This window comes from Trachurus trachurus, assembly GCF_905171665.1.
Source record: "Trachurus trachurus genome assembly, chromosome: 22".
Lineage (NCBI taxonomy): Eukaryota > Metazoa > Chordata > Actinopteri > Carangiformes > Carangidae > Trachurus > Trachurus trachurus.
In genome coordinates this window covers 18,348,611-18,781,662 of record NC_139907.1, presented here as the reverse complement: position 1 = coordinate 18,781,662, position 433,052 = coordinate 18,348,611, and the positions used below count along the sequence as shown (strand labels likewise).

Genomic DNA, 433,052 nt, shown 5'->3' with positions numbered 1-433,052 from the left:
CTAAAATGTGATCACAGGTCATTGATTATGGTCTGGCTCTGCTTCACGCAGCCTATTACACCAGTCTGTAATGTAACCTGCTTCTTCTGCCTCTTAACATCAAGTGTAATCAGATTACTTTGCCACAGGAATATGTCGAACATGAGCTTAAACCTCTACCACACGTAGAGAGAGCTGAGTTAATCATAGCTCCGGTGTATATGCTGCAAAAGTCCCTCTTATTCTATAATCAAAATGTTATTTCTACCAAATTTCAATCTGTCCCATTCGCTCAGACGTAACAGGTGCAGTAGTTTTAATATCCAATCATTTACAGAGCAAAGGTCTAATATGCAACAAAGCAGAGGTCAAAACGAAATAGAAATAAATAACTGTGATTAACACTTGCAAAAACAAATTAAATATTGAGATGTTTTTTAAGGGTTACAACACTTAAAAATGTCCCTCCTGATTAAAATGCCAATCAAATAATAATCCTATTTTTAGTTTATTTCTTAGCTTTGTTATCTGTCCAGTGAATAAAATATTATTTTCCAAAGTTGCACTCATGATAAAAAATATATATACTAGCTATTACTGGTGTTTGCAGACATGGTTTCAGTATCAGGGGATTGTACTTCATGTAGTTCCAGCACTGTGATCAATTTCACTGTGTTAGACTATAGCCCATGTAAGTTTATCGTATGTATGTGGACCATTATGAATCAACTTTAAGGTCAAACTGCTTATTGATTTTTAAATAAAAGGCACAGTGACTCAACCTTAATCTTTATTCTGTTACACAACTGATAGCCTAAACTTTTTTTTTCTTATGACCACAACTGAAACAAACAGACCTCAGTCTGATATCACAACAAAACCTGACATAAGTGTCAACGTGAGTGTTGTGAATGAAAACAACTAGTAGATAAAGTAGTTTTTCTTTTCTTTTCTTTTTTCCCCAAATAATAACCCGTTGGCTTGGCTCTAGTGTCTCTGTCCCGCGCGTGCTTCACGGTCGCACGGTCATCTGCAGCAGCATCACCTGCCGGCTCTCGGTGGGGTGAGACTTGTTGATGTGTCTCGTGAGCCCCGGGGAGCTGAAGAAAGTGGACGGACAGTGTTTACACGTGAACATCTGCTGCTGCTGCTCGCGCTCACACTCCCCGCCGCCGCCGCTCTCCTCTCTGTGCGCGTGGAAAACATCTGGCCTTAGTCCTGCTCCAAATGTTCCCGCCAGTAACTCGTCCCTCATCGCGTGCCACAGTCGGTGCTTGTCTCTGATTTCAACCGTCGGGAAGCGCGCGCCGCACAGGTGACACAGGTACACGTGGCTCTGCTGCCCGACGCCGCTGCTGTCGCGCGCCTGGCCGTACGGTGGCGCGGGCGGAGACGCTGTCATCTCGTGCGCGGCCAGGTGTTTCTTGAGGTAAGCTTGTCGGCGGAACTTCTTCCCACAGTAGCGGCACTCGTACACGTCCTCCTCCGGTAACGACTGGACGAACGGCAGAGGAGCGTGCGAGAGCGACGGTGGCTGCGGCTGCGACAGGTCCGCGCGCTCGTCGGGGTTTCCGTTAAGCAGCAGGAGGCCGTTGGGCGGGCTGTGACAGCTCTCCCCCGGGCCCGGGCCCCGGTAACGAGCCGAGGTGTCGTAGTGAGGAGGCGCGAGGCTGTCGCTGTCCGGGCTGTCTCGAGACCGTCCGTGGAGCAGCAGCAGGGAGCTGTCCCGCGCTCCGTGGTGCTGATCTGTGTTCACGCGCAGCAGCTCGTTCTCTTTGCCCTCCGTCTCCAACGACTGCCGCTCGTGCTGAAGGAGCCCTCGCGCCTCCTTCAACGGCTGGCTCTTGCCGGTCGGAGCCTCTGCCCCGTGGCTGTTGTTGTTCACCGGACGCGGTTTGTGCCAGCGGCGGTGCGAGGCCAGGTTGGCGGGACAGCTGAAGACTTTGTCGCACTCGGGACACCGGTACTCCACGCGCACTATGCGGGAGCACTTGTGCTGCGCGAGGGAGAAGGGGTCGGGGTACTCCTCCTTACACAGCTGGCAGATGAACTCCCCCAACGGCTGGTTCCCGGTGGACACGGACTTCTCCCGCTGCCGCCGCAGCTCGGGGGTCTCCTTCTTGATCCGCAGACCCAGGACCGGAGAGGTCGTGACCTCGTCCTCGAAGCTGAGCTTCCGGTTCACTTTGGGCTTCTTCGGCGGGTTTCCCGCCGCCGGTTTGTGGTGTCTGCTGCTGCTGCTCACGCGCTGATCCGGTTCGAGGAACGAGTGTTTCCTCCCCGCGTGGCGCTGCTCCGCGCTCATCAGGGTCAGCGGCGGGAACAGGTGCAGGTGAGTCACGCTCGGGTCAAACTGGTCGTTGTGACCGTAGGACGGCGCGTGGTGACGGCTGCTGCTCGCGAGGAGCCTCTCGATGGAGGCGGACACGGCCGTTGGCGTGGAGCTGCTGACCAGGAACGGCAGCTCCGGTAGCTCCGACACCGGGGATGATGTCAGGCGTCTCCCGGGAAACAACAGTTGCTTCTCTCCTTCCTCGTGCTGTTCCAGCAGTCTCGTGCCGACCGGTTTAACGGGGCTGCAAGCTTCTGTTAACGTCAAGTCTCGCGCAGGAGGAGGCGGGAAGAAGCAGGAGAAGTCTCCGTCCGGGGTCAGGACGTCCACCTCGCTCACCGGCTCCTCGCTCTCCGGTAACTGCGCGCGCTGGTCCGCCTCAGCCTCCAGCGCGGACTCCACGTGCGGGCTCCACGCCTCTCTGACCCCGGCGGAGTCCTCGCGGGACACCGGGACCGGTCCACCTGTCCGGTCAAAGGGGAAGACCGCGCTGTCCCTCAGCTCGTGCGGCTCGGTCGCCCCGGAGCGGTCACCGCTGCTCTTGTCTCCATCCGCTGTGTTGATGTTGTTGTTGTTGTTGGTAGGACCGTTGTTTCTCAGCCGGTAGGTCGCCGAGCAACGCCGGTTTCTCTTCACCAAAAATCCTCGAGGCATGGTGACGAAGACGATGGTGCTCGGCGCGTGGCAGCACCAGGCGGAAAGAACAACAACTCTTCTCTCGAGCCACTTTCAAGGAGCTTTGAAGAGCCGAGGAGAGAGAGAGAGAGAGAGAGAGAGAGGAGGGAGAGAGGGAGAGGGAGGTGCGCGCAGGTGTGATGATGAGAGGATGAGACAGTCAACTATCCGTCCGTGGTGCGCGTCTCTCTCTCTCTCTCTCTCTCTCTCTCTCTCTCTCTCTCTCTCTCTCTCTCTCTCTCTCACTCACACACACACACACACACTGATCCGGTCTTGTAAAATCAAGTAGGACCAGGAACATGTTGGGGCAAAGCAGCAGAACGAGCATGAAATAATGTGATGAAGTTTTAGTGATTAACTATGGTTTTATAGGCTGCTACATTATGGTTAACCAATGTTTTAAAGGAGAGTTGGTTGAATAGACACAGATATGCCATAGGCCTATGACCTTTCTCGTTTTACTGATGTGAGTCTGATGTGATTCTTCTCATAAGCTCTTACTGCTACTGCTATTTTTAGTTTGTTTTTAACAGGCCTAAATATGGTCAAATTTTTGGAGAGCTTCTGTTTTTTATTCTCAAAAAGTAAAAAGCATTCGAGGGACAAATCTTAATAACATCCTTATCCGGCTATACTAATTGTTGTTATTGGCTACATTAACTTTTTTTTTTTTTTTTTTGGTAGAGCAGAAAAGTTGTAGGCCTACCCTAAATATTTTTCTTATCGGCTATTTGTTGCTGTGTAATAATAGTTGAGTGGGATGTTGTCGGAGCGTCATTGGGATCAGCACCAGTGGGCCTCAGATACAGATCATCTTTAAAGACTGCTAATGACCGTCTCTGTCCTGCTCAAGTGTCTGATTATCAGTGTCTTTGTTGTTGTTGTTGTGTTGGTGGTGGGAAGACCTCGGGCATCGCTTTCCCTCTGCGTGTGTGTCCGTGTGTGTGTGTGTGTGTGCTCGTGCATGTGTCGGCCGTGTTATCAGCAGACCAGAGGGACAGTGCAGTGAAAGAGTGAACGAGATGGTAATCTGTGTATGTGGGTGGGGCGGTGGTGGTGGTGGGGGGGGTATTCACACCCGCCCCCCGCCCCACTAGAAGCTGCTCTGGCTGATAAGAGATCGGACAGAGATTCGTTCATCCATCCATCCTCTCTCCCCCCCCCGGGCTCGGCCGGCCCCTCCGTGCGGGCCAGGCGCTCTATAGCCCGGCCAGAGCAGCTCGGGCCAGCCGGCGCTGCTCCCTGGAAATCAATCAAGGCGGATGAGCGTGAGAACGGAGCTTGAGGGTCGGGCTGCTGGCTGGATGAGAGCCGCCTGGGGAATTGAAATGAGAATAGAAAATAGATGCGTGGTATAGAATCCAACACTAAAAACTAATTAAGCACCAAGCCTCCTTCCTGGTCTTTAGTTTGGTTGTTTCTCACTGTAAATTGTTTCCCACTGAGAGGAAACCTTGACCCGGTTCAGCCTTTACTGACCCCATGCACTGAGACATTGACTGTTCATCCAGAACAAACCCCATGTGAAATCTCATAAACAAGTCAAATAAACACCTGAGTAAAAAGCAAATAAAAATGCTTTTTGTTTTCATGGGTGACTAAAACTATGAATTTAGACAATCTCATCAATTTAAATTATTGTTGTTTTCTTAATTGTTATTTTTCTAGATATGGGCTTCCATAATATCATAATGTAATAATACATTTGACAACTACACTCTCCCTCCCTGTGTCCCTGAATGAAACACATATATTCAACAGTGACACCCTTCTATTCATTGCAATAAATTACCTTCTCCTCTGCACATTAGTGATGAAAATTTCGGTCATCTGCTGCAATTAGTAATTATTGTGAAGCTTCTGAAGCTGCTAGATGAGGTGGATTTCCATGTTCCTGGATGGCAAATTATCTATATCAAAGTCAGAATTGATACTACAATATTTTTAAGGTGCTTTTGTATTATTTTTGTGGACTACATGATTTTTGTATGTGCAACATTTAAGTTTAGTTTAGGTTATTTTGTATACAAGCAGCAGACTATAATTTCAAATAGCATTATGGGAGAGTCAGGGACAGTACTCTGCCTTGCGGTAAAAGAATGAAACCATGTTTGATGTGAGGACGGACAGGACGGAGCAGGCAGCAGCTTAAAAACACGGTAAATGTTCTCGATCTTCTGTAAAAATATGGATCCACAGACAGTCTGGAGAGGCTCCCAGCCAGAGGACAAGGAGTGTGTGTGTGTGTGTGTGTGTGTGCGCGTGTGTGTGTGTTTAGTTTGCATCACATCAGTGGGCAGTGAGGTGGATAATCCTCCAGACTGCTGAAAATGACTCTATTGATCTGCGCTTCTCAGTCACAGCCTTTAAGTACTGCAGTATTATACAGCTGAGCTGTAGTGCTGTCTGTGAGTGTTTACATATGAGTTTACATCTCAACTAAGACTGATGGGAATTCTCCTCGTACTTGATTATGTCGGTGTGTGTGTGTGTGTTGTGTATGTATGTTAAGAAAATCGATCAGATTTAACACTATTCGCTTGTTAATCAGGAGCTTTGAGTTCAGCTTCAGGCCTTTGGTTTCTGCCTGAATGTAACAGTGTGAGGTTTGATTCAGGGTGTGAACTGTGAGCCCAGCGAAGATCTTCAAAAGTATAGAAATACATTATTTGGCTCTGTCATCCTGAGGGGCTAGTTATATGCCTTATAACTAAAAGGGTCTGATCTTCAGTCTATTGTGTACTAATGTTTTGATGAAATGTGTGTATATGAACAGAGAAGACAGACACAGACATAATCCTTGTTAGAGAAATTGACTGCACTGTAATGAAGCCTTCCCCTTTCTAATTTACACTTCTCAGCTGTCCACCAGTTCACAGTCCTATAAAAAGGTTTATGTGTGGTACTATGAGATGCAACACTGCACATAAATGTTGATATAAAAGACTTAATAATGTATAAAACAGGGAATTTCAATGGTTTGTGGTTCAAATCAGTGGAAAGTGCTGTGAGTAACAGAAGCGTCTATGAGCCAGTCAGTCGGTCAGTCAGTCCTGTGCTTACTCACTGTGGTCGCTCTGCTGTCAGTCACATCTCAGTAAAGTGGTTGTCTGTCGTCATCTAGTGGTGATGAGGAGTCTCGGGACACAAAATTTAGCAATTTTCTGAACAAAGTTTTTTAAAGAAAAGGTCCAATAAAGACAGAAAGAGACCAACAATAAAACAGGACAACAACAAAACAAACAAATACTAAAATACAGGCATTTAAAAACAATAAGTGATAGTATCTGATTGATTGGTGGATCAGACCAGACAAATCTTGTCAGATGACCTCAGGTCAGATGGCACATATGGAGCCCAGACAGTTATCACAAGGCTGAAAGTTTCAAGAAAAGATTTTGAGTTAAGATTGCTTTGTAAAACTGCCTCAGGGTTCATGTTGTATCTTTTCTATGAGCACATTACTTGATCTTCATCAGCAGGATGGTGTTTGCTTATTGTCAATGAATTGTCGTTTATGTTGAAATTTCTATTATTTCTGAGCTTTTGTCCACATTTGAATATAAGGTTTAGGTTTAAAGTTTATTCCTGATCACTGGATAATCCAGGTTAGAGTGAGCCGGCCTCTATCACCAGCACTCTACCTCCCCCTGCTGTCTGCCGAGGGAACTGTGGGTTAATCATTATTGGTGGTGTCCCACCTTGCTTGGTTCACACTATTAATTCATTCTCCTTGACAGAGTAGCCTGTAGTGTATACTTGACCTTCTTGTAAGTCTCTGCACTTAATGACCAGCTCAGTGTTCATCAGCTCAGATTTTCCCTCTCTGGCACACCGGGGTCACTGTTTACATTTGACCTCCAGGAAAGAAACATTTGACTCAGGTCGTCTGTTGCCCCACCGGCGCTAAGCGACAGGAAACTGGAGCTGAGTCCCTACAGGACTGTCACCGTTTGCTCTGTCTGTTCAGTAACGTTATCAACAAAGAGCTCGGACAGGGAGGGAGTGAAAAACAGTCAGCTAAAGGGAAGTCTGCACTGCTGACTGCACAAACCTCAGCAGCCTGTTAATGCAATTCAGCAAAATTCAGGGACATCAACAAATGAGTTAAAGACACTATTGCAAAGTAATGAGAACTGACACCAGCTGTGCTTTTATAGTTCACTGTGTGTCATCCCTCTTCGAAGTCCGACAGAAAGGCTAACTGCACTGTTTGCTGTAGCAGCCATTTAAACTTTTTTTTTTTTTTCACAAAGTTCTTTAGGTATGGACTCAGGTATATCATGTTTTTCCACTAGTGCATGTGGCTTTTACACCACTCAACACTGAAATTAGCCATTTATAAACTGAAACCCTGACTGACCGTTGTTGCTGAATCAGTCTGATCACACTAGTGCATGAGCATCACAAGCATCACGTGTTCACATCAACCACAATTCCACAACGTCCTTCCCCACAGAGCTAAAAGCAGATATACTGTTCCTGTTCAGTGTTGGTGACCTAATGAACCCTCTTCTAAAAGTCCCTCAGGTTTTTTCTTCTTGACATCTTGACATAAAGTCAGACTCAACTATTATTCAACTGCTTCATTGAACCTTGCAGTGCACGTGTGCTTTTATGCACATTTCCTTTTATTTGTTTCCTGTCTGAATTTTGAGGGACTTAACTTAAACATTCCTTCAGTAAATACAAAGGAAGCTCTTCAGGAGAAAGAATTGAGTCTATACGCTTCGTAAAAGGAAGCAGGAAATGTTGAAAATGAGAAGCAGGTAAAGACACAGGTGATCATAGTGAAACCTCAGTTCACTGGGGGGTTTTATGTCGCACAGTCACAAGTTCAGAATGTGATTTAATGAGTCATCGTTTACTTTGACCCTTTACCTTAACTTATTTAACTGCGTGTGTGGCGGGTTTACTGATTCATTATGAGTCACTCCGTGTTTAACATGTCTGCTCATGTCTTGAATGCCCAGGGATTCCCACGGATACACACACACACAGAAACTGTACAGGCAGGTGTGCACACAGTCACACATTGATGAAGCATCATGTAACAATGACTGCTATTCTAGAAATAGCTGACATAGCTTAACACGCTCTCGGACTCGGACCTTCTAAAACATCATACATTGTACATTCAATAAAACCTCTATTGATTCAACTGCTACTGCATTGAACAGAATTAAATGAGTTGGTAACTTTCACTGAAAATCTTTCTGTTATGTAATTTGGCTCCCTTAAACTAAGTGAAAACAACAGAGGCCGGCAATATTAGCTCATTAAACCATTGTTATTTCACCGCTTTTCATGTTTCCTCTTGTGTAATCCATGAGTTTTAGTTGTTTTTACTGTAATCGAAAGAACAACTGAGATGAGAGATTAGGCTGCTGTGGAAAATGTCTGGCATTTATTCAAGGCAGGTCCTTGTATGTGCAAAAATAAATGCATCTAAAATATATGAAGTATTTAAAAGCATTGAAAATGGCCGTGGAAATAGAAGATCTGAATTTTCTACCCATAAATGCACAGATAAACTCTGCTCAACGCCCAGTTTACCATCTTCTTGACTTGTCTCTCCAGGGCACAGTTGCTGAAATATTGCTGTGAAATGAAGTGCAGCTAGTTAAATGGTGGTAATGTGTTGAAGTAAATCAAAACCACCATGGCGTAAACACAGCTCATCAGGGACTTTATAACTCTGTCTCTGTTTCCTTTCCCCTGGTTTTCCAGCTGAGGCACTCTCCAACTATGAATAGGTAATCTCTGATGACTCAAGATTACATTTAGAAAAGCCCACAAAAGACACTGAAACTACTGATTGCACACAAAAAATCCAGGAACATTTATTATTGTTGCAACTGCAGCTACTTCCCTCCATGTCTGCGGCAGCTAGTAAAATGTTTAGACAGTTTTTAGCATGTCGGGATTTTGTCTCAGGCATCGGTTGTTTCAGAATTTCGTGTCAGAAGAAGCACTGATGCCCCCTGACTTGTTTGCTGCTGAGCTGCGCTGGTTTCATCTGACTGGTTACCAGTCAAAATGAATCAGTTCCACAGAGTCCAATCATATCTGCATCATTTAAAAGAGACCTGGTGCTAAATGTCAGTGTTTAACACTCGGATGTTTTAGATCAGCGTGATTCCTCCATCGGATGACTATCAAATACTGTTTTTAAGCAATTAAACATAATCTAAAAAACAAATATGAAACTGTTCATTCACAAATGTGAAGATGAATGGGGTATAGCCTACCCGATGTAGAGATTTGGCAAATATTTTTCATTTGGTTGAAATATCAAATTTCCTCTGTGTAAATATCTGTGTTTGTGCAAATATGTGTAACTGCTTTGTTTTTCCTCTGTCTCTTGGTCTTCCTGCTCTGTGCATTCCTGTCCTCCATTCATCTGAGTTCTTGTGCTGATTGTAATCAGCAGTCTAGATAAATAATGCACATTTGCAATGCACCGTGGGAGTTAATGTGTCTGATATGATTAGCTGTCCTCTATGCACTTCTTTAATAAAAACCTAAATCTAGATTAACAAAAGTCTGCACAAAACCTTCACTAGTTGCAACACTGTGTATTTGCATATTCAGTATGTGAACATTTTACTGCACACACACAGTGCTAACATGTTGCTCAACAGCTGCCAACATGACAGTAAAAATGTGCGGAGAGCAAGCCCTGAGCTTCCCAGTCAAACTGGTCACACCGACTGAACAATGGGAGGTAAAACATGCCCGGAGTTTCCCCCAGGCCTCCAGGACATCACGTTCAACTTGATGTTTGTTTTTTAAGGGATAGGCTGCAGTCCTGTCAAGTCTAAAAGCCATGTAGAGAACTCTGAGTCCTTTCATTTTGTCTGCAAACAAACTAGATGAATGAATGGGTTATTTGAGGCACTCTGAAAGAATCAGTGGGGGTTTAATACATTTGTTACAAAAAATGATTCTCTGTGTTTACAAATAGCTGGCAGGATGTTAAGGAGAATTAGTACATGCCTTGCAATCTGTCACATCAGTCACTGCAAGTGATATAGTTTTCACAAGATCAATTATTTACCATGATTATGATTTCCCCGTGCCATGTATTTTATTACATGGATTTCTGAGGGAGTCCTCTGATAAGCAAAGTCAAATAATGTCTGTTAGATCAGATGGATGAACTTGACCTTGTGGTCCAGACCTGTGGGTCTTAGGGAAACTCCACCGCGGGGCTGCTGGTTCGGTCTCGTGCTCTTTGTACCGTTCTCGCCGTATAATAAACAAACTGAAATCACACTGCAGTGACACTTGAAGTTTTGGAGGAAACTCCTGTGCATACTGCAGCCCCCATCACGCCCTGCAGGTCTACCCACCCACTAAAACACAGAGATGCTGCATAGCAACATCTCCTTTTGTTAAGGTGATTCAGCAGACAAAGGCTGACAAGGGTGCAGCTTTTTTTTTCTTTTTTTTTTAAACGTTGCATGCATCCACCCCTGGATCATGTCCAAAAAGAGGCTCATTAAATTCACCAGCACACATCACATGTCTGCAGTTTTTACTGAAAATATATCGCTCTGACTTCCTGGTCTTTACTGTTTCCTCTTGTTGAAGCATCAATATATTTGTTTTCTCCCTGAAAGCTATGATTGCTTACTATTACTGGTGACTATTATGATTTAGAAAGTGAGGAAATCTGATACAATACCTATAGTTTGCACAAGACTACTGACCCTAAGTTTAACACAGAGATATATATATATTTTTAAGAATATTACTATTTTAGTATCAATGCAGCATTTTAAACCCCAGTACTCATGCAAATGCTGAAACAGTAGAGAAAATGTGCATTTTAATTGCAGCAGATGGAGCCTGCAAAACTACTTGCTCTCTTGGTTACAGACTGAGTAGTGTATTTGTGCCTCAATAGAAATCCCCTCTTGGAGCCAGCAATCTGTAGGCCTATGCCGTGTTATTCTAAGTGACAGTTTGGTGGAAATCCCCCACCTAGTTCTTAGCTCCGCCCGCCAGAGCCACACAGAGGGCATTTACAGACTGCTGGCTGCGCAGCGTCGTCTCAGTACAACCAAACGCACCTCGGTCTGAACAACAAACCACACCATGGATCTCCATCGGACCAGTATACTAAACCAAATGGATTACAGTCGGGAATCTAAAGAAGGGAAGACGGGGGCTCAGCAGCCGACGGAGGAGCGGCTGGACAGCGGTCTGGACTCCCTGAAGGAGGAGGAGTACCAGGCTGTGGCCGCCGAGATCCGGCAGCTCCAGCTGAGGAGCGAGCCGCCGCCGCCGCAGCAGCAGCAGCAGCAGCAGCTCCCGGCGGAGAGCCAGGAGCAGCCGGAGTGGAGGGCGCAGATCACGGAGGACGGAGACACGTAAGTCTGAACGGGAGCAGCAGTGTGTGGACGCGGTGGGGGGGGGGGGGTGTTTACGAGTGAGTGGAGGTACTGCTAGCTCTGCATATCGCCTGCCGAGGCCTAGCAGCCCGGGTCTTGGAGGTAATTTGATCCCTTTCCTGTGGGGAATGTGTTCCTCGCTTGTCATTACAATGCACACTAGGCCCGGGCCTCCGACTCGGCTCAGCCTCGGTGCATTTACTGCTCAGTCACAACAAACCTCCGCTGCCGAGCTGACAACACTCAGAACCGCTGTCCGGGTTTGTCAGTGGGCCTGGCTGCGGTCGGACACGGTGATACTGGACGTAAACAAAAGGCTATTATCAGGAGGGGAATCTACTATGGCCGCGGGTCAGGCTGGGAAAGTCCCGGGCGCGCCGCCAAGGAATCCGACCGACGCGCGCTCCTGTGAAGCGAGAAGCAGGAAAAAAAAAAAAAAGAGTAGAAAAAAAAAGTCCCTTAAATTACAGCACCGTCAGTCTGTGGAGACTGAGGGCGAAACACGACCCTGAAATAGACGCCTGCTACTTATTGCTGTAATTAACCCACGGGGAAATAACATAAAACAAACTCCCTAATGTCATTTTAATCACTGCAAAAAAAACAAAAAAAAGTCCTCCGCGCAGAAATATAGTCCGAAATGTACAGTAGGTATTTTAACTGCTGCACTAATTATCTTCTAAAGCTGAACAAAGTGAGTTAAATAATCACAAGTGAGCACAGGAACTGTCTCATATAAAGCAATGAAGCATGAAACCATATTACACTGATTCAAACTAATGATACGTTTAAGTGTTTAAAGCCACAGCAGTGCAGTTGTTCCTCTTGTGGAGTTCAAGGACCAACAGAGGGGCCATTTTTTGTTTATTTACATTCATATAGCTAGGCCTACTGTAATGTTTTTATTTATTTATTTATTTATTTATGATCAATAAATCAAGTGTGAAACTGATTTGAGTGTATGTTAAAAAAATAACTCAACCCTAACTAAACTGCGTCAAGAATCTTCCTCATGTTTGGGCCTTGTGGCCTGAAAACTGTGAATCCTGCTGCAATACCTACAGTCTATGTGTAATACAAAGTTCCTACTTGATTCTGATTGTTATGAGACAGTGACCATTCGTTTTTGTAGCTCTTATTTCTTTAGTCTAACATCCGTGTGCAGCATTCACCAGGCCTGTTTTTTTAATTCTCTGCAATAACTTTCTAGAACAAACGTGTAGCCTCCACCTGATTTAGCACAAAGTAAACCAGTTGTCTGCCTATTCTTAATCTTAGGTTTGTCATCGGGTGTTTTGGTATATTTAGGCACTCTTCAAAAATAACAGTATGTGATGCAGAGTCAGAAATATACTGTTTATATTTGCTGTCTATTCGGTTATATCAAGTGACTGCTGGTTTTCTTAGGGAACTTCCTTCTATGTCTTTTTATATTTGGTTGTGGTTTTGGTATTTTAACATGTTTTTTTTTTCCCTCCATAGGCTGCTCCACCTGGCCATCATCCACGAGGCCAAAGACTACGTCAGGACAATGATTGAAGTGTCCAAGAACACAGACTTCCTCAACACACAGAACGACCTGAGACAGGTGTGTGTTCCTCCATCTATACCCGTTTTCTTACCGCTCGGCAGCAGTAAAATAAATTCACGTTCTGCGTCTTCCATCACAAAGAATAATGCGGCCACCTGCTGACTCGTTGTGATTGTTCCCCTCTCCAGACTCCTCTCCACTTAGCGGTAATAACAAACCAGGCGGACGTGTGTCAGCACCTCCTGGCATCCGGCTGCGACCCCACGCTGGTGGACAACAGAGGAGACACACCTCTTCACATCGCCTGTCGCCATGGTAACCTGCTCTGCTTCAGCGTCATCACACAGTTCTGCCAGAAAGAGCATCTACACACGGTGATGGCGGCCTGCAACTATAACGGTGAGTTTCACAGCTTCACGTTGAAACTGCAGTCGAAGGTTTAACTGTAAATACGATACTACAATTTGCGGTGGTGGTCATGTCCACTCGGTGGCGGCCCACCCAAGCTGCATGGAAACCCGTCAGCTGCTGGTCTGAACTACTATTTAAATGGAGGAATAATGGGCACCAAAAGTCATTGCTGCTGCACATTATCCCTGAATACTGGTCAGGAGGGAGGAAACATCTGAGCGAGGGGAATACCATGGCCTGTAACCCATCCATTACATGACACATAATGCTAAGGCTCCAAATAGAAATGTGGAGGCTCTACTTTCATGTTTGTACACAGATATATTTTGGGCATTGTTGGCTTATTTACAGATTATTTTTGAGGGAATCAAATCTTAAAAACAATGTACAAAAATAAGCAAACTAATATTAGAAAATGACTTTATGTGAAAGTTTGTTTTCCCAGATGACGTAAAAGCATATCTGAGCTAATAATATGTCTAGTCACTTTGACATAACTTGCCATCTTTGGATGCTGGACTCTTCTACAAAACTGTTGTTATAAAAATGCGCTGCTCTGGGGTCAGCTGTTAAATTGTTCCTCTAATGTGTTTTATGCAGGTCAGAACTGCCTCCACCTCGCCTCGGTTCACGGTTTCCTCTCGCTGGTGGAGAACATGGTGGATCTAGGAGCTGATATTAATGCAAAGGTAAACAGCAACTTGATGTTGATATATTTACTTGCCGAGTTAGTAACAGTCAGCACTCAACCATCTTCTTGTCTTTACTTATATAACAATATCCCATGTCCCACAGGAGCAGCATAACGGTCGCAGTGCGCTGCATCTGGCAGTGGATCAGCAGAATCTCTCGCTGGTCAAACTGCTGCTGAAAAAAGGGGCGGACGCCAACCTCCTGACCTCTGGAGGCCACACCCCTTACCACCTCACCTACGGTTACGGAAGTTTTGACATCAGGGAAGAACTGTACTCGCTGACCGACCCCGAACTGAGGGACTTGCCCGACAGCGAATCGGACGACAGCGACGTAGAGGAGGACGAGAAGTCTGACGATGAGGTGTGTGTGGGTTAAAAATACAGAACTTCCACTGTGCAGCCAGTCTGGCGTTAATGAAACATGAGAATTTCCTGCGTAGAGTTTAACTCACATTTTCCTGTCCTCCGTGTGTCTGTAGGTGGGTTACGATGACATTCACTGGAACGGACATTAGCAGTGAAACAAGACGTGGAGAGAGAAAGAAAGAGAGGAAGTTACAGAGGCAGGAGGCTGTGATGATGACGGTAGAGGACAGAAGAGACGGCTCAGCTCATCCACTACTTCCTGGAATCGCGTCACGGGAGTTGGGAGTTTTGGACGGCACGGGTGACACGGTGGGAGCGTGACCGCTGACGAAAAAAGGATAGACTGGGGGCAGCAGCTGCAAAGGCAGACTGATGGCCAAATAAAAAAGCAGAGAGGCTGCTCCGAGCCGCGGGAGAGCAAACACACAACGAGATGTGAACACGGGACAGATTATGATAGGATGGCATTGCTGTATGATAAGAGGATCGCTTGTATTCTGTGGACACTGCATCATTATCACAAGAAAACATCCATCCAAACAGATGTACCTGCAACAGCTCTGTTGTATGATATTGTAAATGCTGTGTATACTAAGATGTATTTTTTATGGAAGCTGTGAATGTGTACAGTTGAGTAGGTTGTATATGTCAGACAGCAAAACAGTCCAGCACACTCCAGTTAAATTAAAAAGACTCATATTTAACATTGAAGACTTCTTGTGTGTGTGAATCTGTCTGTGGAGGAGGAGGAGGAGGAGGAGGTGACATGGGACTCCAGAGCTTTCACATATGGACGTTAGACGTCATTGTCCGGGTGATATCACAATATAAAGATCACACAGCATATAATCAAAAGCGCCTGACACTATTACAAGGCCACAATTATATGGGAAATTACTTAGACCATGTGCCTCTCTGCTGCCGTCAGCGTGTCTGATTGTATAAATGCCTCCATCAAACCATGACAGCTCGGCTTCAGCCCTGGACTGCCCGTCTTGATTTTCATATAATGCATGTCATGCAGTAAAGCTCTGATAACTTGACAGCTCATCCTCACCGAATGAGGAACTGGTCACAAACTTGAGCCTGCGACGCCGTTCTTCCTGCTGGGTGTGGGTGTGTGTGTGTGTGTGTGTGTGTGTGTGCATGTGTTTGCGTAAATAGAGATAAGAGGCTTCGGGAAATTTTGTGTGTGTGGAATGAGGCCGAGTGCTAAGTCATCTAAATCAGGAAGTTTTGTGGAGGGCGGGGGTTAAGAGGGACAGGACAGGAAATTCCCAGGAGCAGAACAGTCAGCTGTTGGTGATGTTCCTGCTTCTCGTCCTCTGAAGAAGGGGAATCTCCACGGAACAACAGGATGCTTCAGTTCAACACACAGAGGAAGGGAGTTTGCTTAAATGACGGTAAAATAATAAATATGATTTAAAAAAGCTTATGCAATTCTGTGATTCCTCCCTGGACATCAAGCAGCTCACTGGGCTGACTTTTGCATAAACTGCATGGTCAAAGTTGTATCAAATACTGTTATATATATATATATATATATTTAAGTTTTTTTTTAGTACATAACAAATTTTATTTTAAGAGGCCTTAGGTCACAGGAGGTTTTAAACTATTCATGTTTGTCTATTTGAGAGCAGGCTTGTCCAAACTGCAGCCACACCGGCCCTTTGTGAAGTAGTTTGGACATGCCTGAGTTAGAGTAAAAGCATATCAAAATAGCTCCTGTAGACCTGTTAATGCACCATCAACTACACAGGTACACATTTATATCAATTATAAACCTGTTTATGACACAAGCAGACAGACTAGAGGGATATTTGACCATTCGACTGCATGGCAATTGTGATTTTTATGGAGACTTTACTGACAGTGAGTGAAAAAATTATGTTCACAGCACAGGAACCAAACAGTCTGTTAGGTTCCTCACTCTAATACTGTTGTGAAGTTTAGTTTTATGTGGTTCACTGTGTTTTGATTCTCATGAGGTGTTGATTGAATTAAATGTTTTTGTATTGAGATGATAGTTAGTGGTAATGTTGCACAGAACTGCTTCATTTTGAACCCTCTCATGAATGTGAAAGGAAAGGAGGAAACATTAGAAACACTTATCTGTATGTTCAACATCACCCTGAATGTGACATCGGCATAAAACAGATAACTGAATTTACACTTAAGTTACAGGGTCAACAAAATCTGATTATTAGAAACTTAAAGGTGGATGGTATGCCACTGGGTTGTGACAGATTGTGCTGAGTCACAGCACCAGGTCAGATCTATTAACATTTCCAAAATTGCACAAGTCTGATAAAACCATCATCAGATGGATGTGAAGGACACAACAGTGTGTGATTAAATATGCAGAGAAAAGAAAAGTAGCCAAACTAAAGTCTTCAATAAAAACATTGTGTTTAATCGAAGTGCGATATTGTACAGCGATGGCAGCAGGGGGGAGGAAGGGTCGAGGCCCAAGGGAGAGAAAGAAATACATGGTGAGTTCCCACTGACGTTAACCTGAGTCGAGCTAAACAGGAACGTGACTGATGATGACGGTCACGATGGGAGAATCCCCACAGCTGTTCCCTGGGTTATCACAAAGTACATCAGAGCATAAACATCATCCTGGAGCTGAAGACGAGTAGCGAGGAGAGAGAGAGACTATGAGGCAGATTAATAAAATGAGACAAATTCAATAAAGTATAAGTTGTGGCAGCCCTGAGTAAAGATGGTTAAAAAGCACTGTTTTCAATACAGCGACTCAAGACGCTACTCCACCACTGGCTTCATACTTTTAAAAAGAGGTATTGTGCCGTTGTAGTAGTGTTACCACGCCTCCGTCTTCCCAATCTGCTCGTGTCGTTGGAGCTGAGCTGTGTGTAGAGAGGGCACTGTGGTTAACACCCGCCTGGAAACGCCGTGACCAAGGAGCAACATCGGGGGCTGATGTGTCACATCTGGCGGACTGATGGTAAAATGTCCAGCGTCTTTCAAAGCTTCTGTGACATTTTGGCACCGGCGACGTCTCAGTGCGACCAGAAGGAAAAATGCAGGAGGGGGGGTTGATGTGTGGATAATATCGTGTCAGGTCGTGGAGCAGGGAGGATGGAGGAGGGGCGGGTGCCATGATCGGAGCGCAGATGAGCGCAGCTGGGAGACATTTTCTACCCACCTGGTATAAAACGACTCCATTGTTCCGTACTGTTTTGTTGTGCACCTCTTTACGAAGAGGATGATACCAGCTCCTCCTTTATCTTCCTTCCAGACGAGACCTTTTGTGTGAGGGAGGTTGGGGTTTTCTTGGTTTTCGCCGTTCATCATCCTTGTAATGATGACGGCTTACGAAAATGGCTGCCAACTTTCTTCACTCTCTCTCAGACAAAGCCACCAGGTGAGTATCAATCTCGGACTCCGACAGAATCCTGGAACACCAACACAAGAGTTAACGGTCATATTGTTTTTGTTCTGCCAGATGTTGAGCGCCGTACACACACACACACACACACACACACAGACACAGAGACATTGTGAGAACACACTCGACCATGTAAAGCCCTCTCTTTGATCTTATCCCTGGTTTTAGCTGTGGGGGATTTCCATGACAACACTTCTATTTTTCTCAATTGTGAAACATAACTCATAACATAACATTCAGCACATAAAAGATGTCAAAGGCAGGAGCAATAGAGCTGCATGTTTCTTTAAAGCAACAAAGACATCTTTGCTTTTTTATTCAGTGCGTGAGATATACCCAGGAAGTTTGGCAAAACCCATGCTCCCCCCCCCCCCCACCCGCATTACCCCATGATACTCTGTGATACCCACGCAGCAGCCTGCGGCCAGTCTGCTTCCTGTGGGATAGATAATATTTGTCACTTTGTCAGTCTCCACTCACTTGAATTTTGGTTCCTGTGTAGTGATGACTCCAATTTCCAGCTCTGAGGGCTTGAAGTCAATGGACAGTACAGTTGACATACATGAGATAGCCGTCTGTTCAGGGGGGGGGGGGGGGGGGGGTGAAGAGAAAACATATCAACACATCTGAGAGACAGGTGCATTTAGAAGCTTAATGTCTAACTATGTGAGGGGTTCTTGTGCAGTCACTGAGCGGAGAAAGATTAAATTAAAGTCTACACATACACCATTGAGCAGCACATCACTGTGTGTTCATACAACTCTAGGTAAATATTTGATGAAATTAAACGTTATATCATATTGATATCAGGATTTTTACAGACATTTTCACTTTAACTTAATTTCATAACTACAATGTAAATTCCTTGGACGACAGCAACAGTTTGGTTCCCTTCGACTGGCTGGAAACCACATGATGTAGTGAAGTAACACAGCTCTAAAACTCCCAGACATTTCCTGACATTCAAAATAAAAAAAACTCATGCCAAGTCCCCCTGATCTTCCTTGTCTGGAAAATATCAAGCTACATCCTGTAACCAGGGAAAACCATGAAATATTACAAATTATTTAACTAACATCCAAAAGTCCTAATCACTAAGGTTGTTTTAGTACAAAATCCCAACATGGTGTTATGAATATGACTGTGCTGGGGTTGAATGATGAGCTGGGGAAGTTTGGCACCATTCTTTGTGTTTCTCCGTGTCCTACCTCTATAGTTTGCCCGTAGGTCCAGTCCAGCTTCTTCTTGATTTTCTTCTCCAGGAAGCTGGTGGCCTCCGTCTGTTTGACCCCAGCTGCTGTGGCCTTGAAGCCACAGTAGTAGCCGGCTGGATCACACTTGTACAACTGTGGACCCAACTCTTCATCCACTCCAACCACCATCATACCTGGAGGAGGGATGTAAGGCAGAGAGAGGTTAACATGAGAGCAGCAACAAAAACAGAGGCAGTTTATTAAATGTCTGGTTTTAAAAGCAGTTTGGTGAATGAACTCAACTTTTGGGGAAAACTGTGGAGTCACTGTTAGATAAAAACTAGCATGAAACATTGTGTAATAATAGGATGGGTGTGACAATCTGTTATCAAACATAAATGTAAAATAGAGCTGCTGATAGTGTGTATGTGTAGCGTTAACCTAAATTAATTCTGTAATTTTAACCAGTTATGGGACAGTAAACCTTTTCATGGTGGTAATTTGTTTCCTAAAACTGGTTTTAGTGTTGGTCTAGAGTATATGCATCGCTCAGCGAAGCCAAAATAAAGGCACTGTAGTCACGGAGGAACCCATATGAAGAGAGGAACATGATTTTGAACATGTGTATGTACGTATGTCTTCAGTTTTGGTCAAAAATCCTATTTAAGCACAATACGTTTGAAATCTCTGCAAAACTGTGTGTCTTGGGATCGGCCACTGAGCTTCAGGACAATGACTTTTCGCGTTTTGAGAAGAGATGGATTATTTTGGCTCTCACAACAGCAAAACGAATACTACTACTAAGACACTGGAGGGAAAATACCCACCTCCTTATGAAGAATGGCACAGCTAGCTGCCTACAAGAGGGTGACTTGGATCAATTATGCTTACTTGAAGGCCTTTTACTGACTGGCTGTCTGTAAGTTAATGGTTGCCTTGATAATGCAGTGCCGTCAATGATTTATTGTGCTTATCTATTGAGAAGTATCAGTGTGGTGGTCTATGGTTTTGTTCATTTTGTTCTGTTGTTTTGTTTGTTTTTTGTTTTTATACTAAGGGAGTACATTTCTGTCCTTGGTGGCTCCCTGATTGAGTGAATGGATCTCTCTCTGTCTGTACTATTTGTGTGTTAAACTTCAATAAAAATGTTCATTACAAAAAACAAAACAAAACACGAAGAACAAGTTTCTGGTAGACACAATTAGACACGGGCGCTACTCACAGCATCCTAGTGGCCTCATCTCAGCGTTCTGCGTGTAGACCTGGCAGATGTCAGCCATGCGTTTACACAGCATGTCCACAGGGATCTCATAGCCGTACTTATACATCCAGTTGGCTGCTTCGTACCGGGCCCTCTGCACCTGAGACCTGCTGTCAGCTACGGGTGAAGACAAGATCCAGTTATATAACTTTAAATTGTTGCTAAAAACACATGTTGCACACATGAGCTACAGGGTTGGATTTCGTTAGTTGTACAACAGACTCTGTCCTACAACTTACTTACTGTACTACAGAGACAACATCATATTTACCATTAGTTATTCTTTTCTAATAGATGCATTTCTAGCTCTAAATGAAAACATTAGTAAGATGCAAATATAGCTACACATGCAAGATCTTTTTTTACAGTACACGTTTTATGTAGAGTTGAAACACTGAGCGACTTACCAGTCATGCCGGTCATAACACAGCCAATGTTATCTGTGATTTTGAAGAGATGTGTCACTGTCATGGCGTCCAGCAGCTTGTCCTGAGAGAGACACGAGACGTAAACAAAGTAAACAGATCAGTTTACATCACTGGTAACAAGAACCACAACAACAGCTGGGGGATATGATTAACATATTTTTTATAAAGTGTGTTAATAGCGTGTCCTTGTTTACTCACAGGGACTTTCCTCTGTGTGACGACCACAACGCAGTCCTTTCCTCTCACCGCCACAGAGGTCAGTCCTCCCTGGTTGATGGCTTTGAAGGCATACTCTGAACACACACACAATGTTTCCACATAAATAACACAATAATATTTTCTTTGACTTTCCAGTGTCAGTAACTACTTCACTCCTGAACGATTTATCTCAGCTGTCTACACCTTATTTTGTTTTTTTATTTTTGTGTTGGTTTTTTGCTATTGTGGCTACTCTTACTTCTCATTTTTGTTTGTTTATATTTGTTATCAATATGTACTGCCTTGTTCAAAGTTTGAATAAAAAATTGAAACCAAAAAACCCCACAATAATAGACAGTTCATAATTAGCTACAGCTGTAGTGCACCTCAAACACACTTTCACCACTGTCTCTTTTAAATCATGAATAAAAGCTAGTTATTAGTAACGTCCATGCACCTGTCTCTTTTAAGGTAAGGATGTATACAATGGTAACATAGTGGCGTTTCACTTTCAGTTTCTTTTGACAAAATTTCACATATCTGAGGCTTCATAATAGCACAATAGCAAAAAAAAAAAAAAAAAAAAAAAATTATATGTCGCTGGTGAAAATTACTAATTTAATAAAAGTAAGATTATGTATAAGTAACTTAGTGAACTAAAAGAGTCAGGCGAATAAGGAGTAAATTCAATATAACATTGCTAACTTGTGGTAAATTAATTTGCTAAATCGAGCTAGCTGATGGATCTGTTAACTGTTAGCCGACAAACTGCAGTAATAAAACGAGCCAGGTTAGTTTGTAAACCGCATAACTGCATTTATTTAAAGTTATTAATAACTGAACTACATCTATACTGCCTGTACCACCAGTTATCTGTCCCTACAGCGGTGAGCCATGAATGACTGAGCTACAACAAGGTGCTAGCTGCTGTTAGCCTGCTAGCAGCAGAGATGACAGAGCAGGTTGAGCGCGGCTCGTTTCTTTCTCCACTGACCGACTTGGTAGAGTCTTCCCTCCGGGGAGAAGATGGTGATGTGGCGGTCAAAGCCCGCACTGGACCCCCGAGACATGACGGCGAGGAAAAACAACAACAGAGGGGAAACTGGAGGAGACTGAATCTGAAACTAAACTGAGAGGCAACAGAAGCAAAACATGGCACATACACCTGAGCCGGAAGTGATCTGTCCGACCGAGCGCTGCTACTTCCGGGTCAACTTCGCATAATTCAAAGTTTTTCAATTCAACTTTACAGTCACAGAGGCATAGAAACATTAAAAATCAAAACAAAAATACATTAAAAAGGTAAAGAAAGAAATAAGACAGTAAAACACAATAATAGCCATTAGACTGATCAAAATCATTCAAATTATATACTGAATTTAGCTAAAAGCTGGAGCAAATAATAACCCTTTCAACCCTGACTTAAATGAATTTACAGTTTGTGCAGGCTGTTCCACAGATGAGGAGCATAATAACCGAATGCTGCTTCACTTTGTTTGGTTGTGGTTCTGAGGACACACAGTAGACCTGCCCCTGACGATCTGAGGGGTCTGGATACTTCATATGGATATAATAAATCTAGAATATATTTTAGTCCAAGATCATTTAGTGCTATTAGATCATCAGTGAGATTTTAAAGTCTATACAGGAAGCCAGTGTAGTGATCTGAGGACAGGTGTAATATGGTCCAGCTTAGTGTAGTTTAACACTTGACTGTGTTGTTTTGCTTATTAGCGTTGATGCGACATGCTGGGTTGTTTTTAAATTTAACTTGTTAATAAAAATCAAAACAAAAAAAAATTCTGTAAGAGGAATGAAAAAGTACAGGTGCTTCCATTGAATTCAAAAGTTTTATTCACAGGTCCACCGTTATATTCAAATTTGTTAAAGTACCACAAATGACTTGACAGCAAAACACTGTGCTGTGGAGTCAGTGTGTGCTCAGTGCTTTTGTGTGAGGCAAAGCCATCGTTGTGGCACTTCATAGGTCTTCCTGTCCTCTGCGTCGTCATAGGGAACGTGCCACGAGCCTCCTGAAGTCTGGACGGTGGTGTCGTAGCTGAGAATACTCTAAACACACACAAAGGTTCATTAGTATGTGTCTTTCACTGCAAAAACTCAATATCTTACCAAGAATATTTGTCTTATTTCTAGTCAAAATGTCATTTCAAGTCAAAACAAATCTCATTATACTTAAAATAAGACTTATCACATTAAAAAGTAGCTTGTTTTTAGACACTTTTTACTTATTTCAAGCATATTTTCACTTGAAATAAGTAGAAAAATCTGTTCTGCAAAAAACTTGCTTTCACTGGCAGATTTTTCTACTTATTTCAACTGAAAATTTGTTTGAAACAAGTGAAAATTATCTCAAAACAAGTTCATTTTTAGCTGATGAGTCTTATTTTACATGAAAAGAGATTAGTTTTGACTAGAAATTAGACATTTTGACAAGAAATAAGACAAATATTCTTGGAAAGATTTTGAGTTTTTGCAGTGTTCTGTCTGCCAACAAAAAACACACCCGCTCCTCCTCCTCCTGCTGCTCTTCCTCACCTGGAATCGAACCCTCCTGCCCGGTGCAACGTGGCCGTCCACCACCAGCTGGTGTCCTCTCTGCCATTTGAAGAAGAGCCGTCTGGTGGCCCCGTCCGGCAGGCAGGCCTTGTGGTCCCTCATCAGGTCCCTGCTCACAAACCGACAGTGATTCCCAGAATGCAAGGCGGCGTACAGCAGGAAGGGGTCGTCCTCTGAACTGGGAGACGCAGGGGCGAAGTAAGCTGATCATAAATCATAAATCGTGCCTCTTGAGAACAAAAAAGAAGCTGTTAACAACAACAATGTGCTGAGGGCTACATGCGACGTCACACTCTCTGTTCTGGTTTACTCTATTAGTCAACCGCCCACGTGTGGCAGCATCTGCAGTGGTAACACAGAAAAACCCTTTTCATTTTAGAGTAGCAATGACTGCACAATGAACAAATTGCACTTGCATGACTGAATCAATAAATTCCAATGACGTCCTCTTATATTAGTTTTTTTCTTGTTGTTGTTCCGTCTTAGACTCCAGCGTCACCCTGCTGTGTAAATGTGTGTCATTGTTTTCCGTAAAGTGTACGTCACACTGTTCTTCATTATTAACTGGTGCTCACATGTTGTCATTGAAGAAGCAATGGGCTTTTTCCTGGATGAGCTTCATGTTGTGTCGCTCCCAGGATCTAGAGGGCTGCAGCATGTGTTTCCTCCCCAACACCAGAACAGTCAGGCCCTGACGCTCCAGCTCCGACACCACCGCCAACAACTGCAACAAATGCACATCTCTTTTAACTCTTTCATTATAATCGCATTAGAATAACAGACAATTCAAAAACAAACTAAATGTAACAAATGCTAAATACCGGCTCCCTAAAGACCAACAACCACACCTTAGGATGCAAGTAGTAGGTCTTACAGGTTTTAAGACAGGTTCATGTTTTGGTTTGCATCTGGCACTCAGACACTGGCTGTTAGGATGGGTGTGTGTGTGTGTGTGTGCGTGTGTGAAAGGTAAGCTGCAAAACATGCTGTTGCATGCCAAAAAGGAAGATAGTAAAGATAATGATTTTGAATATTATTTCTAAGTAACACAATCACAACACAACAAACAATATGCAGGTTAAATCAAATGTATTGCATGAGCACACATCACAATAATAGGGATGTCTGTTGTATTTTACTGTATAGAAACCAATGGACCATATCAGTATCCACAAGAGTATGTGACATGTATTCAGTATGTCATATTTGAATCATCTTAGCAACACTGCATTTTTGTTCATGCCAATTTTGCATTTTATAGTTTTCAGCCATCCATCCATCCATCCATCGGCTATACCAATTATCCATGTTGGGTTGCAGAGGAGGAGATCACCATGGAGCTGGAGGCTCAAGAGACAGAAAAGCTGTGGACCGTCCAGACCAGAAGAAGGAGCCCCTCCCTGCTCCTGATGCTGAACTACGTGTGACTGAGCCGGCGTCCGTGGACAACCGGCCCACCAGACCACAGCGGACGTCGGTCTGGAGGAGAGCCCGCCGCTTCCTGGGGCCGAGGAAACCACAGAGGTGGAAGAACACCAGGGAACCCTCGTCCAACAATGTCATCTGAACTGACTTTCTCTCCCTCACTTACTGAAAACAACTGATTTTTCTTCTTTCCTTTTTTTTTTAAAGCAGAAGGCCGCCCACCTTGAGCCCGGTTCTGCCAAATGTTTCTCCCCCCAGAAAAGAGATTTTTCCTCACCATTGTCACCAGGTACTTGCTCAGGCAACTTTTGATCATTTCACATTGCAGGAAAAGGACAGGTGTTCAATGGCATGACATGACTGATGTCCATCTGACATGACAAGAATTTATTCTATTTTCTCTATTCTTTCTTGCCGCCTTCAGAAATGCACTGCTTTGCAACTCCACAGTGTCGACAACATGACTGAAGACTCCTGTTAATGGAAAATTCAGCAGGTCATTTATCTCACGTATCAAACTGTGCTGTCAATCTCTCGTTTTATTCATACATAAATTTGAATAAAAGCTTCCGATGGTGCTTCTGATAGTTTGTATTTGGATGATTTTTGCATTGATTTCAATAATGTATTTTGTTTTCACAGATCCTAGATGTGTAGATAGGGAAATAAGTTTGTCAGTTTGGACTTGGTGTTACATCAGTTACATCTGAGGAAGTGTGAGAAAGTGAAAATGTGACAGAGACAGATAAACATTCACATACACACACACATCCTGACAGACAACAGAGGTGTGGGAGGCCAGACAAGTAGGCTGGCTAGGTGTTGCTAAAATCAGGTATTGGACATTTATCAACACACCTCCTACACACATCTGTCATTCATACACAGACACACACACAGCGCAGGGTTAGTCATTATGCAACCGGCAGAAAAGCCCCTGGGTTGGACAAACATACATGTGGGAAGAAACCACTAAAATCTAGACTGTAAAAGTGTGTGTGTGTGTGTGTGTGTGTGTGTGTGTGTGTGTGTGTGTGTGTGTGTGTGTGTGTGTGTGTGTGTGTGTGTGTGTGTGTGTGTGTGTGTGTGTGTGTGTGTGTGTGTGTGTGCATGCAGACAGGCTAAGCACCATTAGATATGTTGCCCCTATCAAATCTGTTTTATCTCTTTTTGATGCCACATTCTGCATGCATGTGCATCTCTGTGTATTCTCACCGTCGCCGACTGTTTGCTTTTGTCTTTGTTGATATTTGCTACATTCAGCCCATCTACAACCACATCAAAAGCTGGCTTCCTCTTCACAAACGCTTTGAAACGTTCCAGCTCCTAGAAGAGACAGACATTAAATAAATTGAAACACTGTACAGACAAAAAAATCAGGTCAGTCGAGGAATAGATATAAAGATATGGGTCAAGACAAGCAGATTATAATTGAGGTTACACAAGACGACATTGATGCATTTTTTGCTATTCAACCATAGAAAGTCAAAGCATTTCAAAAGAATAATAAGAATAAGAATGACTTTATTAAACCCCAAAGGGAAATTCATTTGTTTTTCAGCTCACCTACGATTATACTCATCATAGCAGTGTGCATGTTCTTGCATATGTGAAGCTTCTCAATGTGCAACAAAGGCTTTGAAATAACAATGAGAGCAGAGACTAACACTTTTGATTCGTCTGAAGCTGGTGGGAATTTCACCGTTTTTTGCAGGTATTAGGTCATAAAACCGAAGAACTGGACAAATTAAGATTCTGATTTCATGGTGGTGGTTGGGGAGAAGTCAGGGGATCACCACAGTTATATAAGAATTACATAACAGAATTTGTCCTCGGTGCCGTCTGCACCAAATTTTATGGCATCCCATCCAAAGTTATAGAGGTATTTCAGCCAGGACTAAACCTGACCAACTAACGGACAGAGCAGTAGAGAAACTTTACAGTATTTAATGCTGCTGATAGTGTGGGTCAAAATGAATTATCTAAGTTATGTATTTAGTTATTTACTCCCAAATTCCTCTCACACACAGTTTTCCCTCCTCAGCAGGTGTATATTCTCATAGCATATTCAATTCATCCATGATTATGGAGCAAAAATCAGAGAGGTGCTGATGTCTAAATAAAATTGGGTGCACAAGAGGATAACTTGGATATCTGATTAAATACACAATGCTGTTACTAAATGCACAGAAAACCACTGCTGAGCTCTCTAACAACACCATCAGGGGTTGGTTCCTTATTGTGGTTGCAGAGTGTAACTGAACTCCAGCTGTGGGCTCGCTGGTCTGATGGTTGGCTGATCTTCTCGCTGCCTCTGATCACGTCTGCCAGTAATAAATGTACCTGACTTTTCCTTCTCAGCACCGAGATGGCGGAGCGCCAGCTGGCAGCGGGACCTCTCCCTGTTTGGATAAAGCTCACTATCATTTTAATGTCTGTGCACTGTGCACCTGGGTAATATAACCTGGATGTTTTTCCTTGGGTGTGTTTAGATTCAACTTAGATGAATATGACAGAATGTGAAGTGGGTTACTTGCAGCTGCATCTCAGATGTATTCCCACTGTTCAAGTACTCATTCCTATTGAGGGGCGGAGAAAGAGTCTGATGTGGAAAGACGTGACTGATTCAGTGTCTTCCTGAAGCTTAATGTTAGCATTACCACAGACCCCCCTCTGTCTGAGCCCACCTGCGGGGGCCACTGTGGTCAGTGTGTGACATACTGTATCACAGCTTCATACCATGAGAGGAAAGTAGTGCTGAATCTCAGAATAGGCCGGCACAGAGGCATTGTTAGTACTTTCACTTTTAGATAGCAGCCGTATGGAAATAGGCTGCTGTGAATTCCCCTGGACTTGAAACTCGACTGTGTGCACACTATCACGCACAACCTGCACCATGAAAATAAGACTGTAAAAATGGTTTTAAAAAAATATTCCTCCTCTGGTGGAGCTGTGATCTAGATAATATGTCTCACAAGCCCTGTAGTTGCTTGAATGTCTATTTTGATCATTTATTAATTCACAAAACCATATGGAAGATGGATGAGATGCATGTTTTAGGTGGGAGGCAAAAGGAATAAAGGGAAGGGAAGGGAAGGGGAATAAAATTGATGTATGACATACAGATGCAAGGGTGGAGGTGAGATGAGTGGTGCAAAAAATTCAAAACAATAAAAATAGTTGGGAAAAAAAGAAGAAGGTTGAATTGGATCAGAAAAATTAAGGAAGAACGAAGAGAATGAGAGAAGGACAAGGAAGAAAAGAAAGATGGAGAGAAAGTCCAGTATAATTATCCAGGGACTTTCCAGAGCTGATATGTGAAACCAGCTCATTGTGCCGCTGTGACACACACACACACGCATGCACACACACACACAAGCGCTCAGTACCAGTTAGTACACACAGTGTGATTCTGCAAGGATTCCCAACAGTATTACCACTGACCTATATAATAATGTCTTCACAATATAGAAAACAATAATTACCTATAGGGTGTAGACTATGAAATATACAGTATATTAGTTCAATACTTCCTAAAAACATCCTGCTGAATTTATCTGACTCACTTTGATTAAATCAGTTTAGACTGAAATAAATGTGACTAAAAATACAATTTTCCATGACAACCTTTTATGCAAGTGTAGTAAAGTAAAATAAGGTTTTATTTGTTGAAACGTTAAAAACAGACTGATGCTTCTAACTGTGGTGAGACGTGTCCGATCAGCTGAACACATGATGCTGCTGTGGTCAGAAAAACATACTGCATGCTGGGATGTTATTAATGAAAGCTGTCGGTTATTTTTACTGCAAAGGCCACACAACATACTGCAATACAGTTTTTTTTTTGCTAACCTAGAAACTGGGTTAATACAAAGAAGTGTCACCACTGGAAAATAAAGCCTCAAAGCTGAGACAAATGAGTTCTACTATTTATTTATATATAATTATATATAATAATTATGAGTGTGTACCTATTTGCACAAGGGTCACTCAGTGTATTGTCAAATACAGGTCTACTCTCAACATTTATTATGCCTCCTGACAGCCTTTCCGTGACACCACTATAATCAGCAGCCTCCCTCTCTTCCTCCATCTGACCATTTGTGCAACTGTTGCTTCATTGTTGTCTCCATTTGCCAATATAATTAATAGCCATGAAAGGGAAATTAATAAAGTCCATTTAAGCAGCACCACGTCTGTGTGGCTTCCTCCGTCTGCCTGCTTGACGGGAGGTGGTAGCGATCCAGATTCACATGGTGCTCCACATGCTGGAAATCCCCTCAATCTAACTAACTATTCCACCAACAAACTCCCCCTGCCTACTGAAAAACACAAAGACACATATGCAAACTCCCTCCGTCTACATAAATTAAATCTGACATATTATTAACTGCACGTTAATGATGTGGCCAAGTTTGTTTCTGGAACAATTTCAGGTGAATAACCTAGGTTTTTTTTTTAAAGTTAATTGTCAGTGGCATTATAAAAAAAGAATACAGCCAGTACATTCCAATCCAATGAAAAGCTTGTGCCCTGGCTCTGTCTCCACACAGACAGCTCACATATGCAGATATCCGAGATAAAAACTGATGACTGCATGCTTCTGGCAATAAAAGAACTTCACGGCTTAAAAACGCAGTTTCCATTTCATGTCTGAGCTCGCATGCACGTGTTTACTGTTTACTCAAACTCTAAACAGTCTGTGGGTTAAAGCTGTTTATCAGACAGGTGGCGTGACTCCTGCTCTTCCAACTGTGACTCCTACTCTCATCGGTACAGGTACGTTAGCTCCCAGTGACTGGAAGAACAATGGCCGTACCCACCTCGAAACATGCAAAATATGTCATTTTCATACAAGAACATTTAAGTTAAAGGAATAGTTCAACATTTTGGGAAAGTCCCCCATTTGCGTTCTTGCCGCGCGTTAGATGAGAAGATCGATACCACTCTCATATCTGTGAAGCTGAAGAGTGGAAACAGCCTGGCTTTGATCCTATGTGTTTATAACATACCTGAGAATGACTCTTAAGTCCAATTATTCATATATTATCCTGTTTATATATAAAGAAAAAAACTACAGGCTATTATCATGTTATACATATATATATATATATATTTAATAACGAAGCTTAGCTAACCATATTAACCTTTGGGTTGGCTAAGATTAACAATGAAACTGTATTCAATGCTAATAAAACTGCATTAGAGGTTAATACATATTAAATGACCTAAATGAACTCATCCCCTCAATGCATGCCATCTTCCTTTAATGGATTTACCCTGATTTCAAAGTGAGACCTTTAGGAGAATATACTAAAACACAGTAAGTCACAGTGCCCTAGAGAAAGAGCCACATAACCCAACACATACACTTCCCCCACTCTCTTACGCAAAGAAGTGTTAACAAAAAAAAAGGTGATGACGTTGTGATGCTAGCAAACATGTAGAGTGGAAACTACAACTACTCAGGGTCTAAATGTGTCTGTAAAGGCCAACAGCAGAGCTACAACTCAGAGGATGTGGAGATGACTGGCTCGTATCACCCTCTGTGGCTTGGGCTAATTACTAAATATCAAAGTCTCACCAGGCCACAGAAATGAATCAGCACAGTCTTTGAACTGGACGGACTGACGGCCGCCTCGCTGTGCCTGCACTTTAACTTAATCTCTCTTAAAATGTGTCCTTAAAGGCTGTTTCCATCTCATCCATCTGTAGAGCGACTGCAGCTGTTTGAACAAGTCATGGTCTGAGAAGATGCTTCAGGTGACCTCAGTGAACCAACAGCGCCATCTGGCACAAGTTTGAGAAACTACTGTACCGCGCTGCAAATAGATCAGCTCCCGAAATGGTGCTTTTTTTTGGGGGGGGGGGGGGGGGGGGTTAACATCATTTTAGAAATTAAAGTTTCATTGTGTACTTAACAGTTTTTTTTAAATAGCTGACAAACACAAATAGATTAAAACTGAACACAGCTTAAAGATCTGAAACTGCTGAACGACATACAGCATAATGCATTTTTATCTTAGTTTTTTTTAAATTACCGTATTTAAGTTTTAGTAATTATTTAATGTCCAGTAGTAATCTAAAAGTTTATATAACAGTAGATCATATGGTGCAAATCAATGAATAAAACTCAATGTCATCAAAAATGTTGTTATGATGTTGTTAAGTCTCTATATTTTCTTGAGCACTTTAAGTCTCTATTAAAAACTCATCTCTTTTCCTTGGCATTTTAGTTTTTATATGTCTTCACTTTTGTTTTATTCTTTTATTGCCTGTTTTTACTGTACATTACTGGTATCCCATTTAGCTTTATTGTTACTAGTTTTACTTGTGTGTTTTATTGTACAGCACTTTGGACAACTTGGGTTGTATTTTTAAATGTGCTATAGAAATAGAAATAAATGAAATATGTTTTTCAAAACTACATGCAATGGCACTGAATCGGTGTCCTGCTTACTATCTCAAATCCAGGGATTAAATTATTTAACCTATTTAAATGTTCCTAATGACCTTAGATTTGAATCTTTAGAGACTTATATATGAGTGTGCATGTGTGTGTGTGTGTGTGTGTGTGTGTGTGTGTGTGTGTGTGTGTACCTCTGGATTGGTCTTGTTAAAAACATCTTGTCCCTGGATGATGTCCGTCATCACTCTGTCTTTCAGCTGTTGGTACTCCTCAGCAGTCAGCTGGATAGACTCTAACTCTGACCCACAACAACTGCACAGACCTCTAAACATGCACAAACACACAAACACATATATATGGTTAGATATCGCAGACACACCATCAACCTATTCACAAAAACTGATAATACAACATAAACTGCAAGTAAGGCGTTGAAGCAGGAAGTGGCGTGGTTACTTTGGGGTGGCACTGGTCCAACCTCCTGTCCATTTTTCTTCTGGGAGACTGAAGAGAGAGAGGAAAAGAAAGACAGAGAAAACAAAGAAAACAAAGGGGATTGAATGAAGTTTTGTTTCTCATCTGTTTCAAAGAGAAAGAAGAGAAAATGTATTATATTATCCACACAATATTATTATGAGCCCCACAGTGGACTGCAGCATCTAAAATGTATTGAGGGATCATATCTGAGCAACAGCGTTCACTCCAAAGTCAGGATCATTCTCTTTAAAGCAGCACCTTTAAATTATATTACTGATTAGATAGATCAAATAATTTCTTGTCAATAGTAAGCAATTTATGTTTGTAAATTCAAAAGAGTTTTTAAGACAAATTCTGCTAAATTCTACCAAATGATACATTATTATGATGTCAGCCATCCAGCCACCTCGTCCTACCTCTCAAACCAGGTCTTGATGCTGCTGGCGAGGCCGAGCTGTGGGTAGATCTGGTTGTTCCTCATGTACAGCAGGATCCTCAGCAGCTTCTCCTGGTGTTCACGCTCAGACACGGCTTCTGCCTCTAACCCTCCCCCCTCTGTCGTCCCCCTCCCTCCCCTAAACAGAGCGTCCCAGGTCTCCGGGTGTGGACTCAGCCCCTTTTCAATCAGTTCATCATAAAGAGTCCAGGCGGTGGTCAGGTCACCGTGCAACACCGCTGCTGCAATGACATCCCCATAGTTGCGTGACGATGGGGTAAAGACCTGTTGGGACGACAGAGGATGTTAGTGTGAGTCTGAGATGTTTCCTGAACAATCAAACGGCTCCTCACCTTCTTAGCCTCCTGCAGGAGGCTGGCGGCCTCCCTCCACCTCGCCGTGCGGCTGAACGACTTGATGAAGAGCGTGGAGGCTCCTGTTTCTAGAGAGGGGAAACTTCCCTGCATGATGTCATAGACATCAAACACCTCGGCATCATGGCCACCACTCACACACAGTGTGAGGTAACGCAGCAACAGCTCATAGGACAGTGTCCCAGTTTCCATAGCTACGAAAGTCAGCAGCGACCTGTGGTAAAAGAATTTAAGAACAGACGTATTGATCAGTTCACTGACCTTCATATTGAACTTAAGTCGCATCACACAAAACCTTATGTAGCGACGAGAGGCCTAATTCTCTGGATATCCACACAGTGTTTTCAGAGATCACACACACACAAACACACTCCACACTCTCACTTTGCGATCGCCAGCTCTGCTCCAGAGGTGAAAAGTGCGGACATCATCTTGATGTCAAAGCGCTCTGGATTTCCCAGAGACTCTTTCAGCTTCCTCCACTTAGCAACAGAAAGTGGTTGGTTAGGAGGCTCCAACTTTCCTATAAAAAAAAAGACCAAATAATTATTTTCTCGCACTCTCACTGATTCATTTAGACATCTTAAAGTGTGCCAATTTAACTCACACAAATCAGATTTTTGCAGATATTGTTGTATTTTGTGTCTGAGAGAGAAAGTCCATACTTTCCCAAATGTTAAAGATGCCTAATAAAGTAAATCATTCTGGTCTGTCCTACCTGCTCTTCTTGTTGCCCTTCGTTCAGGCTCCTCCTCAGCCTCCTCTTCGTCCTCCAAAGCCAGAGCTGCTTTCCTCCTCAGCATCTCTGCCGTCCTCTTTGCCGTTCCAGCAGAAAACACAGACTTCTGCCTCAGAGTGGAGCTTTTACCTCCACTGTCCCCTGCGTCTTCCCAATGTCTGTTGGTCTTGTATTTTACTCCACCATGTCCATCGTCTCTCTGTCCACTGGTCTTTCTGACTGTCTGTCTGCCACCCAGGTTTGGGTTTGTGTCTCTGGTGCACAGAAAGCGTGCTGTGGGAGGCAGCTGTGGTGTCTTGCACAGAGAGGTATTTATGGTGGGGAGAGCTGAGCGTCCCTGGTGTAAGAAAGGCTTCAGGGGTTTCAAGCATATTCTGACTTTAAATATCAAGCTGGAGCCCATGATAGCAAGTTTAACCTCTGGGCTTTGATGTACTTTATTCAGACACAACTACAAGTGGCGCTACGTGTCATGCAGAAACTGATGATGAACCTGTTTCCCCAGACCAGCTCACAACAATACTGACACATGCTGTGGAGTGAATGAACCGAGATCAACCAAGAGATAACTTTGCTGTTTCTATAAACCGGAAGACAACCATCACTCTCACTGCCTCTGTCTACACTTATAACCATTTAATGTTGACTCACACTGAAAAACCAACCCGGCTTCGTCTTCTCCACAGTAGGTTACTTCGTGGATAAACACAACTGCAGCAGGCATGACTTTCGTCGCACACCTTGACGTCATCGATGTTTGACAGCTCCGTTTGTGTGACCGGTTTGGTTTTCAAAATAAAGGAGCAAAACCAAAACGGATCACTTGAAATCTGCTTTAAAATTAAGAAATATGTAAGTGATATTTAGATTAATTTACGGTTAATATTTCATTTGAATTGATAGCAACTGTTATTTCCTATCATGGCATTACTTTGCGGCTTGAATGTTTCTGTTATGGGTGTTGGGCCTTTTATTTTGAATTTCAACCGGAAGTCGTATCGTTGCTCAGTCACTCAAAGTAAACGTACGTTAGCTACTTCAGTTACACCACTAAGTTGTACACAGGTTTCTAGTTTTTGAGTTAGAAACGAATTTACCAATGAAACATTAGACTGACCTGGGAGCAGATATGGCTAAAGAGCAACAGCCTCACTGGTCTGACATTTTGAAAAGGAGGCTGGCAAACTCCAGAAAAGGTAAAGAAGACTGTAAACTTTGGCTGGTTAGCATTAGCCTGCTACTTTATTTTGAATTGAAAGTGTCGAGTAAAAGTCCCTTGGCTAAATCATCACAAACATTTTACCAACCAGAAACATTTAATTGAACCGGTATCGATTCTCACGCTGTTGTTGGTGTCGTTTCCATGTTTCTGCCTGCGCACAGACCAGAGGAGCGAAGAGGAAACGAGGGCAGAAGAAACTGAGTTGTTCACCAAGTATTACACAGAGTGGAGAGGAGGAAAGGACAAGGACGAGTCCTACAGGAACATCCCACGCTTCTATTATAGGGTATTGAACACATACAGGCATTTATAAACATTTAATTGACACCTGTTGTCATTCCTCTGATTTGGACTGAGTTATTGTTGTACCCATAGCAGAGACGTACCCTATGAATCCAGATAAAAGGGTTTCTTTCCATTATGAAGACAGTGACTTTATGTATACGACACCAGAACAAACCATAAAAAGATGTTTTTTAGCAGTAAATATTACATAATATAAGCATACAGGTGTTTGACTACTGAGATGTGCATTTTAATGATGATGATGATGATAATGATAATGTTGATAATGTCCCTCAGTTACCAGCAGAGGATGAAGTTTTACTTCAGAAACTGCGAGAAGAATCCAGAGCTGTTTTCCTCCAGAGGAAGAGCAGAGAGCTGCTGGATAATGAGGAACTGCAGGTAGAAAACACACACACATACCAGCAGCATTGCATTTATTGAGCTGTCTTGTAACCGCTCTGTTTGCCTTTGTGCAGAATCTGTGGTTCCTGCTCGACAAACATCAGGTGCCTCCAGTAAGTGGAGAGGAGGCCATGATCAGTTATGAAGCCTACCTGCAGGTGGGGGAGAAGGCTGGGCCCAAGTGCAAGTGAGTAACAGGAAGTAGAGGTTTACTGGCAGCAGCACAGCATAACAGTAACAGTGTTTGCACAACCCTGTTTTCTGTAATAGACCATGTATGTGTTGTTTTTGTTTTGGATCAAAAGTCTTTTCTGAAGGATCCAAGTGTCATTTTGACATTATATCCACCTGGGTGTTAAGGGCATTTGGCTGACAGGAGAAAAACATACAACACCATAATTGTAACTGCTGCTGGCGGGTAACTACCTCTGGGGGTTCTCAGAGACACATTTGGTCACATTATAAAACCCCATGCCAATAAAAAATTAACGCATGGACCAGGAAAAGGGCGCATTTTAAGAAGAGGTTAATCTATCAATGTTTAGCCAATGTCAGCGTTGCAGGGTTTTAAATTAAAGGAAGTAATATTTTCACCTTGGCAAGGGAAAAATAAATCTGACTTGCTGTGTAAGATAAATGCCAAGAGGCGGAACGTGTTCAGGGAAGATATAAACAGGGGGAATCTGGCTTTCAGAACAAGGAAATAATATATAATAATTGGTAACAGCCTTGCCCCCCTTCTCTCCTTTCCTTCAGAAAATTCTTCACAGCCAGAGTGTACGCCAAGCTGCTCCACAGCGACCCGTACGGCAGAATCTCCATCATGCAGTTCTTCAACTATGTCATGAGGAAAGGTCTGGATCTTCATGTGACCTATCATGGGCCTTGTCTCTTTTCACTGCAATGATCAGTGATTATTTAGTATTGATGATAACATGATGAATAGGTTTTAAGACCCATTTATTTACCTGCCAGTTGCTCATGTCTGTTCTCTCTCTGCATCCAGTGTGGCTACATCAGACCCGGATAGGCCTGAGTCTGTACGACGTAGCGGGACAGGGCTACCTCAGAGAGTCGGTATGTGTCTCCATCAGTGCACATAAATTACAGTTTAAATGTTAAATGGAGTCGTTGGCATGAATTGAGCAGCAGAATCATGGTCTGCAGTTGTGCTGACGTGTAAACTGCCAAGAAAGGTGACGCTCCTTCTTCTGTGTAGGATCTGGAGAACTACATCCTGGAGCTTATCCCCACTCTGCCTCAGCTGGACGGCCTGGAGAAGTCCTTCTACTCTTTCTACGTCTGCACTGCTGTTCGCAAGTTCTTCTTCTTCCTCGACCCCCTCCGGACCGGTGAGCCCGAAGAGTGAAATAAAGCAATAATGTGTGCTGAAGCAAATATTTTTTTCTTCCATCCTAATTCCATACAACATGTATGAACCAGGATGAAGGATGTACAGGGCATGCAGCAAAACACTGGTGATGATGAGGAGGACTATGATATTTTAGTGTGCTCAGATGGATGCCACATTTCCTGAAGGTGTGTGTCTGCTTGTTTGTTTTTTTCCCCAGGAAAGATTAAAATCCAGGATATCTTGGCTTGCAGTTTCCTGGACGACTTGTTGGAGGTAGAATATTTTTTCTGTCGCCATCTTTTTTCACAACCTAAAACTAATGGTATATCCAGCCTGTGACTGCAGTAGTCTACTTAACTGAATATTTTACATGTATTATAAGGATTACTGCAGCTTTTTGTCTTGTTTGCCTTCAATTGCTACAGTATGTCATGGTTCAACCCTTATCAGGAGATATTCCCAAACTGTCGCTCCACCTTTAACGCTCTTCTTCTTTTTCTCTCTCCCTCTGTGTTCCTAGTTGAGAGATGAGGAGTTATCTAAGGAGAGTCAGGAGTCCAACTGGTTCTCTGCCCCATCTGCTTTGCGGGTCTATGGTGAGAAAACATGTGTATTGATTGATTTTCCAGTTTTGTGGGTCATGGTAAAATTCTATACAATACTTAAAAGTTATTTAGTGTCAAAACACTTAACATATAATTAACTGTGTTAAATAAAAGGAGCAGGAGATTAAATATTGGTGCGAGTGATTTATATCCAAGTATCATTTAATCAAATCTGGAAGATAAAGATGTTTTGCTATGTAACCAAAGTCTCACCACTGCTTCTTTTGAGTGTTTGTGCCTAATATGAAGTTCTGTCAAGATGTGACTTATACATCATAGAGAGGGACAACCTGAAAACAATATGTGCGCCTGTCTTGTCGTTCATCTCCTTGCTGGCCTCTCTCGCTCTCTAAAGGCCAGTACCTGAACCTGGATAAGGACCACAACGGCATGTTGAGCAAAGAGGAGCTGTCCCGCTACGGCACGGCCACGCTCACCTCCGTCTTCCTGGACAGAGTGTTTCAGGAGTACCTCACCTATGATGGAGAAATGGTAGAGTCCGCAGTATCAGCAGCAGTATTAGCTGATATAGTAAAACGTAATGATGGATGACTATTGTTGTTCGTCCTCTCCTTTATCCAGGGTTTTGTTTTTTGTTTCATACCTGTGTGTGTGTGTGTGTGTGTTAATGTTTAACTGAAACAAACTTTTAAAGTTAATGTTCGGCTGAATGAGGGCAGCTTGTTCCGTCTCGTTTAATGACGCATAGTGTTATAGTGAGAATTAAAAGGAACTGCTCTGGTTCTCTTTTCTGTGCAGATGGCAGGGATAGTTTTGCAGACGTCTGTGAGCTGAGTCCAAAATATACTGAACACACGTAAATGTGTTTCTGTGTTTCTCCTCTCTCTTCTCAGGATTATAAAACCTATCTGGACTTTGTTTTGGCCTTGGAGAACAGAAAGGAGCCAGCAGCGTTACAGTACATATTTAAACTTCTGGATATGGAGAATCAAGGATTCCTCAACGTCTTCTCTCTCAACTACTTCTTCAGGGTACCAGCTATAAATAAACACACCTGTATATTCAAACAGAACATGTTTGCTCTGCTACGGGCATCCAGTCGTCCATGTTGCAAGAAGTACAACAAGGCACATACACATTTGCAATAACTGTGTCACACCTCTCTCTGTATCGTCCTGCAGGCCATTCAGGAGCAGATGAAGCTGCACGGTCAGGAGCCCGTCTCCTTCCAGGACGTCAAGGTGCGTTATACAGAAACAATGTGAACGTTACAGGTTATTTTCAAGCTTTACTGTTCACATGTTACATGGTTGAGAAAAATGAGTGAACGTTGTGATGTGTCTCCCTCCTCAGGACGAGATCTATGACATGGTTAAGCCCAAGGACCCTTTTAAAATCACGCTCCAGGACCTGGTGAACAGTTGTCAGGGCGATACCGTCACCAGCATCCTGATCGACCTCAACGGCTTCTGGACCTACGAGAACAGAGAAGTGCTGGTCGCCAACGACAGCGACGGCAGTAACACGGCTGACCTAGACGACACCTGAGGACGATTATGAGTTTTTCACAGATTTCATCCCCAGCGGTGACAAACATTATGTCCTGTTGAAGCGTCAGCAGTGAGTTGAACCTTCACCTGCTGCTGACTCAGGTCCTCCATTCAAAACAGTGGCACCAAATAACTAAACTGTGAAAACCTTGAAATGAATGAATGGAAGGAGGGAAGCGGGTTGTTTTGTGTAAATATTGTTCCATTTTCCTGTGAAGACCTAATACACATGTTTTTGTCATTTCACTCTTTAAAAAAATGTTTCCTTTTTATTATTTCTGATTATGCCTGGTCACTTTCCTTTGTACTGGCTGAATTAAAGCGCTCTTTCAGTAACACTGAAGTCCATTCAGTGGAACGAATGACTGTAATGTGAGAGGGGAAACTCGTATTGAAGAACCAACAGAGAATTATTATTCGATACCATAGTTCCACTCAGTTGTACTAAGTCTTACGGTGGGTGGAAGCTCATTGTTTTTATTTTCCACCTTGGCTGCAACTTGACTCTTTTTGTTCACGGCTCTCCAGCGTTGGCTGCAGCAGGTCTCATATAAACCCACAGTTCACAACCTGCTCAGCACCAAACAGCAGACAGGTGGGTAATGAACGAAGCAAAGCGGAGCACGAAGCAGCCATGTTTCTGTCAGGAGTTGTTGAAGACCAGAAAACAGGTTAACTGACTTAACTGACTGTTGAACTTAGTACATGTTAATAGGCAGCTGGTTGCAAAGAAGTTTACCATTAATAAGTCAGTTTGTTCAGAGCTTGTTTTTACTTCTTCCAAGTGAAAAATACACATAAGATACAACTTATCGCAGCAGTTTAAAATTTGGCTCTTGGCAGAAAATGTTGCTCCAAGCAGATGCAGGTAAAAGATATGAAGATATTGGTAACTGTATAAAATAGAAATACAAACTTACAAAACAATAACCTCAGGCTTGACTTTTGTTTATTTAAATCTAAGTAAAGATTCTTCTGGATTTCACTTTAAACATAGCCTAGAAATCTAGACGCACCCTAGCGGCAGCAAAAATATTTGCTCCGTAGGTATACATTTTAGTGATATAGTCTGGCTTGTCAGGCTACTTTAAACATGTTTTTTTGTTGATAATTCAGTTGCAGGTTAAAATGCACAATAACAAAAAAAAAGTCATTTCAAAAGAATAGTAGTTCATTCATTACAGTGGGATCAATTAGAGTGACAGTATAATAGTTTCAGTTTAGTTTATTGTCCCCTGGGGGAAATTAGTTGTGCAGCAGTGTAAAAGAAAAACATACAGATACACTGTAGAATAGTTACAGTAAAAGACAGCGGTAAACAGTCATAATTGTAATGGTCCCCTTACTATCCTTGAACCACATTTCACAATCACAGTCTTAATCAGTGAATGGAAATAATTTACTGTTGCATAATGTTTTTACCCCTTTAAAGAGGAGTGTCTCAAAACTTTATTTTTTACTATATATTAGCAGTGAAGAAATAATGTTGGAACACTTTGATTTTATTCAATAAAAGAACATTTATGGCTTGATTAAAATGAGCTGCATATATGCAGAACATCACCACGGCTTAAGTCTTGAATTTTATTACTAATATTGTGTTGAAGCTGAACAGAAACTTTAATGTGCAGCAACACTGCTCAGGCCGCTTGGTTAGGCCGCAAAGGTTATTTACAGATGTAAACAAACAAGGAGTGAGAGATTCTTGTTATATAAGACGGATGGTATATAACAACAGAATGGAGTAATGATGAAAAATATATTTTATGAGACATAAAAAACATTTTGTATGTTTAAAAGGATTTATTAACACAGAAAATATAAATATGTATTTACAGATTTAATAAGAGTTTCAGTTTAAATCATTTTTGCATATGTTGACCATATTTGAACATAAAAAGCATGAATAATATTCAGTGTTATCCAGGTGAGCCAACAATGAGCCAACAGGAGGCTGGAGTGTGTTGTGTGAAGTGTGTCTGCGCGGCACGCTGCTGCTCCGCTCTGTAAGGAGATTTAAGGCCCGTTGTCATGCCACGCAGCCACATCAGTGGATAAAAATAATTAATAAGAAGCTTTTGACAGCTCAGTCAAGGACACTTAAAGAATAAACTCTCAACACACAGGAAGGTATGATCACCGTCTGGGAGCAACTCAGCTTCCTCCGACTCTGCCGTCTCTAACGAATGAATTTTGTTACTGAATATCATTTATCTATGGAGCCTGTTTGCCATCAGTAAAATAATTCATGCAACTTGTTTCTGTTTTAAACCATTTCAACACTAATGTCACACACACCAATAGCTAAAGCCAACCGATGCACAGTTGCTCCATTTACATCATACCTAGTGAATGAGCTTTTGTGTTAAATAGCCCTTTAGTTTGGCCCTGACACAAAGATCCAAGGCAAATGTATCTCCTTGTGTTCAACCATGCATTAGCGGTGAAGAGGGGAAGACCAGAAACGACCTTTGTCCAGTTCAAACAGCAGGGAGCTACTATCCATGGATTAATTAATAGAGAGAAGAGATGGAAGGCTCGTCATACGTACTGTCCTTTAACGGAGCGCTGGATGACACTATAAATGACTGTTCTGATTAAACCAAAGCTGGTATGTTTCATGGACATTGTCTATGCAGATGTTTTATAGGCCACTGAGTCCTCTCTTCATACCTTATTGAACCTTTAGGCAAATTTTTGTATATCTTAACTTCAGACAATAACAATATAGAAACAAAAAGAACACGATATATGTCCAGGACAAAAGTAACACAGCTGCTCTCTTCAGCTCTACTACACTTTGCAAATGACTTCCACGTCATGTCTATGTGAAAAGACTAAAGTGAGTTGAGCATTGTCCTAGTCTGCCCTACATATTGTTAAATTAGATATCTGAGATTTGCATAAATTTGCACACTATACATAAATTTACATTCACAGATAAGGCTAGTGCAGCCACCCCGACAGCCCTTTTAATTTATCCCTGCACTGTGGACTAAGATCTCCTTATAAAATAACATAGAAAAATAACAATATTATTAACCTATACAGCTAAGTAAATTAAGGTTTCGCCTGACATAGAAATGTGTGAGTGTTAGAGGTTTGTCAGTTTTCAGGAGGGAAGAGGGGAAGGGACTCTGTTGGTGTCAGGGGGATTGAGCGGGGACTCGGGTTCAAGCTCAAAGCTGATGTTTACAAAGGAGGCTCCAGACGCCTCGGGCTGCTCCACGGTAGCAGGATAAGAAGCGTCCTGCTCTCCTCTCCGCTGCTCTGCCACCCGATGCTCGGCCTCGTCAGCCAGACGGTTCTCCTCCTCTTCCTCCTCCTCCTACAGCAAAAACAGAGTTGTGTAACATGTAAAGGAGCGTGTGTGTGTGTGTGTGTGTGCACCTGTGTGTGTGCATGCATCTTACCTCTTTCTTCATCCGGTAGTACTCATCAATAGCATACTGGTACTTGGGTGTAGTGATGCCGAAAAGAGAGGCCAGCCTCTCTCCCATATAGTCACACACTGCAGTAAACAAACACACACTCAGTACCGGTCACTTCAGATCTGAAACGCTGAAAGTCCTCCATCATGATTTCCATGGCCAATAAAATAAAGAACTGTGACTTTACCTGAGACGGTGGAGGTGGCCATTCTCCACATTTGGAACCAGACATACGGACCCCACGTCAGTTTAGTCTAAAATATGTATAAAGAGAAATATCCCGATTAGATCACATATGTGCAAGTCAAACAAACCATAGGTTCACTTCACAAGTATCAACAAAAGCCTCAAGCATATTAGAGTGGTGCTAGGGAAGATTTCCATTAACGTTGGCAGCCTGGCGTTCTTCCCTGAACACTATACGCACTATGGACAACGTTTTTTGAACCTTTATTGCCTTCATTATAGAGTTGATTGTACTTAGATAACAGGAAGTGAGGATAGTGAGAGTCGGCGACAGACAAAGGTCCTTGAATATGAACCAGGAACACTGTGATTCATACCAGGAACTACGCTGCTTTCCCAGTTGTAATAGCATAGAAGATACTTTATTGTCCCCATGGGGGAAATTTGTGAGTGCCACTGCCTTCACACTTATAACCCTTGGTGAATTTTGAATTTGTCTTGTAGAAAGCAAAAACCCTGCCCCCAGCGGTTCTTGGCGCGATCCTTGAACCAGTTTCCCCAGTCCAGGGCCTGTGAAAACAAGAAAAGGTGGTTCCAACTTTGGCACCAGCTCAAAACCAGCCCCAGAACTGACTTAGTGAAAATGGGGGAAATGGTCAACCCAATAAATCTCTGTCACCAAAGCACCCCGAGGAAACAGTGCTAACTTCGGCCCACAAAAGTGAAGCTACAGTTCATATAAACACATATTTAGTAGATCACTTCACTTGCTTGATTTTTTATATATCTGCTACTGGTGTTTTTCTATGAGGGGATATTTGTGTGAATGACCTCGGCTGTGTCTCCCCATAGAGGCCTGGGGAAAACACCACCCACAGAAATTACCTGACAGCTCAATGGCTATAAAGTCCCACTTAATTCCGCAAAATAACCATAAAGGTTTTTCCTCAGCCTACCGTATCTACAGGGATGACATCTTTCTTCACGGGATGCTCCTCCTCCTCCTCCTCCTCGTCTTCATCGGTGCTGTACTCCTCCATGGTCTCACCGCTGGCGAAGTAGATGGTCCTCCGGGGCACCTTCACTCTCCTCCCCGCAGACTCCCCCATCTCCACACTCTCAAAGTCTGTGGCCCCTCCTGCACTCTGACAGCCAAATACAAAACGTGTATATCAATTCATCACTGAGATTGTTTTTATTTATTTATTTATTTTATACTGTGTGCTCGGGTTTGAAAGCAGGTCTGACGTCACGCACCCTCAGTACAGTGAGTTCACAAAACTTTACCTAATAAATTATTCAAATGCCGTCACGTGTTGTTGTTTTATGTGTCGACAAATATAATATAGGTACACTTGGAGGTAGGGAAAGTAACAAAAGTACATCCTGAATACTTTGTTGACAAAACCATGGCACCACAGCAGCTGAACAACAAAACACTGGTTCATTAGTGAGTTAGCTCACTGTAGCTAACGTTACTTTGTTTGTTGACTGTTAGCTAGCTCATCAGCCGAGGAAGTAAACTAGCCGTTACTCGAATAAGTCTTGGTTTTATCACTACCACCCGCGAAAAGTGACAAAAGTTGACTTACTTTTTCAGTTTCCATAGTTTGTCCCAAAGAAACGTTGACAGTAGTTAAATACAACGACAAATCTGCCATCTCTCTCTGTCAGCTCTTCCACCTCACCACAATCCGGCTGTACGCGACACTTCCTGTTTCGCTTCTTCAAAATAAAAGGTTTTCTCGCAAAGAACGGGTCGTTTGACAGAAACATCTTGAAGCGTTAACTCAACTGCAAAATAATAATAAAGGAAAAAATCCCTATTTTTTAGAGGAAGGGTATAGATCCTTACTTGACTGAAAGAAGCAATAACAAAATGTAAAAAAAAAAAAAAAAAAAAGGTAGAAGCCTTATGGTTTTAACAATACTTTTAGATGTACTGCCCGTGATAAAAATTCAGATTAGTTCCATTTTACTATTGCATTTCGGCAATGTGAAGCTTACTTCAACTAATGACTATATTGTTAGTGGTAGTTTATAATAATGGATTGCATTTGATGAAGAGACCATTGCAAAATCTTAATCTGAAAATAACTGCTAATGAATAATTATTTGGGCAATATCTGGGATTGTAACAAGTGAAAAAAGAAAGGAACAACTTCCATCTGTGTTAAAAATGTTAAGACAATAATCAGACACAGACAGTAGTGGAAAGCAAAAATACTGTGCTTACTGTGTCGTGCATGTTACCAAAGCTTTATTTTGAAAACGTTTCCCGGAAGTCGCAGCGACACGTTTCCTCCGTGTGTTAGCTTCACGGTCAGGACAGGAGGGCTGCTCTCTCTCTCTCCTCTGGTGTTTTGGTCCAGTCGACCCCAAACACGAAAATGACAGCGAGGAAGTCTGGCTCACGACTGGAGACGGAGATAGAGAGGTGCCGCTCAGAGGTACAATGGGACAAGATACCGGAGTTGGTCCGGCAGCTCTCGGCCAAACTCATATCAAACGGTAAGAAATGAGTGTGTTTCTCCGGTCTCCGTTCATCCAGCCCTCCGCGGCGGGGCCTTCTCCGTCTCCCCGGCTCCCAGTCCTCGGTACTTCCTGACACACACAGCCGAGCCTGGGTTTTTTTCCCCCCCAGCTGTGCTTAGTGCCAGTTATCCAACAGAGGTCAATAATGTGACATGTTGTTTTTCCTCTGGGTGTTTTTACTACGTTTGAGCCGCGCGGTGTGTACACGGAAATACTGCTACTATACTGGTTTTTAGGACATGTAGAAGTTACTCTCCAACATGTAGGTCCCTGTGGTCTGACAGCTCTGTCTGTGGGTTAATGTGGTCTCTACTGAGGTCTGTGGCAGGCTGAAGACGTGGTGGTAATCACGGACACACACCAACCAACTGAGACCCTAAAAGTAGAATATCTGAATTACCACCTCCACTGTCTGGATGTGAGCGAGCACACGTCCTTCAGTTGAGATTCACTGAGATAAAACATCCTTTTTATAAACCTTTCAACCCCGAATTGACTATAAGAATACATTTTTTTAAAGAAATATATTCACATTTGGTCCAGGAAGTTCTCGCAACACAACATCCAGGAGTTGACAGATTTCCAAGTGGCGGTCTCAGATTCACCGTGTTAGCTCTGTGGCTACATGCTAACTGTCAACCTGCAGGCTACTGATGCTGCCGAGGGATGAACTGCACTGCTGATAGTATACTATACATCAAACAACAAAGATGTGTCACATTTTAGTTAATATTTACAACAAATATTTTATGCAAACAATATTTTAATCATTTTTAATCAATTCTAGTCGGCTTGTCTTCACTGACAGGGATGTGCTATTATATTTCCATTACCTTAACATATCAGGGCTCCAGACAAGTGCAAGTATTTTTTTTTTTTATCTACTTATGCTTGTGTAACCAGTAAATTTGCGATTTGTTTTTGTTTATTTGACACACTGGTGAAACATGGAAGAGGCGAAAGGCTCAAAGTATCTGGTATCTGTCATTACAGGTGTCAGGCCAATGTGTGTGAGGATTATGAATGGAAAGGAAATGTTAATATTTGCTTTGCAAGTCGATTTACAGTGTGCTTTTCACTCCTAAAATAAAAAGTTAGGGGCCACTGTGCTCCTAGTAAAAAAAAAAATGTTAGTCTCTGGAGCCCTGCGTTTGAATATTATTTCTTAGCCAGTAGATTTTGTAAACCACCAGATATTATGATCCTGGACCTACTTATACACTGATGTAGCTACTATTTGTTTCTGCCAACACTGAAAATAGCCCAGAAAGACTGTTCATAGTGGTTAATGCATTTTGTTACTAAAAACAGTTTCATCATGAGTTATATCTGCAATTATGTCTCTGGCAAGATACCGATATAGTATAATTCAGTTTTAACAAATAGTCTTAGCAGTCTAATGTCAACTGCTGATGAGATATTAAAATAATCACATCAGAGAAAGGGCTGTCTGGTTTTGTATTTGTAGGAAAATGTTTTAAATCTCTTGATCCTAACAGTGATCAAATAGAAGAACCAACATGACTTTAATTTTGATGGAAAATGTTTGGCATGTGGTTTTTGTGTGGAATAAATGAGATTATAACATAGGCTGCAATAAAAATTAATAATTTAGAATCAGTGTTCTTGTTAGCCCTGTAATTTATTTAATCGTTTATTTAACAGGGACAGTGCACGGCTCTCAGCCATACCAGAATTAGCTAATTTCATCTGCCGTCCCTGGGCAGGAACAAATAACATGAATCTAACACAGAAGCACATACAAATATAATAACATCATCACACAAGCAGCCTTTCAAACAACAACAATAACAAAGTACACACAATACAACAAACACAATCCAACACAACACAACAGCAAAAATAAAATGCAATGTAAGACACAACAAAACAATGTTAAGATACAACACTAAAAAGATTGCAAGATGAGCTAATGTTTGAATTTATAGTTGGTGGGTGCATGATTGAGTAGATTTAAGCCATGATTTTATCTTAGATTTAAAACCAGTAATGTTTCATGTCTCTGATCTCTAGTCAAAAATATTGTCACTTGCTATGTTTGCATTGAGGAATGCCGGCAGGATTGTACTTTGGCATATGAGAGCTATAAGCTGTGGTCACTGACTGGGATCAGTTTTAGTGCTGAGTAACAGGATTAGTGGTCATTCACCATTCGGGCCTCACACACATTCATACACATTGTTACTTTTAAAGTGGTAGCATGTTAGTGGATTGTTGAAGTGTCACCAATATTAAACCTACTGTATTGATGAGTTGTAGCAGCCGGTATAGATTGACCTCAGAGCCTTTCACACTAAACCTGAACTAACTCAATATTGTCCTTTATGTTAAAAAATAATTTACCTCAACTTGTTGAATAGATTGAAACTGATCTATAATCCTATATTGATTCTCCAGACTGTGTTAAAGTGATGGACAGATTAAGCACTGAGGACCGATTGCAGCTGTGACATTATTGCTCTTGACAGTTGTGTTTTCTGAATGTATGTCTGTGTAGATGACCTTGGGGAGCTGCTGCTGGGGGAGTGTAAGCTTCAAACGTATTTGAAGGAGAATCCCATCAAACAGGGAGCCAGTCCCCGGGGCCCGAGACCCAAACTGGTGGAGGTTAGAAAACACCTCACTGCTGCTCTGGACCGAGGGAACCTCAAGGTGATTAGAGAGAGTGACAGACTGATGATGACAGATCGTGGGTGTATGTGATGTGATGTTCGCCTGAGCAAGTGTGTGTGCAAATGAATGTGTGTGCAAATGAATGTGCGTTCAGATAGTTTTTTTGTTTTTTTGCTCTTTTATCTGTTATTAATATAATAAAACAATCAATTTGGCTCTTTTTCTTCCACAGGCTGACTATCTTCAGGAAGCTAGCCTGTTGATGGCCAAACTCTGCTATGTGGAAGGAGAATACAGGGATGCTTTAGGTAATAAACACAATAATCATTAATAAAATAAAATAAAATAAAACATATCTATAATTTTATATAATGTATATTTCAAACCAGCTGATTTTAAATCAATGCATAACTAATGTATTTATTGGCAGGCCACTATAACAGGGTGAACCTGGATGACATGCAGCTGGGGGGAGCTCCAGTGTATAGACTCTCTATGATAGCAGAGGCCTATGCTACTAAAGGTACACACACACACACACACACACACACACACACACACACACACACACACACACACACACACACACACACACACACATACACACATAAAGTTATCACTCTATAGCTCTTGTCCATTACCTTACCTCACCTGCCGTCACTCTCTTAATCTGTGCAACACCGCCTCACTCCAGATGGTGGCAGTACAGTGTCATAGCTGACAACAGCCTGGGGATAATGTAAGGAGTAATATGTATAAATACAGACACACACATACACACATACACACGGCTGACATCTCTTTATTATGTATATTTAGTAGACAAATCCCTTTTTACTTGTATTTATTTTATTCCGTGTTCAAATAGCTTGTGCAACAGGACACAGTTTCCTTACGTAACTGCAACCTGTTATTCTTGTTATTCACAACTGAGCTTTTATAAATGTGCTGACTAAAATATTGATTATACTCTGAGGCACACAACAGATCATTTTGAAAGACAAGACGTGATCAACCCAGCAGTTTTAATAGAATAATTTTAGTGGCAATTTATTCATTATTATAATTAACAGTAGGTTAAGGAGGCCTCTTGCCCATTTAATGTTTTGTAAACTGGATAAAGGGCAGAGCAGTGCATTGTTGAACAGTAGATTTCTACTCAGTTCAAAAGTAGTTAGAGAATAGGGAGTAGTGTGTAAATACTAGTTAATTAATGATTATGCAATTAATCAGTTAATTGTGGCTACAACTTCTTTGATATGGGCTTAACATTTCAAGATCACAATTTCAGGTTTTTGCTGCATACTAATAAATCAAGCTGCCAGTATGCTGTTAAGATGCATAATGTGGATTTACTGACATCCGATGTGCAATGAGATCAGCACTCGATACAGATACTCTATCATACTCTATCATACCCCCACCCCCCAAATCACAATCTTCTTCTCTGCTCCCCATCAGGACTGTGTCTAGAGAAGGTCCCAGCTGCTTCTCCGTCTCTGTCCAATAAGAACACCGGGTCCCCGTCGTCCAATAGGAGCACAACAGACAGAGACCAGGATATCATCACCTGCTATGAAAAGTCTGGAGACATCGCTCTTCTCTACCTGCAGGAGGCTGAGAAGGTGTGTGTGTGTGAGAGAGAGAGAGAGAGAGAGAGAGAGAGAGAGAGAGAGAGAAAGAGAGAAAGAGTGAGAGAGGGTGTGAAACTGGCATACACTACATGTTTGATAACGGTATTTTCTCCGAGTGTCACACAAGCGCTCACCAAATCTTGTTAGCGCCTGGACTCCCAAGTGTGGTGCTATCGTTGTGGGTGTGTGATGAACATTGTACTGACGGTGCGCAGTTTGACTAATGCATTGCCACCCATGACAGCCAACTGGCACGCACATCTCTTCCTCTTTATTTAGGAGAGCGTCTAGTGGGGCTCACACACCGAGCTGGCAAGCAACAGGAAACTGCAGTGAAAGGCTGCAGATACAAATCAAACAGTCTCAACATTAATAATGTACTTGGTGTGTTACTCACTCAAATATCGCACTGTCATGACTGAAGGTATGATGGTGGTGATGTGAGATACAATGAAAAACATGGATTCTACAGTAGTTTAATGTAGGTTATTGGGCTCCAGGCAAAACTGTCTGTGTGTGTGTTTTCTTAACGGTTGTTTTATTTATGTCTTCACCTGTGTATGTGTTTCTTCAGGCGTTATCAGCAGGGATGCAGAACCGCAGCCCAAAGCCCGGCCCAACGGCCCAGGACCAGGAGCTGGGCTACTTCTTGGAGACAGGCCTGCAGAGAGCCCACATCATCCACTTCAAGAACGGGTAAGAGAGGGAAGCAGGTGTAGTAGATAAGATAGAAAAGGCAGGAAACAGATAAGAGAATTTCCTGTTACTACAGAACCATAAAACTTTGTTAGGTAAACTTTGCTCTTAAAGTTTGAACCAATATCTCGTTGAGAAAAGGCGTCGCTGCCCAAACCGAACAACTTTTTGTGGGCACTTTCCACCCACTTTGCAGTGATCCTGGTACAAAGCTGCTGACAGCTGGCTAAAAGGAGAAACGTGTGAACACAGTTGAGTTAAGTAACATATCCTGTGCAGATGAAAGTAGTTCCCACACTGTTGTTGTTTTACAACAGAACTGCAGCAGCTGATAATGAAAAATGTACTGGACTGATATTACTTCCAGTGCTAGCTTGTTGTGTTTGTAATAAATCTGTTGATATGCCCTGTTCACTCATTAACCACTGGTATTAGATATGAACTGTTACCTATGAACCTATTTTCCCATAAAGCAAGTAAGGAAATATCAACCTTTAAAACTTGCTCTGATATGAAGCTGCAAACATGTAAAATTGACCAGTGCAGCATGAAATTTACAAAATAAGAGATCGTAGAGACTTAAGTCCTGAGACATGAAGGCCGGGCGGATGACTGCTGTGTCATCTTGATAACAGTTAAAATTCTGACGTAAAAAACACCTGATACGCATCGTCTGAAATATTCTCACTGACTCGCATGCCGAAAGTTCAAAATGTACTGTCGGCCACGTTGTATGCACATCTGACCTGACTCTCACAAGTGTTTCTCCCTGTTTCCTGTGTGTTATACCCCAGCAACCTCACACATGGCGTGGGTCGGTTTCGGGAGATCCTTCGGGCCATTGAGACCAGAACCACCCAGAACTTGCGCATGGTGAGGGATTTGTTGGAAAAATGTCTTGTCCTTATAATTTGAAACACAAGTGCAGAAGGTTACAGGCCTCTACTGGGGTCAGGCTTTTCTTATTTCCCCTGTTAGAGATGCAGAATTTGTCAATAGCCTTGTTTTGATTCCCTTGAATATAACATTAATTTAAGCGTCTTCTGCTGCTTATCAGAAAAGCAAAGGTGGCATGTTGTTCAGATTGTGGAATTATTCCTTTAAACACATTTATGTTGGAAACTCATCGTTAGCAAGAGGGATCGAATTTTAGTACATGAGGACCAGAGACTTACAGTCTGTCCTGTGCTCAACCATTAATATAACTGTTTCTGGGTATATTAGAAGTAAAGTAAGCCTCAAGTTAACAGATTGCTCCTGTGTAAGTGCCAAAGTATATTTGCCAAATGTCTGTGTGTGTGTGTGTGTGTGTGTGTGTGTGTGTGTGTGTGTGTGTGTGTGTGTGCATGCATGCAGACCATTGCCAGACAGCTTGCAGAGATCTTGCTCAGAGGAATGTGCGAACAGAGTTACTGGTCTCCACTGGAAGACCCGCCTACAGTGTCACCATTGGACGATCCCACGCGGCAAGGACACACTCTCAGCAAGAACTACAGCCTAAGCCGACGCCCACGAGTGTACTCGGGGGAGAAGTAAGTGATAGTGTGTGTTTCGTTTGATGCTAAACTCGGAGAATCGAGGAGAAATCGCCAACATGGTTCTAAAATTAAATCTGTTGCCAGTGTAAATTTTCACCATTGGCTGCGCTGATCTCCTCCTTATCACCTTTCTCTCCATTTCCCCCAACTTTCTTCGTGCATCTCTCTCGCTCTCTCTGTCTCTCTCGCAGTCTGTTTTGCCCTCAGGAGAATACAGAAGAAGCTCTGCTGCTGCTGCTCATCAGTGAGTCCATGGTGAGGCACAAACACCCCGTGGAGAATATCTCACACTCCTCTTTAAAACGGAGGATCCAACACAAGGTTCACGCGGTTGCTTTTTCAGATACAAACTAATATCTCTCTTTTGTGTTTGTGTGTGTGTTTCAGGCGAACCGTGACGCTGTCCTGAGCAGAATCCCTGAACACAATAATGATCGGATCATCAGCCTACAGTCTGCCTCTGTGGTGTACGACCTGCTGACAATAGCTCTAGGCAGGAGGGGGCAGTATGAGATGCTGTCAGAGGTGAGTAATACCTCTGTAGGCTGCACAGTCACAGTCATAGTGATTGAAATGAGTTGAAGGCCCTACATACTCTTAGTACACCCATATTTATTCTCCGCAGCACACCGGGGTCTTATAAAATCTAACTGGCTTCATAGTTGTGTTAAAAAAGGTTGAATTCAACATGCGTAGATAATAAGAGCGCTGATGATGATGATGATGATGTGTCCTATTTCCGATGTCTCCAGTGTTTGGAGCGAGCCATGAAGTTTGCCTTTGAGGAGTTCCACTTGTGGTACCAGCTCGCCCTGTCGCTCATGGCTGCTGGTAAATCTGCTCGTGCCGTCAAGGTGCTGAAGGAGTGCATTCGCCTGAAGCCCGACGACCCCACCATCCCACTGCTGGCTGTCAAACTGTGCATCGGACCCTTGCACTGGGTAAGAGCCATCCTGCAGACATAAACTCAAACATGATTATTTGCTTAAGCATCTTAAGTGTTTTTAAACGACTTTAGGAGAAGTTTCCTCAAGCTTCCCATCTGTGTTTGCCTTGGTAAATGACTCAGTTTTCTCTGGCAGTGTTTGCTTTCTGGAGAAATCTAATTGAACTGTCAAATCTCTCCACATTTTCCAGCTGGATGAGGGCGAGTGCTTTGGGAAGATGGTGATTGACATGGGGGAGAAAGCTGCTGAGTTCAGGGCCAAAGGTTATTTGGCCATCGGTCTGGTTTACAGCCTGAAAGCCACTGACGGTAAGTGTGGATTTTGTTTGGTGTGTGTGTGTTATAGTGCATCGGTTCCTAGAAAGGATCTGAAAATGGGGACGCTTGAGTGTTTCTTATGTTGAAGGTTCATGTTTATTATAGGAAATCTGTATAATCAGCCAGCTTATTGTGAATGAGGACAGCGTGTACAGCAAATCAAAGAGATATTGCATCTGCTTCCATCAGACAAAGCGTGTATCTGTTTTTGTTTATGGTTGAGATGTTACATCATGACTTCAGAGACTGTGGTCCAGAAAAATCCTGTTGTATCTCTCAAATCACTGGAAGGTATTCTTGTATAATGCAACCTGATTATGTTTTTCTGTCCCTGTCTGTGTTTCTCTTTAGCATCCTTGCGCAGCACACAGGAGGACTACCAGAGGAAAGCTTTGGGAGCCTTCCAGAGGTTGGGACTGAGCCATATTGCTCTCTGTTTTCAGTTTTACACCCACATTTCCCTCAGAATGATTTTTCACAGCACAGACTGCTATTTTCTTTTTTTCAATCTAACAAAAATGAGGGCTGCTTTAAAGGCACTACCACGGCCGACCCTGTATTTGCCTGTACCTTTGCAATCTGTGCACAAATTGTATTACTTGGAGCGCATTATTAAAGTTAATATATTCCACTGTAAATTATGTCTGTTAATAAGGTGAAAGTCTTAAAGGTCTTGGTATTACAGGCTTTACATTAGGCTGCAGTCTGTCCTCATGCTTATTCATCTTATTAAAATGGTATTACAGCTGTTAATTGTGTCTAAATGTTTAAATGCCCTCTGGTTTGATTTCTTATGTTCTATTACTTTGTGCTCGTTTCTACCTTTTTCCATTTTGCTGCTGCAGCGGCCCACTTCCCCCACAGGGATCTTTAAAGTTTCATCTAATCTTATTTAATTTTTTATTCAGCATGTCTGAACACACAATCTCTTTCTCTGTCTCTCCGCAGAGCTCAGAGTCTCTCTCCTACTGACCACCTAGCAGCCTTCTACTTGGCGTTGCAGCTCGCTGTATCCAGACAGGTAACGAGATGTGTAGTGATAACGGGATGATATGGACGTTTTAGAGGTGACTTTTCCATTTCAGAGAAAACGTCAAGGGACACAAGGGGAATTATAAATCTGTCATTTTACTTTTTTTATCCCAACTGTAAAGCTGTAGTCTGTATTTGTGTGTGTGTGTAGATCCCAGAGGCACTAGGCTATGTTCGACAGGCGTTGCAGCTTCAAGGCGATGACGTCCACTCCCTTCATCTGCTGGCCCTGCTGCTATCAGCTCAGAAACACTACCACGACGGCCTCAACATCATCGAGATGGCCCTGTCCGAGTACCCAGAGAACTTCAAGTAACTGTCCCACACTGCCACAATATTTCACGTGAAGCCTGCGCTCTGTGTTTATTTATTCCTGTTTCCTCCGCTGCGTCCTGCAGTCTGCTGTATACCAAGGTGAAGCTGGAGTCCATGTGCAGAGGACCGGAGGAAGCTCTGCTCACCTGTAAACACATGCTGCAAATCTGGAAGAGCTTTTACAACCTTACTAACCCCAGGTACACACACACACACACACACACACACACACACACACACACACACCGTTTTAAGTTCCTAGTTGCTACTAACATTAAACTCAAGAAAAGTTTCATAAGTAAACTCTTGTGTAACGTGTAACACAGTTAATTAGATCCACAACAATAAACTTTGTAAACAGGAAGTTATTATAACATTTCAGTGGGTCAAATAATTCATTATAACTATAAATGAAAAAAACCATTTGGGAATGTAGATATAACCTTCTTATATTAATGTATTATATTATAATATATATTAATAATTCTGGGATACATGGAAAAACACATTTCAGAGTTGGAAGTATTAATGCAGGTCAGAATGAAAAGTATCTGATGATGCAAACCGAGCTGATGTTACTGACTAGTTTAGTCTAATGGTGTAAACATAAGTTGTAATTATATTATATAACATGTTTTATAATGGCACTTTTACACTTTGTTTGAAATAAGTTCACAAATTAGTAAGCTAATATTAGCTTTGTCAGTTAGCTGAGCCAGCAACACAATAGTTAAACCTGACATTTACTAAATTGTGTAAATATTATATAACCACTAATCTCTACAGAAGAACCAGTTTGTGTGGTGCTGCCAGTTTTTATTTAGTTTGTTTAGTGTAAATCTCCACTGTGTACGGTATATGTGTAATATTATGTAATATATGGCTAACTTAGGGTTTTCTTAACAGAGAGTCACTGAGAAAACAAAAGCAGAGCTGGAAACTAAATGGCCGTGTTGTGTGTTAGTTTTGAACACAATGTTTGCTTAGCAACTCTGGCATTACAAAACCACCGGAGCTCAGGTGTTTATTTTGTCTGTCGCCGTGTGTATCTGTGCCCATGTGTACATAAATGCGTGTTTGTGGCAGTGATTCTGGGCGTGGCAGCAGCCTGTTGGACAGAGCCATCGCGGACCGACGACAGCTCAACGCCATGACGCTGCCTGACTTCAGTGACCCTGAGACTGGTAGGCACACACACACACACACACACACACACACACACGCTCGCCCATGCACAAGGTTGTCTCCTCCTCCTCAGGGAGCATCGGCACGTCCCCAGTGGAATGAGTCCAGTCGTGCTCGGCGTGTCTCAGTAAACAAAGATTCTCACACACACACGATTAATTTGCTCTTATCTAATGGTGGTGACCTTTCTGCCAAGAAGATCAGCTATTGTCAAGGATTATTTACTTAAGAAAAGAAAATCGAGAGTGAGATGCAGCCTCCTCTCTCTGTTCTTAATCCATTTTAATTCATAGCTTCAGGCATCACAGAAAAACATCTGTAGAAAATGGTCCTCCACTCTTTGATTTTTGGTATAATATTATTTTGGTAACAGTATTTCTTATATTACTCTTTTTCTATTTCAGTTGTTTTTAATATGTTGTTGTTTTATACATATATATTATGGTTTGTAAACACCATATGCAGACTCAACACTGGTTCCATACTGTTTTTGTCCTTCCTTTACTCCTTGATTGATTTCCCTTCTGCTGTTTTGTTTCCTTTGTTTTAGCCTCACGTTCTTCCTCTTCTCACTCTGGTTCTGAACCCGTCTCACCAATTTCCCCATCCACTATTTCCAACTTCTCGTCCCCACTGTCCTCCCCTTGCTCTTCTGTCTTCATCCTCCAACCTCCTCCTCTCCCACCACCCAGGAAACCCTACTCCTCCCCCCCGTCTCTCCCTCCTCATACCCCTCCTCTTTCTCCCGCATCCACCAAGACCAGGAGTCAGTCCTTTTGCAGCCACGTCGCTCGCAACCGACTCTCCTCCAGCTGTAATCTGCCTTCATTTCCACTCGCTCCGTAGCATGGTGTGTGGCGAGACCTGAGAAAACAATATAGAGTTTTTTGGGATATTGGCTCATTGGTTAATTTGCACATTTAGTGATGATGAGTGCACCCCCCCCCCCTGTGTGTTTTTGCTCTGGTGCTCCGTGCTAAGTAGGGCGATGATTCAGAAAGTCATTATAGATGATGCAGGTTGTTTTATGGTCAGACGTGTTGGAGCTGATCATGAGAAGCATCTTCAGTAAACGTAGGTCTGTGTCAAGGCAGGAGGAAGGTTGTGTTCCCTGGAGTCAAGGTGCTGCCGGTGGAGTAGAGACAGCGTGTGGATGATGGAAACCTTTGTCCCTGGATAACATGGAGGAGAAGTGACACTGCACTACTGCTACACTAGCAAGGAAGCATCATTTCCTGTGCAGTCTTTTTTTTTACACACTCTCCCCTTGTGTGCCACCTCCGCTTCCTGTAGAAATAGTAAGAGTTACCAAACCAGGCCCTCAGTCTCAGTTCACAGAGTTCACATGTAAATGAATCAAAGTAAAGTCTTTGCTCTTGTAGACCTATATACATACCATATATAGATGGTATAGAATACATATTTGGAAATAGATGGAGAGCAAATATCAAATCCATGGCCGCAAAACCGGTAATACAACTGTAACTGGTTTCACAGCCTCCGTCTGCATCGGGAACCAAGCGGATACTCGTGTGTGATCGCTACACATCGACCCTGATCGTGTCCCACGAGTCTAAGTATCAGGAGCTGAACACGTGACGTTGATGCTCATGTCTGAGCCGCAGGTTTTTAAAAGGACGAGACTGTCGATATGCCGTCATTTTGTTCTTGTGGTAATGCGCCGTGTTAATTAATTGTTAATGTGTTGGGTTGTCCGTCAGTACTTTGCATCCTTCCCGTCATGTCTGTGGCTCAGCCCTCAGTCCATTAAGACATAAATCTTTAAATATACAAATACAGTTTCATCTTTGTAGCTTTTAGCTTTTAGCTTTTAACATAACCCAAGCAGCACAATTTGTTTGGGATTTTTCTTTTTCCGTAGTGGAGTCGGTGCACCTCAAGAAGACCAGAAGTCGTTTTTGGAGGAACAGGATAAATCAGACTTTGGCTTCTCAGTGTAATATTTGTTAGTCATATCAGATCTTTGGTAGTTGTGGTCTTTTAATAAAAGTTGCTGTTAATAACTAAAATGTAGAAATGAAGTCCAGACTCATCTCTCAGACCTCAGACGAATCACTTGTTGTGGCCAGTGTTGCCAGTTCTCAGTTTCATCTCATGTTGTTGCCACAGTCTCAGCATGGAGCACAAGAGGACTAATGCACTAGGGGAGATTCTCATTAGCTCGGTCATTTTCCTCATCACTAAACTAGTGAGATGATCAACGAGCCGATGGCCCAAAGACCTCAGCGAGAGTGTAGATGAGGTGAATCCCAGAGTCACCAGGTTATGTAAACCTCACCAGCATGTCCAACGAGTTCCACGCTGAAGCGACTAATCCTGGACTGCTGGCTGTGTGAGCTCTCAGACCTGCTAAGCATGTTGACTTGGACGTATATGCTCCTGCTTTGGGTGTGGATCGGAGTGCAGTTGATGTGGTTGCTTAGCGTTTTTTTTGTCTCAGCTCATCTCGCTCACTTGAAACACACCACGCAGTCACAGTAGCTGCAGCAGATGGGATGTAGAGATCAGTTGTTTGCTTTTTTTTTTTTTTTGGTATCACAAAATCATTTTCCACAGATCACAGCTCTTCATATCTATCTGCTGTTTGTCTTTTTGCTACTATTTTGCATCTTCCTCCTCTTTCTTTGTTTGCGTGAGGATTTCTGTTTTCAGCCAACATTAATTTGTTTTGTCCCGGTTCCAACCTTATGTTGCCTTTCTCTTGTTGCCATCTCCTCCACTAATGGTGTTGGTACTGGAAAATAATAATTGTTATTAGCCAAGTTATTTAGCTACATAAAACAAGAGTCCATGACATGAATTTCCCCAGTTACATTATTTTAAATTGTTGTACATAAACCCTTAAATTAATTGATTACAGGAGTGAAAATTACAGACAACAGTGGAGAGTACTGAACAAATTCAGTTGTGTCTGAGTCTTTTATTGTGAAGAGTAAAAATCTACTTTCTCCTCCCTACGCTCTTCCTCTGTGGAGCCGACGTTCTTTCTCTCTCTTGATGATTTGGTTATTTCTTCTCTCTCTCCTCTCATTAACAGTCGTCTCTGTTTTTTTCCCCCATCCCTCCGTTTTTTCAAGGCGGCCTTCTGGACGCTAACACTCTTGGTTTTTCCTCCATGTTTTCTGTTTGTAAGTAGCCATCTAACCTCCATCTAAACTTCCTTTCTCCATTCATCCATCGCTCTGTCCATCCTTTTGGTCCTCGTTGACTCGCCATCTACCCAACGAGGGTCAGATATATGTACGATGCCTGTGTGAAGGAAACCTGTACATATATCCTCCGCTTATCTTGATATCTTGCAAGGACTTCCAGGGAGTTGTACAGATTGTTATCACGCCGTTGGTAAAGTGCATTAAAGGAATACAGTGACTTCAGGAGATCTCCACAAAAACAACAAGGAGCACACGTGTTCTTCTTTGTCAGATTAAAGCGATGTGAATGATGTGTAGAGCTGGAAACCCTTTGGTTCAGCTCAACACATGAAAAAGTGCTTGGTGCGTGAGTTTGGAAAAGCAGATGAAAGATGCGATTCTTGTTTTTCAGAATGGAGAAAGCAAACTCTGACAGAGCGACAGTAGAAAGTACAAGACGCAGCTTCTTTTCATCTGTGAATGTGGTTGTATGTGACAAATAGCGTTACCAAAGCTTCCGCTGATGTGAGACAGAGGTCACTAATGGTGTCAGTTGTTTGCAGGGATTCTATCAAAGATCTATAAATGATCTGCATTGATCCGTAACAAGATGCTGTGAAAAGTTTGTTTGAAGGAATCAAAGGAAGAAACTGTCCAGAGGAAAAAAAAAAATCTATGAGACGTCCTACTTTTATATTGCGTGAGGAAATATATGGATTTAGCTGTCGACATTTTTTTAATGTAGATTAAGTTGGATTTATTTTTGTGCCTTACCATGGAAACACACATGCGCAGCCTCTGGTGCACTGACTGCTTGTATCTTCCCCTGTGACTCAGTGTATTCCTTTAATTCACTGAGCTGCTTTAGTTTATGTGTTGCCGTGCGAGTTGTGAACATTTAAGCCACAAACCACCTCAGGGAGCTTCCTCAGTAATCTTTTAGAAATACCTCTAAAACAAAAAAATGTCCAACTGCCGCAAGATTTCGTTAATGCAGTCGATGGATCGACTTAAATATTAAGGGCATGAATGGCTTAAGTGAAAGTAATCCAGAGTAAAATATAGAGCAGCAGCACTTCTCCAGCTGTTTTGACTGAATCATCACAGACTGAATAGCACTGTTGTCTTTCACAGTCAGGATCCTGCACCATACTGTATGTGTCAGGTGTCAGCGTCACTCAGCATAACAACAGTTTTCAGTAAAGCGAATAGAGGGGAATTGTGTATGAGGCAGACAAATGAAGAGTTTAAGCTTTAAGGTGTCAGTTTTCATCAGAATATGTTTGATTAAAGGATCAACACACAACGTCGTCCTGTTTCAGTATAAATCTCTAAATGTGCTGTACTTGGCTGGGCTGCTGCATGCCTGCATCTAACACACTGCTTTTTACAGTCTGCTCTTCAAATCAGGATGCTCAACTTTCAGTGTGTTTGTGTTGTGTGAGATAGAGACATCCTCTGGTCATTTCCCCAGATCGAAAACACACTTGTCCTCTCCTCGTACACGCACGCACACACACACACACACACATGTACACACTTTTTATTCTTATCACACTCATCTTGTATACACGGGTCATTTCTCTTCCTCAACACTAACTCGCAGTCGTATCAGTGTAGTGAATGGAGAACAGAGACAGATCATGGGAGACGAGAATATGAGACGGGGGCAGGAAATCTTTCTCTTATCAAATTAAAGATTTTTATTCCTTCTTGTTAATTTAGTCCATATTTCAGGGTAGAAAAGACAATGTTTATCTTATCTAATCGCTTTAGGCTGCAATTGATGGAGCAGTTCAGTCAAACAGAACAAGGCCGATCTATGTTAGTCAAGTAATTCTAAACTAATCGCATGACGACTCCAGTATCTACAAATATTACAACAACCTAAACAAGAGAGGAAATCTAATGAAGTAATATGTTTTCTTATGTTAAAACAGCAAATACATTTCTACAAACTGATCAAAATTACAGATTGTAGTGGATTAAATCATCATTGTTGACTCTACACTGATCAGCTGTAACATTAAAAGAGGTAACGGCTTTTAAGGTTGTGGCTGGTTGGAGTATATCTGTGGCCTTTTTAAATTGTTTATTCTGAATCATAAGTAATTTTAGTCCACACTTTAATTGTACTTTTGATTATTTTTCTGAGCTTCGTGGGAAAATACACGGATCAGACTCAGTCATTGTTTTAACACTGTGGCTGATCGGTGTATATTTTCCTGCAGGAACAGAATTCAGTCTATCTATCTATCTACTGTTCAGTCTGGTTCAGCCTGGATCAACATTTTAAAATGTCAAAATGTGTTCATGAATATATTTTTTAAAAATTAACAACCGTAGAGACACTCAAAATCTTTTTTTTTTCCCGTGTAGCCAGCACTCAACCCCTACAGGGGCTTCTGAAATGTCCCACCTCTCTCTTTTAACCACCAACCATCATATTAGAAAAATCTGGCTCATCACCGCTCTGACACACAATCTCTGACAGAAGCACCACATCTACCACACCACAACAGTGGCTGCTTCTGCGCTGTTCTGTTGGTTCCTACAGACGACATCCAGGTATACGAAATGACTTGAAGGATAAAAAAAAAAAAAACATGTGGGAAAACATTCTGGGAGTTTGACGCCGCCAGAAATCCTGTCCTGCTTTCACAGCTCTGCAGCGTGCATCTGCAGTCTGACGCGACACCATTTTGCATCCCTGTAATCACCTGATGTAGAGACAAAATGCCACAGACGCGTGTGTCAGTTACTAATCAGCAGAGTGGAGAGTGATGCGGTGTTTATGCATGGTCGTGCAGAAATTAATTCATTTAAACCTGGTTAATCCCGGGCTAAACACTGTGTGTTGCAGCGTGTGGAATGGAGTGGCCTGGCTTTAGTGCAGGACCGGGAAACTGTGTGCCACTGTGGGCTCAGAGTCTCCAGCTTTCGTGCTGCAACCAAACACCCCAGATAAAAAAGGGCACTGGATTCCTCTGAGTGGTGATTTCCACAACTTTTCCCCCCGCTGAAGTTGTGGAAATCAGTGAAATCTGCTGTCGTGGTTTGGTTGACTTTCCACGCTGCACCGTGGCACATGGCTGCCTAACGCTGCTGTAGTGATGAAGCGTGTTAAAGAGATGACTTAACTACGTCGGCTGATATCATATTCTGTCGCTCCAGGTTCTGTGCACGCTACCTCCATAGCGGCCAGTCGCGTGGAGCAGGCTCTGTCCGAGGTGGCCTCCTCCCTGCAGAGCAGCGCCCCCAAACACGGACCCCTCCACCCCTGGATGACCCTGGCTCAGATCTGGCTGCACGCAGGTACGAACACAAACACTCACGGCACATGTGTGAAGGTAAAAAGAAAAAACGGAAACGCACACTGAGCTGTGGTTTTGCTTGAGCATCAAGGAGGAGCAGAGGAGATAAGATCATGATTGTGGTTCCTATTTGATCAGAGCCACGTTAAACAAACACTGTTGCTAAAGTTAACATTCAGTAGGTGGCTGGGTTAACGTGCTCTAAAAAGAAGAGTTTGAACATCCCATAGTCACTGTGTCTCCAAGCTGTGAACCTTCATCTCACTGTGGTTGTCATTAAAAGGTTATATTACTTTAAGTATGAAAGTAAAAGACATGGAGACAAGACACACACATCAAAGCCGCACCTGTTACATCCTGTGTGTGAAACCGTCTCCGTTACAACATCCAGCTCGTAGCAGTGGAGACAAACAGAGCTGAGTTTACTGGCATGAGCTTGCAGGTTTGTATTCAACAGCAGTGCAGTCGCAACCAGATACAATTTCCCCCGGAGTCGACTGGAGCCCTGAGTCTCATCTCTGCCTGAGCAGCAGACACTAACGTAAGCAGAGTATACATAAACAGATGCGGGCAGCACACACACACACACACACACACACACACACACACATACACACACACACACACACACACACACACATGCATACTGTAGAGCTTGTTTGTGCTCCTGTTTATCTCTCCAGCTGCTTCCTGTCTGAGGTGGTCATTTCCAGCCTGGCGACACAGCTAATATAATCATCCAATGGCAGCGCAGACGGGCAGACAGTTCAAACTAATTTCCTCTGTCTGCTTCATTCTCCGTTCGGATCATTCAGTCTTCGTCACAGCAATACACTCAATGCGTTAGATGACCTTGATACGAAAAATGTTTTTTTCTCATTGATGCTATTCAAGGTTGAAAAATGGAGCCGTGATGTTTTTCCCGCCGCTCTGCTTCTCCCTCTTATTTCCTCCGTCCTTCCTTTTTGCCATTTTAAACTCGTTCATCACCGTTGATCGTTTTTTCCTTTCTGTTCGTGGCTCTTAAACTGCTCCACCTCCACTCAAGGCCTGCAAACGTCTAGACTGCTGTTAAATATTTAACTGTGCGACTGCAGCTCAGTTTGAGGGCTTTAAATGTGACTCGTATAGGGCCAACATGCCGCACCACATCAGTCTTTATGGGATATGTAGTCGTAAGGTTGTAAGGCAGGCTGTCAGTTTCTCCTCTGTGACTGTATCGAGTTAACTGTAGATTTGACGCAGACAGATGCACCGTGTGATGGATGGAGAGGACGTCTTGCTGCACTGGTTTACTCTGCAGTCTCCCTGTGTGTCTGTGTCTGTCTGCGTCTCCTCTCGTAGCCGAGGTGTACATCAGCATGTCCAAACCTGCAGAGGCCACGGCCTGCACGCAGGAAGCATCCAACCTCTTCCCCACGTCCCACAACGTGCTGTACATGAGGGGGCAGATCGCCGAGCTGAGGGGCAACATAGACGAGGCCAAACGCTGGTACGAAGAGGCTCTGTCCATCAACCCCACACACGTCAAGACCATGCAGAGACTGGTAATGCGCCAAACACACACACACACACTTGAACTGCCGGTTCTCCTTCTGCTCTGTCCTTGTGCTTGTTCTCTGGAGAGCAGAACAAATCTTGTCCTGTCTCCTGCTGCGTCCGTGCAGCCTGAGGGCGTGTGTGTGTGTGTGTGTGTGTGTATGTGTGTGTGTGTGTAATTAATTAGTTGCTTACTTTGAAAGTGCAGTGGGGGCAGCCTGATTAGACCTCCTCTGAGGAGACAGAACAGCGTCTCCCTCTTCCTTCCTGTCCTCTCTCACCTCACCTGTTCCTCTTTACCTATGATACATATCACATTATCACATTTAAGGTTAATGTACGCTGCTTTGTAGAATGATATTACACCATAACACTATTACAATACACTAGAGTGTATGTTCAGCTATAGGTCTACATTAGCCTCTATTTTCTCATGCTATATAAGGCTGCTGCAGTTTCCCTTTGGGGTTAATAAAGTGCCTTTAGTGCAGCTAACTTGTTTTGTCCTCCGAAACACGTTAACGTGAGAAAACCAGTGCTCACTTACCAAACAGAGTGAGTTATTATTGTGTCCTGCTCTCAACTAATGTCCGACCTGCATCACAGGTTCATATGAGACACATCTGGAGTTCTTGTACTAATTTTCATAATCGGACAATTTACAGCAAATAAAAGGAACAACAAAACAAGAATGTACTGTATCTATTACATGCTCAGCCTCTCGAGGATCTCATAAACATTTACAGTGGGCGTTTAGGAGGAGGAGGTCAATTAGCCACTTTATGTTCTTCCTCCATTATTTTCCTTTTTCCTGTGTCCTCTTTTTTTTTTTTTTAACTTTCTGTCTTTGCGTGTCCTCTGCTCCTCAGGGTCTGATTCTCCACCAGCTGCAGCGCTACAGTCTGTCTGAAAAAGTCCTGAGGGACGCAGTGCAGGTCAACAGGTATGTGTGTGTATGTGTGTGTCTGCTGTAGACGACCTTCTGGAATAATTGAGGGTGGTTTGTCCAGGTCAGAATAAAAACAGTGTCCCTGATATGGGGAGAAAAAAAAACATTTCTGGTTCTTTAGTTATTCAGGGGTTACGTCTATGTAATGTCAGCAAAAGAGACAAAAACAAATGTGCATGTGCCACTGTAATATATGTATGAAATGACTTAATCAGTTCTATTTCTCTTTCTTTTTCTTCACTCCTCCTCCTCCTCAGTACGGCTCATGATGTGTGGAACAGTCTGGGCGAGGTGTTGCAGGCTCAGGGAAACGCTGCAGCTGCCACTGAGTGTTTCCTCACGGCGCTGGAGCTGGAGGCCAGCAGCCCCATCCTGCCCTTCACCATCATACCCAGAGCACTATGAGACACACACACACACACAGACACACACAGTTATAGTCTCACTACTGTAGCACAGTGGCACAAATGATGGACCTTCAAGCTGCACACGCCCCGTTCACACAGCATGCCTGCATGCGACTTGCACACACCTGCACAAGGTTTACTGCCATACTCTCAGACACGCACACACACACATAGCATAGAAATGCAAATAGTACATATAAACATCCATACTTGCTTCCCATCCTGCCCTCCCTCCCTGTCCCCTCCCAATATGCCTTGCTGTGGCTGGGTGTGTGTGTGTGTGTGAGCGCATTAGTCCGTGTGCTGATACACTGCTTGTTTTTGTCGATCTGCACTTTCTTGTGTGCCTGTTTGTGTCCGTGCATGTACACCCATATCTGTGTATGTGTGCCAACATGATGCCTGTGCATATTTGTGTCTGGATGTGTGTGATTTGTAGTATGCTGTGTGTGTTTGTTGTTTTGTCCTGTTCCAAGATGTAAATAAGATTTTAATTGGAGTCATTACCCCGCCGGCATCGATAGCATTCAGAAGCCGAAGAGTTTACATTTTGTTTACATGTTGTTATGTACCAAAATTCACACACAGACATGCACACAAGCACGCACACACACGCACGTTTCATTTTCCTTCCATGCACTGAGGGTAAATCTAGAAAATTGTACAAAAATGGATTATGGGCAGGTTTTTAGAAATGTTTCCTTTGTAAGCCAAATATTACTGATAATCTCCTTCACTCAAACACACACACGCACTTCTGTTCACTTGTTGCTGTTCATATGGAGAGAGCGGTCTCTCTGTTACTGGCTCGAGGCAGCCAGATCTCTGAGAATCTACTGGAGCACAGACAGACATGATCAAGAGATCACTGAAGAGTCAATCAGTCAATCAGTCGAGTCTAAATGCCAAAACGCCGGCTGCATTTACACACAAATGAGAAATCAGATTTCAACAGCAAATGTTCAGGCTGGAGTTTTAAATTGAAGCTAATGCCATGTGAAGCCTTTATATGTCCAGGTGACCAAACTTTCATTCTATGATTTTACAGATTTTCCTATTTCGTACAGTAGCCTATTGCTCAGTTTCCCCATGGGAATCATTGAAATTAAAGGAATAGACGCACATTTTGCTTTCTTGCCAATAATAAGATGAAAGGATCGATTCTACTGATCAAATGTGATCAGCAACAGTTGGCTTAGTTTAACATAATGACTGATAAAAGAAAACTGTGGTAATTGAGCTTTAGAGATGCTGGTGGGTGGATTGTATTGTCTGCACGCCGTCAGCTCAGCTAAGCTAAATTCAGTTGCTAATGTTAGCATCACACACGAGAGTCTTGTCTTCTAACTTGGCAAAGGGGTCAAATTAAACATTTTTAATTGTCTAATTATTGCTGTAAAACAAATGCCATTTCCACAGAAATAAATTACTTTTCCTTTTTTTTTTTTTTTTTTACGTGTGTGATGAGTTTGGGAAAACTCGTTAGCATCTTGTTAGCAGCTAGCCATATAAAGAAAAGTGCCACCCACAACAGACACTTGATAATGTTTTTGATCACCCGGTCATTTTCTTATACTGAAGCTCCTGTGTGACATTTATTATTTCGACAATTTGTAATTATGAACAAGATAAATCTAGTACACAAACTAAAAAAGATTTTCCGTTGTGTGTAAATGCAGCCACAGTGATTGTGTTGTGTTTAGTTTGTACCGTCAAAGTCATGTTAAATAAAACCAGATGAAAATTGTTTTTTTGTTTTTGTTTTTTCATTTGATTTTTGATTATATTTACAGAGAGTTATTGTTGTATATTTGACTGTTCCAAGTGTAATATTATTGTCATTATTTTAGAAAGTAAATTATAATTCTATTTTCTGGAGAGTGATGTTACTGAGATGCTGTCGGAGGAGTGAGAGGATCAACTGATTCAGTTTGTCAGTGAGTCTGTTGTACTGTACATGAATGACTGAAATTAGGACAGTAATAATGACTAAGATAATAAAAGTGATTAAAAACAACCATGGGTTACTTTCCTTATTTCAGTATTTGTTGTAGCCTATATATTTGGGGGGGTTTTCCTGTGTGTGTGTGGTATCCACTCTGGCTGTGACCTCGGGGCCAGCAGTATGTGTTACTTTCTCAGGTGTACATCTGTCAGGGGATAGGTGTGCGCGCCTTTGTGTATCTTTTATCGGAGGATTACAGCGCTGACAGGCTTCAGTCTGGGGTGTCAGGGAGCCACAGCTGAGTCTGGTGAACACACACACACACCACCACCACCACAGAGGTCCCTGTTGGACTATCAGTATCCTAACAGTCTGTTCACGAGGTCACTTGTGCCATGTGGTAAAAGAAAGTGTGAATTCATTTTGTGATGATGACAGTCAGACCAGAGACACATGTCGATATGACTGATCACTGACTGATGGAGTCAGACCACTGTGGTTTTTTGCATCTCCCTGCACTGTTTCATTATTACCTATCATGTTTTATGTGTATTCTTTTAAATTGTGCAAAATAAAGAAAAAAGAACTAGGTAAAAGCTTTATAATATATGATTTCTCTGCACTTATGATGAGATCCATGATGTTTCTCAGTGTAAGAATTAAAGTGCTATCCTGAGAGTTACAGTAACGTCACATCTATTATCTCACTCCAGCAGCAAAGTGTAAGAGCAGCTTTAAAGATGATAAACTATGAATTATAAAGGAAAAGAGAGCAAAATTATTCTCCCAAACACTTCGGCTATTCACTCTTATGACTCGTGCACCTGGTTCCTTTGGCCCACCGATGTGGAAGTAGCATCCACAGGGCTGAGAGTCTACTGATGCTCTGCTGTAGCATTGCTCTGGTCCGTTTATATCATGTGCATGGTATTCAGTATATTATGTATTGTTGCTGTTTTGGTACTTCACTCACAAATAGAGACCGGTGCCGGCCCAGTTCCTGGTTGTAGGACACGCACCATTTTCAGCAACAAACATGGTGCTAACCAGCAGGTAATAAATACATCGTCTCCATCTGTCATTGATTCAATATTTTTTATTCTCCTAAGGTCACAGAGTTCAATCACAAAAACCTCTGCAGTATTAATTTCTACTTTAAAGATGACTGATGACTTATAGCTGTGTAAATATGCATGTGTTGCTCTCTTTGGTAGTTTTATTCCCTAAATTGCATTGGGTTTGGAAAATACAGCAATTCTCCTAATGAAGTTTGGTGAATGAACAGAGACTTTGGTCTTGAAAGGCAAACAAAGAGAGATGTTATAACTCCCCACTCCATCCCCCTGGCTATCAGGTGAGAAGCTGAAATATTGATGTGGGTGAAGCCAGGTGTAGGGGATTGTGTGTCTGTACATCTGTGTGCGTGTGGAAATATACGTAGTGTGCACATTTGTGGGCAAACAACTGTGTGTGAAATGGATTGAAGGCGAATGTGAGAAGAGGGGAAATCTTCTGGATTGGAAACCCCGTTAAGTGGCAGCTCACTAATAACCAAGCAGAGAGCAGTGAGATGTATTAATACACTTCAGACAGTTACGTAACTCTCGCTACTGTGTGTGTGTGTGTTACATGGATAAATCAAACACTTCCTACACTTCTCCATCCCTCTCTTCCTCGGTCTTCCCCTTCTCCACCTGTCTGCTTCTCATCAACACCACAAATCTTTTTATATTATATTTATATCTCTTTGATAAATAAGCAGAGTTCAGCCTTCATTGTGTTTGTTAAACCTCCCGACTTTCAAAATATCAGCTTTTGAATCTTAGGACAGAGGGAGGTATCGCAGGAGGAGAGATTTAACGGGTTTTTAAGATGCGCTGTAAAACCTGCTCTCGTTCTCCTTTCATCCCTCGCTCTCCTCCTCTCCCTCAAGTCCTGGGTTTCTATTATTGTCTTTCAACCTCTTCATCTCTTCCCCCACTTGTCTCCTTCTCTTGCTCTCTCCTCAAACTCCCACGGTTTTCTGCTCCCTCTTTCGCTTCCACCCATCCCGTACCTTAGCTCTGTTGCCTAGCAACGCCTCATCTGCAGACGTTCTCGATGATCTGGAGAAGTCCTTCCGACGCCCCTCTACACTCACACACACACACTTGTAACGTTACATTACATACGTCTTGAGAACACAAACCTTTGATACAAACATCTCTGTATCTGTTATCTGGTGCTTTTGTGTCATCAACTGATGAGAGCAACAACATTTAACTAGATGAAGAGGATTTGTTCAGCATCACATCCCTGACCCTGAACTCATTTCTCCCATTCCCCATCCTTCACATAACGTCGCTGCAGTTGCTATGCAAATTCTCAAACTGTGTCTGATTCTCTGCTCATCCGACTGAACGAGGGGTGTAGGTGCTGATCAGTTCAGTGTTGAAGTGTCTCTGCTGAGGACATGAAGGAGACATAAAGACCTGAGACCACGTGTTAGTTCATGGTATTTTATTGGAAAAACAAAATGTAAAGACTAGCATGTACAACTTGGAATGCAGATCAACTGAACTGAACAGAACAGTTGGACTGGGCCGGGCCTTGCCGCACCCACACACACACGCACACACACACACACACACTTACACGCAAACTCACACACAAACACAAGATAGAAATGCCGCAAAGCACCGACCCTGCCCCCACTAAACTGAAATTAACCCCCTCGTAGATGGAAACGCATGCAACATTTGAGGAAACGAACTGTTCCTGAGCAGGAAAAACCACATGATTCACTTCTGATTCTACTTTCATTGAGTGTGTTTACATGCACCATAATTAAACGACTATTAGGAATAATCCGTTAATGCTAACAATGCGTTCGCATGCTCTTCAATTATCTGTTTTGTGAAAAAAACTTGTTTACATGAAAATGTGACAAGCTTTCATACGTTAAGTGGGAGAGAGTTGTGTTGATGGAGTTTCTGTGACGCTGAATGGTGCGGCGATGGTTTGTAAAGCTGTGTAGTAGGTACTGAGTACGAGGGTGGTCGTGAGCCCTTGGCCCCAGAAGAGAGCGCGGTGTTTCCCGCGGTACCTGTAGATACGCGAGTGGCTGTAGCTCTGTACACAGAGCCACACTCTGTCACCTCTGCCCTGCTCCAGCGCCCGAGACTCACTCACACAGTTTCTACACCACCGGAAGCGCGACGATGTAGTAACAGAACAAAATAAACCGGATTAAAGCCGTACACATGCACTGGGAAAACGGATTATTGTGCAAACAGCTAGGTGTGTGAAACAGTTTTCTCATAAACCGATAACTGCCCATAATCCGATGACAGTTATCGGTTTATGCCGTTTACACGACCACTTCAATAATCTGAAAACTCCAGTTTTCCGATCATGATCGTTTTATTAGTGTGCATGTAAACACTCATTGTTTGTAAATATCTGCTCAGGATGTTGTAATTGCCTCAAATGCTGCTCTCGTATATCATCACTTTTAAAGCCCACCCAACCTCTCCGAATCCTAGGACACACCCACTGCCCGAGGGGCTCAAATCTACGCCCCACCCAGGCTTCACCCTCAAAAAAGGTAAACACACAAAGGATAAAGCGAGTATCCCGACATGCCAGAAACAAATAATCTAAAATGAGTTCTTATTTATTCCATTTTAATATTTTTCTTAAAAATATCTCTGTCGTAACTGACTTAGGTAAGTAAACTGCAAAGGTGCCGCTGGTTCACTCACTCCCATCCATCTGTCAACTAACACCTCCTCCTCCTCCTCCTCTTCCTCTCAGTGGGTCCCAGGCCGACCTGGGGCCCAACAACAGCCGTCTGCCGCTGGGCTCTCAACAGTAACCCTTCTAAAGCTGCATGCATGAAGAACAGAAAATAAAAAGAAAAACAGGAAGTTATAGAAGAAAGGCGATTGGCCAGCCCAAATAATTATCATGACATCAGGCAGATGGATCCAGAAAGCAGAGGAGCGGTGGCCAAACCAGCCGGCTGCAGAGAGGCTGCTTGGCTAACGAGTTGAGATCTGATTGGGCAGCTCAGTGCTGAAGGGGCGGGGAATACAAGCCAGTACATGCAGTATCATTTAGATTTTTCTTTTTGTCTTTTACCTTTTTTGAGCTTGTTTATATGGACAGATTTTCAGTTTTCCAACATTCAGTTTAAGTTGTCTATACAGAACAGTATGAATAAATGTAGATTTTTGCAGTAAGAGGTAAGTGAAACATTTGACTGATTCTTTGCCTTCAGTGGGAGCCCTGTTCATTTGGCGGTCATCATCTGAACAAATTCTGTGGGGGGGAAAACAAAAGACCCATCAAGAACAGCCTAACTTCTTTAACACATAACACGTTGCATGAACAGACTCTGATCTGCTGTACCTTCATAGTTGACTTGTCCATCCCCATCGATGTCGGCTTCTCTTATCATTTCGTCTACTTCTTCGTCTGTCAGCTTCTCACCCAGGTTAGTCATCACATGACGCAGCTCTGCTGCACTGATGTAACCGTTGCCGTCCTGGCCAAGAGACAGACAAGCAATCAGTTAAACACACACACGGCTGTCATTTATCAATATTCATTGGGCCAAGTAATCTTCTACTCGAGTGAAACTGGAGTGAAACTCATAATGAGAAAACCACAGAACATCTAAGAAACTGCTGCTTTATCACTACACCTTCAAAAAACACACAAACACACACTCAAGCCTACCTTATCAAAGACCCTGAACGCCTCCCTGATCTCCTCCTCGCTGTCGGTGTCTTTCATCTTTCTCGCCATCATTGTGAGGAACTCTGGGAAGTCGATGGTCCCATTGCCTTGAAGAGAGGGTCAGATTGATGTTACACTCATCATCGATAAACCGAGTGAAGCCCAACAACTAAATCCTTCCCCGTGTTCAGGAGACGTTGCCTACCATCTGCGTCCACCTCGTTGATCATGTCCTGGAGCTCAGCTTCAGTTGGGTTTTGACCCAGTGACCTCATGACGGTGCCCAGCTCCTTGGTGGTGATGGTGCCATCGCCGTCCTTGTCGAACAAGGAGAAGGCCTCCTTGAACTCTGCACAAGAAGCAAACACAGAGGGTGGACAAACATTAACAACAGCACATGCGGAAGCAGGTGTGGGAAAATCTGCATTTAATGCTCCAGATGTTCAAACTGTAAAACTTGATATTGTTCCTTACCAGCGATTTGTTCTTCTGTTAGCTGGTCAGCCTAAAAAAACAAAAACACAAAGACTTGATTAAAACGATCAACTGTCGGTTTTGACGAGCATCTGAACCAAGAAGCACCTGAGAAGAGAAGAACATTTTTAACTAAACACATAATGACGCAACAATCTGGCACTTGTTCATTTTTTAGACTATGAGACCAACTGTCACATCAGCTCAGAGTGAAGTCGTCTCCACTAGGAACCGCCACCACATACCGTCCTAAAACAATGCCAATGTTTTTGGCTGTGGTCGAGCTGAACGTGAACAACAGTACGTTGCCATACGATACTCAACAGTCCAGAGGGCCTATTCATTTTTAATGCACATCTGTGAACAACCTTTATATCGTCAAAGTGGATGTCTGTGAGGTCGGCCACGAGCTTCACTGCTTTTGGTTCTGGTTTTTTTGCATCTCTGCCTCCGGCTCCTCTTCCCCCTCCGTCCAACCTTAACCCACTTCCTCCTCTGCGCTGCTTCAGGTCCACAGCTCTTCCTCCTGCGTTGCCGCCGCCCTTAGTTTGGCCTGATTTGAAGGTGAGGCCATCGAGCGCCCCTCGCACCATCACCAAGCCTTCGGCCAGGCACTCGGCCCGTTTGCCGTTCTGGACCCCCTGTTTCTTGACCTCGGCCAGCTCGGCCTTGGCTCTCTGCAGGCAGCTCCTCAGATCCTGCATCTCTCGGACCAGGCCGTCCATGCGGCTGGACGAGGTGTCCATCAGCATCTGGAGGAAGGCTCTGTAGTTCCTCTCCTGCTGCTGGATCAGCTCCTTGTAGTAGTGCTGTTGCTCGTCCAACAGGTCGTAGACCGTGGACAGGCTCACCGGCTCGTCCTCTGGTGGGTAAAGAGCCACTTTCTTAGGCAGCATGATGAGGGACGGATGGTAAGAAAGGCAGGAGTGATGTCTCAGCATGGGAGGAACGACTGGATGAAAAAAGTGTTGGCCGGACATCTGTCAGCGGGTACTGACGGGTAAAACAGATCGAATGAGACACAGGTCAACTGTAGGTCTTGCCATCACTCTGAACAGTCACATAACGGTATGGATGAGGAAAAAAACTCAATTTGAGTAAGAATTTGGAGGCTTTTTAGTCCCAGAGACACCAGTAGATGGTTGGATGAGCACATGAATGGTGATCAGAAGACTGGATAATTACAGGACTTGTCTTTCAGAGCCTTCCAGAGTTAAACAGATGCTGGATGGATGACGTGATGTTTCCACAGTCCTCCTGAAGTGGCAAAGGTCAGCAGATGTGTACGAACCCAGAGACGACGCCTCCCTCTCCAGCTGGATGAAGAGCTGATGGACGAATAATTGGTCCTGGTTTCGTGTATGTCCTTCTGTCTATCGTTGAATAAATCTGTCTGCGTACCTGTCCATCTTTCCTCCCATCCTTACGTCTTGCAGGACTGTGAGTGTGCTTGCCCAGACGCTGCCCTTCCCTCGCTCCACCCGACTCCAACTGGGCAAGACTTTGGAGAACATCACTCCCTGTGCCTCCAGGTCAGTCTGTGTGTGTGTGTGTGTGTGTGTGTGTGTGTGTGTGTGTGTGTGTGTGTGTGTGTGTGTGTGTGTGTGTGTGTGTGTGTGTGTGTGTGTGTGTGTGTGTGTGTGTGTGTGTGAGAGCCGAGCCATGACAGCCAGAGGCTCGGCTGTCTGTCCATCTCTACGACAGATGTAGGAGAAAGACGGGTGCACGGATGAAGTGTCCACCTCCTGCAGAAGTGCAACAAATGAGGGGCCTTCAACAGTGTGTGTGTGTGTGTGTGTGTGTAGCCAGGAGGCCAGACCAGAGGAGGTCATCCAGATCTCGTCAGGACAGTTGATTTGAGGTGTGTGAGAGTAACAGAGTCCAGACCAGGGGGAGGTCACAGGAGTTGTGTGTGTGCGCCTACATGCGTGTGTTAGTGTGTGGCCTGTCATCTCACTGCTACAGTTGCAGCTCCTAGGGAGGATCAGTTGGCTGGACATCTGACCTCCTCGATGGCAACGCCGGCCACACCAAACGGACCCCCGTTGCAGGGCCCCTTTCCGCACTGTTACCACGGTTTCTCTGAGTGACAACGGATTGTGAAATGTAATATTTCAACTTAAAGGAATTAGTACCGCCAAGCACCAATGGTGAGGCTTCCAGTTTGGATAAGGATAATGACCTGTGTGTAAGTCAGTCATGGGCTCTGGTGATACTAAAGCTCCTAACATGTCTAATATCCAGGCCAGATTCCACAACACATGTTGCCATTGGGCGCCATCTTTCACAGGACCTCAAGTTTTATTATGTAATCACACAAACAGATTAATCACTGACTAAATGTAAAGGTTGTTTTTATGAGAAAATGTCTAAAGAAAAATAACTATGACTATGAGCACACAAGACACAACAATGCCCATTTTGTTCCTTGTGTATTATTGCTTCAAGCCGGCTGATGAACACATCAGGTTCACACCCCAACACCAGTAAGCTGACTCACATGACAAGTTCTTCTGCTTAAAAAAAAAAAATCCCACAAATGTAAAGGAACCGTGAGAACTGCGACAGTGATGCAACGCACCCCTTTGGACTTCCTGTAACATAATTTGCCAACCCTGTAGCTATAGCAAACACAAAACAACCACACAATTTTGGCAACTAATCCAACAGGTAGTGGCAGAAATTTACACTACAGAGCCTGGGTGGGGCCAAAATATCTCAAAGTGTTAATGCAAAACAAAAAGACAACATGCTCCTTCCAGCAATAGTTGTGAAATCTACTAAGCCTACTTAAAACTAGACTAATTAATGGGCCTAGGTGCAATTGATTTCAAATACCAGCAAAGCCATCTTATATTCACTAGGTGTGTCAAGTGCACGTGTCAAACTATCTTATGATGTACAACGAATCTTCACAGTACAATGTCTGTGATGTTACAAACATCTTTAAAAAACAATCTTGAGAAACTGGCAAACAGGAAACTACATGAAATCCAAAGCATCCTACTCCAGGTCGTCAATGAATGTATTGAAAAAAAAAATAATACAAAGTAAAGTGACTGAATCTTGAGGAAACAGCGACCTGCTGGTTTTTTTTTTTTAGATTATAACACATTGGACAGAGGCCATAGGAAAATGTGTGAGTCAAAGCCATGCATGTGAGGAGGATGTATCACTGGATATGAGCAAGAACTGACAAACTGCATCGCTGATTAGGTTCATTGAAGTAGAGAGCTTCTTCTGCATCATCGACGAGCCAAGAGCCTGTGATATGTTCAGCAAATTGCATCTGTCAAACAAGGTTTGTGTCCATTTGAGACTTGCTACCCGTGTGTACTCCTTTTTCCACATAACAAAAGCACTGCAAGTTTGTAAATGTATGCAACTGCCTTTGCAAATTTTAGCTGGTGTACTGGATTATTTCATGGACACAGCATAAGAGGCTGACACTGTCCATCTATGGATAAAGAAACCAGATGTCATATTTGTACGGGCCACTCTCCACCAAAAATAAAACATTAGTTGTACAGTCATAAGTGTTGTATGCTTGTTTGAGACACGCAAATGCATTATCTTCTCGCTTGCAGTGCTGAGATGAATTTCTTATTCAGTTTTCATGAAAACAGGTCAACTGTCCGCATGTTCAGGCGTATCTCTACATGTCATGTCAAAGTGGCCATAAACAGGTGTTTTACGACATTGTGTGACCCAATTGTACCAGCCAGCCGATGTTAACACTTCTTGCAGTAGTTGCAGATTGAAGGCCACTTCTCTGATCATTACATAATTATCCGCTCTAAGTAAAAAATGCCAGCCCGTACAGATGCTATCAGAAGGAAGTCAATATTTTACAGATGTAGTGGCAGTAACAAGAGGTGTGCCTCCGTCCGGAACGACTCCGTGGCTGTTAACGTTATCTGTTGTAAATCTAAATTATCACACATATCGGTAACGACACCGACATCGAAAATTGCAGCGTTAAGCCTCTGTACGCCAACAATTTCAGCGGAGACACAGCAGACTACTGGCTACTCTCCTGCAGGCTTCATGTGTAGCTGCCTGATGATGATACAGTTTTGTCCACGACCGGAAAATCGCTCAGTGAGGGGTGTAACGCTAGCACCGATGCTAACACTAGCAGCCAACCGACAACTTCACATTTGCTTCAACAAAAACCAACAAACCCACCGACAGAGACTTTTTTTTTTTTTTAACAAAACAAACACCGGTTTGACATTCACTCAATTCACCACAATTTCCGCTGGTACATTTTCACAAGCAAAAGGTTGATTCAGTACTCACCATGTCTGTTTGAGTGAGAGACGTCGGAGTGCTAACGCTACCAGAGAGAGGAAATGGACGGCTGCCACTGAGCGAGGCTGCTGCTGCTGGAGGAGGAGGAGGAGGAGGAGGAGCAGCAGGAGGAGGAGCAGGAGGAGGAGGAGCAGGCAGGCAGGCCGGACGGAGCACCGCTTCAACCGTCGCTGCTGTATCCCTCCGCGCGGTGGAGAAACCTGCTCAAGTCGGTGAGGCGCGCACACGCACACGCACCACCAGTGGACATGTGTGTTTTGGTGTTTTACACAGTGACGTAACTTACTCAATTTGAGAAAAGTTTTTGGAAAAAGTAGTAGGCTAACTGTTTAGATAGAGAGGGGACGGTTAGATCCAAAATGACTGACGTGCATTCAGTGGCACTTTTAAGCTGTAAAGGGCAATGGATGCATGCATTTCTTATCACCCCGTCTGATTCCCTCAACAAAAAGTAAATGTTTTTTTACTCTGGCTTTTTAATTATTGCAATGATAAACTCTATGCAAAAGTTTATGCTTTGTTCAGCACAATAATCATCATTAATACACTTGAAGCCTAATACAAACCTAATATAAAAACTACAAACTCCACCACAATTGTATGACTTCAGCAAGACCAACACTAAACTTTTAATGTGGTCAAAGTGGACTAATAAATAGAACTGTCTCCATTTACTTTTAACATACCCAGTCACCTCTTTGGCCACTTTTTTAGCAACTGGCCTTTTTTGAGATGTAGATGCCTAAAAGTACATTTATGACCAGGTATTTGCTGATGTGTTTCAGGTGGTAGAGTAAAATATAAAAAGTCTCAAGCTTGTGTTCATCATAGACCACATTTCAGTAATAACCAAATATCAATAGAAATGCTAACTAAGCTTAGAGTGACCACGATGCTGTCCTGGAACAATACGGTACAGCTACACAATGTGTCCAAAAAATAGCCAACAGTACCCTAACCTGCCTTGGTTGATATTGTAGAGATTGTTGCACATTCTCAAACAGACACACATGCATGACATATATTCAAACTGGAAAACTGAAATGAAATGAAGCCCACCTCTATTGAACATCCAAAATCAGATTGAATGAAACTGTGGGCAAAAACGTAGGGCCTAATAGTCAGTCAGTTTGATTATCAAGTCCTAAATATATGACGTTTTTAATGTATGATTTGTTCTGACTGGAAATGGGAGGAGAGTTTTTCAAGTATGAAATGTGTTGAGTGGAAATGTGGGGATTGTTGAGCTGCTGTGCAGCACAAATTTCCGTTTAGGTTGAATTTAGCTCAAAGTGTTAGGCTACAATAATAAACCTCTGTGATCAGAATAGTATATGATCACTTTGTCTCAGAGCCAGAAACCATAGACAGACAAAAGAAAATTAATTGAGTTGTTACAGACTTTTGTTGTTGGGCGACTTCCTCATAAATATTGATTGAACTGTCTTGATTATAACATATGATTAAGAGCTGTTCCTTGTCAGAGAGACTCTAATACAACCCCCTGTAGCCTATCTGTCTTCTGTAAGACTCTTATTGTATTATCTTCTGTGTGGCCACATGCTCTGTCCAATAATAACGTCTGCTGATGTCTCTTGGCCAATAAGCTGCCACTACATCTTGCATTAATATCATTGTCAGACAGTAATTACAGTAGTAACAACAAAATGAATTGATTACATTTTCAGTCAAAAACATATATTTTCTCTACTTATAGGATTTAACATGAACAATCTATACATTTATGTATTGTCATAAAAAATTACCTGGTGAAATGTGGTGGAGGATGAAAACAAATTTGTCTGTGGGGGGGGGGGGGGAATAGGCCTTTTCATAACTTTCATAAAGTAATTGGATACATAAGGATTGTTTACCGTTTAATAAAATAGAGGATAAATGTGTGGGCTTGGGCTCTGGCACCAGGTCATCAGAGCGTACAACTGTGTGGCAGCAGCAGCGCAGACAGTGGCGGACTATTTCGTGTTACGGGGCGTTTTATGCAGGCGGAAGGATACGCAGTAAACATCGAGTCAGACTGCACCGTTGCAATTATGTTTTTGAGAGGTGGATTTTGATTGGTCGGGGCAGACCCGCAATATTCTGCACAACTGTACAGAGGCCGCTGATTGGCCAGGGCGGATCTGCAATGCGCCAAACCACAGCGCGGCAATGGTGGCAGGAGGGAGCGAGTCGCGGCTGTCGCTCGCCCAGGACCCAATGAAGTGCAGGGCCCGGTCGGTGTGGAGTTGTTTGGATGATGCTCTGAAGAAAAAGCTGCAAGCTGGATTAACGCAGCTCGAGCTATGAGCACCTACCGCGAGGCGTATTTTGGACAAGCACAGCACTATAAGCATCAATAATGAGAGGAATTTGCAAAAGCATTTTTTCTTTCTGTGCCTAAATTGGCTAATGATGACCTGTCCCCTTTCTCCTCAAAAACTTGAGGTTTTAAAGCCTCGTGTATTCATCACTTGTACCAGCTGTTGAACTAAGCTGAAACTCACTATTTACTTTTATAAGTGGCTCTTGAATGATTCTTGGGATGGGTTGGTCAACACTTGCCAGAAAAGAAGCTGCAGATTTATTAAAAGCTGCAGTAATGTAATCGACAGCACACATCTGATTTCCTCTCCACATTTTAAGATGCTGATTATTTTTGGCATGCAAAAAATAATAGTGGCCTGAGTGGGACTATAACTGAGTGATGAAGTCACTGCTGGTGTCCTGATTGCCATGTGAACGTTACACTATTGGCTGGCAAGAGTTTAATTTTCTTAAATGGCTCTTGCTCTTCCAATTATGATTTGGTGTGAACCAGCAGTGTTGCCAACTCCAGACTCGCTAGCGGATTTTAAACTAAAATAGCATCTGAACTGACAAATCAAGCAACTTTTTGGACAACCCCTCCTTATTTACCATGAGGACTATAAGTAGGCTGTTAGCTAGTAAATAGTGGGGTTTCCTGTTACAAACACCCTCTAGAGATCTTATACTGGTCAAAAAACCAGCTAACCCTTGCTGACACTCGTGGGTCAATAGACTCTGCAGTAGTCATGGATATCAGCTCCAATTGGCAGTAGACATAACACCCAAGTGAACACGCTATTTTTACTAGGATCTTAGGGAGATGTACCTCATGGGACGTCTGCTCGCCAGCCCAGCCCCAGCTGAGCCGCTACCATGGCTAAAAAACTTGTGTTCTTGTCTCACGTAATCCAACTGAAACCATGGGCCTCTTTTTTTGTGTTGCTACTGCCATGCCTGTCTGATTTCCTTCTCCTGCCAAACTGCTAGGTCCTGTCCGCTGAGCTACTTGGACAAGAAAGTAAGTGTACAAAGTCATTGTTCCAAGATCTTTTAGATCGATGACACACCACATAAAGAATATCCTGTTACGTGACTGATAGGAGACAGGAAAGAGAGGCCAGGTAAAATCCTCCAGGTGACTCACAAGTGTGTCATCACCAAGGGAATGTATGGGTAAAAATCAAGAAACAAGGGTTGTACAGGAATTATTATGCATTATTATACAGCATTATGTTTCAGAATATCTGAAAATAACTGGACTTACCAACTGACTTAAAAATGTAACCAGTTATATAGTTGATATTTCATCTCATCATCAACACCAGGTGACTCCAAACGTGATGGGCAAACTGCATTTGAACACTCACACCATCATTAAAACACAATCAATATAATTTTCTATTTTTCAAGGTTTTTCAATGTTTCACACTTTTATGGTTCCTTTCATTAAACCAACATTAGATTACACCTGGCAATCACATACTATAGAAATATACTGTTACACTATCATTTGAAGTGTAACAGTATATTTCAGTTGAATTGAAACACAGCCCCGCAGCCTCAGGGCACATTCACCATAAGATTAAATTCAAACTACAGCACATAATTATAAAAATTATATTTACAAGCAGTGTCAGGTAATGCAAACCCATTTTAATACGCTGTGAAAATAAAGTTTTGTCAGACTCTACGTACAAAGGGTGGCTCCATCTATGAGTTCAATGCAACTTTACAGTTTATTATGGCAGCTACAGTAGCTATGTGTGAGTAAGCAACTGGGTTTGTGTACGTCTGTGTGTTCAGTCCTCCATTAGTATATCCAGTTTTTCCAGAGGCAGTTTGTGTCAGAGTTCGTTCTCTGTCATTAGATCTACAAATTCCTGCAGATGCTCAGGGAACAGCTGGATTGCACTCATCATGTACAAACTTGACTCAACTTCGCCCAAGGAATATTCTGTAAGATCCCTGTGGCTCTATTCACCTTCGCTTTTGACACCTACAAATAAACAACACGGGCATTAGACTTTACTGATGGTCAATATTTGTGCATACAATGTGCACATTAGCCTACACAAAGTAAGTCTGTATAAGCTTGTCTTACTGTATGTGTTAGTTCTCACACTTGAATCTCCAAGTCAATATTTGGAAATGAGGAAGAAAAAAAAAAGGTGGCGCTCTAAGGCCAGTGATTAACAAGCTGAACAAAATGAGATCTTAAAGGAACAGCAGATGCATACGATCAGAAATACACATTTGTGTGTGTGTTTTTCAATAGTGGAAATGCAACACAATAATAATACTTGTATGTATTTCATTAAAAGTATCATTGAGACAGGACATATTATCATTTTTGACTGGTGTCATCAGTGAGTTCATTTAACACGACTATAACTGTGTGTGCTATTTTCCATCTCATCAGGAAGTGCATGTACATCCTCCAAAGTAAAGGACAGTGAGCACACATCTCTGTTGCTATGGCACTTTTCAAACAGTCCACAGATACGGTTGCTGAGGCCAGTCTCTGGTAGGATGGGCATGGTAGTGTCATGGCAACAAGACCTATAGAGACAAGATTTTGTTTTTTCAAGAGCAACTCCGTCCGATGTGATGTTTTTATAATCACTAATAGCTGAGTTATGCAAATGTTGTGTTCTGTGTTAATAAGTTTTCTTTAAAGGTTATTACACCAAAAGAAAGAAGAGATAAAACTATGACGGCATCATCTTGATTGCATCTAAGTTGTAATGTTTATCCCAGGTAACATGAGTGCAGGTAAACCACACAACTACCCATAATCCTTTCTCCTCTTACCTCTGAGCAGCATCAACCAGCTGCTTCCTTTGTTGTTCAGCAACAATGGCAAAGAGGCGTGGCGCCACACTGCTGTTGTCCCTGGTTACAGAGTGACAAAAAAAAAAACGACGCACCCAGCCAGTGCCATGGTAACGGTTCCTCACCTGAAAACAAATCCCACAAGGGTCAGGATGGCAAAGTAAACAAGCACACAGACTCTCCACTGAATAAATGGAAAGAGCTGGGAAGAACATGTCGGTTGGTGTCTTATGACCGCAGCCGACCTGTAGGGGCGCCGCCGGGTCAGGGTGGAAGGGCCAAGGTCAACATTTCTGCCCTACAAAGGAAGAAGGCAGTAACTTCCCAAATAAAGTGAAGAACTGAGAAAAATGACTGTAAAGTTTTCTTGTTGTCCAGCCAACTTAGTTGCGGGCTAAACTTTTCGCTTTATATTAGGTTATTTTTCCTACATGTCAATCCTGATCTCTGATTTGACCTTTGACCCTTATTTGGCAGTTACTGTAGGCTAACTAATCTTCCTTTGCATAGCTTACCAAAAAAATACTGGATCAAACCACCTGTCCTGATGACTTGGCAGAAAAATGATTATAAAAAATGAAGTAACTGCCTTTTTCCTTTGTAGGGAAGATGTTGCCAATTGCCATTGCAATACTGTTGAGGTACTATGGTAAGGTACCTAGGATGTGACACAGAGACAGATTGGTCAACGACAATGACAAGAAGTGGAAGAATCAGGGATGGACCGATGTTATCAAATAACACCTATAACTGGAAGCAATAGAACAAGACAAATACACCAAATGAGGTGGTAACATTTAGCAACCAATACGATATAAGACACTGCAAACCTATTGCCGAACACGATAGAGGGACGATATTGGTTTTATAATATAAGTGCAACAATAACAAGTAGCCTACAGCTAAAAGTTTCCCACCCACCTGTGTGTCCAGCAGTATAGCTTCGTCATCTTGGTCAACAGTGAACGCAGACAAAACATGACACTCTAGCACACAAATCAATTGAGGGACTATTCCAGTATCGATATGAACACTCAATAAAAACCTGTCACAACCATGCCATACTTCAGTTGGTGCATGTGTGTGTGTTAAAGTGTGTTTTACCCAGGCCATAGCTATACTGTAGGTCCTGCCACGTGCTTGTTGGAGATCCCAGAGTTTGATCCCCAACCCCCAACCCCAAATAACAATTATTACATTATGATAATTGGTGCCAAGCAACTCCAATAACCAATATAACCTTAAAGTGAGCAACATATTCTGATCACAATATACATATGACGATTAAATTATCATTTTATCTGTTTATGCAAAATCAGCAGTGGAAGCCTGTCATGTGAAGGCAACATATCTGATAATGTCCAATATCCTGATCTACTGTCCTCTGCTTAACCAACAGGAAAACACCTACGTTCATTATCATTGCATACAACTAACAGCATTTTTTTTTTAATATAAAATATCTGTATTTTGGACCTTGCAATGTATTAATGAGGACAAATATGTTTTTTGTAGTTTTGTAATCAAATCTTTGATGATCATTGAATCATTTAGTCCATGGAATAATGATTTTTCATATTCGATCTTACCTCAACAGAGCAGAGGACAACAGAAAAAAACTAGATTTGAAATTGAAGAAAAAACACACACAAAAATAAACTTTACACGTTTTATAAATCAATGTTTCAGAAACGCACAAACTTTACATCCTCAATATTACATCTCATTTCCATCAGGTTTTTAATATAAATCCTCTATCTTGCAACCAAGGAAAAGAAGGAATAAGAACTTCCAATACTCGTTGGCAATATAGCATTTTGTGTGTGACGATCAAACAGTACTGTCTCTGGGCCTCGTCTTACTGAACAATCTTTAATCCACCTCTAGGAGACAGCAGTGATAATGTTCAGATAGTGACTGCGCAGTACAATTTGCTGTTTGAAGAGATCCAGTACCATTTCCACAACTCTCTGTCAGGATGATGCTTAAGGCTTACAGCAGTCAAGATTGTGAAGGTTGAAACGTTCTCATGGAGCACTAGAGAGATTTGCGTTGTTGCATCCTTATGTGAAAATCATTTGAACCCCCCGCCCACCACCACCACCAGTCTACACTTAAAGAATTTTTTTTCAAAGTAATCAAAAGAGAAAACTATAATATCACATTGACATAAGTATTTCAGTTTCAGTTTTGCCCAGCTGCTGCCAACTCACCTGAGGTCTCACAGCTGACAACGGACATCAGAGCAAACACAAGACACGAGGCCAAACGAACCGCCTGCGGGGCTCAGACAGGACAGCGTCAGGACGCATGGTCTCTGGAGCTCAGCAGTGAGACTGAACTCTGTAACCTCCAGTAGACAGGTGTGTGTCTCTCCAAATCATGTCATGAGTTGGACTGACCACAGGTGGAATCTAATCAATGTGTAGGAAAAGCTCAGAGGGCATCAAGAGAAATTGGAGACGCCTGGGATAAAATTCAAGTGTCAGAGCAAAGTGTTTGCAACATCACAACATTTGAAGAAGCTGAAGGGGTCTGTATACTTCCTGGAGTTAATGTATAAAGGCACACTGGCCTTCAAAACAAAATATACAAAATGACAAATGTGACTTTATTATCACAAAAAAGAACAAACAGTAACATTTTTGTGAAATCTCAACATAGTAATATACGTCTTAGATATTTTAGTTTCCGGTCAACCAGCAACATGAACATGAAGTTTTTTGTTTTCAGAAAATCCAAGATACAACCCAAAACACTATGAGAGGGCAGTCACCAATGTGTCATGGACATTTCACTATGTAAAGGCCTGAAAGTTCATCTTGTCCAGACGTGTTTGAGTTAAATATCTCACAATGTTTTTGGCTTCATCACAAAATGTTTCTGTCTGCGGAGTGAGCCACTGGGACTCCCTGTGTACAAATGAAAGTGGTAAATATGTTAGGCACATTGTCATAACACTTCATTTTTACTGTATATATTCTCAATGTAAAACATACTACACCATAAAACATGCAGACCATTAGTTATAACAGAGGAAACCTCGAGGGTCTGGATTGTAGTTCGGAAAAGTACTTTGAGGTGTGTGCTGCTTTTTCAAATCTCCAGACTGGATTTCCGGAGGAAAAAAAAAGCAAAACAAAACGAGAGAAAAATGTCCCACAGGAGGGAATAATGGCACTGAAGAAAGAGACATAAAAGGCAATGAAAGAGGAAGTACATACTTAATGGTTTACATACATTACTGCCAGAGGGAATAAGTAGATTGGAGGAAACTCCAGAGGGAAAAAAGGGTAAACAACAATGAACGTTCACAGTGAAAGACAGCGGGAGAAGAGCATGTTTTTTGAGAAGGAAATAAGGCCACATAGAATGAAGAATATAAAATAAAAGGAAACTTTTTCTTTAAAAAAACAAAAACAAAAGATGAGGCACTGTGACTCTGATATATACTGATTTAAGAATATAGTGATATATGTATATATTGGTTTAACAACATATTAGATAATATATTTTGGCTTTTAATCAAATGTCAGATGTTATCCATCTCTGATGTGATGAATTTGATGCAGATTTTTCAAACTACATCCAAAATTGCGATGGATCTCTGCAGGAAGTGCTTCACTTTCATCTAGTTTTATGCAGGTACACAATAATATGCCATCGTGACTGAATAACACCTGTTGACATTTTAGTCTTTTAGATTTGGGTGGTTTTTTTTCAGTCCTAAAATATCAGCCTTAAAACTTTATAGCAGTCAATACTCTTTATGTGATGCAACTGCAGATGCAACAAGGAGCTAATACTACTCTAATATTGTCTGACACCTGGCAGGTTTAGGTTTGACCATTACTGGTAATAAAGTAACCCACCACATGTCATAAATGCTGCATAAATGAACTCATTAACACTCCCTTTTCAATATTCAACAGTAACAGATGTTTGTAAACTCATTGTGCATTTACAGTGGGGGTAATAAGCACTCAACACATGAGCAATTATTGAATTCAGCATATTTCTAATGGACCTGTTCATATAAAATTTGGACATGATGTTGTTATGAACTCAATAAAACTACACAACCAAAGAACTGGCAACTCTTGCAACTCCAAATTTAGTAGATGCAATGGAAATATGTAGATGTATTGAATACATATTTCCCTCACTGCATGAGAGCAGGGGATGGCCACTGAGGTAACTAAATACAATTTTCCCACAGTCTCAGTTCTTTGAGACATGGTGGTCATTTCATTGCATCTCGGCTCCACATGTGTTCGCCTTGTTTTAACCGAGCTGTCAGCCTCAGTCTGGCATGACTGATGTGCGTATATGTACAGTTTAATTTCACTGTGAGTGTTTCAGGTACAGGGACAGACAGGCTTTGTATCACTGTGAGCTGTTGACTGAGGCCTGACGCTGGGCAGCTTCCTGCTCCCGCTGGACCTCTCTGACGGCCAGGATGCGGGTGAGCATGCTCTGTAGAGTGGCTCCCTCTAATGGCTGAGCAGTGAACCAGTGTGAACTGTAGGGGTCAGAAACAGAGAGAGGAAAAGTCAGAGAAATCAACATTTGGCAACGTAAAGACTTTCTGCATGTGCACAGCTCCTAGTGACACAGAAGAAAATATTTTTTTAAGACTAAAAAGAAGACAGTAGTTATGCTGACAGTACTTCATAATCATCCACTTGGTATACAGCTGACAACAAAACAGTACACCCCTTTTGTAATATTACGAACATGACAAATGATTCAAAATTGTACCAGTTTACCATTTCATTTTATTTAGAATTTGAAGCTTTTAAACATTTATGCATGCATACATTTATGCTGGTCTGAGAATTTCAGAAACTGCTGATCCACTGGGGTTTTAATGCACAGACGTCTCTAGGGTTTAAGATGAAAATATCCTGTGAGCTGTAGTTCCCTGGGCCAAAATACCAGAGGTCAGAGGAGAACAGTCTGACTGGTTCAAACAGTCACTCAAATAACAACTTGTTACAACTGAGGCCTGCAGACACTGGTTGAACCTTGAAGCGGATGGGCCACAGCAGCAGAGCAGCACAGCAGGTGACAGGATTTGATAGGACTTGTAATTGTAGTGATAAATACCACCGGCGTGCTCAGTTTGTGGTGCACTGAAACTGTTTTGACTAACAAACAGATATTGATTCCCTGCAGTGACTTGGCTGCAGTAGTGGAGAGGGGCCTGTAAAGGTTTCAAATTTAAAGTCCTCTAGTTTTCCAGTGGATAGAAACCTTTTTCATCTGAACAGGGCTTTTATTGCAGTGCTGCAGACAACGTACTGTCATGTCTGGAGCTCTTTAATGTTAGAGGACTGACTCTGACCTGTGTGTGTGCACGTTCCGCTCAGGCTGGAGGTAAAACACATCAGTCCTCTCCTTCACCGACTCTGGGCTGTTGGAGAGCACAGAAAGGATGAATGTCAGGTGTTCATCACTGGAGTGAATAGTGTGAATAGTGTTTAGTTTGTCAGTGACTCGTCGTGTCTCACCATCTAGAGAGGTAGAACTCGTAGAGTCTGACAGGACAGTGCAGAGGGTTGGTGACGTTTTCCAGCATCTCCATGTCTCCCTCATTCTCTGCTCTGCTGTCTCTTTTTCTGAGTCGCTCTAGAAACAACAAAAAAATATTCAATATTTCCAGATATAGTGATTTTTGAGAGAGGGACTCAATTTGTAAATGTGTTTTTTATAATTTTATTGTCCCGCCCACCCCACCCCACCCCACCCACCCCACCCCACCCCTCTTACCTGTGTCCTCCTGGCTGGGCGTAGCAGAGCGGCTTCTCTGGTAATGGAGGTAGAGGACTTTGCCGGTTCGGCTGCAGGTTTTGAAGCGTCGCGTGAAGTTGACAAATGAGAGACTTTGGTGCTGTGCCAATGTCGCGAGGTGGAAGGTTTTGGTGCAGAAGAAGAGCAGCGTGTTGAGCAACACTATGGGGGAGTAGGCGCCCAGCTGCTTACACTCCCACAGGTAGGATTCCTCAACACGAGAGGACACAACCACACCTGTCGGAGGAAAGAGGAAGCAAGGTAAAGATGAGAAAAATAAGAGCTAAATGTCACACTATGTTCTTCAGCTGGTTGATAACTTTATCTAACAGAGGGTTTAAACAGCTTCCTTTGAGGGTGAAACAAAACAAAGAAGTTGCGGGCTGTAAGCCCCGGAAATCCTGAATAGTAAATATAGTAACACAAATAGTCTGAATAATAGGGTTCGACTGTGTCAGTGATCGTACCACTAGGTAGTAATTTAGGCCTCCAGAGTTGCAGCATCCCAGTTATCTCAGTGGCAAATTGACTGTAGAGCTCGTCAGTGAAGATGTTCTCTATTCGTCCCTGCATGAACAGATACTGTCCAACGAGGAGACAGAAAAAATGAGTCAATAACAGTAAAGTTAAGATGTAAGCCATTGATGAGAGTGAGTGAGTATGTTTGTGTGTGTGTAAGAACCTGTTGTATCCCCAGACAGAGGTAGAAGATACTGTCCGGGCTGTAGGTCTCTCCATTGGGCCGTCTCACTTCTCTGATGAAGTGAGACAGAGCAAAGCTCAGCTCAGCAGAGTTGCACTGCAGGATGTCTTCTTTAATATCCACTAGAATGGCTACAGATAGAAAGAATGAAAAATACAACCAGTACCAGTAAATAAAAACGATGAATAGATCGGAGAAAAGCAGAACAAAGTGACGCTCACATTCTTGTGGCTGTTTGTTGCGCTGCTGCACCCAGCTCTTCCAGGCCTTGACTCCATACAGGTGGTTGAGTTTAGAGGAGGTGGGAGTCACCACGGCACTGCGCTCTGACGAGACCATTCGCCTGCGACCCTGGACAAACAGAAATACCAATGAACACTGCACTTTATGGGGAGATCCAGTAAATGTTGTGGTCCTTTGTGGATGTAGACATGTAGGTTGACTTTACCTACTAAGCACTTTATAACAACATTTTTGAAAAGTGCTCCACAATATTATTTTGTAAAAGAAAGAAAAAGAAGGTTAAATCAAATGCAGATAAAATTTATATTATGACATCATCCAGAAACTGTTGACCCATAAGGATTCATACCCGTTTGCGGCCGTAGGCACCATCTCTGGGTCTCTTTACTCCTCTCTGTGGAGGAGGCGGCTTCTGTCCCAGTGATTCTGCAGAAACACACACAAAACACACCTTTGGTAATGACTGTCATCCGTTTTCTCAACCTATCTGTTCTTAACCATGACTTTACGTTTCATAACATCTCACCAGGGGGTAAGTCCGTCTCCAGGTCCATCATTGGAGAGGAGGGGGGCTGATGCTCAGCACTGGTAGTAGGTGGGTTGCTGGACGTCGTGCTGCTGCTCAGTTGGGCATTGAGCTGAGGCTCGACAGACTCTGTGCTCATGTCTGAACTCGCAGTGGAAGGCAGGTTGGCGTGAACTGATTGTTGAGGGCCCTCATCTTCATGAGTAATGGAAGCAGCAGCTTTTGACCTTGTGACTTCTCTTAAAGAACTTCTCTGGTCTGTAGTAGACACACAATAATAACAGAATACATATCATTACCATACTATGTCATTATTATCAATCATTTATTTTCAATTTCACTATTTCCGTGTACTTTGATAATGTAGCGCTGCCACTATGTGGTTATTAAACGGACTATTAAAGGACTATTTCATTTTATCTTAATTTTTGTTGTTGTAAATTTTCGCGTTCTTGCAATGTAGTTGTGGCAAAAAATATCCCTCAAGCCCCCACCTGCTCTGGGAACAGGCTCATCTGTGTTCACAGTCAAAGGCTCTGATTGGACAGATGCATCTTTCATGTCCTTATTCTGTGATGGTACCAACACAGGCACTGGTACCTGGAGAAGTAAAAGGAGGAAAAGCTTTGACATCTCATTTGCTGCTTCACATATATAATACAAGGGCTTTCAATCATTAGAATTGTATATGATGTGTAATGTAATGTAAAGGGACGTACAGGCAGGGGTATAGTCACTGGAAAAGGTGTGTGCTGTGAGTACATGTTCATAGGCACTGGGATGAAGACTGGGACTGGGACCGGGACCATCACCACCCTCACGTTCTCCTCTCCTGCTGAAGAGGAAACTGAGGGCAGAGCTGGAGGAGGGAGAGAGAGAGAAGTGATAGAGGGGAAGTAATATAAATATACATGAAACAGATACAGTAAGACACAAGTAACTCAGGTATTAAATTGAAACTATTTTTACAAAACAAATGAAAAAACATAGCAAATGGCACATGTTACTTACACAGTGAAAAAAAGGTGGGGAAAAAGTGGAAAAAAGAAAAGGGGTCTAAGGAGTGGGCTAAACATGAAGTGTAGTTACTGTAAATCCAATTATACAATACATTCGGATGGTTAATGTTGCTTTGGGAGTAGCTATGACTACAGAATCTGGGGAAGATGGGTACTGTCAATTATGATCTTAGATTATTGTTGTTGAATTAAAACTATGATAAAGGACCAAAAAAAGGGTTACGTAAGTTAATTTGGCTATAAAACATTGAAGGGCAAGTGTACTATTATTTTTTTTCCTTTTTTTTTTTTTTTAAATACAAAAAGGAAATATTTTCACTTGTCTGGCTGCTGCTTTGTTTATTTGTTCAGGGGCAAAACTTTGAGAAAGGGATGGGACATGGGCCGGGGATGAACCCATTAAATGTTGATGTAGACTTGTGCATGTTGTTTTACATTGTTGCTTAGTCAAGACGCTTCCAGTTTAAAAATGCAATCATGAATTCATTCATATTTAGCATGGACCAAGGTATTTATTTTAAGGATCTACAAATTATACATCAACATCATCATGCAGTAGAACTGATCTAAATATATTAAGAAAGAAAAGCCTTTACAAATGAGACTGTGGTTGAAAATACTGATGAAGTCGACATAACCTACAGCCATTTTTGACGGGACAGTTGGATGATTTCATCAACATCTGCTGCTCACATCTGCCATAGGGTGAACAAATCTTCACACACATGGATAAGTCTGTCAGAGACTAGTGTTGCTGATGCTGAGGCTTTAAAGTGGATTCTGCAGGAAATAAAACCTTCCCCTTCCCTAAAAGTGATCCCAAACTTCACTGTCCCCAGAGCCAGTCATGTCTCATAATTCATAACCCGACTCCAACCTTAAGGGATGGAAATTTAAAAGCTATGCTTCGTCCATCCTCTTTTCAGGCCAGGGGTTGTTGTTTCTAGCTGTGCTGTTGCTGTATTGGTATGTTGGTGTCTGTTGTTTGTTTTATCTGGTTGTTGGCGGTCTTGTGGAATTGTGTCTATTGTGGTCTGGTTTGAAATAAACTAAAGAAAAAAAAAAGTTATTCTGTCCATCTATGGAGATGTAATGTCCAGACATGGCCAGCAGATGATGCTATTTTTTGAAAACCTTGAAAGTGTGACTCCTTTCCAAACCACTGCTATGTACAACACTTATAATGCTTCATCCTGTCCCATCACTGGTTCCACCTTTCTACGTGGAGTTTTCAAATGACCCATTTATTGAAAACACATCCGGTTATTATCCAGTCGTATGAATACACCTGTTACCAGTGACAGTAAGATTGATGCATTTAATTAGTTTTGCATCAACACTCCTTATTCGCTTGTTTTGTACTTTTAGTTTAACCAACATATAATATGATCTTTATATTCATTAATACCTATGCTCATTTTTGTGCAGTGCTCAACAATGGATATTTGTATGAGAAATATGGCAGGTGCAATGTGAGACATAAATTGCTCCAAATTCATTTTTTCCCTCAAATTCAATTTATTGACATGTTTTTTTTTTTTGTTTTTTTTTCAATTAACAGAACAAGAACCCATTCAAAGTGTTAGGAAAGTTCTTTGGAAAAAAAAACTAAAGAAAACAAAACAAACAAACAAAAATACAATGTAAAAAAGAAACATGCCCATACAGTTGAGAAGTTAAACAAAAAAAAAAGTAAGTTGGTTATAAAAACAAAACATCAAAGATGTAATACAGGGCTGCAATCAACTCATGTTCAACTCTGACATCAAACAAGCCAGAGGTGACTCTCTTTGACAGCAGATGGATGAACTGAGCTCAGCCTTGGTTCACATGACTGCATCAGTAGTGAGGTACAGAGGAATTCAACCATAAACTTTCACACATTCATATAAAATCTAGTGTAACAGGACAAGACAGCTCACCATCCAGACAAATGTTGTTTTCCTGATTCAGCTCATGATTCTCAGCCACTGACAGATGAACACAGATCATTCTTAACCAGCTTTATTGTTTACAAAAACTACACAGCTCTGTCTCCCAGTGCATCAAGTCATCCTCTGGTCATTATGGCAGTTAACACTGTTTTTCAACTGAGATTTACATTTGTGTTTTGTTTTTTTTAAACCCTGCAGTAGATGCTGCTTTCTGGGAAAATGTCTGGACAGATGTTGTCTTAAACCATCATCCTCTATGTGGTTCCCTCTGAACCATGGTAGTTGCCATATTATGTCAAAATTAACTTCATAACATTGAAATAATTAATCGCTACAACATCTGTTGATTTGTCTTGGATTTGGTGCCACTGTATTGGCTTTACAATATCAACTTAATTTAGTTTAATTAATAATTAACCATGATTGTGCTGTTGATATTGTGACCATTCAGCCACATTTATCTAGTCACTCGCCATTTCTTAAAAAAAAAAAGTGGACACAGAGAGACCTACAGGAAACTCAGTTGAAAATGAAACCTGGTCTTAAAGGGAATTTCAATGGAACAAGGAATCATCGAACACCGTCTCAGTACTCAAGTATTACACTCAAAGTAATAGCACATAATTGGCACCGTTGCCTGGATCCAGCCACATGAATCCTGCATTTCACTGTGAAGCAAATCAGCTTGCTGCCGTTTGCCATTAGTTTAGGAGCCATTTCCCAAACACATAAAAAAAATTGGTTTATTACATCTTATCTATATATATGTTTTTTTTTGTTGGTTTTGATTTTGAACATAATGTGGACAATAAAATCTCCTCATACACCATGTTAGTGGAAAACAAATCCTGTGGTCTGTATCTGGGGAAGCAGCTTGGCACAAGTGACCTCAAACATAAAAGCCAGGCCACAGACTGTATGGCACGAGTCCTCCTGCAGTGACATTAACATTTATTTGCAAAACCTACCTGTGTGTGCCATACAGTCAATTTCCTGAGGTAATTTACTAAACAACACACCACTGGGTTTTTTGATTCATGGGTTTTAGGGGACACTTGACAAAAGCACCGTGGTTTCAACTTTTATGGCATTTTTTATGTATTGTGACACATAAGAGGAACTCCGTTCTCTTACATATTACAGTACTGTCTGCTGGTCAAAGTGTTTGTTTAGACTCTCCTTGTCTTACGGACCATCTAGTACAATACAAAATAAATACCTTTAATGGGAAGGGGATACAGACAGCCATGAGAAAATGGTGTGCAGAGCCTGTCATAAATACTGCCATCACTTGTTTGTCAAAAAAAAAAAAACACAGAACCACCCTTCAAAAATGTTTCATAGCACTACCAGTTTCCAAGTACACATTCACGTAACAACTGAAAACAAACCGTCGTAACGTTTTAGGTTCAACATAAAGAGACGATGACAAAATAAAGATAAGGTTAAGGTCACTGAAGTAGCATAGGTGTAAACAAAAGCAGTTAACCCTTTAGCTTGTTAATCGTTGTCCAGGGGGGGGGGTAGAAGACGACTTCTTGTGTCAGCAGATCAGGAGGCTGTGGAGAGAGAAACTCGGGTGACAAACTCGACCCTCTTAAGAAGTCAGTGAAATTGACTTGGATACAGCACAGACTTCAACGGATCATGTCACTAGATAGCTGTTGTTATTCTGTCTGTAATATCTTCAATATAGTTGGAGTTGGTACTTTACACACACATGAAATACAGTTTTAACACTGGAAACAACTGTGGTGCACACAGACACTTCTCTACTTGTAGTTAATGCTTTAAGTTTAGAGCATGAGCTTATTATTCAGAAGGCTCACCTTGTGCTTCCAGCTCCGGGGCTGTTTTGTAGATCAGTCTGGTGTGGTAGAGCTCAAAGCAGGGCACAGGACAGAGGCTGGGCTCTCCCGAACACGTCTTACAGTAATAACAAGTTTGCCTCCTCGCGGCTGCACAGCTTTTCTCACAGTCTTTAGTGTCAGAGTGCTGCTGATCCTTCTCCTCACCATCCTCGTCATGATGCTCTTCTGTTTTCTCCTCCTTCTCCCCCTCCTCCTCTTTTTCCTTCTCCTCCTCCTCCTCCTCCTCTTTTTCCTTCTCCTTCTCCTCCTCCTCTTGTTCCTTCTCCTCCTCCTCTTTTTCCATCTCCTCCTCTTTTTCTTTCTCCTTCTCCTCTTCATCCTCCTCTTTTTCCTCCGCCTCCTCCTCCTCTTTCTCCTTCTCCCGCGCCTCCTCCTCCTCCATCTTCTGCTTCTTTTTCTGCTCCTCCTCTTCCTCCACCCTCTTCCTCTTGAAGTGCGAGCAGACCTTGCAGTCGGAGTCGGCGTCCCTCTTGCCCAAGAAATGTCGTCCGGAGAGGCGTGCCGGCACGCCGTTGAACGGGTGAACGTCCCCCTGAGGCTCCGGTGACGGCGGTGGAGATGTGGATGCTTCAGCGGATGGTCGTGAGGGTTGTGAAGGGCTATCTAGCAGAGCTGGTGCAATTATTGAAACAGCTAGTTGTGAGCAACAAATAATTGAATTAACCAAAAGTATGAATGAATTAAATAGATGCAGGTTTGGTTTGTGACAACTACACGAGGATTGTGCCCATGTGTCTTTGTGTCTTAATATAAGTATGTTGTGTTACCTTGTCAAAAAGGTGCCACTGCCACACAAACAAACTTCATTTTAGCAAAGGACCCAAGCCACAGTCTGGAGGATCAAGGCTACTTTCATAAGAACTAGACAAACTAAGTAGTTATCAAATATCAGAATGTGGGAGATAAGACTATAATAAGATTATAGTACAATATATACACACTAGTATATACTACATTAATGCATACTGTGGGAAACAACACTGATGACTGATATCAGTTATTGTTTTCCAAACAATCTTCTCATGATTTAAATGTGAATTGTGTTTTTTGACTGAAAGGTCTGCTGCTTGATACTAATCAGATCAAATTTACATTAGCCCAGTTTAAAAACAGTATAAAAATTCAGACATGCTCAATAATATATTACACAGTGCAAAAGTTGTTTTTGCTTGGATGATAATACATTTATAATTTGAACTGGCTCTTCTCATTTTTCTCAAAGGAAAAAATCTAACCATATCATAGTTTTTCTTAATTCTCTGGTTCAATGAGACAAAATGTAACAGGACTTCAAACACCATCTCAAGCTCTGCACATCACCTGGATAATACCATCACATTGATGACACATGGTGGTGGCAGCATTGTACTACATGGGGTCTTCTCAAGGAAAGTGGACTGAGGATTTAAGATGAACGCAGCCACATAAAAAATGATCCTTGAGAAAAAACTGCTCCAGAGTCAACAGGACCTAAGATCATTACAATGACCCACGCTGATTTTAAAATCACCAAACAGACAAGACAACGACTGTGCTGTGCTTTTAAAATGATCAGAAGCAAAGTCATGTGGTCAGCACAGCAAGAAGAAAAGGTTTGTCCAAAAAGTGCCTTGATTTTTCACAAGGTGCTTCTTTTAAATAGAAAATAAAAGTCCCTTAAGGGGCGGAAACTCATCAGTCAGTCAGCAACATTCACATTTACACAGTTGGAAATTTGGCAGTCTGGCACAAAAAGAAGTGGTCTGACACCTCCTGAGTCCACTGTGAGTAAATCAAGTCAAGCGTTTGATGTGTCTGTGTGAACAAGGTGTACTGACTTTGAACAACCAGAACCTGTTCAGGTGTGTTTTGGGAGTTACCTGCTGAGGGAGTGGGCAGCTGGCACATGCTTTCTTGGTCCATGGTGAAGGGTCGACACAGAACCGACTTGTTCTTCATTTGACGCCGGCGGGACGCAGGCCCCCGCATGGCGTCGGTCTGAGTACTTGCCTGGACACAGAGATTAAAAATAATAAAAGGTTGATCTGATTCTTCATCATAAATTATGTTGCAAATTAGTTTCTTATTTCTCAACTTTTGGGTCCAGCTATTGTCTTGTCCGCAGTTAAAATTATTGAGGCAAGACCTGTATTACGTCTAAGGTGAATCAAACCGACTTTAACACACACAAAGTACGTACATGGTCAAGGTTCTTGCCATCAATGTTGGAAGTTGGAAGTGCTCCTGCAAGAGAGAAAAAAATATAACAGCTTTTGGTGAATATCCTAACTCCATCAACAATTAACTGTACTATGACTGATATGACTCCAATATCTGTCGATCACCGTCATTATATTTTACCTCGACCAGGAATGAGTGACTCAGAAACAAGAGAATCAAAGCTGAGGTTTGAAAACGTCCATGAACTCACCAGTCAGAGCAGTGTCTGCTGACACATAGGGCTGAGTGGCAGAACCGCTGGCCAATGAGACGACGTCAGCTATGACAGGATTCATCTTGGACAAATGATGGGGCTGCGTTGGAGCTGGAAGAAGAGAGAAGGAGGGATCGGACCTGATAACTTTAACATCCAAGGCCACATATAAAAATGTGTGAGACTTTTGAACCTGAAAAGCTGCTGAATGTGTTCTTGCTGCTCAATAATTTCCACACTGTGACGGGAACATTGCCAAATCACATTTCCACTGATTCCACTGCTACTTTAGCTTGTATGAGATTGTTGGCTGTTAACACTGAGCAAGGTCATGTAACACTAACGTGACACAATTTACCATATGGTGTCTCAGGGACTGTTCCAGTACCATTACTGCTGATGTGCTGGCTTGTCTCAAAGTGCAGGTAACAGTACTGTAGAAGGCAGGGCAGGTCGCAAAAGTTACGGACTGAACCCAAACACTGCAGCTTTTCGGTCATGTAGCCCTGTTTCCTACAGCTGTCACATCTCGCCATCTGGAGCAGAGAGGAAGAGGGAGGGAAGAAATGACAGGCGTTAAGAGACAAGATGGAGAAATACTCTGAACATAGATGCTTCTTTAGACTGGTGTAATACAATCTACTGCTGCATCCATTGCCTTTACCCCGTAGTAGAGGACAGTGTACTGGGACATGCAGTGGGGTCGACAGAACTCCTCCATCCGGCCCCCGTAGTGGCTGTGCAGCATCTTCTGGCTGACGCCAGCGCAGTAGGTGCAGGGACGCCAGGGGTGGTCCTTGTTACGAGAGGTCAGGTCATTTTTTAAGAGCAGTTTACAGCCTGGAACACAGGATGGGTGACATTTTATATCATTTATATTGGCTTGCTATAAACATATATATCTGTCTTGGCATTTGAAGCTATGTTAAAGGAATAGTTCACCAAAAAATGAAATTCAGTCATTATTGACTCACCCTCATGCTGATGAATACTAGTTTTTTTATTCCTCAAAGTGCATCTGGAGACCCAGGAGGGCGGTTCGTAGTCTAACGAAATCCTTATCAATAGCGCCCGACACAAAAAGGTCGAAACGACGTCATTTAGGCAAGTCCGGTCACGTCCGCATGCATCGCCTGAACGTGAGAGCGTGGCCCAGGCACATTCAATACAGGACTGTTTAGGCTGTAAAAATGTCCTAAATGACGTTGTTTCGAGTAAACTCTGGACTATATCCCTTTAGGACACTTGGATTACAGCGGACGAGCAGTAAGGAGGAATATTACAGGATTTTTGTGTAGTTTTATGGACCTTTTTGTGTTGGGTGCTATTGACTCTCATATAAGAATTTAATTTTTTGGTGAACTATTCCTTTAACAATTATTATTATTATCATTTTGAACCTTTTCATGATGACTGTTCACAAGGTCATTTAGCATTCTGTAATTTTTTGACACATATATACAACCTCAGGTCCACAGAGTCACTGAAATACCTGAAAACAATAGGGAAGGGAGGATCAGAGGGAGCAGCCATGCTTACTCACTTTCACTACAGAAGTTCAGGTCTTGTTGGTTGTAGCTGATGGTGTCGTAGTGGATTTTCTCCAGTTTACAGAACTCACACGCTGCGAGGACATTTTTCTGGTTTTTATAGTGCTCACAGCACATTTTACTGCAGAACATCGAAATACGACCCTGCGATAAGAAGTGATCATTAGTATCATCATCACCTTGTGTAACTCTCAGGTCCTGCTAATAGCTTTAACAAAGTTATAGTGTATAGATATACACACACACACACACACACACACACACACACACACTCATACATGTGGCCTGTGCTTCTTACTTGTTGGCTGAATAGCAGCGGCTTGGTGTCAAACTGTTTGCTGCACTGATGGCAGGTCAGTTTGGAGGCATCACTGTGCCCGTCCTCAGTTGGTTTCTGGGGCTGACCAGGGGGGGCTCTGGCCTGGGCCTGCCCTGGGACAGAGGGGGAAGACATGGCTGGGCAGGGAGGCACCAGTGGGGGCACTGAGGTATGACTTAGATGGTGGCCTTGGTAGGGGACTGAAGAGGGGTAGTCCTGAGGGATGGGGGGAACTGAGCTGGCTCCGACAGAAGGCCCTGGTTTGACGGAGTCCCTGAGAGACGATGTCCCATTAATCAGGTCTGGCTGAGGTGGATGCCCAGATTTCTATAAACACAATGAAGAGAAACACAAGCGATTTGTGAAATCTGCCAGAAAAGGCTAGGTTTAATCCAACAGCTGCTCCATCGACAGGTTTTGTTGGATGCACAAAGATAGTTTGCTACTGGTGCCTTTACCCTGAATATGGTAACACACTCATAGGAGCAGAAGTTACGAATGGTGCCATCCACCATGGCCAGATGATACTGAGGAACAGCTAACGCTTTGCACAGGGAGCATGGGAATGCAGTACCTAAGAAGAGTAAAAGGGAAAAAAAGAGACAAAAGGCAGAGAAATAAACAAACTGACTGATGTAAACTGATAAATAACTAATAATCATTCCTTCTACATCTTTGGCAGAGGAACAATGTTACACATGTTGACAACCCAGCTGTGTGTGCCTGCAGTTTGTCCCACCAGTGAGATTATGTCGAGGGGGCCGACTGAGCTCCATACAAGAAGGTGAACAGTACAGTTGAATTTTTCCCCTTTGGTCTCGTTCCATGATGGTGCCGGACACTACTGCCATCTTGTGACAGCAGGGACACTCGGCCGTCTTTCTGCAGGTCTGCATGAAAACAATTTTTAAAATTTTAAGTTACCTCGAATTCCCTTATGAAGCCACTGATGTGAAAATGTTACATTTACACAGCCCTGTCATGAATACTGGGGGGGTTGGGTTAAACATCGAAAAGGAACCAAACATGTTGTTAGATTTGATTTTCCTGTACCTGTTTGTAGGTCCCAATGCAGGTTGGACCACAGAAGTTGAGCTGAGATCTTTCAATCGTGAGCGTCTGACAGGAGTGGCTATTACAGTACAGTCCGCAGCCTTCGCAGCAGTTCATGGCTAACTGACGCATCTTGCGCCACGTCACAAAACAAGCATCACTACAGAGTCTGTGCAGGCGACCTTGATGTGTGACCTCATGTTCAATCTGCTGTAGAGAGGATCCCGTTGAAACACAAGGACAAGACAAAGAATGAGAAGACGAAAAACCTGACTTGACCAAATTTTGTTGCTAGTACTTTTTTATACCGTACCCTATTAGTAACTCTGCAGACACTGCAAAAGGGTTTCTCAGCCGTTCGCTCCACTGGTTTCTCAGGCAGTTTGTCAGGCTTCCTCTCCTGTCGTTTGTCGGGCCATTTGTCAGGAATCTTATCAGTGGTTTTCTTCTTGTGTCTAAAGACCGACAAGCAGAACTGGCCACAAAAGTGCATGTAGGTATTATCTTCTGCTGGGATTGTGATCATGTCTCTGGGCTGAATGATCTCTCTGCAAAGCAAAAGGTACAAAGAATAAATACAGTTGTAAAAAACAAAACAAAAACAGGATGGTCACAGATGAAGAGGTCAGACCAGACAAAATGGAAAACAAGGAAAAGGTTTAAAACCTAATTTCAATTGACAGATGTTTTAATTTGTAATAAGCATTCATGCACAAATACACATTCAAGTTTATTACATGGACAATAAATCAGTAAGAAACCATTTTTTGAGTCATGTGGATGACTGTTATAATATATTCTTGTCCATATTCTGTCCGTGTGCCTGTCATTCAGATTGCTCATGTCTGTGAAAGCAGTTTTTGACACATGAACATGGGCTGTGTGTATTTCTCAGTAACTAATTTGTCACAAACTATTTGGCAATTAAAATATTTGTAGCAGAGCCCCTTTTGTATGGTATTATATAACATTCGGTACAAAAACTGTCAAACAATCAAACTGTTCTTGTTCTTAATGAGGTGAAAATGTCTCACCGCGTCACACTCTTAAACAAACGTAGTTTTACTTTTGACTAAGAGCCATAGGGTTACCTGCCAAGAGACGGGCAACCCTGTAGCACAAGTGAAAACAACAACATGATTATTGTCATGCACCTTTAATAAGCAAAGTACCAGTATACAGTAGTTTGATTGGGCCCATGGCAAAATGAAACCCCGACATGAAGTCCATGCTGATGTTGAGAGAAAACAAAGATGTACCTGTTACACTGGAAACAGGATCTGTTCTTCGGGACTGGAGGCAGATGTCCAGTCAGGCAGACGGTGGAGCAGAAGAGCTGAGTTGAACCTTTTCTTTGGAAAGCTGTTTGGCCTTTCAGCAGAACCTGGAATCATTCACAGAACCATGAAACCCAAAATGACAAAATGACAAAATGACAAGGGCTTACAAAAATACATCACCATCTTCCTGTCACATTTATCATTATAATTTCTGACGACCTGAGTTTTCCATCAACAATGCACATGTCTGTAATGAGTCTTACCTTCGAGCAGCCACTGCACCGAACGCTACCAGGAACAGGGGGCTGAGGCGGGCGCAGGGCTCCTGGTGCCATCGCCGGGACTGAACTGGGGACTGGAACTGGAGGTCTGAGTGGAAGTGAGGCCATAGCTTGAAGGACAGCACCTCTTCCTGGGATAAAAATGGTCGCTTGAGGGGGAGCCGCGATTGTTGCTGGCACTTGAGAGGATAAGAGGAGAGAGTTGGTGAAGACAAGTCATAATGATAATGTGATAAATTCACAATTCTGATACCAAATTATTTTCTTGTCCACACACCTGTGCTATTTTTCACATTTTCTTTTTGGTTTTGGTTCCACTTGGAAGATCTCAAAAATGTTTGTGTTCCAACCCCAACCCCACCCCATCACCATACAGAGCCAAATAATGTTTTCTCAGAGCAATTTTTATTCTAAAGACGATTAAACTTTAAGTGCTGAGCTGAAGGCGGGGTAAACCAAGTGTTCTTTGGTGTTTGATGAACTGAGAGATCACTGTGGTCTGGCCAGTCAAATCAATCAAAGTACCTACTACAGTGGAAACCGCTTTTGTGATCACATGGGTCTAGACTGAGACAATGTGATCACTATAAGCAGTTGATTACTATAACTGATTTTTTGTTATTTCACTTCATTTTTATGCAGATCATCATCTACATGCCATTTTTATTGTTTTTCAATGAGAAAAATGGAACGAGACAGACAGCTTCAGCATTTACTGAATTTTATTTAAGGTTTCAAACACAGTCGTTTCAAATGCTCCTTTCGAGATGCACCATGCAAGTTTAATTACTGCCCAGTGCACAGACATAACTGTAACCTATTTTGTCCGTCGGCTCTGTGTTGTGCTGCTGGAATCACACATTTATTCACAGATTCTTGGATCAGGATTTACACAATACATAAAACAATAACTGAAATTATTTGTGCGGTTTACAAGGATAATAAGGTCGGTAGTGCAATCAAGTACGTAACCGCTCTCCGGTGGTGCATCGTTTTGAAAATAAAGTTTTGACACAAACTGTTTCATAGAACAACAACATAGAAGATAACAACTGCATCAAGAAAATTTAAGCTATTTCCGTTTTGTGTTGCGGCTCTGCTGCGCCGCATTAAAAGTCAATCCACAAATGTATCCATGGGTCCCTGGATCAGAGTTTTGTCCAACACCAGGTTCACTTCTTTTTCAAAACGATGTAAAAGGTCAAAGTTTTTGAAACCAACATGCAGGAGACCAGTCTTTAAAATGCGAACTGCATTCCTCATCTCAGCTCTGGATGGGACAACGGTCTCCTCTTCTTCATCATCCTCCTCCTCCTTCTCGCTGTGTGCAGCATTGGCACCCGCACCAAAGCGCTCTCGTACCTCCGAGATGATGTCTTCATTCGTGACGGGCTCTGACACCGGAGTGCTGTCATCACTTACAATCCACTGCTCAAACTCGTCAGTGCTGATCTCAGCAGGTGGATCAACAGTTGTTTGTTCCTCCTCCGGTGACGTGACCAGACCTCCTTTCCTCCAGCCATTTCTAATTGTGGAGGCCTCCACATCAGCCCAGGCACCCCGTAGCATCAGAGTAGCATCCAAGAGGCTGATTTTCTTTGCGATGTCTGCAGCAGTAGCTCTGTTCCCCTCATCAATTTGACGCAGTATGGAGCGGACCACCTCTTTGCGAAAGTAAGCTTTGGTTGTTCTGATGATGCCTTGGCCACAGGGCTGGAGAATGGAGGTCTTGTTCTTTGGCAGAAACTCGAGTCGGATGTTTCTCAGTGTTGATTTTTTCACGTTATGGGCTGCACAGTTGTCCACAAGCAGCAGAATCCTCTTCCTCTCTTGGCCCAATTTGCGATCCCAGTCCTTCAACCACTCCACAAAGAGATCCCCAGTCATCCACGCAGAAGAGTTAGCTGCGTAACGGACAGGCAGTGTATGCACGTTTTTGAAGCAGCGGGGGCTGTGACTTTTTCCAATGACAAAAAGTTCCTTCCTTTCTCCGGCGGCAGAGCAGGCGAACAAGGCTGTAATCCTGTCTTTTGACCTTTTCCCGCGTCTTTTATTGTCAGATTTGAAAGTCGGGGTGCCATCAGGTAGTGCCCGAAAATAAATCCCAGTCTCATCGGCATTCCAGATGTTTTCTTCGCTGTAATCTTGACTCATCGTTACCCACTGTTGCTCAAGCCATTCATCGCGTATCACAGTGCCAGCCTCAGCAGCCTCCACGTGCAGCTTCTTAAACACAATGTTCTCCCTCTTTTTAAATCGCTGAAACCAGCCGGCAGAAACTTTGAAACCGTCCACCCCAAGGCTGGCTGCCAACGCCTCGGCCTTCTCCTTGACCAAGGGTCCGCTCAGCGGGGCGTTGCGAGACCGGGCATTATCAATCCACTTAACCAGGGCGGCTTCAACCACAGGTGCTTTTCCCAGGCGCAGTCGTTTTCTTTCTCCCTTGTTAGCAGCCATGACTGTCTCTCGTTGTTTGAGTAGACTACACAAGGTAGCCTGAGGAATGCCAAGCTTCGCTGCAGCATCTCGTTGGCTCGTTTTTGGGAATTTGTCGTAAGCCTTGAGGAGACTACGTTTTTCATCAAGAGAAAATGACTTCCTTTTTCGAGCCATGATTTGTGCGCTTGCTGCCCGGTGTCGACTCTTTATGTTAGCTAGAGGCAGAAGCAGACGTACGGCAAGGAATCATGGGAGTAAGAAATAAAATACTGTACACATAGTTTTAAAATGGTTTTTGCACATGTTTTCATTCATAAAATGGCAGAAAATGAACACTATAAGAGGATTTTTACCATAAATGAATTATAGCATTTGTAAAGAAATGATTCTGTCCCAAGCCTTTTGATTCATATAAGCGGTTGATCACTATATCCGTGATCCCTATAAGCGGTTTCCACTGTACTGTCTTATTGCATTACATGGGGTGTACACTACAAACCCACACAGCTCTGCAAAGGATCTTTAACCATTGGATAACTGACCACGACAAAACAGCAGCTGTATTATTAAAGGGGAGAAAACATGTCAGAGTGAAGAAAAAACATTAGCTCATTAACTTACCAGCAGGCGATGCAAAGGTGTTTGCTCCTCCTACAGAGTAGACAGAGCTGATTCTTAGCTCCTCCTGAAATGATCAAACATAACAAACAGATCACATTAAAAAGTAAAATTTACTGATCTACTGTGCTCAATTTTTTATTTGACCATAACAGTGATGCGATGACTGACAATGGCTGTTTTTGTTTATAAATCATTTGGTGTGAACAAACCTTCAACAAATTTTGCAAATGGACAAATGTTTCTATATATGGTCGAATGTTCCTTTCACTTGCACACCTCTTAGAAACTGGTTAACAAATATTTTGATATTCTTTTCATGTCTGTGTCACACTCAGATTCAACCAGAACAGAGACAATTATAGTGGAGCTGAGGAGTCAGTTTTGTATCATGTATGATGTGAATACATCTACTATATTCGACTGTCTTTGTTTTTTTCTGGGATGCATGGAAAATAAATGAGAGGCTGAATCTCTGGGTCAAGTTGACCCAACTGACCAATTAACATGTGAACAAAAATGGAAATCAATATGCTCATGCAACGCATCATAATTGTTTCTCAGCCTAAACCAGTGATGTTTACTGACGACATCCTCTCTCCCCACACCTACCTCCTGGTGCTCTAGCTCCTCTTTAATCTGTCTGATGGAGCTCTGAGGCAGTAAAGCAGCGTCGTAGCCCTCATCAATAGGCTCGTCTTTGATATTGATGCTAGGAGACATTGGGGGATTACTGTCCTCCATTGGAGCTACTTCCGACCTCTGAAATAATAAGAACATTCATGATGCATCACCGAAGATTTGACAAGGACTTTAAAAGCAGTTACTTTACTCTTCCCACCTCTCCCTGCTGGCTGTCCTCAGTTTCCTCTGCCTGGCTCAAGTTCCCGCCATCTGACAAAACAGGAGAAAACAAAATCATGTTTTTAATAGTACACACTTAGATGAAGTGTTGATTTTTACTGTATTAAGCATTTACACATCGTCTGCACAGGCCACCATACAGGCCATGAAATGATAGATACGTTGTAAATACGTTGTTATAAACATGTTGAGGGCACACTTACTAGGAATATGTGTTTAGTGTATTTAGCTCACATTTTATTTTAAGGGTGTTCAATTCACATGTATTCCTACCCATCTGACCTCTTATAATATAAGTCTGCAAGTCACACTTTGGTAACAGATTTTAGAAAATAAAGAGAACATACAAGGTTACCATTTTCACATTACACTCAAACTGTTTCATTATGTGCTGAGAAAACAATTTCAAAATATGTCAAAGAAAAAGTAAATTCTGTGACTTGTACTTTGCAATACTGAATTCAATGAGCTTTACTTTCAATGGTAAGTAGTTGAAGCCTGCTGGAAAAGTTGTACACAGTTGTATAATATACACTTTAAAATGACCACTCAGAGAGAAAGTGAGGAGCAATGAAATGTCCCACCTCATGCTGACTGAACATTATTGTGAACTCTACTATGGAAAATAACATTACATAAGATTATCAGAGTTATTTCCTCAGCTTTAACCGTCTCTCCCCTCAGCCACAACACAGTGTAACAGGCTGACCACTACTCTCAGTGGTGAGTTGACTGAGCTTGATGTGTAAAGTGGGAGGACTGCCCCTTAAATGAATGTTCATACACCAACTGTTTTGGTAGATCAGGGACCTATGAAGATACAAAACATGGCATTTGTGATCAACCTCGTCCATTAAAACTGTCTAGATCCTGGTGTGTATGCAGTCGTACCTCTGCTGTTGTCAGGCGTGGGGTCCTGGGAGGAGTGCGAGGTGTTGGCAGATTCAACGCTACCTTCCCTCTCCTGCTCCTCGTCTTCAACCCGGGGCTCACGGGCAAACGGATCGCCTTGATTCACATTCCCCTCCTCTGTTTGGCTTCTTTTGCCTTTTGCCTTACTCACATCGACATCCTCCAGGGAGCCTAATGGCAGGGCAAAGTGCCAGTCTTCATCTTCTTCTTCCTCGTCGTCTTCTTCTTCTTCTTCTTCTTCTTCTTCTTCTTCAGGTCCGTACATAGGAAGGCCATCCAGTGCGTTATCAAATGCAGCCCCGCCACTTCCACCTCCCCCTCCCTCATTGGTTCTCATGCTGAAGGAGGAGGGTCGGCTAGAGGACGGCGAAGAAATGCGAGGAAAGGACGACTCTCCCGCCCCCTCGTCCATCTTTTCTTCCTGTCTGCTGCCGTTGCTGTCCTCTTCTTCTACCTGTTGGTTTTCCTCTTGTCCTGATGTTTCATCTGCTCCTTTTGTGTCGTCCTGACCTCCGCTCCTGGAGGAGGTGGCAGAGCCCCTCGACGACTCAGCAAAGTCTCCCAAACCCATCACTTCATCAAACACTCTGGAGAGGCGCTCCTCGTGCTAGGGTAAAGAAGAGAAAGGGTTTGTTTATCATTTTCATGGACAACACTTTCATGCACTTAAGTTGCAAATGATTATCAAACTTCACCTGAATACACACATTTGTCAGTTTCAGTTTCTATGGATCTATGTTTTGTTCTTCAAAAATCAAAAAACAAATGTCGATTATGGTAATTTATTTGCATTATTGCACACATATAGTAGATCCTTCTGTGCCGGTCCTTTCTGTACGCAAACACCATTAACTTTCTTTTAAAGGAAAACCAAGATTCTTCCATTTTCAAAGACTAAATTTCTTTCTTTATGTTTACAATAAACTGCTGTAAATTTGTATTGATAATCATAGATGTGTGATGCAATTCCTGATCATCCATGGATTTACTTTTACCCAAGTCAGGATCCTGTTGGGAGTTTTGTCTACAGAGATATAAATATACATCAAATATCAAATATAGCCATCTGCACGAAATACTTTTTGTTTTCAGTTGTCAATATCTACACAAACCCTGAGAGATTTGTCCTCCATACAAAACTGTACAACTTATTTGTCTAAATCAGCCTCTAAAAAAGAGAAATTGATTTGAACATTACTGTACTTCTACTGTTATTACACACCAGTAGTAACTCATTACTTCTGTATGTTTAAGTTCTTAATATTACTTCCTGTTCCTACTCTGTTTGAAATTCTCCACAAATCTGCACCAAACATCACATCAGTCAACAGTTTGTCACTAACCTGAGCTGCACAGAGGGGAAGCTGTTTGTACAACTGTGTGTTCACACAGTGGTTAGGCACTGAAAAACACACACTAACACATGAAGTCGTACCTCAGTTGTTATATTGTTTAGATCTTTGTCCGTCAGAAAAAGCACAGGTGAAACTAATAACACTAACGATGCCTCTCTGTTTAAGTGGAATACAGCCATCATTAATGATATTACTTACACCTGTGATTTTCTTGCAATGACATGTAAAAATGAAAACTACTGGACACTCTGCAGCTCCATCCTCACCCACAACAGATGACAAGTCTGTTGTGCCTCCAGCAACAAACCTATAATCCCCCACAACTGGCAAGAAAACCGACTGCCCCCCCCATCATCTTGATACAGTAGATCACAGTACAGAATAACACAATGATGACACCACCAACACAACTATCATCCAAGCCTGCCACCAGTACTTTCCTTTTCCGTAACCTCTTTAGGTCAGTGTTTTGTGGAACAAGGTGTACAAGCCTCACTATTGTTGTTATTATTCCTTGATTTTCAGATTATAAAGCCTACAGGCCTCGTGGTGGCCAATTGGGTGATGGGGGCATCACCCACCCCCCAAACCCCTCTTTAAATCTGACCATACAGTGTTGTGATGTTTTGGACAGACGCACAAACTCAACTGGAGTATGGTAACAGAGAAATGCACGTTGCATAGCATTTAAAAAATCATCTTGCAACTCTTCACTTCATTAAATATCCACTTTTTTCATTGTTCGCAGGAGCCCACCTCGATGCACAGGGCTGCGAGGAAGCAGGAGTCGGCTGCAAGAAGACCCACGTTGCACTGCTGCACAGATACTCTTGCACACTTTGAGACCATAAGCCCGGTGTCACCCTGTGTTGGTTGTGTTCATCTGCCAATTATCAAATTGTCGGGCTGTTAAATTGAGTTTAGCGTAGTAGGTTTCGTGCATCAGCGCTGGAAGCTACTGGGTTGTGAGCTAGCGAGCTAGGGTTAGCTTCACTATGCACACCCAGCCTGGAAACTGACCCACATCTACTAAATGTTTCATTATCTAGTTGGAGCAGCTGATAAGTTAGCTCGCTGCTCGCTTGTTGCTGTAATAACACATTGTGTTTTATATTTCTTACCTTCAAACGTTTAAGTCTAAATTCCTCAGAGTCCGCCATGTTTTAATTATGCTGCAGACGCCGCGCTTCTCTGCACCCACCCACCTCTCAGGGTTTCTGGGTTATGTATGCACGGAGCAGGCAACAAAAAGATGCTGCTCAAACCATCAATGAAGAGACCACCGAGGAGGCTAACGTTGCTAAGTTATCGGTATAAAATACTACAAACAAGCTCCGCTCAATGTTTTGTGGCATACTTTCAAGACATTTTGACGATTTATGTACATGAGACCGCTGGTAAATACAAACGAAGAAACATTTAGGTGTGAGTGAGATTTTACGTTACCGTATGTTGGAAACTGCGGGCAAGTGAACCGCAGTTTGGATGCGCCAGCGTGTCTCCTCCTGCACTTACGGCACGGGAGCCGGATAAGGCCAAAATAGATGAATAATGTGAGCGAGAACAGTTCGATGAAATTATTTTTACTTTGTCAGGTTACTTTCGTGTTATTATCTTTGTTTTGATTAACTAGAATTTCATTTATTTGTCTGCTCAGACTGTAGGCAACACAAAAATTCACTGGAAGGTGCAAGGACGGATTTCCTACCGTAAGTGCGCGAAAAGACGCGCGAGAAAACCCAATCGTCTGTTTACAAATTGCAGTAGCCGAAGAAGGCCACAAGGAGATCAGTTTCATATAAGCTACCGTAATCATGGATCTATTATACATCCATGACCTGTGATCCTTTTGCTCTTTTGGATGTGGTCTCATTTGCAACATGTTTTCATCTTTTCTGAGCTCCAGTCCAGAAGAAGGCGATTTTTTCAATAAATGTAGCCTACCTAATAGCAAAAGGGTGGACATTTATCAAGTCGACATTAACTCAAATAGGCAGTTAAACTCCTCAAAATAGTTTGGAAACGTATTAGGACCAGGTGGTTATGCTGTGACTACCCAGCTACTGTTTCATGTTTTCAGCACCACAAATATAATTTTGAGACATTTTAGAGTGGGAAACACTTTACAATGTAACAGAACGGAACATTTAAACTCTTAATAACTTTTTATTGGCTCTCACATTCCACTTTACAGTCTGCAGCCTACTCTTTTTTTTTTTTTTTTTTTTTATCAAACTGGGGTTTTCAAGTTTTTGCCACTGGCATGTGAAAATATAAACTCCTCAAAAAAGTTTAGAAAAGTTATTTCAGTCAACATAAGATGGCCACAGATAATGACATAACCCCCATTTAGGGTTAGACACCACCAAACCCTGGTGGAAAAGTATGTTTTAATAATCACCTCGAGGAATCAAAGAACATCTGGTAGAGTGCTGCTGGAGTCCCACAAGCTCCAGAACAAAACTAGCAAAATAACACAATACCATTCACAATTATGGAGCTGATTCCAGTTCCTGGTATTGTACATAGAGGGATTCCCCCAAAATGACTTTGTTTCACTCAGCAGATTTGACCTCAACCAGTACTTTTTACCACTTGAAAAATGTGTAAAGGGACATTACGATGTAAAAATTAGGCTATTTCGCCTGCCAAAAAGTGATTTGTCTCTGGTATTATACATATGGGATATGTTGCCCCAAAATGACTTTATATCACTCAGCAGAGCAACCTCCACCAGTACTTTTAACCACTTGAAAAATGAGTAAAGGGACATTACAATGTAAAAATCTGGCTATTTCGCCTGCCGAAAACTGATTCCAGTCCCTGGTATTGTACAGGGATATGTTGCTCCAAGATGACTTTATATCACTCAGCAGAGGTAAAGGTAAAGGTACTTTATTTGTCACATATACAGCTAGTACAGTGAAATTCTTTCTCTGCATTTAACCCATCCCTGAGGAGCAGTGGGCAGCCGCAGTAGCGCCGGGGACCAACTCCAGATTATGAGCCAGTGCCTTTGAGGTTTAGCAGAGTAAGATTTAGCAGAGTAAGATTTACAAGATTTGACCTCCACCAGTACTTTTAACCACTTGAAAAATGTGTAAAGGGACATTACAATGTAAAAATCAGGCTATTTTTACTAGAACTTCATAATCAAAACTGGCGCCTCTTCCTTTACGTGCCGGAAACTCCCATGATGCATCATGCGTTCATCGCGGGATTACGTTAGTTCAGAGCGATTACGTCACGTTTGCACTTTTCTTTTCTCCAGAAAGTTGGGTCGCGTTTATTGTGTCCACTTCGGTATCCGACGGATTTCTCTGTATAGAGATCACCAAACCAGATCAGGTTGCAGGTTTTTGTCTCGGTGAAAGTCCCATAGACAGACAAAGAGTCCGGTCTATGGACGTGCAGCTCTGCGTGTGACGGCCCGGGTCCTTCATCCGGGACTCGGACACCCAGAGGTTTTCAGGAAGCAGCAGGAAGGGACAGGCAAGTCAACGTTTGTTGTTGTTGTCGTCGCTGAGCTCTGCACTGCGTCCTCTCCCTGCATCCAGCCTGGTCTGCGGACCAGCGGTGTGCTTGTCTCGGTGCAGGCTGACGGTTCTTCACCGGCGGATGAATGGCAATGACGGCGGTGAGAGCGGTGGTCGCAGCGGGGGGCCCGGCGTCTTTGTCCCGGTTTAGGGGCGCGCTGGTGGCCGCGGTGCTCGGCGACTGTGTCGGCGGAGAGTTTGAAGGAGCGGAGGAGGTTCCTATGGAGAGTGTGCTGCAGCACCTGAGCAGCCTGGACGACGAGACGAAAGGAAACGGTGTGTGAAGGCGTTATTAGATTCATAAAGGTGACACACCACAGTGTAAAGTGGTGTTGATGATGACAGATACACATGATCAGACCCCGGCCTCCTGCTCTCTGCACACATGTCAATGTATAGCCTCAAGCCAGGAGAGTAGGAATATCAACGACACTGCCGGTAGTCACTCGGTTTTAGTTTTGTTATAACTATCTATTACGTCCAAATGTAGTAGATAATAATCAGTAATGGGTAAAACTCAAACCATTGAGTTAGAAATTAGATGCTTTTGTCAAGTGTTGCAAAAACATGCTGGAGCTTTATGAAGATATTACAATAAGATTAAGAATTACTTTATATTATACTTATTGGTAACACTTTATTTTAAGGGGTCCTTGTTCCTGTGTATCTACCTAATTAATTACAGTGTAATTACCTATGTAACCGTATGTAATAACATGTACTTACATTGTAAATACATAGTGTATTTTGGTGTACTTACAGGTCCTTGTTACACTTGTAATAAGAAATGCTTGTGCAAAGAGAGAGGCCACTTTGGCATTTCTTATTACAAGTGTAACAAGGACCTGTAAGTACACCAAAATACACTATGTATTTACAATGTAAGTACATGTTATTACATAGGTAATTACACTGTAATTAATTAGGTAGATACACAGGAACAAGGACCCCTTAAAATAAAGTGTTACCTTATTATTATTATTACTTCATAAGATCATCAATAAATTAGAATATTAACATTGGAAATTTTTAGTTTAATAATTTCAGCACTTGCTCTGGACTACTCAATTTGTTAATGATCCAACTTGTAGTTTATCCTTGATAGCCAATTTCTAAATGGTGCTGAAATACTTCTAAATATAATAATTCAGATGCATGATGTTTTGTGTATAATGCACTCTTTGTATATATTTATATATGCTTTCTTGTGCCTGTTAGGTATTCTTGAATACAGTGATGACACGGCAATGGCGCGTTGTGTGGTCCAGTCTCTACTCACCCGTACCGGCTTTGATGAGCAGGACATGGCTCGCAGGTAAACATCTGCACACTGCTGGAATTAAATGAACAGCACTCGCAAACGCACACGCTGAACCTCAGGTATCTCATTCCTTCAGATTTGCCAAGGAGTACAGTGCATCCCCTGGTCGTGGTTATGGTTCTGGGGTGATCCAGGTGCTGAAGAAGCTGTCCTCCCCCCAGCTCAGCGATGTGTACCAGCCAGCCAGGGACCAGTTTAATGGTCGAGGCTCCTTTGGGAATGGCGGGGCCATGAGGGCAGCTCCCTTTGCACTGGCCTTCCCTGACCTGGCTGATGTTAAAAAGGTGAGAAAAGGCTGCCTTTGTGAACTCAAAGCATGTTACACACATGTGGAAGGCATCCTATGAAATCGCATTTGTCGATACTCATTCACGTCTTTATGCTGGTTCCTAGGGAGTCATCTTTGATACATTTTTGCTTTTTCCCTTATCTGTATTTTTCTAAACATTTAACATTATTACTTAAGTTATTTCTACAAATAGACGGACTATATGACTGACTTCTATGCAGCTGTAGTGTAATCTTAGCTCAGCTGGAACCACTCCACATAATAATACCCTTATAAATGATTAGTGATTTAATATTGTTATTAGATGTTGGATAAACCAGTTGTGACCCTTAAGACACACTCACAAATCTCAAATGAAGAATCAGGTCTCTACATAAGGTCAAGTTAGAAAGCATTTTTATTAAACAATGCATTGAGTTTAATATTGTTTGAATGGTTATGTTTCTTACTAATTACATGACAGGTAATTATACATTTTATCTTGATTAAAATTGTGTTGCATATTCTCAGTCAAGTCCCACATCCTTCTTAAATAAGTCACATAATCTTTATTTCTGTTCTTCTTTATCTTCAGTTCTGCTCAAGTCATAAAGAATCCAAGTCAAAGTATTTCTCTTCATAAATAAAATGACCTAATTGTGACCTAAGTGAAACAGGCATCTCAGTTCCTGGTTGGACTGATTTTTCTCTCTTTTTTTTTTCTTTCCTCTGCAGTTTGCTCGTCTGGGCGCCATGCTGACCCACTCCTGCTCTCTGGGTTATAACGGAGCAGTGCTGCAGGCGTTAGCGGTGCACCTGTCCCTGCAGGGGGCACTTGACTTACCTCAGCAGTTCATCAGCAGGCTCATCACAGAGATGGAGGAAGTTGAGGACGATGAGGCGACTCGCAATGACGCCAGAATGTGAGTAAAACCACACATCTGTTCAGACATACAAGATAAGACGTCTGAAGTGTCTAACATGACGTGTCTGTTCAGCCTAAAGGAAGCAGACAAGCCGTTCTGTGAGCGCCTCCACAGAGTCAAAGACCTGATGGACAGGAACAAGGTCAGCATAGAGGAGGTCATCTCTGAGCTGGGTTAGTATCTGCATCTGGCTTTTCACCTGTTTCTTCATGAAATGTCTTATATTCTCTAGGGATGCACCTATCTGATATTAAGATCAGATATCAGACTTGACTAAATAGCTAGATCGGGTATCAGATAATGGGGCTGATCCATGACGCAGATCTGTTCGCTTCAATTCTATGTTCGTCATGACGTGTGCTACATCATGTGGTTAGACGACAAACACAGCAGCAATGTTTTACAAAGTTAGGAAAGTGATGTTTAAAGGGACTGCAAGGAGTTTTGGAAAGCAAAGTGTTTTCACACTACATTTCCCATGAGTGAAATTCTTGGATTGGCACAAGACGGACGAAAGCAAAAACATTTGCCAAGAATGTTTTCATTAATCAAGAACGAAAGTCTGAGGTTTGAAGACGATCAGATACCGTCGTAGTTCCGACCATGTACGGTGATTAGAACCGAAACTAGGAAATGCTGGGCGAGTCGACCACTAAATAATAATATCAAAATAACTCTAAAGACAAAATGATATATTTATCGAAAATGGACCCATTAGTGTGGGTAACATAGATTCATCCACATTAATATGAGACTCTTTTATAACCAAAAGCAAACTCCTCTGGGTCTCTTTAAGTCAAGCCTGATGCCTTCACTCTCTTCCACATGGCAAGGTACACAGTTTATTACTTCATCAGTGGTATCGGATGGGTATCGGATATCGGCTGATACGCACAGCCCAGGTTTCTTATCGGCATTGGGACTGTAAAAGCTGGATCGGTGCATCCCTAACATTCTCCCACTATTTTGGATTTAGAGCAGGGATTTAACATGTAGTTAAATGTTGCCTTCAGGAACGTGCGATTCCAGTCTGAATCTGTCTTTGCTTCTAGGTAACGGCATCGCTGCACTCCACTCGGTCCCCACAGCCATCTTTTGTGTCCTCCACTGCCTGCAGCCCAGGGAATGCCTTCCAGAGAGCTACGGCGGCCTGGAGAGGACAATAGCCTACAGCCTGGCCTTGGGAGGGGACACAGACACCATAGCCTGCATGGCCGGGGCCATCGCTGGGGCCCACTACGGCATCGAGGCCGTTCCACAGTCCTGGATGAGGTGCTGTGAGGGGGCGGAGGATGCGGACATGAACGCTAAGCGGCTTCACATGCTGTACCACCAGTCGTCACAGGGGGGCGGGAACGGGCAGGGAGAGCAGAGCTGTGCAAACGGTACAGAGAAGAAAACTGAGGCAGAGTGATGCCTCAGACGGACGGATTTTGACAAAAAGACTCTCACACACTGACACACATGAAACATACACAAGGGACACTGTCATTTTCCTTTGTCAGACTTTTTTGTCTGCAGATGCATATACAGTACATAACACACAGTATCCATGTCCTGCTCTCTGCTGTTTTTGTGTTGAACAATCTTTTGTCATGTGAAAATTGCACTATGAATTGGCCATGTGTTGTTTTATCCTTTTGGTGGATGACGGTTATTTAATAAACTTCTTTTTTTTTAATCCACACAATCTGTATGTGTGTTTTCTTTTAATTCATGACTCTACATGGACTCAGGAAGGTCTCCATCAAGATAACTTATTGATCTACTGATCTAGCTTCCATAGCTTAACATCAACATCCTCATGGTATCACGCTCACTCGCTGATTAGTATGTATGCAAACATTCACAAAAGTGAAGGATCCAGCTAATTAAATCGATTGCTAAGCTAACAGTACATTTTTAAAATAATGACTGAATTATAATAAAACAAATAAACTCGCCTTGTTTTCAAACACCACTAACAGGAGGTAGCCACCCTCATTACTTACCAACTAAAGTCAAGAAGCACTGAGTGCCGCACAGTTCACCACTTTTTTGTGTCCCTGGAAACACTTCTGTTGTGTTGTGATTTTTTGCTGTGTGTGCGTTGTCAAATTGATTAAGTTGTTTTCTGATTTTGTAACATGTTAGTGTCTTTGTATGTGTTTTCTTGAGCTGCAGTGTGTCCACCACAGCGGAGCTTGGATCAACAAACCAACACTGGAGTCATGCAGCAACATGGCTAATGAATGCAAACCTTGTTGTCTTTACATCTTCTGCTTCTAAAGCAAGTGAGACATTTAAACTTTAACTAACAAGTAACATGTTTTTTTCCCCCACACAGCTTTAGTGAAAAGGCTGCAGCAAAAAGGATAGTGATAAGCTTGTGGTGCTTTCCTCACTTAAAAAAAAAAACATTGATAGTGTTTAGAGAACAGTAAAACCTCTGTTTGGAGTTTGTATCTTGTGAAAACACAGTGCAACTCAAGTTTACCTCTACTTATTCCCAAATAACATGTAACATCATCATCAAAAAAAAAAACACACACACTGATACTTGATTAGACATTTTATGTAAAGACGTAGTTGTTTGTTTTGTGTTAAAAAAAATTCATTCAATATATATATAATAATGTTTATATTACAAAAGAACATTCATAATACACTGAAATTGGACAGATAAAATTAAGTCACAAGTCACCAAAATAAATACTCTGTAAACCTGTGCAAAAAGGCAATACATACCAAAAAAAGAAGAATGAATGAATTAGTGAATGTTTTGAAGTACATCTTACAAGCATTTTATAGAAGTTAAGAGAAGAAGAGAAATGGGAGGTAATACAACAGTAGGAGGCGGCTGCTCTTGTGATGTTTGAATGCGGATGAGAAGTGTAAATCACAGGTTTTTCTCTGCCGGTGCGACCTCTAAGAAGAGCTGCAGGAACACCGTTAACTTGGTCAGCAGGCCTGGGCAGAGCTTGAAATGGATGAAGGGTATGTAGACTAGAACTCCACTGAAGATAAATAAAGTCACATAGAGGTATTCAATCTGAGGATTGTCTATGATCGGTGCCAGCACGAGGAATATCGCTGCAATGAGGACCAGGATGGGAAGTATGATGGGAACCTGTGGAGAGAGGAGGAAATGAGAAGTGAGTCTCCTGCAGTCTGCAGTCTCATACAAAAAAAGACAGAGGAGTGTATGTGACACTGACCCTGTACGGCCTCGGCAGCTCTGGCTTCTTGATCTTGAGATAGATGAGTCCAGACAGGGTGATGGCATAGAAGAACCAGGCAGTGAAACTGACAACAGCAACACAGACACATGTCAGACAAACACAAACAGACTGTCTTGCCTTTTGTATCTGTAGGAAATCAAACAGAGAGCTGGCCTTCACCTGAAGAAGTTGACGATACTCTGGAAGTCTCCGGGGATCAGCACCACCAGAGAGACGATGGTGGTGAAGATCAGCGCCGGGGACGGAGTCAGTCTGTGGACGTGAGCCATGGACAGAATATCTGGCTGCAAAACAAACCAAGAAACAAACCGTGTGACAATCTTATGCTTTACAATCCATCATGTTTCTATAAGATGAAGACACTCTCACCATGTGTCCTTCCCTGGCAGCAACAAAGCACACACGACCTCCGCTGAAGAAGGTCCCGTTCAGAGAACCGAAAGCTGACAGCGCTGCAGCCACGGACATGATCCAGCCCCAGCTACCTAACACCTTGTTCCTGCGGGGCAAACAGGGTGAGTTTAAATGGTGATCTGGGATTGGTTGGAAGTTATTTTAACATCAGAAACCAGGAGTAAGTCTGGATCTAAGTCACCAGCAGGTGCATGCTGCCTTACCCCCAGGTAACTGCTACTGCACTGGAGGACATGAGCTCTTTGGGCGTCATCACGGTCAGGTAGCTCACGTTCACCAGCAGGTACAAGCCTGTCACCAGAGAAATGGCGATCACCACGGCCCGAGGAAGATTGACCTGAGACACAAAAGGACAAAGTGTTTAGGGTTAGATCAGGATGTGCAAACATACGAATGGTTTTCATCCTGCTGTAAAAAATAACGTTAAATAAGGATATAAGCAGAAGATAAACTCCAATGTTAAATGAAATTATTAAAATGTATGGATATAAACCTAAAGTTTACGGTCTATCTTACTTCTCTGTCATTACAGAGAAGAAAAATACTCTAAAAGCCATACCTGTGTATTGACTTGTCACACTATCACACATGGGGCTGAACAATTAGTGGAGATATTCTCATAATCACAATATGAACAACTGCAAAATATAAATAAAAAGAGCTGCAAGGATAAACTTGTCACAACAAACCACCTATGAAGCACTGTAGAGCTACACAGATGACCTGGCCTGCGCATTATAGTCTTCATATGAAAGAGGACATGCTTGTTGATTATAAGACCTGACAAAAATCCCACCATCATCATTTAAAAAAAATAAAATAAAATGCAAAAACACAACTACAGTGGAGTTACAGAATAACGATCATGTTTTCTTTCATAATGAAACTCAACAAATCATTGTTTAAGGAGTTGCCACAGGGCACAATCACAAACTTATTGTGTTTAGCTCAAGCTGACATGAACAGTAAGGCTTTATCAAGTGGAAAGATGAGGTCAGCTCGGACCTCATTAGTGCAGCAGGTGATAAAACCATTTGTCCTTTGAACCTCTTCAATCATTGTTTTAGATCATCCATTGTATTTTCAGTCGCAAAAGGTGCAGCTAAGCCATCTGCCGAGAGTTTTTGAATACAAAAAAAAACATTAAACATAATAAAACATTACCTAACTAAGAACCAACAACCTTGTGTGACCTCCTTTTTCTATATGAATATGATGTGACACTGTAGCTGCTGTTTGTTGCTTTGTCCTTGTATTATAACACAGTAAGACACGCACATGACAACAACACTAGTGGTGGATGCTCACCTTTCTCACACTTAGATAAGACCACGGTGCTGACCTCTTTAAGTGTCTTTATGTGAGTAAACACAGTGACATCTGGGAGTCTGTTTACTGCCCTGCATCAAAGCCTCGTAGCAAGTTCACTCACAGATTAAAATCTTACAAGAACAAAAAAATCTTTAAAAATAAATACACACATGCACAATCCAGCTTCTTAAAGCCTCACCTCTGGTCTTTCCAGCTCCTCTGTGACATAGTTCAAGTTGTACCAGCCAGCATAAGACCAGAGTCCTTGATAAAAAGCCATTCCCAGAGTGCTCATAGAGGACTGAGTCCCTTTAAACGAATTCTCAACTCTTAAATTCTCCACAATGACATCGCTGCTCTGCACGAGCGCCACTATCCCTCCAATCACTATGAATGTCAGTGTCAGCACTTTGGCCACCAGGAAGACCACCTGGATTCTGACAGCGATGCGGACGTTCAGGATATTGATCGTGGCGACGACCAGTATGGTCACAGCAGCTGCACACTTCACCACCACCTGTGGAGGAGGGCAGCCGGGGTAAAACGGTGCCACAGCATACTCTGCAATGCTGATAGCCATTGCTGCCATGCTGCACGGCTTCACCAACAAGATAAAGGTGAAGGCAGCAAAGAAAGCAGGACATGCACCATAGATCCTCAGTATGTAGATGAAGTCTCCACCAGATTCAGAAATGATCGTCCCGAGCTCAGTGTAGGACAGTGCTCCGAACAAAGCTACAACTCCTGACAGAGCCCAGATCAGCAGACTGGCTCCGGGGCTGCCCACGTAGGCCAGGACAAACTGAGGGGACATGAATATACCAGATCCGATCATTGTTCCCGAAACCATTGCCACACCGCCAATCAACCCAATTTCCCGCTTCATTTTCAGGCCTTCATGTTTGTTGTCCGCCATGGCCTCACAGTTCACAGAGCAATAGTTGTTGGAGACGCGCAGACAAAAAAACGTATTCACACACTGAAGGACTAAAAATCTACATAGTAACTGATCACAGGGCAGTAAAAACCTTTTATTGTTGGCCACATGAATTCAACATTAACTCTGCTGCAGCTGTAAATGTTTGTTGATCCCTGTCTTAACTCAAAGTTCTCACCCGAACTGAATCTCTTATCTGATATGAACATCCCCATGTTGAACTGTGTCATTCAAAACAGCACTTTCACTCATCATGTAATTTACCATCAGGCCTGATAGTCCTATACTGTACAACATCAATAAACAATGAATGATAGTGTATCTCTATTGGATAAGAAGATCCCCAGAGATAAATTGATGTAACAGGACATTACAAAATGAAGTGCCAGTATTTTCATGAGCAGACAGGTACAAAAACAATACATAACAAAATACAAAACAAATTTTAAAAAAAGAAAGAAAAAGAAAGCTTTTTTTTGTCATAATGGTAAAGTGTAAGTGTTGGGTTTCTGAGGAAAGACAGCACTTCAGAAAAACTAGGGTAGGGTTAGGGTTAGGGTTCGTTCGTCATGTGCCCATCAGTGTGAAATTTATTGGCAATAATCAAACTGTCATGAAATCGATAAGTTTTTAATCATTAATCAAGCAGTTGAAGTAAGGCCACACACTAGAATTTGAAAATACAATACATTTTATGTATAAAGTGATGTGTATAAAAATGGTGCCATTTTACATTCAGTTCAATAATAAGCAGTATTACCTCAAATTAATTTTTGCCAACTGTATAATTGTAGAATTTTGTGAAATAAATGAAAAGTAAACTGTCTCACCTCTGGATGTTTCAGCTCTTCAGTTAAATAATTCAAAGTATTCCAGCCATCGTAGGACCACAAGCCCTGATAGAAAGCAATACCAATGGAGCTGACAGCAACGTTTGTCCCCTCAAAGGAGTTTTCAAAGCTCTGCGTTTTGCCCTGGAAAAGCATCACAACGCCTCCCAGTGTGATTACTGCCATTGCCAGCACCTTGACCACCAGTGATACCACCTGGATGCCAGTGGCCAAGCGGACGCTCACACAGTTCACCACAGCCAGCGCCAGAATGCCTACTGCAGCCACGCACTTCACCACCAGCTGTGGAGGGGTGCAGCCCTCGTAGAACGGGGCCACCACATACTCAGCAAAGCTCAGGGCGATCCCTGTGGCGCTGGCAGGCCTCATGACGATGACAAAACTGAAGACGAACATGAAAGCCACCACTTTCCCCGTAGTCCTCAGCATGTAGATGTACTCTGCTCCAGACTCTGGTATCACTGTGCCCAGCTCAGCATAGCAAAGCCCCCCCAGCATGGCCACCAACCCACAGCAAGCCCAGATGATGAGGCTGGCTCCTGGGCTGCCAATAGTGGACAGCACATACTGGGGGGATATGAATATCCCAGATCCCATCATAGTCCCAGCAATGAATGACACAGCTCCTATGATCCCCACTTCTCTCTTCAGATTGAGCCTCGGGTCGTCGCTCTCCATGGTCAGAGAGCTGCTGTCTTCTCACCGTCTCCCACAGTGGACACTGGACATGCGGCAGACCTGCCTGCTGATTATCTGCTCACTGTGAGGCAACGTTAGGGCGGTCAACAATACGAGGTGAGAACTGAGACCAAGGTGTGGCAACAACAAGGTGAATTGCAATCACTTAAACAACAGATTTGACTTGTTTTTATGGCAGAGGTGGTTTGATATTAATCAGTGTGTGTCCAAATAAGGAGTTGAGAGAGGAGAGAAAACTAGACTATTTAAAAAAAAGAAAGAAACCAAACTACTGCTGATTGGCATATATTACACACATCTCACATGTTTTGAGCATATTGTTCGGGCTGAGATGATTTTGTTTTTTAAGAGGGCAAAGACAAACTGAAAATATATTTTTATCTGATTTCATTTCTATTATTTTGTATGTCCATACACCCTTCCTTTAAAGAAATGTCAGCTAAATGTGAAGTCTGGGATCCCATTTATGGAGAAATACATACACACACTGTATATGTGCACAACAAGCGAATAGATTTGTTTTTTACTTGCCCTTAGGTGTGAGCCTTGTGTTATATGGTGATCGGTCCAGGAAGTATTGTGCCTCTCATGCAGTGTGAGATGTGATAAGATATCTGAACAAGATAAGTGTGTCCATAAAAATGGATTTATGAATTTTATGAATGTTTATACTGTTTACTGTCAGTGAGAGATTCACCGGCAGTAAACACATGAGTTCATTCCAAAAGTCTCACATAAAAACCATCATTAGAAACCATTTGGTGGTCGAGACCAGATGACACATGGTACATGATTGCATTAATTAGCCTGATGATGTCACCGGCCTCTAAAGCTTGTTGATCTAGTGATGTCAGTCTAATTGAACCAGTCAGCTAATGTACCTGGTGTTTATTTTGCTCCTGATGACAGTTTTTAAGTAAAACTGTATCATTGCTTCAGTCTTAACCGACTATTACAGTGTTAGCCTCCCTCTGTGAGAAGCAGCAGTGGTTTTAACTTGGATGCCAGGTTCTTCATGCTGTCACTAGAGTGACCTCCACCTGGAAAACATATTGTGGCCTCTTGTATCTGATTCTTTTGGTGACAACTCAAAGTCTTATCTCCTCCTAAACCGTCCTTGTCTAGCAGAAACCATGCCCTTGGAGGTGTGAATTTGTTTCCAGCAGTGTCACACTTGAGTCCGGACCTCTCTACCTGTGAAGCCTCTTGGCTGTAAAAACAGAAACAGCCGATGATAAGACAAGAGACTTGCGTTAATCCACAGGGAAGGTGCTTGAACTCTTGTTTCTTTCCCCACACAGCAAACACCAACGACCCTGACACCTTACCTACAGTGCACACACAAGACAGTCCAGAGAACAGAGCTGTAAAACTGCACAAAGCACTCGTTAAACTCTCATGTCCTCCCCTAGATATTAAGGACAAAGAGGTGGTCCACCGATCTATGACCGGGACACAATCAGCAGCACTGGTCCTCCAGAACCAGAGACTTGACAAGATGTTGCCAGCTCCCTGCGTTACGGTTTATGGGGCAGTGTTACAGACAACAAAGGATAGTCACCTTCATTTCTCCCAGAATTGCAAGAGCATTGTTTTGCTCCAATGCTCATGACAAACCAGTGACAGTGTGTCCTGTTCTCCAGTTTTGATCAGTGATCGATCGTAGGTGTGGGTCTCAAATAAACCCTGAGCTCAAATGTTCCTACCTCACTTTCCTGTGACATGTTTATATAAAAACTCAACCAGGAACACGCAGCTCTTTTTATAATCACTCCATGTTCCTTAAGAAGTAGGTTTTTCAAATACAGACTCGTCTCAGAGGATCAGGATGTCCCCACTTGACAAACAGGGACGGGATGACCGAGTTTGTTCCTGTGCTCTCTTCGGGCATTAACAGGGATGGACAGTAACTATGTAAATCCACGTTAACTCTAAAAATCTGACTTGTATTGTATCTGTATCTGACTTGAGTAATTATTGACGCTGGGGATCTTTAGTTCGACTCAAGCGATGGTGCTCTGTGCTCTCTCCATCTCTAGTCATTTAAGGTGTGTACAGTACAGCAGTTGGGTTGATGACATTGAAGTCAGCAGCAATAAAAATCTAAAGCTTGTTTATTTGTGAGGACAACCAGTGTTAGAGGGGAAAGGTCAGCTAACTGCTTATGGGTCTTACTCAGTGTATTTTCCACGTTAACTTAACATTAACTTTTTTACTTACCTCCGGACGCTTGAGCTCTTCAGTAACATAATTCAGGTTGTTCCAGCCGTCATAGGACCACAGTCCCTGGTAGAAAGCTATGCCAATTGGATTGATACCCAAGTTTGTGTTGTCGAAAGAGTCCTGAAAGTTTTCAGTGTGCCCTCTGACAAGCATCACCACGCCTCCTATTATGATGACAGCCAGGGCCAGAACCTTGGCCACCATAAAAAACACTTGGACTGACATTGAAAACCGAACATTGAGGCAGTTCACCGTGGCCAAAGCTACGATTGCAGCCGCAGCCACGCACTTCACCAGCAGCACGGGAGGGGCACACTCCGGGTAGAAAGGAGCCACAACGTACTGAGCAAAACTCAGCGCGATGCCGGCAACACCGGCCGGTCTCACAAACAGCACAGAGCTAAAGATTAACATGAAGGCGACCACTGGACCTGAAGTCCTGAGGATGTAGATGTACTCTCCCCCCGACTCTCTGATGACAGTGCCCAGCTCAGCGTAGCAGAACGAGGCCATTATCACCAGTACGCCGCAGCAGGCCCACACCACCAGGCTGGCTCCGGGGCTGCCGATGGTGGCGAGCACCGTCTGCGGGGACATGAAGATCCCAGACCCGATCATGGTCCCTCCGATGAGGGACACGGCTCCCACCAGACCTAGCTCCCGCTTCAGGGTGAGCTTCTGCGGTTTGTCGTCCATAATTAGAGCTGGTACAGACCATCTGATGTCTGACACCTTTAGCAGAGGAGAAAACACGATAATTCTGTGACCAAAGTCGCTCTTGCAGCAACTCCAGGGAGTTAATAATTATGTAGGTGGGTCATACAACAGAAGAACCTTGTTTTGCTGTGTATCTTATCTGGCATATCTTTATTTGGCTTTTCTGGTTGGCTGTGCCCGGAGCTCAGTGCTGCTCTCTGGTACTCTCTGGCTCTCTGGTACTGGGCCCCGGATACAGAGGTTCTGAAATCTGTGAATCATTCATTCACACTCACAATAATCACACACACATCACTCACCTGCTCACAGACAGACTTACGCAACACACACCTTCCTGGTATTTCTGTACTTCATCTATTCAAATAAAACATTTTGCATGATTTTTAACACTATGTGTAGTTTCTACAGTGTTTTTGTTACACACACCAAGAGTCAGTGTATTTAACAGAACAGTAGTACTTTAAATCCTTGGGCAAAAAAAACCTTTACCAGAAAAAACTGCAGTCTTTACAAAGTATTTTATATTGTGTATGTCACAACTTTAACCATAAAAACAGTTATTAAGCATCTTAGAAACATTTTAGGCAACTTGTATGAAGTAAAGGGAATGAACTATTTAGCACTGTAAATCAACGTAACAAATATTTCTACTGAATTTGAAAACCGGCCAGACAAGGAGGAGATGCGTTTACATTAGTAAATCTTATCTGGATCAGCTACAATGTAACTGACCGACCAGAACAATGTTTTATTATCTTGTCTCTTTGTGGTTTGATGTCACAATTGACACATTTTACTCCTCCTGTTACTCTGCATCCAATCCAGGCTCCTCCTGGTCTAATGTCATAGACCCTGCCCGGACTAAAAATGTACAGTAAACATCTACCATGTTTCCAGTGGTTCCTCTTCGATCTGTGCGGCTCCCGATCATGAGGTTTTATCTTCTCCTCCTGTGATAAAGAGGTGAACAGTCTTGTTGGAGTGCAGCATCTGTCCCGCTCTCTGGGCTCCGCCGATGGCAGCCAGTTTGTGGGCGTCGTAGCGCGAGTAGAGAGCAGTGCAGGTCCAGCTGGCCTCCTCCCCCTGACCCCCCGCAGCCAGCATGTTACACACCTCGCTGTAGAAGTGGGAGTACGAGGGCAATCCATAGAATATGAGGTTCCTGACCCCTTTGACGGTGTACCTGAAGAACAGAGGTCAGAGATGTGGGTTTCTGCAAGTTTAGCTCAAGACTGTGATTACTTTATGTTACACAGTAGAAACAATATAGAATATATATTAGAATTGTTTGTCTTTACCATATTCAACATTTGCATGCTGTTATACATTATATTTATAATTACTGATCTATACTACTGATTATTCATATGCAATACTAGAATAAATCCAGTAAAAGGTACATTAAAGGCATATTAAATTTGGATGCCCAGTTTTCTCCATAAGGAGCTGACAACTTAAAAAAATGTTCTCAAATTAAATTCAAATATAAATTATTTAACAACAAAGTGATAGTGGCTAAAAGGAAACCAGCAGTATTTGTCTATTTTTAGATTCTACACTTTAACTTATTGTATATTATTAATTGTTTTACTTTACTCTATTGTTTAGTTTAGTCGTTTGTTTATTGCCTAACTAGAGACACAAGGTCATAATTTCCAATAGTTAAAACTCTGTGCAACAAGTTTAATGTTTTGTATTGTAACAACATTAAATTGCATCGTACCTGTTAACTAAATTAAAGATACATATTTAGTCTATGTTTTTGTTACTTTAAGTTAATAGACAACAATAAAGAAACCACACTGGATGACTTCCTGTCACATGATGTAAATAAACACAGAAAGGTGATAAAGACAACCATCTTTTAAACATTTACTGTTGATGTTGTTGGAGAACTGACCTCTTGTAGAAGTGGAAGCGTTCAGTGAAGAGCAGGAAATGTTTCTCCCCTTTCTGGAAGAAGTGCCTGGCTCGTGACACCTCTGATTTGCTCGAGTACTCGCAGATGCTGGTAAAGTTAATCTCCTCTTTCTTCATGTAGTTCCGCAGCCGGATGTAGTCGAAGTAAGACGGGATGTAGATCAGAGTGTGGGACATAACGGAGTCCCTGTACTGAGGCAGCACTTTGTCTACAAAGAAATGAAACCTACAGGTGGAAATGAAACAGGATTTCAGTACGGATGACAAGAACCAATCGTTTGTCAAGATTTTCACGTTTAATTAAGACAAAAATGTTCATCAGAAAAAGACAGAGATCACACTCAAAACACCATGAAGACAGAAAACAGTCTAGATGGTGAACAGATAATAATGTGTTGGTAGTATGACAGTAAATATTAAAAATAAAGAGGAAAGAGACAGTGAACATGAAAGTTTAACATTAAAGCTATGTGATGTGTTTAATTAAAGCAGAAGTAAGCGATATTTTTGTGTTAATATAAGTCTTAAATAGTTATATCTTCCGACAGCAATCACTTACATACTCTCAGTCACTCTGCTCTGCTCTGAGCCGAGGAGAAAACTTTTCTCGTATCCTACAATTTTTATCCAATGAGGAGAGAGAACGGCATGAAGGGCTGTGTGTGCAGCCAAGGGATGCGCCTGAATGTGGTGACGTAGGGACGAGGACCAATAGATCCATGACGAGGGCGGGGGCTGCTAACTCCGTCGGCTGACAAGAAGTTATGGTGCGTTCAGGGCAGCCCGTAACTCGTGTTTTTCCGATCTGTGAAGTCGTACCAGTTCGATCTGGTGCGAGTTCACGGGTCGGAAGTTACGAGTGGCCGTTATAGTGACTTTCACAGGCAACAGGTCGGAAAAACACGAGTGGGTTGCCTGGAACGCTACAAAGTCGTAAGTCGTGACTTGAAGCTGTAATTTACGGTTTCAAAAGCCTGCCTGGAACGCAGCATTAGCCAAAATTACTTACTTCTGCTTTAATGAAGGAAATGCAACATGTATTTTAAGTCTCTAGGATTCACAGTGTGTTTTGGTGAGAAACACTGACAGTCTTGCAATCAACAATCAATAGCTCAATAGTTAAGGATGTAAAGGTTGGATCTTACCTTGCATCGTGGTCCATGAAGCTGTCAGACGGGAACATCTGAAACACGTGAGGCAGCTGGACCAGCACCTGGCAGATGGAGCCTGTCTTCGGCATGTTCTTAGTGGCAATCTGAGACAAAGAAAAAAACATCAGTCACGTCCTTTAAAATCAGACTTACAGCATCAGACGACATCGAAAGAACTTCACCTAAATGTTGAGCTAAAAACTGCAGTCTGCCCTGAATCTGAAATCCTTGAGAGCTGGTATAATATAATAATAATACTACATTTTATTTAAAAGGCAACTTTCACGAGACTCAGGGTCATCGTACAGATGAGAATAAAAACAGTGAAAAAAAAGTGCAAACATAACAATTGTGATAGATGAAGGGGTGAGTTTTTAAATGGGATTTAAAGAAGGTAATTGAGTATGTGTGGGTGTGTTAGTATGAAGAAGATCAAGAAGAAACTGAGGGGCGAGGTCGTTGATGGCCTTGAAGGTGAGGAGTAGGATTTTATAGGTGATGTGATATTTGATTGGACGCCAGTGGAGCTGCTGCAGGACAGGTGTAATATGAACGGAGGAGGGGGCTCTGGAAGTGATTCGAGCAGCAATATCGGGCGCCATGTGTATAAAGGCGAGTACCTGTCCGCGGTAGTTGGTGCAGTGTTTGGTGAGGATGTTGTTGATCTGTGGCTCCTGGATGGAGCTGAACACCAGCGTCTGTCTGTAGTGTTTGGTCCAGTTGTTCAGGTTCCACATCCTCACCCTGGAGAAGTCCACGCCATGGGCGTCCAGCGGCTGCAGGTTCATGTGCTGCATCACATGCTGGTGGGCGGAGGAGAGTGTGATCAGAAATCAAACACATGAACACAATAGAAAGTTCTCAAATATTATTTAAAGGGGAACTATGCAAGTCCGGTTGCTATTTTGCTGTTTTGCTAACCCTCCTCCCCTGGCCACGTTCTTTTGTTTTGAATGAAGTAAATGTAAAGGCAATCCATGGAGCGATGGATAACATATATCATATACGTGTTATATTTGTGTAGTTTTATCTGTCATAAACAAGAGATTATGGATTACAGTGTGTGTTTTTTACTCGGAAGCTGTTTAATAAATTAATAATCTAAATTTAATAAAGGTTAAAAATCTTGCATAGATTATTTTTCATGAGCAAGATCTAAAATGTGAATTTATAACTTGATTCATCACATGATAGTTGTTGGACAGCAGATGGCGCCACATGTTTCCAGCAGAACAAACCTAGAGCTGCAGGTCCATCGAGCAGTAATGTGGCATTTTGAACATGTTGAGGTTCTCACCAGCACGTGTTCCCAGTTCTGCATGAGGAAGACGTCCGCCTGGTCGACCACCAGCAGCTCGATGGAGGACAGGAAGTCAAAGTCTCTCTTACTTTCTCCTTCAGCCCCCAACACCGTGCGCAGGCCCAGAGGAGACGCGATGATGATGTCCGAGGAGTAGAAGGGCGCGTACAGACGCATGCTGCCTTTCACGATGGAGATACCTGGTACGGACAGAGGACAGCGACACAGTCTCAGACCGGGGAGCGTAGGAGCTTCTCCAAAAGCAGGCCAACTTCTGATTTCGTGCAGCCGTACCTATCCTGAAGTGATCGTCCACGTTGCCTGAGAAGATGGCGTGGTAATCGTCTGGTCTCTGGAGGTTGGACGGCTTGTCGTCTTCGTCTTCTCCAAACTCCTCCTTGAACCTCTTCTTGTTGCTGACCATCATCTTCTTGCTTTTGGTCTCCACCAGGCTGACGAAGGTCTGGACGACCCGCAGAGCGCCGCCTCGGAACGGCACCAGAATCAGGACCTGAAACATTCACCGATGTAAAACCCGTGGACCAGACCGCTCAACATAACCATAAACAGGGGCTACAGAAAGTACGCCTCACTACTACTTTACTTAATGCACGCTTTACTGTTACAGTCTTGTCTTTGCCGAGCTTTTGCTTCAGACTGTGGTCAGGTTCGTTCTGTTTGACTGGACAGAGGCTTGAAAAGCACATGCTAGTGTATCTAAGCAACCACAATTCACACGGCAATGCAAGTATCCAAATATGAAGGGAAGGATAGAAGCTGCTGTATGATTTACCCTCTTTTTACTTTATCCTGCTCCTGACTTCAGTTAATTACCCCCGGTGCTGAGCTGTGAAACAAATCTCAAACCAAACATGATGAAAGTAACTGTTTACCTTGGGCCGGGTCAGACCTTGGTCTCTGGGCTCGTCCTGCGGCTCAGCTCCGGGTTTAGGCCGAGTTTTCTGCTCTCGCAGCTGGGCGTTGTGAGCCAGGACCTGGGAGTTGGCCTTCAGGACGTGGTTCAGCACATGGGTGCAGTATGCGGAGCGCACCCGAGGGCCGTCCTTCAGAGGGCACATCCCTGGGTAGTAGAGGTCCCTGTAGGAGCCCATGAGGGCCAGCAGCTCCTGCTGGAGAGGGCTGATCTCCTGGTTTAGGTCCTTACAGCAGGACTCCAGGAGTTTGTGGAAAACTGGGAGGTTTGAGTCCTTCTGAGGGCCGATGGGTCCAAACTTCTCCAGGGGAGTGGTGCAGAGCAGAGCTCCCAACTTTGGCCACTATGTTAAAAAGAAAAAGACAAAAATTGAATCTGTAATTATAATTTCCGTTAAGGAAAAAGATTGTTGGTAGATTTAATCAAGTTATAATGTTAATACCGTAATCTGAGTCTTTGCTTTGGTGCCAGATGTTATTTTCTGCACATCCTCTTCCTCCAGCTCAATGTCCAAATGCTGGAAAAACATGTCTGCACAGAGAGAATAAAAACAGCCTAGTAAATAGTAAACACACTGTAGTCACATCATATTCCCAAAGTTTTATAACCCAACAAGAAGTTTACCTCATTTAAAAAATAATGAATTTGAATTTGACTTTTATTTTGAAGAGGAATTATTCCTTCCTTCCTTCCTTACCCTTCCTGTCGTGCTGCTCTCTGCTGCTCTGAGGCTCCTCCTGTTCTCCTTCACCTGTGAAGTTTGTCTCCAGACAGAACTGGGACTCGTGCTCCTTGTCTTCAAACTCTTCATCTCCTTTTTCCTTTCCCACTTCCTCCTCCTTCTCCTCTTCATCCTCCCTTCCTGCCAGTTCAGTCTGAGCTTTATCTTCATCTGCAAGTTCCTCCCCTCCTCCTTCATCTTGGTCACCGTCCTCTACGTCGTCTCCATCTGCCTCAATGTCCCCTACAGGAAGAAGCACAATGATATTTAGTCAAATTCAGATACAGTCCCAACGTGTTCAAATGCTGTGGAAATAAAGAACTCACCTTCATCGAGAAGCTCCTCCTCTTCCTCCTCTTCGTCGCTGCTTTCCTCCTCTTCACTCTGGTTGCTGGCGTCAGGTTGGCTGAGGGTTGACAGAAGCTTCTGGTACGCTGTTTTCTGCTCCGGTTCCTCATCTTCCTCCTCCAGATCGTCAGCCTCAGCGTCAGACTGTTCAGGGCTTTCAGTCTGTAACACAAGACAGTAGCACCTTTTTTAATGATATTGGGAAAGGTCAAACATTAAAACGTCATTGACACAACAATCATCAATCTGATGACCTACGACACATTTCTACTCACCAGTTTCACTATTTCAGTTCGTTCAGGTTTTTCATTGACTCTGTGAAACAAAACAAAAATGTACTTAAAACTTACAGACAACTAATAAGGACATGTCAGAAAATTGAATTACTTGGGATATATTTAGAAAAGCTTCTCCACAAAAGTGGATTATATCTGTAACAACCTCTCGAGAGACTCACCAGACATCAGTGTTTCTAAAAAGCAAGCATCATGCTCACCAACACTCATTATAATCTGTGTGTGTGTGTGTTTCAGTCAGTGTGCCAGCACAGTCACAGTCACCATCGGATATCACACAGGAATAATTTCTTCAATGTAAAAGTTAACTTTTATTTCCTGTTGTTGCTTCTTGCTCTCTTTCTGCTGCTAGCTACTTTGCTAGTTGTCTATAAAAAGAACCACGTTGTGTTAAAGTGGTTCCTGTCGTGCTTGGTGACATTAGTGACTGTATAATCGTCTAAAGGAGACCCATAAAGACGAAACATGTTGTTCATGTGTCTACACATTATGTTTTCTTTCTATGGATATAATCACCTTTTAAGTTTCTATCAATAACAGACAACTGCAGCGGAGCTAATTGTAGGCTCAGTTCCTACTTCAGCGTGTTGTTGTTAACTAACACAGAGGCTTCGTTACTGTTGATTAAATTAACTGCGCTACTTACACATCATGAAACGGATGCTCCTCTCCAAACTCCTTCAAGTGTTTCTTCTGTTTTTTGGATAAGTTGGTGAAAAGCTGCTTGTTGTGCCTCCTCTTCCCCATGTTGACACTGGGCTGCACGTGTGTGTCTGTGCAGCTTCCTCAGCGGCGGCAGCGCCTCAGTGAAACACGGTGTTACCGCCGCCTACAGGACAGGAGGGGCACTGCACCTCATCTCTGACTAGAAAAACAGAATATAAAATAACAATTAAACGAATACGGTAGCCTACATAAATAATTACCTTTAGTGCAATTAAAGGTATCGAAAAATTATTGTATTGTGCTATTTATTGAATTTAATGTGCCACTGAAAGTCTGATTAAAGATACCAAATTTCATAACATCGATAATCACACTGTGCAATAGATTATTATTATATTTCTTGGTTATCATGTGCATGTGATTAGGATTATTGATCTATTTACCATATAAGACCATATAAAAACCCAAATATAGTAAAACCCATTGACATTTTTTTTTCAACCACTCAGATATTATTGTAGGAGGCCTTTGAGGCTAAAAATGAAGTTTTTTTTTTTTTTTTTTTTAAATATACGTTTTTGTAAGATTTTAGGGAAATGTTGTATTGCGACGCTGGGCTGAAGGGGGAGCAGAATCTCCTGTATTTGAATTTATTGTCTGAACATTGTTCATGGTTCAAGAATTCATTTGCAGGGTTGACTGCATTTTGCTTTTCCCCAGAACACTAGAACATTTTATGAATAGTCATTTATTACAAAAACATTAACTTTGATGTTCATTTGCAGTCATAATCCCAGAAAGCAAAGATAAACAAAGATGAATAACCTTAATATTTACTTAATCTTTATATTCCATTGTAATAAACAAATAAGACAAAAGGATGCATTATCAAAATTCAGAATAGTTCAGGATGCTTCACCTTAAAGGTACACATCCAATTGTTTTGGGGTTTAAACAAAGTAAATTTAAACCGGAAATTGAGTGTTGATGCTGAGCAAGAGCAGTGAAACATTTTTGTTGTAGAATAAACAATAAGTGACACAACAAACCTCAGTGGGTTTATCAAGATTTCATGGGAAACATTTCCAACATAAGAGTGATAAAATAAAGCCTTTTTTTATATTACTGACTGTGTCAATTTTCTGTATTTCTTACTTTAAACAGATGCTGAATTAATGCTCTCAGGATCACTGCGGGGTCAGGTCAGGGTACTGCAAGGTGCTTTGTGGGTGAATGTGTAGCCAAACGAGCTCAGCAGACCGTATCGAGAGTGTACAGTGTATCTCCTAAAGTCTGGGCACTAAGTCTGTAGTCTATCTGCTGTTTGAAAACTATCCTTGATCAATTATTGAACATGGTAATATCAATTTACTGTTTGCCTGTTTTAGCTGTTACCATGGCAGGCGCTCATCTATTGTTAAGCATTTGGGTGTCTAGTTTTTGCACTCGGGGTATTTTCAGCTCCTTTTGACAAGTCAATGAGGATATGGTTGTTTGATAATTGCACTACTTCACTATGACTCAGGCTGAACGAGAACAAGAGTGGCTATGGCTTTTCTGAATGGGATGTGAAGCATGTGAGGCACTCGTGTTTTAATGGAGGGGCCAAAGGTGAAACAGGAGAAAGAGAAGGCTGTGAAAACAGTCAGGTTCAGAGTAGCATCTGCCAACAGCGGCCGGGTCCTGGCAGAGGTGTTCAAGGATGAAGCGGCCTGGTGCGGCTCTGTGGCCGACTCTCTGGACTCTGACGGCACCAGCAGCCCGGAGGCAGAGCAGGCCACCCCGCTCCCCGCCGCCAGCGAGGCCAACAGTCACCTGAACGGTCTGCTGGTGCAGGGGACTGCTGCTGTGGACGAGAACGGCTGCGAACCTGATGACCTGCTTTTGTACGCCAGTGCCAAGAGAGAGATGCTGTTCAGCAACAAACGCGTCAATATCTGCAGCAAGAACGGGACAATACGAGGAGTGAGGAACAAAGTGAGCGCAGGCCAAGTGCTTTTCAACAACCTCTCCAACATGTACTCTGTAAGTAGCTCAGCACTGTGTCTCTGGACTTTCATTTTGAAACAATGTTCACAGGACATCAGTTTATTCTGCTACAGTTTAGATTATGTATTGCACTGTCTTTGAACTCAAAATTATCATAAAAGTGCTGACACTATTACTTATAGCGACAATCTTTATTATTTTTCCCTTTAAGAGTTCCCACCGTCATCAGAGAAGGAGACCATGGGAGAAGGAGTAAACAGACAGGAAGAAACAGCCCTGAAACAGCCTAAAGACTGTCCTGCTGTTTGATCACTAGGTCTCCTCATTTACAGTAATCCAATAATTACAAGTGTCTGGTTTAAAAAAAAAAAAACTCCTCCATGTCTTCTTCCATAACCCCCTATGGCTTTTGAAGGACTTCAGCTTTACAGAGAAACTGTAGCCCAGTCATACAACTTCTTTGATACAGATTCAGTGATAACAAATTAAAGCAACTGAAGCACATTTAAGCACCTTTATCATATTCATACATTGGTAATGTGTTACATTTATAAACTTTAAAATAGGCTATGTCTAATATGTTTTTATACGTACTGTACGACTTACCACTGCATGTTTGCTTGACCCTCTTCTTCGAAAGGTTTTTCTATGTTTTTTCAAGGCAGTGTGAGTATCACTGTAACAGCATTTCATGTGATTTTGATATCCGGTGGAGTCTCCTTATACTGTTATAGAGCTGAATTATGAGAAAATACTGTCATGTTTTTTGTAAGTAATTTTAAATGTTGTTCATATTAGATGCAGTATGCTTCATATTATGTCTGATAATGTCACATATAAATAAATAGTGAAGCCTCATTTGTTGAGATAGAAATGTGCTTCGTTGCTGCACTACAGTGGATTCTGTCTTTGGCCCAGTGGGTTTAAGAAACAGCTGCTCGTTTGTTCATTATATTTAAGACCAACTAAAGCATGCATCCAAAGTAATCATTAAGTATTAAGTATACACTTCATGTAGAAAATGTAAGCTAATACTGTTTTTATGGTTTTAATATACTTCCATTCAGGCCAGAACTCTTGGAAAAGAAAAAAACAAAAACTGAACTTTAAAGATGATTCACAGCTGAGGTTCAGTTGACTGAAAGGTTTTGTGAGTTCACCATGCTACATTTGATCAAGTAGGGTCTTGGTCATCCAATAATAGTACAACATAAAACATTTTACCGGTGATACTACTGCTGTTTTATTGAAGTAGGCTAACACTTCTGACATTTTTTTACACTGTGGTGACACTGGAGCCATATGAGGTGGGCAGAGATGATTAACTAATGAATGACTCGATTGATTTGATTTGAAGCTGTGTTTAAATACCTGCAGCACTTTTCCCACACAAACTAGTCATAAAGTGCCTCTCAATCACTCAGTCAAATGAAATGGTTAAAATCAAAACACATAAAAAGCTAAAGTAAAATGCAATAGGAAAACAGATACAGGAGGACACAAGCATTAAAATACCACATGCAAACTAAAATAGGTTACCTGTTTGTTTTTTAGCAGATTTTTTTTTTTATATAGGCCTATATTTTTTGGGGGGCGTTTTTGCCTTTATTTGATAGCACCGCCCCTTTTAGCAGATTTTTGAGAGTAGAGTGAAATTATTTCAAATTTAGAGACATCCTAAGCTGAGTTGTAATATAATTTGTCATTTTTGATTAATACATTATTAACAGTGGCAGTTTTAGTTTGCAAAGTTTAAAAGGAAATATCCACCCATAAGTCCAAACAATATTTATTTCTGTGGTTTTGAAACAACTCCCAGGACACTACTGATGTGATAGGACTATTGATTTATTTACAACCATAAACTCATACATTCCTTTGCACGTGAAAGTAGGCTATTTATAGAAAGTGGCTGAACAACCAGATCCAGTCTGGGTGAATTACTGTAGGCTAAATGGATTTCCTCCAACAAGTGTCACCAGTGATGATCTCAAACAATTGTGCTTTTGTTGTTGATGTTTTGAGTAGCTAGGACTATGCTGTGTTTACTTCACTGCCCGTAAATTCAGTTTTATGGTGAACTTTCCCTTTAAGAGACAGATTTATGCAACAGCATCTCACCGTGTACACCTGCCTCAGTCAGCACCGTGGACAGCGACCCTGTGGCCCGCTCACTGCACCTCCTCCTCCTCCCTCCTCCTCCTCCTCCTCCTCCTCTTCTCCCACCGATAAACACAGTGGTCCCTGAGGGGCAGGGCATGCTCATTTTGAAATGCCGACCAGCTAATACAACATAATCTACGATCATGTTACTGCGGCATTGACAGCTAAAACCGTAGACCTATAGACATCCCCACGCGTCGTTTCTCTCTGTTTTGTTTTGCAGCCACCGGAAAGGAAAGACCCCCCCCTTATCTTGGGGCTGCACCGATCACCATGCCTCCGTCTCCCTGCCTCGCGGATGTAATGTAGCCTGCGCCCGACAAGTGGCTCGTCTTGGTTGAGGAGGGTGGGAGTGGGTGGTGGTGGTGGTGGTGGTGGGGGGACAGGACGCTGCAGAGCAAAGGTAGTGAAATCTCTTCCTCTTCCTACTCCACGCCCTGTCATTATTATCAATCGCTGCCCCAGCACCATGTCCCCTCCAGCATCGGCTGCGACAGCGAGTGAAAGCAGCACCACCACGGTTTTCGAGGAGGACACCAGAGAGGAGGTAATCGTCTTGTTACCAGCAGAAAGCCTCTTTTTTTTCTTTTCTTTTTTCTTTGTTGTGACCTGTTTGTCAGATCCTGTCGCAGAGCTGTGATGAATCCATGTGCATGTGTGTGTGTGTGTGTGTGTGTGTGTGTGTGTGTGTGTGTGTGTGTGTGTGTGTGTGTGTGTGCAGGCAGTAGGACACTGCAGGTGAGGTGAGGGGTCTGCATGGGGTTTAACTGGAGATCCTTCTTCGGCAGGCTGCAGTTTGCTATGGGGGAATTTAAACCATCTTGTTTCCTGTTGTGATGATTTTAGAGTAAAATGCAAGCAGATGTGAGTGCTGGTAATTAACCGACCAGCACCACCTGTCTTTCAATATTATCTCTCATGTGCTGTGGTGGGCCTGTAGCTCAGCACCTGTCACACAGCCACTCATCATACAGTAGCTCTTTATGGCATCAGATGTGGAATAACTTTCTTGTTTTCCCAACTGTCTTTGCAATTAATTGCCTCATCTGTGAGTGTGACTACTACTTTGGATGCGGATCTGGATCTGGATCATTAGTTTAAGAGAAAAGTTAGCTACCCCTTACCCTCACCTTAACCCTATAACCCTGATTTACAAGTCACATGACAATAATCTTCATCCCTTCTTTGTTTTGTTTTGATTCAATAGCAAAGACCCCTGAGGCAATCTCTGAGCAAGTCCCTGTGTCGGGAGAGTTTCTGGAAATGCCTGCTCCTGTCCGTTCTCATGTACGGCTGTATGGGAGCCATGGTCTGGTGTCATGTCACCAAGGTGACCCGCCTCACCTTTGACAGTGCCTTCAAAGGGAAATCCATGATGTACCATGACACCCCTTGCTCCGACGGCTACATCTACATCCCGCTGGCCCTTCTGGGCATGCTCTATCTGGTCTATCTCGTGGAGTGCTGGCACTGTCACGTGAAGAACGAGCTGCAGCACAAAGTGGACGTGGAGGGCATCTCCGAGCGGATCCAGAGGATGCAACAAGCCAAACCCTGCATCTGGTGGAAGGCCATAAGCTACCACTACGTTCGCCGGACTCGTCAAGTCACGCGCTACCGCAACGGAGACGCTTACACCAGCACCCAGGTTTACCACGAACGTGTCAACACCCACGTGGCGGAAGCCGAGTTCGACTACGGCCACTGTGGCGTCAAAGATGTTTCCAAACAGCTGCTTGGTTTGGAGAAATCCGCTCTCACAAAGATGCGCTTCACCAAGTGCTTCAGTTTCGCCAACGTAGAGTCAGAGAATTCCTACCTTACACAGCGAGCGAGGTTCTTCACCGACAACGAGGGCCTGGACGACTACATGGAGGCCAGGGAGGGCATGCACCTGAAAAACATTGACCTGAAGGAGTATGTCCTGGTGCTGTCCGACCCAGAGCGCCACCCCTGGTACCTGTCCCACTACGTCTTCTGGTTCGCTTCCTTCCTCACCTTCTCCTGGCCTCTCAGAGTCTTCACAGAGTATCGCACCGCCTACGTCCACTACCGCGTAGAGAAGCTCTTTGGGCACGATTACATACCCGTGACCCCGTGTGACGACCGGCCATACTGGCGTCGCATCCCTCGTGTTAACACCATCGACAGCACCGAACTGGAGTGGCACATTCGATCCAACCAGCAGCTGGTGCCCAGTTACTCGGAGGCCGGCCTGATGGACCTGGCCCAGCAGTGCCCTTCCAGCTTCAGCGGGGTCCGTCAGAACTGCGAGCGTTGCCACAGAGCCATCAGCTGCTCCTCGGTCTTCTCCAGGAGCGCCCTCAGCATCTGCACCGGCGCCAGCTCCCGCATCCCCTTCAGCGGCAGTCGCTTCTCCCTGGCTCGACGCTACGGCTCCCAACGCAGCTGTTTCTGGAGGAGCGGCAGTTTGGAAGACCAGGAGAGCCCCAGCGAGAACACCCGCTGCCTGTCGGAGCGTCACGCCACAGATGACGAGGGACCCCCGGACTACGAGGACGCACTCTGCTACCCGGTGCTCATCGTCCACTGCAGCGAGAACTGCCACAACCACAGGTCGTTCCACAGACACGGCTCCTGTGTGGAGACGTCTTTATGAATATGCAGTCACTGACGAAGCACAGTGGCGATTCTGTAGCATAAAAAAACACTTTGGGACACCAGACACATTGTGTGAAAACAAGTCTTATAATGTGAGATAAAGTGCTGTGTTGCCATACTGTCCGAAAAACAAATGCCTGAATCCTGAATGTGTGAATCACCAAAGCAATAACAGTGATTAGAGAGCGGAGGACACAGCAACAGTGGTATGTGAACTTACTAATATACACACACATGGAAAAAATATATCTGCCTAGCTTCCTATGAAAACCAAGCAAGGACTGTTACACTGTACATCATTGCCATACCTTTTAAAATCTCATATGTTCTCGCAGATCATATGAAACTGAAACTGAAGCTGCAGTTACCTCACAAGACCTTTTCAGAGGCCACGGATCAGATGGACAGGTTCAACCGTCTCATTCATTCAGTGGAGTCATAGTAGCCGACACATCAGAAATGATAGAGAAAGAGGAGCTCAGATAAAGTTGAATGAATTTTTTATCACGAGGACGTTTAATCTGTTTCTAATTACAGCAATAACTGTGAAAATAAATGCAATCTTCTCTAGTGGAAAAGTCAAAAAAGGACTATCAGTCAAATATCGTGTGTTGCGCTTATGCACATCACAAAAATACATGAATCCTGCGTCATATTAACTCTTGGATACGCTCAGTCACTGTTACACCAATATGTGATATCTAAAAAAAAAGAAAAATATTTTGTTGTGGTGAAGTGTTGTAATTGGTGTACCTACTTTTTTTTTTATCAACATGTATCATTATTTGTTCTTCAGTTAGTGACTTTCTGCATCTCCCAGAATGCCTTTTGACGACGCAGATAACAGGTAGGCCTATAGGTTTATTTTCAGCTGTTGTTTTTATGTGTTGGTGGAAAGTGGTCACAGTGGTCGTGTGACAGTTGATTTGATTGATGCACTTGTACAGTGGATGTCTCCCTGTTTGACTGTTGACTGTTGGTGCTATTTGGCAGCTCCAGAGAGACACATCCACATCTTTTGGATGTTGTTGGACTCACACCTAAACACGATGTTTACAGTTGATGCTTTTGAAACATTTTTAACCATAAACCTCCATATGTTGTATATGTTGGTATTGCCTCAATGCAATGACAGGTTGTCGCAGTTTGTGTATCTGCAAGGAAGGGAAGAAACAACAAATACAGAATCAGAGAAGCTTTTATTGTTGTTAAGGTGGATTTCTGCTATAACGCTTGATTTACATGTCTTGACTGACCCAGAAACTGGAAAAATGTTGGAGCACCAAAACTGTCTGGTCATATGAGCTTTTACTTTGACAAGCTAAAATGTAGTATGAAAATCCATCATCCATGAAAATGATTGAGAAAGTTCATTAGAGGTTCTAGCATTTTGTCCTAAATTTGACTTTTCTGCTGCCTACTGCCACGAAGAAAACCTGCCGGCTACTGTGGTACACACATTACATTAATCTCACAATCAGACAGGTTTACACTGACTCTATAGTACATTTATATATTAGCCACTTCCATTATCATCATCATCAGACAGACAAAAAAAACCTTATAATTTATCCAAAGGTCATTAAATCCATGCTCAAATTTGCATGATTTCCTTCTGCTAAGACAATGTGTTAAATCCATAAAACATACCTGAATGTAAACCACCAGCATATATGATATACTGTAGTATATGTCCATTATGTGTCTGTACAAAAAGAATAATGCTCCACTTTTAATATGTAAAATGATGGTTTCACTGTCCCATGTATGTGTGAAAGTCTAAGGACCACAGCACACTCCAACATGTCACCGTGTTTTGTGAAGAGATGTTGGGTGTCCACATTTGAGTTAATCTGGAGGAACCCTGACTTTTTTTTTTTAAATAGAGTTTACAGGCAGAATATGCAAGGATGTAAATGCACTTATGTTTACATGCGGACGTCATACAAACTTTATAATACTGATGGTTTTTCTAATAACATCCAACAGGAACATATTGTATGCATCCTTGCAAATGACACCCTGTTCTTATATTGTTTTTCGATAATGTAGTGACACCAGTATTATGCACTTGAAGTGACACTATAGACATTATGAATTGTAGTGAAGCTGAATGTTGATGTAAATTCTCTTAATAAGTAATAAAGTATTCAAGCTGATATATTGACAGTTACAGAACTACTCAGAAATAAAACAATACAGAACTACTTAAAGCTTCTTGTAAAATGTTTAAAAAATGTTCTTGTTGTCATAATAATCAAATGGGCTGTATAAATCACTTGATGAACTTTATGTATTCAAATTTATCTTATGCTGGATAAATAAAAGTTGCAATAAATGTCTGGGGCAAAAAACCCCATGTATATTTAAATATGATGCTCACTTGGATCATCACACTCACTGTGAAAATCTGGATGGGAAGGGGTCTAGTGGACGAACTGCTGCCAAAAGGCCTTTTTCACTTACATTTTAACAGGTGAAAACAATTAAATGAATCACCTCTGAACTCCATTTTGCTGCTGCTTCACTCTTATGTTGTGCACACTGGTTCACGGTCACACTGTGAAACATTGTTAATGTAAATAATAGCACCTACGGTATGCTTTTCCTATGATGGCAACAATGTCTACAGTGGAAAATGCCTCTAAGTGTCAAAATACAGTTTGTAAAAACAAGGCAGAGAATATTTACTTCACCTGTTATAATCAGAGTTTACATACTGAGCATATTCATTACACATTTGCTCTTGGATGGCTTAAAAACATGTCTGATAGACTTTTTTTTTTTTATTATTATTATTAATGTAGCCTACAGATATATCTGAGAATATGCAATATTTTAAACAGTAGCAAATTCTTAAAAAAACAAACAAACATTATGCACACATTCAGCCAAAAAGCATGATTACCCATAGGCTATTATTTTGAATTACCGTAAAGTAAATGAAGGGAAAATGTTACATCCACTTGTAAGTTGACTTGGCTCACTCTTAATTTTTTTTTTTTAAGTGTGTGCAGTGTAAATATGCCACTGGGTCCTGTCAGCACATTATATTTTGACTGTTTTGCATTAAAAAAAAATCCTACATTTCTGTTTCTGTATTTCTGTTGTTTTTTGGTCTGCTGAGCCAGTGTGTAAATGTAAGTCTCCTCCGGTGCAGCAGGTGGCAGCACCTTTACATTAAAGTACACAAGACACCAGCGAGAAGAGGCGACCGACCAAGTACAGGAACAAGCTACAGAAGGTTACCCCCTTAGGTGAGTGGACTGTCTGTCAAATAACAGTTTTATCTTAACAGCTGTACATTCAGCTATCAGCTTCAAATGCACATCTGTGTAACAGCGCTGTGGTTTACACGCTCGCGGTGGGTAGCACGAGCGAGTGCACGAGCTCACAGAAGTAATGATGTAGAGTTAGCTACTGAAGCTGCATCCGCCCCATAGTCCGAGTCTGAGTCTGAGTCTGCTGCTGTTAAAGCCTAAAACTGTCAAGCTCAGTCACTCACTGACAATGTTCACAAGGTTGAATTAACTTACGACCACACAAAAAACAAAGATAACAAGATGAAGACGGATCAGAACAAGCGACAAACTGAAACAACGCTGTCGTCCATGATTGTTGATGTTGTTGTTGTCGGTTGGTGTCAAACACAAAGGAGAAAACATCACTTCTGAAATCAGGATTTGTCTCTTTTCTCGTTTTTCCTTCTTTTTTTTATTTTATTAATTTGTGAGAAAATCTCTAATGCAAACTTTGTGAGCATCATAACCTAGAAATACATGGAGGCTTTTACTTTGAAGGGGATTTTGGTCGATTACTGTATGTTGCAGACGTCAAACTCCAAATAATCTCGATTTACTAGTTTTACTGTAACAATTTAACAATAACAAAATAGAAAATGTATCCAATTAACACAAATGAGAGTAGAAGCAAATCCCTGAGCTTCACAGTTCATTCTTAGTCTTGGTGAGGGACGGCTGACAAATATTTTTAACACTTTTAGTCTGAAGCCTTGATTCCTGATACTGTACTGCATGCATACAAATGAATAACCCTTAAATGAACGACTAGGAGTTCAGTAATGTGTCCTGATGTCCCTGAACATGTTGTTCCAGTGTCTGGGTGGAGCACCAACATGCAGAACTTGGTGGTGCAGGCACTCGCCATGAGGCAGCTGGGGAGGCTGAACTCCCGCCACCTGCTGGCTGCTGGCTACGGACTGATGCAGGCCGAGTGGTGTCCCAGGTCTATCCACACACGCCAGCTGTGGGGCTGCTCGGTGTTCCCCGCACCGGGCTGTCACAGGCTGGTTCTCCACGGCAGAGACCCTGTCAGGAGTTGGTCTGTTCATCATCTGAGGTTTAAAAGCAGCAAAAAGAAAGGCGCTGCTAGGACAGCACAGCAGACAGAGGAGGAAGATGAGGACGAGAAAGACCCAGAGGACAGCGATTATGAAGTTGAGGAGGACGAGGACCCAAATCAACCAAAGGACTATAAAGATATAGAAAAATATGTGCAGTCTTTCCGATATGATCTGATCATGAAGGCCGGCCTGGACATTTCACGCAAGTGAGTCGTCACTACAGATCTATTTTATATGGTTGTTGGGCATTCATAGTGGTCAAACCATTATCAAATGTAAATAGCAAAACCTCTTTTATCCAGTAACCAAGTTTTGTGTCTTTGTCTTGCAACAGTAAAATTGAAGATGCCTTCTATGACAACAAGCTCAGGCTAAATGGGAGAAAACTCATCAAGAAAAGCAAAACGGTGAGTGATGAATTTCTTATTTCTCATGTTTACATCATGAGCCCTGCTGGGCCTTTAATTGATTTAACACAAGTCATATTTTCTTCTGTAATCAGGTGAAAGTGGGGGACACCTTGGACCTGGTACTCTCAGAGAACCAAGACAACACCGTTACTCTTATGAGAGTCACCATCAGGAGGGTATTTGGTGAAACCAGTGGTACAGAAAAGTACAAAGTTGCCATCAGGCGCTGGAAACATTTACAGCTCTCCAAAGATGAAGCCTTTCAGCCATGAACTTGAAGGAGACACGAGTGACTTAGATAAAATACGGGAGAAAGGCTATCAGATGACTGGCAATTTGAATGGTCTTCAACATGTTGCATGTGAAGTCATACAAAATGTACAATGTAAATGTAAAGCGCTCCCAGTGGTTGTTCACGCTATAGTCGGTTGGGAGAAAGATTTTGAATGTGTACCTTTCCCCACGACACTGTGTGACTGCCCCAATAAACATGCACTGTTTTGTTTAGAAATGTGAAAATCATGTCTTCATGACCTGGCAAGTTCAGTTTCATCTGACTGGGTAAGTTGTACTTTGCCTCATTTTTCCTGTGAATCCTTGTGAATAATTTTTATTGGACAACAACAGAAAATGGTTAAGTAGAATCAATATTCATGATAAATATTAACTGGGTTATTGATGCGATTGACATCAAAGCTGAGAAATGTAGGTAATTATGTGCTTCGATGAAGAAAATGATGCCTCTTTCTCTGTGGGTGTGTGGTTAAGAAATGTATGCACAGGCTGAATAAATGTTTTACATTATTTTCTCTTAATATTATTTAAAATGCAACCACATTAAACCAGCTCCTGTTCCTAAGTCCCAACTAGAAACCTCAACAGGAACAGTTAAGTGCCATTATGTAAAACAGTCCAATCATGTCATCTTTTATCTATGTTTTTATTAGAAAGAGGTTATCATGATCCATTGTCATGTTAAATTGTATAATATAAACTTCTATAAGAAGGCTTAACATAAGCACATTATTATTAAAACAGTGGTGGCACAATGCTACATCAGTAACTGCAATGGAAATATCACATCATTGTGAATCCTTTCTATCCATAGAGCAAATGTGTGATCTATGCTATTAGCTACTATCATTGTTATTGTTTTTAAGGCTACAACATTTATCAACAAAGTATGTTAGATAAGCTATGACAGTTTTGGCTTATAAATAGAAGCAGTTTTAACTCTTTATCCAACAATAAGACTACATTTACTACAACATCTACTGCTGTAGTCCAAAGGTAAAATATGACTAAGAATAGTACTGAAGAAACTCAAAACAGCTTGGCTTCATCCTACATAGGACAGTTTTGTAAAAGTTCAACAATGCGCTTCAGCTTATATACTGTGCAATTATTTTCATGACAAAAAGTGTTGCCTTACTGCAAAGTATTCTAACTAGGACACAATGCTTGACCTCTTGGCCTTCTTAAGAATGTCACACTTCTTGCGATTAGGGCGCCGGCAGCGTTCGTCAATGCTTGGCACACATTCATAGTGCCACACCTCCTCCATCTTATCCACAGGATACACTGCTTCAACATAGTGACGGATCAATCTGAGGCGCACGGGGTCGAGCTGCTTCTTGTTGCAGGCCCCTGAATGGTTGTACTGCAGCCGCAGGTTCTCCTGGGTGAAGAGCTCGGGGAAGAGGCGCACGAGGAGGCGGGCGGCAAAGTTCCCAACAGAGAGACTCTGCTGGACGATTTCCCGCACCTCGGTGTCTGAGAGCAGGTAGACAGAGGGCACAGGGAAGTCGGGTTTGGAAACAGTCAGTTCGTCCAGGGGGATTTTGCAAAAGTCCTTGCTGCTTTTCTCCGGAGGTAAAGAGGGAATATCTGGATCCTCTCTAATATTATCGGGGTTAAACTGGTTCAGCTGGCTAAGAAAGTCCTGCTCCGAGTCTTGACCATACACCTTGCGTTGCTGCAGATAGGATCTCCTCTGCTCCGTGTCACGTCTCCTACATCTCTCGTCAAGTTTTCCCACAAATTCTAACATCCATACTCTATCGTTCTTGGCCCGCAGGTAAACTAACTGAACGTAATGACGGATCAGGTTCACACGGACAGGGTCGAGCTGCTTTTTTCCAAGAGAACCGCTGCAGTTGTACTGCTTCCTTATGTTCTCGTGAGTGAACAGCTCGGGGAACATTAGCACTAGCAGCCGAGAGGCAAAATTCCCAATGGACAAGCTACATTCATAGTTGTTCTTCAGCTGCTCCCTGGAGAGCAGGTACTCCTGGGGGACAGTAAAGTCTGGTAAAGGAATCTCCAAATTGTCAAAATCCACAGGTGTAAGCAGTGACTTTTTGGATTTGCGACTGGGTCTTTCGTAATCACCTGCCTCTGGGACCTTAATTATAGAGACATCCTCAGGAAGACTAGCCAGGTCATAGCCCTCGTCATTTATATTGTCTGGTTCACTTCCATTGCCGTTACTGTGAGGACCCTCGAGGGCATCCTCCATGTGCTGGATGCAGACCTGGAGCCAGCTGTCCTCAGGCACATCAGGAAAATTTGCTTCCATATACTTTCTTATTATTTCCATCTTGTCCGAGTCCAGAATTAGTTGCCCGATACTACCAAAACTGCCAGAGCCTTCGGGCATCTTTCCCTCTTCAAACACCTCAGGGAAAAGTCGGTGCATAAGAAAAATAATCAAGTCCTCAGGGGAGGAGAACTCATCCAGCTCCTCTGTGGCTTGTGCACTGAAAGCAAGGTCTGATGCAGCCAGGCTGCTTTGCTGGTTATCAAGAGCGATGTGCTCCTCCTGACCCTGCTCATTAATAAAACGGTAGGTTTGAGGATGCTCTGCTTTTATCCCAGCACTTGTGATTGTCTGCTTCCTGAGCAGCCGTGCGCTTTCCATGTCCCTCTGTGCCCAGAAGCGATTAAAGAAGTCATTTATCTGAAGGAGGCATTCTTCCTGCCAGACGCTGTTGTTCTTAACCGAGGGGTAGCATACCTCAACGTAATTACGGATCAGCTGCAGATGCAGTGACTCCAGTGTTCTCTTGCTTGCCATGCATTCATGAGAGCACTCCCTGACTTTGAACAGCTCAGGAAAGAGATGCACCAGCAGCCGACACCCAAGCTCCCCAGCGCTGGTCGTCTGCTCCATCAGCTGATTCAGTTCATCACTCGTTAGGAGATATTCAGGAGGAGGCTGGAACTCCGTCACCATGTCAGCTGGTTTGATCTGCTTTTTTATCCGCATGACTTCAAGAGTTAACAAATCCACTTTGCTATGCAGTTGAGTCATGCTTGAATTAAGGGTATTGAGAATGAAAAACATTTTTTCTATGAGTGGATAGAGGCTAGAGTTTGTTGTTGAAGCTTGACCTAAACTGTCTGTGGTGGGGAGGGTTTCAAATTGGCCATTTTCCTCTGGGCTTTGAGGCTTGGATGAGAGGATGCTGCTGAGGCTGAGCTGATTCCCGGCACTGTGACTGGCTTGCAGCTCCAGACTTGGTGTGTTCCTCTTCTCCGAGATCCTGTGGGAGATGCTGAAGAGAGGCTTTCTGTAGGAAACTCTGGATGATTTCTCCTGGACACAATCCCTCTTCTCTCCAGTTGTGGTGAGGCAAAGAGGCTCATGTTCGCTGCTCTCATCCGTCGAGTGCCTCCTCATCTAAACAGAGGAAATGATATTCAAACCACGTATATATATATATACATACTGTAAGAGACACCTTAAGCTAAGTAACATTCAGATATGCAGATGGTTAGTTAGCCTACCTCGCTGGAAAGTCTGGCTCTCTTGCTGCTGGTGGACTGGTCTGTATCAGAGCCCATCTCTGCAGATGCCCGTTTACCAGCCTCTGTATCCCCATGAGATCCTCCCCCCGGTGCTTCTGGTTGCTTGGAAATAGCATAGTCCTCTGTCTCCTCCTTGACATCCTGGACATGCTTGCATTCTGCAGAGAGCGAGAGATTCACATTTGCTTTGTCAGACTATTTAAATTCTTCATGTGATTTTTCTTTTGCACCTCAGCATTGATATTGAGCAATGCAGATGATCCACCTATATTATGGAAAATTCAACAAACCTCTTGTACAATCTGATGTCTTAATATGAACCTATATTTATGGTATTTAAACTTTAACATGAGTATTTAATGTTAGATTTCTAGAAACTATATATCAGAAGAAGTTGGTGTGGCTTTACTATACAACAGTTTGTTTATTCTTCAATTATTACACAAACTCCTGTGTCTTTCCTGCTGTTGCAGATGCATAGATAAAGTTCGCAGAACTTGCCTTTCTCAAGCATCGCTTCATCTGAAACTTCCCCATGCTCAGAGAAACTCATAGCCTAGAAAAATAAATAAAAAACATAACGTTACTGAAAAACTATGTGTAAAAAACATGATTAATAAGTTAACATATATAACATACATTAGTAAACCTCCTATAAATGTGGATTAATTAGTCAATTGACATAGAAGTAACAATATTGATAATCAAGTTATTATCTAAGTGATTTTAACATGAGATGGTTAAATTCAACCTGTTAAAGCAACTGTGTTTGTTGTCTTAGTAGCATTCCACAATTAAATATATTTCAGGTTTGGACTGCTCATCCAACGGAACATGACATTCTCGAGAAATTGTCTACATTTTACTGACATTTATGTACTAACCATCTGATCGGATTGTTGAGAAAACAGTGGTGCATTAGGCAACAATCTAATGTTTATTTGCAACTCTTGACAGACATATAAAGAACCTGATCAAATTCTGCCAAGAAAGGAAAACAGTGAAGTTGGTTAACTAAGTTTAAAGCTGATTGTATTTAAGACAAACTTAAAAACATACATCACAGCACACATTTTTAGTTCATGCATAAAAACACGTAGTGTGTGTGCGCGCGCTGCAGCGATGACAATCAGCACGTGACCAGCTGTGCAGAAGAGGCTCGAGCGGGTTAAACGGACATAAAATGATTTCTCTCACACAGTGAAAGTGCAGCAGCTCCACGGTCCCGGCGGAGACTCACTCCGCTGTGTGTGCACACCGGACACCGAGTCGCCTCCTCGCTCTGCTCCTGCTTCACTACCCGGCTACTTCCTCATTCTTCCGCCCATGAACCCTTGAACCAAAACACAAGACTAAGCAGCAGCCGCGCGCCGCCAACTCTCGACAAAGCCCCGTCTCTAACTTACCTGTCTCGACAACAGTTGGGCTCGTCGCGGCTCTCGGCAACACGGCGCTTTTATCTAAATGTGCAACATTTTGTTTGTGAATTTTAATGACGCGGCAATGTTTGCGTGGACGAGCCCCCCCTCCTCCTCCTCCTCCCCCTCCTCCCCCCTCCTCATCCCTCCTGCTCTGACTCTTGGTAAATTAACGGTAAACGCGCGTGACGGGCGGTTTGAGCTCACCTTTACGAGTCCACGCGGTCCTTCCGGACTGTAAACAGAGGGCTGGTCATGTCCGCGGCCTGTCACTCAGCTTCATTTGCAGGGAAACTGTTGTTCTTCTTGTTGATGTTTTTTTTCTCGCTCGGCTTCTGTGCTTTTCTCGCGTGACGTGACACGGCGCGCGCCTGCTGTGTCACTTCCGCACAGCTGTGGCGAGAGGAGGGGAGGGGAGGGGAGGGGAGGAAAATTACACCAACCTGCAAGTAGCCTACCGTTACACTGTCGCCTGCACCACTCATCAACATTACTGTTGTACTGCTTGTTAAAACAAACACACAGCACCATAAAAAACGTTTAACCCCAGCTATCGCCATGGGAGGCCTCTTACCCACAGTATTGAAACTTTGTTGCTTATCTGAACAAATAAACACAATAAACCACTTTATTTTTTGACGTTATCTTCCTTTTAACGTTGCCCTACATTTGTATTATCATGTATCCGCTAAAAACAGATTATTATTATTATTCGGACTTGTTGCAGCGGAAAGCTGAAAGTGATTTCAGAGAGATTGTGTGTTTAATCAGTCAACAGTCAGACAATTATAGATTATTTCATTATGTGTACTCTACCCATATGTGGCCATCAAGCTAATGTATTAATATCTGGTCATGAATCAATCTACCACACACAAGTCATGGTAAACGGTGCACAGAACAGCTGCTTGAGAAAGAAAGAAACGTTTAAAGAGCAACTTGACACTATAGGCTGTTTAACAAATGCACTGTAGGTCTTTTCCCCGTCTTCTTCCTCCTGTATTGTAAAATTGATATAACATTGTGTCTTTCTTTAACCTGTCTGTGCACTAGGCTATATCCTGTTATTTGGAAATTAGTATTTATTTATTTATTTCTTCGTTGACATTTAGGATTTTATCAGTTTAGCGCATAATACGGACACTGACTTTTTTTTTTTAATTATTGTTATGTATTATGTTGTTATTATGTCACTCTTAATCTGCCATTCTGTTTCAAAAAGTGAAAATAATATAGTTGATCGTTTTCAGAGTTATATCTATCGCTCTGATCGTTTTCATTGGAGGAAGCTACGTCATTGAAGGACCGCCCCCTCTCCTGTTGCCCAGCGACAGAGGAAGCTTCACCATCGCCTCCTTCTGCTCCTTCCCCAAACCTGTTTGTTTTTTTTCTTCGCAACCAAAGCAATGGAGGTGACGATGGACCCTTTGTTTCTGGCGTGGAGTTACTTTAGGAGACGGAAACTCCAACAGTGTTCAGATATTTGTACAAAAATACTGCAAGACAGCCCGTATGACCAGGTACCGTGATGCAGTTAGCCGGGCTGTGTTAGCATGCTAGCGATTATCTGTGGAGGAAAGCCTGCAGCAGCTCCGGTGTAATCCCGATTAATCCTTGTACCTTTTCTTACTTTAATATAGCTAACGTTGTATTTCTGGTATCTTCTATCCTGGTATCTGTTTTACTTATTCTGCTGAAACTTAACCCACTGTATTTAATTTAACCTTTGATTACTTCTACACCATGTCTTCTTTTCTTTTCTTTTTTTATTCACATCTGTCTTCAACTTTCCTCTTCTCCCACTAACTAATTGCATGCTGTCTTAAGGACTCCTCCTTGTTTATCTCAGAGGTAACCTTGACTGCAGACTGTTCCTCTCTGTCATTTTTTCATTCTTGACTAATATGTTTACCCAGTGGTACAACAGTGACAACAGGCTCTTTATGTGACTGACAGTTGTGTGTGTATTTGCTTTATAGGCTGCATGGAGCCTGAAAACCCGTGCTGTGACAGAGATGGTTTACATAGATGAAATTGAGGTTGACCAGGAGGGGATTGCTGAGATGATGCTGGATGAAAGCTCTATTGCTCAGGTTGCACGTAAGTTTAAACCCTTCTCAGTGCTATAAGGTCTGGATTATTAGTTGCTAATGGTCAAAATAGTTTGATTTGTAAAACCTGGCTTATTTTTTTCAAGGCCCTGGGACATCACTGAGGCTCCCTGGGACAAGTCAGGGGGGAGGGCCCACACCAGCTGTCAGGTACAGTCTATGAGGCAATACTCCAATTTTTGCATTGAAATCTTTTTGATGACGTTTCTAACAAAATTGTGTTTTGTCTTTTCTGAATTCGAAGGCCTATGACGCAATCAGGACGTCCTATCACAGGATTTGTGAGACCCAGCACACAGTCAGGGCGTCCGGGGACAATGGAGCAGGCCATTAAAACTCCCCGTACTGCAAACACTGCCCGGCCTGTCACTAGTGCTTCTGGTAGATTCATTCGTCTGGGAACAGTGAGTAAACATGCCTGAGAGCTTGCAGTAACGTTTCCAAAAACAAAAAAAAAATCTTTACTGACATATTTGTATAGAATTTTCTCCTTTGGCATATTACTATATGTTATAATTGCCAGATTGATGACATTTAAATATAACACTTTAATATCAATTATTAAGTGTGTTTTATACATTTTACTGACTGTGAAGAAAGCCTGTGTCATTCATCATGATATCTTTTTTGCTGTTTCTCCAGGCATCTATGCTAACCAACCCAGAAGGCCCATTTATTAATTTGTCAAGACTAAATCTGGCCAAGTACTCCCAAAAACCCAATTTATCCAGGGTAAGACTGAGACTTTTACTTGAATCATGATAATTGCCTTTTCTTAAATGTGAAATAATGATTGTTTCCTTCTGCAGACACTGTTTGAGTACATCTTCCATCATGAAAATGATGTCAAAAATGTAAGTAGTGCATCGATTCACAGCATGGAGATAACTGTTTGACTGTTAATAATCCAACAAAAAAATATTATTTCTTCACCAGGCTCTGGATTTGGCTGCTCAAGCTACTGAACATGCTCAGTTCAAAGACTGGTGGTGGAAAGTTCAGCTGGGAAAATGTTATTATAGGCAAGCAAACATTACATTATTTGAGCTCAGTGTGTCTGACATTTCTAAAAGATATGTTTTTACAATCTTTTACATGATTGCTACTTCTGACCTTCGTAGGCTTGGTTTATATCGTGAAGCAGAAAAACAGTTCCGATCAGCTCTCAACCACCAAGAGGTGGTGGATACATATCTCTATCTGGCAAAGGTACTGATGTATCCTTCGTATCAATGCATCACATCACCAACTTGTTGCACAATGTAAAATACTCCTTCTTACTTCTCAGCCAAACGTTTGCTAATAAATTGAAAACCTTATGTTTAATCCCTCAGGTTTACCAGCGCCTTGATCAGCCAATAACAGCACTCAACCTTTTCAAACAAGGCCTGGACCACTTTCCTGGCGAGGTCACCCTTCTCACTGGAATAGCTCGCATTCATGAGGTACATCATCATTACTAGAAACTCCCCTTACTCCACTCCCAAGATACAAATGCCAAAAGAAGTAGAAAAGCATATGGACTGACTATACTGTGACATTCTCACAGGAGATGAACAACATCCCATCAGCCACAGAGTACTACAAAGATGTCCTGAAGCAGGATAACACTCACGTAGAGGCTATAGCCTGTATAGGCAGCAATCACTTCTATACTGATCAGCCAGAGATCGCCCTGAGGTTCTACAGGTCAGACTAACCTTTACTTCTAATTTATGTAATCTGTTGTTACATTATAAGTAAGGAGCAGCTATACACCATCTGTGATTCAATGTGCTTCTTTCCCTTTGTTAGACGGCTGCTGCAGATGGGGGTGTATAACTGCCAGCTGTACAACAACCTGGGCCTGTGCTGCTTCTATGCCCAGCAGTACGACATGACTCTGTCCTCGTTCGAGAGGGCTCTGGGCCTGGTGGACAACGATGAAGAGCAGGCTGATGTCTGGTACAACATCGGACACGTTGCTGTGGTGAGTTAGTGATACTCCAAAAATATCCTAGATGTCTGATGATTGAATAATAGGCACCTCGAAAATAAATCAAACATTAACTGTTCTCAAAGAGAGCTTGCATGCTTACAACATTCAAATAGAAGCTGGTACAAAGTGCATGTGTTTTATGTTTACAGGGCATAGGAGACGTGACACTGGCCTACCAGTGCTTTAAACTGGCTTTGGCTTTTAATAATGACCACGCTGAGGCCTACAACAACTTGGCTGTGCTGGAGCTCCGCAAAGGCCGTATTGAACAGGTGAAGTCATATCTTTCTGTCTGTTAAAGTATCACTTATGAGATCATATTGCTTCTGTTTTACACACTGGTCACACAAGAGGGTCATGAAACAGTATTATTTACATTATTAATGTTATACCAACTTGTATTACCAAAAAAAGTGCAGCAAGCACAGTAGTGATTATATGTCCCTAAGAATTGAGTGATGAATCTATTAAGGATTTATATCATGATATGGACAAGATATTATTAGATATACAGTCTTGTACTCCTCTGTGTGATCTCTTGTCTCTGCCATCCATCCACAGTAACACTAATGCAAATACAGTGTAGATATCAAACTTGAAAAATATACTTGTAGTTTGTTTTTCTTAGCTGCCCTGGAAGATGCAACAGTGCATCATACCATCAAGTAAATCAAAAACAGCTATGGTGGTCTGTGCTGCCTCTGAGATACCAAGAGAGCAAAAATGATGTACACACTAATGTAAAATGTGTTATCTGGCATAGGTGTGATGGAGCTGAGCACTGCAGACACTTATTGTAGTGAGATATTTTATGTCAGATTTTCACATCCTTCCAAAAAAATGAAAATATTACAGTTGGAAATCGGCTTTTCAGTTAAAATTTCATCAAATACCCTGTGACTGACTATATGAACTATTGTCTCATCTTTGACCCAGTCTAAAGCCTTCCTGCAGACTGCTGCATCACTGGCCCCTCACATGTACGAGCCACACTTCAATCTGTCCATCCTGTCTGAAAAGGTAATTTATTATCATCATTTCACTGAATATTTCTGAACACTATTCTGTTGTTCAAGGTAACAAACAATTTAATAATGTTCGCTAATGTGATCTTTTGTCCATTTTCAGATCGGAGACCTTCAGAGCAGCTATACCGCAGCCCAAAAGTCTGAGGATGCATTTCCTGAACACGTTGACACTCAGCAGCTTCTCAAACAACTTCGGCAGCACTTTGCGGTGCTGTGAGCGACGAATGATCTTAGTAGAGGGAGAGGAGGGGTGTGATTTGGATGACGCTGCTGTGCAAGATCAGGGACACTACATTGCAGGGGTAGCTGTCAGCCTTCCAACACGATGTTATGAAAATGCTAGAAGGCAGGCATGCTACGCAGACATGAAAATCAAGAAATCTTTAATGGCACATACATATACACAGTATAGTGGGTAAAGTTTCACAGAATTTCCCTTTGGAGACGGTGGTGCATATAGCATGTATTTTCAGATTTAAATTTGTCTGTTCATTTGATCTACAGGCCATTTCTGCCTGCACAATCCCATGTCACTGGTAGTTTTTTGCTTTTTGCATGATTTCTAAAAAAAAAGAAATCCTTGCAATAGCAGATCACAGTCATTTGGGAAACACCAGAACCAAACTGATTGGCTCCAGTGATTAAGTTAACATGAAACCAGTTATTCTACTTCCCTGTAATGATTAATGTCTTTGATATTTGCAAGCTTAATTTAAGAACTCACAGCTAAATCACACTCCAAACACTGCTCTCTGTTATTTCTGTAACATACTATCACGCATCATGTGACTTGTAGGAATGTATGAATTCTGTGGAAGTGGGTATTTTTCCGATGAACTAGTAAACTAGTGTACAGATCTGTATATTAGTAATACATGTGTACATAGTTGAGGATAAGATTTAATTTATAACAGAAAAAAGATCAACCTATGTTTTATAGTTCATTTCATGAATGGCATCTGTTTTTCACATTTCTACCTTCCTTTCTATTTCGTAGTCTTGGCAAATATTGACAGGGCAATAAAAAGAACAGTTCAGAAGATGTCTTGTAAGGTGGAGTCAATCCTTCATTCAAATAATTCAACTACAATTTCATGGGATTGATTATGGATTTGCAGACCTTGGTGTCATTTCACATATCCATTTGAGGTTAAAACCGCATGGAGCATCATTCCAGGCCTTAAAGGGGTTACTTCTGGGATACGAAGCTGCACAATCCTCATTGCTCTGGTCGTTGGGCTCACCATCGTTCCAGTACCTGAAAGAAATGATGGGTTACCTTGTTGCGCTACAGAGTATCTACTGTGACACTAAATGATAACATGTTTTTCAATCAAAATCTTCATTCTTATTATTAGGGGTGTTAGTATTATCGTATGTGATTGTGCTATAACCATTTACATTAGTGCAAATTTCTAGAATGACAATATTTTCATATTTCAGTAAGCTCAGGTGTCTAACTGTTACCCCTCAGTCAGTCTTCTTCCATTCGTCCATCTCCATACTCCTTCCTCTTCTGCATCCCTTAGTCCTATCCAGTAGCCATTCTGGCTCATGGGTCTTGAAGGGTCATGATAGCTTTTTATCAAATTATGCACTGCAACCTGATAACACCGGAAATATACAACAAAGACACACACAGATTTAATTAGTTGGATGGAGTCACTTCTCAAAAATGAAATATGAATCTTCATGAAAGAGCTGTAACACAGAAACACTGTTTTTCTTTCCAGCCATGTTAATGCACTGGTGAGATGTTGATCTTACATTCTTCTCCACGCTGTCCAATGAAGCCAAGTCTCCTCCTTCAGTCTGGCAGAACTGTCTTGATGAACTCCATGATCTGCGCACAATCGTCTCAGAAAGAGGGATGTAGTAGCATGCTGAGTTTAGGAAAGTCCACCCAGGGAAACAGTGTCTGCAGCCCTCCGCTGAAAATGGAAACGTCTTTTGTTTTATGGATTACAGTACTTATTTACATTTATATACTATGTAATACTTTTATACAAAAAAGTAAAAGTAAAAGAAAAAAAATAAGCTCTTACCCAACAAGGGGATGTGGGATTTCATTGTTGAAGTTTTCTCTTTAAAATGGCTAACGTCCTGTTCATATTGCTTGTTTCTTCTAATCTGATGTTCCAGCTCCCACTCACTATGTTGTTGATTACTGATTTCTTGAGCCAACTCCTTCTTGGCGTTATCTCTGCCTTGGATCGCAGCATTATATAAAGTCTGCAGTTTGGTCATCTCAGAGTTGATGTCCATTATCATATTCCCACCAGTAAGTTTGTTATCTGTAGTGAAGACAGAGCGTTGCTGGAGTTGAGCTGTCAGCAGGACAAACATCTGCTTACACTGTTTTCAGGACTTGTACACTTCCACTAATCTAATAATATTACTGGTGTACAGGCATTTATCACTTTTGTAAATACATTTAAGACAGCTTTCTAAATGTGTCTGTCTTAGTGTGGGTTTTTAATGGTGTATAATTACTGCAAGGTGTCATTCAGTGTTGGTTCACAACAAGGTTCTGCTGACCTGTAAGAGAAATGTCTCAGAGATTGTGTTCCCATCAACATATGCAATATAGTTTAAAGTGAATCATGTTCAGTGTATCAATGTTATTTAACCTTTCATGTGTTAGTTTCAGCATTATGAGCTCTGAATGCATTTCACCTCTTAACGACTTATTCGGTAACACTTTACAATAAGGGTCCCTTAATTAACATTAGTTAATAATACATTATTAAGCATTAATTAACTGTTTTACAGATATATTAACAATCATTATTATGTATTACTTAGGATTAGGAAACACATAATTCATAATTAATGTAGCCTATTAGTAAGCAGTTAATTCATGTTTACTACTCAAAGTTAGTTAATAAATTATCAAGTAATAATACAAGTTGAATAATGTAATTAGTTATCATTATGTATGCATTACTCAGCATTAATTAACACATTAGTTTATAGATTAATGCTTAATAATGTACTAACTAACGTTAATTAAGGGACCCTTATTGTAAAGTGTTACCCAATATTCTTACAACATCAAAAATATAGAAGTTCTTAGTGGGTGAACAGTAACTTACAATAAACTCCCAGGCCAATATCAATGGCGAGAAGAATGACAGCGAGCACTGCCAAGCTCACTGCAACCAGTCTGTAACCACTCATACTGGATTCAGGTTTGAACACGGACATAGACACTACACAAGAACAACAAGAGGATTAGCGAGAGGTGGTGAGGATAAAGGAATAACCAGAATAAATGAGAAAGATATGGTAATAACACTCCACTAAGACTTTGTCTGATTAAGATATATAGTTTTAAAAAATAGTGCTCTTAATAAGTTACAAGGATCATGTAAAATATATCCAATTGTGAAACATAAACAGACACTTGTTGATCACTTGTAAGTGACTTTGCTAAAAAAGCATCTGCCAAATACAATGTCAATATAAATACCTTGTGGCCTCTCTTGGTTTGAATATGGAGCTTGATGGTCTGTGCTGGCTTCCTCCCTGCAAATCAGTTGGTTAATATGCTCCCCCCATTTTGACTATCAAGATAAGAGCAGCTGGACGTGATTGCCCCAGAGGGAGACTGTTTGTCAGGACATTGCCCCGTTTGTAGGGTCAGTGTGCGACATAACAAACAGAAAATCTAGTCAGTCCATTTGTTAAATATTTACAGGGAGTGCAGCAAAATTGAATGTGAAAGGCCACGTCATCTTTTGACCAGCTTAACAAATCTGGTTCAATTTTTTACTGATTTCTAATTCACCCAGTCTCAGTTTCAGGAAGTCAAGTGTGCTGACGTATTTCAATGGTCACATCAGGAGGGTACCTCATCAGTCCTTTATTCTGTTTTATCTCTTCCCTCTCTCTCTCTCTCTTTGTCCTTGAATAGCATTTTTTTTTCTGTTGCTAGAAGTGAAAATACAATGAAGAGAAACCATACTGTGTACCAGCACCTCATGCAGGTATACCATAAAAATGATCATGGGCAACATGAGCTGCAGTTTTTTTTATTTCAACAATTTTGCACAGACAGAAGTAATAGTCCTCCTATTCTGATTTCCACTTGAGAGTCGCCATGTCTAGTTTGGCTTCATCTCACATATCCAGTACATCTTATTTACATCACAGTTTGCATTAAACAATGTATGCATGTTAGAAGAAGAATAACTGAAAGCAGCACATCTCCCAGTCTTAGGTCCACTATCGTCAGGCTGTCCAAACTTCCAGCACCTTCAATATCCAAGTCAATCACAAGAACAATTTAGTTCAACTCGTTAGTCTGGACAATAAATCAAAATCGCCATAAACAATATTATTGGCAGTCTGTGATATGCTTACATTGTTTCTGTATCAGTCACATTAGTAATCCACTGCCATTCTTCGTTTCCCACCTCTTGAGTGAGACCAACCCAGTGGCCATATTCCCACCAAACACCATTGCTGTAGCTCACCTTTGGATAGTTGTTATATATTAGGACCTTTAAGAACAAAAAACACAAACACAGCAGTTAGGACCTTAATAAATTGCATTAATACCTCAAATCAAATAGACTTTAAAGTCCCTTAAGTTTTTGCGAATCCATCCATCCATCCATCCATCCATCCATCCATCCATCCATCCATCCATCCATCCAACCAACCAACCATCCATCCATCCATCCATCCATCCATCCATCCATCCATCCATCCACATCCATCCATCCATCCATCCATCCATCCATCCATCCATCCATCCATCCATCCATCCATCCATCCATCCATCCATCCATCCACATCCATCCATCCAACCAACACTTTTGAGACTTCTAAGAAATGAAAAGTATCAGTTCTTATTATCTTACTTTTCTTCTGAGACTGAAACACTTTTCTTCACTTGTCTTTCTTCACCCACCTGTTCCTCCAAGTTATTGATCACAAGCAGATCGCCCCCTTTACTAATGCAGTCTGCTCTGCTGTCCTGCCAACTCTTCTTGATGTCGGTCACATCACGATAGGAAAAATAATAGCAGGATGATCTAATTAGAAGCCATTTTGGTAGGCATCTGCCGCAGCTTTCCACTGTTACAAGAAGAGATCAGAAAAAGTGAAAAATGTCCTGTCAAAGGGTAACTCTGATATAGCTGCAGGTTGGGAGTCGATCTTACCGAGATTGGACTGATTATTCTTTAATGCTGAGTTCTGTACGTCTAGCGTCTCAAGCTGAATCTGAAGTTCGTCACTGACAGTCGTCAGCTTCTTCAGTTGTAGCTTTAGTTGTTGGTGGCTGGCCCTTTTTTCCAGTAATGCTGCCTGGGCCTCCACCTTAGCTCTGATGATAGCACTGGTGTTACGGAAATGGTTGAGCTGAGCGAGGATGAGTCCATCCCCTGAATAGTAAAACTGAGGGTCTCTGGCTTTAGCACCTAAGACATGAAAACATCACAAACAAAAAGAGGAAGTGTGGTGAAGTTGTAGCGAATCAGTTAGACTGATCACCACTTTGGTCCAGACTGAAATATCTCCACAGCTGTTGGGTTGCCATGAATCAAAGGTCCCTGTACTACCAGTAATTCATACGCTCAATAAAACCTCTCAACATCAGAGAAACAAATTGGCACCAAATTTTGTTCATACGTCACAAGATGTTGAAAAGATGGCTTATGAGCAATTGGTATTGGTAATTGGTAATTCATGGAATATTATATCAAATATAGGCAAATACAGGCAGCAGTTTCCTGTGAACTTTCATACTTACAATAAATCCCAGTGACAACAGCAGCTATCAGCAGAGCAGCATTCAGCAGACCCAGGCTCAGTATAACCAGTCGGTAGGATGGAAATGGAAATCCACTTCCTGTTGTAAACAGACCTTGAAAATGTTCTTCTGAATTAAACGCTTAACAATGCACTATATCATCATAAGAACTCCCTGCAGAACATTGGATTGACTTGATGACTTTTTTTGCAAACTGGTCGCAGGGGGATACACGAATAATATCACAGTCGAAATCATCAGATTTTTAGTTTTTAAACACACACACACATGCACGCACGCATGCAAGCACGCACGCACGCACGCACACAAACACACACACACACACACACACACACACACACACACACACACACATATATGTACATATTACATAGATATTTTACGTAGGACATTTAAAATCACCATCTATGAGTGAGCTGAACATCAGTTTTGTCAGTTTTTGGAGAGTAAAGAGAGAAATAGGTCAAGTGGTGAAGGAAAGGTGTAAGTACATTTGATTTTAAAGTAAATCATACCTTGTCCAAATGAGTAACGTTGATAGCGCCTATACTCATCTCGGATGAAATCTTCAGTAGTCTTTTGCTCGAATGACATTTCCTCCTCTGAATCTGAGTTCTCCATTGTTCTGGTAAAAGTGGTGCCTATTGATCTGTTTTTCTTTGGCTTATGCCAGTGACAAGGTGGGGGTGTGAGTTTGGACTCTGGTCTGGATGTGTCATAGTTTAAAGGTAAAATATCTGTCAATATACAGGAATAGATAATATCAAACAAGGGGTGTTTAGCTATTAGTTATTATTATTCACGGTCCACTGAAACTTGATGAAGTAACAATTATTGTTAAATATAATAATCAATGTTGCAAATTCACAAAATGCTCATAAATGATTTATTGTCCATTAAAATACACCTTTGTTACAGTGTTAGCCTTCAGACACCAGGGCGTACAACAGTTATCCACACAGCGACAGTCTGCTTCATGTGAACAAATTATGTCAAGATACTTTTAATTAAGAGAGGTTGGAGCTTTTTCACAAATCCATCTCATTCTTTCATCACATGGACTATCCTCCCAAGCCTTAAAGATGTTTTCAAAGGGAAACAAGGCTGCACATTCATCTCTTCTGTCATCGCCATTGTTCAGCCAGTACCTGGAGAAAAACAGAGACAGAGAGGGTCCACATTTTCCAATTTTTAAACCAAAGAAAGATTTGAAAAAAAGAAGAAGTAAAATGTAAACTAGTGACTGAAATAAGTGGCCAGTAAGCCCTGTGTTGACTAGTAAGTCTCTAATGTGAATTTTCAAATGTTTTTTTTTTTTTTTTTTTTACCCTTCAGCCACTTCTCGTCCATCCACCCATGTCCAAATCCCATCATTGTTCACAATTCTCAGTCCAATCCAGAAGCCATCCATGGAACTTGAGTTGATAAAATTTTTCAAATACTTTATAGTTGAGTTCTAACAAATGGAAACATAAACAGAATTTTTTTTTAAAACAAAAACAAAAATATTATTCTGTATTTTGTATATGAACAGGGATGCAAAGACATATCACCCACCTGTTTGTCTCTGGTGTCTATGATGAAAAGGTCACCACCACTCATTTGGCAGAACTCTCTGGCCTTTTTCCAGGTTTTCTTTTCAGCTTTGTCCAAGAGAGGGAAGTAATAACACACTGAATTCATCAGAATCCATCCTGGGGGGCAGTGTCTGCAGCCACCACCTGTTGCCAACAATAAACAACACAAACATTGAAAATGATAATAATGACACAAAAAGATAATCAGTAATACAAGGACAGGACTCACTAATAAGTGGTAGGTTGGTTCTCATTGATTCAAGGTCCTTTGTGATTGTAGCAATCTGCTGTTCATATGTCTCCTTTCTTTTCTTCTGGTGGTCAAGCTCCCAGTTGGTTGGTATCTGTTGACTCTTCTCGTTATCCAGCTGCTTGTTTGCATCATTCATTCTTTTGACTGCGGTCTTGTAGATGTCCTCGAATTCTACCAACTCATTTTCGATGCGCTCTACATCCTGAGTTGTCAGGTGGTTGTCTCTAAGATTGTTGTCTGCAAGTGTTGAAGACAAACTCTGTGTCGTTTCTTATATTTCCAACTTTCCTTTTTCTCACAACAATTCAGGTGATTGACACTCTTAAATGATTCATAACCTGCACATGGCATGGTCTTAAGGTCTAGAACATAATCAATGCGTTCAATCCCTCATCATAATCAGTATTCACATTTGTTTAAAGAGATAGTTCAACATTTTGGCAAATTGGCCCATTGCCATAACCCCTATAGTCATAGCAGTAGGTTCGTTACCTTTATTTGTCGGTGCAAGCTATTTTTAGAACGGCAGAGCCAAGCCGGCAAGCCGCGAGCTGCTCAGAGCTACGCTATGGAGGCTAATGGGATTTCTTGGTTTCCCTCATCAAACTCATCAAATACACAATCCAACAACTCCAAAACGCTCTCGTGGAGAAGTTGTGACCTGCATCTGCAGTTTTTCAGCATGCAGTCTCTGCATTTTCCTTGAAAACAACTCCCTCTCATAACTTTCCGTTATTATCTCATAGCGTGGTGAACGTGCAGGTCACAACTTGTCCACGAGAACATTTTGGAGTTGTTGGATTTGGAGTTGATAAGTTTGATGAGGGAAACCAAGAAATCCCATCAGCGCCCCTTGTTGCGCAACAGTAAGCTAGGACCTGTTCTCCAGTTCTGCAGATACACCCTACTTGCCAATTTGCCAAAATGTTGAACTTTCCCTTTAAACTGCTGCACACAAACAGCATTATCAATCACTGACTGGATCAGTAAAAACACAGAATGTGCACAAAAATTAGTTTGAGCATTAAACAAGGCCAATTAATAAATCGTTGATGAGGGCATCAACAGTAAATGAATCTAAGATGATAGAGAAATGGATTCTCTTTTGGACAAAACAATGTATTTTGAGTCAAATTTGGCCTCTGGAAATTGAATTAGAAAATTTACACTTTTTTTTTTTACAAGTATACAAGCAATTAATTGATGACTTACAGTGGACGCCAAGACTGATATCAACTATCAGCAGCACTGCAGCAAGTAGCACCAGGATCACTGCAGTCAGTCTTCCATGTCTCCAAGTTGTTATATTGGATATGTACACTAGACAGATAATGATTCAATACCATGAATTCAGTTTGGTTCAGTTCATATTGTTTGATGAGAGGTCAAGGTTAATCGTAAAGGCATCCTCACTATACCTTGCTGCCTGTTTTGGTAAGGCTGATGCTCATCATCCTCTTCACAAATCAGTGTGTTAAATCCGATATCGCGATCATGATCTGAGTCCTCTGTCCTCTTCATTCTCTCTGCTTAGATGAGTTCAGTCGTACATGTGAATGGTTATTTGTCAGGAGAGAGGATGCTGCCTTTGTGTCGACCCTTGATGCTGCCAATGCTGAGCTCAGCACTCCTCATTTAAATTACTGTGATTCACAGCAAAAGAGAAGTGAAATTATCATGGGTTTCACAACTTGATCAAAGACATACTTTAGCCTCCTCTTATGAAATACTTTGTTTAAAATTAAAGTTTAAAGTTTATTGAAAGTCTATACAATGAGCCACGATGACATGATGGGAGCTGTATGTTGGATTCTACTGTTTTACCTGCATGATGTAGAGGCCCAGTGTCGTCTGAACATTTCAACTCAACTCAAAGTTGTATTTGAAGTTCATTGTATACAGAGTGACCAGAAATTGAGTCAGAGCAGTTCCCAGCGGAGCCCCAGCGCTGCTCATCACTGTCCCTGCACAGTTACTCTGCCTGTCTGACATACTGGTCATCCTATCAGGTAATCTATACAATCCAGGGTGTTAAAGTGAGAACCGCCCCCACATCCCTTTGAGCTTGTCTTAAAGAATCGGGGAGTGGGATTGTGTGACTTCGAAATCAAAGAACATCATCCTCATGTAACCACCTGGCTCGTCCAAGTAAGAATACTGTAGGCCTGGTGGAGCATAATGCAACATCAGTCTTGTCCTTCCTGAAATTGTGAAATGCACAACATTGAGTAAGCCTTTTTTTTTTTTTTAGGGATGATAGGAAGTGAAAGTTCTGGGCGTAGTGTAATTAGGTGAACTAAGGGCACAAGAGAAACAATATTTCAACATCATCATATCATATTATCTAGAAAAAAAATACATGGCCATTGTATATTTTTCTTGATAGTGTGATTCTTAATAAATAAACTATGCAATATGTGCACAGTGCATCAAACTCTAAACTGAAAAAGCTCCTGCAAGAAAAATAATGGTGGAAAAAATGTTTCTGTTTTTGTTGTGTCCTTTGTTCATCTTCTGTTTTCCACTATGTCCAGAACTTTCAGTTCCCCACATCCTGTAATGAGTTACAATAATAAGGGTTGAGCAATGTTGTGACATTTCCCCATTTCTATATGCTTTTCCAGCAGATATGTTCAGGTTTAATATAAGACACTCAGCCAATGTAAAACTGAATGTTCCTGATGAGCAAGCTGTAAGGTACTCAGCTGAAAACATCACCAAGTCTTGGAGTCACACTACAACCTCATATGTAGACGTGCCAACTAGTGTCAGGTATATTCAAGTCATCACAGACACCTTAAAGATATTTTATTTAGTTGCAAACATACAGTTGTGTTTTCTGCTTCAACAGTACTTAGGAGTGGAGTGTAGACAGAGTTTAAGCTGACGGTGTTTCACATATCCAATCAAACGTATGCACAGTGCACTTTCCATCATACCAGGTCTTCCAGGGATTAGTGTTTCGAGAAACTACAATCAAACAGTCCTCGCCGTGTCCATCATTTCCATGGTTGTTTGGTTCTCCATCCGCCCAGTACCTTGGAGAAATCATTCAATGATACAATTTATCCATGATGACGGATAGCTATATTTTTAATCAAATGAATGTAGCAAGGTGAAAATGATCTGAAACAGTTCGTCACCTTTGTTCCACCTCAGTGACGTTATTCACCCAGACCCACGTCCCCTCTGTCTCCGTGTCACTGAGACCCATCCAGTAGCCCTTCTGCCAGGTGACACGTGTCTCCTGACCTCTTTGAGATTGGATTGTCTCACTCACAATTATCTGTGTGAGCGGACAAAAGAGTTGGTATTTTAACAACAGCAACATTTTATTCCTCAGACTGGTTCTCTTCCTTGTTTGTTTACAACCCACCTGCTCCTCTGGGCTGTCAATCACAACCAGGTCGGCTCCACGGCCGATGCAGTCTGCTCTGCTTTCATGCCAGTTCTTCTTGACAGCAGGAGTTTCAACGGAGGAGAAGAAATAGCAGGTTGAGTTGAGAAGAACCCATTTATTGGGACATTTGCCACAGGAGTCCGCTGAAGGAAACAAAAGATCTCTGGTCACTTGAAGGTGTTTTTCACTTTTCTAACTGAACAGGTGAACTAAAAACTGCATGAATAGGCCGTCAACTCTGTCTCACCCAAAGCTGATACATTAGACTGCAGACTTGTCTTCTCTCTTCTCAGTGTCTCCCACTGGCTCTGAAAACCATCGTTCATGGTCGTCAGCTGCTGAATTTGCACTTTCAGCTGTGAATGGTCTTTGACCGCCCTCTCTAATGTTTTGTTGGCCTCCTCCTCGGCATCGATCACATCGCTGTGGTTGCTACGGAGATAGTTCAGCTCGTTGATGAGCTTTGTTGCTGCTGAGTGGGGAGCCTGAAGCGCATCATGTTTGACTTTGGCACCTGAAGAGGTGAAAACACAGTGTCATAACTTAAAAGTAGATTCGGTTATGTAGTCAAAAACCTATTTATTATATTTGGGACAGTAAAGTTGGATATGTCATAACTGCTTTTGCTCTCTCATGTTAAGAAGTGCAACAGAAGTTGTACAAAAAAGCAACAACAACAACATAATTTCTGATTCAACTGGACAGGATATTTCACACTACAAGAGATACAATTTGTAAATCACTGAAAATAGAAAATAATAATCTTTCAAACATATAATCAATACTCATTGAAACACTGAATTAAAAAAACAACATTTATTCTTCCGTATTTTTCTGGTTCTCCTTTGATACAATAACGTGGTTCAGACTTTTTGGAGTTAAAAAAGTGTCTTCTCAGCAATCCTGTGTGAGAGAGAAAGGAACAGAAAAGGGAAATGTAACTTTTACTGTCAACAGTCATACTCACAGCTAATCCCAATGGCAACAGCAGCTATCAGCAGAACAGCATTCAATAGTGCCAGACACAGTATCATCAGTTGGGTTTTAGGAAGAGTGAATCCACCTGTGTGATCACAGTCCATGAAATATTGTTGACAAACTAATTTGGCTTCCAAATGAAAAGATGAAAAGAAAATACCACCTAATATAACCTTACTTACTCCCAAAGTCAAATATGTATTCTATAAAACTTAAATTGATATTAGTTGAATTTGTTAAATTGAAAAATCTGAAATCTGAAAAAAATCAATAGCAGGATGAGTTTCTGAAAATAACTGGTCTTAATCTGACCAGTGATTCACACATCAGAAATATGATGTGAAAACTACGATCATTGAGGCCTAATAACATTTATTTAATTTACAGGGCTTAAAATATATCTTCAGTTATAATGATAACAATAACAGTAAATCAATTAACACAAGAAGCAATAAAATTCTTTATTAAAAAGGACAACAGACGCCAGAAATGTGACACCACAGGAAATTTCAAAGTCATACCTTGTCCAGATTTTCTGTAGACTACGCTGAAGCGTTTGACTATCCAATCATTTGTTCCTCGCTGTGGATTCTCCATGGCTTGCAGCGTTGACTGCACTGTCCCACCCATCTATATGAAACCTCCTTTATACCCACAAGAAGCAAGGTGGGTAGAGCTAAAGAGAACATTCAGTTAAGTGAGCGCTTCATCTTGGCAGGATTGCCTCCCCTACTGTTGACTTGTGTTATGAGCCTAGGAGCGACATAATAGCACTATTATGATGGATACTGTCTGATAATACATTTTAGAGATTCACCACTTTTCAATTCATTAACCACTGTTGCTGTATAGTGGATCATGTTTGGGATAAATGGGACTACGGATGGAAATTAGCTGCTGAGCTAAATCTGGTATATTTACAACATTTTTATTGTATGTTCATCAATATGCATAGTCCCAGACAAATAAACTAATTGAAAATGAAAAAGAAAAAGAAATTACAATATGTTTATTGAATGAAATCCATGTTGCATAAGTTGCTTGTGCCCCTTGCACATGAACTTAATCAAACTTCACAAGGCTCGTGGTTAACACATTAAATTTAAAGTCAACAACATAAATGCCTGTTAATTGAAAAAGGTTCTTATATAATATATAAGAACCTTAAAACATAGAGGTTTAGCAGTAACTTGACATGTTTCGACTGAAACTTTTTCAACTATTAGAATACAGAGACTATGAACCCTTTTGAACTATAACATAAATGTATTGTAATGCTTCAGGCTTGATTTAGTGAAGCTTTCATGTAGAACTCAAACCATTGATATATAATGAGAGTACAATGACATGTAAAAAAAAAACAGTTGTTTATATGTAGTAAATGTATTTATTCATGAGAAAACATATGGACAAAACATTTTGCTAAGAAGGATGGATGGCTGTGCTCTCTCCTCACATGATGGTTTGTTTGACACTTGAAGTCAGCCTTGGCTGCTGGGGCTCTTTTCGCATAACCACTCCTTGGTCAAAAAGCAGTTTCCTGCAAACCACGAACTCCTAGCGCTGTAATTGATCCTTAGTGCCGCACAGTCCTCAATGCCTGCTTGATTGCTGTTAGGCTCCCCATGTATCCAGTACCTAAAACAAGACTCAAGTTACATTATTACTGTAGATGAATATCTGTTGCTGCTGATGGGAAATACTGTCAACTGTGTGTGAAAAACGAAAATGTAAATTGTCCTCTTTGACAGGGATCTTTCACAATCTGAGCTGAAAAGTTGTACCTATTAATGAATACCTAATGTTACATCTATTCTAATTTTCCGCAGCTTTTTACAGTCTGCAATTGGTTATGATGTTTATATTAACACAGCAACAATGTAAGTTTTAAAACACTTACCCTTCATTTAGAGTCGCATTATTCACCCACATCCAAGTGCCCTCTGTCTGAATGTCGGTAAGGCCAATCCAAATTCCCACAGAGGCTTTCCATCCTTGACGAAGCAATGTCACTTTTGGCAGGTGGTCAAAAAGCCTTGCCTATGAAAATAGCAATGAAGTCTGAATTCTGATCTGACACCAGTTTGTTCTACATGAAAAATACAATGACCTGTGTAGTTGCCATTAAATCTGATCTGACACTCTGTTCATTGTAAGATTATGTAATTGTATCATTATAATGATAAATGTAAATTTCATATATACACAACTTATGATTAGGCCTAACACAAAAATGAAATCCATTCATATATAATGTCAGCGCATATATATATATATATATATATATATATATATATATATATATATATATATATTAGGGCTGTCAGAGTTAACGCGTTAATCGCGATGAGATTAATTAAAAAAATTAACGCGATTAAATTTTGGAGGCGGTTAATCGCGGCCCATTTTGTCCTCTGTCTGCTGGACTGGAGGACTGGAGTGTGGGACCTCCAGTCCAGTAGGTGGCGGTACGGCACCTTCAAGTTGGTTGCTACACAAATATACACGTCTAACATAAATCCACAGCTCCATCCATTGATTTTTTGACGGCTTTGTTGTAAACAAATGCACATGGCCATGTATTGATTTTTTGACGGCTTCTGTTGTCAACAAATGCACATGGCCAGGCAGAGGTGTAGCAAAGTAAAGGGCAATTTCCACTGGATGCAATTCGTTTCAATTCTGTGAGTTTCATGCATCATGTGTTATGATTAGGTAGGCCTGCTAGGTCTGGTCTAAAAGTTGTTTGTCTAGAGATTATAACACTTTGGAGTGTTGAAAGTCCAAAGCGCCATATATAATATTTTTAATAGAGATTAATCGCGAGTTAACTATGGAAAGAATGCGATTAATCGCGATTAGAAAAATTAATCGTTTGACAGCCCTAATATATATATATATATATATATATATAAATATACAGTATATATTATTGCCCAGCAGAAGTATGGATGGTGTATTGCTTGGTGAGTTTTGGGGGGCTTTGTTTTCACTCTTTGTGAACAAATAATATTTTCCAATCAATAATTAGAGTTGTGAAGGGGCCTCAATTATTTTGTCAACCTTATTTTGATATACAGTAGTAGGCTATACACAGAAATATGAAGAGCCTATATACGTAGTTACCGTTCCCCCTCTGGTTTACAGCGCAGTGGACTCACCTGCTCTTCCTGGGTGTCAATCACAGCAAGGTGGGCCCCGCGGCGGACACAGTCTGCTCTGCTGTCTCTCCAGTTCTTTGAGGAATGGGATGGGGCTTTAGCATGATAGTAGCACGAATTATTTAATAACATCCATCCCGCAGGGCATCGTCCACAGCTTTCCACTGTTAAAAGAGAAGAAATACATAGTGAAACGAACAATGGTTTGAAACTCCAAGACGCACTAAAGATTCATGCAACAGCCTCTCACACATATCAGATAAAGTGGACTCTAGTGTTGCCTTCTCCACTTGTAGTGCCTCAATCTGCCTCTCAAGGTTGTCACTGAAGGTCTTGTTCTGCTCTAACTGCAGTTTAAGCCCCTGCTGTCTCCTGAGCTCTTGGTGTAGTGCTTGTTCAGCCTCTCTTTGACTGTTGATGGCTTCACTGACAAGCAACTTAAGTTGATTATATTCTGCGAAGAGTGGTTCTGCTTGCACATGTTGGAGAGTGGAGTCCTCGCCGACTTTGCCACCTGTGATTATCAGAGATAAAAGTGGGACATTTTTAAGAAATGTTCAGAAAACAGGTTTTGGTTTCTACATGTTTTGCTAGTTTGGATCTCTGGAAATAGAACTGGTAGATAATATAATTGTACTCACAGTAAATCCCAATAACAATAGCAGTTAACAGCAGGACAGCGTTCAGCAGTCCTAAACTCACAACAACCAGTGGATACAGTGGAAGATTTCTACACCCAGCTCTGTCCGTGGACATGGATCCTGAACAAACAGACACTTTTGATGTGAGTGTGCCTCAAAGTAGCTACATGACAGATAATAATGCAAGAAAGTTCAGTAAAATCATTATGAAGGAAGTTTAAATGACACAAACCGACCTTTGCTTCTTGTACTATGGTGAAGTAAATTTCCTTCATTTGAAATCATTTCTGGATTGCCTTCTGGTCTGCGGGCTTCTACCAACCGTTCCATCGAGCAGGACACTCTTATCTGTGAGAGGTAGCTGCTCTGTCAACATTACAAAACTGTGTGTCTGGGTGAGAGAGTAGCTAAGTGGGCATGTGCGATTGTACTTCTGTTGCATGTCTCTGTTTTATATGAAAATATTTCATTTCATTTATTGTTTATTTATTATCTCTTGTCTGAGTGTGTATTTGTGCTTTGTATGTTTTTTTTTTTGCAAAATAGCTAAAGCCATTACTCGTTTAGTTTTAATGTGATCAGACAGATGTTTGAAATTTTACATTTGGTCAAGGCTATAAAGTAAAGTGCAAGGAGATCAGGCAAGGAGGTGTTAGAAGAGGAGGATGAGGCGAGAGGTCTTCAAGAGTTTCCCATAGCATGACAAAGAAATGGCACATCTAGTTTTGAACCTGAAGGGAGACCGGGGTTGGTTGGCACACTTTTCACTCTTTGCCATAGCACTCTGGCATCATTTATGTGAGAATATTCAAACCAGCATTAAATGAAAGGTTAAGGTGTCAGCTTTAACTAAACACATTTCCATGTCCACAGTTATATTCTAAAATCAATTTATTTATGAATAAAATCATACTGCGCACTTCATGGGGTTGGTTGGCACAATGTAAAAATGAATGGATGAAGCAACCAATATAATAATAAATTGGACATTTAATTATAATATATTCAAATTTAAGAAGATAGCATGTATATGCATGCATATATTTGCATGTATAACACTAAAACATTTAGGCGTTTAAGCATTTAAGGCGACGAACAAGATAACACGTACACAGAACATCAAACAGTAAATGATTTGAGCTTTTTTTTTTTTAAAGAGAAAATATTCAATGAACATAGAATTTATTCTTAAATATAGCATATCACCTCTTTGTATTTTTATTTATTTCTATCTCACTGTGTCTTAGATTTGCGGTGTGGGGTGGATGCAGATTATTTACATTAAGGCCTATATAGAATCACTGGAATTACAGTATTGGCATATACAGGCTTTGTGGCCCATTTCACTGCATAAGTCATGTGCCCATTTCTTGCACTCAGTGCACTAAATTGTATAAAATTATGTTTAATCACATTTAATATATGTATACTGCATGTTGGGGTTGGTTTGTGTGTGCCAACCAACCCCGACATGAGTGTGCCAACCAACCCCGACCAAAACAAACCCACTTTTGTGAATATATGATGTTGCCCAGTTAACATCACTCATCAAAGACTTTCAAGTTTCATATCAAATTGAAGCTGACTCCTATCTCTACAAACTGGAAGTAACACATTTCCAATATCTTTATCCAAAGCAATTTTATAACACTTTAAGTGCGGGAGGCAATTTTTTACTTTTGGTACTAAAAAACAGATATTTTGCCCTCAGCAAAAAAGTGAGTCATTTTCAGATGTTTTAACAAACTAGATAAGTGCAGCTCAAAAAGATGATCATTTTGATGCCACATTTGTGAGTCTGTGACCAACAGGAGGCCAGAAAACAGGGGTGTGCCAACCAACCCCTGTAGCCAACCAACCCCGGTCTCCCCTATGTGTTGCTAGATGTGAAAACCATGTTGACAGCTTTCTTAAATGTGTTTTAAATCAATGAGCAGCTGGACAGCTTGATGAAGATTTTGATATTATCCCTGTTATTGTTTTTGTATAAATGATAAATGGTGCTTCTTGTCAGATAAAGTTGATAATGGTGATAGAAAAAAGTATAGGCTAGGCCTATTTGAAATTAATCACTTTCATTAACTAGCATAGCCTACCTATTAACAGATTAAATAGCCTAAGTAAAGTTTTTTTGATATAGGCCTAGTCTATGTGATAGCCTATTGTTTTTAAGTAGGCTAACGTATGCTTCATGTTTACAAAACTAAAGATGTGATACACACAAAACGTCAAGACAAGAGATCATGTAATTTGACAGTTTCCGGGTTTGAACGCCAGGGAAGGATGGACGTTTTTTTTCGGTGTGTTGTTGCCTCTTTATCAAGTGTCAAACCACTCCCACCGACTTAAACCTCCCTGTGGTTGTGTATTAGTGAACCAGACTCACTCGACCACTTTCAGTCAGACACGTCTATGAATCAGTGGAAGGATTCAGCCACACCGGACGGTGCTGCACTTTCTTCTTGTTATTGTTGGCTAAGTCAAGCTAAACAGACGGTTACACATCAGCGGAAACGCACTGTTCCGGATTTCAGCGTAAAATACGCCACAGCACACCTGGGCGTTAGACGTTTTATTTTGAAAAGTGAAAAAGTTGGCCGAACGTCCTAATTGTTGCCGCGCCGCGCTTAACGGCGGTACAACTACTGTAGTTGCACGCATTTTGCTAAGTTGTGTGTTTTCCTACATTGTAGCTATATTTTAAGTGGCCTTCAGGCGCCTGGTTGCCACTCTTACTTTGACAAGTCCTCTTTCTTTCTAACCGACACTGGTAACATGTTAGACGCGGCGCGAGAGGCTTTGTAGTGGGCTTTCAGAAAGACTTGTTGTTGGGCCTGTTCGTGTTATTTCCATCACTGCCACTGGCTAACCAGTCCCTAAACAGAAATGTCACTAGAGGACTACGAAAGACATTTCGACTCGCTAAATTCAGAATTGGGTGGCGGGTCTGTGGTCAGTGAGCGATCAGCATTGGGCACATTTAATGGCGAAGAGGAAAAGTTGCACTACATTCCTATCCGGATCCTCGGGAGAGGGGCGTTTGGTGAAGCAACTCTGTACAGAAGAACAGAGGTGAGTCCTGGTTTTCGCAGTCCCACAGAACACTTCTCTCTTCTCACTACACGACTACAACAACAAAGCCGACAAGAGAGTGTTTTATTCAGGGTTACAACGTCCCCGCAGCTTTCTTTTCAGCAAACATGGGGTGTTGCATTCAGAAATGATGAGATCCTCTCCTTACATTGAAAAGACACTAATACAGTAGCCTACAATCAGAAATAGTAGCCTACACCACTAGGCTACATATAAGTGTTGCATCTTTGTTGTCTCTCTGGGTTATTGTGATTGACTGTACAGTAGCCTATGTGCCTGGCTGACTAAATTCCTCACTGTTCCTCTGTTTCCATACCCCTGTGAGAAATTCTTGAGTGTGAACAAGATAAATAACTTTCCCATGCCCCGCTTCTTTATCCTGACCACAACTGCCACCCCTTCCTCTAAAAAAATATGACAAAAGACATTTTTCTTGTTGGTATAGGTAGATTTAACAGAAGAATGGGTTAGGGGTTAGGTATAGGCTCTGTCTTACCTTTTATTAACCTTTATTTATCCAGGTAAAATGTTTGAGAACAACCTCTCATTTACAAACATGACATGGCCTTGCATATTTCTAAATGACATGTCTCCTCTGGCTCCCCCAGGACAACTCTCTGGTCGTATGGAAAGAGGTGGAGCTGAACTCACTCTCAGAAAAGGAGCGCAGAGATGTCATGAATGAAATCAGCATCCTCTCCATCCTGGAGCACAACAACATCATAGCCTACTTCAACCACTTCATGGATAAGAACACCCTGCTCATTGAGTTGGAGTATTGCAATGGTAAGAAGAAGATAACACTGTCACCGTCCACCTTGAAGATTTGGTAAAGATCAGTTTGAATGCTGCTCAGCTGTGACAGAACGCTAAACGGCCTTTTTTCGTCACAGGAGGGAATCTGTACGATAAGATCGTCCAGCAGAGGGGGAAACTTTTCACTGAGGAGGTAATGTTAGAGGAGTGTGACACTGCCGGCTGTTCATTTCCCACAAAACAGACTATGACAAATTTACATTTCCTTAGGTGGTCCTATGGTACCTGTACCAAATCGCCTCAGCAGTGGTCCACATTCACAAGGCGGGAATATTACACAGGTGAACCCTTGAAGCCCACTCATTGAAAGCCTCTGGCAGGTTGCACAGCTTTCTTTGCCGTTTCAAAACGTGCTTCTTTTTGGTAATGCAACCGTTCTGTTTCGTTGCAGAGATATCAAAACTCTGAACATTTTCCTGACCAAGACTGACCTCATTAAGCTGGGCGACTATGGCCTTGCAAAGAAGCTAGACTCTGAGTTTTCAATGGCAGAAACTGTAAGTTGTGAATTTCTTTCCTATCAACATCTTGAATCAGGAGGCTGTGATTAAGTAAATATTCATCTAATGGGACAGTGGTAATATACCCTCCTCACTGTAGTGGCTCTATTGGTGTTGTTGTAATGTGTTCCCTGAGTTTGTGCATGATGTTTTGAAGGTGTTGCCATACAATTTCTTCATTCTCTATGACATGTTGATACTGACTTTGATGAGAATCTTGATGGTAGAGTTGATCACAGATCATATAAGGCTGTCTGTGTTTGTTGACTGCAAATTAACTTTGCGAATGCTCACTATTTGAGGCATGGAGGTGCACAATTTCATGGCATAGATGCTTCTGGATCAGCTTTCTTGTACTAATATTTTTGCGCTCTTTCCTCCTCTGTGAATCCAGTGTGTGGGAACTCCATATTACATGTCACCTGAGTTGTGCCAGGGAGCAAAGTACAACTTCAAATCAGACATCTGGGCCTTGGGTTGTGTAATTTTTGAAGTCTTGACTCTCACAAGAACATTTGACGCAACGGTAGGGTTGCCCAAAAAAAAAAGAAAAGAAGTTATGATTATTTGCATTAATTCAGAATATTGGGTTTGTTTCACCCAAATGAACTGATTCTCCATGTGTCCATACAGAACCCTCTCAACCTGTGTGTGAAAATAGTCCAGGGCAACTGGACAATGGAAGTGAACTCAGATGTTTATTCATCTGCACTGATCAAGCTGGTGTACGAGTGCCTCGATCAAGTGAGTAACACGAAGCACCTAAATCAATGTCTTGTGTCTGTTAGGGATGTCAATGTCATGTTCTTGTGTTCATTTTGTGACACAGGATCCTGCAAAGAGGCCGACAGCTGAGCAGGTTCTGGACCAACCGTTCATCTCTTCCTGCCGACAGTAAGTAACTTGAAAGAAAAAAAAGTTGTTCTTTGATTTCCTTAATGGGAAAATGTTTAAAATTCTGTTGGATGCAATGACTATGCAGTGAAGACAGTGTTGCTCTCTCTTAGGGAGCTTGAGGAACGAGTGGCCCTGCTGAATTCAGCAATGAAGAAACCTAAGTAAGCTATACTTGTTTAATATTCTCTATTGTGAAATCCCGTCGGTGGCCTTCAAGTATGAGTTCATACCTGATAATCTTTTTGTACCACAGGCTGAGTACAGTGACTGAAACGCCTGTTGCAGTGGTGACCACCCGCTCAAGAGAAGTCTACTTCTGGGGGGGAGGAAAGTTCACCCCACAGAAAATGGACACGTTTAAAGGGGGCAGCAGCGCCCAACACGTGTGTGCAGGAGAGAGCCACTTCGCAGTGGTGACGGTGGAAAAGGAGCTGTACACGTGGGCTGTGAGTATCTGGGACAGGTAGAATGACGCTAGTTGTTGTTGCTGCAGGAAACTTTTTCTCATCTCTCATCATCTTTCTTCCTCATCTTTTTTTCAGAATGTCCAAGGTGGAGCCAAAATGGTGGGACAGCTGGGCCACGGAGACCAGGCCTCGTACCGGCAGCCAAAGAGGGTGGAGGAGCTTCAGGGCAAGGCCATTCGACAGGTGGCGTGCGGGGCCGACTTCACTGCCTGTATCACCGGTGAGTGAAGAAAGCTTCCTGTGAAAAGAGGAACTTGAGAAAGAGAGATCTGTAAAGTCACACCATTCCTCTAATGAGCCCTCTGTCGCTGCTTTTTCAGATGAGGATCAGATGTACATGTTTGGGTCCGACTACTACGGTTGCATTGGCGTGGAGGGCGAGCACGGCATGGAGATTTTGGAGCCGGTGCTTTTGGAGTTTTTCGAGGAGCGGCCGGTCCGTCAGGTTTCGTGCGGGGACAACCATGTGGTGGTCCTGACTCACAGTGGGGAGATCTACTCCTGGGGCTGCGGAGAGTATGGTACATAGGGTTGTTGTATTGTTTTGTGCTGATGCCATTGCCTGTGCTGGGTTTGTTTTTGCTGTTATAAGTGCACCCAGCAGGTGGAGACAGTGGCCTTTTTAATATGCAGTGATACTAAGTGCTCCTTGTGAAAAAAACACTCTGTTTTCCTGCTGCAGGGCGTCTTGGCCTGGAATGTGAGGATGACTTCTCTTCTCCGATGCAAGTGAGTAACATTTCGTTCCCCATCCTGTCATATTCCTGACTGTGCTGAAGCCTCATGGGATAGAAAGTGTTTCAAGCAATATGGTACAATAATCAAAAGTACTGTCTGTCCTCTGGTTTTCTCAGGTGGAGATCCCAAAAGGTGCCACCATCGCCTCGGTGTCATGTAGCAGCGATGGGACCTTCTATTTGACAGAAACTGGCAAAGTCCTAGCTTGTGGAAATAATGAGTTCAACAAGCTGGGTCTGAACCAGGGGATCTCTGGTCTCAAAAATCACCCCGGAGAGGTACGAGTGTAAACATAAAGGACTGTATCAATTTAGAGACGTAAGGTGATGCAGCCATGTATTTATATGCTTGGCTTATTGTGCAACTAAACCAGGGCTACCAGGGGATCCCGTACATCACCACACTGACCTTGGTGAAGCAGCTGTCGCGGTTCACGATCCAGACCATATCTCCAGGGAAAACCCACACAGCTGCTATCGATGGTACTGCAGAAGACACAGGCTGTTTCTTTCTTGTCTGCATGATTGTCAGAATTTAAAAAATAATAATAATTATGATTTCTGCCCCATCAGAACGTGGTCGTCTGATAACCTTTGGTTGCAACAAGTATGGACAGCTGGGCGTGAAGGACTTTAAGAAACATCAAGGTGTCCAAGTCCTTGTTGGACCCTTCGGAGGGAAGACAGTGACGAAAGTGTCGTGTGGAGATGGCTTCACCATTACAGCCACTGAAGGTGAGAACACATATAATGCAGCAAGGCATCTGTGGCTATTATATATTTATACGGTCTATATAGTTTCAATTGTGTGACTATATTATATCTCCTGTGTTTTTGATTATCTTTATGTTCTCTCAGACAATCAGATCTTCGCCTGGGGAAACGCAGGAAATGGGCGGCTTGGGATGCCCCATGAAAAGGGGTTTGGTTCAGAGGTCTGCCCCGCCATGCCAAGGCCAATCTTTGGGTCCCTCCATCATGTGCCAGACCTCTCTTGCCGCGGCTGGCATACAGTTATCATTATGGGTTGGTTATGACAACCACACTACAACAGCACACTACACCTAGGGAAGCAGCCGACTGACTTACTGTATTATTTCTTCGTTGCAGAGAAAGTGCTCAACTCCAAGACCATTCGCTCCAACAGCAGTGGAATATCGATTGGTAGTGGTGAGTGCTTCTCAGTCTCAGTCGCTGATTCATTTTCTTTGCCAGAGGAATAAGTCTGCATTTTCAAGTCTGCATTGTCTGTGTATGAAGGACTGGGCCAGGAAGCTTCTACATCCACAGTGGATCTGGACATGGAGCCTGGTGCAGCGACCGAGTGTCGTGACAGGGTTCTTGGGGGTACGCGGGAGGTTAATACAGAAGAGGGCTTCACAGGGTCAATGACGTCAATGGCAAAGACTGGGGACAGCTCCTGCCCTCTCTGGCTAAGAAAGGTTTGTCATGATGAAAGCACCAAGGAATAAGTCAGTCTTTTGATTGAATCATAGAACAGAGATCTTTGAATGGAGAATCAGTGCCCAAGTTAACCAGGTTCTCATCCAACAGGAGCTGGAGGACGCGGAGTTCATCCCGATGCCTGAAGGGTCTGAGCCATCGACTCCTGACCAGCTCTCCTCTTTCTCTGACAGTGTCACTCTGCCTTATGAGGAGCTGAAAGAGCTGAAGGCTGCTGCAGCAGCAGTCAGTAAGAAAGACCTATCGGTAATGCTATACAACTCTTATTCTCACTGATTTAGACATTATGTTCTCCAAATAAACAGGTTGACTAATTTCACATTATTGTTGTTCATGTCCACTTTGGACTTTTTGCTCTCTGGTTGTCTGCACAGACTAAACGAATGGGCTGTGATAACATGAACGGACTGGAGGATGGTCGTGCCTGCAAAAAAGGAGAATCGGGTGCATGCTGTGGTGCTAGTAGAGAGGTCACACAGGTATCAGATTTACACTGTGCTAATAATCAACTGTTGAGAGAATACCATCACAGCAGCATTTAACTGAAGAGTATATTTTACAGCTGCGAGAGACGGTCGCTCGTCAAGAGATGAGGATCCAGACGCTGGAGAAGCAGGTGAGACATTTTTCTCCAAACCCACACTCCTGTCTCAGAGCCAGCTTTGATCCATGTGCCCACAGAACAGCACAACCTTTGCTCTTGTCGTCCGTAGGTCAACGAGCAGCAGAGGGAGAATGAGAGGCTTTGGGCAGCAATTAATCGCTCAGCGCTTCGGGAAGCAGGATGCGATAATAACGGAAACCATCACTCTGAGCGTATACCAGGGGACGGAGGAGGACGGGGAGGGGGCTTCACAAACCACGGGAGCAGATCTGCGGGAGCCAGCGTGTGACCCTCAACCTGCGGATTTCCAGATCACGGGAGAAGTGTCACAGTTCATAGCACATGTTGAATTAATGAGCTGGTCAGGTGGGAGGTGGAGGTTGGGTTAGAAGTGCGGTAGAGTGCATCCTCTTGCCCACTCACAATGGTTACATAACAGTATACATGTTTGGCAGAGCGCTTAAGTTGCATGATTACATTTTAATGCACATGTAATACTGTATAATACCTTGCACGCTCTCACATGCACACTTTGTGTTCACCTGGGTGCAGGGATCTGGCTAGTGTCTCCACAGACTGAAATGTTGGCTGGATTCAACATGAAGCATCGGACCTTAACACCCGCGAGAGACAATCTGATCATAGTGTTACTCTGCAATGTGAATGTTAAGTCCATCTGTTGGCGGTGTTGTTGACTTTTACTGATGTCAGAATCGAGGCTTCAATCCTTTCTGCCAGATATTAGTATTTATCATGCAACAGATAAGACCAGCTCATGCAAATAGGAAACCATTTGCTAATGCATCCAAAGTTTATGCTTCCTTTTTCTCCCAACTGTCAGATTGGAAGCCAGTATAATGCTTAATATTGGCAGAATCTTCTAATGTGAAAACAAAGCTTTCTTGAATATCACTTTGATGATAGTTTCAATTATCTCCGCCATGGAGATTATATTGTCACCCATGTCGGTTTATTTGTCAGAAAGTTACGCAAAAAAAAAAGTTCTCAACTGATTGGCCTGGAACTTGGAGGTGGGATGGGGCCATGGTCCAGGGAGGAGCGTGTTAAATTGTGATACGATCATTTCCGAGGAATTTCAATTACTTTTCTCTGAACTCTGATGTACGGAGGTCTGTCTTAGGACTCTTGAGTGCCTATCTAGTCAAGTGCCAAAAACAATATAGCCTATACTTTGTCATATTTACCAGAAACATTAGCTATAACCTATTCTAATTACGCCGTGCAAATATATACTTTTTAAATTTGCGAGTTTTATTGTCATATTAAGAACATTTGTGTGAAACACAAAACTACTGATTTATTTTTTAACAAGTAGGTTACTTTTTTTCTTGCCTTCTTTTACTCTTGAGTTCTTGTTGGCACAGCACATGTAGGTCTATCCTCTAACTATATGTATGAACACTTGAATAGTTTTCTTAGAATGTGGAAAACGTGGTCTTGACAGCGTTTATAATTTAGCTGACCTTGCAGCTCTAATGTTCTTGTTGCCTTTTTTTTTTTTTTACTTTTATCTGTCTTTGGTACTTTCAGAAATGTTTTGAAAAGAAAGCGTTATTTGTGAAAGCAAATATTTGCAATTTTGCTTGAGATCCGTTGGTTTTGTTTATTTTGTGTGTGTTGTGTAAAACCCTTTGTCATATTAAGATTGCAAGCTGTTAGCTTGTGAACTAGCAGATGTCAACAGTATAACACTGGCAGTGCAGTAAAATGCATAGTTAAGTACAGTACAGTACAGTTGGTGTGCCTTACAAGCTATTGAAACCAAAAATTTGAGCAAATATGACAAATCTGTGCCTTAGGTGATTTTTTTAATACAATATGTTGAATGCATTTGAAATATAGTTTACTTTTTTCCAAGGTTTACCAAATATTGTGGGGATGTAACGGTAACAAACACTCCTCTCACAGTCACACTGTTGCTTCCTGCTTTGTGGAAAAGCCATAAATAAAACTAACATCCGTCTTTTGTTATGTGTCTACAGTCAATATTTCCCACAGTATAAGCTACAATATACTCTATTTCTACATGCTGATATTTACATGGGCTTTCCTTGTAAAGGGCTAAAATGATCTTACTCAGTTATGTGTCATTGGGTGATGTATTTAAAACAACAGAGACAAGAGGGATACAATCAAACAGTTCAGAGACTATTAACAATAAGATAGATTTACTTTAAAATCCAGAGGATTTGTTATTGAACTGGTCCAGGGGCAAAGCATCTGGGTCTCTTCAGGGTCAGCACACTTGGATCATTTTTACAGTGTAGGTCCAGCCGGGAGTCGACGTGTTGTGTTTGCCTTGTGGTTCTGTCTTGTGCTCTTTTTCTGCAAAATCTGAATAAAAAGACATGAAACACCTATATGAAAAACAGTCATATTTACTTCAAATAATCAGTTGATCATCCTGCACATCTTTTCATCAGTCTCCTTGCAGGTGACTCTATACACCCAATTTGTAATATCATTATGTCATTATACAACATTATATCACTTTATAAATTCATATTTCTCGCAGGCTTTACAGAGGTAAAAATGTTACTAGCCTACCTCTGGACTTTTGCTTCTGCTGTGAGTTTTCCAGTACTGCTCAATGGCAGATCCTTTGGTCCTGTTAACATAGGAGTTGAAGACTTGACGGCGTGACTGCTTCACTTTTTCACAGATTCGGACATGCTTTTCCAGCCTGTCACTGTTAAACTTCCTGTTGCAGATTGTGCAAGTCACATGCTGGATGCTGGTGTTTGTGCTGCCCATGTGTCCCAGCTCCTTTTCCTGTGGTCTGTTTGAATCACATGGGCCAAAATCCAATGGGAGAGTTGATTCACCAGATATTCTACATTGTAGACCCCTGTGGTTTTCTATAGCCAGTTTCTGAGCGAGTTCCTCTTCACTTATGTACGGTATGTCTTGTTCATCATCTGAACAGTGCATCTCTTTATACATTTTGTCCATATATTCCTTCTGTCTTGGCCAAACTAATTTTTCAATGGAGATCTTATTTTGTTCCCTTTCTTTTGCTTTCTCTAATCCATCCTGTTGCCTCACATGTGCTTCACCTTTAATGTGTTGATCTTTTTCATCCCTTTTTCCTCTGGTATGCTCTGTCACATTCTTCCATTTTAATTTGTTCGGCTCTCCACTCACTTTTTTCTTATAAACTGTATCTTTAAGAGTCCCTTCATTTCCAGTTATTTTTGACCGTGGACACTCTGTCTCCCTTCTTCTCCATCTTGCCCCCTCTTCTTCATGTGCATTTCTCATTCTGTCCTCATTCCTCTGATCTCGCTCCCTCCTAATTAGTTTGAAATCCTCCTCACTCATCATAACATCATTACCGGCAGCAGCTTCAACACTATCCCGCTGGATCTTTTGTCTTGTTATTTCCTCAACCCTCCTCAGCTTCTCCTGTACCATGAGCTTTTTTGCATAAATTGCTCTGGCCTCTGCCAACTGTAGTTCTCCACTGGACGGTCTGTTTGAGTCTTTTTTTGGATGCTGGGATTCAGTGGTCTTTCTGGTGTCATTTAAATCATGTTCTCCGGGCAGGAACAAGCCTCTTGGTTGTTTTGTAATAGTGATTTTTTCAAAATCATGGAGATCAAATGAATCCTCTTGTGTCCTAGGACTGGCAGTTCTTCTGTGGTATACAGGCTTGTTTGGAAATGGATGACCTACTTCAGATACACCACTACGTTGTACCTGAGGATAGACATTTTCTTGTCTTTGTCCTGGAACATTGTTCCGGCCTTGTGAACTCTTCCTTTTGTATGTGCTCATGGCTAAAAATTGTTCAGAAGGTTTTTTTCTTTTAGATGGATCCGTTGTTCCAAAATTCAGAAATCAGAAAAGACAGATGAGCCCACCACGTCAGTCATGGAGGGTTTCTTCTTGTATAATATACAATCACAAGGGAAAGAAAACAAAAAATAAATCAAAGTTAAATTAGATTCTCGCATTAAGCAATTCCATCAATATATTTAGCCTCGAGTCAAAAAATACACATTAGAGGAAATACAGAAAAAAACAAGATAAGATACAAACTGTAAAGGCAGGAGATACAAATGGAAATGTATTTGCACTGGTGTATGGCTACATCTCCACACTTCATTCATGCCTTTGAAAACAATAATATTTATGATTGATAATTACCTGATAATATTGATAGTTGTGCTAATTATGATAACCTCCTAGCACATTGCCAAGTGTTTATTAGCCCAGGTTTTCTAATGAGAAAGATTGTGATACACTCAGAAAAACTCAAGAACATGAAAGCATGTTGCCACCTTTTAAACCAACATAGAGAAATGCTTAGGCCTATTAACGTTAATGCTGATTTCTTATTTCCTGTTGATGCTAACCAGGTAGAGAAGTCAATGTCAGGAAGAAAAACATGGAGCAAACTACCCTCTACTTACCAGTGTCAAGAAAAAATGTTCCCATAATCTTCACATGGATTTCAAACAAAAAAATGTCAGTCTGTTGTGAGTCGTCTGAGTTTAATAAATCTAAAAACTGGCTTTATCTGAAAACCGAGGAGCTCCCACTGTAACTGCTGCGGCCCCTTCAAGTTTATATGCGTTGCTTAGCAACCACATGTCTGGTCCGTTCTCTGATTGGTCGACGGACCGTCACTTCCTGTTTGGTTCATGTGTTTTCAAACAGAGGTCTGGTCGAGCTGGACGGTCTTCTTGTTAACTTCTGACATTACTCAGGTGATAATCTGACTGTTAGTTGTCTCTGGTTTACATTTAACACTCTGAATGCGAAGCTAAATTTGAACTAGTTTGCTCGCAAATTGTTAGAATAGAAGTGAATCTAGTGTTAGGCTGTTAGCATAGCTTGTAGCTGTAATGTAGCACAGCATGATGGGGTCCTTACAGACAACACAGCGGTTTTATGGTTTTTACTTAACTTTAGGCTACTGTCTTTTTCTCTTTCTGTTACAGGTCCATTATGTCCGATGAAGACCTAATTTCAGTGCATTATGAAATTTATGGCAGAGTGCAGGGTGTATTCTTTCGGAAATACACACAAGTAAGTGTGTGGAGTTTTAACCTATAAGTAAAGTTTGGCCTTGACAAAAAAAAAAAACCCGAGGGACCCTACCTAGCTTTTTTCGGGATACTTTCATAGACTAATCACAGTATTGATGATAAAGACAGTGATGGATGTTGAAAATTCTGGTTAGTAAATTTCCCTTTCAGTCAAGATTGTTTGTACTACAAATGTGGCCAGTTAAATATCAATCAACACCAAGGCTGTAGAATAATTTGGTTTTGTAAAGGATAACTTAAAGAGAAAATAATGTGCCATATTTTAACAAATGAATCATTTACCCAATGGCTTGCCAAGCATTATGCAACAAGACAGCCTTTGATCAATGAACAATAAAATTTGTATTGTCTTTTGTGCATCTAATGAGGCAATAGAGACCACAGGGTGTAGCAATTTATGAGCCTGTTATAAAAGCAAGTCCATCTCAATCATATTCTCCATCATAACCATTCATGTTGTTCTCCAGTCAGAGGGGAAGAAGCTTGGCCTGGTTGGATGGGTCCAAAACACAAGCGCAGGAACTGTTCAGGGCCAGCTCCAAGGACCACGCAGCAAGGTGAAGGAAATGCAAGAATGGCTGAGATCCACTGGAAGCCCCCAGTCTAATATAATCAAGGCGGAGTTCATGAACGAAAAAACAATTGACAACCTAGAACACACATCTTTTAAAGTAGTGAGATAAATTAACTTACAGACTGTGCCTGTTATATTAACTTTAAAACAAATGTGTTATTTATTTAGTATTTTCATTTTTAGGATTTTTAGGAAGGCAACACATATAATGACAGTTCAAACTGTTACTGAAACTGTATCTCCTTAACGTGTATAACATATGGAATTACATAAATAAATGGAGAAGTCCTTCCAGCTGGCTTCATGTTTGAATATTTTTGCAGTAACAACGAGGAAATATTTAATTTGTTAAATTTTTCAAATCATCAGTGTCAGAAGTGACCACATAAGTAGGCAGAGACTGTTAATCTGTACATATGCAAACAAACCAGTCGTGCAAGGCACCTGCTGAGTAACTACGCAATGACTTGACCTTGAAATCTGTCACCACCATCTTCATCAGCCTCCATAAAAACTGAGGGGGGGCTTAACGAACACCACTTACCACTTAAAAGGGTACTGCTGCCCTCCTTTGGCAAAGACAGAGCTCTGCAGACGACTGGAGAGACATTTCCAAAGCTGTAGAGTGAATCAATCTTCAATTGATCCATTGCAGGGATACACATGATGATCTAATACCAAAACAAAGTCTATCTTGTTAGTAGCGTGTTTTCAAAAGACATTTTAAATGGACATGTCAGTGCAGAAATCACAAAGAGGTTCTAAGTTATTCCGAGAAAACATAGAGGCACATTTGCAATTTCAGAGTTTTGGTCTTACTTGTAAATTATCATATGGAGTAGAGGTGGCAGAAACAGCTAGTTAATACCATGTGTGTAAAATGATTTGTCTGCTGCCTTAATAGGCATTTTCCCAGATGATGTGAGGAAAAATCACAGCACATGTGTAGGTAGTAAAATGAAATAACCAACTCTTCCTAATCATCTTGTATCATGTTATATATGCTGGCTCATTGTTGCTGTTGTCTTACTGGGACACTTAAGTTTTATGACCAACACCTGTGCATTTTATATCATAACTGCTGTGTAAAATACCTTCAGATTGACAGTGTTACAAACTACATTTAAAAAGATTGAGAAAAATAAACACAATTAAGTATTACAAGACTGACCAGACAAAAATAATATTCTTTACAATACTTTTTGAGTAAACTTTGAAGAAAATGTCACTTTCTATTCAAACAAATGATAGTATAACTATACACTAACCATGGGTTATGAAAGGAATCATTCACAAATACGAGAAGACACGTCAAGCTCCAGGAATCAGCTGATATATTTCTGCCACTTAACAAACTTTTAACTTTAAAATATGGGGATTTATATTAATTGTGTCCGTGATATAGCACACTTCGTACAGTGGATGGCGCTGTGCAAATGACAAGGTGCTTACAAAGAAGAAGACGGCCGAGGTCCTTCACTCCAGAAGATGGCGCTGTCAACTTCGACCTTTCCTGTTTCTCTCAGTGTTTTGGTCTCTTATTCTCACGTTGACTGAAACAGTCAGCTGGGTTTGTTGTTTTTAGTTTGTTGGTGTTTTTAACACGTTTTATTTAAAATGTTATCAATGAGTTTTGAAGAGTTCTCGTTGGAGCTCATGGAACTATCTACCGTTGGTCTTACGTAAACGTAACGGACGTTACTAGTAGCAACAGACCACAGTTGTGTTGCGGCTGTGTGTTTCCTATCGGGACAGGTTGGACAGGTAGGAACACAAATATACACAGAGAGAACCGAGCTGTATGAACACCATGATTAAGTGTTTGCCCACAGAGGTCCAGGGTAAACTCCGCTCCGGGGTCGCCGTCCCCTCCCTGCAGCAGTGCGTCGAGGAGCTGCTGCTCAACAGCGTCGACGCCGGGGCGAGCTGCGTGGGAGTCCGGCTCAACATGGAGGCGTTTAAAGTTCAGGTGATCGACAACGGCTCGGGGATGAGCCCCGAGGACATGGAGCTCGTGGGGAACAGGTACCACACCAGCAAATGCAGCTCCGTGGAAGACCTGGACGAGCTGCGGTGGTACGGCTTCAGAGGAGAAGCCCTGGCCAGTCTGGTGTCTCTGGCGGCGCTGGTTGAAATCACATCCCGGAGCAAGTCGTCAGCGAACACACACGTGAAGATGTTCAAGAACGGGAAAGGCTTGGATGTCTTCACGGCAGAGACTACCCGGCCGTCTGCGGGGACTACAGTCGTCATCTGTAACTTCTTCTACAACATGCCGGTGCGGAGGAAGAGGGTGGATGCTGTCCTGGAGGGCGAGAGGATCCGACACAGAGTGGAGGCTGTCTCTCTGGTGCATCCCTCTGTGTCTTTCTCCCTGAAGGATGACTGCACAGGAGCCATGACCGTGCAGCTTCCCAAAGCCAAAGACACTTACCACAGGTTTGTCCAGATACACGGCCTGGGACGAGCACAGAAACTGGGAGAGATCGGCTACACACATGGCCAGTTTGAAGTGAATGGCTACATTGGCAGAGAGGGCCACTACAACAACAGCTTACAGTTCCTGTATGTCAATGGGAGACTGCTGCTGAAGACGCAGATACACAAGCTGTTGAACTTCCTCTTGCGCAGACTGAGCAGCTCAAATCAGAAAAACGACAGTCCTGATGGGCAGTCTGCCATCAGGAGTCCTAAACACAAACGAAACCCAGATCTGCATGGAGTATATGTCATCAATATCAAATGCGCTTACTCAGAGTATGACATCTGTCTCGAGCCCGCCAAGACTTTGATAGAGTTCAGAGACTGGGATGGCATTTTGCTCTGTGTTGAAGAGGCGGTGAAAGTTTTCCTCAGAAGGGAGAACTTGGTGGCTGTGATTTCTCAAGACGACATGGACTGTGTGTCTCCTCAACTGTTTGGCACTGACGGTACGGACCAGGAGGGGAATAATAATAATAATAAAAGTGCTGAAGGTGGCCAAGCAACTAGCACAGCGTTCACAGTAGATTGCAGCGTCGGAATGAAACTGGCATCTGAATCTGTTTATCGTAAGCGCAGGGATGTCTCAGAGGATGGTGTTTGCCAGGAGTCTGATCTGATGGACTGTGGAGAAGTCGAGGAGGCCGAAAAGATGCCTGCAAACGACTTGGAAAAGCCACAAGGGGAGGATTGTAGAGACGAGCCACATCTGGATGAACTGGAACCTACATGTGAAAATAAAAGAACTGAAGTGGAGGAGCCAACATTAAGTAAAGCTGGGGAAAAGGAGATTTTAAAGAGCACTACCTCAGCCTGCAATGTGATTTTACCAAACAGCACCACCCAAAAAATCCAGGCTGATTTTAAAAGCATTGACCAACTATTACCTGACATTCAGGATGCGGTAGAACATAGACACGCTTTGACAAGTAACAGAAAAATCTGTTTATCTGATTCATTTATGCATCAAGGTCTACAAACTAAGGACCTGACCCAGATCAATAAGTCAGTATTTCAGCAGCACAAAGGTGAGGAGAGATCACTGGCATCAAAGCACAAAATTTCACTGGATTCAAGCCGTGACGGAGCTTCTCTGAAACTATGCAAAGACTTTGATCCTATCGTTCCTGCAAAGATTCCTAGATTTATATCCTGTCAAAGGATTTCTTTAAATAAAGAGTCAGGATCTCTTGACCAGTTTAGAAAAGAATTTGGTAAATATGATGAAATGAAATTACCCTCGTTGGACACTCATTTAGAGAACAATGCTCCGCTTCCTCAGGAAAATTGTCTCAATTCGAATCCCCAGAATTTGTCAGTTTGCAAGAAAGATCAGCAAGATGTTGACATTACACAGCCACAAGAAACGGAGACACAGAGCAGTTTCCAAAGTGCAGCAACCCCCTCAGTTTTTACCAAGATAAAACCAGCCTCAGCTCAGAAGAAAAACAAAACATCTTTGGCTGCTAAACTGTGCCTTTTGAAACAACACAGGACTGAAACATCAAAGGCGTTATCACACTTTTCCTGGCCGACCTCACAGGACAGCGTCTGTCTCAGTAGTGGTAAGGATATCCAAGACAGTAACAACAATGATAATCCCTGTGACACTGCACTGGATACACACTCGGATAACAAAGGTACAAACTCTGAACTGGGTGAGAGGGAAGAGGATACAACATCAGGCGACTGGATTCATCACTATGACACATCTGTGGGGAAGAAAGTTTACGTCAACACAGTGACTGGGCTCAGCACGTACGAGGATCCATCTGCTGAAGAAACACAAGTGCAGTGCACATCTGACGTCACCAATCTGGCAGTCAGCGTCATCTCGGAAACAGGTACGCTGGTAGGAATGTTTGTGGACATATTAGTAATGGGAAATAGTTGTTGTGTCATTCCATGACAAATCAACAGAACCTCTCAAGCACACACTGTAGCATGGATGGTAAAAAAAGAAAAAACTTATGGACCTTTTGCAAACATTAATGTATTATGGCCACAGCCCTTATAAATTAAACAAGATACCAGGCAAAACTTTGGCGAACTAATTGTTGGGTACAATGACACAAATAATGTTAAAGGGATAGTTCAACATTTATGGCAAATTGGCCCATTGCCATAATCCCTATAGTTTTAGGACTTTACTTTGTTACCTTTAATTGTCGGTGCAAGCTGTTTTTAGAACGGCGGGGCAGAGCCGTAAGCTACCTCGAAAACTCTGTCTCGCAACGTTCCGTTATTATCTCATAGCGTGGTGAATGTGCAGGGCACAACCTGTCCACCAGAGCGTTTGGAGTTGTTGGAGTGTGTATTTGATGAGTTTGATGAGGGAAACAAAGAAATTCCATGAGCCTCCGTAGCATAGCTCTGAGCAGCTCGCGGCTCTGCTCCGCCATTCTAAAAATAGCTTGCACCAACAATTAGCCTAAAGGTAACGAACCTACTCCTAAAACTATGGGGATTATGGCACTGGGCCAATTTGCCAAAATGTTGAACTATGCCAAAATGTTGAACTATCCCTTTAAGTATTAGGTAAACCCAGACCGTCCCAAGATGGTCAGTTGGGAAAACTCTTTAAATTCTGTTGATCTGCCATCAAGTTAGGTGTGAAAGAAAACTTGCACTGTGATTGATTTTCAACCTAGAAAATGGATATGCTGTCAAGTGTCAGCCATGATGCCCATGTTTACTTTTCCTGTTCATGTAGGGATGGAGTACAGGTGTTACCCATTTCAGGTGGATCTAGTGTTGCCCTTCCTGCCTAAATCCAGGACAGAGAGAGTGCTTAGTTCAGGGCTGGATGACAGAGGTACCTCACAGCCAGACCAGACTGTAGACTGAGAGGCCCTAACACACACTGGACAGAAATGAACGCCAGCTCGTTTGTGTTTACATCTGCTATTGTCTGCCCTCACAGATGACGGTGGTGAGAGCTCCAATTCACTTTCATCGATGTACTCTAAATGGAAGAACCCTGTGTTTGTCCGACCTCCTATGGTAAATAAATAGCGTTCACTTTGTATTAGAATTCATTTTATGAGCCTTTTGTTGTTTTAATTATTAATCATGAACTGCTGCCCACAGGTTGGTGTGGACATAACAAGTGGACAAGCCGATGGACTGGCTGTTAAGATCCATAACATCCTGTTTCCATACCGCTTTTCTAAGGCCATGATTCACTCAATGAAGGCACATTTCTTTATTTGACTATTCTGACAAACTTAAATTCATTTGATGCAGTGAGGTAATTGCTATTTAATGACATTACAGGTTATTCATCAAGTGGATAAGAAGTTCCTTGCATGTCTTATCAATACAAGAGACGAAGAGCCTGCAGCACACACCGAAACTGAAGGTATAGACTGGAACTTGACTGTTTCTGGTTTATTTGTCGTTTTGCCAATGGCTCATGCAATTAATATTTGTGTGTATTGAAACCACAGGAAACCTCCTTGTGCTGGTGGATCAACATGCTGCGCACGAGAGAGTTCGGCTTGAAAATCTAGTTGCAGGTACAAAACCGCACGGTGCTAATTGTGAGAATTAGATGTGAAATGAATAATGTTGTTGATGCGATGCTACTGTCTCAACTGTATGTGCTGCTACAGATTCCTATGAGGATGACCCAGATGTGTCAGGAGAGAGACGCCTGTGTTCCTCAACCATCCTGCCTCCTCTTGAGATCAGTGTAACAGAAGAGGAGCTCAGGCTGCTTAGGTGTGCTTATCTGCTGTTCGTATACAATACCTGTAAAACCAGTGGACTGACTTAATGGTTAATACAATTGATTTTCAGAGCATATAATTATAACAGTATATAAGACCCTTCAATCAATACTTCAACATAAGTCACTCTTAAGTCAGACAATTGTGTCCATTTAGTGAAAATAGTCCACATTATTTGTTTTTATTTCATTACGTTATATTGTAGCGTATACAGCTTGTATTAAAAGGTACCAGTTACACTTGCTGCAAGATCTTAAACCCATTAGACTTAAGTACACAGGTTGCTTTTGTAGACTGTATTTTTCTTCTACTCAGCGTCAAAAAAAGTCATGTCAGCGCTACCTTTGGATGGGAAGAGCTTAAATAGCAGTTCTGAGTAGTCGGTGTGGTCTCTGTCTGATTCGGACTGGAGGCTGATGGTTCAGTAACAGCCAAAATCTGTATTCTGTAATCTGTTAATGTATTAAGCCACCATTCATCAATTGCTATGCGCTGTTGCCTTGTATTGTTGAAACATGCGCACATTTCTTTGATTTAGGTCAAGCTGTACCATGCAACCTTTAGACTCTGTTTACCTCCGTGACTATAGTGCAAACAGCTTAACCTCCCACACAGTTAAGATCTTTTCCTAACCCAGTTTGTGCTAAACCACAGACATTATAATGTTGCGTATAATAAATAACAGTATTAAAGAATTGTGTGATCTTCCTCATACAGGTCTTGTCAGGTAGATTTACGCAAACTGGGCCTGGAAGTGAAATTCTCAGACGCAGCAGACCCGTTAGTATTCGTGGGGAAGGTACCAATGTGCTTCGTGGAAAAGGAGAGCAACGAGCAAAGGCGGGGGAGACCGTCTGTTATCAAGCCTATCGTTGAGGTAAGACTTGTGAAACCCGATTAACTACATCACTCAGCTCGCTAAGTGATGATTTACCATTTTGCTTTATCCCACATCAGGAGTATCTTCGAGAGCAGATTGAGGTAAGTTTGCAAATGTCTCTTCTACCTCCTTAACTTTTGCAGCACAGAGGATCTTAGTGTTTGATGGAGGGTAAAATGTATTGTTTCTCTTTCTGTTCCAGTTACTTCGCTCAGCTGGGAGAGTCAGAGGAACTTTGCCACTCTCTGTGCTGAAAGTGCTTGCCTCCCTGGCGTGCCACGGTAAAATTACATTACTCTTATCCCTTAGTTCATTTTTCTCTGCAATGACAAGTCTCTTGCCTTCATACTTGTGATTTCTATACATGTGTGCATTTAACAGGCGCCATCAAGTTCAATGACAGCCTGAGCAGAGATGAATGCCACAGCCTGGTAGCATCCTTATCTTCCTGCCAGCTGCCCTTCCAGTGCGCCCATGGTCGTCCCTCCATCGCTCCCCTCGTTGACATCCTGCATTTGGACAAAGACCAGAAGGTACTAGACTGGAGCAACACACTTTGGACCAAATGTAGTATTCAAGGCGTCGTACAGCGCAGCTATCTGCTGGTGACTAAGCATTCTTCTCTCTGCAGGAGTTACAGAAACCCAACCTGCAAAAGCTGAGAAGAATGCATAAAGCCTGGGAACTCTATGGAAATAGATAAGTGTATGTGTATGTGTGTGTTATGTTTTAAATGTGTAGTTTCATGTCAGCAAAATGAATTGTAATTTATATATAAAAAAGACTTTATTAAACATGTCAAAAATGAATAGTATTTAGTTTTTGTGCACTTCCATTTACTCAGGGACATCGTTTCATCACCAAGCACACAAAGAGATGCAATGCTAAAATCAATCTTAAGGTGACAGTAGAAATGTAGTTGTGGTGATCACATAACTATTCAAAAAACTTGGAGTGCACTTTACCAAGCAATAAAAAAAAACTCCTGCCATGCAGATGATTTTGAAGAGCATCACTCGTACACTGGTGGAACCTGTTAAGAGTCGACCTGTCTTTATATGGTAGGGAGACCAGGATGAAGCTTTACTTGCCTCACTGCCCTCAGCATTATGACAGGCCGTGTGCTGCACTTTTCTATCTTTATTGTGTAATTTCAATCCATTTGGACCGCCTTCCCTTTGTCCTTTCTTCCCTCTGTTGGACAAATCCTTGAAAAATATAATTTATGAATATGTAGGCTATTTTATTTGTATGGCCACATCCTTTATAGCCAAGTCCAGCTGAAATGAAAAATACCCTCATCATACGGTGCACCCACTGAACACATACGCCAAAAAGTACAACAATATATTCTATTTATAGCCTGCTGCTTTTCCATGCTTTTGGGGATAATTGAAAACACTGAGGCGACTTGAACCAGTGATGTTTTTGGTATTGCTAGTTATAGTGCAAGCAGAGGACATACAGTACTAGGTACAGGTATCAAAATATACCTGTAAGTAATATCATTAATATGGTTACTTCTCAAAGTTTTATTACATAAATACCTACAGTTTGGATTTTTTTTACTTCCAGGGTTATTGAATAGATAAATTGTTCTCACCTGAGATGACAGTTAATCATGCCACAAAGAGCTAAATGGCTTCGAAACAGTGATTGACACATTCAGCTGTTGGATATATAGTCCATCAAAATGCCTGTTCTTATTTTGGTAATCGTATCTACCCTGACTGATAAAATAAATAAATAAAACAACACGGTGGGAATATTTATGAGAGTGGCTTCTTTACTGCAGGATATTGTGGCCTGGTCACTTCATTCACAAACTCACACAGACGAACCATCTCTGGTCGGTGTGCTCCTCCTCTCACTCCTCCTCTCACCTTCAGATGAGCTGAAGTTGTTTCTGTCTGTGTGTGGTGGTGGGTGGTAACAGAAGACACGGGGTCCTACAGGACATGACACAACAACACACACATGGTACCGCTCATTTCTTGTGAAGGAACAGAGGAATGATGCCCCTCTCCCTCCTCCTCCTCCTCCTCCTCCTCCTCCTGTCAAACGTGATAGCCTTCCTCCCCCTCCCCCTCCTCCCCCCAAGTTCCGGGTCATGTCACGTGACTTCTCCGCCCCCACATGCTCCCACCTCCCCTCTTCACTCCCCTCCCTCCCCCTCCCACCACCACCTCCCCAAGTAAACAATTCAGCAGCATTTCATTATGTCTGCCAACAGCCCTCGATGCTTATCTGAGTAAAAAGGCGATGCTAAAGCGCTGAGCTCACTGACAGATGTCTGTGAGCCTCGTACAGACGACAGACTTCTTTTTTTTCTATGAATGATTTCCTACAGAGGGATGTCCATTCTGGAGACTGATGATAATAAACGGATTCAATAGGCTACATACAGGCGACATACTGTCTTCTTGAAACGCACGTGCAAAATGTGTCAAGTCGACCTTGAATGAAAGAAAAGGGATTTATAGCCTATTATCGGAAAAAGCATAGGATAATATTTGTCTTTCATCATCATCACTTTGATATTGTTTACCCTTGATTAAATGGACGCATCAGAACACGTTTTGATCGCCCAGGAAATGGTTACACGGCCTATGTGTATTTATAAATAGACTCACGTTTCTCACCCCATATTGCACTGATGAGAAGCCGCTGCTGTTTTGCTTTAACGTGACAATGAAGCGGTGGCGAGGTCTAATAACAATATAACAGCGGGTTTACATATTATTCGTGGGGTAAATCCATTGGAGGATAGAAATCAAAAAATAATGCTCATTTATCCCCCCAAAAATGTAGGCCTGTGTGGCTGTCAGGTCTGACCCCCCTCCCCCTCCGCGGATGGTACAGTCTTGGTTCATTCATAAAATTCTAGCAGAGCATAAAAGGAGGGGCTTGCATTCTAGTCGTCCAGTTACCAGGTATATACCTGGAGAAAAGACCCGAGCCGCTCTGCCCAGCGGAAGGCCAGAGTCACATCTGTCATTGATCAGGACTTGTGGGATTTTTTTTGATATTTTTTTATTTATTTATAATTATTACTAATATTCACCCCCTCCTTGTGATGTATCATAACAACCTGACGCCTGACATGGATCCAGTCTCTCCCACCTGCCGGACAGAGTCTCCTGTCGGGACACTCTGCCAGAAGACGCCAGAGGAGGCGAGCTCTCCCGCCGCCTCCACAGACAGCAACGCAAAGGTATGAATGGCTTTGTTGATCATATATATTCAACATGCAGACCCGGGGGAGGGGGGAGGTGGGGGGTGGAAGAGAGAGAGGGGGGGGTGGGGGGGCACCCCGTTTACAAGCAGATAAAACAACCGGATTTATTTCATTCACAGATTTAACTAGCTTCATGTTTTTCTTTTAATCCTGGTGGTGGTGGTGGTGGTGGGGGGGGGGGAGGGGGGAGGGACTGATTGATAAGATTTTAATTAACTTGACGCGCGTTAATTTTTCAACATTTTTTTTTTTTTAATTAATATATCTACTTGACAGTCTGATTGATCCGGGGGGTCTGGGCGCGCGTGGGAAATGTGACAAAACTGCAGCGCGCGGTGGTCGTCTTGTTATGATTCTCGACGTCCTGGGACCAGAATGTGAGCGTGTCGATGCAGCGGTTCATTGAGAAAAATAAATCCATTCAGGAGACTCCACAGCATCTCTGCGTCAGTGTTGACGTCAGGAACAATGATAAAGTCAAATATTGATCCGGAGAAGGCTATTTCTGGTCGGGTATATTTCAAGAAAAATATCTAACACATGCAGAGGCTACCCTTTGTTTTAGACTCCAGACATATGTTTATTGATTGATTGATTGGTTTATTGATAGCTGATCTCATCTGAATAAAATTCATTTTACACCACAGAAATAGAAGTATTTAACATAATCTATATTATAGTCCTCATTGTGGGTTTATTTCAATTTTTTTTCAGGAGGTCTGTCAAGATATGAGCGTTCAAGACACTCCATTTGTTCCAACAGTCACCGCAATTTCCTCTACCCCAGATTTCCAGTGGATGGTCCAGCCTACAATTATTACATCTGTCTCCCCGTCTCTGGGTAGCAAGCAAGCCAATGAACCGCAAAGCTCTCACAGGGCAACACCCAAAGCAGGCGGGAATAAGGGAAAAAATGCTGCCAGGAAAGGGAAAACAGAGCAGGTAGGTTATAGCTCAGACCAAGTCTTACCTGCTATTGGACAGAGGAGTCAACAGTGTAAATTTACATATGCCAATCTGAATTCCTTGTGTGCAATAGTGCTATTGTGCATGCTCCTGTGCTGCCTGGTGCTGGCTGTGTGCCTTCCTTAGGCAGTCAATTTATATTCAGGTCACAGCAAGTCTGCAACAATGGTCTATTTTTAGACGCATTGCAGCGAAACATGCTTTTGCCATTTTTCAGAGGCTGGATTGACACAGGATGTAGTGGATTAGGAGGTGAGATGGCTGGATTCTTCAAGGTAGTAACCGAATTACTCTTTCCACATCCCAGCTGTCTCCGGAGGAGGAAGAGAAAAAGAGGATAAGGAGGGAGAGGAATAAAATGGCCGCAGCAAAGTGTCGCAACAGACGGAGGGAACTGACAGATACGCTGCAAGCTGTAAGTAAACAGTGATGCATTTACTCAGCTGTCATTCGCGCCCACTGTTGTGTGTGTTCTCCCATGTGGATGATGCTTGTTTGTTTTGTTTTTTTTGGGATGTCGATCTCTCTGAAGGAGACAGACGAGCTGGAGGAGGAGAAAGCAGCTCTGGAGACGGAAATAGCCAACCTCCTGAAAGAGAAAGAGAGGCTCGAATTTATCCTGGCCACACACAAGCCTGTGTGCCAAATGTCAGAGGACCTGGAGGCTATTTTCCAGGAGCCCGCGGGATCCCCAGAGCTGCCGCCCAGTCCGGATGAGGACAGACTTCCAGAGGACGGGATCCAGGAAGCTCCCTCGCTCCAGGACATGGACATCCCCAGTGATCCGTCCGAAGCCATCTCTGGGAACTCCAACATCTTGCTGTGTGCCAGCGCTGAAATCAACATCTGCGACCTGGAGCCCTCTCTGGACATTAAGGAGGGCCTGCTGGACAGCATGCTGCCCAGTCTGGAGGAGGAGAAAACCCCCATGGAGACGGCTCGGTCTGTGCCAGACATAGATCTGAGCAGTTCTCTCGGGGTCTCGGACTGGGAGACCCTGTACAAGTCCGTTTCCAGCGACCTGGAGCCCCTCAGCACGCCCGTGGTGACCTCCACCCCCACCTGCAGCAGCTACCTGTCTGTGTTCACGTTCGCGTGTCCCGAGCTAGACTCTCTCACAGAGGGATCGGACAGCCATAAAGGAGGAGGGGGCAAAGCTGAATCTGTCGACATCCTCAACTCTCCGACTCTCCTCGCCTTATAGTGTCCAGAGGGAGGTTCGCCGTCCGATCTCTCTGGTTTCTGTTTGCAGGTTCCTGACTTTGAAATGTAACGTGAACAACGTTATGCCACAGTATGCCGTGACACTTCAAGGAACACATTCATGAAATGTCTTGTGTGTGTGACTAAAGCAAACATATAAACTTTCTCCAGATACATAGCCAACAGAGTGATGTAGCTAAAAGCATGGCTTTTACTTTAACAGGAGGGACTTGAAGTAAGTTTTGAGTTTAAAACGCATGCTGAGAAATTCCAAATAATTTTCGAAGCTCATATATATCTGATCTGTTCCTAGATCTAAGATGTAATGTGGAATTTAATGTTACAGTATGGTTTTGTGTTTTGGTGTCAATAGTGTATTGATTGCTGTAACTGTTGTATTTACATATTCATCTATGTTTAAAAAAAAGAAAGTACCTGCATACCTCAATGTCATCAACTGTGGTTTGACCTCATTGTTAAAATGTTGAAAGTTTTCCATGAAAACATCCAGTGCTATATACTATATATATATAAATATATATATCAAGATGTAACTTATGATTTATTTTTTTACCTTTCAGATTTTGACTTATTTGTTAAATTTAAAAATAAGTGAAAATGAGCATTGATTGCTTATCTATGCTGCTGAATAATTACAATAAACCTACATTCAGAGTGGTGCTTGGTGCTGGTGTTTGGTGTCTCTAAGAAATTTGTTTTTAAATCAGTGCAAATATTGAAAAATAGCAGCTCACATATTATTCCAAGACATTAAATTAAATATAACTCTACTAATGCAGTGTGTAGAATATCCAAATTCAACTGTGATTAAAAAAAATCAAATCACAGAATTTTTTTAATGTAACTTTAGTGTTTCATATTACCCAGTTAAAGCTCCCCTGAGCTTTCACATCTGCAGCTCCTCTGCCCTGTGGATCCTTGTTTGTGTGTCTACTGGAGATCAGCAGCACTAATGTATATGCAGTGCAGGCCTCCATCTGGGCTCCAGTCTGCCGTTGCAGCAGTTTGCTGCCTCAGTGTTTCTTCTTTATGGGAGGAGCGGTGCGACTTCCCCACTTCTGCCCCCACTATGTACTTTTTTACATCCCTGCTTACGTTTGGCTGGCATAGCCTAATTTCCGCATTCCCAAATCCTCCCAGATTGGGATCACGTTTAAAATCGGGCTGATGCAACGATTTCCACTTTTTAAAATCTACTCTCGACCCTCGGCTGAGCAGAAGAAAGGACATTTGTTGCACCTGGGATCAAAGTCAGGTCGGTAGATAAAACTTCTTTAAGTCGAGGGTTGAATTATTTGTCCATGCTGAGGAGCTCATTGGCGCGCCACGCATAGGTCACAGCGAGCATAGTTTGGTGAGCAGCCCTGTGATGTTTTAGCTTATACGCTGCGTTTCACAGCACTGTCAAGACTTTTACGTGATTTATTTACGTTTTCAAAGTAGCCCTGACGTCTCAGTGAGCATGCTACAGAAAGATCATTTGTCTTTTGTGCTGCATGCTCCTCTTACATGGAGCCACGGCGTGCACAATTCAGAACAAAATGTCCTTATTATTATGTGCAGTCCGGCGTTTTTACATGGGGCTGCGCTGTGGATCCGAAAAGCCGCTCTTTATTTAAGGCGAGATCCGCTCCCGAGGTAAATGCTGTAACATTTTTATCACTGCAGCTCTGGTGGAAAGAGAAAGTTACGTAAGACAAATGCCGCACTGAAGAAAAACTTCCGCTTTCAAGTTGACCAGTGGCTCTAGTGAGCATGCTGCACCACTATGTAGTCCATTATACATGTATTCATATGTTATTGCTTGTTCATAATCATAGACCAGTACCTCATATAAAACTGCAAGGACCTCATGTGATGCAGTTTAATGAGTGTTAATTGCTCCTTTGCAGCTTCAGGGGGTTAATAAAGTTATTTAAACTACTATCACCATTATAAGAGGATGTTTCATTAGCCAGCTGTTTTAATCTGTGGACCATGATAGGCTCAAAAGACAGTAACTGGTCCATGGTTTGCAGTCATGGGGGTTTAGGTGGTTTTTGGCTTTCTGCTGTGGTTTCGTTAAAATTTCAAGCCACAGTCCTGGTGTGAGTGTGTGTATGTGTGCATGTGTGCGTGTGTGTATGTGTGTGTGTGTGTTAATACAGATTTCCTCTATTTAACCAGTGTGTTTCGCACCATCTTCAAAACAAACTGTTGCTTCTGGCTGTCATGTGCCGACATCGTGATCAGCAGAGCTCCACTTTGTCACTCTGACCTATAGTTTGGGGAAGTGTAAAAGTGCAGTTATGCCAATGTGTGATTCTCATGTCTACTTGAAGCTCTAACTGTTAAAGATATGTGTAGTTGGTGTATGTAAACTCTTTAAGACCCCCACTCTGTGCTGCACTCATCACAAGGCAAGTAGTTATTTTCCAGAGGAGCATTTTAGCTATACCAGATATTGTCAGTTTATTCCTGTAGTCTGGGCTAAAGGGGCTCTGAGTAATTGACCTCAGATAGTAGTTTTTAGCTTCGTCATGTGGCTTGGAAATCCACTGAGCTGGTGTAGTAATTTCCTGTGTCTTTGCCTGGCTTTGTTCATACATCTCTCTCATTGCCTTTGGGGACATTTCAGTGTTTTAAATGAATATATTTTCCAGCATTAGACAGGGCATGACAGTGAAAACCTTTACAAACATATTCTAAAAATAGTTTTCTTTTGGTTAAACAAAAGAAATCAAATTTGGGTTCAAACTTTCCCACATTACGCTGTACTTTGACAGCCACGGTTCCACTCCCCTGACATTTAGACTCAGAAGGAGGAAACCACAGTTAACGGTATTTCTTGACAACAGCTTGTTTTAGCTCCCCTTGAACATGAGGGGGAATTTGTCTGAGCCTGCTTTGTTGCCCATCTCTCCTTTGGCCTTTGTGGATTAAATAAGGCAAAATTCATGCCAAGGCCCCTGTAAATGGTGCTATATTCATTCCAGAAAAAGAAGCAAAATAATAAAATAGCCTAATGAGAGCAGCCTCAGCATCCGGTTCCTATAACAGACCAGCAATTCATCACAGTGGCGAGTCTGACTGCTGGAAAGGAGCAGTGAACCTTGGGCAAATGCCTTCGTGAAGCCCTTTAACAAACTGCAGGTCAAATAAAGGACTTAGTTTCTTCCAATGTGTTAATGGAAAATGGCTGTTTCCTACCCTCATACCATAAACCATGCCCCAGTATGTTCTATAACAAGCAGAGCAGACTGAGTTTTACGTGTTTTTCATTGATCTGGTTTACTTGCTGTCTGAGTCTGTCTCCCATTTTCTCCCTCTGCCTCCCTAGCTGTGGTCACGACCGAGTCTGACACGATGCCAGGACAAATCCCAGATCCCTCTGTGACAGCAGGCTCCCTGCCCAGCCTGGGCCCGCTGGCTGGGATCTCAGCCACTACGCTAACTGACAAGCTTAAATTTGGTGACCTCCAGGAGTTTGGGACAATGCTGTCACCTCTGCACTTCCTGGACAGTCTGGGGAAAAGGCCCCTAGTCATCAAAACAGAGGTACTGGACACACCGAGGAGATGGCAGCCAGTAATCCTAAATGTCTGTACATGTGAACAGTCAAACCAAACTACTTTGAAGTATTTTTGATTTCTGGGTTGTTACCATACCAACAACAGTGGACAAATACAGTCCAAAAACAACATTTCAAATATATCATACAGATTCTTACTTCAAGAAGAGTGTTATCTTATTCAATGGGACCACCTAGTGGATGTAGTGAGGCATGTTACTGTTGTTTGTGGGAGACTCTTCACCCGGACTGTCCAAGGGAAAAAAACAAAACAAAAAATTTAATGAACAAGAAGAAATTAACTCTGGCTCTGTTCAGCTATTAGACGCTTAAGGGTTAAGTTGATAAGTTGAATTTTAGTTGAGTTTTCGGACATTGTGAATGTGGTGCACTTATCCCCTATCATTGTCTTATGCAAAAAGGCCAGCAAGAGACGTGATGCACCTCTGTTGCAAAGCATTGCTTGAGATAAAAATAATTCACAGCATATTTCATTGTACAAACAGATCACTCAGATGCATGGATTTTTTTCCTACCGCCACAGCTCCCTATCTTTAACTAGCTCAATCATAATGCCATTTTAATTAAATAACTGTTATACAAAGAAGAGAAATAAAATATTCTGTGATTATTTTATTCTTTCTCTTGGATTCTTGGGGCTCAAACTGTTCAGCAGATCCATTGCAGATTAATATATTGTCAATCTATTTTCCCGTGCTGTTCTTCAGAGAGATGAAGAAGCAGAGAGGAGGAAACGAAGGCGAGAGAAAAACAAAGTGGCTGCAGCTCGATGTCGAAACAAAAAGAAAGAGAGGACAGATTATCTTCAAAAGGTGAGACATACATATCTAAACATTTATTTTTATCTGTTATAACCCCCTCCCAAATAAATCCGTGATCTCAGTCCCCCCTTTCATGACTCCATTTTCCGTCCATCCTCTTGACAGGAATCGGAGAGACTAGAGATGTTAAACTCTGACCTTAAGGCGCAGATTGAAGAGCTGAAGCTGGAACGACAGCAACTGATCCTCATGCTTAACCGCCATCGCCCCACGTGTATTGTCAGGACAGACAGTGTCAAAACCCCGGAGAACGAGGCGAACCCCCTGCTGCAGCAGCTGGAGGCCAAGTGAAGGTGCGACGAGCTTCTACAGTCGACGGTTGAGAAGCATTGGCAGCCAACAAGCAGCACTTAGCTTTGGGCCTTGGTCATGGAGGAGAACCAGCGATGCCCTCCTGCCCTAAGACACAGAGCGATACAGCACAAAATGAGGATCCAGTATGATTGGACAGTGTTTTGGCAGTTAAATCAAACTTTTCACTTCTCTCTCTGTTTGCTTCCCTGTTTAGTTTGGTCATTTTGGTCATTAGAGCTCCAGGCACTATTATTATGAAGTTGAACAAAAAACACAACTCATTATCTTACATTGCTCTCACTTAGTTTGTTGTTTTATTGACATTTTGTTCCATATCTGTTCATTCATTTTGCCTTTTGCCAAAATGTGCTTCAGCAGCTAAAACCATGTGTGGTAGCAAAAACAATCCACTATGGACATTGCATTTGGTCATGAATTACAACACAGAAGAGTTGTTTCAACAGCATCATTTGCTGTTTCCATGTGAGGCAGGTGTGAGAACAATGAACTGAATGGGATCAGGCCTTAAATAGATTTAATGAGTGGTTGAACACTTCTCTGTCTTTATGCTAAGGATTGTTTTGGCTTATTTTAGCATTGCTGAAATGCATTCTGGGAATTATAGCAGTTTCAACTTTATTCTAATTAGAAATTTCAACAGATGCATTTCATATAATAGCCTATATATATATAAAAAACATGATTGCAGTAAGGAGATAAATCACAATGCATTAACCGTCACACCTACAGACACAGAATTGTTGTTGATGTCATTTTTTGTTCCTTCAAACATTCGGTGGCTGAGCAGTTGACCCCCCCATCACCCCTCCTTTTATTCCTATGTTTTGGCGCAGGCGTCATGTATGCACATATATATGAAATGTTTACATCAATGTACTTTATGTTCTGTTTCCATATTGTTACTACCAATTATGTTTATGTTTTTTTATACTTTTGTATATGATGTTATATAAGCATATAAGCTATCACAAAATCCCATTTTGTACTTCCTTAAGAAATAAATGTTTAGTTTCTTTTTATTTTTTAACAGGAATTTTTTAGTCTTAAAAAATTGGACACATGTGTCATGTTTCCTGACCACAATTTCTGGTAAAGGGTGCCATCCTGTGGCCAGCAGCAGCACAACCTGGTTAAAACTATAGACTACACATATTAGTTTTTGGTTCCAAACATTTGCTATATCTTCATGCAGAAACCTTTAAACAATTTAAAATGTCTTGAATATAATGGCCTATTTACAGTATGCATTGCAACATATCTCTCCAGCAGGCAATTTTCCCCATGAGGTTGTGAGCCTTCAGGGATCACAATGGGTTTTGTAGGTGTTTCCCATGAGTTAAATTATTATAGCTGTTACCTCATGAAGCAAAATGGTAGGCTAATTATCGTTTATTCTTCTCACTTCATTTGTAAATCATCCAACAGCAAACATCTTATCACATGACTTTCATTTATTATTTCTTCCTATTTTTTTTAATTATAGGCCTGGTACCAGAAGTGACATACTAATATTCAGATTTGGCATTTAATCCACAGAGTATAAGTAGGTCTATGTTAGAGCAGAAGTACTCAGCATGTCGGAACTAATGGAAACCACAAAGCAACAAGGCACTCATTGTACTTTTACCGGGAGGGATTTAATTTGCAGATTAAAGACTGAGAAACCAATAGCAACCTAATAAATTAGAAGTAGGCTATATTATTGACAAGAATACTGTGGTGGCACACTGATAATCTGTTATAGGAGATTAGGGATAAAACAGGTAGAAGTATGTGTTGTGTGTCTGTTGGCTGGAAGGTGTTTTTCTGAACATATAAGTCAACAGTCACTGTCATTTCTTATCTCAGCAGCTGGGTGGAGTAAAAGTCGGGTCAGCTCGCACCAAGGGCAGTAATAAAGGGGATTTCTCCGGCAGCTCAAGTATTGAATGAACTTGTGGAGAGCAGGTCAGTCCTCTGGAATGAAGCCTACATCTGATAAGTCTCAAGTTATCTCAGTAATGTTGTAAGGACAGCAAACCAATGTTGGCTGTGTCAAATTGATTTATTTCCATTGACACTGAGATTTACATTTTCGCACTTTTAAAGACAGTTTTCTGAAGTAGATTACTGGGAGAGATTTTAAGTCTTAATCCCCCCAAAGTGCGCTCGTTCTTTTTTTTGTTTTTTGTTTTTCTATTGAGAGAGAATGACTGATAATGCGGCAGCCTCACTGGACAGCATCGCACAGGACGCGACCGAGACCGGTCCACGTTTGGAAGCGAAAGGTGCTGATGCCGCGGAGCAGGTTGAGTGCAACAGCATCATCCCAAACGGAGAGAGCGGCTCTGCTGCCGCTACGCGCCTCTACAAGAAGCGCTGGTTGGTCGTGTTTCTGTTCAGCTCCTACTCTCTGAGCAACGCGTATCAATGGATCCAATACGGCATCATCAACAACATCATTATGAAGTTCTACAACGTGGAGTCCTTCGCTGTAGACTGGCTGTCCATGGTCTTCATGCTCACCTACATCCCCTTCATCTTCCCGGTCACCTGGCTCCTGGATAAGAAAGGGCTGCGGGTCACGGCGCTGCTGGCCAACGCGCTCAACTGCGCGGGGACGTGGATCAAAGTGGCCAGTGCCAGACCGGACCTGTTTTGGGTGACCATGCTCGGACAGTGTGCGAGTTCCCTGGCCCAGGTCTTCATCCTGGGGATGCCCTCCCGCCTGGCCTCGGTCTGGTTCGGCGCTGATGAGGTCTCCACCGCCTGCTCCATAGGAGTCTTTGGAAATCAAGTGAGTTTATTATGCATGATGATGCCTAAGGGAAAGTATCACTGCAATAGATCTCAATATTCTGTTTGATTTGTTTTTGGCCCGAAACACCCGAATAAATGTAATTTTAATTTCATTAGTAGCCTGAAAGATGATCCAAAGCCATCACTTTCAAGTCTTTGATATTAGCTACTGGCCCCATTTGACCCCTGCTCATCCTTCCACCCGAATGACACACAGTGGGACTTTTTTGGTACCTTGAAAGTCTGTGGGCTCAGGGCAGATGCCTATCACGCCTAAACCTGATCAGGACAGTCATCTCTCATCTGAATGAATTACATACACAGGGGTTTCTGGATAGAAAACATTCAGATAATCTTGTTAGAGGAATTAAGTGTGAGTGGTAGGATACCCAACATTATAACACAAGTGCTGTTTAAAGTCCTTATTTACTCATGGAGGAAGACATTGTTACCCTGATTTTCCCATTGATTAGTTAATACGGTGCAAAGGTAAGTGGTAAACTGGTCATTTACAGCTTTCTTGCTGCAATGGAAGTAAATGAAGCCTTGAAAGTTAATGCAAATGACACCCACAGGTGACAATGTTCGCTGATGCCTTACTAATCCTGTGTTTGTAGACTCACAACGGCAGCAACATTTAACCTCTGTATGTGTATGGTGAGAATGTATATCAAAGGTTGACAGACTGGTTCATCATGGGTTCATATAGATGACAGCAAAACGCCAAAAGCATGCAGAGAAGAGAAGCAGACTGTGGCTTCACGTGATGGAAGAGCAGGGCTTAAAACTCATGGAGCTGGTTTGGGATGAACTAGAAGGTCAAAACAAAGCAAACAAGTGCAACACATCTCTGCATTAGTGTTTGGATGATTTTTCTGAATTGTATTTATTATTTCTTAGCTTCAAAAACACTTGTGTGAGTTTTGTAAATCTTATTAACAGCTGGAAATTTTAATGGGTTCTAACTTTTGACTGGTTTTGTACCTCAGATATTCACAGAGAGTCAAAATGCCAGTGCCTAACTTGCTGTGTTTGCTGCTAGTAAATGTCACATGTTGGTTGCATCCTCTTTCCTCTGAACACTGACAAATTGTATGCAAGATCAAATTCCTTTAAAGGTTTACATAAAAGGAAGTTTGCAGGATGTTTCAGCTGTCTGGAAAACCCCTCTGCAGTTTGTACATGAAGCATGAACATGAACTGATACCAACCAGGGCAGCAGTGGCTCAGGTGGTAGAGCGGGTCGTCTAATAATCAGAGGCTTGGTGGTTCGAATCCCGCTCTGTCCCAGTCACTGTCGTAGTGTCCTTGGGCAAGACACCTTACCCACCTTGCCTTGAGCAAAAGCGTATGAATGATCATGGTGGTGGTCGGAGGGGCTGTTTGGCGTGCATGGCAGCTACACACGTAGCTTTCCACCACCGGTGTGAATGTGGTATGATGGTTTCTGTAAAGTGCTTTGGGTGTTGGGAAAAGCGCTATATAAATGTAAGCCATTATTATTATTACCTTTTATTAACAGTCTGAAATACAGAGGCAGACAGACTCAATGTGTGTGTGTGGTTGTGTGTGAGTGTGTTTGCTGACGTGGTAAAGCTTATCAACATACTTACAGCTCCAGCTTACCTTGAAACAGCTTATCATGGTTCATGGATTTTTCTTATTTTCTGGTACATTTTGAGATTCATTGAAGCGTTATCTTCATGTTCAGTCTGCACCACTCTTCTGAGGTGGGAGAAATCATTTACTGAAGTTAGAAGATAATAATAATAATAAAAAAACATACAGAAACATGTCAACAACATTGCTCTCTGTAACCTTTGACCTGTGTTTAACATCAATCCTAAGGAAGAGTGTTGAGGAACGGTGAAATACTGCTGAAGTATCAAAGATGAGAGTAGTTGTTCTGGCCAAAAATCCATTATCTATTATCCATTAAAAATAATCAGAGTTAAATACTACCAATGGTTAGACTGCATTTCATTGCTGTAGCTGTGTGAGGTGGACCTATAGTTCTTACTACTTACAGGGTGGTTTGATCCAGTCCGGTTCCTTACTTAGGATCACTGTTGCCCATAAATATATCACTTCTTTTCATGAAATGATTGTGTCAATGTGATTTATTCCTGATAGATAAAGTGTGTATTTTCTCAAAACCTTATTAATCAGTCCCTTTCAAACATACCACAGTGAAAATTGAACCACAATTAACATTTATAACACAAAGAGGAATGTATCTGAAAACAAAATTGTCCCAACTTTATGGGCTGCTTCACAGCTGTGTGTTATCTTATCTTTACCATTACTGATTACATATCAAGTTGAGATAGTTTGCTTCTGGGAGGAATGAAAGGCTGGAATCACTGGTTTAACAAAGTCGTTGCATTTAATAAGGTTGATTTTGTGTAAAACAATTTTGAATATGGAATTTCAGTAACAAACTGTATCTGTCTAAATAAACAGATAGTGTGTAAGTTTTCAGTAAATGGAGTTTAAAAAACAAAACAAAAACTCAACCAGGTCTTCAATAGTCTACCTACAGTGTCCAATTTTTGGTGTTAAAAATACAAGGGAAATTAATTTAACCTGAAAGAACTTATTTTATAATTGCCTATGTTACTATTTTGTGTGAACCAACCCCAGACAGCATTATTTGTGGAGGCAGGACAGTGTTTATTTGTAACCTGGCCTATTTGTTTTTGAGGGTGGCAACCAAATGGGAAATGACGTGTTCACTGCCTGCACAATTTCGCCATCTTCTGCTGGTACAGTGCATAGGTTCAGTGTGTACTACTATAGTAGCTATGTCAATGCCGCCGTGTCTCCAGGTATGGTAAACTGACGGTTCTGTTTTCAGCTCTGTCTGCTTTTTTTTTTTAATACCATAATGTTGTCTCACAATAACAGGCTGCTGGGGTTTATATACTTATTCATATACTAAGCTCACTTAGTCACGTCTCATCACTGGGACGCAGCGTAATGTGACCGCCGCGGCGCTTCAAACTCCAAATACCGAAAGTGTGTGTTAGCTGTGGAGCAAAACCAGTCTGGGAATGTTTTTATGATCGTCCTGTCTGCTGTAACTAAACGTTTTATTGCGCTGTTTTTACGGATATGAGGCGAGTGCGCTGCCAACAAAGCAACCTCGATCAGCTGCTGTGCCTCACATTAAGATACAGTGATTATTATTATTATAAACACGCCGTGAGTTCGTATGGTTGTGACGGAGTATTTCCTTAAAGACGCCGGAGGGGGAATGAGCAAGAGGTGCGTTCAGGGGCCGTGGTTTCAGTGTAATGACACGGGTGTTAGTATAGCCTACCTTTCTTCACCACACTTCTTCCATTCACGGACCTGAGGTGGTGTAGGTAATGCAGCTGGGGGCTGGAGACGGCAGGGGCACTACAGGGAAATTCCAGTCAGTTTGAGCTGCTGAAGACCCCCCCCCCCTTAATCCAACAATAGAGACAACTGGGGGCTACATGTCACTCACTTGTTTATCAGCATCCTGGAAAGCCTTTTCAATTCATCATCATAGATAGGCTACTAAACAACTACATTGATGCTAAAGATCTACTGTATACATTACTTTCATCAGGACTTTCTAAATACAGTAGTTATAGCTAGGTAGTATATTTCAGTTGTGTTGTAAACAGCACTGGAGCCATTCGTCATACATAGTAGTATTTAATTAAATAGGCTATTCACAATATCAGTCAGTCTGTTGAGTGAATAACTAAAGGTCAGGGTATGAAATTGATTTTATTATGAGAAAAATAAAAGTAACATAAATACATAACTAAATACAGAATAAACTACCAGCAACAAACTGTTTTCTTCATTGCTAATAGCAGAAGATGCCCATTACAGGTTTCCAGAGCTCCTCCTGATGTCAGTAATGCTCCGTTTTGGACTGAGAATATCAGAAATGTTTAGGAAGCTGGAACTGATCAGTATCTGCTGTTTGAATTTGATTAATCAATCATAACAATTTCAGATCATTTTTCTGTCAGCCAGCTTACTAGTTGACAGACAAAATGCAGATCTATCACTTAGGAAACTTCTCATTAACACCTGTTGCATGATAGGACAATATCTATCAAATGAAGTAATCTAAAATGGAAACGATCAGTTTGCCCCCATGCCCCAGTTTTCTCTATTGTTGACTGATAGACACTCACTGTTCCCTTTAACCTCTAACCCTGCTCACCAGTGTCAGCTCAGCAGCCTGTGTCCCAACAGTCACTCAGTCCTGTGGGCACTATCTTCAGCAACATGGACAAAGGTCAGAGGTCATATCGCTCTCTCTCAAGGGTCGCCTGCTGTAAACATTTGAGGCCTACATATGTCATTCAGATACCATAACTCAGACAGGTATTTCAGTGTGTAGGCATTCATTTAACTAATCTTATCACTCATTATGGGGACTTCATGTGTCCACATTTGTTACCAAAAACAAGAAGTTAGTACTTGGCTCTTTAATAGATTATTAATCAACTAGTGATAAAGCATGTATCCATTGTAGGGAGGAGATTGATGCGATTTTCATTATTGTAGCTAATGAAGTCATGTGTTACTACATGACTTATTTTAGTCCCCAACAGTAGGACAGACAGTGTATGAAATTCCTCAGTTCTTACACTTATCACCTGATACAGTCTGTTTATTTATGTATAAATTCCTTTTGAATGGGTTAGTTTATGAACCAAGACAACAGGAATGACAGACGATGCAATGTAAGGTCACTGGGGCGTCAGTAAATCCACTTTGAGAACCACAAACACTTTGCTTTAATAACCATCTTGCAGACAACAGGATACCCTCAGCCTGTGTTTGAGCACAGAGGCAAACTTACTTCTAATGGCCTCCTTCTGAAGTAACACAGACACTTAAAACATCCCATATTGTGGCAGGATTTAGGTCCATATTTTCTCATATCAGTGTAGTATTGCAAGCACTGCACCTTGATTTGCGTTGCATGTTTTCTTACCACAAATGGCTGAGTAGGGTAATGCTTGATAAATGATGATCCATTTCCTTGGTCTTGGCGTTTCTGCACTTTAACAGTTTGTCAGGTGTCTGATGAACTTACCGTCTTTGTTAAGCAACATGCTCAACGGACTTTAGCTCCTCTGTACACATCTGTATGTGAGTATCATGTGCCTAACTTTAGCAATAAAATCAAGTTTCTCTCCCAGACCTGTCACACCTTAGGCTCCAACTACTGCCAGCCACACTCTAGTTGATGGTATGACAACTTGGGAGGAGGAGTTTTAAATGACAAGTAAAAAAAAACAAAAGAAAACCATCATGTGACCAACAAAGAGATGTTAAATACCAGAGCAGTCAGAAGGGCACTGGCACCTGTAAAAAGCCAGTCAGGTTATGTAGCTGTTGTTGACAGGCATCAGAAATTTCCAAAGCAGCTCATTATATTCAAACTGCACCCCAGATCCACCTCTGCTAAATCAACAAGAGTAATCAACAGTAATCTCCACTTTAGACACGGCAGGCGAGCTTGTTTATGATCAGCGAGTAGGAAATACCTGCTGGGTAGAAAGGGCCAGTCAGGTGAACTGTGGCTGTGTTAAGAGAGAGCGCACACACAAGGAGAAATATTTGTTCTTCCTTCCAGCTGTTAAGTGCCACAGAAGTCTGAAGAAAAAGGGAAGAGTGAGAGTGAGTTCAACAACATGAGCGCTCAGGATGATTTCCCTGACGAGTGGACGGACGACCATGGCAAGGACAGGGGGGGCAGCGACTGTACCCCGACCAGGACATTGCGGACAAGTTTCGGGGAGTACAATTACCACATGCCTCTGGGAGACAGCAGCGACCTCATCGAGCCCTCGGCCCTGGACTCTGCGCAGCTCTTTCCACTGATGGAGACCAAACTGTACAAGCGGCGCTGGCTCATGCTGTTCATCTTCAGCATTTACTCCATGAGCAACGCCTTCATGTGGCTGCAGTACGGCATCATCAGCAACATCTTCATGCGGTTCTTCAGCATCGACACCCTCGCCATCGACTGGCTGTCCATGATCTACTTCCTCACCTACATCCCCCTCATCCTGCCCGTCATGTGGCTGCTGGACAACCGGGGCATGAGGGACGTGGTGGTGGTGGGGTCCGCCTTCAACTGCATAGGCGCTTGGATCAAGACCGGCTCGGCGCACCCCGAAATGTTCGCCATGACCTTCTTTGGCCAGTTTGTGTGTTCAGTGGCCACGGTTTACATCCTGGGCATCCCATCCAGACTTGCGTCCTTGTGGTTTGGGCAGCAGGAGGTGTCCACGGCTTGTTCCATTGGCGTTCTCGGAAACCAGGTGTGTCTCTGTTTACCTGCCGGACTGTGGGAAGTCTTTTGCAGTGTGTTGTTTAGTGTGGTGCACTTCTCATTTTGGTGTGTGTGTGTGTGTGTGTGTGTGTTGGTCACTGTGAGAAAGCGAAAGAAAGCTCTATCATCTTTAACACTCTTTGCAATACATCTGAATGGCCACGTGTTAAAAGCGGGCAGGCACATGTCATGTCATGTCATGTCAGCGCCTGCCTCCTTTAATATGTGACTGAGTCTCTCTGTTTCCAACCTTCTTCTTGAGTCAGCAGGTTTAACACAGTGAATCACTCTCTGGAGAAAGCGTATGACTGGTGGCCACTTCAGCTTCCAGCAACAGTGAGAAGGTTCTTAGAGAAGTGATGCATGTGAACTTGCAGAAACAAGCATTTTCTTAGTTTCAGGGCTTTTCACACGCTTCCTCTCAGCATGTGTGTGGTGTCGTCTGAAGGAAGTTGAGGGAAGACGCTATTAGCTCATTGTCCACATTTAGCTTATTTCCCAAATGCCCAGTGAAAAGCCTATTGAACATACAGTGCCGAAATGAGGGATATATTTTTGCTATTACTGTAAATAACTACACTTATTGAACACAGGACAATATCCATTGAAATTATATTAAAGGGATAGTTCACCCAAAATTCAAATTTCACTCATTTTCTACTCACCCTCATGTCGACTAAGGGCTGGGAGAAGTTTCAGAGTCATCCGTGCCTTTTTGAAGTAACAGCGGGGCTCCGTGCAGCACTGCATGTCCATATGACGGTAGCGAATGGGGCTCACTTTTCTTCGTCCAAAAAGACACACCAAAAACCATCCAAATACCTCCATACTGCTCCTCTGTAATGTCCCTCTTGTATTGAAGCCCCGACATCAGAAATTGTTCCGAAAAAAAATAAATAAGTCTATGTTTTAAGCTTGTTTGTAGCGGAAGCTCCCAGTGTCTCAGTTCACTGCTCTGCCTGTGTCTGTGCAAATTGCGCGAGATTTGAGACTGAGACACTGGGAGCTTCCGCTACAAACAAGCTTAAAATACTGACTTATTTAATTTTTTTGGAACAATTTCTCATGTTGGAGCTTCAATACAAGAGGGACATTACAGACGAGCACTATAGAGGTATTTGGATGTTATTTGGTGTGTCTTTTTGGACGAAGAAAAGTGAGCTTTTCCAATCGCTACCGTCATATGGACATGCACTGCTGCACCCGTAACTCAGAGAAGGCACGGAGGACTCTCCCAACCCTTAGTCGACATGAGGGTGAGTAGATAATGAGTGAAATTTGAATTTTGGGTGAACTAATTAAATCAAAAAGGTTCCACTTTCACCTGTGTTTGATTTTCTTCACAAACACACCCACAATGTACACAGGCAGCAACAGGAGTGTGTTTAAGGCAGTGTGTGTGTGTTTTTTGTTCTTCCTACTCAGGAGGATGGCGCGTGAGTTGAAACAAGCAGCTCTGAACAAGCTCTAAATGACTAAAATATGTATTTAAGTTACTAAGTGATGTGAAACTTAATGTAATTACATTTTCAGTATGTCATTCTTCATGTCTCTTCCGCCTTAGGAGACCAACATAAGTTGACACACATTTTTTTAAAGGTTTCAAACTTTCAATGCAATGCAACACAGAGGAAGAATGTGGCCTCGTGATTGAATTTACCTTTACATTATTCTTTACATACAAGCCAGTACAAACAGTCAGTGAATGCAGCACAAGCAGAAGAATTCCTGTTCAATAGTCTATACATGGTTCCCCTGTGAACTCTGCACAATCTACTATGCTTAACACGAAACATAACATGCACATAACATAACACTATGCATAAACAGAGACTATCAAAAGACACATGACCTTTGAACAGGCCAAACTGTGGTTTCTTTATTTGTGTGTCCTCTCTCACCTGCCTGAGGCCAAACATTGCGTACCGGTCATTGTCGTGCGAGTTCTTGTTTTGTGCTTTTAGTCCAGTTCCCCGCTGCTGAAGATAAAAGTACACATTGTTGTTGATGTTTGCTCGCTCACCATGACTTTATCCCTTTGGCTCCGGTCCCTAAACCCAATACTTCCAAGTTTTCAGACTCAAGTAGTTCACATATCCCCTTAGATGTTTAGAAATAGTTCACACTAACAAAAAGTAGGTAGGATTTTCATAAAAGCCCGAGATGCTTTGAAGATCAAACAGATCACCAGTTTGTGTGCCAGCACTAACTTCAGAGAGAGAGGACATCCTTGATTTGGACCAGTTGAGAAAAAGCTTGTTTTGCATTTTTGACAAGTTATCAAGACCTGCTCTTCTTATCAATATGCACTAAAAAAGGAAATACAATGTTGTTTCTTTCTTTGCTTTGGATGATGTGTGAGCGTGATTTTAACAAAGATGACTCTGCAGTTATTCTGTTGTAAAGATCTTTTTATAGGCTCCTGTGAAAATCTTACAAAGCTTTCTCTAGCAAAATGACCACAAGGTAAGTTAACGATTGTTAAAATAGCTCATGTTAGATATGTAACATCAGTAGAGTGGAGTGCTAAGAGTGTCTGTGTGTGCTGTAGACGGTTAACAGCTGCAGATCTATAAATCATGCTGATTGTAACATCCCCTGAGGCCTGAAGGGGTCTGACATATTTCTTGTGCTTGCACCCTTCAGACCCTGTTCACTGGTTTGTTCCTCTTAAAGGAGCGTGTCTCTCGTCACTTTTTTTTTGCCCTTTTCCTTCTCTCACCTTTCCCATAGAGCGGAGGGACCTCGGCTGATGTCCCCCTCTGGATTGTTCTTGAGGCTGTAGGAAGCTGAGGAAGTGGGCACTACTCATGTGGTATTCAAATTTGGAAAGCTTAGTACTGCCCGCCCCCCCCCCCCCCACCATTCCCTCGACCATACTTCACGTCACAGATCCACAAGGCCCTGAGGGCGGGGTGGGGTACGGGGGTGTCAGTCCTTTAACGTCACTGCTTTGACATGTTTTGAGTGTAATAATAAGCTACATAAGCTACATATACGCATGTATTGTTGATGTGTTTATAATAGCGGGTAGACCATCACTCACAAATGCTCAGCAGTCAAATGTCAGTCAGACGGGAACTTCCTGAAAGACTCAATTCCCTTTTTCTTTTCTGTTTCTTTATTTCAAACTTTTACTGCTTTTGTAGTGATGCTTTCCCCCTTTAACTATGTGAATGCATCTGTTGGTGCGTGTGTACGTGTGTGTGCGTGTGTGTGGTCGTCGACTGAAAGCACAGCATCCTTTTCTAATTTTGGGCCTCTCACCTACAGATGGGTATCGCAATTGGGTTTCTGGTCCCCCCCATCCTTGTGCCTAATGTGGATGACATGGATGAGCTGGCGCACCACATCAGAATCATGTTCTACATCAGCGCTGGTGTGGCCACCCTCATCTTCGTCCTGGTGGTGATCGGTGAGTCTTCGAGGGAAGACGACTCTTCCCATCCACGGGCTCGTGGAGTGGGGAAGAGATGTCAGGTCCCTTCACTCACTCACACAATAGAAACCCAGTGCAAGTGCCTTTCAGTGTCACATAACTCCCACAGTCATGGTTGTGAAAACATATAACGCAGATAAAGTCATCGTGACAGTTTGTGGTTTCCAGTGGTGGAGATTGGGGCAAAGCTGTTACCTCACCGACCTCTTTCGTCCCTTATGGTGATTTTATTTGGTATTGTAATGATATTTTTTAGATTAGAGCACGATCAACTCTCAATAATAGTTTTTACAACATTAAAAACCATTATTTGACATAAAATTTCATTCATTTTTATATGCTAGAGCTTCTTATTTTGATGCTGGGCTCCTCGGGCAGCACTGCTAGAGAGCTGAGTCTCCCTGACATGAGATGTGCTGTCTACTGAAAACTAAACCGCATTACAGTCCACTAGATGAGCAGCTGCGATAATTGCTATAATTGTCCACCTTTTGATGAGATGTGTTCGGACACGATGTGAAATACGAGCATGAACTCCCGGAGTCATGGAAGTGAAATCGTCTTCACCCTCAGCTCTGTTGAATAAATCCTCCTTTCACCTCTGTGAAGGACTAAGACTCGCTGACAGTAAGAGAAACGCGGCGAAGCCTCACCGTTTATTTCGGGAAGATGCTCACTGGCTCAGAAAAAAAGATTCTTCAATCAGAGCTTTGATCGTGTGTGAGGACAAAGGTTGATGAGTCCAGTTTCTCTGTGATCACTGGGATTATTTTACAGGGGCTGACTTTGTCTTTTTTTATTTAAAAAAGCATATGGACGAAGTATTTGGTCCCATCACTCACAATAAACACATAATTGTTTATTCTTAATGAACTTATAATGGTAAAACTGAGCCCCCATGGCCCATATTAAGCATCTGACTCAACCAAGCCATGACAAATTTGATACAGTAAACACAGTAATTTAATACAGATTTCAAATGCCTCTGCTCCAGCTGGCTCCTCCAGTGTTGGCTCCTGTCCTCCTCCTCCTCCTCCTCCTCTTCCTCCTCCTCTCCTGCATCTCTCTAATCATTAGCTGCTGTGCTGTCCCCTCTTGACCCACTCTTGCGGCTCCAGTTGCTACACTTTTTTTGAGCCCTGGACGAACTGGATAGGTAATCACACTGGAGTTGGTTTCACAAAGATATGTCAGACTGCTCTGTGGTGTCGGTCCAGTCTTAATGTTGCTGGCATTAAGAAGGCAAGTCACAAAAACAAAGACTGATTCATTCTCCGTCAAAATAAGGAGACATCCCACTCATGGTGCGCTCCATTAGAACTTGCAAGTCTAATTTTTCCGCGTTCACAACATGCTGCGTCATCAGAAACGCCACCTGAGGTCGTAATCCCAACTCAGAGAAATTTAATTAACCAATCCAAGATGGCCACTCTGTGCATCAACAGTGAGCAGAGGCTTTTTCAAATGATTACCTACTCATGACTGGAATATGGTCGACTCGGATATGATGCTCCTCCCTGCTCCTGCGTCCAAATAAATGGTAAATGGAATGCAACATCAGTCGGAAGACCGGTAATAATTAATTTCACTGAGTATCTAGTAGCAATCAACATCAGAAAAAGAGAAAAAGATGGCTGATACTTTGTGGTTTGATAATATTGTTATGGAGAGAGAGCAAAGAGAAGGGAACCACTTTCCAGATTTCTCTTCCCAACCACTCTGGCAACTCTTCTAAAAGACAGAAATAACCTGCTGGGGTAAACGGAGCAGAATGGTTTGGTGGGGTTTTATTTTGAATAATTTACCCAGAAGTCATTGTGCCAAAGTCTGACTAATGATGGTCAATAACCAAATCTGAGAGAGAATCAAAGTCTGTTTGTGAACCCAGACTTTCCATCTGTTTAGCCAGCACCTCTGGTCCGGACCGTATTTGTGCCGCCTTGGGACAAGTGTATTTCAAAGTTCACCTGGAGTGAAAGGATTAACATCAACATCCATTTGCACAAACGGTTGATATTGACTAGCGGCTAGACGAGCCATCTTGTCTGTGGGGAAACCCCAGCTGTGATGACCTTTTCCGTTGTGCTTCAGCCTTTGGTCCTGGGCTGTGGTCATCTGTACCGAATGACCCCATGACGGCAGGTCTGGCGTCAGTACAGAGAAATAGAAAAACACACACAGCCAACAGCGGCCAGTTAAATAAATAAATAATAAAGATTATAATGGTTTGTTTGTTTAGCTTACTCATCTGTTGGCTTATTGACAACAGGTGTGTCCCACTGATAGAGGATTAGTAGCTGGTGAGGTCACCACTTACAACAGTGCAAATGTTTAAAGGCTGAACTGTCTTATCTTCAGAGGAATGTCCAGCCCCGGCTTGCTGTTATGTACAAGCACGTGCACAATCACACTCATCAACAATCATGCCATAAACTGAATTGATATATTATATCTGAAGAGCTGTGTGTGTGTCTGTGTTCCAGTGTTTCAGGAGAAACCAGACATCCCACCCACACAGGCCCAGGCTCAGGCCAGGAGCATCCACCCGGATGAGTACTCGTACACGGCTTCCATCTTGAGGCTGCTGCGCAACAAGCCCTTTATGCTTCTGGTGGTCAGCTACGGTGGGTGTCCTCCTGCTGTGTCCACACAGACAGACTGGTGGTCCAGAAACCCTTTGATTAATGACACCTCGTCATACAGAGATTCTTCTGTGTCTTAATTGCAGTTAGGGTTACATCCAGTGATGATTTTGATTAACAACTGATCTATTTTTATTTGTTTCTTTCTGGTATCAGAGATATTCAATTTACAGTGACATTATGACGGATGATCTGCCACATTCATCATTTAATGACTCCATAGAGAGTCCAAAAGTTGACCCAGAGGGTAAATCTGTCATATTGCTGCTAATTCCCTGACATAAAATTTCCCTACATGGTTTTATTTAGCTGCAAGAAGAGGAGGAGGAAGTCCAAGTCAGTGTAGTGTCCTAACGGTGTGCCTTTATTACATCATCATGACGCGTAGATCACCCCACTGTTCAGTGCCTCGGATGTTGTTGCTTTATTGATGCAAGAGGTAAAGAAGGTGTAAAAATGTCACGTTACGTCATAATAGATATAAGCAGAGTCACAGTCTTAATCAGCTGGGGAGCAGATATGAGTATAGTATGTGTCACCATAACACATGGACACATGGGCCAATACGCTGCCTATGTGTAGCACTGATCTAAAGGTCGGTCGATGTCACATTCTGTGCTCAAAGGTCACTATTTAATGATTGGGGGTTTGAAGAATCCTGAACATGTGTGAATATTGGCAAGTAATATGCACAATGCTTTTAATCAAGGAGTGACAAAGGCTAGGGGATACTTTGAACTTGTTGTGTGAGGTTTCTAGCAGTATTTTTAGGTCGGGGATGAGGCCCCATCTGGACGCCTCTCATTTCCCTACAGGTGTTCTCAGAATAGAGACTGACTTTTTATATTTGTCCTCTGCAGGCCTGAACGTCGGCTGCTTCTATGCCGTTTCCACGCTGCTGAACAGGATGATCATTGAACACTATCCTGTAAGTCTATGTGCTGGAAAACACACCTCCCTTTCTTCCCTGTCCTTCATTTCTAATCAGATTAGCATACTTAGCTACTTCACTTTCTATGTTTCTTTGTTTGCTGTCGGTCGCTCACACCATATCCCCAGAGTAAGTGGGCCAAGCATGTACATTTGTCTGACTCCCTCTAACTCCAGTAGCTAGAAAGCTGACAAGCAGATGACCCTGACACAGATAACATAAGTCTGGGAGTCGAACTGTTATTGCCAAGTGCTTCCAGGACAAGATAACAGCAGGGTGCAAAAATGTAACAGATGTCTGAAGCTCAGAAATGTCACTGTTTTCAATCTCAGGGCGAAGAAGTGAACGCTGGAAGAATTGGTCTGACCATTGTCATTGCGGGCATGGTGGGGTCCCTCATATGTGGCATTTGGCTGGACAAGACGAAAACCTACAAGTAAGATAAACACAGTTTGTTATTCACCAGAACGCTTTGTGCAGTTTAGGTAATCCTCCCAGATGCTGACGAGGAACCGAGATTTGAAAACATCCCCTGTGGTTTTTCTTCCATTCGCTGACGTCACAAAACAGCGTTCCCTCTAATCACGCTGCTGCAGTCCTCTGACAAATAAAGGCTGCTGACCTTTCATGCACCACCTCATGGACGTTAAAATGAGGCCCTTCTCATTCATTCCCTTTTATCAGAGTTGTCCACAAGGAAATCAGTGATACAGAGCAATGGCATGTGTATGTAGTGCAATTTAGCTGTAATCTTCCCCGTCTCAGTTTGCCATGCTAACATTTGCTAATTAACAAACAAAATGAAGCAGTTGCAGATCCACATGCTACAGGCAGAAAACTGGAACCTGAGAGAGAAAGTGCTCCAACATGATTCACTAGTCTTCAACACTTCAACACTCACTCTTGTTCGCTGCAGTCTCTCTGTAGCTGTAGCCTTTAAAACACGGGCTCCTTGCATGAATGTCTTTCAAAGCCACAGTCAGTCACAGGAAGATGTCCGAGTGAATTAAAGGTACTGTGGGCACAAATGAGAATCCAGCGGAAGTGAGTTTCCTATCTGATGTCCCTCTCTGCTTATGTGAACTGACAAGCTTTACTCTTACTGGTCCTGGTGCCACTGTGTTAAACATGCAAAACAGTCATAATACAACCATAAAAGCGAGAACTGACATTGATATCTTGTTGCTAATGTCACAGATCAACCATGCTTTTGTTTGGATTGAGTAAATCAACCTTTCTTACACTTTATTTTTAGTGTAAAAATATTTGGTACGCCAGCCTCAGTCATCTGGCATGCAAATTATTATGATTAGAAAAAATCCTTGGTGCTCAGATTCCCTACATACCATTTGGATGCTTAGCTGTCAAAGCAGTCAGGCCCAGATTCATGTTGTTGACCCTCACGCTCCTATTGTCCCATGTGGGAAAGAGTCAAAGGACTATGTTATATTAACAAAAACGTTTTGCAGCGATATTTTACGCGTGGTTGTACAAGCGACAGCTTCCCCAGAGTAAGCCTGTTTGTGCAGATGGCCTGGGGTCTTCAGTCACTCTGGAGTATTGTTGATAGTCAAGCAATAACTGAAACCAGCAGCACACTAGCTGCACAAGTTTTCCTGTTATTGGGACTTCAACTCCAGTGAGACATCCATCTAAAAACACAACACATTTGTCTCAAAACCAGGCAGTTTTTTTGTAATTAACACAAAAAATAGCACTAAGTTGCGTCAAAAAGTTGCTTTTACCACCAAACTTGTTCTATATGTACAGAAAACCTTTTGTTAGATTACACCAGAGGATTTCCTTCGTCTGATCAGATTACAAACATGAGCCTTGTCACAAGATCCAGATTCCTAAACATTAATGTCAGTGTCAAATCAGATTACATTTATCTAAGATTATTAGAAATCCTAATAGCTCTTTAGTGTAAACCCCATAATGCTACGAGTTCTATATGATGGTTACTTGTTGTCACTGTACTTTGTAAACATAATAATGACTGATCTCGATCTCCTCTCTCTTGTTCAGACAGACTACCCTGCTTGTGTATCTCCTCACTCTGATTGGCATGGTCGTCTACGCTTTCACCCTCAATCTGGGTCACCTGTGGGTGGTGTTTATCACTGCTGGAGTTTTAGGGTAGGTAACCATTAAAGAGCAGAGGTCACTACGGTCTTAAAAATCACAGGAAAGGAACTGAAGGTAAAAATTAAATGTCATAATTTGGTTGTTTTCTAAATTTGATATATTTCACTCATCTATAAGTTGCGATTAACAGCTTTTACACTTAATGGTCTCCTTAGGTTTTTCATTTTGTGGATAGATTAGATACAGAGTGTTCCTACAAATAGAGGCTTGAGAGAAAGTTTGCTTAGAGATGTCTGATGACACTTCTTTTCGACCCTGAGCTGTGTCTGTCACGTTTGATGCCCACAGCTCTTCACGGCTCTAGAGGCCTAATAAAGTCTTAACCTTCTGGTGAAGCTGTATGTAGTCCACGTTCTTGTCATCTGGCAAGTGCTACTGCTTTGTCAGAACAAAATTAATGCTCCTCTGACTCCAGTCCACGTGCTATGTCCTTACAATTATTGCTATTTATGGTAAGCTGATTATGCCCATAACTGGTTTCCATAGCAATTCCTTTGTCCGCTTTTCACTTTCTGAAACCCAGACAGCATGTGTTGTACAGCAATATACACTTGCCCTACTTAATCATGCGTGAAGCTGTTTGCTGTTGTTTGTCGGGGCGGTTAAGGATCAAACTCCTGCAGATTGCCCACTTGTGTTTTAGACTTGAACCTGACCTCCAGTGTTTTTCTGCAGCTTCTTCATGACAGGATATCTGCCTCTGGGCTTCGAGTTTGCAGTCGAGCTCACCTATCCAGAATCAGAGGGAACCTCATCTGGACTGCTTAACTGTTCAGCTCAGGTAGAGCTGTGTAGAGACACAGGCTTAATATATGCAACTGAATATTAAAGATGTTGGTTTGGGTTTCTAATAGTTATTTTCACCTCATTTCAGATCTTTGGAATCATTTTCACCATCTCCCAAGGGAAGATCATTGATCAATGGGGCACATTAGCAGGAAACATCTTCCTGTGCATCTTTCTGCTAATAGGGACAGTGATGACAGGTAAGATATTAACTTCCTCGTCTTTTTGAACAGCAGACCTCTCCTGTGACAGCGCTTACTACACGGAAACACTTACCACAGTGAACGTTGAACTCATGTCAGCTGTTCAGCACATAAATGCACGTGATATTAAAGGGAACTTAAAAACAACTGTTAAATCCATCGCTGGCTTTGTTTACACAGCGAGTCACATCTTCCATAGAATAAAGTCGCCCCCTAGTGGTTTGATGTGTGATTACATTGTGTTAAAGACATGAAAATGTGTTTTCAGTTTTTGTGATTTTCTGTTTGAACCAAAAATGCTTTGAATTACAGAAGAATCACTACAGATTCTACAGATTTCAACAATTTGATATTGTTCTTGCCAAAATGATATACAGTTAATTAAAGGTTTGCATCTTAAGGTTTCCCTCTCCTCTGTGCTTGTCACAGGTTTCATCAAGTCTGACCTCCGACGGCAGAAGGCCAACCAGCAGGCAGAGGTGCAGACAGTGAGTGTAAGTACCTCTGTGTGTGCTACGTGAAAGTCAGCGATGGGATCTATTCACATCCCTGTGGAGAGGGCGGATGTGTTAGATACCATCCTGGCGCTCTGGGCTGAATGCACTCTGCTGGCTGCTTCCCTGCAGTCCTCACTCTGCAGCACGAACACACTTTCTCACTGGTGGAAACTTTTTTTTCTCCCTCTAAACTCACTAAAAACATCCTCTTCTCTCAAACGCTGATTGCAGACAGCACAACTCTGCTTTTGTCTGACAGCTCCCCAACTCACTCTAACAAACAGCATGTTTACAAAGGTTAACGGTGGCAAAGTTGTGCTTGTTAACACTTTCATATGGGTGCAGTTGACAGCTGTCAAACATATGTAATCTGTACTAATCAGTTTTATAAATCAGTGCAACGCGGTGATAATAGCACACACCACAACCCACTATTAAGAAACACAAAGCAGGTATAATCCTTTAATTATGAGGAGATTATCCAAAAGATGAATTCATGTTCCTGTCAGATATCCCATATTAAAATTCACAACAACAGTCAGTTGCCACCAGCTGCTCAAAACCATCTCAGTTTTTAACAATGAACGACAGATTGATGTAAAATTACTTCACACTGCCTGGTTTCTGTTTGCTCGCTGCCTTCTTCTTTGAGAAAAGCTTGGGGCCTGTTTTTTTTATTGCTGCTTTTCCTCATTCTTTTCTGCTCTAACAATACAAAGGCATCTAAAATGGAAAGCTCCAACAATTTTGCACACTAACAAAATGTAAATAAGACGCCTACAACAGACCAACACTGATGTCTTTGTTTTGTTAATGAGCCAGTTGTATTTAATTGTTAGAAATAGGAAGAGCAGCAGTGAGATAACTAATGAAACAGGTGAAAAAGATATATCTGAATAAACATTACCAAGAAATTATTCAGGTAAATGTTTAAGTTGCATCATATATAGGATATTTAACTAAAAAAAAATCTAACAGCCTTTCCTCAGTGAAGGCTGATGAGGCTACTGATGCAGCACTATTAGCTTTAGTATTAGAATAAGTTAGATGTGCAGGGTTTGGTGGAGGCAGATACGTGGTGTTGTGGTGTGGAGGAGACGGTGGGGGGTGAGGCGGCCCCTCATGGGCCCCTCAGAGGTGTGACACGCAAAGCTATCGTTCCAGCCTACAGGGTCGATCTCATCGGCGCAGGACTACGGGGCCACATCGTGCAGCAGCCACTGGCATTGTCAGTCATCATGACACAAACTACACTAACACCAAAACACACACCTGCCAAGGTATGGGCACACACTCTTCTCAAGCTTCAACCTCAGTAATACTGCCAGGAACACACACACACACACACACACACACACACACACACACACACAGACACACACACACACACACACACACAGACAATGGTGTGACACTTGACAATAAACAATCCTCTACTCATATTGTCACAAACCTCATTGTGTTTGAGTTTATACAACGACAGGATTTATTTATTCTTCCGAAGCCAAGAGTGGTGTGAAAAACACTTGAGGTTATTATGACTGAGCTGCAGCACATCCTGCCCCAGCTCTTATATGACAGTAAACAGGTTACTGTGAATAAAACAAGCCATTCATCCTGGGATTTCAGCATCCTGAAAAACAAATAAATACTTAAGAAAGTCAAAGTTCTTCCCGGTGTGCTCTTTTTTTTGTACAAGCATTTTTTTTTTTTAAATAAAATTTTCTTTAACCAAAGTAACTTTTGAAAGGAAATGTTAAGGTCATCATTTGGTTTTTGATAGAACTTACTGAGAGGTTTTTGGTAATATATTTATTTATTTTATAATAATCTGATCCAGGGTGAAAGAGAAGTTTTGAATTGTTTCATACTAAAAGTAACGTACAAGGTCATTTTTGTGTGGTGGTCCTGAGAGCTCAACACAGTGCAACTTAAGAAAGAACATGCAAAGACACAAACGCACTACAAATCATTTCAGCGGACACAAAAAGGTGACGGGCCAGGCTACAGATGGAGGCTAACAGAATAACATCTGAATCTTGTGACATTGAGGCTAGAGTAAACCAGACAAACTCACCTTATTTACGAACAACACAAACAGCACTCTATAAAGGTGTGCTTCACAGTCCGCCATTTTTTTATGTCCCCGGAAACACTTTGACATGTTGTGAGTTTTTGCAGCTCACACATGGTTCAATTAACAAAGTTGTTTTCTAAATTTCTGGCCTGTTTGTGTCTTTGCAATGTGTTTAGCTCTCAGGGCCACCGCATTTTTGTCTGTGTGAATGTTCTATTGTCTTCTGTTTTTTGGATGTTGAGTGGAGTTGATTGTTAGTGTGTTTTGATTAAAACCTGTTGTTGTTTCTGTCCTCGTCTCTTCCAGAAAACCACCGCTGCCCTGGAAGGAGGCGTCTCTCCGACTGAAATCCTGAAAGAGGGGAAGTTATAAGGAGGACAGACGTCTCTTCTGTCAGCAACATCATGTAGAGATAAAAGCAGAAACACAACATGCATAAACGTGCGTGCATTGTGTGCGTACGTGCGTGTATGATAAAAATATCTTCTAGGAGAAGTGAATGGTGCTGCACAGCCCTGTGTGGGGCTTTAGTGAAGGAACCAGCAGACCTGAACATGATGTACTGTATGGACGCCACACTCCGGCCTCTGGCCTTGCTGTAGGCATTTTACATATCTGATTATTGCAGTCCAGTTGCTACTTTAGTGACTTCATCATTATTACACCCCTTAACTTTATTCAACTTATTACACTCCTAACCTTTGACTGTCCCCTGCTGATTAGTGTTAAGTTGTGTTCTCTGAATCTAATGAGCAAAATTTAAAGTAAGTGTACCTAATATTGAACCAATATTGTGTGTAACTGAACTCAGTCTTTACATTGCTAAAGGTATTCATTAAGTGTTCTGTTTTTAGAATATGCATCTTAAATGCAGACTAAAGACTATGAGGTGATCCTCTGTCATGGCAGCCAGGCTCTCCACATCCTCCCCCTGCCACTCAGGATCACACGGACGTCTGTCCCTCTTGATTACTGCTGATTACAAATTAATATGATCGATGCTGTGCATCTGAGTACACTTTGGAAGGTCAGTATTGTCCTTGTTTTACTGTACGCAATCTCTACACAGAGACGTTTGGTGATGAGCATCTGGAACATTAAGAATGTCAGCACAGCACTACACAGACAGAGAGGGCAAAATCATCTGTTGCCCTCGTCATTTTGCACAAGAAAGTGTTTTTGTTTGATACTCTTAGCTTGTAAATGTGTTACTGAGAAATGTAGTTCATGCTACGTAACCATGTGTTTGTACTGTTTATCATAACTCTGTTGTACCCGATGTGTTAAGGCTAGTTGTGTGTATTATGATTGTTATGTGATTGTGAGAGATGCTAATGAGATGCTTACTTCAATGGCATTTCCCCCTACATTTTACAATGCTGTGAAAAGGAGTGGAGTTTTTCCCACTTTTTTTAATTGGATTTTTTTTAATTTATCTTGAACTACAAAGTGCATCAGTTGTGTTTATTCAAACACTAATATATATATATATATAGCTATATAGAAAAAATGAATGAAGCAAAAACAAAACAAACATGACTGGATGACTCTAACTGGATAATCACTAAAGTTAGTGTTACTTTATGTATTTATGGGCGTAAGAATTTATTTTTCTTCCAACCTTGAAGATTCTTACATAAAACCAAAGTATGTGAATGTTCTCTGCACATGGATCCACACTACTACAAAACCAAAATTGGCAGTTTTTTTTTTATTTCTGAACATCACAATCAAAGTTCACATCCAACAGCATCGGATATTAAATACTTATTAAAAACGATGCAAAAACACAGTTACACACTTGGAAACAAGACCTCTGCATAACCAGTTTCTTATTACTGAAATAGAATCAAATTATTTCATTTTTAAAAAGGTTTCATAGGACAATCATTAGGCAGAAATTCAAAGGTTGTACAAACAGTTTCACAGCACAGTAAACATTGGAGTCATTACTGATACTTTGTAATGAAGAGCATAGTTTTGTATTGTATAGTCATCTGAGTTCTTTTGTTACAAAAATGAATAGGAAGTGATATTCTACTGAAATAAAACAATCAACAATTCGCTCTGGATTGTTTCTGCAGTCATTTCATTTTACTCACCCACAATGGAAAAGTCTGAGAACAAAATAACAGTTTTTATGGCAATAGACTATAAAGGTTTAACCAAAACATATCAGCTGCTGTGTTGTTGTCAAACACTTTATTGCACTGTTAACGGGTAAAATCTCCAGTTAAAAAACATAGAAACATCAAGGTAGAGGTGTATGTAGTCTTGATATAGTGTCACAACAGGAGGTGTAAGCACATCCAGGGTCAAGGCAGGAAGCGACACACTATGACCGGTCCACTTCACACAACCGTGTGGTGGTGTTGGTGCTGGGCTCATTGGACAACGAAAACACAAAATCCAAAACTGTTGGGATTCAGTTGCGTTTCTTCTGTCGTGCTCCGACTTCCTCTTGTGTCTCTGGAAAACACTGGAATCCGATCAGCATTCCTATGATGGAGAAACCTGAAAAACACATTGATGCTATATTAGGATTATTTTATTTAACGTAATATTTTAATGGAATAGAACTTAAGGGGATTTAATAAAAGTGGCATAATGATTAGAAAGCCATAAACTGTCACACTCACTTGCCACAATGAGAGGTGCCATGACCCCGATAGTCAGAGGTGCAGTTTTGTAGATGAATGCTTCAGACAGAAAGTGACCCAACGCCAACACAAAGGTCGATAAGGTGATGTGATACAGCCTACAGGGGACGGCATGGCACATGCTGTGAGAACATAAATACTGTACATGTAGACAAGGTTTAGGAAGTGAAAAGATGCCTTACGTTCTGTTCTGAATATCAATGGCACAGGCGCAGCGAATGATCGATGACAGCAAGGTCCAAATACCAAATGTTCGAGCTTGAAGACCGTTCACTGAGGTGGAAAAAGAAAAATCAGATAATGGAAAACAATATGATGATCTCAGGGTTCCCACTCTTTTCTTGAAATCGTTTTTCAGGATTTTTCCAGGACATTTTCAGCTGTTACAGTCTGACACACATTTTTTACGCGATACACTGATTCTTCCCCTGTTCCATTCATGCTTTACTTTACAGAAGTGTTCTTTTGTACATTTAATACATTTGTTTCTATGGTTAATTCCCCTCTCTCATTCTCTCGCTCAGAAATCTGAGATGTGCAGTCTATGGCTCTAATTTATGAAATAATCTCTTAAATACTTAGAAATGATGACAAATTTATCATAGAACAGCACAAACATGTTTTTTTTGTTGTTTTTTGGAAACGAAATCCTTAGCAGGGTCTGAAAAAGTCAAATAGAGCTCTGGTAGCTGATGTCATGATGTGATAAATCATTTTCCAGGACAACTAAAGCTTTTCCAGGACATTTGACTTTTCTTCTCATTTTCCATGTGTTTTCCATGACTGGGAAATTGGTCAACCATTTTCCAGGTTTTCCAGATTTTCCAGGACGCATGAGAACCCTGGATCTGTATATCCCTTCTCTGTTTTCACTTTATGAGACAATCAGTAGACTAATCTGCCTAATTTTCCTACTTATTCACAAACTTTAATAAGAAGTTGTTTTATTAGTCAGTTGAGCCCATTAAAGAAGGCATTAGCTTACAATATGTTGCAACCAAAATACCTTAGTAATAAAAATTGCAGTAGCCTACTCCATGATGACGTTTCTTTACCTTTTGCTTTAAATTCTAAAATGTCAAGATTGAGGGTACCCACTGATAAAAATGTTTGTGTAACTTAGTGATGTAAAAGAAGAAGAAGAAAAGAAGTTGATTTGATCTGACTATAGCCTATATTTTAGTTGAAGTAGCCTATTAGTCTTTAAAAAAATCAGTGGTGGCTCTAATACTGACTCTTACTGATTGTTTACATAACTGTGACATTATGCAATTGCTTTTGGCCTAATGATGGTGGTGTTACACACCACTCTATATCTGCTCCGCCATTCACTTAAAACTGTTGTCTTGACATGTTTTGAGAGATGTGATGTGAGATGTGATGATGTGATGCCTAGTGTTGTCAACTGTCAAGCTGTAGTGTCTGTTAAGTTTTGCTCACCAAACTCTGGCGTGCCTGTGTAGAGCTTCTCTGACAGGAAGCTGTGATCTCTGAAACTCTGCACCGTGTTTCCCATCGCGATGATGGACACCATCACCAACCAGCTCCGCAGGACGTTCAGAAAGCGACTCATCCTGTCCGTCTGTCTGTCTGTGAGACGCACCTGTCAGGGAGGAGGACGAGTCAGTCTGTTCAGTGCACACAGCAGGTGGTACAAAGCAGAGCTATAGTTGCTATTACCAGGTAAATACCATTAGTGAACCTGTTATGATAAAAAGTACAATGAGCGGTGCGTGTATTTACCTGGACGGTGTCTACCAAACTACAGTGTGGCCATGCTCCTGACTAAAAAAACACAGGAACGTAGGTAACACAGTGACACAGTGGAGCCAGCCTACAGTATGGTGTTACAGTCACAATGGGAAGTCATTCAATCCTGGGACTGTAAGGTTAACCAATCGGAGAGACCGAAGAATGGTTCCATCCAGTCATACCATTGATATGATTGGTCGCATTCAAGGGATAGAACCCACCTACTTTGCTCACTAGCCAATAGAAATCGAGCAGTCCTATCACCTGGAAACGGTAGGCTAGGCTGCATTCGAACAAAGAGTACAAACACGGAGCAAGAGGGTTACCTGTAGTGGCGCTTGCTTTCGCTAAATCTCTGAGCCCTGGGGTGTGCTTGCTAGTTGCAACTGCATTTCATAACTCAATTTATCTCTCCTTTGTTTTTACTCTGTAATGTCACACACACGGCACATAATACACACTTAGCGTTATGGTGTGAGACATAAAACGAAGATTATTTCTCGATGAATTTGTTAATTTAAGACCATCCTTTGATTCACTGCACACTGTCGTTATTGATTCCCGTCTGTACACGCCATTTGAGATCATGTGTGGTGTTGAACCATAGACTGCCTATATAAAAAGAGGTTCAACCATTAGACTGCATGGGGATGGGAGCTTTTTCAGTGGCTGTAACGTCCAAAAAACGTCCTGAAGCTGCGTGGATGCGGATGCAGCGTAAAACTTGGCTCAGGCTTGTTGACAATCGAACGTTGCCCGCGAGAGACGAGTGCGCGTGCTCCGTACTCTGTTGCTAACCAGTTGTTATAGTAACCAGGAAGATTAACCGCGATGATCAAGTGGCCCTGGTGATACAGCTAGCTGGCTTGCTAGCAGGCTCAATTGAAATAAAAGGCAAGTTGATTTTGACGTGTGTTTATACGGCATGATAAAGACATTCACTTACACTGGGCAGGCTGTGCATCGTTAGCTTCCTGTAACCTAGAGTAGCATGTCAGATACATTTTGTGTTATGGAGCTAATAACGCTTGTTAGGCTGTCAGCCTCGGTTTAAACTTAACGTCTTAACTTAACTTACATCTCCGCTATTGTAACGTTAACAAAGATAACATAACATATATAATACAACAGCTGTTCTCAGCTAATTGTATGCTGCCAGTGCTTCAGGACCGCCATCAGTGTCAGTCTTTATGAAACAAGGCATAATACCGTTGTTGTCAGTTGAGTAACGTTATGTTATGATATCCTGCATGAACAGACTGGCGGTCATATGAGCTGAGCTGATGTCTTTGCAGGTGGAGGTGTTAGATGCCGTGGTAAAAACAAAAGACACCTGATCCCAGGCAGATATCACCGGGCAGCTCGTCTCCCCCCTTCACCGCGAAGATGCCAGCTGTGACCCGGGATAAGGAGGACTCTGAATCCTCCTCAGAGGATGAGCAAGAGTGAGTGCAAGTTGTTCAGATTGCTGCGGTACAATCACATGGCACTGAGTGTAATCATCTTCACAAACAGGCTGTGAAAGATCAATTGTTTAAAAATACTTTTTCATGAAAAGATCTAATGCCTCTTACTTTGAAGTTTAATGAGAAATGGCCCAACTCTGAGGTCAGTTCTCTCTATTGTCAAGTTTATACAGCTTCTGTGCACAAATATGAAACCACAACTTTTTTTTTAAAACTATATTTTAATGTTTTTTCCATCTATACCATCATATTTATTTATATACATGGAGATATGGGCAGTGATCTGGAGCCAGAAGATACTCATGATGCCATACAAAAGGTTATCAGGCTCGTATTGTATTAAAAGCAGATTAGAAAGTACTTCATGAATATTATTTTGTTTTTTATTGCAGGCACCATTGATTGCGTATTTTCTCTTTCATAACAGATGTCTTAAAGAACACGCTGTGCACTGTCCTCATAACTGGGCAGTTAATAACTATGCAGATGAGTTGAGTAGTTGCAGTCCCAGCAGCTTGTGGACTTGTCTGTCTGAATTAAGCAGACCTCTTTAGTGTCAGTTAGGTTCTTAGCCTACTGATCCTCCTGGCGTACCTTAAGAGATTTCTCTCTAAACACCTTTTTAATGTGACAACATGCTGGACCAAAGGCATTTGTAATTTTGTAAGGGTTTTCTCCCTTCTGTACAATGGTCATCATCATCATCATCACAACTTGTTAGAGTTTATTGAATATTTAATGTAATCTGTGCAGGATTACAGAGGGTGTCTTGAGTCTATGTTAATAATTTATGCCAAGATACATTTAGACAGGATGAAACTGGAGGTAGCTTTCATTCTGTGTAATTGATGGGATTTAAACTGACTGAGAATGAGAGGAGCATCTAGCTTTAGATCATAGTTGTGGACATTTGTTATTTGTTATCTTGCCAGTGCCAGCTAATTCCCTCTTAAGCTTTACTTAGTCATACCTTACTAAGAGCCACTGCGCCCGCTTTTAGGCTAATTTCCATCTCCTGAATTAGTTTGGATTGCTTAGTATTAGGGTTTAACCTCTAGATGACCAGGACTGCCTTACTGACAGGGCTGTAATTATTATTAACACATGTGATGATCACACACAAAAATCCTCCGAAAACACACACATGTCTTACATTACAATAGTCACACTGATTTTTCTCACAGGATGTAGTTTTCGCTCGCAGTGTTCGCTTCACTCTTTCCCATTTGAATGAGCGTTTGATTACAGCCGGTTTGAGCCGCTCTGCTCGACTCTTCGCTTGTATTTATCAGCAGCGGCTGATCATGTTTTGCACTAATGTGATGTAAAAGTCCTAGAATTGCTCAACTTGCTTCCACTGTGACAACAGACAAAACTAAATAATGCAAAGGAAAACGAGGTATAGTATTACAGACAAATACTGGAGACACATTGCAGACATCAAGTCGGAAACTTACATTGCACAATACAGAACTCAGCTTTCTTTTTGTATTTGATGACCACAAAAATAGAAGGAATCATATCATGTTCAAATTTCATATAGCAAACAACAGATCAGCATTAAGAGTATTCTTAAATGTGATATTTCTGCTTTCAAAAACTCAATGAGTATAATTGGAGTGAGAGTTGAACTTAAAAGGAGCTATTTTATCTATATTTTACCAAAACTGGAAGAATCATATGTTTCCTAAAAGATCATAGTGATTGCAGCAATTTAATCTTTTGTCCAACATCTTCGCATTTTGTGTTTATGGCATCTCAGTAGTCTTGATGCTGGTTTATGTTCAAAATAAACAGCGCTCTTAAATGGCATTGATTAAAATACCTTGTTTAATGGTGTGCAATCAAGTTACCACAGTGGAAAAGATATCTGCTGTATTGTCCGACATACCTGGATACTTGAGCGAGGGGCAGTAATTGTTTACATGCCTTCCCCCTCCTTATCAAGACAGGCCGTGCATGATTGAGCTCTGTTCCATCATTGTGCTGCCTTATCTTATTTGTAGCTCTAAGCTGGCTGTGTCTGGTACTATCAGATAGCCTGCAGTTTTACAAGGTGTTTGTTAGTATAGTACGTGGATTTGTTATTGCCCAGTACCTCCTGAAACTGTGTGTGGTTCTGTCTTTATCTGCTCGACTGAAATAAACACGGTGTCAGGATACATTCCCCCAGCATTAGGTCAGCTACCCGTATAGGCCAGTGTGTGTTTATGTGTTTCTACAGATAATTTGAAATACATCTCAAAACAATTTCTTCTCGCTAAGTGATTGTTCTGTTTCTCCTCCAACTCTTTGCCCACTAGTGACCATCCCTGCATCACGTGGAGCGGCCTTAGCAAGGCCATCCCAGTTCTCCTGTTTGTCCCTGAGGCTGTTGTTTCAAAGGATGAGAATATCTGCTCTGTTGGAGGTACACAACAAGATGACTATGGATGAGAAAAGTTTTGAACTAGACTGGAGTGGACACTATGATCTAATTGTCTGAAATCTGTTTCATTTTTCGTAGAGCGATACAACATGGCCTTCAAGATTGTGCGCACCGAGAGCCGTCTTGTACGAGGACTGCTCTCCAGTCATGGGCTCAATGAGGTAATGGTCTTCACTAAATCATGCAAATGCTAAAGATTAGCCCAAATCTAGCAAAGAATGAGTTGTATTTTTAGTGCACGTGTTATTTATGCACATAGGATAAGGGATAGTAGGACTGTTTTTCCTCCTTTGACTGATAATGCCGATGTCAAAGCCTGGGAATGCACTCATGGAAAAAAACAAAAAATGACCTCAGGAGCATTAATCCTGTTTCACGAGGGCACACAATCCCCATTATTGCTCTTTCCAAGCAGTTACAATTAATTCCCTTTTTATTTCATTTCAATGCTTCTTGACTCCTGCTAACCCATCATCAAAGGCAGACGAGTGTCTACCACAGCCTCCGCAGAGCCAAGCTTTAATAAGCCTTTATTGCAAACATCTGCCTCTTCCCTGGATGCTGAATGAACGGTCATGTGAATTCTGCCTCCTAACGAATTGTTGGAATAAAACAAAACAAAACAGATAAGTAATCGTGATGGCGATGAAAATCTCTGAGTCGGCCTTTTCCTTTGGAGAAAGCGTCTGAAAAGCAGGCCGCCTCCCTCCAGGTTTCGTGGTCGAGTGTGATCTGCTTCTCAGATTTAATCTAACCGAGCTGTCACATGCGATGGGCATCAGAATATAATACTGCTGTCGGTGGCTGGAAACTGAACAGAGCTCAATTAGTGTAGAGCATCAGTTGCTAAACTCGGTTTTTACACTTACGTAACATAATTTTTCTTAAATGATCCGTTAACAAAAGTTGTTTGTTCTGCATCCACTGAATCAAAGTCACTCATCACCTGAACAGAGTCAGTATTTCTCCCTCTCTCTCGCAGGTTCACCCAAACAGTAACGACTTCAACCTCATGTGGACCGGATCTCACCTCAAGCCTTACGTACTACGGAGCCTTCAAGACTTCCAGAAGGTCAACCACTTCCCCAGGTATAACTGAGCGCTCAAATGTATGAGTGCGCTGCCTCTGTTTTCAGTGTTATAAATATTACCACTGAGCCGTTCTAAGCCCTTCAGTTCAGGCAGTGTGTTTGTTGGCTTCCACTGCAAAGTGCATTTAGTTTGGACCGGTGCCTCTCTCAAACATGAAATGAATCATGCTGTCAGGCAGAGGGCGTTTTGCAACTCTCATGTGTTCATGTATTTTTGTTCTGTTGGTGTCAAAGCTGGCGACTGCAAGTGCTGAAAACGTTTGAAACTGTTCTGTTTATTCCCAGGTCCTATGAATTGACGAGAAAAGACCGTCTCTATAAAAACATCCAGCGAATGCAGCAAACTCACGGCTTCAAAAACTTCCATATTGTTCCTCAGACCTTTGTGCTTCCTTCTGAGTACCAGGAATTCTGCAGTAAGACAACCCCCCCATCACACTCCTTTGGTCTAAATAAAGCTACAGTATATTTGTCATTTGATTTCATGAATTACTATAAGATTTCAAATCCCAGCCTTTTTTCCCACCTTTTCCTGCCTCAGATTGTTTTGCCAAGGACAAGGGCCCATGGATTATTAAACCAGTAGCATCTTCAAGAGGACGAGGCATCTACCTGGTCAGCAATGTGAGTGACCTTTTCCACTGTCGTTCTCAGTTTAGAGTTTGTGACTCCTATTTAAAATAAAGCTGTCTGTACCCTGGTGTTTCCCGATCACAGGTTGTGTCCATAGTGTGGATACATGTTTTGTTTTTTTTAATTTATTTTATTTAGCTTCTTAGATTGTTTGATTTGAAGAACTTTGGAGTCAGGAAAAAAAAAGAAAACGAGGCTGAAACCAAAGCCCAGTATGATTTTTTTTTAAAGAGCTTGTTTTTGTCTGAAACCCAAACTCCGATTATGTAACAATAAATTCGAGATCACATTTTAGAGGCCGGATGTAGAGAATGTTTGGCATTTTTGTTTGACAATTGCCTCATTCAGAATTAATAATCAGTAATGAATTAATAGTTTTAATTTCAGGGGTTTGGTGGCACATAATGTGCCCTTTATCTTTTTGCCCTCATGCTGATGAAGGCCAAAACAACCCACCACTCAAATTAGCTGATCTGGTGATAGGAATTATTTAATGTACAACTTTTAGATTTTATTTGCTGTTTTTCTGAAGTTTTCTGAAATGTTTGTGTTTTTCCTGTGAAATGTTTCTACGGTTAACATGTGTTTATTGTAAACAGACTTGTTAACAAACTGCTGATTTTATAGTTGAGAGTGACTAAATCAACACATTCTCTTCCCTTGCTGACAACAATAATAGTGACACACAAGTGCAGGTTTAAATTTAGTTTTGTTTGTCTGTATTTTCTGTATGAGTAAAAGCTGTATGTTAAAGGAACAGTTCCACCTTTTGCGTAATAAGCTTGTGTGTGTTTTGCTGATACCGCCCACATGTCTGTAGGATAACTATGAAGCTACAGCCAGCTGCCGTTCAGCTTAGGTTAACACAGACTGGAAACACAGGAAGCAGCTAAACTAACCAAATATTACTACAGCTCCTCTGTTTGTGTGCGAAGTTCTTTTCTAACTTCCCTCTCTAATTCACATGTAAGCACAGTTTCACATTAATGGCAAACGTGGTGGGAGTCGACTGTAATCATGCTGACTTAGAAATACTGTGTGAACAGAAACAGCCAGCTGGCTGGATGCAGCTGTCTTTGAAAAAAAACAAAAAACATATCAACCAGTTTTTTCAGGCATTAATAAACTTTGCGGAGTAAATCACACACTTCCAAGGTTTTAGGAGGAGCTCAACAAGGTTCTCACTCTTGGAAAACACATGCACGATTCTTCTTCCTCTCAGGCATTTTTATGAAACAGTGGAAAGAATGTCAGAGCGATATTTGGGGAGAAAAAAGAAATATGTTCATTTTTTTGGTTTGGGTTTTCTCTGAACTGAAGCCAGCACTGAGGTTACAACCCACCCACCCCCCCTTCTCATCTATTCTCAACTTCGCCACCTGCAACACATTTCAACCTCATAAATGACCCCCTTCCACCAACAGATTGTGTTTTTATAGGCTGTTATTGAAGGTTGACCTTCAATGGCCAGTGTCATTGCAGTCTCCAACTTTTCTGAATCATATTTTCTTTGATGTTCATAGTTAACAGCAGTTTTATATCACTTATTTGGAATTCAGTACATTAACACTCTTTTGTAGTTATTAGTTTGTGGCATAATGGCTTTAAACCTTTTAAAATTATTATTATGAAATATTTACGTCTTATTCTTTGTGTGCTCATTATATTTTCTTTGATGTGTTCTCGTTCAGCCAAATCAGATTTCAATGGATGAAAACATCTTGGTGTCTCGTTACATCAATAACCCACTGCTGATTGACGGTGAGCTTCTACAGGCGCTGTTTCCTGATTATTTAAGACACATTTCTGGCATATTTGAAATGACCAGTTTCCTTTTGTTTTCTTTTCAGAGTTCAAGTTTGACGTGCGGTTGTATGTGTTGGTAACATCATACGATCCGCTCATTGTCTATGTGTATGAGGAGGGCCTAGCAAGGTGAGTGTGTGTGGGTTTTTGTTTTGACTGCGTGTTATCTGACAAATCAGTAATCACTGATGATCTTCTGTAATACATTTGATATTTCACAACAAATACACATTATATGGCACCTGATAGAGTGCTCACTTCTGTTAATTACTGTACAGCATTTGAACTACTCTGTCAGCATTTAAATAGATCAACCCCCAAATCTACTGGAGTAGGCCTTCTTATTCACATCTCACATATTCATCCTGAACCTCTTCTTCTTACTCATTTATTTATTTAAACCTTTATTTCGAACATGTAAGGTAGTATAAAAGAAACTGATAGAAGACAAAGCTGACAAAAAACCAAAACCAAAACCAAATACTAATAGAAAACCAATAAAATTAATAAATTATAATTTATTATTAATACATTACATTATTACTTTCAAACAAATTGCAAAAAAGACCTCCCTAGAGCTCTGCTGAGTGGTGTCAGCGATGCTTGATACTATATTTTGTCAGTGAAACACTCGAAGTTGACACCGCCTCCTCTCACACTCAGCACAGTACCTTGGTTAATGGAACAAACTGTGCACACCATACATATACATACGTACCTTTAGTCAACAAAGGTTTTATCTCACTCAGTCTTTCTGAAGCAGACAGCATCAGGGGCAGTGTAGATGAGAGGATGAGATAAAGTCAGATTCAGAGGACAAGCTACTGTAGTAGGCTACTGCTGCTCAGTATGTTGGTCAGTAGGTATAGTGAACTCTGTACGCATGTTTTCCTTATACCCAATTTTAATTTTGAGTCAGCTTTCTATGCAGCAAATTATTGCACAGTTAATGTATACTGCAACATTTCTTCCAATAACACAAATTGTAGAGCACCCCATACACTACAGTAATATCATATGCTGTGCTTGTTTTATATATGAATCATCCTGTTTTTTTAGGGTTGTGTGATAAGTGCCAACATTTCCTGTCCTGAGAACTGGTTACAATAATAACTTTATTTATACAGCACCTTTAAAAAACACAATATTACAAAGTGCTTGACAAAAACAACATATACATATGACAAGTCACAAACAAGTGGACTGGGAGGAGTCAAATTGATTCAAGACAGCTTTATTTTCATTTTTAGAGGTGACTTATGAGATCAAGCTGCATCTTTGTAGAGTTTTAATAAAATATACCAAATTCTGATGTCAAATTGTCACAGGGTAAGTTTGTGAAGCTGCACTTTCACTGACAGTCTTCCAGTGACCAGAAGAGGGCAGCCTCAACTTTCTACACCAACTGCTGTCTAGAGTTTATAGCGGTGGTGGCTTTGAAACAAAGCGCTCTATTGTTCCAGCTGTAGGATGATGTGCTCATTAAATGCTGCTGATTGTGTCATTGTTCAAAGGTCATACCTTATGATTACTTTGTGTAAATACTCTGTATTTATTGACGTTGTTCGAGCATGAGGGATTTATTAATCTAACGAAAGGCTATCATTAGACACAGGTAGGTCGGGAAGAGGGAAGATAATTTATACAACAACTGGTTTCACTTTGCTCTGATAGAGGTATGTGTTGGAATCGGAGTGCCACCACCCCGGCCTGATTACTGACTGGCAGCAATAAATCACGGACAAATCCTGAATATCACTTTTATCTCCTGACATTCCTTCGGGGTTGTGTTGGTATTCAGGTACACAGTGCGTGCCAAGGAATTCTCATTATTGCACATGTGGCATCCACTCCTCTCAAACACTGCCAGAAACTAATCCCTGCCCAAAGTGCCCCTATTATCCAGTTAAGTGGCAGCCTCATGAATGTGGTCATTAAGGCAGAGATATGCAGTGAAACTGTTGGATGACGGCTTAAGTTTTCGTTTTCTCTTGTGTAAATAAACCATGTGCGTGCACAGGTTTGCCACGGTGAAGTACGACCGGACTTCCAAGAGCATTAAGAACACATTCATGCATCTCACCAACTACAGTGTGAACAAAAAGAGCAGCGATTATGTCAGGTAAGCCTCGGCAGTGACCCACATGCTCTGAATGTGGAGCTGTTTTTATGGGAAGCCTGAGTGACTCATCTATTGACTATAACTCGGCCATTTGAAATGCATTTCTTCCCTTTCAGCTGCGATGACCCTGAAGTTGAGGATTATGGGAACAAGTGGAGTATGAGTGCAGTGCTGAGGTATTTGAAGCAAGAGGGGAAGGACACCACATGTGAGTCAAACCTTCACCTTTTTCCTGCTTGTAATGTCCATGCAAAGGCGGTGGAAATAAAATTTACTCAAGTTTCCAGTTCACTTCTCGAACGCTGCTTGATTTTATCTTGAAAAGTTCTTGCCGTGTTATGAAAAAGAATGTACTTAAACCTCCTCATGGTGTGTTTCAGTGCTGATGAGACATGTGGAGGACCTCATCATCAAAGCTGTGCTGAGTGCAGAGCTTCAGATAGCCACCGCCTGCAAGATGTTTGTTCCCCACAAGACAAACTGCTTTGGTAATCATTTCAGGTTTTTCCCTAAAAATGTTTTTGACTAAGAAAAAAAAAAAAAGTCCAACAAAAATGAATGAGCATGAAAATCCTGCTGTGTGTATAATACAATCCGGTTTTGGTTATGAGACAACAAGCTGTTCAGGACAACAAAGAGAAACCTCTGAGATGTGCAGCCTCACAAGAATTTCCTATGAATGGAAATCTAAACTCTGGACAGATTTCCCTTTTTGCTCACGGTGCACACACACACACTCACACACTTTTAGTCATACACACTGCCACACCCTCACATTTCCTTTCAGTTTCAGATTCATTGTCCGGCAGTTCCTCCCCACTATTCCTCTGCTCGGGCTGTAGACAGTCATTCCTCAGTGTGAGTCTTCCTGTATGTTGCTGCCCTCTGACTGGCTGCCGGGTCGTGGAGGGCCCGTTGCCTGGAGCAGGAATTTGCTTCCTCTCCTCTGTTACCATTCAGGTCTGCCTGATTTAGGCTGACTGTTTTCTTGGCTGCTCCTGCTTAGCAGCGGGCTCGTGTGAACTCAATTTTGGAGCCATTACCCATGTTAGTGTTGGCACTAATTGTCTGCGCTCTTTCTCTGTGTCTGGCAGTCTCTCTGAGATTTGGGGTTTGAAAAGCGAGCACGTTGGCCCGAGCCTCCCTCAGCACCGCTGTCTCTTTTTCACTCTCTTTTTCCTCCTCTCTGGCTGTTTCTGTTTGTTTATAATTCTCCCTCTCCCCTGCTCACACTCTTTTTCACCTCTCAGATGTTAGAAAAATAAAGGGCTTTGCAGTTGTGACAGGCTTCTGTAGACATAATACCACCCACCCCCCCCCGTATGGCCTGTATTGGGCACGTAGCGGCATCTCACACCTCACACATCAGCCTGCCGCCCACAAAAATATGCTATCTGTCTACGAGCATCACTTCTACGTTAAAAAACCACATTAACCCGGGGAATGAATGTTGACCATGCAGGTATTTACAGGGAAATGTGGCTTACCAAGTCTCAACCTGGCTCTCACAGCACCTGAGGGATGTGTAGAAGCAACCAGCTGACACATATCTTTGGTGGTGGAGTGAAAAACAGGAATGGAAAAACAATTTTGCCCTTATTCTCATTCATTCTTTCAGTCAGATAGGCCTGCATCTTGATTTACTTGTTTATGCACATCCACATCTGATATGGCTAACCATAGATATACAGTTTAAGGATCAGAATTTAGAGGAAATGTGGCAAGGAAGTTAACTCTTCACTGACGCCAATCTTTTATGTTGATGATATAATATTAGCCTGCTCTATATGCAGATCTGGTGGCAAAATTATGGGAAATATTCCTTATTAATATACACTATATTGTGTCCATCTTTTATTTTGAAATGAGAAATTTAACAACAACACAACAGCACAACTGTATTGAGTGATCTATGCATCTATTATTGTTTATTTATTAGGATCCCCATTAGCTATTACTTCATTATAGGAGTAATGGCTATTCTTCCTGGGGTCCCACACATACAATTAAATATAAAAAACATAGAGAGTAAAAACTACAACAACCTAAAACCACACCACACATTAAAAAGATATCAAGATATTGAAATAAATAGTTAAACAGTTTTAAAGCTTTGCAAACACACAAAACCACACCTAGGCTTATGAAAAACAAACGAACAAAAAAACAAAACAAAAAGGAAGCCAAGAAGTCAGATATTATAACAATCACCTTTCTAAAAAACATATTTTTCCCATTTGTTTTTAAAAGTACTTTTACTTTCCAGTGATAAGAGCTCAGGTGGAAGCCTATACCAACCTGTACAGGCACAGATACTGTAGCAATGTCATGTGCAGTACAAAAGCAATTAGATCCCGCACCTTTGACTAAGATACATAATACACTGCGGTCTGCTGTGAACATGCTCATAATCCTACTTCAACCGTATCAGTTTACCATTAAACGTAATGTAATTTTGTTGTCTTCAAATGGCCCCAAGCAAGTTAATTACAGCATTCAAAGTCTGTCTGCGGGATTAAGTTTCCAAAGACAGACAGTGACGGTTCCAGAGGACCACCCTCATCCTCTGTCTGTTGATTTGTCTCTCGCAGTGTGGTCGTGTTGCATGCAAACTCTCTGTGCGTGTGTGAGTATGTATGGGCAGTATGAACACAGACATGTAGGAACCAGTGTAGAGCACTATTTTTTTTTTCCCAAACACACAGGTCTAACTGAGCTTGAAGGAGTCCAGTCTAGTGTCTTTGTAAGCTTTTTCTTGTCTCTAACTAAAATAAAAACAAAACCCACCCAAACCACAAAGGACTCATGTTCAGTCAGCCCCTTGTCAGATTCTTTCCTCTTGCGCTTATCCTGACTTTCTCCACTACACAGCCCACAGCCATCCTGGGCCTCTAATAGTAAACAGGTAAAGCGTTAGAAAGCAGGGCAGCAAATACATGTGTGTCAGGGCAGTGAATGTGCTGATAAAAGCAGCCATTGTTTAGAGGTTTTATACAGTCTCTGGCTTGTCTGGAAGGGAGCCATGCAAGACCATAAAGCACATTATAATCTTAATTTACTGCAAATTGTTCCCTGCCATTTTAATGTCTATTAATGGCTTTAATACAATGTTTATTGTTTTCAAATGGGATTTCTTCCCTTTGCTCAAATTGCGCTGCGTATCTAAATGGGCATATTGTAACAAAATCTTTTTATAGCTCTGTAATGTCTCATGTGGGAAGAAATAAAAACAACAGATTTTTCATTTTACGTTGGTAAGAAGTGTGCGTGTGTGTGTGTGTGTGAGTGAGTGTGAGCGAATGTGTGTGTGTCTGTGGAGAGAAAATGCCACCCATGCAGCTCCTTACCGCTGCTGTGTGATTAATGGACAGTCTTTTTGCTGAGGGATGCTGATTACGAGATGTTTTGACTAAGATCTGATTAGCCAAGCCAAAGGCCTATTTTATTACACACAAACATTCCACTTACTGGTCCTGTGTTCCACTGAATGTCCCTCATTAAGTGCTGAGTGTGGTTGGATCCCCCCGTCTGCGAACCACTCTCCCTGTTTTACATTTATCAGATACTCCCACACTTCTCTTCAGCACAATGTTTGCATCCCCCTGTGATGACAGTGCGGCTGCTGTATAACACTCTTTGTAGGGATGATTAATGGATTTGGTCCCGCTATCATAATAAGGCCGTGGAGTGTTAACTGTATTCATTTAATTTGTTGTCCTGAGAGCGTTTTCACGATCGTGCATGGCTCCGAGCTGCGCCGCTCGGCTCTGCTCCCCTGCAACAGCTGAGAAACAGTTCAGCTGCAATAATTTATCCCAGAATGATGCAAGAGTAATTCAATTGTCCTCGCCTATGAAGAAAACACACATGAAGGAAACACTTATGTTGCTGTTGTTGTTGTGGGCCAACAGGCTGCATGGCCAGGGCGGGGAGATTATTGTTTTTGGGCGTTTGTCTCTTGTGGTGTAGTTTCCAGCAGCGCCCATCCAATAATATAAAAAAAAAAAAGTCCTCTGTCACACTTTTTCTCCCCCCCCACCCTCTCCCTCCCTCTTTAATGGGTGTGATGTGCATGTTCGCTGCCTCTCCTCTCCTTGTCTGTGATGCTTGTTGTGGGCTCTCTGCGGCGTATTTAACAGCGTTTCCCCCCCCACCCCCCACCCACCAACCCCCCGGCAGCGGTCAAGCCACAGAACAAACGCGTCTAGCAGCGAGTGAGCTCTGCAGGCTCATGGGGCAGGAGCGGCGTCTGCTCCTAATTGGGGGAAAATGCGCAGCACATGGAGCCTACATGTCGGGGGGGCTGGTAAGGTGGTGTAACACCTCCCTATTTTCCCCTGTTGTTGTGGTGCCACTGATGAGGCACTGCAGGCTCAAACCCATTTATTCCAGCGCTGTGTTCCCCAAGACTAATGCATAATGTTTTATGACACACAACACACTCTCCATCTCTCCTCTCGGCGTGTGCGTGTGCTTTTTTTTAATATACAAAACTGGGTAGAATGGGATCAGCCTGCAAGTGGAAAATAAAATCTAAGTGCTGTGCTCTAAGTGAGCTCTGTTTAGCGGTGGGGGTCCAGCCCATCCTGAGACATTAAAGAAGCTGGCAGTGGCAGCAATATGTTGTAGGTCCTGGCTCTGGGATGTATGGCAAACTTTGTTAGTTCCATCATGAAAATACAGATTGCAGTTACACCACTTTGGACCTCATGGCACTATACCATGAGTTGAACTCCCATAACCATGTCATATACAGTAGCCCAGTGAATTACACAGATCCTTATCCATTTTCGAAACACAGATGGTGAAAACAACATGTAAAACAGCGCAGTAGGTATTTACGTAATTCTTCATGTTATAGTTTACATGAAACTTGTTTTTTAAATTTCATACGCCAGGGCAAATGACATATTTATTTAGTAGTAGTATTTAGTAGGTGACAAAATGAAAAGAAGTAAATATAAACCTTGGAGCAAAAAAAGACTTTACAGAACTCGCCCTTTCAAATACTAATATACTGTACATTTAAATAACTTAAAATACAAAACGGAACAGAAAAGAACAGTAAATTGTAGCTCTGGAGTGCTCTCAGATATTATCCTGAACTGAAGGAAATAAACCAAACAAAACTCAACAACCTGCATTTCCATTGCACAATCAATTAAAATGACTGAAAAGTAGAGATGATTTTTAACCTTATACTACATGAAGTAATGTGCAGCAAGTTCAACTCATTTCTCTTTTAATCTAGAACCGCACCATGGTACTCAACCAAGTGCAATATCAAGCCATTGCATGCTGTCACGCTGACTTTTGTATGCTTAACACTGGCATTGACCTGAGATCCTAGAACAAACAGTGCTGGTTATGGCAGCTTTGAAACTCCCAAGCCCCCTGGCCTATTCTCAACACAGTCTGTTCTTTTGAAGTGCCATTAGAAGGATTTTTCCTCTTGCTCTATGGCTGGGCTTTGCCCTATCCCTGTAAAATACTGCGGTTTCGCTGCACGCTGCTGCCGGGGCCGGCGGGTCGTTGGCTTATGGGGTGACACTCCCCAGAGCAGCGTGAGGGCCGTCACAGGGCACATAGGCAGATTCAATCACAGTGTGCTATATATCAGTCAGAGAAACAAGAGGGAAAATTGGGAGTGATTGAATCAATTTTTACACGGGGAACTTCCTGACCACTTTGTTAAAAGACTTTTATCGTGTCACTCAGTGCACAACTATTGCCGGGGTGAAATACATACACTACGTAGCCTATGGCTTTTTAATTCCCTCATGTTTCTGCTACTTGAAGTTAGGACACACCATCACATTCCCAGCTTACTACTTCTGGAGTCATAATTATTTCCCAAATTTGGAGAGGACACTAACTTTATGATGGCGGTTGGGCTTTTCCTGGTAGCTATTAGAGTTCAGCCCTTCTCGTTAATACATAGTGACAATATGCAGACTGCTTCCCCTCCCCTATAATGAGAAAATTATTGACTGTATGTGTGAAAATATTCACAGCCACGCTTGTTTTTGATCTACCATCCTACATAAGCAACTTCATGACAGATGAAATGTGTATGTACTTAGTTAATTTAATTGAGCCAATCCCTCAGTAGCAGACTTTTGGTGGATGTTTCTTTCTTGAGTGACTGGGTATATAACATGCGTGTAATCAGTAGCAGAAAGACAGAGGCCTCTGTTGCCAAATGCCACATAATGGGGCTATGATAAAACTCTGGAAACGCTTGTGACTTTGATACCCTTCATCCTTTATTTTCAGGGAGCAGATCAGAGAGGTTTCTAATTCTGCCGCTCTCTGCCGACTTCCCAGTCTGCGGTGAAAACCTTTTGATTCATTTTGTGTGTCCCTCTGCAGAGCTTTATGGTTTTGATGTGCTCATTGACTCCAACCTCAAACCGTGGTTGTTAGAGGTGAACCTTTCTCCATCCCTGGCATGGTGAGTGACACTGTCTCCACAGTATTTGATTCTTTCAGCCGTTGTTTTAGGAGAATCTCCGACTGGAAATATTTATATCACCCCACTAACCCGGACAGGGTTTTTCTTCTTAATATACAAGAGGTTAATAAAAAAATAGAAAAAATGAAGGAAATGGCATTCACACATAGTTTGTGAAAACAATCCGTCACGCTAGAGATGTGGCTAAATTTGTTTCTTCTGTAAAAGCGCTTAGTGAGTTTAGCAGTTTAGTCAAGGTCAGACAACAAATCTGTATCCTCTTACAATATTTGACTCATTTGGTTTCTACTCTGTGCTCAGAAATCTGTTGCAATTTTTGTGTTTGTTTCTTTTTTGTTTCATCCACTTATTTACAGCGATGCGCCCTTGGATTTGAAGATAAAGGCCAGCATGATTGCAGACATGTTTTCGCTTGTGGGTGAGTGCGTGCTGAAACAATGACTGAATACAACCTCTGTTTGGAGCCAAAGTGACTGCACTTCATAGATATTTAATTTGTATAAATTCAGCAGTGATAACCTTGATGTTTAAAGAGTTTTGTATTACAGTATATGCTGGTGGGTAAGAGAAAGAGAGCTTCACATCTCTTAGAACAGAATGGGGCCTTTCGCTTCGAGATCTTACATAAGTTACATTTATTAACCATCAGATAATTATCAGAGCTGGGAAAACATTTGGTAAATGCAGCACATTAAAAGTCATGGAAAAGATATTAGGAGAACAGATTTCTAAGAGCCTACATTAGAAACAAAAAATTCAAAACGCAGAATTCAGCTGGAACATCTGGATAGCAACAGGAGTCAACAACTTTAATAACACAGACTGACTAATATTCAGAGCTTAAAAACAATTTACACTGCCTATCAAGATGTTGTCAGATACTTAAAGCTAAAATTTCAGATTGCTTATACTTCAGATAGGAATGCAAAAATATTTTTGCTTGTGGCACAATTCAGATTTATTCATCACAAATTTTAATGAAATGACTGGAATAAATATGTTAATTTTGGAAAATAAAATACAAAAATCAAAAGTACTGTAATTTGGCTGTATTTTCTTCACCAGTCTCACTCCAAAGGCATAGATACTAGTCTTTTGTTACTGTAAGCCAGCAGGTTTCAAGCTGATGGAGACAGTCGTCTATTGTTTTAATGCTTAATGTTTTCCTACATTCCTCCTGTTGCGTTTGCGCAAACTGACGAAAATAGCTGTTTGGCTTCATAATGGGTGCTGCAGTGTTGAGAGAATAAACCGCAGCCATCGTTAATTAACATTAAATGACTAGCGGACTAAATTGTCAACAGAGGCCTCAGTTGTTTTGAAGTCATTAAGCTCTTTTGAGAAACTGGATCCTACATATCAAATATAGCAATCTTCAGCAGGGAGAAAGAAAAAAACACCTGGCCAAAGGCAGTGATAAACACTGATTATACAAGAGCGTTTTCAGCAGGGAACGAGATGTGTCTCTGTTATGTCTCCTCCCTTTTTTAATTATTGAAGTCTCAAGCAGAAAAAAAGAGCTTGCCTCATCTTCATAGATTGGAGTTTAAAGTATTCGTGTTGAAAAAGAAAAAGAGAGACACAAATATTAGCCAAGCTTTCACATCTCTTGATTATTTAATTTAATCCTCTACTTTATCCTTATTATGAATCACAGGAGACATGGAGCCCGCTGATTAGCTGGCAGCCATCGAAACTGGCACTCAAACGTTAGACCTATCTGTGGTCTCAGCCTAATGATATTAAAGGAATGGCTATTATGTGTGCGTGCCTGCGTGTGTGTGCGCACATGTGCGTTCACACATACGTGCATGTCTCGGCCTAGGCCATGCTGTGGCTTGAAACCCTCCCCTCCGGCTCATTAAATGAAAGAGTAGAATCATAAATTGCCAGTTATCTTTGGACTGAGACGCCGCTGCGGGCCTGGGGAAAATGAGCAGTGGCATGTAAAACATAGCACATCTATTATGTACCAAACAAACTAAGTCGCTTTTGGCTGATAACACTTGGGCTGCATCCCAGACCTGTAAATAATGACAGCATTCCATTAGCATTCATTTTCCGCCTGTGTATAGCTGTCAGCTCCATGTCGCCCGTGTTTGTAATAATTGCTGTGTTTAGGCAAGAGCATGGCAGGGGCCTGATTGTTACCTGACGGCTTGGATGAGGTAGAACAAATAGCCTGGAGATCCAAGCTGTCAATAGGCTTAATTCAACCCAAGTTATAGCTGTAAGATACAACATAAACACGCTGCAGTTGTAACATTTCACTTTTTTACCATTGGCTAGCTCTGTGGAATGAATAAACCGAGGATCATAGATTTAAATCATATTGACAGGGTGGGAACATCCGAGCGGGAAATGTGAATTGCTAACATTTTTCTTCATCACCTCTAACTACCACTGTGATGCACTTAAATGTAAATGTTTGTAGCATTATTAAATGAAAGTAGCGTGTCTCCTTTCCCTGACAACAGTTGAAAGGGGTACTTAATCATTTGGGGAAAATGTGCTTATTTGCTTTCTGGCAAGACAACAAGTTAGATGACAGCATCATTACCACTCTCATTTCAGAGCCTGCCGCCAGCGCTTAGTTAGCTTAGCTTAGCATAAAGACTGGAAACAGCTAGCTTGACTCAGTCCAGTGGTACAAACTCCACCAAGCAGCAACTGTCGAGCTCAGTAATCAACATGTTTTGCGGTTTTACTGTTTCCAGCTTTAACTTCCATTGACCAGCTAGCAGCAAGTGAAGGTCCAAAATGTAACCCATCTTGAAGCATTGAGTTGTTGTTTTCACACATTGGTTTCTTGTATGGACTAAACAAACATGACTATGTGGTAATTAATGAGCTTTAGAGGAGCTGTCGGGCAGATATTTTTCCTGTTAGACAGAGCTGGGCTAACTGTTTCCTTCTTTCCATTCTTTTGGCTAAGCTAGGATAACTGGCTGCTGGCTGCGGTGTTATACTTAACACTGAGATCAGTATCAATCTTCTCTTTAAGCTCTCAGCAAGAATGCGAAGAAGCATATTTGCCAAAACACTGAACTATGCCTTCAAGGAAGGAACCCAGAACCCAGTCAGTGGTCCACATTACATTGAGGTTTTTGCTGTACTGGGCAGCAATCTGTCACTATATTAAAACATTTCCTCCCCTTCTGCCCAAAAAGACGTGAAAGCAAATATATTTTTTGAATTAGCATGATATTCATAAAGATATTCTTAAATCACGTATAATTTATTACCTCTGTGCCTCATGTTCTTGCACAATCATTGAACATCTGATGTAATATATAGTATGGAGGTCATGGGAATGAACATATTTAAGACCTGATGTTATTCACATACCCCCTTGTGACTCTTTTGCACCTCTTCAGGCTTCGTGTGTCAGGACCCCCTGTCGAGACAGCCACGCTCTGACCGAGTCACCCTGGACCCCAGCCTGAAGCATCCCACAGCCCCGAGAACACAGGTACTGGCACTGCACACACACATACACACAAACACACACACACACACACACACACACACACACACACACACACACACACACACACACACACACACACACACACACACACACACACACACACACACACACACACACACACACACACACACACACACACACAGAGAGCAAAGAGCCAAGCCAAGTGTTGCACTCATTCACCCCTCCTTGTGAAACATTCCCATTCTTGTCTTCATCGCCGTTGCTTACAGTACATTCCTGCCACTGTCACTGAGCTCTTCTCCTATACTCATGGAAAATTCACCGTAATGCAAAACAACTGCTAATGCAATTACAGCGTTTGAGTGACATCAGTGTGTAAGTGCTACTCTCTGTGGCTTATTGTTTTATCACTTCTAATCAAGTGACTAATGCTCTCTCTAGGCCTTGTTGCCTAATGATGCCACAACAGCTAATGCACTTGGCTCCCTCCGCTCGACTACTGCACCCAGATTTGGCGCAGGGTCTGCTGGAGGGAGATTACTAAATCAGACAGATTTCTGCTCCACCTTAGATTGTGCAAAAGGGGCTTGTTTAGACATACAGTAACAATGCCTCATTGTTGTGTGTCGATGTAGCATGCATTTTGTCTGTATGCGGTCTTGCAAAGGTTAAATGATAATGCTGACGCTTCCCCACAACTCACTGTCTTCACCCATTGCCTCTTAGAAACCATTTTCTGCACCGCCATCCACTGCACACGGCAGAGTGGTAAGTTCAAAGTTGTCTGACTCAGACATATTAATCTTCTTTTGCTTTGACCCATTGCAATTCCCTGATGCCTGTTACATTACGGGTAAGAAATTGCTTTCTGCTTTCTGCTTATTTGATTATGTGGTTCTACTGATTTTCACGGTGGCAGACAGACTGCATGTATCGATCGCTAATGCTTTATTTCAATAGAATTTTCATTACATTAGCAAAGTGGCCCTTTGTTAGTTCGAGCAGTTCAGATGCTGCAATGCACCACTTGACTCAGAAAAGTCAGAAACTTTGCTGCACGGAGACTCAATTCCTCAGACTTCAACTAAAAATAAGGCCCGACACTAAACCAGGGTTGTCACAGAGGCTGTTGAAGAACTCCAGGGGCCTCCGGTGAACCTGTCCTCTCCCTTTACTTTGATTAGGGGCAACAGTTGAGACTTTTTCAGTAGGATTAGGCCTTGTCATTTTTTGGCTGCCTTTGTATCCCCCCAGCCGCGTCAGACAAATTAAACGTAATCCCCCTGCTATTTAGATGACAAATTCTGTATGTGATCCTGTGGGGTTGCGCCGTGCAGTCTGGCCCAAGTTCCAACCTGCATGCCAAAGTTGTCAATCACAGCCTGGTCGTGCATGCAGCGGGGAGACAGTCAGGAATGCCAGCGTATAGCAAAATGCTCCCTTTATGTTAGAGGGAGGAGAGAAATGTTTGTCAGTTATGTCTTTGCAAACATTTTAGACTATATATATGTTGAATGTCTGTACATGGTGGGTGTCGATATAGCATGATTTTGTCTCTACTCCTGTCCCCCCTGTAGCGACAGAGGCCGGCATCAGCCAGTAACACAGAGACAGAGGCATCAAAAGACAAACAAGGAGCCAAACAAGGCCAAGGAGACAGCACTCTGAGCTTGACAGCTGAGGAGGTAATAACGGTGGTGTGTGACACGATGTGTGCGGGTCTGCCAAATTAAGACATGACAGGAACCTGAAATCTCTATTTAAAGCTGTGTCTATTTCAGAAAAAGGTCTTTTGTTTCTTGCAAATATAGATCAAAGTGCTGAGGAGGATAAAGGAGGAATACGAGAGACGGGGAGGCTTCATCAGGATATTTCCCACCGCAGAAACATGGGAGCTCTATGGGTAAGCTGAGCCAAGAAGGAGCAGACAGATCACTCGCAATCCCAGAGGGGTACTTATCTATAATGTTATTAATATGTGTCCTCAAATAAGTGCAGGCACTTTGGCTAAACGAATGCAATCAGTGTGTAAAGTCAGACCATATGACTCCTCTTGACTGTGTCTAATTGAGCTACCAGACTGAGGTGTGGCTACAAATTTACTGACTTATTTGTTGTCAGAACATATTTGTTCAACGCTGTGTTTTATGTTCCAAGAAATGCTCATATCTCACAGTGACTTATTGTCAAAACGGTACTGAAACTCCCTCAGAGAGAGGAAACCCAGTTTTTTTCTGCTTACTATTCATATTCCTATATGAGCATATGTTTCTTGATTAGATCCACGGGTCTCTTAGCAGCAGGGATTTTGTGGCCTTTTTTAAAAAGCATATTATTGAGCCGTCTGGGAAATTATTGGTGCGTTTAATAGCGGCTGCTTCCAGAGCAGCTATATCACAGAAGCCCCATTTTAACACATTTGCCGCAAAATAAGGTGGTCAAGGCTCAATGGGGCCGCTGCCTTTATGATTATTGTAATTTGCTCATTATCTTCTTCTCTCAGTGGATATCTGGAGTCCAAGACATCAATGAACTACATGTTGGCAAACAGACTTTTCCATGGAAGGTAAGCATTTCCATTGTGGTCAGGATTGGGGAATAAATCTCTCCATCAGTTTGTGGAAAAGGGTTGGATTCGAACGTGGCGTTTGTTTGGTCTTTCGATTGGATAGGTGAGGGGAACAGCTGAAAAGATGAAGCACAGTCAACTTTTCCAGCACACGCCTGGTGTCTATGTGGCATTGTGGTGTCGATTTGGGGGCAGGAGGGGAAAGACAGTTACAGATGAACTGTGTCTTTTTATTGAACCGCATTTTTGTTATTTTAATACAACATGCATTTATGTTATTTGAATCAGTGCAGGCTTTCAAGTTTTAACCACAGCTTTGACTGTTGTGCAATATTGTCTGGAGATTTGGCCCCCAACTAAGCCCATCTATGATTTTTCCACATTCATTAGGTAGCCAGATTAGTGAGACGGTTGTTGCTACAGACCTCAGTTGCTTTTATTATTTGCCATTTATCCTCTCTCCTTTGGACCATCACTGTCTCTCATGTCAACTTCTGGACAAGCTACCCAACCAGACTAATCTTTCTCAGAACTGGCTTCAGTTAAAATTTATAAGTATTGCTCTGCAAAGAATTTGTAATTGTTTCTGATATATGTATAAATCATTATTGTTGTTGTTATTACCGCTGTGTTGACATTTCTTGTTCTGTCTCTCAGGAATGTGAATGGGAATGTGCAGCTGCAGGTGGACGCCGTCCATGGCTGTCACGTTGTCCAGTATGAGAGGAAGCTGCTGTCTCTTGAGGCACGTAAGAGGAGACAGCACCACCTGACTCATCGCTCTGCTGCAGGGAAAAAAAAATCGGGTAGGCCTGATGTTTTCTGCCTCGGCTCAGGAAACTTCTTCTTTTTTTTCTAAAACTGAGAGGAGTGTAGCTAAGTGGGACAACATTGCATGCTAATACTCTTTTGGTTCCAATAAATAACTCCCCTGTGTCACGGTGAGGTTGGCCAAATATGACTCTGAATGAGTTCATTTCATTGCAGCAACAATAAAAGGCCTATTTTGAGTGTCTCCGTGTCTCTAATCCAAAATGCCAGTGATGCAACTGACATTTGTCTTTCCTTGCAATGCTGCATACCTCAGGGAAGGAATCCAAGGCCTCCCCGACTGAGAGTGGCAGTCAGGAGGGAGAGGAGTGCGCTCCGGAGGAGAGAGAGGAGGTGAAACAAGCTCTGGAGCCAGTCTCACACAAGGCTTTGGTAGCAGAGCAGAGAAAACAAGTGGCCACACCACTGGAGCGCTGCCACGGCGAGGCTCTGTCCAGCTCAGAGGCAGCCACGCACAATGCCAGGCCCAGAGTCAACCTGCTCAACATCCTTCAGCAAGGCTGGGACCTCAGGTCAGTCTGTGTTCTGGGCTGCTGCTCTGTTTGGCCGCTGCTCTCATCTTCCTCACTTACTGTATTTTCCTCTCCCTTATTCCCTCATCCTTCCCTCTTTTAGAAGGAGAAACACTTGTGTTCCCAGTAAAAGAGATGAGAGGAGGCATCCTTTGCCAGAATATTTAATTACTTTTAATGACCTGGTAAAAGAAATGGGTGATTAAACCTTTCAGATGATTGGCTGTTAATTGAGTAAGAAGTTATTAATTTATCATAATAATCATTTCTGTTGATATGCAGGCATGAATCATGTTTTCCTGAGTTTTTATATATCCCTTTAGTTCAATAAAAACTCTCTACACTATCAGACATACAGAAGTGTGTGTACTCTGTATTTACTGCTACATGCAACAAAGATTGGCAAGATTTTATTATAATTTATGGTGGAATCACAATAACAAGTCTGAGTTTGTACAAATTCCTCAGTGCTTGATGCAAGGAAATTATAGTACAGCATATCAGCATATCATTGTTTGTGTTTGACAGCTACCTCCCAAACTTTTTTTTCTTTCTTTCTTTTTTTTTTCTTCCACCGCAGTGTTCTGACAGGTCTCTTTCCACGTTCACCTGGGCCATGGAGACAGCTTATCATTTTGATGCCAGTGCAGAACAAAATACGCTGTGTTTCAACAACTTCTGGCTGGAAGGGATACATATAGGCTCTTGTTTTCTCTCCTTTGCTGGATAAAATGTCAGCAAAATGGAATGACTGTAAATGCTTCAGATGCTATCAGAGATTCCAGTGTAACAAAATAGTCTTTACTGTCAGCTTCAAGAGAAACTGACAGGAGACCTAATGGATAATCTTTGCTGCTGCGCCTACTCCTTTTATTTCCTTTTCTTTTGCTTTACCTTTGCAGCTTATGATGACTTTCCTCTCTCTCTTCTGCTTTTTCCTCTCCCCTCTGCAGTAAGGTGCAGGCCCGGATGGCCTTCTCCTCATACCTGCAGCGAGTCCAGCAAAGACTGTTGGCAGAGAGCAGAGCCAACACCATCCCAACTTGGCCAGACAAGGACAACGACCAAATGGTACACTGACGATCATTTTGAATCTCCTCCTCCTAACAAAGTTGACATGGGTGGTATGCCCTGGAGGATTGTTTCCTTTGTATGTATATACATGCCAGAGTTCCCCTCATTATTACTCATCTGTACCTTGGCTTTAGCTGAAATGTGTACGAAGCATTTGTGGCCACATAGAGGGAAAACGTGGTCTCTGTAAAAGTTAGCCCTGATTGGAAAGTCTGCATTGTAATGGCATACATCATCATCAGTAACCTCAAACCCTTGGGGAAAATGAATACGAACTCGGGCCCAGTCTCTAGGCCATTAAATTCAAAGGGTTGGGTGTTTTAAATGGCATTGGAGGCTGAAAAGGAGAGCGCACACAGGCAGTTTGCATAAGCGTGACATGATGAATCAGTGATTCAGGGCTGTGATAATGACAGATATCTGAAGTGTGTTTTTTTTGTTGTCTGCACAGGAGCTGGTGATTCGCTTCCTGAAAAGAGCAGCCAGTAACCTTCAGCAAGACATTAAGGTGGTCTTGCCCAGTCGCCAATTACCACTGCAAGACCGCAGACGGATCCTGTCCCACCAGTTAGGGGAGTTTATCCACTGTTACAACAAGGTAACCATTCCCAGACACTGATTTCTGCCCGGAGAATTACAACATAATGTACACGAGGGTGATGCAAAAACAGATATTCATCTTACTCCTCCTTATCTCCCCAGGAAACTGAGCATATGTTGAAAAAGCAGGAGAGCAGCAAAGAGGAACATTGTGTCAACCCCAGTGTATTTCAGGAGTACATCACTGCAGCAAGGTTAGTGAATTGGCAAGCCTACTCACCATTGTTCAGGGCTTGGCTCTTTACTCTTCCAGCTATATATGCTACTGAGTGAGGAGTGATCTCAATCTGCTATACACATTTATCTCCTGTTTTTATTAACAGTGAAAACGATCTGGAGGAAGTACTGACATTCTACACACAGAAAAATAAATCAGCCACCGTCTTCCTCGGAACAAAAGTCAGGAGTGTTAAGAAAGACGTTCGTGAAATAAATGCCTCTGGACATTCAGGCGATTATGTGAATTCCAAAAGTAAGTTACTTCCATGTTTTTGTTTTTTTCATATTCTTGTCACTCTGTCTGGTTTATGTTTAATATTTTATCATTCACGCACAGTAAACAGGAATTGTTTAGATTTGTAACCCCCCCCCCCCAAATAAAAATGTTCAGGGGAAAGGATTGAGTCATTAGGGGTGAAGGAAAGGTCAGCTTCAAATGATTAGCACTCATTGGGGGAAAACAAATGTGTGTCAGAGCCGAGGAATGGCTAACTGATGATAAAGGAGCTCTGGCTTCTTTCCTCCTTTGAACAGCTCTGCCTGTGGCCAAAGAGGATTCCAGCGCTTCAGAGTCCTCGCTCTCCACGGGGAAAGTCAGCAGCGACCCAGACATCAAGGCCGCTGAGAGTCAACCTCCTGTACGTGCGCTGTCTGAAGAACAACGGGCAACTGTTGGAAGTGGTAAAACCCAGCCAGATGTCCAGGCGTCTCAGCACTGCTCCAGCTTTCCTGTGACTTTAGACTGCACTCACATCCATGTGCAGCACTGCTCTCCCGCTCCGGCGTCCCTGCCTCTCCACTGCCCGCCGCCGCCCCCTCCCCCTCAGCCGCCGTCCTACGCGCAGTCCCTGGCCAAGTCTCAGTTCTGTCACTCCGACGCTCTTTTCAACCCCCCGGCGTACGCCTCCGCCCCTGTGGTCACGCAACCAACGAGAGCGATCCGGACGGATGTCCCCGCCGGCTTTCACGCGATCTCCACCGGGCAACCGACCCAGGTGCTCAGGAGGATTCAGTCCTTTACCTCGTCCGCATCCAGCTCCGCGGCGCCCTCCTCCATCCCAAACGCAACGCAGATCTACAGCCAGAAGCTTTCTAGACCCACATCTGCAGGCCAAGGTTAAAACTCATTGCAGTTCTGACCTTCTTGTTATCTGCTTCGTTCTTATGTTCTCACATTCATCCTATGATTTTATTTCTCAGTTAACAGGAGGAGCAGTTCCAGTAAGCTCAAGTCAAACTCAGTGGGAGCCTTCAAGGAGCTGAACGCCCTGTCTGCCCAGGCCCAGTCCAACCAGCAGGCCTTCATTTCAGCCCTGCAAAAGCTGGCCGACAAGCAGGTTGCTCGCCACTACGCCAGCTCCAGCCACATCAACCTGCTGACACAACACGTGAGTCCGTTGTATTTTTAACCTCGATAACCCCTTTGCCGAACAGACACCCACCTGGAGCAGGAAGCTTCACTGTGTTCGCAGAAAAAGAAACTATGCTGAGTTATTAAGCAACTGTAAACTGATCTGTGCAGCGTTTCATGAAAGGAAGAAGGATCTGGCCCCTGTGCAGTAGTCTCTCACTGTGAGGTCTGATATTTCTCTTTGTTGATGTGTAAACCTGGCTCTGACCCCATGCTGATGGGCGGCATCTAGCTGCTCATTCATTCAGCAGACCTGTCGGAGCCGGAGGGTCTGCTGCCTCTTACCGCGCACCTTCCTCCTTCAGCCCTCGGCTCGACTACAGTCTGTGGGCTGTGTGGGGGGGTGGGGGGGGGGACTGATGCGGGGGCGAGTCTGGAACAGGGGGTTGAAGCTTTCTGGCCCAAACAGTGGTGAAGCCGCATCAAGCCTCAGCTCCGTGTGAGGTCTCATTATCAGATGCACCATGGGGGAGTGATTTCTTTTGATACTTAACAAGCAACCACTTTTTTGTGGTAATTGATGCTTATAAATAGAGGAATGTGGCAAATTGGCACTGAGCAGGGGAGCGGCAGCTTCACTGGCTCCATCACCACCTTCTCCTATATTCCCCAAAGGTTTGTCATTCGGCGTGTGGAGCCCCGCAACCTCTCCTCCTTCCTCCTTCCTCCTTCCTCCTTCCTCCTTCCTCCTCCCTCCTCTTCTGCCTCCTCTGCCTCATTTTTTTTTTCTGTCAAAGTTTTTTGTGATGGCACCAGACCACACAGACTGCAGTTTTTATGGCTTCCCTTTGACTCTACATTATTCTGTCAGTGTGAAAGGTGTTTGCTGTATTTCCTATGAATAGTTAATCCTGGGCATGGCAGCAGTTTATTTTTCAGAGTACACCGGTTCACTGTCTTGCACTTAACGGCTCAGAGTACATGTATTTTTTTTTTTTGAAGGGCCCAGAATTTGAAGTCATTAAATCACTTGCTGAACTAAATGGGGAGCTCTGTAAACAAGAACAACACCCTGTTACACTAGTTGACCTCTAAGGTTTGGGTAATTACTCACTCTCATGCTAGGCCACAATAAAACCAGTGTAGTGCGCTATGACGCGTAAACATAACATTAAATGTGTATTGTTATGTTCAACACTTAATTAAGGCATCTTTGTAACATTTTGACTTAATTAATATACAAATGAGGGGAATTATGGGAAAACATAAAGCACATTGGAATGACTTGTTATTATGGTATCAACTGTATGTATCCAGTTTTGACATGTTAAATTATTCATGACATTTCAACAAGCCCTGTCATGTTTACTTCTATAAAAGTCTTTTTATTTCCTTAATTAGATCCAATAGTCTCTAAGGGTGCAGCCACTCTACTTCAATAAGTAACTTAAGGCTGTAGCTGTGTAGCACCACGCTGGTACATTTTTCACGCTGCACAAGGCTTGGCAGCTTTACAAATTTTCCATTGGGCATTTAGTGCGACGCAGCAGGAAATAAAGTAAATAAAACACCACAGCGGTATGATTAATTCTAACATTCGATTACGGCACCGAGCTGAATTCCCAGGGCACGGAGCAGCAGAGAGGTACAGTTGCCTCAGTAGTGCTGATGCGGTTGTAAACAGATCAGTCAGCCATAATAGCAGATTCTGTTATAGGGATGGATTTGGTGGTGGTGGTGGTGGTGGTGGGGGGGGGAGTGGAGACTAGCTGTGCCATGTGCCGTGTGTACATTTCAAAAAGCCTCCAGATACAAGAGCACAAAGTGGTAGGTTTGTGTATGTAGGGAGGGAGGAAACACAAGCATGCACTCATCATACGTCTCATTTGTTTTAGTCAGTGTTTGAACTGGCTGGTAGCAAAGTGCCGATCAACGCACATTCAGGCTTGACTCAACAGCGATTTAGCAACTTGTGTTCCAACTTCCTGCTAAGACAATAAGTGCAAGAAATGTATTGACTTTGAATCATTATTTTAAAGTCTCTTCTTCTGCCTGCAGCTCACCAGTCTGAACCTGGCCAACAGGATGCTGAGCAGAGAGTGCCTCACACTTAACCCTAAGCTGCGGCATGCTGCTGCCACGACTCAAGGGCCTGTGAAAGCTGTTCACACTGGAGCAGATCTACTTAGCAGCGCGGGGTGAGTCCAGAGAAATGTGACATACACAGGGCTCAATCATCGTATGGCTGATTTTATTCTGGACGAAAACAAATGCATCATTGTGTTTCTTTTGAATATTATGTTTTGAATGATAATTTGATTGTTGGGTATGAAATTCTACACCCACTCCTTCTCCCTCATCCTAATATCCAGAATCTATAACTAACACAGAGAAGATGTGTCCTACTTCACTGTAAACTCCATTCTCAGCTTATATACAATTGAGGCTTCATGTACAATGGACTTTCAGCCTCTGTTTGTAGAAACACGATTTAAGGTGTCCAGAACAACTTTACCCTTTCAGTAGATGTGTGTGAAAACAGCCTTTAGGTGTCAGACTATGTACATAGTGTATATCATCCTGTATAGTGAAGGTCAAACATCCATGTGAACTAAAGGAGATTTTTGAGTAAAAAAACCCAACTTGAAACAAATCTGTTCTTTAAAAAAAGATTCATTATATACCACAAAAAGAAAAACATGTTGAATGTTGGATATAGAAGGTACAGATGAGCTTCATATGAGGAAGATAAAAGTGTCATTTTTGCAACATCTTAACATATTTCCCTCTTTGAAACGTTTCATTCTCTGCATCCAGCACGCAGCACACCTCTGCTGCCTTATAAGAGCCGTGCAAGCGCTGCTTTTGGTCAAATTTCACCATTGTGCTCACGTGTACTATTTATTTGCCCACCCTTGAGGCAGCTCGGGGGGAATAGTGCGTTATGGTCTCAATGGGGTTCACTGCCAAGGTAAACAGCATATCTCTCCTTTGAAAGCCTCGAGTTTGAGATGCTGTGCTGATGAACACAGACACGGTCGCTCTTGTTTTCCAGAGTCTGTCAAAAGGCCTGAACTTTTAAAACACTGTCGGTTTAACTTGTGTTGATTTGGGAGATTGATACGTTCAGGTTTAAAGTATTATTCACTTAGGCCAAATTACTGTCCTGAGGATTGTGTGTGTGATCAACTTAACAAAAGTCTTTACTGTAGACACTTAGATTGTGGTAGCCTATTTGGTCACACTCAATAGAACCTAAAGGCTTTTTTAATGGTCTCTGACGACTTTTTAGATTGAAGATTGTTAGTCTTTGGAAAAGGATCGCTCAGTGCCAACACCTCTCTGGGAAAGCTGCTTCACTATGTGCCTGGAAATGGGCATTTTGTTCCCTTTTTAATTGTGTTTTGTGGAGCTAAGTAGCAGCAGAATTGGCAGCTGACTGCCGGGGAGTGTGTGAAGCATGCTGGCAGCTTGAAGCATTGCGTTGGAGGGGTGGTGGTGGTGGAGGAGGAGGAGGAGGAGGGAGGAGGTGGTGGTGAGTGGGGGTGCAATGTCAACACCCACATAGTCTGTCTGCTCCAGGCTCTCGCCTCTGCAGCCATTGAAATTCCTCCCTCCTCACCCCGTACCTCACCCCTCTCTCTCACAACGTTCAGGGAAGAGAAGGAAACACAGATGATCACGTGGTGCCCGGCCTCGATAATGAACCTAGCGGCGACTGAGGGTGTAAATTCATTGAGAGGTAAACACCAGTGGTCACCACCCTTTTATTTTTCTGTTGATACGTGAGTGACAATCTCTCAGACAGCTTGGCCCTGATCTTGGACTCTGTTTTTCCAGTCCAGCCCTTTCTTGTGTATCGAGCTGTCAGAGAATTCCAGGAATGTCTGGCCTTTTCCCTTTTTTAAAATGTTTTTATTTCCACAAACCAAGAAAGAGAGGTTTAATAGAATTCATAATTATATGGATTGCCTCGGTTAACCTTTCTATATGATCCTGAAAAAACAGAAATCACCTTCTGATCTCTTGTTTCAGGTAGCTCCAGTGTTTTGATGGATTGTACATTTCTTCTCAGAATTTTGTCATTCCCTTTAAATATTTCTGCTTTTGCATTTATTGCTTTGGCACTCCATTCATCAGAAAATAAATTTGAGTTCAGCTTCACGTTTCAGCTTTTTTTTTATATTTCATGTTAATAATTCAAAGGAGAAATATACTGTGGCTTTTGTAAGAAAGCTTATTTTAAATCTCTCCAAAAAAGACATAGTTCCCTTTATCTTCCCATTTGTCACTGGCTTGTAATACAAAAAGCTCTCTTGTACCTCGGTGCTCCCAGGGCCTTGGTTTGGCGTTCACCTTTTACTGCAGTGAAATGTCTTTAATAAGATATTAGGATAAATTGCCTTGATTTCGCCTCGGCGCTGTTTCTTATAACACAGAATTTCCTGAGTCCCCCCCCACACACTTGGGCTGACAGTGTGTGCCAAACATACTGAAACTGTTAAGCACACTGGCTCTTTAAGCAACCACAGGGGTGAAGTATGATGGGTTTCAAAGAGTAGTACGGCTCTTTGAAGTGCTGCTGCCAGGATCTACCAGGTATGCTGCATCAGCACTCTGAGAGCTGCTCCCTCGCCCCAGTGTGCTGACAACCAGGGGGGCTTTGAACCATACGGCACGTTCTCATACACCCACAGTTAACTCTGGGATCATTTCCGGTGTTGGACCTCCTGGTACATTTATGATGATTTCCATATAGTGTAGTTGTGAATTAATGTGAGCAACAGAGTCAGACATTCAAACGACAGTCCAGACCTCAAAAGCACCATGTTGTGTTTGTAGACTTTTCGAAGTCTCAGACAGACATGTTGTCCCATTATTTTAATAAGTTGGCAATTTTAATTTTTCTTTTTTTTTAATGGAACTTTTAAATAAGTAATATTTTGGTGTGTTGGTATGTAAGTTGGTTCAGTTTGAGTTGGAGATGAGGCTCCAGGTTTGCAGCAGTTCGCAGGTATTTGTGGTTGAAAACTGATTAATTTGTTTTGAGCTGTGTGTCCTTCTTGTTATATCTGTTATATCTGTAAATGAGAACAAACTAGTCTGTCCCCACAGTGTTACGTTCACTCCAACACAGTGAATTGAGAAATACCACAACCCGGCTTATGCAGGGTATTTTTAGTTCTATTCAATACTTTATCAGATTGCTGTTTAACTTGGTTCAATTTTGTAAGGACATACCATTCCAAAGGATTTTATGACAGCCCATTTGCTGAACCAACAACCGAACTAATCAGAAAAACTCTGGTGAAAATTTAAGACTTCTTTGATGGGGGGGACAAAGTCCCACAAAATTGGTTTGATGTCTTTCTGCCTTTGAATTTTAAAAGAAGAGATTTTATTCACATTGATTGGAGCCAGCTGTGGTAATAGGATGAAGGAGAACCTTTAAGGTAAGAGCAAGTGAAATTCAAGTGAATGGATTTAGGTTATTGAATGGATACACACACCTTGTAGGAGTGCCTAGAGTTTGTGTATAAGGCCTTTTATACGTAACATACTGAACCATAAGGAGGATCTCAGCTAGTGGAGTGGTTGGTCATTTCCAAAAGCTTTTCAGGACCAAGCAGTATGTGGAATCCAACCTCCAATCACTTTTAGACATATGCATGGACAGACATATTTGAGATGAAGTATTCATGCAGTTACACTCTGAGTGGGGAAATACAGTCATATCCAAATCAGAGATGTCATAAAATATAGTTCATAATCACCATGTCATGGTTAAATAATAAATCGATTTGTCAGTTGACCATGTAATCAAGCAAAAATAACAAAAGAAAATTGTACAATTTCTCAGGTTCCTGATTCTCAAATGGACAATGTGCTGCTTTTCTTTATTATAAAATTCAGTGAACTCAATTGCCATTTATCAAAATAATAAATTAAAGTACACTTGTCATTAATCATAGTAAAGTGAATGCTATTATTAAACAGCATTTCAGTCAGGAGTTTGGTCAGTTTTTTCTACTTTTTAATTTCAGAAAGTCATTATTTTCTCTATATATATCTTTCTATCTTTGACTAATTTGTTGTTTTCTTCTGAACTGGCGCAATTCACCGCAATGTCTCGTCACAATCCGGATGATAATATGCTGTTATGGGCTAAAATCACGAGTTGGCTATTTCCTTGTTGCTAAATCTGATTGAAAAGTATAATCTGATTAGGTCAACCACTACAGGCACAGGACACGACAAACACTGTATGTGTGATGAGGCCGAGCCAACCTTGCCAAGTGAAGGAATGTCATTCCTCAACAAAAACATAGGAAAAACCCCCCACATTTTTTCAAATAATGATTTTAATCAATAATTTTGTTTTTTTTCTACATCACTATCACGACTTCATAATCTATGCAATATATATGCAGTATGCATATGAATATATGACATTTTTCTCTGAATATTACCTCCTCCTCTGACTCTATAATTTTGTTTTTGGCTGGACTGCATAATCGCAAATGTCCATGACCCAGTTGGCTTTCCCCCAGTGGCCGTTTCTCTTTCAAAATAAATTGGCACAAACACTTTCCATTTGGGGGGCATTTACAGCCGGCAGTGTTGCCAGCTTAAGACTTTTTCAAAAAAAAAACAACAGCGGGCAACAAATCAAATGAGCTTTTGGACAAACCTTGGCAACTTTAAAAGAGAGATGGGGCAGCAGTTTGATACCCAGACAGATGCTGTGCACTGTGTTAGTTACACTGTATGAAACAGCAGCCACTCAGAAATGATTTAGAAAGTTGACATGCAATCTGTGTTTCAGTCTCTGTTTGGAAGTTGTACCATAGCGTGACAACAGAAACAGCAAAACATTAAATGGGAGCATCATTAATAGGAATTCAGAGGTATTTAAACCTTGTATTTGTCATCACAGAATAAGAGAAAAACAAACTGATAAAGGGCTGAAACCGGGCAGAACGTGGCAGAATATGTCAGGCAAATACGCTCAAACAGTTCTCAACTACATCCTCAATTTGGCACATTGACCATATGTGGTCCAGGAAATAGGTTTTGACCTAGTTTTAGTTCAAATACATCATAAGTTAGATGGTTTTCAAGTTTCAGTTGAAGTGACCTCTGTTGGGTACCTTTGCTTTTCAGTTTTCTAATTAAGGTTGTCCCTGGATCTCCTGAGAGCAAATCCCAAAACTGGTGTGATTATTATCATTATTTTCCAGGTTTTCCTTGGTCAGATTATCCAGATAACTCAGTAAACCTGCTTTCTGGAACAGACCTGCTTGTTTCACCACTAAAATGACCAAAGCATCGTCATCCCTGTTTATGCTACTCCCACAACAAATCCCCAGAAAATAGTCTATTTCGTATTTTAAGGATGACCCTACTCGGTGTCATTTTTGGAATAAAACATGGTAAACAAACACTGATTAATGGTTGGAAATACCCTCACACTCCTGAGGCGGCTGGTGTTTACACTGCGCAGGCAGGGCTGTGAGATACTCTGGCCTGATGTCATCTCAACTCATACCGTCCATTTTCCCACATTCACACTGAGTTAGATTGATGCCGCACATGTGCTCAACTTGCACTGCTGTGTTGTTCTACAGTAAGTTATATCAGCATATTAAAGGATGGTGAGCACAGCAGGGAGTAAGCTGACTCCCACGAGCAGAGGTCCGGCGGGGAGGGAAGTCCCAGATAGTTGGAGCTCCACACATGTGCTGTACTAGTGATGAGAAACTCAGATGTAAAAATGCTCTCCTTTTATTTTTCCCTATTTCATTGGTTACTGTTTTGGACTGGTTCTGGTTCCTCCTGCTTTTAAATCATGGTGATCTGTAGTATTTTTTTGCATGCTGTTGTGTTGACAAGCCCTGTCTGAAGAGATCTCTCCTTTGGGTCTTAAAGCGACATTGCGACATACTCAAGGAAAGCATATGCTCTTGACCTTAGAAATAGTCCGATTTAGACCACATGCTAATAAAATGGTAGCAGTGAAGGTCCCAGTGGTCCGGTGCGCAAACTGCAGCCAAGTTAAAGGAAATGACTGCTGTAAACAAAGAACGAGTTCTTGTTTTGTCTCCTGGCATTGTAGAATCTCTGGCCTTGCGAGGTTCACAGACAAGCCTTTGTTTCCAGGAGCTGAAAAAACTGAATTGGCCTGTGGTCACACCAGTTGTTTTTGCAATATATGTGCCATTATGTGAACTGAGAAATGCATGGGCGGATAGCATGTTCACATGACTTTAAGATCCCTTGTGTCTTTGTTCGGCCACACAGGAGAGGAATATTTTTTTCACTGGAGCGACACAAGATTATTATCCCACACTGTGAATTGTTGTTCAAGACTAATTGAATTCTAATTTTAGAGCTTATCATAGTTGGGTTTCTAAAAATATTGCAGCTATTGTGATTTTTTAGTCTGGAGTGTTTTCCTTTACCCTAGACCAATGGACAAATGTTATTGCATGTAATGGGAGGAATTTCCAAGAACCTTTTTGTCATTAAGACCCCCGAGGGATCCCATTTCTCCAACTGTACATGTATCTCTTGCCCTCTTTTTTTTTTTTTTTTCATATTTTACCTCGCATCTCCCAGTAGTGCTCTTTATGGCATTATTTTTGGCTGAGGTGGTACATACACAGCAGCACACCAGACTCCACATAGACTCAATTTAAGCGTGTCTGAAGAGAGGCTGGTCACCTCATTGGTTTAGCAGGGGCCAAAAAGAGAAAAAAAAAGGCTGAAACAGGCTTAGTTCTAATGACAGATAATCCAGTTACAAACTCGTGGAGCTCGTCAAAAGGTTTGCTTTCCAGTTTGTGGCTTTGTGATGTGAATGGAACGTGAAGCTCGGGGTGCACTGAGGCAAAGAGGAAAGGTTTTTAGTTCAGCCTGTGTTTGCCACAGGCTTGCCCTCTACTTTGACTCTGATTTGCACACTTTGACTTGAGGCTTCTGTGGGCCCCGGCCGGGCTGCTGTGAGCTGTCTCATCTTTTTTATGTTTCACTGGTGGTTGTTGCAACTCAACACGTGGAGGGAAACGCAGGAGTTAATGAGCTGATAGCACAACTCTGCCTTAGCTGAATAGTTAAATAAGTCACAAGGACAAGAAGGAAGCAAACACTGTGCTATTGTGGCTCCCGACTGAATCAGTGAAGCTTGCACTAACACTACTCCAGGTAATTATTAGCTAAGAGCTTTCAGACAGGTATAGCTTCATTTGAGGGCACAGATTTAAGGAAAAGCCCGGTGAGGAGCACAAGCTTAAATCTTATCACTTATCCAATAATGACATTATTGGATTATAATGACATCTTTTTTCCTTCCTTTTCTGTATTGTGTATACATATCTCAATTTCATACAATGGTGTGTACATAATACATTTATGTATACAAACTTTGTGCAATATTGGACACACATCTGCATGTGCAATCGTGTGCTATGGGATAGTGCAATTTAAGTCGATCCTGCACTTTATTGGGGCATCGTGCAATCAAATTAAATTCAATCTTGCACTTATGCACTCGTCACTTTAGCAAACAGCACTTTAGCACATAGCACTTTAACTAGCACTGTAGCACTTTATAACTTCTCAGTAATCTTTTGGTCCCCTTACCCACTTTGGTCAGTTAACTGGTGGTTTATGTATGTCGTTCATATATGTTTCATGTAAAATGTCAAGGTGTTTTATTGTCCTAGTCCTGCCTCTTGTACTTTTTATCGTCATTGTTTTTTATGTCTAACATCAACCTGCCTGGGGATGGAAATTAGCCACTTGGCTATAATCCCACATACTTACATGTCAATGTCCAGTACTGTTCCCATTAAAAAAAAAAATCAAAAAAAAAATCATCATTGTGTTAACACCCCTATATGTCAGTTTATGCTGTAGTCCTGTTTTGTCACATTATACTCTTCCCAGTCCCTCCTGCCATTGTCTAGGTTCTGTGTCATATACTTCAGAGCCATAGGTCATATTGTATCTTTACACAGCTTTAAATGAATAGTATTGCCATGAAAGTGGTATCAACCCTCTCATGTAGCTCCTAAGACAGTGAATACATATATTTACAATGTCTTTTTCTTCGGGATCTTCTTCAAAACTCTTACAATACACATATGGTATTATCATTTTCCAGCAGAGAGAGTTTGTTTGTTGATTTGTATCTCTTACTTTTTCACTGACTTCTCTTCATTTCTGCTCTTCAAGTCACAGGCCACTGAAGGAAGAGGAGGGTCTTTGGGATGGGCAGCTGCAGAATGCCTACAGCTTGGTGACAGGGGTGAACCCCCAGCAGCGCTACCAGCCCACCCAAGGAAGCTACCAGCTTCAGTTTGCTATCCAACAACTGCAACAGCAGAAACTCCAGTCCAGACAATTCCTGGACCAGAGCCATTGCAGACACCAGGTATATACAAATTATTTCATGGTGAATATGATGCTTTAAAGATCACATTTATCATTTGTAAAGGAAAGTGTCCACTCTACAAGGTAAAGAGAACTGGAAGAGGTTAACTTTTACTTTTTGTCTACAGTGTAGATGAGTTGTTACTTTGAATCACATGGACTTTAACCCAGATCCTTGGTGTAAAAATGGTTCCCTCCTCGCTATTGTCCAGAGTGTTTAGAAGCTGTCACACCAGGTCGCTGCAACTTTTTGTTGACACTATTTAACATTCCTCAAAGTTGCTTCCTATAAAATGTTCAGACTTTTTTTTAATGTTTTCCTAGATTAGAAGTATGAGGTATTAAGTGAAAATATGTTGTTCAGCTTCTTTTGTTTTTGTCTTCATTTAAAATCAGCACCGCATGAAAACTGAGCGACGTGTACAAGAACTATTGAGTTATAACTCAGGAAAACCCTCATATTTGTGTCTGTACAAAATATCCCCTTACCTAAGCACAATGCTGTCCAGAATAGTGCAAAATACTCCCACATAAAAGGGAAAGCTTTCATGTTAGCATTTACAAAGCTATTCTGAGAATCTCTTTCCAGACCACTTAACAAAATGGTGTTCAGCGGCAACGTCTTTCTCAACAGAAGCTCATTCCTGGAGAGTCAAACATGACTTCTCGCCCCAAGATTACAGTGTGTGGCTGAGTGACTTGGTTAGGTTTGTATATTGGAAGGTGCGTAATGAAGGAATGTTGCCCATTTGGGCATTAGTGAGGCACAGAGTCCATCATGAGTTTCAAGTCTTACTGTTACAGCTTGTATCAGATTTGAGCTCCATTTGTGGTCCCAGTACAGCACAAATAAAATTTTGGGAGATGACTTTCTCAGCAGTAGTAATGTAGCGACAAAAAACCTTTTAGCCATGGCTGACTAGCCGTGACAGATGTGATTTGGCTGTTTTTAGAAGGAGATTAGAAAGGTAGAGAGGTCTCGGTCATTTCGCACAGCGTAATTTTAATGTTTAGAGAAAAAAGATAGGCCCTCCGTCTTTCTGTGCAGTTGCTTTGAAAGAGGATCTGAACAGGAAGAGTGTATTTATTCATTTTCCAAGGGATTTTGTACAGGCAATCTATGGATGGAGAGAAATGGAGACAGGGGGAGCACCATGGGACAGTTTACAGGGTGGAATGATTGGATGCACCCGCTTTTTTCCGCTCGGTCCTGAGTAATGCAGTTACTCTCACGTCACTGTTTTTTCATCATCTTGGTTGACCCTTAATTAATGCAATTGAGGTGATATTTCTCTTGGCTTGGTCCAGGAGCCTTACGCAAGCCACTTCATGAAAGTAATCCTTTGCCTCTCTCGATTCCATTCCCCTTCTCATTTTGTCTCATGGTTTGAACGGCTCCCTCCTTACCCCATCTCACCCTTGTAGGTAGGGTAGGGGGCTCAGACAGCTGGAGGGAGCGAGGGTTAGCGCCGCTACTCCTCCACACTGAAAGGAGCCAGTGGAGGTGCTTCAGGCGCCTGATAAGAAAACCTCCTGGACGCCACCCATTTGAGATTTCCCAGGCAAATCCAACTGGTAGAAAGCCCGGGGGTCGACCCAGAACACACTGAAGAGACTGCATATCTCATCTGGCCTGGGAACGCCACAAGGTCCTCCAGTTGTAACTAGAAAGCGTTGGTTGGAGGGGCATGGATGGATGGATGGATGGATGGTTGGTTGCTCTTGTTGCTGACATGTCTTATAAGCATATGGAGACAGCAACACTTCCTACCATTTGAAACAGTTTGCGGCATTAAGGTCCGTATGTGTACACAACACATTGCGCACAGTGCTGAGACAGAGTCATCCACTTGTTCAACCCTCTGAGGTCATAGGAAGGCTGACTCTGTATGTGTCTCACTATCAAATCAAACCACCCTCCCTAAAATCCTGGCTATCCATCCCAGTTTCCTCCACCCACATGGGTCTCTTTGTCTGCCTGAACTCACCTTCCTTGTTTTTCTACGTGGGGAAAATGAATGAATGTATTTGGAATAACTGAAGATACAAACGGAAGTGATTCACAGAGAGTGGGTGCTCATGTACATATATGTCTATGTACTCCTGTGTGAGAGAAGGAGACAGGGGGCTGCTCTGGAGCTCCAGTCCACGTTCCAGTTACTGGGTGCAGACTGCGCGGCTCCTCCACAGCCTTGGCCCTGAGCCACCTGGCAGGCAAAGAAAGGTGCCCTTCCTGGCCCCGCTCAAACTGAATTGCGGCCATAGGCCTCGCAACCTGGAAACTCAGCTTCTCATTTATCAACACACAAGTTACATCAGATATTCCCTGTCACACTGCCGGCCCTTTGAACGGCTGCATTGTGAAGCTGGAAAACCATTAGCTTCTTAGATAGCCGTATAAAGCTGCAGAGAAAATAGCATAGACATGATATGTGGAAGGAATGTATGCAAAGCATTCCCCAGCACTACAAGGACAGAGTGAAATGTGGCTCTAAAATATTATGTCAGAAAGAAAACGGTATTTTCCCCCTTCCCAAGCCTTTGAAGAGATCTTGTATAAACAAATAAATAATGTGAAGAATTTGCTTTTCACTGCAGCCAACTGCAAAAAATGTTGAGCTTGTTTTGATACTGGATGGCATTTCAGTAATATCTGCACTAATTCATGTCAAGCACTTTGATATTTCACCTTAATGACAAGAGGCCACATTTTTTTCCCATGACTCACCCGTTCCAAATGGTATTGCACTTCCTTATTCCACTTTTGGAATTGGGTTTGATTCTTAATTTGTCTTAAACAGAACACAGGTGACATGACCACATAGTTACATATTTACTAGATTTGATATATTTATGATCTAACTTGAGATCTTTTCTAAAGCCACTTCTAAAAACACTCAGAATCGGATGTTGTCATGGACATCTGGATTCAAAGCAACTATATCTCCTTCATCTTGGCTGTCATTACCTTTTTTTTCTACATCTGAGACCTGATTTTTAATTAGGATTACATAATCGGAGAAGTTTGTCAGGAGTAAGTTTACAATTTGAGGCAAATACAATACAGGAGCTTCTCAAAGTGTATTTCAATAGTACCCTAGGTTTTAGAACGAGTATGGTCCAAGAACCGATCCCTGTGGAATGCCGCTCATGACAGCTACCTGATCGGATACAGTTGCTTTAGTATCAATGTTGTAAATATAATATCACTCTGGCACCACTGTGGTCTTATGTCCTATTTGTTGGCAAGCTTCAAGCATCTAACTTCTTCTCCTTTATGTTCTTTGAGTTAATAACAGTAAGTATTGTCTACTGGTCAGTGTCAGAGAATGATATGATGTCCCAATGCCCAATAATGAATATCACATAGTCTCAGCAAATATGTTATTGCATTCAAGTTGTTTGATAATAATAAGAAATGGTCAACCAGTGTGCAGTCACTGTGTAACTACTGTAACAGTAACAGTGCTGTCTCATATGGTCAAATCAAAGATCTAACTAAGTTTAAACTGAGTATAAAAAGTCATTTATAATGCTTTGTTAAAATGTCCTATTCCTCTTGACAATGAACAACTTTTGTCTTTCTCGTCTCTTAGGCTCAGTTTCCGGACCAGACAAGTGCTCCACACACTCAGGCTCCCACAAACTCATCCAGCTGCCCTCCATCCAGCTTATATGTGCGCCCCAATCACAGCCACGGCCACAGCCACATCCAGACCTATCCTGTTCTCGCCCCAAAGCCACCCAGCAGCGCTCGAGAGGGACAGATGAGGAAAACGGCAACAAAACGCCTCATCAAGTAAGACCAGACTTTATTCCATGTTACGTAAATAGAATATAACTAAAAGTTTTATAAAGTGACCATAGAATTTAATGCACGCTAAGCGGTTGCAGTGCAGTAGTGCTGATTGGGCCCTGCTTGAGGAGCGAGGGTTCATGGGATCGGTGAGTTCAACAGGACACGGCTAATGCTAATGAGGGTTTGAATATGTGCTGTAGTGGAGTGCTCCCAGTCTTTTGGCCGCGGGGTGTATCTGCCTGTTCGGTAAACAACCTCATCACAGGCCTGATTTCTGCATGAACCGTAAACACAACGTGGTTCAGTGGAAGGGCCTGGGCTCCGAGCGCTGTTTAAATCCTGTTTGGTTTGGAGATAAGCTGAAGAGCACAGAAGGGAAAATAAAAGGAAAAGAGTGAAACTGGGCAGAACTGCCAGCTATTTCCCTCACTTATTTTATGACTTTATTACTGCAACATCTGGCCAAATTACACAACAACAGCAAACCTTTGTGATCAGGGCATGATTGTTACAATGTATGTGTTTTTAGTTAAGCCCATGGAGCAAGTCGGTTTCCTTCTATCTGGCGAGTTTCTTTTCTCTGTGTCACGTAATCCATTAACGGCAACTTCACAGGCCTGAAGTTGAAGTTTAATGTTGTTGAAAGCAGCAGGTTGCTCTGCTGATGTCTTAACGTTCGGTCGTCCTCCTCAACTGGACAATTTGTGCCTGGTAAGTGAAGAGTTAAAAGGGCAGCAGCACAGTGTAGGGGTTGTAGAGGAGGTTAGGACAGCCAGGTAGGTGCCGTGTTTGCTCCTGTGTGTGTGTGTGTGTGTCTGCCTGGCAGTTGCTGTGTTTACCCTCTGCATGAGGAATTCCAGAGCCCCCTCACACTCTCCTCTGTCCTGCATTCTTGTGGTCGACCAGTGTGACAGGGGAGAGTGTGGGAAAAACGGAAGCTTCGGGACCAAAAAATGCACCGATGGAAACAATGAAAAGAAAGAATAAAGAGAGGGGAAAAGAAAGAATGACAGAAAAGTAAACGCTGTCCAGGAGAAAAGGAGATGATTGTTTGCAGAAAATGGTGGGATAATAAGTTGCTTCCCTTTATTTCCAGGGCTCGTTTCAGGGGCAACTCAATACCTCTGTTATTGAGGCACATCTGAAATGCATCTCAGCATAGGCCTATGCTCCTCCAACTTATAATAGAATCACTGTGCTGGGTGTATTCACACAGTTCAAGGTTATCCAGCCCTCCAAACACCTTCCTCCAGCCAGCTGTTGAACTGTGACACTGTTGTTTGATACAGATTTACCTCCCCGTTCCTCCCATGAGTAACACACCACTGATGATCTGACAGTTGTAAGTTGACCCTGTTTCTCAGAGTGACATTTGGTTCTGGGTCTTGTTTAGCAAAGGAAATAGAGGGAAGAGTTTCGTTGAGGCGGCCAAATGATTTCTTCTGTCGCCCCGCAGGACAAAATCCTACCGGAGCCCTATTCAGTCGGTCGGCTTTGTTTAAAAAGTGCCGACTCGAGGCAGTGATTCGACTGAGTGACGAGTCAGCATTCTGTTTTATTTATAGATTGATGGAGCTTGGCGACGTTTTTGAGTGACGCTGCCTTTGTTCTCGAAGCTGGGCTCACATGCGGTCCACTTGCTTGAAGCGACTGCGCCTCATGTTGGTATCACACTGAGCAGGGCAGGGCTCTCTGGTCTATCAACATACCACAGCTGCCAACTGGAGGGGCTGCAAGGACTCAAAGTGGTATGACTTCAGTGAAGGCTTTGAAAGGAGCAATTTGTAACACAAATAAATGAGCCTGTTTGGTATTTTGTTTGCAAGGTTTGGCTAGTCGCAGCTGTAACTACGGAAACCCAGGCTGTCGTGTGGCATTACTAATAGGGTGACAATTACAGCAGCACCATTAATGTCAGCCTCGCTGCTGCTTTCACTCCCTATTAATCAGCCACAACAGTAGTTATTTTCACAGGATACTGTATACACACAGAAGCTGCCAAAAGTGTGTTTATGGTTAAACTTTATCCCCTTTGGTCAGTCCGAGTAACATTAAGACACAAGCGGCTACCTGAAGGCACAAAAAGTAAAGCTGCACATCAGCCGTGTTTACATAATAACTCCAGCTCTCTGCGAGCAGTGTGAAATCTTCAACTTTGGGCTTATATATCATCCGCACATACTGCAAGTTCAGATTCAGTTCTCACCTACAGCGTTTCTGGCTGCCGCCCGGCTCTCGGAGTGACGGAGTGAGAGACTGTTGACAAAGAAAGTGATGTGAAGAACCCGGAGGTCAAATTTTTTTTTTTTCCTTCTTCTTTCAATATGAAAGGGGTTACTTCCTGTCGAGGTATGCCACGCTTAAAGTGGGCCACTTCTATTTGTGGTTGTGTAATGGTATGAAAGAACAACTGTGCAGCCCCTTACAAGGAGGCAGTGTGTACCCTCATTACTGTGTTAATGCTCCTTTGGCAAGCTGCTGTTATGGGGCGAGAGGTTAATGCCAGCTAAGCTTTATTTATTGTTCCCCCTAAAAAATGCTTAACAGATTTAATATATAAGGTTACAGACGTGTCTGCTCCTGCTCTACGCTTCAACAGTTCTTATAATGGTTTTCTCTGTGAAAGCACAGTATTTGCTCTCTGAATAATGTGAAAGGCTATGCAATCAGTTGTCTGATCTCCAGACTCCTATGTTCTCTGATTTAAACATACCAAGTGTATACTGCACCACTGTGTTCACTGTTCCTATAGGAAAGACTGTGCATGTGCCGATTTGTCTGTAGCCGTTGCCACACACTCAGTAATCGCCACAGTAATCTGTCTGTTGCCAATGTGAAAATCACATCACCCAGGACAAGGAGCAGGAATTTGCCCCCTTCTTGTCACAATAGTTCACAAGAGGCACTCGGTAAACACTTAACCCCCACTAGTCTCCACTGGCTACGCACACACACGCAGATTATTTGAAATTGACTCGATGACTCATCAGACATCATGCACACACATGGGCACAAACAATCACAAGTTGTCAGAAACGATTATCTTCTTTTTTTTTTGTTTGTTTGGTTGTTCAGCTCTAAGTAGAACAGTGCACTTGGATAATTATAACAGTGAGGTGTCCTAACAGCCCGGCCCAGGACTGTGGAGATAAGCATGGTCTCTCAGTTAGGATTTATCACACGGAAGGGGGGGATCTCTACTGACACTTCTCCGGTGTTTGATTAACAGGCAGACGTCCTCGGAGAGCTCAGCCAGCGGAGCCGTGTCCAGCGGCCAGCATATGGTCTATGAAGCCATCTGCGGTAAAACAGGTGGGTCTGATGCTGCAGTTTTACACACACTTGGTAAATTATCGTACTGTAACTTGGCCTGTAACTTGGCTGTAGTCCGCTGGCAGTGGGGAAATTATGCCCTCTCTATGCCAGTGTCAGTGATTACAGCCAGGCATAGTGGACATTCCCCATGGAGGACTGATAAACACCACTGGATATTTTTACCCAGCTCCTGCTTGCTCCCTGGCGTGCAGGATGTGTGCAAATGCATTTTGCCCACAGTAAACGATAACTGCAATGTCAAAATAATAAGAGCACAATTGGGGTTTTATTGGTTATGAAATAATGACTTATGCTCTACCACCTACAGAGTTAAACGACTAGATTTATAAAATAAAATCTGGAGACATTTCCAGTTTGATGGTTATTAAATCACTTAAATATCCAATGCTTCCAATAAAAAATAAAGTGGGTAAGTCCCAGTTTCATGTATTTTGGTTTTGCATAATCACAGATGTTATTTAGTGCTAAGTTAGTGTGGGTGTCATCCCGCAGAAAAAATGTGTGATTTAAAACAGATTGCCTCCTCTTTCACACCATCTAACCTCTTGGATTAAGTTAAGCAACAGTCCCCTGCCCTGGAATAATTAGACCGAAGTGCTGTGAAAACCAAGAATGCATCAAGAACAGTTTGTAACTGGTGGATCAGAACAAGAAGTGTTGATTAGAGGAGTGCCTGGTTCATATTTGAAATTATTTATTGCAGCTAAAATGGTAGCAGACTATCAGATCAACTTCAGGCTCAAATTAGACAAATAATTCATATAAGTGACAGATCCTCATAACACATCAGTGAATGATTTGGATGATGTAGTTAAACTCTGTCAGACCCGAGGGTTTTTTTTCTCAAAAACTCACACGGTCATCTTAGTCCTGGTCCAACAACGGTAACAGAAGCCTCACAACATCTCCAATAGCTGCTGTAGTTGTAATGTTATAAAGGAATCAAGCAAAACTCTGAAAGCTGATCATTTTAACCTACATTATCTCAGGCAAAGATTATTGTAATGCAGACTAACTGTGCTGTGGTGTTCACACTTCATCCTGATTGCACAGTCAGTTGGTTTCTATTGTTGTATTTCGTCTGAGGCTTCCTCTTCTTTAAAGCAGAAGTAAGCGGAATGTTTGTGTTAATATAAGTCTTAAATAGTTATCTTCCGACGACAATCACTTACATAGAGTGTTTGGTCTGAAACACAGGTCTGTCAGTCACTCTGCTCCGCTGTAAGCCGAGGAGAAAACTTTCCTTGTATCCTGCAACCTTTATCCAATGAGGAGAGAGAACAGCATAAAGGGGCGGTCCTCTCTGTGTGTGCAGCCAAGGGATGCGCGTGAATGTGGTGACGTAGGGACGAGGGCGGGGACTGCTAACTCCATCGGCTGACAAGAAGTTAGCCAAAACGACCGGATCGCTTACTTCTGCTTTAATGATGTTCATTATGCCACCGTATCTCAGTATGGAAGCACAGCAACATCCATGATTTTGTGAAGGCATACTGTTGTGGTAACTATTACACACACACTTGCCTGCATTTGCACAGCATGAGATGAGCAGCATGGAAGTAAAGGAGAGCACAAACAGATTTGCAGGATATTCCTCACTTTCCCTGTCTGAATAACTCGCTACGGCCCAATTTAACCCCTGGTTGGAGACGTCTGCATGTCTGCTCCACTTCCCGTCTTTCCATTCTGTTTTTATTCCAGTTAAAAACAGGTACATTTCCAGCCAGGACAGGCCACCAAAAACAGGGATTGTCCCCAAAAAACATGGACGTCTGGTCGCCCCAAGTGGAAGCAACCAGACCTGAATGGGCATAAACAAACTTTCCAGTGCCGTAATATAAAAAAGTCACATAGTCTTCATATGTCTTAGATTGAAGGTCAGGTTACTGCTTAAGCATAAAGAGCCATAACCATGACAACTACATAATCAGATCCAGTGATGGGAACAGTTTGGGCATTCCCATCTGTTGGCAATTCCTATACAGGGGTAATTACTGTCTGTCCACCAAAAGCTCAGTCCAGTTGTGCCCCAGAAATCACACCAAGAGGAAGAAAAGGTAGCTCAGCCTTTATTAAGCTTGTTGTGGCTTTGCATTTCAAATGATGGCAGCATGCACTCATGTGTGCCTCGTCACCCAGCCCCTGTTTTTCCACACCTCTTTCCATCCTGGAGCTTAGTCCAGTAACAGTGATATTAAGCAGTTTGCACTTATGGACACATCTGTTTGTCTGATCAAGGCTATTTTCCAGAGACCCTACTATACATTAGCATTAGCAAATCATACCATTCATCACATCGTATGAATGTCACAGTCGAGCTGACCCAGAGACCAGCTTGTCGGAAAAATACAGTAGCTGTGCACAACGCAGCTTCCTTACCTCGCAAAAAAAAAAAAAAAAAAAAAAAAGTCTGTGCGTGTGTCTGCAACCAGAACATTTCTTTTCATTCTCCTCTCTTCTCCCCAAAAAACTATGAAGGCTGGCTTAAGTTAACAAACATCTTACAAACTCATCAATTACTGTAATAGGATCCGTTGGGAGCAGCTTCTGAATTTCATGAATGCATTTTTTCCGTCGTTGAGGGCGCAGAGGGTGGGGGGGAGATGCCTCACTCTTGGCTTTCAAAAAATGTCAGAACCAAAAACAGTAAAAAAAAAAAAAAAAAAAAAAAAATCAGTACGTACCAAAACCAGTTAGCAGGGCAAGTTTAACCATGCATTGAGAATGTAACACAGAGACTCTGTGTGGTGTTTGGGGAAGGGGGTGGGGGGTGTTATTAGAAAGGGCATAGCCTTTGTGGGAGCTTAGGCGTGCGTCAGGTCTTTCTGGCTGCCCAGTGTACCTTTGTAGCGAGATGACTGAGCTCCCCTGATCGACTCTGACAGGGAGTTAGAGCGAGTCCAAATGGAGGGCATTCTCTATGATCAGCTGTCAACCACCATAAATCACACTCTCCCTTTATCTCTCTCTTGTGCCCTCTCTTAATCTCTTCCTCTCTCTGCTCACACAACTCTGCCTTTATCCTCTGAAAAACTTTTCCTTGCTCACTTACCCCCTCACCCCCAGCTCAACCCCCCCACTCCCTTTCTTTGCCTGCTTCTTATGTGTTAATTTTTGATCTGGGAGGAGGAGGGGGTGGGTGGGGGGCTTTGATGAGGACCTACGGTATCAGATCTTACAAACCCAGATCATATCGACCGGCCACATGTGTTTTACAGTCGCGGCCTTGAAGTTTTCCTCTCGACGTTCTCAGGGCTTCACAGACTGTGACTGTGAGGAGATTTATTGCTTGAGAAGGAAATGAATGCTGCACTTGTGCCATTTTAATGGGAGTCTGATCATGTCAGGACGGATAGCTTAGGCCTGTATCAAAATAACACTGCGTGATGCCTTGCTGGGAAGGAAAGGAAAGGAAAGGTAGCAACTGGCAGTTAACAACTTAAGTTGTATTACACAAGCCATTGGAAGATTGATTGGAAGTATTGACTGAAACACATTTTTTCTTTCAGAATTAAAAAAAAACATATTACAGGGTTTTTGTATTTGAGTGTAAGGCACAAGCACAGGAAAATCCAAGCTGTGAACAATCATGGTAGATGCCTGATTACACTCCACTTCTCTTTGGCTCATTAAGATGTTTTTGGGTGCGTTTGCCATTTAACAAATGGGTGACATCATTTCTTCTGTCATTTTTACTTCCAAGTGACATTTTGAGTGGGGTATGGGGGAGAGAATATTGTCCCCTTTATCTTCCTTTTGCTGAGCTAGAGGAAGCTGCTTCCAGCGGTCATGTCATCGGGTTGGAAGTCGGGGGAGATGTTTTCGTTTTCCAGCTCACTCAGGCCCCACGGTGTAAAAGAGCACCAAAATAAACAGAGTATGCAGAGAGGGAATGAAAGGGAATACTGTTTGGGAGCACAAACACGGCAGCTCTGACTGTACTTGGAATGCCTTTTCTACTGGATGCCTGGCTGCGTGCCAGGCGATAGGACGAGGGCCGAGCAGGCTGAGAGTGGAGGGACAGTCAGACAAAAGGCTGAGCAGTGAGCTGGCTGAGCCCAGATCTGCTGGTAACCACTCTGACCGTGGATAATTAAAAGGATCAACAGAAGCTCCACCAGGAGGGTTTCAGTGGGCTCAGCAGGAGAAAAAAACTCCTCCAGGTTTGACCTAAACATTTCCGTGTACACACATGAGGAAGACCTTCTTCGACTGCCTTTTTTTTTTTTTTTTTACCTCTTGTGCTAATTTTTCTTTCGTCTGTTGTTCAGCAGGTCTTTCTGTGTACCGCAAGCTGTTCCAGGGCCAGGAGCCCAGTCACAGATGACACGAAGGTGACCAGAGGCACGTCCCGCCGCTCTGCTGGCCAGACAGGTGTCTCTGCATGTAACCACATCCTCACAGAGGTGTATTCTGGGAAAGGACAACAGCAACAGATGAAAGCATGCCAGACATCGAACAGGGTCCTATTAATTTCTCTGTGATACAGCAACAGACATGCGAGAGGATAGTCTGCCAGGTCAGGAATGCCCAGCTTTGACGCAGGTTGGGATTTTGTTGCGCAGCTCGACATCAGTTGGCCTTTTCAGCCGCCGACCAACCCCACCACCCGCCCTCCGCCAAATCCCTTTCTGCTACATTAAGTCTATATCCCAACAGTTGCCCGCCCTCATTCCCTCCATGCTACTGATGCCATAGAGAGATTTCACTGACAGATAGCCGTCAGCAGGTGGTTCTTCAAGTGCTAGTGGTATTTTAACAATCATTTCAACGTTGTATTCTTTGCTCATGCAGTGGCATGTGCACCGCAATCCATTCATTCAAGTATTTTTTTCCCCCCTTCCTATAAAGTTAAACAGTTGAGATGTGGGAGGGGGTATTGCCTGAGCAGCTTCTCATCTTGCTGCCCCGAATGGAGAACATGCAGAGAAGCTCCATTCATGTGTGGCTTCTGGCTTTAGACGACTCCAGCAGCCAGTCCTTGTAGGAAGCCAAACAGTTGCCAAACTAGACTCTATGGCCATTGTCTGGGGATGTGTTCAAGTGAAGCATCCTTTGCCTGTAGGCTTGAAAAGGAAATTCTGAATGTTTTAGCTTAAATACAATTTGCTTGCTGCCTTGTTCCCTGTTTACAAGGATGATGTAACAGTGTTGAAAACAGGGGTTATGTCTTATATCAAGAATCCAGTGAGCTTGTGAGTGTTCTTGTAAACTGTGGAGATATCGATGTTGTTGTCCTTGGATGGACCAAATTTAATATCTTTGGTATAATAAGTAAATTATTGTTATTGCCTCAGTATTTATTTACTGTATATTGTCCACCGAGAGGTCTTTGTGGCCATTTCTGTAGCTCAAAGCATAACTTAAAGAGGAATTATGGTTATGCACAGCCTTTCCTACAGTGAAGGTTAATGCTGCACCAGCAGACCAATATCCTCCCGGATATTCAGTTTCTTGGGACCATATAGCGAGTTGACTCAGGGCGTGTTGATAGAATAAATGATCTCTGTTATATATCAGTAGATTTAGCATATGTTTATGATGACTTTGTCAGAAATACTTGAATTTCATGCATGTATTTGTCATATCAACTGATGATTACCATCAGAGTGTTTTTTGCACAGATTGTAGTTTTCAATGCAGTACAACAGAGCTGCTTTTATTACACTTTGATGGTATTGGATTTCTTTGTAGTGATCGATGTTAAACTTCATGTTGTGGACGAACTGCTGTTAAAGCCAGTGCATGCTGTGTTACAGGAATCCAACAATACAGTCCAAATCCAATGTGTATGATCTACTGTGGCTAAACAACAATATATACAGTCTGTTATTTCCAGTCTGTTTTGTTCCCGATTGTTTACAACACACATGCATGGGACTGTAATATTTTAAGAATCATTCAGGCAGTTTGTAGCAAATAACAATGACATGAAGAACTGGAACACATTGAAACATGCTGATCATGTCAGTAAATGTATTTGTTCACATACACATACTGTACTATAAAAGTTGGATGTTTTCACTTTGGTCATCTAAATTTACTCTGTTACCCTTTAAAATAAAGTGCTCTAAAATAATGTAAGAAAACATTAAAACTCAACAATGAACATAGAACGCTTTTATCCAACTGTTGATTTTTTTTTAATTAAAAAAAAGTGTTTCCAAGAGTAATAAGAAAAAAAAAACATTTACAGTTTGTGATCTAGTTAAGTGTTCACTTAGCGACATACATCGTTTCATACAACAGAAAGGCTTCACTTAAAAACAAAACAATCCCTGGAATCACCATCCTGTTGCATTACAGAGGTAAACATAACCATGGAAATACTACTTTGAAATAAAGGTTGGTTTCCAGCATGTTTTCTTTTCTTTCTTTTTTTCCTAAGGTCATTTTCATTTAACAGCATTGAATCCTAAATACACAGCGAAGGGAGCCGTGCCGAACACAGCGTCAGTTTCCAGCTTGGACATCCCAAGGTGTCCTGTGAGTCGGGGCCGAGGGATGTGTTTGCTCTCGGCAAACACTCATTGTTATCTTACCCTCTTTGACGTAGTCCTGTCATGCTGAGTTCAGTCTGCATTCTCAGTCATTTTTTTCTCTTTTTGTTTTTTTTGACTGCAATTATTTTATGTCCTTGAGAATGCAGTGGTCATTGCGAGACAATTATAGTTCTGTTCCTCTTTCGTTGGGAACGGGGGTTTGAATACCAATGTCACATAACATTGAGGTACAGGCTGTTCAAAATGTTGGAATATAAAAAAAACAAAAAACAAAAAACATGAGAAACACTTTTGTTCAAAGGTGATTGTTGAAGGTCAACAAGAGGTCTGATGGGTTTGAGAGCGCTCTTAGTGAAGTGGTGTTTTGACGAGTCTTTTAGGTAAATGCTGCCAATGGTTGTGAGCAGAGTGGTGGACTGCATCTTTGATGTTCATGAGAGCTCAGGCAAGGCCGAAGCAGAGGGAAGAGGGACTCATGGAGGACAAACCGCACCGCGCTCCCCCTCCTCTAACACCTTCACGCCTGCTCCTGAGTAGTGCTGGGAGCCGCCGCCACATCCCACGTCTCTCGCCGGGGCCGTGGAGCTCCGAAGTTTAGCTGCACTTGCAGGACTTGACGACCATGTTGGAGAGCTGCTCGACTTTAGGGGAGCGACCCACGTAGTAGAGGATGGTGAGGGGCTCCAGGTCCTGAGGAACACAGCAGGGTGAGGCGGACGCTTCGGGGTTCAAGGTGTTGTAGAGGCTCAGCAGCTTTGAGAGGGAGCAGAGGGAGAGGGCGATCAACAAACAAATCTCAGAGACAAAACAGATTCATGACTTTATTTATATATATGTGTTGCAGCACTTCTTCTCACCGAGCTGTGGGTGGTGTCTGCGCTGCGGAGGTAAGGACAGGGCCCAGAGCAGAAGTTAGCATAGTAACCTTCAGGCTGATGGATCCACCTCCAACCTAAATCCTGCCGGAAGTTAATATATAGTGGTCGCACGCAGCAGTTCTCCTCGTAATTGCTGCAAATGGGAGAGGACAGCGAGGATTACGCACACTTTAAAACAAACAATTTTAAGACTTGTATACATTTCCCTCCATGTGGGCTCAGAGCCAGGCAGGAGAAAGAAGTTCAGAAATTCCACTCATAGGTGTGCCCTTATTTTCCCTCTCCCTTGGATTCAGCCCAGGTGTCTTTGGTGCTGCCTGTCAGCCTGATGGAGGAAATCCAGAGCCGAGGAGACGGTGTGTTAAGAGGAGGTAACATTTGCTAGTACTGGGACAGATCCCAACTTGTATCAGCTAATACCTGTGTCATGCTCGTCTGTGGGATTAACAAGCTCGTGCCTCTGTGCCCACTCTTCTTCCCTGCCATCTTTGTGGCAGATGATTTTTCTATTTCATTTTGCTTTGGCTGGCACACTAGACGATATAATGTAACACCCCCCCCCCCCCCCCTCCTCTCCCCTGCCCTCCTGCCTGCAAGACACAAATAGCTGCCTTTTTATTTGCAGTATTTTTTTAAGTATCTTGGTGCTCAAAGCTCCAGAGCTGACAGTGCAGGTGCAGCCAGAGAAATTATTTTGGAAAGTAAAAGACAATAAAAATAGTCCAGCAGTGCATAACATTTTCCAGGATGGAGAAATGTGCCTTACTTGAAGCAGTAATTGGTGTCAAGTGCCCGCTTGCGCCTGCGGGAAGAAGACTGGGCATCCAGCCTGTGGGGAGGGAGCATCATGAGGATGAGGTGGGGGTAGAACTGCTCCTTTTGTTTTTTTGCACGGCTCACATCCTCGTAGTCTGCTTCCATACCTGCAGGGGCAAGTCAGTTAGTCACTCTGGAGGATCACATGAAGAAAAAAAAAAAGAAAACAGCACAAAAATGCCAAAGATTTGTAGAGTTGTAAAGATGCCTGAGCTTCAAGATCTGCAACTTAACTCTAATCAGACTAGTCAGTTGTAACTTTTACATAAGGATACTGTAATCTCCAGGACGGGGTTCATTCATTTCTGGCTCACTTTTCTTCCGTCTCCTTATTTAACACTGGTCCCTCAACCTTCCTTCTTTCCCCCATTTTCCCCCCTGGGCCTGTGTCTGCTCATCCAATCTACCCCTGATAGCTTAAGCAGTGGATATCTCAGGAGAGATGCTGCTGGTGGATATGTACGCCCCTCTTTAATTCAGGGCCAAACGTCTGAGCACCGTGGCAGCACATTCCTTGTGGCCAAGCCAGTCGGGAGTGTTCCCAGGACCGAGGGCCGGGGGCTCCAGTGCTAAGTGAGATACCAGATCAATTGTATTCCCATGCTCTGTGTGTCTCTCTTCCTCTCAGAAAGGAAACCCATTATCTTAACAAAAAGGCCTCAAAGAGCCTTAAGGAACATGTTGACGACTGAACTTTTTTTTTTTTAGACCAGTCTCAGAATAATGAAAGTATTGTGATTGTACAGTAATCAGATTCTCAATGCACATTGACTAACTTGCACTCAAAAACAACGCCTCAGGTAACTTTAATCTGGCAGTAAATACAGTGAAATAAAAGGCCTCTTGAGTCGTTACACAAATGAAGAAAAGGATCCAAAAACAGACTAATTTTGATCTGAAATATTTGGACTTTCTTCCAGTCCACAGGATGGAGTCCCCTCTGCCAACACTGCATCACCAGATTAAGCTTCATATAGGCAGATTTGTAGGACCATATTAAATATCAAAAGAGAAACTAATGACCAACTATTACATGCCAACTTCCACTTCTAATAATCAAAGTACTATTTACAAAATTTTGGAAACATCTGAAGCCGGCATTAAAGCAAAAATCTCAACCCAGAAAGAGCCTCTTGTATCAACTGGTCCTGAGACTCACTAATGCAAATCATCATCCTAAAACCAGCACTGCCTAATGGCGCTAATCAGAATAAACCAAATTTTTCAACAAACAAGAGATGCCTATCTGAAACATTAGACAAATCAAACAATTTAAACAAACTGAATTGTTATCTGGCTCGTGATCATGAATACAAACTGGCAGAACATCTTTTTACTATGAGAGATCAAAAGCAGAGACTAATTCTGACCAAATACAGGCCAAGCAGCCGCAGACTGAACGGCACAAAAAAAAACCTCCTGGAAATCTACAGAAGAAACTCTCTGGACTCAGTTATGCACAGCAGGTGAGACTGAGATTGTGATTGGTCCACATTTAATCAGCACAAAAATCTTTGATATTTGATTTACTGATCTCCCATTATGGCCGCCCACATAAAATATGTTGTGTTTTATTTTTAAAGGGAGTTGTGCAAGATGTTTCATTGGGGAAATGTGCGTATTTGTTTCTTTCTAAGACTTAGTTGAGAAGATTGATACCACTCTCAGAACTGTTTGCTAAACATGAAGCCGCAGCGTAACGTACGTTAGCCTGAACATGCTAAACAGGCAGAAATGCAAGCCTGGCCCTGTTCCATGAATCTTTTCAGCCAAGAAATAGTGTATCACTATCCCTAAATACACATAATGTTCTTACATTTTTAGTTTTTGTGTCAAACAAGATATGTCGTATCATTTTGTGTGCTTTAAAGGTGTAAGGCAGTTTTTTTTAATGTTTGGAAGGAGCTAGGCTAACTGTTTCCAGTCTAAACCGAGCTAACTGAGCTAACTAGATATTTGACGTAGCCTCATAGTTACTATACAGACATTAAACTCTCACCAGCTAAGCAAATACTTGTATATACCACAATGTTGAGCCGTTTCCTTTACTTCATACTATTAATATGCAGAGTCGTGCAATGAACTAAGGGACATAGCCTACAATAAAAACATTCCTCTGAATTTGACAACTAATAATCTGAACTCTTGCCCTAAACCTATTCTCACTCTTGAGGGTTTGTTTTTTTCTCTTTTCCACTTGTAATATTCTATATAAGTTTCAATCCACTGCAATATTGTTTTCAACACTTCACACTAATACCTTGTTAAACTGAAATTTGAACTGGCTGAAGTCGGCTCATAACAAGCTGTAGGAAAAAACAACATAGCCTGTTGATACAAACCCAAACCATCTCGGTTCGTCACATCACTGTGAAACGCAGTCTCACCTTTGAACTTGACCTCCAGCACCTCGTTGGCATTTTCGATAATGTCACCATTAGGCCTGAAAGTATGGCAGGGACAATGCACACTGATCTCCAGGCCAAGATTGGTCTCTGAGGGGTAACAAGAGAAGAAAGGTGTAAGAAGCTGACATTTTTCCCCAAGGGAATGTCCTTCATTCCCTTGCAGGATATGTGATACAAAGAAAATTCAAGGTGTCCCACTCACGTCGATACATTAGCCACTCCCTCACTGTCTCTGTAACATCAAAGGAGACCCACTCAGGCGTTCCCTTGGTCAGGACGTTCTTGCCCCCAACGTAGCGCTGTTTGGCTTTGGGGTCGTCTGTCTGGAGGATCTGCGAGGAAAGATGAAAATGTGACCCAGCTGCATAAACTCTCTTTTTTTTTTACGCACATACGCACTGACACACAGAACCAGAGCTGTCTGTCTGAGCCAGACTCTCCAGGATGCCTTGGGCCAAACGTCTACTCTTCATGGAAAAAGTGACTCCCTGTGTTGATATCCCCATTTTGCAAGTTAATGCCTGCGTGTTACCCTCCTGCCAATGAGAACCTGGCTGTCCTTCACATCAGCAGTTCAGACTGTGAATTTAGCTGGGCTCCTAGATGCAGTGTCAAACGGTTCAGGGAGGAGGCTTCCCGGTATCTCTGTGGGCATTCACATCCTAGCGATGTTATCGTGTTGAAACCCCCAAATGTACAAGAACTGACGACGGAGGAAAACCTGTAACAGTGTGTTTCAGATATACATGTGCACACCCACACTGTTTATCTGTGGTGAGAAATGTATGTGTTTGGGTGGTGGTTACGAGCACTTAGCCCCACAGCCGTGCTATGGATAACCAGGTTCCTGAACATTGTCAGCATCTAATCTGCCTTCCTGTGGGAAAGCGGGGCCAGAGGACTGCCAGCGTCAGCCCTCTGCCAATCAGCTCCAGCCTGAAAAGTGTGGGGGTGAGCAGGCGGCTCCATTTACTCCCCCAGTGGGTGACCCTGCCTCTATCTCCTCTTAGGCCCCTGGAAACAATCTGAGGGCCTGACAGTCTGTATTCAGCGCTGGCCAGAGCCTTGCCTCAGAGGCGGTATGCATTCAGGAGACGCTTGTCTCCCTGGCAGGAAATGTTGGAACCTGATCATTACTCCTAGTCTCTCACGGGAGATTAATGAGGAAACTGAAAAAAAGAGAAAAAAATCCATCCTTGCCACCCCACACACTGACATCTAACAGATGCGAGCTCTAACACACTGGGAAAAAAAACACTAATACACAACACACAAATGCAGGTGCAGGTCTATAAACCCCCTGTTGAAAGCATAATGCCTTACTTGATCTAACAAGGATGGACAACTGCTTTGAGATTGACAGCTAAGAAAGAAGAAACTGCCGCATGGTAATCTAGGGTTTCTTAAAGACGGCTGTGCAAGCTCTTAAATTTGTCCTAATGTAGAATCCATTTGACTATAAGCACATGGAATAACAATCAGTGGATGAAAAGAGGAGAGAGGGAGTTGGACACCCTAATATAAATGTTTTCATCTTTCTCGCTGACCTGCACAGGCCTTTTGAGAGAAATTGAGCACATTACCCCCCTGCGCTCTGCTAACAGTGGAAATGAACGGTCAGGTCACACACCTGGTAGAGCTCAATTCTCTGCTCGTTTTTCTTGGCGTTGGGGTTGGGGATCCGCAGGGCTCGAAACTCAGCCCGGAACAAGTTGGTGGAGTTCTTCTCCATGGTCGATACGTTGAAGCGGAATACCTTGGAGGTGATACCCTTAGGGCAGTAGGGGAGGTCATCTGCAGGTAAAGTGGAAATGATGACTCAACAGTGGCTCTGAAAATGCGATCAAATATCTCCTTTAAAGAAAAAAAAGATCAGATTGGAAGCCTCATTGTTTCTCTTGTCAAAATCCCTTTAAGCTCTTATTCATCTGTTACCTCATTGTGTACATGTTATCAAAGCCTATTTTCCACTGACATCCTAACAGGGGTGGACATGTTTACATTTCGATTATTGATAAGTTTTTTTTTTGCAGAGGATTTCCCCACTACCACAGATAGAAATAATAATTTCATGTTTTTTTTTTTTCTTTTTAACTATTTCTGAACCATTCCAGGGAGTCATTACCGCAAACCATCTGCTTATGCTTTGTGCGGTCCGAGTTAGCAACAAGTTGATGTCATGAAATGAAAACCAAATGTCCCATGTGGTGGTGGTGGTGGTGGTGGTGGTGGAGCAGCAGGCTGCAGAGGGACGGCAGCAGCGTGCTCTCCCTCCCACCAGCTCTGGAGCCCAACAGGTGCTCGAAGGACTCGGACAGAAGCCAAGAGGGTTAGACGGGAACATGCGGGCTCACGTGCTGGAGCAGAACATTACCTGAAAAACCAAACCACTGAGGGGGGGTTGGGGACTCCATCATGACAGTAACCTCACTGTGTACATGCTCAACAAGTGATAACTTGCTGGCTGCCTACATGCAGTGTGGGTATGCACCGCAACCTTTTGCAGAATCAGCCAAATAAATGGCCACATTGTGATTCTATCTGAAAAGCTTCCTGTCGCAATGAAGCCTTTCCCCCTTTTATACCGTAATACCATTGAACAGTTTATTATTTTAACAGGCCAAGCACATGCAGAGTTGAGCAAAACAAGCACATAGCAAACTTTTTATGAGCCTAGTGGAAACAGTCATTTACAGCCAAGCCATGGCTAATTTATTACCCCAAGCTTAAGCTTTATTACCAAGCCTCAGATTTGCTGGTGGTTGAAAGGGGGCATTGCACCTTTAGCTGATTTGCACCTCGAGCTGTTTCTGTACAAATGGAAACTCTCTCTGTGTCATGCAAAAGGAACTTGCACATCTCCAAGTATCTGTACTTCATTTGACCCATAATCCTATTTCAGTGTCCTCCCAGTCATTATCTGATATTTCCACAAAGTTTTTTTTTTTACTTTCCCTATTTATAGGTGACCTTTTCAGCATTCATCCCCAGCCAGATATCTGTCCAGTGTTTCCACACAATCTATAAGGAGGAAACCTCAGTAGCCTTTTCCTCCCCCTCACACACTGCCCTGTCTGCCCCCCCACCCCCACCCCCGCCTCCCCCACAGAAGGTGGAAAGCCCCACTTCGAGGGGAGATTTGAAATTCTAATCAAGTCTTTGGTTTCCTTTTGGATGACCTCATTTTTCCCATTGCAATGGTTTTAGGTGGATTTCACATTATGGCTTATTTTTGCCAAGGGTCTGAAAGGTAATTTGTTCCATGTTGGTGAGTGGAGGGGATTGCTTGTATAATTAAAATGAAATACATTCACTAATTGTCTGACCCCAGCCATCTTTAGATGACAGCTCTGGAGACTGAGTGTTGGGATGCTGACTTATGTCCAACCTCTCACCTGCTGTGTACAAAGAAGCACAGATCAATGTGTGTAAAACTCCTGCAAGTTTTAATTCCTCCTGATAAATCCACTCAGAAATAAAAAGATTTATCTGGTAAATAGTAGATTTAAGTATATATACTCTGTATTGATAAACATTATGTGAGTAACTTGAGTTACTGTAAATTACACTCTATTCGTAAACAGATTCTACTACAATTAGAGAATGGAGTTTTACTGTAGGACTTTATCATTAAAACGCTTGCAAAAGTCTATTTATAGTCACATATAAAAGCCTGGATAACAAAATTATACCCAGTTGATCTCATTCTCATATTATCACTCAATTAATTTGAATGAAGATGGGCTTTAAATGAGGGATTTTGAGGTAAAACAGTACAGAGCCCCTGGGGGCAGGCTTTTGAATAGCTCTGCAGTAAAGCTTCACATAAACTGCCGCACCCAGACGCCATCCACCACACCTCACACCCTGACACACGCCTCAGCCTCCTGTGTCTGGGATCCTTTCCTCTCGCTGATAAAAAAAAAAAAAAAACTCCCAGGAATCACCTCTTCTTGCCCTTTTGCCCAGAGGCCTGTCTGTGATGTCAGTCTCTCCAGAGCTTGTGGAGGTAAACAAAGGAAATAAGAAGCATAAGGCAGCAGGTGCTAGCCAGCTGCTGAAGTGTCCAGGTCTCATGAAGGACGACAGAGATTTCTCTGGAAATCTGTTTGTTTGAGCTCTGTGTTATCTACTTCAGTTGTAGCATTGTGGGATATAAACTTGTTTGCATTATGCTCTGATGGAAACAATGGATCAATTACCCTGTAAATTAACAAACAGAATTCAAAGTGCTGCTTTTAAAGAGTCTCATTCTCTACTTCCTTCCTCAGACTGTGGACATCGAATGATCGACTGTGGCCAGCCGTTACGGCAGATGAGATAATATGATGGAGCTCTCTCTTCTAAAGAAAAACAACTCCCCTGCCACACCCCCAAACCCATTTGATTGAGGATGAGGAAGCAAAGATGGTGAAGGCATGAAAGTCTTGTTGAGGTGGGGGTGGGCGGGGGGTTGTTTCTTTGGGAGCAGGCCAAAGACCTCTGTCTCTGTTTGTTCAGATGACATCATCTTTCTTCTATCCCATATATCAGCTCCCCTGCTGTCCTCAGTCAGCGTCAGTTCTCAGTTTTTACTGACCCAACGCTGAGTCAATGATTGGCTTATAATTTCGCTGAACCTGCATGCCAGTGTGCGAAGTGTGAGCTCTCTTAATTTTAACCTGTGAGAGTCTGCTATTGCGCCAAAGTTCATCCTTCACTTGAAATATATCCTTATCTCATTTATTTTTTCAGCTGTATTTGGGTTGCGGTGGTATAACTAGCCACGCTGCTCCTCTGATGCACTAGAAGAGGAGGATCAAGCTCGCTGCCGTGTCTCAACCAGTAGTAGTGTCTACCAGAGTTGTCTGGAGCAAGTGGTGCATTCAAGTATGAGAGAAAAGTTTCTGTTTAACTTTTTAACTGCTTGTGAAAAAACTTGACCATAGTCCCAAATACTCCCACCGTCCAAAAACAGCGAATGTAAAACTCATTATATCCAGCAGGAATGAAAATGAACTACGCTGCAAAATTATCAAGGTGACAGACATTATGTTCCTACACACTGCAACATGCCCTGCTCTCTTCAAAATTACACAATGGAAAGAGAAAGAAGAGTTCTAATTAACATATGTTGGAACCCCTTTGTTAATTTTTCACAGAGGCATCCTTAAATGAGCTGTTTGGGGCAGTCGGGGCATGACTGAATCAGGTTCATGTCTTGTATTATCACCTGCAGTATGGCCTACTGTATGAGGCCAGCATGGTGTGTCCTGGGCACATGGCCATCACTGATCCCACTCCTTAGACCTCTGTTTGTTTTGGGAGCTCTGGCTACCTCTGACCAGTGGATAAACCCCGAGCTGTGTATTTTGAATGTCAGAAGCACTTTGTGGGACCTGTGAAATGGATTTGATTCAGGACTTAGGCTGAGGCTCTGCTCAGTGTCACAGCACAGCATAAACACCTGTTGATTTCAAACTGGTAACACCGAGCACCAACCCGACCTCTGACCGTAAGTGGGGGGCACCGATCCAACACCCTCCACTTACAAACTGACTCCCTCTTGGAGAATCTGCTGCTCACTCAGCTTCTGTTTCTGATTTCTGGAACAATCAATGGACCATACTTTATACAGGAAATACCAATATGGATGGACAAGGGAATTAGATCATAACACTGAGCTACTCAGCCCCTGGCTACTAGAAAGAAATAGTAAGGAAATAGAGGTGAGAGAGTCTAACAGTGGATGAAAAATATTGGGAAACTCACGGCCAGAAAATGGAAATGAGGTATTGGAGTTGGCAATAAATAGTAGACTTAACTGCCTGAGAATTTTCCCCTCTTAGGAATGTGTCAGACTTAAGCTGGAGTTCCCATGGCTTTGCTGCGAGGTATGTATGAGGAATGGTGCTCATTCCAATTAGACTGTTTACTTTGCCCTCTCCTTTGCGCGCCGCTCCACTGCTCACAGGCGCGTCTGTGCGTAAAAGCTGCACGGACACGAGCGGACTCACCGCCAGCTGGAAAAATGACATCGCTGTTTTCAACACCGTTACTTCCACCTAGATAATGATTTGGTATCGTGGGCAGATAACGGTTTGTAGTTTTATTGGCTTGAATACATCTGCGCAAAGAAAAAAGAAATGCAACAACAACAAAAATATTGGCAGCATGGTGCAAAGTATTGCCAATCACAACTAACCTTTCCCATCCCAAATATAAAAGGCTGCAGTGTATTGGGTGAGGATGAGATGATGAGATGATGCAAAAAGCAAAAGTTGACTTACTGTTTTCTGGTGGACCATTGATCATGTTGAACTTGTAAATCTCTTTTGCATAGTACTCAGTCTCCGTGTTATCCTGTCCACAACTCTGTTGTCTGGCTCTTCCCAGCTCCTCAATGAGCTCCCTGGTGCTATTGTAAAGGGCCAGAACCTGAAGCGGTACTTGATTTGGACCTGTTGTCCGAGGCGGACTGGTCAGTCGGAGTTTACTGAGGATCTGTCCTCGGACCGCCTCCACTCTTTTTTTCTTTATGTGGTCAATGTCCACAGTGGTGCAAGTGGATAGCGACAAAGTCATTGTCACACAGTTAGAGAGGAGGAAAAACAGAAGTGCTTTGCCCAGATTCATATTTCACGCTGCGTTCACTCACAACCGTGGCTTGTCAAGTAAAAGAAGGAAAAAATAAAAGAAATAGAAACAAAACTAAATTCCGAGTTGAATAGAATTCCTTTTCTCTTTTCATTCAGGTCGTGAGTGAGTTCTGTTCCTGCAGGAATCCCATTTTCTCAAGTGCTATGTCATCTTTGCAAAATGCGCATTTGCATTGGAGCAAATCCGTGCCATTTTGGAAAATAATCTCAACTCCTCATCAAAACTCTTTATCTCACTCTTCATTCCCCCTTGTCTCATGCAAGCATCTCTTCCCTTCTTCTTAATTTACATGGCACCGATCTCTGCACCGTGGTTCAGTTTCTCCATTGCACTGGGCTCTTTCCATCCACTTGTTCTTTTTGGAGTCAGTGCGCCTCCCTCCTGAACTCCCTGCAGTCCAGCCTCAGACACTCTCAGGCGCTTTTCCACTCTCACTCACACTTTATAGTCACAAGCTGTGACGTTTTACCGAGGGAGGTGCAGCAAGTTGCAGCCCGGACAATGAGATCTGACTTATTCTGAAACGCGTTCAATGGGCGAAGACTTTGAACTTTATATCGTCAAAGCTGTTTTTCAATCAGACTTTAGAAAACGTGCGTGGTATTAATATTGGGCAATGTGTGATTTCGCAAGATGGGGTGTGCGTCAGGGAAAAAAAAGGCAAAACAAAACAAAAATTACAACGATTGCACTGATTTGTCAAGGTAACGTTAGTTTTTTTTCCCCCTGCCCTTTTATCGTTTGCATTTTATTGAATCAGGCTGGAGCTGCTTTGTTGTGCGCTCGCAGGTTTCCATCAATTAAAGGCAGGCTCTGTGGCCTGATCCACTCAGTAGACATATAATATACGAGTCTTTTGACTATAGTGACAACATCCAAAATAAAGTTTCAGAAGAAAATGAAATGCAGATGGAGGGCCAAAGTTAACAAAGGGGATCTTGAGGGTGCACAAGGGAACTCAACCAGTTGCTGTGGTTCCGCTAGATGCTGCTACTGTTCTGACCCTCCATAGTCCACCTGAAACATGCACACACAGGGACATCTAGCGGCCATGAGAGGGTAGGGTGCTGTGTGTGTGTGGTGGTGGTGGGGGCATCTTTGACTTCCTTTCTCAGACTGTGGACATTGACATGTGGCAGGCCACCACGGTAGATGAGATAATGGGGCCTAATGGGGGTGATGTTCCGGAGAAAAACATGTTTTTCCTTTTTTTTTTTGCTATGTAAATGAGGGAGAAAAAAATGGCAAACACGTGGGAGTTGTGGGAAAAGATGCTGTTTGTTTGGTAAAAGGCAAACTCTCCTCTGTTGCTGTTTATATGACATCAACTTTCAACAAGGCTATCCCATATATCATCAGTGTTATGATGCCGAGGGTCAGTCTCCAAACATCTTTGTTTTTATCCCATTCTTTCCGCATTGTTTTGTTTATGATGTTGTACATGGCCCAGTAAGATGAATCTTGAATCTCCACCGAGGTATCAGCGACAACACGAACACCTAGTTGCTTTTTTGGCACAAAAGCTTCCTCTGTGTTTGTTTGTTTACCTGTTCGTCGTCTTGTAGCGAGACCTTACGGCGACTGAGTGGGACCGACGCGCCGCAGTTTCCTCCTGATTAGCGTTACCATGGAGAGCGTTGCTATGTGACGCTTGTTTATATCCAGGAAGACGCTGGTCAGCCCGAGCCTGAAGAAGGAGGAGAGACATGGACGATAACTTTCACCTCGGGAATGCTGGGACGGTAAAAAATGTGAGTGACTTGCTTGAAATGCGGAGGGTGCACTTAGGCGACAGGGCAGGCGTAACGCTGACTTTATTGCGCAGTTAGTGGAGCTGGGACCACATTGTAACGATGCAGCTAGGCTAGTCCTAGCCTCATAGCTATCAGTTAAGCTCATGTAAACCTCAGCATAAACCACTCAGGAAGTTGGATAGCTCTTCAAACACAACGTTTCCACCGAAAACACCTTAGTATTTGTCAATGTTGAGCAACAACGACAGGAAACCTCGTCTCTGGGTGCCCAGCTAGCGGTAACCAGACGATTAGCTCTGCTAGCCGACACTTCCCGACATGCACCGCTCAGTGTTATTATGGTGATGATGTTTCTTCCGTTTGGCTTTCTATATACATGCCTTTAACTCTCTGTTTCTCTGTGATTATTACTCTTTCGAAAACGTTTATAATCTGGCATCACTACCTTAATTCAACTACCACCACAACTCATCCCTATAAAAGGCAGTTTTCTTATCTTTGAACCCAGTGTAGGGAATACTGCAGCTGGTTAGGATGCTTGGGGTAAACTTTATCTCCCTGTTTGCTGGTAATCACTTAAACATATTTGAATTACACACAAGTATTGCAGTGCTATTTATGATTTTGTTGTTGAACGGACTCACACATTGCTTGATACTGTAGTCATTTATACATTCAGATTTGACCCTCGGCTCCTCACCTACATGTACTACTAGGCTATATGCAGTCTATCTCTAATCTGAATAGGCATTGTTAAGACAGAGGTGTAGATTTGCGTTCACTTTTCTCTCCTTGGTCATTATAAAATGCACTGTCCCACTGATCTCATGTTACCATCAACAGACACATACTGTAGGCTTTTTTTTTTAATTGAATCATACAAATGATTTCCCCTCCATATCCCATTGTTTGGTAAAACCTCATTTAAATAATTCATCACACATTTTGGAAGTAGCAATTTGCAAAGTTGTGGCTCCATTCTTCAAGGAAATTTCTACAAATGATGCTCATTTGTTGAATACCTAAATCTGGATCTGCACAATGTGAATTCAAAGAAGTAAAAATTGTAGGCTATATTATCACGAAGAAAAGGCCTACATAGTTTCACACCTGGACATTTTGTACAACTGGACAATCCTGCCCTGCACAATTTAAGCAAAATGTATTTTCCATTTTAAAAAATCTTCCCCTTTCCCAGGTTGCAAAATCTGGACGAAGGGCTCGCCTCGCAGCAGATCAATCTTCATTTGAGGATTCTCGCTACGTAAGGAAGTCCTCCACCTCTGCATCAATGGGAGAAGTATGTATCATCATGTTCCAAAAGACAGTTGCATGTTATTATTTCACCTCACAATAAGCGTCATCAATAAGCATTTTGGTTTTGTCTCATATATAAATCAAAGGATGAAGATGAGGTAGGTAGCATGAAAAGAAAAACAGTGACTTTGCATGGCTTCTGTTGCTACTGCTCCAGGCATCAACTTTATACCATTTACGTAGTTTTAGATTCATTAACACTTTACATGTATTTGTTAACATTTACCATCATTTTGAGCTTCATTTCAGGTGTTTAGATTTAATATCTAGACTTACTGAGATTCTCCACTTATCACATTATCACACACACATTGACACCCACTTGACACACATGGTATAAAGTTTAATGGAGTGCTTATTTTTGCAGAGATGTTTGAGTTGCCATTTTCCTACTTCAGCGGGTTTTAAACTGTACACAGAGCATTCAGAGTAGCACCTCAAGCTTCAGTTATTGTCTTGTGTGTATTGGATCTCTTGTGCCTGCATGAAGTGTTTTCAAGTGTTAGCCTACTTCATACAAGCTTGTAAAACCCTTTTTCGACCTAAGTGTCACACAATATTGTAATTGTACCCATGTAAATTGACTAATTTGAAAACAAGCAGATTATATCATAAACACCCTGATGGCTCTACCACCAGTGTCCATAAATTATCATTTTAATACTGTCTTTTACATCAACTGCTCAAAGCTGTCCTATAATGTCGTCATATAGTTTCTGTAGTTATCCCTGGCTGTTGAAACATGTTGGATGTAAAGATGCTAAGGATAGACTAAATTGATTTATGGACCAGCTATATGTCACAGCAGTCAGATCAGAAGTGACAGTTGAAACAAATAATAACAAATAATTTCACCCCACTATCACTGGCATTTATGGAATCAGTCACATCTCCTGGATTGGCACACTGTAAACCAGCCAACATTCCCAAAGCAGAAATATTTCAGAAATGCTCTTGCTTTAGGGTAATCTTCCCAAATTAGGCCAACTTCCCTAATGTATGAACCAGTATTCTCGCGCCCTCTCTGACCTGCTGTGCACATGCAATACATTTTTCCAGAGTGTCGTGCGACTGGGTGGGTTTATTTGCAGTCTTCGTTTATCAACCCTGGCCTCTTCTGCCTAAAATACCCAACTGATTGGTCACATTCCTGACATCCTTTTAAACAAAGACTCAATTGCTTTTATGGGCTCATAGGGTTTGGCCACCACAAGTTCCTTGCCCTGGAGACCATCAGGGAATCCTAAATTAGAAACCACGAGGGTTAAGCTAATTGCCTTGACAGCCATAACTATTTTACTACAACTGTGAGGTTCATATTTGGTCATGCAGAATTGGAGGCAGAGATTTGTTTTGTTTCTCAGGACACTTATCGTCCTCTCCATTTTTGTTGAGTGAAATAACTGTCAGATATATTTATTACACTTGAAGACACTTGACCTTATTATCTTGTCCCTCATGAAAAACTGGTCATTGTCAGAAATACCAAGCATTAAAAACTAGAGGGATTTTTTGCATTGTTGTCATTATTATAATCTTTTCTAAGTCTTAATAAAGAGACAGTTACTAATTACACAAATTGGAGTGAGCTTGTTCAGCCTCAGCTCCCTCGATTAATGGCACTATACAGCAGAGCAGAGCGGCTCCCCCTCCCTCTGCCCTGCTTAATGATGACATTCAGATTTATAAATGGCTTTGGTGAAGGAACCAGCCATGAAAGATTATTTCTTCTTTCATCACGAAGGAAAGAAATTCTTCACGAGCACTTTGTTCTCTACAGACCCTATTTAGTAATGAGAAATGTTGTGCATTTTTCCTTTTTTCTTTCGTCTAATTCATTTGTCTAGTGCCCACCCTCCTGCACTCTTAGGAATTCATTCATTCAAGTGCTGGTCTCAGGGTCCCGGTCTCAGGATTGAGATGCATACTGAGCTTACTATTTTCAGAATCAAAGAATGAGAGGGAGAAGGTCATTTTTTCCTGTGAATCTATTTTAGGGTCAGACCTACAGGCCCCAGCCGTTCCCACACTCTGCTCCATATGTTTTGGTACTGGAAATGGACAGTATTGAAAACTATAATAAACAAAACAATGGGGTGCGTAGAGAAGACTCTGCGCTCCACATGCCGAGCATATTGTTTATTGTACAGGAGCCTTTTAGCTTTAAGCTTAAATTTTGGACTTGAAAATTGAAAAATAACTTTTCTTTAGAAATTTTTTTTAGCAGACATTTAAACTTTTACACGGATGCTAAGCTTTGTGGTCTGCTTTTCCTGTAGAGATCTTGCTTTTCTGTTGTAGACAAGAGAGCCCTCTACTGGCAGTTGTCAAACTTAAATAAGACTTTTCTATTACATGTTTCTTGTTTATAAATGCATTTTAACCTTAATACTGTAAGACACCAAATACAGTCTATTGATCACTATGTCAAATAAATATTGCTAAGGCGAGGTTCAGATGTTTATAGTCTCATGCTTTATTTTCTAGATTAAGGTCAAATCACTGTTAAGATAAGATAACTTTATTGTTGTCATTGTCTAATAAACAAAATTTAGTCCATGGTACTCCCATCCTAAGCAGCACATAGCGGTAAATCAAGAAGAATTAGAAAGAAGAAATGAATAGATAAAATAGAATAAGACAGATAATAATGCACAGTAGGTAAGTGATGTGCTTCCAAATATGAATGAATAAAGAAGAAGAAAGCTAAACTGTTTACTATTAAAAATTCTCTCTCCTTCCAGCACCCTCCCCCTAAACCGGCCCGGCGGCAGGGCGGCTGGGCAGAAGAAAGCTCTGGGTCTGGGTCTGCCAAGTACGTATCTTCACCTTTCCCCCCCAATCCCCCGTGCCTGAACTGAAAGCACGGACCTGGAGCTGTGGTCTTGGGTTATGTGTTATTAATGAACTCTCATGCTGTTGAATGAGCTTATTTATCAGTGCATATTTGGCACTCAGGCAGTGAATCAACAAGGTTAGAGGGAGCCTGTCCGAGCAGGCAACTCTCCATTCGTCTTCATCTGTGAGCAAGGCGGTAATTGACATGGTTAATGCATCAGCCACAGGAGGGCACTGTTAGTCAGCTAGCCACTTCATCACAGGGGTTCAAGCCACTTAATCACCCCTTACCACTGCAGTCTGCTCTTTACATGGGGAGCACAACATGGAGAATTCATGAAATATTTGGAACAGATGGAGGCTGCTTACCAAAAGCTTTGGGCTACATCTAACAAATCCAATTGTAAATACTGCACATGACTAACTGAACATTAGACTTTTTATTATACTGTAGAACTACCTCTCTCGTTCTTTTGTCTCCCTTCACTTGCCACCCTGCTTCTTTTCTTCAGTCTCGGTGGAGGTGAGAGCACAGAAGATGCATTGAAGTGAACAGGCTCAGTCAATTGTGCTTATTTGCGTAGTTTACTGCACCGTTAGTGCAAGCAGGGAAAACAGCAAACTCAATAGATCTTTCCTTTCTCACAGAAGGTCAGCGTGTCGCTTCTCTGCCTTTACGTAACCCAGCTTGATACCCAGTCTCAAAGCGATTGAAATACAGGAGGTGTGAAAGGGGTTTGCACGTGCATTGATCCTCTCTGAAACAAAGTAAGTAATGGTCCCCCCTGGAACCAGCAAGGACTTTTCCCTTCAATGTCACCCCTCATGCTCAATCACCGCCGTCCTCCTCCCACTAATCCCAGCGCAGAAATCCCGGGATTTGTCGATCTATCACTTCTAATTGACACTAAATGATCTGTCAGTTTATTGATGAACCTTTGAAACCAGGTTGTCACAATATATTTTATCCCTAACAACTTTTTCTAGACAGTTTTACCATGTCTATCGCTTTGCCTTACATGAGTCTTAATCAAGGGGCCTGTAATGTGTCTTAAGTGTCGCCACCCCCGCCCCCCAGACAGGACACAGTCCAAGGGCAGGCAGGTAGGCTCCCTCAGCTCCTCTTTGCCCTGCCTGGTTGGACTCCAGTACCTTCAGGGCTGCTGGGCTGGGATCAGACAGCATGTACAGTGTAAGACAGACAAAGCAGGAGTGAAGATAATTGGCTGAGAATTTGTTAGCTAATTTTTAGTTTTCATCACTTGCTCCCTTAGTTTTTTGTCTGGCCTCAAAAAGGTGAATTAAGAAGGTTTTACTTATTCCAGTTCACTTGTTCAGCACAGTACGTTATAATTTGAATGCTAGTTTATATTAATGGACGGTGAGGTGTGGTTTAAAAGATTTATATATGATGTACTCAAATGTCCTTCTTTACATAACAGAATTAGGTTTATGCAGCAGCATTCATGTGTTTTATGTGGTGAGGATTGAACTTGGATTGAAATGCAGTTTGTTCTCACTGTCAGCTCGCGGCAGTTTTGTTTATGAAGCTCAAAATCACAAACGTTACAATCTCTACAGCATACAAAATCTTCAGCCCTTACAGTAAGTGCTTAAACAAACAAAAAGCCTTCATATAGAATTTGAAAAAAATAAAGTGAGATAAATTATCTTGTGGATGTATGATACCTGTGATGTAAGAGCTATAATTTATTTTCCATCAATGTCACTGTGTTCGGGGCCACTAAAAATGGGATACCAACAGTGGGGCTGATTTATTGTAATAAGCACTGTGTTGTGTTTAGATTTGTGTAGATATACTGTAATAGCACTGAATGTATTACCTTTAAAACCAGGAGGGGGCACTACTCAACTAGGAAATGTACAAAGAGTATTATTAAGTGTCATGAAAAAGCACACATTTTAGTCAACTAATCAAAACATACCACACAAATAAGACTTAACGCCGCATTGATTTATTTCTTATTGATGATTGATATGTTTAAATTCTTATGGTTAAATCTTAAAAATAATAATAGTGTGGCAACAATTTGCTTTTCCTGGGTGTCAAGACTGATCTTAAAACAGACTGTGTGCTAAAAATACCGGGGTGAGGTGGAGAAGTGTCAAAATACAGTATTTTGGTGTCTGGCGTCCTCTGTTCAAGCTGAGCTGTGTAAATGGAGAAAAGTCTGAAAATAGCCGTCGGATCCAGCAGGAGATAAGGCCGAGAAAACAGAGAGGAGAGAAGACCCAACCGTTTCAGACCACGCTGTGTCTGATGTAGCAGACTTACTATCTTTAAATACAGATGAAGAAGATGTGCAGTTGCTATCTAGAGGTTTTAGATGGAAGGAAACGTGTGATTAATTAAATTAATTTTCTTCTGATACACAGATCTTCAAGAAGACATGCAGCTGAGGACCTGGAAGAGTAAGTCAACTCAGACACCTCACCCACATTTGAGAGTCGCTGATTGAATTCAGTTACAGCTACATTTTTGTGTGTGTAAATAAAAACAGGTCAGTTTTCATGTTTTGGTTCCTTTGTAATAAAGTGGAAATGGCGCTGTACTTTCAGATTGTCCTTCGTTGCAGCTAATCCCTGCGTTCCAAGAACAATCACTTAACATGATTAAAAAACAGCGTGACTGAGTTGTCATCACTTTTATTGCTGTAAGGAGCCAAGTTTTCCTGTTATTCTAGTTTTTTACCCCCCTACCCTTCCTCACATCATTCTGTGACTAGAATAGACATCACCATGAGGAGAGGCAGGTAGAGGACGTAGTCGTGCATGTTTTACTCATCATCGCAGTCGGAGCCCAGCGCCTCAACGGCTGTAGTCAGGCAGAGGCTTTGTGTGAAACTAAAGGTGTTACCCTGCTGAAAAATCCCCTCTGTTGTGCTTCTGTCACAACTGTCTTGTCTTAGTAAGACTTATTCAGATTGCTGCTCCAGCTGGGCTTGTTTTTGTTTTTGTTTTAATTCCTAGAGGTGATCTTGTACAGGGCATTCAGGCTGGTCACCCAGACAGCACAACAGAGTCTCATAGCGCCATCAGTGCCTTTTGGCAGAGGCCACTGCTCTGTAGTCCAGTCAGACTGTAGCATACTGAGCAAACATCCTGTCTGCCATGAGAGAAAGACAAGACAAAAAAACCCAAAAGACAGGCCTGTTATCAAAGAAAAGTAACCCAGGAGCCAAGTCACCCACTCCCTGTGATGACCTCACCATAGGGCTTCGTTTTTGTAAGCATTAAATAATTCATACTCTCCCACTTCCTGTTTCTACAGCCGCCGCCTTCGACCACAAACTCCCCAGGGATCAGATGATGAAGGAGGTAAGAGCACCCTTGCAATACCCCACTCTGTGTCTCTCCTCACAGGTAAAGAGGAGCCCTCCAGTGCCTCCACGGCACATTCATCCTCTGGAAGTAGAGCAGATAAGCAGGCAGTCAGATCATTCTTATGCATATTTCTCTTTGGATCCAGCATGGATTCATGTGTTAGAACTCTGCCTTTGACCACTGGGCGTGTGACATTGTATAAGCGCGGCCCCTTTGATGAAAATGACACGTGCATATGCTCATTAAATAAGGTTAGATTCATAGTTGATGGAGAATGCTGTGACAGGATTTAAGTGTTTCCCTCACCACCCAGAGCAACACAGTTAGTCACACACGTGCACACACAGAGTGTCAGGCAGATGCTGATGAATACAGATCTAGTGGTTACATTACTGCTTTGACTGAGTCACCTGAGGGCCCAACTCTGCACACCACAACACAGTCAGGACTGGTGGGGGGTTTCAACAAAGGATAATTGTTCTATTTTGCAGCTTGAAAACAGGTAATTGCCTCAGGATCGACAGGTTAACAGCGTTATGAGAGCGCCCAACTGAAATTCATTGTAGAAAATAAACCTCCTTAAGTCCTTCTTCTTAAGAAATTCTCAATGATTTATGAACAAATACCATTTATTTTGAATACAAAAAAGGTTTGGTTGGCTTGTTGTTTCTGTTTATTGTAAAAATGCCCAGCATCACTTTTTTTTTTTTTTTCTTTTTTAAAGTTCAGAATATTGTAATACATGCAACACAGGCTTACCACGAAAAATAATTTCTACATCTCAAGACATCAATATCAGTATAATTACTAATTATTAATATTTGAAAAAATAGATTTTTTTCATCCTGTCAAATGGCTTTTTAAAATCGTTCTATTATTGTATGTTTCACCCTTGATGTTGTATTGTATACTGTATTTATAAGCACTTACGAAACTTGTTGCTACATGGTGTCAAAAGTGGGAAACTTATTACAAATGTCTTACAAAACTGAAAATGATAAATAAGAACGACTTGTAGACACAAACTTCAGGGCTTAACGCACTACAGAGTATATGTATTCATACACACACACACACACACACACACACACACACACACACACACACACACACACACACACACACACACACACACACACACACACACACACACACACACACACACACACACACACACACACACACACACACACATAATGTTATATTGTCGGCACACTGGCCATTTTAGCCAGTGAGCTGACAATATGAAGAGTTGAGAGGTTTGGTTCTCTTGCAGTTAATGCCGCCGGAAAGATTATTACTCTGTGGAGGGAGACCTCTTAATACAGAGCCGGAGGCAGGGGCATTGGAAATTACAGTGCTGAGGGTTAGTGAGATAGCCCCTGCGATCTTGATTATGTCCTCTACCCTTATCCCTTATGTCCACTGGCTACAAGCACAGAGGGAGAAAGAGAGAGAGAAGGCTAGCTCAGTCCCTTTCTCCCATCTCCCCATCAGCTGCCCCCACAGCCTCCTACTGGTCACTTAAAATAGCACCAGTATCGCAAAAACACACTCAGGTGTTTCATGTCTCAGTGTCTTGCTCTCAGTCGGGCGATGTGTCGAATATTGTCCCATAAGCCATTTCAAATGGATTCTGTGCCTAGGTAATCATTTGACTGGACCCATGCGTAGCGATGTGGAGAGACGTCCTGTTCTCCAAAGTCGCTGACCGGCGTGTGCCTGCCGGGAGTGTGTCTACATTCACAGCAAATTATCCCCTTTTGATATTTACATGCTTCAGCGAGGAAGCCGGACACGACCGTGTAATAAGGATACGCGCGGCCCCGCTCACTGCCAAACAAAAGCCACATTGATACACGTCCAGCCGAGGGAAGGAAGTCGGAGCAGGTGATGTGTGCCGTGCTGAGGAGAGACATCTCCTCCTGATGGAGTTGCCCTCTGCATCAGATGAAAACACTGGCTTGTTTGCAGCTGCTTTGACGCCCTGCTTGACCTCCAGTAATAGGTTGAATTTAAAGCTCATTTAAAAATGTTGTTCTTTTTTTCCCCACTTAATAATGGACTTTGCATATAGACAGCATATGCCTCTCTGCGTCACATTGAACCCTCATGGAGTGTGTTAACAGTGCATTAGTGGCTGAAATGAAAAAGGGCTCGTGTGGACAGAAAGACAATCCAGGAAGCTGTTTGCAAAGAGTTGGACAGCAAGGCTTTTTGATGTCATTGCACTAAGACCATTAAATTTGATTGGGGGTCCAGGGGGGACGGATTCTGCTGAACGCTGTGCTTTGTAAATGAGAGGACAAAGTGTCACCGGGGCCTCATGAATATGAAATACCCGCGCCTGCATTTATTTGGATATCAGAAACACAGATGAATCTTGTCAGCAGCTAAACGAGCGTGGCATTTTTAATTTGGTTTAATTAAAAAAGAGAAAGAAATAAGTTATCAACAGAGGGTGAGGTTTTGTTATCAGTGGAAAGTTGATGGGTTAGGTTTTGACCAAGTGGTCGTCAGAATTCCTCCTCTGTCTGAGAAATATGTTCAGAATCAAAATAATTTCTCGCCACTCCACCTGCTCTGTAACTTTTATGGAGCACAGAAATATACTGTACCATCAATGATCGATATTTTTCCCCAACTCCACTTTATTTTCAGGAGTTATTTTGACGGAATGGTGACATAGATGCCAAGATATTTCCACACATCAGATGCAGACTTCCATCTCTTCACCTCTATTTAGCTCCTCTATTGACTTTCCCCTCAGGGTGCAGTACTGTGGTTAGAGATTACTGACAACCCTCTTCATGCAGTCCAGTTCTCTTTTTCTCTCCCTATCTGTCTGTTCCTCCCTCTTTGCTTCCTCTCCCCCTCGCTCTGTCTGTGTCACTGTGTCAACACTCAGGTGTGGAGCTAATAAGGATGTGCAGCCTGCTGCCTCCTCAGAAAATATAGTACACGAAAGATACATCTCAAAGTTAACACTGTTTCTGTACAAGTACACTGTTGTGGAAATTTCCTTTAACTTGTGTGAGAGAAAATAATAAGTCCAGCAAAATGAGGTTTCACTTTAAGTACTTGTGGACTGTCATACACACTAAAGTCTGTACGAGAAACTGCACACTGAGATTTGGTTACATCAGGTTACATAGGCACAAGAGCGAGAAGGAGCCACGTCCAATAACATTATTGCATTCTTGCAGAATAAGTTTGCATAGTACAAGTTTGCACTTAGCGCTTTTGACATATCATCGGGCTATTATAAGGTTAACTCGTATTATATGAAAAGGCAGGAAGAGAGTGGTTGTCTCTAACTGAAGGTCAGCATGTTGACATCTGGTTGACATCTCACCATGGTTTTGGATATGGAGACAACTGCTTTACGCGTAATCATCACAAAATAACAGGAACCAAGACGGACACCTGCATATTGCCCTGCATACAGCAGAAAAGTGCAACTTCCACTTTCTTTGAAGTTCACTTAAAGTTCATGAGCATACATCTTCAAAGTTCAATCAAGGGTCATAAACATAAAAATTTCCATTACAACACTTGTGAAGTGTGCAAAGCTTTTGGCATCTGTCTTTATTACAAAAAATGTAGATTGTTCAATTCAGTTCCAGTTTCAGTTGTATTGTCAGATGCAGGTTAACACAGGTTCAAACGGTGCAGTGAAACAACAAATCAGCTCAGCAATAAGAGCACTAGTCATATGAAATATAGTACAGGATTAAGAAAAAATATAAAGATGAGGTGAATAGTGGTATAGCTCATGGTTGATTGCATTTTTGCGTAAGAAGTGCAGTAAACAGTGCAGACAAGCAGGTAAGCAAATATGTAATGTAGAATATTTAGATGTATGAGGAGAAGCCTGATGGTAAAAACTGTCTTCAGGTCTGCTGGTTCATGCAGCCGTGCTCCTGTATCATCTAGTGGTTTGTGCGCTCGCTGACTGGTCCTTAATGATGCTGTGCGCCATCTGCAGGCACCGCTGGATGAAGATATCCTGAATGGTCTGAAGTCTGTTGTTGTAGTTACTTATGGGATGGTGATGCTGCCCATCAGCAGCACCTGTAGAGGTTCATGACGATGCTGCCGTGTACTTCCTCAGTCTCCTCGGGAAACAAGAGCTACGGGTGAACTTTCTTCACCGCGGTGTCGTTTTGTTGTGACCAAGACACGTTTACACGAGGTTTCAAGAAGCTGAAGCTGCAGACTGCCTTTGTCTCCTGCAGTCCACCATCATCTCTTAAGCTTTACTGACATTGACAGACGTTATAACATTGACTCAATTTTTGGCAAAACAGTTGATTTTTGTGCCCTACATTTTTCTCAAGTTATACACTCCCCTTTGATAATAAATGTAAAGCACGAAATCTTTGAACACATTTCAGTCAGTCCCTTTATTCATTATTAACCACTTATCTTATTTCCAACCAATTCTTCTAATCCTTTATTATACCTCTCTTATTTCCCTGCTTCAACAAATGTCCATCTGAAAAATGCTGTGAAAGTTTGCCCTGTCCTTCTTGGGAGTGGAGCCATCCTCTGTCCTGTTGCGTTTTGCCAATTAAAGTGGGTTCCCACTGTTTGAGCAGCGGGCTGGCGGCTCCTGGCACCGCAGCCCCTGCCAGGCCGCACTGTGACTTCCGACCCCACACAGATGGGCCCGCAAGCAAATACTCTTGCACATGGCTGGATGCCGCCCCAGTCGGAGTGGCAGAGTGGACATGGAGGTCGGCCTACCGGCCACTGCAGGTCCTGGGGGTGGGTGGCGCTGACAGGGCCCAAATGCTAAGGTAGCAGGGGGTGCTTTCTGGGGAGCCCCTGGCCAGCGGCCCTCTCACAGCAGGAAGAGCTGCCGCCTCGCCTCCTGAATATTCATGGCCGCATGGCTATTGTGACAGGGCAGCTCTTATGAGAATGTAGCAAGAGAGAGGGAGGGGAGAGAAGTGCCACACAGACGTACGCATCTCACATAAACACACTCTCACAGAAATGCACGGTTTTTGAAGCCGTACACAGGGGACTGACTGCATTTCTTTATAAATGATTCTGTCATCTGGCGACTGATGAGACTTTCCCACAGTTGGACACAATTTAAAATGTAAACAGATCTGTTAAATGCAGTCTGTGCTTTTGCTTTTCAGACATCCCAGTGATTCCAGATCTTGATGAAGTGCAGGAAGAAGACCTCACCATGCAAATTGCGGTTCCTCCGAGGTAGTGTACACCTTTTAGACTCATGAGCTAAAGTTGGTCCTTAACGCTCAGGATTCATACAACAGCCTGTTCCCCAGACCCATGTATGACAGGTAACCTCTGTCCGTGCACAGGACACGACATCACTCGCCTGCTCCGGTGACTTTGATGGTTACCTGTCCTCCACTCGTGCCGTTGTAGAGTGTCTTGCTTTATCGGCTGAAATTGTGAAATAACAGTTGGGTATGATTTATGCAACTCTGTTACCAGGGTCCTTACTAACTGGGCCCTTTGATTTACAGGGCAGTGAGAGACACGCCGACATGTGTCGAATATGTAGCAAGGCTATGACAGCGGTGGAGGTTATTAGGCTGGGGCTTGCTCTCTGTGCGAGATAATATCCACATTGAACTCATTGCGGGGGCAATGTAGCGTGTAATGTGCAGTAAGTAGGACTGGCATGCACTGCTAGGCCCCGGCCACTTTGAGAGCCCCCCCCCCACTTAATTCCAACCCACAGATAAGCAGCTGGGTTTCAATTTGAAGCGTTTACCACTTGGCAACCATCTCCTGCTCTCTGTGGTCTTTGCTTGAAGTCTTGGAGCCTCATTGTGCACAAACTCCAAACTTCTTCAAAGCTACTTCTCAGTCATGGTTTTTCCGGTAAGGTAAAAACTTCTGCAGTCAGGATGCTGTGTTGTACAAGTCTATGTCTGCGTCTGACTCTCCGTCGCCCTGTTAGCGTCCAGGTGAACCGGGTAATGACCTACAGAGATCTGGACAACGATCTGAAGTATTACTCTGCCTTTCAGACCCTAGTAAGTCAAGAACATTTATTTTTAGATTTGTTTGATATTCTCATGTCTCGGCTCGTTCACTGTTTAATTTTTGCAACTAGCATCACCTCTGTTTGTGCAAGCTAAGTGAATTTTGCTGCTCTCCTTCTTTAGGACGGAGAGATCGACTTGAAGCTCCTCACCAAGGTTTTAGCACCAGAGCAGGAGGTGAAGGAGGTGAGTGAGTTTTTAGTAAATATAGCTTGTGAGCTTCCAGCGAAGGCCTGTCCAGCTGTTTCTAGAGCACCAGGGGAGGTTGCCACTCTGTCTCCCAGGTAATCAAGATTTATGATGTGTACATTAACACCCTCTGCTCTCCTTCCCCCATTCTCCTCTCTTTGCTCCCTCTGCTCCCCATGCTCCCTTTCTTTGTATGTCACCCTCTGCCTCTCTAATTCTTCTTTTCTCCCTCTCTTTTGTCTCTCTTTTGCTCTGCAGGATGATGTGAGCTGGGACTGGGATCATCTGTTTACAGAGGTGTCCTCAGAGCTGCTGATGGAATGGGATCAAGGAGAGAGTGAGGAGCAGCAGGCCGCGTTGCCTGTAACATGAGGAGGAAGTTTGGACTGAGGCTTTAAATGGCTCCAGTGGGAACTGGGTGAATGGCCATTACACAGCAGGGCCAGTGACTTTGGTTATATTAACTTTAATTACTGTTTGTTATCCAGGATTTATATTCTCTAACGTGTATATACAGCATTTCTTCTATTTTTTAAATAAAGTTTACAAAGCAGTGGACAGTGCAGTGTTGTGTGGCCCTCAATATCTTTGACTTTCAACCTTTTTTATGTTAGTTTTTAACTTAAACAGCCAAAAGGCTATAGAAGTCTGTCTGAAAAGCCCCCTAAAAATAGCTGTCACAAGTAAAAATGCCCTCCCTGTAACTGCCAGCATTATCAACACCCTCATACAAGTCCAAGGTTGATAATCAGCTAAGCTGAAATCCAGTTGATTGTGTTCAAATTAACATTCCTCATTAAAGCCTACAACCTTATTGTTATTGACCGTGCCATTGACTTTATCTTCCAGCTCTTCGATAGGAGCAACCCCTTCTTCACTATTATCTCAAATGCATTGAACAGAGTTCCTATTGACACCTGGGGGATTAGCATACATTATACCTTTTTGCTGGATAAAGAGGAATGGATGTAAGTCTGACAGAAGACAGCTGCTGTTGTCAGGTATCTGGTCTCTAAAGTGAAAAAAACAAATCTTCACAACAGTGTGATAACTAAATGAAGTCTGGAGAGCACAGGCCGCAGGACATTGCATCTTGGATATTGGCCCAAAATTGTATATATTTTATGAATTTCATTATAGATCATGCCTGCATGTCACACGTGCTGGTGACATGTATCAGCATTCAGTTTTGTCTTTGGTTCATGTGTGTGAATATAAAAGCCGGCCTCCAAAGTCAGGCCAGGTCTATTAGAGAAACAGCTGTAACATTTACAGATTGTGATTAGGTTTATTTCTGAGGCAGAGAGCGGTCTCATGGCATTTGGAGATGCACAGCAAAGTCCTCAAGGACACACGATCTATGCATCTAACAGCTCAATCACTGGCCATCACAAATAGATCCAGATTTTTTTTTCATTTGATGGGCCTTGAATCAACTTCATCAAGTGTAATACCTCAGGACAAACCACAAATCACACAGGATATTTGTGCTCAGAATATTTGTGTGGCAGAATATTTGCGCTCAGTGCTCAAATTCAATGAGTGATCTCTGTTGCTGTTTCTCTATCAGACCTACAAATGCACAGTTTTTTTTTTACCACCTCCACAATTGGCTTATTTAGCCAGACCTAATGAATTCTGCCCATATGCCCTGAGCAGCTGCTATGTTGCCCCTTCCTCCCGCCCCTGCCGAGCTGCGAAGTGCCCATCCATGTAGAGACAACCTCTAGCTGTCTCTCTGGAGAAGGCTAAGCCTGCCACTCCTCTGCTGGCAGCCGGCCGGTGCTGTCTGAGGTGGACTGCGGACGGGCCGGGGACTCAGATTAGGGCCCAGTGATCACGGGTTGCGGCCGGCCTCAAATGATTGGCCCGAGCATCGGTGGATCAGAGAGGGGATTATAGAAAGAGAGAGAGATCCAGAGACGCTGTTTGGCATGTGCTTGCATCCAGCTTCTCAAAGTGACCTCTTCCCACTCCCTCATCCTGCTGCTCTCTTCTCCTCCTTTATTCTCTCCCTGTCTCTCAGCTGCCTCTGTACAGTATATCCTGATGCTGCAGTACGGCTGTCAATGACCTCTCATTGTCTGGGTGCACTGAATTCAATCACGTCAACAGGAATGCTATATATACATTATTTCTAGCGAGGAAGACAGTTGTGCTTTTGGAGAGCTTTGTAGTTATGGCGGAAGCTTTCAGACGAACATTGTATCACTGGGAGGGTAGCTCACACAATGATACTGTGTATATCAGATAAGACCATACAGGCCACACATGGGTGTCATTTGTTTTTCCATGACATTTTTCTATTAAAATAATGGAGCTATTACTGCTATAAGAAAAATTCCACATTGCTTCATGCTTGTTTCTGTAGTCCGATATTTCATTCAAAATGTTGCTGTAGTGACACAATGTTTAAAATCCTTTTGATGTGATGGTACACATGCGACGCCGTGCCACACAGAATCTCAGAAAAGTTTTCTCGTGTGAATCTACACTGTTTATTTTTTCAAAAGCAGCAGTTTGTTAGACCCACTGTAAAACCTTGAGGCCACTATGGACCAGCTGAGCACAGGGAGTTCTCAGGCCACTGGGTTTTAATGGGTAATTTATCTGTGTTTTTATTGGGTCCCTTGGTGGAAATGACTTTTCATTTTGTGGCAAAGAAAACAAATGCGAGGAAGTAATACAATTTTAATAAAAAAAACGGACGAAGGCCCCATTAATGTAATGTTTTCCCGCTCCTTGTTGACAGGCCTGTCTTAATGTATTTTGATATTGGGCGCTAATTGGAAGGATAGAAAAGGGATAATATGCTTCCAGCTCTAGCTAATATGCTGTGGTGTTGACAGAAGTTTATACATCTTATCTCGTCTCAATATCTGCCTTCCATATGGCCCAAAAGCAATATGCTGAAGTGTAATTAAAGAAAATGGGAAGATGTGGAGATAGCTGGGGCCCGACGTCAGGGCCCCTCAGACACAGAGTGAGGGGTGAGGACAGACACGCTAAAGCTCAAGGAGTATTAGGACCAGTTCATTCCACCAGGGGCCGCGTGCCTGTCACAGGTTCCCTGTAGCTGACCTGAGCAGCGCTGCATCAGTCAGATGCCTTGAACCAGCCACAAGAGAGTTATTATCAGTTTAAAAAGGCAAGAGCATAAAGACCACCAGCTTTTCATGTTAGGCCGAGATTATGTTTTACACATTAATTTGTAACATAAATATATGCAAGGTCAATTTGAATTCTGATGGTAGAAATAATAAATGCAAATGCAACCATATTCAAATGGATCTTGTGCCCTTTGAAACAAGCCTCAAAAAGCAGCCACAGTATTGATTTAGCACAAAGACTTCATGATATTTCAAGTTTAAAGGAGAAATCCTCACCACACAACTAAGGCAGTCAGATCAATATCATTTTTTGATCAAAAGGGGATTTGCCTTTGAAATAGCTAGATTAAACAGATGTTTTATTTTTCATATACTGCACCTTTAAAAGCCCGCAGGGGATTGGTGGAGAGGAGGGGGCATTACTCCACAAAAGAGACAATGAAAGTGATATTTTTTAAGACCTAAAGTTTGATGGGTTGAAAAGTATTTTCAGTTTTGTCAGTGCTATTTTCCCCCTCTCTTCTTTAGTTAATATTCTATCGCTCCAAGTCCTTTTTTGTTTACCCCAGGTGGGCTCGGACATGAAATGGCGGGGACGGTGGCAGCTTGGAATGCCCCTGGGCATCTTACGGCCGTCATGTTGTCAAAGGACCCGGGAGGGGGACTGAGAGGACTGGGATTGTTTTTTTCAAGTATAAACCATGAGAAGGGGGAAGAGAACAAAAAAAACTGCTTCTGTTCTTTTGGTAACTGTGAGATTAACTGAATTCATTATTATCATTTCCCTCTTTCCCCCTCATATGTTTTTTAGTGCGGCCGAGGGTTGGGAGGCGAGACGGGTTTGAACATGAAATACAGTCCAGCTCCACATTTGTCATGTATTTTATTATTTCCCTTCTTCACCTCTCAGTCCTGTACGCGAGGTCCTTCATTTTTCACATGACTGGTTTTCTTATCATTGTGAGCCCTCTCCGCTGGCCTATGAGTGACTTAAAGGCAATAAAACACAAAACATTCTGTAAAACATGGATGCCTCTCTAGGCACGGAGGCCCTGCGCTGCCTCTCTGGGAAATTATGATAATAATTCAGTGGGGGTTGGAGTGTCCAGGTCGCTGTGTGGGGGGGGGGCACTGCCGGGGAGAAGGTTCACCAAGGTCCTCCGAGCGGGGACAGGTCAAGGTGGCCTGTTGGGCCTCACCACGCTCCCCCTTCTGTCATAAACTCTTTCCATCACACGGGTTTCCGGCCGCAGCAGGTACACGGCAGAACCTCTTTGTCTTGTGGCTGCTGGCGATAAAGTAAGGGCTGATGGGAGAGCGGGTTGTGTTGGCCCCTCTGGCAGTGGCGAGGTCAGCCCAGGAGCTTATCATGGCCAGCAGAGGAAAACGCCTGAGTCAACACAACTCCACAATTTGCCCTCGCAGGGTCACAAACATCCACTTCTGCTACTGTGCTTTGAACTTGGTACTTTTTTCTATTTTTTTTAGTTTTGTTCCTTATGAGAGGAAGTCACGACACAGCCAGAGAACTGCGTCTGGTCCTCGCTTGTGATGCCTGGTTTGTTGCTGGGTAGAGGGAGGGGCTGGTCGTCCCCCCCTCCCCCTCCCCACACACACACACACACCACCACCACCACAACACCTCTCAAGTGTGTGAATGAGAAGGAGCGAGGACAGGAAGAGCGCGAGGGCTCCACCGCCGAGGTGCTGACAGAGGGGATCGAGGGGGCTGAGATTGCACCTGTTCCGGCCCACCACCCTCCCAGCAGGGCTTCGCCAGAGTCTCAGCCTTCTCCTGGCATCTGTGATGGGGGGGCCGGGGGCCAGTCCCACCTCCAGCGCTCGCTCCACCTCTCCTTTCCTATGTGGAAAAGGAAGGAGAAACGCTAGAGGCTCCATCTGCCGAGGGCTCGCCGCGGTCTCTGCGGCCCGCCTGGGGAAGGGGGTATAGCTGGGCCTCCACGGCTCTGCCACGGGGGTCTCACAGTGGTAGACCACAGTGAGGCACATCACACGTCATATGCCAGCTGGCCAGGCTCTCTGCACTGTAAACAGACTAATGACCACTCAACACACACACACACACAGCCCTTCGTAGAATGGAGGAGGGGAGAAGGGGAGGGGGGCATAGGTGAAAAAGCAGGGTTTGCTTTGGATAAAGGGAAGCAGCATCCTGAGGTTACTTCACAGGATCTGCTGCTGCGGGAGAAAGTGTTTGAGCCCGGGGATGGAGCTCACCGACACAGTAGGACATTGCTAAAGCTGCTCTACTGCCTCCATCCGCCCACCACATCACAGTCCACCGGCTTCCTGCGTGCACGCAACATCACAGGCCTCCCAGTGGTCCGCAAGCCCCCGGGCTCAAGCTGGTCCAACCCCACTGAGTCTGTAAAGCTCTCATGTTGGATTCCTGTCCTGAGGAAGCACACGTTACTAGGAATTCTGGGAGTGAATTCAGCATTGGGCTCTTCTTCCTGCAGCTTTTCACCAATCCAACAAAAGATTTTCCCTCAAAATTCAACTTGGTCTTTGACACCAACCCGTGGGCCTTACCTTTGCTGAAACATTGATACATTCAGCGGACCACAGACAGGTCGGCCTGGATTTCTGTGTCTCCAGAGTGAAGGGCATTTGTGTCTCCCATAGACATTTCCCGTCTCGTCTCATTCAGGATCTCCTTGTCCATACCTCCGAAGCGTTTTCCTGAAAAATTTCCCCTCTTTCAATCAAATCACAATTATTTTTAGCATCCCCCAAACAGATAATTTCATATATGTCCTGCTATCCCATTTGCCCTACTGTCCCCAACACATGCATTTATAGATATAAATATATATAGGGATATAAATAAATATATCAAATACAGGATAGGAGTAAAGTGACATTGAGTGTTATTCCCCAGTTAGGCAAGGAGAGGCAGGGAGGTCACTCGGCTACACTGAGCCACTGGCAGCCCGGGCCCCGCTGGTCCACTAGAGTGACTTGGCTTCATCTACAAACTCGCAATAAATATCTGGCCATCATTTATTTTAATTCACTCCTTTCTTGCTCAGATGGAATGGATTCTTAACCTTGTAGGACAAGGACACCCGCATGCTGCCTGCCTTGCCTTAGCTGCTAAATTATTCTTCATTCTTCAGGGGGAATAAAAAAAAAAGGAGTCCAGCGTTGCTCAAACTGTCAGCTCCAATGAAAAGCACGCCTGAAAACGTTGTCACTGAACCCCTGGACAAGGAAAAGAAGGGGAGTGGGCAGTGAAAGACAGAGTGAGCGAAGTGGGGGAGAGAGAAAAAGGGGGGAGAGGAGGGGGAGTCAGCAGCCTCCAGAGTGATTTATTTGCCAAATCAGGACACAATGAGTCGATTATGAGTCCTCTAATAAGAGAGAGTGTTTGGGGACCCACTAATTGGGCATGATTGAGTTGCAGTCTGGGAGCTGGGTGAAAAGGGAACCTGGTCGGCGGCTGTCATGCAATCATCAGCTAATCAGAGCTTTGAAATTAAAACTGCGTGTTTAGGGTAGAGGACGGGATAATGGCAGGGACCTGCCTGAGCTCTGAGGCTGTCTGAGGAGGCTGTCACGGTGTTTGTGTGTGTGTGTGCGTCTGTTCCTGTGTGTGTGTTTGTGTGTGTGTTTATATAAGTACAGTATACACGTGTGGTGTGTGCAGTGGATTATACAGATTATTGTATACACTGTGTGTGTGTGTGTGTTTGGGGCCTCTCATCTCTGACTGTGGTCTGTGCTGGTCTTGATGAGGACAGTGAAGGAGCTGTAATCAGCCCAGCCCTTGCACTGTGTGTATGTGTGTGTGTGTGTGTCCTCAGCTGTTTGGTCTGTCTCCAGGTTTATGACACAGCCATATGTTATTTTATATGAACACACAGCCTGCATTTTGTATTTCTAGAAAATTAATTCTAATCTAATTAAGCACATTGTTTGTATCAGAAAATACAATTATGTAGGCCCATATTTTTTTTTAGGAAATACAGCAAAACCATAGGAGGATATTAATTTTCAAATATGTAAACATGTAAGTAGCTATTTTATATGTAAAATTGAACAGAAACATAAATATCCATGCAGACCTTTGCAGTCTTTTACTACAAAATAACAAGTTGTAGGCTATTTGTAACAATAAACGATAAACAAATCTATTAAAAATTATTTATCTATTATACTTCCGTGCTACTGAAGTCACACGGCTCTGTAAAGGCTTAAATAAATCAAGACTAAAAATCAAGGGGAGAAAAAAAGGTGTATGAGAGCCTTGTCCTGTGTGTGTAACACTTGAACAGCTGTGTTCTCGTGTCGTCACTAGGGGGCAGTGTTTATCTGCAGAGCATCGCGAGAGTAAACAGACAGGGCTAATTGATGTCAGGTGCTTCCTGTGTTTGTGAGGTTCAAACAGTTGCAAAGCAGAAGATTACACCAGCAATTCAGTAGAATTAGAGCGACAGTGTCAGAGGTAAGATGGAGATGTTTCTGTTCAAGATAATAAGTGATATTTTTTCTAATTTATTTGAGCGTATTTTGACACTGACGCTGACCTGAACTGGGCCGGGCAACATTACACTAAGTGCACGAGCTCGTCCACTGCCCATGTTTTATGCTAAACTGGTAGAAATATTAGAATTTTGTTTATTATTAACTTTTTTCAAAATTAAAGTTGGGTCACATTTATTGTAAATGATAGAATGGCGGTGAGCTGTAAGATTGGAGCTCAATAGAGTAGCCTAATAGAGTCATGAAAAACAAAACAAAACAACCATTTAGGTAGTCCTACATTGTATAACAAACATTCATTTTAAGTTAATTGTTATGATTTTATATCCTAAACACTTTATTAACATTAGTGTGGTCTATCCATCAAAAATTGCCTTAATGTTCCTTCAAATTCCCCATAATAAACATTTGAATAGTTACAGCTCCTGGTCCTTCTTTACACTGATATAATGTAAGTTTGCTTTCTCCTATTAGACTTTGGATTTTTAACACAATGCTTTTAACACATTTTAAAGAATTATAGTGACAACTGTATAATATCCTTAAAAGCTTATATGAATCTATAAAGGATTTTTAACCATCATATGTTTTTCCCTCATTACAGAAAACACACTGGTGGACTGGCTATGTGATTGGGTCAACAACTGTAAGTGTAATAATGCTCTTCAGTGTCTTTTCACTGGTATTATAAAATATCGTCCTTTTCTAGAAATACAATGATCATGATCATGATTTTTAATTTTTTTTATTTTTTACATCCCTGTATGTAAATTATGTGTCTGTAATCATGTATCATCATCAAACCATTATTTCACATTATCAGTCGCAGTGTAGAAGATATTTTCAGTTTTCATTTATCTCATAATTAATACATTTACATATCTTCTTGTCGCCGGTGTTGTAATAATAAAATTAATGGAGCGTTGAGATACTTAAGTCAAGGCGGCAGGCATTTTTTGCAAAAGTGTCTCAACAACGTGTGATTTTTAAGAATAACTTTCAGGTTGTCAGTATTTCAGTTTTTTCCTCTGCACTCTCCTGTTTCCTGCCTGTGTTCACAAATTACCCAACCAAACAAACCAACACTCAGTATTTCTTTCAATCCTCCTAAGGCCTTGTCTAATTGTAAATGCGCCTTACATCTAAAGAGGGCCTCACTATAAAAATCTGAAGTGGGTTTAGGCACAAATGGGATTAATTCCCAAAGAATGTCCTTTGCTCTTCCTCCCATAATTTCATTTGCAGGGTCCACAGGATGAATAGCCAAGCAGGCAGTGATGTGGAACTGGAGGACAGGCCTTGCGGGGCCTGTGCTGCTACACCGCAGCCTTCAGGTTATGTTACCTTGATAATGTCACAGCTGCAGGAACCACACCGCCCACCGTACAGGACACAGGAAATCCAATTATCCGCCTTCTAATGTGTGGGAATTTTACGCTCTCATTTCTTAGACTTTGGCTCCAGCTCTGCCCGGGGGCAAACCTACCTGAGAAAGATTCCAGGGATTGTTATTTATTTATTTACCAGGGAAAATGTCCACTGGCTTTTTGTCTGAAATCAATATTATCACAAAGTTGTTGTGGAACCCGAAAGAAAATAGTTTTTCTCAACAAAACCACTTGATTAAGATTTGACTTTACTAAGTCGTTTCATTTTTGTGCACGTACTGTAGTTAAAATCTGATCTGTTTCATACATGTAATAACTTGGCTACACATACAACACACAGTAAGGCACAGTTACAGAGAGGAGAAGAGGTGCAGCCCTGATTCGTCCTGGAGTCAAGCAGGTCTTTGTGATGGCTGTATACGGGAGCAGGTCCCCCACCTGCCTGGACCCCTGACTGTTTTTTGATTTAATTAAAAGGAAGAGGGTGCATCAATTTCAGCTGCGTGGCGGGGAGATGACAGTACACAAATTGAAAGTAAGCATCTCTGTGGAGCAGGGAGGGGGCCGGTCCATCATTAACATGGAAGACAATTCTGTGTGCAATGTAACCAGATTAGAAACATTATTATCGTTCTGCCGCGAGACATAAAGCCCGCCACAGAGAGAAAAAAACAAAAACAATCTTGTGAAGGCTCTTTACTCAGGACAGGGTGAGATGGGCTTGAAAAAACAGAAACCGTAGCACGGTCGTCATGGTATTGAGCTGAATCACATACCTGCACAAGAAAGTGTTTTTATACTGTCTGAGAAAATATGTAGTCCATCCCTAAGGGAGGTTTCATATTTTCTGATACTTTACCCCACACAGCCGTGATTATGTATCTCAGAAGTGATTATATATCCACCCCCACCCCCTACTCCCCCCTCCTCCTCCTCCTCTACCCCCTCTCTGCTGAATCTCCAGCACAGATCCAGTGTTTCAGTGATAGGGTTTGCTTTCGAGGCCGATCCAAAGGAATGTGAATGGGCTCCGCGCTGCAGGAGGAGCCCCTATTAATGAACAGTAAAGACAGATGAGTCTCTCTCATGCCAAGCAGGTTGCCTCAATTGGATTAGTGAAGCTGAGATTGGGATGGATAGCTGTCTATGTGCCAAGTGGCCATTAGCTCGGCCAATATGCCAATATGACTGTACACAAAACAGGCTCAGGATTCCCCTCGGTGATCTCTCCACACTCTAAGGAGAGCGAGCGGCTGTGCATTACTGAAACATTAAAACTGTACGGACCTACTAATGAGCAATAAACATCTATCAGCTCCGATGATGTGAGGGTTAAACAGTTGATTTTTATAGCCGGAGTCACCTGTGCTGCCTTTATCGTTCGGGAAATACAAATACCACTTTGTCTTACAAGTGATCCGTCAATGGCTGTCACCCTGTACTTTATGAATGGAAAGCTGCCCATTCCTGGCATGTATGTGTGTGTTTCCGAGGCTGATGTCATGTTCTCCACAAGGCGATGACGGGCACTGTAGATGTCAGTGGACACCAGGGGCCCTTCTCCAACCAACTATACAAATGGGCATGAGTGTGAAGAGCTGGGGAAATGTTATCAATCACCCTGCGTCCCAGCGGAGGAGCTGCTGGCTTTTGTGTAGCGAGTCCCACTCATACTGATCCATATAAAAGGCTGTGTGATGTATTAGAGCAGATGAGCAGGGGCCAGCTCTGACACATGACTGACAGCTCATTTGACAGCCCCAGGAAAGTGTGCAGGGAAGTTTCAATCTAATCTAATGCTGCTGAAGGAATGAAATTGTGGTGTGAGATTATGTTTTCATGTTACATCCCCTCTAGGACAACACAGGCTGAATGGGATGAATATGATGTGGATGACCCCGCCGGTCTAGAAGCTATACGGGCACCTCTGGAGCCAGACGCTGCAGTCGACTCCGCAGCCGAGACCTCCTGACCCGCGACTCCCGCCCGCCTCAATCCACTACTGTCCAGTGACTCAGATTTCTGGAGGGGAAAAAAAAGCAGGAAACCGAAAACCAGGCTCAAAGCTACATCTGTGGGTAAACAAAAACATTTTTGTGTCATGCATTATCAATCAGCTGTCTCGTGGGGCTTTCCATACAGGTAATCTCTGTCATTCAATCGCTCCACTGCAGGAGCCGGGTCCTCCTGAAACGGGATAGCACCAAAACAGACATTAATATTAAGTGCAAGGGAGATCAGCTTCTCTTTGGACGGCTCTGTCTTCTCCTTCTTTCATAAAAGCAGAATATCTGTGGAGGCCTCCTGCATCTTGAAATCAATATTCCTCCTCCTGCAGTATAGGTTTACACTCATTATTGTAAACTACATTGTATGACATTACATTTCTGTAATAAATGTCACATGTATGGATAAAAAGCAGGAAATATTTCCACAAACCACACACAGAGGTCACAGAGGTCATGGGACATTTCTTAATTAGATCCGAAATGTAAAATTATTTTACCAGAAAACTATTAAACGCCAGGAGACTCAAACCTTCCAACGCATGCCACCACTATGATTAATCATAGAGGGCTAATTAGCCATTTTACAGCTATTTAAAAAGACACTCAACCCTTTTCATTATGCCCCATCTATTTCCCCAACCATTATGGCTTTTTCTCTTTTATTTCTAACTTTTGAAAGTTATTAGAAACTTCTGCTGCACCCAGGAATAAAAGCTTTCCATATTCAGCACACACCAGGCTTTCTTTTGCTCCGTCCACGTTTTAGCCGTAGAATGAGGTCAGCAGTTGGCCCGCGAGCGTTGAGTGTCAGCTGCTGTTTTTCCATTGAAACAGACTATACTCGGGTGTTTAGCCCTCTGACAGGCCTGACGTTGGCCTCCTCGCAGCCCGGTGACCACAGAACCTGATCCCACACAATCAAGCGGCCGTGTCTGCCCGTTCTAAACTCACCTTTCCCAAATATGTCTCTCTCTCTCTCTCATACACACACACACACACACACTCCTCTCTTTGTTTCCACACCTCAGCTTCTCTGTGCGAAGGCGTCCATATTTCCCCGCTAATTCCACGGAAGCCCCGGGAACGTTCGCATTGTCTAAGTGATCATTAAAATTTATGGCAGGCTGACTTCATCCAGCTTGCTAGGCCACGCTGGCATAAGTCATAATTATGTGATGACACTGTAAGACGGTGCGTCCACACTGTCCCGCTCGTCCAGGCCAGTTAAATGATATAATTAGCCCAGTAAGAGGTGAACGCTCCAGATTGGATAAGTTATTAAATGTTTGGATGAACCTGAGCTCCATTTCCCTAACTATGGCCATCTTCCCCTCGCTCTTGCCCCCTCCCTCCTTCCCCCATTAGCCCATTAGCAGTTATGTGATACTATATGCTGATGGGGCAGTGGACAGAGAAAGTGGGTAAATTAAGCCTGACCACTGGTTGTGTTATGGACTGCTCTTATAAGGTGCCACTGAAGGACACTGCAAGACTCAAGAGACACAACGCCACATCGGTGAGGGACATGTGACCACCGCAGACCTGATGGTACAGTAATGTGAGCTCAGCTGAGTTTGTAAACTTGAAAAAAAATGTCACTCTGACCTTCGTTATGGTCCGAGACGGCGCGTTAAAGTCGATTGGATTCATGGAGAACATATACGTTTGCGGCTGTGATTCGTTCTCTCCACCGCGCGGAACTATGGAAAGTGAGTGTACTGTACGACAAACACAGGTCAGACGGGCAAACATGTCAAATTTAACCCATCAGATTGCTCAATTTGTTCCCGGTTAAGCTGTAATGGAAGGCAGTGCACTGAGGTTGACAGCGCGCCTACCACTGGGCCCTTGAGCCTCGTGTGTGTGCCCTTATGTGTGGAGTCTGTGTGTGTGTGTGTGTGTGTGTGTGTGTGTGTGTGTGTGTGTGTGTGTGTGTGTGTGTGTGTCGCGCTCCACCAGAGGGTCTCACCAAGCGTGACTGCGTGTTATTCACACTGACGAGTTCCACTGTTCACTGTCACCTCTCATTGCGAAGGGGAAACAAGCCTGTGGAGAGAGCTGTGGCCAGGGGAGGGTGGAGGACAGAGGAGAGGCTGCAGGGAGCCCCCCACCCCTCCACCTCCCCCCACCCCCCACCTTTACAACCTCAGCCCAACAACAAGCAGAGCCGAGCTCCCGTCGGCCTCCTGGTTTGTCCCTAAATATCGCTTCAGTCGTAACCAAAACACAGAAAGCAGGTGGAGGCGGATATTCAGATGCTCCGCGCTTAACAGTCTGGTTGTGTTTTCCTGACACATTCTTCCAGACATTAGAGGAGGCCCCGGCTATGTGTGTGGCCGTGTTTTGGGGAGGGGTGGGTGTTATGGTGTTTGATTTGTTGTGAAGACTCGAGCAGCAGGGCTCAGCAGAGTCCAGGTTGGCCCAGCAGGCCCGCCGAGAGTGACACTTCCTCTCTCTGTCTCATCCTGCAGCGAGCCTTGACAGCAGGGATCTGGTGCTGAGCCGCGTCCCCGTTCATCATCACCAGAACCAACCACCCACAGCGGACAAGAAGGAGGGGAGGAGGAGAGGGGGGGCTCAGTTATCTGTGTGTGTGTGTGTGTGTGTGTGTGTATGCCCCCCTCCTCCTCCTCCAGCTCTGTCTTTGGCCCTTCTCCAGAGAGACCAAAAAGCCAGGTCTCTCTTGGCTCCCTGATTGTTTTTGTTCCTGCGAGCAGACAAATAGAGTTTGGCCTCTTACAAAAGAAAATGCCGGAGCTCATCTGATCTTACTGCCCTAAGGAGTGGCCCGGCCTGAAGGGCTAGTGATTGGAAAATTACAGTGCTGCTCCAGCCATATTGTCAGGGAGTCTGGGCCAGACTCTCTTCTGTTTGTGCGAAAGGCCATCAGCTGAATGGTCAATCGTGCACTTTTAGAACGCATCCATCAATACCGTGAGTGATTGGCTGTTGTCAGAGCTAATTTAGATCTGGGTCATTTGGGAGGTAATCCTAATCCGGGTAACTTCTGTGCCTCTTAATGGCCATATGAGTGAGTAGTGAGTACAGAGCAAAGTGAGCCACCGGATGCTGCGTTTGCATTTAAATTTGAAACGACGCCAATTACAACTCTGCCCGTTTAAGTTTTGGTTTTGATTTGATTAGTGGAAGACACGGTCACTCAGCTGGTCAGCAGATCCGGTGAGACAGCAGCGGCACAGAGATTTGGTCTTTGGGAGAAAATACCTGTTGCGGCTGCAGAGTGACGCTGAAGCCGCCCATCGCTGCCACACGAGTGGCTCTCTGATAAGTGATTACAACTGGGAGGGGGTTGAAGGAGGTGGGGGGAGTAAAACAAGGGCCTTGTCAGCACAGACCCTCCAGATTTGAGGTCAATTTCGCGCCCTGATTGCAGGTTTTTTTTGTTTTCTTTTGTATGTGTGTGTGTGTGTGTGTGTGTGTGTGACTGTGGGGGAGAGAGACAGAGCGAGAGAGAGAGAGAGAGAGTACTGTTGCCTCATTGAAGCCATCATCATCACCTAAGGAGCTGAGTCTGAAGCCTGAGCTGCCTCCCTGCCTGTCAGTTTCATCCTTTTGTTTTTATGTCCACCTCCCCTCTCTTTTATCCCTCTGTGCCCCCCTCCCCTCCCCTCTTCTCTCCTCTCCTCTCCTCTCCTCCCCCCCTCATCCCCTATCTCTGCTCCTCTCCCACTCCTTGGCCCTGGCCCTGTGCCTGCTCTTTCGCTCACCCCCCATGTTCGCAAATCACTTCTTCCCGTGTCAGCAGGTAAATTGTTTTGTCCTCCCATTCCCTGCTTTCATTACCTTGTGTAAATTAAGCGATATGTCGTCCACCGGTGCGCGCCAGAGCCCTCACCGCGCCAACGCCAAAATCATGAGATTTGGCATAATAAATGAAGACAAACTGGCAGTAGCAGTGCTCCTCTCCGCGCGGGCTCGCCTTCATTATTCGCTTAACTTGCCGGAGAAAATGACTTAACCCTGACCTGTGTATTACGTCCCATATTCACTCCAGATAAAAGCCTTTTTACAGCGCACAACAATTTATATTCCAGCAAAGAGGCTGCTTTTCTCTGTCAGTTTTCCAATCTCAGCTCCTGAACACACGTCATTAAACTTGTCTTGCCTTCCTGTATTTGTCCATCAGTCCTTCTTTTTACATAAAATCTGGCAGCATTATTCTGGGATTTGATGGCACCCACTCATTTTTTCCCCTTGGAATGTTTGATTGGAAGAAATATAGCCGGGCCGGGGCTATCTCCTCTCCTCTGTGGAATCATGCACTTGATGAAATAGTGTTCCCCCAGCAAGAATAATAAAAACAGACTTGTACATTACAGGGGGCTCTCAATCTGCCAGCTGGGCTGAGCTGAGCGAAAAAACCCACCCTGCCTCCTGACAGATTTTTATAGTTATCCCAGCAGACAAATGGAAACGGTGACCAGGCTGGGGAAGGCCACTCTGGGGAAGGCTGACGGTAGGCTGCAAAACTGGACAATAGCACTAGGTGTGGACATTAAAGAGCTGGCCACAGAGACGAGGACCCTGTTACCACCTGAGACGTCTTTACTCGGTGTTCACAGAGGAACACCTCTGAAAACCTTGCTCTTGGTAGAACACAGCATGCTCGCAGCTATGGTTATGTAAAAAATGAAGTGTCATCCAGACACACTATGGTTTGGGTTGTGTTAGTAAACCTACTCTGTGGTGACAGAGTAGAAAGTTAAGGTCCCGTATCACACTGTGGTCTAGCTTCATTGAGAATGAACTGTAGAAGATGAAAAGGGTGATTGCAACTGTCCTCAGGGTGATAGGTGTTCACTTTCCAATTTGGAAGTGTCAGCATTACTATAATATCAAGCTCAGTTGAATGTAAAAGGTCACAGACACTTTGCATGAAGTCGTTCTTTCACTGTTACTGGAGCAGAGCCTGTAGTGAGTGAGTTAGTTTTGGTTCTTCAGTTTTCTGCTGCAGCTTGAGATGGATGTTGTTCCCAATCCACTTGGAGCGTGTTCATGGAGAACCAACTGTGGAACAGTTATTTATATGGTGCTACTAAAGACTGCTTTCATTGTAATGCTTTTTTTTATTTTTATTATTAATCATGTATTTGTGTCAGCTGCAACACCTCAGAAAATAGTTTAAAAAAAAAAAATACAATCACAATTATGACTTCAAATGTTGACCAACTGCTCCAACCCAAAGATCCTCAGTTTACAGTTACACAAGAGAAAACCAGGAAATCATCACAAAAGAATCAAAGTTATGGCACTTGAACATATAGTTATAAGGGTCATTCCGCCAAAAGAGTGCCATTTGCTCATTGTAACTCTTCAAAAATAAACTTCATTTTTCATTCCATTTCAGTATAGAATTTTTTAATATACACATTTACTCATTCAAAATGAGTAGTGGTCAATCTCAGGCTACTTTATTTAATTTATTGCTGCTTTTATCATTGCATTTTTGAAGAAAAAGTAACAGCAATGAGGGTAACAGCAATGAGTTTTTAGCATAAAATCAGCAATTGTGTGAAATCTAGCCAAATAGCATCTATACTAATAGCTTGAGCACACAGAGCACATTCTTAGGATTTAACTGAATATTTTACTTTTGATATCAACAAACACTGTCTAGAGATAATTTAGGTAACAGGAATGAGTTTTAAGAGTGACGGACCCTGACATAGCTACAATATCATTCAATTCCAGGAAAAATAAATTACAGAATTTAATGTTGGTGTTCCCATGACTTTCAGAAGACCCAAATTATGTCACTTCCAGCAGAACATGTCACTGGTGGAATGTTCCAAAACTTTTAGAGTGTAGAATGTGTTCGGGTAACAGCACTGAGTGAAAACCTGGGGACGGGACTAAAATGTGAATTTTAACCAAAATATAATTAGGTTTTAATTTAAAATATGTTATATAAGTGTAGATATAATATAAAGTCACACTAATATGCAAAAAAAATGAGATTTTAGAAGGATTTTATTCATAATGCATTGTGGTAAACTATAGCGTTTGGCTCTGGGGACATGCAACAAAGGCTATGTTTCAGTGCTTTGAAAGCCTTTTTATAGTAATTAAAAATTATATATCTTTAATTTCTACAGTGATTCATGTGTATGGTGCTTTGTTTATTCATTAAATGCAATTTATATTATATTATTACATGTGTTTATACATTTAATATGCTGGGGACAGAAATGGCACTCTTTTGGTGGAATCGCCCATCACCTTTCTGTATAATACAATTGAAGACACTTGATAAAAAATTTCCTCTTTAGCCGCAATGTACAATAAACAATAAAAAGGTTGCCATCTGAGGGTGGCAGGCTACAGAAGGTCATTTAGCTCTCATGACATGAATTCATCAATTCTGGTAGAATTTAATTTCAGATCTGAGCACTGCTGGTCTGAAAGAGAGAATCAAAATAGAAAAAACAAAACAAAATTGACTCCTTTTGTGGATCCTGTCGAGTTAAATATTGTCCAATACTCAGACAGTGGAACTGTGCAAGTTCATTTAGCCATGCAAACGAGCAGCATTTTTATTACTGAAATAAAGAGATAGAAATCTTTAGATTTAAATGAAAGTTGAAAAGTTCCAGTGTGGGTTGTTGTTTCAGATTTTGCCTTCTGGGAAGATAATCAACCATAAATGGTGCTCGTTTCCACCTAACAGGCTCTGATTAATCAGCCAATCTGAGCAGGCTAATCATACCTCTAGTGCTTTCCATGCAGGGCCTGCGGAGAGTTATGTGTAGTCTGCATGTTCCTCCTCCTCCTCCTCTGTGCAGCAGAGGTGGAAAGCAGTACAGTTCTGACTGAGGGATGAATACAAAATGCAGGAGTTGAGTTTTGTCTGACTACTGCTCCTGGTAAATTAAAAAAAAAAGTTTCTACAGTACATGCCAGTGTCAAAAAAGAAACTGCGAAGAAAAAAAAACACAATAACGCTTTACATCTCATGTAAATGTTTGACCATTATGCTTTTATTTTGAAGTTTGACAGTAGCAACATATCAGAAAAATAAAGAAAACAAAAGATAAAAAGATAAAAGCATAATCAAAAGACTCACTTCTAACACTTGACATTGATACATATGCACCACAGAAACACACAAATACACAAATATAGTTTTTCGGCAATTCTTGTGTTTTTATGCATTTGTTAACTTCATTATAGAGAAAATTAAATGAATGACATAGAATATGACTTAGTCATCATCTTATGATAAGAATAATTTGTGTTTCTTCCCTTATACAGATGTTTACAATGTGTTCGTATAGTTCCTGCATTTGTCCGTTATTCCATATATAATAACACTGCACAAGTTAGTAGGGAGGGAAGAAACATTATGTTAGTAATCTGTCTCTGGTTCTGTGTTGTTACAATCACTCACTGGCGTCACTCACTGAGATGCTCAAATGGCAAAAAAACAAAACAAAAAACAGTCGTTAATGCTATTACGTGTACTCTTCTTGGCAATGCAAAACATTGAGATGATTTGTTCAACATCACAAAGTTTTAAAACTACCTAAATCCTCTCTGACTCAGTCATGTGGCATGGTCCAGTTACAAACAGAGGAGATTAAGGATCATAACAGGCTCAGTGTCAACACACCACCTGATAAATTGACACACTGGCTACTTACACATCTGAAACAAAGTACAGGAGGATCTGTAAAAAAAACCAAAAAAAAAACCCACTCTCTCTTTGATTTGCTTGACAACAAAACAAAAAGCTCCCGAGGTTTATGGGCCTGATAATTTTGTTAATGGCTTTTACCTCCTGGGGACAGAAAACTAGGACATGTGAATCCTACCAGAGACCTGTCGGCTTTTTGACACGCAGGATGTACCATTGTGTTTTAAAGGTTGTGGTAAAACTGGGACACATTTGTTTTGGTGATTGGTAATTGATCAAGAAGTTAGTTACAAGAAGTAACTCATTACATTTACTCAATTACTCCACTTAGAATTTGAAAAATGTGCATATAAACCATAGTTCAAAAGAGAATTTATCTCAGTTTGAGCTGAACATTGAGTTCATTCAATAATGACAACATTGATAAAACAGTAATATTTAACAATTTACCCCACTGTAATAGATTTTATTACAACTATGATAAAATACTTGTCCTTTCTCTATTTTGATATATTTAGCTTTCATGTAAAATCTTGAAAAGACGTTTACCTGTATTGGATTTGAAGTAGTGAGATTTTCAGCATTGTTCAGTTGGTATTGTTTGAAATGAGCTGTAATCTCACCACAGTCAGTCATCTACTTCAAAAAGGTGTTAAATGTAAAGAAAACACATAAAGATATAGTTTATTATAAAAGTATATAAAAACCTAAAACATAACACCATGACAAACTCAACAATCATGTTGTGATTACTTGTACTAATTAAATGTTAACTTTAAAATCTGTACCCGATGTGTTTAGAAAAAACAAATGAATCAGTAGTAGACATGCAGAGAGCCTCGGTGTGTACAGTTGTTTTAGATGGACAGGTTCACTCAGAGCAGGAACTCATCTGCTGTAAAAGGACGGAGGGAAAAGAATGAAACAAACAGAAAAAAAAACTTGAGACTCCAACTCATTTTTTACTGTACGAAAGTTTCACAAGGTCGTTTGGAGAGTCATGTTAACACAATACGTGAATACAGATTTGTTTCCTTGTTCTACAAGTCACGCAGCAGCGAGTCTTTAAGCGATCATTATTACCATACAAATAGACAGATCTATTTAACAACCCCCTTTTTATCGCATAACACTTATTCTTTAGTGTTGCTCCCTGAAAGGCACTGAAATGCGTCTCCCTCCTCATTTTTTTTCTTTTTTTCTTTGCAGGGAAATCGTCTCAGGGTTGATAAAGGCTCAGAGCAATAGAAGAAGCAAGGCTGACATCTTCTTAAGAGATGATAGGAGAGCCAAATCAAATAGGATGGAGCAGTCACTCTTTTCACAGATAGGTAGCTCATTTCTTGTGGCTGAGAGTTTGCATCCCTAGTGGCGCTCTGCCTGGGAAAGATAGCTCACTTGGACTCCATTCATTATTTCATCCCCTGCCTCCTCTTTTCACATCTTAGCCACTTCTTCGCTTTTTTTCGGCTTTAATGAGTTGCCTATTTTTCTCAAGTGTTGATGGGAATCTTGGAATTTAGATTTGAAGACAAAATGTTTAATCACAAGTGTTTTTCATTTGTGGGGAAGGGGTGAAAATCAATTATTTCTATTAGACAATGCTGATTGGAAGTGAATGGAAGTGGTAGCATTTTGAAACAAAGGCTCCATGGAGGCAAAGATAAGTGTCAGTCTGTCCCCCCCGAGGTATGATATGTGGTTCAGCTTAATAAGCAGTTTGCAAACATTTGCCATTAAATCCATGCCAAGGGTTTACCATGCTGATATAGAGACAAGCAAATAATTAATGATAACAGTACTCATAAATCAGTAATTAGAAAATGGAGGTTAGTATTGTACCAGCTGCAGTCACATCAGAAGATGTTTTCTCTTTTTGCACGATGCAGGTTTGTCGCCATAGTAAAATCAGCCATTTCCTCTTTGGTCCAGATGATGCAGTGAGTTTCCCTGCAATATAACTTCCTATTAAGTTGCAGGAACTTTTAACATACTCTGTTTACTGCCAGACAAGTGTAAAGCGTAAAGCTCCATACGATATTCAGCCCGGCACTTCCTGAAGAGCACTTTGCTATCATATCCCTCACATTCTTCGCAAATCCCTCAGAAAATTATTTATAAAAATTAACTTCTCTTGCAGAGGGCTCATTGAAAAGAAGAATTACATGAAAGATAAAACACTTTATCGCCAGTGAAAGACTAGACAATGTACGTCGAGAAATTGGGAAGATGGCAGAAACAATGAATATTAAGTGCCTAAGAATCTAAAGCTGCTGACTAAATTGAAACTGTATATCCTGAGGGGGCAAGGTTTCCAAATTGCTAATTACTGCCTCTGAAAGGGGGCTGTTTCTGATATGTTTGCTTGTGAAAGGCTGCCGCTTAATGAAGCAGTGGCTCAAGTTTTTTTTTTTAATTTTTATATTTAATATTCCCACTCTCCGGCTTTCAGGGCTCTCTCTGGACTTCCCTCCCAGGCCAGAACAATGGCGGGCCCAGGAGCCCAGCTTCCCCACAGGCCCCAGCCAGAGGAGGCCGGGGGCTGGGTACTGAGGGAGCCGCTCAGCATGCTGAAATATGGAGGCGACAGATAAGGTGGCAGCAGCACAGAGAGGCCCTCTCCCATGGGCCCAAGGGGAAATTTGCAGTTATTAAGAGGAAGATGAGAGAGATTAAATGGCTTTTGTACTCATTTTCACAGACTTTTCTTTTTTATTATTTGGGCTGCCTTCATCTGAGAGATGAAAGAAGTGGTAAATGACTTTTTTGCTTCATTCAGCAACACACTGGCTTTGAGAGACAATTCATTACTGAGAGTTGTCACACATCATAAAACACTTATTAGTTCACTATTGTTTTAAAAGGTGTGGAAGTGATATAATTACTGTAATCTTATCATCTACAAGTACAGTAATTACAAACTTAACATGCTTTTGGATTTTGTTTGAAGAAATGAACAAAATGTTAACATATTGTGTAGAGTTAAAACAATGGCCTGAAATCTTAAGAAAGGCTTACTGATGCTGTTCCTCATCCTCATGTGCCGTCTAATGACTACATATTATATAACATCTCTGAGTTTCACAGACACAAATGGGCATGGATGGATCAGGACTCAGTGTGTGCAGGTGGTGGTGGGGTATAGGTGTGGGCTGCACTGGTGTAATTGGGACATGGTTCAGTGGTAAAGAGATTTTATGCTGATTTGAAAAGCTACTTCTCAATGTGCTTATCAAACCATGTGCAATAGTTTATGTACTGGGTTCATTCTTAAATGGTCTCCTATGCCTATTTATCAGTCTGGCTTGTCTATCAGCTAAGTGGATGCTAATGAACTGGAAACAAATTGTTTTAAAATTAAAAAATGGTTGAAGGACTTTTTGGATGTGACAAGTAAAATGGCATTATCATTCTTCCAAGTGGACTCGGACTTCATAAGCGCAATGTCCTAAATATATTCCACGCTCCCTTTTTTGGTGATGCATGTTCATACAATGTGACTTCATGTTTGAGATGTAAGGACAGTGTTGTTACTGTTACTTAATATTATGTTTTCGTCTTCCTAAAGGATTGAGAACCATGAAGTTGAGACAACATCTATATGACACAAGCAAATCATAAATTAAGCACAACTGAAGAGAAACACATACTATGTGAATAAAAACCATTTATAGAATGAAATGAGTAAGACCAAAAAGCTATCAGAGAAGACTAAAGACATGTGAAAACCAGTTAAAAAAAGGGGCAAACTACTGTAAATAATATGATAATTAAAGCAATCAAATAAAACAAATAACAATAAAAACTCTCTAAAAGATGTTGGTATTATAATAAAAACACTTCCAATGGCTTGCAGCATAAATGCTAGAGGCAGTTTCACCAGTTTCTGTGGAGACCTGGAGAGGATCCAAACAGCCTGCTCCAGTTGACCGGAGGGGCTGAACTGGTCCACACACAAGTCAGATAGATACTGATGTGCCAGACCAGATATGACCAGAACAACAAGCATTAAATTATTTACAAAATCAGCTACAAAAAGATGATTAAAGAACAAAAACATGGTCATATTTTTGTCTGTTTCTTTTTAACATGCACAAAACAACCCAACTGCTAACAGTTCAATCAAGATCCATCACTCAAGAAATCAATCAATCAATCATCAGAAGTATTTCCAATGAATTAATATCAGACCAAACAACAGATGTGGACATTTTCTTCCCAAAGCAACCAGTCATAAGAAATAGCTAAAACAATGCAGCCATAATTGTATTGGGCACCATGGATCCACATAGAAACATTACATAAGTGCAGTAATGAGCGATAATCAGGTGTTTAAAGTGAAAGTGAATGTAATGAGTGGTCAGACTCAGCGGTAAAGTTGGCTGTTTTATCTGCAGCCTCTCTGCTCCTTATCTGTGTCAACACTGTGGAGCTGTGGCGGGTTCAGAGTCACAGCGAGGCGGAGCCACCTGATTGGCTGCAGAGCAGGGCGGAAGTGCGTGTGGCGTCCCAGCTGTGCTGAAAACAAAACAAGGCAAGCTGCGACTGGTGAGTGCAGAGAAACACAGCGGATTGTTATTGCCTCTTCTTGTTGCAACGTTATAATATAGCTCGCTGTGCGCGCAGTGTGTATGACACAGTGTTGAGCGGCGTGTGTGTGTGTTTGTGTGTCGCTGATAGTTAACACTGGGGAGATGTGTATCTGTCCTTGTGGCTGATCTCACGTGTGAGTTGTTATGTAACACAGTCTGCACCGAGCATGCAGAGCGATCAGCCTCTCTCTGCCATTGTCTCCGTGCACTGTTGTTGTGCAGGTTCCCAGCTGCTTGATGCCTCTGATGAAGACGCTCTGAGTGTTTACAGCTGCTGGCGACGTGCAAACAGCTCCATCACTAGATTTTACACCGTTGTCAGTGTCACACAGTCCACTGTGTGAAGAACAAATCAGCCTAGCAATCATTTTCTGTTAAAAGGAAAAATAAGCTAGCTGAGCTGAACCTCGGCAGTGGCTCTTTCATTTAAAGGACTGGCAAAATGTCACCAATACCGCAGGATGACAGAAACATGTCAGCTCCTTAGTCCATCAACAGACTTCCACAGAGGCTCTTGCTAGATGGACCGTTTGACTATTATATGCAATACTGTTCAGAGGGATGTCCAGTGTAGCCTAGAAGAGGCAGAGTAACCTCCACAGAGCCAGGGCAAAGCAGATGGACGTGTCTTTAGAAATGAATAGGCTATAACAATCTTTTAGTGGCTCAAATAATTCAGTGTCTTGTATCACTATCACTGTTCATATGGCTCTTCCTATGTTTATAAAAAGCAAAGTGTGTCCTATGGCTTCGTCCCTTATGACTAGGCATGAGACAACTGGATCAAATACACTCTGTATTCTAAACTGAAAACAACAAAAATGTATACAGATGAAATAACCACCTGTGAATATCATCATCTGACTTGGAGTGTAAGAGGTAGAGATAAAGATACACCAAAGTATCACTTTATTTTATGACAGTATTTTATCAATTTAAATAGTTACAGTGGTTCTGTGTTGTATTTGTGACTCCAACCAATAGTAAATTGCACAAAAGTATTTGCCATGAGACTATGTCATAAGAAGAACTATGAAATACAACTCCAGGACCAGGTAAAATAATATGTATGTGCTTTTGCATATAATGTAGGTGTACTTGATAATGCAAGTTTTTCTAAAACTAGACTAGAGGAAAAAGCAACATATTGCCTTGTTTACAGTATCCCAATATGTCACCCCTTTTGTGGCATGCATTCTTGTGGCAATACACTGCCCTAATTCTGACTAATCCAGGAAATGAAAAAAACAGAAAATATCAAGGTGATTCACCACCTTATCTGTCTTATGACTTATCTCAGTTCATTTTGATGTGTCATCATCCACAGTGTTAACTGTTTGCCACTATGCATCTCAAGTTTCCTCTGCTGTGTCTTCTGTTCAGCACCATGATGGACGAGCTGGTGCAGGACCTGGTGTCTGCGCTGGAGCAGACCTCGGAGCAGAGTAAGCTCGGGGAGCTGTGGGAGGAAATGGTCTTGAGTCCCCTGCAGCAGCGTCGGCAGATCCGCCGCCGCAGGGTCCGCAGGCGCTACCGGGAGTCCCCCCTCTATCTGACGGAGCACAGACGCTGTTGGATCGAAGCCTCGGAGTCCAGCTTGGACGAGGCTAAACATTACAGGGAGGGCTCTTCCTCCACCATCACGGCCTCTGTGGCCAACTGCAGTGACTCTGACGACTTGACCTCGACCAGCCAGTGGCACTCGGTCATGAGAGGCCCGGCCAAGTCCAGGCAGCCCTCCTGGCCAGAGTCCGACTCCTTCAGCGAGAATAATCCAGGACGGCCGCTCAGGAGGCGAAGGAAGGTCAAACGTATGACCTCAGGTGTCACGGTCAGGCTAAAGCAGAAGGTTAATGTTTCCGGTGTGGATGGGAAGCGGAGGTACAGGCCGCCGAGGATGGAGCATCTGTCTGGATCGAAGAAGAGGTCAGGTGGTTGGATGGCAGCAGAAAGAAAGACTGACGGAGCGAGGCTGATGGGAAAGGAACGCTGGAAGCGGAAGATGGCCAAGGAGCACAGAGACGCAGATGAAAACATGTCTGAGGGGTAATGTTGAATCCAAGCAAGGATATTTGCATTTTTTCCCCCCTAATTCGGTCTTTCCATTAGAGTTAAACCTAGCCCTCTAGTTCATTACAACAGTGTTACACAGCTAGGCCTCCATCTGGCATCCATTTAGGTGTAGAGAAAGAACTTTGAGGTCCATTATTTGTGAAAAATCAGCATTTCCATCTCGCAGAACCTTTCATTTAATTTACAGTTTTGCAACAAGCCAAATGTTAACCCTGTCATTGTTTAAAGAGTCAAGATTAAAACCATACCCCAAAAGGAGCTCAAAACTCTAAAAGCCCTTTTTACCCTTTAAATGGAAAGTTACCAAGGCAGTTAAACCCATAACATAAAAGTCATGGGCATAACTACTATCAGACAGAAGCAATTAAAGAAGGCGACATTTAAGATGATCTATACTGCCTGTCTTCATCGAGCCACTTGTCAATATTCAGCGTGTCCTCAACTAAACCAAAAAATGTATCACAATCACGCCACTCCACTTTAAAGTATCGAGTTGACATTAAAAATGAATGATAGAGTCTCTTCATCCTCATCTCCTGTAGCTGAAATGATCACCAGGGAGGGATCTTTGATAGTTATGCCTCCGGGCATCTGCCAACTCATTATTTCCTTTCGAGAAATATTGTCACAAATAAATAAGTGACTTGGTGTGGTATTGATTTGTTTTGAAATGAATTCCTGTCTTGGGCTGGGTAATTAAAGCTGTGCCTGTCCCAGTGTCCCACAGTGCACCGTCTTGTGTGCATTTTATTTGGCAGAGCTAAATGTGGCTGTAACAGGCAGCAGAGAGGACGTTGTATTATTACAGTGAGGTGAATATTACACAGCAGAGAGGACATTATATTATTACAGTGAAATGAATATCACAGCACAGAGTGGCAAAAAGGAATAAATTGTGACAAAAATATAATTCTGGCATCGAACCGCTGTCACCTCCGCGCCCTCGTTCACCCACTCACTACTTCCTAATAGACCATAATAGGCTCTCAGTTGTGACCAGCAAGCTGAGATCTCACATAGAAAACCTCCTCATTTTGTGCCGCCACTGACAATTTACACATTTTTTAATCTACTGTAGGAATTTGACACAATGCATAACATTTGGTGGCACCGGTTGTTTCATTATTTAAATTTTTTTTGTAGCTATACTACCAGTTAGTTTGAAGATGCGGACTTTACATACGGAACATGTGACCATGCTGAAAACATTATCTCATTATTCTAGATTTATCTACCCAACATTATATAAAGTTAAGATTTCACCCACTTCAACCAGATAAAACTCTAGTCTAGAAGAACATTAAAATGGACTTTAATGGTAAAGTGATGACGACAGTGACACAATGACAGACTCTGTTGTCTGATGTCTAATGGAGTGCTTTTACTCTTGATACTTGAAGTACAGTTAGTAAAATTATAAATCCAGGACTTGTAACTAGTTTTATTTGGTATCATTGTGAGGCAGTATCACTTCTACTAAAATAGTATATCATGCCATAGATGCCCTTTGATCCACTGTGGGAAATTTAAAGTTGCTATGGATGAATTTTACCCTCAGAATTTGGACCCAAACGAAGGACAAATATAGCAAATGTGGACTTAGATCCTTTGTTTGGTCAAAGTAAAAAGTTGGTTTAGTTTTTTCCTTTTTTGGGAACATAATCCTTATTAATATTAATAAGAAGCAGAGTTACTCATTTTCATTATATATTATGGTTGTACATGTTTCACACAAGTATAAAGAGTTGATAAATAGTCAGATAGGGTGGGCAGTGCAGGTCAGTTGTATTTCTTTGAATCACCGGTGTTCCTGTCCCTGGAGTCCTGTCTTGCTCCTTCACAGTTTATTTCCTTAGTGATGTCTTTATCTGCCGATCACATAAAATATATGATAAGAAGACATTTCAGGTAACCAGTAATGGGACAGACATAAGGCTTTACATCCTCTAGTTTCATTTGTGCTGACCTCCCTAGCCCCTAAACGGTACTTGTTTTCTTACTTTATGGAAAAATCAATAGCCGTTCTGACAGAAAACGGCTCCGGAGAAGAAATAAATGGGAACACCATGGCACGCTGTCAATCATTTCTCACTTACACAACGCCAACGTTCTTGATTGCTGCTCAGTAGACTGCCACAACATACTGAGGGCTCAACAATCTAACGGTTAAGCCCTGGTGGAGGCAAAGGATACGAACAAACGGCAGCAGTGATGAGGGACTGACAGTGATACAACAGCAATATTTATACTCAGAGAGTGTACGGTCCATTTGATGTCAGACACAGATGCCATTGTTGAAATGTCTTTTGAAGCACTCAGGTTTCTTTGGTCTCCGTTCATTCCATTAACCTTTTTCGTATGGAGTGTCTGGCCGTGCCTCTCCTCAAGGTCACTCCTCCTATGTGCATACTGAGCAGAGCTTCGCCTTCAGCCACCCAAGTGCAATGGGAGCAGATGTTGGCAGCTCCAGTTGGGCTCCACATCCTTGATTAGACCTGGCCCAGCCTGCTGGCAGTGAGGCCACCTGGCACCCAGGCTGGCCCGGCAAGCAGGCCTCACCTGTGGGTAGACGCCGTCCCGGGCTCAGCCTCCGTCTCCAGCTGCGTTGCTGCTTACTGCACTTACTGGTGATGTTGACTTCAACCCTCCCCACCCGGAAAAAAAACAAACAAAACAAAGCTGGTGTGTGAGCTTTTCTTACACTCAGTTTATCGTGCTGTAATTTATATTTTGAAAACTCTATGAGGAGTTTTTTTTTGGGGGGGGAAGCAGTGCAGCATTTGCTGAAGTTAATTTTCATAAATCTCTGAGACTAATCCAATTACTGCAGCTCAGGGAGGGTGGGATAACCTTATAATCAGACACCCATGGAAGAGAGCATGGATTTGGGTTGGGGCGGCTTGTTTGAAGAGCCCACAGATCCATTGTTATCAGCGCTTTGCCCCCCTTCGTCTCTGCCTCTTCTTTATTCCTCTGCAGAATGAGCCCAGGCTCAATAAATGGCGGCTAGCCTGTAATCTCTGTGCAAACTGGTCTGCCTCTCCCAGGAGCTGAGGATTATATCCTAATGATTAGTGCTCATCTGGATACTGTGTTTTGCTTCACCTCTCTGGCTTGTGTAGAGACAATAGGGTCATGCGGGGAGTTAAGTTCAGCCCTAAAACACTGGAATGCAGTTTTTGTTTTTGCCCTTGCTTTTGTCTCACCATGGCCGTGTGGCATAATTAAGACTTATCTGTTTTTATGGCGCCTAATCCACAACAGAATAACTTACTTTTTTTTTTACTGGGGAAGCATTTGGTTGAGCTCTCATCACTTAACAGTGATCTCTATTGACATGTGAGACAAAGACCAAGTCTTTCCCAAAACATTTTCCCGGCTAAGGTCACTGCTGAAGAAATAAGAGGTGTTTCTTTTTGGTCCCAAGAAAAATGGGGGTCTCAATTATTCATTGGCATTAATTAGACAGTACTTAATGGAAACGGTCTCACATCGGCCCTGTGCTGCTCCAAGCGACATCACATTACACCTTTAATACAGATAAATACTTAATGGGTGTCTCTAATTAATTGTTTATACCTGTGATTCTTTTTCAAACTTTGCGTATAGTCTCTCCAGTAAGAAACAAGTGCATTTCTATCCTTAGAAAATGGCGGAAGATGCCATGTGTCTGGTGGTTAATCATCACTGGTTTCCTCATTTCAAAGAAAGGTTGTGGAATGAAGCATGAACCCCAAAAGGTGTTTTTTTTTGTTTTTTTTTGCTTATCGTGGGGCTTTAGCTGTGTCCTCTACCAATGTAGAGGAGTGTTGTGTGCTCCAGATGCCAGCCGATGTGTCCAGAGGTGGGGTACAGCTGAGGAGAGGCCTGGGGAATCAGTCTGGAGAGAGAGGGCCGAGGGGGGGGAGGGGGCGGGAAAGAGGGGAGGGGGGTTGGAGGGACAGTCTAGGATTTCGCGGCTCGGCCAGACGTCTTCCAGATTCCCCGGAGAGGCCTGCTCCCTCTCACATCTGCTTCTCGTGGATGTGAGGGGAGATGATGCAGGACCATCTGGCCAGGAAGGCGCGCAGGCTGGGCGGACATTTTTCTGATCCTGTCGTCACAGTCGGGCCTGTGCAATATGGCAAAGCATCGTATCAGCGCATATCTGACCCTGCAGCTCTCTCCTATGAGCAAGGTCAGCGATGATGGACAGGAGGCAAAACGCAAGACAGTTAAGAGCATTAAACTCCCTCTCTTTCATAAAGAGCTTGAATGGCAATTAGCTTTAATTAAAGGATAGTCATGGCCTGACTTTATGTCTTTCTAATTGTCAACAAATGTGACAGAGAGACAGAAGCCAATGACGTGTTTGTACGTCACTCAATACCTACTGACTCGTGTAACCAGGGCTGCCATGAGCTGTAAACCCAGTTATTCCTGCACAGGACAAACGTCTTTACAATAAAGGAAACAAATATTTAAAAAAATATACAAAAGCACTACAGTTGAGCATTCCTCTATAGTAAATAAAAATGGAGTTAAATATGAAGTAGTTGCTTTGTAACGTCACAAAACAACTGGAAACTGTAGCAAACATGAACCTAACAGGAGTAAATTGTGTTTTTGTTGGGGTCTATTTTCTCTTGTGGATTAATACATAATTACACATAATTAGTGTCACAGTACAACATATAGACGTGACTCAAAAAAACAAAACAAAAAACTAATGGAAGACCAATTTGCATGGATGTGGCTTGTCGCTTAAAGTCACTTGTATTCAGAAAAGTGCTTTAGGAGATTGAAAAATATTTATGAGCAAATAAAAATGAACATGTTTGTGAGTAGTCGCAGCAGCGTGACAGTTTGGTACTTTCAGGAAGACAAATTTCTTTTTTGAGCCCTCGTCCCTCTGTCTTCATCGCCACCACCCTCCCACACCCCCCTGTGACCTTGAAGTGTCTGGAGGTCCCAGTCCAAGGTGGCTGAGGTGTGAGAAAGCCAGAGAAACCCAGGGTGGTCTGGGTAAGGGGAGGGGTGGGGGTAGGAGAAGGGGCAGATAGGGTATGGAGGGGCTTGCCTGCGGGTGGGAGCGGCGATGGAGCAGGCTGGGCAATAAGAAGTGGCAGCCCACGCAGCAGATGTTGGCCAGTTGTTGTGTGGAAGCGTCACGTCTGTGGGTCGCTCTGTGTGTGGGGCACACCCAGAAGGAGGGGCGGGCAGGGGAATGTGTTTCGCTCTCCTGTCATCCTCCACAACGCAGGCCAGATTAGATTGAAGCTGACAGCGGAGGATATTCAATTAGATTGTGCATGTCACTCAGTGGCTTCGATCAGAGTCTCTCCTCGTGCCTTTGTGTTTGCTATCGCAACAAGGGAAAACACAGCGCGCTGTCTTTTTGTGTCATTTCCATTTATGTCGACCTCTAGCTCCAGACTTCTTCATTATTTTCATTACTGAATGCTACATGTTAAATATTGACATTCAGGGGCATGTAAATTTTTGATTCACATTGTTCACTTTTCAGATGCTATAACATGGTCTGACCTGAAGAGCACATCAGCTTGGAGACGACAAATCAAAACAGAGTTCTCTATTCTCAGACGTCATTGATATTAAAGAACAGGTCAGCTCCAGTCATTCACATGTGATGTCTCTCCTCTTTGCTTTTGCAGGGAAACCAGCAGCACATGCAGCAGTGACCCTGGTCTTTTCACCAACGATGAAGGAAGACAAGGTATCAAAACACACCGGCACTTTCACCGTCCACTGCAGCAACTTCAGCAACTTCCTGTGACTAAAAAGCAGCAAGAAAACAGCTGATTGGGGTTTTAAGCATTTGGAGCTCACAGACAAAGCTGCACAGAGATGAGGGGTTGTCACATTTGGACGACACCCCGCTCCACTCTGAGGGAACGCCGGGGCTAGAGAGGGAGGTTTCGATACAATGGGCTGGTTGCTGGGCACCCAGGCGACTCTAATAAGACGTTGTCATGTCGTGTTAATGAGCGCTGAAGCCTTTGCTAATCTCATTAGCCATGGCGGGGCCAGGCGGCCTCTGATTTAACAGTTGTCACTACACCTTGACTGTGAGAGGCATGGTTCCTGCGTGCGCTTCACTGACTGACAGGTCTGAGGAGTGCTGGCTGTCCTCACACAGTGCTGTGGTTAAAAGTGTTTCACAGCGGTGCTGCTTTTGACTTCGGCATTTTAATGGGAGCCGCGATGGCACTACTGAGGTAAAATGGTATGTGTGCAGTGGCACTGCAGACTTAAGTGGAGCTTAGAGGGGATTAGGTATAGTACTCTGGCACAATTTTAAATTTGGAAATTCTGATATTGGACATTTTAGAAAAGTATGTTGGGTAAAAATATGATAGAAAGTGACGCACCAGTGAATGCAACATCCTCCCTGTCCCTGTGTGCAGGCGATGACGAGCAGAGTGACTGGTTCTTTGAAGGCGACTGTGGAGCTGGGACAGGAGTGGCCAGTTTGTTGCCCAACTGGGACTCAGACAACCAGCTTTCACTTGGAGATAACCACCCATCTCCAACCTTTCTACAGCCTGCACGCCCCCCCCAGAGAAGTAATACAGAATTATTCTGTCTTTTACACACAAATTCCTCTGCACCAGTTTTTTCCTTTATCATGGAGAATAAGAGGAGAACCTACTTGTCGTGTATTAATAAATGAATAATGATAATTCCTTTATTTATATAGCACCTTTAAAAGCTAGGGTTTATAAGTGAGTTGATTTTAAAAGCACAAAAGTAGAAACACACTCTGGCAGAAGAAGCCAGCAACAGTGACATAAGCCCATGAAAGCCCAATATGAGAACCATCAGCTGAGACCAGGAGGAACCACAGCAAGATGTATCATGATGTAATGAATGCAATTAAATAAGATAATATAGTAAAATATAGTATAGTAAACGGGGGTATAAGTGAGATAAAAGAGACAAGAAGAGATGAAAAGAATTAAAAGAATTAAAGAAAGCAGCTGAATGAAACAATGTAATAAAATAATACAAAAAGAGATAAAAGGAAATGAAAACTACTGGCAAATAAAAACAGTTATATAATTCAATGAAGAATAAAAGAGCATATGGATAAATGAAAAACATAAGGTTAGGAAGCTAAACCATTAACTATTAGAAAGTAACCGTCCAATTAAATAAGGAATAAATGATGGTAGAAAAGACAACGTCATAAAATAGCCAGGCTGTAAAAGTGGGTTTTAAGAAGTGACTTCAAAGAACCTGCACCTCCTTACCTCCTGGAGAAGGTCGCTCTAAAGCCTTTAGCTCAGCATATTGACTTCCAATAGGCTAAAGATTTGTTTACTTGTTTATAAACCATTCAAATATACTGTATATTGGGCATTGCTTCAATATGTGAGCCTCTCTGACCCAGACAGGCCAAAGGTCACTGCTCCTGTCTCCTCAGGGTCAAATAATGAGGTTTGTTAAATCACACTGAGTTTTCTCATGTGCTTTTATTTTGAAACTGTTGCAGGGTATCATTCACGACTCAAACACCTGCCTGGTTCTGCTGCCTGCTGCATCAGGAAGGATAGGAGGAGGATTCCCAGCAAGGTTAAAGCAAACTTGCATCATTCACATCAGCCGACCTGCAGCTAATGACGTTTTTGTGTGTGTGTGTGTTTGATTCTTACTGTGTGTGTTTGATTTGTGTTGAACAGGGCAACAGCATGCCAGTGTTTGTAGAGAGACTGAGACATTTCTCCCAAGATCCTTACCAGAGAGAGTAAGATATACTGTTTCAAACTCTTAAAACAACATTATAAAGAGCTCATCTTGAATTAAGTCCATCTGTTTCCATCATTGTTTTGTGTCCAATAATTATACTGTGAACATTTCCTTCCAGCTTTTGGCTGCCTGCTGTTGGAAAACGAGACCGAAGCCAGGTATGTTACCATACAAGTTTTTTCCAAGCCTTATTATCTTCTTGATCCTTTTTTTTTTCAGTCTCTAATGGTAAAATTTCAAACTCTAAATGTCATTGATACTTTCAATTTCCAGTTGAACCCTTTGTGCCCATTACCGGTGTGTCCTATTGACATGGTGTCAGAGAGCTCCCACCTCAGATCTTCCTCCTCAATCTACAGAAACAGGTAGTTGATGCCACGTTAAATAAAAGCAGCCTCTCAAGGGCCTATTGGAAACGCCAGTCTTTTCAATCAAAGCTCAATATATTGATAGGCAAGTCTCTAGCCAAGTCACTTAAATAAATCAGCTGCAGAGCACAGGTCACTGTTAACAAAAGTAATCTATGTTAAAACAATGCCTCAGAGACTGTGTGGGCAGATGCGCTCAGTGGGCTGTGGGTGGTGGCTCCAAATCGTCTTATGGGTTAGATCAGATAAGATCGCCTCAATGTGTTGGAGTGACTGTAGAGGAGCTAATTGTTAGCTCTGGTTCAATGCGGAAATATTTCTGTTTCAAATATACAAGAGAGAGATTCTTTAATTTATACTTGATGCATGTAGTTTCACACTTTCATAACAATTCTTAATTATAATAAAATAATTCAGGATTCTATTGACATTGGTTTTACTTCCTGTGTGGGCAAATGCTCTTATCATTAAATCCCATTGTATAGAGGGGTCACTGAGATGACAGAGAGCTGTTATAAAAGTCTGATAATTTAGATTTTGGAAAATGTATACTGTACAATGGGATATAGAAAATAATGTATTTCTGTCTTTATAACCACCAGTATTAGTGCTACTTGCTGGGGTGACAGCAGGCTGCTGGAGTTGGATGCAGTAACACTTCCAGTCAGTTAGTTTTCAAGGTCACTGTTTGCAAATAGAGAAATACGATGTGTCGACATAGTCATATTTCAGTTTCAAATCCCTGTCTTTCTGGCAATGCACAAAAACATGAAAAAAAAGGTTTATCCTAAAGATGTTTGTCAAAGCGTCACACCGCTCGCAGTCATCCCTGGAACTGTTGGATCTGCATGGGGGACTATTGAGGCAGGCGAGCAGCCCCCCCTTGGCCTCGAGACTGTGGGACTCCTCCGTTGTATTGTTTCCACTCTGCCTATTTATGGTGCATTCTTAATTTTGCTTCACACACACACACACACACACACACACACACACACACACACACACACACACACACACACACACACACACACACACACACACACACACACACACACTTTTTCCTCCCTCTCTCTTGGGTTATTTCACAGAGCGCTCCGGCACTCCTTGATGAGGGGCAAAAACACGACTGCTATGAAAAGCCCCCGACTTCTTAGGGCTTTCTTTTCTAAACTGGCCCTTTCTTCTCCACCTGAAAGGTTCCTTCAGATTCCAGTTTGAGGCATTGTGAATACTAATTTCTCTCTATTAAAAAGCCCTCATATCCCTGCCATGCTCTCATTTGAATGGCGGACTCAGGGGAGACCTCTTAATTCCTTTATAGTGGGATTCAAGACCCTTCACTTCAAAAAGTATAAATCATACTCCCAAATGAATGAGGGAGAGAGGGGGGATTGACGAGAGGGGCTTCTGATGTGTCCCGTTGGACGGCGCGAGCTGAATCTATCTCCCAAAGCTGCTCAAATCCACTCTCCAGTGAGACGTCTGCTCTGTCCTCACGACCCAGCTCCACACACTGCACCCATTCACTTCCCCTCAACTTGCTCCAAAACACACGTTCACATACAAACACAAACACGAGGCGCTTAGACGTTTTATTTTTGCGTGACAATGAGGAATGCCGTACCTGCACGTGGACAAACTTTGTAATGTCCACCCTTTAATTCACTTCACTACATTTTCATTTCTTTTGAACATCTCGCCCCGCGTGATCGATTTTCCCAGCGCGGGGCTCCCATACATCTGACTTCTCTTTGTTTCCAAACACCCTTGAGAGAAAAGTGTTTTCTCTGTGGGCAGAGTGTAAACATTAATCTTGTACTGTGGCCAGGTTGAAATGATACTGTATTAATAAAAGCTGTCATCTCCTGTTTGGCATGGGCTGACGGCGACAATCAGAGATTTGATGTTAAGCGATAAAGGCTGCATGAGGTGGCGTGCTGTTTATCCCGGTGTCGGCGCATGAAGAGGCGCCATGCTTTGTGGGATTTGGCCGTAATGCTCGGGGACGGTGGCCACGTTAAAATGCATAACTGCCTCCCACCTGAGCCGCGCGGCAGCAGCTTTTATCTATTGACTTATTTATTTCTAAATGACACTTGTGCTGTGAGATAAATCATAGTCTTACGCCACTCCCTTCCCAGTTTTCATTTTAATTGTGAGATCTCGGTGTCAGCAGTTAGTATATTGGTGTGAGTGGCCTATTGATTATTGATTTGGAGCTATTGATTATGTTCCCTGGAGACCCTAATCCTTTCTGATTCATTTGAATACCTCTATTAATCTTGAGATCCTGCTCACACCTGAAGCACCATGTACCCTAATGAAAATAGATGGCCATTTTGTAACTGTGTCTCCTCACTCCTCTTTTGATTTATTATTTCTAATTGATATATTTGCTTTTGGATGTGGGCGCCAAAATTACAATTGACCCTGTGTCAGTGTTGTTTTACTTTGTACCCTAAGGGACGGCACTGCATTTAAAAGTGTCTCATATGACCTGAAAAATCTATCTTGGGGACTTTTTCCTCGGTGTCCTTGTGTCTTTGATAGAATTTAGTTGTCGTTCCTCATCTTCATTACATATTACTTGTTTTTTCATTGCTCATTGCCTCTAAGTCACTCTCTGTTTTCCCGTCACAGTTTCTGTATATTTAGGGACAAAACAACAGGCCAACATCTGTCAAGTTGTTAAAACTGATGAAGTAGCAGATGTTAAATAATAAAACCAGTGCTGTGCATTTTTTACCACTTCTTTCACTTTTACACCGCGTCACGTAACATGCTTATAAAAAGCCTTTGGGTCCTTATCTGAGATGAATGGTGGTGTTTTGCCTTGGTTAATGAGCCAACTGATGCTGTTCTTATGTTTGATTAGCATTATGCTGAGTGTCTCGGAGGGCTCCTGGCGGCCCCGGGAGCTCTCAGCGGCAGGGGAGGGCCCTCGCCTCCCTCCAGGCTGCTGGCGGCCCCGGAGCGCCTTGGCCTCGGTGTAATGAGGGAAGAGATGGAGGGATGGACCTCCACACATTAAGACCAAATGCATCAGGGTATTACTTTTAATACCGCAGGCGTGCCTCGTGAAATAATGCGACGTTTAAACGCAGATCGATTTTGGAATTAAAAAGTTAGTTTGCAAAGATTTACTGTGGGGAGTTCAATGCCTGAGCTCTTTATCAGGGGCGCAAATGGCTGGTTATGTGCTGTCCGACAGAGGTACGATTGAGGGATCGATAGGCGCGTGATTTACTAACTGGAGTACAGCTAATCAATAAGTATAAAAGTAAATGAAATATGCATTACTGGGATTTTATTAGAGAGGGGTAGCAGGGAGAGAATAACGGTCAGGCCATTTATTTTTATATCTATTGATTATACAACATAGAGACTTCGCTCAAAGTGTGCCCTGCACAGCTCTCGACACCCCAAGCCTGCACACCCGTCATGTGATTTATGGGTGCTGAGGTCATGGAACATGCTGCCTGTTAAAAGGCTGCCCTGACAGGGCCTTATTGTAGCATGTGCTGTGTTAGGGTTGTGAGCTTTATGTAGCCTGCAGTCTGAGACGAGCATGCTGGTTAACAAGGAGCTCTCTTCTGTTTGATCCTCTGTTCTTCGGCAATCTGTCATGAATTTATTTTCACAGGTTGTGTTTATTAGCATTTTGAAACAGCGTGCCACCTTGTTCTTTAAACCCTCTCTCAGATGCAGTGTACAGTAGTTGCTGAGAACAAACATGATGTGTAAAAATCTATTGTAGCTCTTCTCACTCCTTCTGCACACAAACATACACACTGCACGGGATCAGCTGGCCCCCCACCCCACCCCCCCTCTCCCTTCACTGATGGAACGGACCTTGACCTTAACTTTACATCTCTGAAGTCAGGGCTATTAAGCTGGTGGGGGGGCTTTTCCTATTTCAGGGCTCCTGACATATGACACAGGAGGCATAGAGCAGGTGTAATTTGTTTATGTGAACTCTGCAATGACTCAGCCACATGCACCCCAGCACCTCTCCTCATTAAATATTCTCTGTGTTGAAAACATGGGTTAATGAAGAGAAATTAAGATCTGGCAAAAAATAAACCACCGCATTGAGGCTCAAAACTGCTGCGTTGGCAAATGTGCAGTGCTTGCATTTATTGACTCCTGTGAAATTATAACATTTTTAAACGTATATTTGTGCATTGTGGGAGGGAGCTACTTCATCATATTTGCGTGTAACGTCTGCATGGCCTGTCTGTGTGTCCCCCCCTCAGGCAGACTAACGTCACCGCAGGACTGTCATGCTCAGGAGGCTTCAGGAGGAGCAGAGAAGCTGTGTCCATCACAACATCAGGTAACACCCTCCATACATACTGATGAATCATATACACTTTAAAAATGTTACATATTTTAAAGAGAGAGCTGCGGGTGTTATATCAGAAGTGTAAAAACAAGGGCAGCTTTGCATTTTGGTCATGTTCGCAGAATGGCTCAAAACTTTACTTCATAGTAAATAAACATGCAAACTTACAATCACCCTGGACTGCTATAGTGCTATAGAAAATGTTAGCATGCTAACATGCTAAACTAAGAGAGTGAGCGTAGTACTGTACCTGCTGACCCGATGTCTATATGCAAAATCTGAAAATATAAAAAATGCTATCATAATACATAATGTAAGTTGCAAATATGAATTTTATGAGCTTTATAGTACAAGAATACAAGAGTATTGTCTGTCTGCTTGACAATCCCATTTTGCAAGAATAAATATGATTTTAGTGACATGAGCAGACTTGGAACTTGGTTTAAATAAGTTTTACTTAATTTGTAGTTGCAAAAAGATAATACATTATATGTCAGTATCAGTATGTTTTGCAATACTAAGGATATTGCAAAAATGTTTAAAATCGCAATAATATCGTATTCGGACTTAAGTATCCATAGTATTGTATCATGGGGCCTCTGGTGATTCCCAACCCTAGCTCTGCTAGGCTCTGCCTTTTTGATACATTTTTTTTTACCAAAATGAAAATGTATCACAGAATGTAAAATATTTGGTGGTTTAAGAGCAGAAGGGAATTGTACAGTTGGATGTTAGCCGTGTCATGTTTGGAGCTTTCTGTTCAAAACAGAAGTAAAGAGGAAGTGTGACGTAGAGTTCACGAGCTGCTTCCCTGACTAAGAATTTTCATAGTCGAATCGGATTTGTCAGATTTTGGTTGTCACAGCACCATGGACAGCGCTGTTTTTTGTGTGTAGTGTATGTTTGTGTGTGTGTGTGTGTGTGTGTGTGTGTGCATGTGCATGTGTATCCAGGTGCTGCGTGAACGATAGACAGAGAAGGCCTCACTCAGTTTAATCTTGTAAATAAAACTTTAGGCCTGGTTTAAATTTTCTGTCAATTGTAGGCAAATGACATGAAGTGAGAAGAGACAGTGAAGGAGGTAGAGAGAGAGAAAGGGAGAGAGAGAGGAGCAGCTCCTTCCCGACCCAGGATCCTCTCTGTGTTGTGGGAGCTCCTCGTGGACAGATTAAACACTCCTGGTGGTTGTATAAAAACAGGCTATAATTCATGAATTATTAGAAAACAAATAAATGATATGTAAAATCTTTCGTTCAGCAGCAGTGAGCACCCCTTCATAGTCAGAATGATACAATCTTTTTTTTTTTCATAACCACATTTTGATTTCGACTGAGAGATTGGCGGTTGAATCAGACTACTCCGAATCGAAGAACGAATCGTCGACTATTCGGGGTCACCCCTGGAGTTGACCCTGTTGGAGGTGGCATCAAGCAGCAGCCGCTGTGCCGTGTGTGTTTGGACCAGTGGCGCTGCCTTTTTTCATTAGACTGATGGCTCGGGGCCTTGTGTCTGTGCTGGATTGAAATCTGAATTGGTTTGTCCACCTTTTCTTCCGCGTCCGCTCTCCGTGCTTCACTCTTGCAGCTGCTGTTTGTCATTTAAATAACAAATGCTGGTGGTTCCCTGATTTAGTGAGGGGTGCAGGCCTCTGATGTATATTAATATTGCCGCACAGTGCACTGTACCAGGGTCCATCATTCATTTGGATAAAAGAGGTGGAATTTAAAAACAGCCAATGCTTTGCTTGGATACAGATTGCATCCATTTATTGCACTGAGTGATGGAACGGCCGGCAATTCTGTCCTTCACCTCCCCAGCGCTGAACCACTTCCCATAAAAGTAAAAAAAGGATTCACCCCTGACCCTTAAGGACCCCTCATATTCAACATGCGGAACGAGGGGCATCCCTCAGTTTCTCGACAGTTAACAGATCCACAGTCTGTTATATGAGGAGCAAGTTTTAAATCTGAAACGGACTGTTTTCCAGAAATGAAAGCAATTATTGGTGGTTTCAAACAAGGCAATCATATATCCACTATTAGAAATACTGCATATTTTAACTTGCAGATGCTGTTATATAGATATTTGCTTTGTGTTCTTAGTGAGTAGAAGATGATATGTTTCCTATAGAAGCAGAGTCTCTGATTGGCACATCCCCCCTCAGTCTTGTTCTGAGTGTTTTCCTGCTTCTTGAGTCTAGTGCCCCCTGTCCACTGTGATTTATCATGCATCCCATGTCGTCCAATGTCAGTTTCTGCAGCTGCAACTGCTCTATATAAATCTTTACTTTGGCAGCCTGCTGCACCATGTCTCTCCTCAGTAATCTCACCACCGCCAGGAGATGCACATTCACCCTGACAAGCTTTCACACTCTCTGTATACAAATTTTGGTTTGTTGCCATTCTGACATGAATGTGTACAGAGACAGAATCAGATTCAGTGATTTGTTGAGTGGAGTTTCCAGTAAACATCTTGTTTGCATGGAAGGATTGTTTGCCGCTTTTAGTGGAGAGAACAGCGCGGCTCGCGGCGCCGTCGCCGTTAGTGAACACGACAGCTGAGTCTTTGTTTGAGTTGGCCGAAGGAAGTGGATTGTTGTATGTGTTAGTGGTTGATTTGAAACTCTGTAATCAGGAGTGAAAATGGTTGGCGGCTTGAGGTGTCTTCCAGGGCTCCGTGGGGAATTACTGAGGCGGTACCCAGCTGTTGCTTTGTCTTTGTCTTTACCCTTTTAGCACTTCCACGGCAGTGCTGAAGCTGCCTGTGAAAAAAAAAACCTCAACAACTTATCAAGCCAGGTATCTGTTTGGATTAGATGACCACTCCATTTCACAGCCTTAAATTGGCCATTTTCTACTTTTCTCACTACCATCAATCCAGAAATCCAACTCAATCCAACAAGTTCCTACTTGAAAAAGAACAAAGCAGTCCAGCTCTCGCTTTTATATTAGCCAATATATTGATATTATCGTTTATTCCTTTAAGGTTGATTTAATTAGGCTTGATCCGTAGTTTGAGCAAGTTTAATACACTGATCTGCATTGTGGTTGATTAATCAGTTATTGATAATTCCAAGTTTTTCAGTTATGGAGAGTAGAAATGAACATTTTTGGGGAATTATTTGTAAGGCAGAGATGAATCAGTGAGCTTAAAAAATGTGATGGGTTTTAATAGCCTTGGCTGGTCTCACACAGACTAATTAATTATTGCAATTTTACCCCTCCCCTGCTGTCTCTGATGATGCCCTTCATCTTTATCTCTATAAAGGGATGATGGTAATGAACCCAAAACCTGAACTTATTCAGTGCGATACATTTCAGGATGAGTTAAGAGTTTGGTGTAAATATGTGGGGTTTGAATTTAGTTTGATTAACCTTGTCAGGCCGTCAGTGTGTTATCTCTGTGTGCTGGTAAGTGCCACATGAGGGTGCCCATGTAGAGGCCAGCCCCTTGGTCAGCCTCACCGCCTCTCCTCTCCCCTCTGTCTTCATGTGTCTCCTTGCCCGAGCAAGATGGCTGCGTGACAGATCACTTGCGTCGGAGGCCCGCCGTGTTCCTGCCCGGCGGTCCGGCCCCCTCTCATTAATGCCCAGGTTGGTGCGAGGGCCGTATGGCAGCACAAGACAAATAACGCTACCACTCAGCCATCACTTCTGCTGACAGAAATGCAGCCCACCGCACTATTTCGCCCTCTCCGGCTCCACTCCGCACCCTGCTCGCGTCCTTCAAAAACCCCCCCCTCCATCTCCTCCGTCGCCACCTGCACCTGCCTTGCACTGCTCCACCAAACTTTCATGGTGGTTTTTTTTTTGCTGTTGCTGGAGGCTCCGCTTCTCACTGAAACCCCACTACAGGTTGACGTGGTGTAACCACAAACCTGCTGTCTTTGTAACTCACTTTAATTCCTTTCTCTTTGGTTTCCTCTTTGTGGAGACAGATTTGTTTTCAAAGCTCAATCTGTCAGGTGCTTCTTGACTCACGTGTGTAAACTTTCTCATCGAGGGGTCTGATTTGAATGTACTGTGTTTTCATTTGTGAAAAGAGCAGTGTGTGTGTGTGTGTGCGTGAGAGTGAGAAGGAGAGTGGGAGCGAGAAGGAGAGAGAAACACAAAGGCTAATCATTAAAGAGCTATTCAGCCCTGTTCATTTAAGTGTGGGAATCAGCAGACCCATTACTGTCAATGTGTAATTAGCTGATTAATAAACAGGGGAAGGGGAGTGCTCCAGGAAGGCCTGTAATGATTGTTTTTAGAGAGCATCACATGAGAGCTTATTAAGATGGTAAGATGGTTCCATTCAACTCCCCATTATCACCCAAAACAAATGCATGTACTGTAATTCTGCCATTGACACAAAACCTCTGCGTTGTACTGTCTTTATGGACCTTGATGTAAAACCAGATGAGTATGGGAGGAGGTGTTATGGCCTTTTAATGTGACTTATCTTTTAGTAAAGCAGTTGATTTGCATTCATCATTTTCAAATTCTCTCTACACAAAGATAATATGATTTGAATAAACTGTATGTTAATGCTACTATTTACCTGCAACCTAATCATTGAAAGGTGCTAAGTAAAATTATCTATCTATCTATCTATCTATCTATCTATCTATCTATCTATCTATCTATCTATCTATCTATCTATCTATCTATCTATCTATCTATCTATCTATCTATCTATCTATCTATTATTAGTACTTTCACATACATGCAAACATACATAGATACTGTCATAGGAATAATGTGACTTATTCTTTCCTTCGTTTAATTAGTTTAGCCTTCACTTATGTTCCAGTAAAATCTTAAGTTTATGGAAACATCTGTTTTCTCATTCACAAAGTAGAAATATGTATAAACAGCTTATCCTGATCATGACCTCAGGACAGAGGCTAGTATATGGTTTGCCCTTTGTACTGTATGTCACCACACACATTCAAACTAAATGTCCCAAGCCACTTCTTTGTATCTCTCAGATATGAAAGCTCCTGAATTTTGATCCAGGCCTTTGACCATGTTTAACCTGAGTGTTTGGGTTGAACCTCAGCAACGGTTAGTCATCGTTCCCTCAAGAAATATTAATCAATTATCGTGCCCGCCGGATCAGTTTGGGGAAGAAGTCATCTGGAAAGAGGCACAAGCAGATATAATGGGAATGAGCAAAAGCACATGCCAGTGAATGCTGTAATGCCTAATCCTTTGAGACAGCCCAGAGCCACAATGTCACTTCTAGTTCCCTTGTCCTCTGCTCTGGGACTGCCTCACAAATGTCTTGTGTGACCGCCGCAACTTTTTTTTTTTTTTTTTTTAGGTTGGGGGGTGGATTTACTATCACATGAAGTAGAAAAAGCAGGGAAGCGCGTTAGGGAGCGCAATTGTTTTAGATTTCCTCTTTCTTCTGTGGAAATTGTCCCCGTTTCTCTTTCAGATATTTCCCCTCACTCATAGAGACAAAAAAGCTTTAAAGGTGAATGAGATGAAGAGAAAAGAGGATCTTTGAAAGGAAAGGTGGTCAGTGAGATGTGAGCGTGTGATGAATGGAGTTAAAAACATACAGCTCCTTACAGCATAACTGGAGGGGGGGATGTTAAGCCATAGGAGCAGCACAGATTGGCCTTTTAATAACCATGTCCACAAGTCATATGGGGCCAAATTGGATTTGGCTCACTTGACCAAAACCTCATTAATATTTAACCTATTAGGAGAGGATTGCTTCAAAGTTTTATTTCAATATACCTAAAACATGGAGAGATCCGTGAGTCGTAGACAAATTAGATTTTTATTTCAGACGCAGTCCATTGAAGAAAAATGATTTCATTTCAGTATTTTTTATTTTGTTTGTACTTTCTGTTGTGTTATGTGTCCAGAATATAACCTGGGCTTTCTTTTTTCTCTGCAGCTAGCAACCCATTTCATAAGGATCACCAGAGAGGAGAGGCACGGGGAGCCAGCAACACCTCAACCCTGCAGGCTGCGGGGGCAGCCGGCGCAGCAGGGTCACAGTCTTTAGCTCAGCCTGAGACATTGGTCCATGAGGACACATGAACGTTTGGACGAGCACCCAAGCTTTGTGAAAATGTGACAAAAGGAAAATCTGCCTCAGAAAAAGCTTCAGCCGCAGGAACTTTTTTGACAAAGAAAAAAAAAGAAACACAAAGCACATCATCACTCCTCAAATCAGCATGTTACTGCTAGATCCAGTCTTTCCAGGTAGTACGACAAATGTTAATGCAATCAAGCCTTGTTAAGCCCTTTGTCATCTCCTCAAGGAAGACGGCAGCGTCAAGAGGCTCCTTGTTTAACTCAAGCCTCGGCGGCTCCTCCTGTTTCCACATATAGTCTCCAGGCCACCTGCCACCGTGCAATCCGACAATTATGTCCACCGTTGTAGCGCAGCATTTGTCAGCGGGAACACTGGGAGGATGGTCAGGTGAGGCGGGGGGGTGGTGGAGGGTGGGGGGGCAGCCAACAATTGGCGTACTGCAGCACGTAGCCTGAGCTCTCAGACAGGAGAGCATCACAATGTTCAGGCGCCACATGCTGTTGCCGGGTTCAGTGAGGCGACCGCCGGTAGAGAGCCACACAAAGTACAGGCCTCCTATTAGCATTGATTTGAAAAGCTACAGTTTGTACAAAGGTGCTCATTAGCACAACACAGAGGGAGTGTAGTCGCGGTCCGCGGAGGGCCGCCTCTGTTCTCTCCAGCTTACCTTCCATATTCAAATCTACCCCCAAACGCATTTAAGTTCAAGGCAGACTGCAAAATCTGTTTGAACAGCCTGTTTTTCAGCGGTGGTGGATAGCGGCTGCTCTTGGAGCTGTGCAGAGGCTGGATGAGAGCCGGCAGAGAGCAGGTTGGAGGAGCTCTTGGAGACAGTAGAGGAGAGTTGTACACAGTATTTTCACCTACCCTTGGGGTATACATTTCCCTGGCTCCCTCGGCATCAGATGCATTAAAAGATCAATGGCGGCATACAGTGAGATCAAACACAACGCTGGTAAACAAGCAGCATTTTCAGAAAAATGCATTTGCAGGAGTCAAGTGATGTGCATTCTGCTTGACATGAAGCGCATGGGTGATGAACATGAACAATAACCCCCGATCAACTGCTTGCAATGTCTATTTTGCAGCAAGATATTAACTTAAAATGAAACAGCAGAGAGATTCAGGTTCTGAGCAGAAGTTTTTTTGTTGTCACAATGAGACGCATTAAAAACCCTCTCAGCAGTGGAGGTATCTGCACTTTTCCATAATGATTACAGGATATCTTTTTAGTGAAATGAACCGCATAATCATCCACCGCGTATTGCATGTCTTTTCAGACACTTTAAAACCTTATTTAAGAGAAGAATCACATTTAGTAGAATGGGATTTGCCAATTAACGTGAGTTATACGTCTGCAATAATCTGTCTGAGAAGGCTTTATGTGATCATGTTGGCCAGGGATGACATTTATAAATGCTGTGTGTGCACACTCGTCTAAATGGATGCCTCACACAAGACATCCTGCCACAGGAATCAGTCAAAGTGTTGAGGCAGAGAGCAGCCCACACCACCACCACCACCTCCAGCCCCCTCAGCCTCTGCTTGACCAGGAAGTCCAGCGGCACCGTGGGCTCCTTCAGTGCCACGAATGCACAGCTGATTGATAGGAATAGCACAGGTTGAGGTTCCCAATTAGAAAAAAAGGGGCTTTTGATAAATACATTGATGGCTTTTTTAAGACATATGCCCCTGAACGCACTGACAAGTATTGACTGTGTAGTGTTTTAAGGAGAGCTTCTCGCCGTAGCCTTATCCGTCAGTCTGTGTTTTGGAGCCAAGGCATTGACAGGGGAGGAAGACACATCAGTTCAGATGCAGCTCCATTAGCAGGAAGAGGGAAACCCCTCACCTGCCTCTCTGGTAATTAGCAGTCACCATAATGACATCTCAGCCAGACCGTGTGGCCCAAAATGAATTTTCAATGGCCAGGAAGTGTGAGTGTGTGGGGGGGGGGGATGGCTTCCGTGCAGCCAGTCAATTGCCCTGTTACAGTTAAGGAATCCAGCAGGCCGGTGCCACTCATATTTCATCCCAGGTAAAGATTACCTGTCAGGCCCATGGGAGATGTATTGATCTGTTTTCCTTTTTCCGCCAGCAATCACCTGACAAAGGCACCTAGGAGGCAAGTGAATGAGTGATGCCTGGTGTGTCTGCTCCGGCATGGTGGCTTCTAGTGTCCACTGATGGGTGTAGAGGTGATGAGGAAGAGGAGCGATAATGCAGTCATAAACTCTGTCTGAACCTCCTCAGTATGCATGCAGGGCAGCCCCCTCTGTGCCCCGGGTCACAGGTCACTCGGGAGTTTCCTTTTTTTTTTTGGCTTCCTTTCTTGTCTGTGGCGTTTGTTCTTGCTACGTAGTGTGTAGTGATGACAGAAACACATGCAAAAGAGGCTTTCTGGTTCCTGCTGACAAATGCATGTTGCGAGTCGCCGTAGTTCAACTCACATTGGGTTTCAGGAGCGATCTGGTTTGATCCGGGTGCTCGCCTCTCTCCCAATGAAATCCAACCTTGTGCAGGGTTTCCTGTGGCTGTGGCAGTGATCAATATATTTTACATTATCTCATGTTTTCTTGGCAGCTAAAAGTATTTATATATTTGCCTTGTTCAGTGTAATGTTAGAATTTACATTATCCATGAAGCCATGTATTTAAAGTGATTGCACTGTATATAAAATGTGTAGTATTTATGTGATGCATAATTATAGGTCCATTAATTGAGGATTTAGGTCTTGAAGACATTAAATTCCTAAATTGATTTTCATGATAGATAGTAGATACGTCTCTGTAATTTTTTACTATCATATTTTTTTAATTTCATTTACAAGGATTTAAATATATCTCCCTGCTATCAGGGCTCTTAGGCAGCTATCCACATTTGATACGTGGTACAAATAGCATCTTATCTCATAGGCTGTTATCTTTATATTTAATAGCAGTGGCGGCATGCCTAATTGCTTTGCAAATGATCTAAAGAGGATTACTCCTCCCTAAGAAAAGCCTGCACGGTGTCACTAGGTGTTAGAGACATTACAATGGTAAAATTCAATCAAACCTGCAGTGCAGCGGTTTTGCAGTGGCTCCGTTTTCTGTGATCACCACTCAGTGTTATGTCAAAATAATAGTCAGTATGAGGTGGATTCTCTGCTTTTGAATACACTCTGTATGAACTTGATTATGGACAAGAGGCTGTTGTAAGACATTGTACTTGTGCTTCTGTCATTTGTGTATTTATGTGAAGTCTTGCCTTCATATCATATAATAGGTGATGTTATAATAATTCTTCCATGTCATGACTATTAAAAGAAAAACTGCAGTAAGTTATTTGTCTTAAATACTGAATGTGTGCAATAAAATGAATCGGGGCAACCCCAATGATGTAAAATGTGTCTGATGTTATTTGTACATAGAGTATCTTTGTTTGTACATAATCATATTCACACAGCATGTTTAAATTGATAGTGTAGCAGTATGGAGACAAGCTAACATGTGACAATGGTCTTTGACTGTTATTATAGCCTACTATTGAGCTTACATGGCAGGCTACATCCCAGCAGTCAAATTGCACAGCCCACAGTGTGGGGCTGGGTCTGGGCTCCCAAACCAAGTCATATGGCCCCCCACTGGGACCCATTGGGAGATACAAAGTGGGCTTGCCAACCTAAAGCCAACAGTCCCAAAGGGCATGCGAGCCTTGTGTGGGCATCTGTGTGGGGCCCACATGGGATTATTGTGGGTTTCACCCTGCCCACACTGCCGGTTGGACTCGAAGATCCTCTTCACACTTTGATTGCAACTAAAAACAAATTAAATGTTTTTTCACAAAAATGAAAAAAGTCAGGCACCTGCGGGATGGACAATCCAATACAAACACCATCCAATCAACTTGAACGCTAATCAAGCTGCCGTCTCTGTCCTTCCCTCCCTCCTCTGTGCGTACCGCGCTACTGCACTAAACGCGTGTAGCAAGTTATGCCGTGGAAAAGACAACGCCAGTGATAATGTATCACACTGAAGTCTGGTAGGTGACGATGTTGATGTTGGGAGGTTTATAATGTTAAAATGTTTTCTTTCACGTTAATGAGCTTTGAGAAAAAGCTGAGGAAAGTTTTTTTTTTTTTTTTTTTACTTTCTTTATTAAACATGTAAACATGAAGAACAAATACAATGACATAAGCTGAGGAAAGTTAGCGATGGTGTGCAGTGACAGCAACAGTATCACGGAAAGCCGCGTTGCTCACATTGCGTCGTATCGCGAGGGCGATAGGACACCTTGGCGGCTTCACCTTAGCCAACTTTCCAGCCTCTGGGGGCGTGGCTTCAGAGAGACGTCAGAGGAAAGGCGCTTGGACTTTTGACGTGTGTTTTTCCGGGCAGTGGGGAAATAAGATTTACTGTAGTCATGGTACTAACCGTTCTGCCGGAGTCTCTATTTTGTTGCATAGATTTAAAGGGGAAATCTCAGAGGTGATGTCTTCACATGATGGTAGATGGATTATCCTAAGTTTTAAGCATGATAATTCAAATTTTATAGTATGTAATATTTATGGACATAACTCTCATCCATCCAATAAGATACTTTTCAGTCAGATAACCTCTAAAATAAATGAACTATCACACAAATACCCTAACTCTTATGTAATTTTAGGCGGTGATTTTAATGAGTGCCCTGATGATGCAATAGATAGATTCCCCCCAAAGTTGTGTCAATCTCTTATAAACAGCAATATTGTTTCAAAACTTTGCTCAGATCTCTCCCTGACAGATACATGGCGTTTTTTTAACCCAGATATACAGGATTTTACATGGTCTAAGAGTAACCTTTCATCTAGATCCAGAATTGACCTATTTTTAGTTTCTTCCTCTGCTCTTCAGTATGTTAAAGATGTCTCTCATTCTTTTGCTCCATTGTCAGATCACAAGAAAATCACACTGAATTTAGGGAGCTCACAGAATACATCTAAATTAAGAGGATACTGGAAATTTAATAACGCCCTTCTTAAAGACAAGTGCTTTAATGACAATATAAAAAATTTAGCTAATGACATTTTTAATGAAATTGCGGTCAATGAACATACTCAAAAATGGGAGTACTTCAAATTTATGACAAGAAGTATTGCCATAAAGAGAGGTAAAGAGTTAAAAGCCCTTAAAAATAAAACAGAAGCTGAATTGCTGAACAAAATTGGTCTCCTCTTATCTAAATCCAACTTATCTCCTGAAGAGGAGTTAGAAGTAAAGGAGATGCAGTTAAAAATAGATCAGATTTATATTGAGTTAGCAAAAGGTGCATTTGTGAGATCAAGAGCCAAGTGGCTGGAAGAGGGGGAAACAAACTCCAGCTATTTTTTTGCTTTGGAGAAAAGAAATGGTCAAAGAAAGTCACTAAGTATGCTCAATATTAATGGTAGTAAATGTACAGATCAAAAACTAATATCTGATTCTGTTTTTTCCTTTTATAGCAACTTGTACAAATCAGAATTCAACAACCCCTCTTGTGAAATGTTTATTAGTAAGATTAGAAAACACATAGTCACAGTTGATGAGGACTTAAAAAAGACTTGTGACTCTAACCTGACCAAAGAGGAAATCAAAACTGCTCTGTTCTCAATGAAAAAAGGTAAATCCCCAGGAGTAGATGGGCTTTCAGTCGAATTTTATGTTCAATTTTGGGATATCATTCAGGAACCTTTATTTTACATGTACTGTGAATGTGTTGGTCAGGGAGAGATGAGTACAACTATGAAACAAGGTGTTATATCGCTAATTCCGAAACCAGATAAAGACAAACTATTGATAGAAAACTGGCGACCTATCACTCTTCTTACTATTGATTACAAGATTCTGGCATCAGTTTATGCAACTAGATTAAAAACAGGTCTTTCTCACATCGTTGCTGAAACACAATCAGGTTTCATTAAAGATAGACACATAAGTAATAACATCAGACTTATTTTGGATCTACTGGACTATGCAGATTCAATACACTCGGAAGCTTTCATTCTTTTTTTAGACTTTTATAAAGCTTTCGACACCATTGAACATAAGTTTCTTACAGAATGTCTTAAATTGTTTGGTTTTGGAAATGCATTTATAGATACTATTGAAATGTTTTATAAAGGAATTAATAGCTCAGTGATTATCAACCACAGTACCTCTAATAGATTTGATATAAACCGTGGTGTTAGGCAAGGGTGCCCGATTTCACCTTTTCTATTTGTTTTAGTTGTTGAACTATTGTCATTAAACATAGTACATGATACAGATTTCAAGGGCATTTCTATATTTAATAGAGAAATAAGAATCTCTCAACTGGCGGACGATACAACTCTTTTCTTGAAAGACAAAGAACAGTTGGTCAAAGCTATTGATTTAATTAAACAGTTTTCATTAGCATCAGGCCTGAAACTTAATGTATCTAAATGTGAACTGTTGCCCATACAGAACTGTGATGATACTTTCATAGATAATATCCCAGTAAAAGCCTCGGTCAAGTATTTGGGCATTCATATAACAAAAAATTTGATAGCAAGGCAACATCTGAATTTTTCTGGAAGAATTAAAAAAACTAGAGATATCTTTAACCTCTGGCTTCAGAGGGACTTAACATTATACGGCAGGGTCCTTTTGTCAAAGGCTGAAGGTGTCTCTCATTTTGTTTATCCATCTCTTTCTCTGTTTGTGAATGATGCCACTGCTAATGAAATTAACAAGCTTTTTCTGAACTTTGTCTGGAGAAACAAAACACACAAACTTAAAAATGCAGTTCTATCTAACAGCAGAGCGGAAGGTGGTCTTGAAATGCTGAATTTCATTGATATTATAAATACTTTTAAAATGAACTGGTTAAAAAGATGTTTGGCACATCAAAATTCATTGTGGTTCTTCATCCCCAATCATATTTTTGGAAAAATGGGTGGACTTGCTTTCATTTTAACCTGCAACTACTCACCTGACAAGCTTCCGGTCACGCTGTCCAAATTTCATAAGCAATCACTTCTTTCTGGGAAGCTATGTTTCAGTCACAATTTTTCTCCTCACAAAACTTTGTTATGGAATAATGAATGTATTACTATTAGGAATAAGTCTATTTTTTATTCCAAATGGTTTGAGAGAGGTATAAATAATATTTTGTCTGTTTTGGATGAACATGGTCTTGTCCTCTCCTATGAGAGTTTTTTATTGCGTCATAATTTCCCTATACCTTTCAAAGAATACAACTCTGTGATAAGAGCAATCCCCTCTGGCTTACTTAGTTTAATGAAAAGTCACTTATCTTTTTGTGAAGAAATTAGACCAGAGGGTAAATCTGTTTTGCTTGTGAATGGTATCGACATAAAAGACAAGAAATGTAACAATAAGCATATAAGAATTTTTTTTCATGGTAAAAAGAGGCTTTCTCCACGAGGAAAGTTTTATTGGCGCTCTCATATAGAAAACATAGACTGGGAAAAAGCTTGGCTTTTGCCTCACAAATACTGTATTCATAACAAAGTTAAAGAAACTCATTTTAAAATTCTCCACAAAATATATCCTGTTAACTCCCTCATTTCAAAATTTATAGATTTGGACAGCTCCTGTGTTTTCTGTGGCCATACTGAAGAAACTTTAAATCATCTGTTTTTTGAATGTAATGTAACAATGAAATTTTGGTCAGACTTGTGTTCTTATATCTTCTCCCATGTAAACATGTCATACTGCTTCTCCCTTAAAGATGTTATATGTTATTATGAAAATAAGAAGAACAGGAGTCTTCAGTATTTAGTTAATTTTTTCATTTTATTTGGTAAATACTTTATTCATAAGCAAAAGTTTGCAACCTCCAAACCAACCTTTTCTCATTTTTTAATTGAATTCAATTCTCTCTATAAATCCCTAGCCTTAGTTAAAAATAAGAAGAACACAACTTTTTTAGAAAACTATGAAAAGGTATTTATTGTACTTCCTGACATTTAATGGAATTTGTTAACAGTGATTATTACACACCTATGTATTGACATGACAATATTTATTTATTTTTATTTTGTTTCTGTTTGTTTAATTTTCTTCATTTTCTACTTATTTGAATGAGACCCTTGCTGTATTTATTTATTCTATCCATTGTCTTTCTGAATATGAAACAGCTCTCGTGTTGTGTTATGTGTCAGTGTTTGACACTTTTTGTACACTTTGAACACTTAAATAAAGAGGAAAAAAAAAAAAAAAAAAAAAAAAAAGACGTGTGTTTTTCCAAAATGTGGCCTGCTCGAACCAGGATCTCCAACCAACCTACCTTTAACCACAGTGGACTCACACAGGCATCTGGATGGTAGGCTATGCATTTATCAACAGAAAATCCACGTAGCTAATGTTAGCTTGTCAATGCTAATGCTAATAGGCTACTATTGCTCCTAATTTTAGCTGGTGCTCATAACATGAGAAACTTAACAGTCATTGCTGTCAGTCGATTAATGCTAACATGCTAACATGCTCAGAATGAAGATGCGAATATGCTGACATTTGTGTAATGCTATTGCTAACCATGTTTGGCTGCTTGATTTAGCAACATCAATAGCCCACATGGCAATGCAAGGGGTGTGTCACTTTGAAAGTGCAAAGACTCATGGGATTGTTCATGTTCATGTTTTTAAGGCCGTTTTTAATTATTTTTTTTTTTTTTTTTAATCAATGCTTTGCTCAGGTTTGATGTCATTCATGTTTCTTCCTGGTCGTGTGAGGTAACTTAGGTTTAATGTGGTTGTAGGTGTGTCAAGTCGTAGTTACAGTAAGCCACCATGACTGAGGGGAACATACCGACGTCCGACTGCCCAAAAGTCCGACGGCTCATTTCTCCGACTACCCATTCTACAGTGTTATGGTTAGGTTTAGGGTAAGGTTAAGGGTTAGGGCTATTTAAGTCGGAGAAGTGGGAGGTCGGACTAATGGACGCAAAAATAAAGAAATGTATGGTCGGAGAAATGGGTAGTCGGACAGACGTCATGCACCCCATGACTGAGACCTACCGATTATGGCACCCAGGAAACGTTAAACTGGGTGTCCCATTGTGTACAAGCAGTATAACCTGTAGCTCTTGGGGCACAGATGTTGCTATGAGATTGTTGATTGTTTGGTGTTTTTCCTCTGTGTGGTGTCTGTCAGGACGGTGATAAACTAAATAAATAGTGTATAATATATAAATATAAATTATACAGAAAGTGGTGATTGGAAAATTGTGCCTGAGTTGTGGGATTATGCTGGTAGAGTTTTAAAAATGCCTCATATCATCTCATTTGACACGTAAAATCTGAGGATTTGCTGCTTGTCTGTGATTCGTGTCGTTGTAAATTGAGTTTTTTGGGGTTTGGGACTGTGAGAAAAAAACAAACAAACAATCTAAAGGCATCAATTTAAACTTATGAGGATTTTCACTATTTTATAGACTAAACAATTATTGATGATAATCATTGTTAGCTGCAGTCTTGGAATACATTTCACAATGGACTGACACAATCCTCACAAGATTTGACAGAGGAGCCTCTGAATACAAATGTTAGTGTGGCTGCGGTGTGGCTGACAGAGAAAATACTCCCTCAGCCTCTGGAGATTATCAGTAGATCCCCCACTGTTAATCTTGCGGCTGAATGCTGAAGACGGTGGTAGTCACTTCGCCACGTGTTGAGAGTCGGAGCAATTCTCTCCGCTCACCGGTGGTCCACGGTTACAAATCACATCATCAGCTGTCTGAGCACCCACAGCCACCTCTTCTCCACCAGATTGATGGTGAAATGGAGGAAAAATCAATGGCTTCCTCTCGTCAGAAAGAGCCAGCTCTGTCATGTTTGGGAGTTTGATGTTACCCTCTCTTACTCTCCCTCTCTCTCTCTCTCTCTCTCCTCTCTCTCTCTCCACTATGGGAAATTGAAAGCTGAGTTTGAACAAACTGACAGACATGGACAGACTGGAGTCTCTCCAGTCGATATAAGGACTGATTTCAATCTGCTGCTTTTACTCGTGAGGTATCAGTGCTGCTTTCTAAAAAACACTTATAAGCCGTCGGAGGAGATCACGGTAATCAGGCTGGAGTTGGTTGAGTTCCTAGTAAATGACGGTTACTCTTCAAACGGACTCAAAGGTCTCTGTGTAGGTGACCCTGTGAGTAACAGCAGTCGCTTTTCTTACTCGTCAGCCCCTCAGGAGTCCCCCTCCATCACTTCATCCTTATCACCACCATGACACGCTGCAACTGTGAAGCAAGATTTCCATTCAGTGGCTGCTCTGAAAATGAGCAAGCATCACTGAGCTTTTTCACTCCCGACACATACCCCCCACCACCACCACCACCTCTACCTCTACCCCTCCACACCTCTAATGGGAAATTCAAATATCACGAATCAGCTGAATGCAATATTCACTTAGCCAGAGATAACACTCTTTGCGTGATGCGTCTGGTGGTGTATCCGGTTCAGAACAGACACCGTCTCCGTCTCTAACGCCAATGTCTGACTTGGTTTATAAATTCTGTCTAAAAGCTTACGGTGCAGCCTGTTCAATCACTCCGGTGCTTTATTGGTGCATGTGTTGGACCTCTTGTGTATTTGAGGGAGAGCAGCTTCTGGGGCATCTGTGCTTGTCCTGCTGCTCCTCCGGCGTCTTTACACCAGCACCCCATCCCTTTTCATTTCTGCTGGCATTCTAATCAAAGCGTTACGAGCTTCAACGGGTGAAGTACGCAGAAAGTTGTGTTTCCTGACAGCCAATAAAAACCTTATAATCTCCCTGATTCAAGTGGCCCATTTAAAAAAAAATACTAACTAGTGCTATCACTCAGACCACCCCCTTCCCTTTTTCTTTAATGCCCTTTTTTATTTAATATATAGCCCATGAAAAATGAGAGACTCCCGCTTCACCGTGTAGATATTTTGTTGCTGATGATGCGAGACGAATTTCCATCACAGCTTTGTTTCCAGCGGGTGAGCGGATAATCTTTTACAGCGCAGGGAGGGGAGGGCACCACTCCCATCAATCTCCAGGGCTTATAGCTGCCGCATGGTTGCCTTACCTGACCAGAACGCCTGCACAGCACCACGCTGATGATGGCCCCCGCTCACGTCCAGGAGCCACCGGAGGGGACGTGGCCGTGGTGGCAGCTCACCTCCCAAACCCTCCTTTAACCTGCAGAACAGTGCCCCAGTTCTGTCCCATTATTCCTGTCATTGTTATTATGTCATTTTTCTAACAAGCCGGTCACATCTGAGAGAACAACATTGCTTTCCCGCTGACAGCCCCCTGTGAAACTATGTTTGCAGCAAAGGGCCTCAGCTGCTCCTTTCGTCAACACAAAGCTGCTCCAGAGGTTTCACCCCTCTGTGCTTCTCAGCCATGTGCACTATGTGTTGTAAAGCAAAAGGTCTCGGTTTTAGCCGTGGCATCCTGCCCAGGCGGCCGCTCGAGAGAGGGGGGGGGGGGGGCGTCCCTTGTGGCGTCGTGGCTGGCAGGCATGCGGCATGCTGCTCTCCGCATCCCCGCCGCCCTGGCAATCGCCTGCCGCACAGCACAGCACAGCTCCTCCCATGGAGATGATGCCGCCCTGATTGACAATAATGGGAAGTGGCAGAATCGACGGGAGACAAGAGAGGGGCGCGCGTGGAATTCTCCCGGAGCTTCCAGTCACAGACCAGGAGCTCTGGCACCACTCACCTGTCATCCCCGCTGCAGCAGGATTAGAGCCTATGACAGCAGGAGAACGACGCCGTGGTCGTCAACGCCACTGACAGCATGGAAACGGTGACTGCTACCGGAGAAATATGCAACACTGGCGAAACATACAGATGAGGGAACTCATGGTTAGCTCAAACCCAGACAAGATAGAATTACACAGGAACATGAGATGCTGAATAAACTTAAAGCAGTGGATAATGTGGCCTTAATGACACCTTTAAGTGAGCACTTTCAAAACGTATCTAATTTCAAGGATTAAAATTACCATTCACCTTGTGCTTGGGAATGGTGTGTGTGTGTGTGTGTGTGTGTGTGTGTGTGTGTGTGTGTGTGTGTGTGTGTGTGTGTGTGTGTGTGTGTGCTGCAGCGGGGGATGGAGGGCAGGTGTCGTGACAGAAGGGGCACTCCATTCTCTAATTGATCGGCAAAAGATGCACATGAAGAAGACGTTAAAGCAAAATGAAGTCATAACAGTGGATTGAGACATTTATTAAGTCAGACGCAAGGCCCTCAGAAACGTTGAGATTGTTTATTGATTTTTGTGTTTTGGCTGGCTGCGCAGGAGTAATCGCTCGTGCTCCTGCCACACGGGCTCGAGTGCAGGCAAATGTTTAGGTGGAGGCGCCGACGACGACTTCCTCCGAAAAAGAGGCAACTTTAACCAAGAAGCAGAACGCACTGCCTCCATCACGACCGCAGTTGTTGTGTCATTTATACCGAGGTCCTGACCTGATACGCTGGCAGTCGGTTAGCGGAGAATGCCAGCCCGCTGTCACGTGTTGTGAAATGATCCCTGGCAGACTGGTATTACTGATTTGTTGGCTGGTGTTAAAAGCAGTGTATTCCCAGTGAGTGATAGAGTGGCATAGTGTTCCAGTGCGACATGTACATACAGATCTCCTGACAACAGACTGCTGTGTTTGTTTAGACAAGTGACCAGTTGCAATTAACATTCACGAGTATGCATGTCTTTCACATTCGTTTTTTGCTTTTGTTTTAATCCTAAAAACTAATTTATAATTCATCATTTGTCCAGCACTTTGCAATCATGGCGTGTAATGCAAAATGTGTGTCATGCAAAGTGTAAGTGGTTGTTAAAGGATTTCTGGCCCTAGTGTGCAGGCACAAAATATTGTGTTTTATAGGCTATGGTAGTGTATAGTTGCTGGAACCATAAGTTTTAATCAAGACAAAATTAATGGATGTACTTGCTCTAGTCCCTTATCAAGAAAATAGTGACAAACATATTGATTTAGATTTTTAAGTGAGGCACGTCTTCCCATCTCTGTTTTATGTTAATGTAAATAAAGAATTTCTAGATCTCTAGTCATATTAGGCACAGGGAAATGGTTGTGGCCATCATTGCAATTATATGACATTAGAGTTAAACAATTAATAAATTGATCGTCAAAGATTTACCACACTAATTGATACTGACCATTATCATTATAGCTGCAGCTCTTTATTATATATTTAAACGTATTATCAACAGTAAACCATAGTTCCTATAATTGTCACTCTGCCAGGAAGCAAAATAAAAATGATTTCTCAGCTTTACGATTGTCCCACTGTACACATGTGCCTTTCAGTGTGTGTGTGTGTGTGTGTGTGTGAGGTACTGGTGAGTGTTAGGCAGAGTTCAACCATACTGGTGACATCAATCTGCCTGTTCTTTATTAGATGGAGCAGTGAGGTGTAACTGACTGCATTGTCCACAGATGGACTGGGGCCCATAGCACACGGGACCCTGGTCAGCCACCCTGACAATACAATCAATAACCACACACTCATTACAGGAGCCCTGCCTGGCTTCTCCTGCCTTCCTGCCCCGTGGAGCCTCCCTCTATGCTTCACCCTGTCTTTAACTCTGTCCTCCTTTTTCATACTCTCTTTTCAACCTCTATCTTTTCCTCTTCTTGCTCTGCGCATCACTTTTTTTTAGTTTGTAAGACATCTTGTTTTCTCTCAGGTGATGCCAGGAGCCAACGCAGGAAAAGACGAGGGGACACGTAGACGAGGGGACACGTAGATGTCCCATCTAGTGCTACTCAGATTGCTGCGGTCCTCAGGCCTGGACAGTAGCGGATGACAGTGATCCAGCATGGAGCCTGGGGCCTATAAATGGTAATGCCCTCCACTTGCCTTCCTCATAAAGCATAATAAAAGGAGGTTATAAATCCTACCAATTAGCTGCGTCCATCAGTCGCCTTAATTGGAGTGTCGTGACTGGCTAGGGGATGACCTTGTGCGCCAAGACAGACGAGGGGGCCGGAGGAGGGTGGTGGTGGTGGTGGTGGTGGGGGGGTATGTGGATATGGAGGACTTGGGCTTCTTTAAATCACCTGTATCTTAACAGGCCATACTGTAGTTAAGGGTTGAGCCATATGGTGGTAAAACGTTTATGCTGACTGGCCATGTCGGGTTTTTTAAACGTATGTGAATGTGCTTCAGGCCAACAGTTGGTAACAGTTTAAATGTAAAAGAGCTCAGGACCAAATGTTAACTCAACTAAAGAAAATGTTGAAACTCTGTGATGTCTGTAGGGGAAGGGATGAAATGATCAAAAAGTTGTAGTTCCCATATGGAGTAACAGCATGAAATGGCTCTACTAGTTATAATCTATAACCTATTCTTTGGATCACTAATACTCATGGTCAGTGATAGCCAACGGCCGGCCTGTGTTGTTGTATGCTATCTTTCTGTCTTCTCGTGTTTATTCTATACTGTCCTGTGCAATAACAGCAAAACAGTCTTTAAAACAAAATATATAATGGCATTCAAACTGCTGCAAAGAACAGAGGTTAAAAAATGAAATCAGAAGTTGTATTCACAAAGCTTCTTAAGGCTACAAGTTTCTCCTAATGTGCCGATTTTAGGAGAAACTCTTAATAGTAGCACCTACTGTACAGTAAGTCTCTAACAGAAGTTTGAATTTGTGGATATTACTCTTTACTGCGTCAGATCAAATCACAAAGAGTCAAAAGGGCTGCCTGCGGGTTGCAATGTTTTGGAAACCTTATACGATGCTGAGTTATGTAAAAGCTACCAACTCAATCGCAGGGAAACAAAGATCACTGTGGCGTTTGTGCGGAATGCAATAACATCGCCGACCAACTGGAACCACCAAGTCGGTGGCGGAAACTAAGTGTTTGGCAACGCTGCTCTGCCTGGCAACGCAGAAAACCTGAACTGGGATAACTGAACTTAGTTGAGCTCAGAGTCCCGTCAGCAACTGCGACTATGGAAACAATATGGCTGATATAGCACAATATACGCACACAGACCAGTGAACGCAGGTGTTCTGGCTTCAATAGAATCCACTCATCCTGTGAAGCAGTGCTTGTTCTTTCTTCCTCTCAGTGCAGCAGTTAAATCTCCCCTCTGTCCTCCCGGGGGCCCGGCCACCACACCTTCCCTCTCAACACCTCAGTCAAGCGCTCTCTGTGGCCACTCAAACCTGAGACCTCGGCTTCCGCTCTAGCTATGAACATCCACTATCTCATGACACCGCTCTCTCTGAGAGGAAACACTGCACCCATTTGTCTGTGGAGAGCTCCGCGGCGCAGGAGCCGACGTGTCCTCACTCTCTCTGCTCCCGTCCCACCACCTTGGGATGAGGCGGTAGAGACCGGTTAACCAAGCAGATGTCGGAGAGGAGTTTTTTCGGCGGCTGACTGAGAGCTGCCGACAGTTGTTTCCTTTCTCCCTTACCGTCCGGAGATAATTCAGTCAACAGGCTTTGAACTGCAGATAAGGAAAGGAAGAGGATGATCCCAGGGACGGGCTTACACTGTACGGGGCAGAGGCAGAGGAGTGGAAGGACAGTACAGGCAGAGAGAAGCAGGGGTGGGGGGGTGGGAGGGCAGGTGTATGGGAACTGGAGAGGGCCAAGTGAGATAAGACCTGAGACAGATGCAAGTGTCCAATTTACATTGCACTCTTCGTATTATACAGTTCAAAACGGATGTAGATGTACGCGCTCTTGCATGATAACCTCATAACTTCAGTGCTAATAGTTTTCTTTCCACATTGCATTCCACTATTTCAAGTGTGTGGTCTTTCCTGTTCTCAATTGAGTTCAGCCACAACGTCGGTCGTTTTTCACTTGCAGCGCCTGAAATTATCTCAGTCTGAAATTAAGTGTAGCTATATCTGATCTTAATATAAAGTTTGTGTTTTCTTTGAAGCATTCACATAGTCCCACTTCCTGTCTGCCTGCTGCCCCAGATCATCCTGTTCTTTTCCATCCTGTGTTTTATGAAAGCAGAAAAAGCTTGAAGAGAGGAAATTAATTTTCAATAAACGCCTGACAGAGTGGCTTTTGTTTTGGTTTGGGCACATGGTTTTGCATACCTGCCAGGTGTTGTACGGCTCTATCCCCCCTCCGCTCCATCCCCTCCCTTCAGACCCCGTGCTCGGTGGCAAGGTGCACGATGAAAGGCCTCGGGTGGCCCATCAAAGGGCCCATTGAGCTGCAGGCACGAGCAGGACAGAGGGCCACAGTGTGGACCATAGAAATTTGACACCCACTGACAGGAGCTCCACACAGCCCCACTCAGGGCCACACTGACAAGCTTGCTCACAGCAGATCAGGCTCTCGTTCACTTCCACTGACTCACTACTCACTGACCCTGTGCAGAGAGACAGTCCGAGAGAGAGACGTTTACGGTCAGAGTGGCCTGGCTGCAAAAAACATTGTTACATGGACTTTCTTTAAGCCTTAAAATGTTATTTATCCTACATGCAACACCTGCAAAAAAGTTTTTTCTTTTTTTTCTCTTTTTTGTAGACTGACATTTTAATCACATTAAACTTTTTCTCCATTTTCATTGCGGAATAGTGGTGTCCCTTCACCACACACTCAAATATGCAAAAATATTTTTCGATGCGAACTTGTACATGCGCAAATACATACAGTAAAAATACTAGTATAATACTAATACTGATACTAGTATTAAAGTACTATTTTCTATGATGTAGAGAAAAGGCCTCAATAGCTCAATTTACATATGATATGGAGAACATTTTCTGAAATGAATAAAGCAAAATGAAAGTCGGTGATTCTGTGTTTAAATATGTAGAACATGTATTATCAAGTCTTCTTGCTCAACCCAGGTTTTCCACTAATGCGCCACACGGCCACTTCAAAGTTGAGGCTCTTTCAGCAGAATGATCTTATTAACCAAGCACCTCCTGAAAGTCATTCCTATGCAGATAAAAAAGAAGTGTGTTTTAATGAAGCGTAATATAATTTTAACTGTAAGTCTCTCAAATTAGCAGCGGCTGGGTCACGACTGGGCTGTCGCTCTCATCGATGCCCCTCAAATAAGCCTCACCTGTCGGGTATTAAAAGAGCACACGGGCTCTTCAATCACCAGCGAGCGAGCAGTGGACAGGTCGCTCACAACTCCAGGTATTAATAGACACGGGAGCTGACAAACAGGCTCGTTCTGATCAACTGATGCAAGCACAGGAATGTGTTTATGCATTTGGCAAATTAAACTATGAAGGTGCTCAGGACGGTAGGCTATAGTATAAAATAATATACGTGCTGTATTTCTAACAGTGTTTCAGGATATATGTCGCTTTCATTCCAGTTAACACTGATCCAGATTAGATGAATAAAACTAATGAATTCAATGGGAGTTCTCGTAAATAACCTAAACATGAAACAACATTCAAACCCCCGAACTTGATTCCAGCACCCGTAGCCATTCAAGCTCATCACCTTTAAAAGACACAGCCTTAAATAATAAGAGTTGTTCGTGTTGACACCCCGGCTGATGTTTGTTGCTCGGTAATATATTGCATCGGCAGAGCAGAGCAGTTGTCTGTGCTCTGCACCTGCACCAGCCATTCAGTCCCGAGTCTATAAATCCCAGAGCAGGGGGAGGAATCGCACAGCTGAGATGTTCTACGGCCTGCTCACTGGACCCTGGGGTTGCCTCTTCTGTCACCTCGCACAATGTGAACCCGCAGATATGTTTGTCGCTGTGCACTGGAACCTTTGCATGTGGCGGCAGCTTTGATTAGCTGCCCCCCCTACCACCACCACCACCACCACCACCTCCACCTCCACCCCAGCTCCGCCACACAAGTAGATTCCACACTGGATCCTCCACCCTCCACCTCCCTCCACACCACGTGCCACCAGGCTGTGCATATACAAATCACAGCGGCCTTGTTAGCATAGTTTAGTGAAGATGTCAGCTTTACGAGGGCCAGGATGCTTGCTATGCGTGTCAGGGACGGCAGCGGAGGGAGGGGAGGGAGAGGAGAGGAGAGGAGGGGGGGTGCTGACCCACAAGGGGAGTACAGCGGGGGGCACGCGGGCCCTGCACTGTAAATTTAGGTCTGAGATATGGGAGCTGTGCAATAACAGGCCCCCGGACCCGTGTGGAACAGTGTGAACCCACGGCGCGCGGTGTGATTTAACAGGGACACAGCAGAGCAGAGCAGAATGGAAACTGAGAGAATGGGATTCCTGCATCAAATAAAAAAACGGCCCCCTGTTTTCTGATGTATCATAAATAATAATTTGATCATATATCACTGAAGATGCTCATAATCAGAGCTACGATAAATGGACATTTGCTTATGAGTATTGTTTTGTGTGTGCGTGAGTGTGTGTGTCGGAGTGTGTGTGCAGGAGGGTGCTGGCATCATTAGATTGTTAATCTCATTTCCTTTCTGATGATTGAAAATGGAGAGAGGCTCTGAGTTTATCAGGCAGATAAATGGACAGCCCATCCTCTTGAGAAGATCTAATCTGTCATGCGTCAAGGCTGGGGTTCACCTGCCGCTGGATAATAACCATGTCGAAGGGCACTGATGATTTAGGAGAGCCCGGCTCTTTGTTTGCCTTTGCAAACACCTGATGGTTTCATTAATTAACTGGCCACAATTAGCGGGCCCACGTCACGCCAGATAGACTCCTCCAAGAGAAATATGAGATATTAAAAAGCAGAGGGGGGACTCCATTAGAGCTGACCTTTTCTGTGAAATTACTGATATTTGAGATTTAATTCAGAATTCAATGAAAACTTCATTTTTATTCTTACGACTGAGGCCCTTTCTGTCTCCGGCCTGAAATGGGGTCTCCAGCAGCCTGCAGGTCATTAATTATGATCTTTATAAATTAAATGAAGAGGATGTCACCGCTTGATTTTTTTTTTTTTTTTTTTATCTTCCTGTCCTACAGGTTAAAGACTGGATAAGATATTTATCACCTGCTGAATGATAGAAAAATACGGCCTCTTACATATTAATTATAATATGCACAAAACTCCCAACTGGCTTCCTGCTCTATACATTTTGCATTCATATCTCAGGTAAACATTTATTATATATTACCAGAATGCATAGCGGATGTCCTTGCCAGTTCATTTGAACAAATTGCCTCTCTGCCTGTGAGGTAAAAACAATCTCACCTGATGGTTGGGTAAAACATTCAGCCACTGGAGCTGCCTCTGACAAGTGACAGATATAGACCCTGGGACAGGAAAGACAATGTAATTCTGAGGGTCTCTGTTCTGATAAAAATGCCTTTAGCAAGATTAAGCGCAGGGTATTGTTGCGCAATAATGTTTTAAGATGTGTAATACTCCAGATCATTTTATACTCGCTGAGGGGAAGGAAGTAGAGAGTACCGTCCTTCCTCTGCTCTCTGTAGATATAAACATCACATTTTTATGTTTCACTCTTTTCTCTTTCTCTTGTGTTTTTTTTTTCAACACACACACGACCACCACACTCATCTCTCCCACCCTCTTTTCCTACTTTACTTTGACTGCGGGCCACTGCAGCCGCCTGCTCGCATCTCATCTGATCTCTTCCTCTCTCTTCCTCCCTCTTTTCTCTCACACACACATCCACTGCCACCCGCGTGCATTTATTTATTCGTTATATTTCCTAATTCAGTTTGACGAATGAGTGACAGCTTGACACTTCATTCGGCAAGATTAATAGAACGACACAATATTTACGTGGCAGAGACAGCCAATTATCCCACCATCTATCATCCAGATTATCTTTCTGATTGAAAACTACTCGTCCATGTAATCGGAATTATTTGGAATTAGAAGAGAATTTATGGCTTCTTGTGTCACTTTTCTTGGACGGTGGTAAATTAGAAATATTAGATACATAAAGAGAGTATAGGAAATGGGATAAATACAGTCCAGGAATTAATGACACATATTTCCTTTTTTTTTTTTTTACCAGTCTCTGTGCCCCTGAGTGAACCCCTATTTTATAACGTATCCCCACATATTATAAAGACATACTGTAGATTATATTTTCTGTGTAATATTGTATAATTCATACCTCTAAAGAAGAGTTGTCACAACATTTGTCCAGATATTCCTTTGCAAGAGGCTGCAAATATGTTTGATCAAACAAACAGTTCTTTTAATTAGAGAGCAGAATTAAATGTTAAACTTTGACAGTAATGGATAGATCTTATCTCCAGAGATAGCCTTGTGTGTATTGATCTCTGGCAATGTTTTTAAATGTCCATCTCACTCAAGGCAGAAGCGACATTAGTTTACTCCTTCAACCTCTGTCCTTCAGCCCCTGTTGATTAATTCACCCAAATCTTTCTATCTCACCCTACAATACTTTGTATTCTGCGTTCATCACCTTTTTCCACCATTCTCTCCTCAAACTTTCACCACTTGATTAATTTACCTAATCTCTCGGCTCTGCTTAATGTCTTCGAGTGTCTACTTTTCATATAGGCGAGCCACGTTATTGCTCTGCCTTTAATGGAAATCAAAAGAACAGAGCAGATGAAGTGGTGCCCTGCACACTGTACAGGTATGTGATGTGGTTGTCAGGCTGTGACGCCACAGATGGACGGGGCTGACATTAACGCTCCGGCTGGTCTCTGCAGCTCACTGCAGGGATCAATACGCCCCACTTCTGCAGAATCTGAAACTTGTTTTTAAACAGCTATATCGTAAATTAAAATAGACTTATAACGTAATCTGGAGCCAAAGTGGTCAATAGCTGAACCAAAAATAAACGTAGCTAATATTTGTTATGGTACATGAATTGACTGAGCATTTTTCGCTGTAGATCTTTGGTAATGAAATTTGGAAAGTGACGTCTCATCCATTTAGTGAATCCTTGCAGTCTAAAAGCCTAGCACTCAGTCATTTCTTGTTTTAGAAATGGTGAAAATTGCCACATATAACAATGTTGCAGGGGTTTGATTTTATTGGCCAGAGTGCGTTCAGACTTGTAAATGGGATTATGCCATCCCAATATAGTGCTTCAACAACTCGCTTGTTTATTTTTATCCTCTTATTAGGCGAGTTGAATCCTTAAAGGGTGCCAAAATTATCCCGCAAATCGCTGACAGGGAAAAATGAAAGGTCTCTAACGGTTATTATAAGCAATCTGTCTGCATTGAGGCACAATGTGACTGCTGCGCTTGCGATACCAACGAGGTGACCTCAGTGAGATGAGGAGGAGAGACATGTTGAAAGTCAGACACACCGTCTGGATGGGACCACCAGGACTACACACACCTCACACACACGTTCGCGCCACATCCAACCCCCAAAAAGGGCACTTGCCTTGGACTGTAGTCAAATCGTATGAGCGTTTAAACAATTTCCGAAACAGTTTCATCAAGTCTACATTACAAACATTCATGCACTGAAGCTAAACTTTGGTCAGCATATCTAATCTTTTTTCATGCATAGTATTTCATGATATTACGCTCTGGATTAAGTTTGGTTAAAGGATGTCATGACATAATTATGGGATAATGCAGAACAGGCCACGCAGGGCATGGGGGTTGTGGGCCGGAAGTTGAAAAATCTCATTAATATGGGAACAATAAACAAACACTGAATTCTCATGCCAGCAAAAGCCTATCGAGATTTACTCTGGCAAGATTAATTCAGATACAGCAAAACAGGTGGAGTTGGATCGGAGAAGGAAAGACAAATAGATGATGACGCACCATGTTGAGGCGCCGCTGTCAGTGAGCCAGGAGAGCTGAAGAGAGAGAGTTGAAAGAAAAATGACGTTTGTTCCTGTTCCTATTTCAGTTAAAAAATAGTAATAATAAAAAACCCATTTAACTTGGCTTGTTTTTCTCCAATATAGTTAATGAATAATCTGTTAGGGAAGGGTGGAACTATTTCTGCTCCACAAGTGATCATGGTACAAAAAGTTTGAAAACCACTAAAATCATATTCAAAGTTTTCATACTTAGACAAGTTTATATTCAGGAATTTGATGAGCAGTCACAAAGACAATGCATTCTGGGTAATTCACTTCTCCCTTCACGTCAAACTTCTTTATCACAGATGTCTGCAGACTGCCGCAGGAGTTGGTATTTTGGGTGTAGCTATCTCATGAGTTAGTGGAGCCAGATCACTCTGCTGGTCGACTCCTTCAACCCCAGGGAGCAAATTAACAGTACGGAGCTTCTTGGCTTCCTTGTAACCTTTCCCCATCCTGACTGACATTTGTGTTTTCCTTTGCCTTGGGCCTGGGCGTATGGCGGCCTGTGAGGGGATGCACGCGCGGAGAGATGCCTCATATGTTAAACAACTGTCTGCAAGTGTTTGTGTCTGGGTTTTATGTCATTTTGTGTGATGTGAGAAGGTGTAAATGTTTGTGTGTAAGACAGTCCAGCTGTTGTGTGTGTGTGTGTGTGTGTGTGTGGCTTTCTCTGCTGTGAAACTGAAACTCTGTGCAGTAGGCGACTTCAGATTAGGGGTTGTGACCTATGAGCATGGCACAGATTCACAGCTCTGACTGGGATGTATCCAGAGAGACAAGGAGAGCTGGTGTATTGTTCTCGAGTTCAGAAATCTTGTCATGGTCTTGTCACATTAGCATGACACAGTCCAGCTGATGCTGTACAAGTTATCTCTTCCCTTTACACCAAAGAGTTGTTTGTTTGACAGGCATACACTCATGTTACTGTACAATTTTGAATTCACAGTCCCCTTTTTCTTCCATTTTCCACTGTAGACATGAACACCTTACAGGTTTTTATTTGATACTTAGTAGAAAATGAGCAGGCTACACAAACATAATCATCGTAGGCAGTTTAAAAAAGATAAAGTATGAGTGAAAGAAACTATTCTTTTAGCAGCCACAGCATTACAGTGCCCTTTTACATAATTGCACCAATAACACATGTCATATATAATACCATTCTCATTTTAGCTGCAATAAAGTTGCATAATAAAGGTACACTTGTTTCTGAAGTGTTATTGTGAATACCGAGCTTTCTCCTGCAGTGATGACTTTTAAACTGTATTATTGGTCATTTTACTTCTGTAAAGGACCTGAGTTTGTCGTTTACAACCAGATGTGGTTACAGTGTTTGCGTCCGGCTCTTGAGGTTGAGAGGTTTTGGACATTTTGAATAACTGCTAAGGTTAAGGCCATAGTCACATTATTGATGAGACCTGACTCTAGAGCTAAGATTTTTTTATTGCCATATACAGTAATAGAGCTGTTTGTTATGTTTAATACACAAGAATAAGTACTAGTCAGTTTATCTGTGTTATTTTTTACTCTGCACTCTTTTTTTCACATTCTGTATTCCCATCGCTTGTATTTTAATTTAGAGCAGAGTGTGGGGGAAAATATTACTCCATATATCCAAAACTCTCACTGTAATGCTGTGACTGGATGATAAAGCTGCACCGAAACAAGTGTAATTGAAGTTTTGAGGAGTGAAGGGGACACAGTGGATTTTAGTTCCCAGACCAGTTGAAATGGTGTGGGAGAAGAGCGATGGAAATACGGTCGAGTATATGAACCTTACAGTGGAGCTGTCATGGTGCTAATGGAGGAAGTGGAACAGAGGGTCAGAAGTCCTCAGCACCTGTGTGGAAGATTAATGACCACAGAGCCACGGGAGGGAAAGACAGACAGACAGACAGAGAGACAGACAGAGAGAGAGAGAGAGAAACTCTGAAACAGGCCCCGGCCTATCTGACTAACTCAGAGGTCGGAGCTACTTCACCTCTGCCAGGAAGCCGCCATATTAACGGTACCTGTGTGCACTTGTGTCACCAGCGTTAGTTCTAAGACAATTATATAAATATATAACGCACTCTGAAACATGCTACAGCATCACCTGGGATCATCATGCTACATGTAAAGTCTATGTAAGAGCAGCGAGATTCATATTCAGCACAAGCTGTTGTCTCTTTGGACCACAGAAAGTGCTCTCAGGCACCGATGACAGCAGAGACCTTAGGATTACCTCGGTAGCATGTAGCGCCACAGAAAAGAGATATCATCATTATCTCGACACAAAGGCGGCCCTCACATTGTTAAAACAATTTGCTGCTTGCTAATGTAGGCTGTCAGAGCGCCGCACAGGTCTACTTCCAAGAGTTAAGTTGTAGGGCTTTTTTTTTTTTTTTTTCTCCACCCCCCCCACCCCCCCTCCCTGCTTGCCTGCCTGGGGAATCGCGGCGGGTACGAGGCTCATTTCCTCATCAAACACAGGACGAGTGATTTGGAATATTTATGAGTCTCCCAATTTAAGTTAAACATTTAACAAAAAAGCATCCGATTAAAATGAGACAGCAGAAAGGGTTAAAGTCCCTGTGGGTAGTCAAGGCTAAAAATTAAACACGGAATGCTGGAGATGAATTAAAGTAGCAGGTCTAAGGCAGATTTCAGCTCAGTGGCATTACTGTATAGAGGCCGTGGTGATATGGTATATGTTGAAACAAGCTTTTCATTGACTGTGACCGGAATTCTAATTAGGTATGAAGAGATAATGCTTTGATAAAGTGACTGCAAGATCATTCTTGAATAATTTGCATGCTAATGTGAGAATTTTGTATAAATGAGACATCACATGAAATATTAGGAAATCATACAAAAATGTAATTTGTGGGGGAAAAAAACTAAAAGATTTACATTAATTCATCTGTTTATTTATAAATCCCGATGAAGAAAATATGTCATTTATTTCTCTTAACAGGAATGACAGTGTTAGATGATTATGTGATATGGTTCAGCTAGTTAATTATTCTCAATCACTATAATCAGAACATTTCTGAGTGGAAAAAATGGCCGATAAGCAAACAACATTGAATTGTTCTACACATTGATAAATTACGACCGTTTCCTCCAACAGTCCTGTTGAACCCGAGCGTGCAGAAATCACAATAAGGATGTCAGAGCTAGTAACCCTGTTTAAGTCAGAGGGCACGTGTAACACAATGCATTATTGACTTTATTGATAATCTATGGCTCCCTTTCATTCTCTCCCTCCTCTCTTCTGCTCTCTGTAGCGGCAGATCAGTGAGCGGCTGAGGAGGAGGGGTCAGCCAGCTCCTGGTCTGCTCACTGACTCTCCCTACTTCCTGTTTAATCACCAGTCCCTCAGGGATATTCTGCCATCCATCTATCACACCCAGAAAAAGTTCAGGTGCTCTATATCGCTGAGAGATGAAGGACTCGGGTCAAGTGTGTAGCCTATATATGTGTGTGTGTGTGTGTGTCTGCAGTATGGGCCCCTACACTGGTGCACTGATTGTATGTGTACAGTGTTTTTGTGTGGGTGGTGTACTGGATCTACTGGACATTTGCCACTGGCTGCAACTGGGATATTCCCTCGCTTGCCACAGAGGTAGAACTTAAAGGGATAGTTCATCATTTTGGCATATAATCTTACTCAGAGCTGTAGCTAACAGTTGGTTCAATGCTGCTGATGTCGTTTGAACCAGCTTCTTAACTCAGCTTAAAGAGTTGAAATGATTGGTTCTCAGTCTGAAAGTATCAAAATCCATCTGTAAACAACAAATCAACATTTGTACAGATATTTTATTGTACTATTTTATACTGAATACATTTTTGTCCATGCTCCCCTGCACAGGAGGAATGTTGTTTATGTTTTCACCGCCAGCCCTGAGGGAAGTGACTGATGCTGAAACCACAGAGACGCCGCCTCAGGCCATCATATGTTGCCCTCCAAGGTTCCCTAACGCAATCTGCATCGGCTAGTGTGTGTTTGTGTGAGTATGTGAGTATGTACAGTATCTGTGCATTCATAAAAGATTTAGAAATCTCAGAGATGAGACGCAGAGCGGAGCAGAGTTTCTATCTATCCATACATAGTTACACAGACTTCATATGATTTACAATGTATTATAAGCTTATACTGATTGCATTGTTTCTAGGTTGCACATAGAGCCAGGATGTAAAGATTGTGTATCTCTGGAGCAGTTGACAGTTGCCACTCATTTACATTTTCATGAATCCGTCTGTAGCTCTCTAGCTGCTGCTAAATGACAATAACTGAGAGTCGGTTAACACCTGTTAGTGCCAAGCATTAAGAGAATTTATCACGGTGTCTGATTTATTATAATGTCCCCTTGGTTGATGCAAATGGTTTTGCGCTATTATCTTGTAGCCTGGAATGAAGGTCTTCCAAAGGCAGCCCCCCTATTGTGGTGGTGTGATCTCATTTTCTCAGCAGAGAGGCGAACTGCTAGCCTCCCTCTGATCCACCTGGCAGGAGGGGAGTTTGGACTGAGACAAGCTGGCCAGCCCACTGACCTCTGGGTAAAATCTCTAACTGCGCTGGGCAGGCAGCCGGGGTGGGCCAACGATGGGGCACGAATGACTGGAGCAATAGGGCTGTGATTAGCTGACATGGCGGCTGGGTTTTGCAAGCTGTCCTATTCTCGGGCGTGGGTGGGCAAAGGGGCAGAGCGGCTAAAATGGGAATGAATGTATTGATCCTGCTAGCGTTATGAGAATGACACACACAAGCTATTTTTACAGGAGGGGGGACACACTGCTGGCGAAGGCAATCTGTGTGTGTGACGTAGAGCGAAATATGCAGGCGCGATTTAAAGGAACAGTTCAATATTTTTGGAATAAACTCTCATCATATTTGCTTTTTTTTCTTCAAAGAGGTAAAAGGGAGACGATCAACAGCACTCTCATTTCCGTGCTGTGTATAGCCAGCAGCTGGTTAGCGTAGCTTAGCATCACAACTGGAAACGTATGGAAACAGCCCTGTCCAAAGGTAACCTAATCAGCTTATAAGCAACCTCTGAAGCTCACTAATTAGCACATTATATCTCATTAAAGAACAACAAGTTATGGTCCAACTGCCTGAACTGGCAACCTTAGGGTGACAACATCACTCCAGGAAATGACTTTGTATGACCATGAAATAGTAGGATACATAAAAGCCCATAAAACAACAACAACAACATCATGTTGTTGGAGCATACAAGCTCTAGAGGTGCTAGTAGGCAAATTGAATAATTAAAAGTGAATACATGTATAAGTTTGATTTGAATTTGGATGGATCGCCATTCAATATGAGCTAAATACTAATAAATCTATATAATTATGTAAGAATTTCACAGCAGCAGTGTGTTTTATGTATGGCAACTGGATGGTGGATGTCACAACAGGATCTTTGTGACAGTGGTACCGAGCTGTTCTCTGCCATCTCCCCTCCCTCCTCGCTGCCCTTTGCTGCCCAGGGGAAGCGCGCCAGCCTGAATGCTGCAGCCTGCCGACAGCCCGAGTTCAGAGGAGGCTTATTCTCACTCACGCCACTCACTGAACTCCTCCACTCTTTTTGCATAAAGTAATTGCTGTCAGGGAGTGTGCACTGCAGAGAGTTGCTCGGGCTCCGCAAGCACAGAGGGTGAGATTAGGGAATAAAAAGAGCTAAGTCAGTGCTACTTAGGCACTCCCAGATCCTGCGTCTGTCTTTGTGCGGCTATGGATGAGGGCTGACAGTGATGAATATTGGCCAAAAGTTGGTATTCCACATGATGATTTTCCCTAATGAGAATTGATGAATGCGGGAGGGGGGGGACTCAGGATTGTGTGATGCGGGGAGGGACCGCTCATTAGAGGCCAGTTATGCTAAGCTGAGCGGCTTTAAGGTGGGCAGGGCTGCTGGGCTGAGCTATGCCACTCCAGCAGTTCTTAAAAAAAAAACAACATATCAGCTGATATCACCGATCAATACCGCCTCACACAGAGAGAGTGTCAAATGAGATATATCCATAAGAGGAAAGAAATCAATAAGGAAACTCCCACTCGTGCGCAAACAGCATTTAGCAATACTGTCCACAGAGCAGTGCGTTTATATGTTGTGTCAGCTACCACGTATGTAATCAGAGATCTATAGCAATCTTTCATATACATATGCATGAACCCGGTGGCAACACATGGGTGTAGGGCGAGTCTCAGGCCTCTGCTCGTCCCAGCTGCAGCCACGTCAGCCCGAGAAGAGGAGCGGGGACGCTGGTCTAGCAGATGGCAGTGTGGGCTTTGAAAAACCATGGCCCTGAACGAGCCCCAGGCAGCCCCAGAGGCCAGCGCTCAGCCAAAGCTCCACATGTGGCAAGCCAGGAAGGACATTAAGTGGATAATAGTTAATAGTGAACCAGGTCATTTACTATCATGTGCGTACTTTATGGAGCAAAACGGCCACTCCTGTGTGCAGAGGGGGCTGTGGCTGAGCACAGGTTGAACTTTTTTAGTTGCAGATAAAAGTGCTAAATGATCACGCAGAGCCATTTGCAGATTGTCACACTCTTGGATAAACATTGATCATTTCTTCAGGTGATTTAATAGCTTGTTGTTGTTGGGTTGATGAGGAAGCATATTAGTGCAAATGTTTCTCTTTCAGTCATATGACTGACCGCAGAATACCGCCTCACGGATTTCAACATTTTCCACCCTGGAAGTCATTGCCCCTTCTCCTTTACAGGGCCCATGGTTCATGTGATGTGTCACTCCACTATGGTTAAGTACAGATGAAGAGATAGCCTCTTTAATATCCAGGAGCTCATTTCACAATGGCTGGCAGGTCACAGCATGATGACAGCTAAACAAGCCAGCCCACAGGATGGAACATAAGCCACACAGAGCCTGTGGACCGAGGCCTTCACTTTCCTGCAGTGCACAGGGGAGACAAAACACCCAGGACAGATCGTTATCAAGATACAGTTAGAGGGGTAAACATACATGCATTTGTGATTTGCTCTGATATACATGTTGAAATGAAGATGCATTACGTTGTTAAATGCAGGTTTGAAATGCAAATGGCCTCCACCAGCCAAAACATTTCCAACTTCTCTGCAAAGGAAAGGACAGCCTGAATGTTTTGTCTCCTTCAGCCACAGTGATGGACTTTGTCAATGGCAGATGTAAAGCAGGGATATCTGGGGACGCATAATAGGATTGCCTTGTCCACATTGTATTCTCTCTCAAAAGTGAATTAGGGTATCTCTTTTCGTCACAAAGTGAAATAATGTATAATGGCTGCATTCAAAACCCTTTAACCACTTTGTGCTGTACTCATAATTGGATTTTAACAGCAGGTTCCTTCAAACATCTAGCCATCACCATCTCCAATATTGGATTTTTCAAATACTTCTATTCATGATGCCCTGTTTTTTATTCCCTTCCTGTTGAAATGACATGGTTTTTAATCAGCCAATGCACAAAATGTCTGACTGCACTGGAGTCATTAAACCTGCCTGCCTCCACACATGCACATGCACACATCCTACTGACTGCATAGCCTATTAGGGAGATGGAAGATTATGGCCTAAATGAAGCCATTAGTTACGCAAACCTAATGATCATCTTCTATGTATAAATCTGATCCATTTCCCTTGCTCAAGGCAAATATTTCCTCCCTCAAATGATTTTGGAGGAACTGAGCAAAAACAACAGCGGCGTCAACAACAAAAACAACATCAGGAGCCATAATGAAAGGAGTGGAGGCAAAGGCACTCAGGCGATTGCATCCATTACCCCTCTCCACTGTATGGACCCCTTCGTAGGGATTACCCCTGGTTCCAGAGAGGTTGATTATTAGATGCTCGCAAAGGTTTCGTTTGAATCGCCCCAGTTAAACGAGAAATTGCAGGCTGAGGAGAGAGGCTAATAACAGTTATTAACCCCGTGCGGGCGGCAGTGTAAAAGAGCGCCACAATAACGAGGTGCACCACCAAGGTTTGAGGCGCAGCGCAGCTAGCACACCCCCGAGGAGAAGCTAACTTATTAAAATAATGAATTAGCCGACCAGATTACTGCAGCCTGCGGCAAAGGCAATTATCCCCCTCCAAATCCCTGGACAGGGCTCCCTAGCGCCACCATAAAACAAGTGCTCAGAAAGCAGGAGCCCTCCGCTCCACACAAATGAATAGGCTGTTAATTAGGATCTCTCCCGCTGCGGGTAGCCTTCCCACTGCCATAACAGAAACCACTTCCACGACAGGCAGGGGAGGGGGGGAGAAAGTAATGGGAGGCAACTGAATGAGTGTGTGATTGCAAAAGATAGTGAAATATGTAAAGAGTGAGAAAGAGTGAGAGTGCAAATTGCTCCAATATGAAAAAAAAAAGAAACTCATAGAATGACAATGCAAGAGGTGGGTAGAGACATAGTAGTAGCAGGAATGTGGGAAAAGGAAAGTAGCATCTAGCAGTGCATCCATCCATCTATTGTCTATACTGCTTCTCCATGAAGGGTTGTGGGGGCTGGAGCCAATCCCAGCTGACATAGGGCGAGGTCGAGGTACACGCTGCCTGGACAGGTCAACAGTCCATCACCAGGCCGATGTATAGAGACGAACATATTCACACCTACTGGTAATTTAGAGGTTGGACTGTGGGAGGAAGCTGGAGAACCTGGAAAGAACCCATGCAGGCACAGGGACCGGGGCCTCGGTATTGAACCCACACCCTTCTTGCTGTAAATGCTAATCTAAGTCAAACTCTCAAACTCAAATTGCACTCTTTATCTGAGTTATCCGTGGCTTCTCTGAGTTACAGGGGGTCTCGGCATAGCAGTGCATGTCCATATAACGGTTGAAAATGGATACCAACTGTCTTCGTAACAAAAAGACACACCAAAACACATCCAAATACCTCATGCTGCTCGTATGTTATGTCCGTCTTGTATTGAAGCCCCGAAATGCGAAATTGTTCTGAAAAAAATTAAATAAGTCTGTATTTCAAGCTTGTTTGTCGCGGAAGCTCCATTTGGACGGACCAGGAAGAGGACGGACAGGGCTTCAATACAAGACGGACATTACATACGAGCAGCATGGAGGTATTTGGATGTTTTTTGGTGTGTCTTTTTGTTACGAAGACAGTTGGTATCCATTTGCAACCGTTATATGGACATGCACTGCTACGCCGAGACCCCCTGTAACTCAGAGAAGCCACGGATAACTTCTTAAACTTCTCCCAACCCTTAGTCGACATGGGGGTGAGTAGATAATGAGTGCAATTTGAATTTTGGGTGAAATATCCCTTTAAATACCAAATATTAGGGGGGGAAAGTGCTATTTGTGTCGTATAGCAAAGAAAGAGCACCACATAGTTGCTAGAACTCCCTTTACGTACTGTACATAAGACCTACCTGAAGTACAGAGGTTATCAGTCCTGGCATGAAGTAACAGTTGGACAAGGATGTAAGTGAAGTAGGGCAATGGCCACCCTGAAAAAAAAAAGCCCACGCTGTACTTCATGACACATATACAGTTCCTAATGGTTATAAATACTAAAGCATCACATGGCTGACATCATGAACCAAATCTGGCCACCTTCTGCGATCACCTTCCAACTGCACATCAGTAGAAATCATAAAGTTTTGAAGGCTGGACTCACCTTGTCCTGCATAGCTCTACTTACACAGGGAGATAACTGTCAAAGTGGAAACTGTGCCAAAGGGATAACTGCTGCACATATTGTAGTTCAGCCACCCATTTAGATTTAGTCTGTCATGCACTTCAGTTGTAAAGCCTGTGTGGAAGAGTCATTTATAGACTTGGGCTTGATCACAAGTCTTTTTTTCCTCCCTCCACTATGGTTAAAGATTCTGATATATTATGACAAATACATCTGCTCTGAGTGTGAATGTTTCACATAACTTGTTAAGTTTTCTTCCAAACATCTCCAAGTTCATTCAGCCTTTACTTGGACTGCCAATATCATTGACTCCCTGTGGATTTTAATGTTTTCATGCAGAATATTTCATGCTGTCTAGCAAGAAACAAAACTGGTTTGTTATGGAAATATTATCTCCTCTATTGGCAGATACTCCTGGGTATATTATGCCACATATTTAATTAGAAAAGACTTCTATATTTAGGTTACAGTGAAGCAAACTTCATTGACACCATACAGTACAGTATATACTGTATGAGTATGTACAGTAATTTGAAAAATGAAACATTTTGTATTAATAGTTTGTAAAGCTTACTCTTTTTAGTGTGACTTGCTCCCAAGAGGACGATTATATAGTCACACAGATATGCAGGGCACGAAACAAGACATTATGCCAGTGTACTGTATGAATATGCCTGCAAGGCTTGACATGAATGCAATTTCATGTAATTTGAATGCCTTTCATGAGGCAAGGACTCTTTTGAACTGTCTTAAAAAGCTCATCCACCATGGTAGCTGCCAGTGGCCCTGGGTACAGAGGAGTCATGTCGACAGGCCCAATTAATGATGGGGCGTCTGAGAGTGAATGAATGAGGAGCTTTGAGAGGATTCCTCCACCTTAAATCCCCCTGTGCTGCTGCTCCCAGACTGCCTGTGAAGAACAATCAAACGGCAGCAACCCCCTCCTATTTATCACTTTAAGACATTAGCCAGACATGGGCCTGAATATTAACCAGCTCCTTTTCCAGGAGAGTTCCACACCAAAGGCTGCGTGTGGCAACATACATTTTTAATCACAGGGGGAAACGAGGCCTCTCAATCGCTCTCATCTATTACTGTGTGCTTAACTCGCCGCATTTTTTCTCCGGGGATCTCAAAACAGGAAACAAGCTATCATTGCTGTTGCTCTTCCCTTGTGCTCTGAGTTTAATTTTTATTTTGTTTAACATCTTATCTTAACTGCACCGATAGGAATTTTACTTTGTCTCATTCTGCGGTTTCTTGATGGATTGCAGCGAGTCCTTATCTACTGCAAATTGTTTGTAAAGCATAATCTCAGTCTCTCGGTGACTATCTTGACTACGGTGACAGAGTTCATCTCCCTGGGTTGGCTGTGTGTCTTCCTGTGTAGGACAACCGGGCTGAGGCAGTGGAGCGTGAGCACGGGCTTCCACAGCTTAATTGGAGTCATGTTCTCAGGAGCCTGGAGCTGCTCCTCTCCCTGCATCGGCCGCTCTGGTGCTGGGCCTGTGGTGGGAGCAGGAAGGGTAGGGCGCGGGTGCCAGGCATGCAGGGAGATGATCTGTTCACCTCATCCTCTCCCTCTGGGTCCCCCCACTGTGACACATGGCACCCTGGTAACAAGGTCACTCCACTGTTGTGGCACCACAGGGAAGGCTGGCCCTATTATCAGGAGAGAAGTCACTCTTAAGAAGAATCTAAAGGAGAAAATGATCTCCAATCACACAAGATGACAAGGTTTCTCTATATCCAGGAGCTTTTTTTTCAAAGTTTGTCAAGGGTAAAAAAATTAATTTAAATGCATTAGATATGCATATAGATATGCATATATCATAAGGAAACCTCAAATGTATTTCACATCTTGATAAAATCATAATGAATCACAAAATTACGGCCTTGTATATATGCTTCATTAGATCACATGCAAGGGAAACAGAATCATACAGAAGTGTACAAGCACAAACAATTGCCATACAGTTTATGTTGTTTTTGTAAATTACACAACTAATTAGTCCTGAGACTATCAGAGAGAAACAGATTCAACAATATGGTAATTTTAAAATACAAGACAATGCAACAAGATCTCAAGACTTTGCTTTATTTACGTTTTCTATCATCCATAGACATCAAAACAAGATAAAACATATGAGAAATATTTGAGATAGAAACTTTTATGTATTATGGAGGATGAGATTAGATAGAAACAATAATTAGTAATTTCACAACAAAGACATTCATACTAATATTTAGATAATGAAATGTCTAATAAAGCATAAAAACGCATACTTACAGTATCAATACAATACCTAAGACCCAGAATACTGTATTGCACGAAACATGGTATGATTATTTCATTGCACTTATGTATTGGAAGATCACATCCACACTACACTTGAGGTACTAAAAGTGCTTTAAAAGGAAAATACCGACCAGAACAAAGCACGAGTGATTACTCTATAAAGGGTGTTTTATGGTTTTAAGACAAGTAATGCTCTTTGTCTCTTGATTAAGAACTGAAAGCGCCTCCTCTACTTATTATTCTATGATCTATTTTTCATTTGTTTAGGTAACCATTTATTATTCACTATTTAGCGAGGAAATTACAGAAATCAGTTAAATGAGGTACATCATGCATGGGCTAGCACTGCTCTGCCAGCACATATCAATCTCAATCTCTCCCCCAGTGTGAGAAAGTGAAAACTAAGGAAAGTCATTTTGTGCCCAATGAAAGTTTTCCTTTGGAAATTTTGCCTTTCATTAAGAAGCAAATTAAGCACTGGACCAGTGCTTTTTTTTTTAAATGCCCACCCCCTCCAAATACACACAGTCACACACATCTAATTTGTGATTTATTATGTTCCTGATGTGGAAGGAACATTGGTGTGGTGTTGAGTGAGGGCTGGTTTATCCGCTCCACAGTGGGTACAGTGCTGTGTGTGTGTGTGTATGTGTGTGTGTGTGTGTGTGTGTGTGTGTATGTGTGTGTGTGTGTTTGCCTGTACGTATGTGTCACAGACGGGAGGTGAAGCAGAGTATGCAGCCATCACTCACTGCTGTGGGTCAGCCCTCACACGTGACAGCAGGTGACCAGTGTCAGACAGGAAAGGTCACAGGCCTGCAGTCTGCACACTCTCCCAGTTTACACGGCTTAAAAACTCCTGCAGACAAGCCGGGCAAAATTTGACTCCACAAGACAGATTATGTTCCTCTCATGCCGTTAAGGAACCGTTCGTTCAGAGGTTTGGATCATGATGAGAAATTTACTGGCTGAAGCAGATAAACGTGCAGGCTCAATTAGCTGGACGTCTCTTTAGCCTGATGCTCTCCCTGTCCCGCTCTGCTCTCTCACCGTCTCACTTCCTTCACTGTCTCTTTTTCTGCTGAACTTAGACAGCAGGAAGCCTTTCTTCCTCGCTCGTCCATCTGTACAGATCCGGATGACAGTGAAGTCTGGAGGCAGTGTTTTTGAACATCTTTCAGCCCGGCCACTCTCTGTGGGAGTCCTCTGACTTGAATGAACCACCTTATTTGTCTAATGTGTAGTGATGCACATTGTGACATTCACCTGTTCATGTGTGTGTCTCGTTGTGCATGTGTGTAGATCGTGTATGTGTTTGTTTTTTTTCATTTTCAGAGGCCCATTAGTAAAATAGATAAAAATGTGCTGTTTCTTTTTCATCTCTGTGTCACCTTCGGCATGTTTTTCCTTGATTGCATTACGCAGTACAGTCATCATCCCCTCATTAGTGGTTTTAATTTCTTATTTTACACAGGGAGTTCCACACAGTCACATACAGTAAGTGCACATTTTATGGCATGAGCACAAGTAATCAATTAAAAAAAAAAAATTTGGTGAAATGTCGGTTGTTTTGGTTGTATTTTTTTAGGGAGGATAAAATCTGGCGAATGAAGATTAGCTATGAAGTTTAACGTGGGAAACCTTTGTACTAGCCTCTCCATTGTGGGAAAAGGGCATTGATAGGAAGGCAGATAGAGCTGATCAATAGGAAGTGCAGTTTTCTCCCCAGGCCTTCTTCCATATCTCTCTCTTGTTTGTGTTTTGAAGGGGTCGGGGGTAGGGTCTGGTAAAGTGGTGGCGTGGGCGGGCTTCTGCCCCTTTATCAATCAGGATTTTAATTACACACGTCTAGGGCGACAGCTAGATTAGAAACCAATCGACGCTATCGGCCACAAAATCTAATTACTGTTTATTGACAGATAAGGGCAGGCCCCCTTCACTTTTCCAAATAAGATAAACCTCCCCCCTCGTACACAATGAAGAGCAGCTCATACTGTCCATGAAAGACTCTATGATAAGTAAACCCCCGCCAGAGAATTCCTCTATGCTTATGGGGAGACAGTACCTCTATGGACTTCTCTGTTGTAGCTGACACAGGATCAGTGGGAGTCAGTCACATTTCACATCTTCTCATAACTGTATGAGCTTTGTAATAGTAGAAGCTTTTTGTTGATGCAGTACTTAGTAGGACTTCTTTCCCCCTAATGCTCACTCAGGGAAATTTTAGAGCCCATCTCTGTAACCTTTAACCTCATGTTTCATAAAGTCTAGTTACTCCCTTTCTTGTTAGTTACTCATAAATCAGTGGGCTCTTAATGATGAGTAATGAGTGACCCTTACCCCCGCTGAGTGCACACAGGTGAACCATCCCGTCTCCTGTTGACACACATCTCCCCAGAGGACGCTCCATCCTCGCAGAGCTCGATGTCCTCTCTCTCAGCTCCAACCTGCCCCTCCACACAGTCACCCCGGCTGCCTCCGTCACCGCGCGGTGCACTTTGCCTTTAAAGCCGAGAATCTGCCTCAGGTAAATATGGAGTAAATGATTGGATTATTGTTCTTTCATTTGGCTGTGTAGTAATGGCTGGATTATAAACATTGCAGAGTATAGATTTCCTGTCAGATCCTATGAATCAGACATCCTTATCTCATTTCCAGACTGCCGCTCCACCCAGCGCTGCCATCTCCCAGCCAGCGAGTCTGTGAGAGCATGGGGAAGCCATAGATGTGCGTATACACACACACACACACACACGCAGACACAAACATAAACAGACAGAAAAACCAGACAAGCACACCCAGTTACAGATACACACACACACACGAGTTAGAGAGAGGGAGACAGAGAGACTGTTGTCACCCAGCGCAGCACAGCCACTCCAAAGTCCATTCGAAGATTTCAAAAACCACTTAGGCCTCCTGTCCATATTTGTTAAGCAAGTAAATCTAAGGGCTATGGCGCACTGAATTCAAAGAGAGAGCAGAGACAGCACTGCAGCGAGCATGAGAGAGGGGGAAAGGGAGAAAGATGTCTCCTAAATGAAATTTAGGTGAGGGTGGGATGGAGGGTGGCTGACAGCAGGTGGAGGGAGAGAGGCTTCAGACCCTTTGATCTGGATCTATTGCACAAAGAAAAATGTTTGGGTTTGAATTATGCAGCATTTTTGACCAGGACCGGAGATTGATGCCTGGTTCCTCTGATGCTCGGACATCACATCAGTAGTTGTGTTTGATATGTTTTATGTTTTTACTGCTCTGCCTGCCTCTCTGCCTCTTCACTAAATTTCTTTTCACTGGATTACCAACACTGTAATTGGGTTAGGGAGCTGTGTAGACCAGAAAACCGCTGCACAAACATGCTTTTGTTGGAATTCATCAAAACTCAGTGCACAACTGTGGAAAGTCAACAAAACAACATGCTCAACCGTTACGTCAAGGGTTTGTGTGCTTCATTTATTCCGCAGTTAAAAACAACACACAAAAATATGAATCTGTGTGCGATTTTAAATTCTTTCTTAATCAAAAGTCCGGCGGGTCATTTTCCCATCAGAGTTCAACAAAGCAGAAAGGAAAGAAAGAATTTTGCTCTTATGGGCCATAGTGATGTTTACAATTATCATAATTTGTATGATGTTGACATCATGAAATTACATTTGGTAGGGATAATCAAGATAATTTTAACATTCAAATCTATAAATGTTTGTTGTGGATCGTACAGCAGCAGCACAGACAAGTGAATGTCACACACCAGAATCAGTTCAGATCTGTTTGACCTAAAACTGCATCTAATGGTGATTTTCTTCATCAATTATCCAATTGTTTTTTCAAGTGGCCGATCATTTGTCTATAAAATAGTCTGTCAAAATGTCCTGTCCCCCAATCTGACGTCTTCATATTTCTTGTTCTGCCTGCCCAGCAGTGAGATATCTGGTTAACAATGATTTAAAACTGAAATTCTCTCATTTGATGAGCCACAACTCTGAAATGTTTGGCACAAATGACTTAATTATCAAAATAGCTGATCCATTCTCACCAGATCAATGATTAATTAACTGATTGTTTCAGTTGATTTGAAATGCATTATGCATGATGAGTGTAAAACTGCAACAAACTTCTGTGACTTCACAGAACAGCTCTCCTGCTGCTTATTAGCACTCGTGCTTCCAGGTAATATCTCGGTGACATTACATTACTCGAGCCTTACATCTCATGGCTCCTATACTTTTACAAGAGGACGGTTTATGTGAGCAAATAAAAATTCACAGGTGAATTTTTAAACTGAGTGATATTCTCCTCTGGTTCGTGGTCTGGATAAGCTTTCTGTGGGTTGTTGAGAGCCGCTCACTGGTAGTTAATACACCTAACAGAGGGAACTGCTGTTGTCATTCCTTAGTGCAGAAGCGCCGTGCCATTACATTTATAGATTTTCTCTTTGATGGGATAATTTGGTCTTTATATCTCTCACAAATGAAGTGATCCTCAGTGCTCCTTGCGCAGCTCAATGTGCAGGTCCCATTTTCAAATACAGTTAATTGCATTCGAAAAGAATCAATGATACTCTCACGGTGACAATATCATTCTTTTAATGTCACTTAATTTCCTCTGTGAAATGATTACATCAATAGCCTGGAACCCATTTCTATCTTTCAGCATGAATTAATCTATTAAGGACAATAATTACACGTTTGTAATGGATAGGTTTTTGTGCTCAGGAGTAAATGCAGTCGAGTCTCCATTGTGCGCCTGGTTGTTGGCACTGTCCTGACTGTCATTCATTCAGTTTATGAATTACACTATCACCCTGAGAAAATAAATTAATAAAGGAAGCTCTACTGCAGCTCCTTGGTGGCCTTGTTGTGAGATAGCCCTCCCTCTAGTGGAGATGATAGAGTTGGTTACTGCTGTCAGCTGCCTGTGCTCTGGTCCACAGCTGAGGCAGTCACTCAATGATGGCCGATCTGAAATGTGTGGAAGAAAACCTCCCATGAAACAGGACAGAGCAGAGCACATAACAAATCAAAAATACTTCATGTCACTCAATGAATCTGACAACATACATCGAAGGGGCAGATGTGCTGCTGGAAAAAATTGTTTAATTTTTTTTTTTTTTTGCATGATGTTCATATGTGATGTTTTGCCATGAGTCTAACACTGGATCTGAGGACCACCAGATGTTATGAAGAGTTGGAGGCCTACTAGGGGGTCCATGAGCAAATTTCATATTTCACTATTATTTAGATAAAACTGTGCACTGTTTACATTTTTCTTTCACGTGATGGTCTTTACAATATTTCACAAACAACCACATTCAAGACATTATTTTCATACCGATTGAAATCTCCGAAAATTGAGTTTGTGAAGTTTGGGAGCACCTGGGTTACGTGATACAATGGCTGCTCTCTGCAACAGACGCAACGCTGCTATCGTCCCGTTTATTTATTCATCAACAGTGGAAACCAACCGACTGTCGTGGTGTTCAACCTTTTGCACGTCTGCTGTCACTTGCCCCTTTTCTCAGGTGCAAATGTACCCAACACACTCCGGGGTTGATGAGGGCAAAGAGCTGCAAAATACCCCTACCCCACCCCCCAAAGAAAAACAAACAAAAAACATTAAAAGAAGGGACATGCTGCCAAAAAAAAATGATACTGAGTTTCCTTACCAGTTCGGGTCACAACAGGAATAAACGGAGCACTGGAATAAAAATAATAAAGTCAAATAATTAAAAAACAACAACACAGTTAAAATTCAGTGATATTTAACATTTAACATACGCCGTCAAATTAAAAAATGGCAGCACAAGTCTCGAGACAACCTGGCTGAACGGTATTTGTCCCTCGTAGCAGACTTTTCCCTTTGAAGCCCATTTGACCCCGCTCACCCGGGTGCTGCTGCCGGTGGAGGTGTTTGGTTTAGGCACAGGGTGCGCGCCGGAGGAGGAGTTGATAGTGAGGCTGCGGTGTGTGTCAGTTAAGCGGCGCGCTCAGACACGCAGAGCCACACTACCACCACCACCACCACCACCACAACCTGGAGACACCACTTCCACAGAGCGCTGTGCTCAGCCGGGGATGTGACATGACTTGTCCGAGTAAGGTACACCGTGCACTCACCGGCAGCCGTAGTTTCTCTTCTCGTTACACACTCCAGACGTGGTAGCTACTTTTGTTTTTTCCCTGCTCTGTGTTCTTCCTTTTCTTTCAATTTGAAGGTTTTTAAGATTTTTATCCTGTTTTTAAAGTTAGCTGAGACGCACCTGTAGCTGTACTGTAAATTACATCAATGCGCGCGCGGTTTAGCACTAATTGAGGCATGAGCAGTGCACGCGGACCTGCAACACTGTAGGCTACTTATTCCTCTGGGAATGGTGACTGAGTTACGTTATCGATTTGACCATTATGCATGAAAAGGTTAAATATAACGAGTCTGAGGCCTGTGTCGACTGTTTATTATCAGAGAAATTCTGAGTCAAATCTGTTTAATGCAGTTACCACGTAGATTTCTTTTCTGTTTTATTTCTTACTTTTCAAAGTACATTTTTAAGGATGTCAGGCTGAGAGCTCTTATGCTCTTTTACCCAGGCCAACCTTGTTCACATGACCAGGCTTTCACTTACATTTAGCTGAGAATGAACTTGTCAGTAAGAGCTGATTAAAACAACATTATCTCTATTAAACCATCAGAGAACCCAGGTTTCATGTTGCTCAACTGTCTCAGTGTTAGTTAAATGTCAGTCCCATATAAAGTGGAATACCCAGGTTGACATTATGTGTCTTTAGTTGTTTAAATCTGCTGTCTGATTGGTGGAGTCATTCTTCCTTTATGACAGCATCAGATGTCATTTTAATCAGCCTTACACACAACAACAGTCAACTACTTATAGTGACTGTACTTTCACTTAAAACAACTGTTTCATTTTTTTGACAAGCTAATTTATAATGGAGTATTTCCTAATTGCATCACTACACATACAATATATTTAAACACCCATGCACATATGTGCTATACAGAGTGAATAAATAAATGCAAATTTGTTTGATGCCATAAAAAACCTGATCCCAATCATTACAACTAATATTAAAGTAATTAGCTACATGTTATACTAGATAGATCATCACAGACTTTTATTCTGGTAACTTTGTCGTGCCACCTGTGATGGAGTGTTTACCCAGAGCAGCTCTATTCTTTATTTGTATCAGATCCCTTCCTGTCAAATCAACTGTCATACGGCGTGATTTTTTTCATAACAGAGCTGATAAGAAGCAACGATAGCAGCAGCAGGGCTTTCATAGCTCACACTGCGTGACAAAAGTCTGCATGGTGTCAGTCGAAAAGCCTTGGGAGGCCAAAGGAAAATATGCAGAAATGTAATATATCAAATGGAAGCAGTTATCAACATGAAAAAAAGTGCACAGGCTAGATAGGAGGGTAATTCAGTGTGTCACGAGAGAGTATCACCCCTTGTGATCCTCTGCCTGGTTGTAACGATCAGCTGTTATGATGTGAGGGACTCATTTGTCACCAAATGAGGAATTTAAGGTTAAAGGTTTCTGCATCTACAAAGACACAGGCTGTTCTGTAACAACTTGAATAACTAGCTACAGATCTGAATCTTTAATTGTATTGGAATTCATTTACAAGTGTCTGTATTGAATAACAACATACAGTTAAATTTGTGTCTTGTTTGTTCCCTGTGAATTTTTTTTGTAATCGTTTTGTTTCGTATTTCATGTAGTGTTGTTTTATAAGTGAGAACCTTGTTTGATAGTTGATTTTATTCTTCTCATAGGAATTCAACTGACAGGTGTTTGAGTTGGCATCAATCTTAATTGGATTTTCATTTATTTAGTCATTTGTGTTTGTCACAAAAAAGAGACCAGATGCTGTGTGATCTGTGCCACTGTGGAGGCACTATTGCTGCACATCAATAGGCCTGTGATGATCAATAGGGATTGCGTGATGTTTTTGCATTGATTATAGAAACGTGAGCCGATGAATGGAACCAGATTCCTCTCCGGGGGGTTTTGCTGCTCCTGTTCAGCAGAGAAAAGCTGGAGAGCAGCAGAGCGACCTATAACACACCTTTCTGCATGACTCTGCTGGTAGACCTCCACTCCTCCTCACTCACTCGTATTTTTTTTTTTTTACTGAAGTAGCCGAGGAGGACCGTTGTCGAGGCACCTCGTGAGTTTCTGAGAAGTGGTTCAAGCTGCTGTTTCTTTCTGCTTGACTCAGCCAAGTGTCAGCCATTGTCGGACTGCTCATTTCTCCAATAAGATGCCATGGTAAGCTCTGTTCTTATAATGTGGGGATACAGTAACATGGAGACCCTCACTGACTGTGAAATGGTATCTGCATTCTCGGCATTCTTACTGAGCTTGATCAACAGTGAAACACAGGCGGTTCTAAAGCTGGGGTTAGAGAAGACAGAGCTGGATTTTCCGCTGCTTTAGAAGCTGATGGGCTTCCAGAATATGAGTTATGGCTTGAGATCATCTCTCACAGGTGGTGAAAGGTTCACAATGGTCCCTCACATGTAGCACCCGCAAATGGAGCTAGTGGCACAGCTCAATAAATACATTTACTGTCCTTAGTGGTTTGAAAGCTATTGGTTTTTGAAAGTGAAGTGCTGCAGATGCACTAGACGGCTCGCAGGAACTTCTATAGTGTGGCTTGGGCTGGTGTCAGATTTTACTTTATGGTGTGGTTTGTAAGAGCAGAGGCTTCATTTTGATCATTTAAATTGCGTATAGTTCACAGGAAGTTTTTTTTTTGAATCTTCAGAGAGTGAAGTTGTGAGATGTCAGCTGCTTGGTAAAGTTTGCTGTTGTGTGAAGTGAAATTGCTCTGGCTTTCCTGAGGCTTCTTTGAAATCATTGCAAAAATACAAAAAATACAGAAACTGCAACAAAGTGCATTTCTTTGCAAAAGCAAAAAATGTAAATGAAGAAAACAATTTGGTTGGAATATGAAATGCGATATTTATTCCATTTTCCATGCAATTATTTTAGCTTTTCTTATTATTTAATAAATAGTCATCACAGACTCTGACTCAGACAGTCCCCTTCCTCCATTCATCCTCTGCATTTGAGTTTTCAGCTTCCAGATTTGTCTCAACTCTTTATTTGACAGAGATGGAAACTTTGTGCGTTGACTGTTCTCCTAGTTGCGTCTCTGTTGTTCATGTGATAGGTTGTTTTGTCTATGTGTGGTGGTGTGCGTGCATGTGTGCGTTATGCATAGCGGAGTGTGTGAGTGAGCGCTTGGATCCCTCCTCCCCGGTGCTCCGCCGGCCCCTCTGTCGCTTTAAGTCCTGCCCCTCGGAGCCAGCCAACAGCAGCTGTTCCATATTCATCAAGCCCTTGAGTCTTAAAGAGCCCTATCCCGACCATGGAAAGAGTCATTCCTCTTGCTCGCGCTCTCATGCTCTCTCCATCTTAGCGCTCATCCCGCTGCTGCCTGCGCTTCTCGCTCACTCTCTCTTTCTCTCTCTCTCTCTCCCTCTCCCCCCTCTCTCGCTCGCTCTCTCTCTCACAGCCCCTTTACCTCTCTGTCTGTCTGTCCCTCCCCCCTTCACTCTCTCACTCTCTCTCCCTCACTCTCCCTCTGTCATACACGCGCATTCACTTACATACACTCAGACACACACTCTTTATCTCTCCCTCACACACACACACACACACACACACCCATATATATATATACATATACATATACATAAACACACACATACACAACACACATGCTCACGCACACACGCGCCCACTCAATCCATCAGAGTCCAACATACCTGTGCAGGCTGGGGGGTGCGGTGCTGGAGGGGCTTTTCGGCAGCAGCGTTGTCTCTGAGGGTGCTCTGCTGTCATTTAGGAAAGAAGCGGGTCTCAATTGTTTTCTCTTTCCTCTTCCTCTCATTCCTGGAATGCTAAAACTGGACTGATGGACATTTCAGAACTTTGTCTTCCAGACCCTCTCAGCTATCATAACCAGTAGGTGCACCTCGTTTCCTTCTTTCCTTCTTTTACTTGTCCTTCTAACCCCTCTGTTGTGATGCAGTTTTATTCCCTTTCCTACCCTTTCTTTTTCATTTCTTTTTCCCCGTCATCCTTTTTTCCTCCCCTCACCTGCTCCCTTTAACAGTACCTGTACTTATGTTTCCTCTTCTAGTCTAGACACTGAACTTTTTTCCTGTTTTAGCAGTGATGTACTTTTCCTTTTCTCCCTTCTTCTCCCACTTCCTCCCACTCTTAAACACACTTTCTCCTGAATATTGTTTTAAGGGCTTTTAGATCACGTAGGAGCTGACAGTGTAGAGCAACAGGGCAGGTGCAACTGTGTACGTGTTTGTATAATATGTGTGTAGATTTATTGTGTGAACACACCATGTATGCCGGTCTTTACAAATTTAATTCAAACTGTAGCATGGCTGATTGATTTAGCTTCCCCCTTTGCAAAGTGTGTATTTTTTTTCTTGAAGAATTTTGGGTGCCTGTCCACTTGGGTTAGGAGCTTGTTTGCTGATGGCTTTGTTCCTGGATCGGGCCACCCAGGGAGAATGAGAATAATATTTTAAGCAGATGAGATTAACATGAATCCACGGAATTGGAGAGGATAAATTACACACTGTAATATTTGCAGCCAGGGAAAGACAAATAAAAGGACCCTGTAACCTCAGTGAGCTGGCAGGTCTGTCCCAGCCAGCGGCACGCGAGGCAAGCTGCTGTCTCAACATCCCCTGGCTACTGGGACAGTCTGAGCTTACACAGTATTATAACTTTGCAAATCCATCGATACCTTAGTTTTGACTCAAAATAAATTGTATTAAGTTGAGGGAAATATTCAATTTTTGTTTTATTGGAAAATGGTTTTTGGACAATTTTAATGTATTTACTGCAACACATCTTACAATGTGTAAAAAAAAAAAAATCCAGAGTAAAACATTAGGTTTATTTAAAGATTTGTTGCAATGTGTAGATCATTTTAATATCTGTCTTTAATATATTCATGATATATTAATGATAAAGTCCTATATATATGCAGAGATTGTGATTTGTAGAAAACCAGTCAGGTGTTTAAAGACATATCCGTCTCTTATTGCATTGAGACAATTTTATTCTTCCACTGCAGTGTTTGTTGAGAAATGTCTATAAAATAGTTTCAATTGACACTCTGCGTACTTACACATGCCAAATCGTGTGTTCTTGCAAAATTATCTTTTCATGTACTTCCTGTTCTTCAGATTCAGCATATTTAAACAGTTCAGTTTTAAAACATTTATTCGATTTTAAAGCAATACAGGCAATGAAAATCCTCAAGAGAAAATCACTCAGTGAAAAGCTAGGGAGCTGAGTTCTGTCGGTGTTTATTGCTTGACTGCACCAATTTGTTGACAAAACTTTGTAAAACTTCTAAACACATTTATGTCTTTGACATATATGTAATATGTTTTACTACGATGGATTATGCGAGTTCACTTTTCTGTCAGGTACACCTTGATACAAAATTACACATACAGCAGTAAGTGTGTGTTTCTGTAATATGTCAGATATTAGAAGTTGCAGTGTGTTTGTATTTTCACTGCAGTATATTTCTAAATTGGAAGACACAACAAATATTCAGTTTGTAAGCAGGCCTTTCACACCTCTCCACTCTCTCATGTAAATTAAACATATGAATGTGGTTATTGTTAGTTTTGAGCAGACATTCAGCTTTTTCATTTTTATATCATTCTCCTACAAATGCAGTTTCCATCAGATATAGAATCATGTTCTTTGCAACCAGGAGAAACATTATTTGAACCTTTGACATGTTCATCTCTGTTGCAAATGATTTGCTTCAATCATTTTTTAAAATTTTTATTTCAGTTGATGTTTTCTCTCTTTAGGTAATCTGACAAATTAAAAAAATATATTATTTTGACACCTACATATTAAAGATATAATATTCACCAGCCACTTAATTGATCAAATATGAATTAATAAATTCCTAAATGTGTAGATGTCAATTTCTTATTGATGTTTAAATGTTTATTCAGATATGTGATGTGTTTTTCTTTCTTTTTTGCAAGAGCAATATTATCATAGGTTTAGTGCACTTCTTTTTCACTTATTTGGGATTTGTAAAAAAAATAAAAGGAAATTCTAATTAATATGTTGTATTTTTGTGTCATGTATTCATACATTGGGAACATGCAGCATTCAGAATAACAGCAAAAAAGAGCATTTACTCTTTCAAAGCTGAGATGTGAACAGGTGTCTTATGTATTAGTAAGTTGAGTCATTTACTGTACGTGTGTTAAGTGTTTAAGCAGTGTGTTAGGTCTAATAGCTTTTTTGATTAAATGTTTGTCTAACAATATATTTTTACCTCCTAATCTAATTTTGTCATAACAACTTGTGTAGAAATTTTCATACTAAATGAGTGTTTTCCTGATTTCGTGTCCACTCACCCACACACAGCCAACTATCTGTGGGATCCCTCCAGCACTGGCTTGAGTGTGCTGTTAATTTTGGTTCAGCAGTGGCTCTTTTGCTAATTGTACAGCGGTATTTTCAGCCCCTCACTGAGGGCTGGATGTGGCCGTGATGCTTGGTTGAGAGGATTATGAGGATTGTATGTGCTCCATGTAATTAGCGCAGCACTGTTGTGGAATCGTTGTATTATACACTCTATAGATTGACCTGAGGGCATCGCCACTGCCTGGGAATTAGATTGAAGCAGAGTTTTATTCTCAGAATAGAGACACACACTGCTCTTGTCTCTGTGCAGACTGGCAGTTTTTAAATCTGTGAGTGCATGGTCACTACGAAATATCGATATTTTTTTTACTGGTTTTACTGGAACTGTATTTGCTCAAAATAGGTTTCTTTCATTACCGTTTATAAGTACCCCATTACACTCCAGCTCTTCTTAAGTTTTGCTTGACTTGTTTAATGCTAAATACCTCTTGGCTCGTGCAGTGAGACAAGTCATTTGCTGTATGAGTCTGACAGGCTTATTGTTGATCTTGTGTTGCAGTGGCTGTTCGTGCCACTCAGAAGTCAGCCAGTGCTGAAGACTGTCAGTTTAAATTCCTCGGTGCTTGCTTGAAAAACCCACACTCAGTCTGAGCCCCGGCAGTGAATTGAGATGTGACTTCTCTCTTCTTCTAAATGTTCCATCAACACCCTTGCTTTCCTTAAGCCCTGGCAGAGCCACTGCTATAAACTAACTAGACTATCCAATTTCCCCTCATGAAATAAGAGCTTTTTAATGTATTTTTTAGAGGAGCAGAAAGAAGTTAGCACACAATGATGAATTAGATTTCAATTTATTTGACTTCATTCCCAGCTTGCTGCATTAGAGCCTGCAAACACCCATCTCCAGCAGTTCGTCCGCTTGATTCTTATTAGGTTTCAGAAAACAAGGCGAGGGAATTGCATTAGTGTATCTTAAGTTAAAAGCTCTTTGCTCTTTGACCAAGTGTTTCATTGTTATTGGGTTAATCAGATTTTTGCTGTCTTCATGGAGATGCTATCGCAGGCTAGAGGCAGTGGTGGGTAACCAAAGCAGCCGTGCACAGGCACTATCCAGATGGGATCAGCTTACGGTAATTTGGTTTCAGAATACATTACCAGAAGAGGCTCCTGACCGAGAATGGCCAACCCGTTATGAGGCAGAGGCTGCTGGCCTCTGTAGCTGCAGTGTCCAGCCCAGATGACCAGCCAACCCACCTGTCCCACTCCTCGTTTCCCAGAGCTTTTAGGAGGCGTTGGGATGTGTGCCTTTTTAAAGAGAACCTAATGTTTTTAAATTAAATTTGTCACCCAATTCTAAATACCTCTTCCTTGTACCAACAGGGCTTTGTTGTCCAATTCATTAGAGAGATTCCTGAGTCCACTGGCCACGCTGGAGCCCTCTCATTTCTGGTATCTAGTATCATTACTTTCACTGTAAATATGTCACTCAGCTCAGGCTGAGAGGGGGGAGGGTGGAGCATGTTGTCCCTCTCCAGGCCAAATGGGGATGCAGAGTATATTGACACTCTTTGGATGTTCACTATTCTGTAGCTTCAGAGGTATTCAGGTTCATTCTTGTTAGCATTTAGGCTGTCTTTTAGCTGAGCTGCCACATTAAACCCCACTCTTGGGTGAATTATTCCCCAGATAATTAATTGGGAATCAAGAAGAGAAAAGCATCTCATATGCACACTTGTTGTTTTATAATCTGGTTGATTGTTTTTTATTAAATTATTAATCTGGGATTAAGTAAAAAAAACAGTTATATTGTATTACTGTTAACTTTTTTCTTTTAATAATAACGGACATTGCATAAATTTCATTATGGAAATTAAATTTGAATTTTTTTTACATTATTAGCCAATTTTGGAGGATTTTCCTGTTATTGTAACGCAGTGTCTCTTGAGGCTCCAATTGATGTTTGGCATTTACACCTCTCAGTGATTAGCTACCATGCCTCTTTGGCTATTTCACAACATCCAGCCGCGCAGAAACCACGAGCCGTCACCGCATGCGTCCCTCCTGATTTCTCGTCCATGGTAACCTTGGACACCTCCACCGCAGTGTGAGAATCTGTTTAAAAATAACCAGGTCCATTAGTCTAGAAGGATAATGCTAGCCTACGTGGGCTCTCATGCCCTTGTGGCAGCAGAGTGCTATCACTGACACGGTGCGTCAGCACTTCTTCCTGTTGCTCCACATTGAAGGGCTCCTCTTCATTTACACACACATGCATTCATGCACGTATGCGCATACACACACATACCATAGAACAGAGAAGTTGAGAAAAGTAACTGAGTCAAGAAAAGAGCTGTTAATACGGTAATACTCTTGACAAAATACCGTAAACTGCAGTAGAGCGGTAAATTAGATACAAGAAGACATCACACTCACAGGTACTGAAAGTAAAGTCGACTGAAGTTTCATACAGTTGTGCCAGTTAGTATTTTTGTGCCATCTTCCCTAACTCAAAACAAAGCTGCCGCCTCTCTGAAGCAAATTCTAGGCCCATTAATTCACACTTAGAGGTAAGAAAATGTGATGTAAGGTGGGTAACTATATGGGTGTTTATCAGTGAAGGCTATTGGTATTGAACGGCCAGTTGTTTGAAGGTTATGTTTCGGAGCAGTAATTGAAATGCAAAATAACATTAGGATCGATGGTTAGCTTTGTTTATTTATGAAATCAATATTGAAACCGTCCATCACTGTGGCAGCTCTGATTCCCACTGACAGCTTCACCAAGTCTTCTCTGCATGGCCTGGGTGTGCCTTGCACTCATTACAGCTTTTAGACCAAGCACTTTTCTTTAATCATCACTCTGTTTGTAAAGCTGTGATCAAATGTTTCAGGCTCATACAGTCAGTTGTTTTGAAATAAAGCTGTCGGACATGGCATCATCAACTTTGGAACACTGTTAAATTAAAAAGGGTGATGCAGTTTGTACAGCAGCGTTATGGGTGTGTCAGACAGAGAGAGAGGGAGAGAGAGTACTACTATTGCTCATCCCTGATTTGCCCAGGGGAAGTAGATGTAACCAATAACCAGCCATTAACATACTGTAGTGGTGTGAAAAAAGCCAGCATCGTAGGCCTAGTTTCTCTCCACTATAGACAGAATCTATTGGCGTATTTGACTTCCCTTTACCCATCTTACATTTGCATAGCTCATATTACAGAAGTAACAAAAAATCTGTCATTTGAAATTTTTACACGAGTCAAACACTAAATTATGTGCTTGAAATCCTTTTTCTAAAAATTAGAACTGCATGGTCTTTAAATTAAATATGATTAGTAAAGATTTGGCAGTGTGAAGATATAATTAATCAGTCCTGCAAAGGTCTCTGAATTTCCTTAATAAAAGGATTAGCAGTGCTCATTAAAACACTGTATTATTACTTTTACACTGATTTTTTTTTTCTTGAAACTTTTTGTGACGATTTTGTAAGTTTAAATCAGGATCTGTGGTTTCCGCTGCAAATATGAAAGTGTAGTGACGATGAAATAACAACGCTCAGGCTTCATTACAAAAAAATTGTTAATCAGTGACAAACTTTTATTTGCCTCATGTCTCATAAAACTTCCATCAGACATCAGACCCTATAATCTCTACAAAAAAATCTGGCTGTTAACGGGCAGATTTGTTATAAAAAAGAGAGAAAGAGATAGAGAGTGTGTGTCTGTGTGTGTGTACATGTGTCACCCTCCTGCTTGCTTCCCTTCTTTCAAATTTTACAACTTTGTGCTTATGTGTGTATTTGGCCTGTTGGTCACATTAAAAGGCCTCCTGATGAGACCAGACCACCCTCACAGCACTAAGTGTGATCGAATGATCACATTGAGTGGCTGATTGTTGAACCTGCCACTTGGAGAGCTCCCACCTTCCTCCCAGTGCATCCAGTGACACCAGACGTGGTGGAGACTGAAATGTGTGTTTAGATTGCCCCCCTGAAGGAGACGCATTAATTCAGGAGATATCCCCAAAGTTTAATTATTCCTGAATGGTGTGGTGGTGGTGGATACTACCATATAAATCAGTTAGGCCCACCCGCCTTTTTATTACCAGCACTATTTATGGGGAATGTGTGGCAGCTGGTAGAGATGAGCCTGTAAAAAGATAGAGGCTATTGCCATGACTATGTCAGACATAGTCATAGCAATAGTGTTTTCAGCAACATCAATTCATTTTGGAGCAGTTTGAATCGTGTGCTTAAAATAACATTGAAGATGAAGAAGAAATCGAGTTGAATTTTTAACTTGATCATGTTGCATCATGCACGTTATTTTAAACTTACCGATGTGTCGTGATTACACGCTGACTGTGAGCCTGTGCAAATATTGACACATCTGATTGCGTTTGAATTATCCAGGACACCTGATAAACCTGCTAATTTTGGCCTGTTAATTTAGCCTTTTATATTTGTGCATGCGCTCGCATGTGCTTGCATGTGTGTGTTTGTCTGTTTATATTTGGCTCTTCCTCTGATGAAGAGGATAATTTATGGAGGCAGGGTGGGCTCTTTGTTTTAAGCAGGTAGAGTTCCCTCCTAAACAAGAACAGCCTATCAGAAGAAGATTAATGAAGTAATTTCATGCATGGCTTTATGTCCCCGTCCCCCTGTACGCACAGTCACTGTGTCTAAACCTGTGATTTACACTGGACTGTGTTAAATAGCCTTAACCCTTTATAATAATATTTCTCTCTGTTTGTGATACACATACGTGCATACATTGCAAAAAGGATGCCACACAACCAGAAGTATCCTCCACCCTCCTGGATCTCTCTTCGCTGACAGTTTGTCACACAAATATCTAGACAGTGGACAGCGATGCATGACTTCTACTCATATTTAATTTCTTTTTTTTCCTCAAGTTTCCATCATTCATATTTTTTAATCCCCCCCTCTTTATTTTACATAAGGAACCCTACTGAGAGTACGTGAGAGGTGTGCTGTGGTTGATATCTGCTGGCTTTCCACATAATTTATGGCAGTTAAACAAAACCTAGCCTCAAAAAGCTTTTGTAACACAACACTGCGTTTTTTTATAAATTATTCCTATGGCATCAGTCTGGACAGGTCACTTAATATTTAAGTGGAAATTGTGAAAGGTTTTCCCTAGAATTCAAACCACTTTTTACAGGATTTTATCTTGATATTTATTATCTGCAGGAACCCACAATTTCCAGAATGTTAAATATGTAAATTCAAGGGAGATTATGACTGAGAAACAGTAAAACATCATGATACATAGTGACAAGTCTATGAAGATTTATCAACGATGCTTTACAAAAAACATAAAGTGACTCATTGTGCTGTTATACTCAGTGCTTGAAGCGTTTTCAGTTCCACAAGTTAAACCAGAATAGACAACACACACTGACTTTGTCTTTTACCAACATGTACACACACTCCATCATTCTGATGTTGGTCTAAAAGTAAAACCGAGAACACTTTAGAGTTAAAACCGCTGAGCTAAAGGATGGATCCACCTGTGCTCTGGTATTCAAGAGGATGTACGTACAGTGATATTGGTGCCAGTGTATCAGTAACGTATCACAGAACACCAGGTTGCGTTTGATGTCGTTACACAGACAGTGTAAGACTTTTCTTACACACAGTGTCAGAAATAGTTTCTGCCGGTTTCTGGACTATAATTACTTTTTCCAGATATGGCGAACCATTGTACATTTTATGTTGTTAAATTATACCATGGCCTCGCCACATAATGGGTGTAATGGAAACTAATCTTTTCTAATGAAAAGGCAGAATTAGAAATTTGATCCCAAATGTATACGGCACAGCAGCAGCAGGCTAGACTTATCACTGAACTTCTTTTTTACATACAGTATGATGATGAGCTGTCTGTTTCTGCAGGGAGCTTCCCCTCTGGGTCTGTTGTTAACCCTCTGCGTGCCGCGGCGGCAAGTCTAGACAAGCGACAAACTCTCTCACATCCCCAGCTGGCAGAAGCTCCATCGTGAGCCATTTGTCTCCTTCTAAACGTCCTGAACTCAGCCCCTTGTACGAACTAGAGCTGCCCAGTGCGGCCCAGACAGTTTACGTCAGACAAACGGCAGCGCCTGTATCACAAGAGGCCCTCTCTTTCCTGCCAGCACCATCTCCAGAACAGGAAGGAGCGGGAGGAGGGGGAGGAGGACGGGGGGGGTTGAGGATCAATAGATGTGATCTGCTTCTTGGCCAGCGCTATCTCGTGGTGCTGCTGGAGCATGGGGCTCATGTTGTTGTAGTGGAATGAGCTCATGGCTTTATAAAGACAGTGACATCGCTGTGGAGCAGCTAAATATAATCCCCTGCTGGAGACTGAAAAACTTAATTGCCCCGGCCGCAGAGCAGCACGGTCCCCCCAAGTGGTAACCCTGTACGAGCCCCTAGCCTATGGGCTATTGATCCGGGGCCCTCGCTCTCCGTGGGCACGATGAGCATCACTCTCTCTCTCTCTTCCCCTCATGTATCGCTTACTTTCTCTTTTCCAGTTTTTTCCGTCTCCTCAACTTCCCTTTTGTTTGCCTCCATAGACCTGCACATCATAAATCTCTGTCAGCTTCTCCTGAGTGTCTGGCATATCCGTTAATAAAGAGGCCCCTCCCCTCCCTTCAGGTCCAACCCCCTCCGCTCCCTCCTCTCTCTCTGCCAGAGCAGGACTAATGAATGAGAAACTCCAAAATTAGGGGCCTCTCCTTGTAGATTAGAATGGGTCCCTATGGAGCGCCGGGCTTACCTCCAACCAAACCACAGCCATCACCCCCCCACCCCCTACCCGCACCCCATATTTCCATCTTTCATATTCTGTCTGCAACACAAACACACACTCAGACCTGGGAGCAAATAAGCACATGCAGAGATGGTTAAGACACACACACATACGTGCATTGCCCCCAAGTGTCTTCTGGCCCCTAATTCCCCTGATGGTCGTTAACCTGGAAATAGTTCGACACACAGGCGTCCTCCATATTTCGACTTAAGTGTGTTTTGGAATCTCTATTCCCTCCCTTTCTCCCAAGGGCCGCCCCAGCCTCTCCCTGGGCCCCGATCCTTTTTTCATTTACATTTTCCCCCGAGAGAACACACACCAAGCACCGTAGGTGGCAGACAAGCTACTGTATTGTGTTCCTGTGGCTTTTGGTAGGGCTGTGCAGATTTTTCAGCATAACCCCCCCCCACCACCACCACCACCGCCACCACCGCTCTCCCAAAAATGAGTCCGTGGCTGTGTGTCGGAGCGGTAAGAGGTGGCAGTGGCCCCTGGAGGAGAGGTCAGCGTGGCAGCTGCCAGTGGGTTCTGGCTGAGCCGGGCCGAGAGGAGGTCTGTCAGGAGCTAATTGAGTTCGTCCTACCAGCGCTGACTCTGGGGCCAGTGGCTTATCAGGCCACATCGCCTGGGGCTCTCCAGACAGATCTGCCCCTACTGGGGCATCTGATATCACCATCACCCTCCCTGCAGATGTCAACCCCACCTCCACCACCCACCCCCTTTCCCTTCCCACTTACCCAGTCTGATCAGGTAGCAGGGATGTGACACTTGGGGATGAGGTTAGCAAATGTTATAAAATGGTGTTTTTGGCATCAGTTGGCCTTGAGAGTGAAAAGGACATCAGGAATTTACTCACTGTTGGAGTCGAGCCTCTAGCACAGGTTTGTGCTGAAAGCTTGTGATTTACACATGAAACAGGCGGAGAGAGAATGTAGTCGCCCAGGGAACAGAGGAGGACGTCCGTGTCCTCCTGAAGCAGGAAGCTCTCAGCAGGAATACTTACAAATTGGCTCAATTAGATCCTGAATGTTCTGCATTTTTTTTTACGGCAGTGTCATCCAGTGTTGAGGGTTTCGCTTGCAGGCGAAGGAAGTGTTGAGACGTGACGGAACGAGTGCTCCTCGGTTCTCCTCTCGGAAGTCGAGGAACAGCGAGTGTGAGATGAGCTCTCAGATCATTAGGCCAGCTAATCCTGGTCACAGCAGCACCGGTGGAATGATATTAGGGATCTGAAATGCTGTTAGGAGGGCCAGTTGGAATCAGATTAAAACCAAACTGTGCGGTGTGCGTTTGTGGGCCCATAACCCACTACTCAGCATGAATTTTGATCGGTACAAAGGGAACAAAAGGAGGAGGAACAGAGAGTAAAAGAGAGAGAGAGAGCGAGAGATACAGTATCTTAGACGAGCGCTGCTCCTTTGGTCAGCCAGGCAGCAGAATTTGAAATGCTGTTACCTTGAGGAAGGAAGGAAGACAGAACTATAGATTTTACAGCATCAAGTCTCAGTTAGTTCAGCAGACCCTTTCCTGTCTGCCCAGTGCGTGGAGCACACAAGCTAATTAGCACCTGCCCCACATATTGAATTATTTATCAGGACTATTGCTGCTGTCAAACTATTTAATGTTCATAATTCATTTTCCCATACAATGGTATTTATAGATTTAAATTGGACCTGTCCCATTAGAGATTACGAATATTTATAGAAATATTTTAGACTATTTGATTAATACGCCAGGTTCAAGTGGTTAGTATTCCCTCAGTATCATTAATCAATATATGCAGCCTTGTTAAAAACATAAGCATAGCAGTGGTATAATGTGTCATAGCAGAATGAGTTAAGGGGATTCTAGCCAGCACATTTATTATAAATGACCACATTCAGCTGGAGGGGAAACAGTTAAGACACTTATGCAATTATGCTAAGTGTCACCCTGAAGATGGCCTTTGAACCGGGGTTAAGCTTACTCTGAATTTGTGAAATAAAAGCTAAATGGAGCCATCTTGTGCTCCTGCGTTTTAATATATAGCCTTTAATAAGCCAAGTGCAGGTGCCCTATCGCACAGGTGCACATATCCATCTGAAACAGAGAACATAAAGCAGATGAACACAGAGCCGTGCATTAATTTATGGGGATGCAATCTGCATTCATTATCATGAGCGGCAAGTTCTATTTTAGAGAGGCATGAAATAGATTCACTTTTTCAATTTCTGTCTGCAAGGACGTTTAAGAGTACAAGTGGGTAATTTTTAAAACGGTAAATCTGAATAAACTCCCACAATGCCATCACTAACATTAAAATGTTCTCCGTAATGTTTGAATTTAAAGTAACTGATGTGAAACAGCACTTTGTTCTAGCAGAGTGGTACTGTAGTTGTGTATCAGTTTTATACAGTGGAGGCTTTATATTGCAAGAAGAATTCCAGGAGTGCTCAGGGCTTATTCCACAAGGTCAACGGTTTTAACAGGGGGCATTTTTTATTATTTATTTTAGCAGTTAACCTTTTTGTGAATTTCCAGAAGTGGTAGGCACCTGGAGCTCCGATGAATATACATGACAGCAGGGAGGGGAAACCCGGGAATGAGATTTAATTTGACACGCTGACCCCCATCTCCACGGGCCCAGGAAGCCAGGGTGAGAAAATAAGGTTGACCCACTGACCCTTGGGCCCGAACCCCTCCGTAACCCACCCTCACAATTAAATCAGCCTCAGAGAGCAAGAGGCAGTCCGGCCGACGTATAGGGGACACGGCCGAGGCCTCTCCTTCCCTGTTTCCTCTGAAGCACTCTGAGACAGACAGCTATCGCCCCAATCAGGCAGATAGAGCCCAGCGGGGGGGGGACGTCCCCCTCTCTCAGAGCTGATAGTAAACTGACATGTCAAATATGTAAACATTACCATTAGTTGGCAATATGCTAATGGAACTAATGTGCTAAGGCACAACTTGGGCTGTCTAGCTGCCACTCACTAGGAGCCCCTGTGTCTACATTTGCATAAGCCATGCAAGGCTCAATTTTGTTAATGCAGGCAAGTGCAGGTGACCTCTCACCCCTTCCCTGGTACCTAATGCAAAAGGGTGTGTGTATATGTAAGTGTGTGACCTCGCCTTGACCCAGAGAGGTCACTATGGCTACATGGCATCCCCAATACACTGAGTTATCCATCTCCTCCACCAGTCCACCTCCTCAGTTCACTCTATTTGCGGACAGAAAAATGAGTCGAACATGTCCGAAAAAACATGTTTTTTTTTTCTCTCCCCCCCGTTGTTCTTCCCGTGCAATTTCAAGTTAAAGGTTATAGAGCAAGACTGAGATAGATTTATGTGGGCAAGGAAGGCTTCAGAGTGCATTTTGTGGCCACAGCCAAAAGGCTGCACTTTAGTCTGCACACGTTACAGCATCAGATTGCATGTACTCCAAAATACAGTTATTAGGAAGACAGTGAAAAAGTCAATATCTTGCCATCATGTTTCCTTTTGGTTGACTGCTGACTCAAGGAGACAAGCCAAGGTCCACTCTGCTCTCTAAACTATGGAGATGCCCCTGTCTTGATGCGCTCTTTGTATGTGTGTGTGTGTGTGCACTTGTGTGTTAAGTTATTTGAGTGCTCTCTCTCTGTTCATCTCTCCGTCCCTCTGCCTCTCATTCTCTTTCACTTTGCTTTCTCTTTGCCTGCGTGTTTTTGTTGTGTGCAACTGTGTGTGGGTGTGCGCGCTCTAGCTGTGTGTATTTGTACACTGAAGCACTTTTGCAGCTGCCATGGTGTGTGGCTAATGAGGCACTTACAGGAGGATCCTCCCCCTGGTTCACTGGTTTATAGGGAAGGTTAGCAGCAGAATATGGGGAAGACTTAAAACACAGACGCATGACAACAATAGATATGCAAAACATGTACTGTATGTGTGATTCGGTAGATGAATTTGAACACATGAATTTATCTTATATCTGTCCTGTATGTAGAAATGACTGTACACGTCATAATTACAAACACACTTTTTCACCGTAAATGATTTGAAGAGTATTTACGCATGATTGTTTGACGTCAAATATAAGGATTATGTTAATGTCCCTCAATTATTCACTCTAGAAAATTTAACACAATGTCTTATTAGAGGAAAAATAGCAGTTGTGTTGTAATTGTTGTGAGCTGCCACATAATCACTTTGCACTTATTGTCAATCAAGCATTTTGTTCTTCTGGTTGATGCCATTCATCTCAGCTGAAGACCTCTGCTAATCATCTTCCTCTTCTTCTCCCCCCTCCCCCCTCCGTGTCTCACCCCAGGCTGCTGAATAGAATGGCCGCTGATGACCGGCATCTACCCTCCAGTTGTGGGTCCTACATCAAGACGGAGCCGTCCAGTCCCTCTTCGGTCATCGACACGGTCAGCCACCACAGCCCCAGCGGCAACTCAGACGCCAGCGGCGGCTATGTCAGCGCTATGAATAGCCACTCCAACGGCCTGGACTCTCCACCTATGTTCACCCCCAGTGGGCTCGGGGCCGGCACCTGCCGCAAGCGCTATGACGACTGCTCCAGCACCATCATGGAGGACTCGTCCATAAAGTGTGAATACATGTTGAACTCCCTGCCCAAGAGGCTGTGCCTGGTCTGTGGAGATATAGCCTCTGGGTATCACTATGGGGTGGCCTCTTGTGAGGCCTGCAAAGCCTTTTTTAAAAGGACAATACAAGGTATTTTACTCCTCTCACCCCCCCCACCCCCCAACAAACACTCAATACCACCAGTTATTTCATCTCATGTCGCCGCATCACCAGACACAATAACACCGTCTGTACAAGACACCTTTGGCCTCACAACAACACTGAAACATACTCAGTCCAAGCGATTCACTATGTAAAAAACCCCACGAGTAGAAGATGTTTTCTCTCCATCCTGACATCAGCAATCTCCATAAAAATGTTTTTTTTTTCTTTTTCTTTTACTACAGTGTACACTATTTAACCATGAGAGGGACATTAAGAAATATGAAACCTTTTCACTGAAAATCAACTAACAGTGCATTTAAAAAATGTCGTACTGTTTGAAAAGAAACAGAAACCAGAGGAGTAATTTGACATGGGACAGACTACTAGTGAGATTATGATGACATCATCTGTCATGGTTGGTGGCGGATGGTGGATGTGACATCATCACTCAGGTCAGATCTGGTGGAGCGTAGGGGCTTTTTGCCCAGATGCCTTGGGGGGGCCTCAGAGAAAGTATTTTATTATTCCTGTCCTGTTTTGTGTTTGTGTGCACGTGTGTGTGTATGTGTGTGTCTGGGGACTAGGGTGCGATTGGCTATCTGCAAGGCATGATGTATCACAGCTTCTCATTAGAGAGGCAATGAAAGGCCCCCCTCTGTGAAACTGTGCGCTCTGCTCCAGATTAATCAGGAAGACGGAGATATTGTTGAGCTTGGAAAAAAAAAATCTGCACAACAGGCACAGCTGCCCAGGTCTAAGCTCTGTCGGCTTAGCAGTGGAATACATGCAGTGGAAAAACTAGATAAAATATGTAAAATGAGCCAAAGGGGTTGCGATGTGGTGAAATGAGATGATTCAGGGTGGAAGAAAAAGAGGAATTTGTCATTTAACGTGAATGAGTGTAACATCTTTTATCCACTGCTCTCAGTAAAATTTAATCAACAAATGATTGCAGGGGTTTTATGGAGAGCAGGCTGTGTGTCTTGATGTCAGGTGTTGATTTTGGACCTTACAGCCATATCAGCTTTAGACAGTCTATGTACCTTTTGCAGGCAAACAAAAGCATTAGGCCAAATCCTCCTGTTTACCCATGCTGCCATCAGCAATCCTGTCTATTGACAAAAGATGAACATTTTCTCTCAAGTAACATAACTGGGCTTTTGTCCCCTGACTGAAAGTACACTGACGGCAACACAATGGAACAGAAAGAGGCGTCTTAAGTGGAGCAATGGCCCAAACAATTAAGACGAAGGTACATGGAAAAAAATGAAAGCTCCTCTTTTTCCCCGCTCACTTTGCATTGTCGATTTGAAATCCCTCTCTTTCTCTTCTTGGAGGGCTGCCTGTAATGGAGCTAATCTGCCGTCGTTTGTCCGAGCCACAGGAGTTTTGTCAATAACAATCAGCGTTTGGAAAGTGTAATTAAGGCCGAGGCTTTTCATTAGGAAGAAGGGAGGGGGCCGTCTCTAGGGACAGGCATGCCAATTAGAAACTCAGGCACGCGTCGCCGGGTAATTTCAGGGAAAGGAGGGGAAAAAAAACCCAGGACTTCTTTAGATTGGAGAGGGACCCTGCTGCTCTTTCAGAGGAGAGGAGGAGAGGCTTAATGGCATAATAATCAGACAGGGGTCCCAGGCAGAGAAGGCAGGAGGATGCAGGGACTTTTTGGGGGAGGTGAAAGCCTTCCGAAATGATAAAAGAAACACACGCAGCATTGCTGGAGGAAAATGGAGCCGGTAAATAGCGGGATGTAGAGCCCTTGAAAGAATGAGAGGGTGCCGTTGATGAGAACTGATTAATTAAAGGAATAACGAGGCAGTCAAGGGTGGAGTGTGAGACGGCCCTCTCTAATGAGAAGAAAACAAAGGAGCTGTCTTTTGCAGCCTTTTATCACATTGTTCTATAGCACTTAGGGCAAACTAAGCCAAGTTAATGTTAACCATGTTACATGACAGTTTCTTTATCACCTTGTGCTCACCTTGTGTATTTCCTTGTAGATATAGCAGCTCATTCTAAATAGGAAATTTGTAGCTGTTAACAAGATATTAATATTGCTATTTTTGGTTTTAATTGAAATATTTAGACTCGCGTTTACAATTGTAGACATTTATTCACTGAGTCATCTTTGCTATCTTTGCATCCGCGTTACTCCCCCTCTGGCCTGCACTTCTTCAGATGATGCTTCTCTACCTTTTCAACAAAAGCGGATAGATAATCCATCTTCTGTCACCTGTTCATCCAGTGAAAAGCCCCTTGAACTCCTACATGGAGATAGTTACATTAGTCAAGGCCAGGCCCAAATGAATGTCAACCTGGATCTCCATCCATCCCAGAACTACCCCTTTTCTCATTGCTCCCTAATCATCCCCCCATCCCTGCAGCTCACGTGCCCCACCAATCAAAAACATAAATCTCTTATTGAACCGTGTTTTCTTCCCATTTTGAACTCGAGTGTAAAATTGCTTGAAAAACCAACTGAACTCAGTGGCCCTCTTTTATATGAAGTAATAGACCTTGACAGTAAGCCTGTAAAAGTCAGTTTAGATTTTGATGAGAAATACCTGCCATTTTACTGTAATTTACTTACAAGACCTGACTTTCCCCTCTGTGCCCTGGCATGGGTCCTGAAAACCCATAAAATAGATTGAGACAGATACTTATCAAGAGAAGAAGGAGGGAAATCTTTTTCTTCTCCCTTCACTCTGTAATGTTATTGGTAACCATACAATAACCTCTCTAAAGACAGATAAACCCGAGAATGGCCCTCGGGTTAAAGGGGTTCCCGCCAGTATGCTTCATTTCTGAAAGTGAAACTCACCATACTATTACTCTACCAGCCCGGATTTCCAGACAGCATTTATGAACTGCAAGGTTGTTGTAAAAGGTTTTAAAATATATATATATAAATTCCCCCCTTTAAATGCAACTTTTAGATCTACTTTGACCAGAAATTCTAGTTCAAGGTCTGTGTTTCCTACAGTAGATGGTTTCTATATCTTACTCAGTCACATTGATCATCCCTTAATTTGAGAAACAACAATTAAAACAGCTACAAACCAGAAATAGCTGCATTAAACAGTAATGGCAATAGTGCACAGGTTAAAGGTCAGTTAATATGTAAATCGAAATCACTATAATTACATTTTTATTTAACGATTATATTCTGGAACTAATCACTAATCCACCATATAAATTGCAGGTATATTTAGCCCATGATGTAAATAAAATGTCTGTCCTAATGACATCTGAACATAATTGAAATTATAGGCTTGTTACTGCTATGGTTACAAACATAACTGATACAAACAAACACTGAACAGCCCACCCCGTGGTAACTCAAATTTAAAAGATAGTTTTCTATTGTTTTAAAAATACAACAAAGCAACGTCTAGCCTTGACTTTTCTGTTTTGGCTGTGCGGTGACACAATTGTTTATATTTGGATCTTTAGGACTTCACTTTCGTTATTGTATGCTAATAAAAACAACAGACCACATCATATTGTCATTTTAGATCAACCAAGAAGGCGTGATATGAAGAGGAACTTACTGTATGCACACTGATACTCAAACACTCCCTCTCCTAAATATAAACCAAATGCGGCATAGAAAAATTAGTTAATCCACCTTTCACTCTGCATTGAGCTATGAGAAGCCCCCTCTGACAGGACATCAGACGCACAGGGGGCCTGATGGGACAGGTGGACACAGTAGCGCAGCAGCGTGTGAGTGAATGTTTGTTTTTGTTTCTGGAGTGTGCGATACCAACGGGCTAACTCTCTTTGTTAGCCACCAGGTGTGGTTTGTGCACATGTCCCCGGCACCACTGTGAAAGGGGAGGGAGGGGAGGCGGAGAGAAAAAATACCCCCATAAACAAAGTGTCCTCAGGGACACACAGGGTCAGCTGTGCAAGCAAACCCACAACATAGCATGTGCACACGTGAGCTGGTAATTTGCTTTTTTTAGTTTTTAAATGATATGATGAAGCAAATGCAGTAATAAAAAAAAAGACACTTTTTTTTTTTTTTTAGATTTGCAAAACAAAATCAAGTTTTGTTTTCTTTTTTCCGATGAATTTATTATCTTCTGTCCTGGCAGATTGCTGATTGGTTAGTTCATAATGTGGATACAAACCAAAAAGTGCCTCCGCGAATTGATTCTCAGCGCAGGGTTGCTCTGATTGCCTCCCCCCCAGCATCTGGGAAATGTGTAAGATTATTATGGTCTGGTTCTGCTATGACAACAGAGAAAACAGACAGAGGAAAGACAATCACAGCTCATCAGCCGCTTCCCTCACACCTTTATTTACCCCAATCCCAAAGAGATGAGGAGAATTAGCATAATGATTTCTAACCCAGATATAAGGAGGAATTTCTAATTATTTATAACATCTTGGGACCCTCCACTTGATCTGTCCAATAATGTTAACATAATTGCATAAGTTGTCAAAGGGTGTTGGAGGGCTAGTGGAGGAACGCCAGTGGAATATTACACAGCCTCCTGTCTGTCTGTACAGGAATATGGAGTGAGGGTCAGAGCTGCGGAGCATCTACAGGATGTTGAAATTCAATCATAATGTGCTTGTGTGTGAAGTTTTGTCTGTCAGACAACACAGGGATAAACGTAGAGATGTGTTAGCGGTTAAAAGGGAATGCTCTGTGTGTGTGTTTATTAGTTTCCACAGAAAATAACACTTTTCACTTACATGTATTTTAGTTGATGGAAAAAATACCCATATTGTGGGAATTATGATGATTAAATTACATTTTTATTTTATAAAAAAATCAATTTCTGCACTGTGCCGACAAAGACATAAACCTGAGGTTAAAAGAAAAGTTTGGAAAATACCAATGTCAAAAGCTTTAAAGCTGAAAGCCCATTCAAAAGGAGGATAATTCAGATTCCCTGGCTGAAGCAACCATTACACTGATACCCTTTATTGAAACCCCTTGAACACAGTAAAATGTAGGGAATCAGACAGAAGCGGAGGAAATGCCTCACATATCCTGCCCTTTCTTTTGCTAATGCTAGAGTAGAGCAGAACCGACTCTTTTATTGTGTAGCAATGAAACTCTTTTTCATTGCTCCGTCCTGGAATCAGACGCCGCAGTTGAATAATGCATTAGGCCTCTTGCCTGTACACTATGTAAATAGTCAACAATGGCAACGGTGGTAACAACAGGTTTGGGTCTGCTGCAGTATTATGTAAAGTGGTCAGGGGCAGCATGTCTGGCTCTCCAGCCTGCTATTGAGGCAGTGGCAGACCCCTCTGAGCACAGGGGGACGTGGCCTGCACCCGGGGCCCGGAGGGGACACGTGCAGAATTAATGAGGCCAATTTAGTGTTGGACCAGGATTGTGTCCGCTGATGGGTCCTGAAGGACTACTGTAGCAGAGCGTCCACCCCCCACCCTTTACCTCTTAGGGCCAGCTTCTCCTCCTGCTGTGGCCCAGAGAAAGGTACTCTGCTCTGTGCAGGACACCTGAGCTACCTGTGCGCCACAGGAGTGGATTCATGTGGAATCTGCATGATTAACAAGTGCCCATGCCTGGTTAGCAAAAGATTATTATTATAGAGACGATCTATTAGTTTGCTGCAGTGCCCAATTTAGCTCTGGTTTCTCTGGTCAGTGGCCAATTATTTAACATTTCCACTACATTTGTCTCTGAATTGTGTGATACTTAAACTCTTGATTGACTTTGCCGGTGCCAACCTGTTTTCCTCTTCTTCCTCTTCTTCTCAGGTAACATAGAATACAGCTGTCCCGCCACAAATGAGTGTGAGATCACAAAACGAAGACGCAAATCATGTCAGGCTTGTCGCTTCATGAAATGCCTCAAAGTGGGGATGCTCAAAGAAGGTAAGAAGAGTAAGAACATTTTATTATTATTGCACCCACAGTATACACATGCAACACTTAACACGATTTATAAAAACACATACATGCAAAAAAAAAAAAATGACACCACCGTTGATCTCTCAAGGGGAAAATACAAATACAACACCACAGACTTTTCCTCTACCACCTCAGAGGGAGAGATGTACACAACTGGCCTAGACAACAGTTCCCAGCCCTCCTGTCCTCCCCCTACCTACACAGCAGTAAATAATGTGCAGTTGAGCTGGGGACAGAAATATGCTGAATAGGTTGATCCCGCCGTCTGAGTAATAGAAATGTAACAGTATTCCGCCTGGAAAGGCTCGGGCCGGGTCCCTGAGCACACACAGTCTCAGCTCTCCCCAGCATATTGATCCACTAAATGTTTTCCGAACATCTCAGTTCTCTTCCTGTGGATGGTTTTTTAAAGTCACGCCAGCAGGGAATTCAGTGACAATTAAACATGCTTCCGATGGATTTGTCTGGCCGGGTATCTCCCCCGACCCCTCCCTATCACCACTGACTCTGTCCTCAGAGACCACGAGGCTTGGCTGCTCTTCCGGGGAGGCACCTACAGTATCTGTTCTCTCGTATCCCATTGAATTAGTGAAATGCGTTCTCACCTGCCTTTCTCTTTTTCTCTCTCTGTATCTCTTTCCCACTTGTTGGTTGCTCAAAAAAAAAAAAAAAAAGCCAGACGAATGAATAATGAAAGATATGTGGCTTGAGGGTGAAGTGACGGTGTTATGTTTATTCAAGACTCCTCTGGGAGCAGCTCAAGGATTCTTTAAGGAAATTCTTGTTTTTTTCTTATTATTTTTGTTTATCTTTCCTGATGTGCTGATGAGTGTGGCTCATGTAGCGCCGCTGTTGTGGAAAGTGTGGATGCCCCTCATGGTTAAACAGAGGTATAAACGCTAACAGATAGAGGAGCTAATGATGAATGAAATTCTGTACAATCTCTCACTTTAAAAAGTCTCTGTCAAACTCTCTAGAGTATATATTCCACCATTATTCCACCCATTATTCATTGGAGAGTGGGATTTATAGATGCATATATATATCCAGTCGCCACCTGAAGCCAGAGTCACAGCCCATATGGATCTCCGCACAGTAACAGAATCCCCTGGACTGCATGAAGCCAGATAAGGCCTCAGTGCCAGAAAGACAGAGTAATCGCATTACTATCTGATGAAAAATTTATGCCAATATATCATCTTGGAGAATAAGAGACTACAAAAATATGTAGCCGTGGCTATAAATGAATGACCAGTGTCAGGTCAGAGTAAAAAGAGTGTAAAACTCAAATATGCAGACTTCGGCTAAGCCTGAGGTTCTAATGCACACTTCTGTGTATTCAGCACATTCCCAGAATAAGAATGACCCTCCTCTTTTACATAGTGGCCGTCATCACCTGCCGCTGCACCTATTGTCACAGAGTGATTGAAGTATTACGCGGGTGTTGCCACAGATCCTTCTCAAATTACCGATTTCTCGCACAATCAAAATTATTGAACACATTTTGCCGTGATTATTAACAGTGAGATGCAAAGTGCAGTTTTGCTTAAGCTCTGCCATGAGGCCCGGCACTCCAAAGTGTCACCAGGACGAGATGGAAAGAGAGACACATGGTGTGTGTCCACTGTAAGCTCCACGAAGCCGTCGGCTCAACGCCATGCTCAGGCCCTGAGTGTGGAGATGGCCACCACTCATGTGACTGAGGTTGCCACTTACTTTCATTACTGCAGAAAGGTCACATTGTATCTCAATGGAAAATCGCCTAATTATAACTTTACAGCTCCAACAAAGTACAGTGCTGCCCCCCAATGAGACACAAGTATAAAGCCATCACTGTCCCTGAAATAATAACAATATTAGACATCTCCAGAGGAAGTTCAGTTCAGTTTTTTATTTTCCTCTATACCCTACAAAAAAAATCACAATTCAGGAGGTTTCACTATCAGCTGATCAGGCACAAAAACTACAATCAATACGTTCATATCTGGAAGTGTGGTAGGAGGTGTAAGGAGAATGGTCCCTGAAGATCAGCAGTCTAATTACAGGAGACCTGCCTAAACCCTGTGTTGAGTCGCTGTACTTTCCCCTCACTGTATAAAGGAGGAAGTGATCAATAGAAGAATCAAATGTCAGGGGCAACAGGTTTTTCCTCTGATCAATGGAAACGGATCAGAGCTTAGAGCAAGAGAGAAGACAAGATACTATTGAGAGATTACATTGACATCATTCAGTGGCAGTTGCTCTCTGCACCGACTTCCTTTCTCTCTGGCTCACTCACACAAGGATGCCTCCACATACCACATACACCAACACACACATACACACACACAAGCTCAGATGAAGTGCATTTTTTCTTTTTTTTTGTGAAGTTGCATATAATATTTTTTCCTACACATCTGCAGCATTGACCAAAGACAATAGCTTTTTGTTCCATTGTCCTGGCAGTGCGGTGTAGCAGTGTTTTGCGTGGCAGACGAGAATATCCTATTTGAGCGTGGCGTCGGTCGTGTACATTTGCTGTATGATGAAGCAAAGTGTGTTTGCGCTGATATATAATACACCTCTCATTGTTCAGCAGACTGGCATGCAAAGAACAACCACATCCCACAATAGCCCCCATCATCGGCACATACGCAACATACAGAACATACACACAAACCACACTACGCTCCCACGTATAGTCCCTGAAATCCTAGACATCTATATGTCGCATGGACGTCTGTAACATCTTTTAAGATCTAAAAGTGTGAGTCACAATGGAAGTAATTAAGAAACCGGACCTGATACAAACTTCACAAAAAAAATGTTTCTTTCAAAAAACTTTAGTTTAGAACAATTAGTCCCAGCAGGGATGTCAGCTCAATAGGGATACTGTAGCTAACCTGTAAATGGAGTATGTGACGAGGGTGTCAGTATGGCAGGCCCTGGGGTCAGCAGATGGGGAGTGTGGGAGAAGGGAGGGAGGGAGGGGGGCGGGGGAGGCAGAGGACTGACAGTTTTTCCGCTACCCTCGCTCATCACCACTCGTGATTAAAAATGCTGCAACACACTTACAAGCATGCAAAGCTGGCAACAGGGGCCCTTTGAAATAGTGCTGACGGCAGTTTAACGGGGCGGCTTCCTTGAAAGGCAAGGTTCACCATGCCTTGCCATGTGGCCTTCTGATTTTCCCAGCTAAAATAGGGTCTGCCTAAGCCCCCCTTGGCATTGCCAACCATCCCAGACATCCTGACACTTTCCCCAGGGAGAGACACCCAGAACAGGTGAGGGACTCAAAATAAGGGCCCCTACCACGGTCGGCCACACAAAGTGAGTGAAGACAGGCTCTTCTGTAGGAGTGTGCTCGGAAGGGGATTATTATTGTTTTTGGAGAGAAAGAAGAGCCCTAGGTCAGCTGGCCCCAGCCCCCACCCCGAGGCCTTGGCTAATCCGTGCACAAATGCCAGCCGCCTTGGCCAAAAGCCCTCTCCCCCAGCACCCTGCTTTGAAGAGATGATACCCGAGCTCACCCGCTGCTACCCTTGCTACACTGTGTAGTGGGCCATAAAACAGTGAGATGACTTTGGATGAAATGGTACTCAACTCTCTTCACACATTTATAACACACCTACTGTTTATTTTGGAAGAATCACAACACACCGGTCAGAGTCGGACCGCTCGAAGCTTCGGGTGCCACCAAAGGAACATATGAACCTCACAAAGGCCCCTATAAAGTCCTGGACTTAGTGCCTGACAGACTGAGTGAATGAATCCGTCTAGCTCCTCTTAATCACTCTCTCTTCCTCTCTGCCTGTGTCTGGCCCTGTCGGACAGTAAAATGAGACAGGTTAGTGCCAAGCTTTAATTCCTGTCAGCATCTGTTAATTATGGCCAGGACTGTTCTAATTAAAAGAGGCACCCATCTACCTTCATCGCTGGCTTTACACTGGCTGACACAGCCACATGACTCAACCGGCAGAGAGGATCATGAAGAGTAGAAGCGCAGCCACCTGGCAGCGGCCGAGCTCATCGGGAGAGCCGGAAGAAACTGTAGAAAGTGGTGACATCAGGTTCGACAGTGAGAAACATTTTCCAATGCGTACAGTGGAAACGGCACCGTCTCAGCTGAAGTGGAAAGTTCTTAAGAAGTTAAACCCAAGAAGCAAATGCAGACTGTTCCTTAAAAAAAGAAAGAAAAACAGTTCCTTAGTATCATACACATGGAGAAGAAATTACCATTGTGTATGTGTGTGGATGTGTGTGTAAAGTACAGGTACAGTAGTTGCCATCAGATGGTTCCCCGGTGCTTGCTGGGAAGGATGAGGCTCTGTAGGGAATTGGGGGTAATTAGGTTAGTGGGTTGTCAGTGTCAGGAAATTGAAAGACAATCCTAATCAGATTTGTGTTTCTAGGGAATCAAATAATTTATATAAGCAGACAAAATCTCTATTCTACAGTTACATGATAATACAGTTTACTGGACCCCCTCCCTCCCCCAGAGCACCGAGTTTTGGGGAGAGTGCAGCCGTGGCCGTGTTAAAATATTTTTGCATGAACCCGTTGCTGAATTCCTCTTTGTTAAAGGAAGGCCGGCGTTTCTTGCTTGGATCATGTGATTTTTTCCCCGTTCCTTTCCCTCACCGAGCGACCTCCAATCTCCGCACATGGGTCACATCCAAACTCATCCTCTCCAAGAGCACTTGCTGATGGACAAATTGTATTAGGCTCATTTGCAGCGGCCATACAAAGCCCAGGTTTGACACCGTCCTCCCTGTTATAAAGTGATGAAATCATCAAGGAAGTGCTCTTGCTGCGGGTGTTGTTCGCTCAGAGGACGTGGGAGGCTGACAAATTAACTCCTCCACCACCACAAGCATTTCATTGAGCCTTTTCTCCTCCACCCTTTAGTATTAAATTTGTTTGGGAGGGGAGGTTTTACATTATGCATACAAGGTAAATTGAAGGGATTCTCCCTCTTGACAGGATTAAGATATCAGGGATATTTAGGCTGTGTGGCCGCTGTCACGCACCAGCCCAAATATAGGGATATGCAGCATATAAATGTTTGCATACAATTACATTAAATAACCAAATACCTGCCCGGTGGTATCAAATAAATAGAACAGTGTAGATGAAATATTTTAACTATGTTGAAAATTAATAGAATAGAAAAGACATCCAAATGGAAACATTCTTATCAAATAATGAGATAATAAATAACTTATGTTATGATGAGGCTGGTTTGACATTTACAGTATCAGTGTGGAACCTGGCCCCCTAGGTGTGGCTGGGGGTGATAAGGCCTCAGTGCTGCTGCAGTGAAAGAGGGGTGAAATAAGGGTCTTTTATGGGAAAGCAATACCTAGTTATCTATCTGCTATATGACAGTGGATGTTTTGTACAGTGTGTGTGGGACTGTGTCTTTGCTTGTAGGCTGGATAAGTTTCTTTTTCCGGATCCCCGAAGAGGCAGAGCACACACCTGAGCTCTCTCTCTCTCTCTCTCTCTGACACACACGCACACACATACACACGCACACACTGCAAAGCAAAGAAGCATGTAGCTAGCAGCTAATTAGTATGCAGTCTGCCTCACCCCAAAAGCTAAATAATTAGAAGGCCAGTCTGTGAGATCATTGACCCTGCGTTAAATATTCATATGTTTAGACCTGCTCTGGGCTCAGCTGTGTCACAGTAGACCAGCCAGGCATGGACCACATATGGGAAGGCAGCCGTGCCTCTGACACATTCGCACACACGCAGACACACACCGGAGTGCATGCTCACACACACACACACAGATACACACACACACACACACACTTATGCCCCGTGAAGCCCTTCTACAGCGCTTACATACAAGCATGAGACCGGCGTGGTTACTCACACTGCAGCTTTTATACATGATCTAACACTGAACATGTTCTGGTGTAATTTTTGATCATGGCTCTACATGCTATAATAGATCTCAGTGTCTTTACTACTGTCTCTCTGTATATGTACAATTATTTATCAACTTTTTTTATTTATTTTTTGACCCAGTTCTTTTTCATGGGTTTGATATCCCCTGAAATCTAGTCAAAAAAAAATTGACACTCTCTTTATTTTGTGTTTTCTTGTCGTTTCTAACCCAGGGGTTCGCCTGGACCGCGTGCGAGGTGGCAGACAGAAATACAAGCGGAGGCTGGACGCAGAAAACAACCCCTACCTGGGCTTGACGCTCCCCCCTCCCACCAAAAAGCCTCGTGAGTACTGCTCCGTCACTAGCCCATTGTCTCCCTCCCCCGTCGCCCCTCCTCTGCCAGGCCAGCACGCAGGTAAAACCGAGGCACAATTCTAGGCCAGACTCATGTTTCCCCCGTTTCTCCCATGTTCGAACAGTTGAGAGGTCATTGGTCAAAAATATAGGCCGCGTATTTTTCCCGGTCGGAGCTGAATTGTGATAAGTCTCTGAGCTGATGACCGATATTAAACAACGACAGAGTGCTTGAGGGTACAAGTGTCTCACATTTTCACGCATACATTTTTTTTTCTCCACTCGCATGCATTCTGTAGGGATAAGAGCTTTCAGCGCCTACATTTCACTCGCGCAAATTCAGCTTCCATCCATTAGTTTGCATAATGAGAAAGAGAAAAGAAGCAGTGAGAGTGAGGCCACCATGGTGTATAGGATATTTTACCGTTGGTTGTACAATTTTTTTTTTTTTATCAGCGCAGTGCATCTTTGTGCCTGGCTGAGCTCTGCAGTGATATAACCTTTGACCCCTGCTTTGCTTTGACATCCCCCCTCCTTCCTCCTCTATCCTCAGTCACAAAGATAGTGTCTCACCTGTTGGTGGCGGAGCCAGAGAAGATCTATGCCATGCCTGACCCAACCATGCCCGAGAGCGACATCAAGGCTCTGACCACGCTGTGCGACCTGGCTGACCGCGAGCTGGTGGTCATCATTGGCTGGGCTAAACACATCCCAGGTACAAAACAATTATTTTTACCCCCTTTCTTCTTTTCTAACCTTTCTCCTAAATCTTATTTTCAGGCGGTTTTATCTCTCTTTTTTTAACTCATCATTCTCCACCTCCTGTCTCACACTCACACAGACGTGTAGATAATTAATGACAGCAGCTCATACAGCCTCAGGGTGTGTGTGTGTGGGGGATGGAGGGTGTGCAGAATGGACATAGCTGTGTGAGAAACAAATCAATAGAGTGCATCTAAAATCCCTGCATTGAATGGAGAGGGGGTAGCATGTATGTGCCAATGTATACTGTAATCACCAGGGAGATTTAGAGCAGAGTTGGGCACCCGCCCAATCAAACAAGACATCATATCACACACACAAACACACACATATGCACACATGAAGGCGCACAAGAGCGAGCACACACACATTGAATTATTGATGGGCATAATCATGTTTCTTCCTTGCCCCATAGACGTTCTGATAGACGAGGTGTTAGGTTATAAGAGGCTGTTGAATTAAGGATACATCGCCTCACGTCAGCGGAGATTTTGCTTCCTTCGAGAGTTTTCCTCTGATTTTGACAGAGAACACATTGTTTAGCCGCTCTTTTTTTGCAAACGCGGCAGATTCTCCTTGATCTTGAGCTTGACCCCCCCATCACTCTATAACATTACGGCGCTGTAGGCACGGAGGAGTAACAAACTAAATGAATGTGTCCCTCAGCGGCACCTCCATAACCTCTTCTTCTCATCAGCATAACTTGGACAGCCACACAGCTGTCAGCATGTGGGAAATGTGCGACATCACTACGGCACACACACACACACACACTGTCTGCCTACCCCCGCACACACCCAAACATTCAAGTCTGTGCATACATTAGCGCCAAATCAGTTAATTTAGAAGATAAATTTGAACCCCAATTCTTTGATTTAGAGGATTCATTTATTTCCGGTGAAGTGACGTGGACTCCAGCTGACCTCAGACAGGTGCATTTTGTTCTGAAAAGGTATTAGAGTACTTCTCAGAAGGAGGGGTATTAATCAGGTACAGATCTGATAGTAAGGAGATTAGAGATGGATATGCTCCCAGCCCCTGGCCTCAGCCTCGGCCCCTTACGCGTCTAAACTGTCTGGATCACTCCACTCGGGCCCTGCGTGGTCAGCAGACTGAGAGTTTAACCAAGGAGCTTACTCAGGACTAGATCACAACTGACCCGATAACACACTCTCATCGTTGTGACCCAAAAATTACACCAGCGTTGCGCACATGCATGGAAACGGCAATATTTCCCCGTGCTGCCTGCTGAGTATAGACTCTGCGGACACGGAGGCGTCACTTATCCAGGCACAAATACTGACAGATGGAGGAGAAAGAGAGTTTGTTATCTTCTGTAATTTACTGTAGAAAAATATATTGACGTCAGTGGGCAACCTGAATTAGCTGTGGTTAACATTTGGGTACTGTGGAGCATTAGTGAAGATTTATGATTGTCTCCATGAGTCATACTCTTAACACACCATTTAGTATCCACTGGGTTTTAAAGATTTTAACTGACTGTGCATCCTGAAGTGCACGATCATTTTAATGTGTGTACACTGAGTAACTCGGATTTTATGTGTCATAGTGCTGAAGCACTGTTAATCAGATTATACTAACACGTATTGTACAGTGGATAGATTCATAATGTTAATGGGATTTGCCCCACAGATTGCGGCTGAGGACTTGTCATTCCAAATGCGTCGATAATGATCATATAACCCAAAACCCGAGGCGGTAAGCCTGTTCCAACTGTGAGCCAGTACCTGGAACTGAACGGTTGCGCTAAACAACGATCTGCAACGCGATGGAATTTATTTTGAACTACCTCTCTATACAAACACACACACTCCTACTTGCGCTTTTGTGTTTCGTCCCTTTCTAACTTTTATATTACAATTACACATGCTTTTTTTAAATTAAAAAGACACTGGCAGAGTAAAGACTTCCACTTCAGCCGAGTGCTCGGTTTGTGTCGGTCCCTTCGGTGGTGTCTGTATTAGGACAGTGGGTGTCCTCTGGCCATGAAATGGCTGCATAATTGAGTTGTACATGGCTGAACCTGATCAGAGACGGTTCACTGGTTGAGCGAGACTCCATGCACTAACACTCCATGCACCAACGGTACCCCAGGGCAGCCTACCATGCTCCGCTCCTACCATATTTCTCCCTCCATCCTCTCTGGGACAAGAAAAGCATGGGGAGGGAAAAACTGCTGATTGCATTCTGATAGATTTTTGCAGCCTTAGGCGATGGAATTAAAAAGATTAACAGTTCATTATGAAGTAGACCACATTGATTAGGCCATTGACAGATGGGCCAATAACTAAAGTCCAAATGTAACAATTTAAATGTCATGAAAATGGGCAGTTACCTTCTCCCAATTGATTTTTAAATTTCCCCTATTCTCAGCTAACATTTAAAAATGCGTTTGAAAAGTGGCTTAATGTGGAGTGGAGCGGCCCTATTGAGTTTTAATTGGAGGGCGATAGGAGGATATCAAAGCTCTGTCATTAGCGTAGATGGTATCTTTGTCTTACAGGGTCCAATGTCAACTCTGTCATCTGGGCTCTGTTTAGCACTCCAGGAAAAGGTCAGCTTGCAGACACGAAGTCCTTTTTGGGTTTTACACCTTTTCCCCCCATCATTTAAATGAAATAGGTACGCAGTTAATCAATCAGATCAGGTGCACTTGTTACCTTAGTTTAATGAGGTAGACAGTCGAAGGCTGGTGTCACATATCAAGAGCCCTTTTCACAGGTTTCGCGATTGCCAGACCGCAGCCTTGCCCTCATTCTGAATCTGCCTTTGATTAATTGATAATCACTGCGGAGCTTTTGGACACTAGTGTCACTGCTCCAAATAGCACCACGAAGCAGAGTCTAACACGGCTGTTGCCTGAGGGGGGGCTGGGTCATTAGGAGCAGTGTTAGGGGGATGCTGACAGATGGCTTGTTGCTCCTAAGGTGCTAACAACCTTTGACACACATAGCCGTCCACTGTCCACCCCTCTGGCCCCCTTCCATCCCATAAGGCTGCATTTCACGCTGTCCAAGAGGTTTAGGGAGGAACAGAGTATACTGACAGCTCCAGTGCACTAGAGCCCTGTTTACCACCTTGACACCGCTGCCTTCTTTAGGAGTGACAGAATACTAGTTTGACCCCTGTCGCCCTGTGCCACCGCGCATCCCCTTCCCACCCGCAGCGGGAATGTCATGTGTTCATATGTAAAAACTGCCATGCATGCTGCTTATTCAAGAGGTGCTGGTTGTTTGGCGTTTGCCAGCTCCCATCACGCCTTCCCGGGCCCCGGTGTTTTCAGCTGGGAATTCTCTGAAGGGTGAGGGGCCAGGCAAACATTGACACTCTGCTGCTGCTGCTGCTGGTTTGCTCCCACACAATAAAACATATTTTTGCTCTGGCATGTCACAGCTAGAATGTAAAATATTTAAACAACACTGAAATTCACGCTCCGTGTCTGAAGTTCATTTTTGCGTACGATGTTAAAGAAATGAATTTACCCCACAGTTGCGATTCTAACCCCCCTCTCATGTGTTGCTGCATTTTATTTTGGCATTAGATTCAGATCAGACTAATCTAATGAAACAGGCTTGTTGTTGCATTGTTCTATTCATTACTGGCGTTTTGGGAATATTCATCATCTGCGCGTTATTGGATTCCAGCTCATCAGCTCTGCGCTTGACAGACAGCCGCCTGCCGTGTTGGTTGTTAGCATGGAAGGCAGCGATGTTAAAAAGAGATCACACCTCTTGTATGTTGTCGTGTTTGTGTCAGCTCAACCCCTCCACCATAATCACCCACCCACCCACCTATCAGCCCACCCTCCTCCAGCCCCCTCCGGGCTCCTGTTTTCTCTTTGCCATTAAATTGTGAAATCTACTTACTGTGTTGCCAGCCTGATCCCACTCAAGCTGCGTAATCTCCTTGTAATAGAGTGTGAATACTGCCCGGCAATAAATCAGCACCTCATCAGTGCACTTTATTAAATATAGACACCAACAGACAGCTCTTAGTATATTCAATTTACCCTCTGACGTAGGCTTCAACACAGGAGATAAAGATAGATTGAACAATCAGGTGGATGCTGAGGCCTGAACCCCGAGCAGGGGAGCGGTGGAGGAAGGCGGAAAAAGCTGCAGGGAGATTGAGATGGGGGCGTATCGGAGGCAGGCAGGCAGGAGTATGCAGGGCCAGGGATGGGGACGTTTGCCAGCCAGGGTGGGGGGAGGGCTTTGTTGTTTTGTTACTGTGACACATGAGCAGGTACATCCAGCATTACAATTACGTGCGCACGCTGGTCATATTTTCACAAAGTTAAAACTGTGTAAAAAAAGAAAGAAAAGTGTTCAGTATGATTCTCTGAAACTGTATCATGTGTGTCGAATTCTCCGTCATCTAAATCGTTCCATAGGAAATCTTTTATGCTGATGTGCCTTTAAGTGATCGTCAGCAGAGCGCCATCCCTCATTAAGCAATGTTGCTTGATGGCAGCGGAGATAAATTATGTGTAATTATGGCAATGATTAAAGTCTGATTCGTCCTGGTCTTTGCGACTAAACAGAGATATGTAACCGTCAGTGCCGGGCGGTGGGACCCTTGGGACGGCTAAAGACTTGCCTGCCGGGGTCAGGGGGTCGTAGGGTGCAGATTAAAACAAGGGGATTACTGTATTTGACGTTCTCCAACCTCATAATGTTCACAGGCTACTGGTCAAATCACCCATTCCCCAGCTACTTACAATGGGATAATGTTCTGGTTATTATGTTGAAAGAAGCCAAGAGAGCTGACTGTCCTGTGGAGCTGGAAAAAAAAATTAAAATAAATTCTCCTCCTCATAGAGTCGCTTAAGTTCCTATTGAAATGTTTTCATCCAGTATAAAAACTTTAAAAGCATTATTGTGTCATCAGATCAGTGTCCGGGGGAAAGCTTGCAGCAAACTGAGCTGTTTGTGTTGTACATGTGGTTGGACTTCAGGTCAAATTATTTATGTCAAGCACAGCAATTTATTACCAAGCTGCTATTGATTGGGTCCTCCTGATGCTGTCATGTAAATTCAAGAAGAATCATGGCTGGCAGCTGCGTGCTACACACACACACACACACACACACGGGGAACTATACAAACGCATTTGTGAGCGCACCAACACCATTATGAAACCGCTCTTAAATTGCCATTCATTCCTGTGCTGGTTATACATCTTACAACTGTGGTGTGTCACTCTGCCAGATCAGAGGAATCCATACGAATCAAAGGTGCATACATTTTCTTTTCTGGCCCTCGTTTTTAAAGAGCTATCTGAAAAAAAAGAAGCTTTGTTATAGAATAAGCTTATGGCAGTGTGATCATTCAGTTCAGTTTGAGGTTAAAAAAAAAAAAAAAAAAAGGCAGAGAGACGTGCTGAACCTCTGGGGTCCTGTTAGGGGCAGTTTTACTCCGACTGGAGCCCGGAGAGCACTTGACTTGGCTGAGGTGAGATTGCCTCTGGGCAGAAGTCTTCAGGGCCTGCTTGTCCTTCTGATAGCTGGCCATGATAGATCAGCCCCTGTCCAGCCAGAATTACTCTCTTTCCTCTTTCTATCTCTCTCTTCCTTTTTCCCCTCATTCTCCAGCCCCCTTTCGCTCCCTTTCTCTTATCTCCCTCCTCTTTGGCCCATATCTTCTCCTCTCTTTTATCCTCCATTTCTCTCTCTCTCTCTCTCCCTCTCTTGCCATTTTTCCCCTTCTCTCTCCCTCCCTCCCCTCTGTCTGCTCTGTTGTCTGATTGAGGGTGAGTTACGAGGGGGCTGCAGCTGGAGGGGGCCACCGTGCCTCGTAATTACATCTCTTTTTATTACCCGTGCTAATGGCCCTCGGGGAGAGGGAAACAATAATAAATTAATAGAATATGAACTCCAGCTCAACAGAAATCTCCAGCATTTCATTTTGGACCGTCCTGTGCTCTGGCAGATGAAACGGTGTGCTGATTAATCTCTATGAGGGGTTTGAAGCAGCCGTCTGCGGGTTCGGGCTGCCCCCTCCTGCCAACAGCCGAGGGCTTTTGGGGAGATAAAGGAAGAGATGATGGTTTTGGCGTCTGTTGTTGGTCTTTCGTGGTCTTGTTTTCACCCTTTGAGCTATGAATGATGGTGCACCGATGCAGTCAGTGGTCAGCGGGGCTCTGTTAGTCCTCATTCTCTGTCGTCTAAATTTATTTTTGTCCCTCTACCTAGATTGAAGTGAGTTTCAGCGATGTTCATGCAGGATAAAATATGTCACATCCGGGAATTTTGAGAGTGAAGATCTCTTTAAAAAAAACCAAAAAAAAAAACCTTTGATTCCTATTCCTGTGTAAGCGGGGTGCCTAAGTCAAAGTGAACAAAGAAAAACTCTGCATTGTTATTATCTCTGTGACAAAGACTTTCAGACAGATATCTGCCGGTGCACTCAGCAGTGGAGTGGAAAAGGCCTTTCAAGTGCGCAGACAGGCCTCTCTGATTTGGTCAATATTGTGTCATGTTTGGTCAAACCCCACCAAGGCAGTGGGCTGGAAATGAAGATGTAAATATTGATATTTCATTAGAGGAAATCACCCACTCCGACGGCACTTAACCGGGCCACCTTCAGAGTGTGGCGGCCGGAGCGCTGTGTGACCTGCGGAGTCGGGAAGTCACTTCATTACTCGATTAAATTGAGTGGAAAAAGGCGAGGCAACGACACGAGATCCCATTTGGAGCGATAATTTAGGCCCTGAAGAGAGGGGATGGAGCAGGGGAAAAACACCACCTCTCCATCTCACAACACTGGATTAAATTCAAGGACTTTTAGCGTCAAAGGTAATTGTAGGCTGCTGGGCCGCGTGTGTGCATATGGCTGAGAGGTGTCTGCTGTATCAGAACAACTCTAAAGCCTCTCCAGCAAGCCCTGAACAAGGCCTTCACACAGGGCTGTCACATTGGGAGCAGCGCTTTAGTTCCGCTTCAGTCCTCCTTGGCATTAAAAGGCTAGACAAAGCCTCGCCTGTGATTGTGATGCCAACCTGATGCGGCAATCAAGACCGCGGCCATGCTTGCATGACAATTTCCCTCTGGCCAGTCCACATTCTGTCCAACTTAATGGCCACGTATGCAGACAAGGAAATAACACAACAAAAGATTTCGAAGACGCCTTCTGGATACGTGTAATAGCACTGTAGGCCTTTACGAAATATGGCTTATTGCCTCCTTTGATGATAGTTAAAGTCTTTTGAGTGCTTTTGGCAGTTTGCTTCGTTGGGTCTCTCATTTGGGCCCCTTCAGACCTCTGACCAGTCCAGTCGGACAGCGACACCTTTCTGTTAGCACTCTATTTTACTGACTATTGATTCCCCTTCAAAATGTGAAGGCCCTCACATTCTGATCACAATCTGTTAATTAATGTATCCTGCAGCTCTTCCCCTGCAGTGGTCATCACCACGATAAGGGAAATTGAACACTCAGGTACTACTCTCACTGGCTCTTCTTTTCTGCCTCTCTCTCTCTCTCTCTCTCTCTCTCTCTCTGTCCTGCTTCTTTTTTCACTTTCTCTCACGCTTCCTCATCATGTCTCTCATTCTCCTCAACCCGCACATCATGTGTGGCGTGCCGTGTACGTCCTGGCAGGAGGAGATAAACATCGGGCTGGGGCTGCACCTCCAGTGAGATCATTTATATTTGAGAGAAAACGCAGGGCGTTATGTGTGGCGAGCGCCCTGGTCAATACTGTAATCTATCGCCTCTTAATCACGCAATGGCAGGTAAGCGTGGCAACACCAAACTTGTGAAAGCAATCATATTAATCAGGGGCGGAGCTGAAGAGCCTAATATGCTGTCAGAATGAGGCGCCCGCAGGCACACGCTGCACAGGGGGAGGGGAGGTGGTGGTGGTGGTGGTGGTGTGTGTGTGTGTGTGTGTGTGGGGGGGGTCACGCAGTTTATTGACAGCTGAAGGGGAGTACGAAGCGAAAAGGGATGAGATAGCTATCTGGCTGTCTGCCCCTCACTCTCTCACTCACCTTCTCTCTCCTCTTTTTGACGTTACCCTCTTTAATTTGCTTGAATTTCTCACAGCTCATCTTTGAGGGATCAAGCAGTTTGTTTTATTTAATGTTCTATTCTGAGCACATGTAGAGGTGTTGAAGGGGAAATGACAGTGGTTTGATGTGGCCGAGCCAATTTCAGCTCATCCAGCTGCTGCTGGGGCCCAAGGTTTAAGCAGGTCTTCAGGCTGGGCTTGAACCACCTGACCCCAGTGTGTGTGTGTGTGTGTGTGTATGTATGTGTGTGTGTATTTATGTGCATATACTGTAGGTGTCATGATCCGCATGTGCACATATGTGTCTGTATGTTTCCCTGGTTGACACATGTTTGTGTGTCTGTGCAGGTCCCTGTGTGTGTGTGTGCGTCCTCTCGTCACCTCCTCCCGCTACACAGTGCATGTCATGTCCTCAACCCCTCCAATGAGAATGTGTCTCGGTGCTAATCCCCCTCACACCAATACAAGTGTGACAGGATACAAGGGGGTAACCACATGGCTTTGTGTATCCCGGACCTTTGCACCGATTTACTGTCCGCACTTACAGTAAAGCCCACCGCAGCGCCGTGACACCGGCTTCAAAGAGGACCTTCCTCTGTGCATTTAAAATTAAACACCTCGCGCTAACATGTGTCTCAGCATGTTCTCAGGGCTACCGGGGCTCCACAAGTCATGTTTCGTTTACTGATCAACTTCAAGTGTTTGTTTTTCTTTTCAGTGACTTTCAGATGTTTCTTTTTTAAAAACTTTTTAATACGTTTTATCAACAAAAACTTCTGGCTGAATCATGGCACAAATAAGCTTTTTTTTCCATCTATTTTTAACAGGAATATGTAAACACATGTTCGCTCAGTTTGTTTTTTACACCATCATGCTGTCCTGTCCTCATGCCGCGTCCCCCTCTGTCTTTCCAGGCTTCTCCACTCTCTCCCTGGGAGACCAGATGAGTCTACTGCAGAGCGCCTGGATGGAGATCCTCATCCTCAGCATCGTGTTCCGCTCGCTGCCGTACGAGGACGAGCTGGTGTACGCCGAAGACTACATCATGGACGAGGAGCACTCGCGGCTGACGGGCCTGCTCGACCTCTACGTGTCCATCCTGCAGCTGGTCCGCAAATACAAGAAGCTCAAAGTGGAGAAGGAGGAGTTTGTCACCCTCAAGGCCATCGCTCTCGCCAACTCAGGTGAGCTGTCTTCTGACACGTCTTAGAATAGAATAGAATAGAATAGAATAGAAAAGAAAATACTTTATTCATCCCCCTGGAGGGAAATTCATGACAGGTGACATGACATTTGATCAATGGTAATTTTATGGGAAACTTTAATTGAGTCTAAAAAATAAAAAATATACATAATTTTAGGCAAATAGATACCAGCCACAAATATGATTCACTTTTTTAAATGATTTTTTAAACACTTTAATATTGTATGATAACGTAATAAAAATGGTGCTTATAATTAAAACATACAAAGAATCACTGTAATTTAGCAAAAGTAATCTTAGCCTATATGTGAATTTGAACAATATTTGACTTCAGATTTAAAGTTGCACAAATAGTCAATTGTCATTTGTTTTAAATACACACACAAACTAAGTTTTGGGTGATTTGTGTGCAGATATGCACAATAATTTGTTTTATATTTAAAATGTAAATTTAAAAAAGATGTATAACATTTTTTTTCCAAATAAATGTTAAATGTTATTGTCAATAAAAAAAGACAAAATTGTATCATAGAACATAAAATTGTAAAAAAAAAAAAAAAAATACATACAGTACATATTTTACATATTATACAGTAACAACAAATGAATATTCACAAAATAAAAATAAAAACACTGAAAAAATTAACTTCACTGGTTAGGAGTTAATACTGTGGACAAAACTGTTAGTGAGACACTGTTCAGGTTTATTTCTCACTCGGATTTCTTTTTTTCCTGACTGGAGGTTAGACGGTATAATATCCAGAAACTGCAAAGAATTGTCTAACACAGTTTCAGAAATGACATTTCTTAGTTTTTCGGGAGTTTCTCAGTGTAACCTTTAGTTTGGAGCATGAGATGGAGAGATGGAGGGAAGATAAGGGCAGTGCATGAGACAGAGAGATGGGGCAGTGAGCTTTTTTAATTGAACACCTTCCATGTTGTGGTATTTCTCCATCGCTCCCTCTCCCCCTCTCTTTCTCTATCTCCATAACAGTAGCTGCGGGGCACAGCAGCCACGGGAGATAAATTTAGCATTTCATTAGGAGCACAGGGGCTGTCAATAAAATGTGTTAAGTCGAATGGAATGAGTATCAGGGAGTGATAGGCCTCGTTTGTTCCAATGCGAAGATGGCACGGCGCTATTGACAGGCTCCTTTTGAGGAGGCAGGACCTGTCCCGCTCTGATCAATGCACGCCTGGGTCACCGGGCCGCTCGCTCCCTTGTTTTGTCCGGGGCTGAAAAATGAAAATGCTGATGGTGGGGCTTTTGCTTTCAGACAACAGAGCTGTGGCGGAGGGGGAGGTGGGGGTGTGGGAGAGAAGGGGGGTCGTGGAGAGAGGAGGAGGAGGAGGAGGAGGAGGAGGAGGTGGAGGGTGTCTGGAACGTTAGAACAAGGTCTCTGGGAGATCACTCTCCCGGGAGCCCCTCTGTCTGACAGCTGTGAAAATTCATAGCGATTGATTTTGTAATTAGCAGTTTATCAATCGGATCGACGTGGGCTCACTGATGGATTGCGAGGAAATTGTTTCTTCAAAGTTGTTTTTTTAAGTCCACCCCTCCTCCAAGGACTACCAGCAGTGTGCTGAGCGTCTCCTGCCCTCTTTTCCCCTCCCATCTGTTGAGATGTCTCTATCACTCTTTTTATTTTCTCCTCTTTTTCCCCTTTGTCTTAGCAAAACATTTCATTTATCGTGCATGTGTGTGTTTTCAAGTGTAAAAAAAAAAAAAAAAACGAGCAAAATATTGGTTTGAACTTAAGTTGTGAAATCAGCCTCTCTGAAAAGAACAAGAGATAATTATGTCACACCACATCCTCATCTGAGATTTTTTTTTAGCCTTTTGTTCTTTCTATCCTCCTCCTCTCACCTCCCTCCCACATTCACTTTACAAAACGACCTACTTCATTTTACCACTGTGGATTTGAAAACCGTCAGGGTGAGAAATGTCTCAAGGTCTTGGGAATACAGTTGTTCCAGTCAATGAATTTGGGGCGAAGTCTGAAATCTGTTTTGCCTTTTATTGTCCCGTGTGGTAAAATATGCACCGCCAAGGTGAGACGAGTCAGGCAGCCAATGACATGCCGCCTCCAGAGCGCCAGACACCGGTTAACCAGTGTGAGAAAACGCAACCCCCCGGCCCCCCGGCCCTCAGAGAGGAGCAGGAGATAGAAACACAGGCAGTACAGGGAAAGGGGAGAATGAGAGTGGAGTGCTGTAACATAATGTACAGGAGGATCAGTGAAAAACGGTGGCACTGTAGCGAAACATTAGAGGAGCGAGATGCCAGACTGAAACTGTAGCCTGTTCTAAAAGTGGAGAGAGTCGAGAGAGAGAGAGAGAGAGAGAGAGAGAGAGAGAGAGAGAGAGAGGGAGAGAGAGAGGAGAGAGATTTGGGCAGACGGAAGCTGAGGCTCAGAGAGAGTCACAGTTTTTATTGTTCACTTTACAAAATAGGGAGCGTTATCTTGTGACAGATAAATAATTTTACGAATCGTATGGAAATCGAAATGTGTCAGTTTCTCCCTCCTATATATTTAAACAGCTGTTTGGATCAGTAAAATGAACTCATTCTTATTTCTCCATCCGTCTGTGTGGTGGTCAGAAACTCCTCAGAGGGAGCACGAAGGAAATTAATTGAAAGGAAGCATTGTATTCATCTCAGGCTTGTTTACGCTGTCCAATTCTCTAATGGAGTCTCTTTTTTTGGGGGGGGGGGGGCAGTCTGTGTTTTGGAACAGAGAGGTGTTTAATGTGTACTTACTCAGCAGAGATCAGCTGCTACTTATTCATGCCATTGTTACTGTAGGATAACATTCGTTTTCAGTGTGTGGTCAGGGGCTGCATGAATATCCCACCCAGTCCAGCAAAGAACAAATATATAAATAAATAAGGCAGATGTTTTTATGATCTATTCTTTATCTTGTCAAGATGTGAGTTATATTTATAATGTGTTCCCCACCTTGCAGCTACTGACAGAGCAGTAAAGATCAATCATGAGATTTAATTTTGTTTTAGAAAAATCCATTTCCCATCACTCCTGTTATATGTGTTTCAAAGTGCAAACTACATTTCTTACAAGTTCCTTTTTTCTTTTTTTTTCCTTCTCAAATTTGAAACCCCATCAATCGTCACACCTCCTTTCTGTGCTCCCGTCCAGACTCCATGCACATAGAGGACATGGAGGCGGTCCAGAAGCTTCAGGACGCCCTCCACGAGGCCCTGCAGGACTACGAGAGCAACCAGCACCAGGAGGACCCACGGCGGGCGGGCAAGCTGCTCATGACCCTGCCCCTGCTGAGGCAGACGGCCACCAAGGCCGTGCAGCACTTTTACAGCATCAAGGTGCAGGGGAAAGTTCCCATGCACAAACTCTTCCTGGAGATGCTGGAGGCCAAGGTCTGATCGGAGGGTGGCTGATCGGCCGCGGCCGCAGAGGAGGGCTGCGTCAAGCGATACAGAAAGTGACTTGAACAAAGGCTTGTGGGTACTCAGGAGAGGGAGACCCCCACTGACTGTACCGGGCAGGACAGACTCTCCTCTCTCACTCCCCCTCCTGGAACCCCGGGGCACTAAATAAAAAAGAACAAATGCAAAACTTGGTTATTAGTATAAATATAAAAATGATGCAGATTAATTTAAAATATATAAGAAATACTATGTACAGTAATAATTTTTTTTTTTTTTTTGGTTTTTGTTAATTGTCAGTGGCCATGCTGTATATGAAGAAGGACCCCTCTGCCCCCTCAGCATCTTCAGAATAAGTAGTTGCCAGTTCTTGATAGACAAGAAAAAGAGGTTTCTTTTTTCAGAGAACTAAAAAAAAAAGTTCCTTCAATTTGTTCTGAAGACAGCAAAGGTGTCAACAACCATAAACAGACTCACTTGTCTCACAGTTGTGTTTTTGCCTGGACTCGACCAGGACATGTATATATTTATTATTGGAAGACCGAGTGTACAGTTCAAAGTCTGGTGAACTTGGTGGCCATTTTCTCTTGTTCTCCTCCTGGTAAAAAAAAATGAACTAAAATTGTTACCTAAATGTGAACTCTTATCAGTTTAAATGTCCTTGGATATACCTCTCCAGAGCAGTAAGCCGTGTGGTCTTTGTGGATCTGTCTCAGACTGGAGGATTTGCTGGTCCCATGTTTAACTAAACTAGCATTAGGCAGGTACAATATTCAGTCGTCTTATTCTGTAGTAACTCAGCAATAAAGGGAGCTGTGGGGAAGCTGGGCTTAACCTCCGATCTTTCATGTGCTTTTCGATGCTGCTGTTGCTAAAAAAGACCATGCCTGTGTGTCTCAGTCCCACTGGTGGGATACACCACTGTACCACTGTTGCACACCAGCGTATCTCCTCTCCTATAGCGGTCTGTGTCAGTGTGCTGTTCAGGCAACCCATTGAAACCCAAATTTGGTCGTTGTTTAAGCCTGTGGAAATTGCCTCTTGGCATGCAAACAGATGACCTGATTCGGGCTAGGTGAAAGATGATTAGCGGGTTTGGTGTGGCAGTATCAAAGGATTTATGCCGAGTGGCAGAAGTCCAGGAGATTCCATGTTCAAACAATCAGAGGCCCATATGTCAACCGCTCTATTTTGGGCCCCTTTAAGCCCGTGGCAGAGTCATCCCGCACACAGGGAGCAAGGTGCCCAGCATCTGCTCTCACCATTTTAGACACCTCCCATCTTTTAATAGCTGCGCCTGCATTTATAGAGCTTCAACCAAACGGAGGTAAATGGCAGGTGCAGAGCCAGAGCGGTGGCACTTCACACTGGGTTTATTTTTAACTCCGCAGGAGGTTGTTGTCTGCACCTCCTCCCTCTAGGAGTACAGTAGACACGTGGAACACTTCTTCTTGACCTCATGTTGACACGGTGGCCGGTGCAGAGTAACACCCTTCGCACCGGGGCCGGGAGGCAGGCAGGCGTCCGCGAGGAGAGCTCGGGATACCCAAGCATGCACATGTGAATAGCTATGCAAGAAACAAAGTGTCGGCATGCTCCAGAGGGTAACAGCAACCCAACGGTGTGTGAGTACAAGGTGTGATCTCTGGTGGGAGTCGGAGACCTCATGCTCCCTTCTCCCTGTGTTTAGCTACATGTCCATTACGCCAGGTGTGAGTAATACTTTAGTCCAGCCCAGCAGAGCCGCGCCGCGCCGCTCGTCTCCACGTGAGGGAGAATGTGGAGGTGAATGCTTATACTACTGAAGGATTTTATGTGATGTGATAAATTGTGGCGCTGTCACAACAATATGATACTGTGATCAAAGGAATCCCTGACATTGCAGTAGGGTAGAGTTGCCGCCATGCTTGCGATATCAGTGACTAGCACTGATCCAGTGGCCGGCATGCCTTTTTTTTTTTTTGTAACAGCAGCCTGACTGGGCCGCGTAATGGAGGATGACTAACCACTCCAGCACCCAATCATCCCAACTTGAATTAGCCGCTGTCCACTTAACAAGCTCCACTGTAGACGGTGACAATATAAACTTGAGTTATTTTACTGTTGTGCAATACAACAGGGACCAATTCTGACTGAAACCATGCTAAAAGCATGCTTTTACTTAGATTTGGGAGAATTTGTACACTATTAAGTAACATACAGTATTCTAAAGCCCTCTAATCAGAAACATGTATCCCGTATAGCAGAAGAGGAACTATATTTGATTTGCTTAAGTGACAAAAAGACTTTTGTGCTTGTTTCAATAAAAATGCTGTATAAATGAAAACTTTTGCAGAAACTCTTTACAACTAGAATTTTGTAGCGTCCCAAAGGATCAGCCATAAGAGTCATAATAACGGGAGTCCTCTCATCTCCCCTTTTTCTTTTTACCTAGCAATGTGGCACTGTGTTAAGTAAAAGATAACATGTCTTACATTACAAGCTGTGTCTAAGTGTGTAAATATATCAGCATCAATACAGTAGGTTGCCGAAATACCATTGAAAATAAAGTATGCAGCGCCCTGCTGACTACTACCTCATTATCATATTGTCAATATTTCTCTGATTTAACACTTTCTGCTCTTTATCATCTTCATGTCTGTGACATACCTGAGCCATCCACGTTTCTATCAAAAACACTCTCTCTCCTTCAGTGCTCCTGCCAAAATATTTGTAATTGTAGTTTCTGATCTTCTCTTCCCATTCGTTCTTCATAGATCTGTTTGTAAAGGTAAAGCATGCTTCACGTTGACCACATGACTTGGCCATCTGTGGGTGTGAATCCCCCTCCCCCCTTTTGGTTACTAAGCGGGTAAATGTTTTTATGAACATCAATGTGTCAGAATTGGTCCCTTGATGACAGATTGCAGACAGGGGCAGGTGACTGATTTCCTGCTTCTGTGCTATGAGTATTTATGGTGTGAAATATATCATTTTGGCAATGGTGTACATTGATATCTGATCGTTGAATCACCAATATCTGTGTAACTTTTACGTTTTGATTTTCAAAAAGGTAAAGGATCAATGAATTAAATACTCCCTGAACTCTGTGATTCTTTTGTGTTCTGGATAAAAATCAGATGTAACGTAAAAATGTATAAAAACATAAACTTTAATTCACTTTGAACCAGTGCAATTAGAAGCAGATTTTCAAGACTCAAGTTTAGTTCAGCATGCTAACACAATGACATGTTATGATTAGCGGGTGTAAGGGTTAGCCTGTTCGTTCATCGTTGATGAGTTACAGTAGCATGCTAACAATGAACAACAATCAACAGAACAACTGTGGTGTTGTACAGCTGGGACCTGACAAGGATTTGATTAGTTTAGAATAAGACAGTTTGACATTTTGATGATGTTAAATGAAGAGGAATCACCAAAGTGATGATGGTTCATCTTCAGGGGAGCACGAATGAGTGTAGCCAGTTTCATCATGGCATCGCTCCTGTTGTTGTTGAGATCTTAGCTTAAGATCAACAAAGGTGAACCTGGTGTTTGTGCTACAGTGAAAAGTCAGAGGATTTCCAAAACCAGTCAGGTTCATCATCTGGGAAGCATGAATATAAACAAAAGTTCTTGGAAATTAATCTAAATATTTAGACGAAACTTGTGCATTGACTAAATTCTAAATTGCCACCCACGGAGCCAA

General features: G+C 42.5%; 30 protein-coding genes and 1 long non-coding RNA gene across 44 annotated transcripts; 17 read left to right on the top strand and 14 right to left on the bottom strand.

Moving 5' to 3' along the window:
- Positions 1 to 991: 991 nt before the first annotated feature.
- Positions 992 to 2,965, bottom strand: insm2 (insulinoma-associated 2; the record flags this gene model as incomplete). Its single annotated transcript, XM_083998947.1, has 1 exon — positions 992 to 2,965. The coding sequence occupies one exon, from the start codon at positions 2,963 to 2,965 to the stop codon at positions 992 to 994; it is 1,974 nt and encodes a 657-aa protein (XP_083855073.1).
- An 8,029-nt stretch (positions 2,966 to 10,994) lies between these two features.
- nfkbiab (nuclear factor of kappa light polypeptide gene enhancer in B-cells inhibitor, alpha b) lies at positions 10,995 to 14,813 on the top strand. The gene is made up of 6 exons (XM_083998639.1): positions 10,995 to 11,367; positions 12,871 to 12,976; positions 13,108 to 13,318; positions 13,931 to 14,019; positions 14,126 to 14,386; positions 14,505 to 14,813. The coding sequence occupies exons 1-6, from the start codon at positions 11,093 to 11,095 to the stop codon at positions 14,538 to 14,540; spliced, it is 978 nt and encodes a 325-aa protein (XP_083854765.1). The 5' UTR covers positions 10,995 to 11,092; the 3' UTR covers positions 14,541 to 14,813.
- A 1,795-nt stretch (positions 14,814 to 16,608) lies between these two features.
- psma6a (proteasome 20S subunit alpha 6a) lies at positions 16,609 to 22,061 on the bottom strand. Its single transcript, XM_083997696.1, has 7 exons — positions 21,878 to 22,061; positions 20,884 to 20,978; positions 20,665 to 20,746; positions 20,219 to 20,374; positions 19,012 to 19,190; positions 18,284 to 18,378; positions 16,609 to 17,810 (listed from the first exon to the last, which is right to left on the bottom strand). The coding sequence occupies exons 1-7, from the start codon at positions 21,951 to 21,953 to the stop codon at positions 17,753 to 17,755; spliced, it is 741 nt and encodes a 246-aa protein (XP_083853822.1). The 5' UTR covers positions 21,954 to 22,061; the 3' UTR covers positions 16,609 to 17,752.
- Positions 22,062 to 22,824: 763 nt separating this feature from the next.
- On the bottom strand, positions 22,825 to 34,045 carry prorp (protein only RNase P catalytic subunit; the record flags this gene model as incomplete). The annotated part of the gene is made up of 10 exons (XM_083997705.1): positions 33,300 to 34,045; positions 32,966 to 33,104; positions 32,561 to 32,795; positions 32,188 to 32,492; positions 31,751 to 31,798; positions 31,486 to 31,618; positions 26,101 to 26,211; positions 24,036 to 24,184; positions 23,440 to 23,638; positions 22,825 to 22,953 (listed from the first exon to the last, which is right to left on the bottom strand). Exons 1-10 carry the CDS (start codon positions 33,721 to 33,723, stop codon positions 22,825 to 22,827), a joined length of 1,872 nt encoding a protein of 623 aa, XP_083853831.1. The 5' UTR covers positions 33,724 to 34,045.
- A 337-nt stretch (positions 34,046 to 34,382) lies between these two features.
- On the top strand, positions 34,383 to 39,323 carry ppp2r3c (protein phosphatase 2, regulatory subunit B'', gamma). The gene is made up of 13 exons (XM_083998044.1): positions 34,383 to 34,516; positions 34,704 to 34,828; positions 35,125 to 35,229; positions 35,307 to 35,419; positions 35,989 to 36,086; positions 36,239 to 36,309; positions 36,452 to 36,584; positions 36,804 to 36,859; positions 37,107 to 37,182; positions 37,547 to 37,683; positions 38,046 to 38,183; positions 38,334 to 38,393; positions 38,506 to 39,323. Exons 1-13 carry the CDS (start codon positions 34,450 to 34,452, stop codon positions 38,698 to 38,700), a joined length of 1,374 nt encoding a protein of 457 aa, XP_083854170.1. The 5' UTR covers positions 34,383 to 34,449; the 3' UTR covers positions 38,701 to 39,323.
- A 1,249-nt stretch (positions 39,324 to 40,572) lies between these two features.
- Positions 40,573 to 44,028, bottom strand: fam177a1 (family with sequence similarity 177 member A1). The gene is made up of 5 exons (XM_083997848.1): positions 43,912 to 44,028; positions 43,276 to 43,464; positions 42,321 to 42,387; positions 42,116 to 42,213; positions 40,573 to 42,030 (listed from the first exon to the last, which is right to left on the bottom strand). Exons 1-5 carry the CDS (start codon positions 43,978 to 43,980, stop codon positions 41,815 to 41,817), a joined length of 639 nt encoding a protein of 212 aa, XP_083853974.1. The 5' UTR covers positions 43,981 to 44,028; the 3' UTR covers positions 40,573 to 41,814.
- A 606-nt stretch (positions 44,029 to 44,634) lies between these two features.
- Positions 44,635 to 66,503, top strand: ttc7b (tetratricopeptide repeat domain 7B). 2 transcript variants are annotated; one of them, XM_083997995.1, is made up of 23 exons: positions 44,635 to 44,830; positions 47,373 to 47,527; positions 47,721 to 47,796; positions 47,919 to 48,011; positions 48,950 to 49,113; positions 49,697 to 49,818; positions 50,613 to 50,691; positions 51,175 to 51,350; positions 51,548 to 51,611; positions 51,744 to 51,881; positions 52,109 to 52,297; positions 52,494 to 52,611; positions 52,972 to 53,029; positions 53,569 to 53,641; positions 53,804 to 53,964; positions 54,051 to 54,167; positions 55,054 to 55,151; positions 55,703 to 55,966; positions 58,251 to 58,301; positions 61,479 to 61,619; positions 62,963 to 63,165; positions 64,027 to 64,100; positions 64,364 to 66,503. In XM_083997995.1, the coding sequence occupies exons 1-23, from the start codon at positions 44,710 to 44,712 to the stop codon at positions 64,509 to 64,511; spliced, it is 2,883 nt and encodes a 960-aa protein (XP_083854121.1). In that variant the 5' UTR covers positions 44,635 to 44,709; the 3' UTR covers positions 64,512 to 66,503. The 2 variants fall into 2 exon arrangements, with proteins under 2 accessions (XP_083854121.1, XP_083854120.1); XM_083997994.1 differs by lacking the exons at positions 55,703 to 55,966; positions 58,251 to 58,301.
- Positions 66,504 to 68,942: 2,439 nt separating this feature from the next.
- LOC311005771 (calmodulin-1) lies at positions 68,943 to 76,051 on the bottom strand. The gene is made up of 6 exons (XM_083998329.1): positions 75,957 to 76,051; positions 71,655 to 71,685; positions 71,386 to 71,529; positions 71,181 to 71,287; positions 70,851 to 70,986; positions 68,943 to 70,760 (listed from the first exon to the last, which is right to left on the bottom strand). The coding sequence occupies exons 1-6, from the start codon at positions 75,957 to 75,959 to the stop codon at positions 70,732 to 70,734; spliced, it is 450 nt and encodes a 149-aa protein (XP_083854455.1). The 5' UTR covers positions 75,960 to 76,051; the 3' UTR covers positions 68,943 to 70,731.
- Positions 76,052 to 85,493: 9,442 nt separating this feature from the next.
- On the bottom strand, positions 85,494 to 107,468 carry LOC311005245 (zinc finger MYM-type protein 4-like; the record flags this gene model as incomplete). The annotated part of the gene is made up of 31 exons (XM_083997601.1): positions 107,402 to 107,468; positions 104,905 to 105,532; positions 103,991 to 104,043; positions 103,762 to 103,911; positions 103,153 to 103,216; positions 100,075 to 100,271; positions 99,791 to 99,915; positions 98,845 to 99,079; positions 98,532 to 98,738; positions 98,218 to 98,368; positions 97,937 to 98,052; positions 97,458 to 97,805; positions 97,153 to 97,303; positions 96,274 to 96,449; positions 95,968 to 96,145; positions 95,607 to 95,720; positions 95,376 to 95,419; positions 95,056 to 95,185; positions 93,594 to 93,808; positions 90,034 to 90,106; positions 89,092 to 89,231; positions 88,867 to 88,972; positions 88,373 to 88,630; positions 88,196 to 88,272; positions 87,825 to 87,954; positions 87,583 to 87,734; positions 87,368 to 87,482; positions 86,880 to 87,137; positions 86,621 to 86,738; positions 86,455 to 86,523; positions 85,494 to 85,629 (listed from the first exon to the last, which is right to left on the bottom strand). The coding sequence occupies exons 1-31, from the start codon at positions 107,438 to 107,440 to the stop codon at positions 85,494 to 85,496; spliced, it is 4,953 nt and encodes a 1,650-aa protein (XP_083853727.1). The 5' UTR covers positions 107,441 to 107,468.
- Positions 107,469 to 109,565: 2,097 nt separating this feature from the next.
- Positions 109,566 to 113,985, top strand: adprs (ADP-ribosylserine hydrolase). The gene is made up of 6 exons (XM_083998986.1): positions 109,566 to 110,092; positions 111,035 to 111,131; positions 111,214 to 111,421; positions 112,141 to 112,328; positions 112,404 to 112,504; positions 113,384 to 113,985. Exons 1-6 carry the CDS (start codon positions 109,903 to 109,905, stop codon positions 113,743 to 113,745), a joined length of 1,146 nt encoding a protein of 381 aa, XP_083855112.1. The 5' UTR covers positions 109,566 to 109,902; the 3' UTR covers positions 113,746 to 113,985.
- A 1,224-nt stretch (positions 113,986 to 115,209) lies between these two features.
- Positions 115,210 to 122,683, bottom strand: LOC311006253 (b(0,+)-type amino acid transporter 1; the record flags this gene model as incomplete). Its single annotated transcript, XM_083999007.1, has 6 exons — positions 115,210 to 115,440; positions 115,529 to 115,616; positions 115,712 to 115,836; positions 115,922 to 116,051; positions 116,170 to 116,303; positions 121,985 to 122,683. 6 exons carry the CDS (start codon positions 122,681 to 122,683, stop codon positions 115,210 to 115,212), a joined length of 1,407 nt encoding a protein of 468 aa, XP_083855133.1.
- A 623-nt stretch (positions 122,684 to 123,306) lies between these two features.
- utp25 (UTP25 small subunit processor component) lies at positions 123,307 to 130,151 on the bottom strand. Its single transcript, XM_083998013.1, has 12 exons — positions 130,021 to 130,151; positions 129,354 to 129,393; positions 129,057 to 129,240; positions 128,707 to 128,973; positions 128,452 to 128,540; positions 127,969 to 128,352; positions 127,370 to 127,586; positions 127,073 to 127,275; positions 126,396 to 126,578; positions 125,770 to 125,879; positions 124,605 to 124,850; positions 123,307 to 123,887 (listed from the first exon to the last, which is right to left on the bottom strand). Exons 1-12 carry the CDS (start codon positions 130,119 to 130,121, stop codon positions 123,632 to 123,634), a joined length of 2,280 nt encoding a protein of 759 aa, XP_083854139.1. The 5' UTR covers positions 130,122 to 130,151; the 3' UTR covers positions 123,307 to 123,631.
- A 4,510-nt stretch (positions 130,152 to 134,661) lies between these two features.
- On the top strand, positions 134,662 to 136,812 carry tmem151bb (transmembrane protein 151Bb; the record flags this gene model as incomplete). The annotated part of the gene is made up of 2 exons (XM_083997709.1): positions 134,662 to 134,739; positions 135,400 to 136,812. The coding sequence occupies 2 exons, from the start codon at positions 134,662 to 134,664 to the stop codon at positions 136,810 to 136,812; spliced, it is 1,491 nt and encodes a 496-aa protein (XP_083853835.1).
- A 3,236-nt stretch (positions 136,813 to 140,048) lies between these two features.
- On the top strand, positions 140,049 to 142,391 carry mtres1 (mitochondrial transcription rescue factor 1). 2 transcript variants are annotated; one of them, XM_083997777.1, is made up of 4 exons: positions 140,049 to 140,071; positions 140,930 to 141,383; positions 141,512 to 141,584; positions 141,680 to 142,391. In XM_083997777.1, exons 2-4 carry the CDS (start codon positions 140,950 to 140,952, stop codon positions 141,857 to 141,859), a joined length of 687 nt encoding a protein of 228 aa, XP_083853903.1. In that variant the 5' UTR covers positions 140,049 to 140,071; positions 140,930 to 140,949; the 3' UTR covers positions 141,860 to 142,391. The 2 variants fall into 2 exon arrangements, with proteins under 2 accessions (XP_083853903.1, XP_083853902.1); XM_083997776.1 differs by lacking the exon at positions 140,049 to 140,071 and having other exon boundaries at positions 140,882 to 141,383.
- Positions 142,392 to 142,508: 117 nt separating this feature from the next.
- bend3 (BEN domain containing 3) lies at positions 142,509 to 147,181 on the bottom strand. 3 transcript variants are annotated; one of them, XM_083997712.1, is made up of 4 exons: positions 147,023 to 147,181; positions 145,899 to 145,953; positions 145,377 to 145,555; positions 142,509 to 145,269 (listed from the first exon to the last, which is right to left on the bottom strand). In XM_083997712.1, the coding sequence occupies exons 2-4, from the start codon at positions 145,948 to 145,950 to the stop codon at positions 143,035 to 143,037; spliced, it is 2,466 nt and encodes an 821-aa protein (XP_083853838.1). In that variant the 5' UTR covers positions 145,951 to 145,953; positions 147,023 to 147,181; the 3' UTR covers positions 142,509 to 143,034. The 3 variants fall into 3 exon arrangements, with proteins under 3 accessions (XP_083853838.1, XP_083853840.1, XP_083853839.1); XM_083997714.1 differs by lacking the exon at positions 147,023 to 147,181 and adding an exon at positions 146,804 to 146,917; XM_083997713.1 differs by lacking the exon at positions 147,023 to 147,181 and adding an exon at positions 146,597 to 146,690.
- A 922-nt stretch (positions 147,182 to 148,103) lies between these two features.
- ttc8 (tetratricopeptide repeat domain 8) lies at positions 148,104 to 152,163 on the top strand. Its single transcript, XM_083997717.1, has 14 exons — positions 148,104 to 148,335; positions 148,795 to 148,915; positions 149,013 to 149,076; positions 149,171 to 149,330; positions 149,569 to 149,658; positions 149,736 to 149,780; positions 149,863 to 149,948; positions 150,048 to 150,135; positions 150,261 to 150,371; positions 150,476 to 150,615; positions 150,721 to 150,895; positions 151,054 to 151,176; positions 151,841 to 151,924; positions 152,033 to 152,163. The coding sequence occupies exons 1-14, from the start codon at positions 148,222 to 148,224 to the stop codon at positions 152,147 to 152,149; spliced, it is 1,518 nt and encodes a 505-aa protein (XP_083853843.1). The 5' UTR covers positions 148,104 to 148,221; the 3' UTR covers positions 152,150 to 152,163.
- Positions 152,164 to 152,298: 135 nt separating this feature from the next.
- Positions 152,299 to 155,549, bottom strand: LOC311005334. Its single transcript, XR_014596340.1, has 6 exons — positions 155,405 to 155,549; positions 155,028 to 155,144; positions 153,978 to 154,226; positions 153,700 to 153,863; positions 153,400 to 153,536; positions 152,299 to 153,190 (listed from the first exon to the last, which is right to left on the bottom strand). It is a non-coding gene; the product is annotated as an uncharacterized lncRNA (long non-coding RNA).
- Positions 155,550 to 155,898: 349 nt separating this feature from the next.
- LOC311005595 (oxidized low-density lipoprotein receptor 1-like) lies at positions 155,899 to 161,198 on the bottom strand. 3 transcript variants are annotated; one of them, XR_014596356.1, is made up of 11 exons: positions 160,963 to 161,198; positions 160,757 to 160,864; positions 159,521 to 159,781; positions 159,272 to 159,435; positions 159,043 to 159,170; positions 158,230 to 158,862; positions 157,694 to 157,807; positions 157,104 to 157,361; positions 156,851 to 157,017; positions 156,298 to 156,437; positions 155,899 to 156,189 (listed from the first exon to the last, which is right to left on the bottom strand). XR_014596356.1 is itself a non-coding variant. In XM_083998050.1 (6 exons), exons 1-6 carry the CDS (start codon positions 158,333 to 158,335, stop codon positions 156,039 to 156,041), a joined length of 936 nt encoding a protein of 311 aa, XP_083854176.1. In that variant the 5' UTR covers positions 158,336 to 158,473; the 3' UTR covers positions 155,899 to 156,038. The 3 variants fall into 3 exon arrangements, 2 of the variants coding, with proteins under 2 accessions (XP_083854176.1, XP_083854177.1); XM_083998050.1 differs by lacking the exons at positions 159,043 to 159,170; positions 159,272 to 159,435; positions 159,521 to 159,781; positions 160,757 to 160,864; positions 160,963 to 161,198 and having other exon boundaries at positions 158,230 to 158,473; XM_083998051.1 differs by lacking the exons at positions 159,043 to 159,170; positions 159,272 to 159,435; positions 159,521 to 159,781; positions 160,757 to 160,864; positions 160,963 to 161,198 and having other exon boundaries at positions 157,694 to 157,792; positions 158,230 to 158,387.
- Positions 161,199 to 162,365: 1,167 nt separating this feature from the next.
- LOC311006039 (uncharacterized protein) lies at positions 162,366 to 168,088 on the bottom strand. The gene is made up of 11 exons (XM_083998662.1): positions 167,961 to 168,088; positions 167,725 to 167,844; positions 167,334 to 167,597; positions 167,084 to 167,247; positions 165,823 to 165,962; positions 164,444 to 165,560; positions 163,912 to 164,007; positions 163,192 to 163,458; positions 162,921 to 163,087; positions 162,688 to 162,830; positions 162,366 to 162,582 (listed from the first exon to the last, which is right to left on the bottom strand). The coding sequence occupies exons 6-11, from the start codon at positions 164,550 to 164,552 to the stop codon at positions 162,423 to 162,425; spliced, it is 942 nt and encodes a 313-aa protein (XP_083854788.1). The 5' UTR covers positions 164,553 to 165,560; positions 165,823 to 165,962; positions 167,084 to 167,247; positions 167,334 to 167,597; positions 167,725 to 167,844; positions 167,961 to 168,088; the 3' UTR covers positions 162,366 to 162,422.
- A 1,912-nt stretch (positions 168,089 to 170,000) lies between these two features.
- Positions 170,001 to 178,613, top strand: nek9 (NIMA related kinase 9). The gene is made up of 23 exons (XM_083997662.1): positions 170,001 to 170,796; positions 171,426 to 171,603; positions 171,711 to 171,766; positions 171,844 to 171,914; positions 172,025 to 172,130; positions 172,528 to 172,659; positions 172,767 to 172,877; positions 172,963 to 173,027; positions 173,141 to 173,191; positions 173,284 to 173,476; positions 173,573 to 173,717; positions 173,818 to 174,018; positions 174,180 to 174,226; positions 174,352 to 174,513; positions 174,609 to 174,717; positions 174,808 to 174,969; positions 175,093 to 175,260; positions 175,345 to 175,404; positions 175,495 to 175,676; positions 175,789 to 175,944; positions 176,073 to 176,177; positions 176,261 to 176,314; positions 176,412 to 178,613. Exons 1-23 carry the CDS (start codon positions 170,611 to 170,613, stop codon positions 176,589 to 176,591), a joined length of 2,880 nt encoding a protein of 959 aa, XP_083853788.1. The 5' UTR covers positions 170,001 to 170,610; the 3' UTR covers positions 176,592 to 178,613.
- Positions 178,614 to 180,950: 2,337 nt separating this feature from the next.
- Positions 180,951 to 182,194, top strand: acyp1 (acylphosphatase 1, erythrocyte (common) type). The gene is made up of 3 exons (XM_083997663.1): positions 180,951 to 181,035; positions 181,270 to 181,357; positions 181,845 to 182,194. Exons 2-3 carry the CDS (start codon positions 181,277 to 181,279, stop codon positions 182,058 to 182,060), a joined length of 297 nt encoding a protein of 98 aa, XP_083853789.1. The 5' UTR covers positions 180,951 to 181,035; positions 181,270 to 181,276; the 3' UTR covers positions 182,061 to 182,194.
- Positions 182,195 to 183,541: 1,347 nt separating this feature from the next.
- Positions 183,542 to 189,778, top strand: mlh3 (mutL homolog 3 (E. coli)). Its single transcript, XM_083997863.1, has 12 exons — positions 183,542 to 186,276; positions 187,146 to 187,247; positions 187,356 to 187,435; positions 187,523 to 187,627; positions 187,709 to 187,793; positions 187,882 to 187,950; positions 188,047 to 188,155; positions 188,881 to 189,040; positions 189,121 to 189,144; positions 189,246 to 189,324; positions 189,425 to 189,576; positions 189,675 to 189,778. The coding sequence occupies exons 1-12, from the start codon at positions 183,753 to 183,755 to the stop codon at positions 189,744 to 189,746; spliced, it is 3,561 nt and encodes a 1,186-aa protein (XP_083853989.1). The 5' UTR covers positions 183,542 to 183,752; the 3' UTR covers positions 189,747 to 189,778.
- A 2,230-nt stretch (positions 189,779 to 192,008) lies between these two features.
- Positions 192,009 to 194,451, top strand: fosaa (v-fos FBJ murine osteosarcoma viral oncogene homolog Aa; the record flags this gene model as incomplete). The annotated part of the gene is made up of 4 exons (XM_083998048.1): positions 192,009 to 192,257; positions 192,996 to 193,223; positions 193,555 to 193,662; positions 193,780 to 194,451. The coding sequence occupies exons 1-4, from the start codon at positions 192,120 to 192,122 to the stop codon at positions 194,449 to 194,451; spliced, it is 1,146 nt and encodes a 381-aa protein (XP_083854174.1). The 5' UTR covers positions 192,009 to 192,119.
- Positions 194,452 to 195,588: 1,137 nt separating this feature from the next.
- On the top strand, positions 195,589 to 200,038 carry LOC311005375 (jun dimerization protein 2-like). The gene is made up of 4 exons (XM_083997761.1): positions 195,589 to 195,726; positions 197,791 to 198,008; positions 198,750 to 198,854; positions 198,969 to 200,038. The coding sequence occupies exons 1-4, from the start codon at positions 195,639 to 195,641 to the stop codon at positions 199,152 to 199,154; spliced, it is 597 nt and encodes a 198-aa protein (XP_083853887.1). The 5' UTR covers positions 195,589 to 195,638; the 3' UTR covers positions 199,155 to 200,038.
- A 4,680-nt stretch (positions 200,039 to 204,718) lies between these two features.
- Positions 204,719 to 223,246, top strand: flvcr2a (FLVCR choline and putative heme transporter 2a). 4 transcript variants are annotated; one of them, XM_083998694.1, is made up of 12 exons: positions 204,719 to 204,784; positions 207,592 to 208,282; positions 211,567 to 211,708; positions 214,216 to 214,356; positions 215,235 to 215,302; positions 215,638 to 215,741; positions 217,334 to 217,444; positions 218,129 to 218,234; positions 218,328 to 218,439; positions 218,872 to 218,936; positions 220,104 to 220,219; positions 221,323 to 223,246. In XM_083998694.1, the coding sequence occupies exons 2-11, from the start codon at positions 207,650 to 207,652 to the stop codon at positions 220,179 to 220,181; spliced, it is 1,560 nt and encodes a 519-aa protein (XP_083854820.1). In that variant the 5' UTR covers positions 204,719 to 204,784; positions 207,592 to 207,649; the 3' UTR covers positions 220,182 to 220,219; positions 221,323 to 223,246. The 4 variants fall into 4 exon arrangements, with proteins under 4 accessions (XP_083854820.1, XP_083854823.1, XP_083854822.1 ...); XM_083998697.1 differs by lacking the exon at positions 217,334 to 217,444; XM_083998696.1 differs by lacking the exon at positions 220,104 to 220,219.
- On the bottom strand, positions 222,713 to 225,529 carry erg28 (ergosterol biosynthesis 28 homolog). Its single transcript, XM_083998698.1, has 5 exons — positions 225,420 to 225,529; positions 225,117 to 225,279; positions 223,859 to 223,949; positions 223,656 to 223,774; positions 222,713 to 223,530 (listed from the first exon to the last, which is right to left on the bottom strand). Exons 2-5 carry the CDS (start codon positions 225,247 to 225,249, stop codon positions 223,442 to 223,444), a joined length of 432 nt encoding a protein of 143 aa, XP_083854824.1. The 5' UTR covers positions 225,250 to 225,279; positions 225,420 to 225,529; the 3' UTR covers positions 222,713 to 223,441.
- Positions 225,530 to 226,752: 1,223 nt separating this feature from the next.
- ttll5 (tubulin tyrosine ligase-like family, member 5) lies at positions 226,753 to 276,068 on the top strand. Its single transcript, XM_083998319.1, has 31 exons — positions 226,753 to 226,873; positions 229,198 to 229,304; positions 229,401 to 229,483; positions 230,305 to 230,411; positions 230,699 to 230,829; positions 230,955 to 231,037; positions 232,738 to 232,807; positions 232,897 to 232,981; positions 234,873 to 234,974; positions 235,091 to 235,182; positions 235,355 to 235,462; positions 241,347 to 241,428; positions 241,806 to 241,867; positions 244,827 to 244,921; positions 245,627 to 245,668; positions 246,478 to 246,585; positions 246,712 to 246,803; positions 247,404 to 247,466; positions 248,127 to 248,275; positions 248,557 to 248,812; positions 249,766 to 249,883; positions 250,338 to 250,484; positions 250,589 to 250,680; positions 250,810 to 250,958; positions 251,240 to 251,821; positions 251,906 to 252,093; positions 254,115 to 254,254; positions 262,293 to 262,491; positions 266,087 to 266,289; positions 269,519 to 269,601; positions 273,900 to 276,068. The coding sequence occupies exons 1-31, from the start codon at positions 226,815 to 226,817 to the stop codon at positions 273,950 to 273,952; spliced, it is 3,930 nt and encodes a 1,309-aa protein (XP_083854445.1). The 5' UTR covers positions 226,753 to 226,814; the 3' UTR covers positions 273,953 to 276,068.
- A 248-nt stretch (positions 276,069 to 276,316) lies between these two features.
- tgfb3 (transforming growth factor, beta 3) lies at positions 276,317 to 287,267 on the bottom strand. The gene is made up of 7 exons (XM_083998320.1): positions 286,500 to 287,267; positions 281,861 to 282,024; positions 280,433 to 280,562; positions 280,210 to 280,317; positions 277,773 to 277,929; positions 276,986 to 277,139; positions 276,317 to 276,881 (listed from the first exon to the last, which is right to left on the bottom strand). Exons 1-7 carry the CDS (start codon positions 286,843 to 286,845, stop codon positions 276,723 to 276,725), a joined length of 1,218 nt encoding a protein of 405 aa, XP_083854446.1. The 5' UTR covers positions 286,846 to 287,267; the 3' UTR covers positions 276,317 to 276,722.
- Positions 287,268 to 288,541: 1,274 nt separating this feature from the next.
- ift43 (intraflagellar transport 43 homolog (Chlamydomonas)) lies at positions 288,542 to 302,778 on the top strand. Its single transcript, XM_083997877.1, has 9 exons — positions 288,542 to 288,620; positions 289,822 to 289,923; positions 292,685 to 292,755; positions 295,176 to 295,211; positions 296,071 to 296,117; positions 301,277 to 301,349; positions 302,071 to 302,146; positions 302,279 to 302,341; positions 302,603 to 302,778. The coding sequence occupies exons 1-9, from the start codon at positions 288,576 to 288,578 to the stop codon at positions 302,714 to 302,716; spliced, it is 627 nt and encodes a 208-aa protein (XP_083854003.1). The 5' UTR covers positions 288,542 to 288,575; the 3' UTR covers positions 302,717 to 302,778.
- A 22,723-nt stretch (positions 302,779 to 325,501) lies between these two features.
- LOC311005649 (G patch domain-containing protein 2-like) lies at positions 325,502 to 349,532 on the top strand. The gene is made up of 10 exons (XM_083998149.1): positions 325,502 to 325,559; positions 326,987 to 327,649; positions 333,331 to 333,392; positions 334,084 to 334,242; positions 335,172 to 335,251; positions 335,359 to 335,423; positions 335,544 to 335,583; positions 335,699 to 335,790; positions 340,050 to 340,129; positions 346,034 to 349,532. The coding sequence occupies exons 2-10, from the start codon at positions 326,991 to 326,993 to the stop codon at positions 346,177 to 346,179; spliced, it is 1,383 nt and encodes a 460-aa protein (XP_083854275.1). The 5' UTR covers positions 325,502 to 325,559; positions 326,987 to 326,990; the 3' UTR covers positions 346,180 to 349,532.
- A 32,671-nt stretch (positions 349,533 to 382,203) lies between these two features.
- On the top strand, positions 382,204 to 431,560 carry esrrb (estrogen-related receptor beta). 5 transcript variants are annotated; one of them, XM_083997842.1, is made up of 8 exons: positions 382,204 to 382,379; positions 382,511 to 382,579; positions 403,407 to 403,816; positions 409,574 to 409,690; positions 415,839 to 415,949; positions 416,514 to 416,675; positions 425,670 to 425,939; positions 429,117 to 431,560. In XM_083997842.1, coding segments are annotated over exons 2-8 (1,317 nt in total). In that variant the 5' UTR covers positions 382,204 to 382,379; positions 382,511 to 382,577; the 3' UTR covers positions 429,362 to 431,560. The 5 variants fall into 5 exon arrangements, with proteins under 5 accessions (XP_083853968.1, XP_083853966.1, XP_083853965.1 ...); XM_083997840.1 differs by lacking the exons at positions 382,204 to 382,379; positions 382,511 to 382,579; XM_083997839.1 differs by lacking the exons at positions 382,204 to 382,379; positions 382,511 to 382,579 and having other exon boundaries at positions 415,839 to 416,021.
- The last annotated feature ends 1,492 nt before the right edge of the window (positions 431,561 to 433,052 follow it).

Coding starts and splice junctions, on each gene's coding strand:
- ift43 (XM_083997877.1), top strand. CDS start 288,576: ATGGACGATAACTTTCACCTCGGGAATGCTGGGACGGTAAAAAAT. Junction 289,924..292,684: donor CCTCTGCATCAATGGGAGAA/GTATGTATCATC, acceptor CTCTCCTTCCAG/CACCCTCCCCCTAAACCGGC. Junction 301,350..302,070: donor CAAATTGCGGTTCCTCCGAG/GTAGTGTACACC, acceptor TCGCCCTGTTAG/CGTCCAGGTGAACCGGGTAA.
- acyp1 (XM_083997663.1), top strand. CDS start 181,277: ATGTCCGATGAAGACCTAATTTCAGTGCATTATGAAATTTATGGCAGA. Junction 181,358..181,844: donor TCTTTCGGAAATACACACAA/GTAAGTGTGTGG, acceptor GTTGTTCTCCAG/TCAGAGGGGAAGAAGCTTGG.
- LOC311005771 (XM_083998329.1), bottom strand. Junction 70,987..71,180: donor CGTTCAGGGTCTTTGATAAG/GTAGGCTTGAGT, acceptor TCTCTTGGCCAG/GACGGCAACGGTTACATCAG. Junction 70,761..70,850: donor TGGACAAGTCAACTATGAAG/GTACAGCAGATC, acceptor TCCCCCCCACAG/AATTTGTTCAGATGATGACC.
- nek9 (XM_083997662.1), top strand. CDS start 170,611: ATGTCACTAGAGGACTACGAAAGACATTTCGACTCGCTAAATTCAGAA. Junction 171,767..171,843: donor GGAAACTTTTCACTGAGGAG/GTAATGTTAGAG, acceptor ACATTTCCTTAG/GTGGTCCTATGGTACCTGTA. Junction 172,660..172,766: donor CAAGAACATTTGACGCAACG/GTAGGGTTGCCC, acceptor GTGTCCATACAG/AACCCTCTCAACCTGTGTGT.
- nfkbiab (XM_083998639.1), top strand. CDS start 11,093: ATGGATCTCCATCGGACCAGTATACTAAACCAAATGGATTACAGTCGG. Junction 11,368..12,870: donor ATCACGGAGGACGGAGACAC/GTAAGTCTGAAC, acceptor TTCCCTCCATAG/GCTGCTCCACCTGGCCATCA. Junction 13,319..13,930: donor GGCGGCCTGCAACTATAACG/GTGAGTTTCACA, acceptor TGTTTTATGCAG/GTCAGAACTGCCTCCACCTC.
- mtres1 (XM_083997776.1), top strand. CDS start 140,896: ATGTGTCCTGATGTCCCTGAACATGTTGTTCCAGTGTCTGGGTGGAGC. Junction 141,384..141,511: donor GGCCTGGACATTTCACGCAA/GTGAGTCGTCAC, acceptor GTCTTGCAACAG/TAAAATTGAAGATGCCTTCT. Junction 141,585..141,679: donor TCATCAAGAAAAGCAAAACG/GTGAGTGATGAA, acceptor TTCTGTAATCAG/GTGAAAGTGGGGGACACCTT.
- ttc8 (XM_083997717.1), top strand. CDS start 148,222: ATGGAGGTGACGATGGACCCTTTGTTTCTGGCGTGGAGTTACTTTAGG. Junction 148,916..149,012: donor CTCTATTGCTCAGGTTGCAC/GTAAGTTTAAAC, acceptor ATTTTTTTCAAG/GCCCTGGGACATCACTGAGG. Junction 151,177..151,840: donor GCAAAGGCCGTATTGAACAG/GTGAAGTCATAT, acceptor TCTTTGACCCAG/TCTAAAGCCTTCCTGCAGAC.
- LOC311005649 (XM_083998149.1), top strand. CDS start 326,991: ATGATGGACGAGCTGGTGCAGGACCTGGTGTCTGCGCTGGAGCAGACC. Junction 333,393..334,083: donor CAACGATGAAGGAAGACAAG/GTATCAAAACAC, acceptor CCCTGTGTGCAG/GCGATGACGAGCAGAGTGAC. Junction 334,243..335,171: donor TGCACGCCCCCCCCAGAGAA/GTAATACAGAAT, acceptor AAACTGTTGCAG/GGTATCATTCACGACTCAAA.
- ttc7b (XM_083997995.1), top strand. CDS start 44,710: ATGACAGCGAGGAAGTCTGGCTCACGACTGGAGACGGAGATAGAGAGG. Junction 49,819..50,612: donor ATCATCCACTTCAAGAACGG/GTAAGAGAGGGA, acceptor GTTATACCCCAG/CAACCTCACACATGGCGTGG. Junction 61,620..62,962: donor TCAGATCTGGCTGCACGCAG/GTACGAACACAA, acceptor CTCCTCTCGTAG/CCGAGGTGTACATCAGCATG.
- LOC311006039 (XM_083998662.1), bottom strand. CDS start 164,552: ATGGGTGGGACAGTGCAGTCAACGCTGCAAGCCATGGAGAATCCACAG. Junction 163,459..163,911: donor TGTTGCCATTGGGATTAGCT/GTGAGTATGACT, acceptor TCACCTCTTCAG/GTGCCAAAGTCAAACATGAT. Junction 162,831..162,920: donor TTGACAGCCCAGAGGAGCAG/GTGGGTTGTAAA, acceptor CCGCTCACACAG/ATAATTGTGAGTGAGACAAT.
- flvcr2a (XM_083998694.1), top strand. CDS start 207,650: ATGAGCGCTCAGGATGATTTCCCTGACGAGTGGACGGACGACCATGGC. Junction 214,357..215,234: donor GCTTCTGGTGGTCAGCTACG/GTGGGTGTCCTC, acceptor TGTCCTCTGCAG/GCCTGAACGTCGGCTGCTTC. Junction 218,440..218,871: donor AATAGGGACAGTGATGACAG/GTAAGATATTAA, acceptor TGCTTGTCACAG/GTTTCATCAAGTCTGACCTC.
- mlh3 (XM_083997863.1), top strand. CDS start 183,753: ATGAACACCATGATTAAGTGTTTGCCCACAGAGGTCCAGGGTAAACTC. Junction 187,436..187,522: donor TGTTTGTCCGACCTCCTATG/GTAAATAAATAG, acceptor TGCTGCCCACAG/GTTGGTGTGGACATAACAAG. Junction 187,951..188,046: donor GCTTGAAAATCTAGTTGCAG/GTACAAAACCGC, acceptor GTGCTGCTACAG/ATTCCTATGAGGATGACCCA.
- ttll5 (XM_083998319.1), top strand. CDS start 226,815: ATGCCAGCTGTGACCCGGGATAAGGAGGACTCTGAATCCTCCTCAGAG. Junction 235,463..241,346: donor CCACAAGACAAACTGCTTTG/GTAATCATTTCA, acceptor GTCCCTCTGCAG/AGCTTTATGGTTTTGATGTG. Junction 246,586..246,711: donor TGAGCTTGACAGCTGAGGAG/GTAATAACGGTG, acceptor TTGCAAATATAG/ATCAAAGTGCTGAGGAGGAT.
- LOC311005375 (XM_083997761.1), top strand. CDS start 195,639: ATGCAACGATTTCCACTTTTTAAAATCTACTCTCGACCCTCGGCTGAG. Junction 195,727..197,790: donor GCACCTGGGATCAAAGTCAG/GTCGGTAGATAA, acceptor CTGCCTCCCTAG/CTGTGGTCACGACCGAGTCT. Junction 198,855..198,968: donor GGACAGATTATCTTCAAAAG/GTGAGACATACA, acceptor TCCTCTTGACAG/GAATCGGAGAGACTAGAGAT.
- ppp2r3c (XM_083998044.1), top strand. CDS start 34,450: ATGGCTAAAGAGCAACAGCCTCACTGGTCTGACATTTTGAAAAGGAGG. Junction 36,585..36,803: donor CCTCGACCCCCTCCGGACCG/GTGAGCCCGAAG, acceptor TTTTTTCCCCAG/GAAAGATTAAAATCCAGGAT. Junction 37,183..37,546: donor ATCTGCTTTGCGGGTCTATG/GTGAGAAAACAT, acceptor CGCTCTCTAAAG/GCCAGTACCTGAACCTGGAT.
- adprs (XM_083998986.1), top strand. CDS start 109,903: ATGGCAATGACGGCGGTGAGAGCGGTGGTCGCAGCGGGGGGCCCGGCG. Junction 112,329..112,403: donor ACTCGCAATGACGCCAGAAT/GTGAGTAAAACC, acceptor GTGTCTGTTCAG/CCTAAAGGAAGCAGACAAGC. Junction 112,505..113,383: donor GGAGGTCATCTCTGAGCTGG/GTTAGTATCTGC, acceptor CTTTGCTTCTAG/GTAACGGCATCGCTGCACTC.
- fam177a1 (XM_083997848.1), bottom strand. CDS start 43,980: ATGGCAGATTTGTCGTTGTATTTAACTACTGTCAACGTTTCTTTGGGA. Junction 42,388..43,275: donor ATGTCATCCCTGTAGATACG/GTAGGCTGAGGA, acceptor TACATATTTTAG/ACTAAACTGACGTGGGGTCC. Junction 42,214..42,320: donor GGCCACCTCCACCGTCTCAG/GTAAAGTCACAG, acceptor TGTTTACTGCAG/TGTGTGACTATATGGGAGAG.
- esrrb (XM_083997841.1), top strand. CDS start 403,420: ATGGCCGCTGATGACCGGCATCTACCCTCCAGTTGTGGGTCCTACATC. Junction 403,817..409,573: donor TTTTAAAAGGACAATACAAG/GTATTTTACTCC, acceptor TCTTCTTCTCAG/GTAACATAGAATACAGCTGT. Junction 416,022..416,513: donor TCTGCCAGGCCAGCACGCAG/GTAAAACCGAGG, acceptor CTCTATCCTCAG/TCACAAAGATAGTGTCTCAC.
- bend3 (XM_083997712.1), bottom strand. CDS start 145,950: ATGAGTTTCTCTGAGCATGGGGAAGTTTCAGATGAAGCGATGCTTGAG. Junction 145,556..145,898: donor TGAAGCGATGCTTGAGAAAG/GCAAGTTCTGCG, acceptor CGCTCTCTGCAG/AATGCAAGCATGTCCAGGAT. Junction 145,270..145,376: donor GAGCCAGACTTTCCAGCGAG/GTAGGCTAACTA, acceptor TCCTCTGTTTAG/ATGAGGAGGCACTCGACGGA.
- tgfb3 (XM_083998320.1), bottom strand. CDS start 286,845: ATGAATCTGGGCAAAGCACTTCTGTTTTTCCTCCTCTCTAACTGTGTG. Junction 282,025..286,499: donor CAATGGTCCACCAGAAAACA/GTAAGTCAACTT, acceptor CTTTACCTGCAG/ATGACCTCCCCTACTGCCCT. Junction 277,930..280,209: donor GCTGGAGGTCAAGTTCAAAG/GTGAGACTGCGT, acceptor TTGCCCCTGCAG/GTATGGAAGCAGACTACGAG.
- utp25 (XM_083998013.1), bottom strand. CDS start 130,121: ATGGGGAAGAGGAGGCACAACAAGCAGCTTTTCACCAACTTATCCAAA. Junction 128,974..129,056: donor GGAGGAGCTTCTCGATGAAG/GTGAGTTCTTTA, acceptor TTCTTCCTGTAG/GGGACATTGAGGCAGATGGA. Junction 124,851..125,769: donor TTCATGGACCACGATGCAAG/GTAAGATCCAAC, acceptor TTCCACCTGTAG/GTTTCATTTCTTTGTAGACA.
- erg28 (XM_083998698.1), bottom strand. CDS start 225,249: ATGAGTCGCTTTCTGAACGTCCTGCGGAGCTGGTTGGTGATGGTGTCC. Junction 223,950..225,116: donor CACAGGCACGCCAGAGTTTG/GTGAGCAAAACT, acceptor TTTCCACCTCAG/TGAACGGTCTTCAAGCTCGA. Junction 223,531..223,655: donor GGCACCTCTCATTGTGGCAA/GTGAGTGTGACA, acceptor TGTGTTTTTCAG/GTTTCTCCATCATAGGAATG.
- LOC311005595 (XM_083998050.1), bottom strand. CDS start 158,335: ATGGAGAACTCAGATTCAGAGGAGGAAATGTCATTCGAGCAAAAGACT. Junction 157,362..157,693: donor TGTTGTCACTGGGATTTATT/GTAAGTATGAAA, acceptor TTCATGTCTTAG/GTGCTAAAGCCAGAGACCCT. Junction 156,438..156,850: donor TCAATAACTTGGAGGAACAG/GTGGGTGAAGAA, acceptor TTGTTCTTAAAG/GTCCTAATATATAACAACTA.
- psma6a (XM_083997696.1), bottom strand. CDS start 21,953: ATGTCTCGGGGGTCCAGTGCGGGCTTTGACCGCCACATCACCATCTTC. Junction 20,747..20,883: donor TCACACAGAGGAAAGTCCCT/GTGAGTAAACAA, acceptor TGTCTCTCTCAG/GACAAGCTGCTGGACGCCAT. Junction 20,375..20,664: donor TGTTATGACCGGCATGACTG/GTAAGTCGCTCA, acceptor CTTCACCCGTAG/CTGACAGCAGGTCTCAGGTG.